This window comes from Musca autumnalis, unplaced genomic scaffold (assembly GCF_047663935.1).
Source record: "Musca autumnalis isolate F117 unplaced genomic scaffold, ASM4766393v1 scaffold_2, whole genome shotgun sequence".
NCBI lineage: Eukaryota > Metazoa > Arthropoda > Insecta > Diptera > Muscidae > Musca > Musca autumnalis.
The window spans coordinates 209224111-209800826 of NW_027411755.1; the positions used below are offsets into that span (position 1 = coordinate 209224111).

Here is a 576716-nt window from a genome sequence, read left to right on the forward strand (position 1 = left end):
GCCGACAGCCACCCGATTGCATCGAGCCGATACCAACCCGAGTGCATCGCCGAGCCACACCCGAAAACTGCCGAGCCGATAGCCCACCGATTGCACAGAACCGACACCAACCCTACTAATTTAGAGGCGAGCCACAACCGACAACTGCCGAGCCGACAGCGACCCGTGTCGAGAAAAGCCGATCCACGCCCGAGTAGCACAGAACTCATTTAATCGACTACATCCATTTTCCTCACATATATTTGTTCAACAAACACCAAGAGTGTATAATAAAGATCGAAATCGTAAACTTAAGTTTTAGTTAAGGTTTGTGGGTCCTTAGGCCGATCCTGACAGCGACTGAGTCTATCTCAGCCCTTGACAAAACCACTCGTTATAATTCCTACGACAATCGAGTTAACATGCTTCCGCCACCTAGGCACCTCAGGAGAGATCTTCATGATCTAGAGAGAGAGATACAAAGGTACAAGCGAGAACCTCTAGATCATCGAACCTATTAGGCAGGACCGAAAAAGCATTAACACTGATGTTGTAGCGCAGGAGGTAAACAGGTACAGTGTAAATAACGCACTCGGAGATGTCATAGTCTGCAGTTGTAATATACTTTCTTTTATACTGTCTTGTGCTCGGGTTAGAATAAAAGAGGTTTTAATTATCTCGAAAGGGTTTAGTTTTAGTTGTCCAGTGTTATCTTTCAAATAGTAATTTCTAACGGTTAAAATGTGAATTTTTCAGAAAAAAAAACAATTATTTTTGCTAGTGCTGCAGTTTTGCTATTTCTTTATTGTTGTTTTTTTACCTTTTTGTTCACCATAAAAATAAGTATTTTTTCAAGCTCGAGGTCAATATATCAATTATCCTTATTATTCGATATTTCGCAATTCATTGAATTGCATCTTCAGGAAGATAAAATCACAAAAAAACATCAAGAAATGGTAAGGTAAACAGGAAGTAGCTAGGGCTACCTTAGTTTTAAGTAAATATTTTAAGAATATTTCTTGACGTTTTTTGCGATTTTATCTTCCTGAAGATGCATTTCTTTATTTATTTAAAACATGTTTCACCACCAAATCTTAATTCCACCTCTCGTGTCTTCAGCTGGTTGAGATTCAGCATTGTCATGATTTTCACCAGCTGCTTGGGGTTGTTGCTGCAAAATACAAAATAAAAAAATATTTATTTTAAATTGTAACTCTCTTTTCCTTAGTACTATTTACCTGACCCAAGGCAACAGCCAAAATTGTAAAGAATATTAAAGTATTAACGAAGAAGCGCATTTTGAATTGAAGTTCTCTAGTCTAAGTCAACTTTATATACCCTGTTTTGGTTTCGTAAATAAAATGCAACTACAAAGCAGATGAAATGATTAATGAGTTTTAAAGTGATTTTTTTTTAATTTTTTTGTAGAATTTCTTCATTTCCGCAATTTCATAATTAGAGCGGACGACAAAGTATTTTGTTACGCATCTCCATACATACGTATTTATATTGTAACAATTAAAAAAGAATCTTCTGATAGACGACAATAAGGTCTTCCTCAATTATTACACTGACAGATCCAAACAACGCAGATCTTGTAGTCTTCTATTTGTGATCTTCCATCAGAAGACCGTGTGGTCTTTTGAACTTTTTGAACTTCTATAGGAAGACATTTCATCCCCTATGTGGAATCTTTTTCAATGCTATAATATTATTTTTGTACTTCTTATACTTCTCTCTATAATGAACGAACTTTCCAAAAACCTCGGCTATGTGGTGTTCCTGTAATATAGAAACGATTATGAAATTTATTCGTATATACTGCATTTATTGGATCTGTCAGTGTAATAATTGAGTCCACTGAACCGCTGAAAACAGAAAAAAACTTTTTTGGTACCCTAATTAGGAATTTGTTGTCCTTAAAAAAGATCTTGTGGTCTTCTATCGAAAGACCTTATGGTATTCTATAAGAAGACCGTGTAGCCTTGTTTTAGAAGATATTGTGGTATTCCATCGTGAGACCCTCGGAAGACCTTATTATCTTCTCTCTGAAGATTCGTTTTTAATTGTTTCAATATAAATACGTATGTATGCAGATGCACAAAAAATACTTTGTCATCCGCACTAATGATGAAATTGCGGAAATAAAGAAATTCTACAAAAAAATTAAAAAAAAATCACTTTAAAACTCATTAATCATTTCATCTGCTTTGTAGTTGCATTTTATTTACGAAACCAAAATAGGGTATATAAAGTAGACTTGGACTAGAGAACTTCAATTCAAAATGCGCTTCTTCGTTAATACTTTAATATTCTTTACAATTTTGGCTCTTGCCTTGGGTCAGGTAAATAGTACTAAGGAAAAGAGAGTTACAATTTAAAATAAATATTTTTTTTGTTTTGTATTTTGCAGCAACAACCCCAGGCAGCTGGTGAAAATCACGACAATGCTGAATCTCAACCAGCTGAAGACACAAAAGGTGGAATTGGGATTTGGTGGTGAAAGATGTTTTAAATAAATAAAGAAATAGCAAAACTGCAGCACTAGCAAAAAAATTGTTTGTTCTGAAAAAGAAAGTCACATGTTAACCGTTAGAAATTACTATTTGAAGGATAACACTGTACAACAATGTGAAAAATGTTGGCTACTCCTTATGCGCAACATAATGAGACTGTTTTTAAACTAAACGTCTTCTAGATTATTAAAACCTCTTAAATTATAACCGGAGCACAGGACAGTATAAAAGAAAGTATGTTATAACTGCAGAGTTTAATATCTCCGAGTACGTTGTTCTAACTCTACCTATTTACTGTCTGCGCTACAGCATCATTGTGAATTCTATTCCGGTCCTGCCAGATAGGTTCGATGATCTAGAGGTTCCCGTTTGTACCTCACTTTCTAGATCGTGAAGATCTCTTCTGATGTGCCTAGGTGAGGGAAGCCTGTTAACTCGATTGCCGTAGGAATTATAACGAGTGTTTGTGTTTAGGGCTGAGGTAGACTTAGTCGCTGCTAGGGTCGGCCTAAGGACGCACAAACCTTAAGTAAAACACGAGTGTTTACGATTTCAATCTTTATTATACACACTTGGTGTTTGTTGAACGAATATAAACATGGGAGAAAGATGGATGTAATCGATTAATTGAGTTCAGTGCTATTCGGGTATGGCTCGGCTCTTCACGACTCGGGTGGCTGTCGGCCCGGCAGTTGTCGGTTGTGACTCGGCTCTAAATTAGTAGGGTTGGTGTCGGCTCTGGGCAATCGGTTGACTATCGGCGGGTGTGGCTCGGCGATGCACTCGGGTTGGTGTTAGCTCGGGGTAAGCGGTTGGCTGTCGGCACGACAGTTGTGGGTTGTCTCTCGGATACGCACTCGAGTTGCTGAGGTGGAAGAGATCGGTATATATGTAGGAGCTGGCTATAAGCATTGAGCTGCCAATGAGCGTTGACCTGGCTATGATCGTTGAGCTGGCTATAAGCATGGGGCTTGCTAAGAGCTTGAGCTTGCTAAGAGGCTTGGAGCTTGATAAGAGCTTGGAGCTTGTTAATAGCCTGGAGCTTGCTAAGAGCTTGGAACCGGCTAAGAGTTTGGATCTTGCTAGGAGCATAGAGCTTGCTAAGAAGCATGGAGCTTGCTAAGAAACTTGGAGCTTGCTAAGAGGCTTGCAGCTTGCTATGAGCTTGTCGTACTTTGTCGGCTGGTGATCGACATCTTCGGTGGGGAGACATTGAAATATACATTCGGGTGGTAGCACGAGGTGAATGAGAATTATTGTGCAGCAGCGATGGTCGTTAATTACACCGGAGTTAAATTTGTCCACTATGCCGACTATGCAATGGTAGTTGATGGTAGTGAGTGAGTGTAGGAGTGTAGGAAACGGTCACGTTACAGAATGCTAATTGCGCTAAAACTTACGCAGGTATTGCATCGACTATATCTTGTTGTGCTAATGCAACCGTAAAATCTTCGACGAAAGTGGTCCACTAGTGTCATGAGGAGGCACCATGTTGCAATGCTCATTGCGGCATTCTGGCTGGTTTGAATATTCATCCACTGCAAATCACACTGGCGCCGCATAACTTCCCGCAGTCCGGCCTATTGCTTTGTAAGAGTTTAACAAGATTTTTTGTCAGCATTCCAAGTGCTGCCGTCCTGCGACTTGAGGACCTTGTTTTCACTTCTGATCTTGCCCCAAAAACCACAGGCTGGCACGGACTACGTAAACATGGTATTGAACGTTACATCCAATATTTGGGGCTAGTTAGTGGTCGGATTCAGGGCACCATCGACCAATATATTCAGCGGAAGCCTCATTTCAGGCGTCCAGATGGTGAAAAGTGTGTCGGACATTTTCATTTTGATCGGGTGCAAGAACTACCCTAAGTCAGCTTTGTAGACATTTAATCTATCACATGCGTCATCGACGATAGGACCCGACGTCAAGATCGTAAAATCATGCGCATTCATTACGATATCTATGCCGTATGGGGAGAGTTTAATTTCAGAGTAGTAGAGGTTAGTTCCGAAAATATAATCCCGCATTGGGGAACTTCCTGCCTCACACTATGGGCCTTAGTCTTCTTAGTTCTGAATTCCACAAACGATTGGCGTCCACACATCTATGGTGAATGCAAGTTCACGATATAGAAGGCCTTCCATAGATCAAGAGCCACCATCACTATTAAATTGTATGTCCTATTCTGGTTCATTCCTAGCCTAATATGTGTGGATATGACGTGTAATGCTGTTGTGGTGCTATGCATTTTCCGGAACCCATGCTGATGTTGGGTAACTAAGAAATATGTTCCCATCATGTCATCATGAGGCTGTCTGTAAGATGCCCTTCTGCTGGTCTGTTAAAATGAAAACAGCGTGCCAGAACACGTCACTCATTATACCTTGTGCCACAGTGGTGACACCCGATGAGCTGTGGTAATCTCCTCTTATCCTCGTAAAAGCGACTTCGTTCCCCGTGTTAAATGTGTCAATTTGCTTGGGCCCACTCTCTGCCCACTGCATAGGACGGAATGCAAAAGCTCATGATGGGCACAACTATTCAATGGCGTTGTGCACAAATTAAGTTTTTATCTCGGTAGTTCCATACTTTACTGCTAACCCCATACATTTCATGTATGGGTCACTAAAATCAAGCTTAAGCGAAATAGGCCAGTAGTGAACAGACTGGTGTATAAGGAAGGAATGTCCTCCTGCTCCGATTCTTTAACTCTCAACAACATGAGTTAAGCGGTGCCACGTTTGTTGCTGTTGGGGAGACCCAGTAGTGCGATTCTCTAACTGATTTTTGAGTTACCGACAAAAATCGGTAAAATTAAAACGCAAAATTTTGAATGAAAAGTTCAAATAAAACTTGACAACCCTCCTGCTATCGGTAGAACTTTAATTTTTTTGGTGTATAAAGTGTAACATTTTTTACGCATCAAAATTGGCAATTTTAGAATGGAATCGTCAACTTCAGGTAGATAATAGTTAGAATCTTAGAAAAATATATTTATGGCAAAAGACGTTTAGAAACATATTAAAAATTAATTTTAATTTATAAAATGTAGCGTAATATTTTATTGTAGGTTATTCCAAAACGAGAATATATATGGAGATGATGTTTAATTAAAATATTTTCAATCTCTTCAAAATGCACAATTCATAATCTGAGCCAGTTTAGTTGCAATATATGCCTAAAAATTTCGAAAACCCCCAAATTTGACTGTACCTCTATATGAGGAGCTATACCAAAACTTTGACCTATATTGACAAATTTTCCCACGATGAATTCTTAGGCATTCAGAACTATAAATCCTAATTTACAGATAAATATATTAAAAAATATGTTAAAGACCCTCGAAATACATAAAATCGGGAGATATCTTTGTATGGGAGCTTTACGAAATTATTGACCTAACTTTAAATTTTTTGCCAAATATTAGCATAACCAATATTTATTAGACATATTGGAAGATTTTAGATTAATCAAATAAGAAATGTAGACAAAACCGTAAAACCACTTCATAGTTTTTATGGTACCGAATATGGTGTCGAATTTACATCTCCAATCCCTTAATTTGCACCAAAACTCTGTTCCGTTATATTGATTGAGGTGTAAACATTCGAAAAATATTAACATTTTATTATCCAAATGCTTCCCTGAATTAATCTCCGTTTTTTTTTTTTTTGGAATCATGCCCCAATGTGCGATGGGCGATGTTGCAGACGTCACCCGAAACACGAAATCATCCCAAGCGTTGGGCCCACACAGAATATCAATCGGAATGCTTAACTTCATGAACCCGGAATTGAATATTTAACAAAATTCCTCAGCCTATCGTTAGCCAACCATATTGTACCAGAAGCCTGCAAAAAATGGCAGGGTGGATCAAATGGAAAAAATATGGGGTAGGCTTTTCAAAGAAATTTCTTGTCTGTTTTTGTTTCGTCTTAATGTATACGCGCTAAAAGTACTTCATCATACTCACTGATAAAGAAATTGATAAAATAAAAAAAATTCCATGAATTTCAAAAAATCACTTTAAAATGCATTAACCATTTGTTCTTTGTAGCTATACATATTTTAAGTACATACTCGTATATTAATTGCACGAAATCACAAGAGGATATATAAAGTAGACTCGGTCTATAGTACTTCAATTCAAGATGCGTTTCTTCGTAAATATTTTAATATTCTTTGTAATTTTGGCTGTTGCCTTGGGTCAGGTGAGTAGTACTAAGAGAAAAAAATAAAAATGGAAAGCAAATACTTTTATATTGAATTTTGCAGCAACAACACCATGCTGCTGATGAGAATCACGGCACTGCTGAATCCCAACCACCTAAGAAAACGGCGACTAGATTTTCTACTGGCAGGTGTGAAGAGTTCGGGCAACTCGTATGAATGCATATTCGTATAGTATCGAGGAATTCTTGTAGTTGGGATGGATTGCGACATGTTATGTTAATGATGAAATTAATTTATATTTGTGTATCATTTATTATTGTATAATTGTATAATTTAATAATAACACCGTCCGACAATTTTCAAAAAATTTTGTTACACTTTAACCGGACTATATACGTTGGAAAGTATAGGCAAAATGGAGTATAATGATATTTCTTAATTTTTTGTTTTCTCATCGTTTTGACCTTATAGAGGTCAAACAAATTTCAAAGGTCAACATTTTTCAAAAAAATATTTTAAATACTTGTAATCGTCGTACGATGCTGGTATTAGTGTCATAATAAAGAGGAGAGTATAGGCTTTATATAATAATTATAAATTATTGCATTCCTTGAAAAATTAAGTCAAGTGAGCATTTTGGCAGGCGCATATCTCCTAAACCGCGAAGAATTTTAATTTGCTCATGAAGGCAAAGTTGTAACTCTTGTCATAAAGAACATCAATTCTGGACAAATGAAATCCACCAAACCTCATATAAAGCCTATACTCTCCTCTTTAATATGACACCAATACCAGCATCTTACGACGAGTACAAGTATTTAAAATATTTGTTTGAAAAATGTTGACCTTTGAAATTTGTTTGACCTCTGAAAGGTCAAAACGATGAGAAAACAAAAAATTAAAAATGTCATTTTACTCCATTTTGCCTATATTTTTAAACGTATATAGTCCGGTTCAAGTGTAATTTTGGCTGTCGGAGTGTAATCAGAACCCTCACCTTGCGTAATTCTACTCGCGTTAAATATTATATGTAGACTCCTTATCGATCGGCTGTGCCGATAGAGCTATACCCTCAGCCTGTGTGGATTGAAACTTCCATCTATGAACAGACCGAATACCGGTTACACAGCCAAAATCCTTTTCCTCAAAATTTATGTGTTTAGGGGGAAGTTTGTTGCCCTTTCCATTGAAGTCAAAAAGTGTTGCGACAGAGTTATCTGCAGAAATGGATTCTATCTATCTGTCTATTTTTGGATGTTAATCTTATTTTAGGGGTCATTTATTTTCGATAAACGTAAAACATTTCATAGGGTAGGTATCCTAAAGAGAAGACCGATAAGGACCATTTTTGAAATTAAACTAAAACAAGTAAAAAGTATCAATCGGCTTTGCCGACAGAGATATACCCTCAGCCTATGTGAATTTAAACTTACATCGACGGACAGATCGAATGTATTTAGGGTCTTTTAAAAATGTTTGGACATTTGAACTTGCCGATTAGGATTAAAGTTCAAAAGTGCTACGGAGGATGTACTTAAAGAATTGGACCGACTTGATCCATTATGGAAGTGGATCTTATTTTAGGAGTCATGTCTTTTCGATAGATATCGCGCCCACTAGTCATTTCAGTGGATCATCGTATAACTTTTGGGCCAGTATGCCAGGAAGCATTGATGGACTTGTCAACGGAAAACATAATATCGCTTTAAAACGGACCACAATGAACAGTATCGGTATACATTTCTGCACTTAGACACAAATGTTGAACTTTTGTGGGGGAGGTAACCTAAGGAGAGGACCGATATGAGACTTTGTAGAAATTAAACTAAATTTGGACAAAATATTAGGAGATCCAAGGTTTGGATCAAATTTGTTGTCCCGTTCAAGAGATATCGTGCATATCATTTTAGTGACATTTTTCAAATATTCGGGGGAAGTAAGTGGTGGGCCGGTGTTGCCCATCTTCGAACTGATACTAAATTTAGACAAAATATGACGAATGCCAAATTTTGGACCAAATCGGTTGATCCGTTCGAAAGTTTTGGTGCTCTCCAGCCACTACATAGTGTGTCATAGGAGCTTTTTACACCTTCTGGGCTGGTTTCTTAAGACGTATGGACTTGCCCCTGAAAAAAAACATTTACAGTCGTAATTGAGGCAGCGTATGCAAGTTGCTTCGACAAAAATCAAAGTGATTCGAGAGCAGGTCTTAAAGTGAAGTAAAGTCCGAAATTTTGTGTGGGAGCTACCCGAAGGAGTGGACAAATGTAGTCCATATTCGAACCCGATGTTATATCTTTTACATATAATAGAATTTTTAAAGTGTGGCAAAGTCGGTCCCTTCCTCCCGAACATTTTTGAACATTTGTGGGTGAGGTACCTTGTACTGAAGCACCGCATAAATGTTCGTCTCCTCATGAATATGGTCCTCAGTAGTGGGATTCTGTAACTCATTTTTGCTGTTACCGACAAAAATCGGTAAAAGTTAATCGCAAAATTATGACTAAAAACATAAAGAAAAGTTGGCATCACTGTTTGTGTCGGTAGAGGCGAGCGACTATTTTTATTCATCGTTAACTTACCGAAAAATTTCGTTAATTATCGATAACAGCAAAAATGAGTTACAGAATCCCACTACAGGACTGCATTCTGACAGGTTTAAATAGTCTTCCATTGCGTAGCGCTAACATCTGCATACAGTACTGATACCGCATAACTTACCACAGACCGGCCTTTTGCTTTGTAAGACAAGGTTCCATTGTCAGCTTCCCAATTGCTGCCGGCCAGCGACTTGACTACTGATCGCAAATAGATGTGGCTTGCGCAGATGACTTGGCCGTCGTATAATTGTTCCACAAACATCCCAGAAGGGACAAGGGAGACTTCTTTCTTCTGGTGTCTTAAGACACCACTTGTAGAGAAGTTTTGCAAGGCTGAAATATTCAGGAAATTACGCCAACATTACTGAAGGTATTTTGCCACAGTTGATAATTTGATGTCGCTTGGCCAAGCAAGGCGGGTGTGTATACCATTGTACCATGGTGGCACCGTGCAGCGAATGCAAGTTGCTTCAACAAAAATCAAAGTGATTCGAGAGCAGCAGTTAAAGTGAACTTATCCGAAATTTTGTGTTGGAGGTATTCGAAGGAGTGGACAAATACAGTTCATATTCGAACCTGATCTATATCTGGTAGATATATTAGGATGTGTTATCGTGCGCCCAATTTTTCCGAACATTTTTAAACTTTTGTGGGGGAGGTACCTGAAGGAGTGGACGGATATGGCTCATCTTCTAACCTAAACTATGTTTGGACAATATATTACTAAGCTCATGTTTTGGACCGAATCGGCAGAGCCGTTCGAGAGTTGTCTTGAGCTCCAACCACTACACACGGTGTCATAGGGTTTTGTTTGCACCTTTCAGGCTATTTCCCAGGAAGTTTGGACTTACCCCTGATGAAACTTGTACCGTCGTATTGGGGACAGTGAATACAAGTTGTTACAGCAAAAGTCAAAGCGATTCGAGAGGTCCTAAACTGAACTTTTTCGAAATTTTGTGTGGTAGGCACCCGAAGGATTGGAACCTCACCTAAGTCTGGTAGAAATTTCACGATGTGAAAACTATGGACCAACTCGGTTACTTCCTTCATGAGTTATCGGTAGAGTTGCGCGATTCGAGAGGTCCTAAACTGAACTTTTTCGAAATTTTGTGTGGTAGGCACCCGAAGGATTGGAACCTCACCTAAGTCTGGTAGAAATTTCACGATGTGAAAACTATGGACCAACTCGGTTACTTCCTTCATGAGTTATCGTTAGAGTTGGGCAATCTATTTCCCGGAGCGACTCGATCCTTCTAGTTCCTTTTCCCAAAAGGAACCAGTTTCTTTATATAGTTCCATAGTTCCAAATAGTTCCGAGACCGATATAGTTCAACGAATCTTTCTCTTTCATCGTTCTTTTTGTTTCCTTTGGAAACCGAGATGATTTCGTGGTTTGGTGGATGAGTGACATAAAAATAAATAAATTGCTGCGAAAAAAAACAACAATGACGAAAGATCGACGTAGGATTTAAATTGAAGGAACGAGAATAACGAATGGAACTATATGAACTAAAGGAACTGTATAAATGCAAGAACTGGATATAGTTCCTTGTACGGAAGAGTTTCTTGGAACTAGTTGGTTCCGGAACTACACAACTCTAGTTAACGTGCGAACAAATTTTTCGAACATTTTCGAACTTTTGTGGTGGAGGTAGCGGAAAAAGTGGACCGATATAACCCAGAGCAAAAGCAGAGTTTGGACCGAATCGATTGATATGTTCGAGAGTTATCGTGTGCTCCAGTCAGCCAGACAGACATGGCTAAATCAACACCAAATTGTCTGAAACGGATTTCGTCAAAAAATACTTGGGGTCTAAAACCATTATTTCTATTAGCATAAATGCTGAGGGAATAATGATGATTAAGAGCTCCTCTGAAATCGTTTTGAATTTTTTTCGTTAGATTGTCCTTGCGGCCTAAATTGTCCTGCGGTCCTAAACTAAACTTTTCCGAAATTTTGTGTGGTAGATACCCGAAGGAGGGACCGACTGAGTCCATATTGGAACCTCACCTAAGTCTGGTAGAAATTTCACTATGTGAAAAGTATAAGCCAACTCGGTTACTCCATTAAAGAGTTATCGTGTGCACAAATGTTTCGAACTTTTGTGGGGGAGAGGTACCGGAAGGAGTGCACCGATATAACCCACCTTCGTAAAGCAGAGTTTGGACCGAATCGATTGAGTTATCTTGCGCTCTAGCCAGCCGAACAGGTAGTCGGTAAGACGGACGATCGGACATAGCTAAACCAACTCCAAATTGTCTTAAACGGACTTAGTCCAAAAATACTTGGGGTCTAAAATCATGTATCAGGTTGGAATATGGACTATATCGGTCCACCTCCCACACAAAATTTGGGAAATGTGCAGTTTAACGTTTTAAATTTTTTTCCAAAATTTCTTCTTGCGAGCTCTGTTGCGAAGGCACAATTTTTTTCTAGAGCGTGTCCATACATCCTGGGACAATGGCCCAAAATCTCCAAAAGACCCCCTGTCGGTACCAAATAAATTAGGTCGTACGTAAGATAACCTTCGAAGGGAGATACCGATTTGGTACATCATATTTTTTAACTTTCGGGTACTTGCCACACAATGTTTGGAAAGAGTGCAGTTTAAGGACTTGTCTGGCATCGTTTTTAAATGTATGGCAACTCCACTCAAGCAATCGAAAATGGCAACATTTTGCGGCCCTAGTTACGACTGTACAATTTTTTCGGGGGCAAGTTCATTCTTCTTGAGAGGTTGTGCCAAAAATTGAAAAAAAACCCCATTGACGTCAGAGGTATTTTCTTCTTTCACTCCTTTTCTTTAGGATCGAGGCTCAGGGTATATCTCTGTCGGGGCAGCTGACTGGTGGTTTTTTTACTTGTTTAAAGTATATATTAAGACTACAAAAATCCTAGTTGCGCTTCGTTAGATCCTGTAAGATCCAGTTCGGATTTTATGGTCTCATCTAAACTGGGCTAAAACTATTTTTATACCCTACACCACTATGGGGGAGGGTATTATAAGTTGGTTTTGGCCAAAAAGTTTGTAACGCATTGAAATAATGGTCGTAGACCCATACATATATATACCAAAATGAATGTCTCGACGAGCTGAGTCGATCTGGCTATGTGTGTCCGTCCGTCCGTCTGACCATCTAAACCTTGTAATCACGCTACAGGTCGCAATTTTAATCCGATCGTCACCAAATTTTGGGTGTTGATAAAGGTCCCGGAGGGGAAGAAGATTTTGGGGATGTTCGGAGAATATTCAGGGGTCGGAATGGGCAAAAAACTTATTTGGAAAAAAAGTCAACATTTTATTTCAAAGCTAATATCTCTGTTTCTATATGGGATATATCAAAAGCAAAACCTGCTAATGAAGCAGGTCTGATTATGAAAGTAGAAAATCCCATTTTTACAAAGATGTAAAGCAGGTTGGCGTAGGTGGCCTAATAACGGAGATATCGCAATAGTCGGTAATACATCCCATTTTTCATTTTTTGTTTTTTGTAATCACGCTACACGTCGCAATTTTGATTGGATTCTCACGAAATTTTGGGTGTTAATGGGGGTCCCACAGAGGAAAAAACCTTTTGGTTTTGGTAATGGTCGGATACACTGTGCAACACGAAAATTATTAACCATATTCTGACACCGCAGCGTGATAGAAGACCAAAAAAGAGAGGACACGTGTCTCACCGTTTTTTCGTATCTCATCAACTTTCGCGGTTATAGGCCTCCAAAAGTTTGAGGCTTTGATGTAAAAAGGGTCTTATAGTCAGGACTATATCTTCCAAACCGTTAGGAAATTTGAATTTATCTCAGAGGAAAAGTTGTAGCTCTTGTCTTAAAGAACAAAAATGGTGAACACATATAATCCATCAAACTTCATCTGTAAGGTCAAAGTAGCCATAGTCAAATTTCTTTTAAAATTTTTTCTCAAGTTTTGTTATACAGCTATCAAACCGATCAAATTTGAAGCAAACAACCAACTACAAAAATAAACCTCAGATCTCAATAAACATATTTCTAGAATATACGAACTCTGTAGAAACGGATCTTAATGGTCAAAATAGCAAAACAATTTCGATTTTTATGCTCTTTTCTCGGCTTCTGCTCCATAGATACTAAACCGTTCAAAATTCAAGAACACACTCAACCACAATATTGTAGCAAAGGCATCAATAAACAACTTTCTGGACCATGCGAAATGTCTATGAAGGGTTCTTAATGGTAAAAATAGCAAAAATCTCTTTAAAATATCCAATTTTTATACTTTTTTCTCCGACTCTGGTCCAAAGTTACGCAACCGCCCAAAAATTAAGGATACATTCAACTACTAAAATGTACCTTAGATTTTAACAAACAAGTTTCTAGAACAAATGAAGATCCTAGGAATGATTTATGATTTTTACATCAAGGCCTCAAACCTTTGGAGGCCTATAAACTCGAAAGTTGATGAGATAGGGAAAAACGGCGAGACACGTGTCTTCTCGTTTTTTGTGTTCTATCACACTGTGAAGTCAAAATATGGTTAATAAAACATGACTCAAAAAATTACACACAGTGATATTATTCACGGATCGGAATTTGAGAAAAGGCCAACGTTTTAAAACTGCAGGTCGGAATTTTGATCGGATTCACGAAATTTTGGTGGTTGATGGGGGTCTCACAGAGAAAGAAGCCCATTGATGGTTGGCGTACATCCTACTTTTCCATTTTTTATTTGAGTTGTACTGACCATGCACTTAAATGCGTTTCAAAAAATTGACCTGTATTACTGAAGACATTCAGAGCAAAGGCACTAAGCTATTATTCAAAGAGTTCGGCCAATGCGACAAAACAATGGTAATGTTAAAGCAACTGGATGAATCAGCCGTTGATTATTGAAGAGTTGTCGTCAATTTATCTTTGGTAACGATAGCCTGGGAACTTAGGCAACACAAGAAGGTCAGCAGAAAGGGCATCTCCACATTCTCCACAACCTCCACATAATGAGAACCTGTTTCTTAGTTACCCAACATCAGCATGGGTTAGGAAAATGCATAGCACCACAACAGCATTACACTTCATATCCACACATATTAGGCGAGGAATGAATCAGAATAGGCCCTAAAATCGAACAGTCATGGTGGCTCTTGACATACGGAAGGTCTTTTATACCGTGCATTTGCATCCGCCCGCATTTGAAACGTTAGATAATCAACTAGATGTGTGGACGCCAACCGTTTGTGGAATTCAGAAATAAGAAGACTAAGACCCATAGAGTGTAACAGGAAGCTCCCCAATGTGGGATTATGTCTTCGGAACTAACCTCTACCGCTGTGAAATTAAACACCCTCCATACGGCATAGATATCGTAATGAATGCGGATGATTGTACGATCTTTACGTCGGGTCCTATCGTCGATGAAGCATGTGATAGGTTAAATGTCTACAAAGCTGACTTAGATCAGTTCTTTCACCTGAGGAAAATGGAAATTTCCGACACACTTTTTACCACCTGGACGTCTGATATGAGGCTCCCCCTGAATATATTGGACGATGGTGCCCTGAATCCGACCACTAACTAGCCCCAAATATTGTATGTAACGTTCAATACCATGTTTACGAAGTCCGTGCCAGCCTCTGTTTTTTGTGACAAGATTAGAAGTGAAAACAAGGTCCTCAATTTGCAGGACGGCTGCACTTGGAATGCTGACAAAAAACCTTGTTTAATTCTTACAAAGCAATGGACCGGTCTGTGGGAAGTTATGCGGCGCCAGTGTGATTTTTTTTTTTTTTTTTTTTTTTTGTAATTCATAATTATTTTATTCGTTATAATTTCATTACAATTGTAAAAATATTACCCCAGCGCCTTATAGGCTTTATAGGGGCGAGTTGTTTAAATTAAATGACGTGTATTTATATATTTTAATCAAATGAAGTATTATTTTTTATGTTATATGTATTTATATTTTTTATATTAACATTCTACCTCAGAAGCATCTCAATGTTATTTAATAGAAATGATTTATATTTTCTTTTAAAAGATGATAGTGTAGTAAGGTTTTTGATATGACTTGGGATGTGGTTAAATTCCAAGCATCCAATGTGTTCAATTCGTTGTTTCGTCAGTTCCAGTCGGCTCCGTACTACTCGCAAATTCGAACTATTTCTCGTATTAAACGACGATTGATTTATGTAAAATTGTATTGATTGTGGTCCAAGATTGTTTATGGCTTTAAACATATATGTCGATAGTTGCAACTTGTGTAAACCATACAACGGTAAAATCCTATTTGATATGTTGGTGTATAGGGCGTGGGTAGGATATAATCGAGGCAAGTTAAAAACTATTTTAAGTGCTTTGTTTTGCAACCTCTGTAATGCTTTCAAGTGATCACTTCTCTTATACGCATATATCATTGCCATATAGTTAAAATGACTTTGAATTAGAGAATTGTATATTAACAATTTAGTTCTTTCATCAAACACATTCTTGAATTTGTACAAAACTCCAACAGCGGGTGCAACTTTCCTTTTCAAATCATCCATATGTAAATTCCACGCCAAATTATTTTGAATATGTACTCCTAAGTAACTCAATGATTGACATTCATAAACAAGCGTATTTCCAATATTTATATTGAAAGTCATATCATTTTGCAAACAGCGAGTTCGGAATCTAATGATTTTTGTTTTGCTTGAGTTTAAAACAAGTTTGTTCAACCGGCAGTACTCCATAATTAGCTCAGCATCATATTCCATTTGACCCTTAAGAACAAGTTCATGATTATATTGGTAAAAAAGAGCAATGTCATCCGCATACATTACTAATTTCCCATAGAGCTTCAGATTGGATAAGTCATTTAGATATATAGTAAATAATAATGGGCCCAGGACGCTTCCCTGTGGGACACCGTGCTTCACCTCTCCAACAACTCCTTGTATACCATCTATTTCTACATATTGTTTCCTATTCGTAATGTAACTCGCGAATAGTTTTAATTCTCTTCCTCTTACCCCATAGTAAGGTAGTTTTTGAAGCAGGATATTATGATCTACGAGATCGATCGCCTTAGAAAAATCGTAGAAAACTGCGCCTACCCCACCAACATTTGTATCAAGCCCTTTACAAATCAAGTTTACGACATTTACGACTGCTTCTTGTGTTCCGCTGCCCTTTTTAAATCCAAACTGCATAGGGTAGAGTTGATTTGAATTTTCCAAAAATGAGGCAAGCTGCTTGTGTAAAAGCTTTTCGAACAATTTATCTAGCAGTGGCAATAAAGCTATTGGACGAAAATCAGAAGGTCTGCATGCATTATTTGTCTTAGGAATCGGTACTATTTTAGCTATTTTTAGAACATCCGGGTACTTAGATATATTTATCATCGAATTGAATATTGAAGCAAGGTGTTCGCTAATGAAATCTTTCGATGCTACCAGAATTTTACCTGAAATGCCATCTGGTCCAGGACTTTTTGCAGTATCTATACTGGAAATTAATTCAGCAACATCTGCTTCTCTAACATATTCAAAAGTAAATGTTGAGTCTGTATATCTCATACTATGTAAATTATTCAAGTGATCGCCGTCATTGCATGGTATCGCGTCTTTTAACATTAATGGAATATTAAGAAAATATTCATTCAATATATTGCATTTGGTTGTCATGTCGCTTATCGTGTCATCGTTATCATTTTTTAATAAAATCGGTTTCTTATCTTTCCTGCCCAGGCATTCCTTAAGGAAATCCCAACATTTCCGGGGGTTTTGATCAATATTTTGGATATTCATTGTTACATATGAATTAAAGCTTGCTTTGGATGCAATTTTTATGATACGACTTATATGTTTTAATGTATCTTCAATTTCAGCAGTCCTACCTTGCTTTCTTCTCCTTGACAATAGTTTTTCTTTGTACTTTCTTAGCGACTGTAGATGTATATTTTCCCAAGGTGTTATCCTTGCTTTTGATTGAACTCCGAATTCCTTTACTGTAGTATTTTCCTTCACAATATTTTCCAAGGTGGAAGTAATATTCTGCATGTCGCTTGTAGGATCTCCAGAATTGGTGTAACTCCTAAAATAGCATTGAATATTTGAGTTTATATTAGGATAATCATAGTATTTGATTAACCGTCGTGTTATTTCGCTATTTTTTATACCACTTTCCATTCGGCACCATAGTAGGTTGTGGTCCGATATTTCACACTCAATAGAATCAATATCCAGTTTGCTTGCTATATTACTATAAACATGGTCAATTGATTTCTTGCTACTTGGGCGTGAGACTAGTGCATGGCATGATTGATAATCCACAATGGAAAGAGTCGAAAGTAAATCTGATGATGGATATGGTATTAACAGATCAATATTCGAATCGCCGACCACTATAGATGCAGTTCGACATGGTCCACATAAGTCATGTTCCAAATACCTGAGGAATGCGTTCAAAGGACATTTAGGTGAACGATAAAATGTAGTAAATTTTATGGGGATTCCATTTACTAAGCACTCATTCAATGAAATTCGAATAGCTTCGACAAAATCCTTACTTTCACACAGTTCTACAATATATGACAAATGTTCACGTACGTACAGTGATGTTCCACCATAGCCATCATATCGACAACAATGTATTGCATTATATCCTGGGATGTTATATATCTGTGTAACATCCTTTTCGAACCATGTTTCCTGGATAGCAATTATGTTCGGTAAGACTGGGAACTGAGCAACAAGAGATTTAAATTTATTAAATTTACTAAAAGAAGAGATGCTTCTGACGTTTACAGATACAAAATGAAAAATGTAAGCATTTCTATTATCAAAATATTCAATAAATGTGTCAATATTTGAAAAATATTTAGGTATATTTAACATTAGGATTTATTAAAAAATAGAAAAAAAAGCAAAGAAAAATATATTATTAATCCCAAACATTAATTATGATTAACAGGAGATAAAAAAGGAACTTGACCCTCGTTTCTATTTTCATCATCGTCTTCTTCCTCATCATCGGATACTGGCACTATTCTCATAGATTTTCTTCCTTGGAATTTATTGGTTGCAGCTTCAAGCAATATGGCATCTACATCCTCTTTACGCCGAATTAGTTTTGGTTTGTTTAAAGCAGTCTTCTTAATATAAATTTTAGTACCATTTGTATAGATATGATTGTAGCCAACAGTTTTAAGAGTTTTGGTATATTTGAAAAGTTCCATAGATTCTCTGCTCAAGAAATCATTTACATAGACCAACTTTGTATCGTCGTTCTCCTTTAGTTTTTGCTTTGCTTCCATAAGTTTATTCTTCACAGTTTTTGAACTAAACTTTACAACTAATGACGTATTTTTATTGTTTGGATTTCTATTTTTAATGAAGTATGCTTCCTCAATATTTTCTTCATTTATTTTCACTCCTACAGTTCCAGTGAGTTCAATTACGGTTTCCACAGCACTTTTATTTTCACCCGCTTTCAATCCGTTTATGACACAATCGTTTTTTACTCGCTGATCATTAAGCATTTTTACAGAATCTTTCAACAATTTAACTTCCGACTTTAAAATTAAATCTCTTTTTCAATGTTTTGAATTTTTTTAGAATTAACATTTATGCAATTCATTAACTCGTCGAATTTAGATGACATGAATTCAACAGAATCGGTTAGACGGTCTATTTTGTTCAATTTTTCTTCCATTCGTTGTAGTTGTTGTTGGATTTTCAAATCACTAGTTCCTGTGCAAAAATGGCATACAAATTCCTCTTCTTCTTCATCTAAAAGATGTTCATACTGCTTTTTATCTAATTTGGTACAAATTACATGATAATTTTTTGAACACTTATCACATTCGATATATTCTTCTTCCCCGTCTTTAATTTCAAGTTTGCACTGACCGCAAAATAGTTTCTTGGGTTTCACACTCCTGCGTCCTGTTTTTGACGGCATTTTTATTATATAATATATTTATTCAGTAGAAAAATCCTAGTTCTACGTTTTATTGTTGTTCCAAATGGGTACTCTCACTTGTATTGTAATAGCTTATTATAGTAACACGTTATAGCATACTTTTAGGCATGTTCAGTAACTCCGTACACTTAATTTTACTTTGAAATAAAATTTTTAAGCATATTTTTAGGGATTAATTACAAATTAAAGCTTTTTATAATTTAATTTCTTAATTTCGAAAAACTTCTCTTTTTAGCACTTATGTGTTTTTTGTAATTTATATTAATGAAAACGTCAAAAATCGCTCTCAGCACTCTCAAATTTCTTGTTTTTTTTTTTTTTTCTTTATGCACATCTAAAAAATTCACTGTCGTTTGTTTTACATGTAGATTTTATTTTTAAGTAAAACCTTAGTTTTTTAAATGATATAGCTTTAGCAGCACTTAAAATAACTGCAGAGTTCATTAGTTTATTATATTTTCACTTTGTAAGAGCTTAAACGGTTATATATCTTATGCAAATCACTTTTTATTCAGAGCTTTATAAAAACACGTCTGTCTTGTTTCACTGATCACTTCGAACATTTGCAGTGGAAGAACATTCAAACCAGCCAGAATGTCGCAATGAGGATTGCAACATGGTGCCTCCTCATGACACTAGTGAACCAACTTCGTCGAAGATTTTACCGGTGCATTAGCACAACAAGATGTAGTCGATTCAATACCTGCCTAAGTGTTATCGCAATGAGAATTCTGTAACGCGACCGTTTCATATACTACCTACACATTACCATCAACTACCACTGCATATTTTGCATAGTGGACAAATTTAACTCCGGAGTAATTAACGACAATCGTTGCTGCACAATAATTCTCATTCACCTCGTGTTATCAGCCGAATATACATTTCAATGTTTCTCACCGAAGATGTCGATCACCAGCCGACAAAGTACGACCAGACGTGTGGCTTGTCCGCAGTCTTGCTACTCGTTTGCTATGAATCGATCAAGCTCTTAGCAAGCTCTAAGCCTCTCAGCGAACTCCAAGCTCTTAGCAAGCTCCAAGCTTCTTAGCGAGCTCCAAGCTCTTATCAAGCTCCATGCTCATAGCCAGCTCCTACATATTAACCGATCTCTTCCCGGAGTGCATAGCCGAGCCACACCTGATTACCCCGAGCAAACACCAACCCTACTAATTTAGAGCCGAGTCACAACTGCCGATCCGACAGCCACCGGATTGCCTCGAGCCGACACCAAACCCGAGAGCATCGGCGAGCAACACCCGAATAGCCAACTGAGCCGATAGCCATCTGATTGCCCAGAGCCGACACCAACCCTACTATTTTAGAGCCGTGTCACAACGGACAACTGCCGAGGCGACACCAACCCTACTAATTTAGAGCCGAGTTACAACTGCCGAGCCGACAGCCACCCAATTGCCTCGAGCCGATACCAACCCGAGTGTATCGCCGAGCCACACCCGAAAACTGCCGAGCCGATAGCCCACCGATTGCCCAGAACCGACACCAACCCTACTAATTTAGAGGCGAGTCACAACCGACAACTGCCGAGCCGACAGCGACCCGTGTCGAGAAAAGCCGATCCACACCCGAGTAGCACAGAACTCATTTAATCGACTACATCCATTTTCTTCACATATATTTGTTCAACAAACACCAAGAGTGTATAATAAAGATCGAAATCGTAAACTTAAGTTTTAGTTAAGGTTTGTGGGTCCTTAGGCCGACCCTGACAGCGACTGAGTCTACCTCAGCCCTTGACAAAACCACTCGTTATAATTCCTACGACAATTGAGTTAACATGCTTCCGCCACCTAGACACATCAGGAGAGATCTTCATGATCTAGAGAGGGATATACAAAGGTACAAGCGAGAACCTCTAGATCATCGAACCTATTAGACAGGACCGAAAAAGCATTAACACTGATGCTGTAGCGCAGGAGGTAAACAGGTACAGTGTAAATAACGCACTCGGAGATGTCATAGTCTGCAGTTGTAACATACTTTCTTGTATACTGTCTTGTGCTCGGGTTCGAATAAAAGAGGTTTTAATTATCTCGAAAGGGTTTAGTTTTAGTTGTCCAGTGTTATCCTTCAAATAGTAATTTCTAACGATCAAAATGAGACTTTTTCAGAAAAAAAAAATTATTTTTGCTAGTGCTGCAGTTTTGCTATTTCTTTATTTATTTTATTGTTGTTTTTTACCTTTTTGTTCACCATAAAAATAAGTATTTTTTCAAGCTCGAAGTCAATATATCAATTATCCTTATTATTCGATATTTCGCAATTCTTTGAATTGCATCTTCAGGAAGATAAAATCGCAAAAAACGTCAAGAAATGGTCTTAAAATATTTATTAAAAACTAAGGTAGCTAGGGCTACCTTACTTTTAAGTAAGGTAAACAGGAGGTAGCTAGGGCTACCTTAGTTTTAAGTAAATATTTTAAGACTATTTCTTGACGTTTTTTTGCGATTTTATCTTCCTGAAGATGCATTTCTTTATTTATTTAAAACATGTTTCACCACAAAATCTTAATTCCACCTCTCGTGTCTTCAGCTGTTTGAGATTCAGCATTGTCATGATTTTCACCAGCTGCTTGGGATTGTTGCTGCAAAATACAAAATAAAAAAATATTAATTTTAAATTGCAACTCTCTTTTCCTTAGTACTATTTACCTGGCCCAAGGCAAGAGCCAAAATTGAGAAAAATATTAAAGTATTAACGAAGAAGCGCATTTTGAATTGAAGTTCTCTAGTATTTTGTTACGCATCTCCATACATACGTATTTATATTGTAACAATTAAAAAAGAATCTTCTGATAGACGACAATAAGGTCTTCCTCAATTATTACACTGACAGATCCAAACAACGCAGATCTTCTAGTCTTCTATTTGTGAACTTCCATCAGAAGACCGTGTGGTCTTTTGAACTTTTTGATCTTCTATAAGAAGACATTTCATCCCCTATGTGGAATCTTTTTCAATGCTATAATATTATTTTTGTACTTCTTATACTTCTCTCTATAATGAACGAACTTTCCAAAATCCTCGGCTATCTGGTGTTCCTGTAATATAGAAACGATTATGAAATTTATCCGTATATACTGCATTGTTTGGATCTGTCAGTGTAATAATTGAGTCCACTCAACCGCTGAAAACGGAAAAAAACTTTTTTGGTAACCTAATTAGGGATTGGTTGTTCTTTAAAAAAAATTTTGTGGTCTTCTACAAAAAGACCTTGTGGTCTTCTATAAGAAGACCGTGTAGCCTTATTTTACAAGACATTGTGGTATTCCATCGTGAGACCCTCGGAAGACCTTATTATCTTCTCTCTGAAGATTCGTTTTTAATTGTTTCAATATAAATACGTATGTATGCAGATGCACAAAAAATACTTTGTCATCCGCACTAATGATGAAATTGCGGAAATAAAGAAATTCTACAAAAAAATTAAAAAAAAAAAAATCACTTTAAAACTCATTAATCATTTCATCTGCTTTGTAGTTGCATTTTATTTACGAAACCAAAAAAAGGGTATATAAAGTACACTTGGACTAGAGAACTTCAATTCAAAATGCGCTTCTTCGTTAATACTTTAATATTCTTTACAATTTTGGCTCTTGCCTTGGGTCAGGTAAATAGTACTAAGGAAAAGAGAGTTACAATTTAAAATAAATATTTTTTTTATTTTGTATTTTGCAGCAACAACCCCAGGCAGCTGGTGAAAATCACGACAATGCTGAAACTCAACCAGCTGAAGACACAAGAGGTGGAATTGGGATTTGGTGGTGAAAGATGTTTTAAATAAATAAAGAAATAGCAAAACTGCAGCACTAGCAAAAAAATTGTTTGTTCTGAAAAAGAAAGTCAAATGTTAACCGTTAGAAATTACTATTTGAAGGATAACACTGTACAACAATGTGAAAAATATTGGCTATTCCTTATGCGCAACATAATGAGACTGTTTTTAAACTAAACTCATTCGAGATAATTAAAATCTCTTATATTATAACCCGAGCACAGGACAGTATACAAGAAAGTATGTTACAGCTGCAGAGTATGACATCTCCGAGTATGTTATTCAAACTGTACCTATTAACTGCCTGCGCTACAGCATCAGTGTGAATGCTATTGCGGTCCTGTCTGATAGGTTCGATGATCTAGAGGTTCTCGCTTGTACCTTTGTACCTCACTCTCTAGATCGTGAAGATCTCTTCTGATGTGCGTAGGTGGGGGAAGCCTGTTAAATCGATTGCCGTAGGAATTATTACGAGTGTTTTTGTCTAGGGCTGAGGTAGACGCAGTCGCTGCCAGGGTCGGCCTAAGAACCCACAAACGTTAAGTTAAAGACGAGTCTTTACGATTTCAATCTTTATTATACACTCATGCTGTTTGTTGAACGACTATACATATGTGAGGAAGATGGATGTAATCGATTAATTGAGTTCTGTGCTATTCGGGTGTAGCTCGGTTGTTCACGACTCGGGTGGCTGTCGGCGAGGCAGTTGTCGGTTGCGACTCGGCTCTAAATTAGAAGGATTGGTTTCGGCTCTGGGTAATCGGTTGGCTATAGTCTCGGCATTTGCCGGGTGTGGCTCGGCGGTGCACTCGGGTTGCGATCAGCTTCGGGTTATCGAGTGGCTGTCTGCACGACAGTTGTCGGGTGTCTCTCGGCTATGCACTCGAACTGCTGAGGGGGAAGAGATCGGTTAATATGTAGGAGCCGGATATGAGCATTGTGCTGGTTGTGAGCATTGAGCTGGTTATGAGCATGGAGCTTGATGAGAGCTTGGAGCCGGCTAAGAGCTTGGATTCTAAGAGCATAAGGCTTGCTAAGAAGCTTGGAGCTTGCTAAGAAGCTTGGAGCTTGCTAAGAGCTTGGAGCTTGCTAAGAGGCTTGGAGCTTGATAAGAGCTTGGGGCTTGCTAAGAGGCTTGGAGCTTGCTAAGAGCTTGGAGCGTGCTAAGAGCTTGGATTCTAAGAGCATAAGGCTTGCTAAGAAGCTTGGAGCTTGCCAAGAGCTTGGAGCTTGTTAAGGGGCTTGGAGCTTGCTAAGAGCTTGGAGCTTGCTAAGAGGCTTGGAGCTTGATAAGAGCTTGGGGCTTGCTAAGAGGCTTGGAGCTTGCTAAGAGCTTAGAGCGTGCTAAGAGCTTGCTATGAGTTTGGAGCCGGCTAAGAGCTTGGATTCTAAGAGAATAAGGCTTGCTAAGAAGCTTGGAGCTTGCTAAGAGATTGGAGCTTGCCAAGAGCTTGGAGCGTGCTAAGAGGCTTGGAGCTTGATAAGAGCTTGGGGCTTGCTAAGAGGCTTGGAGCTTGCTAAGAGCTTGGAGCTTGCTAAGAGCTTGGAGCTTGCTAAGAGCTTGGAGCTTGCTAAGAGCTTGGAGCTTGCTAAGAGGCTTGGAGCTTGATAAGAGCTTGGAGCGTGCTAAGAGCTTGGAGCTTGCTAAGAGCGTGGAGCCGGCTAAGAGCTTGGAGCCGGCTAAAAGCTTGGATCTTGCTAAAAGCATCGAGCTTTCTAAGAGGCTTGCAGCTTCATATGAGCTCGTCGTACTTTTTCGTCTGGTGATCGACATCTTCGGTGGGGAAACATTGAAATATACATTCGGGTGGTAACACGAGGTGAATGAGAATTATTGTGCAGCAGCGATTGTCGTTAATTACACCGGAGTTAAATGTGTTCAATATACCGACTATGCAGTGGTAGTTGATGGTAATGAGTGACTGTATAAATGTAAGAAACGGTCACGTTACAGAAAGCTCATTGCGATAACACTTAAGCAGGTATTGCATCCACTACATCCTGTTGTGCTAATGGATCTTGTAAAATCTTCGACGAAGTTGGTCCATGAGGAGGCACCACGTTGCAATGCTCATTGCGGCATTCTGGCTGGTTTAAATATTCTTTCACTGCAAATCACACTGGCGCCGCAGACCGGTCTATTGCTTTGTAAGAGTTCAACAAAGTTTTTTGTCAGCATTCCAAGTGCTGCAGTCCTGCGACATGAGGACCTTGTTTTCAATTCTGATCTTGCCACAAAAAGCAGAGGCTGGCACGAACTACGTAAACATGATATTACAGGCAATATTTGGGGCTACTTAGTGGTCGGATTCAGGGCACCATCGTTCAATATATTCAGGGGGAGCCTCATTTCAGGCGTCCAGGTGGTGAAAAGTGTGTCGGACATTTTCATTTTCCTCAGGTGCAAGAAATGCTCTAAGCCAGCTTTGTAGACATTTAACCTATCACAGGCGTCATCGACGATAGGACCCGACGTCAAAATCGTACAATCATCCGCATTCGTTACGATATGATACGTATGGAGGGTGTTTAATTTCAGAGTGGTAGAGGTTAGTTCCGCAGACACAATCTCGCATTGAGAAACTTCCTGTTTCAGTCTATGGGTCTTAGTCTTCTTATTTCTTAATTCCACAAACGATTGGCGTCCACACATCTAGTTGACTATCCAACGTTTAAAATACGGTTGGATGCAAGTTCACGGTATAGAAGGCCTTCCATAGATCAAGAGCCACCATGACTGTTCTATTGTACAGCCTATTCTGGTTCATTCCTAGCCTAATATGTGTGGACATGACATGTAATGCTGTTGTGGTGCTATGCATTTTCCGTAATCCATTCTGATATTGGGTATCTAAGGAACATGTTCTCATTATGTGGAGGCTGTCTGTAAGATGCTCTTCCGCTGGTCTTCTTGTGTTGCTTAAGTTCCCAGGCTTCTGCTAAGGAAAAATTTAGGCCACCTGCTCAATAACCAACTGCGGATTCATCCACTTGCTTCAGAATTACCATTAAGTTGTCGTATTGGCGTAACTCTTTGAATAGTTTCCCGCTTTAAATAAGACCTGTAACATCGCTCATCGTAAATTTTGGTGATATATTGTTGACTGAGAGGACTCCTATACGGTGTTGTCACTGTCACGCCGTTAAAAGAAAAACCTTTCTATCTTCCGTTTCTCTCGAACTCATGAGTGATTTTACCTTTGCCCACAGTTTACTCAATTCGATACGAATATTGCCTTGCTTCAGGTGGTCATGTCACTTTTTTCTTTTGTACTTGCCTGTTAACCTGTTGAGTTCAAGATTAAGTTCCCTAATTCTTGGTCTTCTTCTATATCGGCAGTTCCATACTTTACTGCTAACCCCATATATTCCATGTGTGGGTCACTAAAGTCAAGCATAAGCGAAATAGGCCAGTAGTGAACAGACTGGTATATAATGAAAGTATGTTCTCCTGCTCCGATTCTTGTGCGTTTTTTAAACTATCAACAACATCAGTTAAGGGGTGCGTTTGTTGCTGTTGGGGAGACTCCAGGGGTATCTTGTATTCCGACAATGACTATGAATTAAGTTAGAGAAAAGCTGGGTGATGTTCTGACTCTCTTCTGATCGTCGATAAGTACTCCTTTTTAGTCTTTTAAAAAAACTTATTTGTTGTCGTCTATTAAGACATCCTTCAGATCGTACCCAAGTCTATAAAAACTGCCGTCTGGTAGTCCATAAAAACTCTATTCTCTTATGAGGATTTCTTCTCGTCGTCTATAAAGACTGTTTTTATACCCTCCACCATATTATGGAGGAGGTATATATCTGTCGGCAAAGCCGACTGACTCTTTTTTACTTGTTGGACATTTGAATAGCCGACAAAAATGTGGATTAGGATTAAAGTTCAAAAATGTTGCGGAGAATGTACTTAAAGGAATGGATCGACGTAGTCCATAATGGAAGTGGATCTTATTTTGGGAGTCATATCTTTTCGATAGATATCGAGTCCACTAGTCTTTTCAGCGGGCCATCGTATCACTTTTGAACCGGTATGCCCGGAAGAATGGACTTGTCCATGGATAACATAATATCGCTGTTTGGACCAAATTGGTTGCCCTGTTCAAGAGATATCGTGCATACCATTTTAGTGAAATTTTTTAAATATTGGGGGGAAGTACCAAAAGTTGTGGATTGGTATAGCCCATCTGCGAACTTAAACTAAGTTTGGACAAAATATGACGAAAGCTACATTTTGGACCGAATCGGCAGATCCATTCGAGAGTTATCTTGCGTTCCAACCACTACACACGGTGTCACAGGGGTTTTTTTGCACCTTTCTCAGGAAGTATGGACTTGCCCCTGATAAAGCTTGTACTGTCGTATATGAATACAAATTGCAAGAAAGAACTATCCGCTCATTATCCAAAATTGTTGGCATCTTCCTTGACCAAAATTCTGACATGGTGTAAAAATTTGTCAGTATAAAACTATAACTGCGAACTCTAGTGTTGTTATGGTTACTATACACACAATTAAAACTGAATTATAATACGTTTACATATAATCGGGTTTAACAAACCCACTGGTTTTCAAATGTCAATTCCATTGTGTATACGTCAAATGAATCCTCATAAAGAAGGTTAACCCGACAGACAGCTATAATATAAACACGCTATTAAAATGGAATTTCTTTATATACTAGGCTGTAACTCTGTTATCTGAGCACGTAAATCAACATAATTGGCATCTGTGAAAAGGTCGAGAAATCGTTTTTCAAAAAAAAAAAAAAAAATTACCTGGGCGAAATGTGTCTACCAGGAATAAAGATATAAGTTATATATTATTTTTTTCCAATTTTCACCCGCTTCATTTCTGCCATAAGCGCACACCTTATTTAAAATTTCGTGCTGATCGGAGTGTGATTGCGACCTACAGAGCAGATACAAATTCGGATAAAAAGTTCGTTTTTGGTCCATTTCACACCCTAAATATTTCACGATCATCATCAATAGCAATAGCGATCTATTCTGATGTGAAACCGACCTCCATTCCAAATTTCGTGACGATCGGTCCATAATTGCGGCCAGGAGTTTGATTACAATTTATAATGGACAGACGGACGAACGGACACACATCGCTATATCGCTTTATCTCGTCGAGATATGAAAAATGGTATATAACATTGGGGGTCTACGACGAATATTTCGCGGTGTTACATGAATTTTTAGCAAAACAAACTTATAATACTCTTCCCACATTGTAGAGTGGAGTACAATCATATAGGGAGTATACCAAATCAAGGACCAATACTGACAATTTTTCCACGGGGAGGTTTATTATGCAATAAGAACTACTAGCGGAACAATGCGTTGGTAACAGTAAAATACTTCAATTCATAATGATTCGTTACATGGGTACCGCGCGAAAACTTTGAACTAGGAATGCAATATTTTTGTTAGGGTGTTTATAGGTCACAAGGACCATTGATAAAAGTTTCAGTTCGACATATTATTATCCTGTAATACAGAAACGTGGGTGACGTAGGGGATGAATGATACCAAGCAACGGTCTTGACCGGCTTTAACATGGCAAAGCCCAGGATTTATCTTGGTCCCTCTTTCATCTCAAGTGGACACTGACCTCCCCGTGGTGTCACCTGGGGAATTGCCTTTAACACCCGTTAAAGGTAGTGAGCTAACATGTGCGCGCGTTCCCCCATAAGAACGTTAAAAACTTGGGTTTGGGCGTCGGGTTAGTAACCCTCCCCTAGAAAAAACACCCTCCTATGAAAAAACGAAAGAAAAGAAAAGCAAACCCCTCTAAAGTTGACGAACCCCGCAAACGTTTTAAGGACCATGATCTGCGAATCTGCACCTGGAATGTTCGCACTCTTTATAGAGAAGGTGCAGTCTTCGCATTGGCAGACGTACTGGAAAAATACAAGGCCGATATTACTGCCATACAGGAAATACGATGGACTGGGAAAGGCGTCACAACAACACCTAAAGGTGACGCACTGTATTATAGCTGCCATGACGTAAAGCATGAGTTTGGTTGCGGATTTGTAGTTAGTCGGAGACTAAAACATCTGGTATCCAGCTTCACCGCCTTGAATGAAAGACTTGCTGCAATTCGAATAAAAGCTAAATTCTTCAACATCAGCTTTATTTGTGCTCATGCTCCCTCTGAAGAAAAGGAAGAACAGACCAAAGATATATTTTACGAGCGCTTAGAAGAAACATATGACCGTTGCCCTGCCCATGACATTAAAATCATTCTAGGCGATTTTAATGCCAAAATTGGAAAGGAGAATATCTTTGGCCCAACAGTCGGGAAATTCAGTCTCCACAGTGAAACATCTGACAATGGTATGAGGCTGATAGACTTTGCAGCTGCAAAAAACATGGTAGTTAGCAGTACCAGATTTAATCATCTCGATATTCATAAGGGCACCTGGCTGTCTCCAGATCAAAGAACAAGTAATCAAATTGATCATGTTGTAATAGATGGAAGACATTCATCCAGCGTGTTGGATGTACGATCGTTCCGAGGCGCAAACATTGATTCGGACCACTACCTTGTTGCAGCAAAGGTACGTACCCGTCTAAACGTTGCAAATAAAGCACGAACAGACTCAACGCGGAAGTTGGACATTGATAGGCTGCATACACAACAGATAGCCACAGCATATTCCACTCAACTAGCCCAATTGCTTAACGCGAGCACTCCTTGTCCCGATAACATAACAACACAATGGCAACATATTGCCCACTCCATGCAAACAGCCGCAAAATCCATACTTGGATTCCAGAGACCTCCACAAAGGAATTCATGGTATGACCAGGAGTGTCGCGCTGCTACCGAAGAGAAAAATGCGGCATATAGAGCTACTTTGCAATCAGTAGCAACGCGTAGCGCGCGAGAGAGATATCGGGAGAAAAGGAGAGAAGAGAAACGTCTTTTCCGCAAGAAAAAGAGAGAAATGGAAAAGCGGGAGTGTGAAAAAATCGAGATGTACAGGAGCCAGAATGAAGTCCGAAAATTCTACCAAAGAGTGAAACATCAAACAGATGGCTTTGGTACAGGCACATCCTCCTGTAGAGACCAGCAAGGTAATCTGGTAACAGATACAGATAGCGTGCTCAGGATATGGAAGGAACATTTCTCCAATCTGCTGGTGTCCAATAGTAGCGAAGACGATGATACCACAGATCCAATCCCAGAAGATGGTGTAGAATGTATACCGCCCGGCCAAGATGAGGTAAAAACAGCAATCAACCGGCTGAAGAATAATAAAGCAGCAGGAGCCGATGGCTTACCAGCCGAGCTGTTTAAAACCGGAGGCGACGCGCTGATAAGGTGTATGCATCAGCTAGTTAACACCATCTGGCAGGAAGAACGCGTACCCGACGATTGGAACCTGAGCATCCTATGTCCCGTCCACAAGAAAGGAGATAAGACTGTATGCTCAAACTATAGGGGCATAAGTCTTCTCCCTATTGCCTATAACATAGTGTCAGGGATATTGTGCGAACGACTAAAGCCAATGGTCAACGAAATAATTGGACCATACCAATGTAGCTTTAGACCTGGCAAGTCCACCATTGACCAGATATTTACCCTGCGGCAAATCCTAGAGAAGACCCAAGAGATGCAGATCGACATATTTCACCTTTTTGTCGATTATAAAGCAGCATTCGACAGTCCCCTCCGATCAAAGGTATTCCACGCAATGTCAGAATTTGGTATCCCCGCAAAGCTCATCCGGCTTTGTAAGATGACTTTAACTGATACTAGGTCCTCAGTTAAAATTGGAAAGAACCTCTCCGAAGAATTTTGTACCAAAAGAGGTTTCAGACAAGGAGACAGCCTTTCGTGTGACCTATTCAACATTTTGCTGGGAAAGCAAATGTCAAAAGAAATGGCACAATTTACACCAATAGCCACATGTTACTTGCCTATGCTGATGACATAGACATCATGGGACGATCAGTAAAGGAAGTAACTGATACCTTTAGGAAGGTCGAAGCAGAATCTGCGAAAGTGGGTCTGGCGGTAAACAGCGAAAAGACCAAATTGATGGTGTCGACGCGCAAAGCGTGCATAGAGCTCGGACCAACCGTGGAAGTTGGTACCTACAATTTTGAGGTAGTTAAAGACTTCGTCTACCTCGGCACTGCCATAAACACAACAAACAACATCAGTTGTGAAATAAGAAGAAGAATTGTATTGGCCAACAGATGCTACTATGGTCTAAGTAAGCAATTTAAAAACAAAGCCACATCTCGTCAAACAAAAATAACACTATACAAAACGCTGATACTACCCATGCTAATGTATGGCTCCGAAGCATGGGTACTTGCGCAAGCAGACATGGCAGTGCTTGGTGTGTTTGAGAGGAAAATTCTTCGAAAGATCTACGGGCCGATTTGCGTTGACGGTGAATATCGACGTCGTATGAACCACGAGCCTATCAGCTATACAGAGACATGAATATATTTAAACGTATCGAGATGCAACGATTGCGTTGGCTAGGCCATATTATGAGAATGAGCGATGATGAACCCGCTAAAAAGGCGTATGAATACATGCCACATGGCGGTGCACGCAGAATCGGCAGGCCTAAGCTTCGATGGAGCAAACAAGTGGATGAAGAAATGGAAAGGCGCGGTATTCCAAAAAGTCAAGCGAAAAACAGAGAGGAATGGAGATCTTTTCTTAGTTCGGTCTATGGAACAAATGTTCTGTAATGGGCCAACTAAGTAAGTAAGTAATACAGAAACGATTATGGAATTTATTCGTATACACTGCATTGTTTGGATCTGTCAGTGTAATAATTGAGTCCACTCAACCCCTGGAAATGTAAACAACCTTTGTGGTAACCTAATTCGGGATTTGTTGTTCTTTAAGAAGATCTTGTGGTCTTCCATCGAAACACCTTGTGGTCTTCTATAAGAAGACCGTGTAGCCTTCTTTTAGAAGATATTGTGGTATTCCATCGTGAGACCTTCGAACGACCTTATTGTCTTCTATCAGAAGATCTGTATGTATGCAGATGCGTAACAAAAAACTTTGTCATTCGCACTAATGATGGAATTGCGGAAATGAAGAAATTCTACAAATTCAAAAAAAAAAAATCACTTTAAAAATCATTAATCATTTCTCGTTCTTTGTAGCTGCATTTTAATTGTAATAATTTCACGAAACCAGAATAGGATATATAGAGTAGACTTGGACTAGAGAACTTCAATTCAAAATGTGCTTCTTCGTTAATACTTTAATATTTTTCTCAATTTTGGCTCTTGCCTTGGGTCAGGTAAATAGTTACAATTAAAAATAAATATTTTTTTTATTTTGTATTTTGCAGCAACAACCCCAAGCAGCTGGTGAAAATCACGACAATGCTGAATCTCAACCAGCTGAAGACACAAGAGGTTGCATTGGGATTTTTACGTTTAAGTAAATAAAGAAATAGCAAAACTGCAGCAAAAATAATTTTTTGTTCTGAAAAAGAAAATCGCATTTTAACTGTTAGAAATTACTATTAGAAGAATAACACTGTACAACAATGTACAAAACATTGGCTACTCCTTATGCGCGGCATAATGAGACTGCTTTTAAACCTAATTCATTGGAGATAATTAAAACCTCTTATATTATAACCCGAGCGCAGGACTGTATACAAGAAACTATGTTATAACTGCAGAGCATGACATTTCCGAGTACGTTTTTCACACTGTACCTATTTAATGCCTGTGCTGCAGCATCGGTGTGAATACTATTCCGGTCCTGCCTGATAGGTTCGATGATCTAGAGGTTCTCGCTTGTACCTTTGTACCACCCTGTCTAGATCATGAAGATCTCTCCTGATGTGCCTAGGTGGGGAAGCCTGTTACCACGATTGTCGTAGGAATTATAACGAGTGGTTTTTTCTAGGGCTGAGATAGATTCAATCGCTGCCAGGGTGGGCCTAAGGACACACAAACCTTAAGTAGAACACGAGTTTTTACGATTTCAATCTTTATTATACACTCTTGGTGTTTGTTGAACGAATATACATATGTGAGAACAAGTAAGCAAACCGACCATGTGATACCCTACACCACTAAGCCTGGAAATTAGCTTTCAGCAAATCAAAATTCATTTATGCAACAAATAAACTTATTGTAAGAAATAACTTTGTGGATTCTGCCACCTTATCACATCAAGCTTAAATAATAATATAATAATATAATTGTTCCACAAACATCCCATAAGGGACAAAGGAGACTTCTCTCATATCAATGAGTACACCCCGATTCATATTTCCTGATATGGGGACCTACAGTTTATCGCCGAGTCCGAACGGCGTGCCCTAAGCCACCACTTGTAGAGAAGATTTGCATGACTAAAAAAAAAATCGCCAACATTACTGAGGGGTATTTTCCCACCGTTTGAAGTTACCTGGCCGGGGAATCGATCAACGGTGGCAAGATACCTCTTAGTAATGTTGACGACATTCCAGCCATGAAAAACTTCTCTACAAGTGGTGTCTTGGGGCACGCCGTTCGGACTTGGCGGTAAATTGTTGTATGTATAAATCCCAAAATTATACGCCAGGAGGAGGTCAGTGGGTGCCTTCACCTTCACCAAAATTAATATTTTAAAAAAAACTTTAACCGTAGCGACACCGAGTACATTTTGAAAAAAAAACGTGGCGAAGCGACCTCATGCTGCAATATATCGCACCTGTTCAACAAAAAAGTAGTAACTCAAACTTTTCTATTTTTCAGCAGAGATAAAAACTGTACATATGTAAGTAGTTGTATGAAAAGTGAAATACCGGTATTTTTGAAGACTTGGGCGTCAATTTCGTTCACCATAAATGCGCACGGCAACTTACAAAGGAGTTCTAAAACAGACATTTCCAGTAGTGAGAAGCATTTTCGGATATCCCGAGTGACAATTTCGTCACGATTTTATAAACTTTCGTACACTTGGATTCATCAAAACTTAAATTTTTGGAAGGAAATGCGGATATCCTTGAGGGGCCGTCATATTCCGCAATGGTAAATATTCTCTAAAATGTATGGGAATGACTTATGCGCAAAATATACGACTAAAGGAGACAGTACGCTTCCAAAAATAAACTTGTTGAAAGAAAAAAGCAAGCTTTGGTAGCCATTCCACCTGATTATTTAAAGAATCCTTGCCATAGCAGGATATAAGGGTGTATCCTTAATCAGGAGGGATATACTTTTACTGAATAATACTGAAAGTATGTACTTCGTTTTCAATATAGAGTGAATATGCATCGATATTTTAATACAATCTTCCTGTATTCCCAAGTTTTATAGGGGGGTTCTATTCAAATGAGCCAAATTTTTGACTTCAATTTTTGACTTTATTTTGTTTTCGTTGTATAATTCTTTTACAAATTGTATTTGAATGCATTTCTTGTATAATTTGGCAAAAAATGGAGGTTGAAAAAAATGTTGATGGGTGTTCTATTCAAGTGAGCGGCAGTGTATAAGGCTGCAAGCAAATAGCAAATTGCAAGCTTCTTCTTCGTCATATACCCTTACCTTGTTTAAAATTTCGCGTTGATCGGACTAATATTGCAACCTACAGAGCCGCTACAAAATTAGATAAAAATTATGTTTTTGGTCCATTTCACCCGCTAAATATTTCACGATCATCACCAAAAAAAAATAGGGATCTATTTTGGTCTGAACCCTACCTCCATACAAAATTTCGTGACGATCGGGCCATAATTGCGGCCTGAAGTTTGATTACAATTTATAATTGACAGACGGACGGACGGACACACATCTCAAATCGCTTTATCTCGTCGAGATATGAAGATTGGTATACCACATTGCGGGTCTCCGACGAATATTTGGCGGTGTTAGATGAATTTTTACCAAAACAAACTTATAATACCCTTTTCCACATGGTGGTGTAGGGTATAAAAATGAATGTAATCGATTAATTGAGTTCTGTGCTAATCGGGTATGGCTCGGCCCTTATTAGAGTTGGTGTCGGCTCGGCCTTGACCTTGGAGCTTGCTAAGCGGCTTAGAGCTTGCTAAGAGGCTTGGAGCTTGCTAAGAGCATGGATCTTGCTAAGAGCATAGAGCTTGCTAAGAAGCTTGCAGCTTGCTAAGAGCTTGTCGTACTTTGTCGGCTGGCGATCGACATGTTCGGTGGGGAAACATTGAAATATACATTCGGGTGGTAACACGAGGTGAATAAGAATTATTGTGCAGCAGCGATTGTCGTTAATTACACCAGAGTTAAATTTGTCCACTATGCCGACTATTCAGTGGTAGTTGATGGTAATGAGTGAGTGCAGGTATTGCATCGACTACATATTGTTGTGCTAATGCACCGGTAAAATCTTCGACGAAGTTGTTCCATTGCAGCAACCTGCTGCAATCCTCATTGCGACATTCAGGCAGGTTTGAATGTTCTTCCACTGCAAATCACACTGGCGCCGCATAGCTTCCACAGTCCGGCCTATTGCTTTTTAAAAGTTCAACAAGGTTTTTTGTTAGTATCCCAATTGCTGCAGTCCTGCGACTTGAAGACCCTTTTATTTACTTCTGCTCTTGCCACAAAAAACAGAGACTGGCACGGTCTACGTAAACATGGTATTGAACGTTACATCCAATATGTGGGGCTAGTTAGTGGTCGAATTCAGGGCACCATCTACCAATATATTCAGGGGGAGCCTTATTTCAGGCGTCCAGGTGGTGAAAAGTGTGTCGGACATTTTCATTTTCCTCAGGTGCACGAACTGATCTAAGTCAGCTTTGTAGACATTTAACCTATCACACGCGTCATCGACGATAGGACCTGATGTCATTACGTTACCTGATTCGGAGGGATAGAGGTTAGTTCCGAAGACATAATTGGACTTCTTATTTCTAAATTCCACAAACGGTTGGCGTCCACACATCTAGTTGATTATTTAACGTTTCAAATACGGGTGTATGCAAGTTCACGGCATAGAAGGCCTTCCGTAGGCCAAGAGCGACCATGACTGTTCGATTGTACGGCCTATTCTGGTTCATTCCTCGCCTAATATGTGTGAATATTACGTGTAATGCTGTTGTGGTGCTATGCATTTTCATTTTCCTGAGAAACAGGACAGGTAAGATGTCCTTCTGCTGGCCTTCTTGTGGTGCTTAAGTTCCCAGTCTTTTGCCAACGATAAATTGAGGACAACTGTTCAACAATCAAAGGGGGATTCATTCAGTTGCTTTAGTCTTAACATTAAGTTGTCGTATTAGCCCAACTCTTTGAATAATTTCCCACTTTAAATGACATCTGCAACATCGCTCATCGTAAATTTGGGTGATATATTCTTGGCTTAGAGGACTATTAAACGGCGTTGCACACTCCTAATCTTTCAGTTCAAATAACGCGCGCACCTCTTCGGATCTGTATCTTTTACGACGTTAAAGGAAAAATCCTTTCTATCTCCTATCTTTCTCCCGAATCCATGAGTGATTTAACCGTTACCCACAATTTACTTAATTCAATACGAATATTACATTGCTTAAGGTGGTCCTATCACTTTTTCCTCTTGTACTCGCCTGTTAGCCTCTTGAATTGAAGATTATGTTCCCTAATTCTTGGACTTTCCGGGTTCGTATGATGAAGCTCATTTGCTGGTCCCATCGCTTTTGCTTGGAATTATGGAATCCTTTTTAGGTATTCGAATAAAGGAAGCAGATGTGATGATGTCCTGGAAAACTATCTGAGTTGTGATTGGTAAATTCTTTGAACCCTTTTCAATCAGCTTTTCCTATTTTTTATGAAAGTAGGGCAGTCAGAGGTTTATGTAGGCAGATGGTCAGTTAAAATGAAAACAACGAAACTGCGGGTTGCCAGTACACGCCACATATCAGACCTTGTGCTGATACCTGATGAGCTGTGGCAATCTCCTCTTATCCTCGTAAAAGCACCTTCATTTCCTGTGTAAAATTTGGAGCTGTCAATTTTCTTGACCAGTGCCATATCTCCCTGGCCACTGCATAGGAAGAGCTCATGATGGGCACAACTATTCAATGGCGTTATGCACACATTCTATGTCGGCAGTTCCATACTTTACTGCTAACCACATACATTTCAGGTATGGGTCACTGAAATCAAGCTTAAGCGAAATAGGTCAGTAGTGAACAGACTGGTGTATAAGGAAGGAATGTCCCCCTGCTCTGATTCTTGTGCGTTTTAACACTCAACAACATGAGTTAAGCGGCGCCACATTTGTTGCTGTTGGGGAGACTGCAGGGGTTATCTTGTATTCCGACAATGACTATGAATTAAGTTAGAGAAAAGCTGGACGATGTTCTGACTCTCTTCTGATCGTCGATAAGTACTCCCTTTTAGTCTTTTATAAAAACTCATTTGTGGTCGTCTATTAAGACATCCTTCAGATCGTACCCAAGTATATAAAAACTGCCTTCTGGTCGTCCATAAAAACTCTATTCTGACCGCTTATGAGGATTTCTTCTGGTCATCTATAAAGACTGTTTTTATACCCTCCACCATACTATGGAGGGTATGATTAAATTTGTCATTCCGTTTGTAACACATCGAATTATTTATCGGAGACCCTATAAAGTATATATGTATATTCTTGATCAGGGTAACATTCTAAGTCGATGGCCGTCTGTCCGTCCGTCCGTCTGTTGAAATCAAGCTACAGCTCGCAATTTTTAAGATTGAGCATTGGTATAGAAGTTCCTATTACTCCTAGGATGTTTGGTATTGCTATATCGGTCCACGCTTGGATATAGCCCCCATTGAACGGTACCACCCGATTTTCGGTATTATGAAGGTTTTAGCATCATTATCACACCGAAATGACTGAAATTTGGTACTTAGTATTAATTGAGGGCATACAACTTTCCCCCAGAAATTTGTCGGTATAGGTCCACGACTTCATAAAGGCCCCATAGGACGGTACCTCCCGATTTTCGGTATTTTGAAGGTTGTAGCCTCAATAATCCATTGAAATGGCTGAAATTTGGTATTTAGTCCTCATTTGGGGTATAAAACTTGTCATATGAAATATGTCGGTATAGGTTCACGTCTTTATATAGCGCCCATAGAACGGCATCTTCCGATTTCCTGTATTTGAAGGTTGTGGCAACAATAACCCACCGAAGTGGCTGAAATTTGGTATTTAGTCTTCGTGGGTGATGTAAAACATTCCCCCAGAAATTTGTCGGTATAGGCCCACGCCTTCTCATAGCCCCATAGAACGGTACCTCCCGATTTCCGCTATTTTGAAGGTTTTAGCATCATTATCACACCGAAATGGCTGAAATTTGATACTTAGTATTAATTGAGGGCATACAACTTTCCACCAGAAATTTTTTAGTATAGGTTCACGCCCTAATATAGGCCCCACAGAACGGTGTATCCCGAGTTTCGGTATTTTGAAGGTTGTGGCCACAACAACCCACCGAAATGGCTGAAATTTCGCATTTAGTCTACGTTGGAGGTAATAATTTTCCGACTGAAATTCGTCGGTATAGGTCCACGTTTCGATATAGCCGCTATGGAACGGCACCTCCCGATTTTCGTAATTCTAAATGTTGTAACGTCAATATTCCATCGAACAACTGAAATTTATTATTTAGTCTTCCATGTGGTTATAACATATTCCAGAAGAAAATCATCACTATATGTCCACGTCTTTTTATATACCCCATAGAAGCGTTCCTCTTGATTTCCGGTATTTTGAAGGTTGTAGCTATAGTGTCTTACCCAAATTGCTGAAATTTGATATTTAGTCTTCTTATTAAAGGAAAGGAAACTAACAACTCATGGCTATAACAAGTTCGGCCCGGCCGAACTTAACGCCGTTGTTACTTGTTTTTGGTCTACTATTAAGTCTCCATTTTAGTTGTCTATTAAAACTGGTCGTTTATAAAGGATCCCTTCTGGTCGTCGTTAAAGACCTTCCTCAGATCGTGTGTAAAAGACTCTCTTATAATAGTCTACTGAAATAAACACAAACACCAAGTTTGATAAATGATTTCTCTTGGCTAAGACCACCTTCCAATCATCATCTCCGTAAATAGACCACCCGACTTCATAACCTCTGAATACCGTACTTTTCTGAACCATGTTAAAGCTGATTGGCAAGGGTTCAGAGAATTTACCAATCACCGCTTTAGAGAGCTGCCCATTTCCTCAGTTCCTCGGGTAGCTGAGACATCATCACTGCAGCAGCCGTTCGCTACAAATACCAACATATTCGACGGGACTAGCAAAGGAGGGTGATGTGCTTCGTCGTACGAAAACTGGAGATCAATTAGTTGGATAACTTACTCTTGAAGTCAACAGACTAGTAGGCGAACATAAGCGGAACAAGTGGCTAGACCACCTGAAGCAATGCAACATTGGTACGGGATTAAGTAGAACGGTGGTTACTTTCAACGGCGTGACAGTAACTGACCCAAAGTGGCGGTTTATAGAACACCCTGAGAGTGATAGGGCAAAGAAGAGGGTGCTACGCTCTATAAGAAGAATCCTGCCAGTCGGAGATGTACCACCCGATGGGCCGATTACGATGTGCGATGTTGCAGACGTCATCCTAAACGCGAAATCATCCCAAGCGTTGGTCCCACACAGAATATCAATCGTAATGCCTAACTGCATGAACCCGGAATTGAATATTTAACAAGTGTCCTCAACCTATCGTTAGCCACCCATATTCTACCAGAAGCCTACCAAATTGGCAGGGTGGATCAAATAGAAAAAATATGGGGTAGGCTTTTCAAAGAAATTTGTTTGTCTGTTTTTGTTTCATTCTAATGTATATGTGCTAAAAGTGCTTCATCATACTCACTGATAAAGAAATTGATAAAATAAAACAAATTCCATGAATTTGAAAAAATCACTTTAAAATGCATTAACCATTTGTTCTTTGTAGCTATAGGTATTTTAAGCACATATATTAATTGCACGAAATCACAAGAGGATATATAAAGTAGACTCGGTCTATAGTACTTCAATTCAAGATGCGTTTCCTTGTAAATATTCTAATATTCTTTGTAATTTTGGCTGTTGCCTTGGGTCAGGTGAGTAGTACTAAGAGAAAAATGGAAAGCAAATACTTTTATATTGTATTTTGCAGCAACAACCCCATGCTGCTGATGAGATTCACGGCACTGCTGAATCCCAACCAGCTAAAAAAACGCCAACTATATTTTCTACTGGCAGGTGTGAAGATTGCGTATTTGTATAGTATCGAGGCATTCTGTTAGTTGGGATGGATTGTGACACGTTATGTTAATGATAAAATTAATTGATATTTTTGTATCATTTATTATTGATATAATTTAATAATAATCAGAACCCTCACCTTGCGTAATTCTACACGCTGTAAATATTATATGCAGAATCCCTATCAGCCTGTGTGAATTGAAACTTCCATCTATGAACAGACCGAATACCGGTTACACAGCCAAAATCCTTTTTCTCAAAAATTATGTGTTTAGGGGGAAGTTTGTTGCCCAAAAGTGTTGCGAAGGAGTTATCTGCAGAAATGGACCGCACTTTCTATTTTTGCATGTTAATCTTATTTTAGGAGTCATTTATCTTTACATATAAAAGAGCTAAGTGATGACTGAGTGAGTGACTGACTGGCATATCATCGCCCAGACGAAACCGCTGAAGCTAGAAAGCTGAAATTTTGACTGTGGATTGCTGTTGGTGTCTAGGGGTGAGATAAGGCTGGGTTTTTGGAAATTCGACCTCTTAGTGTACAAAAAGCACTAAAAGTTACAAAATTTAGTATCAGTTGTATATTTTGAACGGATTTAGCTAGAAAATTGGAATTTGGTATGGAAATGAAGGTTGGGAAGTGGTGTTTATAAAAGGAAATGGTTTTGGAAATTCGTACTTATGTGTACGAAAAGTACTAAATGGTACTAAATTTAGTACAACTTGGATTTGGGTGAAAGGATAGAGCTGGAAATCTGAAATTTGGAATTAAGATTACTGACGTAGTATAGGATTGAGATATGGGGGTAGCTTTGGAAATTCGTACTTATGTGTACGAAAAGTACCAAATGGTACTAAATTTAGTACAACTTGGATACGGGTGAACAAATAGAGTTCGAAACCTGAAATTTGGAGTGTAGGAATGAGATAGCTTTGGAAATTCGTAAATTATGTGAACGAAAAGTACTAAATGGTACTACATTTACTACAACTTGGATTTTGGCTAACGGAATTAACTGGAAACCTGAAATTTGGGATTAAGATTACTGTTGCAGTGTAGGATTGAGATATTGGTTAGTTTTGGAAATTTGAACATATGTGTACCAAAAGTACTAAATGGTACTAAATTTGGTACAATTTGGAATTGACTGGGTTAAGGTTATAGTTGGAGTGTGGGATTGAAGAAGATTTGGAAATTCGTAATTATCGGTAGGAAAAGTACTAAATAGTACTAAATTTGTTACAATTTGTATTTGGGTGAACGGATAGAGCTGGAATCCTGAAATTTGGAATAAACATTACTGTTGGAGTATAGGATTGAGGTAATTTTGGAAATTCGTACTTATGTACAAAGTACAAAATGATACTAAATTTGATACAAATTGTATTTGGTGAACGAATAGAGCTGGAATACTGAAATTTGGAATTAAGATTACTGTTGGAGTGTAGGATTTAAGTAGGTTTGGAAATTAGTACTTATGGGTACGGAACGTTTTAAATGGTACTAAATTTCGTACAATTTTGATTTGGGTGAACGGATAGATCTGGAATACTGAAATTTGGAATTAAGATTACTGTTGGACTGTAGGATTGAGGAAGTTTTGGCAATTCATACTTATGAGTACGAACGGTTCTAAATGGTACTGAATTTGGTACAATTTGGAATTGAAATCTAAAATTTGGAGTTAAGGTTACTGTTGGAGTGTGGGATTGAAGAAGATTTGGAAATTTGTAATTATAGGTACGAAAAGAACTAAATTTATGGGTATGGGTAAACTTATGTGTATGAAAAGTACTAAATGGCACTAGATTTGGTACAATTTGTGTTTGGGTGAACGGATAGCGCTGGAATCCTGAAATTTGGAATTAAAATTACAGTTGGCCTGTAGGATTGAGGGAGTTCGTACTTATGGTTACGATAAGTATTAAATTTCGTACAATTTAGGTACGGTTGAACGGAGAGAGCTGGAATTCTGAAATTTGGAATTAAAGTTACTGTCAAAGTGAAGAATTGAGGTAGTTTTGGAAAATCTTACTTATGGGTACGAAGAGTAAGTACTCTCCAGCCACTACATAGTGTGCCATAGGAGCTTTTTACACCTTCTGGGCTGGTTTCTTAAGACGTATGGGCTTGCCCCTGAAAAAAAAACATTTACAGTCGTAATTGAGGCACGAATGCAAGTTGCTTCAACGAAATCAAAGTGATTCGAAAGCAGGTCTTAAAGTGAACTTATCCGAAAATTTGTGTGGGAGATACCCGAAGGAGTGGAAAAATATAGTCCATATTCGAACCCGATGTTATATCTTTTATATATAATAGGATTTTTAGATTTTTTAAAGTGTGGCAAAATCTGTCCCTCATTCTTGAACATTTTTGAACATTTGTGGGGGAGGTACCTTGTACTAAAGCACCCCATAAATGTTCGTCGCCTCATGAATATGGTCCTCAGGACTGCATTCTGATAGGTTTAAATAGTCTTCCATTGCGTAGTGCTAACATCTGCATACAATACTGATGCCTCATAGCTTACCACAAACCAGCCTTTTGCTTTGTAAGACAAGGTTGCATTGTCAGCTTCCCAATTGCTGCCGGCCAGCGACTTGAGGGCCATGTTCTTACTACTGATCGCAAATAGATGTGGCTTGCGCAGATGACTCGTATAATTGTTCCACAAACATCCCAGAAGGGACAAGGGAGACTTTTTTCTTCTGGTGTCTTAAGACACCACTTGCAGAGAAGTTTTGCAAATATTCAGAAAATTACGCCAAAATTACTAAAGGTATTTTGCCACCGTTGATAATTTGATGTCATTTGGCCAAGCAAGGCGGGTGTGTATACCATTGCACCACGGTGACACCGTGCAGCGAATGCAAGATGCTTCAACAAAAATCAAAGTGATTCGAGAGCAGCAGTTAAAGTGAACTTATCCGAAATTTTGTGTTGGAGGTACCCGAAGGAGTGGACAAATATAGTCCATATTCGTACCTGATCATATCTGGTAGATATATAAGGATGTGTTATTGTGCCCCCAATTTTTCCGAACATTTTTGAACTTTTGGGGGGGATGTACCTGAAGGAGTGGACCGATATGGCTCATCTTCTAACCTAAACTATGTTTGGTCAATATATTACAAAGCCCCAATTTTGGACCGAATCAGCAGATCCTTTCTAGACTTATCTTGTGCTCCAACCTCTACACACCGTGTCATAGGGGTTTTTGGCACCCTGATGAAACTTGTACCGTCGTATTGGGGACAGTGAATACAAGTTGTTACAACAAAAGTCAAAGCAATTCGAGAGGTCCTAAACTGAACTTTTTCGAAATTTTGTGTGGTAGGCACCCGAAGGATTGGCACCTCACCTAAGTCTGGTAGAAATTTCACGATGTGAAAAGTATGGACCAACTCGGTTACTTCCTTCATGTGTTATAGTTAGAGTTGGGCAATCTAGTTCCCGGAGCGGATCGATCCTTCTCGTTTCTTTTCCGAAAAGGAACCTGTTCTTTTCATTCCAAATAGTTCCGAGACCGAAATAGTTCAAGGAATCTTTCTCTTTCATCGTTCTTTTTGTTTCCTTTGGAAACCGAGATGATTTCGTGGTTTGGTGGATGAGTGACATAAAAATAAATAAATTGCTGCGAAAAAAAAACAACAATAACGAAAGATCGACGTAGGATTTAAATTGAAGGAACGAGAATAACGAAAGGAACTATATGAACTAAAGGAACTGTATAAACGCAAGAACTGGATATAGTTCCTTGTACGGAAGAGTTTCTTGGATCTAGTTGGTTCCGGAACTACACAACTCTAGTTAACGTGCGAACAAATTTTTCTAACATTTTCGAACTTTTATGGTGGAGGTAGCGGAAGAAGTGGACCGATATAACCCAGAGCAAAAGCAGAGTTTGGACCGAATCGATTGATATGTTCGAGAGTTATCGTGTGCTCCAGTCAGCCAGACAGACATGGCTAAATCAACACCAAATTGTCTGAAACGGATTTCGTCAAAAAATACTTGGGGTCTAAAACCATTATTTCTGTTAGCATAAATGCTGAGGGTATAATGATGATTAAGAGCTCCTCTGAGATCGTTTTGAATTTTTTTTCGTTAGATTGTCCTTGCGGCCTAAATTGTCCTGCGGTCCTAAACTAAACTTTTCCAAAATTTTGTGTGGTAGATACCCGAAGGAGTGGACCGACTGAGTCCATATTGGAACCTCACCTAAGTCTGGTAGAAATTTCACTATGTGAAAAGTATAAGCCAACTCGGTTACTCCATTAAAGAGTTATCGTGCGCACAAATGTTTCGAACTTTTGTGGGGGAGAGGTACCGGAAGGAGTGCACCGATATAACCCACCTTCGTAAAGCAGAGTTTGGACCGAATCGATTGAGTTATCTTGCGCTCTAGCCAGCCGGACGATCGGACATAGCTAAACCAACTCCAAATTGTCTTAAACGGACTTCGTCCAAAAATACTTGGGGTCTAGAATAGAGTGGGGCGATTTGAACACCATCACGGGCGCCTGGAGTTTCTGATTCTTGGGATTGTACTGAGCAAAAAAGTCAACTAGACCATATGTCTACGGTGAAAATCGAGCCCCCGGATTTTGGCTTGAAGTTATTTTTCAAGGATTTTTGGATATTTTGGCATATAAGAACCAAACCACTGAGATTTTCGATCCAACACAAAGACAACAATTGTAGCCAAGACAATAATAAAGAACTCTCTAGTACATCGCAAAAGCATTGGAACGCTCCTTCAGGTAGTTATGGCCTCGAGAAGGTGCACATTTTTCGGAAAATATCGATAAATGACACTGTGCTACAAAATTGGACTCAAAGTCAGTGGGTGGAAAATTCTTTTTGGAGATGAAAGCCCTTGGTGAGTGTACTAAGAACCCAAAAGGAAATATTCACCATAGGTCAAGTTTCCGAGATATCGCGTGATTAATGGTTTAATTTTGGCCCCTTAATTTGTGAGAAAATAGCTTCATATCTCTCTAAAGCGTTATTGTAGCTTCATTTTGACATTACATTTCTTCGGTCAAATCGAATGGTGAATCTTTTTGTAGAATATTTCATCCCTCTAACTCAATTCCTTTCATGTCCTTTTCGTCCTTTATTTTTTGAACCGTAGTAAAAGTAACACAAGACGAGATTTTACAGCATCCAAATATTCTACAAAAATGTTGTTCAGAAGATTTTAGGTACGGTTCTCATTGATGACCAATCGATATTTCCCCGTTTTCATGGTCCTTTTTGACATTTACCCGTATTTTGTTGAGAAAACTATGTTTTGTTTTTATGTATATTCGTTATCGGTCTGTGGTGCTTCTGAAATACTTACCATAAATAGCTCTTGTAATGACGAACACGTTAATAACACATTTTATTTGAGGATAGATCCGGTTACCTATATTTTTGAATCGGATATTCTGATATTAAAACCGATTTTGGAACCCGTTTTAACTAACCGATTAACCGTATATGTATATCATTAGAAAGCTAATATAACGGTCGATCAAATGACAGCAAGTAGCTTATTACAACTTTGTTGGTTCCGTAGCTAGAAAAAATACAGCTTTCTTAAACCGATTTTGATGTATAATATCACTGGTTGAAAAATTCTTTTTGGCGATGAAAGTGCATGATAAAAAAACAACTAACATAAATTCATCTCGCCTATCTGACCTATATTTTACATCAAAATTGGTTTAAGAAAGCTGTTTTTTTGTTCTAGCTTCGGAACCAATCGGTTAATCGGTTACTTAAAACCGGTTCCAAAATCGGTTTTAATATCAGAATATCCGATTCAAAAATATAGGTAACCGGATCTATCCTCAAATAAAATTTGTTATTAACGTGTTCGTCATTACAAGAGCTATTTATGGTAAGTATTTCAGAAGCACCACAGACCGATAACGAATATACATAAAAACAAAACATAGTTTTCTGAACAAAAACCGGGTAAATGTCAAAAAGGACCATGAAAACGGGGAAATATCGATTGGTCATCAATGAGAACCGTACCTAAAATCTTCTGAACAACATTTTTGTAGAATATTTGGATGCTGTAAAATCTCGTCTTGTGTTACTTTTACTACGGTTCAAAAAATAAAGGACGAAAAGGACATGAAAGGAATTGAGTTAGAGGGATGAAATATTCTACAAAAAGATTCACCATTCGATTTGACCGAAGAAATGTAATGTCAAAATGAAGCTACAATAACGCTTTAGAGAGATATGAAGCTATTTTCTCACAAATTAAGGGGCCAAAATTAAACCATTAATCACGCGATATCTCGGAAACTTGACCTATGGTGAATATTTCCTTTTGGGTTCTAAGTACACTCACCAAGGGCTTTCATCTCCAAAAGGAATTTTCCACCCATTGACTTTGAGTCCCATTTTGTAGCACAGTGTCATTTATCGATATTTTCCGAAAAATGTGCACCTTCTTGAGGCCATAACTACCTGAAGGAGCGTTCCAATGCTTTTGCGATGTACTAGAGAGTTCTTTATTATTGTCTTGGCTACAATTGTTGTCGTTGTGTTGGGTCGAAAATCTCAGTGGTTTGGTTCTTATATGCCAAAATATCCAAAAATCCTTGAAAAATAACTTCAAGCCAAAATCCGGGGGCTCGATTTTCACCGTAGACATATTGTCTAGTTGACTTTTTTGCTCAGTACAATCCCAAGAATCAGAAACTCCAGGCGCCCGATAACACTTTTTTCCTTCCATACAAATCGCCCCGGCCTAGTCTAGAATCATTATCATGAGGCACATTTTGCCCGTATGAATGTGTATATACCCTCGTTAGCATAAATGCTGAGGGTATAATGATGATTAAGAGCTCCTTTGAGATCGTTTTGAAAATTTTTCGATAGATTGTCCTTGCGACGTTTAAATTTTTTCGATTACAAGTCCATACTTCCTGAGGTCCTGGCATAAAAGCTCAAAGAAATATCCCTAACGGATAACTCTCGCATCGATTTTCCGATTGATACAAACTTTGAACATCGTATTTTTTCATCCAGTCATGTGTCAGGTTGGAACATGGACTATATCGGTCCAACTCCCACACAAAATTTGCGTAATGTGCAGTTTAGAGTTTTGAATTTTTTCCAAAAATTCTTCTTGCGAGCCTTGTTGCGACGGCCCAATTTTTTTTCTGGAGCAAGTCCATACTTCTTGGGACAATGACCCAAAATCTCAAAACAAACTCCTGTCACTACCAAATAAATTGGGTCGTACGTAAGATAACCTTCGAAGGGAAAAACCGATTTGGTACATCATATTATTTCTTACAGACTCGGCTTATGTCCGAATATTGACTATATCGGACCACTCTTTCGGGTACTTCCCACACAATGTTTGGAAAGAGTGCATTTTAAGGACTCGTCTTGAATCGTTTTTAAATGTATGGCAACATTTTGCGGCCCTAGTATGACTGTACAATTTTTCGGGTGCAAGTCCATTCTTCTTTAGATGTTGGGCCAAATACTCAAAAAACCCCCATAGACGTCAGCAGTATTTTCTTCTTTCACTCCTTTTCTTTAGGTTCAAGGCTGAGGGTATATCTCCGTCGGCACAGCTGACTGATACTTTTTTACTTGTTTAAAGTACATTTTAAGACTACAAAAACCCTAGTTGCGCTTTGTTAGATCCTGTAAGATCCAGTTCGGATTTTATGGTCTTATCTAAACCGTGCTAAAACTATTTTTATACCCTACACCACTATGGGGGGAGGGTTATGTGTGTCGATCTGGCTATGTGTGTCCGTCCGTTCGTCCGTCTGTCCATCTTAACCTTGTAATTACGCTACAGGTCGCAATTTTAATCCGATCGGCACCAAATTTTGGGTGTTGGTGAAGGTCGGATAATATTCAGGGGTCGGAATGGGCAAAAAACTTATTTGGAGAAAAAGTCAACATTTTATTTCAAAGCTAATATCTCCGTTTCTATATGGGGTATATCAAAAGCAAAACCTGCTAATGAAGCAGATCTGATTATGAAAGTAGAAAATCCCATCTTTACAAAGATGTAAAGCAGGTTGGCGTAGTTGGCCAAATAACGGAGGTATCGCAATAGTCGGTAATACATCCCATTTTTCAATTTTTTGTAATCACGCTACACGTCGCAATTTTGATTGGATCCTCACGAAATTTTGGGTGTTAATGGGGGTCCCACAGAGGAAAAAACCTTTTGATTTTGGTAATGGTCGGATATTATTCACGGGTCGGAATTTGAGAAAAGGATAACGTTTATTTCCAAGCGAATATCTCTCTTCTGTAAGAGGTATATCGAAAGCAAAACCTGACAAGGAAAGTAGAAAATATCACCTTTACAACCATGTGAAGTAGATTGTCATAGGTGGTCAAACAACAGAGATATTTTCCATTTTTTGTGCAATCAAACTACAGGTCGGAAGTTTGATCGAATTCTCACGAAATTTTGGTGGTTGATGGGGGTCTCACAGAGAAAGAAGCCTATTGATGGTTGGCGTACATCCTACTTTTCCATTTTTTTTTTGAGTTGTACTGACGATGCACTTAAATGCGTTTCAACAAAATTGACCTGTTTTACTGAAGACATTCAGAGCAAAGGCACTAAGCTATCCCAATTTTAATATTTTGAATTTTACCAGTCAAAGGTTTATGCACAGGGGTAGTGGTGTGGGATATCACATAGTCGGTCCCGACCCGACTATAGCCTAAGCTCACATGTTTTTATATTTGTAATTATTATTTTATTTGAAATTCGAATTGTTCCATTTATAATTCGAATTATTTTATTTGATATTCGAATTATTCCTTTTTTAATTCGAATCATTTTATTTGTAATTTACGTTACATACAAAAAAAAAAAAACAGTATTTTTTGTTCCGATCAAAATGTTTACCACATATTCCACGATTCTTGTATATTTCAAAAAAAGCAAAAAAAAATATTTTTCGAAAGCGATAAGTGGAGAAAATCCTAAAAACAAAAGATAAGCAAACCTATAATAATGGTCCTTAATGCATTTATTTTCTCATATAAATAGTGACCCATACTTGAAATGAGCAGTAAAGTATGGAACTGTCGATATAGAAATTTAATGTGTGCATAACGCCACTGAATAGTTGTGCTCATCATGAGCTTGGTTCTGGCAAACCGCTATTTCGCTGTTTTCACATCTGACTACATAAACCTCTGACCGCAATACTTACATAAATAACACTGCTTAACAAAATTGAAAAAGTTGAATGTTTCAACCGAAATTTTTGTTGTTTCTAAATGAATTCGACGAGTTATTTTCAAATCCGGTCACGGTTTTCTCTTCATCAGCTCTTGTTCTTGCGATATAGCTAAAAATGGGTTTCTACGGGTTTTACCCAGAATTTCGTTATTTCCGGATACAAACAAATATTTTTTGTGTGTTTTTCGACACTAATAAATTAAGGAGATGTACGTTCGGCACAAACAGTTTTTGAAATAATTACAGTGAATATATGGTAAATTTCAAATTTCCTTTACAATTACATAAAAAAAATTAAAAACTTTTTTGGCGAGTACATCCGCCATTTTTGGTACATGGTTTACGAAAAAAATCGTGTTTTCAAATCTGTTCGCGTTCACAAAATTGGATGCTGCACTCAAAAGTTATATGCGGTTTTACTCTCTTGTAAAGAAAAAATATTTAAAAATTCCTATTGTGTGGTAATAAGAACATGTATATATGAATCGTTAGCAGCATTTGATATCTATCCGTAGATGCTAAAATATTTGCTAAATTTATTTTTATTTTCGCGGAAAATCGAAAAATATTGAAGAAATCTTGGAATAAATTTTATTTATTCTAAATCAGAGGCCACAAAATCTCTAAAAATAACAATTTAAAAATACGAACAGAATCTAGACAACGCGTACAAAAATGTGAGACCAAAATTATGAAGATCGCGGTTATAACTTGCATATTACAGCAACAACAAAGAACGGAAACTTATTGTTGGAAATTTTTTCAAAAATATATTTTTGGTTAAATATGAAAAATTTGAAAAATAAATGTTGGGAGTTATTCCATTATTTCGCTAAATTTCGATCCAAATCCTGAAGTATTTTGCTTAAACTTCTACGAAAAAAGTAATTAGTCATCGTGAAAGGAAAATTGGTTTCTGTGATAAGCAATAGAAATAAGAAGTAGAGAGTAATATTGAAATTACAATCAAAGAAAAAACACAAAACTTAAAAAGCGTGTAATTCGCGAATCCGTTTAAATCAATTGAGGTGCATGTGCTTTTCGGATACAGGGAGTCCATGTCTATCAATATGCATGGATTTTCCCATGTTTTATTCAGCGGCCAAAGTGTGCCATCAGTTGCATCTTACTATTCAAAAAACCTTCAAGTCAGCAAAAATAACGCGATGTGCATATGATTATAAGGTGCATCCGATTTCAATGCCCCCCTATTAAAAATACGTCAATATAAATTATTTTAGACAGATTCGTCAAGAACTGCGGATGTGCCACCGCATTCTATTTTGGGATAAATAGGGATATTACTCCTGAATCTTTGTAATTTGTGACACACCTTTTTGGCAAATATTATAATCGCGTATAAAGGATTACATTTATGCAAAAATAATCAAAGAAAATCGCGGTTCAATTCGCGGAATTGTCAAATTATATTTTTGCAGATTTTACTACTTTCAAGGTATCTATATCCGGCGTTTTAGTGGATGGATTCGACCGCGGATGAGCTCATTAGATCCGGCACGTAAAAAAACTAAAATCACGCGGGGTTCAGGGGTACCTGTACGACAGTTGTAAATTTTAAATCCAAAAAATAGGTTTTTTTCAGAAAATTTACGCACCAAATTTTCGCCTTTGGACTCCTATTACTAGGAAGCTGTACGGAGCACACACATGAGATATACATCGAACGACGTGGAATCGCGAGTTCTACAATTCTATAAACTAGTTTGGATTATCATCTAGTTGCACCATCTAATTATAAGAAAAATTCGAAAAACACTGAAATCAAAACTTCAAAATGTCAGCATCGATTTTAGGGGGATGCAGTGTATATATCGAAAAGTCATACACTAGAACCATGTTGCCCAAGGGGTATTGTTTAGTTCTTTCCTTGAGCACAGGTTCGAATTTTGCGTGATTTGGCCAGAAATAAAAAAGAACACAAAAAAACATGTTTACTTCAACACATTTTTCCCATTTTTTTTATATTACCACCAACGCAGCTTCCACGAAAATTATTTGTTATGGTCCATATTATGAGATCGTGGCTAAAACACTTCAATTAATATAAATATATTCATATTTTATAAAATATATTAACAGTTCGCGACTTATTACATGGTGAACCTCAACTTCAACGATTGCAAAACTTTTTTGAATATTACCATATAACAAAAAAATATATAAAAATTGCATATTTTGCGCACTTTAAGCTGTAATTACGACATCGGGGGAAGTCATAGGATCTTCATATGACAATGCAGATATGCTTAGGGTGTCTACTATATAGTCCAGAATTCAAATATATAATATAAAGTTCATAGCGCCCATGACTCGGTCATAACCTAAAAATCGCCATGAAGCGTTGAGCGATGTTGCAGAATCATCTAAGGCTCGAAATTATTCAAAGAGTTCGGCCAATGCGACAAAACAATGGTAATGTTAACGTAACTGGATGAATTCGAAGAGTTGTCCTCAATTTATCGTTGCCAAAAGCCTGGGAACTTAGGCAACACAAGAATGTCAGCAGAAAGGGCATCTCCACATTCTCCACAACCTCCAAATAATGAGAACCTGTTTCTTAGTTACCCAACATCAGCATGGGTTAGGAAAATGCATAGCACCACAACAGCATTACACTTCATATCCACACATATTAGGCGAGGAATGAATCAGAATAGGCCCTATAATCGAACAGTCATGGTGGCTCTTGATACACGGAAGGTCTTTTATACCGTGAACTTGCATCCGCCCGCATTTGAAACTTTGAATAATCAACTAGATGTGTGGACGCCAACCGTTTGTGGAGTTCAGAATTAAGAAGACTAAGACCCATAGAGTGTAACAGGAAGCTCCCCAATGCGGGATTATGTCTTCGGAACTAACCTCTACCGCTGTGAAATTAAACACCCTCCATGTTTTTTGTGGCAAGATTAGAAGTGAAAACAAGGTCCTCAAGTCGCAGGACGCCTGCACTTGGAATGCTGACAATAAACCTTGTTGAATTCTTACAAAGCAATAGGCCGGTCTGTGGGAAGTTATGCGGCACCAGTGTGATTTGCAGTGGAAGAACATTCAAACCAGCCAAAATGTCGCAATGAGGATTACAACATGGTGCCTCCTCATGACAATAGTGGACCACTTTCGTCGAAGATTTTACCGGTGCGCATTAGCACAACAAGATGTAGTCGATGCAATACCTGCTTAAGTGTTATCGCAATGAGCATTCCTACGACAATCGAGTTAAAAGGCTTCCTCCACCTAGGCACATCAATAGAGATCTTCATGATCTAGAGAGTGAGGTACAAAGGTACAAGCGAGAACCTCTAGATCATCAAACCTATCATCGAACTGATGCTGTAGCGCAGGCGGTAAACAGGTACAGTGTAAATAATGCACTCGGAGATGTTATAGTCTGCAGTTGTAACATACTTTCTTATATACTGTCTTGTGCTCGGGTTATAATAAAAGAGGTTTTAATTATCTCGAATGGGTTTAGTTTAGAAACTGTCCGTTATGCCGCGCATAAGGAGTAGCCAACATTTTTCACATTGTCGTCCGGTGTTATCCTTCAAATAGCAATTTCAAACGGTTAAAATGTGACTTATTTTAGAATGAAAAATTATTTGCAATTAGTGTTGCAGTTTTGCTATTTCTTTATTTACTTAAAACATGTTTCACCACCAAACCCCAATTCCACCTCTGGTGTCTTCAGCTGGTTGAGATTCAGCATTGTCATGATTTTCACCAGCTGCTTGGGGTTGTTGCTGCAAAATACAAAATAAAACAAGTAAGAACAGACTATAGTCGGACGGGGCCGACCATGTGATACCCTATACCACTATCCCTGTGCACTAGCTTTCCGGGCTAGCTGTTATAAGATGTGCATTAGAAATTTTACCAATTTTCACACAAAAGTTTTGATCAATTTAACCCGCTAAATATTATCCGATCATACCGTTGACTTGCACGCTACTTCTTCATCTCAAACCAAAACTACGTTTAAAATTTCGCGCCGATCGGACTATTATTGCGACCTACAGAGCGGCTACAAAATCGAGCAAAAATTTTGTTTTTGGTCCATTTCATCCCTTTAACATTTCACGATCATCGCCAAAAACTAATCAGTTCTATTCTGGTCCAAACCCGACCTCCATACTAAATTTCGTGACAATCGGTCCATAATTGCGGCCTCTAGCTTGATTACAATTTTTAATGGACGGACAGACGGACGGACGGACGGACACACATCGCTAAATCGCTTTATCTCGTCGAGATATGAAGTTTGGTATACCACATGAGGGGTCTACGACGAATATTTCGCGGCGTTACATGAATTTTTGGGAAAACAAACTTATTATACCCTTTTCCACATTGTGGTATAGGGTATAAAAATATTTATTTTAAATTGTAACTCTCTTTTCCTTAGTACTATTTACCTGACCCAAGGCAAGAGCCAAAATTGTAAAGAATATTAAAGTATTGGGTGACGTAGGGGATGGAAGATACCAAGGAACGGTCCTGACCGGTTTTAACATGGCAAAGCCCAGGATTTATCTTGGTCCCTCTTTCATCCCAAGTGGACACTGACCTCCCCGTGGTGTCACCTGGGGAACTGCCTTTAACACCCGTTAAAGGTAGTGAGCTAACATGTGCCGCGCGTTCACCCATAAGAACGTTAAAAACTTGGGTTTGGGCGTCGGGTTAGTAACCCTCCCCTAGAAAAAACAGCCTACTATGAAAAAACGAAAGAAAAGAAAAACAAACCCCTCTAAAGTTGACGAACCCCGCAAACGTTTTAAGGACCATGATCTGCGAATCTGCACCTGGAATGTTCGCACTCTTTATAGAGAAGGTGCAGTCTTCGCATTGGCAGACGTACTTGAAAAGTACAATACCGATATTACTGCCATACAGGAAATACGATGGATTTGGAAAGGCGTCACAACAACACCTAAAGGTGACGCACTGTATTATAGCTGCCATGACGTAAAGCATGAGTTTGGTTGTGGATTCGTAGTTAGTCGGAGACTAAAACATCTTGTATCCAGCTTCACTCCAGTGAATGAAAGACTTGCTGCAATTCGAATAAAAGCTAAATTCTTCAACATCAGCTTTATTTGCGCTCATGCTCCCACTGAAGAAAAGGAAGAACAGACCAAAGATATATTTTACGAGCGCTTAGAAGAAACATATGACCGTTGCCCTGCCCATGACATTAAAATCATTCTAGGCGATTTTAATGCCAAAATTGGAAAGGAGAATATCTTTGGCCCAACAGTCGGGAAATTCAGTCTCCACAGTGAAACATCTGACAATGGTATGAGACTGATAGACTTTGCAGCTGCAAAAAACATAGTAGTTAGCAGTACCAGATTTAATCATCTCGATATTCATAAGGGCACCTGGCTGTCTCCAGATCAGAAAACAAGAAACCAAATTGATCATGTTGTGATAGATGGAAGACATTCATCGAGCGTGTTGGATGTACGATCGTTCCGAGGGGCAAACATTGATTCGGACCACTACCTTGTTGCAGCAAAGGTACGCACCCGCTTAAACGTAGCAAACAAAGTACGAACAGACACAACACGAAAGTTAGACATCGGTAAGCTGCAATCACAACAGATAGCCACAGCATATTCCACTCAACTAGCCCAATTGCTTAATCAAAGCCCTCCTCATCCCGACAACATATCAGCGCAATGGCAAAGCATTGCCCACTCCATGCAAACAGCCGCAAAATCCATACTTGGATACCAGAGACCTCCACCAAGGAATCCATGGTATGATGAGGAGTGTCGTGCTGCCACCGAAGAGAAAAATGCGGCATATAAGGCTACTTTACAATCCGTAGCAACGCGTAGCGCACGAGAGAGATACAGGGAGAAAAGGAGAGAGGAGAAACGTCTTTTCCGCAGGAAAAAGAGAGAGATGGAAAAGCGGAAGTGTGAAAAAATCGAGATGTACAGGAGCCAGAATGAAGTCCGAAAATTCTACCAAAGAGTCAAGCATCAAACTGATGGCTTTGGTACAGGCACATCCTCCTGTAGAGACCAGCAAGGTAATTTGGTAACTGATACAGATAGTGTACTCAGGATATGGAAAGAACATTTTTCAAATCTGTTGGTATCCAATAGCAGCGAAGACGACGAAGATACCACAGTCCCAATCCCAGAAGATGGTATTGAATGTATACCGCCCAGCCAAGATGAGGTAAAGACAGCAATAAATCGGCTGAAGAATAATAAGGCAGCAGGGGCCGATGGCTTACCAGCCGAGCTGTTCAAAACCGGAGGCGACACGCTGATAAGGTGTATTCATCAGCTAGTTAGCAACATCTGGCAGGAAGAACGAGTACCCGACGATTGGAACCTGAGTATCCTGTGCCCCGTCCACAAGAAGGGAGATAAGACTGTATGCTCTAACTATAGGGGCATAAGTCTACTCCCTATTGCCTACAAGATCGTGTCAGGGATATTGTGCGAACGACTAAAGCCAATGGTCAACGAGATTATTGGACCATACCAATGCGGCTTTAGACCTGGCAAGTCCACCATTGACCAGATATTTACCCTGCGGCAAATCCTGGAGAAGACCCAAGAGATGCAGATCGACACCTACCACCTTTTTGTCGATTATAAAGCAGCCTTCGACAGTCCGCTGCGCTCAAAGGTATTCCAAGCCATGTCTGAATTTGGTATTCCCGCAAAGCTCATCCGGCTTTGTAAAATGACTTTAACTGACACGAGGTCCTCAGTTAAAATAGGAAAGAACCTCTCCGAAGAGTTTGGTACCAAAAGAGGTTTCAGACAAGGAGACAGCCTTTCGTGTGACCTCTTCAACATCCTGCTAGAAAAGGTTATACGAGAGGCAAACGTCAAAAGAAGTGGCACAATCTACACCAACAGTCACATGTTACTTGCTTATGCTGATGATATAGACATCATGGGTCGATCAGTAAAAGAAGTAACTGATACCTTTATAAAGGTCGAAGGAGAATCTGCTAAAGTGGGTCTGGCGGTAAACGGTGAGAAGACCAAGTTGATGGTGTCGACGCGCAATGCGCCCATTGAGCTCGGACCGACTGTGGAAGTTGGTTCCTATAATATTGAGGTAGTAAAAGACTTCGTCTACCTCGGCACCTCCGTCAACACAACAAACGACATCAGTTGTGAAATAAAAAGAAGAATTGTATTGGCCAACAGATGCTACTTTGGATTAAGTAAGCAGTTTAAAAACAAAGCCACATCTCGTCAAACAAAAATAACGCTCTACAAAACACTGATACTACCCGTGCTGATGTATGGCTCCGAAGCCTGGGTACTTGCGCAAGCAGACATGGCAGTGCTTGGTGTGTTTGAGAGAAAAATTCTTCGAAAGATCTACGGACCAATCTGCGTTGACGGTGAATATCGACGTCGCATGAACCACGAGCTGTATCTGCTATACAATGACATCAATATTGTTAAACGTATCGAGATGCAGCGATTGCGTTGGCTAGGCCATATCATAAGAATGAGCGATGATGAACCCGCTAAAAAGGCGTATGAATACATGCCACATGGCGGTGCACGCAGAATTGGCAGGCCAAGGAATAGATGGCGCAAACAAGTGGATGATGAGATGACAAGGCGCGGTATTCCAGTGTGCAAAGCAACAAATAGAGAGGAATGGAGATCTCTTCTTAGTTCGGCCTATAGAACAAATGTTCTGTAATGGGCCAGCTAAGTAAGTAAGTAAGTAAGTAAGTAAGTAAGTAAGTAAGTAAGTAAGTAAGTAAGTAAGTAAGTATATTAAAGTATTAACGAAGAAGCGCATTTTGAATTGAAGTTCTCTAGTAAAAGTCTACTTTATATACCCTACTTTGGTTTCGTGTAATTATTACATTTAAAATGCAATTACAAAGAAGAAGAAATGATTAATGAGTTTGCATGAGCATTTCCGCAATTTCATAATTAGAGCGGATGACAAAGTATTTTGTTACGCCTCTGCATACATACGTATTTATATTAAAACAATTAAAAAAGAATCTTCTGATAGGAGATAATAAGGTCTTCCTCAATTATTACACTGGCAGATCCAGACAACGCAGATCTTATGGTCTTCTATCAAAAGTCCTTGTGATCTTCCATCAGAAGACCGTGTGGTATTTTGTAATAAGACTTTTTGATCTTCTATAAGAAGACATTTCATTCCCTATGTGGAATATTTTTCAATTTTATAATATTATTTTTGTACTTCTTATACTTCTCTCTCTAATGAACGAGCTTTCCAAAAACCCCGTCTATGTGGTGTTTCTGTAATATAGAAACGATTATGGAATTTATTCGTATATACTGCATTGTTTATACATATCTGTCATTATAATAATTGAGTCCACTCAACCGCTAAAAACGTAAAAAAACTTTTTGGTAAACTAATTAGGGATTTTTTGTTCTTTAAAAAGATCTTGTGGTCTTCTATCGAAAGACTTTGCGGTCATCTATAAGAAGACGGTGTATCCTTCTTTTAGAAGACATTGTGGTATTCCATCGTAAGACCTTCGAAAGACCTTATTGTCCTCTATCAGAAGATTCTTTTTTAATTGTTTCAATATAAATACGTATGTACGCAGATGCGCAAAAAAAAAAACTTTGTCATCCGCACTAATGATGAAGTTCCGGAAATGAAGAAATTCTACAAATTAAAAACAATCACTTTAAAACTCATTAATAATTTAATTTGCTTTGTAGCTGCATTTTAATTGTAATAATTTCACGAAACCAAAAAAGGTTATATAAAGTAGACTTAGACTAGAGAACTTCAATTCAAAATGCGCTTCTTCGTTAATACTTTAATATTCTTTACAATTTTGGCTGTTGCCTTGGGTCAGGTAAATAGTACTAAGGAAAAGAGAGTTACAATTTAAAAGTAAATATTTTTTTTATTTTGTATTTTGCAGCAACAACCCCAAGCAGCTGATGAGAATCACGTCAATGCTGAATCTCAACCAGCTGAAGACACGAGAGGTTGTATTGGGATTTGGTCGTGAAACATGTTTTAAATAAATAAAGAAAGTCCCATTTTAACCGTTAGAATTACTATTTGAAGGATAACACTGGACAACAATGTGAAAAATGTTGGCTACTCCTAATGCGTGGCATAATGAGAAACTTTTTAAACTAACCTACTTGGAGATAATTAAAACCTCTGATGTACCTAGGTGGGGAAAGCCTGTTAACTCGATTGTCGTAGGAATTATAACGAGTGGTTTTTCCTAGGGCTGAGTAGACTGAGGGTAGACTCAGTCCCTGCCAGTGTCGGCCTAAGGACCCACAAACCTTAAGTAAAACACTAGTGTTTACGATTTCAATCTTTATTATACACTCTTGGTGTTTGTTGAAGGAATATATGTGAGGAAAATTGATGTAATCGATTAATTGTGTTCTGTGCTATTCGGGTATGACTCGGCTCTTCACGACTCGGGTGGCTGTCGGCCCGGCAGTTGTAGGTTGTGACTCGTCTCTAAATTAGTAGGGTTGGTGTCGTTTCTGGGCAATAGGTTGGCGATAGGCTCGGCAGTTGCCGGGTGTGGCTCGGCGATGTCCTCGGGTTGGTGTCAGCTTGGGGTGGCCGTCGGCACGACAGTGGTCGGGTGTCTCTCGGCTATGCACTCGAGATGCTGAGGGTGAAGAGAGCGGTTAATATGTAGGAGCTGGCTATGAGCATTGACCTGGCTGTGAGCATGGACACGGTGCTCTAGAAGCAACTTTAAATGGAAGGTGCTTACACCTGGTAAGTTTTTGCGGATTCTGAAACTACAATGTTCATAGATGAGAAAAATCAAAAAACAAAAAAATCGCCGAAGCGCTTTTTAAATAAATCACGATTCATGTCGGCATTTTTAGGGTTTTTTAGGTTTTCACGATTTTGCTTGGAAACAGCAAGTCTTATCGAAATGGTATAAAAGAAAATGTTGTTGCTATAAAAATTTTCCACAAGATTGGCCTTTATGATAATTTCATAGGTTTTACCGTTATTGAGATATAGATGGTCAAATTAGGATAATGCATAGATAATGCAATGTTTGCTGCCATAGGGGGTTTTTACACCCTTCGGGTTGTTTGCTCAAGTGTGGATTTGCCCTTGAAAAAACTTTTACCATCGTAACTGAGGCAGCGAATGCAAGTTGGTTCAACAAAAATCAAAGTGATTCGATAGCAGGTCTTAAAGTGAACATTTTTGAACACTTTCGAACTTTTGTGGGGGAGGTGCCGGAAGGAGTAGACCGATATAACCCATCTTCGAGCTTAAACTAAGTTTGAACAAAATATTACGAAAGCCAAATTTTGGTCCGAATCGGTTGATCCGTTCGAGAGTTATCGTGCGCTCCAGCCAGCCAGACAGACAGGCTGACGGACGGACATTGCTCAATCGACTCCAAATTGTCTGAAACACACTTCGTCCAACCATACTTGGGGTCTAAAACCATTATTTCGACGAGGCACATTTTGCCCGTATGAAAGTGTATATATCCTCGTTAGCATAAATGCTGAGGGTATAAAAATGTGACATGAACATCTATGTATCTCAAAAATGGTAAAACCTAGGAACAATTCATAACGGTCAATCCTCTACAACATTTACTTTAGCCCCATTTCGATAGGACTTGCGGTTTCCAAGCAAAACCTTAAAATGTGATTTTTAACCCCGATTTATATAAAAATCCCTCCAGCGATTTTTTCTTGTTTTTGGATTTTTCTCACCTATGAACATTGTTGTTTCAAAATCCGCAAAAAATTCCCAGATGTAAGCGGGTTTGACTTAATGTTAGTTAAGGCGCACCATGTATGACATTGTTTTATAAGGTAGCGATACAGTCAATGCATTGTCCCAAATTGAACATCTATATCTCAGTAACGGTAAAATTTGCGAAATCATCATAAAGATCCCAAGCAAAATCGGGAAAACCTAAACAACCTCTAAAAAAGTTAACTTGAATCGCGATTTATTTAAAATGCGCTGCGGCGATTTGTTTTTTTTTTTATACCCTCAGCCTTTAGGCTATGAAGGGTATATACACTTTCATACGGGCAAAGTGTGCCTCATCGAAATAATGGTTTTAGACCCCAAGTATGTTTGGACGAAATGTGTTTCAGATAATTTGGAGTCGATTGAGCAATGTCCGTCCGTCTGTCTGTCTGTCTGGCTGGCTGGAGCGCACGATAACTCTCGAACGGATGAACCGATTCGGTTCAAATTTTGGCTTTCCTAATATTTTGCCCAAACTTAGTTTAAGTTCGAAGATGAGCTATATCGGTCCACTCTTTCCGGTACCTCCCCCACAAAAGTTCGGAAATGTTCGGAAAATTTGTGCGCACAATAACTCTTGAAGGGAGTAACCGATTTGGTCCATACTTTGCCCATCGTGGAGCGTGTACCAGACTTAGATCAGGTTTTAATATGGACTCAATCGGTCCACTCCGTCGGGTACCTCCCACACAAAAATTTGGTAAAGATCAGTTTAGGACCATCTCTCGAATCGCTTTGATTTTTGCTTTAGCTACTTGTATTCACTGCCCTCCATACGACGGTATAAGTTTCATCAGGGGCAAGTCCATACTTCCTGAGAAAATAGCCTGAAAGTTCCAAAAAAAACCCCTATGACACCGTGTGAGGAGGTTGGAGGGCAAAATAACTCTCGAACAGGTCTGCCGATTCGGTCCAAAGTTTAGTCTTAGTAATATTTTGTCCAAACATAGTTTAATTTTGAAGATAAGCCATATCGGTCCACTCCTTCAGGTACCTCCCCCACAAAAGTTCAAAAATGTTCGGAAAAATTGTGCGTACGATAACTCTTGAAGAGAGTGGCCAAATTGGACCATACTTTATACATCCTAATATATCTACCAGATATAGATCAGGTTCAAATATGGACTATATTTGTCCACTCCATCCGGTACCTCCCACACAAAATTTCGGATACATGTTCACTTTAAGACCTGCTTTCGAATCACTTTGATTTTTGTTGAAGCAACTTGCATTCGCTGCCTCAATTGCGATGGTAAAAGATGTTTCAGGGGCAAGTCCATACTTCTTGAGCAAACAGCCCGAAGGGTGTAAAAACCACCTATGGCACCATATGTAGTGGCTGGAGATCCACTTCCATAATGGTTAATGTCGATCCATTCCTTTTTGTATCTCCTCCGCAAAACGTTTAATCTTTAATCATAATCAACATTTTTGTCGGTTCAAACGCCCAACATTTTTAAAACCCCCTAAATACATACGTTTTTTGGGAAAAAAGTTTCAATATATTCATGCTGCGGGTATATCTCTGTCGGCAAAGCCGACTGATACTTTTTTACTTGTTTTTTTTGATTTTTCTCATCTATGAACATTGTAGTTTCGGAATCCGCAAAAATTTCCCATGTGTAAGCACCTTCCATTTAAAGTTGCTTCAAGAGCACCGTGTGGAGCTTGCTGAGAGCTTGGAGCTTGCTGAGAGGCTTGGAGCTTGTTAAGAGGCTTGGAGCTTGCTAAGAGGCTTGGAACTTGCTAAGAGCTTGGAGCTTGCTAAGAGGCTTGGAGCTTGCTAAGAGCTTGGAGCTTGCTGAGATCGATTCGTAGCAAACGAGTATCGAGACTGCGGACTAGCCACACGTCTTGTCGTACTTTGTCGCCTGGCGATCGACATTTTCGGTGGGGAAACATTGAAACATACATTCGGGTGGTAACACGTGGTGAATGAGAATTATTGTGCAGCAGCGGTAGTTGATGGTAATGAGTGAGTGTAGGGGTATATGAAACGGTCACGTTACAGAATGCTCATTGCGATAGCAGGTATTGCATCCACTACATCCTGTTGTGCTAATGCACCGGTAAAATCTTCGACGATGGTGGTCCACTAGTGTCATGAGGAGGCACCATGTTTCAATCTTCATTGCGGCATTCTGGCTGGTTTGAATATTCTTCCAAATCACACTGGCGCCGCATAACTCCCCACAGACCGGCCTATTGCTCTGTAAGAGTTCAACAAGGTTTTTGTCAGCATTCCAAGTACATCCGTCTTGCGACTTGAGGACCTTGTTTTCACTTCTAATCTTGTCACAAAAAACAGAGGCTGGCACGGACTTCGTAAACATGGTATTGAACGTTACAGGCAATATTTGGGGCAAGTTAGTGGTCGGGTTCAGAGCACCATCGACCAATCTATTCAGCGGGAGCCACATTTCAGGTGGTGAAAAATGTGTCGGACATTTTCATATTTCTCAGGTTCAAGAACTGCTCTAAGGCAGCTTTGTAGACATTTAACCTATCACATGCGTCATCGACGATAGGACCCGACGTCAAGATCGTACAATCATCCGCATTCATTACGATATCTATGCCGTATGGAGGGTGTTTAATTTCAGAGTGGTAGAGGTTAGTTCCGAAGACATAATCCCGCATTGGGGAACTTCCTCTTTCTCTTTATGGCTCTTAGTCTTCTTATTTCTAAATTCCACAAACGATTGGCGTCCACACATCTAGTTGATTATCAAACGTTTAAGATACGGTTGGATGCAAGTTCACGGAATATAAGGTCTTCCATAGATCAAGAACCACCATGACTGTTAGATTGTATGACCTATTCTGGTTCATTTTTAGCCTAATATGTGTGGATATGACGTATAATGCTGTTGTGGTGCTATGTATTTTCCGGAACCCATGCTGATGTTGGGCAACTGAGAAACAAATTCTCATCATGTGGTGGCTGTCTGTAAGATGCCCTTCTGCTGGCCTTCTTGTGTTGCTTAAGTTTCCAGGCTTTTGCCAACGATTTGAGGACAACTGTTCAATAATCATCCAGTTGTTTTAGCATTACCATTGAGTTGTCATATTGGCCTAACCCTTTCAATAATTTCGCGCTTTAGATGACATCTGCAACATCGCTCATCGTAAATTTAGGTGATATCTTTTTGGTTGAGAGGATTCTTATACGGCGTTGCACATCCCTAAACTTTCGGTTAAAATAACACGCACACCTCTTCGGATCAGTGACTGTCACGCCGGGTTCGTATGATGAAGCTCATCACTCTCAATTGCTGGTCCCGTCGCTTCTGCTTCAAATTATGATCTAAATTTGGATGTTCGAACATAAGGACAATTATCTGATTGGTGATTGGTAAATTCTTTGAACCATTGTCAATCAGCTTTTCCGTTGTTTAGGAAAGTATGGCGGTAAGAGGATTATGTAGTCGGATGGTCTGTTAAAGTGATAACAGTAAAGAAGTGGGTAGCCAAACACGCAAGTGCTGATAACTGATGATCTGTGGCAATCTCCTCTTATCCTCGTAAATGCGCCTTCTTTTCCCGTGTAAAATGTGGAGCTGTCAATCTGCTTGACCTGTGCAATATCTCTGGCCACCGCAAAGGACGTAATGCCAAAGCTAATGATAGGTACCATTATTCAATGGTGTTATGTACACATTAAGTTTATACCTCGGCAGTTCCATACTTTAGTGCTAAGAGTTAGTTTACACTACTTATCAATGGCATATGTCAAGGTCACAGAAATAAAAACATTCTATATCTAACCACGCAGGCAATGTGGAGACGTAATTTCACTGCATTTTTGTGTGGACGCATAAAGTAAATGGTGTAACAATGTAAAATACAACGATGGATAATTTCAGGTCATATGTCATTGACAAATAGTGTAAACTACCTCTTAGCTCATACATTCCAGTTATGGGTCACTAAAATCAAGCTTAAGAGAAATAGGTCATTAGTGAACAGGCTGTTGTATTAGGAAGAAATGTCCTCCTGATCCGATTCTTGTACGAATGTTTTGAAAACGTTTTAACTATCAACAACATGAGTTAAGAGATGCTACGTTTGTTGCTGTTGGGGAGACTGCAGGGATATCTTGTATTCAAACTATGACTATGAATTAAACGACGAAGTTAGAAAAACGCTGGGTGATGTTCTGACTCCCATCTGGTCATCCACAAGTACTCCTTTTTAGTCTGTTAAAAATACTCATTTGTGCTCGTTTATTAAGATATCCTTCAGATCGTACACGAGACTATAAAAACTCCTCTCTGCTCGTGCCAAAAAATTCCATTCTGACTCAGAGCTTACAAGGATTTTTTTGCTCGTTAATAAAGATACCTTTTTGGGCCACTATTAATCCTCCATTTTAGTTGTCTATAAATCAGGTCGTTTCTAAAATACTCCCTTCTGTTCGTCTATAAAGTCCTTCCTCGGGTCATGAGTAAAAAACTCGTCTATTGACCATCCCTTCTGGCCTTCCATAAAGACTTCCATCAGATCGTATATAAATACTTCTTCTGATCGACTATAAGACTACCTTTTGATCGTCTATAAATACTCTATCTTCTAATCTATAAAGACTTCCTTCTGTTCGTCTATAAAGACCTTCTTTTGGTCGTTCAAAAAGACTCCCTTGTAGTCATCTATACAAACTCCCTTCTGTTCGTCTATAAAGACTCCCTTCTTATCCTCTATAAAGACTCCATTCTGGACATCTATGAAGATTCCCTTCTGTTCGTCTATAAAATCTTTCTTCTGGTCGTTCATAAAGACTCCCTTCTAGTCGCCTATAAAGACTCCTTTTGGTCATCTATAACGAAACTCTTCTGGTCGTCAACAAAGGCTTCCTTCTGGTCATCTATAAAGACTCCCTCCTGGTCATTATAAAGACTCCCATCTGGTAGTCTATAAAGACTCCTTTCTGGTCATTATAAAGACTCCCATCTGATAGTCTATGAAGACTCCCTTCTAGTCGTCTATAAAGACTCTCAGCTATTCGTCCAAAAAGACACACTTCTCATCATCTATTAAAAGTCTCTTCTGGTCGTCTTTAAATACTATATTTTGGTCGTCCATAAGCTGGTCGTATGTAAAGACTTCCTACCTTCCTTCGTCTATATAAATACTCCCTTTTGGTCATCCATAAAGACCCCTTCTGGTCGTCTACAAAGACTACCTTCTGGCCGTCTATAAAGTCTCCCTTCTGGTCGTCTATAAAGACTCCCTTCTGGTCGTCTATAAAGACTCCCTTCTGGTCATCTATGAAGACTCTCTTCTGGTCATCCATAAATACTCTCTTCTGGTCGTCTATAAATACTCCCTTCTGGTCATCTATAAAGACTCGCTTCTGGTCGTCTTTAAATACTCCCTTCTGGTCGTCTATAAAGACTCCCTTCTGGTCATCTATGAAGACTCCCTTCTGGTCGTCTATAAAGACTCGCTTCTAGTCGTCTATAAAGACTATATTCTTATCATCCATGAAGAGTCCCTTCGACTCATCTATAAAGATTCCCTTCTGGTGGTCGACAATGACTCCCTTATGGTCGTCTATAAAGACTCTCTGCTATTCGTCCCGCTTCTCGTCATCTATGAAGAGTCTCTTCTGGTCGTCTTTAAATACTATATTCTGGTCGTCCATAAACTGGTCGTCTATAAAGACGTCCTCCCTTCCTTCGTCTATACAAACACTCCCCTTTGGTCATCCATAAAGACCGCTTCTGGTCGTCTATAAAGACTCCCTTGTGGTCGTCTATAAAGGCTCCCTTGTAGTCGTATATAAAGACTCTCTGCTGGTTGTCTATAAAGACTCGTCCATTGAGACTCCCTTCTGGTCGTCTATAAAGTCCTTCTTCTGGTCATTATAAAGACTCCCATCTGGTCATCCTTTCTAGTCGTCTATAAAGACTCCCTTTGGTCATCTATAACGAATGTCTTCTGGTCGTCTATAAAGACTCCCTACTGGTCATTATAAAGACTCCCATCTGGTAGTCTATAAAGACTCCCTTCTGGTCATTATAAAGACTCCCATCTGGTAGTCTATAAAGACTCCCTTCTGGTCGTGTATAAAGACTATATTCTTATCATCCATGAAGAGTCTCTTCGGCTCATCTATAAAGATTCCCTTCTGGTGGTCTACAATGACTCCCTTCTGGTCGTCTATAAAGACTCTCTGCTATTCGTCCATAAAGACTCACTTCTCGTCATCTATGAAGAGTCTCTTCTGGTCGTCTTTAAATACTTTATTCTGGTCGTCTATAAAGACTTCTTCCCTTCCCCTTATGGTCGTCTATAAAGACTCTCTGCTATTCGTCTCGCTTCTCGTCATCTAGAGTCTCTTCTGGTCGTCTTTAAATACTATATTCTGGTCGTCCATAAACTGGTCGTCTATAAAGACTTCGTCCCTTCCTTCGTCTATACAAACACTCCCCTTTGGTCATCCATAAAGACCGCTTCTGGTCGTCTATAAAGACTCCCTTCTGGTCGTCTATAACGACTCTCTTCTGGTCGTGTATAAAGACTCCATTCTGGTAATATATTAAGACTCCTTTCTGGTCGTCTATAAGGCTCCCTTCTGGTCATCCAGAAAGACGTCCTTCTGGTCGTCTACAAAGAATACTTTTTGGTCATCTATAAAGGCTCCCTTGTAGTCGTCTATAAAGACTCTCTGCTGGTTGTCTATAAAGACTCGTCCATAGAGAATCCCTTCTGGTCGTCTATAAAATCCTTCTTCTGGTCGTCTATAAAGATTCCCTTCTGGTCATCTATAAAAACTCCCTTCTGGTCATTATAAAGACTCCCATCTGGTCATCCTTTCTATTCGTCTATAAAGACTCCCTTTGGTCATCTATAACGAATGTCTTCTGGTCGTCAATAAAGACTCCCTTCTGGTCATCTATAAAGAATCCCTTCTGGTCATTATAAAGACTCCCATCTGGTAGTCTATAAAGACTTCCTTTGGGTCGTGTATAAAGACTATATTCTTATCATCCATGAAGAGTCCCTTCGGCTCATCTATAAAGATTCCCTTCTGGTGGTCTACAATGACTCCCTTCTGGTCGTCTATAAAGACTCTCTGCTATTCGTCCATAAAGACTCACTTCTCGTCATCTATGAAGTGTCTCTTCTGGTCGTCTTTAAATACTTTATTCTGGTCGTCTATAAAGACTTCCTTCCTTCCTTTGTCAATACAAATACTCCCTTTTGGTCATTCATAAAGACCCCTTCTGTTCGTCTATAAAGACCCCTTTCTGGTGGTGTGTAAAGACTCAATTCTGGTCATACATTAAGACTCCTATCTGGTCATCCATAAAGACTCCCTTCTGGTCGTCTACAAAGACTACTTTTTGGTCATCTATAATGACTCCCTTCAGGTCATCTACAAGGCTCCCTTCTAGTCATTTATAAAGACTCATATCTAGTCGTCTATAAAGACTCTCTGCTGGTTGTCTATAAAGACTCGTCCATAGAGACTCCCTTCTGGTCATCTATAAAGACTCCCTTCTGGTCATTATAAAGACTCCCATCTGGTATTCTATAAAGATTCCCTTCTGGTCGTGTATACAGCCTATATTCTTATCATCCATAAAGAGTCCCTTCGGCTCATCTAGAAAGATTCCCTTCTGGTGGTCTACAATGACTCCCTTCTGGTCGTCTATAAAGACTCTCTGCTATTCGTCCATAAAGGCTCACTTCTCGTCATCTATGAAGAGTCTCTTCTGGTCGTCTTTAAATACTATCTTCTGGTCGTCCATAAAATGGCCTCCCTTCCTTCGTCTATATAAATACTCCCTTTTGGTCATCTATAAAGACCCCTTCTGTTCGTCTATAAAGACTCCCTTCTGGTCGTCTATAAAGACTCCATTCTGGTAATCTATTAAGACTCCTTTCTGATCGCCTATAAAGACTCCCTTCTGGTCATCTATAATGACTCCCTTCTGGTCGTCTATAAAGGCTCCCTTCTAGTCATCTATAATGACTCCGTTCTGGTCATCAATAGACACTCCCTTCTGGCGTCTATAAAGACTCCTTTCTGATCGTCTATAAAGACTCTTTTCTGTTCCTTGTATAATACTGAATAACTTTAAAATTATTTAAATATTTTTCTAATATTTAAATACTTACCTTTAAAAAATGGCTGTTTACCAAGTCAATGGCTAATTTTCATGTTCCAATTAAATTATTTGAGGATTGCATGCCACTGTCATGCATGCAATGCAAGAAGGCGTCACATAACTTTAACTTTTTGTTTATCATCGGCCATTTTCAACACAGCACACAATTTCGAAAATTACATATTTCGGTAAAAAAAACAAGAATACAAAGACTAGTTCCGTTGCAGGATAAACATTATTAAGTCAGGATACAAATATTTCAATTCCAAAAAATATTTCGGACGAACATTCCTAAAGGGACAAAACGAGAGCTCTCTTCTCTCACATCAATGAGTGCAGCTCGAATCTACGAGTATGTTTAACTTACTATTTAAAACCGAGTTGGAATGGCAGAGGGTTTTGTTCTTTAATTGAATATTCCCATTGTGGATTTAGTCCACTTTGTTGGAATTTACCTTGTTTTTGTTTTCAATATCAAGGATAGCATGTCACTCACTTGATGTTCACTGAATCGTTGAATAAAAAATCAATGATTATCCCAAATGAGCTAAACATGAATACACTCGGTATAAACAAATGTGATGGAAAAACAAGTAAAAAAGTATCAGTCGGCTTTGCCGACAGAGATATACCCTCAGCGTGGGCAAATTGAAACACTTTTTTACAAAAAACTTATGTAGTTAGGGGGTTTCAAAATTTTGGTCGTATGAACCGACAAAAATGTTGATTAGGATTAAAGTTCAAAATTTTTGCGGAAAAGGTACTTAAAGGAATGGACCGACATAGACCATGGGGGTGCCATAGGGGGTTTTTACAACCTTCGGGCTGTTTTCTCAAGAAGTATGGACTTACCCTTGAAATAACTTTTACCATCGTAATTGAGGCAGCGAAAGTAAGTTGCTTCAACAAAAATCAAAGTGATTCAATAGCAGGTCTTAAAGTGAACTTATCCAAAATTTTGTGTGGGAGGTACGGGATGGAGTGAACAAATATAGTCCATATTCGAACCTGATCTATATCTGGTAAATATTATGAGAATGTGTAAAGTATGGACCAAATCGGTCACTCCCATCAAGAGTTATCGTGCGCACAATTTTTCAGAACTGAAGGAGTGGACCGATATGGCTTATCTACGAACTTAAAGTAAGTTTGGAAACAATATTACGAAGGCCAAATTTTGGCCGGAATCGGCATTTCTGTTCGAGAATTATCTTGCGCTTGCACCCATAAACATGGTGTCATAGGGTTTGTTTTTCAAATTTCAGGCTATTTTTCAGGAAGTATGGACTTGCCCCTGAGGAAACTTGTACCTTCGTATAGGGGACAGTGAATACAAGATGTTACAACAAAAACCAAGGCGATTCGTGAGCAGGTCCTAAACTGAACTTTTCCGAAATTTTGTGTGGGAGGTACTCGAAGGAGTTTACCGATTGAGTCCATATTGGAACCTCATCTAAGTCTGGTAGAAATTTCATAATGTGCAAAGTAATGACCAAATCGGTAACTTCCTTCAAGAGTTATCGTACGCACAAATTTTCCGAACATTTTCGAACTTTTGTGGGGGAGGTACCGAAAGGAGTGGACCGATATAATCCATCTTTGAACTTGAACTAAGTTTGGACAAAATATTACGAAAGCCAAATTTTGGACCGAATCGGCAGATCCGTTCGAGGGTTATCTTGCGCTCCAATTATTACATACGGTGTCATATGGCTTTTGTAACTTTCAGGCTATTTCCTCAGGAAGTATGGACTTGCCCCTAATGAAACTTACAGCGTCGTATAGAGGACAGCGAATACAACTTGAGTAAACAAAAATCAAAGCGATTCGAGACCAGGTCCTAAACTTAACTTTTCCGAAATTTTGTGTGGGAGGTACCCGAAGGAGTGGACCGATTGAGTCCATATTGAAACCTCATCTAAGTTTGGTAGAAATTACACGATGTGCAAAGTATGGACCAAATCGGTTATTCCCTACAAGAGTTATCGTGCGCACAAGTTTTGCGACAATTATTGAACATTTGTGGGGGAGGTACCTGAAGGAGTGGACCTATATGGCCCATCTTCGAACTTAAATCGAATCTGGACAAAATAATTCGATACCCATAATTTGAACCGTTCGAGAGTTATCGTGCGCACCAGCCAGCCAGACAGACAGACGGACAGACAGACAGACAGACAGACAGACGGACGGACATTGCTAGATCTACTCAAAATTGTCTGAAACGGATATCGTACAAACATACTTGGGGTCTAAAACCATTATTTCGATGAGGCACATTTTTGGTCGTATCAAAGTGTAAATACCCTCTTTAGCCTAAAGGCTGAGGGTATAACTAGGTTGTAGCCGTGAACAAATAAACGTGAATGTAATTGGGTTCAATTACTTAGTTAAACTGTAAGCAAATATACTCCGTTCTATATTCCTATTTTAAATATACATATTTACAATTTTTTCTCAGTGTATGACTGCAACCCAAAAAAATCTCAACGTAATCGTGACATCTAAAAGCAAAATAAGCAAATAGGATTTCGATTTCTTGGAAAACAGAAAATAAAGCAATTTTCTATTGCCAAAACAACAACAACACCACTTAGTTCCTATTCACTTTTACTTATACCACACATCGAACTACATACATTGTGTACATATTACGTTCGCGTATCTGCGTGTGTGTGTTCAAAGGACAAAAAAATACTTCCTTATATAATCAAAAGTTAAATAGCAATTAACCTATTATCTACGATTAGCTTCAATTGGAAATTATGTTGTTAATGGAAAGAACAAATTTCCCTCAAGTTATTAGGAAATTATTTGAAATTGGAAATTAACAACGTGCACATTACCGCACTCAGGCAATCGACAGACTCACATGTACACATATTTGTGAATTAGTAGTAGACACAACAATTATAGTTTAATCGATAAATACACACACATGGAAACATAGACAGGCAAAATAAATGCCGTGTAAACAAACTATTGAAATTAATTAGAAATAAATGTTCGACAATTAAAGATTTGGTTACACTATGTTTTTTGTTTAGATAAATTTTATTTTGTAATTTAAATATGTTTACCTACACACACTTTCATACATATGTATATGTATGTCTGACCGGTAGGTGTTAGTAACGGAAGCCGCGAAGGACCCCATTGCCGGTTAACCGACAACACGGTTTATTTGTGTTACCGGTTGTTAAAATTCTTCAAATCGCCTATAACAACGCACTTCTCTTCGTCCACAAAGACTCCCGGCTAAGCACCTCTTCAGATCGTCTACAAAAACTCTCTTGGTCGTTTACATAGACTTTCTTCTTCTCTGTCACAAAGACACTCTTCAGATCGCCCATAAATACAACCTTTTGGTCGTATATAAATACTCATTTCTTATCGTCTTTAAAGAGTCCCTTTCTGGTCATTTCGTTAGCCTTAAGGCTGATGGTATAAATTTGGGCCTAAATCTTGCCAATATTTTGCCAAGAAGAGTTTCTATCCATAGCTAAATCGATTAAAAAATTACTTAAACCCTAGAACTACAATAAATTGTAATTAAAAAGGGACACCATATTACAGCCAATCCGATTGGAGAAATGTGAGCAATATTGTGGACCTATAATTTCTTTAAAAAAATTCGCGTCTATTGCGGTCCACTTACAAATTATTTAAAAAAAATCCACGTCTACTGGGGTCCACCTAAAAATTATTTTTTAAAAAAAATCCACGTCTGCTGGGGTCCACCTAAAAATTATTTAAAAAAAATGCACGTCTACGGGGGTCCACCTAAAAATTATTTAAAAAAAATGCACGTCTACTGGGGTCCACCTAAAAATTATTTAAAAAATCCACGTCTACTGGGATCCACCTAAAAATTATTTTAAAAAAATCCACGCCTATTGTGCTCCACTTAAAAATAATATTAAAAAATCCATGTCTATTAGGATAAATGTAAAATTTTGTTTAAAAAAGCCACGTCTATTGGGGTCCACCTAAAAATTATTTAAATAATTCAGGTTTATTGGAGTCCACATAAAAGTTATTTTAAAAAATCCACGTCTATCGAGGTCCACCAAAAAATTATAAAAAACACGTCTAACGTGGTCCACATAAAAGTTATTTTAAAAAATCAACGTCTATTGGGGTCCACATAAAAATTATTTAAAGAACCTACGTCCACCTAAAAACTATGTTAAAAAATGCACGTCTATTGGGGTAAACGTAAAATTCTGTTTAAGACATCAACGTCTGTTGGGGTAAACGTAAAATTTTGTTTAAAAAATCCACATTTATTGGGCCAAATGTAACACGTTTATTAAGCTCCACCTAACAATTATTATAAAAATATTTTTTTGTTTTGAAAAGACCACGTCTATTGGGGTCCACATAAAAATTATTTAAAAAACCCACGTCGATTGGAGTCCACATAAAAATTATTTAAAAAACCCACTTCGATTGGAGTCCACATAAAAATTATTTAAAAAAATCCACGTCTATTTGTGTACATCTAAAAATTATCTCAAAAATCCACATCCATTGGGGTCCACTTCAAATTAAATCCATTTTTAATCCTGGAAAGATAAACGTGGATATGTATACCCTCAGCATTTATGCTAACGAGGGTATATACACTTTCATTCGGGCAAAATGTGCCTCATCGAAATAATGGTTTTAGACCCCAAGTATGTTTGGACGAAATGTGTTTCAGACAATTTGGAATCGATTGAGCAATGTCTGTCTGGCTGGCTGGAGCGCACGATAACTCTCGAACGGATGAACCGATTCGGTTCAAATTTTGGCTTTCATAATATTTTGCCCAAACTTAGTTTAAGTTCGAAGATGGGCTATATCGGTCCACTCCTTCCGGTACCTCCCCCACAAAAGTTGGAAAATGTTCTGAAAATTTGTGCGCACGATAACTCTTGAAGGGAGTAACCGATTTGGTCCATACTTTGCACATCGTGAAATGTGTACCAGACTTAGATCAGGTTCCAATATGGACTCAATCGGTCCACTCCTTCGGGTACCTCCCACACAAAATTTCGGAAAAGTTCAGTTAAGGACCTGCCCTCGAATCGTTTTGATTTTTGTTGAAGCGACTTCTATTCACTGTCTTCTATACGACAGTACAAATTTCATCAGGGGCAAGTCCATAGTTCCTGAGAAAATGGCCTGAAAGTTGCAAATAACCCCTATGACACCGTGTGTAGTGGTTGGAGCGCAAGATAATTCTCGAACAGATCTGCCGATTTGCTCCCAAATTTGTCCTTTGTAATATTTTGTGCAATCTTAGATTAAGTTCGAAGATAAGCAATATCGGTCCACTCCTTTAGGTACCTCCCCCACAAAAGTTCAAAAATGTTCGGAAAAATTGTGCGCACGATAACTCTTAATGGGAGTGACCGATTTGGTCCATACTTTACACATCCTAATATATCTACCAGATATAGATCAGTTCGAATATGGACTATATTTGTCCACTCCTTCGGGTACCTCCCACACAAAATTTTGGATAAATTCACTTTAAGACCTGCTCTCGAAACACTTTGATTTTTGTTGAAGCAACTTGCATTCGCTGCCTCAATTACGACGGTAAAAGTTTTTTCAGCGGCAAGTCCATACTTCTTTGGAAAACAGCCAGAAAGTTGCGTTTGTCCACACTTTGGATATTATAATATTTCTTCGAATATTATATGAAATTCGAAGGTGGTGCTTATAGATCCACTCCTTCCGGTACATCCTCCACGAAGATATTCGCTTAAATAATACGCGCGATTTCTCATAGACGTAGCAACCGATTTGTCCAAACTTCGGATCATTAAAAATCGTCGAAACTTAGTTTATGTTCAAATTTGGGCCCTATCTCTCCAATCCTTGTGGTACCACCCACACAAATGTTCAACATTTTTGTGTGGTTAAGGGTTTGTTCGAGGATCTTTTGGACATTTTTACCAAAGGTTTTCCTAGTGGCCCTGTTTACAGCGATATTATATTTTATAATAACACTGTACAACAAAATCGAAAAATTACAAGAAACCTCGCACAGATTATGAAAGAGAACCGAAAGTAAGAAGACACGTGCATCGGTGTTTTGAAAGCTTACGTCGGGAAGTAACCTAAATAGGCGTGGCAAGTTCCGCCCATTTCTACAGGTTTTGAAATATTCGACATCAGATTCCTTTGAATCCTTGCATTTTAGGTATAAAGTGTCTTTGGCAAAATTACTGACAACAATGCGGGGTATCTTTTTATAAAAAAATAACCCTCATGCGAGTCACTAAAGGGGTCTTTTTGGTCCCTTTTTTTCAAAAACCTTTAAAAACTCCTTTTAAATGTGATCGTATCAGATCAAAATACTCCACAGAATTATTTGTCATAAAATTTTACTATAGGTCCTCGAATACCCCAAAACTCTAAATCGTACCTGAACGCCAGGAATCTGCCAAAAGTAAAATCATGTTTTAGGGTTAATGTTGTACTTTATCTGAGTTTATTAAGTTTTGTCCCACAAACCTTCATTCTAGATAGAAGACGTCAAAGACACAAAAATCTCCATCAAATTTCAATATAACTCGCCGAATAAACGAAATATGTATTTGCAGTAAATATCAAGAAAATATATACATCAAGTTTGCCAACAAAACACCCAAATATTTATACCCTATACCACAATGTGGAAAAGGGTATTATAAGTTTGTTTTGGTAAAAATTCATGTAACACCGCGAAATATTCGTCGGAGACCCCCAAATGTGGTATACCAATCTTCATATCTCGACGAGATAAAGCGATTTTGAGATGTGTGTTTGTCCGTCCGTCCTTCCGTCCGTCCATCCGTCTGTCCATTATAAATTGTAAACACGCTCCAGGTCGCATTTATGGACCGATCGTCACGAAATTTTGTATGGAGGTCGGGTTCAGATCAGAATAGATCCCTATTCTTATTGGTGATTATCGTGAAATATTTAGCGGGTGAAATGGCCCAAAAACATAATATTTATCCAATTTTCTAGCGGCTCTGTAGGTCTCAATAATAGTCCGATCAACGCGTAATTTTAAATAAGGTAAGAGTATATCACAAAGGAGAAGCTTGCAATTTGAGATTGCGATCGGATAATATTTAGAGGGTTAAATGGACCAAAACTTTTGTGTGAAAATTTTTAATATACATCTTATATCTTAATTCCTGGAAGTGACATTCCGGACAAGTGAGATATACTTGAAAGTGGAACGCTTGACCTTCCAATTGATGCCAATTATGTTGGTGTGCATGATCAGATAACAGAGTTACAGCCTAATATATTCCGTTATTTGTTTGTAGTGTAATAATAAACTCGATAGAAGTCACAATTATACATCAATAGTCACGAAATTTTGCACCGGGTAAGAGTATAGGTCGAAAAAGATGCCTACAATTTTGAATGATGATCTGATATTCTTTAGCGGGTGAAATGGACCATTACTTTTGTATGAAAAATATAAAAATTTTATTTTTGGTCGATATTTTAATTCCGTGAGGACATATATATTTCGCAAAGTAGCCTACATATGCCCTCTGATGTAAATTGCAATAAAGTGTTTGCTAGATTACGGGCCTACTGCCTAGTATATAATGGGTTCTGTGTAGAGAACCACATTTCTATCCCATGCTACATATTGTCTCTCCAAAAGTTTATGTAACACCACGAAATATTCGTCCTAGACCCCTTATTTGGTATGCCAAAATTCATATCTCGACGAGATTTAGCGATGTGTGTCCGTCCATAAAAATTGTAAACAAGCTTATGGCCGCAATTATGGACCGATAGTAACGAATTTTTTAAGCAGGTTGGGTTCGGGCCAGAATAGAAATGATTAGTTTTTGGTGATGATCGTGAAATGTTCAGGGGATGAAATGGACCAAATACAAAATTTTAACCGATTTTGTAGCGGCTCTGTAGGTCAAAATAATAACCCGCAAAATTTTAAACAAAGTTTGAGTTTATGATAAAGAAGAATCGTACAAACCAACTTGAAGATCAGATAATACTTAGCGGGTTAAATGGACTGAAACTTTTGTGTGAAATTGGTAAAAATTTCAATAACGTAGTGGTTAAACAACTGAAGTAGTAGTACACCATAAGTGGGTTTCATTACATTTTAGTTTGTGTGAACTAAATTTTCCTTTACTGCTACAAAAATGTCTTTGTCATGCTAAATAACTTTTTGGTTTTGGTCATCTCTGATATTTGATAATTAAATTTTTATTGAAAAGAAGTTCCGTTGAGAGCGATTGTACAGGGATAGTGGTATAGGGTATGCCATGGTTGGCTCCGTCCGACTATAGACTTTTGTTACTTGTTTTTGAATAAATTTGTTTTGTTATTTTTTCGAGTTGATGAAAGTAACATGAAATTTAGTTCTAGACGAAAGGTGTTAAAAGAAGAAATATTCTACACAAAATTCCATTGTAACCCCCTGTTTTTGTAACTAATTTTTGTTCCTTCGTCTATATTCGTAATAATTTAGGCATCCATGGCTCAGCCCCCAGATGACATACGCACCTAATTTTTCGTAGACGCGTTCCAAATATAATTAAGAATTCCTATATATTTGCGCCGTAAGGCGAGTAAATCGATCAACAAAATTTGACAATTCGTGTGAGAAGAATTAAAATTTTTACAAGAACAGGGGGTAAGTCCTAGAACAAACTAGATATCTGAGTAAAACACTTTGTTAAGAAAATGACGTTACAAAATTAGATATTATAGGTCGAAATTATTTGTTAAACTTTTAGACTCTTAATAAAAAATTATTATGTACTGAGTCAAAATCTCCTAAAATACTTCACTTTTTGGGTTTTGTGTCAAAAGAAGAAATGTTCCAAATCAAATTTCATTATGAGTCTCTGAACAAAATAAATTTGTAGCTATAATATTTAACATCTCCAGAAGCTTTCGCTTTTTATATATGATTTAGGACCATATTCTACCGTTTTTATTCACATTTTCGTTATCTGCGGTCACAAAGTATATTTAATTAATGTTTTTTCATAATAAATTCTTTCAGATGTTTATGTGTGCTCCATCCAAACTGTTTTTGAAATATCTATGGTGAATATATATAGGAAAAATATTGATAACCCAGAACGGATTTTGTAAAATTACGTATTTTGGTACTATAAACTAAAATAACGTCATCAGGATAAGTCACATGTTACTGATATTGTATGTGAAAATGCGGGGATATTCTACGGCTATTGTCCAGTGAATATATATCTGACATACGAGTCCTAACATCCATGATTTTGACATGGTCTTAAATACTAAAATGATGGTAGCTACTTCTGCTTTGATAAAATTGACAAAAAATTTTTTAGAATATTTTGATCTGATACGATCACATTTTAAAGGAGTTTTTGAAAAAAGGACCAGACTCGCATGAGGGTTAATTTTTTCATAAAAAGATAACCCGCATTGTTGTCAGTAGTATTGCCAAAGACATTTTATACCACAAATGTAAGGATTCCAAGGTATCTGATGTTGAATATTTCAAAACCTGTAGAAATGGGCGGAATTTGCCACGCCTATTTAGGTTACTTCCCGACGTAAACTTTCGAAACGCCGATACACGTGTCTTCTTTTTTTCGGTCCTCTTTCATAATCTGGCCGAATTATCTTGTAATTATTTTTTGTGTTGAACAGTGTTATTTTAAAAAACCGCATCTATTTGGGTCCAACTAAAAATTATTTATAAAAAATCCGAGGCTTTTGTTTTAGAAAAATATTGTTTAAAAAAATCACGTATATCACGTATATATATATATATATATATATATATATATATATATATATATATATATATATATATCCATTTAAAAATTATTTAAATAATCTACGTTTATTGGGATCCACCGAAAAATTAAAAAAAAATCACGTCTACTGTCGCCAGCTAAAATTTATATTAAACAAGTAAAAAAGAGTCAGTCTTTGCCGACAGATATATACCCTCAGCCAATGTGAAGTGAAACTTGCATGTATGTATTTAAGAAATATGGACATGCCCCTGAAAAAACTTGTACCGTCGTAATGGAGGAAGCGAATGCAAATCGCTTCAACAAAAATGAAAGTGAACTTATCCGAAATTGTGTGTGAGAGGTACCAGAAGGAGTAGACAAATATAGTCCATATTCGAACCTGATCTATATCTGGTAGATATATTAGGATGTGCAAAGTATGGATTACATCGGTCACTCCCCTTAAGAGTTATCGTGCGCACAATTTTTCCGAAAATTTTTGAACTTTTTCGAACTTAAACTATGTTTGGACACAATATTACGGAGGCCAAAATTTGGACCGAATCGGCACATCCGTTCGAGAGTTATCTTGCGCTCCATCCACTACACACGGTGTTATAGGGGCTTTTTGCATCTTTCAGAAGAATGGACTTGCCCCTGATTAAACTTGTACCGCCGTATGGTGGGCAACGAATACAAGTTGTTGCAACAAAAATCCAAGCGATTCGAGAGCAGGTCCTAATCTGAACTTATCTGAAATTTTGTGTGGGAGGTACCCGAAGGAGTGGACCGATTGAGTCCATTTTGGAATTTCATCTAAGTTTAGTAGAAATTTCACGATGTGCAAAGTATGGATCAAATCGGTTACTTCCTTCAAGAGTTATCGTGCGCTTAAATTTTCCGAACATTTTCGAACTTTTGTGGGGGAGGTACAGGAAGGAGTGGATCGATATAGCCCATCTTCGAACTTAAACTAACTTTGGACAAAATATTACGAAAGCCAAATTTTGGACCGAATCGGCAGATCCGTTCGAGAGTTATCTTGCACTCCAACCACTAACACGGTGTCATAGGGTTTTTTGTAACTTTCAGGCCCATTTTCTCAGGAAGTATGGTCTTGCCCCTAATGAAACTTACAGCGTCGTATAGAGGACAGCAAATACAACTTGCGTAAACAAAAATCAAAGCGATTCGAGACCAGGTCCTAAACTGAACTTTTCCAAAATTTTGTGTGGGAGGTACCCGAAGGAGTGGACCGATTGAGTCCATATTGGAACCTCATCTAAGTTCGGTAGAAATTACACGATGTGCAAAGTATGGACCAAATCGGTTATTCCCTACAAGAGTTATCGTGCGCACAAGTTTTGCGACAATTTTTGATTATTTGTGGGGGAGGTACCTGAAGGAGTGGACCTATATGGGCCATCTTCGAACTTAAATCGAATCTGGACAAAATATTTCGATACCCAAAATTTGAACCGAATCGATTGATCCGTTCGAGAGTTATCGTGCGCACCAGCCAGCCAGACAGACGGACAGACAGACAGACGGACGGACATTGCTAGATCTACTCAAAATTGTCTGAAACGGATATCGTACAAACATACTTGGGGTCTAAAACCATTATTTCGATGAGGCACATTTTTGGTCGTATCAAAGTGTAAATACCCTCTTTAGCCTAAAGGCTGAGGGTATAAAAATCCACGTGTACTGGGAACCCTAATAGACGTGGATTTTTGTAAAATAACTTTTAGTTGAACCCTAAAAAATCCGAGGCTTTTGTTTAAAAAAAAATATTGTTTAAAAAAATCACGTATATTGGGATCCATTTAAAAATTATTTAAATAATCTACGTTTATTGGGATCCATCGAAAAATTAAAAAAAAAATCACATCTACTGTCGCCACCTAAAATTTATATTAAAAAATCCACGTCTGCTGGGGTCCAATTTTTAAGTTAAAAAAAATCACGTCTTCTGGCGTTCACCTAAAAATTATATTAAAGAAATCCACGTCTACTGGGGTCCACCTAAAAATTATTTTAAGAAAATCCACGACTACTGAGTTCCACCAAAAAATTATTTTGAAAAATCGGCGACTACTGAGGTCCACCAAAAAATTATTTTGAAAAATCCACGTTTACTGGGTTCCACCTAAAAATTATTTTGAAAAATCCACTTTTACTGGGGTCCACCTAAAAATTATTTTAAAAATCCACGTATTCCGGAGCCGACTTGAAAATTATTTAAAAAAAAAAATCACATCTACTGGGGTCCACCTAAAAATTATTTGAAAAAAACTACGTATATTAAGCTCTTTTTATATTCTCAACCATAATATGGGGGTACAATTAAATTTGTCATTCCGTTTGTAACACATCGAAATATTCATCGGAGACCGTATAAATTATATATTCTTGATCAGGAACGAAAGGAAACTAATTGTTCCATTTTACTTGAATAGGGTATGCCATGGTTGGCTCCGTCCGACTATAGACTTTTGTTACTTGTTTTTGAATAAATTTGTTTTGTTATTTTTTCGAGTTGATGAAAGTAACATGAAATTTAGTTCTAGACGAAAGGTGTTAAAAGAAGAAATATTCTACACAAAATTCCATTGTAACCCCCTGTTTTTGTAACTAATTTTTGTTCCTTCGTCTATATTCGTAATAATTTAGGCATCCATGGCTCAGCCCCCAGATGACATACGCACCTAATTTTTCGTAGACGCGTTCCAAATATAATTAAGAATTCCTATATATTTGCGCCGTAAGGCGAGTAAATCGATCAACAAAATTTGACAATTCGTGTGAGAAGAATTAAAATTTTTACAAGAACAGGGGGTAAGTCCTAGAACAAACTAGATATCTGAGTAAAACACTTTGTTAAGAAAATGACGTTACAAAATTAGATATTATAGGTCGAAATTATTTGTTAAACTTTTAGACTCTTAATAAAAAATTATTATGTACTGAGTCAAAATCTCCTAAAATACTTCACTTTTTGGGTTTTGTGTCAAAAGAAGAAATGTTCCAAATCAAATTTCATTATGAGTCTCTGAACAAAATAAATTTGTAGCTATAATATTTAACATCTCCAGAAGCTTTCGCTTTTTATATATGATTTAGGACCATATTCTACCGTTTTTATTCACATTTTCGTTATCTGCGGTCACAAAGTATATTTAATTAATGTTTTTTCATAATAAATTCTTTCAGATGTTTATGTGTGCTCCATCCAAACTGTTTTTGAAATATCTATGGTGAATATATATAGGAAAAATATTGATAACCCAGAACGGATTTTGTAAAATTACGTATTTTGGTACTATAAACTAAAATAACGTCATCAGGATAAGTCACATGTTACTGATATTGTATGTGAAAATGCGGGGATATTCTACGGCTATTGTCCAGTGAATATATATCTGACATACGAGTCCTAACATCCATGATTTTGACATGGTCTTAAATACTAAAATGATGGTAGCTACTTCTGCTTTGATAAAATTGACAAAAAATTTTTTAGAATATTTTGATCTGATACGATCACATTTTAAAGGAGTTTTTGAAAAAAGGACCAGACTCGCATGAGGGTTAATTTTTTCATAAAAAGATAACCCGCATTGTTGTCAGTAGTATTGCCAAAGACATTTTATACCACAAATGTAAGGATTCCAAGGTATCTGATGTTGAATATTTCAAAACCTGTAGAAATGGGCGGAATTTGCCACGCCTATTTAGGTTACTTCCCGACGTAAACTTTCGAAACGCCGATACACGTGTCTTCTTTTTTTCGGTCCTCTTTCATAATCTGGCCGAATTATCTTGTAATTATTTTTTGTGTTGAACAGTGTTATTTTAAAAAACCGCATCTATTTGGGTCCAACTAAAAATTATTTATAAAAAATCCGAGGCTTTTGTTTTAGAAAAATATTGTTTAAAAAAATCACGTATATCACGTATATATATATATATATATATATATATATATATATCCATTTAAAAATTATTTAAATAATCTACGTTTATTGGGATCCACCGAAAAATTAAAAAAAAATCACGTCTACTGTCGCCAGCTAAAATTTATATTAAACAAGTAAAAAAGAGTCAGTCTTTGCCGACAGATATATACCCTCAGCCAATGTGAAGTGAAACTTGCATGTATGTATTTAAGAAATATGGACATGCCCCTGAAAAAACTTGTACCGTCGTAATGGAGGAAGCGAATGCAAATCGCTTCAACAAAAATGAAAGTGAACTTATCCGAAATTGTGTGTGAGAGGTACCAGAAGGAGTAGACAAATATAGTCCATATTCGAACCTGATCTATATCTGGTAGATATATTAGGATGTGCAAAGTATGGATTACATCGGTCACTCCCCTTAAGAGTTATCGTGCGCACAATTTTTCCGAAAATTTTTGAACTTTTTCGAACTTAAACTATGTTTGGACACAATATTACGGAGGCCAAAATTTGGACCGAATCGGCACATCCGTTCGAGAGTTATCTTGCGCTCCATCCACTACACACGGTGTTATAGGGGCTTTTTGCATCTTTCAGAAGAATGGACTTGCCCCTGATTAAACTTGTACCGCCGTATGGTGGGCAACGAATACAAGTTGTTGCAACAAAAATCCAAGCGATTCGAGAGCAGGTCCTAATCTGAACTTATCTGAAATTTTGTGTGGGAGGTACCCGAAGGAGTGGACCGATTGAGTCCATTTTGGAATTTCATCTAAGTTTAGTAGAAATTTCACGATGTGCAAAGTATGGATCAAATCGGTTACTTCCTTCAAGAGTTATCGTGCGCTTAAATTTTCCGAACATTTTCGAACTTTTGTGGGGGAGGTACAGGAAGGAGTGGATCGATATAGCCCATCTTCGAACTTAAACTAACTTTGGACAAAATATTACGAAAGCCAAATTTTGGACCGAATCGGCAGATCCGTTCGAGAGTTATCTTGCACTCCAACCACTAACACGGTGTCATAGGGTTTTTTGTAACTTTCAGGCCCATTTTCTCAGGAAGTATGGTCTTGCCCCTAATGAAACTTACAGCGTCGTATAGAGGACAGCAAATACAACTTGCGTAAACAAAAATCAAAGCGATTCGAGACCAGGTCCTAAACTGAACTTTTCCAAAATTTTGTGTGGGAGGTACCCGAAGGAGTGGACCGATTGAGTCCATATTGGAACCTCATCTAAGTTCGGTAGAAATTACACGATGTGCAAAGTATGGACCAAATCGGTTATTCCCTACAAGAGTTATCGTGCGCACAAGTTTTGCGACAATTTTTGATTATTTGTGGGGGAGGTACCTGAAGGAGTGGACCTATATGGGCCATCTTCGAACTTAAATCGAATCTGGACAAAATATTTCGATACCCAAAATTTGAACCGAATCGATTGATCCGTTCGAGAGTTATCGTGCGCACCAGCCAGCCAGACAGACGGACAGACAGACAGACGGACGGACATTGCTAGATCTACTCAAAATTGTCTGAAACGGATATCGTACAAACATACTTGGGGTCTAAAACCATTATTTCGATGAGGCACATTTTTGGTCGTATCATAGTGTAAATACCCTCTTTAGCCTAAAGGCTGAGGGTATAAAAATCCACGTGTACTGGGAACCCTAATAGACGTGGATTTTTGTAAAATAACTTTTAGTTGAACCCTAAAAAATCCGAGGCTTTTGTTTAAAAAAAAATATTGTTTAAAAAAATCACGTATATTGGGATCCATTTAAAAATTATTTAAATAATCTACGTTTATTGGGATCCATCGAAAAATTAAAAAAAAAATCACATCTACTGTCGCCACCTAAAATTTATATTAAAAAATCCACGTCTGCTGGGGTCCAATTTTTAAGTTAAAAAAAATCACGTCTTCTGGCGTTCACCTAAAAATTATATTAAAGAAATCCACGTCTACTGGGGTCCACCTAAAAATTATTTTAAGAAAATCCACGACTACTGAGTTCCACCAAAAAATTATTTTGAAAAATCGGCGACTACTGAGGTCCACCAAAAAATTATTTTGAAAAATCCACGTTTACTGGGTTCCACCTAAAAATTATTTTGAAAAATCCACTTTTACTGGGGTCCACCTAAAAATTATTTTAAAAATCCACGTATTCCGGAGCCGACTTGAAAATTATTTAAAAAAAAAAATCACATCTACTGGGGTCCACCTAAAAATTATTTGAAAAAAACTACGTATATTAAGCTCTTTTTATATTCTCAACCATAATATGGGGGTACAATTAAATTTGTCATTCCGTTTGTAACACATCGAAATATTCATCGGAGACCGTATAAATTATATATTCTTGATCAGGAACGAAAGGAAACTAATTGTTCCATTTTACTTGAATACCAATCGTGGTGGAGGGTTTAACAAGTTCGGCCCGGCCGAACTTAATGCTGTTCTTATTTGTTTAACATAATTTTTAGTTAAACTCTAACAGACGAGGGTTTTTGAAATAATTTTTAGTTGAACCCTAAGGGCGTGGATTTTTTAAATATTTTTGATTTGAATTCCAATAGACGTGGATTTTTTAAAATAATTTTTAATTGAACCTCAAAAGACGTGGATATATTTAAATATTTGTAATTTGAATTCTAATAGACGTGGTTTTTTTTTTAAATAATTTTTAGTTGAACCCTAATAGACGTGGATTTTTTTAAAATAATTTTTAGTTGAATTCTAATAGACGTGGATTTTTAAATAACTTTTAGTTGAACCCTAATAGACGTGGATTTTTGTAAAATAACTTTTAGTTGAACCCTAATGGACGTGAACTTTTTTTAAAATAATTTTTAGTTGAACCCTAATAGACTTGGTTTTTTTTTAAATACTTTTTAGTTGAACCCTAATAGACGTGGATTTTTTAAAATAATTTTTAGTTGAACCCTAATAGACGTGGATTTTTTAAAATAATGTTTGGTTGAACCACAATAGACGTGGATTTTTTTCAAATAATGTTTAGTTTAACCTTAATAGACGTGGTTTATTTGTAAAATATTTTTAGTTGAGCCCTAATACACTTGGATTTTTTAAAATAATTTTTACCTTTTTTGATTTAAGTCACATAAAATATACAATAAATCCTTTTCATCATCTTATGATGCCACAGTACACAGTCTCATATGACATTTCCAGGCTAGATTTAGTCAAAACATCTCTTCCTTTCAAATTACTACATAATTCCATAATTCTTACAAAGAAATTCCTATGGTAATATCGTCTATGTGATGGCACGCCACGTTATTACTCCGAATCATTTTGCTTTGTAGCATTTTTTATATACCAAATACTTGTGGTAATTTTCCTTCGGTAAACAAAGGCCTAAAGAAGAGATAAATGGTCGTGGTGTTGGCCGTCTTATTTTTGAGAAATTAATCCACTTCGGTTATGTGAGACATGTAAATGCTTCATGTTTTCTTTTCTTCAAGAGGGTTTATTTTTGTACGAATAAGCTTAACATTCTTCCTTGTCAGATGTTGTGTGTGTGTACTGGCATGTGTAATGTTAAAGATTATTCGATATGTGATGTGGCTTAATTGTTGGCATTTTTCGTGTGTGTAAATCTTAAAGCAAGAATTCACGTTTGCTTAAGTACCAAAGCGTTATACAAACACGTTCAAAAAGTAAACAGAAATTGAAGATGAGTATGTGTTGCAACCACTTGTATGAAGGAGATTGCTTCAGTGGTTCCTCCCTTCAATTACTCATTTGATTCCTCGTTTTTAATTAATTCTTCGCTCTACTTCCGTTTCCAAGAGCATTCAATATACTGGCAGTACGTACTGCCGTGCCACGTAAGAACAATATCGTTGTATTTTTGAAAAAATACACATACGCCACCAAAGACTTTCTCTCTCTTTTTTTGTTTTGTGTGTGAAATATTGTTGGTTGATACAAAATGAACCCGAAATATGAAATCGACGACATGGATTAATTTAATAAAAACGTTGCTTACCTTTGGCAATTCAATTTGCTTCAACCAATTTTCCCTTAAATACTGAACATGACTGTACATATTTTTCTAGGATTTTGTAAGGAAATTGAAAATTGATTGACACATGCTAATGTTCCAAAAATTGAAAACGAAATATGAAAATAAGAAAATGGGGGGAATTTAAAATGGATTTTAAAATAATTTTTAGGTGCATCCTAACAAACGAGGATGCCAACAGACGTAGATTTTTTTTTTAAATAATTTTTATGTGGACCCCAATAGACGTGTATTTTTACAAATAATTTTATGTGGGCCCCAATGGATGTGGATTTTTTTAAAATAATTTTTTGGTGGACCCCAAAAGACGTGGATTTTCTAAAACAATTTTTATGTTTACCCCAAAAGACGTGGATTTTTTAAATAATTTTTATGTGGACCCCAATAGATGTGGATTTTTTTTAAATAATTTTTAAGTGGATCCCAATAGAAGTGGATTTTTTTAAATAATTTTTGTGTAGACCCCAATAGACATGGATTTTTTTAAAATAATTTTTATGTTGACCCCAATAGACGTGGATTTTTTAAATAATTTAATGTGGACCCCAATAGACGTAGATATTTTAAAATAATTTTTATGTGGACCCCAATTGACCTGGATTTTTATACCATCAGCATTTATGCTAATGATGATGCCTCATCGAAATAATGGTTTTAGACCCCAAGTATGTTTGGAGGAAATGTGTTTCAGACAATTTGGAGTCGATTGAGCAATGTCCGTCCGTCTGTCTGTTTGTCTGTCTGGCTGGCTGGAGCGCACGATAACTCTCGAACGGATCAACCGATTCGGTCCAAAATTTGGCTTTCGTAATATTTTTTCCAAACTTAGTTTGAGTTCGAAGATGGGTTGTATCGGCCCACTCCTTCCGGTACCTCCCCCACAAAAGTTGGAAAATGTTCAGAAAATTTGTACGTACGATAACTCTTGAAGGGAGTAACCGATTTGGTCCATACTTTGCACATCATGAAATTTCTACTAGACTTAGATGAGGTTCCAATATGGACTCAATCGGTTCCCTCCTTCGGGTATCTCCCACACAAAATTTCGGAGAAGTTTAGATTAGGACCTGTTCTTGAATCGCTTCGTTTTTTGTTGTATCAACTTGTATTCACTTCGCTCCATACGACGGTACAAGTTTCATCAGAGGCAGGTCCATACTTCCTGAGAAAATAGCCTGAAAGGTACATAAAACCCCTGTGACGCCGTGTGTAGTTGTTGAAGCTCAAGATAACTCTCGAAAGGATCTGCCGATTCGGTCCATAATTTGGCCTTCGTATTATTTTGTGAAAATATAGTTTAAGTTCAAAGATAAGCCATATCGCCATACCACTCCTTCAGGTACCTCCCCCACAAAAGTTCAAAAATGTTTGGAAAAATTGTGCGCACTATAACTCTTGCAGGGAGTTACCGATTTGGTCCATACATTACACATCCTAATATATCTACCAGATAAAGAGCATGTCCGAATATGGACTATATTTGTCCACTCCTTCGGGTATCTCCCACAAAAAAATTTCGGATAAGTTCACTTTAAGACCTGCTCTCGAATCACTTTGATTTTTGTTGAAGCAACTTGCATTCGCTGTCTCCATTACGGGCAAGTCCATACTTCTTGAGAAAACAGTCCAAAAAGAGTAAAAAATCTCTATGGCACCATATGTAGTGGCAGAAGCGCATGGCAACTCTCGAAGCTTTGAGCTTTTATCCTAGTCCATATTTTTGTAGGGAAGATCATACGCCCAACATTTTGAAACCCCCCTAAATACATACGTTTTTTTGAGAAGGAATTATTTTAATTCACACAGGCTGAGGGTATATCTCTGTCGGCAAAGCAGTCTGATACTTTTTTACTTGTTGTACCTATTATTAAAATATTTGTTGCATAATTTTGCATATGTCATATGTTTCGATTGCAATTTAATCAGAAGCCAAAAATATGCCCAATCCAAAAATTTGACATGAATCGGACCACAAATAGGGGTTGCATAAAATTCCGCTGTCTAGTAATAACTAATGCAATAGTACCTTGAAATATTGGTATTTTTTTCATTGATAGATACGATAAATAAATCACCGAAACTATTTCTTAAATTCTTTTAATGTTTGTTTGTACCCTCAACATTTAGACCAACGATATTATCGAAATAATGACTTTAGACCCCAAGTATGTTTGGACGAAATCCATTTCAGAAAATTTGGAGTCGATTTACCCATGCCCGTCCGTCTGTCTGGCTGGCTGGTGCGCACGATAATTCTGGAAGAATCAACCTATTTGGTTCAAATTTTTGGTCTCGTAAATTTTGTCCAAACTTAGTTTAAGTTTGAAGATGTACAATATCGGTCTACCCTTTCCGTTAATTACCCCCACAAAAGTTCAATTTTTTTGGGCAAGTCCATATTACATGTGACGACGCCAACTAAACTGACTGAAGGCAGAATCCGGTTTGGTCTTAATTTTGTACATAGTATTAGAGACTTGGATTACGTCCGAATATGGACTATATCGGAACACTCCTTCGGGTGCCTCCCACACAAATTTGGGAAAGAGTGCCGTTTAAGGACTCGTCTCGGAGTGTTTCAATCTTTTTGCTTTTTTGGCTTTGTGACCCTTGTTACGACGGTACAATTTCTTTGGGGGTCAAAGTCCATTCTTCTTTGGTCCATACTTTGCACATCGTGAAATGTCTACCAGACTTAGTTGAGATTTCAATATGGACTCAATCTGTCCACTCTTTCGGGTATCTCCCACACAAAATTTCGCAAAAGTTCAGTTTAGGACCTGGTCTCGAATCGCTTTGATTTTTGTTGCAACAAATTGTATTCATTGTTCCCTATACGACGGTACAAGATTCATCAGGGGCAAGTCCATACTTCTGAGAAAGGTGCGAAAAATCCTGTGACACCGTGTGTAGTGGTTGGAAACTCTCGAACGGATCTGCCGATTCGGTCCAAAATATAGCTTTTTCGTATTTTGTCCAAACTTAGTTTCAGTTCGAAGATGGGCAATACCAATCCACAACTTTCGGTACTTCCTCACAATATTTAAAAAAAAAAATTTACTAAAATGGTATACACGATATCTCTTGAACGGGGCAACCAATTTGGTCCAAACAGCGATATTATGTTATCCATGGACAAGTCCATTCTTCCGGGCATACTGGTTTGAACTTTAAAACTAATCCAAATTTTTGTCGGCAAGTTCAAATGTCCAAAAAGAGCCAACAATTCTGAAAAGACTATAAATACATTCGATCTGTCCGTAGATGAAAGTTTCAATTCACATATGATGAGGGTATATCTCTGTCGGCAAAGGCGACTGATACCTTTTCACTTGGTGGAACGTCCGTTCATTATAGAGAGAAGTATGAGAAGTACAAAAATATTATTATTGCATTGAAAAAAATTCCACATAGGGGGATGAAATGTCTTCTTATGGAAGATCAAAAGGTCTTATTACGAAAGACCCCAAGGTCTTCTGATAGAAGATCACAAGATATGTGTTGTTTTGATCTGTCAGTATAATAATTGAGGAAGACCTTATTGTCGTCTATCAGAAGATTATTTTTTAATTGTTTCAATATAAATACATATGTATGCAGATGCGTAACAAAATACTCTGTCATCCGCTCTAATGATGAAATTGCGGAAATGAAGAAATTCTACAAATTAAAAAAATCACTTTAAAACTCATTAATCATTTCTTCTTCTTTGTAGCTGCATTTTAAATGTAATAATTTCACGAAACCAAAAAAGGGTATATAAAGTAGACTTAGACTAGAGAACTTCAATTCAAAATGCGCTTCTTCGTTAATACTTTAATATTCTTTACAATTTTGGCTCTTGCCTTGGGTCAGGTAAATAGAACTAAGGAAAAGAGAGTTACAATTTAAAATAAATATTTTTAATTTTGTATTTTGCAGCAACAACCCCAAGCAGCTGGTGAAAATCACGACAATGCTGAATCTCAACCAGCTGAAGACACGAGAGGTGGAATTGGGATTTGGTGGTGAAACATGTTTTAAATAAATAAAGAAATAGCAAAACTGCAGCACTAGCAAAAATAATTGTTTTTTTTTTTTCTGAAAACGTCAGATTTTAACCGTTAGTAATTACTATTTGAAGGATAACACTGGACAACAATGTGAAAAATGTTTGTTACTCCTTATGCGCAACATAATGAGACTGTTTTTAAACTAAACTCATTCGAGATAAATAAACTCTTATATTATAACCCGAGCACCAGACAGTATAAGAGAAAGTATGTTACAACTGCAGAGTATGACATCTCCGAGTATGTTATTCACACTGTACCTGTTTACTGCCTGGTCTCACAGACCGGCCTATTGCTTTGTAAGAGTTCAACAAGGTTTTTATCAGCATCCAATTGCAGCCGTCGTGCGACTTGAGGACCTTGTTTTCACTTCTAATCTTGCCACAAAAAACAGAGGCTGGCACGGACTTCGTAAACATGGTATTGAATGTTACATACAATATTTGGGGCTAGTTAGTGGTAAGATTCAGGGCGCCATCGACCAAAATATTTAGGGGGAGCCTCATTTCAGGCGTCCAGGTGGTGAAAAGTGTGTCGGAAATTTTAATTTTTCTCAGGTTCAAGAACTGATCTAAGTCAACTTTGTAGACATTTTTACCTAGCACATGCGTCATCGACGATAGGACCCGACGTCAAGATCGTACAATCATCCACATTCTTCACGATATCTATGCCGTATGGAAGGTGTTTAATTCCAGAGTGGTAGAGGTTAGTTCCAAAGACATAATCCCGCATAGGGGAACTTTCTGCTTCCCTCTATGGGTCTTAGTCTTTTTATACCCTCAGCCTTTAGGCTAGAAAAGGACATACACTTTCATACGGGCAAAATGTGCCACATCGAAATAATGGTTTTAGACCCCAAGTTTGTTTGGACGAAATGTGTTTCAGACAATTTGGAGTCGATTAAGCAATGTCCTTCCGTCTGTCTGCCTGTCTGGCTGGCTGGTGCGCACGATAACTCTCAAACGGATGAGCCGATTTGGTCCAACATTTGGCTATCGTAATATTATGTCCAAACTTAGTTTAAGTTCACAGATGGGCCATATCGGTCTACTCCTTCAGGTACCTCCCCCACAAAAGTTCGAAAATGTTCGGAAAATTTGAGCGCACGATTACTCTTGAAGGGAGTAACCGATTTGGTCCATACTTTGCACATCGTGAAATGTGTACCAGACTTAGATACAGTTTCAATATGGACTCAATCGGTCCACTCCTTCGGGTACCTCCCACACAAAATTTCGGAAAACTTAGGGCCTGCTCTCGAATCGCTTTGATTTTTGTTGTAGCAACATATATTCACTATGACACCGTGTGTAGTGGTTGGAGCGTAAGATAACTCTCGAACGGATCTGCCGTTTCGGTCCAAAATGTGGCCTTAGTAATATTTTGTGCAAACTTATTTTAAGTTTGAAGATAAGCCGTATCGGTCCACTCCTTCAGGTACCTCCCCCACAAAAGTTCAAAAATGGTCGGAAAAATTGTGCGTGCGATAACTCTTGATGGGAGTGACAGATTTGGTCCATACTTTACACATTCTTATATATCTACCAGGTATAGGTCAGGTTCGAATATGGACTATATTTGTCCACTCCTGTGGGTACCTCCCACACAAATTTTTGGATAAATTCACTTTAAGACCTGCTCTCGGATCACTTGATTTTTGTTGAAGCAACTTGCACTCGCTGCCTCAGTAAAAGTTTTTTCAAGGGCAAGTCCATACTTCTTGAGAAAAAATTCCGAAAGTTATAAAAAGCCCCCCTATGGCACCATATGTAATGATTGGAGAGCTCGAACCGAATACTGCTTTCGTCCTTTGGATATCGTCTGGGGCACGGAAAATTCCTCTTGGGGAAGAAAGGCGTGATGAAGTTTTTGCTAGAGACCCTGTAAGCCATCAGGAATTAGCGTTATATCTTTGTTCACTGTTGCTTTAGCTTATTTTTGAGATGACATGTCTTCAGTCAAATCGAATGAGGATTATTTTCTTAGAGCACTTCGACTTTCTAACTCGCTTCCTTCAAGCTCGACTCACGGCGGATCTGTCCTTCGTAGTTCTTATTTTATCTCTGCCCCAAAATTTGTGTTCACAGTGATATTAGATAAAATTCGAAGGTGGAAGGAGTGGACCTTCCAATACCTCCCCCACAAAAGTTCGAAAATATTCACTAAAATGGTACTCTAAATATTGTCGAAACTCAGTTTAAAACAAGTTAAAAAGATTCAAGTTCGGCCGGGCCGAAGTTTTTATACCCTGCACCAGAAAATACTCTGAGCTAATATGGAATTATTAGTTTTCTTTTTGCGAAAGTACCTATGCACACAATTTTAGCTGGAGAAGTCACTTGACCACTAGAAACCCTAAGTGCCAAATTGTAGACAATTCGGCCTGAACATGTAGCTAAAAACGTCAAAATACCGGAAATCGAGCGGTACCGCTATATGGGGGCTATAAAAAACGTGAACCTATGTCCATAATTTTTGGTGGAGAAGTTTCTTCTCACTGGGAACCCTAAATGTCAAATTATAGCTAATTCAGTCTGAAAATGTGGCTAAAAACGTCAAAATATCTGAAATCGGGCGGTGCCGTTATATGGGGGCTATACCAAACCGTGGACCGATATAGCCCATTTTCGAACTTGATCTAAGTTCAGACCAAAAACACATGTGTACCAAATTTCAGCCCTGTAGCTCGATTCATTCGGAAGACAGCGTGCTTACAACAGACGGGCGGACGGATAGGGCTAAATCGTCTTAGAATTTTACGCTGATCAAGAATATATATACTTTATACGGTCGCAAATGATTATTTCGATGAGCTACAAAGCCCTATCTATCGATATCCCCGCAAATGTTTGCGCTTTAATCCTATCCATATTGTTTTGAAAACGCCCCTAAATACGTAAGTTTTTTTGAAAAAAAAGTATTTCAATCCACACAGGCTGAGGGTATATCTCTGTCGGCAATGCCGACTGATACTTTTTTACTTGTTTAAAATAATTTTGATGTGGACCCCAATAGACCTGGATTTTTCTGAAATAATTTTTATGTGGTCCCCAATAGACCTGGATTTTTTAAAATAGTTTTTATGTTGACCTCAAGGATAAACGTGGATTTTTTACAATAATTTTTATTTGGACCCCAATAAACGTGGATTTTTTTAAAATAATTCTTATGTAGACCCCAACATAATTTTTATGTGGACCCCAATAGACGTGGATTTTTTAAAATAATTTTTATGTGGACCCCAATTGACGTGGATTTTTTAAAATAATTTTTATGTGGACCCCAATTGACGTAGATTTTTTAAAATAATTTTTATGTGGATCCCAATAGACTTGGAATTTTGAAAATAATGTGGACCCCAATGGACGTGGACTTTTTAAAATAATTCTTAGCTGATTTTTAAAATAATTTTTATGTGGACCCCAATAGACCTGGTTTTTTTAAATAATTTTTCTGTGGACCCGATAGACGTGTTTTTTTAATAATTTTTAATTGCTTCCTAATATACGTGGATTTTGCACACATTATTATAATTACTGATAAGAAAATATTTATGTATTTTCCTCTTGAACACCATTTTCTTTATCAGAAATACCAACCAAGATATAATCAGATAAATCAAACGAGGAACCATTAGCAATATTCTTTATTTCATGTAAACCTATGCTTGCCTTCATTCTTCTACTTTTATTTGTATGCTTTCCAGCAATTTCACCTATTTGTTTTCTATTCCACTAACCAATTGACTTGGCTGGCAGACTAACTGACTTCATTTTGCTTATTTTTGTTTGATAGCTTGACTCTGCATCTGACTCGTCTCGTCGTTCTTCTGATTTAATTGAGTTAACAGAATGATAAATTATGTTCATCCCCCCCTGCCCTGGTTCTTCCGTTGTTGTAGACATCATTCCCAATAACCCATCACCATTAAAAGTGTTGGCCCCATAACTGTTCTCCGAACAGCCAAACAACATGAACTTCAAATTAAGGCGGATCCGGATGTAATTAATTATTACAGCGTTGTTCTCCTCGGTGGTGCTTGCTTCTTCCTTGTTCTCTCAAAACATTGTGTCGTGTTGTAAGCGCAGGCAAAGCAGGCTAAGTGCCGACAAATGGCAACAACAGCGACAGAGGCAGACAGCACCACACAGTTTACTTGTAATGATTTTCCTCCTTTAAATAACACAGTTTAGTTTAGGTGGAGAAAACTAAATTAAATATTTACTAATATTGGTGGCCATTAGGGGAGGTGTAGCCAGTGAGCCGACTATAATTTTGTAGGGTAAGTCGGCGTTTATTGGTTAGTGAAAATTATTTTTTCTTCTCTCTAGGGTATTGGAAGCTTATTTAATTAGGCTATTAATTATTTTATAAATACATTGGCTGTGATAATACCTATAAATATAGCCTGGCAGAAGGTCAGAAATGGAGATGTTAATTGCTATGTTTGCACAGACATATTGAAGAAGTTAACTTAATTGTAAATTCATGAAAAATATCAAAAGAATCTCAGACCTGGGTTTAAATCGCACTGTTGCAAAGGAGTGTCCATATCCAAATCTATGTGTCAAAGAAATATTACGATATGCAATGTTGGGACCAATTCGGTTGATCCCTATCACAGTTATCGTACGCACTATTTCTATGGAGAAGGTACCCGAAGAAGTGGATCGATATTGTCCATCATCGAACTTGATATTATGATGTGCTATGTTTGGACCAAATTGCCCGGCTGATCCGTTCGACAGTTATCGTGCGCACATCAGTCAAACAGACAGATGGATAGGCTAAATCGTCTCCAAACAGTCTGAAACTGATTTGGTCCTAACAGGTTTTTTTAGGTTTTCACGATGTTGCTTGAAAACCGCAAGTCCTATCGTAATGGGATTAAAGAAAATATTGAAGCAGTGAAATTACTCCATCAAATTTTCTTTAGTCCCATTTTGATAGGACTTGCGGTTTCCAAACAAAATCGTGAAAAATACGAAAAAAACCTTAAAAATGCGCAAAAACCTTCTAGGTGTAAGCGGTTTTCATTTAAAGTTAGTTAAGGCGCACCATAGATGACATTTTTTTATAAGGAAGCGATACAGTCAGTGCATCGTCCAAATTGGAGCTTCTATATCTCAAAAATAGTAAAAATATCGTGAAAACATAAAAAATTCCAAAAATGTGAACTTTGACCGCAATTTATTTGAAATTTTTTTAGTTTTTTTTTATTTTCTCATCTATGAACATTGTAGTTTCAGAATCCGCTAAAACTTCCAAGGTGTATGTTCCTTTCTATTAAAGTTAGTTAACACTCACCGTGCCACATTAGTGGACTAGAACTTTAAAATCATGGGAAAGTTTGAGGTGATATTTTCATAGAAAAATAGCTGAGAGTTACCTCTTTGTACTTTTGTACCTATCCTGACTTTTCCTTTTAACACTTTCTTTATTTTGATGAAATTAATCAGGGAAAAATAAGAGGTATCGCATTATTTTATGTTTGATATTTTCTTAATACATACATACATACATATGTATGTTCTAACACAGATCCCCGAGAAGAGAAGAGGGACTTCCTTAAATATAAAATAGTGTACCCCAATTCATATTAGCTCAATCTACTCTACCATCTACTTTTTGTAGCCGAGTAACTTCCACAGTTCTCGTCTGAGACGAGTGTCATACACAAATATCAGGTAGTCATCACCTACCGTAAAATAGATCCCCTAACGCAGCTTTACACCGGCCATGTGCCTATCAGAGTTTGTTAAGGTTTGCATTAGAGCACGAACTATTTGAACGCAGCCTCATTGATACCTGGATGTCTCAAAGAGTATTAGGCTTAGTTGGGAAGTCGTTGCCGTAGTAAGAAGGCAATACTGCGGTCGACCTCAGTCCCTACGTAAGCAAATCTTTCAGGAATATAAGAACTTTCTAAAAACCAAAAAAAAAAAACAAAAACGGAAAATAAAATTTCTACTGATGTATGGATGCCTGACACCCTCAGTCTTCACTGTGCATCAACCTCAGTATCCCTGACCATCACAAATATGGACACTGACAGCGAACCCCTACCTACTGTTTTCAGCAGCTCAAGCTCTATACTGTAGCCAAGAGCGGGACGACGTTCCACAACTTGACCGCATTAACGACTGTTTAAATAAACAGAGCAGGAAAATGTCCCCCTAACCTTCTGGGAGGAGAGCATCCCGGAAAACATTTGGGAAAATTTATCACTGACAGAAGATCACGACAGTGATCGGTGATGTATCCACCTCTAATAGACGTGGATTTTTTACAAATAATTATTAAGTGGACTTCAAAAGACGTGATTTTTTTAAATAATGTTTATGTGAACCCCAATAGACGTGGATTTTTTTATGATACTCCATCCAAATGCGATGAAAAGGTTGTTGAACGGAACTGTTCCACTGTGCCGGGCATTTTAGCGCCAAAAAAATCCGAAAAAACCTTTGCATCTCATTAAAAAAAAAAACAACTAAAAAAGTGTCAGTCGGCTTTGCCGACAGATATATACCCTCAGCCAATGTGAAGCGAAACTTACACCTCCGGACAGATCGAATGTATTTAAGGTCTCTTCAGAATTTTGTGACCCTTTTTGGACATTTGAACTTGCCGACAAAAATGTGGATTAGGAATTAACTGCACTAAGACACAAATGTTGCACTTTTGTGGGGGAGGTACCCTTAGAGAGGATCGATATGGGCCATTTTAGAAGTTAAACTAAATTTTGACAAAATAATAGGAGATCCAAAGTTTGGACCAAATTGGTTGCCCCATTTAAGTGATATCGTCCTAGCATTTTAGTGAAATTTTTTAAATATTGTGGAGAAGTACCGGAAGTTGTGGACCGGTATTGCCCCATGAAACTAAATTTGGATATAATATGACGAAGACCAAATGTTGGACCAAATCGGTTGAACAGTTCGAGAGTTATAGTGCTCTCCGGCCGGCACATATGGTGACATAGGGGTTTTTTACACTTTCGGGCTGTTTTCCCAAGAAATAACTTTTACCGTCGTAATGGAGGTAGCGAATGCAAATCGCTTCAACAAAATCAAAGTAATTCGAGAGCGGGTCTTAAAGTGAACCTATCCGAAATTTTGTGTGAGAGGTACCAGAAAGAGTAGACAAATATAGTCCATATTCGAACCTGATCTATATCTGGTAGATATATTAGGATGTGTAAAGTATGGATTACATCGGCCACTCCCTTCAAGAGTTATCGTGGGCACAATTTTTCCGTAAATTTTTCAACATTTGTGGGGGAGATACCTGAAGTATTGGACCGATATGGTTTATCTTCGAATTTAAACTATGTTTGGACAAAATAATACGAAGGCCAAATTTTGGACCGAATCGGCAGATCCGTTCGAGAGTTATCTTGTGCTCAAACAACTACACACGGTGTCATAAGGGCTTTTTGCATCTTTCAGGCTATTTTCGCAGGAAGTATGGAAAAAACTTTTACCGTCGTAATGGAGGTAGCGAATGCAAATCGTTTCAACAAAGAGCAGGTCCTAATCTGAACTTATCCAAAATGTTGTGTGGGAGGTACCCGAAGGAGTGGACCGATTGAGTCCATATTGGAACCTCATCTAAGTCTGGTAGAAATTTTACGGTGTGCAAAGCATGGATCAAATCGGTTACTTCCTTCAAGAGTTATCGTACGTACAAATATTCCGAACATTTTCGAACTTTTGTGGGGGAAGTAGCGGAATGAATGGGCCGATATAACCCATATTCGAACTTAAACTAAGTTTGGACAAAATATTACGAAAGCCAAAATTTGGACCGAATCGGTTGATCCGTTCGAGAGTTATCGTGCGCTCCAGACAGACAGACAGACAGACGGACGGACATTGCTCAATAGACTCCAAATTGTCTGAAACACATTTCGTCCAAACATTCTTGGGGTCTAAAACCATTATTTCGATGAGGCACATTTTGCCCGTATGAAAGTGTATATCAGGAATATTGTCAATTATTTCATATTCCATTTCAGAAAAAAAGGATAAATTTTTTTCGCGCTACATCAACGATTTTTGATATGTAGGTTAAGAAAAAAATTCCCAGTACGAATCTGGTCGCGAGCCAATTTTTGGTTGTTGCGGACAAAAGTTATGGCGCTTTTATTTCGCTTTTTAAGAAAGAAAATATTATAAAAACGCTAATTATTTTAATGAGCTCATTGTTGCAAAAAATGTCTCTCAAAGTGACTTCAGCGAGTAGATTGCATAATACCTGCAAAATGTTACACAGAATTCGCGGAATGTACATAAAATTGATAAATTATTGAATATAAGTCTACTTTTTTCAAAATTAAGGCCCATTTAGTGGTCATATAATTACATAAAAAATTGTTGTGGATCCAAATTTCACGGCGAATCAAATGAGACTGCAATCATACAGATTGGTGTTATAGTTTGGATGTTACAGCCAAAATAAGCACATATTTTGGTAAACAATAAATTTTTGTTTGAAAAAATATTTTTTTCACATGCATTATGTAGTAGAAAATATTGTAAAAATTTTTAGGAATACTTCCTTCATTTTGCTCAAATCTCCCAACAAAATAGACGGATTTTGCTTTATTGACATTCATATTAAAGCTTTCCCATTAGGGAAGCTAATTGGGTTGATGAGGATATATGTCAAATATTCTGAAATTGAAATAGAGGCCAAATAACCCATTTTTATTTATATGCATTTTAAAATACGTGTAAATCGCGTAATTATCAAAATCATTTTGTCCGCATGTGATTTTCATGTACAGCAAGACCATATCTGTTAATTTGTATATATTTTTCGAAATTTAATTTGGAGGCTAAGATGTAGCATCAGCTGCATCTTAGCATTAAAATACCTATAAAATATCGCTAATTTGCGCAAAGTGCATGCAATTTTTGTCCGCATCCGATTTCAATGTCCACCATGAAAATCTACATCGATATATACCTATTTCAAGGCGATCAATTAAGAACCGTGGATGTAGCATCACACACTATTTTTTGGGACAAAATGAATGTAGCTCCCTTATCAGTGAAGTTTTCAAAACTCTGTTTCCGCTAAAACGAAGATGCTGTATTAGTTGTTTCATTGCAGTGGAAACGAACCGCAGAAAACGCGATAAAATACGCGATATTTCCAAAAACAATTTTAGGTGATTTTTCTACTTTGGACTTTCTTGTAACTCGCGTTTTAGTGGTTGGATTTTCACGGGGAATGATTTATTAGATCCGGAACGTAAAAAAATAAAATGTGCAATCAAGTACGAGGAAATCGAATGACAATTGTAAAAATTAGGCCCGAAAAATATGATTTTTTGAAAAATGTTCGCACAAAATTTCCGTATTTGGATGCAGATTTCTATGAAGCTGTGTAGACTACATTCACGACACATATATCAAATAACTCAGAGTCGCGAGTTCAACAATCCTATATACGATTTTTTGTAAAACCTGTTTGCGGAATGAAATTAGAAGAAAATGTCAAAAAACACTGTAAAACTGGCTTCAAAATGTCAGCATCAATTAAAGGTAGAAGCAGATCAAATTTTGAAAAGTAATACATTACTGAGATAATCCTTATTTAGTTTGCTTGTACTTTTACTTTGACAGGAAAATCGAGAGAAGTGTGGTTTACTCACAAATCGAGAGAAAACAAAAAAAGACACGTTGGCTTCAACCCATTTTTACCCATTTTTTAACATAAATATAGCCACAGCTTCCACACAAATTATCTTTTAAGGCCAATATTTTTTGCCACGTCCAACAACATTTCATTTTATCCAAAAATATTTAATTTGTATAATATAGAACCACAAGACGCGTATTCTAAAAGGGTAAACCTTGGCTTCAGCTATGTTAAATTTTCAAAAATATTGGTGATATACCCTCGTTAGGGTATAAAAAAAATTTTTTAATTTATTATATTATGGATATTTATGAAATTAGTCGTATTATGTACATTAATCACAAAAACATACGATTGTATACAAGTAAATGACTAAAAACTGACTTTGCATATGAATGCTATAGCATTCACGTCATCCTACGTCACCATGAAAATGAATGCTATAGCATTCACTTCCGCGAACGTGTTAAGCAAGAATGCCATACCACTTATGTGCTGAGGTCTTAAGTCAATCGATCTACCAGTTGACGAATCTGTCCGGCCATTAATGTTCTACAACATCGGCAAACTTCATAAGATATATTTCGAGAATACACAGCACAGATGGCTTTTGCGACTGGTCTCTCATAGTAGAACGACCTCCCATCACTCATTCCATAACTTGTGGATGAAAATCACTGTGAGACTTATTACGGGTCACTGCAGGGTTAGATCTCTAACGTCAATATGGCATGACAGTGTCATTGACTACGGTAGGTTATGCAAACGAGGTGGAGACTGTCGAACATCTAGTTTGTAGGTGCCCTTGTTGCAAACATGAAGACACCGATTGCTGAGTAAATGGGAGATAGATGAACACAATGGACCAAAAGTCTTCGATTGAAGCAGTCACTATTTATTAAATTAAACCTAACCTTACCTATAGTTATAACCATCAGAATATCAAAAACTGGGTATTCTATTAGGAATTAAATCAAAAATTCTCTACCAGATGGTTTTATATTCCCATAAAAGGAGCAAATCCAACTTTGAGTTACTTCGAACTTCGTTTTCTAATGAAAAGTTCCGGTAGGTTCTTGTCTATTTTAACTGCAGACCGTGTACCACTTAGTCTAATGTACCACTTAATATTATGAAGGAGGTACTCTACGGTGTGGACCGACATGGCTCATTTGGAACATAGACTTTTTATACCCTCAGCATTTATGCTAACGAGGGTATATCGTCACCTGAAATGGCCAAAGACGTAACCATAAACTCTTTGGGCATTTCAGGTGACGATATACACTTTCATACGGGCAAAATGTGCCTCATCGAAATAATGGTTTTAGACCCCAAGTATGTTTGGATGAAATCCGCTTTAGAAAATTTGTAGTCGATTTACCAATGTCCGTCCGTCTGTCTGGCTGGTGAGCACGATAACTGTCGGACGGATTAACCGATTTGTACCAAAATTTGGCTTTCGTAATATTTTGTCCAAACTTAGTTCAAGTTCCAAGATGGGTTATATCGGTCCAGTCCTTCCGGTACCTCTCTCACAAAAGTTCGAAAATGTTCGGAAAATGTGTGCTCACGATAAGTATTGAAAGGAGTAACTGATTTGGTCCATACTTTGTACATCGTAAAATTTCTATCAGACTTAATTGAGGTCCTAGTATGGACTCAAGCGGTCCACTCCTTCGGGTACCTCCCACACAAAGTTTTGGAAAAGTTCAGGTTAGGACCTGTTCTCGAATCGCTTTGATTTTTGTTGTAACAACTTGTATTCACTGTCCCCCACACGACGGTGCAAGTTTCATTAGGGGCAAGTCCATACTTCCTGAGAAAATAGCTTGAAATGTGCAAAAAAGGCCTATGACACCGTGTGTAGTGGTTGGAGCGCAAGCTAACTCTCGAACGGATCAACCGATTTGGTCCAAAATTTAGCCTTCGTAATATTTTGTCAAACCATGTTTTGAAGAGTTCGAAGATAAGCCATATCGGTCCACCCCTCAAGGTACCTCCCACACAAAAGTTCAAATTGTTCGGAAAAATTGTTCGCACGATGACTGTTGAAGGGAGTGACCGATTTGGTCCATACTGTATACATCCTAATATATCTACCAGATATAGGTACATAGATCAGGTTCGAATTTGGTATATATTTGTCCACTCCTTCGGGTATCTATCAATATAGGCCATTTGCCTCTGAAAAGACTTGTACCTTCGTAATGGGTGCATCGAATACAAGTTGTTGAAAAAAGAATCAAAGCAATTCGAGAGCAAGCCTTAAACTGCACTTTTCTGAAATTTTATCGAAAAGTTTTGAACTATTGAGGGGGAGGTAACTGAGGGAGTGGGCCGTTATGGCTCATATTCGAACTTAAACTAAGCTTGGACAAAATATTCCAATGGCCAAATTTTGGACCGAATCGGCGAATCGTGAGCTCCAGCCACTGCACTTGGTGTCATAGGGGATTTTTATAGCTTCGGGCCATTTTCTTTAAAGGGTCAGCAAATACAAGTTGTTGCAAAAAAATAATGCGATTCGAGAGCAAGCCTTAAACTGCACTTTTCCGAAATTTTGTATGGGAGGTACCCGACGGAGTGGACCTATAGAGTCGATATTTGAACCTCATCTAGGTCTGATATTTCCACCAGACATAGATGAGGTTACGATGTGCAAAATTTTTCCATCTTCGAACTTAAACTAAGTTTGGACAAAATATTACGAACGCTAAATTTTGGACCAAATCGGTTAATCCGTTCGACAGTTGTCGTGAGCCAGCCAGATTGTCTGAAACGGTCTAAGACCATTTTGCCTCAGGAAAGTATATATGAATTACACTGAACAACAAAAATATTTTTTTTGGATTTCCTGTCCCCTAAATGATTTTCATTTGATCAAAAAAACTTATATATGAGATTTTATGGCGACGGGTTAACGTCAACCCAGCGATCTTTGCTTCCATAGTAATTTGTATGGTTCCAAAGGCACATTTTCACGAAAATTCTCTAAATGCCACGATCATGGTCCGATCGATGAAAAATTTTACCAGTGAATAAAAAACTATTTCTACAAAAAAATTTGAAAATTGGACCGGATTTTGATATAGATTTTGGGCCCCCTATATCTATATCAAAATCCGATCCGATGAGTTTTTTTTTTTTTTTTTTTTTTTTTTTTGATAAAAGTATTTTCATATAGTCAAATTATAAGTCTTGATGTATAAATAATTAAAATTTAGTTTTTAAAATATTATTTTTGAGAATATGTAAAATTTCTAAAATGTGGCGAAGTCGCCACCCACATGGCGCATACGCCAACGGTTACCAAAAATGTCATTTACCATATATCTTCCTTAAATATCAACATTATACGAAACAGGAACATGGTTTCTATTGATTAACCAAAAATGATCCTAATATTGATAAAAGAAACAGACTTTAGCAGTAAATTGAATTGAACTTAGGTATAAGAATATAATATTACTACAAAAAGATGCGTTTAGCATAATATGCAATTTTAACTTCCTATTACAGTGTGTTGTATCTATGGCATAAACAATTTAAGTTGAACTCGACAAAGTTCTCACATTAACTCACCCCGATCATATCCTGGCGTAGACGCCCCACCCCCAACATATTACATAACCCAACATACCAAATAAAAATAAAAAGTAATAGGACTTGAGAATAATTTTATAAAAATAGAAAATTCACAATCAATTTTTAACAATGCTTGAAAAACTATTACATGCACAAACTTTTCTTAAGTCTGCCTGAAAAGTATTTTGTTAATTGACATTTGTTGATAAATTAGTTTTTGTAGAAACTTTTTTTGTGATCTTTTAGTTTTTATGTAATTAAATGTATATCCGCGTTGCGTTAACAAATAAATATCCGTGTTGTGCTGAAATATAATTGCAATGCCAAAAAATATAAAAAGTGTTGAAAGACAAAAAAGTCAATGAAGAAGTTCGGTTGAATTCTTAAAAACCAAAAAATTACGAATCCGAAGAAGTTTTCAGGATTGGTGACATAAATAGCGGTTGTGATGAAAGTAGAAGTGAATGCGAACAAAGTGAAAGTGATGAAAATTTGAATAATTATATAATTTACATTCATACATATGTTCTCATACACATCCCCTAATAGACACGGGAGATTTATCTCATATCAATCCGTGCACGCCGCTTCATATTGAATTATATGGGACCAACTTGTTATCGCTGAATCCGAACGGAGTGTTTTACGACACCACTTGTATAAAAGTTTTTCATGGTTGATCAGAAAATGTCGTCTACATTACGCGGATCGACATTTTGCCACCGTTGGAGAGTATGATGTTTTTGCCCGACCTTATGGTGCGCTTACTATTGCTGCGACACTCATTATCATAAATTGAAGAAATCATTATTCAAGATGAGATGGCTAAGTGGAGGGTTGGTGGAAGTGATCTATTGAAAAGGAACGGAAAGGAAGTGTTCGAAATTTAAGCACAACAAACGCAATACAAAGTAAGTTTAATTTACAAAATTAACTGAAAAAGTTATCACTAATTTCTACTTTTCGTAGTGCCGCAGCACCAATGACACATTCATTCAAGACGGTTCGCGAAAAATCGTATAAAGATGCGAAACAATTATAAAAGCAAAAAACGTAACTGTAAATATAATTATTTTAATTATATCATAGAGTGAAAACTTAAATCACTAATCAACTTAATTTAAATTAAAAAATAACAATGATAAAATACACTACACACTTTGTTAATTTATAACTAAATCTCAAAATATGAACTAAATTTATAAAATGTTAATAAAAAATTAAAAAAAATATATGTAAGCTTGTTTTACTATTACAAGAGCAAGCTTAAGATAATATTAATTGCATAAGCTTGTTCTACAATTACAACGGTAAGCTTATAAACAAGGGTTCCGTTTCGATTTTTCTACAATTATGACATAAACTTTAACAACTGATTTCTCAAGTCTTTTATAAGCTTAAGGCTTATGTTGGTAAGCTTATTTTAATATAATTCTCAAGCTTTTTTGGTATGTTGGGAATATTAATAATTTCGGCATTTGTAATTATTGTTTTTTTTTTTCATACAAATTACTTGGATTTCTGTCCTTCAGTAGTTGTCTTTTAACGGTATAAAATATATTTTTGATATCTCAAATGGCAACCAAGTTACAAAAAATATAGCTACCATGAACTAATTTCGCAATACCCTGAAAAACACAAAACATCTACAATAATATCTTTTGTACAAAATCCGAATGACATTTCTTCCTTAAATCACATCTGGCCTCCCCATGTTACCATATATCCCTTAACCTTAATGCACTTTCTCCTAGATTCCTCAGTTTTATTGTACGCCTTTTCGCAATATTGTTCAATTCTATTAAAAATAATTTGTATTAATAACAAAATATAAGCAATCATAGAAAGCATCATCATCATTTCGTTCTTTTTACTGCACTTCACCTGGCTGGCTGATGTGACAAATTTAATGAGTTCATTTTTCAAGGTTATTCCGAAAGAAATGACACATTCTATCAATTCTAAATTCTTTCGTTCATAGACAGTAAACAAATTGAAACGAATGAGACAATTTTTTATGGTGAAATTAAACATTGACTTCGTGTAAAAATTCATACGCCTACAGGCCGTCGTGGGATAAGCATCAATCGATCTTTGTTTGGCTGTATCCCACCACTTCATGAATTCATTTGAGCACTTTTCTGTTACTGCATTTAGAAAGGAATGAATTTTAGCTGCTATAAGTTCATTTGAAACAAATGAATGAGTGAAAGTCAAGGAATGTTGAATAGTGTTGGGTGAATATGAGAGAGCGTGTGTGGGAGAGTGGGAAATGAATAATTGTTCATTTGAGTAAATTTTACTCACTAAAATACCGACATGCGGAAAAAATAAACAAAGTGCACTTTGTTTTGACACTCTCTTCGTGAGATAACAGGAAGTTTATAAAGAATATAAACAACACCACCGAAATGTGTAGTGTTGCCATGGTTAGGATTAATACATTTTTGTACCCTCAGCATATATTGCATATATTTCTAAAGAGGGCATATACACTTTCATATGGACACAATGTGTCTTATCTAAAAATGGTTTTAGACCCCAAGTATGGTTGGATGAAATCCGTTTCAGAAAATTCGGAGTCGATTTAGCAAGGTCCGTCCGTCTGGAGCGCTCAATAACTCTCGAACGGATTAACCGATTTGGTCCAAAATTTGGCTTTCGAAATATTTTGTCCAAACTTAGTTTAAGTCCGAAGATATTCCATATCGGTCCACTCCCTCGGGTACCTCCCCCACAAAAGTTCCAAATTTAACGCAAAAATTCTGCGCACAATAACAGTCGAAGGGACTTACCGATTTGATCCATACTTCGCACATCTTAATATTTCAATCAGACATAGATTAAGTTCGATTATGTACTATATTGGTCCAATCCTTCGGGTACCTCCCACACAAAATTTCGGAGAGGTACAGTTTAATACCTCCTCTCGGATCGTTTTGATTTTTTTTGATTGTTGTTATAACATGTATTCGCTGCTCCCATTACGATGGTATAAACTTTAACTTTTTGAGGAGCATGGCCATACTTCCTGAAAAAATGTCCCGAAAACTGTAAATACCCGCTAAGTCACCATTTGTAGTGGATACAACGCACGATAACTCTCCAACGGATAAACCAATTCGACCCAAAGTTTTGCAATCGTAATATTTTGCACAAACCTAAATAAAGTTCGAAGATGGGCCCTAATGGTCCACATTTTTGATTACCTCCCCCACAACAGTTCGAAACATTTCGCTAAAATTTTGCGCAAGATAACTCTCTAAGGTCCACACTTGGTACTTCGTGATATCTCTACGAGACATAGACCAGGATATAATATGGACTAAAAATGTCAACTCCTTAGGGTACCTCCCACACAAAATTTTGAAGAGATGTAGTTAAGACCTCCTCACCGATCATTTTTATTTTTGTTGTAATAACATTTATTCGCTGCTCCCATTACGACGGTATAAACTTTTTGATTGTCGTATTAAAGTCCTCATATAGCAAAAACTACTTCACGTATCAGTACCAAAATTCAGATTCTTCTTAATTAATATGTTTTCTATCACTTCCTATCAATAAATTTGTTCAACGAAGTATTTAGTTTTTACCATTTTTGGCCACGGTCGCACATAGGTAGATATTAAGTAATTAGGCGGCCAAAAGTCCAAAATTCTAAATACTAGCTAGGCACAAAATTTTGAATTCTAGGTATAGTAAACACTTCCGAGAATTACCCCCCACTTTTTTTTAAAAAACTATACGTCACCGATTCCGTGCAGTTAGACGCATTTTGATTGTTGACTTGATACGTATTTCTATTTGGGCACCCAAATTATATCAAATTTTGCAATACGCATTTATTTTTATTTTAAGTTGTGTAGTGAAATGAAAGTGATAGTGATTCCTATAGCTCAAGTAAGCTTCTATTAAATAAATAATAGTTTTATCTTTAATTTTTAACTTTCGTTATATTTTTCGGTAGTTGAACATACCCTCTTTTTCACAGAAAAAAAATTATTTTTTTTTAATTTTAAAAGCAATTTTGTTATGGATCAGGATTCGTCCGGGTCATATTTTTTTTTGTTTATTGAATACGTTACACATTCAGCTTTTCTATAAAGAAAACAATAGCCGCCGAATCCCGCCTATTTCTTAAATACAGCAGTTCAAAGTATTTTGTTAAAAAAAAAAATAAAAAACCATTTTTTTATTTTATGTTTTTTGTTAACTATGGAGATACCTAGTTCGTCGGGGGTGAAAATAGTGACCCGTAAATGTCTGTTTGAGCAAATGCAACTACAAAATTTAACAAGTTTGGATGAGAAATTGGAGTTTTTAGAACACCACTTGCTATTGTCTTGCGGAGACTCTGTGGAAAGAAAAAAGAACCTTAAGCATACATTTTCCTACATCAAACACGAATTTAAAAGGAGATGGCTAAAAGCTCATAAATTTGAAGACGTTTTTATGAAAAACAAACAGAAGTGGCTGGAAGGCACTTTTGAAATACCAGTGCATTCGCTTAATCAACCAGGTCGTCCGAGCAAATCATTTTCGGATTCGAGTGAACGAAGCAAGAGAAGAAAAACTGAGGAAATTTCATCAAATGTTGATGATGAAATGATTATACATGCCGCACAAGTCGTATTGCAAACGAATGGAGAAAGAACTGACTCGAAATTGCTCAAAGAAATAGGAAAATCACCAACAAAGGCTAGTAAAATATAGAAAAGCTTATTCCAAGACCAATGAAACAATTGCTCCTTTGACCCCGTTCCAAGCACTCAACATGTTCGTAGAAGCTGATCTAACAAGACGACAATATGAAATAATAAGGACAACTAACCCAAAGCATTACCCTTGTTACGACCTTTTGTTGAAATCAAAACAAGAATGCTACCCACCAAAGACGGCATTGCGAGTAACGGCTACCAGCGCAGAAATTAATTTACAATGCCTAATGGATCATACTATTCAACGGTTATCAATCTAACTGGAAGAAGTGTTATCAACTCTTAACGAAATTGAAAAAAATTCATTAACGATAATTTATAAATGGGGGTGTGACGGGTCACAACAAGCACGGTACAAACAAAAATTCTCGGAAGACGCCGAATCCGATGCTGGTATATTTTTGAGTTCTTTTGTCCCACTTCAAATTATTTGCAGAAGCTCGAAATAAACATTTTCGGTCATACAGACAGAATTTTTCAAGAAAATTTTCAAGGGAAGAATGCAACCGTGATATTTATCAAAGATTGCTTCTTACTTCAGATCCACTCATAAGTAGTGAAAGATCGTTAAAGAAAACTTCACACAATATGTTTTCCAGTGAAGTTATAGAACTATTAGAACCTGCCGAACTCCACACACAATCATGCATTGAGCACGAAGAAGTCGAGATAGAAACATCTATTAATAAGACAATTTAATTTATTTATAATTTTTATTTATTTATGATTTATGAAAATAAAATGTGTTTTTATTATAAAATATATGTTTTTCTTATTTATTTTGTTAAATAAATACATATTTTTTAAAAATACTGTCTTTCGAAGCCATTAATGTCCAAAAATATTTTTGGCCGCCTAAATATTTCAAATCGACCACTGTGGGTCGTGACACTGTGTGCTGTTGTATCAGGGCTATGCAAACATTAATATAATGGGAATGTCCAGTATTAGGTATTCTGGAGACTTGGGAATTTTCAGATAAAATATATTAATTTGGGCTTAATTTAATATCTATCTCCTAGAAAATTGGCAACCCTCAAGAAAGCAATGCATCCAAACAAACACCATATATAAACAACAACAACAATAACGCCAGCAAAAGCACACAAACAAGTGAGAAATGTGGAGCAAAGTAAACAAGAAAAAAATATGTTGCTTGTTTACAATTAACAACAGCACATCAGCGGGTGGTTGAACTTAAAAGAGCCACATATAGACACCCACATTCGCTTGCTCCCAAAAAGTGATGCCAACTTACTTTACTTGCCAACTTATAAAAAAAGGTAGTTATCTGAGAGTTTTTATACCCTCCACCATGTTCTTGCTAGAATTGGGCAATCTCGTTCAATTGAACGATCCGGATCACTGTCCTCGTTCAAAGACGAATGAGTAACATCATAAAAACCAACGTGTGCAATTAAGTATACGCAGTTTTGTTTGTGATCCGGATCGTTCAATTGAACGAGATTGCCCAACTCTAGTTCTTGCAGGTGATACAATAATACCAAGGTATGTCTTCATTTGATGTCAAAACATATTTTAAATCAAAAATAAATTGTAAATATTTCTCTTCCATAAACAATATCTGTGTACAATATCTTTATTTAAGCTTCGCGAAGAATATTTTACCGTTTTCTTCTACCTTTTGTGGATATTTCGCGCAAACAAATTTGTCAGCAAATGAAGACTACCACCTGAATTCGCCTTTTGGGTCACCTTGTTAAATTCGCCTTACCCTCCACCATAGTAGGGAGTGTATATTTAGTTTGTTTTTCGGTCGTAACGCATTGAAATAATCATTTGCGGCCCTATAAAGTATATGCATACATATATTCTTGGTCTGGGTACAATGCTATGACGATCTATGCATGTCCGTTCGTCCCTCTGTTGTAATCACTCTAACATCCACAAAAATGGTGATAGGACGCAGAAATTGTGTGAAGATGCCTCTTTTGTTTGCTGGCAGGTCAAGTTGGGCTATGTCGGACCACGTTTTGGTATTCTGATTTCAGGTATTCTGACGTTTTTTTTGTCACATTTTCAGACCGAATTCTCTATAATTTTACATTTAGAGTTTCTAGTGACCAAAAAAATATATATCAAAAATAATGGACATAGGTTCATGTTTTTCCGTATTTTGAGGGTTTTAGCTACAATTTTTAACCGAATTAGTTGTAGTTTGACTTTTGAGGTTCTCAGTGGTCACTTAGATCGCCAACATAAGCCCATGTGATGCTATAGCCACCAAATAACGGTACCTCCAGATGTTCGGTAGGATTTCAGCTGCAATTTTTGACCGAACTACCTGTAATTTGACATTTGAATTTACCAGTGTTCGAGAAACTTCTTTACGAAAAATCAGCAACATATGTAGGTGTTATGGTATATATATGATATATATATAATGTAGGTGTTATGGTATACCCCCCATATAACGGTACCACCCGATTTTCGGTATTTTGACGTTTTTAGTCACATTTTCAGACCGAATTAGCTGTAATTTTACATTTAGAGTTCCTAGTGACCAAGAAACTTATATTATTATATATCATATAATATTATATATTATTATATATCAGTCGGCTTTGCCGACAGAGGTATACCTTCAGCCTGTGTAAATTGGAACACATTTTTCCAAAAAAAACGTATGTATTCAGATTTGTCGTATGAACTTGCCGGCAATGATATGGATTAGGAAAAAAAATCAAAAGTTTGCGGGGGAAGAACCTTAAGGAAAGGACCGACATAGTCCATTTTAGAAGTGTGTCTTATTTTGGGAGTTATTCCTCTCGATAGGAACATTATATCAGGAAACATGGACTTGCCCACGAAGAATATCATATCGCTGTATACAGGCCTACTAGAAAAACCTTTTGTAAAAATGTCCAAAGAATTCTCGCACAGATCCTTAACTGCACTTAAACAAAAATGTTAATCATATGTGTGGCTAGTACCTTGAGGAGTGGACCGATAGGGTCCACTTTTGAACATAAACTAAGTTTGGACACAGTATTTCCAGATTCAAAGTTTGCACCAAATCGGTTGTTCCGTTTTTGAAATATCGCGCTTACCATTTTAGCGAATATTTTCGAACTTTTGTGGGGAAGGTACCGGTAGGAGTGCACCTATAAGCACCATCTTCGAATTTCATCTAATATTCTAAGAATTATTACTATATTGGAAATATTACGAGTATCATAAGACTCTGTGGCGGCACTTGGCTTCCTCGCGGAAAGCTACATATAGTTGTGATTGGGATAACAAGGTCAACATATGAATAACATTTCAATTGAGATACTTCCGAAAAGAGATAAATGGCATATATCACAGGAAGTATGCTCAGATTTAAAAATACTACATGTGGCAAAAATGTTAACCTGATTCGACATTTCAAATCGAGTTTAATAAAATTCATAATTATACCCTCTCCACCATAATATAGAGGGTATAATTAAATCTTGATCAGGGTAAAATTTTAAGTCTATATAACCATGTCCATCTGTCCGTCCTTCCGCCTGTTGAAATCAAGATACAGCTCGCAATTTGTAAGATAGAGCTTTGTAATTTGATGCAGAAGTTTATATTACTATATGGGGCTATATGAATGCGTGGGACTATGCCGACAAAATTCTGCCGAAAAACGAAGGCTAAGTACTAAATTTCAGCCAAATTTCAAAATACCGAAAATGGGGTGGTATCGGTCTATGGGGGGTATATCAAAACGTGGACCGATATAGCCCCCATAGAACGGTACCACCCGATTTTCGGTATTTTGAAGGTTTTCGTTCAGTATAACACCGAAAGAGCTGACATTTGGTACTTAGTCTTCGTTGGGGGTATAAAACTTTTCCTCAGATTTTTGTCGGAAATTTGTAGGTATAGGTCCACGCCTTCATATAGCCCCACCATAGAACGGTACCTCCGGATTTTCGATATTTTGAAGGTTGTGGTATGAATATTCCACCGAAATGGCTGAAATTTGGTATTTAGTCTTCATTTGGGGTATAAAACTTTCATATGAAATTTTTCGGTATAGGTCCACGCCTTTCATATAGCTTTCATAGAACGGTACCTCCCGAATTGCGGTATTGTGAAGGTTGTGGCCTCAATATTCCACGGAAATGACTGAAATTGTGTATTTAGTCTTCATTTGGGGTACAAAACTTTCCATATGAAATTTGTCGGTATAGGTCCACGCCTTCATATTGCCCCCAAAGAATGGTACCTCCAGATTTTCGGTATATGGAAGGTTTTGGCCTCAATATTACACCGAATTGGCTGAAATTTGGCATTTTGTCTTCATTTGGGGTATAAAACTTTCCATATGAATTTTGTCGGTATAGGTCCACGCCTTCACATAGCCCCCATAGAATGGTACCTCCCGAATTGCGGTATTTTGAAGGAAGGTTGTGTCCTCAACATTCCACCGAAATGGCTGAATTTTGGCATTTTGTCTTCATTTGGGGTATAAAACTTTCCATATGAAATTTGTCGGTATAGGTCAACGCCTTCATACAGTCCCATAGAACGGTACCTCCCGAATTGAGGTATTGTGAATGTTATGGCCTCAATATTCCACCGAAATGGTTGAAATTTGGTACCTAGTCTTTATTTGAGGTGTAAAACATTCCACCTGAAATTCGTAGGTAAAGGTCCACGCCTTCATATTGAAGTGTACGTCGCGATTTTCGGTATTTTGGCCTCAATAATCCTTCGGTTGTGGCCACAATAATCCTCCGAAATGGCTGAAATTTGGCATTTAGTCTTCATTTGGTGGTACAAAACTTTCCATCCGAAATTTGTAGGTAAGTCCACGCCTTCATATAGCCCCCATAAAACGGTACCTCCCGATTTGCGGTATTGTGAAGGTTATGGACTCAATATTCCACCGAATTGGCTGAAATTTGGTATTTAGTCTTCATTTGAGGTATAAAACTTTCCATATGAAATTTGTCGGTATAGGTCCAGGCTATATGAACCCCCATAGAGTGCAACCTCCCGATTTTGGTATTTTGAAATGGCTGAAATTCGATATTTAGTCTTCGTTGGGGGTGCAAAACTTTCCGAAATTGCTGGAAAGTAATTGTTCAGTTGTACTTCAATACAACTCGTCAAGGAGGTTATAACAAGTTCGGCCGGGCCGAACTTAACGCCATTCTTACTTGCTTTATGCGATTTTCATTTGCCACTATTTTAGCGATTTTTTATAAAACACAAAGTGGTAACATTGCCACTGAGCATTGTTTACCCCAATATTACTCTTACAAACGGAATAAATGGGGAGAAGAAAAACACAACAAAGAGAACCTGTACTCAGCCCCAACGATAATGTTGTTGTGTGGGGCCATAGTGCAAAGAGATGATGACGGCCACCATCGTGCTGATGATGGCTGTGCTGTGATGAATGAAGGAACAGTGAAAGAACGGAGCAAAGCAACAACGAAAGAAATGAATGCGAAAAAAATACTTTTTGCAATTGGGAACCCCAACAGTTCTTTACAAACACTCAACGTGAGCGGATGTTTTGAGCGTCGTGCCCGCGATTGATACGGTCGATGCGTTTTTTTGCTTGCTGTAAAAGAATAACAACAAAAATTTGAAATTTTGTTATTGTTTTCAAAAAGGGAAGAAAGAAAGAAAATTGGTGCATAGTGTTTCCGTTTACATTTGGATGAAATCGAAAGCGTAGAGGAAAAATATAAAAAAATATAATAGAAAATATTAAAGAAGTTATACCTAGTTTCTGGAGTTAAAGTTAAGCTAGTTCAACGATGATGATGCTATGCTCTTCGGGCGCTCGTGTGTGATAAATTTCAAAAGTTAAGAAGTTCATTTGAAAGATGCTTTCCTGCCTTTCATGTAACACTGGTGATGATAAATTGTGAGAAGTAAGAGATAAAGATGCTGATTGAATGAGGAGATAATGTTTTGATTTACGTGTTGAGATTACGAAATTGTGTAATTCGAAGTTCCAAAACTAAGCTGCCATCGCCGGTAATATTTATGCCATTCTTGTCAAAGTGCTGATAAAAGCTGAAATTGTTTGAATTTCATGGCAGTGTTTTTAAAATTGAATAAACAAAAATAAAAAATAAGTCAAACAACTATCGCGTGTCTTCTTGCAGTTCCATGCACTTCTGCTGGCCGGTTAATGCACAAACAAACCCCCCTCAACATTGAGTTTTGAATAATTCATTAACGATTCGAGGTTTCCATAAGCAAATAAAGAAACGAGTGGCTTTTCATATTCAATTGAAAACCACTTTTAGGCCCACAATGTCCATGAATCCATGAATTGAAAAAGAAAAAATAGAAAATTGAAAAAAGGAAAGAAATACTAAAAGGAAAATCTAATCAAAAAAATTATTACAATTTTACATTCAAAGCTACATAAAGTTGTGTTCCGGTGTTCAATGCCACATAATTGTTATTAATTTGCATAAAAGTGTGGAAATAAAACAAGCGTTCGTCTCCCGTACCTAGCTTCCGCAGCTTGTTCATGATTTAATTAATCAAGCAAAAACATTCCTTCATTCATTCATTGATGTTCTTCTGAGCTGATTGACTGACTGACTCGTTGTCGGGCTGAGTGTCTGTCTGGTTGGTTTGCTGACTTCTGGTTGCTGGCTGCTGCATTCTTTCAATTGGAGTATTGAATAACGGTAATTGAATCTGTCATGTTTTTTTACACTTTTTTCCTCAGAAAAAGAGAAATATTAATAAAACAAATAATAATAGCAACACCCGCATTATACCGCTTATAGGTAGTTATAGATAGATGGAAGACTGTCAACAGCATGGCAATTATTTAACCCTAGATTCAACTGGTACATATTTCAGAGACGTAGCCAGCAGGGAGCGCACAGTGTTCGCTGCCATTAGCCAAAATTAAAGAAATGAAAGTCTAATTTTTGGTACCAAAGAAAAAGAAAAATTTTAACAGTCTGGATTTCGAGGTGAATTTAATGCAAAAGTTAGGTGAAAGTAAAATATTAATACTAAACGAAATGAACTCTATATTGATTAATAATTTAATTCGAATATTGAAAAACAATGTATTAACTTAATTTTTATGCAGCTGTGTGTTTGTTAATTTTTGGGTTCATTATTGAATATGCATGTTGGCTGGAAGACTTTTGTAATGTCATTTCTTCAGTATAATTAAATTTCATGTAAGGTTTTAGTTATGTTCCCCCTCTTTTCCCCCAACGATTTTATTTAAATATCAGTAGTAGTCTAAAGATTTTATTTTCAAACTATCAGCTGCGTATTTCTGCGACTTTGGAAATGGTACCCAAAATACTGAGGGCACATTTCAGGGGGTTTTTGTCATTTTTTCAAATGTGCATGTGATACATTTCAGCTTTTTAAATATATAGAAGAGACATTGTGCGGTTTAGTTATAAGAAGGATACGTCAAAATGTGGTCCTCAATGTAAAATTTGGAAAATTCAGCCATTTTTATTGATTATTACGGCTAGAACCCTAAAAATACCGAATATTGGCCGGTACCGATTTATGGGGACAACATCAAAGGGGGGGCCTACATAAATCGACAATGTTTCGGGTGTAACCTACCTCCAGGAAAGATTAAGTGTCATTTCGGCCAAATCCCTATCAAAACGTTGACCCATTTCAAAAATTTTTTGCAAGTAGGTTTTCTAACACTAGGGAATACCGATAGCCAAAGTGTAGCCAATTTCATTGGAAGATGTGGTCAAGACCCCCAAACTGCCAGAAATCAGGGGGTACCGTTCTATGGGGGCCATACCTAAAGTTGGACCTATGTTGATTTTTTTTTTGCTTCTTTATACCCTCAGCCTTTAGGCTAAAGAGGGTATTTACACTTTGATACGACCAAAAATATGCCTCATCGAAATAATGGTTTAGACCCCAAGTATGTTTGTACGATATCTGTTTCAGACAATTTTGAGTAGATCTAGCAATGTCCGTCCGTCTGTCTGTCTGTCTGGCTGGTGCGCACGATAACTCTCGAACGGATCAATCGATTCGGTTCAAATTTTGGGTATCGAAATATTTTGTCCAGATTCGATTATGTGCGTGAAAATAAATACGTATTTAACTAGCGAAGACATAAACCAGCGGCGTTGTATAACAAATACGTTTTGTGTAGTATAACAGTTAGAACTGCATGTAAACAAGTTGTAAAAACGTATTTGACAAATACGCACATACATATATACGTATGTCAGTTAGCCACATACATACAAACATGCAGATCCCATTTTAGAAAACGGCAAATAATTCGAGAACTAAAAATAGTTAAAGAATACGGAAGGTGGCGTTGGAAAGGCCATCGAGTATCCTTTCAGGATATGCATTGTCCTTAAAAATCGATAATAGGAATTTTGGGAAAAAAATTATATTCTTTAGATTTAAGTTCGAAGATGGGCCATATAGGTCCACTCCTTTAGGTACCTCCCCCACAAATGTTCAAAAATTGTCGCAAAACTTGTGCGCACGATAACGCTTGTAGGGAATAACCGATTTGGTCAAAACATTGCACATCGTGTAATTTCTACCAAACTTAGATTAGGTTCCAATATGGACTCAATCGGTGCACTCCTTCGTGTACCTCACACACAAAATTTCGGAAAAGTTCAGTTTAGGACCTGGTCTCGAATCGCTTTGATTTTTGTTTATGCAAGTTGTATTCGCTGTCCTCTAAACGACGCTGTAAGTTTAATTAGGGACAAGTCCATACTTCCTGAGAAAATAGCCTGAAAGTTACAAAAAAACCCTATGACACCGTGTGTAGTGGTTGGAGCGCAAGATAACTCTCGAACGGATCTGCCGATTCGGTCCAAAATTTGGCTTTCGTAATATTTTGTCCAATCTTAGTTCAAGTTCAAAGATGGATTATATCGGTCCACTCCTTCCGGTACCTCCTCCACAAAAGTTCGAAAATGTTCGGAAAATTTGTGCGTACGATAACTCTTGAAGGGAGTAACCGATTTGGTCCATACTTTGCACATTACGAAATTTCTACCAGACTTAGATGAGGTTCCAATATGGACTCAATCGGTAAACTCCTTGGAGTACCTCCCACACAAAATTTCGGAAAAATTCAGTTTAGGACCTGCTCTCGAATCGCCTTGGTTTTTGTTGTACCATCTTGTATTCAATGTCCCCTATACGAAGGTATAAGTTTCCTCAGAGGCAAGTCCATACTTCCTGAAAAAATAACCTGAAAGTTGAAAAACAAACCCTATGACACCATGTTTATGGGTGGAAGCGCCAGATAATTCTCGAACGGGAATGCCGATTCCGGCCAAAATTTGGTCTTCGTAATATTGTTTCCAAACTTACTTTAACCCCCAGTTTATGTATTTCGAAACGTAAATGTGTGCGCATGAAACACACCCAAACTATAGTTTTTTAAAAATATTTCCTTTGCTTTTGCTTCAAAACAAAAAATCAAATTTGAAAAACACACTCAAATTTGGTAGTTTTTCTTACGCATTCGTTTTCTTATCGACATACATAAACAGGCCCTAAGTTTGTAGATAATCCATATCAGTCCACTTCTTCAGGTACCTACCCCACAAAAGTTCGAAAATATTCGGAAAAATTGTGCGCACGATACCTCGTGATGGGAGTGACCGATTTGGTCCACATTCTCATAATATCTACCAGATATAGATCAGGTTCGAATATGGACTATATTTGTCCACTCCATCCCGTACCTCCCACACAAAATTTTGGATAAGTTCACTTTAAGACCTGCTATTGAATCACTTTGATTTTTGTTGAAGCAACTGACATTCGCTGCCTCAATTACGATGGTAAAAGTTGTTTCAGGGGCAAGTCCATACTTCTTGAGAAAACAGCCCGATGGGTGTAAAAACCCCCATGTTCCATGTCGGTCCATTCCTTTAAGTACCTTTTCCGCAAAATGTTTGAACTTTAATCCTAATCAACATTTTTGTCGGTTCATACGACCAAAATTTTGAAACCCCCTAAATACATAATTTTTTTGTGAAAAAAGTGTTTCAATTTGCATAGGCTGAGGGCATATCTCTGTCGGCAAAGCCGACTTATACTTTTTTACTTGTTTTATATACAATTTATTCCTATTCCCAGTTATGTTAAACTAATATCTTAATTATGCCCTTGGACATTCCGTTTGTAACACATCCAAATATTCATCGGAGACCCCATAAGGAATATATATTTTTGATCAGGGTAAAATTCTCCGTCTGTTGAAATCAAGATACACCTCGCAATTTTAAAAATAGAGCTTTGTTATTTAGTACAGAAGTTTCTCTTACTCCTGGGATGTTTGGTATTGAAAATAGGCCTCGTTTTGATATAGCCCCCATAGAACGGTACCTCCCGATTTTCTGTATTTTGAAGGTTTTAGCCTCATTATAAAAGCGAAATGGCTGACATTTCGTATTTAGTCTTCGAAGAGGGTACAAAACTCTCCACATGAAATTTGTCGGTATCAATTCACGTCTTCATATCGCCCCCCATAGAACGGTACTTCCCAGTTTTCGGTATTTTGAAGGTTGTGTCCTCAATATCCCACAGAAATGGCTGAAAGTTGGTATTTAGTGTTAGCTGGGGGTTCAAAACTTTCCACCTGAAATTTGTCGGTGTAGATCTACATCTTCATATAGCCCCCATAAAACGGTACCTCCCAATTTTCGGTATTTGGAAGGTTGTGACCTCAATATCCCACCGAAATGGCTGAAATTTGGTATTTAGTCCTCGTTGGGGGTATACAACTTTCCACCTAAAATTTGTCGGTTTTGGTCCACGTCCACATATAACCCCCATAGAACGCTACCTCACAATTTTCGGTAGTTTGAATGTTGTGTCCTCAATATCCCACCAAAATGGCTGAAATTTTGTATTTAGTCTTCGTTGGGGGTATACAACTTTCCACCCGAAATTTGTCGATATCGGTCTACGTCCTCATATAGCCCCCATGGAACGGTACCTCCCAATTTTCGGTATTTTGAAGGTTTGGCCTCAGTATCGCACCGAAATTTCTGAAATATGGCATTTAGTTTGCGTTGGGGGTGTACAAATTTCCATCTAAAATTTGTCGGTATAGGTCCATTTTTTCTATAGCCTCCTTAGAACCTCCCGATTTTCGGTATTTTGAAGGTTTGGCCTTAATATCCCACCGAAATGGCTTGAATTTGATATTTAGACTTCGTTGAGGGCACATTTTTCAAACGAATAACTGCAATTTGGTATTTAGTCTTAACTAAAGGTACTATACATTTACGCAGGTACAAAACATCCCTTGCAACAAATCAGACAGTATAGGTTCACTAGAGTTATAACTTTTTTACAACTTCGTATCCCTGTATGATATTTTGAAGAGGTTTTACCTAAGATTACATAAAATCTTAATTATAAAGTGATTCGATGAAAAAAGCTTTCGCACGCAAAGTTTTTTTTAACTTTTGTGGAAGATATACCCGAAGGAGTGAACCGATATGGTCCATCTTAGAACATGTTTCAATTTTACGCAAAATACTACAATTACCTAATTTTGGACCGAATCGATTTATCCGTTCGAGAGTTATCGTGCGCTCCATCTACTACACATTGTGTCTTATTTACTTACAGCTCGTGGTTCCTGCGACGTCGATATTCACCGTCAACGCAGATTGGTCCGTAGATCTTTCGAAGAATTTTTCTCTCAAACACACCAAGCACTGCCATGTCTGCTTGCGCAAGTACCCAGGATTCGGAGCCATACATCAGCACAGGTAGTATTAGTGTTTTGTAGAGCGTTATTTTTTGTTTGACACATTGTGTCATAGCGGTTTTTTAGAGTTTTCGGGCCATTTTCTCAGGAGGTATGGACATGCCCCTGAAAATACTTGTACCGTGGACCGATATAGTCCATATTCGAACTTGATCTCCGTCCGGTAGAAATATTACGATATGCACAGTATGCGAAAAATTTTGAACTTTTGTGGGGGAGGGAATGGACCTATATGGCCCATCTTTGAACTTAAACTGGGTTTGGACAAAACATTACGAAAGCAAATTTTGGACCAAATAGGTTGGAGAGTTATAGTGCGCTCCAGCCAGGCAGACAAACAGACATACGGATGGACGTTGCTAAATAGACTCCAAATTGGCTGAAACTGCTTTCGACCAAACATACTTGGGGTCTAAAACCGATGAGGCACATTTTGCTCGTATGAAAGTGTGGGGTATATACACGTTCACGTTAGCATAAATGCTGAGGGTATATAAAATTGTTTTTTGTATTTTTTGTTTTTTTTATCAGGTATCTAATAAAAAATAGAAAAAAATTGCACAGTGGGCTTGGATGCAATTTTCTCGATTTAATATTTAACCATTTTTTTCAATGATTGCACTCTTCGATTTTCTTGAAATTTGTTTGTATTAAACTGCGCTTAATTAAAAAAATTTTAAGTTGGGATTCGAATAATTACTATTTTTTCTTAATTTTATATTATAAAATTTGACAAAAAAAATTCTGGAAGTTTGCACAATTTGAAACATTGGTCCATTATGAAGTGACTCTATGAAAAAGCTTTCAAAGTTTTTTTATTTTTCCAACTTTTGACAATTTTTTGAAGTCACTGTAAGCAGATATTTAACTGAAAACAAGGTATAGGGGAACACCACATAACCAAAATGACATAACCGTTTGTTTCTCACTAATTTTATCATCTTATTATAACATATATGTATATAATTTTATATTATATAACTTTATTTCATATATCATAAATCTTAAAAGTGGTTTGTGCGGGACCTTTTTTTAACATTTAAATGGAATAAAAGTTATTTTAGTCATTAATAGGCAAAATATCATTCATTCGTGCAACAGGAAATACTTTTTTGAGAATTTTTTTTTTTCATTTCATAAAATTTTTTCAAATTTTTTTAAGTGATTTGTGCGGAAACTTTTTTTATAAAAAATTGAATGAATGTTATTTTAGGCATTAATAGGCAAAAGTTCATTCATTCTTCACTTCTGGTATAACCCCCATATAAGCGTAGCCACCTTTTAAGCTTTTTTTTTTAAAGATTTTAATCACAATTTTTTATAGAAAACTTTCTCGCAAACAAATTGCCCATGTATGTATATCGAGGTTTAAGTCTAGCAGTTATTGCCCAATTTATATTTATTTCGAGGGTTTTTGTCAAATTTTCTAACCAAGATTGCTGTGTGTTGCCAGAAAAATCTCAATTCGGATAATTGCAATGGAAAGAACTACAATGGCGTCCCATATGAGCTCTTTTGAAGGGAGTATTATCATTTAGGATATACTACTCCTGCAATAGGAGGAAGAGCTTAGTTTTTTTTTATAAACGAAAGAAAAATAATTGTTCTTATTCACTTCAATACAGTTCGTGGTGGAGGGTCGAACTTAATGCCGTTCTTACTTGTTTAAATTCATTTTTATTTCTTTTTTTATTTTTTTGCTCTGTCTTCTTTTCCTGTAATTCTTGTGGTCACTTTGTGGATTCCCTACAAATGTCAAATATTTTATTAGAATATTATGTGAACAATTTATAACTTTCTTTTGTTCTATTTTTGTTAGTGTTTCTTAGAAAAAAAGAAACGAGCAAGCAATACTTTTCATAGATTATTCCATTATGCAGAAATTTGACACTCATTGAAAATTATTTCGATGTGAACAGGGAAATCAGGCTGTATTCTGTGTAAGTGAGTCGATAAAAAAGATTCAAGAAGAACAAGTAAAAAAGTATCAGTCGGCTTTACCGACAGAGATATACCCTCAGCCTGTGTATATTGAAACATTTTTTTCCCAACAAACGTATTTATTTAGGCGGTTTGAAAACATGTTGGGCGTATGAAGCGACAAAAATGTTGATTAGAATTAAAGATTAAAAGTTTCGCGGAGGATATACTTAAAGGAATGGATAGACATAGACCATTGTGAAGTGGATCTCCAGCCACTACATATGGTGCCATAGGGGGTTTTTACACCATTTCGGCTGATTTCTTAAGAAGTATGGACTTGCCCCTGAAAAAACTTTCACCATCTTAATTGAGGCAGCGAATGCAACTTGTATCAACAAAAATCAAAGTGATTCCAGAGCATGTCTTAAAGTGAACTTATCCGAAATTTTAAGTGGGAGGTAACCGAAGGAGTGGACAAATATAGTCCATATCGAACCTGATATATATCTGGTACATATATTAGGATGTGTAAAGTATGGACCAAATCGGCCACTCCCTTCAAGAGTTACCTACGAACAATTTTTCCGAACATTTTTGAACTTTTGTGGGGGAGGTCCTGAAGGAGTGGACCGATATGGCTTATCTTCGAACTTAGACTATGTTTGGACAAAATATTACTAAGGCCAAATTTTGCACCGAATCGGCAGATCCGTTCGAGGGTTATCTTGCGCTCCAGCCACTCAAACGGTGAAATAGGGGTTTTTTGCAACTTTCAGGCTTTTTTCTTAGGAAGTATGGACTTGCCCCTGATGAAAGCTGTACCGTTGTGTGGGGGACAGTGACAGTACAAGTTGCTACAACAAAAATCATAGCGATTGTAGATCAGGTCCTTAACTGAACTTATCCAAAATTTTGTGTGGGAGGTACCCGAAGGAGTATACCGATTGGGTCCATATTGGAACCTCATTTAAATCTGGTAGACACTTCACGATGTGCAAAGTATGGACCAAACCGGATAAGCCCTTCAAGAGTTATTGTACGTACAAATTTTCCGAACATTATCAAACTTTTGTTGGGGAGGTACCGGAAGAAGTGGACCGATATAACCCATCATCGAACTTAAACTAAGTTTGGACAACATATTACCAAAGACAAATTTTGGACAAAATCGGTTGATCCGTTCGAGAGTTATCGTGCGCTCCAGCCAGTCAGCCAGAAAGACAGACGGACGGACATTGCTATATCGACTCTAAATTGTCTGAAACACATTTTGCCCAAACATAATTGGGGTCTAAAACCATTATTTCGATGAGGCACATTTTGCTCGTATGAAAGTGTATATATCGACGCCTCCAAACAATAGTATGCTAAGTCGACTTAGCATGTTTTCAAGTTCTTTACATTTTTATATTTAACGTCCTTTAACTTCAATTCTGTCAAATTTTGGTAATGATCGGACAATCCGAACAGAAGTTATATACAAATATTTACTTAGCATAGTACTGAAGGTCAAAGAAATTTCCAAACTTTTAGAGCTTGTCCTGCAAAACTCGCATTTCAGAATTAGCAAACTATTATTTGGAGGTGTTGAACGTCCTTTAACTTAAATTCTGTCTAATTTTGGTAATGATCGGTCAATCCGAACAGAAGTTATAAACAAATATTGACTTAGCATAGTACTGAAGTTCAAAAAAATTGCCAAACTTTGAGAGCTTCTCCTGCGAAACTCACTTTTTAGACTTAGCATACTATTATATGGAGGTGTCGATATGTACACTGTTAGCATAAATGCTGAGGGTATAAAAACCTGGGTCGTACTAAAATCAGAGAATTTCAAATATTATGCCTATCCATGTACTTGATAATTTGTAATAATTATTACAAAGTGCTTACGTTTTAGGCCAAATAAGGGAAATGCATAGGCCAAATGAAACTTTATAAAAGTTGAAAGACAGACAATACTATAAGAAAATACAAAAAAAACACACAAAATATGCGAAAATATCCGAGTGTTACGTCAATTTTTTTGAACAATTTTTGCAACATTCATTTTTCACGAGTGCACACAACCACTTGCCTCTCACCATTAAGTGGTACATTATTGTTTATTACTATATCTGAATCTATAAAATCAATGAATGAACATCCATATAACATACTTGTTTCATTCATAGGGTCCTTTTATACTAATGTGTAATAAAAAAAAACAGAAATAATAAAAATAGCCCTCTACACAAAAAAATAAGTGGGTTCTGACTTTGGAAATTCATATCTCAGCCAATTTTTTACAATCCTCTTAAGGGGAACAAGGGTCTAAGAAAATATAACTCAGTAAATTTGTTTTCTCTGGGAATACCTCTAACAGAGTAAATGGAGTTAGTATACTCTTATCACCAAAAGCCAAGAAAGCCCTCCTAGGATATAAAGCCATATCCGAACGAATCATCATGGCAAGGCTCAACTCAAAGTTCTGCAACATATCTATCGTACAGTACTACGCCCCAACGGAACCCGATGATGATGATTCAAAAGATTTATTCTACTCTCAGCTTGACTCGGCTATAACTTCTCTGTCAAAGGGAGACATCAAGCTTATTATCGGTGATTTTAATGCCAAAGTGGGTTGTAATAACAGCAATTTAAGCACAGTTATGGGCAAACAAGTGCTTGGAACGATAACGGCGATAGACTTGTCGAAATGCCAGAAATCGTCTATTTATTGGCGGCTCCAAAAACATCCATAAATGCACATGGGTATCACCATATGGCCAAACGCGAAATCAAATCGACCACATCCTCATTAGTAAACTCTTTCTGGGCTCACTGATGGATGTCAAAACGAGACGCGGAGCTGATATCGACAGTGACCACATTCTGCTAGTTGCTACTCTACGTTTAAGACCGGCCGTTATAAATCGCCAACATCAAAAGCCCATCTAATTAAACCTCCTGCGACTGCAATCCGCAGAAACGGCCCACAGATATAAGGTAGGCCTAACAGAAAAACTCCGGGGAAACAACATGATAAACGCATGGGACGATATAGCAACAACCTGCAGAGAAGTAGCAACGTCCGTCATTGGAACTGCGCAGCAACCTTAAAAACTATGGATCAGTAACGAGACTCTCGATGCAATAAAATATTACGCACCATTCTATATTTCAACAAGCTGGCTGAACAAGCAGAACAGGTTTCTAATATTGGTAATATTCGTGGTGTATACGAAACCATTAAGCAAATGAGTGGTAACAATATTAGACCTATAGCAGCAATCAATGACGAAAATGGTCGTGAACTAAGCAGCCCCGATGAGCAAATAGACCGCTGACATCGGGTTTTCGCCCTGGTCGATCGTGTGCAGATCAGGCATGACCAAAAAGAGAACGGAGAAAATGTGAATGTATTCAAAAGATTGGCAACTTATAACAGTGTGTTTGTAAGTTTGTATTCACGCAAGCTATAAAACAATAACAAATCAAAACATTTGTTCTCTTTCTGTGCATTCGGGTCGTGTGCGTGTAAATTGCCGAAAATCATCGACACTACCGTGCCAAATGTGACCATGCTTGGTGCAGATCATATCAACTCCCCACGTATAATTATCGAACAGTCCGCTGAATTAAATTCATCGTTGTATCTCTTGTTCGTGGATTTTGAACGAGCCTTTGATACCATCTACCGAGATGCTATGTGGAGCGCCCTTATAAACAAAGGCATCCCTCTTAAAAATGTAACCCTGATCAAAGAACTTTATAGAGACGCCGAAATATCAGTCCGTTTCAACCTGTAAGGGCGTAAAACAGGGCTGCCTCCTATCTCCCAAGCTTTTTCTCATACTCTTAGATTCTGTTTTAGAGGCAACAAACGTCGAGGCTCCCTATGGAATTCGCTGGAATGCAAACGGTTTTCTTGGCGATATAGACTACGCAGATGACATCTGCTTTTTCGCCCACAGCTTCGACCACATCAGTGCTAAATTGGAAACGCTAACGCGTAACGTCTCCAAAGTCGGTCTAAAAATAAACACTAAAAATACCAAGCTTATGAGAATAGGCTCAACATGTCAAACCCCACTCACAATAAACGGGCATACCATTGAAGACGTAGACCACTTTTGTTACTTGGGAAGCAAAATTACTAAAGACGGATGATCAGAAGCAGACATCAGAGACCGCATAAAGAAGGCAAGAAATGCTTTCCGTTCGCTCAACAAAGTCTGGAGGTGTAACGCAATATCAACCTCAACAAAAACCAGGATATTTAACAGCAGCGTAAAATCTATTCTACTGTACGGCTGTACGACTTGGAGTTTCACGCAAGCGACGACTCTGAAACATCAAGTGTTTATCGACCTCTGGCAAACTACTGCTCCGAACTAATTGTAGCCCTGTTGAAATAGAAATCCGCAGGAGAAAATGGGTCATTGCCAGAACAGAAAATGGACATTGCCAGAACCGTGCTAGACTGGAATCCGCAAGGACAACGAAAAAGAGGACGTCCAAGAAACAACTGGATTCGCTGTACCAAAAAAGAACTTGAGTCAGTCTATATAACCTGGGGTCAAGCAAAATACCTGGCCAACGATAAAACAAAATGGAGAGAGCTTGTCGATGCCCTATGTTCAACCTGAACTTTTTACATCTGTTTTGTATTTTTATACCCTCAGCATTTATGCTAACGAGGGTATATACACTTTCATACGGGCAAAATGTGCCTCATCGAAATAATGGTTTTAGACCCCAAGTATGTTTGGACGAAATGTGTTTCAGACAATTTGGAGTCGATTGAGCAATGTCCGTCCGTCTGTCTGTCTGCCTGTCTGGCTGGCTGGAGCGCACGATAACTCTCGAACGGATGAACCGATTCGGTTCAAATTTTGGCTTTCGTAATATTTTGCCCAAACTTAGTTTAAGTTCGAAGATTAGCTATATCGGTCCACTCCTTCCGGTACCTCCCCCACAAAAGTTCGAAAATGTTCGGAAAATTTGTGCGCACGATAACTCTTGAAGGGAGTAACCGATTTGTTCCATACTTTGCCCATCGTGGAGCGTGTGCCAGACTTAGATCAGGTTTTAATATGGACTCAATCGGTCCACTCCGTCGGGTACCTCCCACACAAAAATTTGGAAAAGTTCAGTTTAGGACCATCTCTCGAATCGCTTTGATTTTTGCTTTAGCAACTTGTATTCACTGCCCTCCATACGCCGGTATAAGTTTCATCAGGGGCAAGTCCATACTTCCTGAGAAAATAGCCTGAAAGTTGCAAAAAACCCCTATGACACCGTGTGAGGAGGTTGGAGGGCAAAATAACTCTCGAACAGGTCTGCCGATTCGGTCCAAAGTTTGGCCTTAGTAATATTTTGTCCAAACATAGTTTAAGTTCGAAGATAAGCCATATCGGTCCACTCCTTCAGGTACCTCCCCCACAAAAGTTCAAAAATGTTCGGAAAAATTGTGAGTACGATAACTCTTGAAGAGAGTGGCCGAATTGGACCATACTTTACACATCCTAATATATCTACCAGATATAGATCAGGTTCAAATATGGACTATATTTGTCCACTCCATCCGGTACCTCCCACACAAAATTTCGGATACATCTTCACTTTAAGACCTGCTTTCGAATCGCTTGATTTGAAGAGAAGGAAAGACACGGTATTCCAAAAACCAAAGCAATAAGCAGAGAGGAATGGAAATCTTTTTTTAGTTCGGCTTATAGGGCAAATGTTCTATAATAGGCCAACTAAGTAAGTAAGCATTGCTCTGATAATCCCTCAAAAATATCCTCATAAAATCTTGCATTATAGCATTGCTGGACATTTTTTTTACAAGATTCTTGCTTATAACCTTTACAAAATACATTCTCATTGATTTCACGGTTATAGATTTTGCCTAAAGTTTGTCTTTTTCCGAAGTTCGATAGAAAATTAATTATTATTTTCTCTTCTTTATTAAAGAAAATTCCCACGCAAAAGGCATCTATAAATTAATTTCTTTTAATGGACTGTATCAGAAAAAAAACGGCACATGCCAAGCAGGAAGATATAAACTTCTTCAACTAAGCAAAAATGTCTTCGTGATAAATCACCTGTGACTTATGACAAGGGAAAAAACAACAGCTTCAAAAAAATTCTATTACTTTCATAGGCTTCTGCCTCCTTGTCCTTAGACTTCTTTCTCGGCTGGCAAACACGTATGGCCGTTGGGGCAGCTACTGTTGCCAGTACATTCCATGAGCGTTTTAGTTTGGTGCTGCAAAGATGTGATTCAATTAATTCACATGACATGATGTTTGTGGTTTCCTCGACAATGACCAAGTTTCACAGTGGGCTGGAGAACAATGTAGCAGCAAATTAATGGTGTGTACGTAAGTTCAGTTGACTTTACTCTTACACTACACATCATCATCATCATTGCCACTACCATTCATCTTGAAGGTTTCATTTCCTAGGCCTTCCTAAGCCCTCAAAAAAAAATCAGCAGCAACAACAACAAAACAAATCATAATGGTTGACTCAGTTACTAAGTGTCGCCTGATGTCGAGTGGCGGTCACAAAATTGGTGGTGCTGATGCTGCTGTTGTTGGATGAACGCTAGTGACAATCAGCATGGTGATGATGTTCAAAATAATGATGATAATGACGATGACGTCTGAGTAATGACTGTGATGAGATTGCGGGCCACCACAACAGTACCCTGAATTCAATCAGAGCATCAACACCAGTAGAGCAAATTGGTAACCACCACATCACATCCATGGCACCTTTTTTATGACAGGGTGACGATAGGCAGACAACAAAAACACACATTTAAACAGACATGCAAAGACAGTTAGTTAGTCAGTCTGTCATTCGGTCCATGACCATAAATTTCAATTATTTGTCTCACATTCGTATAACTGCCACATTTATTAAGTATGTATCTTTGAGATACTTAAACGACAACAATCAACAAACAGCAAGAACAACAACAAAAACGGCAAGAGCAGCAATGACAACAACATAAACGCCAACAATAGCACAAAAATATCGTCGTAGTCGTTTGGGATTATTTTAATAGGGGTGACGAAAAGGGAAAGCTGTTTCGAAAGGGAGTATTTTGTGATTTTTAGGTTTAAACTACCACAAAAAATTAAAAAACTTGGATTTTTTAACGATTTTCCCAAGTGTGAATATTTTAAACACATTTTTCCTAGGGTGGAATTTTTTTTAGGAATTTTCTCCTAAGTCTTGGATTTTTTAAAGTATCGTTTTTTAGGTCGTGCAATGTTTTTAAAGAATTTTTTCCTAAGTCATGGATTTTTTACATAATTTTTTCCTAGGTCGTGGATGTTTTAAACAATTTTTTTCCTAAGTCGTGGATTTTTAAACAATTTTTTCCTAAGTCGTGGATTTTTAAACAATTTTTTCCTAAATCATGGATTTTTTAAAGAATTTTTTCCTATGTCGTGGATTTTTTAAATATTTTTTCCTAAGTCGTGGATTTTTTAAATATTTTTCCAAGCGTAGATTTTTTAAACAATTTTTCCTAAGTCGTGGATTTTTTAAATATTTTTTCCAAACGTAAATTTTCTTAAAGAATTTTTTTTAAAGAAATTTTTCCAAGCTTCCCTTTTCTAAAGATTTTTATTCAAACGTGGATTTTTTTAAGATTTTTTCGGAACGTGGGTTTTCTTTAAGAGATTTTCCAAGCGTACATTTTTAAAGAAATTTTTTCAAACGTGGATTTTTTAAGGAATTTTTTTCAAAAGTGGATTTTTTATAAAGTTTTTTTCGCACACGGATTTTTTAAAAGTTTTTCCGAACTTGGATTGTTTTTAAAATATTTTTTCCAAATTTTGATTTTTAAATGGTTTTATTTTAAAGAATTTTTTCTATACTTTGATTTTGTTGAAGAAATTCTTCTAAGCATTAATTTTTTAATTTTTTTTTTTAATAAGTCGTTTTCCAAACGTGGATTTTTTAAACAATTTTTTCCAATCGTGTATTTTTTTTAAATACATTTTTCCAAGCATTAATTTTTTACAGAGTTTTTTCGAAACCTGCATTTTTTAACGATTTTTTTCAAACGAGGTTACGTTAAAGATTTGTTTCAAAACGTGGATTTTTTAAAGAAATTTTTCCATGGGTAAATATTTTAAGATATTTTTCCATACGTGGATTTTTTAAAAATTTTTATTCAAGCGTAAATTTTTTTAAAATTTTTTCCAAACGTGGATTTTTCAAAGAGTTTTTTCCAAACGTAATAAAGATTTTTTCCGAATGCGGATTTTAACAAGTAAAAAAGTATCAGTTGGCTTTGCCGACAGAGATATACCCTCAGCCTGTGTATATTGAAACAATTTTTTCCTAAAAAACGCATGTACATATTTAGGGAGTTTTAAAAATTTTGGGCGTTTGAACTGACAAAAATGTTGATTAGGATTAAAGATCAAAAGTTTTGCGGAGGAGATGCTAAAAAGAATGGATCTCCAGCCACTACATATGGTACCATAGGGGTTTTTTACAACTTCAGGGATGTTTACTCAAGAAGTATGGACTTGCCCCTGAAACAACTTTTACCATCGCAATTGAGGCAGCGAATGCAAGTTGCTTCAACAAAAATCGAAGTGATTCGAAAGCAGGTCTTAAAGTGAACATGTATCCGAAATTTTGTGTGGGAGGTACCGGATGTAGTGGACAAATATAGTCCATATTTGAACCTGATCTATATCTGGTAGATATATTAGGATGTGTAAAGTATGGTCCAATTCGGCCACTCTCTTCAAGAGTTATCGTACGCACAATTTTTCCGAAATTTTTTTAACTTTTGTGGGGGAGGTACCTTAAGGAGTGGACCGATATGGCTTATCTTCGAACTTAAACTATGTTTGGACAAAATATTACTAAGCCAAAACTTTGGACCGAATCGGCAGACCTGTTCGAGAGTTATTTTGCCCTCCAAACTCCTCACACGGTGTCATAGGGGATTTTTGCAACTTTCAGGCTATTTTCTCAGGAAGTATGGACTTGCCCCTGATGAAACTTATACCGTCGTATGGAGGGCAGTGAATACAAGTTGCTAAAGCAAAAATCAAAGCGATTTGAGAGATGGTCCTAAACTGAACTTTTCCAAATTTTTGTGTGGGAGGTTCCCGACGGAGTGGACCCATTGAGTCCATATTAAAACCTGATCTAAGCCTGGTACATGCTCCACGATGGGCAAAGTATGGACCAAATCGGTTACTCCCTTCAAGAGTTATCGTGCGTACAAATTTTCCGAACATTTTCGAACTTTTGTGGGGGAGGTACCGGAAGGAGTGGACCGATATAGCTCATCTTCGAACTTAAACTAAGTTTGGGCAAAATATTACGAAAGCCAAAATTTGATCCGAATCGGTTTATCCGTTCGAGAGTTATCGTGCGGAGCGCTAGCCAGCCAGACAGACAGACAGACGGACGGACATTGCTCAATCGACTCCAAATAGTCTGAAACACATTTCGTCCAAACATACTTGGGGTTTAAAACCATTATTTCGATGAGGCACATTTTGCCCGTATGAAAGTGTATATACCCCCGTTAGCATAAATGCTGAGGGTATAAAAAAAATTTGAATGATTTTTTCCATACGTGGATTTTTTATAGAGTTTTTTTCCAAACGTGATAAAGATATTTTCCGAATGCGGATTTTTAAAAAAAAATTAAGGATTTTTCCCAAACGTGGTTTTTTTTTAAATTTTTTCCAAACCTGATATTGGATTTGATAATGGATTTTTAAATTTTTTAAAAGCGTCGATTTTTTCAAAGAATGTTTTCTAAAGTTGATTTAGTTTCAAGCGTAATTTTTTAAAGGAATTTTTTCCATATGCCAATATATTTTAATGAATGTTTTCGAAGCTTTTATTTTTTAAAGAATTTTTTCCAAACGTGGATTTAAAAAAAAAATGTTCCAAGTCTAAATTTTTTAAAGAATTTGTTCCAAATGTGTTTTTTAAATTTTTTTCCAAATGTGGTTTTTTACAATTCTGGATTTTAACTTGCCTGTATTTTTTATAGATTTTGTTGAAGGCTGGATTTTTTTTAAAATTTTTTCAGGCGTGGATTTTATTATAGCCCGGATTTGTAAAGATTTTTTTAAGCATGGATTTTTTAGTGAATTTTTTCCAAACGAGATATTTTTAAAAAAAGTTTTGCGTGGATTTTTTAAATAACTTTTTCCAAGCGTGGATTTATAAACAATTTTTTCCAAGCGGGGATTCTTTTAATGAATTTTTCCAAGCGGGGATTTTTTTAAAGAATTGTTCCAAACGTAGATTTTTTAAAGAAGTTTTTCCTAAGTCGTCAATTTTTTTAAAAACTTATTCCTAAGTCGTGAATTTTTTAAAGAATTTTTGCCTTAGTCGTGGATTTTTTAAAGAATTTTCTCCTAAGTCGTGGATTTTTTAAAGAATTTTTTCCTAAGCCGTTGATTTTTTAACGAATTTTTTCCTAAGACGTGGATTTCTTAAAGAATTTTTTCCTAAGTCATGGATTTTTAAACAATTTGTTCCTAAGTCGTGAATTTTTTAAAGAAGTTTTTCGTAAGTCATGGATTTTTAAACAATTTGTTCCTAAGTCGTGGATTTTTTAAAGCAGTTTTTCGTAAGTCGTGGATTGTTTGAAGATCTTTTTTCCTAAGTCGTGGATTTTTTAAAGCAGTTTTTCGAAAGTCGTGGATTTTTTAAAGCAGTTTTTCGAAAGTCGTGGATTGTTTGAAGATCTTTTTTCATAAGTCGTGAATTTTTTAAAGAAGTTTTTCGTAAGTCGTGGATTGTTTGAAGATCTTTTTTCCTAAGTCGTGGATTTTTTAAAGATTTTTTTCCTAAGTCGTGATTTTTTTAAAGAATTTTTTTCCTAAGTCATGGATTTTTAAAGAATTTTTTTCCTAAGTCATGGATTTTTAAACAATTTGTTCCTAAGTCGTGGATTTTCAAACATTTTCTTCCTAAGTCGTTGTGTTTTTAAACAATTTTTTCCTATGTCGTCGATTTTTATATAAATTTTTCCAAGCGTGGATTTTTTAAATAATTTTGTACTAAGTCGTGGATTTTGTAAACAATGGATTTAAAAAAAAAAAAAATTTCCTATGTCTTAAATTTTTCAAACAATGTTTTCCAAAGTAGTGGATTTTGTAAACAATTTCTTCCTAAGTCGAGGATTTTTTAAACAATTTTTTCCTAAGTCATAGATTTTTTAAGCAATTTTTTCCTAAGTCGTGGATTCTTTAAATACTTTTTTCCAAGCGTAGATTTTTTAAAGATTTTTTTCAGACGTGGCTTTTTTTAAAGAAATTTTTCCAAACGTGGATTTTTTAAATAATCTTTTCCTAAGTCTTGGATTCTTTAAATAATTTTTTCCAAGCGTAGATTTTTTAAAGATTTTATTTCAGACGTGGATTTTTTTAAAGAAATTTTTCCAAACGTGGATTTTTTTTAAGTTTTTCCAAACGTAAATTTTTACAAAATTTTTCGAAAAATGATTTTTTCCAAACGTGGATTTTTTAAAGAGTTTTTTCTAAATCTGAACCTTTGTAAAGAAATTTTTGAAGAGTTTTTTCCAAACGTGGATTTTTTAAGGAATTTTTTCCAAACGTGTTTTGTTAAAGTGTTTCCAAACGTGAATTTTTTTAAGAAATTTTTCCAAGCATACATTTTTAAAGAATTTTGTGGATTTTTTAAAGTTTTTTTCCAAACGTGGATTTTTTAACAAATGTTTTTCCAAGCATAAATTTGTTAAAGAGAATTTTTTCCAAACGTAGTTTTTTTTAAAAAGTTTTTCCAAACATTAATTTTTTAAAAAAATTTTTCCAAGCATACATTTTTTAAAGAATTTTTTGCCAACGTTGTTTTTTGTTAAAAAAATTCTCTAAACCTGAATTTCTTTAAAAAGAAAATTCCAATCAGTTTTAAAAGAGTTTTTTGCAACCGTAGATTTTTTAAATAACTTTTTTCCAATCGTGATTTTTTTTAAATATATTTTCCAAGCAAAAATTTGTTAAAGAGTGGATTTTTTAAAGAATTTTTTCCAAAGTTGGATTTTTTAAAGAAATTCTTCCAAGCATTAATTTTTTATGGAGTTTTTCCAAACGTGGATTTTAACAAAAAATCCAAACGTGGATTATTTAAAGAAAAATTTCCAAGCATACATTTCTTAAAGGGGTTTTTTCTAAGTGTGGATTTTTTAAAGAATTGTTTCCAAACGTTCATTTTTTAAAGAAATTTTCCAAGCATATTTTTTTACACAGTTTTTTTTTTCAAACCTGGATTTTTTAATATATTTTTTTCAAACGAGGATACGTTAATTGTTTTTTTTTTTTTGTAAAACGTGGATTTTTAAAAGATTTTTTTCCAAGCTGGAATTTTTAAAGTTTTTTTCAGGCGTGGATTTTATTAAAGCCTGGATTTTTAAAGATTTTTTTAAAAGCCTGGATTTTTTAAAGATTTTTTCCAAGCATGGATTTTTTAATGATTTTTTTCCAAACGAGATATTTTTAAAGACATTTTTTACAGAGTGGATTTTTTTAGAGATTTTTAACTTGGATTTTTTAGATATTTTTTTGAACCTATATTTCGTTTAGAGATTTTTTCCATGTGTCGATTTTTTTCAAAATTTTTTCCTTCACGGCATCCCTGCATGCTGCTGCCCTGTTTATTTGTTTGCCAGTCAGTATCATTCAACCTAATAGCAGGTACATACATATGTACATACTACAACAGAATTGCTAGCGTGTAACAAGTAAATACTGAAAATGTGAGGAACGTAAATAAGAAAATTAATTTGTTTATGAACAAACAAAGCAAATAGACAGAATGAGAAATGCTAAAAATAAACGGAAGAGACTATAACTGTGTATTTAATAACATTACAACCTCCGCCACATGTTGATGGCAAAGCAAGAAAAATGCCAATAGGAAAAAGTAAATAAATTTTAAAACATAGCAACAGCGAATTCTAGATCCTTTAAAAAAGTAGGAACTAATAATTGGGGCGATAATAAATTCAGAATGGTCTTGAAAATATGGGGTGAAAATATTTGAAATATCAAAAAAGATCTCAATTCCAATGCTAAGATAAGGAAAAAAAGTCACCAAATTAAAAAAAACAACGGCAATGCATTGTCTTGGTCATCATTTGAAAACTTCTTTAAATTGTCTCTATTTCCATTTACACTGTGAAGCTAATGTATTCCAACAATCTCAGCAACAACAAAACGAACAACAGCAACATTAAGAAACCACTTGTTATAGTAAATCATTAAATGTTGTTCACCGTCGCGGAATAACAAACATTTCCCACAGTCACAACAATACAAAAACTCATTAAAATGCCATACGCTTGATAGCCGGCCAAGCGCCAAACACCAGACATTTCTCTTTGGGTGTAACGTGACTTAAAATTAATATCATTTGTGTGATAGTGTGTCTCACGGTATGTTTGTCTGTCTTTCGGTCTGTTTGTGTTTGTGACTTCCGTCGTTGAGGGTGTTGTTGTTTGTTTTGATGGTTTTTTTTTGTGATTTTTCATTTTAAATTAAAACAAAACGTCTACGACGACAGCGAAAAAGTCAAAGTTAGTTTGCTGGGAAAGAAATGGGTGTACTACAAAGCCGTCTTTTTGTTGCTAATTTATCAGCAGTAGCGTGTTATAATTTTGAATTGTTGTATTACTAACCGGGTTATTGTTTTGTTTTCTATTTTGTTGTTAAACCAAAATAAAACAAAAATTAAAAAAGCAACACTTGGAACATTCTTCTTTTTTAAGCCCACGCTAAGAAAGTATTTCTTAAAAGTGACACTTGGAAAAATAGCTTAAAAAAATACAAGCCTGTAAACTTTTCTTTAAAAAAATCCGCACTTGAAACAAATTCTTTAAACAAATCTATCCTTGGAAGAATTTATAAACAAAACAAAAACTTGGTAAAAGAATCCACGGCATAGGAAAAAATTCTTTAAAAAAATCCAAAATCCAGGAAAATTGTTTTTAAAAAATCTATGCTTTGAACATTTTCTTGAATATTCTTTTCTTTAATAAAAGAAGGGAATCGAAACCCTGCGTTACCCCTTGGCGAACCATGACAAACTTTCTCCACTTATAAATTAGTTTTTTTTTTTAAATATTAAAACAATAACAATGGGATTAAATCCAAGGAAAAACTTCCTTAAACAATTTCCGACTTAGAAAAAATTCTTTAGAACATCGACGACTTAAGAAGACATTTTTTATAAAATTTAGGAAAAACTCTTACAAAAATCCTCACCTTAGGAAAAATTCTTTTAAAAATCGATGACTTAAGAAAATATTCTTTAAATGATCCTCGACTTAAGCTTTTTTTAAATCCAAGAGTTGGTAAAAAATGTTCAAGATATCCAAGACCTAGACAAACATTTGTTAAAAAATCGACGACTTCGGAAAAAATCTTTAAAAATCCACGGCATATGAAAACTTAGGAAAAAATGTTTTAAAAAATCCACCACCTAGAAAAAAATCTTGCGAAATTTTCTTTAATATTCTTTAATTTTCTTTTCTTTAATAAATAAAGGGAACTGATGCGATCCTGTGGCGAGGATCGAAGCCCTGCTTTACCCCTTGGCGAACAATGGCAAACTTTCTCCACTAATAAATTAGTTGTTTTAAAATATTAAAACAACAACAATGGGATTAAATCCAAGGAAAACAAATCTTTAAAAATTTCCGACTTAGAAAAAATTGTTTAAAACATCCACGACTTAGGAAACAAATCTTTAACAAAATCGACGACATAGGAGAGAATTCTTTAAAAATTTCAAGACTAAGGAAAACATTCTTTAAAAAATCTACGACTTACGAAAAACTTGTTTAAAAACCCACCACTTAGGAACAAATCTACACGACTTAGGAAAAATTTATTTTAAAATCCACCACTTAGGAAAAATTTCCTAAAAAATCCACGCCTTAGGAAAAAATTCTTAAAAACAATCCAAGCCTTTGGGAAAATTCTTTAAAAATAGACGTTGTTGGAATAGATTCTTTAAAAAAACTTCGACTTTAGAATAAATTCTGTAAAAAATCCACGACTTAAGAAAAAATTCTACAAAAAGTCCACGACATAGAAAAAAAGTCTTTAAAACCCACACCTTAGGAAGAAACTTTTTAAGAAATGTAGGAAAAATTCTTTAAAAAATCCGCACCTTAGAAAAAATTCTTTTAAAAATCGATGATCTTTAAATAATCCTCGATCTAAGATTTTTTTTAAATCCAAGTATTGGTAAAAAATCTTCAAAACATCCAAGACCTAGACAAAAACTTGTTAAAAAATCGACGACTTCGGAAAAAAATCTTTAAAAATCCACGGCTTATGAAAACTTTGTTTAAAGTATCCACGACTTAGGAACAAATCCTTTAAAAAAATTTACAACTTAGGAACAAAGTTCTTTAACAAATCTACGACTTATGAAAAAACTTCTTGAAAAAATCGACGAATTAGGAAAAAATTCTTAACAAAAATGTACACCCTAGAAAAAAATAGTTTACAAAATCTACCCCTCACTTGATATTTACATTAAGCAATTTTACTTGTGGCAATTGTCAGTTTGATGGAGAGAGAGAGGTGAGGCATATGGTAACACTTTGCCTTTCAACACCCTCTCTCACCAACAAGCTGACAATTGTCGCAAAGAAAATGGCCTAATGTAAGTATGGACTTAGGAAAAATTCTTTATAAATCGTAAATTTATAAAGAAAAATTCTTTTTAAAATTTACGATTTACGAAAACTTCTTTCTCTTTAAAACATCCAAGCCTTGGGAAAAAAATTCTTTAAAACAATCCACTACTTCTGAAAAAATGGTTTAAAAAATCTACTCTCTTGGAAAAAAATTTCATAAAATGTACGACTTAGGAAAGAATCTTAAAAAAAACCACGTACAAGGACAAAAAATTTTTGTAAAAAAATCCAAACCTTAGGAAAAAATCCTTTATAAAATTTACGACTTATGAACGACTTAGGAAAAAATGCATTAAAAAATCCACCACTTAGGAAAAAAAAAATTTCCACTATTTAGGAAAACAATTTAAAAAAAAAACCACGACTGGAGAAAAAATTATTTAAAAACTTCACCACTTAGGAAAAAATTCTCCACGACTTAGGAAACAATTCTTAAAAATATCCAAGCCTTAGGAAAAAAATCTTTAAAAAACCCACTCCTTAGAAAAATTGTTTTCGCCTTATGAAAAACTTCTTTATAAAATTTAGGAAAAACCAGCGCATTAGGAAAAAAGTTTTTAAAAAATCAGCGCCTTATGAACAAATTCTTTAAAAAAATCCACACTTTAAAAAAACACGCCTTAGAAAAAAATAGTTTAGAAAATCTACTCCTTAGGAAAAATTCTTTATAAAATGTACCACTTAGGAAAAATTCTTTGTAAAATTTACGACTTAGGAAAGAATTTTTCAAAAAACCCAAGCCTTGGGAAAAAGTTCTTTAAAAAAGTCCACGCCTTTGGAAAAAATAGTTTAAAAAATCTACTCCCTACGAAAACACCTTTTTTACGACACAGGAAAAAAATGTTTAAAAAATCCACTCCTTAGAAAAACATTTTCATAAAATTTACTACTTAAGAAAAAAATCTTAAAAAACCCACATATAAGGAAACAAATCTTTATAAAATAATCCAAACCTTAGGAAAAATGGTTAAAAAATTTACTCCTTAGGAAAAAATTCTTTATAAAACTTACGAATTATGAACAAATTCTTAAAAAACTCCAAGCTTTAGAAAATAATCTTTAAAAATTCTTAGGAAAAAAATCATTTATAAAATTTAGGGCTTAGGAATGAATTCTTTAAAAAAAAAACTCCAAACCTTTGAAAAAATAGTTAAAAAACCGGGAGTTTGGAAAAAAATTATTTACAAATTCAAGCCTTAGGAAAAACATATTTTAAAAAATCCAAGATTTTGGAAAAATCATTTATCACATCCACGCCTTTAAAAATAAATTGTTAAAAAATACACGAATTAGGAAAAAATATTTTAAAAAAATCAAAGGGTTAGGAAAAAAATTGGTAAAAAATCCACGAGTTTGGAAAAAATTCTTAAAAAAATCCACGCCTTAGGAAAATTATTTTAAAAATCCAATAGTTAGTAAAAATTTTTTAAAAAAATTCAAGCCTTAGGAATAAATATTTTAAAAAATCCAAGATTTAGGAAAAAATCGTTTAAAATCCACAACTTAGAAAACAATTGTTAAAAAATCCACGAGTTAGGGAAAAATGCTTAAAATATCCACGAGTTAGGAAAAAATCGTTTAAAAAATCCACGCCATAGGAAGAACTAGTTAAAAAATCCGCGAGTTAGGAAAAATAGTTAAAAATCCAAGAGTTAAGAAAAAATTCCTTAAAATCCACACCTTATAAAAAATTCTTTATATTATTTACAACTTATGAACAAATTCTTTAAAAAAATCCATGCCTTAGGAGAAAATTCTTTCAAAATCCAGTCTTAGGAAAAAAGTTCTTGGAAAATCCAGTCTTATGAAACAATTTTTGAAAAAAAAATCCAAAAATCTTTTAAAATCCATAATTTAGAGCGAAATGATTTAAAAACTCCACGATTACACTGTACAACACAAAAAATAATTACAAGATAATTCGGCCAGAATATGAAAGATCGTTTTGAAAGTTTACGTCGGGAAGTAACCTAAATAGGCGTGGCAATTTTTGCCCATTTCTACAGGTTTTGAAATATTCGACATCAAATTCCCTGGAATCCCTGCATTTTAGGTATAAAGTGTCTTTGGCAATATTACTGACAACAATGTGGGGTATCTTTTTATGAAAAAAATTAACCCTCAATTTTATCAGAGCAGGAGTAGCTGCCATCATTATAGTATTTAGACCATGCCGTAGACTATCCCCGCATTTTCACATACAATATCATAGGTTCCCGATCCTGATGACTTTATTTTAGTTTATAGTACTAAAATACGTAATTTTACAAAGTCCGATGTGGGTTATCAATATTTTCCCTATATATATATATATATATATATATATATATATATATATATATATATATATATATATATATATATTCACCATACTTACTTACTTACTTACCTGGCCCATTACAGAACATTTGTTCCATAGACCGAACTAAGAAAAGATCTCCAATTCTCTCTGTGCTTCGCTTTTTGGAATACCGCGCCTTGTCATCTATTCATCCACTTGTTTGCGCTATCTATTCTTTGGCCTGCCAATTATGCGTGCACCGCCTTGTGGCATGTATTCATACGCCTTTTTATCGGGTTCATCATCGCCCATTCTTATTATATGGCCTAGCCAACGCAATCGCTGCATCTCGATACGTTTAACTATATTGATGTCGTTGTATAGCAGATACAGCTCGTGGTTCATACGACGTCGATATTCACCGTCAACGCAGATTGGTCCGTAGATCTTTCGAAGAATGTTACTGCTTGCACAAGTACCCATGCTTCGGAACCATACATCAGCACTGGTAGTATCAGTGTTTTGAAAAGCTTTATTTTTGTTTGACGAGTTGTGGCTTTGTTTTTGAAGTGCTTTCTTCAGCCAAAGTATCATCTGTTGGCCAATAATATTCTTACAGTTATGTCACAACTGGTGTCGTTTGTTGTGTTTACGGCGGTGCTGAGGTATACGAAGTCTTTTACTACCTCAAAATTATAGGAACCAACTTCAACAGTTGGTCCGATCTCAATGGACGCATGCGCGTCGACACCATCAACTTGGTCTTCTCGCCGTTTACCGCCAGACCCACTTTAGCAGATTGTCCTACGACCTTCATAAAGGTATCGGTTACTTCTTTTACTGATCGTCCCATGATGTCTATATCATCAGCATAAGCAAGTAACATGTGGCTATTGGTGTAGATTGTGCCACTTCTTTTGATGTTTGCCTCTCGTATAACCTTTTCTAGCAGGATGCTGAAAAGATCACACGAAAGGCTGTCTCCTTGCCTCAAACCTCTTTTGGTACAAAACTCTTCGGAGAGGTTCTTTCCTATTTTAACTGAAGATCTTGTGTTATTTAGAGTCATTTTACAAAGCCGAATGAGCTTTGCGGGGATACCAAATTCAGACATGGCTTGGAATACCTTTGAACATAGCGGACTGTCGAAGGTTGCTTTATAATCGACAAAAAGGTGGTAGCTGTCGATCTGCATCTCTTGGGTCTTCTCCAGGATTTGCGGCATGGTAAATATCTGGTCAATGGTGGACTTGCCAGGTCCAATTATCTCGTTGACCATAGACTTTAGTCGTTCGCACAATATCCCTAACACGATCTTGTAGGCAATAAGGAGTAGACTTATGTCCCTATAGTTAGAGCATACAGTCTTATCTCCCTTCTTATGAACGGACACAGGATGCTCAGGTTCCAATCGTCGGGTACGCGTTCTTTCTGCCAGATGGAGCTAACTAGCTGATGTATACACCTTATCAGCGTGTCGCCTCCGGTTTTAAACAGCTCGGCTGGTAGGCCATCAGCTCCTGCTGCCTTATTATTCTTCAGCCGGTTTATTGCTGTCTTTACCTCATCTTGGCATTCAATACCATCTTCTGAAATTGGATCTGTGGTATCTTCGTCGACTTCGCTTCTATTGAATGCCAACAGTTTGGAAAAATGCTCTTTCCATATCCTTAGCACACTATCTGTATCAGTTACCAGATTACCTTGCTGGTCTCTACAGGAGGATGTGCCAGTTCCAAAGCCAACAGTTTGATGTTTCACTCTTTGGTAGAATTTTCTGACTTCATTCTGCCTCCTGTACATCTCGATTTGTTCACACTCCCGCTTTTCCAGCTCTCTCTTTTTCCTGCGGAGAAGACGTTTCTCCTCTCTCCTTTTCTCCCGATACCTTTCTCGTGCGCTATGCGTTGCTACGGATTGTAAAGTAGCCATATATGCCGCATTTTTCTCTTCGGTAGCAGCCCGTCACTCCTGGTCATACCATGGATTCGTTGGTGGAGGTCTCTGGTATCCAAGTACTGATTTTGCGGCTGTTTGCATGGAGTGGGCAATGTTTTCCCATTGTCCTGATATGTCATCGGGACGAGGAGTGCTTTGATTAAGCAGTTGGGCCAGTTGAGTTGAATATGCTGTGGCTCTATGTTGTGATTGCAGCTTACCGATGTCCAGCTTCCGTGTTGTATCTGTTCGCACTTTGTTTGCTACGTTTAACCAGGTACGTACCATTGCTGCAACAAGGTAGTGGTCCGAGTCTATATTTGCACCTCGGAACGATCGTACATCCAACACGCTTGATGCATATCTTCCATCTATCACAAAGTGATCAATTTGATTTCTTGTTCTTTGATCTGGCGACAGCCAGGTGCCCTTATGAATATCGAGATGCTTAAATCTGGTACTGCTAACTACCATGTTTTTTGCCGCTGCGAATTCTCGAATCGAATCGAATGCGAATCAGCCGCATACCATTGTCAGATGTTTCACTGTGGAGACTGAATTTCCCGACTGTTGGGCCAAAGATATTCTCCTTCCAATTTTGGCATTAAAATTGCCTAGTATAATTTTTATGTCATGGGCAGGGCAACGGTCATAAGTTTCTTCTAAGCGCTCGTAAAATATATCTTTGGTCTGTTCGTCCTTGTCTTCAGTGGGAGCATGAGTGCAAATAAAGCTGATGTTGAAGAATTTTGGATTTAATCGAATTGCAGCAGGTCTTTCGTTCACTGGGGTGAAGCTGGAGACCAGATGTTTTAACCTCCGACCAACTACAAATCCGCAACCAAACTCATGCTTTGTGTCATGGCAGCTATAATACAGTGCGTCACCTTTAGGTGTTGTTGTGACGCCTTTTCTACATCGTATTTCCTGTATGGCGGTAATGTCGGCCTTGTACTTTTCAAGTACATCTGCCAATGCGTAAACTGCACCTTCTCTATAAAGAGTGCGAACATTCCAAGTGCAGATTCGCTGATCATGGTCCTTAAAACGTTTGCGGGGTTCGTCAAGTTTAGAGGGGGTTGTTTTTCTTTTCTTTCGTTTCTTCATAGTAGGCTGTTTTTTCTAGGGGAGGGTTACTAACCCCACGCCCAAACCAAAGTTTTTAACTTTCTTATGGGTGAACGCGCGGCACATGTTAGCTCACTACCTTTAACGGGTGTTAAAGGCAGTTCCCCAGGTGACACGGGGAAGGTCAGTGTCCACTTGAGATGAAAGAGGGACCAAGATAAATCCTGGGCTTTGCCATGTTAAAGCCGGTCAGGACCGTTCCTTGGTATCTTCCATCCCCTGATACGATCACATTTTAAAGGAGTTTTTAAATGTGCTTAAAAAAAGACCAAAAAGGCTCCTTTAGTGACTTGCATGAGGGTTAATTTTTTTATAAAAAGATACACCACATTGTTGTCAGTAATATTGCCAAAGACACTTTATACCTAAAATGCAAGAATTTCAAATAATCTGATGTCGAATATGTCAAAACCTGTAAAAATGGGCGGAACTTGGCACGCCTATATAGGTTACTTCCCGACGTAAACTTTCAAAATGACTATAGACGTGTCTTCTTCTTTTCGGTCCTTTTTCATAATCTGTGCGGGGTTTCTTGCTATTTTAAAAAAAAAAGTTCAATTTTGTTGTTCTGAGTTATTTATGTAGTGGCTCTTGGTTGCATATTGTCTTTTCGTCCATGTGTTGCTTGTTCCCACTTCCCAAGATTTTTTTTTTCGATTTCTTTAGTTATCTTTAATTGCAAGAATAGCGACAAGAAAATATTAACAAAAAAAAAAAAATAATTTTGCAGGTAAGCAAAAGAGAAAATGTCGAGCAATGGCTTTAAGCAACAACAGCAACCGTGTTACACCTTAACTGCCTCACGTGTGGTGATTTTGGTTTTTTGCCCGTCTGGTTATTTGATGATTTCAGTATTTTTTTTTTAATTTTCGTATCTTTTTTACTGACATTACATCTTAATAAGATGATTTGAAAGAAAATGAAGCATAAAATATGACGATGAGTTGCAAAATGTGAAAGGCATTTATTTTCTGTTTTTTGTGATTTCTGTTTTTAATCAGCAGGCGTTAGTAATTCATTTCATTGTTTCTTTGGCCATTCGACGGGTGCCACTGCTTCTGCTGCTGTCAATTGATGAGTTGATAAATTCGTTTAATTTTAATTGTCATCTGGTCAGTTTTTCGCTGATTTCGAGGAAAGTATTGTGAGTTGTTTTTTTCATTAAAATTCTATTTTAGCTGCTTGTGAATGCACAACCACCACCACCGCCATCGTCATTGCCTGCTCTTTCATTGTATTAAAACACGCTTTGCGGTCAATGTGACCTTTGACTTGCATTTGTGTTGACGTTATCGACGACATTCTGATGAATTTCTGCCACAATGCACAATGCCAAAAGCCGGTCATGTTTCCTCACGATTTGGCTCATCTGTTTTCGACGTAAAAACAAATAAGATAATGAATAAAAATATTTCGTTGGAATTTTTAAGCTGGGGGATATAATAAATTAACATGAAGAGTAGACGGCAAGGATATTTAAAAAACAATTTAATAGAATTTATTAATTTAATTCATTTATTATGACTCAAATAGCAATTAATTCCACTACTTTATGAGAAAAAAAAGTATCCTCAATTGACAAAAATTGCAATTCGTTATTATGTGGTTTCATATCTACCACTGCCACTCCATTTCAATAAGTTATCTATGTACATAAAAATATAATAAATTTTTGGTGTAAATTACATTATCTTTTTTCCATTGTCACACAAAAATACTCTTCGGAAAACTATTCACTTAAATTACATGAATGAATATTCATTTTCCATTGCCTTTTCCCACTCCTTATCCTCCACTTTCATATATCTGATAATTTTATTTTCTGCCAACAGACTATGGAAATATGCTAAGCTTCTATGGCAAGCAACAAAAAAAAAATAAATATATATACAAAATAAACAATCTATAGCACAAAAATCTCATAAGGTATTCATATCCAGACAAGCATACCAAACATAAACACCTACACACATACAACATACTCTCCATGAGAATGTACTTGTACATTGCCTTACATTTATCGTTAGATATTCTTTCCTTTGTTTGTGATTACATTCATATTCACATTTCTGTTTCTATTCTTCTTTTTTTTTGTTCGCAATTTATTCTGGTATTCATATTTATATGAATGGTCGTTCATTCACTTGGACGCTTTGGCTTATTAGCCAATTTTGTGTGTTGCACTCCATGCGACAGAGTTGAAGTCTTACATTACAGGAAAAAATTTAATGATATCAGATGGAGGCTAACAAAATAAATAGGATGGGTGGTAGTATGCTAAAAAGTCTTCCATCTATAGAAGAAGGTCTGTTGTCTATAGAAGAGCTTTACAAGGTGTACTTTCTATCGAAGTCCTCTATAGGGTCTGCTCTATGGAAGGCCTTTACAAGGTCTTCTGTCTGTAAAATACCTTAACAAGGTCTTCTATCTGTAGAAGATCTTTACGAGGTCTCCTGTCTATAGCAAACCTTTACAAGGTCTTCGGTTTATAGGAGTTATAGTTAAAAAATCCACGACTTAGGAAAAAATTCTTTAAAAAATCCTCGCCTTAGAAAAAATTCTTTAAAAAATCTACGACTTAGAAAAAATAGCTTAAAAAAACCACGCCTTAGGAAAAAGTAGTTAAAAAATCCACGACATAGGAAAAATTCTTTAAAAAAATCTAAGCCTTTGGGAAATATAGTTGAAAAAAATTACGACTTGGGAAACATTAGTTAAAAAATCCACGACTTAGGAAAAAATTCTTTAAAAAAGGAAAACTTCTTTAAACAAGTACAAAAGTATCAGTCAGCTTTGCCGACAGAGATATACCCTCAGCCTGTGTATATTGAAACAATTTTTTCTCAAAAAACGTATGTATTAGGGGGTTTAAAAATGTTGGGCGTATGAACCGACAAAAATGTTGATTAGGATTAAAGATCAAAAGTTTTGCGGAGGATATACTTAAAGGAATAGATCGACATTGAATATTATGGAAGTGGTGCCATATGGTGCCATAGGGGGTTTTTACAACCTTCGGCCTGTTTGCTCAAGAAATATGGACCTGCCCCTGAACAAAATTTTACCATTGTAATTGAGGCAGCGAATGCAAATTGCTTCAACAAAAATCAAAGTGATTCGATTGCAAGTCTGAAAGTGAACTTATCCGAAATTTTTGTGGGAGGTACCGGATGGAGTGGACAAATATAGTCCATATTTGAACCTGATCTATATCTGGTAGAAATATTAGGATGTGTAAAGTATGGATCAATTCGGCCACTCCCTTCAAGAGTTACCGTACGAACAAATTTTACGAACATTTTTGAACTTTTGTGGGGGAGGTACCTGCAGGGGTGGACCGATATATAATATAAGCCATATTCGAACTTAAACTAAGTTTGGACAAAATATTACTAAGGCCATATTTTGGACCGAATAGGCAGATCCGTTCGAGAGTTATTTACGTCTGGTACACATTTCACGATGGGCAGTATCAACCAAATCGGTTACTCCCTTCAAGAGTTATCGTGCGCACAAATTTTCCGAACATTTTCGAACTTTTGTGGGGGAGGTACCGGAAGGAGTGGACCGATATAGCCCATCTTCGAACTTAAACTAAGTTTGGGTAAAATATTACGAATCGGTTGATCCGTTCGAGAGTTATCGTGCGCTCCAGCCAGCCAGTCAGACAGACAGACGGACGGACATTGCTCAATCGACTCCAAATTGTCTGAAACACATTTCGTCCAAACATACTTGGGGTCTAAAACCATTATTTCGATGAGGCACATTTTGCCCGTATGAAAATGTATATACCCTCGTTAGCATAAATGCTGAGGGTATAAAAATCCACGACTTAGGATATTTTTTTTTTTTAAATCCACGACTTAGAAAAAAATCTTTAAAAAAATACACGACTTAGGAAGAAATTCTTAAAAAATCCACGCTTAGGAAAAAATAGTTAAAAAAATCTTTAAAAAATCCACGACTTAGGAAAAAATAGTTAAAAAAATCTTTAAAAAATCCACGACTTAGGAAAAAATTCTTAAAAAATCCACGCCTTAGGAAAAAATAGTTAAAAAATCTTTTAAAAAATCCACGACTTAGGAAAAAATCTTTAAAAAATCCACGACTTAGAAAAAAATTCTTTAAAAAATCCACGACTTAGAAAAAAATTCTTTAAAGAATCCTCGACTTAGGAAAAAATCTTTAAAAAATCCATGACTTAGGAAACAATTCTTGAAAAAATTCCCCAACTTAGGAAAAAATTCTTTAAAGAATCCTCGACTTAGGAAAAAATTCTTTAAAAAATCCACGACTTAGGAAAAAATTCTTTAAAAAATCCTCGACTTAGGAAAAAATTCTTTAAAAAATCCACGACTTAGGAAAAAATTCTTTTAAAAAAATCGACGACTTAGGAAAAATTCTTTAAAAAAATCCACGACTTAGGAAACAATTCTTTAAAAAATCCACGACTTAGGAAACAATTCTTTAAAAAATCCACGACTTAGGAAAAAATAGTTATAAAAATCCACGACTTAGGAAAAATAGTTAAAAAATCCATGACTTAGGAAAAAATTCTTTAAAATAAACTCCTTAGGAAGAAAATAGTTTAAAAAAATCCACGACTTAGAAAAACAATCTTTAAAAAATCTACGCCTTACGAAAAAATTCTTAGGAAAAAATTCTTTAAAAAAATCTACGCCTTAGGAAAACTTCTTTAAAAAATACACGCCTTAAGAAAAAATTCCTTAAAAATAGTTCAAAAAACATGACTTAGGAAAAAATTCTTTAAAGAATCCAAACCTTAGGAAAAAATAGTTAAAAAAATCCACGGCTTAGGAAACAATACTTTAAAAAAATCCACGGCTTAGGAAAAATTACTTTAAAAACAACCACGACTTAGGAAAAAAACCTTTAAAAAATCCCTGACTTAGGAAAAAAATCTTTAAAAAATCCAAGCCTTAGGAAAAAATAGTATTGGATTTTACTTAGGAAACAATTTTTTAAAAAATCCACGCCTTAGGAAAAATAGTTAAGAAAATTCTTAAAAAAATCCACGACTTAGGAAAAATTCTTTAAAAAATCCACGACTTAGGAAAAAATTCTTTAAAAATCCACGACTTAGGAAAAAATTCTTTAAAAAATCCACGACTTAGGAAAAAATTAGGAAAACAATTCTTTAAAAAATCAACGACTTAGGAAAAAATTCTCTAAAAATCCACGACTTAGGAAAAAATTCTTTAAAAAATCCACGACTTTGGAAAAAATTCTTTAAAAAATGCACGTCTTATGAAAAATTCGTTAAAAACACCACGCCTTAAGAAAAAATTCTTTAAAAAATCCAAGCCTTAAGAAAAAATAATTAAAGAATCCACGCCGTAGGAAAAATTCTTTATAAAATCCACGACTTAGGAAAAAATTCTTTAAAAATCCCCGGCTTAGGAAAAAATTCTCTAAAAAATTTACGTCTTAGGAAAAACTTCTTTAAAAAAGCCTTAATAAAAATAGTTAATGAATCGAAAAAATCCCCGGCTTAGGAAAAAATTCTCTAAAAAATCCACGACTTAGGAAAAAATTCTTTAAAAAATCCACGACTTAGGAAAAAATTCTTTAAAAAATCCACGACTTAGGAAAAAATTAGGAAAACAATTCTTTAAAAAATCAACGACTTAGGAAAAAATTCTCTAAAAATCCACGACTTAGGAAAAAATTCTTTAAAAATCCACGACTTAGGAAAAAATTCTTTAAAAAATGCACGTCTTATGAAAAATTCGTTAAAAACACCACGCCTTAAGAAAAAATTCTTTAAAAAATCCAAGCTTTAAGAAAAAATAATTAAAGAATCCACGCCGTAGGAAAAATTCTTTATAAAATCCACGACTTAGGAAAAAATTCTTTAAAAATCCACGATTCAGGAAAAAATTCTATAAAAAATTTACGTCTTAGGAAAAACTTCTTTAAAAAAATTTACTTCTTAGGAAAACCTTCTTTAAAAAAGCCTTAATAAAAATAGTTAATGAATCGAAAAAATCCCCGGCTTAGGAAAAAATTCTCTAAAAAATCCACGACTTAGGAAACAATTCTTTAAAAAATCCACGACTTAGCTAAAAATTCTTTAAAAGATCCACGACTTAGGTAAAAATTCTTTAAAAAATCCACGATTTAGGTAAAATTCTTTAAAAAAATCCACGACTTAGGAAATAATTCTTTAAAAAATCCACGACTTAGGTAAAAATTCATTAAAAAATACACGACTTTGGAAATAATTCTTTAACAAATCCACGACTTGGGAAAAAATTCGACTTAGGAAAAAATTCTTTGAAAAATCCACGACTTAGGTAAAAATTCTCTAAAAAATCAACGACTTAGGAAAAAATTCTTTAAGAATTCACCACTTAGGAAAAAATTCTTTAAAAATCCACGGCTTAGGAAAAATTCTTTGGAAATTGAAACTTTCATCTATGGACAGATCGAATGTATTGATTGTCTTTTCACAATTTTGTGGCCCTTTTTGGACATTTGATCTTGCCCACAAAAATGTGGATTAGGATTAAAGTTAACAAGTAAACAAGTGAGCCAAGGCTATAGTCGGGTCCGGGCCGACTATGTGATACCCTTCACCACTACCCCTATCCATAAGCTTTTGGACTAATAAAATTCAAAATATTAAAATTGGGATAGCTTAGGGCCTTAGCTCTGAATGTCTTCATTAACACAGTTCAATTTTTTGAAACGCATTTAAGTGCATCGACAGTACAACCCAAATAAAAAATGGAAAAGTGGGATGTATGCCAACCATCAATAGGCTTCTTTCTCTGTTAGACCCCCATCAACCCCCCAAAATTTCGTGAGGATCCGATCAAAATTTCGTAGTGTGATTGCACAAAAATGGAAAAAGGGACGCATTACCGACTATTGCGATATCTCTGTTGTTTGACCACCTATGGCAACCTACTTCACATCGCTGTAAAGGTGATATTTTCTACTTTCATTTGCTTTTGATATACCCTTTTAGAAGTGGAGATATTCGCTTTGAAATAAAACGTTGATTTTTTCTCCAAATAAGTTGTTTGCCCATTCCGACCCCTGAATATTATCCGACCATCACCAAAATCAATAGGCTTCTTTCTCTGTAGGATCCCCATTAGCCCCCAAAATTTCGTGACGATCCGATCAAAATTGCGACCTGTAGCGTGATTACAAAACGCGTGATTACTGACGGACGGACACACATAGCCAGATCGACTCAGCTCGTCGAGACATTAATTTTGGTATATAAGTATGTGTCTACGACCATTATTTCGATGCGTTACAAACTTTTTGGCCAAAACCAACTTATAATACCCTCCCCACACCACTAGTAGGGTATAAAAAGCGTTAAGTTCGGCCGGGCCGAACTTTTTATACCCTCCACCATAATATTCTGAACTATAACGGAATAGTTATTTTCTATCCTGTCCACAATATGAGGCGGAGATATTCAGTGACCACTGATACCTAAATAAGGTAAAAAAATGCATTTAGAAATGTCTTCAATCGGTTGGTAACATTATGTGGGGATAAATCAAAGTGTGGCCCTACATATGTTGATAATTTTTGGTGGAGAAGTTTTCTGACCACTCGGAACCTCAAATGTCGAATTGCAGATACTTCGGTCAAAAATTGTAGCTAAAATCCTCAAAATACCGAAAATCGGGAGGTACCGTTATATGGGGGCTATACCAAAACATGGACCTATGTTAATAATTTTTGGTGGAGAAGTTTTGTGACCACTGGGAACTTCAAACGGCAAATTACAGGTAGTGCGGTTATAAAATCGGGAAGTTATATGGGGCTATAACAAAACGTGGACCTATGTTGACAATTTTTGGAGGAGATGTTTTGTGACCACTGGGAGCCTTAAATTTTAAATTACAGGTAGTTCGGTCAAAAATGTAGCTAAAATCCCTAAAATACCGAAAATCGGGAGGTACCTTTAAACGGGGGCTGTACTTAAACGTTGTGATGTTGGTGATGGTTTGGGATCACTAGGAACCTCGACTGTCAAATTACAGGTAGTTCGGTCAAAAATTTTAGCTAAAATTGTGAAAATATCGAAAATTGGGAGGTACCGTTATATGGGGGCAATACCAAAACATGGACCTATGTATACAGTTTTTGATGGAGATGTTTTGTGATCACTAGGAACCTCAACTGTCAAATAACAGGTATTTGGGTCAAACAATGTAGCTACAATCTTCAAAATTCCGGAAATCGGGAGGTACTGTTAAATAGGGAGGCTATACCAAAGCATGCACATATACCAAAACATAGACCTATGTTGATGATTTTTGGTGGAAATGTTTTGTGACTACTGGGAACCCCAAACGTGAAATTACAAGTAGTTTGGTCAAAAATGTAGCTGAAATCCCAAAAAAAAAAACGAAAATCGGGAGGTTCCGCTATACCAAAACATGGGCCGATAAATGTAGCCCATCTTCCTGCCTATGGAAAAAAGACACTCGGGTGCAAAAATATAGCGCTCTAGCTCAATTATTGCGAACGCTAGAGTGAATACAACAGAGGGACAGACGGATATGGGTAGATCGTCTAGAATTTTATATTACCAAGAATATATCGTCACCTGATATGCCCAAAGACGTAACCCTCAACGTAACCCTTTGAGGGTTACTTCTTTGGGCATTTCAGGTGACGATATATATTTTATATGGTCCCAAATGATTAGTTCGATGTGTTACAAACAGAAAAACAAACCCTCCATACTATGGTGGAGGATATAAAAAGTGTTGCGGAGGAGGTACTTGAAGGAATGGACGCACCGGCCGATAGTCCATTTTCGATAGATATCGCGCCCACTAGTCATTTCAGTGGGTCATCGTATAACTTTTGGAACAGTATGCCAGGAAGCGTGGACTCGCCCACGGAAAACATAATACACGACGAACCCCATCAGTACACATTCCCAAAAGATCTTCGAACAGACCCTAAACTGCTCTTAGACACAAATGTTGCACTTTTTTGGATGAGGTGCAATAAGGAGAGGATCAATATGGGCCATTTTAGCATTTATGACATAAGTGCATATACACTTTCATACGGAGAAAATGTGCCTCATCGAAATAATGGTTTTAAGCCCCAAGTATTTTTGGACGAAATCCGTTTCAGACAATCTGGCTGTAGCACACGATAACTCTCGAACGGATTAATAGATTTGGTCCAAAATTTGGCCTTCGTAATATTTTGTCCAAACTTATTTTAAGTTCCAAGATGGGCCATATCGGTCCACTCTCTCGGGTACAAAAGCTCAAATGTTTTCACAAAAACCAATTTGGTCCATACTTTCCACATCGTTATCTTTATACCAGACATAGATCAAGTTCGAATATGGACTATATCGTTCCACTCCTTCGGGTACCTCCCACACAAAATTTCGGAAAAGTGCAGTTTAGGACCTCCTCCCGAATCGTACTGTTTTTTCTTGCAACAGCTTGCACTCAGGGTCTCTATTACGATGGTTCAAGTTTTTTGAGTGGCAAGTCCATACTTTTTGAGAAAATTACCCGAAAATGTAAAAACCCCCTACGGCCAGCAAGTGTAGTGGCTGGTGCGTGCGACAACTTTCGAACCGCACACAGCGTTAGTCCAAACTTTGCATATCGTAATATTTTTTCGAATATTAGATAAAATTCGAAGGTGGTGCTTATAGGTCCACTTCGTTCGGTACCTCCCCCACAAAAGTTCGAAAATATTGGCTAAAATAGTAAAATAGTAAAATAGTAGTTTAGGTTCAAAATTGAGACCTATCCGTCCACTTCTTGGGGTACCACCCACTCAAATGTTCGGTTAGGGTTATGTTCGAGGATCCTTGGGAAATTTTTATCGAAGTTACTCCTACTGGCCCTGTTTACAGCTATAATATGTTTTTCGTGGCTAAGTCCATGTTTCCTGATATAATGGTCCAAAAGTCTATATTATATGGTGACCAATGGAAATGAATGGTGGGTGCGATATCTATTGAGAGGAATAACTCCCAAAATAAGACCCACTTCCAAAATGGACTGTGTCGGTCCATTCCTTTATGTACCTTACTTGTTATGTAAGATTTTTACCGGGTGTCCTTTACAAGGTGTTCTCTCTATGGAAGACCTTAACAATGTATGCTGCCTATCGAAGACGTTAACAAGGTCTGCTGTCTATAGAATAACTTTACAAGATCTTCTATCTGTAGAAAATCGTTTCTAGGTTTTCTGACATTTGAAAGGTCTTCTGTTTATATTATACCTTTACAGGGTCTTCTAATTAAAGAAGTATGTTACAAGGCTGATAGGCTTTCTGCCTATAGAGGACCTTTGTCTATAGAAGACCCTAACAACATCTGCAATCCATGGAACACTTATTCTGTCTACGGGCTACCTATACAAGTTCTTCCGGCTATGGAATACTTTTACAAGGTCTTTTGCCTAATGAAGATCTTTAACAAGGGTTTTGTGTCTATAGAAGACCTTTATAATGTCTTCGGTCTATAAAAACCATTAAGAGATAGAAATATTATGTTCTTCTCTCCCGTGGCATCTTTTGTATCCCCGAGCCACAAGTTATGAACTATTAAAAAGGCCACCTCAATGGAAAACCAACAAACATTTTAGTAGTGGGCACAACACTATCTTCTTCGCCTACATAACGATATAGTTCTGAGGTTATTCTCGTCGTCTTTGTTGTTGTTGTTGCTGTTAGTTAAGTAAGTGTATAGTAGATTACCAATGTAATTGGATAGTAAAAATGTGAATAGAGCTTTGTATAGTTGTTTTCTTTATGGACAAACACAATTGGAAATACATATTCAGATATATATATATATATAGTTTATCCATGTACATATATATATTTTTGTGTGATACGAGTCAACCAGTACATACTTACATACATGTACATATATTAGGGTTTTGACTTTTTTACAACCTCATATCCATTTATTATATTTTGATGAGCTTTTAACTAAGATAAGGTGATCGATAAAAAAAACCCTTCCGCATAAAATCGTTTGAACATTTTTATTTATCAGCACGTTGAAAACTGAACTGAAAACTAGCTTTAGAGCCACACGAAATAACAAAAATTATATAATATTTTTCTTCTCACTAATTTTATATATCATTGTATATTATATATAAATTTGTTTCATATATCATATCATATCATATCATATCATATCATATCATATCATATCATATCATATCATATCATATCATATCATATCATATCATATCATATCATATCATATCATATCATATCATATCATGTCAATTAAAAGTGGTTTGTTGTGAAATTTGTTTAAAAAATTAATGAAATAAACATTATTCTATTCATTAATAGGCAAAAGTTCATTCATTCTTGATACAGGAATTCATATTTGAGAAAATAAAGCAAAAATTCATAACACTAATGTACATATGACCGAACAATTTTATTAAGTAAACGAATATTGTTGATTCACATAACTATTTTTATCTCTTCACCCTCAACGCAGCGCAAAGTGAAGTGCAGAGAGTACTGAACTGAACTAAGTGTCAATATGAAATGAAAAAAGGAAAAAAAATGAGAGCGAAAATCGATTATGATATAAAATATACATTTTATCGTAGCAATTATTTCCTTTTTTTGGGGATCGGGAATAAAAAAAACACCGAAATGGAAATAAATGGATTTCGGGGAAAATGGAAATTCACTGTATGAATAATTGTTACAATTAATGTGAAAAAAATGGAATTTTATTTCAGTTGTTGAATCAATTTGGAAAGTTATATGACATGATATTGACATTTACTGTGGGTATCAGATTTTGATAATATTTGAAAAATGTTTTATTGAGTGGCTATTAAGCGCTTTCACTCAAATTGTCAAAGTCCAATAAAAAGATTTTTTTTAAGAAAGTCTTTCACAGCTGCTCTTGAGATACACTGTTCTTAAAGACTACCTTATCCAAGGAATAGAAGACCTTTAATAAGCCTTCTATTGTAGAAAAACCTTTATAAGGTCTTCTGTCCATAGAAAACCTTTACATTGTCTTCTGCCTGCAGAAGACTTTTACAGAACTTCTTCTATCTATAGAAAACCTTTACCAAATCCTGTGTCTATGGCGGACCTTTACAAGGGCCTCAGTGTATACAAGACCTCTACAAAGTCTTTGTCTATTTCGCCATTTATTGAATACTTTTATTGACTCTTCTAAATGTTAAAGAATATGTCTTAATTTAATAATATAATGGGGGAATTCTCAAGCTGATGACAGTTTATTATCATTCAGAAACAGTTCCGCTCCGGTAATAGCCTATTAACATAAAAAAGATAACATAATTTGGAAATATGGTTACCCTCATTATACCCTACACCACTATGTAGGGAGGGTATTACAAGTTGGTTTTGGCCAAAAAGATTGTAAGGTATCCAAAATAATGAATGAATGAGCTGAGTCGATCTGGCTAAACCTTGTAATCACGCTACTGGACGTGACGGTGTCAGGCGACTGTTGTCATCCGTAATGTAAAAATTGTAACTGGAAACGCGACTCGGCGCTTGTCGCAATACGGAATAGACCCATAAGCTCGAAGGGGGACCACGATAACTTTGCGTTTCACATATTTTGAATCAGAAGTCTGCTTACCAATTTTTAACATAGATTAATAGTTTTGTAACGGTAGGTACCCCATATAACGGTACCTACTGATTGAGATAGAGTGCTGCAATTTTGCACCCGAAGGTCTTTTTTCCATAGGCAGGTCAGGTTCGAAGATGGGCTATGTCGGTCCACTCTTTGGTATAGCCCCCATATAACGGTACCTCAGGATTTGAGGTATTTTGACGTTCTTCGCCACATTTGCAGACCGAATTAGCTATAATTTGGCACTTAGGGTTCTTAGTGATCAACAAAATTATATCCCAAAGGATATGGGTATAGGTCCATGTTTTGGTATAGTCCCCATATAACGGTACCTCCCGATTTTGGGTATTTTGAGAATTTTAGCCACAATTTTTAACCGAACCATCTGCAATTTGACATTTGAGGTTCTCAGTGGTCATGAAACATCTCCAAGAAACATCGTCAACATAGGTCCATGTTTTGGTATAGCCACCATATATCGGTACCTCCCGATTTTCGGTATTTTGAGAATTTTAGCTACAATTTTTAACCGAAATAGCTGTAATTTGACATTTGAAGTTCTCTGTGGTCATAAAACATCGTCAACAAAGGTCCATGTTTTGGTATGGCCCCCTTATAACCGTACCTCCCGATTTTCGGTATTTTGAGCATTTTAGTTACAATTTTTAACTGAACTAGCTGTATTTTGTCATTTGAGGTTCTCAGTGGGCATGAAACATCTCCACCAAACATCGACAACATAGGTCCATGTTTTGGTATAGCCCCCATATAACGGTACCTCCCAATTTTCGGTATTTTGAGAATTTTGGCTAAAATTTTTAACCGAAATAGCTGTAATTTGACATCGTCAACATACATAGGTCCATGTTTTGGTATAGCCCCCATATAATGGTATCTCCCGATTTTCGGTATTTTGAGAATTTTAGCTGCAATTTTTAACCGAACTAGCTGTAATGATCGGTATTTTGAGAATTTTAGCTACAATGTTGTCTATTCAAAAATAATCGTCAATATAGTTCCATGTTTTGGTATATCCCCCCATATAACTGTACTTCCCGATTTTCGGGAATTTTCAGTTGTCACGGAATTTCTTTACTAAAATTCGTCAGCAGGGTCCATTTTTGAGGGTCTACATTGTGTTGATGAAACTACCCTCAATTTGACTCTTGAAGTTCCCTGCAGCTATAAAACTGTTCCGCCAAAAAATTTAAAGATAGGTTGACTCTTTGATATAGCCCCGTAGGTGGTACCTTTCACCTAGCTGAACACATTTTTTTAGATTAGATTAGATAACACTGTGCAACAAAATGGAGGTGAAAGTCTGGGGCACGGAAAATTCCTCTTGGGGAAGAAAGGCCTTGGCGAGTATATTATGAACCCCGAAAGACAGATCCGCCGTGAGTCGAACTTCCGCGTTATGGCGTGATGAAATTTTTGTTAGAGACCCTGTGGGCCATCAGGAATTAGCGTTGTATCTTTGTTCACTGTTGCTTAAGTGCTCTACAAAAACAACAAACAAAGATATAATGCTAATTCATGATTGCTCACAGGGTCTCTTGCAAAAATTTCATCACGCCATAACGCGGAAGTTCGACTCTCGGCGCATCTGTCCTTCGGGGTTTTTAATATACACACACCAAGGTCTTTTATCTCCAAAAGGAATTATCTCTGCCCCCACATTTGTGTTCACAGTGTAAGACTATTTTATGGTGGAGGGTATAAAAAGATCGGCCCGGCCGAACTTAACGACTTTTTACTTGTTTTAGTTACCGACAATTGTCGGTAAAATAGAAACGCAAAATTATGAATGAAAAATTCAAATAAAAGTTGACAACGCTCGTGCTATCGGTAGAACTTTACGACTACTTTTTATTCGTCGTAAACTTACCGACAAACAGCGCTAATTACCAATTTTAGAAATATTTTTAGATCCAAACAAATATTTGTTTGGGACTGATTGCAAACAAATATATGTTGTATGCGAAAACGAAAAGAACAAGTAAAAAAGTATCAGTCGGCTTTGCCGACAGAAATATACCCTCAGCCTGTGTATATTGATGGGATTTAAAAATGTTGGGCATTTGAACCGACAAAAATATTGATTAGGATTAAAGATCAAAAGTTTTGCGGAGGAGATACTTAAAGGAATGGATCGACATTGACCATTATGGATGTGGATCTCCAGCCACAACATATGGTGCCTATGGGGTTTTTACACCCTTCGGGCTGTTTTCTCAAGAAGTATGGACTTGCCCCTGAAAAAAACTTTTACCATCGTAATTGAGGCAGCGAATGCAACAAAAATAAAAGTGATTCGATATCATGTCTTAAAGTCAACTTATCCGAAATTTTGTGTGGGAGGTACCGAATGGAGTTGTTGTTGTTGTAATATTGTTTTTGTTATGTTTATTTGTTCGTTCCTCTGTTCAATCTGGCTCTGGGTCTATCTCCAGTTCCAGAAAAGTGGCTGCTTCGATGGGATGTAGCCACAGATCCACTGGAGTTAGATGGATAGGTTTGGCGGGGCAGTTAAAAAGGTGTTGTGTGTCGTGCGGGCCCATGCCGCATACTGGGCATATGTCTTGCACGGCGCGATCGATTTCCGCCCAATACGAATTTAGGCGACTGCAATATCCTGAGCGTAGTTGAACCAAAACTACTCAGGTTTGTCGTGGCAGCTGACGCTCCTCAGCTGCGATAGATGGGCGATGTACTCCGAGTACCTTATTCACACTATAATTGCTTAAGGCCTTGGCAACTGCGTCCGTGTGAATGCTATTCAATCCTGCTTGATATGCTTGTTGATCTAGGGGTTCTCTCCTGTGTCGTTGGGCCTCTCCCTCTAGAGCATGGATATCCTTCCTGATCTCCCTGCATGGGCCGGGCCTTCCCACAAGATGGTGATTGGGATGGATCACACGATAACATCCAAGCAGGTACTGCAACGAAAACATCTCATTGTGTTGCTTTACAGGAAGAATTTTTGCCTCCTCATGTAGATGGTCCACTGAAGATTTGAGGAGGCACCCTGTCGCTGTTCTCAGGGCGGCATTCTGGCAAGTTTCCAGTACGAATCACACAATCTCGGGGACCAGACTGGAGCCGTATAGCTTACCACAGACCGACCTATCGCGTTATACGTGGCCAACAAGGTTTCTTTATCTGCACCCCAAGTGCTGCCGGCCAGGGACTTGAGGACCTTGTTCCTACTTTTCAACTTGTCGCAGATAGCTGTGGCGTGTGCGCACGACGTGAATGTAGTGTCGAATGTGACATGTGAATTCTGCTACCGTCGACCACGACATTCAACTCACGTCCAAACTGCGCTGTCCATGTGGTGAACAGAGTGGCTGTAGATTTTGTGGGGGAAATCTGCATATTCCTCGAATGGAAAAAGGTGGTAAGATCGGTTAAATAGTTGTTCAGTCTCTCACAGATGTCATCAGGATAGGTACCCGACGCCAGGATCGTGCAATCATCCGCATACGTTACGATCTCAATGCCGTCTGGAGGGGACGGAATACAGGAGAGGTAGTGGTTAAACAGTTCCGGAGATATCACCCCACCTTGGGGGACTCCCTTTTTCACTCTACGGGGTTTGGACTTCTTACTCCTGAATTCCACGTACGACTGGCGTCCACACATATAGTTGACTATCCAACGTTTCAAGCTTGGCCGGACGGTTGTCTGCTCAATGTCCTCAAACAGCGTGGAGTGCCTGACTGTATCAAAGGCTTTAGATAAGTCAAGCGCCGCCATCACTGTTCTATCGCACGGCCGTCTCTGGTTGAGTCCTTTACAGATATATGTGGTAATGGCGTGCAGCGCTGTTGTCGTGCTGTGCTGCTTACGGAATCCATGTTGATGATCGACAACGTGATAGCTATTTCTGATACTGGGGAGGAGCAAGGCCTCAAGTGTCTTTGCTACGGGCGACAAAAGCGAAATCGGTCTGTACGATTCACTTTTGTTGGCATCCTTGCATGGCTTCCGTAGTGGGACCACCCTGCCCATTTTCCAGACTTCGAGAACAACGAGGGTGGCTAGCGACAAGTTGAAGACTTTGGTGAGATACTCGAACCTGATCTATATCAGGAAGATATATTAGGATGTGTAAAGTATGGACCAATTCGGCCACTTCCTTGAAGAGTTATCGTACGAACAATTTTTCCGAACATTTTTGAAATTTTGTGGGGGAGGTACCTGAAGGAGTGGACCGATATGGCTTATCTTCGAACTTAAACTATGTTTGGAAAAAATATTACTAAATATTACGTATCGGCAGATACGTTCTAGAGTTATCTTGCGCTCCAACCACCACACACGGTGTCATAGGGGTTTTTTTTGCAACTTTCATGCTATTTTCTCAGGAAGTATGGACTTGCCCCTAATAAAAGTTGTACCGTCGTATTAGAGGCAGTGAATACAAGTTGTTGCAACAAAAATCAAAGCGATTCGAGAGCATGTCCTAAACTGAACTTTTTCGAAATTTTGTGTGGGAGGTACCCGAAGGACCGATTGAGTCCATATTGGATCCTCATCTAAGTTTCGTAGAAATATCACGATGTGCGAAGTATGGACCAAGTCGGTTATTCCCTTCAAGAGTTATCGTGCGCACAAATTTTCCGAACTTTTGTGGGGGAGGTACCGGAAGGAGTGGACAAAATATTGCGATAGCCAACTTTTGGACCAAATCGGCCAGGCAGACAGTTATACAGACGGACGGACATTGCTAAATCGATTGTCTGAAACACATTTCGTCCAAACGTAATTGGGGTCTAAAACCATTATTTCGATGAGCCACGTTTTGCCCGTATGAAAGTGTATACATATACCCTCGTTAGCATAAATGCTGAGGGTATAAAAATTGCCTTAAATGGTGAGCCATGAAAAACTAAGACATATAAGTCCCAATAAACGAGAGAATTGGATTGGATTAGGAAAAATACAGGACGATAACAAATGCTAAACAGCATCAATGGACGAAAAAAATCTGACAAAATCGTAAGACTTTTGTAGCACAGTGTCATTTATCGACATTTTTCGAAAAGTTTGCACCTTCTCAAGGCCAAAACAGCCTGAAGGAGCGTTCCAATGCTTTTGCGATGTATTAGAGAGTTCTTAATTACTGTCTTGGCTACAATTTTTGTATTTGTGTAGGATCGAAAATCTCAATGGTTTGGCTGTTATATGCCAAAATATCCAAAAAACGTCAATAAAAAACTTAAAGTCAAAATCGGGAAGCTCGATTTTCACGGTAGATATATGGTCCAGTGGACTTTTTTGCTCAGTTCAATCCCAGGAATTAGAAACGCGAAGGGCTCATTAAGGTTTTCAAATCGCCCCAGCCTAACCTACATACATATGTATGTATGTATGTATATTTGAAATATGGATGTTGTTCACGCCGGATTTCCCCAACTGGCAACCCTAATTCTATTTTCCTATATTTTAATCCGACATCCCTAATTCTGTTCAGAGTTGTCTCTTGTATGTCTAATAAATTTTTTAACTAAATGTACACTCTCTCTTTGCATTTTCTAATTGCCTTTGTAATTGCATTTATTTATTATTTATTTATTTACAAAATTTAACTTATAACCATGGTAATTACAAGCTAAATATACTATAATATGGCTATGACAGCTAATGTCTTAAGCCAAATGGAACATTAATAGGGATTATATCAATGTAATTGCATTTTAATAAACACTTGTTACCAGAATCCCAACCAATATTGTTGTTCATTTCGGTAAGCGCTTTATTCAAATATCCAAATTTGAATACCAAATAAAGAACCATTATTGTTCTTTCAAACAACTGATACGCCTGTTGTTTATTTCTTTTTATTCCACTCCTGCCAAAACTGCAACCGGAGGAAAATATTTCGATAACCACGGAATATTTTCTTATCCAAAACACAGCAGTAAATCTAGCATTCTTCCCTCCAGAAATACCCATATCTGGCATTTTCATTGGTCCTCATCGAACCGGATTTTATTGCTGTGCGAGTTTTTTCATCCATCCTCATTTAATTTCATCCGTTTTCATCCAAAAACAAGGTAAGTTTGTGCTTTCATTCTCCAAATACAATAGTGCATTTCAATTTCAAAGTGTTAAAGTCAAAGTGCGTTTTGCCGTCGGCAAATTGATTCTTTCCTTTTTCGTTTATTAAACGCACAGTGTTCCAATTTGCTTAATTAGTTTCACTTGTTTCTTTGTGCTAATTAACGTAAACTAATTTCCAAATTTTTCCATAATATCGAGTGAATAAATTAAAGTAATTTGCTATTTGATATTTTTGCTAGAATAAAAAAGCATCGAGCACGCATACTCATACTTTCCAGCACACATGATCAACACATATCAGAAAAGAGAATAAGGGGTAGTTTACACTATATGTAAATGTCATATGACATGAAATATTCCATCATTATATAGTCGCTAATATGTGCAATATGGGGTGACGTAGGGGATGGAAGATACCAAGCAACGGTCCTGACCGGTTTTAACATGGCAAAACCCAGGATTTATCTTGGTCCCTCTTTCATCTCAAGTGGACACTGACCTCCCCGTGGTGTCACCTGGGGAACTGCCTTTTACACCCATTAAACGCAGTGAGCTAACATGTGCCGCGCGTTCACCCATAAGAACGTTAAAAACTTGGGTTTGGGCGTCGGGTTAGTAACCCTCCCCTAGAAAAAACAGCCTACTATGAAAAAACGAAAGAAAAGAAAAACAAACCCCTCTAAAGTTGACGAACCCCGCAAACGTTTTAAGGACCATGATCTGCGAATCTGCACCTGGAATGTTCGCACTCTTTATAGAGAAGGTGCAGTCTTCGCATTGGCAGACGTACTTGAAAAGTACAAGACCGATATTACTGCCATACAGGAAATACGATGGAAGGCGTCACAACAACACCTAAAGGTGACGCACTGTATTATAGCTGCCATGACGTAAAGCATGAGTTTGGTTGTGGATTCGTAGTTAGTCGGAGACTAAAACATCTGGTATGCAGCTTCACCCCAGTGAATGAAAGACTTGCTGCAATTCGAATAAAAGCTAAATTCTTCAACATCAGCTTTATTTGCGCTCATGCTCCCACTGAAGAAAAGGACGAACAGACCAAAGATATATTTTACGAGCGCTTAGAAGAAACATATGACCGTTGCCCTGCCCATGACATTAAAATCATTCTAGGCGATTTTAATGCCAAAATTGGAAAGGAGAATATCTTTGGCCCAACAGTCGGGAAATTCAGTCTCCACAGTGAAACATCTGACAATGGTATGAGGCTGCAGCTGCAAAAAACATGGTAGTTAGCAGTACCAGATTTAATCATCTCGATATTCATAAGGGCACCTGGCTGTCTCCAGATCAGAAAACAAGAAACCAAATTGATCATGTTGTGATAGATGGAAGACATTCATCGAGCGTGTTGGATGTACGATCGTTCCGAGGCTCAAACATTGATTCGGACCACTACCTTGTTGCAGCAAAGGTACGCACCCGCTTAAACGTAGCAAACATAGTACGAACAGACACAACACGAAAGTTAGACATCGGTAAGCTGCAATCACAACAGATAGCCACAGCATATTCCACTCAATTAGTCCAATTGCTTAATCAAAGCCCTCCTCATCCCGATAACATATCCGCGCAATGGCAAAGCATTGCCCACTCCATGCAAACAGCCGCAAAATCCATACTTGGATTCCAGAGACCTCTACAAAGGAATTCATGGTATGACCAGGAGTGTCGTGCTGCTACCGAAGAGAAAAATGCGGCATATGGGGCTACTTTACAATCCGTAGCAACGCGTAGCGCACGAGAGAGATACAGGGAGAAAAGGAGAGAGGAGAAACGTCTTTTCCGCAGGAAAAAGAGAGAGATGGAAAAGCGGGAGTGTGAAAAAATCGAGATGTACAGGAGCCAGAATGAAGTCCGAAAATTCTACCAAAGAGTCAAGCATCAAACTGATGGCTTTGGTACAGGCACATCCTCCTGTAGAGACCAGCAAGGTAATTTGGTAACTGATACAGATAGTGTACTCAGGATATGGAAAGAACATTTTTCAAATCTGTTGGTATCCAATAGCAGCGAAGACGACGAAGATACCACAGTCCCAATCCCAGAAGATGGTATTGAATGTATACCGCCCAGCCAAGATGAGGTAAAGACAGCAATAAATCGGCTGAAGAATAATAAGGCAGCAGGGGCCGATGGCTTACCAGCCGAGCTGTTCAAAACCGGAGGCGACAGGCTGATAAGGTGTATTCATCAGCTAGTTAGCACCATCTGGCAGGAAGAAACAGTACCCGACGATTGGAACCTGAGTATCCTGTGCCCCGTCCACAAGAAGGGAGATAAGACTGTATGCTCTAACTATAGGGGCATAAGTCTACTCCATATTGCCAACAAGATCGTGTCAGGGATATTGTGCGAACGACTAAAGCCAATGGTCAACGAGATAATTGGACCATACCAATGCGGCTTTAGACCTGGCAAGTCCACCATTGACCAGATATTTACCCTGCGGCAAATCCTGGAGAAGACCCAAGAGATGCAGATCGACACCTACCACCTTTTTGTCGATTATAAATCAGCCTTCGACAGCCCGCTGCGTTCAAAGGTATTCCAAGCCATGTCTGAATTTGGTATTCCCGCAAAGCTCATCCGGCTTTGTAAAATGACTTTAACTGATACGAGGTCCTCAGTTAAAATAGGAAAGAACCTCTCCGAAGAGTTTGGTACCAAAAGAGGTTTCAGACAAGGAGACAGCCTTTCGTGTGACCTCTTCAACATCCTGCTAGAAAAGGTTATACGAGAGGCAAACGTCAAAAGAAGTGGCACAATCTACACCAATAGTCACATGTTACTTGCTTATGCTGATGATATAGACATCATGGGTCGATCAGTAAAAGAAGTAACTGATACCTTTATAAAGGTCGAAGGAGAATCTGCTAAAGTGGGTCTGGCGGTAAACGGTGAGAAGACCAAGTTGATGGTGTCGACGCGCAATGCGTCCATTGAGCTCGGACCGACTGTGGAAGTTGGTTCCTATAATATTGAGGTAGTAAAAGACTTCGTCTACCTCGGCACCTTCGTCAACACAACAAACGACATCAGTTGTGAAATAAAAAGAAGAATTGTATTGGCCAACAGATGCTACTTTGGATTAAGTAAGCAGTTAAAAAAAAAGCCACATGTCGTCAAACAAAAATAACGCTCTACAAAACACTGATACTACCCGTGCTGATGTATGGCTCCGAAGCCTGGGTACTTGCGCAAGCAGACACGGCAGTGCTTGGTGTGTTTGAGAGAAAAATTCTTCGAAAGATTTACGGACCAATCTGCGTTGACGGTGAATATCGACGTCGCATGAACCACGAGCTGTATCTGCTATACAACGACATCAATATTGTTAAACGTATCGAGATGCAGCGATTGCGTTGGCTGGGCCATATCATAAGAATGAGCGATGATGAACCCGCTAAAAAGGCGTATGAATACATGCCACATGGCGGTGCACGCAGAATTGGCAGGCCAAGGAATAGATGGCGCAAACAAGTGGATGATGAGATGAAAAGGCGCGGTATTCCAGAGTGCAAAGCAACAAATAGAGAGGAATGGAGATCTCTTCTTTGTTCGGCCTATAGAACAAATGTTCTGTAATGGGCCAGCTAAGTAAGTAAGTAATATGTGCAATATTGGGGATTTTTCTTACGCCATTTACTTTGCGTGTCCACACCAGCAAAAATGTAATAAAATTACGTCTCCACATTGCCTGCGTGGGTAGATATGGAATGTTTTTATTTTATTTATTTATTTATTTATTAACAATGTAGTAAATACATAGTTAGTAAAGCAAGATTTAGCATTGGCTACTGTGGCCATCAGCTAGGGAATGTTTTTATTTCGTGTCATATGACACTGATAGATAGTGTAAACTACCTCTAAGCAACAAAGTTTCAACGGCTTAGCCATGTTTTCAGCCAACAATTGTTTTTGATATCAGGGTTATCAGTGTAATGCATTAATTCCACTTTTTCGTTCAAAGGACATGTATATTTTTGGTGAAGACGTTTAAAATATATTTTTTTATTTTTAAACAATAATAATTAGTATTCTTTAGGTTCTACCATATGATGGGTGCATTTTGACATTAAATGACATCTTTTTTATTACTGCGTTGGCAACTCTAATCACAAAAAGCACCCTCTGAGGCTAATTCGCTGCGACGAATGGTCAGCGGACTGCTAAATATGTAGCGTGGTTGTCGATTATGCCTAACGCAAAAAAGATTAGGCGTAAAAAACGAAATAAGCAAAAATGTACAAAAATAAATATGCGTTCGGTTGCTTATTCAGCCGTGTGTGTCAATATTGTGTAGCAGTTGAAGTGTACAGCTAATGCTAATGTTTTTAGATGCTAGCTTTTAAACCCTGGTTTATTTATGTTTGTTTTGTTTTTATTGGTATGAGAAAGACAACAAACGCGAATTGTAAGATAAAGAGGACACGCAAAAATCTAAAATTTCACTTTAACGTGTGCGGACACTAACGAAACTTGGAAAGAAACTTTAACGAAATTTGTTTCAAGAAACCTTGCTAGTCTGACCATCGACTAGGGAAGCAAGTATTCCACCAATCTGATTACTAAAATGGTACAAAACGCCATTAATGTGGTAATTATTAATCGATTATTGTGGTGCATCATTTTCAATGTCCGTTTTAAAATGCGCATTTTCCCGTAAAATTTTAGTATAAGAGTATTGTAAACGGAATATTTTTGTATGCCATCTCAAAGACAACTTTTCAGCCTACAAAATTGTTTTTTGTATTGTTAAAAATCTCAACTCGTTTCGAAGTTATCAACGTTTAAATTTTTTTATTTAAGGTTGCATCATTTTCAGGGCTGAAAGAGAACATTTTCGGGTATCATTCTGTGAAAACAGAAAATTGTTCCATGTTCCACAAAAGTTCTAGTCCACTAAATTTGGAATTCCATAAAATTTAATAGTGAGGTAATGTTGTGTAAACGCTACGGTATTTTTTAAAACGATTTTTAAAGGATAAAGTCTTACCCACATAAAAAAAAAAAACAAGTAAAAAAGCGTTAAGTTCGGCCCTTCACCAAAAAATATTCGGAACTAAAGCGGAATAATAATTTTCTATCCAGTCCACAATTTGAGGCGAAGATATTCTGTGACCACTGATACCTAAATAAGGTAAAAAATTCATAATAATTATTGTTGGTGGAGCAGTTTTGTGGCCACTTGGAACCTCATATGTCGAATTGCAAATACATCGGTAGCTAAAATTCCGGCTATACCAAAACATGGACTTATGTTGACAATTTTTTGTGGAGATAATTTGTGACCTCTGGGAATCAAAAACGTAAAATCGCAGTTAGTTCGGTCAAAAAATATTGCTAAAACCCCAAAATCCCGAAAATCGGGAGGTATTGTTGTAAGAGGGCCATACCAAAACATAGGCCTATGCGGGCAATTTTTTGTGAAGATAATTTGGGACCTCTGGGAATCTAAAACGTAAAATTGCAGTTAGTTGGTCAAAAAATATTGCTAAAACCCCAAAATCCCGAAAATCGGGAGGTACCGTTATATGGGGGCTATACCGAAACATGGACCTATGATGACAGTTTTCGGTGGAGATATTTTGTAACCTCGGGGAACCTCAAACGTTAAATAACAGGAAGTTCGGCCAAAAATTGCAGATAAAATCCTCAAAATACTAAAAATCAGGAGGTATTGTTATAAAGGGGATATATCAAAACAAGAACCTATATTGCCGATTTTTGGTAGAGAAGTCTCAAAATACCGAAAATCGGGAGGTACCGTTATATGGGGGGCTATACCAAAACATGGACCTATGTAAACGATGTTTGGTGGAGAAGTTTCGTGGCCACTGAGAACCTCAAATGTCAAATTACAGCAGTTCGTTTAAAAATTGTAGTTAAAATCCTCAAAATACAGAAAATTGGGAGGTGCCGTTATATGGGGGCTATATCAAAACGTGGATCAATATAGCCCATCATCAAACTTGACCTACATGCAAACAAATGACGCATCTTCCCAAAATTTCGGCGTCCTATTTCCATTTTTGTGGATGCTAGAGTGATTACCACAGACGGTCGGACGGACATGCATGGATCGACTTAGAATTTTACCCTGATCAAGAATATATATACTTTATAGGGTCGCAAATGATTATTTCAATGTGTTACAAACAAACCTAATATGCCCTCCATACTATGGTGGAGGATATAAAAAACAATGAACACAATACCTTTTATAGTTTCCGAGAAATAGCTGCTTCTTTCTCCAGAAATTTGTAAAAATTACGTATTTCCAAAAATGGGGAAAATGTTCGTCTTTAGGTTTCCTTAGTTTCAATATGTTTACTATCGAATTTCATATAGAAATTAAATGTCTGTGACAAAACAAAATTTTGATTTTTGGCCAGGAAACTCGTTTCTTGAACCATTATATGGAAATCAGACTCTACGGAAAGCTATGCTTTAAAGATTTAATTTAATTTAAACATTCCGTTCGGGTATATTTTTAATTTTAAGTACATGCCTTTCATTATACACTTCAACACATCTCTATTTATTCATTTATTCGTCTTCTTCTATAAATAATGTGCCCTATTCTACCTGTTCATTTTGTAGAGAGTGTTCCAATGAAATAAAAACCAAGTGGAATTACCCAGTTTTGCATTGTTGAAAGAAAAGCAAAAGCTTTATTTGTAGATTATGCCAAGTTTCTGTTTCACAACTTCTGAGAATGAGATGAGCCAGTCAGTCAGTACATAGCGTGTGTGAGTGGTTTGTGTTCTAGAAGAAAAATAAGTTCTCGATCCAGTTCATTTGCCTAGTTTTTTATGAACAGTTTTTTGTTTTTCTCTTCTACTTTGCAAATTTAAGATAAACACGTTTATACAAATGGTTAAATGGCTTGCATACACACGTAGTCAGCATGTAGGACAATCGCACACACACACACACACTTTGATGCTAGAGGACACTCACCTAATACTGCTGATGATGCGAGTAGTGTTTGCTTGCAGGTGTAATTTTAACATTTACTCAAACTCACACGTATTTCGTGTACATGTGTTAAACTGCTGGTAAATACTTAAAGCTTATAAAACTAGCTGAGCAAGAGGAGAATGCTAACAACAACAGCAGCTATGCTATGCTGTATAGAGCAAAAATCATAATCCCCATTCGCAAAGTCCTTAAGCAAATAACAACTCACAGGTATTTTATGAGATTTAAAGGAATAAATGCATATTGTATGTACATGTGTATATATGTGTGAGTGTTTGAATAAGCTCCAAGGATATTATCACTTTATGCCATAGTGTAAATATGCATAGAGTTTGCAAGCTTTTTGTGGACATGTTTAAAGGAAAAGTGTTGCATACTTCCTGGAAGACAACATGTCATCGCATTATTTCTTTGTGCACCAATCAAGGGATAAAGATTGTCTGGCTGAGTTTATTTTAATCTTAAATCTAAAAGCTTAATACGTTTTCTTATCTCATTCTTGTTATTTCATTTCCATTAACTCTCTTCCGCTTCCGGTAGGTTAAACGATGCCATGCTCCTCTCCAAGGAGTTGCAAAACTGAGTTTTTATTATTTGATTATCTCTGAGGCCACTAGCATTCAATTATGTCATCTCTCAAAGATTTCATCTCATTTTAAAAATATCATCAACTTCAGCATCGTTGTTGTCGTCTTCATCCGTAGGCCCCCTTATGGCTACACTTAGGGAAAATCTTCGTTAACGTTTAAGGACATTGTTCCCTCATTTTTGCTTCCCTATTTTGTTTTAATTCCCCATCATATCTGAGATGACATGAATTGCTTGAATGCTTCGTTGGCAGTGTTTGTCTGTGTGTGTAACTTTACATCTGAATGTGTCTCCTTTTTGCCTTTTCCTGTTGTTGCCTTTTCATATTTCCCTTTTGTAATTGTAACTCTGTTAATAGCCACCGGTTACGGAAACATTGTTCACATTTTACATTTATTAGGGTGGGGTAGACAAAGAGTAGACGTATAAATCAACAAAGAAGATCTTAAGAAAGGTATTTTGTCTATACAAGACCTGTAGAGTTTTCTACAGAAATCTTCGGTTCATTGAATGTGTGAAGAAGTCATCTGTCTAGGGAAGACCTTCAAGTGGTATTTTGTCTAAAGTGGATCTAAAGCAGTCTTAAGCAGAAGACCACCTATGTCCATTGAAGAACCCAATAAGTCTTCGGCTTATATAGCTCTTCTATCTAATGTAGATTTCAAGAAGTCTCCTGTCGTAAGAAAGCCTCAGGAGGTCTAATGTCTTGAGAAAATCTCAATATAAAGAACCCCGAGAAAACCGCAAAAGGTCTTCTGCCTATGGAAGATCCCATGAAGTCTTCTGTCCTTTGAAGACCTCAAGCGGTTTTCTGCCTTTAAAAGACCTCGTCTGTCCATTGAAGACCCAAGTTGTGTTCTGCCTATAGATTATACTTCAAGAAGTCTCCCGCCTAGAGAAAATCTCAAGAGGTGTTCTGCCCATAGATGACCTCATGAGGTCTCCTGTCCATTGAAGACCTGAAGAGGTTTTCTGTCAATAGAAGACCTCTTCTATCCACTGAAGACCTAAAAAGTCTTCTGTCTAAAGAAGATTTCACGAAATTTTCTAAGTAGAGAAACCTCATGAGGTATTCTGACCAGAGAATATCTCAGAAGGACTTTTCCCTGTGGAAGACCTTAAGAACTTTCCTGTTAATTGAGACTTCAAGAGGTCTTCGGTCCATTGAAGACCTCAAAAGGTTTTCTGCCTATAGAAGACCACTTACGTCCATTGAAGATTTCAAGAGGTCTTCTGCCTAGAGAGGAGTTCTGTCTAACGTAAAGGTCTTGTGTCTAGAGAACATCTCAAGAGGTGTTCTGTCTATAAACCTCATGAGTTCGTCTTTTCATTGAGATTACAAGAGGTCTCCTGTCCATTGAAGACCTCAAGAGGTTTTCTGCCAATACAAGTCCATTGAAGCCCCACAATGTCTTCTGTCTAAAGAAGATTTCACGAAATCGTCTGTGTTAAGAAACCTCAAGAGGTTTTCTGACTAGAGAATATCTGAAAAGAACTTCTGTCTGGAAAAGTTCTCAGGAGAATTTCTGCTTACAGAAGACCTCAAGAATTCTTCTGCCTATAGAAGACTTCAAGTGGTCTTTTTATAGAAGACATCAACAGGTATACATACAAAAGAAGCAGACCTCTGCTGTCTAAATGTATTTTGCATATACAAAAACTGAATATGTTTGCTGTCTAGAGCAAACCTCAAAAAGTAATCTGTCTAGAGAAGACCTTCAAACCTCTCCTGCCTAGAGACTTCAAAAGAACTCCTGTCTAGAGAAGATGTCAAAAGGTATTCTGCCTATAGGAGACCTCAAGAGGTATTTTGTCTATAGGGTACCTCACGTGGTGTTCTCTCTATAGAAGACCTTAAAGGGGTCTTCTGCTTCTAAAAGATATCAAGAGGTCTTCTGTCTAGAGAAGAGCACAAGTGGAAGAAGTGTTACGTCTAGAGTATACCTTAAGAGCTGTTCTGTCAAGAGATTATCTCAAAAGGTAATCTAAAGACCACAATAGGTCTTCTGTTTATAAGAGACCTCAATAGTCTTCTCTCTATAAGAGATCTCAAGAGGTCTTCTGTCTATAGCGACCTGAAAAGGTCTTCTGATTATGGAAGACCCAAAGAGACCGGAAGGGGTCTTCTCTTTAGAAATAGCCTTGAAAGACCTCAAGAGGTCTTCTGTTTACTGGAGACTCCAAGAGGTCTGTCCAGAGATCACAAGAGACATATATGTAGTAGTGTCCGTCTGTAAAATACCTCAAGAGTTATTCTCGCTATATGTGAACTCAAATGGTGTTCTGATTATAGAAGACCTCAAGAGACCGCTAGTGGTTTTCCGCCTACGGAGAATCTTAAGAGTTCCTTTGTCTAAAGATGACCTCAAGTATTTTTTTGTCTGGAGAAGATCTCTCGTATTCATCTGCCTAAAGAAGACCTCAAAATGTCTTCTGGTTATAGAAGACCTCAAGAGGTCTTCTGCCTACAGAAGACCTTAAAATGTCTTCTGTCTATGGAGGACCTTAAGTGATGTTGTATCTGGAGAAGAATTCAATAAGTATTTTGCCTATTTTATAATCAGAAGACCTCAACAGGTCTTCTGTCTAAAGATGACCTAAATAGGATCTTAAATGAACTTATTCCTAGAGAAGACCTCAAGTGGTCATCTGTCTAGAGAAGATCGTTTTAGGATAAAAAGACCTCAAGAGGACTTCTGTCTAGAGACCTGGAGAAGTGCTTCAACTACAGGTGACACCAAAAGGTCTTTTGTCTATAGGAGACCTTAAGAGGTCTTATACTTATACGAGACCTCAAAAAGGCTTCTGAATATAGAAGACTTTAAGCTGCTGCCTCAAGACCTCAAGAGTTAATCTTTCTAGAGAAGACCTCATTAGTTTGTCTGTTCAGAAACTTTAAGAGGTCCTCTGTCTAGAGACCTCAAGAGGTCATCTGTCTATAGACCTTGGGAATACATCAAGAGGTCATCTGTTTATAGACCTCGGGAAGTGATCCGTTTAGAGAAGACTTCAATAAGTCTTCTGCCTGTAGAAGACCTCAACTGGTCTTCTGTATATAGTAAGGTCTCCTATATACAGAAGACCAGTTGAGGTCTTCTACAGAGGTATCCTCCCTATAGGAGACGTCAAAAAGTTTTCTGATTATAACATACCTAAGGAGACCGCAAGGAGTCCTCTGCTATAGAAGACCTGCAGATGTCTTCTGTATCGAGACCTCCAGAAGTGTTCCGTCTGGACAATACCTCAAGGGGTGCTCTGCCTATATAAGACCTCAAGAGGTTTTCTGTCTATAACAGACATCAAGAGTTGTTCTGTGTAGAGACGACACCAAGAGGTAATATTTCTAGGAAAGACCGCAAAAGGTCTTCTGTAACATCCAGAGGTCTTTTGCTTATAAAAGAACTTAAGGTCCGCAAGAGGTATTCTGCCTACAGAAGAACTAAAGAGGGCATTTGTCTACAGTAGATCTCAAAGAGCCCTCTGTCGAGAGACCTCAAGAGGTCTTCTGTCTGAAGAACTTAAGAGGTGTTCAGTCTATAGAAGACATTGGGAAGTCTTCAAAGGTCTTCTATGTAGGAGACCTCAAGAGGTCTTCTGTTTAGAGTCCTCGGGAAGTGACCCGTTTGGAGAAGACTTCAAAAAATTCTTCTACCTATAGAAGATCTCAGCAAGTCTTCTGTCTATAGAAGACCTCAATAGGGCTTCTCCCTAGAGGAGACCTCAAACCTCAGATTATAAAAGACCTCAAGAGACCGCAAGGGGTCCTCTCCTTATAGAAGAACTAAAAAGGTCATCTGTCTCGAAATCTCGAGAAGTGTTCCGTCTGGTAAAGACCTCATGGGGCGCTTTGCCTACAAAAGGCCTCAAGAGGTATTCTTTCTATTGGTCAGCTTAAAAAAACCTCAATAAGCCTTCTATAGGATACCTCAAAAAGTCGTCCGATTATAAAACACCTCAAGAGGTATTTTGCTTATAAAAGACCTCAAGGTCCGCAAGGGGTATTCTGCCTACAGAAGACCTTAAGAGGTCATCTGTCTAGATTCGACCACAAAAGGTCTTCTGTCCAGCGACGTCATGAGGTCTTCTGTTTAAAGAACTTCAGAGGTGTTCAGTCTGTAGAAGACATTGGGAAGTCCCAAAGGGTCTTCCGTCTGTAGGAGACATCAAGAGGTCTTCTCCCTTCTCCCTTCTGAAAAAGTCTTCTGATTATAGAATACCTCAAGAGACCACAATGGGTCCTCTCCCTATGGAAGATTCGAAGAGTTCTTTTGTCTCGAGACAAAAGAGCTCAACAGGTCTTTTTTTATAGGTGACCTCAAAAGGTGTTCTGATGATAGAAGACCTCAAAAGGCATCAAGATTTGTTCTATTTATAATATACGTCAAGCGGTCTTCTGCCTATAGAAGACCTAAAGAGGAGATAGAAGTTAGAAGTCCTCCAGATGTCGCTGCCATAAAATACCTCGAAAGTATTCTGACAACAGAAGTTCTTCTTTCTATTGAAGATCTTTAAAGGTTTTCTGTCCCTTAAATACGGCTAGGGTCTTCTGTTTTTAGAAATATATATTTTTCCTATAGAAGATATCAAGAGGACTCAAATATTCCAATTATCGATCCAACTCCGAAGTTCTTCTTTTGAGGCAATAGCTTTTTGAGAGTTTGGTGCCTTTCTCTAGCGAAGTATGTTGTTCTCCATCCTAAAACTTACGGCCTTGTAATCAGGACCACAAGCACTACCTTCTGTAGAAAATTCAAAGAAATTCAAAAATCGTGAATCTAATTGAGTTGTCAATTTCGTCTGCATATAGTCGACCCTAATCCACATTACACTTCTTGGAAATGCTATGTTCCCATTTTGCATTGAATGCCATTCTTATCCTGTTCTATTGGCCCTTTCTTTCGACAACTTGCAAATTACGGACCTCGTAAAATGCGGTTTGTGTCTTTGTCAATAAAATTTCTGACCAAACCATCGCTCATGATAGGCTTAGGAACGTTCGATGTGATTTAAACTTTTAGGCTGATGCATATATACATATGTATCTATATATTTGTACGAACAATTGTACATTACAAACTTCATCCATCAATTTTTCCTATTTCCCATCACCAATTTACTGTCACTCCAATAACGATAAGTTCTGATGATGAGGCATCATGTGGCATATTACAATGAAATTGAATAGACTCAGCCTGTCGACGCTGTTACTCGCTGATGGCATAGACACAAGGAAAGTTATTGAGTTTTCTACAATGTTAAATTCAATTTTTCAATTGCGGTTTCTAAAATTGATTTTACGCTTTTCCTTTTTACCTTTTAACCGCGTAACGGTTATTTAATTATATACAAATTTATAGATATTTTATTGGGAACTTTGATGAGTTGTTACGGATTATGGTCAGATCCATTTGAAATACTCTGAAACGGATTTACTATTAACATATGGAGCCTTAACCCATTATTTTGGCAGTACCCTCTGAACCCGGAAAATAAACATCATTGTTTGTATGTATGTGTCTTAGTTTAGTACATATATAGAATGATCATTTCCGACCCTGTAAAGTATATATATTCTTGATCAGGACAAAAATCTAGAATTTCTAGCCATGAACGTGTGTTGTCATCACTCTAGCGTCCGCAGTAATTAAGTAGGAACGTTATATTTTTGCACCGGGCATCTTTTTAACATATGCACGTCAAGTTCGAAGATGGACTATATTGACCCACGTTATGGTATACAGCCCCCATATAACGGTAATTCCTCATTTTAGTAATTTTAAGAATTTTAGCTAATTTTTTGACCCTTGCCGTAACGAAACTTCTACACCAAAAATTATCAATACTGGTCCATATTTTGGTATAACCCCCATATAAGAGTTCCACTCAATTTTAGGTATTTTGAGGATTTTAGCTAAATTTTTTGACCTTACTTACAATTGACATTTGAGGTTCTCTCCAGTCACGAAACTTTTCCACAACAAATTGTCGACATATGTCCATTTTAAGGTATAGCGCCCATATAACGGTACCTCCCGATATTAAGTATTTTGACAATTGTTGCTACATTTTTTATCGAACTAGCTGTTTGGTTTTTGGCATTTAAGGTTTCCTGTGTTCACAAAACTTCTCCATCAGAAATTGTCAACATAGGTCCATGTTTTGGTATAGCCCTCATATAACCGTGCCTCCCAATATTCAATATTTTCAGTATTTTTTGACCAAACTAACTGTTATTTGACAGTTGATGTTCCCAGTGATCACAAAACTTATTCATCAAAAAATGTCCAATTGAGGGCATTTTTATACCCTCAGCATTTATGCTAACGAGGGTATATACACTTTCATACGGGCAAAATGTGCCTCATCGAAAAAATGGTTTTAAACTCCAAGTATGTTTGGACGAAATCTGTTTCAGACAATTTGGAGTTGATTTTGCCATGTCCGTCCGTCTGTCTGTGTGGAGCGCACGATAACTCTAGAACTACACAATCGATCTGGTCCAAACTTTAGCATTCGTAATATTTTGTCCAAACTAAGTTCGAACATGGACCATATCGGTCTACTCCTTCCGGTGGATGCAGCGCATGAAAACTCTCCAACGGATAAACCAATTCGGTAGTCGTAATATTTTGCGCAAACTTAAATCAAGTTCTGAGATTGACCATATCGGTCCACTTCTTTGGGTACCTTCCCAAAAACAGTTCAAAACTTTTCGCGAAAATGGTGCGCACAATAACTCTCGAAGGCAGTAACCGATTTGGTCCGTACTTTGGACATCGTAATATTTCTAAGAGACATATATCAGTTTATAATATGGACTATATTTGTCAACTCCATCGGGCACCTTCCACACAAAATTTCGGAAAAGTGCAGTTTAGGACCTCCTCTCGAATCGTTTTGGTTTATCTTGTAACAGGTTGTACTCAAGGTCACTATTACGATGGTACACATTTTTTGAGTGAAAGGTCTATACTCCTTGAGAAAATGACCCGAAAGCTGTAACAAACCCCTATAGCCAGCAAGCACGACCTTCGAATTTCAGCACCAGCCATGCCCACGACAACTCTCGAACCGAATACTGCGTTGGTCCACACTTTGCATATCGTAATATTTTTTCGAATATTAAATAAAATTCGAAGGTGGTGCTTATAGCTCCACAAACATACTTTGGATCTCGAAATAATTTGTCCAAACTTAGTTTATGTTCAAATTTGCACCCCTTGGGGTAAAATCCACACAAATGTACAATATTTTTATGCGGTTAAGGGTTTGTTCGCGAATCCTTTGGAAGTTTTTACCTAAGGTACCCCTAGTGTCTCTGTTTACAGCGATAATGCCCAAATTTTGAAAACCCCCTAAGTCAGGAATCGTCACACAACAATAACAATTTGAGCAAACGCTGTGCATAATTTTTCAATTAGTGAGTGGAGAGAAACTTTATTTGCTTGCTCGCGAGAAAAGGGCTGCGGAATGCTGGCCTAATATGATCTTACTTTAAAACATATTTCTGATAGCGACAAACTGTATATGGTAAAAACCTACTTTTCTTTTAAAATTCCATTTGAAAAAAGAAATAAAATTTTTTTTGCGAGCACACCTCACGGTGCTCTTGAAACAACTTTAAATGGAAGGTGCTTACACCTGGGAAGTTTTTGCGGATTCTGAAACTTCAATGTTCGTAGATGAGAAAAGTCAAAAAACGAAAAATCGCAGGAGCGCTTTTTAAATAAATCGCGATTCAAGTTGACATATTTAGGGTTTTTTTAAGTTTTCACTATTTTGTTTGGAAACGCGCAAGTTCTATCGAAATGGGACTATAGAAAATATTGTAGCTATGAAAATTCTCTACAAGACTGACCTTTATAATATTATCGTAGGTTTTAACGTTAGTAAGAAATTGGGACAATGCATTGACTGTATCGTCTACTTATAAAACAATGTCATGACTGCAATTTCCCAACTGAAGCTTATATATCTCAAAAATGGTACAACCTAGGAAATAGTTACGAAAGCCAATCTTGTAGAGAATTTTCACGGCTATAAGATTTTCTCGAGTCACATTTCGATAAGACTTACCGTTTTCAAGCAAATCGTGAAACATAACAAAAAAAACCTACAAATGTGACTTAAAATTTTATATTTCAAAAATGGTAAAACCTAAGAACAAATCATAACGGTAAGTCCTCTAGAGAATTTTCATAGATACAACTTTTTTCTAAGCCCCATTTCGATAGGACTTGCGGTTGCTAGGCAAAATCGCGAAAACCCAAAATAAACCTAAAAATGTGAATTTTGACCGCGATTTATTTAAAAAGCCCTCAATCGATTTTTTCTTGTTTTTGAATTTTTTCATCTATGAACATTGTAGTTTCAGATTCTGCAAAAACTTTCCAAGTGTTAGCACCTTCCACCTTCTTTCTAAAACATGGACCAATATTAACAATTTTCCGAATTGAGCGAAATACATAAAATTGGGCAAAACCGACTAGACCTTAACCTGGATATTCTGGATTTGGATAGTTAACAACATCGGGAGCGCCGTTCTATGGAGGCTGTATAAAACGTTAACCTGTACCGATAAATTTCTGGAGGAAAGCTTCGTAACTCCAGCGAAGACTTAATACCAAATTTCAGTTATTCCCATTGAATATTGTGGCTAAATCTTTCAAAATACCGAAAACTGGGAGGGATCTTTTTATGGGGGTATATAAAAAGATGGAACAATACCGGAAATTTTCAGGTGGGAAGTTTTATACCTCCAAGGGATATTGAATATTAAATTTCATCCGTTTCGATGGGATACCGAAAATCGGGAAGTACACTTCTATTGGGTTATTTGAAGAAAAGGGCTTATACTGATAATTCCATTCTGCAATATTTTATACACCCATGGTAATATAAATGCTAAATCTCAGTCTTATCGGTGGTATATTGAGGCCACAACTTTCAAAATACCGTAAATCGGAAGGTACGGTCCTATGGGTGTATTTGAGGACATCGACCTATACCGGCACATTTCGGCTGGAATGTTTCATACCTCTATCAAAAACTTAATACCAAATATCAGCAATTCTGGTGGGGAACAAGCTATATGTAGAGAATCGGGAGGTACCGTTCCGTTTTATACCCTCAACAACACCATTTCTGTCTTATAATGAGGCTAAAACCTTCAGTATATCAAAAATTGGGATATACCGTTCTATGGGGGTACCCCCCAAACAAATGCACATATACCGACAAATTTCTGAGGGAAAATTTTGTAGCCCAGAAAGACTAAATACCGTATTACAGCTACTTCGATGAAATAATTAGGCTACAAAATACCGATAATCGGGAGGTACCGTTCTTTCAAAACGTTGACCTGTACCGACATATTTCTGAGAGAATCTTTTGTAGCCCGGAAAAAGACTAAATACCAAATTTAGCCACTTCGGTGGAATAATGAGGCTAAAACCTTCAAAATAACGAAAATCGGGCGGTGCCGTTCTATGGGGACCATGAAGACTTTGACCTATACCGACTAATTTCAGGTGGAAAGTTTTATACCCACAATGAGGATAAACCCTTCAAAACACCGAAAATTGGTTTGTACCGTTCCATGGGGTTTACATTAAAGCGTGGACCGATACAGATAAATTTCTGGGAGAAAGTTTTGCATCCCAAAAGAGGACGAAATATCAAATTTCAGGCATTTTGGTAGTATAGTATAGCTAAAACCTTCAAAAATACCGAAAATTGGGAGATATCGTCCTATGGGGACTATATGAGGGCGTGTGACCTATACCGACAAATTTCATATGGAATGTTTTATACCCCAAATGAAGACTAACCACCAAATTTCAGCCATTTCGGTGGAATATTAAGGCCACAACTTTCAAAATACCGAAAATCGGGAGGTACCGTTCTATGGGGGCTATATGAAGGCGTAGACCTATACCGACAAATTTCATATGGAATGTTTTATACCCCAAATGTAGACTAACCACAAAATTTCAGCCATTTAGGTGAAATATTGAGGCCACAACCTTCAAAATACGGAAAATCGGGGGATACCGTCCTATGGGGCCTATATGAAGGCGTGGACCTATCCGTACAAAATCCGGGGGAAAGTTTAAAACCCCCAACGAAGGCTAAATACCAAATTTCAGCCATTTCGCTGCAATAATGAGGCTAAAACCTTCAAAATACCTAAAATCGGGAGATATCGTCCTATGGGGTCTATATCAAAACCTTGACCTACATAAACATTTTATGGTAGAAATATTTCTTAGCCTGTGGAAACACAAAATGCAAACTAACAACCGATTCTGTGGTCAAATGGGACTAATATATTCAAAATATCTTAAAGTGACGCGTACTATATATGGGGGCTCCACCAAAACGTGGAACTATATAAGCAAACTTTGGTAGAAATGTGTTTTAGCCTCTGGTGACACAAAATACCAAAATACAACCAATTCGGTTATATAGGGTCTATACCAAAACGTGGACCTATGTAAAGATTTTGTGGTAGATATGTTTCTTAGCCTCTTGAAATGCAAAATGCAAACTTACAACCGATTCTGTGGTCAAATGGGACTAACACATTCAAAATATCTTAAAATGACGCGTACTATATATGGGGCCTTATACATATGGGGACTATACCAAAACGTGGACCTATATAAACAAAATTTGGTAGAAATATTTTTTAGCCTCTGGAGACACAAAATACCTAATTAAAACCAACTCGATGGTCAAATGGGACAAATATCCTAAAATTTCCTTAAAAGGACTACGCGTCACGAGCCACTTTGTATGGGGGCTATACGAAAACGTGGACCTACATAGCCCGCTTTCAATACCAAATGTCCTACATATATATGATATATTTCACCAAAATTTCATCCACCTACTTCAATCCGTTCGGACGCTAGACTGATTTCCACAGACGGACGGACATGGCTATATCGATGTAGAATCGCACGCTTATCAAGAATATACGTAGTTTGTGGGGTCTACAATGATTATTTCGAGTAGTTACAAACGGAATGACAAACTTAATCCTATGGTGGAGGGTATAAAAATAGAAAAAAAAATATTTGGGAGTTCTTCAACTATTTCGCTAAAATCCCATACAATAATTAATGCATACTGCTAAAAATTCATCAAGAAATATGATTTATCGTCACGAAAGCTTAGTTACTTACTATGATATGAGTCTTTCTTTGAGCATGGGTCTATAAAATGTAAGGTTAAGCCAGAAATGGGAAAGGAACCTAAAAAACTTGTTGGCTTCAATCATTTTTTTTTACATATATATTTAATATATTGACAGTTAGAAAATTCTGAAAGGGTAAAACTAGGATTCATCGATTGTAAATCATTTTTGGCTTTTACAATATACCTTTCTAAGCCACAAGATTGAGGGTATTTATAGGTTATTGCATTATTTTCCATCCATCAAAAAACTAAATAGCGTTGTATGTACATGTCTGGGTTTAGTTTATCTCACATACAAAAATACATACAGACTTTATTTTTAATATAGCCAGAGTTATTTATGGTATTTTTTTAAGAGTGACCAACAATGTTTTTCATTTGGCATATCGGTCATTGTTTTTCACCTTTTGACATTTAACGTTGATGATGTTGTTTATTTTGGTCATTCCCGAATGAAATTTATAAAGTTTAATTAATTTTGCATATTTATGCAAACACATACATAAATGTTATAAAATATTATTTTCGTGTTAATTGAAAACATTTTTATTTTGAAATGTAATAACATTTTAATGTTTTTGTGTATTTTTCTTTTGTTCTTTCAGCTAACAGCAAATTGGTGTGTCACATGGTTAAATAGAGGTAAATAATTTATAAATATTAACATGTTTACAAATATGTATAAAATGTATTTAAATTTCTGTTGATGTGTATAATAAGCGTTGAGTGGTAAATAAATGCATTTGTTGCTGAATTTTTTGAATTTAAATTTGGATTTGGATGGATTTCTTAATGTTAGTTTTGAATAAATCTGCGATTTAGAGAATTTTGTCGTTGGCGACATCTCACCAAGAAGTCAATGTCTTATTTGATTCTTTTTAGATACCTACAATGGACAATTTTTGAATAATCCAATTGTTTATGTCTAAAAGTCCTCTGGCGAATCTTTAGTGAACTTGAAAGGTAGTTAGTAATTTAAAAATTACATATTTAAAAATAACATCATTTTTTGTGCACATGTTAAAAATTTATATATATTTCTTCGTTTTTTTTTTTTGTTTTGCTTTTTTGATAAGCAGATTTGTTCATGAAGAAGAAATTCCATCAAAACGAATGCATCGTCATTCACAACTTAGTGAAATGCAATCTCAACGCAAAACAGATTTGAAGTAGAACGCCGCCACATATTAGCGTGGCAGTGTCACAAATGTGAGAATACAATGTGCAAATAAGTTACCATAATCTTGTTCTCATTTTGCTTTAATGTTCTTAGTGAACATAGCAAAGAAAAAAATAAATAAACTTAGATTACAATGTTGTCATAAGAGTTATTATTTTATTTGCGCTTCTTGTTGATGTAGGGTTCGGAATGTTTTTGTTTTATTATTTTTAGAATAAATCTCTGGAAATTGTCTTGAGAACGAGAGAACGGAAAACAAAACATGTGACAATATTCATTCAATCTAATCCAATCAAATCAACAACTTGTGCAATAATATTTATGCCATTATTTTTATATCTTCCAACATAGTATGGAGGGTACATTAATTTTGTTTTTCCGTCTGTAACGCACTAAAATAATCTTTGGCGACGATCGGTCACTTTTTATACCCTCCGCATTTATGCTAACTTTAGAGGGGTTTGTTTTTCTTTTCTTTCGTTTTTTCATAGTAGGATGTTTTTTCTAGGGGAGGGTTACTAACCCGACGCCCAAAACCCAAGTTTTTAACGTTCTTATGGGTGAACGCGCGGCACATGTTAGCTCATTACCTTTAACGGGTGTTAAAGGCAGTTCCCCAGGTGACACCACGGGGAGGTCAGTGTCCACTTGAGATGAAAGAGGGACCAAGATAAATCCTGGGATTTGCCATGTTAAAGCCGGTCAAGACCGTTGCTTGGTATCATTCATCCCCTACGTCACAAACCCCTCTAATGTTGACGAACCCCGCAAACGTTTTAAGGACCATGATCTGCGAATCTGCACCTGGAATGTTCGCACTCTTTATAGAGAAGGTGCAGTCTTCGCATTGGCAGATGTACTTGAAAAGTACAAGGCCGATATTACTGCCATACAGGAAGTACGATGGATTGGGAAAGGCGTCACAACAACACCTAAAGGTGACGCACTGTATTATAGCTGCCATGACGTAAAGCATGAGTTTGGTTGCGGATTCGTAGTTAGTCGGAGACTAAAACATCTGGTATCCAGCTTCACCCCAGTGAATGAAAGACTTGCTGCAATTCGAATAAAAGCTAAATTCTTCAACATCAGCTTTATTTGTGCTCATGCTCCCACTGAAGAAAAGGACGAACCGACCAAAGATATATTTTACGAGCGCTTAGAAGAAACATATGACCGTTGCCCTGCCCATGACATTAAAATAATTCTAGGCGATTTTAATGCCAAAATTGGAAAGGAGAATATCTTTGGCCCAACAGTCGGGAAATTCAGTCTCCACAGTGAAACATCTGACAATGGTATGAGGCTGATAGACTTTGCAGCTGCAAAAAAAATGGTAGTTAGCAGTACCAGATTCAATCATCTCGATATTCATAAGGGCACCTGGCTGTCTCCAGATCAAAGAAAGAGTAATCAAATTGATCATGTTGTAATAGATGGAAGACATTCATCCAGCGTGTTGGATGTACGATCGTTCCGAGGCGCAAACATTGATTCGGACCACTACCTTGTTGCAGCAAAGGTACGTACCCGTCTAAACGTTGCAAATAAAGCACGAACAGACTCAACGCGGAAGTTGGACATCGATAGGCTGCAAACACAACAGATAGCCACAGCATATTCCACTCAACTAGCCCAATTGCTTAACGCGAGCACTCCTTGTCCCGATAACATAACAACACAATGGCAACATATTGCCCACTCCATGCAAACAGCCGCAAAATCCATACTTGGATTCCAGAGACCTCCACAAAGGAATTCATGGTATGACCAGGAGTGTCGTGCTGCTACCGAAGAGAAAAATGCGGCATATAGAGCTACTTTGCAATCAGTAGCAACGCGTAGCGCGCGAGATAGATATCGGGAGAAAAGGAGAGAAGAGAAACGTCTTTTCCGCAAGAAAAAGAGAGAAATGCGGGAGTGTGAAAAAATCGAGATGTACAGGAGCCAGAATGAAGTCCGAAAATTCTACCAAAGAGTGAAACATCAAACAGATGGCTTTGGCCGATGGCTTACCAGCCGAGCTGTTTAAAACTGGAGGCGACGCGCTGATAAGGTGTATGCATCAGCTAGTTAGCACCATCTGGCAGGAAGAACGCGTACCCGACGATTGGAACCTGAGCATACTATGTCCCGTCCACAAGAAAGGAGATAAGACTGTATGCTCCAACTATAGGGGCATAAGTCTTCTCCCTATTGCCTATAAGATAGTGTCAGGGATATTGTGCGAACGACTAAAGCCAATGGTCAACGAAATAATTGGACCATACCAATGTGGCTTTAGACCTGGCAAGTCCACCATTGACCAGATATTTACCCTGCGGCAAATCCTAGAGAAGACCCAAGAGATGCAGATCGACATATTTCACCTTTTTGTCGATTATAAAGCAGCATTCGACAGTCCCATCCGATCAAAGGTATTCCACGCAATGTCTGAATTTGGTATCCCCGCAAAGCTCATCCGGCTTTGTAAGATGACTTTAACTGATACTAGGTCCTCAGTTAAAATTGGAAAGAACCTCTCCGAAGAATTTTGTACCAAAAGAGGTTTCAGACAAGGAGACAGCCTTTCGTGTGACCTATTCAACATTTTGCTGGAAAAGGTAATACGAGATGCAAATGTCAAAAGACGTGGCACAATTTACACCAATAGCCACATGTTATTTGCCTATGCTGATGACATAGACATCATGGGACGATCAGTAAAGGAAGTAACTGATACCTTTAGGAAGGTCGAAGCAGAATCTGCGAAAGTGGGTCTGGCGGTAAACGGCGAAAAGACCAAATTGATGGTGTCGACGCGCAAAGCGTCCATAGAGCTCGGACCAACTGTAGAAGTTGGTACCTACAATTTTGAGGTAGTTAAAGACTTCGTCTACCTCGGCACTGCCATAAACACAACAAACAACATCAGTTGTGAAATAAGAAGAAGAATTGTATTGGCCAACAGATGCTACTATGGTCTAAGTAAGCAATTTAAAAACAAAGCCACATCTCGTCAAACAAAAATAACACTATACAAAACGCTGATACTACCCGTGCTAATGTATGGCTCCGAAGCGTGGGTACTTGCGCAAGGCAGTGCTTGGTGTGTTTGAGAGGAAAATTCTTCGAAAGATCTACGGGCCGATTTGCGTTGACGGTGAATATCGACGTCGTTTGAACCACGAGCTATATAAGCTATACAAAGACATGCATATAGTAAAACGTATCGAGATGCAACGATTGCGTTGGCTAGGCCATATCATGAGAATGAGCGATGATGAACCCGCTAAAAAGGCGTATGAATACATGCCACATGGCGGTGCACGCAGAATCGGCAGGCCTAAGCTTCGATGGAGCAAACAAGTGGATGAAGAAATGGAAAGGCGCGGTATTCCAAAAAGTCAAGCGAAAAACAGAGAGGAATGGAGATCTTTTCTTAGTTCGGTCTATGGAACAAATGTTCTGTAATGGGCCAACTAAGTAAGTAAGCATTTATGCTAACGAGGGTATATACACTTTCATACGGGCAAAATGTGCCTCATCGAAATAATGGTTTTAAACCCCAAGTATGTTTGGACGAAATGTGTTTCAGACAATTTGGAGTCGATTGGACAATGTCCGTCCGTCTGTCTGTCTGGCTGGAGCGCACGATAACTCTCGAACGGATGAACTGATTCGGTTCAAATTTTGGCTTTCGTAATATTTTGTCCAAACTTAGTTTAAGTTCGAAGATGGGCTATATCGGTCCACTCCTTCCGGTACCTCCCCCACAAAAGTTCGAAAATGTTCAGAAAAGTTGTGCGCACCATAACTCTTGAAGGGAGTAAACGATTTGGTCCATACTTTGCCCATCCTAAAATGTGTACCAGACTTAAATGAGGTTCCAATATGGACTCAATTGGTCTAATCCTTCGGGTACCTTCCACACAAAATTTCGGAAAAGTTCAGTTTAGGGCCATATCTCGAATCGCTCTGATTTTTGCTTTAGCAGCTTGTATTCAGTGCCCTCCATACGACGGTACAAGTTTCATCAGGGGCAAGTCCATACTTCCTGAGAAAATAGCCTCAAAGCTGCAAAAAACCCCTATGACACCACGTGTGGTGGTTGGAGCGCAAGATAACTCTCGAACGGGTCTGCCGGTTTGGTCCAAAATTTTGCCTAAGTAATACATAGTTTAAGTTCGAAGATAAGCCATATCGGCCCACTCCTTCAGGTGCCTTCCCCACAAAAGTTCAAAAATGTTCGGTAAATTGTTCGCACGGTAACTCTTGAAGGGAGTGGCCGAATTGGTCTATACTTTACACATCCTAATATATCTACCAAATATAGATCAGGTTCAAATATGGACTATATTTGTCTACTCCATCCGGTACCTCCCACACAAAATTTCGGATAAGTTCACTTTAAAACCTGACATGGAATCAGTTTGAATTTTGTTGAAGCAACTTGCATTCGCTGCTTCAATTGCGATGGTAAAAGTTTTTTCAGGGGCAAGTCCATACTTCTTGAGTAAACAGCCCCAAGGGTGTAAAAATCCCCTATGGTACCATATGTAGTGGCTGGATATCCATTAATTTTAGTATCTCTTCCGCAAAACTTTTGATTTCTTCAACATTTTTGTCGGTTAAAAATAAATGGGGTTAAATTTTTTTTCAATATACAAAGGCTGAGGGTATATCTCTGTCGGCAAAGCCGACTGATACTTTTTTACTTGTTATACCCTACACCACCTTGTGGTAAGTGGTATTATGTCTTTGTGCATTAGTTTGTAACATGCAAAAGGAAACGAGATGGACCCATAGTTCCTTTTAGGGATATACATATAATCACTTTCTGAGTCGATTTACGCATGTCCGTCTGTCTGTCCGTCTGACCGTCTGTCCATGTATTTTTGTAAACAAAGTACAAGTCGCATTTATTGTCCGATTAGCATGAAAATTGGGGAAGATAGTTTTTTTGGCCAAAGGACGAACGCTATTTATTTTGGCCCCCATATATATCTTCGCCCGATTTAAGGCATTTGATGCACGAAACACGCTATATATGTCCGATTTCAATGAAATTTGGAATGTGCGACGGAATTTAGTCTAGAAATAAGTGTACCACATTATATCGAAATCGGTCCAGATTTGGATATAGCCCCCATATATATTTTCGCCCGATTTAAGGAATTTGGTGCACGAAACACGCTATATATGTCCGATTTCAATTAAATTTGGAATGTGTGACGGAATTTAGTCTACAAATAAGTGTGCCACATTATATCGAAATCGGTTCAGATTTGGATATAGCCCCCATATATATCTTCGGCCGATTTAAGGCATTTGATGCACGAAACACGCTATATATGTCCGATTTCAAATAAATTTGGAATGTGCAACGGAATTTAGTCTAGAAATAAGTGTGCCACATTATATCGAAATAGTTTCAGATTTGGATATAGCTATCATATATATTTTAGGCAGATTTGAGGTTTTTGATGCACGAACAAGCTATATTTCTCCGATTTCAATGATATTTTGAATGTGTGACGGTGGTTAGTCTAGAAATAACTGTGGCAAATCATATCGAAATCGGTTCAGATTTGGATATAGCTCCCATATATATTTTCGATCGATTTGAGGTATTTGATGTACGAAACACGTCCAATTTTGATGAAATTGGGCTATGTGACGGAAATTGGTCTACAAATAAATGTGAAAAATTATATCAAAATCTGTTCTGATTTGGATTTGGTCCCCATATATATTTTACGTATTCACAGTGGGGTTGGGTATTATATAGTCGACCCGCCCGACTTTGATCCTTTCCTTACTGGTTCAAAATGAGATTTTTCATTTTCTTTATTTTGCGCTGTGGGATGCTGCTCATCAGCAATACATTTCGTAATAATTTCAGATTTGTTTTAATCAAGGTTCCAGAGATATCTGTTTTGCATTTTTTTCAGCTATCAAATAAAAAATAGAAAAAAAATTGCACAGTGGGCTTGGATGCAATATTCGCGATTTATATTAAAATCAATTTTAATCAATGATTGTGCCCTTCTATTTTCTTGTTTTTTTAGATAGCAGATAAAAAATAAAAAAAACTAGTAAGGAAAGGATCACAGTCGGGAGGGGCCGGGCTATATGATACCCTACACCACTGTGAATATGTAAAATATAGGAGATATATATCAATTTTAACTAATTTCTATATAATATGTACACTTATTACTAGACAAAATTCCGCCACACATTCCAAATTTCACCAGAATTGGATAGATCGGGCGAAAATATATATGGGAGCTATATCCATTTGGTGCAGCAAATACGTCAAATCGGCTGAAAATATATATGGGAGCTATATCTAAATATGAACCGATTTTCACCAAAAGCAATAGCGTTCTTCCTATGTTGTTTTTGTGGCAGACGGAGGCAAAACTTGGGAACTAGTATATATATCGCACTTCATTAGATAAATGCATATGCAAAATTATGTCAGTTAATTGAAACTCCAAACTTTTCCTATAGTCCTGCTTGGTAATCCCATTTTTAAATGTTCACAAATACTATGTATATAATAGGTCTAATAAGCTCAACTCGAAAGAGAATTAATTAAATATCACTATAAATGACCTTCGCCTTAATAAGGCAAAACTAAAAAAAAAGTTTGGAGTTTCAATTAACTGACATAATTTCGCATATGCATTTATCTAGTGAAGTTCGATATATATACTAGTTCCCAAGTTTTGCCTCCGTCAGCCACAATAACAACATCCTAATACGCCTGAAGATCGGCTTAACCACGCGTGAAACGTAGCGTAATGGTTAGATGCGTGGGACTTCGGTAGACTCCTAATTTTTCAATGTATCTCTCAGGTCTAATAGCTCAACTCGAAAGAGAATTAATAAAATTTTTTAATTTATTTCGTCTAATAAAAAAACTCATAAATGACTCCCTAAAGACTCATAAACGATTATAAACATGACTCAAAAAGACTCAAAAAAGACTCGAAAAAGAGTCCCAAATTAACCAACAAATCACCAATAAATGATTGTAATACGACTCGAAAAGGACTTTATATACCATCAGAAAATGGGCGCAATTGACTCGAAACTAATGCAGAGGAAGACTCATTTGTGATTTGTTTAGAAGAGTTGCCTGAGGTTACGTTTTCCTCCCTACAAAGGAGTCATTTATGATCAGAAAATGAGCTCATATTCCAGCTTTTTAATCGTGCAGTCGAATCAAAAAAGACTCGAATTTGATTAAAATTTTCCAAAAAAAGTTGGCTGGGTAATATGGGAGACGGTATGGACAAATCGCACATTTTTACCCATGTAATTTCAATAAATTTAAAAAAGTGTTAAACAGCTTAACTGGCCTTTTTCAAATGAATATATGCGCTGAAAGGGAACAGGTTCTAAATAAACACACTTTTATTTAATTTATCATTAAAACTAAACAAAGCAAAAAAATTCACTTAAATTTCTCATGTTATGAGAAAAAAACGCTATTTCCGACTGTGGTCCTTTCTATGTTGTTTTACCATAGTATTTAATTGATAATACATTAGTATACATTAGTCACTCCTAATTAAATACACAATAATACTCTCCTTATTAGTATAAATATACATTTGTATATATTATTCATGCGTGTATTCAAACAAAAGTGAAAACTTTCCCACTTACCGAGAAAATATTTTATGCTGTCATGTGCGACATTATTCATAATGCAAAGTGTTTATTAATTCATTAACTCACATACGGAATTGTTTATTTCAGTTTTAAAATAATTATTGTCGACAAGTGCATTTATTGTTTTTTATTTTATTTTATGAACTGGACTTGATGCTGGTTAAATTAATATGAAAACAACAAATTAATATGAAAATGTTTTTTGTACACTTCAGAGAAAGAATATTTTTTATGCAATTCGATACAACGATTTTCCCGAATATTTTGTTGAGTACGTCATTTACTCTCGGTTTTATTGTATACCTAAAGTAACAATAAGTAATCGAAATTCAACGTTTCGGTATTACAATTTGTGTTATTCTAACGGTCCTTGGAAATATCCTCGCCTTAGAGGTATAATGATATTTGAAAAAATCCATGCTTTGGTCTAATGGTCCTTGGGAAAATACCTCAGAAATCCCCATCTTCTTTCATTTACCATTTAAGAACCCTCAACGAATAATTGATACACTTACAAAAGATGTATTGACAGATAATAGTACATTTACATTTACAAAATCGAGGGGATTTCAAATGTCAATTCTTTTTTGTGTATCTCAATGAAATCTCATCTGAAATCCATTGGATTTCATTTGACGTTTAAGCAATGGAATTGACAGTTGAAATCGAGTGAATTTCGTAAATGTAAACTTAGCATAAGGCATGTAATCATTTGTCAATTTATGTTTTCTTATTGTTTTTCTGTAAGTGTATCTCTGCCATAAAATTTCTTCTGTCCATTTAGTTTTTGACACTTGTTTGGTGTGACACATTATATTTTTTTCTTGTTGTTGTTGTTTGTCTTTGTTTATCATTTATTTTGAAATTGTCTCAAATTGTTTCTGACATATTCTCGTCTGTAGATAGTCTTCATGAATAATGGATGCAATGCAATAACGATAAAATAAAAACGAATATTGTATTGTTTTGTCGGTTTGTGGTGAATGGAGGGTGGTGGGTGGTGGTGGTGTTGGTGGAAGAGAGCTACTAAAAATAGATAGTAAAGAAAATAAAATAAATGTATTATTGCTGTCAAACATTTTTGTGATGAATGTATATTAGGATGGAATGGAGACGCTTTAAGCAGGAATTCCAACAGAAATAATTCAAAACTGTATCATAACATTATCTGGCATGAAAATCAAACGCAACTTTGGGTCTATATTCCTAAAAGATTATGTGGTGTTTACTCGTCATTCCACCAAAATGTACTAATAATGTCTCAAAAGAATTATTACTCAGATCAATAGGTTTTTGTTATCCTATTAAAGAAAATCCGTTGTTAAGTTACGCTCACAATTACAATTTTACAGGAATTCATATACGTATGTATATGTAAATATGTACTTACACATCTATTATTGTTTTCTGTCTATATTTGTAACTGGAGTAGTTGTTACAATTACCATATTTATTATTGTTATTCAACTATTATTCAACGGATGGTTGAATGAATTTTTGTTTATTTGTATTTACATACTGACATTTTTAATACATATTTTATTAGATTACAATGTCTTTGTTTGTTACCAGACACGTCTATTTTTATGATTTATTTCGGATTATAATTTCATTCAATATAAAAATACATATACAAATTTCAAACGTGTAAGAAACTCTTGTGATCTTCTATTACAAGACCCAGCGGTCTTCTATAGGAATATACACTCTTCTATAATAAGACTTTGCAGTCTTCTATAAGAAAACTTTTCAGTCCATATAAGAAATATTTGCGTTCTTCTATAAGAACACTTTGAGGTCTTCTGTATGAAGACGTTGAGGTCTTCTAGAAGAATACCTCGTGGTCTCCAATAAGAAAAAAACTTCTGGTGTTCTATAAGAAGAAGAACTTTTGGTCTTTTATAAGAGGAATACCTTGTGGTCTTTTATAAGAAGAATTTGTGGCATTCTATAAAAAGAACTTGTGGTCTTCTATAAGAAGGCATTGTGGTCTCCTATAAAAAAACCTTGTGGTCTTCTATAAGAAAAATAACTTCTGGTGTTCTATAAGAAGAAGAACTTGTGGTATTTTATAAGAAGAACTTGTGGTTTTCTATAAGAAGACCTTGCGATATTCTATTAGAAGAATTTACACTCTTCTATAAGAAGACTGTGCAGTCTTCTATAAGAAGACCTTGTGTTCTTCTGTAAGAAAACGTGGAGGCCTTCTTTAAGAAGATTTTGAGGTCTTCTAAACGAAGGTCTTTTGGTGCTCTATAAGTAGAGCATGTGGTCTTCTATAAAAAGAAGGGCTAGTGTTTTCTATAATAAGAAGACCTAATGGTCTTCTACAACAGAAAGACATTGTTGTATTCTATAAGAATAAGACAGAGTTCTCTTTTATAAGAAAAACACATTGCGATCTTATCTAAAAAGAAGACCTTGTGGTCTTCTATAAGAAGGACACCTAATGGTCTTCTATAAGTTGACCTTGTGCTCTACTATAAGAAGACATTGAGGCCTTTGTAAAGAAAACGTTGAGATCACCTATAATAAGACTTTGAGCTCTTCTATAAGAAGATTTTGAGGTCTTCTATCAGAAGTCTTTAAGGTCTTGTATAAGAAAACATTGTTGTTTGTTTAAAAGAAGACGTTGTGGTATTCTTCTATAAGAAGACCTTAGGGTCCTCTAGAAGAAGACCTTAGGGTCTTCTAGAAGAAGACCTATGGCACCATATCTAGTGGCTGAAGAACACGATAACTCTCGAACTGTTCAACTGATTTGGTCCAAAATTTGGCCTTCTTCATATTTTGTCCAAACTTAGTTTTAGTTCGAAGATGGGCCGGCCAATTTGGTGCAAACTTGCATCTAAAATTTGGACAAATTTAGTTTAACTTCTAAAATAGCCCATATGGGTCCTTCCTTAGAGTACCTCCTCCTCAAAAGTTCAAACTTTGTGTCGAAATGCAGTTTAGAGTCTGTTCGAAGATCCCTTGGAAATGTATACCGATTCTGTTCGTTGTGGTCCTGTTTACAGCGATATTATGTTTTCCGTGGACAAGTCCATGCCTCCTGGCATACTGGCCCAAAAGTTATACAATGACCCACTAAAATGACTAGCGGGAGCGATATCTATAGAAAAGATACGACTCCCAAAATAAAATCCACTTCCATAATGGGCTATGTCGGTCCATTACTTCAAGTACCTCCTACGCAACACTTTTGAACTTTAATCCTAATCCACATTTTTGTCGGCAAGTTCAGGGCTACAAAATTCTGAAAAGACCCTAAATACATACGACCTGTCCGTAGATGAATGTTTTAATTCACATTGACTGAGGGTATATCTCTGTCGGCAAAGCCGAGTGACACTATTTTACTTGATAAAGATCACTTTCTGATCTTATATACGAAGCTATAAAAAGATTTAGTTTTCTTCAATGAAAAAGTTATTATGGACCGTAAGAAGTAGAGTTGGGCAATCTAGTTCACTGTCCTAGTTCAAAAACGCATAGGTGACGCTATAAAGGCTAACGTGTGATATTACGTACACATAATTTGTTCATACAAAAGACCGGAGTCTGTTGATCTAGATAGTGAACTTGATCGTTCATTTGAATTAAATTGGCATATCTCTAGTAAGAAGGCCTTTTTGTCAATTATACGAAAATCATTATGGCCTTTTAGAAACACCTTATGGTCTTCTAAAACAGTATTATTATGATTTTACCTGGTACTTACCCAGCGAAAATTCGGATCCGGTAGTTATTGTCCAAACTTAGTGTAACCTATTAAAAACTAATGTAAACAAAAATAACTATTTATTTTACTCCTTACTTAGTAAGGGTTGTGTGTTCACAGTCGATGCGCGAGTTTTTGTTAACAGTATAAAAAAGAACAGATGGTGGTGCACATTTAGGAGTTTAAACAATCCTTAATGTGCGCAGTGTGTAGTGTGTTCGGCTCCAAATCAGAAGTTCGCAGGTCAATTCTAGCAGGGAGAAAAATAAAATAAAAATATGAAGTGTGTTGAAATTGAAACAATTTTCACTTCAACTCTTTTAAATATAGAACATACCGATGCCCTACTTCATCAGCCTCGTATCTTAAAAAATGCGATTTTGATTTTTATATACATATTAAACGATTGCTATTTTTGTTTGTTTTGTTTTATTACTGCAACCACTTATTATCTCAATATGTTGTCGCGGTTCTCTAAATATTAATAAAATATATTCTCATATCGCTTTCACTACTATTTTCATAACTGCCTCAAACTAGTATTTTAATGCGAGGGCTGCACGATAACTTTCTGGCCTAGCAATGAAAACGCGAATGTTTACTATCAAAAATAGTTTTATTATTTTCAATAAGTAGTCCCCAGCACGATGTATACACTTTTCCATGCGCTCAAACCAGTTGTTGAAGCACTTTTTCCACTCCGATTGAGACACCTCCAAAACCCGGCTTTTGAACGCTTCAACAGCATCTTGTGGCGACGAAAACTGTTGACCATGCCTTTTTCCTTGATATGCTGGAATCAAATGTACGGCGAATGACCCATCAATTCCACGTTTTGTCCGGTTAAACAGGCACTGGTTTGAATCGATGAGTGAGAGCTCGCATTGTCATGGTGCACACTGATTCTTCTTCTCTTGTTCGTTTTTCGAATTTCTCAGGAAACTCCAGGCAAACAAATTCTTGTGTACCACTCAGAATTAACCGTCCTACATTTCTTAAGCCGTACAGTTGCCGCACAATCAGTTTTGCCGAAGACGACCATTTGCTTCGAACTGCTTTTTACATGAACAACGTTTGTTGGATTTGGCTCGCTTTCGAAGACCTTAACGGTCGATTCCTGTTTTGTTTGCTGGATCTAACGAGAAAATCAATTTTTGCGGCCATGTGTTCATGCAATATCAAATGTTAGTTGGTGGAAGAAATGTCCAAGGATGCCTTTATCGCACTGTACATAACATGGGTATTTTGCATTATCCAAAATTTTCTTTTGGCACAACGGCCGTTTTTGGACGACCCTCATGAACATAGCTTTTTGGCAAATGTCGGCCACGATTGAATTCTGAACCAGTTTTTCATAGTGCTATAGGATGGCACTTTTTGAACATACAAAGATCTAATTTAATCGATGCACTCCTGCCATGATTATTCATGTCGAAAGTTGTGAAAAATGATCGGACGAAAATCTTCACAAGTAAATTCCATTTTTTGGCAAAGTGATTTGTTCAAGTCACTGTAAGCAATACAACACATGATCGTATGAAAAACTGTCCTGAGAACGTGTAGCCTAAAAACTGTCAAAGTTTCCAAAAAAATGTCAAATGGTGGCGGAAGCTAGGATCTTGAAATTTTGGTTCAGGGTAAGCCTTGGGGCGTAGGTGGTACAGCTGGCAAACTATCGATAGTCCGACTATCGTTTTGATTGCTGTCGTAAAACAAAGGTTATGGCGGCCACTAAAACAAGTTATTTGGGTTATCAATTATGTTTGTTAGCTTTTATAACCTCAGCATTTAAGCTAGAGAGGTTATATACACTTTGATACGTCCAAAAATGTGCCTAACCGAAATAACGGTTATAGACCCCAAGTATGGTTAAACGAAATTCGTTTCAGACAACTTGGAGTCGATTTAGCCATGTCCGTCGATTTAGCCATGTCTGGTTGGTGCGCACGATAACTCTCGAACAGATCAACCAAATGTTGGGTATCGCAATATTTTTTCCAAACTTAGTTTAAGTTCGAAGATGGGAGATATCGGTCCTCTCCTTCGGGTACCTCTCCCACAAATGTTCCAAACTTTTCTGTAAAATGGTGTGAACGATTACTCTCGAAGGGAGCAATCGATTTGGTCCAAACTTTGAACATCGTATTATTCCTTCCAGTTATAAATCGGTTTCGAATATGGACTATATCGGTCCACTCCTCCCACACAAAATTCGTCCGTCCGTCTGTCTATCTGTCTCTCTGTTTGGTGTGCACGATAACTCTCGATCAGATCAACCAATTCGAACCAAATTTTGGGTATCGACATATTTTGTCCAAACTTAGTTTAAGTTCGAAGATGGGACATATCGGTCCTTTTCTTTGGGTACCTCTCACACAAAAGTTCCAAATTTTTTTGTAAAATGGTGTGCACGATAACCCTTCCAGATATAAATCGGGTTCGAATATGGACAATATCGGTCCACTCCTCCCAAAAAAAAATTCGGATTCCTCTGGGATCGTTTTGATTTTTTTTCAGTAGGTTGTCCTTGCGGCTTCCTTTACGACGTTAAAATGTTTTTCTTGCGCAAGTCTATACTTCCTGAGATATTGGCCTAAAATCTCCAAGAAACCCTGTGGGCACCAACCAAAATGGCAAATCCGCAAAATAATTCTCGCAGGGAGTTTCTGGTTGGTGTATACTTTGCACTTCGTATTATTTCATCCAATCATATATTAGGAGTATGGACTATATCGGTCCACTCCTTCGGGTACCTCCCACACAAAATTTGGATAAAGTGAAGTTTAAGAGTTCCTCTCGCATCGTTTTGATACTTTTTTCAGTAGGTTGTTCTAGCGGCCTCATTTACAAAGGTTTTTTTTTCGGAGTAAGTCAATACTTCCTTCGATTATGGCCCAAAAGCTCCAAAACCTTGCCGGCACATGCTAAAATGGGTATTGAGCAAGATAGCTCTAAAACTTTTTCAAAAATTTCTTCCAAACTTAATTTAACGTACTTTAATATTTCGAGTCCTTTATGAAGAAGTTTGGTTATGGCTATATCGTTGTCATTTTGGGTGTACTAATATACAGACCAGCTGATGTCATACATGTGAAAAAGCATATGGTGTGATATAGCCATTACTAAAAATGTTTGGTATATGTCAATTATTTGGTATAGCCACACATTACGGTACGTGCAGATATTAAAGCAGACTCGTGATACAACAAGTAAAAAAGTGTCAGTCGGCTTTGTCGACAGATATATACCATCAGTCAATGTGAAGTGAAACTTTCACCTAAGGTCTTTAGGTGACCTGAATTTTGTGGCCCTTTTTGGACATTTAAACTTGCCCACAAAAATGTGGATTAGGAATTAACTGCACTAAGACACAAATTTTGAACTTTTGTAAGGGAGGTACCCTAAGGGAGGACCGATATGGGTCATTTTAGAAGTTAAATTAAATTGACCACTGCACACGGTGTCATAGGGGCTCTTTGCAACTTTTAGGCTGTTTTCTCAGGATGTATGGACTTGCCCCTGATGAAACTTGTGAATACAAGTTGTTGCAATAAAAATCAAAGCGTTTCAAGAGCAGGTCCTAAACTGCACTTTTCCGAAATTTTGTGTGGGAGGTACCCGAAGGCGTGGACCGATATAACTCATCTTCGAACTTAAACTAAGTTTGGACAAAATATTGCGATAACCAACTTTTGGACCAAATCGGTTCATCCGTTCGAGAGTTATCGTGCGCACCAGCCAGCCATCCAGACAGACAGACGGACGGTCATTGCTAAATTGACTCTAAATTGTCTGAAACACATTTCGTCCAAACATACTTGGGGTCTAAAACCATTATTTCGATGAGGCACATTTTACCCGTATGAAAGTGTATATACCCTCGTTAGCATAAATGCTGAGGGTATAAAAAATATATTTTATATACGGCATAATTATTGTTGTTGTCGTAGGGTTGGTTTTGTTTTTTTTTTTTTTTTGTTAGTGGCTTAGGGTATATCTCCGTCAGCACAGCTAACTGATACTTTCTCACTTGTTTAACTTCTAGTGGCCACAGAATAACTACATAGTTATTCTAGTGGTAATAGTGTTACTATAAAAACCCATTATTTGGTAATGACTTTTTTGCTGGATAGAGTTAACAGGATTGACATGACATGCTTAGCACAGTGTCACCCATCTGAATAACTAATTAGCAACATTGCGTGGATGTTATCTATTCTCCTACATGAAACAATAAAATGAAAATATACAACGAAGTACATATGTATGTATGCCACGGTATGGCTCACTTTCACCCACGTTCTTACCAAATTCGCTGTTTTTCATGGCACTTCCGTTTTACTACCAAAACGTCTACTTTACTTGCAAAAAAGAAACACTTCACCTTTTTGTTTCTTTTACCAATTCAATTTAAATTTACAACACCCACCATCCGTGTTTTTTATAACGCGATGTTATCTGGGCCCTGTTGACACGTATGTTTTCCGCCTTTAAAGTATTCCATTCTGTCTTTTTATTTGCCCGTTATCAAGGCGCTACAATAAAAAGTGTTCTTTTGTGACAACAGTGAAAGAAAAACATTTCCATAATCATTTTAGGTCTTAATTAAAATTGATTCATAAGGGAATCAATGAATAATGAACTCTGCAAATGAAAAAAAAAAAATTAAATCAAAACTGAAATGAAGATGTTGTTAACATAATAAAGGCAACGGAGTTCATGTTCGCAAAGAAATGAAAAAAAAAACAGAATCTAAAATAAAATTAAAAATTCCTGCAAAAATAATTGCATGTTGCCAAACACCAAACAAAGAATGTGATTGAATTTTTGTTTAGAGGCACAAGGGAATTCATGACACATCGAATCGAATTCGGAGGAGGGGGGATGAAAACAAAACAACACAATTTGCTAATAGAAGTGTTTCTTGTATTCGTTTTGAATAAATTAGTCCTAGCTGCGTAGCTAAAAGAATTTCGTCTCATGTAACACGCTTTCGATTCGTTTTAATTATATGGGAATTTTGTTTTTCTATGTGTGTGTGTTTCATAATTTGATGTTGCGGGTGTTGTTGTTCAATATTCACCACCATAACCAAAGAAACAGTAACAACAAAATTTTAATAATTTCCGTCGCTTTGCTCCCATGCCTCCGCCTGGTATAATTACAACTTGGAACATTACATTTATTTTGGAAATTATTTTCGATTTATTTTTAATGGCCAACAAACAAATTGTGGTGTTTGCAGACATTCAATGACTTTTGTGAAGTGAAGTATTTTTGAACATGATATTTTTTGTTTTACGTTTCAAACAGATATGGTTCGTAGGTTTAAGATACAAAATGTATAAAGTGTCTCAAACGTAAATATGCGTTATTAAATTGTATTTGTATAAGAAACTCTCAAAACTTGAAATAAATAAATTTTATATCCATCTGTTGAAAAGTGAATTTTAACCTTTAGGCAAAGTTTAAAAAAGGGCAGCCACCGTACCAGCGGACCCTTCCCTGGATAGATTTGTATAGATGACAATTATAATTGCTATTGGCGTCACTGCTTCCCATTAGAAGTGACTCATAGCCAGCAAAAATTCGGATTCGTAAGTCATTATGTAACCCATTACAAAGTAACGTCCTTTTTTTTATTTCTAACTAAGTTATGAGTACGGTGGCACAGAGCGTGTGTGTCCGACCTAGAAGTTACGAAGTAGTTACGACTACCAAAAATTACTATAAAACCCATAATTTAGTAAGGATTTTTTTTTGTTGGGATATCTCAAGGTCACAAGGCCACTAAATAAATTTGTAATCTATTGTGTCCTCCACCCATTCATACTATTGTGATGTCACCTCTATTTGTCCCCATTCCGAATAGAGACAGCAGCATAGATCTTGCCAGTTCATTATAGCTTAAACCCTTTGGAAGAAATCAGTTTCAGGTAATTAGGAGTCGATGTAGCCCTGTCCAACGGTCTGCAGCTTTTTCAAAGATGCGTCATATCAGTGGTCTTCTATGAGAAGATCTTGTGGTCTTCTATGAGAAGACCTTGTGGCCTTCTATGAGAAGACTTTGTGGCCTTCTATGAGAAGACCTTGTGGTCTTCTATGAGAAGAACTTGTGGTCTTCTATGAGAATACCTTGTGGTCTTCTACGAGAAGACCTTGTGGTCTTCTATGAGAAGACCTTGTGGTATTCTATGAGAAGACCTTATGGTCTTCTATGAGAAGACCTTGTGGTCTTCTATGAGAAGACCTTGTGGTCTTCTATGAGAAGACCTTGTGGTCTTCTATGAGAAGACCTTGTGGTCTTCTATGAGAAGACCTTGTGGTCTTCTATGAGAAGACCTTGTGGTCTACTATGAGTAGACTTTGTTGTCTTCTATGAGAATACCTTGTGGTCATCTATAAGAAGACCTTGTGGTCATCTATAAGAAGACCTTGTGGTCTTCTACAAGAAGACCTTGTGGTCATCTATAAGAAGACCTTGTGGTCTTCTATAAGAAGACCTTTTAGTCTTCTTTGAGAAGACCTTTTGGTCTTCTATGAGAAGACCTTTTGGTCTTCTATGAGAAGATCTTGTGGTCTTCTGTGAGAAGACCTTGTGGTCTTCTATGAGAAGACCTTGTGGTCTTCTATGAGAAGACCTTGTGGTCTTCTATGAGAAGACCTTGTGGTCTTCTATGAGAAGACCTTGTGGTCTTCTATGAGAAGACCTTGTGGTCTTCTATGAGAAGACCTTGTGGTCTTCTATGAGAAGACCTTGTGGTCTTCTATGAGAAGACCTTGTGGTCTTCTATGAGAAGACCTTGTGGTTTTCTATAAGAAGACCTTGTGGCCTTCTATAAGACAACTTTGAGGTCTTCTATAAGAATACCTTGTGGACTTCAATGAGAAGACCTTGTGGTCTTCTATGAGAAGACCTTGTGGTCTTCTATGAGAAGACCTTGTGGCCTTCTTTGGGAAGACCTTGTGGCCTTCTTTGGGAAGACCTTGTGGCCTTCTATGAGAAGATTTTCTTCTATGAGAAGACCTTGTTGTCCTCTATGAGAAGACTTTGTGATTTTCTAGGAGAAGACTTTGTGGTCTTCTATGAGAAGACTTTGTGGTCTTCCATGAGAAGACCTTGTGGTCTTCTATGAGAAGACTTTGTGGTCTTCTATGAGAAGACCTTGTGGTCTTCCATGAGAAGACCTTGTGGTCTTCTATGAGAAGACTTTGTGGTCTTCTATGAGAAGACCTTGTGGCCTTCTATGAGAAGACTTTCTTCTATGGGAAGACCTTGTGGTCTTCTAATGAGAAGACCTTGTTTTCTTCTATGAGAAGACCTTGTTGTCCTCTATGAGAAGACTTTGTGATTTTCTAGGAGAAGACTTTGTGGTGTTCTATGAGAAGACTTTGTGGTCTTCTATGAGAAGATCCAGTGGTCTTCTATGAGAAGACCTTGTGGTCTTCTATGAGAAGACCTTGTGGTCTTCTATGAGAAGACCTTGTGGTCTTCTAATAGAAGACCTTATGGTATTCTATGAGAAGACCTCGCGGTCTTCTGTGAGAAGACCCTGTGGTCTTCTATGAGAAAACCTTGTGGTCTTCTATGAGAAGACCTTGTGGTCTTCTTTGAGAAGACCTTGTGGTCTTCTATGAGAAGACCTTGTGGTCTTCTATGAGAAGATCCAGTGGTCTTCTATGAGAAGACCTTGTGGTCTTCTATGAGAAGACCTTGTGGTCTTCTATGAGAAGACCTTGTGGTCTTCTATGAGAAGACCTTGTTGTCTTCTAATAGAAGACCTTATGGTATTCTATGAGAAGACCTCGCGGTCTTCTTTGAGAAGACCCTGTGGTCTTCTATGAGAAAACCTTGTGGTCTTCTATGAGAAGACCTTGTGGTCTTCTATAAGAAGACATTGTGGTCTTCTATGAAAAGACCTTGTGGTCTTCTATAAGAAGACCTTGTAGTCTTCTATGAGAAGACCTTGTGGTCTCCTATGAGAAGACGTTGTGGTCTTCTATGAGAAGACCTTGTGGTCTTCTATGAGAAAAACTAGTGGTCTTCTATGAGAAGACCTTGTGGTCTTCTTTGAGAGGACCTTGTGGTCTTCTTTGAGAAGACCTTGTGGTCTTCTTTGAGAAGACCGTGTGGTCATCTATGAGAAGACCTTGTGGTCTTCTATAAGAAGACTTTGTGGTCTTCTTTGAGAAGACCTTGTGGTCATCTATGAGAAGACCTTGTGGTCTTCTTTGAGAAGACCTTGTGGTCATCTATGAGAAGACCTTATGGTCATCTATGAGAAGACCTTGTGGTCTTCTTTGAGAAGAACTTGTGGTCATCTATGAGAAGACCTTATGGTCATCTATGAGAAGACCTTGTGGTCTTCTTTGAGAAGACCTTGTGGTCTTCTTTGAGAAGACCTTGTGGTCTTCTTTGAGAAGACCTTGTGGTCATCTATGAGAAGACCTTGTGGTCATCTATGAGAAGACCTTGTGGTCTTCTATAAGAAGACCTTGTGGTATTCTATAAGAAGACCTTGTGGTCTTCTATAAGAAGACCTTGTGGTCGTCTATGAGAAGACCTTGTGGTCTTCTATGAGAAGACCTTGTGGTCTTCTATGAGAAGACCTTGTGGTCTTCTATGAGAAGACCTTGTGGTCTTCTATGAGAAGACCTTGTGGTCTTCTATGAGAAGACCTTGTGGTCTTCTATGAGAAGACCTTGTGGTCTTCTATGAGAAGACCTTGAGGTCTGCTACGAGAAGACCTTGAGGTCTGCTACGAGAAGACCTTGTGGTCTTTTATGAGAAGACCTTGTGGTCTTCTATAAGAAGACCTTGTAGTCTTCTTTGAGAAGACCTTGTGGTCTTCTTTGAGAAGACCTTGTGGTATTCTTTGGGAAGACCTTGTTTTCTTCCATGAGAAGACCTTGTTTTCTTCTATGAGAAGACCTACTATGAGAAGACCTTGTGGTCTTTTATGAGTAGACCTTGTGGTCTCCTACAAGAAGACCTTGTGGTCTTCTATAAGAAGACCTTGTGGTGTTCTGTAAGAAGACCTTGTGGTCTTCTATAACAAGACCCTGTGGTCTTCTATAAGAAGACCTTGTGGTCTTTTATGAGTAGACCTTGTGGTCTCCTATAAGAAGACCTTGTGGTCTTCTATAAGAAGACCTTGTGGTGTTCTGTAAGAAGACCTTGTGGTCTTCTATAACAAGACCCTGTGGTCTTCTATAAGAAGACCTTGTGGTCTTCTATAAGAAGACCTTGTAGTCTTCTATAAGAAGACCTTGTGGTCTTCTATAAGAAGTCTTCTGTAAGAAGACCTTGTGGTCTTCTGTAAAAAGACCTTGTGGTCTTCTGTAAGAAGACCTTGTGGTCTTCTATAAGAAGTCTTCTGTAAGAAGACCTTGTGGTCTTCTGTAAGAAGACCTTGTGGTGTTCTGTAAGAAGACCTTGTGGTCTTCTATAACAAGACCCTGTGGTCTTCTATAAGAAGACCTTTTTTTCTATAAGAAGTCCTTGTGGTCTTCTATAAGAAGACCTTGTGGTCTTCTATAAGAAGACCTTGTAGTCTTCTATAAGAAGACCTTGTGGTCTTCTATAAGAAGTCTTCTGTAAGAAGACCTTGTGGTCTTCTGTAAAAAGTTCCTGTGGTCTTCTATAAGAAGACCTTGTGGTCTTTTATGAGTAGACCTTGTGGTCTCCTATAAGAAGACCTTGTGTTCTTCTATAAGAAGACCTTGTGGTGTTCTGTAAGAAGACCTTGTGGTCTTCTATAAGAAGACCTTGTGGTGTTCTGTAAGAAGACCTTGTGGTCTTCTATAACAAGACCCTGTGGTCTTCTATAAGAAGACCTTGTGGTCTTTTATGAGTAGACCTTGTGGTCTCCTATAAGAAGACCTTGTGGTCTTCTATAAGAAGACCTTGTGGTGTTCTGAAAGAAGACCTTGTAGTCTTCTATAACAAGACCCTGTGGTCTTCTATAAGAAGACCTTGTTGTTTTCTATAAGAAGTCCTTGTGGTCTGCTATAAGAAGTCCTTGTGGTCTTCTATGTATAAGGTATCCTTGGGGTCTTTTATATAAAGACCTTGTGGTCTTCTATGAGAAGAAGACCTGGTGGCGTTTTATTAAAAGAATTTGCGTTATTCTTCAAGAAGGCCTTTTTGTATTCTATAAGGAGACCTTGTGATCTTCTACAAGGAGAGCACATGTTCCTCTGTAATAACACCTTGTCTTCTATAATAAGACTTTATGGTGCTCTATAAGAAGGCTTTCTAGTGCTCTATAAGGAGACCTTTGGATATTTTCTAAGGAGACTGGGGTCATCTATAAGAACACCTTGTGGTCTTCTATAAGAAGAACTTTTGGTCTTCTATAAAAAAGACCTTATTCTATAAAAAGTTCCTGAGGGGTTCTATAAGAAGTCTTTTTTTTTCTTATTTAGTGGGTTGGTCTGGTGGTCATCTATAAGAATATCTTGTGGTCTTCTTTAAGAAGTCCTTGTGATAGTCTGTAAGAAGTCATTGTTGTCGTCTTGAAGAAGTTGTTGTGGTTTGTGTGCGACTATAAGAAGACCTCGTGCCCAAAACTATGCACGTAGTGAAAATTAGACATTTAGAAATTTGCTGGCTGATTAGTAAGTTGCTCTGATCCACTTTTTCTAAAGAGAAGGAGGTCCCTGAGATGGAATTCGATTGAAGGCCAATGACTTTCTATGTCTATGATTGCAAACTTCAGACCAGTTGAGTGCAACCGTCGCACAACTTTGGTGTCACCATGGTTTCAACGTGCGAAGCTTCTGCGAAGAACTTGGCTTATCAATGACCACATTGCTTCCGCGAGGAAAGTTGCAGGCACATAAGGGATTAATTCTCTTCAGCGAGGCATACGAAACATACGGGTAGGGCCTTTTTAAAAGTGTCGACTCGGCAGCGGTCTGCTGTTCTTAGGAAAACCTCTTCCTTTTGATGACCACTGGTCGTGATTTCGGATTGGTCGACTGCAGACTTATTGCTTTGTTAGAGATCGACAAACTATTCCCCCTAATCGAGTTTGCATCTTTAGGGGTTCGTTTTTGCCCACCATCTGTATAAGTTCCATCAGTCTGGTACGGTGTTTGGGAAGTGAAAAAGCTGAGAAGACCAGTGAAACCATCTTAGAACCATTTGTTGCAGTGTTTGCATGATTCCTTCGTCGCAGGCTTTTTGGAAGGCTGCGATCTAGCCGCATTGGTCTGTGACTTGCTTGATGCGTTGACCTTCACAAGTTGCGACTGTAACGCACTGCCGACCAAGAAGAGGGCACACAAAATTCTGAATATTCGCATCTTTTGACAGCGTGTTAGTAAGGTTGTATGCACGCATGCTGCAAAACAAAAAAATCAAAACATTTGCTCTCTTTTGTCTGCTCTTTCGTTGCGTTCGGGTCGTGTGTGTGAATTGCCGAAAAACTTCGTAACTTCAACAATACCAAAGAACGGCATTGCTGTAACGTCACCTTAAAAATAATGTTTGAGGTGTAAGAGTTTACGATGGCTTCGAGGTTGCGATCGTGTCATTCGAATCTGTCCTGCACCTGTAACAATAGGTTCCCTTGGTCCATAGGGATCTCGACAAGATTCACTTCAGCACTTAACGTGGACATTTTGCTAATAGGAAGTCCTTTCCCTTCCATCCTCACAAACTTTAGGTGCGTTCTTATCAGCTGAAATTTCCGTTAAGGTTACCCTTATCCTTAGAATCGAAGTAATGCCCAAATATGTTCCACCGAAAGTAGTTTCAGAAAATTTAGGTTCGATTTACCCCTGTTCACAAGAAATCTCTCGAACGGATCAACGGATTTGGTCGAAACTTTGCACCTCGTAATAATCTCTCCAAACTTAGATCAATTTCAAAGATTTGCCATATCCGACCAACGTTTCCAAATTATATTTCTACGTGACATAGATCAGGATGGAGCATGAACTATGTCGGTCCACTCCTTCAGGTAACTCCCACTCAAAATTTAAAATTGTTTAACAACAGGTCTCGCATTGTTTTGAATATCTTTGCAGCAGGTTCTATTTGCGGCACTATTACGACGGTACAAGTTTTTCAGTACCCATACTTACTGATACTAATGGACCAAAAGCTCTAAAAATTCCAAAGTTTGTGCATAAGTGCCGCTTAAGAACTGTTCGAGGATAGTTTTATTTTTTGACTTTATGGTCCAAGAGCTCTAAAAAATCACAATGGGATCATTTCAAATGTCTGGTTGGTACGATAACTATCGGAAGGAATGGCTGACATTGGACCAACTTGCACGTATAGTAATATTTTTCTCAAACTTATATTAAGTTCCACAAACTTCGCTAATGTGATAAGGGAGACTTTTCTCATATTAATGAGTGCACCCCGATTCATATTTAAGCTCAATGATATGGGACCTACTGTTTATCGCCGAGTCCTAACGGCGTGTCTTAAGACACCAATTGTGAAGAAGTTTAACATGGCTGAAAAACTTAGGAAATGTCGCCAACATTACATTGAGGCATATTTTCCCACCGTTGAAAATGTTCAATGGCTGGCCGATACGGCTGAAGGTCCATCAACCTCAAAACAGGATAGTAGCCCTAAACCAACTACTTCACAACTGAAAGGGAAAGAGAGTCTTCACACACTCACAATGAGGATCCGCAGGCAGGTGCTAAGAGGATAGTGGAACGTCCGTCGGTCAACAGTTGCCAAGGTCATTAATTGTCGGGATAAGAAATCGAAAGATTTCCTCACCCAGACAATAAGTGGCTCTGAGGGACTTTGGGAGGGCTGCAAGCTGGTCGGGATCTCTACTACCGAAATCCTTTACAAGAACAGAAGTAGACATCGCTTTGGTACAGGAATTCTAATGGCATAAAAATAATGTTTCTGGACTAACCGATGGGCTTCACCATGTATTCTATATGTCCAATGGGGAGAAAGTAAGAACATGTAGCTAAGAAAAGCCCAACTTTGACACGGCTGACATTATAATCCCTGATAAGAGCGAGTGATCGTAAATGGAAGAAGGACCGGGAGCTGGTGTGCATTGAAAAGAACAGAATTTGAGACGCCGTAAAAACTTACTTAGAATCAGGTGGAGGACTGTGTCAAGCCACCACTATGCTTCTTCCTCTACACAGAGAATACCGTATAGATCTGACAGGACGGACATGGATGCAAGATATCAAAGTCCCTTCTCTCATTTCGTAGATAAAGGTCAGAATTGTTGTAGGAGAACTGATTACATCATTAGAGCTATGTTGGAAGGTCAATATTATGGATTTGTTTTTTTTTTCTAGTCCAGACCTAGGCTTATGGTATTTAGCTATCGGGAAAGGGGACTGACTTTCTTTTTTAACTTTCCTTCTTACTTGCCAATAATGGGTTTATAATTTACCCGACTTACCACCAGTTTTTGTAAAAAAATTATTGTTCTCACACGAATTGTCAAATTTTGTAGATCGATTTACTTGCCTTAGAGCAAATGTGGAACGCTGATTTTTTAATGAGGAACTTTTAACTATATACGAAAAATTAGCTCTGTATGTCATCTAAGGACTGAGCTATGGATGCCCAAATTATGACTAATATAGACGAACGAACGAACAATAGTTACAAAAACAGGGGGTTAGTAATCACCTCGAATGCATGCCATCACTGATTTCTATCCAACCATTCCTCCCTTAAAATATCAAATTATTTTTGGTGTAATGGAGCTTTTGGTGGTTTATTTTTGTGGTCACTTTGTTATGCCACAACGAATTAAAATGGTGAAAAAATAGAAGCAAATAAATATGTGCATGGCAATAGCGCAGATTAACTTTTGACACACCATTCGTACATGATAATTACATATAATTGTATTAACAATAATCATGCAACAAATAATATTGTGGCTAACATGAAAACTTAAGCGAAAAGAAATTATTGCACGCCATTCGATCCCTTGGAGCAACAACACTTTAATGCATGACTGAATTTGCCTAACGCAGAACGGGGGTTTGTTTGTGTGGAATTCTAATAAAATTTTATCGCTCAGGTCATTAAGCTAATATAGAAATATTTGTGTTAAAAACAATATGCATATAATGAAATTAAATCAAAACGAATATTAGATTTATGGTGGCAGATAAGAAATGGTTACTGGATACACTTTAATGCTGAAAGAATAAATATTTTATGACCTCAGGTGTATTTACATATGGTAATTATGCAGGTGAAGTGTTTCTTCTTTATTTCAATTTTTATACCTTCCACCATAGTAGGGAGGCTATTTTAAGTTTAATGTTCTCTTTGTAACACATTCAACTAATCATTTGATACATTGAACTAATCATTTGATTTCTGGGTGAAATCTGACACTTTTTCAAAAAGTTGTTTTTGATTTCCTTAGTTATACTCTAGACCACACTGCATTGTGGTTCCGCCCGTGGACAAAAATCGAAAAATTTATGTCGACAAATTTGATTGCGATTGAAATACATAATCCCCAAACACATTAAATTTTTATTATCCAGTATTATTTTTGCCAATTTACAGCGGTAATATGCCAAGTTAAGTCGAAGAAGTTTAGATTTGTATGTGGTACCTTAAAAACGAAAAAAAGATCCGCAAAGCATTCATTGCTTATGAGTGAAATTATAAAAAAATTAAGAAGTAAATGTACAATTTCCAAAATGAAACTTATAGTTGATGGCATTGACAATATTCTTACGACAAAACAAAATCAAAATTCGTTTTCTAATACCCTAGACAGACGGCATCGTTAATTTGCAGTAACTGCCTTAATTCAAATTAATTCGTGCATTATCCACATTCTTAATGCACAAAATCAAAGGCAATTTAAACTGAATTTAGGTATTTCAATATGGCAATGCTGTAAAAGAGAGCCCATATTCATGTAGGAGAGAGAGCATATTCATGCTCTGAGACACAATTTGCATTGAAAATCAATTGTCTTTTGTCAAATTTCCATGTTTAAGAAAATAAAAAAGGAAAACAAATCAGAAATTTTCGCGTTTCTTTAAAATAAGTAGTGGTCTTTCTCGGATAGAATAACAGCGAATCGTTTTTAGGGCCTTCTATCAAATCTATTTTTAAAATTTTTATTTTCACAAGCATTTCATTACCCACCATACCAATTCTATCGAAAATAATATCTTCTTCAAATGTTCCTTTAGAATTTTACGACATATTTTTAATATTAAAAAGACTCAAAAATATCGCGAATAAATTAAATTTATTTTTGCAGTATCTTGGTGAAACTTTATGAAATGGTCTGCTGGGTGCAAACAAACAACACAAACAGCTGTCTGTCAGGGTAAAAAGTTAATTCAAATTAAGGAATTTTTAATGCAAATTAACTCTGCCGTCTGTCTAGGGTATAAGTTCCTTAAAAATAAATTCTTTGTAAATGACTTTTTGTGCTATTTTTGTTGAGTTTTACTAATGTTGTTGTAAGGGCAAGTCCATATTTTTTTAAATACTGGGGAAAGTCTCTAGTTTACGATAAAAAGAAATCCAGCTGCCACCATCTGCCAACCTGTAAGTTGTTCCCCTTATACCACGCCTGTAAAATCGCCAAAGTTCCGAAAATCCGGAGGTACGCTTATATGGGAGCTATACCGAAACGTAGACCTATATTGGACATTTTTTGTATTCGCGCATTGAAAAAGTCGAATTCTCTAAGAACTGTCCAATTTAAAAAAATTGTTTTTTGTATTTTTTGTTGTTTTATCAGCTATTATAACAAGTAAGTACGTGTCAGTCAGCTGTGCTGACGGAGAAATACCCTCAGCCACTGACCAAGAAAAAAACAACAAAACCAAACCAAACACAATAATACCCTAGACAGACGGCAGAGTTAATTTGCATTAAAAATTTCCTAATTTGAATTAAATTTTCACCCTGACAGACGATAGTTTCTGCATTTATGAAACAGCTGTTTGTGTTGTTTGTTTGTACCCAGCAGACCATTTCATAAAGCTTTACAAAAGTTCGCCAAAATATGCGAAACAAATACACTTTCTACCTTTGATGTTTTCACCACGATGAAGCAAACATAGATTTAATTTATTCGCGATATTTTTGAGTCTTTTTAATGTTATAAAAATATTGCAAAACTTTAAAAAACATTTGAGGAAGATATAATTTTCGATAGAATTGGTATGGTGGGTAATGACATTTTTTTGTGAAAACAAAAATTTGAAAAAGAGATTTGTTAGAAGGCGTGAAAAACGATTAGCTGCTATTCTACTCGCGAAAGACCACTACTTATTTTGAAGAAACGCGAAAATTGCTGATTTACTTTCCCTTTTTATTTTCTTAAACATGGAAATTTGACAAAAGACAATTGATTTTCAACAGCATTGCCATATTGAAATTGCTAAATTCAGTTTAAATTTCCTTCCATTTTGTGCATTAAGAATGTGGATAATGCACGAATTAATTTGAATTAAGGCAGTTAATGCAAATTAACGCTGCCGTCTGTCTAAGGTATAATATACCAAAAAACCAAAATATTAAATTATGTTAAAATAAGTTTGAAACAAATTTTTGAAAAAGTTTTAGAGTTAGCATGCACAATATCCGACAGGGTTTTGAAGCTTTTGGGCCATTATCTTAGGAAGTATTGACTTACTCCTTAACAAAAGATACCATTGTAAATGAGGCCGCTCCAACAATCTACTGAAAAAGAGTCAAAACGATGCGAGAGAAGCTCCTAAACTTCACTTTATCCGAATTTTGTGTGGGAGGTACCCGAATGAGTGGACCGATATAGTCTATATTTCAATCCCATACTGGACTGGATGAAATAATACGATGTGCAAAGCCTGCATCAATCAAAAATTTCCTGCGAGGATTACCTTGCGGATTTGCCATTTTGGTTGGTGCCGTCAGGGTTTCTTGGAGCTTTTATGCCAATATCTCAGGAATTATTGACTTACTCCGGCAAAAAATTGTACCGTCGTAAAGCGAGCCACAAAAAAAACTTACTGAAAAAAATTTCAAAACGATCCGTGAGGAGCTCTTAAACTTCACTTTATCCGAATTTTGTGTGGGAGGTACTCGAAGGAGTGGACAATCCATATTCCAACCTGATACATGACTGGATGTAATAATACAATGTGCAAAGCCTGCACCAATCAGAAATTCCCTGCGAGGATTATCTTGCGGATTTGCCATTTTGGTTGGTGTCGTCAGAGTTTCTTGGAACTTTTAGGCCAACATCTCAGGAAGTATGGACTTCCGCAAAAAAATTTATACCGTCATAAAGGTAGCCGCAAGGAAAACTTACTTCAAAAATTGCAAACCATCCGAGAGGAGCCCTTAAACTTCACTTTATCCGAATTTTGTGTGGGAGGTAGCCGAAGGAGTGGACAGATATAGTTCATATTAGAACCAGATCTATATCTAGAAGGAATAATACGATGGGCAAAGTTTTGACCAAATCGATTGCTCCTTTCGAGAGTTATCGTTCAGAGCATTTTACAGAAAAATTTTGAACTTTTGTGGGGGAGGTACCAGAAGGAGTGGACCGATATGACCCATCTTGGAACTTAAACTAATTTTTCGTATCAAAGTGTATATACCCTTCTAGCTTAATGCTGAGGGTATAAAAAAGAAAAAAATTGCACGCTGTGCTTTTTTAACAATGTTTGTAATCATCGATTATCTTGAATTTTTTGTATTAATCCCCATATATTTTCTTGATCAAGATGCAATTCCAAGACGATCTTGCCATGTCCATCCGTCTGTTCTAATCCTCCTCAATATTTGAAATAGAACGCTAAGATTTTTCACCGAGTGTCCTTTTTCCATCGGCAGGTCAAGTTTGAAGACGGGCTATATAGGATCATGTTTTGGTATAGCCCCAATATAACGGTACCACCCAATTTAAAGTATTTTGAGGCTGAAATTCGACATTGAAGGTTTCCAATGGCCAAGCAATTTCTCCACTAAGATAGGTTAAGATAGGTCCACGTCCACGTATGCATAAAGGTACCTCCCGTTTTGAAAATTCTAGCCATATTTTCCGCCCAAAATGGTTCCAAATTGGCACTTGGAGTTTCAAGAGGTCAAAAAAAAATCTGCACCAAAATGGTGGAGATAGGTCACGATTTAAGGTATTTTGGTGATTTTAACAACATTTTCGGACAAAACTTCTCCATTAAAAATTGCCAGGTCTACGTTTTCGTATAGCCCCCCACATAACGGCACCGCCCGATTTAAAGTATTTTGAGGATTTTAGCTAAATTATTTGACCGAACTGTCTGTAATTTGACATTTGAGGCTCCCAATGACCAAAAATTGTCAAGATAGGTCCTCGTTTTGGTGTAGCCTCCATTTAATAGTACCCCTGATTTTCGGTATTTTAAGGATTTTAGCCACAATTTTTAATCGAACTAGCTGAAATTTGACACTTGATATTTTCAGTAGTCTCGAAACTTCTCCGCCAAAAGTCGTTTACATAGGTCCAGGTTTTGGTATAGCTCCTATAGAACGGTACCTCCCGATTTTCGGTATTCTGAGGACTTTAGCTGGAATTTTTAACGTAGCTGTAATTTGACACTTGAGGTATTTAGTGGTCACGAAATTTATCCACCGAAAATCGTTAACATAGGTAAATGCATTTGTATAGACCCCATATAACAAAATCGTTCACATAGGTCCATTTTTGGAATAGCACCAATATAACGGTACCCCCCGATTTTCGATAATTTGGGGATTTTACCTACAATGTTTGACCAAACTAGCTGTAATTTGACACTTGAGGTCTTCAGTGGTCACGAAACTTCTCCACCAAAAATCGTTAACATAGGTCCATGTTTTGGACTAGCCCCCATATAACGGTACCCCCCGATTTTCGGTATCTTAAGGTTTTTAGCTACAATTTTTAACCGAACAACTGAAATTTGACACGTGTGGTTTTCATTGGTCACGAAACTTCTCCACAAAAATTGGTCAACATACATAGGTCCATGTTTTGTTATAGCCCCCATATAACGGTACTCCCGATTTAAGGTATTTTGAGGATTCTACCTACAATTTTTAACCGAACTAGCTGTAATTTGAGCTGTCAAAGGTCCTGAAACTCCTCCACCAAAAATCGTTAACATAGGCCATAGGTTTTTGTGTATAACTCCATATAAAAGTACCAACTGATTGAAGAAATTGTTACATAAATTTTTACACCCTCCATCACAATACGGAGGGTATAATTAAATTTGTCATTCCATTTGTAACACATTAAAAAGTTCATCGGATACACTATAAAGTATATGTATTCTTGATCAGCATAAAATTCTAAGTCGAAATAGCGATGCCCGTCTCTCGGTCCGTCCGTCTGTCTCTTGAAATCAATATACAGGTGGCAATTTTAAGGATAGAGCTTTATAATTTTTATATAGTAGTTTCTATTATTCCTAGGATGTTTGATATTGAAAATGGGTTATATCGTTCTATGTTTTGATATAGCCCCCATAGAACGCTACCTCCCGATTTTTTTTTTAATCTGAAATTTTTCGGTAAATGTCCACGTTTTCATACAGCTCCCATAGAACGATACCTCTCGGTTTAAGCCCCAATATCTCACCGAAATGGCTGAAATATAGTATTTAGTCTTCGTTTGTGGTATAACACATGCCACCTGAAATTTGTCGGTATAGATCGGCGTATTCATATAGCCCCCATAGAGCAGTACCTCCCGATTCTCGGTATTGTGAAATTTGTGGCTTTAACATCCCACCAAAATGACTTAAATTTGGTATTTGGTGTTCGTTGGGAATATAAAACTTTCCACCTGAAATTTCTTGGTATAGGTCTACATCTTCGTTTAGGCCCCATGGAACGGTACCTCCCGATTTTCGGTTGTCGCCCCAATATCACACCGAAATGGCTGAAATTTTGTATTTGGTCTTCTTTGAAATTTGTCGGTGTAGGTCGACGTCTTTAGATAGCCCACGTCTTCCCGATTTCGGTATTTTGAAGGTTGTCGCCTCAATATCCCAACAAATTATAATAAATTTTGTATTTAGGTGTCGTTGGGGCACACAACCTTCCACTTGAAAATTTTCGGTATAGGTCCACGTCTTCATATAGCCCCCATAGAACGGCGACTCCCGATTATCGGTAGTTTGAAGTTTGTGGCGTCAACATCCGAACCTGCCGAACTTAACACCGTTATTACTTGTTTGACTTAATTTAGGCATTTGGGGTATTCGTGGTCGAACAATTTTTGCACCTAACAGGGGATAATTATCTCATTTAAGTTCCGAATATTTTATGGTGAAGGGTATAAAAAGTCTTTTACTTTTTTTGGTCTGATAAAAGTTATTTCATGCCCAAGATTCCAAAATTGTGGGACAGAAGTGAAAATAGCAATTAAATATTTATGGAACTTTCCTTCATTTGTTCATCATCGTCATCTGTCATTGTTTAAAAAATAAAAATAAAAAACAACACACAGCATATGAAATGATTGATAAGAACCACAAAATTAGTCTTTAAATGGTTTGTCTGGAAACCACAGATAAAAAAATTACCAATTAAAAACATTTATTTTTTAACAACAACAGAAAGTTGACATAATTTTGATAATAACAACACAAACGCAAGGTTCCGGGGAGGAAAGATTTAGAAAGAGACATCAATAAAATATCAACTGTCAAACCTTGGTTAAGACAATAGTCATTAAAATTCACAGGGAGGCTGTACAGAAGTATTATTTTGCTTGTTCTTGTGATGGGAGGAGATAGGTACCTTGTATTCTTGCGAGATGTAAAGTAGAAGAAACCATTATAAAAATGCCTGTTTAACTTTAAGATAAATTCTGGCCTTGGGTGGTAATTCTTTTCGAAACTCTTAAAAAATTGTGAGTAATAAATAATCCTCTTATGACAATATTTCATTGAAAAATAAAACTTCTTGACACATAACAAGCTTATAGATAAACGAACTATTTTGTCAAAATTTAATACCAATTGAAATTTGACAATTAAAAAAAAAGACCAACAAATCTTTCATCACCACGTCTGCTAATTGAACCAAGAAAAAAAAACTACAAACATAATGTGATTAAACCGAACCGGAATTGAAAACAATAGCGCCGAGGAGTAATTGGAAATTCTTTTTTATGTTCGACGTAAATTAATGACATGTCTGTCTTGTCATATTGTGTTATTGTTGTTATTGTCATTCAATTGCTCTCATTGTCATCAAAAATGTTGGTGTGATTTGATTTGCAGTGTAGTCGTATCTTCTGTTGCGTTTTCTTTCTTTTTGTGTTGTGTCTTGCTTACAAATCATTTTTTACTTCTTCTCCATCCATGTTGAGTATTTTTGTACGATTGCTTCTTATTGAGTAACAACAACTTTTTATTTATATCGTTGTTTACTGAAATACTTTGTTATTGTATGAATAAGGTGCACTGTGGTCTACAATATCGGAGAGATTTTATGCATAGGAAATTTATTTTAAAAGAAAAGTAAGAAACCATAACTTTCGGCCGGGCCGAACATTTTATACCCTCCACCATAAAATATTCTTAACTAAAGAAATAATGAGTTTCCTTTGTTATCCACAATTTTAGGTGCAAAAATGTTGCGACCATGGATACCCCAAATGCCGAAAATATCTAATCTAAAGAAGTTAAATACATATTAGTTACCGTGAAATACATATTAGTTAATTTTCCTTCCTGTCCACAATTTTAAGTAGAGATATTTTGTGACCACGGAAACCCAAATAGAAAATTTATAAAAAAATATCTTCAGTCGGCGGGCGCTCTCTTAATATGGGTGCTATATCAAAGTGTAGACTTATGTTGACAATTTCTGGTGGATAAATTTGTGACCACTGGGAACCTCAAATGGCAATTACAGATAGTTCGATCAACTCCTGACAATTTGTTTAAACTTGGTTTAAGTTCCAAGGGGATCCAAAGATCTCCTAATATTTTATCCAAATGTAGTTTAATTTCCAAAATGGTCCATATTGATCTTCTCTTTAGGGTACCTTCACAGAGGCTGAGGGTATATCTCTGTAGGCAAAGCCGACAACTCAATGGAATCGCTGAGTATATTGTCTTTGCAAAGAAGCACAGCCCTGACCTATGTTGATAGTGGAGAGGTGTTGTTATCGCTAGGAACATCAAATGGAAAATTAAGGCAAATTTGATTAACAATTGTAGCTGAATCCACAAAATAACGAAAATCGGGTGGTCCCAAAACATGGACCTATATTGACAATTTTTGGTGGGGAAGATTTGTGAGCACTTGGAAACTCAAATGTCAAATAACAGGTAGTTCGACCAAAAAGTAGTTAAAATTCTCAAAATACCTATAATTGGGAGATAACGTTACATGAAAGGAATACCAAAACATGGACCTATCTTGACAATTTTTGGTAGATCACAAATTACAGCTAGTTCAGTTAAAAATTTTACCTAAAATCGTCAAAACACCGAAATCCTGGAGGTACCATTAAATGGGGGCTATACCAAAACCGAGACTTATGTTGTCACTTTTTGTGGAGAAGGTTTATGACCACTAAGAACCTTAAATGTCAAATTACACCTAGTTTGGTTAAATATTGTAGTTAAATTCTCAAAATACAGAAAATCGGGAGATACCGTCATATGGGTTGTTCATAGAAATATGAACATAATTATATGTTACCATAATCTTTGCCTATTGATTTAGGATAGATTAGATAGACACTTATATTTTATTATCAATACGTATGTTTTATGATAAGTAGCTAAGTGTATTTTACGATAAATTTCGATGTCTTTTAAATTTAGAAGATTCCCAGCAATCATAAAAATAATGTGTGTGCACTGATAATAAAGGATCGATAGAGTACACACACGATACGCCCTGTAGTCGACATGCTAATTTTAATGCTAACAGTACATGGGTGCTATAACAAAACATGGTCCTATCATGGTCTAAAACATGGTCATATCTTGAAGATTTTAGTGGAGAATTTTCGTGACCACAGAAAACCTCAAATGTCAAATTAGAGCTAGTTTGGTTCAAAAATTGTTGGTAAAATCCTCAAAATATCGAAAATCGAGGGTACAGTAATATATGGGCTTATACCAAAACATGGACCTATGTTAACGATTTTTGGTGGAGAAATTTCGCGAAAACAGAGCCCCTCAGAAGTCAAATTACAGCTAGTTCGGGAAAAATTGTAGCCTAAACCCTCAAAATACTGAAAATCGGAAGGTACCGTTATATGGAGCTATACCAAAACAAAGACCTATGTTAACGAATTTAAGTGAAGAAGTTTTGTGCCACTGAGTAGCTTAAATGACAAATTACAGCTAGTTCGGTTAAGCATTTTAGCTAAAATCCTCAAAATATCGAAAATCGGGAGGTGCAGTTATATGGGGGCTATAACGAAACATAGAGCTATGTTTGTGACTTTTGGTGGAGAAGTTTCACGACCACAGAGCACCCCAAATTTCAAATTACAACTAGTTCGGTTACAAATTGTAGCTAAACCCCTCGGCATACTGACGACTATCGGGAGGTACAAAACAAAAACATGGACCTATGTTGACGATTTTTAGTGACTAAGAACTTTAAATGTCAAATTACTGGTAGTTCGGCTACAAATTGTAGCTAAAGCCCTCAAAATACCAAAAATCGGGAGGTACCGTTATATGGGGGCTAGACCAAAACATGGATTAACGTAACGATTTTTAGTGAAGAAGTTTCTTAACCACTGAGAACCTCAAACGTCAATTAACAGTTTTTATACCCTCAGCATTTATGCAAACGAGAGCTAAGTTCGAAGATGAGCTATATCAGTCCACTCCTTCCGGTACCTCTCCCACAAAAGTTCGAAATTGTTCGGAAAATTTGTGCGCACGATAACTCTTGAAGGAAGTAACCGATTTGGTCCATACTTTGCACATCGTGAAACTTCTACCAGACTTAAATGAGGGTCCAAAATGGACTCAATCGGTCCACTGCTTCAGGTACCTCCCACACAAAATTGCGGAAAATTTCAGTTTAGGGCCTACTCTCTAATCGCTTTGATTTTTGTTTTAACAACTTGTATTCACTGTCCCCTATACGACGGTACATGTTTCATCAGGGGCAAGTATATACTTCCTGAGAAAATCGGTCCACTCCTTCTGATACCTCCCTCACAAAGGTTCTAAGCTTTTCGTTAAAATGGTGTGCACGGTAACTCTCGAAGGTAGTAAACTAGTTGGTCCATATTGTGCACATCGTAATATTTCTACGAGACATAGATTAGGTTCGAATATGGACTATATATGTCAACTCCTTCGGGTAACTCACACACCAAATTTCCGAAAAGTGCAGTTTAAGAGGTGCTCTCGAATCCCTTTGATTTCTGTTGTTACAATCTGTTTTCGTTGTCCCCATTACGACGGAACAAGTTTTTTCAGGGGCAAGTCTATAGTTCCTGAGAAAATGACCCGAAAGCTGTAAAACCCCTTATTTTGTCCAAACTTGGTTTAAGTTCGAAGGTGAGCCATATCTGATACTTTTTTACTTGTTTTCGGTTAAAACTTTAGCTAAAATTCTCAAAATACCGAAAATTGGGACGTACCGATACATGGGGGCTATAACAACATATGCACATATGTTGACTATTTTTGCTGAGAAAGTTTCGCGACCACAGAGCACGTCAATTGTCAAATAACATATAAAGCGGTTAAAAATTGTAGCTAAAATTCTCAAAATATCGAAAATCAGGAGGTACATTTATATGGTGGCTATACCAAAACATGGGCTTATGTCGTCACTTTTTGTGAAGAAGTGTTGTGACCACTGAGAACCTCAAAGTTTAAGTTACAGCTAGTTCAGTTAAAAATTGTAGCTGAAATCCTCAATATATGAAAAATCTGAGGTACCGTTATATTGGGGCTATACCAAAACATGGACCTGTGTTAATAATTTTTGGTGGATAAGTTTTGTGACCGCTGAAAACCCCAAGTGTTTACAGCTAGTTCGGTTAAAATTTTAGCTAAAATCCTCAAAATACTTTAAATCGCCGGGTACCGTTAGATGGGGGCTATACCAAAACGTGGGCCGATAAGCCCACCTACGAACTTGAACTGCGAAAACATACTCTGGTTGTAACGTTACAATACTATCACGTACATACATAGCACAACAACACATAATACGGCTACCCCTAACTGCACTGCAATCATACTGAACAGCCATTCAATAAGCAGCAGTCACAGCATTACATCCACTCAGCCGTAGTGAAGTAGCATGTAACACAACGGAAAACTCGATTCCAGTGTACATTTACCATAATCGTTGATAGCGCTTACGGCAACCAATTCTCATTCACTTTATACTCTAGGCCACTAAAGTATTTCAGAAATGGTTGAGGACGGCGAGCTTACTACTGCAGGGGGTTAGCTACACGGGTTGGAACAAAAGACTTCGGTGCTAAAGCGTTGGGAATACTTTTTGAGGGCTACCCATTAAGTTGTGGTGGCTAATACATACACAGGGCCTTCGGCTCAGCTGTTCCACAGGGCCTTCGGGTCAGCTGTTCCACTGGGCCTTCGGGTCAACTGTTCAGTAGTTAGAAACCAGTAGCGCGTGGTAGAAATTAGACTAACTAGACTAATACCCGAACCCTTCGTGTCCCCAAGCATCAGCAACCGAACCCATCGTGTCCACGAGCGTCTGCAGCCGAACACCGAATTCATCGTCTTCCCGATCATCTACAGCCCAACACCGAAATCATCGTCTTCCCGATCATCTACAGCCGAACACCGAATTCATCGTCATCCCGATCATCTGCGGTCGAACACCGAATACATCGTATTCCCGATCATTCGCACCCGAACACAAACAACACCGTTTCCCTCGAAGAAGAACCCGGTAATTCAACACGAGCTTCTCGGCTGTAAAATCCCAGGGAGTTTGCATAATACTTACGCCAACTATTTATCCGAATAATATAACCATTCAATTCATTCTTATCGCATTTAAACACAAGTAGATTGTAAATTAGTATTTATTCAATAAATCCCCGATTTAGCCCCCAGGGAAGGGAGAATACTAGTCTTCTCATTTCGTAAGGTTTAGTGGGTCCTTATGGAGAGCCTGGACGCGACTGGACTTACCCCAGACGACGAGAAAACCACGTTACATGGTGCAATAAAACAGCATTCTAGTTCTATTATTGTGGACCCTAGAGTGGTCCGGACATAGACATGGTTGTGTCGACTCAGAATTTTATACTGATCAAGAATAAATGTACTTTATAGGGACGCAAATTATTACTTCAATGCATTACAAACGGAAAAACAAACATAATATACCCTCCGTACTATCGGGATGAGTATAACAAGGGGGGACATCCCCTCCGTACTATGGTGGGAACAGCGTACAATTCGGCCGAGACGAACTTTTTATATCCTCCTCCACTAGTTGTTTTGAAGTAAAATGGAACAATTATTTTCCTTTTGTTTGTGAAAGTACTACGCTCTTACGCAAACTGAAGAATATCCCTTCTTTAAACAAGGTTGAATACCAATGAGACGTCGATGTCTTACTACCCACTTAGAATCCCAAATACGTACGATGCCTGTACAACTGTTAAAATATGTAAAATCTGGAGGTACGTTCATAGTGGGAATATATTCAAATATTAACCTATATTGATCATTTTCTAAAAACTAAGTGATAGTCACTACAATAGACTTATCCTTTAAAAGTCTTCTTCTTAATACCTAAAAAAATACCTAAATCAGTATGAAGAACTTTTCAAGAATATTTAAGAGCATCCGTTAGGCCTGTCATGGACACGTTTTTAAAGGGCCATTAATACTGACTTGTAACGAAATATTTGTCAAGGACTCAAAGTTTATTTTAGCAATAAAAGTAGATTTTTAAGGCCGCTAGGGTTTTAAAAATAATATACACGTTAATTTTTAGAAAATATTTGTTAGTGATCATAGCGTTATAAATGTATTTTTTATATTTTCGAGACTAATAGACATTTCCTTTTTTTAATTGTAGGTAAGTGACATGTTCCCATCATTAATGCTTCTCTTTGTAATTCCATATGCTATGGGTAAGTTAAATTTTTCGAGGATTGTATTAAAATTATGGCTTATGTTCACAATTTTTTGTATTTTTTTATTCACAAATTACTGAAAATTAATTAAAAACGACAAAAACCTTCCAAAGGTCGCAAATTAGAGGAATCGTTATATGGTAGGGGTCTCATAATTTGAACCTTTAAAAATTAATTTACGTGGAAGCTGTGTTGACATCAATGTAAAAAAAAAATGGCTTGAATCCAACAAGTTTCTTATGTTCCCTAACGATTTCTGGCATTTCATAGGTTTATGCCCAATGAAACACCTCCGAAAATTGTGTAGCACACAACTCCCATCCACTGTGCCGCAATAACTTTCCAACTTTACGTGCGTACGTGAGTTCACGCCAACTTTGTCGATTTATTTGATAACAAAGACAGACAGAATGAATGAAGTTCACATCGTATTTCGTTTTTTTTCTTTGGTTATTTGTTGCTGTCTTCTAATTTTTTCACTTCAATTATTCATTCTTAGATACTCGTCGCATATCGTTGGCCGTTTGCTGTTGTTGTTCACTTCACTCTGACTTCGATAAGATTTGCGGGTGTCTTCTTTTGTAACATTTCCCATTTGTTTTTTCTCTCAAGTTTGACACTTTGCTAAGAAAACAAAAGCAAAGTAGAAGGGAATAAAACAATCATCTGCATTGCTGTTGTTGTTTCAGTTGACACTTGCGTGTGAAGTTTGGATGACAAAAAAGAAAAAAAAAATAGACGTAGCGGACAATTTGTATTTGCCAGGCAATGAAAATGTATAACGCACCAACAACAACCGCAGCTGTAATAATAACCATTATGCAGGCGAACTTAACGTTAAAATTTCCGTTTCAAGATTGTCATCACAGTGACTTCTCATTGAAAGCACTCACCTATGGTGTACTTGATTTTCCTTATATGAAACAATGCTGTTGCGTGCAGTGGGTGGGAGGGTAATTTGCTTAGGTCATTTTTTATATTAGGTCATCTATTAATGACCAGTAGTTCTTCCTTATAGAAGACCAGAAGTACTTCTTACAGAAAACCAGAGAATCTTCTTATAAAAGACCAGAATGTCTTCTTCGAGGTATTTCTATAGATAACCTTAAGTTCTTCTATAGAAGAGAAGTAGGTCCCCTTATAGAAGACCAGGAGGTCTTCTTATAGATAAGAGATGGAAACGACTTCATATAGACGACCATATAGTTTTTCATAGAAGACCAGAAAATCTTCTCATAGAAGAAGACCTTCTTCTGATAAAAGGCCAGTAGGATCTCTTAAAGAAGACCAGTAGGCCGGCTTATAGAAGACCGGTAGGTCTTCTTATAGAATACCAGTAGGTCATTCTAGAGAGGACCACTAGGTCCTCTTATAGAAAACGAGAAGGGCTACTTATAGAAGACCAGTAGTTCTTCTTATGTAGACCACTAGGTCTTCTGATGATCAGTAGGCCTTCAGATAGAAGGCCAGTATGTCTTTTCAGAGAACACCAGTTGGTCTTCTGATAAAAGACCAGTGGGTCTTCTGATAGAAAACCAGTAGGCCTTCTTATAAAAGGCAAGTAGAAGACCTACTGGTCTTTTAGGCCTTCTGTTAGAAGACAAGTAAATCTTCTTAAAGAAGACCAGTAGGTCTGATGATAAATAACTTGTAAGTCTGTTTGGAAAAGACTAGAAGGTCTTGAAGAAAACGAGTAGGTCCTCTTATAGAAGACGAGTAGGTCTGCTTATGGAGGCTGATAAAAAGGCAATAGGTCATTCTAATATGAATCAGTAGGTCCTCTTATATAAGACCAGAATGTCTTCCTAGAGGGGCACGGTAGGTCGTCTTATAGAAGACGAGCAGGTCCACTTATAGAAGACCAGGTCTTCTTCTTCTTCAGTAGACCTTCTGATAGAAGACCAGTAGGTATTTTTAGAGAACACCAGTAGGCCTTCCATAAAGACCAGCAGGTCTTCCTCAAAGACCAGAAGTTCTTCCTAAAAGACCAGTAGGTCTTCCGAAAAGACCTGTAGGTCTTCCTAAAAGACCAGTAGGTCTTCCTAAAAGACCAGTAGGTCTTCTCAAAAGACCAGTAGGTCTTCCTAAACGACCAGTAGGTCTTCCTTAAAGAGCAGTAGGTCTTCCTAAAAACCAGTAGGTCTTCTTAAAAGACTAGTAGGTCTTCCTAAAAGACCAGTTGGTGTGCCTATAAGAGCAGTAGGTGTTCCTAAAAGACCAGTAGGTCTTCCTAAAAGAGCAGTAGGTCTTCCTAAAAGACCAGTAGGTCTTCCTAAAAGACCAGTAGGTCTTCCTAAAACACCAGTAGGTCTTCCTAAAAGAGTAGTAGGTACTCCTAAAAGACCAGTAGGTCTTCCTAAAAGACCAGTAAGTCTTCCTAAAAAAAACAGTAGGTCTTCCTAAAAGACCAGTAGGTCTTCCTAAAAGACCAGTAGGTCTTCCTAAGAGACCAGTAGGTCTTCCTAAAAGAGCAGTAGGTCTTCCTAAAAGACCAGTAGGTCTTCCTAAAAGACCAGTAGGTCTTCCTAAAAGAACAGTAGGTCTTCTTAAAAGACCAGTAGGTCTTCCTAAAAGACCAGAAGGTCTTCTTAAAAGATCAGTAGTTCTTCCTAAAAGACCAGTAGGTCTTCCTAAAAGAACAGTAGGTCTTCTTAAAAGACCAGTAGGTCTTCCTAAAAGACCAGTAGGTCTTCCTAAAAGAACAGTAGGTCTTCTTAAAAGACCAGTAGGTCTTCCTAAAAGACCAGAAGGTCTTCCTAAAAGACCAATAGGTTTTCCTAAAAGACCAGTAGGTCTTCCTAAAAGACCAGTAGGTCTTCCTTAAAGACCAGTAGGTTTTCCTAAAAGACCAGAAGGTCTTCCTAAAAGACCAGTAGGTCTTCCTAAAAGACCTGTAGGTCTTCCTAAAAGACCAGTAGGTCTTCCTTAAAGACCAGAAGGTCTTCCTAAAAGACCAGTAGGTCTTCCTTAAAAACCAGTTGGTCTTCCTAAAAGACCTGTAGGTCTTCCTAAAAGACCAGTAGGTCTTCCTAAGAGACCAGTAGGTCTTCCTAAAAGAGCAGTAGGTCTTCCTTAAAGACCAGAAGGTCTTCCTAAAAGACCAGTAGGTCTTCCTTAAAGACCAGTAGGTCTTCCTAAAAGACCAGAAGGTCTTCCTAAAAGACCAGTAGGTCTTCCTAAAAGACCTGTAGGTCTTCCTAAAAGACCTGTAGGTCTTCCTAAAAGACCAGAAGGTCTTCCTAAAAGACCAGTAGGTCTTCCTTAAAGACCAGTAGGTCTTCCTTAAAGACCAGTAGGTCTTTCTAAAAGACCAGAAGGTCTTCCTAAAAGACCAGTAGGTCTTCCTAAAAGACCTGTAGGTCTTCCTAAAAGACCAGTAGGTCTTCCTTAAAGACCAGAAGGTCTTCCTAAAAGAACAGTAGGTCTTCTTAAAAGACCAGTAGGTCTTCCTAAAAGACCAGTAGGTCTTCCTAAAAGAACAGAAGGTCTTCCTAAAAGACCAGTAGGTCTTCCTAAAAGACCAGTAGGTCATCCTAAAAGACCAGAAGGTCTTCCTAAACGACATGTAGGTCTTCCTAAAAGACCAGTAGGTCTTCCTAAAAGAACAGTAGGTCTTCTTAAAAGACCAGTAGGTCTTCCTAAAAGACCAGTAGGTCTTCCTAAAAGAACAGAAGGTCTTCCTAAAAGACCAGTAGGTCTTCCTAAAAGACCAGTAGGTCTTCCTTAAAGACCAGTAGGTCTTCCTTAAAGACCAGTATGTCTTCCTAAAACACCAGAAGGTCTTCCTAAAAGACCAGTAGGTCTTCCTAAAAGACCTGTAGGTCTTCCTAAAAGACCAGTAGGTCTTCCTTAAAGACCAGAAGGTCTTCCTAAAAGACCAGTAGGTCTTCCTTAAAGACCAGTAGGTCTTCCTTAAAGACCAGTAGGTCTTCCTAAAAAACCAGAAGGTCTTCCTAAAAGACCAGTAGGTCTTCCTAAAAGACCTGTAGGTCTTCCTAAAAGACCAGTAGGTCTTCCTAAAAGACCTGTAGGTCTTCCTAAAAGACCAGAAGGTCTTCCTTAAAGACCAGAAGGTCTTCCTAAAAGACCAGTAGGTCTTCCTTAAAGACCAGTAGGTCTTCCTTAAAGACCAGTAGGTCTTCCTAAAAGACCAGAAGGTCTTCCTAAAAGACCAGTAGGTCATCCTAAAAGACCAGAAGGTCTTCCTAAACGACATGTAGGTCTTCCTAAAAGACCAGCAGGTCTTCCTAAAAGAACAGTAGGTCTTCCTAAAAGACCAGTAGGTCTTCCTAAAAGACCAGTAGGTCTTCCTAAAAGAACAGAAGGTCTTCCTAAAAGACCAGTAGGTCTTCCTAAAAGACCAGTAGGTCTTCCTAAAAGACCAGTAGGTCTTCCTTAAAGACCAGTAGGTTTTCCTAAAAGACCAGAAGGTCTTCCTAAAAGACCTGTAGGTCTTCCTAAAAGACCAGTAGGTCTTCCTTAAAGACCAGAAGGTCTTCCTAAAGGACCAGTAGGTCTTCATTAAAGACCAGTAGGTCTTCCTTAAAGACCAGTATGTCTTCCTAAAACACCAGAAGGTCTTCCTAAAAGACCAGTAGGTCTTCCTAAAAGACCTGTAGGTCTTCCTAAAAGACCAGTAGGTCTTCCTTAAAGACCAGAAGGTCTTCCTAAAAGACCAGTAGATCTTCCTTAAAGACCAGTAGGTCTTCCTTAAAGACCAGTAGGTCTTCCTAAAAAACCAGAAGGTCTTCCTAAAAGACCAGTAGGTCTTCCTAAAAGACCTGTAGGTCTTCCTAAAAGACCAGTAGGTCTTCCTTAAAGACCAGAAGGTCTTCCTAAAAGACCAGTAGGTCTTCCTAAAAGTCCAGAAGGTCTTCCTAAAAGACCAGTAGGTCATCCTAAAAGAGTAGTAGGTCTTCCTAAAAGAGCAGTAGGTCTTCCTAAAAGACCAGAAGGTCTTCCTAAACGACATGTAGGTCTTCCTAAAAGACCAGTAGGTCTTCCTAAAAGAGTAGTAGGTATTCCTAAGAGACCAGTAGGTCTTCCTAAAAGACCAGTAAGTCTTCCTAAAAAAACCAGTAGGTCTTCCTAAAAGACCAGTAGGTCTTCCTAAAAGACCAGAAGGTCTTCCTAAAAGACCAGTAGGTCTTCCTAAAAGACCAGTAGGTCTTCCTAAAAGACCAGTAGGTCTTCCTAAAAGACCGGTAGGTCTTCCAAAAAGACCGGTAGGTCTTCCAAAAAGACCAGTAGGTCTTCCAAAAAGACCGGTAGGTCTTCCAAAAAGACCAGTAGGTCTTCCTAAAAGACCAGTATGTCTTCCTAAACCACGATTAGGTCTTCCTAAAAGACCAGTAGGTCTTCCTAAAAGACCGGTAGGTCTTCCTAAAAGACCAGTAGGTCTTCCTAAAAGACCAGTAGGTCTTCCTAGAAGACCGGTAGGTCTTCCTAAAAGACCAGTTGGTCTTCCTAAAAGACCAGTTGCTGTTCCTAAAAGACCAGTAGGTCTTCCTAAAAGACCAGTAGGTCTTCCTAAAAGAGCAGTAGGTCTTCCTAAAAAACCAGTAGGTCTTCCTAAAAGACCAGTAGGTCTTCCTAAAAGACCAGTATGTCTTCCGAAAAGACCAGTAGGTTCTCCCAAAAGACCGGTAGTTCTTCCTAAAAGACCAGTAGGTCTTCCTAAAAGACCAGTAGGTCTTCTTAAAAGAACAGTAGGTCTTTTTAAAATACCAATAGGTTTTCCTAAAAGACCAGTAGGTTTTCCTAAAAGACCAGTAAGTCTTCCTAAAAGACCAGTAGGTCTTCCTAAAAGACCAGTAGGTCTTCCTAAAAGACCAGTAGGTCTTCCTAAAAGACCAGTAGGTCTTCCTAAAAGACCAGTAGGTTTTCTTAAAAGACCCGTAAGTCTTCCTAAAAGACCAGTAGGCCTTCCTTAAATACCAGTAGGTCTTCCTAAAAGAGCAGTATATCTTCCTAAAAGACCGGTAGGGCTTCCTAAAAGAGCAGTAGGTTTTCCTAAAAGACCGGTAGTTCTTCCTAAAAGACCATTAGGTCTTCTTGACCAGTAGGTCTTCCTAAAAGACCAGTAGGTCTTCATAAAAGAACAGTATGTCTTTCTAAAAAACCAGTAGATAATCTTAGAAAAGACCAGTTGGTCTTCCCAGAGTGAACCAGTTGATCTTCTGATAAAACACCAGTGCAGTGGGTACTCTTCTTTGAAAGGACCAGTAGGGCTACTCTTAGAAGACAAGTAAATCTTCTTAAAAAAGACCTGTAGGTCTTCTTAGAAAGAAACAGTAGGTCAGCTAATAAATACCTTGTAGGTAGTCTTGGATACCAGGAGGTCTTTTTGGAGAAGACCAGTAGGTCTTGGAAAAACGAGTAGGTTCTCTTATTGAAGTAATAGAGTAGGTCTTCTTATAGAGGAAGAGTAGGTCTTCTTACAGAAGGCCAGTAGGTCTTCTAACATAAAACCAGTAGGTCCTCTTATAGAAGACGTGTAGGTCTTCTTAGGGAATACCATTTGGTCTTCTTAGAGAGAACAAGTAAGAACCCTTGAAAGAAGACCAATAGGTATTCTTAGAGAAATCAGTAGGACTTCATAGAGAACACCAGTTATTCTTAGAGAGGAAAAAAATCGTCTGACAGAAGACCAGTAGGTCTTCTTATAGACGACCAGTAGATTTTGTTAGAGAGAATCAGAAGGTCTTCTTAAAGAAGACCAGTAGGTCTGCTGATATAATATCAGTAGGTAGGTATAGAGGACCCCAGTGCCATTTTATAGAAGATCAGAAGGTCTGCTTATACAGACTAGTAGGTCTTCCTATAAAAGAATGGATGGTCTTCTTATAGAAGGTCATTCTTATGGGAGATCAGTAGGTCTTCTTAGATAAGGGCAGTTGGTCTCTTTATAGTAGAATTTCATCTGTTCTTCTAAAAGAATATCTTCCAGAAGGTATTTTTATAGAAAACCAGAACTCTTTTTGGAAGAACGGAACTCTTCTGATATGACCAGAAGGTCTTCATATAGAAGACCAGCAGGTTTTTTATATAGATAACCCGTGGGTCTATATATACCAGAGGTCTTCTTAGATAGTATTCTCAGAAAAGAAGAAAGGAAAAGGTTCTCTTATAGAAGACCGGTAGTTTTTTTTAGATCAGTAGGCCTTCTTATAGAAGATCTGCAAGTATTTCTATAGAATGTCAGTAGATCTTCTATTCTTCTTTTTAAGACCAGAACGTCTGTTATAAAAAATACAGATCTTCTCCCCTTCCAATTCCATTAAACTTTATTTCTAATGACTTTCCCTCTTCGTTGTAATCAAAATTGTCTTCCTTAGTGTTTCTCTGAATACCTTTACTTTCAACTACCAAATTTTTATTAGATTATAAAGTTTCATTTTATTATGTGGTTAACGGCAACGCCCGCTTTCCTTTTCTGTCCGGTGGTCTCATCATCAAGTGAATTAAAAAATAAGAAATGGAAAAAGTTTTTAGCCAAAAAAGTTTTTATTTTCTTTTTTTTTTAAATAAGTTTATGGCACATTTGTTAAAATGAATGCCAGTCTGTCAGTCAACCAGCATAAAAATACAGGATATTTTGGGCACACAACTATAGTTCTCTCCCCTTTCACCAACAGCAGCCTTCTCCGCTAGAATGAACATATTACAATATAACAAATGGACGGAAGTAAAAATGGCAACCATAATTGCAGAATGTTTCATAAATTTTTGGGTGATTTTGTTGACTTTGGGGAGTCTTCGAAAGGGATGTGAAGAGGAGTAGTGCTGGAGGTTGTTTTCGGTGCTGGGTTTGTTCGGTACCATAAAATTTAAACTCGTTTGTTTGGTGGTAGTAGGGGCCATGTGGCTTCGCATCGCCTTCATTGTCATAATGAAAACTGTTTATTATTGCAAATTGTTTATTTAAGGAGGTCGGGAGAGAATGGGAGAGAGGGATATATAGTATATCTTACATGTGATAACCACAAATCGATATCATGCGAACAACTAAAAGCAAACATAATTTGTTTTAGAAACCAAAATGTATTCTAAACCACAGGATAATCTGTGCCAGTCAAATTAGAAAGTTGTAGGTGTGTGTGTGTGTTTGTGTTTTCATTTGTAATTGTTACCTTTATTTATTATTTTTGCTATTGAACATGTTGTGGTTGCGATATTCCAGATAATAAAAATCCGAGAGAATGATATGTGACAAATATAAAGCAGTTAGGAAAGGCTGAACATTGCTTTATGATACCAGCATTTATTTATCTGCATATATTTACTTCAATTTTCACTAATTCTGGTTCAAAGGAGATATATATTCCCAGGAGTAAACTAAAGAAATATTAGTACCTACTTTGCTTGTTATAGCAGAATGCTTTCTTCTACACCTCATCTTCGTCAACACCACTGGGAGTTAATGTCATAATGACTCTTAAATACTTAGGTAGTATTACTGGTCCCAATTTATAACAAAGTATAACTTAACTGATCTGGCGAGATCAGCGGAACTTGTTACTAACTCTGTGATCTCTATAACCTTGAGATAGTTAGTGGTCGAAATTCCGTTATCATCTACCAGGACATTCAACTCTGTGGCCATCCATGTGGTAAATAGAGTAGCACGAAAAAAGACCGGAAAGTCCGGTTAAATGTCATTAGGAGCCCAGCAAGATGTTCGATGCCAAAGACGCTATTCAAGCATGGGTGCAAGTGAAATGGAGTGCAATTTTATGGCATCTTCACTCATTCTTTTTACAAGACCGTGACCTTCAAGATATCCAATTCATTTTCAAATCATATTCACTGACCCGGTGGAATGGCATCTTCACCAACTCTTTGACATGGCTAAGATAACCGATTCCCTAGAATAGCATGTTCACGACCCTTTGGCATGACATTTTCACGTCTTGTTTGGAAAATGGAAAATGCTGTGTTCAGATATGATTTTCATGACAAACAAAACTCCTTATAATTCAATGGAATTCATGAAATAACTATAATTTAGTTTTTATTCAAGGTGTTTACATCCAAAATTGCACTTGTTTGTCGTAACAGTATTTTAATATGGTTTCTGCTCAATCTGTGTCTGGTAGAGAATTTTCACTGCTACAACATTTTCTTTAATCCCATTTCGATAGGTCCTGCCGTTTCCAAGCAAAATCGTGAAAACTTATAAAGGCCCTAAAAATGCGAACTTTGACCGCGATTTATTTGAAAATCCCTTCGGCGATTTTTTGTTTTTTTTTTTTTTTTGATTTTTCTCATCTATGAACATTGTAGTTTCAGAAACCGCAAAAACTTCCCAGGTGTAAACACCTTTCATTTAAATTTAGTTAAGGCGCACCGTGTACTCCGTTCGTCTGTATCGTCTGTATCAGACGTTTTTAATATATTTTAAAGTACAATCTGTGCTCGCGGATTCATATTATTCTTCTGTTTAATTTATAAAAGTCGTTTAGTTATATCGATATGTAATTAAAAAAATGAGGCGTTGTGTTCGGGTCGAACTATACCCCTATACACTATAACTCCTGTATAACTCAATTCGTCCTTATGTGGATTGGATTAAAACGTGGATATATTTTAACCACTTTCTGCATGGAGGCTCTTCAACAAAAAGGAATCCCAAAATCTGTATTACAGCTGATACTCTAAAAATTAGATTAAGAGCCTTGAAATACTGAAAATCTTGCTATAGCACAAATAATGACAATTCTCTGTACTTTTAAAATTCTGGGATATACCATAACGTGGACCCTTATTTTTTAATCATATAGGTCCATAATACTGACAACGGGGCGCAACTTTTATATGGCGACTAAACGGAACGTGGTCCGATATGGTTCATTATGGGTGCCACCGTGGTGCAATGGTTTGCACACAGAAGGTCGTGGGTTCGATTCCCCGGGCAGGCAACATCAAAAAATTTTCAACGGTGGCAAAATACCCCTCACTTCAAAACTTCTCCACAAGACACTCGGCGATAAACAGTAGGTCCCATATCATTGAGCTTAAATATGAATCGGGGTGCACTCATTGATATGAGAGAAGTCTCCCTTGTCCCGTATGGGATGTTGTGGAACAATGTTTTTTGTTTTTATATTTTTTACTCTGTTAAAAGTTAAAATTGTATCCTAAATATTGTGAGCTTTCTCCACTGAATTAATATATATTGTGTCAATATTTCATAAAAAACCCACAACAAAACCTTGAAAAAGCTTTACGTAACGCTACACAGCATTTGCAATTTTCATGATTTTTGGTCAAGTCACCCAGACACAGATTGAGCAGAAACCATATTAAAATACTGTTACGACAAACAAGTGCAATTTTGGATGTAAACACCTTGAATAAAAACTAAATTATAGTTATTTCATGAATTCCATTGAATTATAAGGAGTTTTGTTTGTCATGAAAATCATATCTGAACACAGCATTTTCCATTTTCCAAACAAGACGTGAAAATGTCATGCCAAAGGGTCGTGAACATGCTATTCTAGGGAATCGGTTATCTTAGCCATGTCAAAGAGTTGGTGAAGATGCCATTCCACCGGGTCAGTGAATATGATTTGAAAATGAATTGGATATCTTGAAGGTCACGGTCTTGTAAAAAGAATGAGTGAAGATGCCATAAAATTGCACTCCATTTCACTTGCACCCATGCTTGAATAGCGTCTTTGGCATCGAACATCTTGCTGGGCTCCTAATGACATTTAACCGGTCTTTCCGGTCTTTTTTCGTGCTACTCTATTTACCACATGGATGGCCACAGAGTTGAATGTCCTGGTAGATGATAACGGAATTTCGACCACTAACTATCTCAAGGTTATAGAGATCACAGAGTTAGTAACAAGTTCCGCTGATCTCGCCAGATCAGTTAAGTTATACTTTGTTATAAATTGGGACCAGTAATACTACCTAAGTATTTAAGAGTCATTATGACATTAACTCCCAGTGGTGTTGACGAAGATGAGGTGTAGAAGAAAGCATTCTGCTATAACAAGCAAAGTAGGTACTAATATTTCTTTAGTTTACTCCTGGGAATATATATCTCCTTTGAACCAGAATTAGTGAAAATTGAAGTAAATATATGCAGATAAATAAATGCTGGTATCATAAAGCAATGTTCAGCCTTTCCTAACTGCTTTATATTTGTCACATATCATTCTCTCGGATTTTTATTATCTGGAATATCGCAACCACAACATGTTCAATAGCAAAAATAATAAATAAAGGTAACAATTACAAATGAAAACACAAACACACACACACACCTACAAATTTCTAATTTGACTGGCACAGATTATCCTGTGGTTTAGAATACATTTTGGTTTCTAAAACAAATTATGTTTGCTTTTAGTTGTTCGCATGATATCGATTTGTGGTTATCATATGTAAGATATATTCTTTATCCCTCCCTCTCCCAGTCTCTCCCGACCTCCTTAAATAAACAATTTGCAATAATAAACAGTTTTCATTATAACAATGAAGGCGATGCGAAGCCACATGGCCCCTACTACCACCAAACAAACTAGTTTAAATTATTTTTTTATTTTTAGCTTTTTAGTAAATACATTTTTTTGACCACTGAGAACCCCAAACACCGAATTACAGTCCATTTGAGCAGAAAATGTAGATTAAAATGCTTGAAATTGGGTGGTACCGTTATATGGAGGCTATATTAAACCTTGACCAACGTCCACAATTTTTAGTGGGGAAGTTCCTGGACTATTGAGAACTCCAAATGCCAAGTTACAGCAAATTCGGTCTAATAATTAAGACCAAATCCTCAAAATACCAGAAGTCGGGTGGTACTGTTATATGGGGGCTATAGGAAAAATGGACAAATATTGGTTTTGGTTTCATATTCATGTATTGTCATCTAAATCTGAAAAATGTGCAAAGTTTTAGTTCGATTGGTCAACTGCAACCGTGCTAAAAATCAGTTACCAGATTTTAAAAGGGGGTCAAGTTAGACACCGTAAAAACACTGTAAGAATGGACCAACATTAGTTTTGATTTCATATTCATGTATTGTCATCCAAATCTGAAAAGTGTGCAAAGTTTAAGTACGATTGGTCAACTGTAACTGCGTGAAAAATGAGTTACCAGATTTGAAAAGCAAAATACCGGAAATCGGGTGGTACCGTTATATGGGGGCTATAGGAAACAATGGACCCATATTGGTGTTGGTTTCATATTCATGTATTGTCATCTAAATCTGAAAAGTGTGCAAAGTTTTAGTTCGATTGGTCAACTGCAACCGTGTTAAGAACCAGTTACCAGATTTGAAAAGGGGGTCAAGTTAGACACCGTAAAACACTGTAAAAATGGACCAACATTAGTTTTGATTTCATATTCATGTATTGTCATCCAAATCTAAAAAGTGTGAAAATTTTAAGTTCGATTGGTCAACTGCAACTATGCGAAAAATGAGTTACCAGATTTGAAAAGCAAATTTGATAAAACACTGTAAAACATTGTAAAAATGGACCAATATTGGTTTTGATTTCATATTCATGCATTGTCATTCACATCTGAAAAGTGTGCAAAGTTTTAGTTCGATTGGTAAACTGCAACTGTGTTAAAAATGAGTTACCAGATTTGAACTAAACACACACCAAAGCAAGTTAAATAAAACACTGTAAAAAACACTGTAAAAACACTGTAATAATAATAAAAACAAAATAAATAATTTTTTTTTTTCGTCACAACCAATTTTATAGCTAAAAGTACTTCTAGGAAGTCTCGAAAGCGGCATTTGCAAGTAGTGTCGTGGACGTGGTTCATTTCTTCCCGAACGGTGTGTCTACTTCAATTAGAATGCGAGATCGCGGATGTGCATTTCTATCGCCTGGGAGTGACTGCTTCGGGTAATGGGCGATAAAAAATGCTTGCTGGGTATCGTTCAGTAAATCATATCGTTCATCTCGTTCTTTTAGCTTCTTTCGTTCGTATTCAAAACCACCACCACGTTGCACCACCCCCATTTTTTTTTGCACACACACAAGCTGCGTTAACGCCAACGAACGAAGTTAACGACCCGGATCTTTTTAGTGTCCTATCGAAATGCAACTAAGAAAAATGTTGTAGTAGTGAAAATCCTCTACAACATTTGCCTATCAAAACGGCTACACAACCAAAAAATTATGTATTCTGGCACTGTGTTGATGGAGGATGTGAAGAGGGAGTGTGGAAGTTTATGTTAGGATGATGAGATTAGTTGCGATTGTGTTGTTTGGGATTAGGTTCGGAGCTGTAGGAAGTTCGCCAACTCTACTGGTCGTATTATCATATTTATGGAGCGAAGGTCTGTGGTTTCAGAATCGGGCATGCAAGTAAATAGTGTTATGCAGTCCTTGTCTGCACTGAGGGCAGATATCTTCTCATAGATGACGAGGAGGCCTTTTCTTCTTATGGAATAGCAGAAGGTCTTAATATAGAAGACCGGAAGCTAATCTGAAGAGTTTGCTTTAGAGCACACTTTACTTTTTTATGGAATACAGAAAGTATTTTTATAACATTTCAGAAGGTTTTCTTACAGAAGACTAGAAGGTCTTCTTACAGAAGACTAGGCGGTTTTCTTATAGAAGCCCAAAAGTCTTTTTATACAAGACATATAGAGTTCCAATAGAAGACCAATCCTCTTATAGAAGAAGAGAAAGTCTTCCTATAGAACACCACAATGTCTTCTTATATAAACTCTTCTCAGAAACCGGAAGCCTTCTTGAAGAAGGCCCGAAGCTTTTTTTATTGAAGACCAATTGATGTTCTTATAAAAGACAGAAGGTCTTCCTAAAGAACACCAGAAATCCCATTTACAGAAGAGTAGAAGACCAGAAAATCTTATATGGGACCAGAAAATTTCCTTATAGAAGACCAGAAGTTCTTCTTATAGAAGACAAGAAGGTCCTCTTTTAGAAGATCAGATGGTCTTCTTATAGAAGATCAAATAGTTATAAATGACCGGAAGGTCTACTCATAGAAGACCTGTAGGTCTTATAGAATACCAGATTGTTTTCTTGTAGAAGGCCAGAAAGCCTTCTTATAGAAGGTGAGAAGGTCTTCTTATAAAAGACCACAAAGTCTTCTTAGCAATAAAAAGTCCTTTTATGGAAGATTAGAAGACCAGAACGTCTCATTTTATGCAACCAGAAGATTTCCTTGTAAAAGAGCGAGCATCATCTTTCAGAAGACCGAACGCCTTCTTTTAGAATGCCGAACGTCATCTTTTAGAAGACCAGAAGGTGTTTTGATAGAAGACGAGAAGACAAGAAGGTCTTCTTATAGAGAGGACCAGAAAGTCTTCCTATAGAACGCCAGAAGGCCTTCCTTTAGAAGGCCAGAAGGTCTTCTTATAGAAGGCCAGAAAGCCTTCTTACCACCAGGACATCCTTTTATAGAAGATTAGTAGGCCAGAAAGTCTACATATATGGGACCAGAAGAAGGCCGCACGTTTTCTTCAAGAATGCCGAACATCATCTTTTAAAATACCAGAATGTGTTCTCATAGAAGACGAGAAGACCAGATTAGAAGGTCTTCTGATAGAAGACCAGAAGGTCTTCTTATAGAGAAGACCAGAAGGTCTTCTTATAGAGAAGATCAGAAGGTCTTCTTATAGAGAAGATCAGAAGGCCTTCTTATAGAGAAGGCCAGAAGGTCTTCCTTTAGAACGCCAGAAAGTCTTCTTAACACCAGAAAATCCTTTTATACAAATTAGTAGACCTGAAAGTCTACTTACCAGAATAATTCCTTATAGAGAACCGATCGTCTTTTTTTGAAGACGGCACGTCTTCTTTTTGAAGACCGGACGTCATATTTTAGAAGATCAGAAGGTATTCTGATAGAAGACGAGTAGACCAGAAGGTCTTCTTTTAGCAGATAAGAAGGTCTTCTTATTGAAGGCCAGAGGTCTTTTTATAGAAGACCAGAAAATCCTCCCAGAAATTATTTATTGAGAAAACCATGAGTCCTTCTTATAGAAAGTTTTCTTATAGATAATCATAGAAGACCAAGAGTCTTCTTATAGAAGTCCAGAATATCTTCTTATAGAAGTTAAGAATATCTTCTTAGAGAAGCCCAGAATGGCTTCTTATAGAAAACCAATAATAATTTCTCTTCTTATAGAAGACTAAAGAGTTTTCTTATAGAAGACCGGAAGATTTCCTTAAAAAGGTCTCATCAAAGACTTTAAGATGTTTGATAGAAGACCAGATTTGTTCTTAAGAAACAACAGATATTTAATCGTAGAAGACCATAAAGGCGTTCTTATAGACGACTAGAAGGTTCTCTCATAGAAGACCAGAAGGTATTTTATAGAAGAGGAGAATATTTTCTTATAGTAGATCAGAAAGTCTTGTTATAAAATACCAGAAGATTATCTTTTAAAACCAACCAGAGAGTCAAGGTTGGACTTGAGTGATTTAAGGATCGTTTGACTATTCACGTGGATAGTCGCCGTTTCACATTGATGCCCCTTTTCCTTTTACCTGCAGCCATATTGATTGTAAATTTGTCGGCTTGAAGAACACTAAGATTGTCATTCAACTTATTTAAGAGTTGCATGTCAAGGTTATCGTTGTAGATGCCTGCAACTGTTCCAGTATCCAATTTGGAACCCTCGGTATAGATATCTATGCTGTCCATAGTTCGGATGTTGTCCAATGTCTAGGCCATTCTGTCGGCCATGCGCACATCTGTTAATTCGAAATTCATTGGTGGCGTCGATCTATTCGCCGTAGGATAGCAGAGTGACCATATTCGAAACTGCGCCAAAAATCTTCATCTTTGAGCCGAAGCTGCACTACAAGTTACAATAAATGATCTGTGGACTTTGTCCCTAGCTCTCGCTATTGGAATTCTTTTAGAATAAAGTGCTTTATATCTTCTTACTCGTATAGTCGAGGTACTTGGCTTCTGAAGAGAGTTCTAAATTGACTCCATGAAGCAGTGGAAAATGAATGGTTTGATTTGTTTCAAGTTCTGCAAGGCACCTTCTAAGTCAATATAAGGTTTACATAACCTGATTCCGTCTCAGTATAAACTCAAATACGGACTCACCTCTGGTAGGAAAATGTGCTATCCACTCCCCACCCAAATCTGGATCTGGTGGGTCAGGGCTTTTATAGAGCATGCAGATGAGGGTGGTGGAGCAGTCTTCCATCCTTACAGCTGTGATGTCTTCTCCGCTCAAATAAGAAAGATATCTAAATTACTTTCAAGTTTTATCATAAAAGCTATTATCTTTTTAAAGCTATGTTAATTATTTAGTAGTTGCTTGAATTCTACTTCCATAAGATTACAAAAAGTTTTCCAATTGTTTTGGATTGTCTTCATAAGGAATACGAGAATAATAAAGGAAACTACTTCCTCAAATTAAGTAATTTGAAACAAAAGAGAAAACCTTCAGTAGATGTATAAAAAAATTTATTTGACAATTGACGTAGAATGTTGTTGTGTTTTTGTGGTTACATTTGGGATTAGTTTGAAAAGTTTTAAGAAATTTGAAACTAAATATTTTAATAGGTCCCTTAGACATCATTTGTTACATGGCATACCAAATAATTTCTCAGAAGACAAATAACAAAAGAATGAACAACAACAACAAGAACTAAAATACAATTTATAAATGTGCTTTATTTAGGATATGCTGTTAAAAGCATTTATAAACATTAGTCTTTTTCCAAATAAGTTTACGGACATAAATTCATTTTAGCAAGTCAAGAAACGCATTCTCGGTAACCCAGTAAATAAAATGGTCTTCAACGTAACGATATCAGAAATGTAAAATATGAAGCTGCACCCTGAAGTATCTGAAAAACGTAGCAATCAAAGTGTACATCGATTACAAGGACTTCTTGCAAAACATATCCGTTGGAATACTCACAGTTAGGGCTGATGCCAATGAAACATCAAAGAAATTCATGCCAGTCAAATTGAAGGGCTTCTTATTGATGGCTATCGTCAGTGTTATAAATTTCATCAAGCGTACATTGGCCTTTGTATCGGTGGAGTGTTGTATTATAGATTCCCATTTCGATTCATAGTACATTGAACTGATGGCATTTGTCTAAGGTAAAAGTGGTAATGTTGAGAGTTGCAAAAAAATCTATTTCACAATCATACAAAATAATACATATTAAAAAATAGAAAAATATCTTGAATTTTTATAAAATTGTGCAGTCAATAGCTGCAATAAACGTGGATTTAAAAACAAATTTGGAGCTTTTAAAAATCACATTGAACGTGGGTTGTTTAAAGATTCTTTTGGAGTAGTCAAAGGCTGTAATAAACGCGAATTTTTAAAGATTTTTTGGAGCTGTTAAAAATCACATTAAACCTGGATTTTTTAAAGATTTTTTGGAGCTGTTAAAAATAAAATAAAACGTGGATTTTTTTAAAGATTTTTTGGAGCTGTCAAAAATAAAATTAAACTTGGATTTTTTAAAGAATTTTTGGAGCAGTTAGAAATCACATTAAACGTGGATTTTTCTTAAAGATTTTTTAGAAGTCAAAGGCTGCAATAAACGTGGATTTCTTTTAAAGATTTTTATGGAGCAGTCAAAGGCTGCAATAAAAGTGGCTTTTTTTAAAGTTTTTTGGAACATTCAAATGCTGCAGTAAACGTGAATTTTTTAAAGATATTTTGGAGTAGTCATAGGCTGCAATAAACTTTTTTTTAAGATTTTTGTTGAAGTCAAAGGCTGCAATAAGCGTGTATATATTAAACATTTTTGGAGCAGTAAAAGGCTATAAATGTGTTTGTGTTAGTCAAAGGCTGCAATAAACGTGGATTTTTTTAAAGACTTTTTGGAGCAGTCGAAAGCTGCAATGAAAGTAGTTTTTAAAGATTATTTGGAGCATTCAAAGGCTGCAATGAAAGTAGTTTTTAAAGATTTTTTGGAGCATTCAAAGGCTGCAATAAGTGTGGATTTTTTTTAAAGATTTTTTGGAGCATTCAAAGGCTGCAATAAGTGTGGATTTTTTTTAAGGTTTTTTGGAGCAGTCAAAGATAAAAACGTGGGTTTTTTGAAGATTTTTGAAGCAGTCAAAGGCTTCAATAAATGAGGATTTTTTTAAAGATTTTGGAGCAGTCTGAGGCTGCAAAAAAAGTGGATATAGAGCAGTCAAAGACTTCAATAAACATGGATTTTTTAAAGATCTTTAAGAGAAGTCAAGGGTCCCAATAAACGTGGATTTTTTTTAAAGATATTTTAGAGTAGTCAAAGGCTCCAATAGACATGATTTTTTTAAAGATCTTTAGGAGCAGTCAAATTCTTCCATGATCGTGGATTTTTAAAGTTTTTTGTGGCACAAATAAACGTAATTTTTTAATAGATTTTTTATAGCCCGAAAAACGTGGATATTTAAAGATGTTTGTAGTCCGACAAATATGTTTTTTAAAGATTATTTTGTAACCCGAAAGACGTGGATTTTTTTAAGGTTTTTTTGTAGCCCGAGAAACGTATATTTTTTAAAGTTTTTTTGTAGCCCGAAAAACGTGGATTTTTTAAAGATTTTTTGCCTTCTCTTCAGAGACACACCTTTAGAAGATCTTAAACTCTTCAAAGACCTTCGGAAAGTATTCTGTTTATTGAAGATTTTTTGCCTATAAAAGACCTTTAGAAGGTTCTATGTCTGTAGAAGATCTTTTGACGGTCCTCAGTCCATAGAAGACCTTTTAGTCGGTCTTCTTTGGATGATATTTTCTATAGAAAATCTCTATAAAATCTCCTACCTCCAGAAGAAAAAACCATTTAGTCCTTGGTCACACTAGCGAGTTCCTTGAAACGAATAATAAGAAGAGGCAACATAGCAAACACAGAAAACCATGTACAATGGTATCACTACCCCATACCCCTCGCCAATAAAATCTATGTCACCATGTTGGAACATCTCTAGTGTGACCTTCGACTTAGAAGACCTTGAGACGACTTTCAACCAAGCAAAACCTTTAGAAAATCTTCTGCCTATAGATGAAATTTATAAGGCCACCATTATCTTGAAAATATATGGCAAAAACCAAAAATGTTTTACAATCGATGAATCCGGGTTTCACCCATTCAGAATTCACGAACTGTTAACATATTCTACATAGTATGACTGAAATTCTTTAAAACAAGTAAAAAAGTATCGGTCGGCTTTGCCGACAGAGATATACCCTCAGCCTGTGTGGATTGAAATACTTTTTTTCAAAAAAAAAAAAAAAAAAAAAAAAAAAAATGTATGGGCGTATGAACCGACAGAAATATGGATTGGATTAAAGCTCAAAAGTTTGCGGGGGATATCGATAGATAGGGCTTTTGTACCATACTAGCCTACGAAAAGCATAATATCGGGCCACTAGGGAAACCTTCAGTAAAAATGTCCAAAGGATCCTCGAACAGACCCTCAACTACAAAAATGTGTTGAACATTTGTAGGAGTGGTACCCCAAGTATTGGACCGATAGGGCCCAAATTTGAACATAATCTAAGCTTGGACAATAAATTTCGAGATCGAACATTTGCACCAAATCGGTTGCTACTTTTGTGAGATATTGCGCTTATCATTTTAGCAAATATTTTCAAACATTTGTGGGAGAGGTACCGGAAGCAGTGGACCTATAAGCACTACCATCGAATTTCATCTAATATTCGAAGAAATATTACGATATCCAAGGTATGGACGAACGCAGTATTTGGTTCGAGCTCTCCAGTCACTACATATGGTGCCATAGGGTTTTTTTTTTTTGTACAAATTTCGGGCTGTTTTCTCAAGAGGTATAGACTTGCCCCTGAAAAAACGTTTACTGTCGTAATTGAGACAGAGAATGCAAGATGCGTCAACAAAAATCAAAGTGATTCGAGAACAGGTCTTAAAGTGAATTTATCCAAAATGTTGTGTGGAAGGTACCCGAAGGACTGAACAAAACAAATATAGTCCATATTCGAACCTGATCTATATCTGGTAAATATATTAGGATGTGTAAAGTATGGACCAAATCGCTCACTCCCATCCAGGGTTATCGTGCGCTCAATTTTTCCGAACATTTTTGAACTTTTTTGGGGGAGGTACCTGAAGGTGTGGACCGATATGGCTTATCTTCGAACTTAAACTAAGTTTGCAAAAATATTACGAAGGCCACATTTTGGACCGACTCAGTAGATCCGTTCAAGAGTTATCTTGCGCTCCAACCACTACACACGGTGTCATAGGGTTTTGTTTTGAACCTTTAAGGCTAGTTTCTCAGGAAGTGTGGACTTGCCCTGATGAAACCTGTACCGTCGTATGGTGGGCAGTGAATACAAGTTGCTACAACAAAAATCAAAGCGATTCGAGAGCAGGTTCTAAACTGAACATTTCCGAAATGTTGTGTGGGAACCTCATATTACTCTGGTAGAAAATTTACGCTTTACAAAGTATGGACCAAATCGGTCACTCCCTTCAAGAGTTATCGTGCGCACAAACTTTCCGAACATTTTCGAACTTTTATGGGGGAGGTACCGAAAGGAGTGGACCGATTTAGCTCATCTTCGAATTTAAACTAAGTTTGGGCAAAATATTACGAAAGCCAAAATTTGAACCGAATCGGTTTATCCGTTCGAGAGTTATCGTGCGCTCCAGCCAGCAGGACTGACAGACACACAGACGGACGGACATGGCTTGATCGACTCCAAATTGTCTGAAACGCATTTCGTCCAAACATACTTGGGGTCTAAAACCATTTATACGCTCTTTAGCCTAAAGGCTGAGGGTATAATGAAGTGTTTTAGGAGGAATCCCATAAGGTCGACCATTAAAAAATAGAAAAATAGGTAAAAATGGGTTGAAGCCAACAAGTTTTTTTATGCTCCCTTCCGATTTCTGGCTTAACCTTACATTTTATAGACATATGCTCAAAGAAAGACTCAAAGAATACTTCATGGGCAATATGATACTAGTGTATCATTTTTCGATATCACCACTGCATCCACCTAAAATTGATGCTGACATTTTGAAGCCGAAACTTCGGGGTTTTTTGAATTTGTTTAATAATTCGGATGCTCAACAAGATAATATTCAAAACTCATAATAGGATTATAGAACTCGTGATTTTACGTCGTTTAATGCATATCTCATGAGTGTGCTCCTTACATCATCCTAGTAATTGGAGTCTAAAGGCCAATACTTTAAGCGTGCATTTTTTTAAAAAAACTATTTTTTGCGCTTAAAATTTACGAAAAAAAATCGGCAAAATTTTATTTTGACAAATCGGCGTATTATACCGCGATTTTTTTAACATTTTTTACATAAATGGAATCCTTTATACGCGAAGGAAGAAGGCAGCGTCTGACCAAAATTTGGCGGCAGCAAACAGCGTCTGTACTCCATGGGAGCGGCTGAATATATCGACGGAAAACAATAAACCCTTCAGAAGGCAACGGGAAACCACTGAAGTATCTTCCCTTGAAAATTATACAATATGGAAACAACAACAGAAAACACACGGCCCTCAGTCTCCGGCTCAAAGAGGGTGCTAAGAATCCCCGGAGGTAAAACAAAACAGAAAATGAAGATAGGAACATGGAATATTAGAAGTCTATACGAAACTGGAAAGCTGAATAACACCATAAGCGAAATGAACAGATTAAATGTAGATATACTTGGAGTGAGTGAAACATGGTGGACAGGATGTGGAGATTTTAAATCAGAAAACACATGAGTGTTCCATTCTGGAAATAGAGAAGGACATCATAGAAAAGGGGTGGCGATTATAACTAAAAATCATATAGGCGAATGTGTAATGGGATATGTCCCGAAGTCAGACAGAACAATGATGATAAAAATCAATGCTAAACCTCTTAATATAAATATAATACAGGTTTACGCACCTACACATGACTCCAGTTCGGACGAAATTGAAGAATTTTACGCTGAAATTGATGAATTAATAAAAATGACCAAACCTCATGAACTAACCATCATACAGGGAGACTTCAATGCAAAAGTTGGGAAGGACGAAGTAATAGGAATTACTGGAAAACATGGACTCGGAGTTCGAAACGAAAGAGGTGACAGACTGGTGCAATTCTGCCAAGAACAACATCTTAAAATAACAAATACCCTATTTCACCTGCATCCTAGAAGATTGTATACTTGGAGATCACCGCAAGACAATCGCGAAAATATTGTAAGAAACCAGATTGATTACATACTTATAAATAGACGCAGATGTTCCCTCGGACCACAATCTTTTAGTTCTTAATCTCCGTACTAAATTAGCAGTTATAAGGCGAAAAATTAAGAAATCTAGAATTGATCTGCAAAAAATGAAAGACCCAAACGTGAAAAGGGATATTAAAGCGCAAATTAATCACAAACTTGAGGTAATAAACAGTGATGATTTGGAAAATTTATGGGATAAGCTCAAAACAAACATCACCACCACCACAAAGGAATGTCTAGGAAATACGGATAGAACCTCAAAAGAAGAATGGATCACGAACGAAATAAAGGAACTGCGGGAACAGCGAAGCCGATACAAAAATATCAACTACGAAATGTACTGGGAAATAAATAAGGAAATACGAACTGCTACAAGGGCTGCAAAAACCGATCTACTTAATAAAAAATGCCAAGAAATTGAATCACTACAGAACCTGCATGATCATTTTAACCTTCACAAAAAACTAAAGGAAGCAGCTGGCGTCTATAAGCAGACTTCTACAACAATATTACTTGACGAAAATAATAAAGCCATTTTTGAGATATCCGACAAGAAAAGGGTATGGAAAAATTATGTAATGAGATTATTTAATGATGAAGGAAGAACCCCATATGAAGAAATACAAATCAATCTGACTGGGACACAGATAACTAAGAACGAGGTAGAATACGCACTCAACGCTCTTAAGGAGAATAAAGCATCAGGCCCTGACGAAATTCCCTCAGAGGTACTGAAATTGATAGATGGAGATAATATAAACCTACTCGTAAAACTCTTTAATCACGTATATGATACCGGAAAATACCCGTTAGACTGGCTTAAATCAAGGTTCATTACTATACCAAAAAAGAACAACGCCAAAAGATGCGAAGAATTTAGGCTTATAAGCATTATGAGTCATGCATTAAACATATTCCTGCGCGTAATACATATACGTATATACTCTAAGTGTGAACTGTCAATGGGAGCCACTCAGTTCGGTTTTAAGGAAGGAATGGGAACTAGGGAAGCTCTACTAAGCATTCAAATATTAATACAGAAGTGCCGAGATGTACATAAAGATGTATATATGTGTTTCATTGACTAAGAAAAAGCCTTTGATACCGTCCTTCATGATAAGCTAATGCACATCCTCACAACGATTGGAATAGATGATAAAGAAATACGATGTATAAAAAACCTATACTGGAATCAAACGGCATATGTTGACATTGATGGTGAATTGACTGAGGAATTTTCAATTTCAAAGGGCGTCCGACAAGGTTGCATACTCTCTCCGCTACTATTTAATATATATTCCCAGATGATATTTATGGAAGCCATCGAATCGGAGAAAATTGGCATAAGCATATACGGAACACTTATTAATAACATACGATATGCAGACGATACAACACTATTAGCTGGTAGCATATCTGGACTTCAGAAATTAATCGACAAACTTACACATGTAAGTGAAACGTATGGACTTAAAATCAACACTAGGAAGACTAAATACATGGTAATAAGTCGAAATAACTTACCTAGCAATTTCAATTTAAAGATTAACAACTCCGAAATTGAAAAAGTCAATACCTTTAAATATCTGGGAATCAATATAAACGACAAATGGAATATATCCAATGAAATAAAGTGCCGTATAGAGATGGCTAGAGACGCCTTCTATAAATACTACAAAGTACTAACGAGTCACGACATTGGTATCCAAACAAAACACAGATTTATAAAATGTTACGTGTGGTCTGTTCTTTTATATGGCGCAGAAACTTGGACGCTAAAAACAAGCGACATGAAAAGACTCGAATCCTTTGAGATATGGATATACCGAAAAGTTCTAAAAATACGGTGGACAGACCGAATGAATAATAACGAAGTTCTTAGGAGAATGAATGCGAATAGGGAGCTAATAAGAACTATCAAAAGCCGAAAAGTGTCATATCTGGGACACATCATGAGAAATAACAAATACAAAATACTGCAAAACATTATCAAAGGAGTGATTGAAGGAAGACGAACCAGGGGCAGAAAAGAACTCTCCTGGCTGAAAAATATCCAAACCTGGACCGGACTCCAAGACGAAAGAAGCCTTCTAAATGCTGCGAGAAATAGAGATCTTCAATTAATATGAAATGTTCTAAAATATTCACTTTATCACTTAAAATTGTAAAAATATTGTATAATCGCATATATCCGAACATCGGATGTGCAAATAAAGAAGAAGAAGATACGCGATTATAATATGTGCGAAAACGCGTGTCAAAAATTACAGAGATTCGCGAGTAATATGGGTTTTTTACCAAAAATAGAATGTGGAGGCACATCCGCGGTTCTTGAAGAATCTGTTTGAAATATGTGTATATAGACGTATTTTTGATGGGTGCTACTGAAACCGGATGCGCATCAAAATCGTATGCAAATTACGCGATTTTTACCCCCTTTAAGGTTTTTTTCATTGTGTGATGCAAGTGGCGGCACACTTTGACCGCTGAGTGAAACATCGAAATATGCATAAATATTGAAAGAGATTGATTCGCTGTATCCAAAACGGATGCGCACCAACTGATTTTAACTAATTCGAGAATAATAAGCTTTTTAATTTTCACATTTTTGAATGATTGTAATTTAAATATTACTCTTAATTTCCTATCCTTATAAGTTATCACAGTAAGCAAATAAGCTTTCGCGATGGTAAACCATATTTCTTGATGAAGTTTTAGCAGTACACCTTAATTATTGTATGGGATTTTAGCGAAATAGTTGGAGAACACCCAAATATTTTTTTTCTAATTTTTCGAATCAAGCCAAAAAATATATTTTCAACAATATTTTCCAACAATAAATTTTTCTCTTTTGTTGTTGCTATAATATGCAATTTGTATACCCATCTCTATAAATTTGGTATTTCTACGCATTGTCTAGATTCCGCATATATTTTTTAATTTATTTTTTGAGGGTTTGTACGGACTCTGAGACATGATAATTTGGATTTGCTTCAAATTTTTATTATTATTTGTTGATTTTCCGCGAAAATAATAATAAATTTAATAACTATTTAAACATCTACGAATAGATATGGAATGTTGTTAACGATTAATGCATACATTTACTCATAACACCAAATAAGATATTTTTTCTTTATATGAGAATAAAAACATCTATAAATTTTGCGTGCATGGTAAATTTTTGTGAACGCGAACAGATTTGAAACCAGAATTTTTTTCTTAACCTCTATACCAAAAATTGTAGATGTGCTCGCAAAAATTTTTTTTAATTTTTTTCAAATGAAATTGCAAAGGATTTTTGGTTCATGCCATATAATGATTATCAACTTACTCGTGTGGTGATTGACGTTCCTATTTGTCCAAATGCAATTGTCTCTTGAACTTTTCCCATAGTCCATAATATATATTGCACATTGTTTGCCGGACTCTAAAGAAAAACAAAAACGGGAAGATTTCAAACATAAATAAATTTTTCAACACACACATTCAATTTCCCACTCACCGTATAAACTTTAAATACCAACACGCAGAGGGTGGCGGCAAGAAATGAAAAAATGGTAAAAATACGAAATGAGAATTCGTTTTGTACTTCTTGGGCAAATTGATTTAAACGAATATTTTCCTTTAGCGTATCCACAATAACTTGGTTAAACTTCTCAATGGCATTGGGGTCATTCGTTGTTGATTTAAGAATCTTCTCAACACTCAATATTAAATTTTCAGACATTATTTGATAACGACCATCAAGATTATGTATGAACATTGTCAGGGTGTAGGATTCACCAGCAATTGTTGAGATCACAATAGTACCCAACCACACATTGCTCAACACCAGCGGTATGTACAGAACCCACGGCTGATAGTCGAAGGGTAGTATCATTTTGTAGAGCAACGGTTTGCCGCCCATGGCAATACCATAAACGGGAAATGCTATGTAGAACATATAGACGCCTAGATAGAGCATAGAAAATGCCAACACTGGATAATAGTTGCGTATGTTTCGGGCATGGATATCAGGTCTTGAGGATCTATGATGAACATGGAATTTAATAAAATGAAAAGCAGATCTTCCTTAAACTTACTCTTCAATATATATTTCCGCATAAAACTTCTTCAACATCTGTTTAAACGTTTTCTTATTTAAACTCGAGGTAAAGGCCCTTAAATGTATTTCTACCAGTACAAAATAAGTTGGTATTCCGGTCAAGAAATCATCGAGTTTATTCCGATTTTTGTAAAAATAACGAAGTTCAGCTTCATTGTGCATCAGGAATATCAGAAAGCCCAGAACATAGGTAGACTTCGTTATGATATATGCCCACCAGGCAGCATTATCTTCCAAAGGCCAAGCGATTATATTGCAACGACGATAGTATGCCAAGGGCCAGGGGAGTTTTACCGCTTTACCACTTGCTAAAAGTGGTGTAAATAACATTATGTTTCGAAGATTAAACGGAGTGAAATTCAATCGAGGAACTGACAACGAGTTGTTTACAAAGACACGTATTTATAGTACTTTTTCTGTGGAACAATTTCCATTTGGGAATATTTGAAGGATTTGAAATATTTGTTTCCACAAATTATGCCGTCCGTTAATCGTTTACGATAATTGTGTTTTGTTTAATAAGTTCCGTGAATCAACTTTAAACTTTTGTCATCTACAATTCTGTTTGCTTCAATTTTAAAATTACTTCCCGTTTGTCTGTGACTGCGGTCAGAGTTTTTCTAATTGGGCAAGAACTTTCCGGGAAAACATTGATTTAATATCCAATTATTTGATTTGTATGCTTTTGGTTTTGACGACCACTTTTATGAAGTTAAACATAGCAGAGGTGACGTAGAGGATGGAAGATACCAAGGAACGGTCCTGACCGGCTTTAACATGGCAAAGCCCAGGATTTATCTTGGTCCCTCTTTCATCTCAAGTGGACACTGACCTCCCCGTCGTGTCACCTGGGGAACTGCCTTTAACACCCGTTAAAGGTAGGGAGCTAACATGTGCCGCGCGTTCACCCATAAGAACGTTAAAAACTTGGGTTTGGTCGTCGGGTTAGTAACCCTCCCCTAGAAAAAACAGCCTACTATGAAAAAACGAAAGAAAAGAAAAACAAACCCCTCTAAAGTTGACGAACCCCGCAAACTTTTTTAGGACCATGATCTGCGAATCTGCACCTGGAATGTTCGCACTCTTTATAGAGAAGGTGCAGTTTACGCATTGGCAGATGTACTTGAAAAGTACAAGGCCGACATTACCGCCATACAGGAAATACGATGTAGGAAAGGCGTCACAACAACACCTAAAGGTGACGCACTGTATTATAGCTGCCATGACACAAAGCATGAGTTTGGTTGCGGATTTGTAGTTCGTCGGAGGTATAAACATCTGGTCTCCAGCTTCACCCCAGTGAATGAAAGACCTGCTGCAATTCGATTAAAAGCTAAATTCTTCAACATCAGCTTTATTTGCGCTCATGCTCCCACTGAAGAAAAGGACGAACAGACCAAAGATATATTTTACGAGCGCCTAGAAGAAACTTATAACCGTTAACCGTTGCCCTTACATTTAAATTATACTAGGCATTTTAATGCCAAAATTGGAAAGGAGAATATCTTTGGCCCAACAGTCGGGAAATTCAGTCTCCACAGTGAAACATCTGACAATGGTATGAGGCTGATGGACTTTGCAGCTGCAAGAAACATGGCAGTTAGCAGTACCAGATTTAAGCATCTCGATATTCATAAGGGCACCGCTGTCGCCAGATCAAAGAATAAGAAATCAAATTGATCACGTTGTGATAGATGGAAGACATGCATCAAACGTGTTGGATGTACGATCGTTCGAGGTGCAAACATAGACTCGGACCACTACCTTGTTGCAGCAAAGGTACGTACCCGTCTAAGCGTTGCAAATTAAGCACGGACAGACACAACACGGAAGTTGGACATCGGTAAGCTGCAATTACAACAGATAGCCACAGCATATTCCACTCAACTGGCCCAATTGCTTAATCAAAGCACTCCTCGTCCCGATAACATATCATGACAATGGCAAACCATTGCCCACTCCATGCAAACAGCCGGAAAATCAGTACTTGGATACCAAAGTCCTCCACTAAGGAATCCATGGTATGACCAGGAGTGTCGTGCTGCTACCGAAGAGAAAAAGTAGCATAGGGCTACTTTACAATCAGTAGCAACGCGTAGCGCACGAGAGAGGTATCGGGAGAAAAGGATAGAGGAGAAAAGTCTTTTCCGCAGAAAAAAGAGAGAGATGGAAAGCGGGAGTGTGAACAAATCGAGATGTACAGGAGACAGAATGAAGTCCAAAAATTCTACCAAAGACTGAAACATCAAACTGATGGCTTTGGAACTGGCACATCCTCATGTAGAGACCACCAAGGTAATCTGGTAACTGATACAGATAGTGTGCTAAGGATATGGAAAACGCATTTTTCCAAACTGCTGGTATCCAATAGTAGCGAAGTCGACGAAGATACCACAGATCCAATCCCAGAAGATGGTATTGAATGTATACCACCCGGCCAAGATGAGGTAAATACAGCAATAAACCGGCTGAAGAATAATAAGGCAGCAGGAGCTGATGGCCTACCAGCCAAGCAGTTTAAAACCGGAGGCGACACGCTGAGAAGGTGTATGCATCAGCTAGTTAGCTCCATATGGCAGGAAGAACGCGTACCCGACGATTGGAACCTGAGCATCCTGTGTCCCGTCCATAAGAAAGGAGATAAGACTTTATGCTCCAACTACAGGGGCATAAGTCTTCTCCCTATCGCCAACAAGATAGTGACAGGGATATTGTGCGAACGACTAAAGCCCATGGTCAACGAAATAATTGGACCATACCAATGCGGCTTTAGACCTGGCAAGTCCACCATTGACCAGATATTTTCCCCTTCGGCAAATCCTGGAGAAGCCTTTGACAGCCCGCTACGTTCAAAGGTATTCCAAGCAATGTCTGAATTTGGTATCCCCGCAAAGCTCATTCGGCTTTGTAAAATGACTCTAACTGACACAAGATCTTCTTTTGTACCAAAAGAGGTTTCAGGCAAGGAGACAGCCTTTCGTGTGATCTTTTTAACATTCTGCTAGAAAAAGTTATACGAGAGGCAAACGTCAATAGAAATGGCACAATCTACACCAATAGCCACATGTTACTTGCTTATGCTGATGACATAGACATAATGGGACGATCAGTAAAGGAAGTAACTGATACCTTTAGGAAGGTCGAAGCAGAATCTGCGAAAGTGGGTCTGGCGGTAAACGGCGAAAAGACCAAATTGATGGTGTCAACGCGCAAAGCGTCCATAGAGCTCGCACCAACTGTGGAAGTTGGTTCCTATAATTTTGAGGTAGTAAAAGACTTCGTATACCTCGGCAACGCCGTAAACACAACAAACAACATCAGTTGTGAAATAAAAAGAAGAATTGTATTGGCCAACAGATGGTACTTTGGCTTAACTAAGCACTTTAAAAACAAAGCCACAACTCGTCAAACAAAAGTAACGCTTTACAAAACACTGATACTACCCATGCTGATGTATGATTCCGAAGCCTGGGTACTTGCGCAAGCAGATAAGGCAGTGCTTGGCGTGTTTGAGAGAAAAATTCTTCGAAAGATCTACGGACCAATCTACGTTGACGGTGAATATCGACGCCGTATGAACCACGAGCTGTATCTGCTAGGCGTTGGCTAGGCCATATAATAAGAATGAGCGATGATGAACCCGCTAAAAAGGCGTATAAATATGAGCAGATTGGCAGTGCAGACAGAATTGGCAGGCCAAAGAATAGCTGGCGCAAACAAGTGGATGATTAGATGACAAGGCGCGCTATTCCAAAAAGCGAAGCACAAAACAGAGAGAATTGGAGATCTTTTCTTAGTTCGGTGTATGGAACAAATGTTCTGTAATCGGCCAGCTAAGTAAGTAAGTACAAAACTTAGGGGAAGCCAATACTTCCTGAGGTATATGTCCGAAATATCCCAATATTTAGGGCGCCTTCATCAAACTGTGATGTAATGGGGAGAAGTTCATGATATTTATATAGAAATTGATGGAATGTTAATGGACAGATAAGTGACCTCACAAAGATTTCTTTGGATGAAAGGCCTCATAGCGGAATGTTTCGTAAAGGTCTGCTAAGGATTGAATGCCCCATAAATGTATTTTATGGATAGAAGACCTCATAAAGGTATCCTGTGAATAGAAGGCCACAAATTATCATATATGTCATCTAAGGTATCTAGAGATAGAATGCTTCAAAATATTCTTCTGAGGATAGAAGACCCCAAAAAAAATCGTTCATGTGAAAGATTCCTTATCAAAATCGGCCTCATAACGGTCTTCTGGGGATAGAACATTTCGTAAAGGTCTTCTAAGGATAGAAGGCCCCATAAATGCCGTCTGAGAATAGAATATCTCGTAAAGGTTTTCTAAGGATAAAAGGCAGCATAAAGATCTTCTTTGTATAGAACGCTTCACAAAGATCTTCTAGAAGGCTCATAAATTTCATCGATAGATGGGAGGCCACATAAAGGCCTACTGAGAATAGAAAATGTCATAAATGTCTTCTTATGATAAACAAGTTTATAGGAAACTTTAAAGGTGTTCTGCTGATAAAATACCTCATAAAGGTCTTCTGAGGATAGAAGAACTCCTGGGGGACTTTAATGCGCATCATGACATGTGGCATTCGGCCCTCGGAAACGACCAGAGGGGTATAGCGCTGGCTGAGCAGATTGATAGCTCTACGGTTTGCTCGGTCAATGAGGACGCCCCTACCAGAATTAGAGGAGCGTGTCACAGTTCGTCAGACATAAACATCGTGTCACATGGTCTGACAAATGACGTCACCTGGCAACCCGTCATTTCCCTTGGATCAGACCATCTCCCCATAATTGTCTCCATTAGCAGACCACCCGATTTCATCACCTCTGAACCTTCGTCAATCATGGGAAAGCTGATTGGCCGAGTTTCAGAGAGTTCACCAATCGCTACTTCAGAAAATTGCCCAATCCTTCTGATGTTCGGGTAGCGGTAAGGACGTTCGGAGACATCATCAATGCTGCAGCCGCTCGCCATATACCTGCTGGTCGAATACCCGAAGTAAGACCAAATTTCCCAGCAGAGGCGACGGGATTAGCAAATGAGCGTGATGAGCTTCGTCTAAACAACCCCGACGACCCCAGAGTCCGGGAGCTGACACTGGAAGTTAAGAGGCTGCTCGGCGAACATAAGCGGAACAAGTGGTTAAGTCATCTGAAGAGTTGCAACATTGGAGCCGGTATAAGCAAATTGTGGGCAACGGTTAAGTCACTCTCGAAACCCGGAAGGAGGGATGAAAGAACCTCAGTCACGTTTGTTGACGTTACTTTGACTGACCCGAAGAGGTGTGCAAGTTACTTCAATCGACAGTTTGTCAATCACCCCGAGAGTGACAGGGCGAATAGAAGAGTGTTACGTTGCATTCGATATCTTCCTGCCGAGGATGAACCACCACAGTTTACAATGGATGATGTTGCGAATGCCATCAGGAACGGTAAATCATCCAATGCGTTGGGCCCTGACGGAATTTCCATGGTAATGTTGAAACAGCTGGTTGAGCCGGGAGTGGAGTATCTCACCAAAGTTCTCAACCTGTCGCTAGCCACCCTTATTGTTCCCAAAGTCCAGAAATTGGGCAGGATGGTCCCGCTACTGAAGCCAGGCAAGGATGCCAGCAAAGGTGAATCATACAGGTTACGATTACGCTTTTGTCACCTGTAGCGAAGACCCTTGAGACCTTAGTCCTCCCCAGTATTAGCAATAGCTATCAAGTTGCTGATCATCAGCATGGATTACGTAAGCAGCACAGCACGAGAACAGCGCCGCACGCCATCTCCTCATATATGTGTCAAGGACTCAACCAGAGACAGCCGTGTGATAGAACAGTGATGGTGGCTCCACGCTATTCGAGGACATCGAGCAAACAACCCTCCGGCCAAGTCTGAAACGTTCGATAATCAACTATATGTGTGGTTGCCAGTCGTATGTGGAATTCAGGAACAATAAATCCAAGCCCCGTAGAGTTAAACAGGGAGTTCCTCAAGGAGGGGTGATATCTCCGGAACTGTTTAACCTCTACCTTTCATGTATTCCGCCCCCCTCCAGACGGCATTGAGTTCGTAACGTATGCGGATGATTGTACGATCCTGGCGTCAGGTACCTACCCTGATGACATCTGTGAGAGACTGAACTCCTATTTAACCGATCTTACCACCTTTTCCACGCGAGGAATATGCAGATATCCGCCACTACATCGACGGCCACTCTGTTCACCACATGGACTGCGCAGTATAGAAGAGAGTTGAATATCAGGGTCGATGGTAGCAGAATTCCGACCGCACACTGCCCCAAAATCCTAGGGGTCATATTCGACAGCACTTTCACGTCGTCCTCGCTATCTGCGATAAACTGAAATGTATGAACAAGATCCTCAAGTCCCTAGCCGGCATCACTTGGGGTGCAGATAAAGAAACCACGTATTAAGCGATAGTTGGTCTGTGGTAAGCTATGCGGCACCAGTTTGGTCCGCAGTGGGATAAGATTCAAATTTGTCAGAACGCCGTCCTGAGAACAGCAACAGGGTGACTCCCCAAATCTACAGTGGATCATCTACATGAGGAGGCAAAGATTCTTCCAGTACGGCAACATAATGATATCATTGCAGTACTTGCTCGGATGTTACCGTGAGCCATCCCAATCACCATCTGCTGGCCACCGATACACCCAGACATGTCAGAAGGATATTCATGCTCTAAAGACGTAGGTCCAGCAATATAGGGGAGAACCTCAAGATCAACAGGCATATCAGGCAGGTATGAACAGCATTCACACGGACACAGTTGCCAAGGCCATAAGCAATTATTGTGTGAATGCAGTCATCGGAGTACATCCCCCATCTATCGCAGCTGAAGAGCGTCAGCTGCCACGACAAACCAGAGTAGTTTTGGTTCAATTACGCTCGGGATATTTCAGTGGCCTAAATTCCTATTGGGCGGGAATTGATTGCACCCTGCAAAACATCTGCGCAGTATGCGGCATGGGCCCGCACGATACTAAGCACCTGTTCAACTGCCCCGCCAAAACTACTCATCTAACTGCAGTGGATCTGTGGTTACATTCCTTTCGAAGTAGCCACTTTCCTGGAACTGGAGATAGACAAAGAACCAGATTGAACAGGAGAACGAACATACAAACATAATAATAAAACATTGTTACAACAACAATAAAGTTTTTTTGAGAATAAAATATCTCATGAAAGTATTCTGTATAAAGAAGGCCTCAGAAAGGTATTCTAAGGATAGAAGACCTCATAAAGGTCTTCTAAGGTTAGAAAACTCCATAAATACCTTCCCTGAATAGATAAGGATAAAATATCTCATAAAGGCTTCTGAGGATAAAAGATCCCATAACAGACATTTGTAGATAGAAAACCTCATAAGGTATAATAAGGATAGGACATATCAGAAAAGTCTTTGTAGATAGAAGACCTCATAAAGGTTTTCTGAGGATAAAAGACCTCATAATGGTATTTTGTGGATAGAAACATCAGCAAAAATATTCTGAGGATAGGAGACCTCATAAAGTTCATAAAGGCCAACAGAGGATAGAAGAACTCATAACAGTATTAAGTGGATATAAAATCGCATAAAGGTCTTTTGAGGTTAGACAACTTCATAAAGACTTCCTCTGAATTGAAGAAGATCTCATAAAGATCTTCTAGCGATAGAAAGCTTTAATACGATCTTCTGAGGATAGAAAACCTTATGTAGTCCTTCTGTGGATAGAAGACCCCAAAAATATCGTTTATGTAAAAGAGGCCTCATCAAGATTTTTCTAGATAGAAAAGGTCTTTCTAGATAAAGGTCTTCTGTAGATAAAGACTTCTTAAAGGTCTTTTATGGGTAGAATATTTTATAAAGGTCTTCTCTGTATAGAAAGCTTAATAAAAATCTCATGAAGGTCTTATGGGGATAGAAGACCTCATAAAGGGCTTCAGTGGTTAGAAGACCTCACAAAGGTCTTCAGTGGATAGAAGACTTCATAAAGGTTTTCTAAAAAGAGGTCTTCTAACGGTAGAAGGCCTTTTAAAAAACTTTTGTGGATAGAAGGCCTCACAAAGATCTTTTATAGATAGAAGGGCTCATAAAGGATTTATGAGGATAGAAGACCTCATAAAGGTCTTCTGGGGTAAGAAAACCTGCCCTGAGTAGAATATATTCTAAAGGTCTTCTGAGGATAGAATACCTCATAACAGTCTTTTGTGGATGGAAAACCTCATAAAGGTATTCTGAGGTTATAAAACTTCATACAGACCTTCCTCATACAGACCTCATAATATATCTGATAAAGGTCTTCCATCCTTATAAGACCTTTATCATTTAAAGATAGAAGCCCTCATAAAGGTCTTCTGGGGATAGAAGAAATCAAAACGTTCATTTGTGGATAGAAAACTTCTTAAAGACCTTCCCTGAATAAAAAATCTCGTAATGGTTTTCTAGGAGGAGAATACTTCATAAAGGTATTGTGAGTATAGAAGACATCATAACGTTCTCTTGTGGATAAAAAACATCATAAAGGTTTTTTGAGGTTAGAAAACTTCATAAAGCCTTTCCCTGCGTATAAGACCTTATAAAGGTCTTCTATGGATAGAAAACTTCATAAAGACCTTTCATGATTAGAAGATCTCATGGTCTTTTGTGAATAGAAAACATAACGGTCTTCTGAGGATAGAAGACTGCATAAAGATCGACTATAGATAGAAGACCTCATTTTGGTGATGGTCAGATAATATTGTAGTGTATTTACACAAAAGAAACTTCCTTGTTTCAACTCCAAATGCTTAATATTCTTTTATTTTGCATCTACAAACATAACTAGCTTAAAACTAACAAGTGGCCATATATGTACATATGTTTATGTGTGTATGCATATACAAGTTACCATGTATCTTTATCACTCAGAGATAAATAGATGAGAGTGAGAGTAAATGATACTTGTAACTGCATACAGTAATTAAAAGAAGAAGAAGATCACATACTGCACATTAGGATGGATCGTACTGAAATATGTATTAGGGTGGGACGTAAATACAAATACTCTATAAATATTTAGGGGTCGTAATGGGCAAAAAACTTTTTTGGAGAAAAAGTCAACGTTTTTTCCAAAGCAAACATCTCAGCTTCTGTAAGGGCTATACCAAAAAGCAAGATCTGCCAATGAAAGTGGAAAATATCGCCTTTCGTACGGTGTAAAGTAGGTTGTCGTAGGTGGTCAAACAACGAAGATATCACAAAAGTCGCAATTTAAACACAATTTTTCGTTTTTTACAATTTTAGTTATAATGACGAATATTACAGCTACGGTAGGGGACTTTCCAAAAGCAAATCCCATCTTTGCAATGATCAAAATTAGGTTGGCGTAGGTGGCTAAATAATGGATATATCGCAATAGTCGGTAATGCATCCCTTTTTCATCAATTCGACAACAGGTCGGAATTTTGATGGAATCATCACAACATTTTGGCGGTTGGTGGGGGTCTCACAGAGAAAGAAGCCTATTGATGTTGGTGATGGTCGGATACTATTCATGGGTCGAAATGAACAGCAAACGTATGTGGAGAACGTTCAACGTTTTACTCGTATGCGAATATCTCCGCTTCAAGTAAGCGTATTCCATAAGGAAATCCCGTCAATGGAAGAAGATAGGATTTCCTCTACATTGTTGCAAAATAGGTAGGAGCAGGTGGTCCAACAATGGAGATGTCACAAAAATCGGTAATGCATCCAATTTTTTCATTTTTTTTGTAATCACTCTACAAGTCGCAATTTTGATAGGATCGTTACAAAATGTTGGTGGTTCATAGGGCTGCCAGGAAGGAAGAAGCATATTGTGGTTATGCGAATATCTCCGCTTTCAGTAGTCCTATTCCAACAGGAAAGCCCGTCAATGCCCGCAGAGAAGATATATTGTAGGAGCGAGCAATTATATTCTAAGAACAAAACAGTGTATTTTAAAAATCAGAAAATATGTATTGTTGTTTCAACCATATATTTTGTGTCAGGTACCACAATTTTCATATTTTTACAACACACTATTTTGTTCTTAGAATATGATTGCTCGCTCCTACAATATCTCTTCTCTGCGTGTGGATAAGGAAAATATCTCTTTTGTTATGATGTAAAATAGGTTGGCGCACATCCCACTTTCTCGTGTTTTATTTGAATTGTACTGGCGAGTATCTCAGCTTTGGTTGGATGCGTTTCAACAATGAAGATGTGTTCCCAATTGCTTTACCATATTGGACATATTCCAAGGAGAGAGCTTGATAACATTGTGCAATAAAATTAATTTTTTTTTCAAAATGATGGGAAAAACTTTGCAGATTATGAAAGTAGGGCTAAAAATATGAGACACGTGTATCGGCGCTTTTCACTTTGACATCGGTAAGTAACCAATGTAGGCGGGGCATATTCCGCCAATTTCTTGTTTTTCCGAAATATTCGATTTAAGATATCTTGGATTCCGTTCATTTTAGATATATTGTGTTTTTGACAACTTTAAAGACAAGAGTATGGGGAATATTTGTCCAAAATATCTAGGACAGAGAAGTCATCCCACAGTCGATACGTCTGAAGAGCTACTCAAATAATAGCGAAACCAGGTCACGTAATTTGGCGGTCTTCGCCTTTACAGTTAAAATTTCAAGAAGATTCATGTTTTGTTTCGGGTTCAGGCGCATAGATCGCCGTTTGTGACGATCTTACAAACGTCGTTTGAATCACCGCAATCGCATTTTATTCACAATTTCTTGGCACAAATCGACATGAGCCTTTTCCGAGCGATTGTCAAATTGTGCTGGATATAATGAGAAAAACTCATTTGTGTGGCCAGGTGTTCGTGCAATATCAAATGTTAGTTGGTGGAAGAAATGCTCAATTTCCCAGTGTATAACATGGCTATCACGCAAGTTACGTCCTAAACCTTTCCCTTTGATTAACATTAAATTAAATTCATCTTTGTCTGTTTAATGTAGCGAAAACAAAAGTGTCAAATGAAATTTGAAACTTTTGTTTTCGTTCCCACATTTTCAGACAGTCATTCAATGCAGCAAATACCCTTCGCTACGTGGAATGACAAACTATTAAAACTATGATTTGTATTTTTAGTCTTAAGACCACATTTAACAGCCTATGTGAATTGAAACTTTCATCAACGGACAGATCGACACAAGTGTTGAACTTTTGTGAGGGAGGTGCCATAAGGAGAAGATTGATACCGGGCATTTTAGAAGTTAAACTTGGACAAAATATTAGAAGATCCAAATTTTGGACCAAATTGGTTACTTCGTTGAAGAGATGAATACCATTTCAGTGACATTTGTTTAAAATTTGGGAGGAAGTACTGGAAGTTGTGGACCGGCATTGCCCATCTTCAAACTAAAACTAAGTTTGGACAAAATATTACGAAGGCCAAATTTCGAACCAAATCGGTTGACCAGTTCGATTGCTATAGTGCGCTCCAGCCACTACACATGGTGCCATATAGATTTTTATAACTTTCGGGCTATTTCTCAGGAAGTATTTACTTGCCCCTAAAAAAACTTGTACCATCGTAAAGGGGGTCAGTGAATGCAAGTTTCTTCAACAAAAATCAAAGTTATTCGAGAGCAGCTCCTAAAGTGAACTTATCCGAAATTTTTTATGGGAGGTACCCGAAGGAGTGGACAAATATAGTCCATATTCGAACATGATCTATAACTGGCAGACATATGGAACAGATCGGTAACTCCCTTGAAGAGTTATCGTGCTCACAATTTTTCCGAACATTTGTGGGGGATGTACCTGAAGGAGTGGACCGATATGGCTTATCTTACTTAAACTAGGTTAGGTTGAAAAGAGGGGTGATACTAGATCACCACATGCCCATGTGGACATACACTTAAGCCATAAGTAGGCCTGTTGTGCGCTCTAATTTTGGGTTATGGAAGATTATCTTTATATTTTTGGAATTATTCGTTAAGTTCCTTTATTTTATTTTCCTATTACATAGTCTCTGATTTTTTTGAACTCGATTGTCCTAATTTGGTCGAGTCCTGGTATAATGTCATTCCTCAGTAACTGGGTTCTCAGATTTGTGAAGGCTTAACAATGACAGAGGTAATGTTCCAACGTTTTGTCGTCCTCTCCGCATGCTCTGCATTCACTGTTTTCTGCACAACCTAATTTGTGCAGGTGCGCTTTTAGACCTAGGTGACCTGTAAGGATTCCTGTCAGTCTACTAATATCTTTTTTACTTTGTAAAAGTAAGTCTTTTGTTTTGTCCTCGTCTGGGTTTCCCCATAGGATTTTTGTGTTTTTTCCCTTCTCTTCACTACTCCAGAGGGATATATGTGCATTTTTTGCCCATGTCTTTATTTCTAGTCGCGTAGCTTTAAACGGCTTAGCGTTTTCTAGACTTACCGTGGGTTGCTTCTTGGCTTGTTTTGCCCAGGGGTTTGTTATTTCATTACCCCTAATCCCGATATGCCCTGGTACCCATATAATATTTACCTTACCGTGTTGAGAGTAATTATTTATAGATTTAATACATTCCAAGACAGTTCTAGATTTCACTGTCTTGGTTGATATAGCTCTAATGGCTGCTTTGCTGTCCGTAAGGATATTTACAGTGGTAGGCCTTGTGTGAGTATCAAACCAAAGCAGACACTCTGTTATCGCCCGGAGTTCCGCCTGCATGATCGTGTTAAGATCCGGCAGACGGAGGGTGATTTCCGTTTCCGGTTCCATTATAGCACAGCCCCATCCATATACCCACAGCTGCCAGCGGGAATCTGTGCTAGAGCTCCCCCGATCCACATGTCTCTGTCAGGTATTGACACTTCACACAAGACTACTTCACTAGTTTCAGGTATACGGTCCGATACTACCTGTTTTGAAGGCCAAATTTTGGATTGAACCGACAGATCCGTTCGAGAGTTATCTTGCGCTCCAACAGCTACACACGTTGTCATAGGATTTTTTTTTTGCCACTTTCAGCCTATTTTTTCAGGAAGTATTTACTTGCCCCTGATGAAACTTGTACCGTCATATGGGGGTAGTGAATGCAAACTGCTACAATAAAAATCTAAGCGATTCGAGAGGAGGTCCTAAACTGAACTTTTCCGAAATTTTGTGTGGGAGGTATCCGAAGGAGTGGACAGATTGAGTCCATATTGGAACCTCATCTAAGTCTGATAGAAATCTCACGATGTACAAAACTTGGACCAAATCGGTTACTCCCTTCAAGAGTTATCGTGCGCTCAAATTTTCCGAACATTTTCGAACTTTTGTGGGGGAGGTACCGGAAGGATACCGATATAACCCACCTTCGAACTTAAACTAAGTTTGGGCAAAATATTACGAAAGCCAAATTTCGGACCGAATCGGTTGATCCGTTCGAGGGTTATCGTGCGCTGCATCCAGCCAGACAGACAGACGTCTGAAACACATTTCGTCCAAACATACTTGGGGTCTAAAACCATTATTTCGATGAGGCACATTTTGCCCGTATGAAAGTGTATATACCCTCGTTAGCATAAATGCTGAGGGTATAAAAACAAGTAAGAAAGGTCTAAAGTAGAACTGACTTAACACTTATTACAATTTCATGAATTCATAAAACTGTGCACGTGTAGACAATTAAATCACCTGATCCTCTTCCAGAAATCCCTTGCAGTATGGGAACGGAAGTTCCACGAACTTAAATATTGCAGACATATCGTCAGTATTTAATTCATTTTTTATTCTCTTTTATGTTGTTTGTTGTTGCAACTAAGAATGTGTCCGGTGTTAACTTATAGCTACATATATAAAACGGTAACGATATGAAATTAATAAAAAGTCACAAGAAATTATGGAGGTTCATGTATAAATGAAATGAGTAAAATACTCTATTTTATAAAATAGATAAATACATGCAACAATGTATGAAATTTGAAACTTTTGTTTTCGTTCCCACATTCTCAGACAGTCATTCAATGATGCGTAAGCAAAAATCCTTCGCTACGTTGAATCCTTCGCTATTAAAACTATGATTTGTATTTTCAGTCTTAAGACCACCTTTAAAAAATAAACACATTTCGGTTTTTAAACGGAAAAAAGTTTGTTTCTTTTACTCGCACGGCTTAATTTTTTTCTGGCACAACGGCCGCACATTGGGACAAGATTCCAAAAAACGGAGATTAATTCAGGAAAGCATTTGGGTGATCTAATGTTAATATTTTTCGAATGTTTACACCTCAATCAATTTAACGGAACACAGTATTGGTACAAATTAAGGGATTGGAGAGGCATATCGAACCCTCATAAATCGGTACCATAAAAACTATGAAGTTTTTTTACGGTTTTGCTCTAAATTTCTTTTTTGATTAATATAAAATTTTATAATATGATAATACTAGTATGATTGTTGGTTAAGCTAATATTTGGGAAACAATTGTAAAGTTAGGTCAACATTTTAGTGTAGCTCCCATACAAGGGTATCACCGATTTTATATATTTCGAGGGTCTTGACTACGTCTTTTAATATATTTATCTGTATATTAGGATTTACAGTTCTGAATGTCTAAGAATTCATCGTGCGAAAATTTCTCAATATATGTAGGTCAAGTTTTTGGTATAGCCCCCATATAGAGGTACAGTCAAATTTTGGGTTTTCCGAACATTTAAGGAATATTGCAATAAATTGGCCCAAATTGTGAATTGTGCATTTTGAAGGGATTGAAAATATTTTTATCAAACAACATCCCCATATATTCTCGTTTTGGAAAAACCTCCATATAAAATATTCCGCTACTTTTTGAACTCTAAATACATTTTTAAAAATAGGGGAAAAATGGATACATTTCAAATTAATTTTTATTACATTAATTTTTTCAACACAAAAAATAATTACAAGATAATTCGGCCACATTATGAAAGAGGTTCCAAAAATAAAAGACACGTGTATCGGCGTTTTGAAAGTCGGTCCTAGAATATGGTCCTAAATCATATATAAACAAGTAAGAAAAGCGTTAAGTTCGGTCGGCCCGAACTTTTTATACCCTCCACCACAAATTTCAGTCATTTCGGTGGATTAATGTGGCCACAACCTTCATACCGAAATTCGGAAGGTACAGTTCTATGGGGGCTATATGATGGCGTGGACATATACCTACAAATTTCTGGTGGAAAGTTTTATACCCCCAACGAAGACTAAATACCAAATTTCAGCCATATCGGTGTGATAATGAGGCTAAAACGTTCAAAATATCGAAAATCGGGAGATATTGTATTATGGGGGCTATATCAACACGTGGACCTATATAAACATTTTATGGTAGAAATGTTTCTTAGCCTCTGGAAACACAAAATACAAAGTTACAACCGATTCTTTGGTCAAATGGGTCTAATACATTCATAATATATTAAAATGACGCGTACTTTATAAGGGGCCTTATGTGGGGCTATACAAAAACGTGGACCTATATAACCCAACTTTGGAAGGAATGTTTTCTGGCCTCTGAAGACACAAAATACCAAATTACAACCAATTCTGTGGTCAAATGGGTCTAATACATTCAAAATATATTAAAATGACGCGTACTTTATATGGAGCCTTATATGGGGGCTATACCAAAACGTGGACCTATATAACCCAACTTAGGTAGGAATATTTTTTGGCCTCTGGAGACATAAAGTACCGAATTACAACCAATTCGGTGGTAAAATGGGCCAAATATCTTAAAAATTCCTTAAAACGACGACGCGTCACGCGTCATTTTTTATGGGGGCTATACGAAAGCGTGGACCTACATAGCCCGCTTTCAATACCAAAAGTAAATATAACATATTTTCCCAAAATTTCATCAACCTACGTCAATCCGTTCGGACGCTAGAGTGATTTCCACAGACGGACAGACGGACAAACGGACGGACATGGCTATATCGATGTAGAATTGCACGCTGATCAAGAATATATATACTTTGTGGGGTCTACAATGATTATTTCGAGTAGTTACAAACGTAGTGACAAACTTAATATACCCCCATCCTATGGTGGAGGGTATAAAAAGCGAAAGCTTCTGGAGATGTTAAATATTATGGCTACACATGTCTTTTGTTCAGAGACTCATAATGAAATTTTATTTGGAACATTTCTTCTTTTGACATAGCCCCCAAAAGTGAAGTATTTTAGGAGATTTGGACTCAGTATGGAATAAATTTTAATTAAGAGTCTAAAAGTTTAACAAATATTTTTTATACCTATAATATCTAATTTTGTAACGTCATTTTCTTAACAAAGTATTTTATTTAGATATCTAGTTTGTTCTAGGACTTACAATGAAATTTTGTGTGGAATATTTATTCTTTTAACACATTTCGTCTAAAACTAAATTTCATGTTACTTTCATACATCAATTCGAAAAATGAACAAAACAAATTTATTCAAAAACATTGGGTGTTTTGTTGACAAACTTGATGTATATATTTTCTTGATATATATTGCAAATACATATTTCATTTATTCGGCGACTTATATTGAAATTTGATGGAGAATATTTTTGTCTTTGACGTCTTCTATCTAGAATAAAGTTTCGTGGGACAAAACTTAATAAACTCAAATAAAGTACAACATTAACCCTAAAACGTGTTTTTACTTTTGGCAGATTCCTGGCGTTTAAGTACGATTTACAGTTTTGGTGTATTCAGGGACCTATAGTAAAATTTTATGACAAATAATTTTGTAGAATATTTTGATCTGATACGATCACATTTTAAATGAGTTTTTAAACGTTTTTGAAAAAGGGGAACAAAAAGACCCCTCTAGTGACTAGCATGGGGGTTAATTTTTTCATAAAAAGATACCCCGCATTGTTGTCAGTAATATTGCCAAAGACATATTATACCTAAAATGCAAGGATTCCAAGGAATCTGATGTCGAATATTTCAAAACAAGTAGAAATGGGCGGAACTTGCCACGCCTATTTAGGTTACTTCCCGACGTAAACTTTCAAAACGCCGATACACGTGTCTTCTTTTTTTCTGTCCTCTTTCATAATCTGTGCGGGGTTTCTTGTAATTTTAAAAAAGTTCGATTTTTTTGTACAGTGTTATGCTTCTAAACTAAATCTGGACACATTTTGACGATTTTTTTTAAAACAGATTTCTATAACACTTTTGCTAAAACAATTTTATTCTAAAATATTAAAAACTACCTCTATTTGATATATTCATACTAAAAATCGCAATTTTATATAATAACAAACCACCCAAATTTATGTTTTTCACATGCTGACAAAAACTTGAAAAATTTCTCAACTTTAACACAGTGCAACAAGAAAAGTAAACAACATTTTTTTGCAAAGTGATTTTTTCAAGACACCGTTAACAACACAACATATGATCGTATGACTAACTGTTCTGAGTACGTTTAGGACAAACGATTAAACTTTCCACAACAAATGTCAAATGGCGCCTTTGAATACCCAATGTTACCTAGGCCAGAAAGTTATCGAGCGTGGAAAGGAGAAATATAGTTTTACAACATGTTGGAACCAACTATCCCTAATATGATTTCCAAATACATATGTATGTATTAGGCCGGGGCGATTTGGGAACCTTTGTTGGCGCGTCGTTTTTTTTTATTCCTGGGATTCAACGAGACCATATCGCTCATTTACTGAAAGAGTGACACATTTCAAAAAATACAGTTTCGAGAAAAACGCGTTTTAAGAAAATATAGAAATTTAAGAAAATAGAAATTGCTAACTAGAAAACACATTTTTTGAGTTATGTCACTCTTTGGACATTTGAACTTGCCGACAAAAATGAGGATTAGGATTAAAGTTCAAAAGTGTTGCGGAGGAGGTACTTAAAGGAATGGACCGACATAGTCCATTATCTAAGTGGATCTTATTTTGGGAGTCATATCTTTTCGATAGATATCGCGCCAACTAGTCATTTCAATGGGTCATCGTATAACTTTTGGACCAGTATGCCAGGAAGCATGGACTTGTCCACGGAAAACATAATATCGCTGTAAACAGGACCATATCGAACAGCATCGGTATGGATTTCCAAAGGATTTTCGAACAGACCCTAAACCGCACATGGACACAAATGTTGAACGTTTGTGGAGAGACCGATTTGGACAAAATGTTAGGACATCCAAAGTTTGAACCAAATTGGTTGACCCGTTCAAAAGACATAGTGCATACTATTCTAGTGATATTTTTTAAATGTTGTGAGAAGTACCGGAAGCTATGGACCGGTATTGCCCATCTTTGAAATGAAACTGAAGTTTGTACAAAATATGACGAAGGCCATATTTTGGACCAACTCGGTTGATCAGTTCGAGAGTTATCGTGCTCTCCAGCCACTACATGTTGTGCCATAGGAGTTTTTACACCTGTCGGGCTGTTTTCAGAAGAAGTATGGACTTGGCCCTAAAAAAAAACATTTACCGTAGTAATTGAGGCAGCGAATGCAAGTTGCTTCAACAAAAATCAAAGCGATTCGGAAACAGGTCGTAAATTGAACGTATCCGAAATTTTGTGTGATAGGTACCCGAAGGAGTGAATAAATAAAGTCCATTTTCGAACCTGATCTATATCTGGTAGATATATTTGGATGTGTAAAGTATGGATCAAATCGGCTACTCCCTTCAAGAGTTATTGTGCGCACCATTTTTCAGAACATTTTTGAACTTTTGTGGGGGAGGTACCTAAAGGAGTGGACCGATATGGCTTATCTTTGAACTTAAACTATGTTTAGACAAAATATTACGAAGGCCAAATTTGGACCGAATCGGCAAATCCGTTCGAGATTTATCTTGTGCTCCAACCACTACACACTGTATCGTAGGGGTTTTTTGCACCTTTTAGGATTAATTCTCAGGATGTACGGTCTTGCCCCTGATGAAACTTGTACCGCCGTATGGGGGCAGTGAATACAAGTTGTTGCAACGAAAATCAAAGCGATTCGAGAGCAGGTCCTAATCCAAAATTTTGTGTGGGAGGTACACGAAGGAGTAGACCGATTATGTCCATATTGGAACGTCATCTAAGTCTGCCAGAAATTTAACGATGTGCAAAGTTTGGATCACATTGGTTTCTGCCTTCAAGAGTTATCGTGCGCACAAATTTTCCGAACATTTTCGAACTTTTGTGGGGGAGGTACCGGAAGGAGTGGACCGACATAACCCATGTTCAAACTTTAACTAAGTTTGGACAAAATATTACGAAAGCCGAATTTTGGACCGAATCGGTTGATCCATGCCAGAGTTATCGTGCGCTCCAGCCAGACAGACAGGCGGACGGACATGGCCAAATCAACTCCAAGTTGTCTGAAACGGATTTCGTCCAAACATACTTGGGGTCTAAAACCATTATTTCGATGAGGCACATTTTGCCCGTATAAAAGTGTATATGCCCTCGTTAGCATAAATGCGGATCAACCGATTCGGTCCAAAATTTGGCTTTCGCAATATTCTGTTAGTTTAAATTCGAAGACGGGCTATATCGGCGCGCTCCTTCCGGTACCTCCTCCATAAAAGTTCGGAAATGTTCGGAAAATTTGTGCGCACGATAACTCTTGAAGGGTGTAACCGATTTGGTCCATACTTTGCACATCGCGATATGTCTACCAGGCTTAGAAGAGTTTCCAATATGGTCTCAATCGGTCCACTCTTTGGGGTACCTCCCACACAAAAGTTCAGTTTAGGAGCTGCTGTCGAATCACTTTAATTTTTGTTGTAAAAACTTGTTTTCACTCTTCCCTATACGACGGTACATGTTTCACCAGGGGCAAGTGCATACTTCCTGAGAAAATAACGTTAAAGTTGAAAAATAAAACCTATGACACGGTGCACAGTGTTGCCGCGTGGACAAAAATCAAAAAATATGATGTTAACTTTTACATATGTTTATGTTTTTTTCTAACAGTAAACACATCCGATACAAGGAATCTGAAAGAATTTTGTCGATATGTGCATCCATAATGAAGTTATAGCTCCTTAAATATTAAAAATATTTCCGAGGTAATCTAAGGCGATAATCATATGAAAATTAGACGACATTTAAAATAAAATTTTCTGAAAAATTTGTTAATAATACTAAAAGTTTTGGATGGGGATTTTATGAGTGGGCTATAAATATAACGTTTTAGTACAAAAAGTTGACTTTAACTGCACATAGGCAATGTACCGTTATAAAGAAATCAAAATTTAAATTTGATAAAAAAATTTGAAATTCTTAATATTTAGTAGAGCAGATCTTTTGATTGCCACCTTGGCTCTTGATTTCCGTTAATTGGACATCTCTTCCAAATCAACGTGTGTAAAAACATTCTGCCCATCCCTGCAACCTTCTGAGATATATCGGTTCAGATTTTATATAGCTCCCATATATATCTTTTCCCGATTTTGTTACAACTCGTTCAATTTTGATCGAATGGCCTTCAAATTTAGTATGTGTTATTTTCTTAGGCCATGGGTGCCACCGTGGTGCAATGGTATGCACGCCCGCCTTGCACGCAGAAGGTCGGGGGTTCGATTCCCCGGCCAGGCAACATCAAACATTTTTCAACGGTGGCAAAATACCCCTCAGTAATGTTGGCGACATTTCCTGAGTATTTCAGCCTTGAAAAACTTCTCCACAAGTGGTGTCTTAAGACACGCCGTTCGGACTCGGCGATAAACAGTAGGTCCCATATCATTGAGCTGAATATGGATCGGGGTGCACTCATTGATATGAGAGAAGTCTCCCTTGCCCCGTATGGGATGTTGTGGAACAATGTTTTTTTATTTTCTTAGGCCCCTGAGTAGCTACACCGATTTTTACAACAATCGGTTCAGATTTGGATATAGCCCCTATATATATCTTTCCCCGATTTTGCTATAATTGGTTTAATTTTTGATGAATAGCCTTCAAATTTAACATGGGATTCTTCAGGTCCTGTTCAGTTTTACCGTTGACCTGGGTTGATGAATGTTTGCACAAGTATTTATGAGGACACAGGCCTAAGAAAACATCCCATGCTAAATTTGAAGGTTATTTTTCAAAAATTTAGCAAAATCAAAATCGGTGAAAGATATATATGGAAGCTATATCCAAATCTGTACCGATTTTTGCGAAATCAAATCAAAATCGGTAAAACTGAACAGGGGCCTGGGGAAACGTCCCATGTTAAATTTGAAGACTATTTATCAAAAATTGAGCGATTTATATCAAAAAAGATATATATAGGAGCTATATCCAAACCTGAACCGATTTTTACGAAAATCGGTGAAACTACTCAGGAGCCTAAGCAAATATCACATATTAAATTTGAAGGCTATTCGATTAAAATTGACCGAGTTACAAAATCGGGGAAAGATATATATGGGGGCTATATCCAAATCTGAACCGATATGGACCAAAGCTGATTCCTGTGCCCTCATAAGTACTTGTGCAAAAATTCATCAACCTTGGTCAACGCCTTCTATTTTTGTCCACATTTGTATGGAAGCGGCAACACTGTGCGGTGTGTAGTGGGTAAAGCGGAAGATAACTCTCAAACGGATCTACCGATTCGGTCCAAAATGTGGCCTTCGTAATATTTTGTCCAAACTAAGTTTAAATTCGAAGATAAGCCATATCAATCCACTCCTTTAGGTACCTCCCCCACGAAAGTTCAAAAATGTTCTGAAAAATTGTGCACACGATAACTCTTGATGGGAGTAACCGATTTGGTCCATACTTTACACATCCAAATATATCTACTAGATATAGATCAGGTTCGAATATGGACTATATTTGTCCACTACTTCGGGTACCTGCCACACAACATTTCGTATAAGTTCACTTCAAGACCTGCTCTCGAATCACTTTGATTTTTGTTGAAGCAACTTGCATTCGCTGCTTCAATGACGACGGTAACATTTTTTTCAGGTGCAAGCCCATACTTCCTGAGAAAACAGCCCGAAAGTTATAAAAACCCTCATATCACCATATGTAGTGGCTGGAGAGCACGATAACTCTCGAAGATGGGCCATATTGGTCCACACCGGTACTCCCCCCCCCCCCCCTCCTTATATGTCACTACGATGGTATGCACGATATCTCTCGAACGGGACAACCAATTTGGTCCAAACTTTGGATCTCCTAATATTTTGTCCAAATTTAGTTTAACTTCTAAAATGAGAGAACCGATACTCTCCTTAGGGTAGCTCCCCCACAAAGCTCAACATTTGTGTCTAAGTGCAGTTTAGGGTTAGTTCGAGGATTCTTTTGGAAATGTATACCGATGACGTTCGTTGTGGTCCTGTTTACAGCGATAATATGTTTTCCGTGGACAAGTCCATGCTTCCTGGCATAATTTTGCATCAGAACGCTTGAATATTTCACTGGTACAACAGTGTCATTTAACTACTTTTTACGAATATGTGTACTATCTCAAGGCCAAAACTGCCCGAAGGAGCGTTCCAATGCTTTTGCGATGTACTAGAGAGTTCTTAATTATTGTCTTGGCTACAATTTTTGTCTTAGGGTTGAATGGAAAATCTCAATGGTTTGGCTGTTATATGCCAAAATATATACAAAAATTGATAAAAAACTTCAAGTCAAAATCGGGAGGCTCGTTTTCCCCCCGTAGGCATAAACTCTAGCAGTCTATTTTGTTCAGAACAATCCCTGGAATTACAAACGCGACGCACCAATTAAGTTTTTTCTTTCCATTCAAATCGTTCCTCCCTAATATGTATATATTTCACAGTGAGAGTTGTGTACCACATTAATATGTTTTCCTTCAATGTTCTGCTATATTTATTTTTATTAGTCCATATTTTCCTTGCGGCAATTGTCAGTTTGATGGAGAGAGAGGCGAGGCATATGGTAACCCTTTGCCTCTCAACACCCTCTCTCACCTTCAAAATGCCGCAAGGAAAATTGCCTAATATAAATATGGACTTATTTGTTTGAAAAGTTATACTTCAATTCGAAAAACTGTGACCACAATCACAGACAATGAAGAATTACCATTAATAATTGTTTAATCTCTTTGTTTGTTTCCTTTCGCACGAAATTTAAAATTTTCTTCACAGACGTTATTATATAGACCACAATTTACGTAAACTGTTAACGTGCGGATTAAGTTTTGAAACCAAATACATATATAAAATTTCTTACACATAATCTTAAAGGAGGTAAATTTTCCATACAGAAAAAATACTATAAATATGAGTTTTTTTGTAAAGAAGTCCTTTTCAGTTTCTCGATTGATTTCCACTCCGTTTAATCTTCGAAACATCATGTTATTTACTCCACGTTTGGCCAATGGTAAAGCGGTAAAACTCCCATGGCCCTTGGCGTTCTATCGTCGTTGCAACATCATCTGTTGGCCTTTGGAAGATGGTGCTGCCTGGTGGGCACATAGCCTAACGAAGTTTATCTATGTTTCTACCTTCGTGATACTTCTCATGTATAATGAAGCTGAACTTCGTTATTTTTATTACAATCGCAATAATCTCGATGATTTGTTGACTGGATTGCCAACCTATTTAGTGATGATAGAAATCCATTTAAGAGCCTTTACCTCGGGTTTGTATAGGGACTCGTTTAAACGGATGTTGACGAAATTCTATGCTGAGATATATGTTGACCAGTAAGTTCATGCGAGAGACCTGCTGCTATTCATTCCAATAATGTATGTTTTTCTTGTAGATCCTCTAGACCTGATATCCATGCCAGAAACTTACGCAGTTATTACCCTGTGGTGGTGTTTTCTACATTCTATGTGTGCGTCTATCTCAGCTATATAGTATATGCCGCTTACGGTCTTGCCATGGGCGATAAACCTTTGATGTACAAAATGATACTGCTCTTTGACCATCGGGATTTGCGTATTTATATTCCTCTGATGTTGACCTATTTGTGGACTGGTGCTCTTACAATCGCAACGCTTATTGGTGAATCCTATATTCTGACAATGTTCATTCACAATATTGATGGTCGTTATGAAATAATGCGTGACAATTTGATGCTTCGCATTGAGAAAATCCTGAAATCAGCACCGAATGACCCCAGCGCCTTAGAGAAGTTTAACCAAGTTATTGTGGATACGCTGAAGGAAAATATTCGTTTAAATCAATTTGCCCAAGAAGTTAAAAGGGAATTTTCATTTCGAATATTTATTCTTTTTTCATTTCTGGCCGCCACCCTCTGCATTTTGGTATTTAAAGTTTATACTGTGAGTGAGAAATTGCATGTGTGTGTGTGTGGATGTTGAAAAATGTTATGTTTGAAATCTTCACGTTTTTTGTTTTTCTTTAGAGTCCAGCAAACAATATACAATATATATTCTGGACAATCGGTAAAATTCTGGAGGCAATTGCATTTGGCCAAATAGGAACAAGAATTGCAACACGAGTAAGTTGAAAATCTATATATTTATACTATGGCCTTCGACATTATTGCGGTTTATGAATGGCCCAAAAAATCTTTAAAAAATCCACGTTTAATGCAGTCTTTGACTGCTCCAAAAAATCTTTAAAAAATCCACGTTTAATGCAGTCTTTGACTGCTCCAAAAAATCTTTAAAAAATCCACGTTTAATGCAGCCTTTGACTGCTCCAAAAAGTCTTTAAAAAATCCACGTTTAATGCAGCCTTTGACTGCTCCAAAAAATCTTTAAAAATCCACGTTTAATGCAGCCTTTGACTGCTCCAAAAAATCTTTAAAAAATCCACGTTTAATGCAGCCTTTGACTGCTCCAAAAAATCTTTAAAAAATCCACGTTTAATGCAGCCTTAGACTGCTCCAAAAAATCTTTAAAAAATCCACGTTTAATGCAGCCTTAGACTGCTCCAAAAAATCTTTAAAAAATCCACGTTTAATGCAGCCTTTGACTGCTCCAAAAAATCTTTAAAAAATCCACGTTGAATGCAGCCTTTGACTGCTCCAAAAAATCTTTAAAAAATCCACGTTTAATGCAGCCTTTGACTGCTCCAAAAAATCTTTAAAAAATCCACGTTTAATGCAGCCTTTGACTGCTCCAAAAAATCTTTAAAAAATCCACGTTTAATGCAGTCTTTGACTGTTCCAAAAAATCATTAAAAAATCCACGTTTAATGCAGTCTTTGACTGTTCCAAAAAATCATTAAAAAATCCACGTTTGCTGTGGTCTTTGACTGCCTCAAAAAATCTTTAAAAAATCCACGTTTACTGTGGTCTTTGACTGCCTCAAAAAATCTTTAAAAAATCCACGTTTACTGTGGTCTTTGACTGCCTCAAAAAATCTTTAAAAAATCCACGTTTACTGTGGTCTTTGACTGCCTCAAAAAATCTTTAAAAAATGCACGTTTACTGTGGTCTTTGACTGCCTCAAAAAATCTTTAAAAAATGCACGTTTACTGTGGTCTTTGACTGCCTCAAAAAATCTTTAAAAAATGCACGTTTACTGTGGTCTTTGACTGCCTCAAAAAATCTTTAAAAAATCCACGTTTACTGTGGTCTTTGACTGCCTCAAAAAATCTTTAAAAAATGCTCGTTTACTGTGGTCTTTGATTGCCTCAACAAATCTTTAAAAAATCCACGTTTACTGTGGTCTTTGACTGCCTCAAAAAATCTTTAAAAAATCCACGTGTATTGCAGCCTTTGGCTGCTCCAAAAAATCTTTAAAAAATCCAAGTGTATTGCAGCCTATGGCTGCTCCTAAAAATCTTTAAAAAATCCACGTTTATTGCAGCCTTTGGCTGCTCCAAAAATCTTTAAAAAATCCACGTTTATTGCCGCTTTTGGCTGCTCCAAAAATCTTTAAAAATCCACGTGTATTGCAGCCTTTGGCTGCTCCAAAAAATCTTTAAAAAATCCACGTTTATTGCAGCCTTTGGCTGCTCCAAAAATCTTTCAAAAATCCACGTTTATTGCAGTTTTATAAAAATTCAATATATTTATTTTATTTTTTTTAATGTGTGTTATTTTTATGGTTGTAGAATCAGGTATAGTATTGGTAGCTCACAACATGTTTACTTTTACCTTAGACAGATGACATCAGTTCAATGTACTATGAATCGAAATGGGAATCGATAATACAACACTCCACGGATCCTAAGGCCAATGCGCGGTTGATGAAATTCATAACACTGGCAATAGCCATCAATGAGAAGCCCTTCAATTTGACTGGCATGAATTTCTTTGATGTTTCGTTGGCATCAGCCTTAACTGTGAGTATTCCAACGGATATGTTTTGCGAGAAGTCCTTGTAATTGATGTACACTTTGATTGTTTTGTTTTGCAGATACTTCAGGGTGCAAGTTCATATTTTACATTTCTGATATCGATGCGTTGAATGCTACTTTATGTACTGGGATTCGGAGAATGTGTTTCTTGGCTTGCTAAAATAAATCAGTATCCATAAACTTATTTGGAAACACGTTTACAAATGTCCTTAACATCAAATCAGAAATAAAACATGTATTAATTGCATTTTGTTGTTGTTCATTCTTTTGTTATTTGTCTTCTGAGAAATTATTTGATATGACATGTGGCCAATGGTGTCTAAGGGACCTATTAATACATTTAGTTTATAATTTCTTAAACCTTTCCAAACTAAGACCAAATGTAACCACAAAAAACACAACAACATTTTATGTCAATTGTCAAATGAATTTTCTAAACGTCTATGGCATTTTTTGCTCTTTTGTTTTAAATTACTTAATTTTAAGAAATTGTTATCGTTATTATTCTCACACACACATACACACAGATTCATCATTTATGAAAACAATCCAAAACAATTGTACAACTTTGGGTAATGTTATAAGAGTAGAGTTTAAACAGTTATTTAATAATTAATATAACCTTAAAGGAATAATAGGTTGTATGGTAAATCTTCAAGAGTAATGAAAAATTGTTCAATGTATTATATATGTTTTAATGATCAGGTTTTCAATACATTTAAAAAATTTTGGGATTTTACGGGATACAGTATCATCTCGATAATTCGGAAGCCATAAATTTCGGCGATGTCGCAATTATCGATGTGGGCGCATCAACAAGAAGAAATACCCATACAGATACGTATATAACTATTGTTTTTGTACCAAAATGTGAAACAAATATTAATTACGCTGTGACACAAAATGGAACTCAAAGTCTGGGGGGTGGAAGATTTCTTTTGAATATGAAAGCCCCTGATGAGTATACTAAGAACCCAAAAGGAAATTTTCGCTATAGGTCAAGTTTCTGAGATATCGCGCGATGAAGTTTTTGATTTTTTTAATAAAATAGCTCCATATCTCTGTTTGACGTTATTGTAGTTTCATTTTGAGGTGACATGTCTTCAGTCAAATCGATTGCCGAATCTTTTTGTAGAACATTCCATTCTTCTATATATATAAAAGAGTAGTGAGGTGAGAAGACCCAAGAGATGCAGATCGACATATTTTACCTTTTTGTCGATTATAAAGCTGCATTCGACAGTCCCCTACGATCAAAGGTATTCCACGCAATGTCTGAATTTGGTATCCCCGCAAAGCTCATCCGGCTTTGTAAGATGACTTTAACTGATACTAGGTCCTCAGTTAAAATTGGAAAGAACCTCTCCGAAGAATTTTGTACCAAAAGAGGTTTCAGACAAGGAGACAGCCTTTCGTGTGACCTATTCAACATTTTGCTGGAAAAGGTAATACGAGATGCAAATGTCAAAAGAAATGGCACAATTTACACCAATAGCCAGATGTTACTTGCATATGCTGATGACATAGACATCATGGGACGATCAGTAAAGGAAGTAACTGATACCTTTAGGAAGGTCGAAGCAGAATCTGCGAAAGTGGGTCTGGATGTAAACGGCGAAAAGACCAAATTGATGGTGTCGACGCGCAAAGCGTCCATAGAGCTCGGACCAACTGTGGAAGTTGGTACCTAGAATTTTGAGGTAGTTAAAGACTTCGTCTACCTCGGCACTGCCATAAACACAACAAACAACATCAGTTGTGAAATACGAAGAAGAATTGTATTGGCCAACATATGCTACTATGGTCTAAGTAAGCAATTTAATAACAAAGCCACATCTCGTCAAACAAAAATAACGCTTTACAAAACACTGATACTACCCGCACTGATGTATGGTTCCGAAACCTGGGTACTTGTGCAAGCAGATAAGGCAGTGCTTGGTGTGTTTGAGAGGAAAATTCTTCGAAAGATCTACGGGCCGATTTGCGTTGACGGTGAATATCGACGTCGTATGAACCACGAGCTATATAAGCTATACAAAGACATGAATATAGTTAAACGTATCGAGATGCAACGATTGCGTTGGCTAGGCCATATCATGAGAATGAGCGATGATGAACCCGCTAAAAAGGCGTATGAATACATGCCACATGGCGATGCACGCAGAATCGGCAGGCCTAAGCTTCGATGGAGCAAACAAGTGGATGAAGAAATGGAAAGGCGCGGTATTCCAAAAAGTCAATCGAAAAACAGAGAGGAATGGAGATCTTTTCTTAGTTCGGTCTATGGAACAAATGTTCTGTAATGGGCCAAGTAAGTAAGTGAGGTGAGGACTGACTGACTGATTCATCAACGCCCAGACGAAACGGCTGAAGCTAGAAACTTGAAATTTTTAGTGTGGGTTGCTGTTGGTGTGTAGGGGTGAGATAAGGCTGGATTTTTCGAAATTCGAACTGGAAGGGTACGAAAAGTACCAAAAGGTACTAAATATGGTACCCTTTGTATTACGCGAACGAGTAGAGCTAGAACTCTGAAATTTGGAACGAAGGTCACTGATGGAGAGTAAAAAAGATGTACCAAAGCGTTTTTGGAAATTCGAACTACAAGGGTACGAAAAGTACTAAATGGCACTAAATTTAGTACAATTTGGATTTGTGTGAACGGATAGAACTGGAATCCTGAAATTTGAAATTAGGGTCAATTGTGGAGAGTAACAAAAAAGGTTTTTGAAAATTCGAACTATAAGTGCACGAAAAGTACTAAATGGTACTAAATTTAGTACAATTTGGATTTGGGTGAACGGATAGAGCTGGAATACAATCATTTGGAATGGGGGTCAATGATGAAGAGTAACAATGAAAGGATTTTGGAAATTCGAACTATAAGTGACGAAAAGTTCTAAATGGTACTAAATTTAGTACAATTTGGATTTGGGTGAACAGATTAAGCTGGAATCCTGAAATTTGTAATAAGGGTCACTGATGGAGAGTAACAAAGAAAGGTTTTTAGAAATTCGAACTATAAGTGAACGAAATGTACTAAATGGTACTAAATTTAGTACAATTTGGATTTGGGTCAACGGATAGGGCTGGAATCCTGAAATTTGGAATTAAGGTCACTGATGGAGAGTAAAAAATAAAGGTTTTTTAAATTCGAACTATAAGTGTACGAAAAGTAATAAATGGTACTAAATTTAGTACAATTTGGGTTTGGGTAAACGAATAGAGCTGGAATCCTGAAATTTGGAATGAGGGTAACTGATGGAGAGTTAGAAAGATGTACTGAAGGGTTTTGGGAAATTCGACTCTAAGTGTACGAAAAGTACTAAATTTAGTACCAATTGTATATTTTGAACGGATTTACATAGAAACATGGAATTTGGTATGGAAATGAAGGTTGGAAAGTAGTGTTTATAAAAGGAAATGGTTTGTGAAATTCGTACTCATGTGTACAAAAAGTACTAAATTGTACTAAATTTAGTACAACTTGCATTTTGATGAACGGATGAAGCAGAAACCTGAAATTTGGAATTAAGATTACTGACGGAGTATAGGATTGAGATATGGGGGTAGTTTTCGAAATTCATACTTATGTGTACGACAAGTTCTAAATGGTACTAAATTTTGTACAAATTGGATTTGGTTGAACGGATAGAGCTGGAAACTTGAAATTTGGAATTAAGATTACTGACGGAGTATAGGATTGCGATATGGGGTAGTTTTCGAAATTCGTACTTATGGTTACGGAAAGTACTAAATGGTGCTAAGTGTGGTATAATTTGGTTTTGGGAGAACAGATAGAGCTGGAATCGTGAAGGTTACTTATGGAGGGTAGGATTGAGGTAGTTATGGAAATTCGTAGTTATGGGTACGGAAAGTACTAAATGGTATTAAATTTGGTACAATTGGTTTTGGGTGAACAGATAGAGCTGGAATCCTGAAATTTATAATTAAATTACTTACGGAGTGCAGGATTGAGGTAGTTTTGGAAATTCGTACTTATGGGTACGGAAAGTACTAAATTTTGTGCAATTTAGATTTGTATGAACGGATACCGCTGGAATCCTGAAATTTTGAGTTAAGGTTACTGTTGGAGTGTAGGATTGAGGACGTTTTGGAAATTCGTACTAAATTTGGCACAATGCTGATATTTGAAATTAAGATTGCTGTTGGAGTGTAGGTTTGAGGTGGTTTTGGAAATTCGTATTTATGGGTACGGAAAGTAATAAATGGTAATAAATTTGGTACATTTTAGATTTGGGTAAACGGAAATAGATGGAATCCTGAAATTCGGAATTACTATTGGGGATAGTTATTGAAATTCGTGCTTTAATACGAAAAGTATTAATTGTATTATGAATAGAGATGGAATTCGGAAATTTGGTATTACAGCTGCTGTTGGTATGTAGGGTTGAGATATGGATTTGGTTGTGGATATATGTACGTACAATAAGTGTACGAAAATTACTAAATGGCACAGCATTTGGTTCAAATTGTTAATGTGTAAAGGGGTAGAGCTGAAATTGTGAAATTCGGTATGAGAATAACAGTTGGCGTTTAGAGTGGAGATAGAGAAGAAGTTTTTGAAATTTGTACGTATGTGTACGAAAAATAGTAAATCGCGGTTTGGATATAGTTTTGGATATAAGGGATATAGGTGGAATTTCGAATTTTTGTATGAGGATTTGTGTTGGTGAAATTAGGCTGAGGGCTGGTTGATTTATTGAGAAATACCAAATGTACTAAATGGTTTTAAATTTGACGTTGGGTGTAGCAATGAAGCTGGAATTATATAATTAGTGTGTGAAAAGTACAAAACTGCAATAAATTTGGTATTGGGCTAAGGAATAGAGGAATAATAATAATACTAACTAAGTTTCGACAATATTTAGAGATCTAAAATTTGGACCAAATCGGTTGCTACGTCTATGAGAAATTGCACGTACCATTTGAGAGAATATTTTCGAACTTTTGTGGAGGAGGTACCGGAAGGAGTGGAATAACCCATTTTCGAACCTAAACTAAGTTTAGACAAAATATAACGAAAGCCAAATTTTGGACCAAATGGTTTGATCCGTTCGAGAGTTATAGTGCGCTCCAGCCAGACAGACAGACGGAAATGGCTAAATCAACTCCAAATTGTCTGACATGGATTTCGCGCAAACATACTTGGGGTCTAAAACCATTATTTCGATGAGCCACATTTTGCCCGTATGAAAGTGTATATACCCTCGTTAGTGAGTTTTTTGTGTTAATTTCCAGGTAGTAGAAGAAGTTAAAGAATACACTTCAGGGATGAGGTTTCTAATGTATGATTTTTTAATACACAGTCTTACATAAGTATACGTACGCCCCATAAATCTCGGGATTTAGAAAAAGTAAGGATATTTATGAAATTCCAAGTACACAGTTTTTTTGTCTCATTAAAAACAATTATTAATACAACAAAAGTATATTCCATAATATAAATAACGGTAAATTTTACAAAAACCAAAAAATGATACTTACAAAAGTATACGTACGCCACGAGGAAATATGAGTATTATCGTACAATTTATGGAATTAGCAGCAAAATTTATACATTTTATTGTTTTGTGTAGATTGTGCCACTTCTTTTGACGTTTGCCTCTCGTATAACATTTTCCAGCAGGATGTTAAAGAGATCAAACTAAAGGCACTCCCCTTGTCTGAAGCCTCTTTTGGTACCAAACTCTTCGGAGAGCTTCTTTCCTATAACTCCTATTAACTGAGGACCTCGTGTCAGTTAAAGTCATTTTGCAAAGCCGGATGAGCTTTGCGGGGATACCAAATTCAAACATGGCTTGGAATACCTTTGAACGCAGCGGGCTGTCGATCTGCATCTCTTGGGTCTTCTCCAGGATTTGCCACAGGGTAAATATCTGGTCAATGGTGGACTTGCCAGGTCTAAAGCCGCATTGGTATGGTCCAATTATCTCGTTGACCAAAGGCTTTAGTCGTTCGCACAATATCCCTGACACCATCTTGTAGGCAATAGGGAGTAGACTTATGCCCCTATAGTTAGAGCATACAGTCTTATCTCCCTTCGTGTGGACGGGGCACAGGATACTCAGGTTCCAATCGTCGGGTACTCGTTCTTCCTGCCAGATGGTGCTAACTAGCTGATGAATACACCTTATCAGCGTGTCGCCTCCGGTTTTGAACAGCTCGGCTGGTAAGCCATCGGCTCCTGCTGCCTTATTATTCTTCAGCCGGTTTATAGCTGTCTTTACCTCATCTTAGCTGGGCGGTATAATTTCAATACCATCTTCTGGGATTGGGACTGTGGTATCTTCGTCGTCTTCGCTGCTATTGGATACCAACAGTTTTGAAAATTGTTCTTTACATATCCTGAGTACACTATCTGTATCATTTACCAAATTACCTAGCTGGTCTCTACAGGAGGATGTGCCTGTACCAAGGCCATCAGTTTGATGCTTGACCCTTTGGTAGAATTTTCGGACTTCATTCTGCCTCCTGTACATCTCGATTTTTTCACACTCCCGCTTTTCCATCTCTCTCTTTTTCCTGCGGAAAAGACGTTTCTCCTCTCTCCTTTTCTCCCTGTGTCTCTCTCGTGCGCTACGCGTTGCTACGGATTGTAAAGTAGCCCTATATGCCGCATTTGTCTCTTCGGTGGCAGCACGACACTCCTGATCATACCATAGATTCCTTGGTGGAGGCCTCTGGTATCTAAGTATGGATTTTGCGGCTGTTTGCATGGAGTGGGCAATGCTTTGCCATTGCGCTGATATGTTATCGGGATGAGGAGTGCTTTGATTAAGCAATTGGGCTAGTTGAGTGGAATATGCTGTGGCTATCTGTTGTGATTGCAGCTTACCGATGTCTAACTTTCGTGTTGTGTCTGTTCGTACTTTGTTTGCTACGTTTAAGCGTGTGCGTACCTTTGTTGCAACAAGGTAGTGGTCCGAATCAATGTTTGCGCCTAGGAACGATCGTACATCCAACACGCTCGATGAATGTCTTCCATCTATCACAACATGATCAATTTGATTTCTTGTTTTCTGATCTGGAGACAGCCAGGTGCCCTTATGAATATCGAGATGATGAAATCTGGTACTGCTAACTACCATGTTTTTTGCAGCTGCAAAGTCTATCAGCCTCATACCATTGTCAGATGTTTCACTGTGGAGGCTGAATTTCCCGACTGTTGGGCCAAAGATATTCTCCTTTCCAATTTTGGCATTAAAATCGCCTAGAATAATTTTAATGTCATGGGCAGCGCAACTGTCATATGCTTCTTCTAAGCGCTCGTAAAATATATCTTTGGTCTGTTCGTCCTTTTCTTCAGTGGGAGCATAAGCGCAAATAAAGCTGATGTTGAAGAATTTAGCTTTTATTCGCATTGCAGCAAGTCTTTCATTCACTGGAGTGAAGCTGGATACCAGATGTTTTAGTCTCCGACTAACTACAAATCCGCAACCAAACTCATGCTTTACGTCATGGCAGCTATAATACAGTGCGTCACCTTTAGGTGTTGTTGTGACGCCTTTCCCAATCCATCGCATTTCCTGTATGGCAGTAATATCGGCCTTGTATTTTTCAAGTACGTCTGCCAATGCGAAAACTGCACCTTCTCTATAAAGAGTGCGAACATTCCAGGTGCAGATTCGCAGATCATGGTCCATAAAACGTTTGCGGAGTTCGTCAACTTTAGAGGGGGTTGTTTTTCTTTTCTTTCGTATTTTCATAGTATTCTGTTTTTTCTAGGGGAGGGTTACTAACCCGACGCCCAAACCCAAGTTTCAAATGTGCGAAAACAGATACTTAAAAACGTTCGCGAATCCGGAGATATAATAGTTTTTATACCCTCAGAATTTATGCTAACGAGGGTATATGGCAAAAACCAAAAATGTTTTACAATCGATGAATCCGAGTTTCACCCATTCAGATTTCGCGAACTATTAACATATTCTATATAGTATGATGTGTTATAGGAGGAATCCCATATGGTTGACCATTAAAATTAATTTACGTGGAAGCTATGTTGGCATCAATGTAGAAAAATAAGTAAAAATGGGTTGAAGCCAACATGTTTTTTATGCTCCCTTCCGATTTCTGGCTTAACCTTACATTTTATAGACAAATGCCCAAAGAAAGAATCAAAGAATACTTCATGGGCAATATGACACTGGTGTATCATTTTTCGATATATCTACTGCATCCACCTAAAATTGATGCTGACATTTTGAAGCCGGAATTTCGGGGTTTTTCGAATTTTTTTAATAATTCGGACGCGCAACAAGATAAAATTCAAAACTCATAATAGGATTATAGAACTCGTGATTTTACGTTGTTTAATGCATATCTCATGAGTGTGCTCCTTACAGCATCCTAGTAATGGAGTCTAAAGGCCAATATTTGATGCCTGGTTTTTTTTTTTTTTAAACCTATTTTTTGCGTTTAAAATTACAAGTGTCATTCAATTACCTTTGTACCCCGCGTGAATTTAATTTTTTACGCGACGAATCTAATGAGACGATCCGCGATCGAATCCATCCACTAAAATCGCGGATATAGATACCTTGGAAATACGAAAATCCGCAAAAATGTCGGCGTATTAAACCGCGATTTTCTTTAAAATTTTTTACATAAATGGAATCCTTTATACGCGATTATAATATGTGCGAAAACGCGTGTCATAAATTACAGAGATCCACGAATAATATGGTTTTTTTACCAAAAATAGAATGTTGAGGCACATCCGCGGTTCTTGAAGAATCTATTTGAAATATGTATATATAGACGTATTTTTGATGGGTGCTACTAAAACCGGATGCGCATCAAAATCGTATGCAAATTACGCGATTTTTACCGCCTTTAAGGTTTTTTGCATTGTGTGATGCAAGTGGCGGCACACTTTGACCGCTGAGTGAAACATCGAAATATGCAGAAATATTGAAAGAGATTGATTCGCTGTATCCAAAAACGGATGCGCACCACCTGATTTAAACTAATTCGCGAATAATAGGTTTTTTAATTTTCACATTTTTTTAATGATTATAATTTCAATATTACTCTTAATTTCTATCCTTATAAGTTATTACAGTAAGCAAATAAGCTTTCACGATGGTAAACTATATTTCTTGATGAAGTTTTAGCAGTACATATTAATTATTGTATGGGATTTTAGCGAAATAGTTGGAGAACTCCCACATATTTGTTTCTAATTTTTCGAATCAAACCAAAAAATATATTTGCAACAATATTTTCCAACAATAAGTTTTTCTCTTTTGTTGTTGCTATAATATGCAATGTACAGTTTGGTAAGTAATTGTTTTCAAACTGGGAAAACGACCACTTTTCATGCATTAATTACTAAAAAATGACAAATAGTTGTGATAAAAATTTCGGGGTTTTTGCAAAAATTAGTTGGTCTACTTATTTAAGACCAAAATGAATGGATAAATAAAAAATTAACCCGCTTAGGATAACAATAATAACCAAAAGAATGATTAACATGTAATGCAAGGTGCCAAGGAAATGTTTTCAAAATGTAATTGAGGTTCAAAAATACCCCATGGTAACCCTCTTAGTGGGAATATTCCATGCCTAATATTGTTGATACTTGTTAGCAACTAATACTTGTTAAGAATACAATTCATAAAATGTCATGATTTTTAAGCATTTGCCGAAAACATGGGGTATTTTGGAACTTTAATTACATTTTGAAAACATTTTCTTGGCACCTTGCATTACATGTTAATTATTCTTTTGGTTATTATTGTTGAACTAAGCGGGTTAATTTTTTATTTATCCATTCAATTTGGTCCTAAAGAAGTATAGATGGGATTCTACCCGGTATTTACCCAAAACATGGGTAAATACCACTTAAATACCTTTTCAGGGTGTTTATTTGGGTATTTAAAAAATATAAAAAACAAAATTGAGAATTTTTAGTTGTCAATTGGCTGAAAAATAATTTCAAATAAAATTAAGAACCGTTAAAAAAATTATTCTGCTTGTAATACAATAATCTGTTTAAACTGTGGAAAAGGTATGCGTTAATATCTGAAGACCGTTAAAAATGAAACAATAAAAGTTAATCGTTTTTAAGATGGGAAGACCTAAAAATAAACGAATATGGAAGCATTTTGCAACAAATCCAAGCAACTCAAAGGCAGTTCTTTGCAGATATTGCAACGCAGTTTATAAATTTCCAAATGTTAATAAAATGGCAAACATTTGGTCAGCTGCGTCAAGTGCCCAATTCCAAGTGAGCAGTGATGTTTAAGCGCATCAACTTCTCTTCCCCCATCAAACTCGAGCCTCAAAATATGCGATGAATACAAAGAGAGCCTTCAAGAGAAACTTGCCAGAGCAGCAGCAATTTTTTCAAGAATTGAATCCTTCATTTAAGTTACAAAATAGAAAGACAATTTCCAGCAAGTACTTGAACAAGATATATGATGAAACTTCGAAAAACATTACTGAGCAAGTGAAGGCAGCAAGTTACATGCATCTGCAGTGTGACGGTTGGAGCAATCTCCGCAGTGAAGGTGTAATCAACTTTTTAATCTCGAAGCCCTAGATGGTGTTTGTCCGAAGCTTGGCAACTGAAAACAAAAAGCACACTTCTGCATATATCGCCCTAGAGATTATTAAAGTAATGAATGTATACGGTGAGCACAAGTTTATAGCTCTCACCGGCGATAATGCTGGGAATATGCAGGGTGCATTTAAAGAGGTCCAAAAGGTATAGGCTCAAGTAGTACCACTAAGATGTGTAGCCCATTGCCTTAATTTGCTAAGCGAAGACTTTTTAAAATGTCCCACTCTGAAGAACTGTTTTTTACAAGTTATTAATATAACAAGTGAGCAAAGGCTATAGTCGGGACGGGGCCGACCATGTGATACCCTACACCACTACCCCTGTGCATAAACTTTTCACTGGTAAACATTTCGTTTAGGGAATATAAACCGACTACCACCAAAAATAATATGCCTCTTTGTCTCTGGGACCCCCATAAGCAACCAAAATTTCGTGACCATCCGATCAAAATTACGACCTGTAGCTTGATTGCAAAAAATGGAAGAATTGGATGCATTACCGACTATTGTGGTATCTCCCTTGTTTGACCACCTTCGCCAACCTGCTTTACACCAATGTAAAGGTAATATTTTATTCTTCCATTGACAGGCTTTGCCGTTGGAATACTCCTACTAGAAGCCAATATATTCACAAAGAATAAAACTTTGAATTTGTCTCCTAATGAGTTTTTCCCCATTCCGACCCCTAAATATTATCCGACTATCACCAAAATCAATAGACTTCTTCCTATGGGGAACCCGCATCAACTCCCAAAAAATAAGTGACGATCCGATCAAAATTGCGACCTGTAGCGTGATTACAAACAAATCGGAAAATGGGATGCATTACCGACTATTGCGATATCTCTGTTTTTTGAGCAGCTACGACAACCTACTTTACACCGTTGTAAAGGTAATATTTTCTACTTTCCTTGCCAGGTTTTGCTTTAGATATACCTCTTAAAAATCAGAGATATTGGCTTTGAAATAAAACGTAGACCTTTTCTCCAAATAAGTTTTTGCCCATTCCGACCCTTGAATATTATCCGACCATCATTAAAATCACTAGGCTTCTTTCTCTGTGGGACCCCCATTAACCCCTAAAATTTCGTGACGATCCGATCAAAATTGCGACTTGAGGCAAGATTTCAAAAAAAAAAAAAAAAATCGGAAAATGGGATGCATTATCTACTATTGCCATATCTCTGCTATTTGACCACATATGACAACCTAATTTACATCGCTGTAAAGGTGATATTTTCTACTTTCCTTGCCAGATTTTGCTTTTGATATACCTTTTAAAGAAACAGTGATATTGGCTTTGAAATGAAACTTTGACCTTTCTCGAAATAAGTGTTTGCCCATTCCGACCCCTGAATATTATCCGACCATCAAAATCAATAGGCTTCTTTCTTTTCGGGACCCCCATTAACCCCCAAAATTTCGTGACCATCTGATCAAAATTGCGACTTGTAGCGTGATTACAAAAAAATCGGAAAATGGGATGCATTATCGACTATTGCCATATCTCTGCTATTTGACCACCTATGACAATCTAATTTACATCGTTGTAAAGGTGATATTTTCTACTTTCCTTTCCATGTTTTGCTTTTGATATACATCATAAAGAAACAGAAATATTGGCTTTGAAATAAAATGTTGACTTTTCTCCAAATAAGTGTTTGCACATTTCGACCCCTAAATATTATCCGACCATCACCAAAATTAATATGCTTCTTCAACTGTGAGACCCCCATTAACCCTCAAATTTTCGTGACAATCCGATCAAAATTGCGACCTGTAGCGTGATTTCCACAAAAATAGAAAAATGGGATGTATTACCGACTATTGCGATATCTCCGTTATTTGGTTACCTACGCCGACCTAGTGTGCATCATTGTAAAGACGGGATTTTCTACTTTCATAGTCAGGCTTTGCTTTTGGAAAAATTTCAACCAAAGCTGTGATATTTGTCAATATAATTAAAATCGCAAAAATGAAAATTGGGGTTTTATTTGCTACTATTGCGATATCTTCGTTGTTTGATCACCTACGAGCACCTACTTTACATCATTAGAAAGGTGATATTTTGTGCTTTCATTGTCAGGTTTTGCTTTTGGTATACCCCATATAGAAGCTGAGATATTGGCTTTGTAAGAAAACGTTGTCTTTTTATCCACCTAAGTTTTTTGCTCTTTCCGACCCCTAAATATTATCCGACCATCACCAAAATCAATAGTTTTCTTCCCCTCCGGGACCCCCATCAACATCCAAAATTTCGTGACGATCCGATCAAAATTGCGACCTGTAGCGTGATTACAAGGTTTAGATGGACAGACGGACAGACGGACGGACGGACGGACTGACGGACGGACACACATAGCCAGATCGACTCAGCTCGTCGAGACATTCATTTTGGTATATATAAGTATGGGTCTACGACCATTATTTCGATGCGTTACAAACTTTTTGGCCAAAACCAACTTATAATACCCTCCCCACACAGTGGTGTAGGGTATAATAATCAAAAAAACTATTAAATACAGTAAGGTCCTCTCGTGGACAATTGCTAAGATCTATAGAGAAAAAGGATCTGGGGAGCAGCTAAAACTCCCAGTTAAAACGAGATGGGTCAGTTATGCTACTTCATTAAAAAGCTTAGTGAACAGTATACTATGCCTTCAAGCCTTGGCTGTCCAGAAAAAATAACTCTGAGTCCAACAACAAACTCATTGATACTCTCGGAAGATTTTTGGAACACGTTAGATCTAAGGTCAAAAGATTTTGTATGGAGCTGCGTACAAGAAATATCTCCTACTACATGGTGGAACAGTATTTGCGTCACAAAAGAACTTAGCAGGATAGCGGTTCGTATTTTGACTGCTCCATGCACATCAGGGTCACAGAACGGTCATTCAGCACTCAAAGTTTCATCACTCCAAAAAGAGAAATAGATTAAGTGCAGATACTGCTGCAAAAGTATGTTTCATATCTCACAATTGGAATCTCTGTAATAGAGCAAAAAATCCAAGGTTTAATTCCCAGAAAAATATATGCCCTGAGGGGGAAATCTTAAATTTGTCTTCATTATTGGAAGAAAACCATCCACGTCCAGTGGTATTACACACTCTACGCCTAACTCTTCCATAATTTGTATTTGGAGTGAAACTGATAGTGACAGTGATGTTATGATCTAATATTGCATAAATAATGTGTTTAAATAATATGTTTACTTGTTCATTTTAACTTGTTCTGTATGCTGTTTAACTGTACATTAATAAAATTTATTATAAAATGGACCACATAATACTTCGGACTGCATTTTGTCCCAAATTTCTTATTTAATAGTTTTTACACACAATTTGTGTAAATACCTGGGTATTTACCCATTTTTACCCAATATACCCAAATTAATGGGTATTTACCTTTTGGGTATTTACCCATTTCCCATCTCTATAAAGAAGTCGGCCAACTAATTTTTGCAAAAAACTCGACAATTTTATCACAACTATTTGTCATTTTTTAGTAATTAATGCATGAAAAGTGTTCGTTTTCTCAGTTTGAAAACAATTACTTGTCAAACTGTATATACCCAATCTCTATAAATTTGTTATCATATTTTTCTACGCATTGCCTAGATTCCGCATATATATTTTTTAATTTATTTTTTGAGGGTTTGTACGGACTCTGGGACAGGATAATTTGGATTTACTTTAAATTTTTTTATTATTTGTTGATTTTCCCCGAAAATAATAATAAATTAAATTAAATATTTAAACTTCGCGAAAAGATATGGAATGCTGTTAACGATAACGAATAAAAACAACTATAACTTTTGCGCGCATCGTCCAATTTTTTGAACGCGAAGAGATTTGAAACCACAATTTTTTTCTTAACCTCTATGCCAAAAATTGTAGATGTGCTCGCAAAAATTTTTTTTATTTTTTTTCAAAGGGAATTGCAAAGGATTTTTGGTTTTTGTCATATACACTTTCATACGGGCAAAATGTGCCTCATCGAAATAATGGTTTTAGACCACAAGTATGTTTGGACGAAATGTGTTTCAGACAATTTGGAGTCGATTGAGCAATGCCCGACCGTCTGTCTGTCTGGCTGGAGCGCACGATAACTCTCGAACGGATCAACTGGTTCGGTCCAAAATTTGGCTTTCACAATATTTTTTCCAAACTTAGTTTAAGTTCGAAGATGGGTTATATCGGTCCACTCCTTCCGGTACCTCCCCCACAGAAGTTCGGAAATGTTTGGAAAATTTGTGCGCACGATAACTCTTCAAGGGAGTAACCGAGTTTGCACATCGTGAGATTTCTACCAAACTTAGATGAGGTTCCAATATGGACTCAATCGGTTCACTCCTTTGGGTAGCTCACACAAAAAATTTCGGACAAGTTCAGCTTAGGACCTGCTCTCGAATCGCTTTGATTTTTGCTGCAACTACTTGTATTCACTGCCCCTGTAGTCACAAGTTCCATCAGGGGCAAGTCCATACTTCCTGAGAAAATAGCCTGAAAGATGCAAAAAGCCCTATGACACCGTGTGTAGTGGTTGGAGCGCAAGATAACTCTCGAACGGACCTGCCTATTCTGTCCAAAATTTTTTTGTTCGTAAAATTTGGCCCAAACTTAGTTTAAATTCGAAGATAAGCCATATCGGCCCACTCCTTTAGGGACCTCCCCCACAAAAGTTCAAAAATGTTCGGAAAATTGTGCGCACGATAACTCTTGAAGAGAGTGACCTATGTAATCCATACATTGCACATCCTAATATATCTACTAGATATAGATCAGGTTCGAATATGGACTATATTTGTCCACTTCTTCGGGTACCACCCACACAAAATTTCGGATAAGTTCACTTTAAGACCTGCTCTCGAATCACTTTGATTTTGGTTGAAGCGATTTGCATTCGATGGTAAAAGTTTTTTTTCAGGGGCTAGTCCATATTTCTTGGGAAAACAGCCCGAAATGTGTAAAAAACCCCTATGTCACCATATGTGGCGGTCGGAGAGCACGATAACTCTCGAACTGTTCAACCGATTTGCTCCAAAATTGGGCCTTCGTTATATATTGTCCAAACTTAGTTTAAGTTCAAAGATAATCCATATCGGTCCACTAATTCAGGTACCTCCCCCACAAAAGTTCGAACATGTTCGGAAAATTTGTGCGCGCGGTAACTCTTGAAGGGGGTAACCGATTAAGTCCATACTTCGCACATCCTGAAATTTCTACCAGTCTTAGATGGGGTTCAAATATGGACTCAATCAGTAGACTCCTTCGGGTACCTCCCACACAAAATTTGGGAAAAGTTCAGTTTAGGAGCTGCTCTCGAATCGCTTTAATTTTTTTTTGTGTAAAAACGTGTATTTACTGTCCCCTATACGACGGTATATGTTTCATCAGGGGCAAGTCCATACTTCCAAAATAATGTGAAAGTTGCAAAAAAAAACCTATGACACCATGTGTAGTGGTTGGAGCGGAGGATAACTCTCGAACAAATCTACCGATTCGGTCCAAAGTGTGACCTACGTAATATTTTGTCCAATCAAGTTTAAGTTCGAAGATAAGCCATATCGGTCCACTCCTTTATGGACCTCCCCCACAAAAGTTCAAAAAATTTCGGAAAAATTGTGCGCACGATAACTCTTGATGGGAGTGACCGATTTGGTCCATACTTTACACATCCTAATATATCTACTAGATATAGATCAGGTTCGAATATGAACTATATTTGTTTACTCCTTCACTTTAAGACCTGCTCTCGAATCACTTTGATTTTTTTTGAGGCAACTTGCATTAGCTGCTTCTATTACGACGGTAAACATTTTTTTAGGGGCATGGCCATACATCTTGAGAAAACAGTCCGAAATTAATAAAAACCCTCATATCACCATATGTAGTGGGTGGAGAGCACGATAACTCTCGAACTGATCAACAGATTTGTCCAAAATTTGTCCATCGTTATATTTTGTCCAAATTTAGTTTCAGTTCGAAGATGGGCAATGTCGGTCCTCAACTTGCGGTACTCTTTTACAACACGTATTTCAAACACTGTTCACACCAACAGTTTATTCACGCATTTCGGATTTCACTACATTATTGACATTTTTATTAAATCGTCGTTGAAAAATGTACTGAAAACAACGGGATAGAGGCATTTTACAACAATGACAAGTTCTGAAGAGTTGTGTATTACATTCCAGCAAATACTTTTCCAAAAGAAAATATTCAGAAATGTATAAAAATTGTGGTATTTTTGCATATATTTTGAAATTTGAGGCAATAAATGTAGTTTTTCGAGTTCATTATTTCTCCAAATATTTTGTTCTTGGCCTAACCTACAAGTTTGCTTCAGAGGTCAGAAGAAGACTAGCGTTGGTTTCAAAGATATAGCCCCGAATTTCTTTAAAAACTCAATATTTAACCATGTTTTGATAAGCTGGATCTGACACAACAAAATCCTACTAGGGTTTCTTGGCGTTTGGATCTGTACTTTCAAACAATCTTCAGTTCGAAATGTTTGCACAAGATCACCTTAAAAATGTTGCACAGTGTTATTGTCTTGGCTACAAATTTTGTCTTAGGGTTGAATGGAAAATCTCAATGGTTTGGCTGTTTTGTGCCAAAATATAAAAAAAAATTGATAAAAAAATTCAAGTCAAAATCGGGAGGCTCGATTTTCACCGTAGACATAAACTCTAGCAGTTTTTTTTGTTCAGAACAATCCCTGGAATTACAAAGGCGACGCACCAATTAAGGTTTTTCCTTCCATTCAAATCACTCCGCCCTAATATGTTTATATTTCACACTTTGAGTGATGTATCACGTTAATACATTTTCCTTCAATGTTCTGCTATATTTATTTTCATTATTTGTTTGAAAAGTTATACTTCAATTCGAAAAACTACATATGACCGCAATCACAGACAATGAGGAATTACCTTTAATAATTGTTTAATCTCTTTGTTTGTTTCCTTCCACACGAAATTTAAAAGTTTCTTTACTGAAGTTATTATATAGACCACAATTTACGTAAACTGTTAACAAGCGGTTTAAGTTTTGAAACCAAATACATATTTAAAATTCCTTACAAATAGCCCCAAAGGAGGTAAATTTTCCCATCCAAAAAATACTATAAAAAGGAGTTTTTTGTAAAGAAGTCCTTTTTAGTTCCTCGATTTATTCCCACTCCGTTTAATCTTTGAAACGTCATGTTATTCACTCCACGTTTGGCCAATGGTAAAGCGGTACAACTCCCATGGCCCTTGGCGTTCTATCGTCGTTGCAACATCATCTGTTGGCCTTTGGAAGATGGTGCTGCCTGGTGGACACATAGCCTAACGAAGTTTATCTATGTTTTCACCTTCGTGTTACTTCTCATGTTCAATGAAGCCGAAATTCGTTATTTCTACTACAATCGCAATAATCTCGATGATTTGTTGACTGGATTGCCAACCTATTTAGTGATGATAGAAATCCATTTAAGAGCCTTTACCGCGGGTTTGAATAAGAACTCGTTTAAACGGATGTTGACAAAATTCTATGCTGAGATATATGTTGACAAGTAAGTTCATGAGAGAGACCTGCCGCTATTCATTCCAATAATGTATGTCTTTCTTGTAGATCCTCTAGACCTGATATCCATGCCAGAAACTTACGCAGTTATTACCCTGTGGTGGTGTTTTCTACATTCTATGTGTGCGTCTATCTCAGCTATATAGTATATGCCGTTTACGGTCTTGCCATGGGCGATAAACCTTTGATGTACAAAATGATACTGCCCTTTGACCATCGGGATTTGCGCATTTATATTCCTCTGATGTTGAGCTATTTGTGGGTTGGTGCTCTTACAATCGCAACACTTATCGGTGAATCCTATATTCTGACAATGTTCATTCACAATATTGATGGTCGTTATGAAATAATGCGTGACAATTTGATGCTTCGCATTGAGAAAATCCTGAAATCAGCACCGAATGACCCCAGCGCATTAGAGAAGTTTAACCTAGTTATTGTGGATACGCTGAAGGAAAATATTCGTTTAAATCAATTTGCCCATGAAGTTAAAAGAGAATTTTCATTTCGAATATTTATTCTTTTTTCATTTCTGGCCGCCACCCTCTGCATTTTGGTATTTAAAGTTTATACTGTGAGTGAGAAATTGCATGTGTGTGTGTGGATGTTGAAAAATGTTCTTATGTTTGAAATCTTCACGTTTTTTTGTTTTTCTATAGAGTCCAGCAAACAATATACAATATATATTCTGGACAATCGGTAAAATTCTGGAGGCAATTGCATTTGGCCAAATAGGAACAACAATTGCAACACGAGTAAGTTGAAAATCTATATAGGGATTTCTGAGTGAAATCGGACACTTTTTCAAGATGAGGTTTCTGATTTCCTTTATTTTTTGCTGTGGTGATGCTGCTGATTAACAAAACGTTTTAGAATATTTTCAGCGTTTTTTGACTAACGGTTCGAGAGATATCGCGCCTTGAAAAAGTCAAATTCTGTAAAAACTTTATGCAAAGAAATACTCATAACTTCTTTAATATTGGTCCAATTTGGAAACATCTTTTTTTGTATGTTTTGTTGTTTTATCAGCTTTTAAATAAAAAATAGCAAAAAATATGCACAGTGAGCTGGATGCTATTTTTTTTGCTATTTTTTCTTTAATAGCTGATAAAACAACAAAACATACAAAAAAAATGTTTTCAAATTGGACCAATATTAAAGAAGTTATGAGTATTTCTTTGTATGTAGTTTTCAGAATTTGACTTTTTCAAGGCGCGATATCTCTGGAACCGTTAGTCAAAAAAATCTGAAAATATACTAAAATGTTTTGCTAATGAGCAGCATCACCACAGCAAAAAATAAAGGAAATCAAAAACCTCATCTTGAGAAAGTGTCCGATTTCACTCAGAAATCCCCATATATTTATATTAAGGCCTGCAAATAGCGGTTTTTGAATAGCCCAAAAAATCTTTGAAGAATCCACGTTTAAATCGTTTTATGAATGGCCAAAAAAATCTTTAAAAAATTGACGTATATTGCAGCCTTTGGCTGCTCCAAAAAATCTCTAAAAAATCCACGTTTATTGCAGCCTTTGACTGCTCCAAAATATCTCTAAAAAATCCACGTTTATTGCAGCCTTTGAGTGCTTTAAAATATCTTTAAAAATCCACGTTTATTGCAGCCTTTGAGTGCTTTAAAATATCTTTAAAAATCCACGTTTATTGCAGCCGGTTTCTGATCTAAATATCTTAAAAAAATCCACGTTTATTGCAGCCGGTTACTGATCTAAATATCTTAAAAAAATCCACGTTTATTGCAGCCTTTGACTGCTCCAAAATATCTGTAAAAAATCCATGTTTTTTGTATCCTTTCAGTGCTTTAAAATATCTTTAAAAATCCATGTTTATTGCAGCCGGTTTCTGATCTAAATATCTTAAAAAAATCCACGTTTATTGCAGCCTTTGAGTGCTTTAAAATATCTTTAAAAATCCACGTTTATTGCAGCCGGTTTCTGATCTAAATATCTTAAAAAAATCCACGTTTATTGCAGCCTTTGACTGCTCCAAAATATCTTTAAAAAATCCATGTTTTTTGTATCCTTTCAGTGCTTTAAAATATCTTTAAAAATCCATGTTTATTGCAGCCGGTTTCTGATCTAAATATCTTAAAAAAATCCACGTTTATTGCAGCCGGTTACTGATCTAAATATCTTTAAACAAGTAAAAAAAGTATCAGTCAGCTTAGCTGACATAGATATACCCTCAGCCTGTGTATATTGAAACAATTAGGGGGTTTTAAAAATTGTTGATGTATGAACCGACAAAAATGTTGATTAGTATTAAAGATCACAAGTTTTGCGGAGGAGATATTTAAGGGATCGACATTGACCATTGTGGAAGTGGATCTCCAGCCACTACATATGGTACCATAGGGGGTTTTTACACCCTTCGGGCTGTTAGCTCAAGAAGTATGGACATGCCCCTGAAAAAAATTTTAACACCGTAATTGAGGTAGTGAATGCAAGTTGCTTCAACAAAAATCAACGTGATTCGATTGCAGGTCTTAAAGTGAATTTATCCGAAATTTTGTGTGGGAAGTACCTGATGGAGTGGACAAATATAGTCCATATTTGAACCTGATCTATATCTGGTAGATATATTAGGATGTGTAACGTATGGACCAATTCGGCCACTCCCTTCAAGAGTTACCGTACTAACAATTTTTCCGAAAATTTTTTAATTTTTGTGGGGGAGGCACCTGAAGGAGTGGACCGATACGGCTTATCTTCGAACTTAATTTATGTTTGGACAAAATATTACTAAGGCCAAATTTTGGATCGAATCGGCAGATCCGTTCGAGGGTTATCTTGCGCTCCAACCACCTCACACGGTGTCATAGGGTTATTTTGCAACTTTGGCGCTATTTTCTCAGGAAGTGTGGACTAGCCCCTGATGAAACTTGTACCGTCGTATAGGGGGCAGTGAATACAAGCTGCTAAAACAAAAATCAAAGCGATTCGAGAGCAGGTCCCAAACTGAACTTATCCCAAATTTTGTGTGGGAGGTACCGGAAGGAGTGGATCGATTGAGTCCATATTGGAAACTCATCTAAGCCTGGTAGACATCTCACGATTTGCAAAGTATGGACCATATCGGTTACTCCCTTCAACAGCTACCGTACGTACAAATTTTCCGAACATTTTCGAACTTTTGTGGGGGAGGTACCGGAAGGAGTGGACCGATATGACCCATCTTCGAACTTAAACTAAGTTTGGGCAAAATATTACGAAAGCCAGAATTTGAACCAAATCGGTTCATCCGTTCGAGAGTTATCGTGCGCTCCAGCCAGCAGGACAGACAGACAGACAGACGGACGGACATTGCTCAATCGACTCCAAATTGTCTGAAACACATTTCGTCCAAACATACTTGGGGTCTAAAACCATTATTTCGATGAGGCACATTTTCATCGTATCAAAGTGTATATACCCTCCTTAGCCTAAAGGCTGAGGGTATAAAAAATCACGTTTGATGCAGCCTTTGAATGTTCCAAAGTCTATAAAAAACCACGTTTACTGCGGATCGTGACTACTCCAAAAATCTTTAAAAAATCCACGATTACTACGGACTTTAGCTACTCCAAAAATCTTTAAAAATACCATGTTTACTACTGATTTTGGCTACTCCAAAAATCGTTAAAAAAATCCACGATTACTGCGGTCTTTGACTGCTTCAAAAAATTGGTAAAAATCCACGTTTACTGCGGTCTTTGACTGCTTCAAAAAATTGGTAAAAATCCACGTTTACTGCGGTCTTTGACTGCTTCAAAAATTTGTAAAAATCCACGTTTACTGCGGTTTTTAACTGCTTCAAAAAATTGGTAAAAATCCACATCTTTAAAAAATCCACGTCTTTGACTCCCTCAAAACATCTTTAAAAACTCCAGGTCTTTGACTGCCTCAAAACATCTTTAAAAAATCCAGGTCTTTACCTGCCTCAAAACATCTTTAAAAAATCCACGTTTATTGCAGCCTTTGACTGCTCCAAAAAAGTGTTAAAACATCCACGTTTCTTGTAGCTTTTGACTACTCCGAAAACTCTTTAAAAAAATCCACGTTTACTGCAGCCTTTGACTGCTCCAAAAAATCTACGCTTATTGCCGCCTTTGACTGCTCCAAAATATCTTTAAAAAAATTCAGCTTTATTGTCGTTTTTGAATGCTCCAAAAAAATTAAAACATTTTTATAAAAATTCAATATAGTTTTTCAAAATAGTCAGGCTTAATCCCACAGTCGTTGTTTTAATATTTTATTAAAACAACTTTAATTTATTAGTGGGAAAAAATTTGCGATGTTTACCAAGGGGTAAAGCAGGGAAGACTATAGTTTCAGATCTCGCCACAGATCTTCATCAATTCCCTTTTTTCTCGTTTTTCAACAAGAAAATTTTTATATCCAAGTGTCAATTGTTCACTCAAGTAGATACGTATCCAAAGAAACACTCTGATCGAGAAATTCTTTGGCACGACCCAAACTCGAACAACTGCACTTGTAAACAAAACCAAATCTTTCCCACTGCTATGCGTTCGTTCAGTCTCAACAAAAAAAAACACACAACTAGTTTGTGTGTAATGCTAACAACAGCAATAAACCAAACTTTTGGCGGTGCCTGGTCTCACAATTAGGAGGGTTAGCTTGTTTTTGTTTGGGATGATGACTTCTATTTTGTTTTTCAAAATAGTTAGGCTTAATCCCATAGTCTTGATCAGAGTGTTTCTTTGGATACGAATCTATTTGGATACGTATCAATTGCTCACACTTGGGTATAAAAAGTTTCTTGTTGAAAAACAAGAAACAAGGGAACTGATGAAGATCTGTATCGAGATCTGGAACTATAGTCTTCCCTGCCTTACCCCTTGGTAAACATCGCCAGTTTTTTTTTCCACTAATAAATTAAAGTTGTTTTAATAAAATATTAAGCCTGACTATTTTGAAAAACAAAATAGAAGTCATCATCCCAAATAAAAAAACAAAACGCCAACCCAACCCTAAAATTCCATATATTTATTTATTTATTTTTTTAAATATGTGTTATTTTTATGATTGTAGAATCAGGTATAGTATTGGTAACTCACAAAATTTTCACTTTTATCTTAGACCGATGCCATTAGTTCAATGTACTATGAATCGAAATGGGAATCGATAATACAGTACTACACGGATCCTAAGGCCAATGCGCGGTTGATGAAATTCATAACACTGGCAATAGCCATCAATGAGAAGCCCTTCAATTTGACTGGCATGAATTTCTTTGATGTTTCATTGGCATCAGCTTTAACCGTGAGTATTGCAACGGATATTTTTTGCGATTAGTCCTTGTAATTGATGTACACTTTGATTGTTTTGTTTTACAGATACTTCAAGGTGCAAGTTCATATTTTACATTTCTGATATCGCTACGTTGAAGTCTACTTTATTTACTGGGATTCGATTCCGAGAATGTGTTTCTTGGCTTGCTAAAATAAATCAATGTCCATAAACTTATTTGGAAACACGTTAACAAATGTCCTTAACATTAAATCCGAAATAAAACACATTTGTTAATTGCATTTTGTTCTTTGTTGTTGTTCATTCTTTTGTTATTTGTCTTCTGAGAAATTATTTGATATGACATGTGGCTAATGGTGTCTAAGGGGCCTATTAAAACATTTAGTTTATAATTTCTTAAAACTTTCCAAACTAAGACCAAATGTAACCACAAAAACACAACAACATTTTATGTCAATTTTCAAATGAATTTTCTAAACGTCTACGGCATTTTTGCTCTTTTGTTTTAAATGACTTAATTTTAAGAAATTGTTTTCTTTATTATTCTCACACACATACACACAGTTTCATCATTTATGAAAACAATCCAAAACATTTGTACAACTTTGGATAATGTTATAAGAGTAGAGTTCAAACACGTATTTAATAATTAATATAACCTTAAAGGAATAATAATGTTTAACGTCATCCATGGTTGGGGTACATTGCAAAGAACTAGCCTACACCTTTGGATGATATTCGCATGCTATTTGGCGGAGCCAGTAGGCCAAACTTTTGAAGAAAAATCTGTTAATTTTTATTTAATAATTTAATTATTTATTTGCAACGAGAATATATACTTGACAGCTATTTTACTTTATACGTGCAAAGGTGGACTCCTGGCCTTTTCATTGATGCCAATTGTGATTATGTGTTCAAATACCACGCATATTGTAAATTTTTTTGAAAAAATCAATTTTTTTTATTTTTTTACGGAGGGTATAATTAAATTTTTCATTCTGTTTGTAACACATCGATATATTCATTGGAGACCCTATAAAGTATATATATTCTTGATCAGGGTAAAATTCTAAGTCGACACAACCATGTCCGTCCGTCTGTTAAAATCAATATACAGCTCGCAATTTTTAAGATAGAGCTCTGTAATTTGGTGTAGAAGTTTTTATTACTCCTAGGATGTTTGATATTGCAAATGGGCTGTATCGGTCCACTTTGGATATAGTCCCCATAGAACGGTACCACCCGATTTTTGGTATTTTGAAGGGTTTTAGCCTCATTATAACACCGAAATGGCTGAAATTCGGTAATTAGTCTTGAATTTTGTCGGTATAGGTCCACTCCTTCATATAGCCCCCATAGAACGGTACCTCCCGATTTTCCGTATTTTGAAAGTTTTAGCCCCATTATCACACCGAAATGGCTGAAATTTGGTATTTAGTCTTGGTTGGGGATATACAACTTTCTCCTAGAAAATTTTCGGTATAGGTTCACGCTCCCGATTTTCAGTATTTTGAAGGTTGTGGCCATAGCAACCTACCGAAATGGCTGAAATTTGGTATTTAGTCTTTGTTGGAGGTAAAAGCCTTTCTGACTGAAATTTGTCAGTATAGGTCCACGTTTCGATATAGCCCCCATAGAACGGTACCTCACGATTTTCGTAATTCTAAAGGTTGTGACTTCAATATCCCACCGAAAGACTGAAATTTGTTATTTAGTGTTCGATGTGGTAATAAAATATTCCAGAAAAGAATTATCCGCGGGTTCTTACTCCCCCATAGAAGCGTACATCTTGATTTTCGGTATTTTGTAGGTTTTACAGAAATATTGGAAATTTGCTATTTAGTCTTCTTTGATTCTAAAAACTTTCCGCCACAAATTTGTAGGTATAGTTCGACGTTGTGATATAGCCCCCATGGAACGGTACCTCCCGAATTTCGGTATTTTGAAGGTAAGCCACATTGTTTTACCGAACATGCTGAAATTTGCTATTTAGTCTTCTTCATAGACGAAAGGAAACTAATCGTTCCATTTTACTTCAATACAATTCGTGGTGAAGGGTATAGCAAGGGTGGCCTGGCCGAACTTTTCGCCATTCATACTTTTTTATACCCTCAGCATTTATGCTAACGAGGATATATATACTTTCATACGGGCAAAATGTGCCTCATCGAAATAATGGTTTTAGACCCCAAGTATGTTTGGACGAAATGTGTTTCAATTTGGAGTTGATTTAGCCATGTCCGTCCGTTTGTCTGTCTGTCTGTCTGGCTGGCTGGGGCGCAGGATAACTCTTGAATGGATCAACCGATTCGGTCCAAAATTTGGCTTTCGTAATATTTTGTCCAAACTTAGCCTGAAAGGAACAAAAAAACCCCATGACACCGTGTGTAGTGGTTGGAGTGCAAGATAACTCTCGAACGGACCTGCCGATTCAGTCCAAAATGTGATCTTCGTAATATTTTGTGCAAACTTAATTTAAGTTCAAAGATAAGAAAATTCGGCCCACTTCTTCAGGTACCTCCCACAAAAACGTTCAAAAATATTCGGAAAATTGTGCGCACGATAACTCTTAATGGGAGTGACCGATTTGGTCCATACTTTACACATCCTAATATATCTACCAGATATAGATCAGTTTCGAATATGGACTATATTTGTACATTCCTTCGGGTACCTCCTACACAAAATTTTGGATAAATTCACTTTAAGATCTGCTCTCGAATCACTTTGATTTTTGTTGGAGCAACTTGCATTCGCTGCCTCAATTACGCCAGTAAAAGTTTCTTCAGGGGCAACTCCATACTTCTTGAGAAAACAGCCCGAAAGTTGTAAAAAAACCCTATGGCACCATATGTAGTGACTGGAGAGCTCGAACCGAATACTGCGTTCGTCTACACTTTGGATATTGTAATATTTCTGCAAATATTAGATGAAATTCGAATGTAGATCCACTCCTTCCGGTACCTCCCCCACAAAAGTTCGAAAATATTCGCTAAAATGTTACGCGCGATTTCTCATAGACGTATCAACCGATTTGGTCCAAACTTTGGATCTTTAAATATTGTCGAATCTTAGTTTATGTTCAAATTTGGGCCCTATCTGTCCAACCCTTGTGGTACCAACCACAGAAATGTTTAACAGTTTTGGATACCGAAGGTTTTCCATACTTTTGTCGATTCATACGCCCAAAATTTTGAAAAAAAAAGTATTTCACTCCACACAGGCTGAGGATATATCTCTGTCGGCAAATTCGACTGATACTTTTTATACCCTACACCACAATGTGGAAAGGGTATTATAAGTTTGTGTTGGAAAAAATTCATGTAACACCGCGAAATATTCGTCGGAGACCCCCCAATGTGGTATACCAATCTTCATATCTCGACGAGATAAAGCGATTTTGAGTTGTGTGTCCGTCCGTCTGTCCATAATAAATTGTAAACACGCTCCACAATGTCGCGAGTTCATATTAACTGTGGCCAAAAATAGAAGGAGTTGTCGTAGGTGCATCAATTTTGGTACACGTACCTATTATTGACTTACAATCTTCAGGACAAAAAATTGGGTTGTTCGGTCCACGTTTTGATATAGCCCCCATAGAACCGTACCTCCCGATTTTCGGTATTTTGAATGTTTTAGACACGATGACCAGCCGAAAGTATTCAAATTTTGTGGTTAGTCTTCGGCAGAGGTATCAAACATTCCGACAGAAAATTGTGGGCTTAGGTCCACGTTTTGATATAGCCCCCATACAACGGTACCTCCCGATTATCGGTATTTTGAAGATTTTAGCCTCATTATTACACCGAAATTGCTGAAATTTGGTATTTAGTCTTCGTAGGGGGCATTATATCTTCTCCTTGAAATTTGTCTGCATAGGTCCACGCCTTCATATAGCCCCCATAGGACGGTACCTCCCGATTTTCGGTATTTTGGAGGTTTTAGCCTGATTATCACACCGAAATGGCTGAAAATTGGTATTAAGTCTCCGTTGGAGGACTTATAACCTTCCACCAGAAATATGTCGGTATAGGTTCTCGTCTTCCTATAGCCCCCATACAACCGTGCCTCCTCATTTTCGGTATTTTGAGTGTTGTGGCCTCAATATCCACCCGATATGACTGAAATTTGGTGTTTAGTCTTCATATTGTTTGTGAGCATATTGAATTTATCGAAATATTGTCTTTATATATGAGAAATTTCATTTAAAATTTTTTTTGACCGATTAGTGGTCAAAAAACGGTAAATTTTTTGTAAAAAATCGAATTTTGATTTTCGCTGTTCACATTTTTTTTTTTTTAAATTGATATTTTTAAAATTATCTCGTTTTAAAGCAAGATTATTAGGTACTTAATAAGCCCACAAAAATATATGATGCTCGGTTCATTCGTTTTCGCGCTATAGCCAACACCGCAAAACGATTTGTTAAAAAAGGGGGTATCCTCTCAGTGAGGTGGTCGCTGAAAAAGAGAAATGACACATTCGTCTGCAAACCTCTGCAGCTGGGACCTTTATATATTTGAAGTACTCACTTTTTACTACTCATACAGCAAAAAATATCGATATACACTTTTATACAATTTTTTCCCACTCTACTCAATTTAAAATTTGCTTCAGAAAATGAATAAACTTAGTAATACATGTTTGGGTAAATGTAAACACAATATGATTAATATTTACATGCAAACAAAAGTGTAGCCAAGTTTATTACATCGCAAGAGAACTTAGGAACCATTTTTGCAGCGACCGTTACATTTTAATTTTAAATATTAACGCATAACATAATTTATTAATTTTAGGAAGAAAAACACAAAAATACGTATTAACTAAAATTGTCGGATTTAAATTCTGATATAGCAAAAACTACTTCACGTATCAGTACCAAAATTCAGATTCTTCTTATTTAATATGTTTTCTATCACTGCCCATCAATAAATTTGTACAACGAAGTAGTTAGTTTTCACCATTTTTGGCCACGGTCGTGACACTGTGCGCTCCAGGCCGCAATTATGGACCGATTGTCACGAAATTTTGTATGGAGGTCGGGTTCAGGCCAGAATAGATCCCCATTCTTATTGGTGATGATCGAGAAATATTTAGCGGGTGAAATTGACCAAAAACATAATATTTATTCAATTTTCTATCGGCTCTGTAGGTTGCAATAATAGTCCGATCAACGAAATTTTATATAAGGTAAGAGTATATGACAGAGAAGAAGCTTGCAATTTGAGATGGCGATCAGATAATATTTAGAGGGTTAAATGGACCACAACTTTTGAGTGAAAATTGTGAAAATGTTTAATATACAACTTATATCTTTATTCCTGGAAGATACATTCCGGACAAGTAAGCTACCCTTGGAAATGGAACGCTTGACCTTACAATTGATGCCAGTTGTGGTGGTGTGCATGATCAGATAACAGAGTTACATCCCAATATTTTCAGTTATTCGTATATAGTGTAATCATAAACTCGTTAGAGGTCGCAATTTTACCCCAATAGTCACGAAAATTTTCACCGGGTAAGAGTTTAGGTCAAAGAAGATGTCTACAATTTTGAATGATAATCTGAAATTATTTAGCGGGTGACATAGACTATTACTTTTGTATGAAAAATATACAAATTTTATTTTTAGTCCATATTTTAATTCCTGGAGGGCATATACCGGCAAAGTAGCCTACATATGGAATAATAACTACTGATCTATCCCCTGATGCAAATTGCAATAATGTGTCTGCTAGTTAACGGGCCTACTGCCTAATATATAATGGGTTTTTTGTAGAGAACCACAATTTCCTCCCATGCTACAAATTGTCTCTATCATGAGAGAGAAATTTTCAGTTCAGTTGTAAAATTGAATGTTTTATACAAATATTGCAGCATGGGGTCGCTTCGCCAACTATTTTATACCTCAGGATTTAGGGTAAAGGCGATACAAAGAAAATACGTCCAAAGATGTGTCTTAACGAAATATTGGTTTTAGACCCCAAGTATGTTTGGACGAAATTCGTTTCAGACAATTTGAGTCCATTTAGCCCTGTCCGTTCATCTGTCTCTCTTAATGTCTAGCTGGCTGGTGCGCACGTTAACTCTCGAACGGATCTACCGATTAGAACCAAATTTTATACTTCGTAATACATTGTCCAAGCTTTCTTTAAGTTCGAATGTAGGCTACGTCGGTCCACACATCCCCCAAAAATGTTCAAAATTGTTTTCGAAAAATTGTGTGAACGATAACTGGCGAAGTGAGCAATCGATTTGCTCCACTTAAAAAGTACAAGGCCGATATTACTGCCATACAGGAAATACGATGGATTGGGAAAGGCGTCACAACAACACCTAAAGGTGACGCACTGTATTATAGCTGCCATGACGTAAAGCATGAGTTTGGTTGCGGATTTGTAGTAAGTCGGAGACTAAAACATCTGGTATCCAGCTTCACTCCAGTGAATGAAAGACTTGGTGCAATTCGAATAAAAGCTAAATTCTTCAACGTCAGCTTTATTTGCGCTCATGCTCCCACTGAAGAAAAGGACGAACAGACCAAAGATATATTTTACGAGCGCTTAGAAGAAACATATGACAGTTGCCCTGCACATGACATTAAAATCATTCTAGGCGATTTTAATGCCAACATTGGAAAGGAGAATATCTTTGGCCCAACAGTCGGGAAATTCAGCCTCCACAGTGAAACATCTGACAATGGTATGAGGCTGATAGACTTTGCAGCTGCAAAAAAAATATGGTAGTTAGCAGTACCAGATTTAATCATCTCGATATTCATAAGGGCACCTGGCTGTCTCCAGATCAGAAAACAAGAAATCAAATTGATCATGTTGTGATAGATGGAAGACATTCATCGAGCGTGTTGGATGTACGATCGTTCCGAGGCGCAAACATTGATTCGGACCACTACCTTGTTGCAGCAAAGGTACGCACCCGCTTAAACGTAGCAAACAAAGTACGAACAGACACAACACGAAAGTTAGACATCGGTAAGCTGCAATCACAACGGATAGCCACAGCATATTCCACTCAACTAGCCCAATTGCTTAATCAAAGCACTCCTCTTCCGATAACATATCAGCGCAATGGCAAAGCATTGCCCACTCCATGCAAACAGCCGCAAAATCCATACTTGGATACCAGAGGCCTCCACCAAGGAATCTATGGTATGATCAGGAGTGTCGTGCTGCCACCGAAGAGAAAAATGCGGCATATAGGGCTACTTTACAATCCGTAGCAACGCGTAGTGCACGAGAGAGATACAGGGAGAAAAGGAGAGAGGAGAAACGTCTTTTCCGCAGGAAAAAGAGAGAGATGGAAAAGCGGGAGTGTGAAAAAATCGAGATGTACAGGAGCCAGAATGAAGTCCGAAAATTCTACCAAAGAGTCAAGCATCAAACTGATGGCTTTGGTACAGGCACATCCTCCTGTAGAGACCAGCAAGGTAATTTGGTAACTGATACAGATAGTGTACTCAGGATATGGAAAGAACATTTTTCAAAACTGTTGGTATCTAATAGCAGCGAAGACGACGAAGGTACCACATTCCCAATCCCAGAAGATGGTATTGAATGTATACCGCCCAGCCAAGATGAGGTAAAGACAGCAATAAATCGGCTGAAGAATAATAAGGCAGCAGGAGCCGATGGCTTACCAGCCGAGCTGTTCAAAACCGGAGGCGACACGCTGATAAGGTGTATTCATCAGCTAGTTAGCACCATCTGGCAGGAAGAACGAGTACCCGACGATTGGAACCTGAGTATCCTGTGCCCCGTCCACAAGAAGGGAGATAAGACTGTATGCTCTAACTATAGGGGCATAAGTCTACTCCCTATTGCCTACAAGATCGTGTCAGGGATATTGTGCGAACGACTAAAGCCAATGGTCAACGAGATAATTGGACCATACCAATGCGGCTTTAGACCTGGCAAGTCCACCATTGACCAGATATTTACCCTGCGGCAAATCCTGGAGAAGACCCAAGAGATGCAGATCGACACCTACCACCTTTTTGTTGATTATAAAGCAGCCTTCGGCAGCCCGCTGCGTTCAAAGGTATTCCAAGCCATGTCTGAATTTGGTATCCCCGCAAAGCTCATCCGGCTTTGCAAAATGACTTTAACTGACACGAGGTCCTCAGTTAAAATAGGAAAGAGCCTCTCCGAAGAGTTTGGTACCAAAAGATGTTTCAGACAAGGAGACAGCCTTTCGTGTGATCTCTTTAACATCCTGCTGGAAAAGGTTATGCGAGAGGCAAACGTCAAAAGAAGTGGCACAATCTACACCAATAGTCACATGTTACTTGCTTATGCTGATGATATAGGCCGATCAGTAAAAGAAGTAACTGATACCTTTATGAAGGTCGAAGGAGAATCTGCTAAAGTGGGTCTGGCGGTAAACGGTGAGAAGACCAAGTTGATGGTGTCGACGCGCAATGCGTCCATTGAGCTCGGACCGACTGTGGAAGTTGTTTCCTATAATATTGAGGTAGTAAAAGACTTCCTCTACCTCAGCACCTCCGTAAACACAACAAACGTCATCAGTTGTGAAATAAAAACAAGAATTGTATTGGCCAACAGATGCTACTTTGGTTTAAGTACGCAGTTTAAAAACAAAGCCACATCTCGTCAAACAAAAATAACGCTCTACAAAACACTGATACTACCCGTGCTGATGTATGGCTCCGAAGCCTGGGTACTTGCGCAAGCAGACATGGCAGTGCTTGGTGTGTTTGAGAGAAAAATTCTTCGAAAGATCTACAGACCAATCTGCGTTGACGGTGAATATCGACGTCGCATGAACCACGAGCTGTATCTGCTGTACAACGACATCAATATTGTTAAACGTATCGAGATGCAGCGATTGCGTTGGCTTGGCCATATCATAAGAATGAGCGATGATGACCCCGCTAAAAAGGTGTATAAACACGGACCGCTTGACGGTGCACGCAGAATTGGCAGGCCAAGGAATAGATGGCGCAATCAAGTGGATGATGATATGAAAAGGCGCGGTATTCCAGAGAGCGAAGCAACAAATAGAGAGAATTGGAGATCTTTTCTTAGTTCGGCCTATAGAACAAATGTTCTGTAATGGGCCAGCTAAGTAAGTAAGTAATTTTTAGTAAAATCTTCCAGCCATAGAGAGCCTTGTCTGCTGTTTTTGTACAATTTGTGATAAAAATATCAATACGCAAACTATAAATTGCTCAATTTAAATCGTTAATAATCTCACATTCAAAATATTGTGAAAACAATTGTACTGCAAAACTTTTCCAATTTACAAAACCAAAGACAATTACTAATCTCATACCGGCCATTTATTCTTTGCTATAAATTTCATTGCGCTATAAAAGTTTTAGCGAAATTATATTTGTTTGCTACAGCGATACGTACCTAGTTTCGTTTTAAATAGAAAAGTAAATAGACCATGTTATATCGTCCACGTTTACCTGATGGTCAAAAGGCTCCGATGTCCTGGCCCATTGCCTTATTTCGTTTAACTAACAACATTTGTTGGCCCTTAGATGATAATTCATCATGGATGGCTGTCGCCTTTGATCGTTTCTGCTGGTGCTTAGCCTTCGTTTTGTTTCTTATTACCAATGATGCGGAATTTCGATATCTTCGTGTGAACATCAATAATTTGGATGAAATGTTGACGGGAGTACCAACGTATTTCGTGCTAATTGAAATTCATTTGCGTGCCTTTCAAATGGGTTGGAAAAAGGCTGGTTTCAAGCGGCTGCTGGAAAAATTCTACAAAGAAATCTACATTGAAAAGTAAGTTAGTGGAAGTTTTGTAAAGTAATACATTAGCTATGGGAATTTCTTCAGATCTCTTCATCCGGAAATCTACAAAAATATTAAAACTCAACTCAAGCCCATATTTGTGTTGAGTAGTTTCTATTTCTGTGCCTTGATGAGCTATTTTATTATGTCCACACATATGCTTGTTGTTGGACGTCGGGAACTAATGTACAAAATGATTACCAGATTTGACTATACACCCTGGTGGATTTATTTGCTATGCACCCTAAGCAATGTATGGATTGGTCTGATTGTGACCACGCTAATGTTTGGTGAAGCTACCACACTTTCGACTTTGATATTTCATTTGAATGGACGCTACCAAGTGATGCGTGAAAAGCTTATGGCCAAAGTTGAGGCCTTATTGGAACGGAAACAAACCGATGTGGCTGATCAATATGGGCGAGTTTTAGTGGAAACTTTAAAAGAAAACATTGCCTTGAATATATTTGCTAAGGAAATTCAGGAGGAGTTTTCATTTCGTTTGTTTGTCATGATTGCATTTATGGCGGCTTCATTGTGTGCTCTGGGCTTTAAGGTCTATACGGTAAGTTCCATGTCGAAATATGGCCTTGCATCTAGTGAAGATTTTTGGATTTTCCTTTTCCTCACACAGAGTCCCATGACGAGTATTGGTTATATATTTTGGACCATTGGGAAAATTCAAGATATCATAGCCATTGGCAGAATGGGTACCTCTGTTGTAACAACGGTAAGTTAAGCGGAAATTCAAATTCACAGTTTCGTGTCAATAGCCTATCAAATTCTCCAATTAAATCCCAAACCCGCCAAAGTAGTTTTTGAGAATAACATGTTAAATCCTTTCCTTAGACTAATCAAATTAGTTCCATGTATTACGAATCCAATTGGGAATTAATCGTTTATCAATCAAAGGATTCCAAGGCCAATGCACGTCTCATGAAATTGGTACAATTGGCCATTGCCACCAATAGCAAACCATTTTCGTTGACCGCTTTGAATTTCTTTACCATCTCCTCGCCAATGGCTTTGTCAGTAAGTGTTTGCAATCGTAAACAAGCAATACAATTTTCAACAATCTTTCGTATTTGTTCTAATATTTGTTTTCCAGATTCTTCAAGGTGCTTTTTCATATTTCACTTGTCTGACATCATTCCGTTGAGAAAACCTTACAAAAATTAAATTATTAAATTTAACTATTACAAATATAAATATTTAAAGATTATTAAGATGAACCAAATAATAAAACAAGTAAAAAAGTATCAGTCGGCTTTGCCGAAAGAAATAAACACTCAGCCTGTGCATATTGAAACAATTTTTTCCAAAAAAAATTTTTGGGCGTTTGTACCGACAAAAATATTTATTAGGATTAAAGATCAAAAGTTTTGCGGAGGAGATACTAAAAGGAATGGGTCGACATTGACCATTATGGAAGTGAATCTCCAGCCACTACATATGGTGTCTATAGGGTTTTTACACCCTTCGGGCTGTTTGCTCAAGAAGTATGGACTTTTACCATCGTAATTGAGGCAGCGAATGCAAGTTGCTTCAACAAAAATCAATCTGATTCAATATTAGGTCTTAAAGTGAACTTATCCGAAATATTGAGTCGGAGGTACTGGATGGAGTGGACAAATATAGTCCATATTTAAACCTGATCTATATCTGGTACATGTATTAGGATGTGTAAAGTATGGTCCAATTCGGCCACTCCCTTCAAGAGATACGTTACGAAATATGATTCCGAACATTTTTTAACTTTTGTGGGGGAGGTACCTGAAGAAGTGGACCGATATGGCTCATCTTCGAGCTTAAACTATGTTTAGATAAAATATTACTAAGGCCAAATTTTGGACCGCCAGATCCGTTCGAGAGTTATCTTGCACTTCAACCAGGAAGTGTGCACTTGCCCCTGATGAAACTTATACCGTCGTATGGGTGCCACCGTGGTGCAATGGTATGCATGCCCGCCTTGCACGCAGAAGGTCGGGGGTTCGATTCCCCGGCCAGGCAACATCAAACATTTTTCAACGGTGGCAAAATACCCCTCAGTAATGTTGGCGACATTTCCTGAGTATTTCAGCCTTGAAAAACTTCTCTACAAGTGGTGTCTTAGGACACGCCGTTCGGACTCGGCGATAAACAGTAGGTCCCATATCATTGAGCTAAATATGAATCGGGGTGCACTCATTGATATGAGAGAAGTCTCCCTTGTCCCGTATGGGATGTTGTGGAACAATGTTTTATGGGGGGCAGTGAATATAAGTTGCTGAAATAAAATCAAAGAGATTCCCGAGCAGGCCCTAAACTGAACTTATCCCAAATTTTGTGTGGGAGGTAGCCGAAAGAGTCAACCGGTAGAGTCCATATTGGAACCTGATCTAAGTCTGGTAGACATTTCACGATTTGCAAAGTATGGACCAAATCGGTTACTCCCTTCGTACGTACACCGGAAGGAGTAAACCGATATAAGACATCTTCGAACTTAAACTAAGTTTGGACAAAATATAACGAAAGCCAAATTTTGGATTGAATCTGTTGATCCGTTCGAGAGTTATCGTGCGCACCAGGCAGCCAGACAGACAGACAGACGGACGGACATTGCTCAATCGACTCTAAATTGTCTGAAACACATTTCGTCCAAACATACTTGGGGTCTAAAACCATTATTTCGATGAGGCACATTTTGCCCGTATGAAAGTGTATATACCCTCGTTAGCATAAATGCTGAGGGTATAATTACCATGACTAGCAGATAGTATCTGAAATTTTCAGAAAATTGTATTTTGGCCTATTACAGAATATTTATTCCATAGGTCCAACTATGAAAAGATCTCCATTCCTCTTTGTTGCTTTATTTTCCAAATCTGGGCTATGGCGTTTTCTGATATCGTATTTCACTTGTTCGCTACATCGAAAACTGGGCCTTACGACACAAAGTGACTCAGAATCGATTTTTGCTGGTCAAAACTTTGTAACTTTTGAACGAATAGAGACATTTTCATACCTTTTTTGTTTGATAGATACGCAGTCAGGTTTCCGATGGACTAAAAATATTTGAATTCGGTTTGGTAGTTGCAGAGGAATTCAAGGTCAAAGTTAAAATGTTGAGTTTTTGTAATTTGTTTCAAAAAATGAGTGCTTTTTCCATATGTTCTAATTACATATTTAAAAACAGTAAAAATAAAAAAAATTAAAAAATTATTTTTTTAAACAATTTTTTCAATTTTCTTTTTCAAAAAAAATAAATTTTTTTAAAAAATTTCTTCAATTTTTTTTTCAAAAAAATTATTTTTTTAGCCGATAGCCTCAGATGGTGCTGCTATTTTTTATAAAAAAAAAAAAAAAAAAATAGCCGAAAGCCTTAGATGCTAGTGCTATTTTTATACAATTTTATTTATTTTATTTTAATTTTTTATTATAATAAATATTTGAAATAAATAAATAAAAATAATTTTTTTCCAAAATACACGCAGAGAAAAAAATATGTTTGATCCAACAATATTCCAAGAGCAAAATATGTATTGTTAACATATTGTTGGATTCCTTATGTAGTATTGTGAATCCAACAATCGTTGTTGTTAAATCCAAAAATAGTTTGTGTTAACTGAACAATATTTCTCTCTTTTTTTTGAAAATTTTTTTCTCTTCTCTCGCTATTCGATGCCGTGTTGAAAAAACAATTTTGTTGAGTTGTGGTGTTTGTATGTCATGCTGCCTTTATCTTTGTTTTTGTGTGTATGTATACCAACAATGAGACTCTTATCTTTATTTGTTTCTGTTTTGTTTCATTCTTCTTCTTTATTTCATTCTTCTTTCATTTCATATTTGTTATAGTGTTTTATTATTCCTTATGTTGTGGTGGCTGCTTGTGGCTTTTTGTTTGTCTTTGTTGTCAGCTAAAGTAGCAAACCATGTATAGCGTTCATCAATGCTCGTAATATTATACGCAATATTTATATCAAAGTTGTGTGAAAGTGTACATGAGAAGTATATACACTTAAATCAAAAAATTTAGTATCTGGTTTTCAGGGCTGACAATATGTAAAAAATTTAGATTATGATTGTTCCTACAATTGGTATTGTTAACGATTTTTACAATATTGTGGAAATTCGAATGTTGTTTATGTTTTCTATGTTTGGAACAAAAGATGGTATTTTTGGATTTGGATTACAATGTTTGTACAAAACAAACACATTTTTGGAACCAAAATAGATATTTTTGTTCCAACAAAACCGAAAAATATTTTTTCTCTGCGGGTTCTCAAAAACTCATATATTAAACTCATATATTAACAAAATGTTCATTTGTGTAAAAAATATATATATAATATACATGGGAAACGGTATGGAAACAAGTTAAAAAGTATGAGTCGACTTTGCCGTCCGAGATATACCCTCAGCCTATGTGAATTAAAACATTTTCAGAATTTTGTGGCCCTTATTAGACATTTGAACTTCCCGACAAACATTTATATTAGGATTAAAGTTTAAAAGTGTTGCGGAGGAAGCATTTAAAGGAATGCAACGACATAGTCCATTATGGAGGTGGATCTTAGTTTGGAAGTCATATCCTTTCGATTGATATTGCACCCACTAGTCATTTCAGTGGGTCATCGTATAACTTTCGGACCAGTATGCCAGGAATCTTGGACTTGTCCACGGAAAACATAATAATATCGCTGTAAACAGGACCACAACGAACAGCATCTGTATACATTTACAAAAGATCTCCGAACACACCCTAAACAGCACTTACGCACAAATGTTGAACAATGTGGGGGAGGTACCCTTAGGAAAGGGCAGATATGGGCTAGTTTTGAAGTTTATCTTAATGTGGGCAAAATATTACGAGATCCAAAGTATTTACTAATTTAGTTGCCCCGTTCAAGAGGTTTAGTGTATACCAATGAAACTAAGTCTGGACAAAATTAACAAAAGCTAAATTTTGCACCAAATCGGTTGATGAGTTAGAGAGTTATTGTGTTTTCCAGCCACTACATATGGTTTTTACACCTTTTCTCAAGAAGTATGGACTTGCCCTTGAAAAAACTTTTACCGTCGCAATTGAGGCAGCCAATGCAAGTTGCTTCAACAAAATGCGAAATTTTGGTAGGACCCAAATATTTCGTTGACCATGGGCTTTAGTCGTTCGCCCAATATACCCGACACTATCTTCTACGCAATAAGGAGCAGACTAATGCCCATGCAGTTGGGGGACACAGTCTTATCTCCCTTCTTGTGGACGGGACACAGGATGCTCAGGTTCCAATCGTCGGGTAGGGGTTATTTCTACCAGATGATTATAACTAGCTGATACATACACCGTACCAGCGCGTCGCCACCGGTTTTGAACAGCTCGGCTTGTAAAAATCCACGCTTATAAAAATATTTTTAAAAAATCCATGCTTACAAAAATATTTTTAAAAAATCCACGTTTAAAAAAAATTAAAAACTCCACGCTTATAAATATATTTTTTAAAAAACCACGTTAAAAATATTTTGAAAAAACACGCTTATAAAAATATATTTAAAAAAATCCACGTTTATAAAAATATTTTAAAAATATCCACGCTTAAAAAAATATTTTTAAAAAATTCACCCTTATATAAATAAAAAATCAACGCTTATTAAAGCTTATTTCTAAAAAATCAACGCTTATAGAAGGAATGGACAAATGTAGAAAATATTCCAACCTGACCTATATCTGGTAGATATATATATATATATATATATATATATATATATATATATATATATATATATATATATATATATATATATAATATAATTGTTCCACAAACATCCCAGGCGGGACAGGGGAGACTTCTCTCATATTAATGAGTGCACCCCGATTCATATTAGCTCAATGATATGGGACATACTGTTTATCGCCGAGTCCGAACGGCGTGTCTTACGACACCACTTTATAGAGAAGCTGTACAAGGCTGAAATACTCAGAAAATGTCGCCAACATTACAGAGGGGTATTTTACCACCGTTGAAAAGTGTTTGATGTTGACTGGCCGGGGAATCGAACCCACGACCTTCAGCGTGTAAGGCGGGTGTGCATACCATTGCACCACGGTGGCACCGGTAGATATATTAGGATGTGTAAAGTATGGACCAAATCTGTCTCTCCCATCAAGAGTTATCATGTGCACAATTTTTTCGACAATTTTTGAACTTTTGTTCGATATGGCTTATCTTCGAACTTAAACTAAGGTTGCACAAAGTATTACTAAGGCCAAATTTTGGACCCAATCGGTGTCATAGGGGTTTTGTGCAACTCTCAGGCTCAGGAAGTATGGACATGCCCCTGATGAAACTTGTACCGTCGTATGAGGGGCAGTGAATACAAGTTGCTAAAACAAAAATCAAAGCGATTCGAGATCAGGTCCTAAACTGAACTTATTCAAATTTTTTTGTGGGAGGTACCCGAAGGAGTGGACCGATTGAGTCCATGTTAAAAAATGTCTGGTAGACATTTTACGATTTGCAAATTATGGACATAATCGGTTGCTTCCTTCAAGAGTTATCGTACGTACAAATTTTCCGAACATTTTCGAACTTTTGGGGGGGGGGGGGGGTGATACCGGAAGGAGGGGACCGATATAACCCATCTTCGAACTTAAACCAAGTTTGGACAAAATATTACGAAGGCCAAATTTTGGACCAACTCGGTTGATCCGTTCGAGAGTTATCGTGCGCTCCAGCCAGACAGACAGACGGACGGACATTGCTCAATCGACTCCAAATTGTCTGAAACACATTTCGTCCAAACATACTTGGGATCTAAAACCATTATTTCGATGAGGCACATTTTGCCCGTATGAAAGTGTATATACCCTCGTTAGCATAAATGCTGAGGGTAAAAAAATCTACGATTGTGAAATATAAATATATCAAAAACTCCCCGCTTTTAAAAATATTTTTAAAAAAATTTACACTTAAAGAAGAAAATTTTTAAAAAATCCATAAATCCATCCATATCCATCCAAAAAATTATTTTTAAAAAATCCCCGCTTATGAAAAACAATTTCCTAAAAATCCACATCTATGAAACAAATATTATTAAAAATCCACGATTATACAAAAACATTTTAAAAATCGACGCTTTTAAATTTTTTTTTTTTTGAAAATTATCGCTTATGAAAAAATCTTTACAAAAAATCCACTCTTATGCAAAATTGTTTTCAAAAAATCAAATCAAAAAATATAAAAAATATTTCTGAAAATTATCGCTTATGAAAAAATCTTTTTAAAAAATCCACATTTATTTGCGTAATTGTTTTACAAAAGTCAACTCGCTGATTTTTTGTATTAACAAATTGTACAAATTTAGAAAAAAAAAAAACAGTAATTGTTCGAATACCGCTACCAAATAAGACTTTAAATTCTTGCAATTAATCGCAGTTTAATACAAAAAAATCAGAAATACCGCAGAATAAAATCATTGATGTGCAAAATGGTTTTTTATTTTTTTTATTAATTAGCTGATAAAAACAATAAAATACAAAAAAGATTATTTTCTATTTGGACCAATATCAAAGAAATTATGAGTATTTCCTTTACTGAAATTTTTTTAAGGCGCGATATCTCTGGAACTGTTAGTCAAAAAAATCTGAAAATATACTGAAATGTTTTGCTGATGAGCAGCATCACCACAGCAAAAATAAAGGCGTTCAAGGAAACCCCTTATTGTAAAAGTGTTCGATTTCACTCAGAAATGCATATACGGTCTCCGATTAATATTTCGATGTGCTACAAACGAAATGCCAAATTTAATGATACCCTCCATATTATGGTGGAGGGTATAAAAAGTGCTCTCAGAATATGTTTCACAATATAGTTGTTGCTCTTGCCCTTCATCGAATTGTTGTCACACAATAAAATTTGTTTAAAGAAATCTTCAATGTTGTTATTCGCAAAATAATGTCAAACACAAATTTCAACAAAAAATTATATATTAAAAAATAAAATATATGTAATCTTCGTATACATAAGTAATTTAAGGTATATTCATTAAGAAGATCATACAAAATATTGTGAGAAGTTTGAATATGTATTTTTGCTTGTAAATTTGTTTAAACAAATCGTTGTGGCACACAATGCAAATGTTGCATAGAAGATGTGCAGTCAGGCGACTAAAGCCAGAGGTTGGGCGCCCATATGGCAGCCAAAATTTTTTGTGCAACAACATTGCATCTATTTGGATTACCCTACATCATTACATGAGGGAAAAATCTATTCGAATGTAATCAAATAAAAAATGGAAATATTTAACAAAATTAGACTTTTGACAATAAACTTAGCAAGTTTTACACTATTGTAATTTGATTGAAATTCTAATCACAATATTGCATTTTGAATGCTATGTTAATAATCATATTGACTAATGCGCCCAGCATGCGCATTAATTTTTCAGAACAGAAAAACAAGCTCAACATGTCGTTTTAGATTTATAATCATAATATGATAAAATAAAATTAGGTTTCCAACCTAAAAAAGAAATTCTTTGTCCAAATATTTTCCATTACTCAATTAATGTAGTATCGCACAAGGTCGACCCCAACATCTGTAGCCTGTTTTTTCTGTTTGTCTTTCAAATATAGACTTTTTTAATTTACTAGAGCATGGTGCTTATTTTTTGTGCTGCACCACTCAATGCGTGTCGTAGTCCGACCTTGTACCATTTGGTTAGGAATTTGTCACAGATTGCTTTCATATAATTTTTTTGCTTGAGTTGAGTTTTTTTTTTCGTTCTTCTGCTGTGCCTGAATGTCTGAATGTTTTTTTTTTTTTTTTTGCATTGAATTGCAGTGATGTGAAAATAAAGGATCTTTGCCTTTTGGATACTGGCAACATGGCCTTAAAATGAAATGCGTTTCCAATGCCTGTGTGTAGCTGTTTGTTGGTTTTTTTTCCTGGTGATGGGAGTTGAATGCTTTAATTGCCTACATCATGCTAGAGTATGCTTTTTATTCAAATTCATTCCATGACACAATTCCAATTGAAATATGGCCTTTTGTTTTTAGTTGAACAAAAATTCGATTTCGATCAAAAGATTTTAATACATTTATTTCTGTTCTTTTTCAGCTGTTGAATTTCATACCTGTCTTGTCTTGGTAAGTTTTTGTTTAAAAAATTAAAAAAAAATAACAATATTTATTTTTAGATAAACATATTTGTTTAAATTTATTGAATTGATGCACCGGTTGTTACCGTGATACACTATATCAACAAGTAATTTCCTAACGATGGCAAGAATCTTTCTTTTCCTCAGTATTCTTCAGTCATGTAAAACTTCTCTACAAAAGGTATGGTTAGACACGCCTTTCGGACTTATATGAGTTGGGTTGCTCTCACTGAAATAAGATAAGTCTCTCTAATATTCTAATACATATGTGTATATGGTTTGACCCACCAAAATTACTAGACCCACGTTGGGCGCCATTTACAAAAAAAAAAACATAAAAAACATTGTTCCACAACATCCCATACGGGACAAGGGGGACTTCTCTCATATCGATGAGTGCACCCCGATTCATATTTAGCTCAATGATATGGGACCTACTGTTTATCGCCGAGTCCGAACGGCGTGTCTTAAGACACCACTTGTGGAGAAGTTTTTCAAGGCTGAAATACTCAGCCTTTAGGGTAAGGATTGTAACGAGGTAAAGAGAGTACGATAAAACAAGTAAAAAATCGTTAAATTCGGGCTGGCCGACCTTACTACAAACTCCATCATAAAAAATCTATATATATAAAAGAGTAGTGAGGTGAGTGACTGACTGACTGACTGATTCATCAGCGCCCAGACGAAACCGCTGAAGCTAGAAAGTTGAAATTTTGGGTGTAGGTTGCTGTTGGTGTGAAGGGGTGAGATAAGGCTGGGTTTTTGGAAATTCGACCTAGAAGCGTACGAAAAGTACTAAAAGGTACTAGATATGGTACCCTTTGTATTAGGCAAACGGTAAGAGCTAGAATTCTGAAATTTGGAATCAGGGTAACTGATGGAGAGCTAGAAAGATGTACCAAAGGGTTTTTGGAAATTCGAACTTCAAGGGTACGAAAAGTACTAAATGGTACTAAATTTAGTACAATTTGGATTTGTGTGAACGGATAGAGCTGGAATCCTGAAATTTGAAATTAGGTTAACTTGTGGAGAGTAACAAAGAAAGGTTTTTAGAAATTAGAACTAAAAGTGCACGAAAAGTACTAAATGGTACTAAATTTAGTACAATTTGGATTTGGGTGAACGGATGGAGCTAGAATCCTGAAATTTGAAATTAGGGTCCCTGGTGGAGAGTAATAAAGAAAGGTTTTTGGAAATTCGAATTATAAGTGCACGAAAAGTTCTAAATGGTACCAAATTTAGTACAATTTTGATTTGGGTGAACGGATTGAGCTGGAATACAGACATTTGGAATGAGGTTCACTGATGAAGAGTAACAATGAAAGGTTTTTGTAGATTCGAACTATAAAGGTACGAAAAGTACTAAATGGTACTAAATTTAGTACAATTTGAGTTTGGGTGAACGAATAGAGCTGGAATCTTGAAATTTGGAATGAAGGTCACTGATGTAGAGTAAAAAAGAAAGGTTTTTTGAAATTCGAACCATAAGTGCACGCAAAGTATTAAATGGTACTAAATTTAGTACAATTCGGATTTGGGTGAACGGATTGAGCTGGAATCCTGAAATTTGGATTTGGATCACCGATGAAGAGTAAAAATGAAAGGTTTTTGGAATTCGAACTATAAGTATACGAAAAGTAATAAATGGTACTAAATTTAGTACAATTTGGGTTTGGGTGAACGAACAGAGGTGGAATCCTGAAATTTGGAATGAAGGTCACTGATGAAGAGTAAAAAAGAAAGGTTTTTCGAAATTCGAATTACAAGGGTACGAAAAGTACTAAATGGTACTAAATTTAGTACAATTTTGATTTGGGTGAACGGATTGTGCTGGAATACAGACCTTTGGAACGAGGGTCACTAATGAAGAGTAACAATGAAAGGTTTTTGGAAATTCGAACTATAAGGGTACGAAAAGTACTAAATGGTACTAAATTTAGTACAATTTGCATTTGGGTGAACGGATGGAGCTAGAATCCTGAAATTTGAAATTAGGGTCCCTGGTGGAGAGTAATAAAGAAAGGTTTTTGGAAATTCGAATTATAAGTGCACGAAAAGTTCTAAATGGTACTAAATTTAGTACAATTTGGATTTGGGTGAACGGATTGAGCTGGAATCCTGAAATTTGTAATGAGGGTCACTGATGGAGAGTAACAAAGAAAGGTTTTTAGAAATTAGAACTAAAAGTGCACGAAAAGTACTAAATGGTACTACATTTAGTACAATTTGGATTTGGGTGAACGGATAGAGCTGGAATCCTGAAATTTGGAATGAGGATCCCTGATGAAAAGTAAAAATGAAAGGTTTTTGGAATTCGAACTATTAGTGTACGAAAAGTAATAAATGGTAGTCAATTAAGTACAATTTGGGTTTGGGTGAACGGATAGAGCTGGCATTTTGAAATTTGGAATGAAGGTCACTGACGGAGAGTAAAAAAGAAAGGTTTTTGGAAATTCGAATTAAAATTATACGAAAAATACTAAATGGTACTAAATATAGTACAATTTGGGTATGGGTTAACGAATAGGGCCGGAATCCTGAAATTTGGAATGGGGGTCACTGATGAAGAGTAAGAAAGATGTACCAAAGGTCGAAAAGTCCTAAATGGTAGTGAGTTTAGTATGATTTGGATTTGAAGAGCTGGAATCCTGAAATTTGGAATTAAGATTACTGTTGGAATATAGAATTGAGATATGGAGGTAGCTTTGGAAAATCGTACTAATGTGTACGAAGTAGTACTAAATGGTACAAAATTAGCTATAATTTGTATTTGCGTGAACAGATTATTGTTGGAGTGTAGGATTGAGGTAGTTTTGGAAATTCGTACTTATGGAAAAGTGCTGAATGGAACTACATTGGCTATAATTTGGGTTTAGGTGAACGGATAGAGCTGAGATATGAAAGTACATTTTGGAAAATCGTGTACGAAAAGTGCTAAATGGTACAAAATTTGGTAACTTTTGGTATTTGCTATATGGTATAGAATTTTGTACAATTTGTGATTTTGTAAAGGGTAGAACTGGAATTTTGAAATTCGGTATTAGATTAGCAATTGGTGTTTAGAGTGGAGGTAGGGAGGAGGTTTTGAAAATTCGTACTTATTTATACAAAAACTACTAAATAGTCCTCAAATGGCTTTCAGGGGAACTGGTAAAACTGGAAAACTGAATTGGGGTTGAATATAAGGAAGTAATTTTTGAAACGTTTACCTATGTGTAGGAAAAGTTTGGTAACATGTTGATACCAAAAACATTTTAAATAGTTAAGGTACTAAATTTGGTGTTGGGTGTAGGAACAAAGCTGGGATTATATAATTTAAAAATATGCTATTTGTACAAAAAATACGAAATGGAAAAATATTTGTTACGAAGATCGCTCTAAAGTTTGAGACAAAGTTCTGAATTTGAAAAATTGTACTGAATATTGTCCCATTGATTTGATGTTAACGCCAAGGAGTTTCTAAATAATGTATTGAAATTAAGTAGTCAAACGTGAAGTATCTTTTCAAAAAATGTTTTTTGTCTGACCGCTTTGGTATGTAAATTTGAAAACGTGGTTCAATGCGACATTTTTGTTAACTAGAAGGTATTTACCCCCTGATATTAAAAAATCCTAAATTGAAATGCCTTCAAAAAATTTTCCGTTATATACGGTTGACATACCGGTGCACATTAAGTACAATTTTTTGTAAAGAAGTTTTCTAAACTTTCATTCCACAAATTCCGAATTGCGGTTGGAAAATGTGCAGAAGATCTTCAAAATACTGTAAATGTTCAAAATATCTCTTCTAATAAACGTGGATTGAAGTGGAGCTTTTTTAAATTAAGCTTCTATATCCTCTGAGTATTCAAGGTCCAAATTTAAAGAAAATTGGACAATATACATTTGATCTTCTTTAAAAATACACTAAGTCGAGAGGTACCGTTATATGGGGATATACGAAAACGTGGCCGAAAATTTAACGGACCTATTCGGGTTCTGGGCGAAACCGCTCAAGCTAGAACCTTGAATTGTGAATGTGCGTGATTGTTGTTGTGAAGGGGTGAGATAAAGTTTAGTGTTTGGAAATTCGTACTGGAAGAGAATGCTTTGAAGGTGTTTATTTTCAAAAGTATTTGGGCGAATTCCCAACAACAACAAATGTCGCGGCTCGGTGGAGCAATATGGGAGACAACCAAAGTAGAAAAAGGCACAAATAGCAAGAGAAAAAAAGGGAAAGCAAAAACACTTTTTCTGTCTCCGAACTATATCGGCTTTTTAACAAAATGTTTATTTGTATTTACAATTAAAATTCAAATATTTATTTATAATTCAAATTAAAATATTAGATTTCAATCTAATTTCTCTTTAACAAATACGATTTCGCGATAGTGCAACCAAACTTCAACTTATTATTTTATTGTTTAACCAAAAAGCGTCGGCGCGCAATTACGAGCAAAATTCCACTATACATTTTTTACTTAATTTACAACAAAAACAATAAAATATGGACATTGACGACTTCAAAAGGTGTTGCCACATAAAAAATAGATCCTCCAAACACAGGGTCACCAGATCGGTATCGCCGCCGGCTTATCCGGAATTAACGGCGTTTCACGAACGTGAACATCCCGGCCCCCGTTCAGTCTTTCGGAATCCCCGGTTCTGAAAAGACTTGAACAAAAAAAAAACAAAACAACAAAAAATTAAAAATTGTGTGGCTATGCCACAATTACCAATCTACATATCCATGGACCACACAAATCCAGACGATTCCGAGCTCGACAATCGCCTAGATATCAAAGTAATCTTCTAGGTCTGCTCACAAGCATTTGTGTTCTGGCACAGGGCCCATAGTTTGGCATCATCACATTGGTATCATCGTCATCCATAAAACACTTTCTTCTGCAAGATTCTGGTATACTAGTACTTGCGACATCAGGCCATCTTGGTTCCATTCCATACGCCCATTTGGACGAACTAGGTCCATTTTTGGTTTTCTCCTTGGACGAACTAGGTCCATTTTTGGATTTCTCCTTGGACGAACTAGGTCCATTTTGAGAAACAACTTTCGACAAATTATTCGATTTATTTTTGGACGAACGAGGTCCATTATTTACAATAGCTTTGGACGAACGAGGTCCTTGCCTAGAATACAAATAGGACGAACTAGATCCTTTCATTGATTGGGATACGGACGAACTAGATCCCATTCCCTTTAAATGCGGCATGATATCCACTGATCGTAAATTTGGAAATCTTATACAACTTTCTCTTTCACAACAATGAGTTTGTGGACTGCATTTGCGAATTTGAGGCACGTCATTATCTACTAAAGTGCAACATGATAAAAGCGAATTCGACTCAGTAATTGGTCCCGTTAGGACCCAACCAAAAACAGTTTCTTGGGCCACCAGTGACTGTAAAACATTTCTTCGCACGCCATCTAATAATATCTGTGGATATAGATCACCTCCAATCAAAATATCAACGTTGCTGCTTCTTCCCAATTTGGGATCAGCTAAAGGCGCAATTTCCAACGAAAACGAATTAGGAAAATCTATTGGGCAACTGGGCAAATTCCCAGTTAGCTTGGGCAAAACATAGGCGGAGACGCCAACTTTGAAATCGTCATTATGTGGAGATTTCAAAACTAATTTACATTTTTCCAGTGATGAGCCAACTGAAACATTATTTAATCCCGAAACCCGGGCATTGACATTTCTAACTTCCAAATTAAGACGCTTCTGCAATTTCTGCGTTATAAAGGTAGCCTGGGAGCCTGAGTCGATAAGTGCCCTGGCAGTATAAATATTTCCATTAACATCAATGTTAACGATCGCCGTACCCAATAGAACTTGGTTGCGAGTACTAGCAAAACAATTTTGAATGTTAGAAGGTTGGCTGGTATTAGCCCTAACATTCACGTCTGCATTGGAATCCGAATTCGAATCAAGTGATTCCCTATGCAACATTGTGTGATGTTTTCCTTTACATATGGAGCAACAAGACGTACTTGAACAATTTTTCAACAAATGATTGCTGCCAAAACATCTTATGCAAAGATTGCTCTTCTTTACAGCTCGAAACTTTTCATTTCGGTTCATTTTCAAAAATGTTGGACAATATTTCAAAATATGGTCTTCTGAACAAACAAAGCAATACCGTTTATTCACTTTAGAGCCATAATGGTCCAATCTCCTACTTGAGGAAGGTGCGTCTATGCAATCAACTATTCGTGACGACTGTAAATTTTTCAAATCATACACGGTTTCCAACGATTGAAACCTTGCCGTCAAAAAGTTGTCCAAATCTGACCATTTACAAATTTCAGTCTTATTACTGACTGTTTGTTCCCACAGAGACAAAGTATTCAACGGAAGTTTAGTGGAACACAAAAATACAAATATTGGGTCCCAACTGTCTATGTTGACCTCATGTAATTTAAGAGCAGTAATACAATTATTTATGTCTCTTTGCAAACGTTTGATTTCTCCTGACGATTCATTTTTAGCAGATTCGAGACTAAAAAGTATTTTCAACTGGCTGTTTACTAATATTCGCTTATTTTCATACCGGTCTTGAAGGTTTGACCAGGCATTTTCAAATCCAGAATTCGTCAGAGGCGATTTTTTTACAATCTCCAGGGCTTCACCCTGGGTACTTTGGCGCAAATAAAATAACTTTTCAACTGGGGTAATAGATCTACAGTCAATGTACACCGCGGTGAACATGTCCCTAAAGGACGGCCAAGAGAGATAGTCACCATAGAATATCTCCGTAGTACAAGGCGGTAAACGCAAACCATGATCGGGCACCCTATTTTCCAACGAATTTGTTGCCTGGTTAGTTGTGAGCAGTGTGGACGTCAGAGCAGATTGATTCAAGAACGTTTGCGATAGCTCTCCCATTTGAGCGGCGCAGACGATGTAGGCTTCTCTACATTGCCTAAACAGTGCTGACGCTTCCGTCTCTTCATCTGTTCCGTCACACTCAATACACAATTGTTCATAAGTCGATCTAAATTTCTGCCAAAGACCCTTAAATTCTTCCTTACGAAGTTCTATGGTGAACATAGTATGGTTACTTGGAAGAATAGCATTATATTCCTTTTCAAAATCAAGGAATAGAGCGGCAAGCTTTCTAAATTTCACAATAATTTTTGGCTGTGGCATTTTGTTTCAAAGAGTTGACAATTCCGACCAAAAAATTAACAAATGTACGTCCGTCTGTTTTCAACACGAAATATTCGCTAAGTATTCCACAAAAGCACTAGCGATTACTGTTAGAAATTATTTTTATTTTGCGTTTTCATCAATTTTGCTTGCTCACTTTTTAAAAATATTTTAATTTAATAAAATAATAAAAATGATGTGCAAAAAAACAATAAGGAAAACGTGAAAAAGAACAAAACACACAACCAACTAACCAGAAGTAGACAAACGTTAGTTGTTAGTGTTTATCTGTTAACAGTAAACACCCAGATAGTAGCAATACGCGATTTTCGCAAAAAAAAAAAGAAGACGCGAACGCAAAAAATGTCAACCAAAAATGCCAATTTAAAATTAATATTTGCTTGCGACACTCTAATCAATAAAAAAGAGAAATACACTTAAAACAGGCTATAATCCGTGGAAGCAATATGACAGATCTTCTAATTGTAAGTCTCCTTTTGCCCTATTGCCCCTGTCGTAAGCAGAAGACTGCAACAAAATCAAAAAACCAAACAAATTTTTCATATAATTTGAATAAAAAGTAATTTTCATAAGCAAAAACCCGAAAAAGTACGTTCTCCTTAGAAAATAATAACTTTTTATCAAGAAAATTCCATAAAAGCAAAAATCCAAAGGAGTTTCACGACACGCCTTTTTATTGCAAGTCTCCTTTGTGAACGTCAAAATATGAGCAGCGAAAATCCCGACAAATATTTATTCACAAAACACAGCAGACATCCAGATTGCAACAAAACAATTTAAAGTGTGTAATAAATTAAATTATTTATTTCAAAAAAATTCAATGAAAAGCACAAAATATTATTGAAATTATCGAAATAAATACAAACAAAATCTTTTGTCTGTCCACTGCAACAACAACCTCCACAGTAGCAAGCGAGAAAGCGACACAACAAAGCTTGAAAAATTTACTTCCACTATTTATATTCACTAAATGAGGATCACAACATTATTCAAAAAATAACTTTATTTTTTTATGATCTCACTAATTTCATTCTTTTATTTTTAATTTAAATATAATTAAAATTTATTCTGCACTCATACTCCCGACGGAATAAAAAATCAAAACAAAACTAAAAGAGCGAGAAAAAGAAGAAGCACAACAGTGATAGTTGTTTGTGCTTTTCTATGCCAACGACGATCAGTGAGCCGCGTTGCCAACCACGTATCAGACTGTTTAGGTGGTCGGTCAACAATGCAATAATATTGCAAATTTAATCAATTTGATTTTTAATAAAATTTCAAAACAAAATATTGAAATTTATATTAAAAACAGATGTAAATAAATACCTTTATCCATAAAATTGTCAATTTTCTCCTCGTTGCTCCGATCCGGCTCGAAGGACTATGTTTATTTTCAAAAGTATTTGGGCGAATTCCCAACAACAACAAATGTCGCGGCTCGGTGGAGCAATATGGGAGACAACCAAAGTAGAAAAAGGCACAAATAGCAAGAGAAAAAAAGGGAAAGCAAAAACACCTTTTCTGTCTCCGAACTATATCGGCTTTTTAACAAAATGTTTATTTGTATTTACAATTAAAATTCAAATATTTATTTATAATTCAAATTAAAATATTAGATTTCAATCTAATTTCTCTTTAACAAATACGATTTCGCGATAGTGCAACCAAACTTCAACTTATTATTTTATTGTTTAACCAAAAAGCGTCGGCGCGCAAAATTCCACTATACATTTTTTACTTAATCTACAACAAAAACAATAAAATATGGACATTGACGACTTCAAAAGGTGTTGCCACATAAAAATAGATCCTCCAAACACAGGGTCACCAGATCGGTATCGCCGCCGGCTTATCCGGAATTAACGGCGTTTCACGAACGTGAACAGAAGGGGTAAAACCAGGAGTCAAAACTGAAATTTGCAATATGATACGTAGTTTTGGAAATTCGAAATAAAAAATATGGTAGCTGTGTAGGGATGCGATACGGCAATTTTTTTTTTAAATTCTTACTACAGTCGAAAAAATATTGGTAATAAAAATAGGTCTTAGTATAACAGAATCTCCAGTATTCACCATTCCCGTATTAAATATTGTTTATATATATTTCGTTTCCTTTCCGCATACGAAGTAGCGGGCATTTGCTAGTCTAAACTAAAATTAAATAATACATTTCCTTTCCTCTCCACAATTTTAGGTGGAAAAGCATTTCGACCACGAGGTCGAGGGCATTACCTTTATATGGGAGCTGTGTCAACCTGTGGGCCTATGTTGATAACACTGTACAACACTAAAAAAAATTACAAGATAATTCGACCAGATTATGAAAGAGGACCGAAAAAAAGAAGACACGTGTATCGGCGTTTTGAATGTTTACTTCGAGAAGTAACCTAAATAGGCGAGGCAAATTCCACCCATTTCTACAGGTTTTGAAATATTCGACATGAGATTTCGTGGAATCCTTGCACTTTAAATACAAAGTGTCTTTGGCAATATTACTGACAACAATACGGGGTATCTTTTTATGAAAAAAATTAACCCTCATGCGAGTCACCAAAGGGGTCTTTTTGGTCCATTTTTTCAGAAACGTTTAAAAACTCCTTTAAAATGTGTTCGTATCGAATCAAAATATTCTACAAAATTATTTGTCATAAAATTTTACTATAGGTCCCCGAATACACCAAAACTCTAAATCGTACCTAAACGCCAGGAATCTGCCAAAAGTAAAATCACGTTTTAGGGTTAATGTTGTACCTTATCTGAGTTTATTAAGTTTTGTCCCACAAAACTTCATTCTAGATAGAAGACGTCAAAGACAAAAATATTCTCCATCAAATTTCAATATAAGTCGCCGAATAAATTAAATATGAATTTGCAATATATATCAATAAAATATATACATTAAGTTTGCCAACAAAACACCCAAATATTTTTTGAATAAATTTGTTTTGTTCTTTTTTCGAGTTGATGCATGAAAGTAACATGAAATTTAGTTTTAGACGAAAGTTGTTAAAAGAAGAAATATTCTAAACAAAATTTCACTATAAGTCCCAAAACAAACTATATATCTGAGTAAAACACTTTGCTAAGAAAATGACGTTACAAAATTAGATATTATAGGTAGAAATTATTTGTTAAACTTTTAGACTCTTAATTAAAATTTATTCAGTACTGAGTCAAAATCGTCTAAAATATTTCACTTTTTGCGGTTGTGTCAATTGTCCAGTGAATATATATCTGACATACGAGCCCCAACATTCATGGTTTTGGCATGGCCCCAAATACTATAATGATGGCAGCTACTCCTGCTCTGATACAATTGACTGAATTAACCCTTGAAATCGAAGGAACTAGTCATATCTTAACCTAATTTTTTATGATCGTTCATTATACACACATGTATGTCAGTTCCTAGAGTTAATTCAGTCAATTTTGTCAGAGCAGGAGTAGCTGCCATCACTATAGTGTTTAGGACCAAGCCAAAACCATGAATGTTAGGGCTCGTATGTCAGATATATAGATGTTAAATATTATAGCTACAAATTTCTTTTGTTCAGAGACTCATAATGAAATTTGATTTGGAATTTTTTATCCCAAAACAAACTATATATCTGAGTAAAACACTTTGCTAAGAAAATGACGTTACAAAATTAGATATTATAGGTAGAAATTATTTGTTAAACTTTTAGACTCTTAATTAAAATTTATTCAGTACTGAGTCAAAATCGTCTAAAATATTTCACTTTTTGCGGTTGTGTCAATTGTCCAGTGAATATATATCTGACATACGAGCCCCAACATTCATGGTTTTGGCATGGCCCCAAATACTATAATGATGGCAGCTACTCCTGCTCTGATACAATTGACTGAATTAACCCTTGAAATCGAAGGAACTAGTCATATCTTAACCTAATTTTTTATGATCGTTCATTATACACACATGTATGTCAGTTCCTAGAGTTAATTCAGTCAATTTTGTCAGAGCAGGAGTAGCTGCCATCACTATAGTGTTTAGGACCAAGCCAAAACCATGAATGTTAGGGCTCGTATGTCAGATATATAGATGTTAAATATTATAGCTACAAATTTCTTTTGTTCAGAGACTCATAATGAAATTTGATTTGGAATTTTTTATCTTTTGACACAATCCGCAAAAAGTGAAGTATTTAAGGAGATTTTGACTCAGTATTGAATAAATTTTAATTAAGAGTCTAAAAGTTTAACAAATAATTTCTACCTATAATATCTAATTTTGTAACGTCATTTTCTTAGCAAAGTGTTTTACTCAGATATATAGCTTGTTTTGAGACTTATAGTGAAATTTTGTGTAGAATATTTCTTCTTTTAACGACATTCGTCTAAAACTAAATTTCATGTTACTTTCATGCATCAACTCGAAAAAAGAACAAAACAAATTTATTCAAAAAATATTTGGGTGTTTTGTTGGCAAACTTAATGTATATATTTTATTGATATATATTGCAAATTCATATTTAATTTATTCGGCGACTTATATTGAAATTTGATGGAGAATATTTTTGTCTTTGACGTCTTCTATCTAGAATGAAGTTTTGTGGGACAAAACTTAATAAACTCAGATAACGTACAACATTAACCCTAAAACGTGATTTTACTTTTGGCAGATTCCTGGCGTTTAGGTACGATTTAGAGTTTTGGTGTATTCGGGGACCTATAGTCAAATTTTATGATAAATAATTTTGTAGAATATTTTGATTCGATACGAACACAATTTAAAGGAGTTTTTAAACGTTTCTGAAAAAATGTACCAACAAGACCCCTTTGGTGACTCGCATGAGGGTTAATTTTTTTCATAAAAAGATACCCCATATTGTTGTCAGTAATATTGCCAAAGACACTTTGTACCTAAAATGCGAGGATTCCACGAAATCTGATGTCGAATATTTCAAAACCTGTAGAAATGGGCGGAATTTGCCACGCCTATTTTGGTTACTTCCCTACGTAAACTTTCAAAACGGCGTTACACGTGTCTTCTTTTTTTCGGTCTTCTTTCATAATCTGTGCGGGGTTTCTTGTAATTTTAAAAAAAGTTCGATTTTGTTGTACAGTGTAATTTATCGTGGAGAAATTTTGTGACAAAACATTTAGCTAAAATCCCCAAAATACCGAAAATCGGGATATACCGTTATATGGGGGCTATATAAAACATATGTTGATTATTTGTTATATAGAAGTTTTGTGGGAACCTCAAACGTTAAATGTCCGCTATTATTGTAAAAAATAGAAAAAATCCTACGTTGACAATCTATGGTTAAGAAGTGTTGCGACCTCCAAGAACCTCAAATGTCAATGTCATCAATGATGTCATATTGAAACCCAGATATTCAACTCTCTTCTATACTGCGCCGTCCATGTGGTGAACAGAGTGGCCGTCGATTTAGTGGCGGATATCTGCATATTCCTCGCGTGGAAAAAGGTGGTAAGATCGGTTAAATAGGAGTTCAGTCTCTCACAGATGTCATCAGGGTAGGTACCTGAAGCCAGGATCGTACAATCATCCGCATACTTTACGATATCTATGCCGGAGGGGGCGGAATACAGGAAAGGTAGAGGTGAAACAGTTCCGGAGATATCACCCTTCTTGGGGAACTCCCTGTTTCACTTTACGCGGTTTGGATTTCTTGTTCCTGAATTCCACATACGACTGGAGACCACACATATAGTTGATTATCCAACGTTTCAGACTTGGCCGGAGGGTTGTCTGCTCGATGTCCTCGAACAGCGTGGAGTGCTTGACAGTATCAAAGGCTTTTGATGAGTCAATCGCCACCATCATTGTTCTATCATACGGCCGCTCCTGGTTGAGTCCTCGACAAATATGTGTGGAGATGGCGTGCAGTGCTGTTGTCGTGCTGTGCTGCTTACGGAATCCATGCAGATGATCGGCAACTTGATAGCAATTTCTAATGCTGGGGAGGACTAAGGCCTTAAGGGTTTTCGCTACGGGTGACAAAAGCGAAATCGGCCTGTACGATTCTCTTTTGCTAGCATCCTTGCCTGGCTTCAGTAGCCGGACCACCCTGCCCATTTTCCAGACTTCGGGAACAATAAGGGTGGCTAGCGACAGGTTGAGAACTTTAGTGAGATACTCCACTCCCGGCTCATCCAGGTGTTTCAACATTACCATGGAAATTCCGTCAGGGCCCAACGCTTTGGATGATTTAGCGTTCCTGATGGCATTCGCATCACATCATCCATTGTAAACTGTTGTCGATTGAAGTAACTTGCACACCTCTTCGGGTCAGTCAACGTAACGTCGCCAGACGTGACTGAGGTCCTGTCAACCCTCTTTCCGGGATTCGAGAGTGTATTAACCGTTGTTCACAATTTTCTTATACCGGCTCCAATGTTGCAACTCTTCAGATGATTTAACCACTTGTTCCGCTTATGTTCGCCGACCAGCCTGTTAATTCCAGTATCACCTCCCTGACTCTGGGGTAGTCGGGGTTGGTTCGACGAAGCTCATCACCCTCATTTGCTAATCCCGTCGCCTTTGCTGGGAAAATTGATCTTACTTCGGGTATTCGACCAGCAGGTATATGGCGAGCGGCTGCAGTATTTATGATGTCTCGGAACGTCCTTTCCGCTACCCGAAGATCAGAAGGATTGGACAATTCTCTGAAGCGGTGATTGGTGAACTCTCTGAAACTCGGCCAATCAGCTTTCCCATGATTGAGGAATGTGCGGCGTTCAGAGGTGATGAAATCGGGTGGTCTGCTGATGGAAACAATTATCGGGAGATGCTCTGATCCAAGGGAAATGACTGGTTGCCAGGTGACGTCATTTGTCGGACCAGGTGACACGATAGTTATGTCTGGCGAACTGTGACACGCTCCTCTAATTTTGGTAGGGGCGTCCTCATTTACCAAGCAAAACGTAGAGCTATCAATCTGTTCAGCCAGCGCTGGTCGTTTCCGAGGGTCGAATGCCACATCTCATGATGCGCATTAAATTCCCCCAGGACCAGACGATTATGACCTTCCAAAAACGGGCTAATGTCAGGCTTATAATCCGAGATACAGCTATTTCTCGGCGGGATGTATACTCTATCTCGGCAGTTCCACACCTGACTGCATTCCATGTACGAGTCATTAGAGACAGGCTCAAGCGGGATAGGTCTGTATTGAACAGGCTAGTGCAAAAGGAAATCTAATCCCCCACCTCCACATCTGGTGCGATCCTTCCTTATTACGTTGTAACCATCACAACGTACTGAGCTGTGGTCGTTCACCATGGTTTCCTGCACCGCCGCGACCTTGATCTTCTTCTGATTCATAAAGTCCACAATTTTATCGATCTTATCTCGGAGCCCATTGCAATTAAATAGCAAAAAGGATGCATTTTCTGGGATTGGAATAACAACGGCTGGTGTTAAGTGCTGCGCGTGCGGCTGCTGTTGGGTGGACTGCGGGGGAGTTTCGTAATCCGACGACTAAGGAGTTTCGTAATCTGACGACGACGACTCACTGGGGGCTGTGTTCGCGCAGCATGCAGCAACATAGTCCCTATCGTAGTCCCTCGCGTGGGCAACTCCAGAGCAACCCTTTAAATGCACCCACTCCTGACATATATTGCATCTCACCGAAGATTGGATATGGGTGAAGATGCGGATGTGACAAACCGAGCACAAATATATTGGTCCTGGGTTTTCCTCCGTCCCGGCACGGACCAAAAGAATCCGGAGCAGACATTCCGGGATATGCCGAAACAAATACAAACACATGTACACTGAGGTGGCAGCCGCTGCACAGTGGTCGAAACCACTGATCTAGCGGCGCGAAATTAATAACTTGGAAACGAATGAAGATATCTTTCTGAAATTTTGCACAAACTCAATCTGTGTCTGTGGGTAATTATGGACTAAATATGAACAACATAGGCAAATATTTTGGTATAGCCCCCATATAACGGTACCTCCTGATATTCGATATTTTGAGGATTTAAGCCACCTTTTCCTTCCAAATTAGTTGTAATTTGGTACTTAGGGTTCCTAGTGATCACTAAACTTTTCCACCAAAAATTGTGGACATAGGTCCACGTTTGGGTATAGGCCCCTTTTAAGGTACCTCCCGACTTTCAGTAGTTTGGGGATTTAAAGCTACATTTTCCGACCAATTTAGGTGTAATTTGGTATTTGGGGTTCCCAGTGGACACAAAAATTCTCCACCAAAAATTGCGAACATAGGTCTACATTTTGATATAGCCCCCATATAACCGTACCGACAGATTTTGGGTATTTTGAGGATTTAAGCTATTTTTCAAGACCATTTATCAGCAAGATTTGCAGCTATTTGCAGCTAAATGTTGGTTATTCGGAATCTATGGAGTCCAATTTAATTATTAAAAAAATAACTGGACCGAACCTCGGTGGACTTTTGTAGTTGCGCTCCATCCAACAAAAGTATATTGCACTAAAAACATTCAAAAAATAATAATTTTTGAAAAATTATTGCTTTATAACTATGTAACTTCAGGCCCCAAACATTTTATTTTAATTTATCTTAAACCCTCCCCTATCAATAAAAAATAAACTTTGTTTAGTTTTATTACGAATTTATTTAACAATTAAACAAATATGAGATCAGGTTTTTAGCAACAATTTTATTAAAATCTGATCCGTCAAAATTTCTTGCACTTGACACTGAATAACTGAGTGAATATTTACAACAACAAAAAAGTAAAAACAAAATCTTAGTCAGCAGAGTGTCTGTAATCGATATAATGGAAAACACTTCGCAATTTTATACTTTGATTTTTTGACTTTCGCGCCGCTAGATCAATGTTTTCGTCCTCTGTGCGCTGGCCGGAATGCTGATGTTGTGTGGTCCCGGGTCAATCCGGTACAGAGAACCCGCTGCCGTGGCATTGGGATTACCGATGTCCAACTTCCGTGTTGTGTTTGTTTGTACTTTATTTGCTACGTTTAATCTGGTAAGTACTTTTGCTGCAATAAGGTGGTGGTACGAGTCTATGTTTGCTCCTCGACATTCAACACGCTCGATGAATGTCTTCCATCTATCACAACGTGATCAATTTGATTTCTTGTTTTCTGATCCGGAGACAGACAGTTGCCCTTATGAATGTCGAGATGCTTAAATCTGGTGCTGCTAACTACCATGTTTTTGCCGCTATAAAGTCTATCAGCCTCATACGGTTGTCAGATGTTTCACTGTGGAGACTGAATTTCCCGAATGGGCCAAACATATTTTCTTTCCAATTTTGGCATTAATTTCGCATAGAATAGTTTTAAGGTCATGGGCAGGTCAACGGCCATATGTTTCTTCTAAGCGCTCGTAAACTATATCTTTGGTCTCTTTGTCCTTGCCTTCGGTTGGGACATTAGCCCAGATAAAACTAATGTTAAAGAATTTTGTTTTTGTCCGTATTGTCGTAAGTCTTTCATTCACTGGGGTGAAGCTGGAGATTGGATGCTTTAACTTCTGATTAACTACAAATCCGCAGCCAAACTCATGCTTTGTGTCATTGCTGCTATAATACAGTGTGACGCTTTTCCCTATCCCATCTCTATGAAGAGTGTGAACACTAAAACGAGTGCGGGGGTCGTCAACTTTAGAGGGGGTTGTTTTTCTTTTCTTTCGTTTTTTGCATAGTAGGCTGCTTGTTTAGTTAGTTAGTAACCATCGCCTAAACTCAAGTTTTTAACGCTCTTATGGGTGAACGTGCGGCACACGTTTGCTCACTACCTTTAACGGGTGTTAAAGTCGGCTCCCCAGGTGACACCATGGGGAGGTAAGTTTCCACTTGAGATGAATGAGGGACCCAGATAAATCTTGGGTTTTGTCATTTTAAAGTCGGTCAGGACGTAAGCACTGGGAACCTCAAACTACAGATAATTTGGTGAACACATTGAGCTAAATTCCTTAAAACACCTAACATCGGGGGTATCGTAATATGCTGGTTATACCAAAACATTGACCTATGCTGACAACTTATATTGGAGAAGTTTTGCGACCACTGCGAAACTCAATTCTCAAAAAAATAGGAAGTTTGGTCAAAATATATACCTAAAATCCTAAAAATACCTGATCGTTATATGTGGGCAAAACATGGACTAATATAGACATTTTTTGGTGGTGTTGTGACCACTAAGAAGCTCAAATGTCAAATTACAGCTAGTTTGGTTAAAAATTGTCCTAAAATCCTCAAAATATCGAAAATCGGGAGTTACCCATGTATGGGGGCTGTACTAAAATATGGACCTTTTCGACAATTTTTGGTAGAAAACTTTCGTGACTTTAAGGAACCAGAAACCATCAATATACCTTAAATCGGGAGGTACCGACTTATGGACTTATGTTGAAAATTTTTGGTGTAGAAGTTTTTTGACTACTAAGAACCTCAGATGTACAATTTTAGCTAGTTTGGTTATAAATTGCACCTAAAATCCTCAAAATATACCGAAACATGGACCTAAGTATATTGACAATTTTTGGTGGAAAAGTTTTGTGACTACTAAGAACCTCACATGGCATATTACAGATTGTTCGGTTAAAAATTGTAGCTAAAATCCTCAAAATACCGAAAATCAGGAGGTATCGTATATAGCGAAACGTACGCCGATATAGCCCATCTTCGATATTGACCTGCCTATAGAAAAAATTCATTTTTTCAATGAATCACATTTGTGATCTTGACAAACTGTATATAGCCTCCATAACCATAAATCTTTGGAAATAAAAATTTCCATTTTTTCGGTTATTTTTAACATTTGCATACAAACGATTATGTCGCCGTTTTGGGTATTTGACGCCCGAAATTGTTTGCAAAGCCATGTTGTTTACATTTACTTTAAGTCAAATGGAATTTACTGAAATCTCTTTACTTTTGGCAACATTTGACAAGCTCAGGAAATGACATTTGACATTTCTTGTGTCAATCCATTTGGCTGTCCTTGTGGATTTGGGAGGGGTGGTAGAATATTTATGGGAATGACTAACTTGGTTTGCATGACCTATTACCACCACCATCTTCCTCTATATTGAATGCGGGGCTTTGTCAGTTATTTTCGACTTGAAAAGTTTGTCTATGCAAATTTTTGTGTTTTTTTTTTGGATTTTTGTTGTAGTAGTTGTCTGCTTGCTTGCCTGTCATATAAATTGTGAAACTAAAACGAAGAACATTGAATATACTTTTAGACAGAAATAATTTTTGCAAATTTGTTGCATATTTTAAGGCGTTAAATGTGGTTCTTTGTTATTTTTGAATAATTTTGTTAAACTAACAGGTAGAGTAAAGTTGTATGTACAAATATGTATGTTTGAGTATGTGTTAAATTAAATTAAGATACTCCAAAGTTCAAAGAAAATGTGAAGATGATTTTTGTCTAACATCTTCTTGAAATAATTCGATTAATTTGTGAATTTCCTGAGATATTTGAGAGACAAAAACGAAAAGCACCAGGTTTCAAGGAAATTACTCTCCTGAACTGCAGTGACATTAACAATTTGCATTACCCTGTTATTGAACTTTTAACAGCTAGTTCCTTGTACTAGTTCCAAAACGTATGAGTAACGACATGAAATATAACGTGTGACAGAAAGTATACGCAGTTTGTTCAATAAAAAAACTGGAACATTGGAACTGCGAGTGGACTAAATAGTTCCATATAGTTCCTTTGGCCGAGTGGCCCAAACATCTCAACACACACTTAATTGCTGAGTGACCGAATACACACGACACGAGCATTGGGTATTCATTCAACCAAACAACGAAGCATATCATTCCCGAGCATACTTAGCAACAAATCATCGAGTTGCCGATCATCTTCAAATCGTCTACTACCGAACAGCAAATCATTGAATTTCCGATCATCATCAAATCGTGTACTGCCCAGCAACGAATCACTAAGCCGGTCATTCGTAAAGGTACGATTGTCTCCAAGTGCCCTACTGAAATCCCACCCCGCCACTCCATACGTGATACCCATATTGACTAAATATCTAATATCATCCCACACCCACACAAATATGTCCCGGACTGGTCTCTTGCAAGCAAAAATGCATTTAGAGAACCATACCCCGTCAGTAAGAATCCCAGACTCATGCTAAAGTCAGGGCGATCCAATACGAACGTAGCGTCACGAATAAATTCGTAAGTCGACCTGACTTTGTCGCTGTCCGTTCAGCTAGTCTGCCACCTATTAGCAGCAGGTTCCTAAAGGATTGCTCTGCGCCGCCTAATATCCCCATCCACCAAATAAGAAGGCCCGAGCCAGTCATCCCTAGACAGTTGTAAGCCACGCTTCAGTTTATACAGAACAACCTTAAATATCGCGAACAGGTTAAATTACAGGGCGCCAAGTAACACATGCATTGCGTCCGTGGACACAGTATGCCATACTGGCAGACATGCTAACATGACTGCACTGCACGTTGACACGACAAGAGCTTTCTACGGCCAACAACAGACTCTGCTGCGGCACACCATACAGGTGCACCATATGTTGCACAGGCAACAAAAAGTCCACCATATATGGTGCGTTCGAAACGCCTGTTCACACCCCAGTGGGTCTGCAAGGCCCTTCTGACCATACCAACAGTTCACTTGTTCTTCAAACGATCAAAAAGTGGCAGGAAATTTCATTCTCTCGGCCATAGTTATACCCAGGTACTTGACTTGCCTGACGTACCGTATGCCGTTGTCAACAAATCGAACGTGGGGAGGTCGATTGTGCGCTCATCTGACTTTCAGCAGCATTAGCACAATATTCTCCCTAGACAACTCAACACCCACTCGGTCACTCCAGGCCCCCACTATGCCCATGACCTCCTAAGCACGACGTTCCAGTTCGACACGAGTCTCCCCTTCGATCATGATGAGGAGATCATCAGCATACGCACTGATCTTGAAAATGATCGCTTACTCCCGCAAAAGAAAATCCATCTTGAGATTCCAAATAGATGAATCACTGATGGACTCCTGAGGGCAGCCTCATTGGCTCCCACAAACAAGCCCTTTTTCCACTAAAATAACTCGACCAGAGAACAAACTGCCGACACCTAATCTCAGACTGCTTAGCGAGCACGCTATCCCATGAAAGGAAGGCAAATACGCCCTTAAAACCACAAATATTTGTTATTTGATCCGCTCAGAATGTTCTGCGCATGCATCCACGCGTCCACTGTACCACTACCCTCGACAAAGCCAAACTGATGCGGTGAAGGACCCACGCCGTGGCACTCCCCAAGCCTTGCCACCATAATCCTCTCCAGCACATTTCCAAGTACCGGAAGAAGGCTTATGCCCCGATACGAGTGAGGATTACCATTCACCCAATCAGGCGACTTAAGGAGCACCACGACGCGAATTTGCTTCCATCGAAAACGGACTCAATATACTCAGGCATGACCTTCCAGATGGCTTTATACATCCTTCCAGTCATACCGTCGATACCTGGCGATTTCCTACTTTTAATTCGGCAGATACTGTCCGCAACTTCATTACGTCCAAGTCCGGAGGCTCACCCAGCTCCCACACAAGCGGGGGAGGTGAGTGGCTCTCCGACCTTGGAAAGAAAGACCCAGCAAATTTCCCGCCCATCCCGTGGCAGTCGACGTGGAGCCAAAACGTAACGCCTGTATATACCTTTTCACAGGGATCATCCCTGTTGTTCTGTCGAAATCTCCTCCAATTGTCTTCTTTACTCCTATATAACCCGTCCTTGTACGCCCTAAGAGCAGGAACGAACTCAGCTTTACCCTGACCCAGATCTTCTGCGTTGGTTCGTCTTGCCCTTTGGAAACGTTTCCTCAGGAGCGCAACACCCCTCCGCATCAGACCCAGTTCACGAGTCCACGAAATGACCTTACTTGGCTTTACCTGACGGCGTCTGCCAAGGAGTACGTCGTTGAGCCTCCTCATCCACTCATTCAACTTACTGAGCTGGTCATCTAACCATAATACATGTGACTATGGCCATATGGTCTTCACTAATCTGCCAACTAAACTGGTAAGCAAACGTCACGTCAATGTCACTTACAACAGAAGGACCATCGAAGGTATACAGATCCGAGGGCTCATTCAAGATCACCAGGCCCATCGCTAACACCCATTCGCTTAGCAACTCTCCCCTTTCACGGTTGCGATGGCCAGATGTGTGGCTGGTCATCTTAGAGAACCACAAAGAAGAGGTTGCATTTGCATCTAAGCCTAGGATAAGCGGACAACTACTCCCAAAGAGTAGTACCGTATCTATATATCCAAGAAAAGGCTTCAACGGTAAGCTAAATCTACAATAGATGCTAGCCAACAACTCCTTTCCCACTATCTGCTCTACGGACAGACAAACACCCATTGGCTACTTAAAAGAACAGTACAGTCCATGTCACTGTCCCCCACAACTATTGTAGAGTCACAATTCTCGTCAGCAAAGACACGCATACCCCCGGTAATCCCCTCAAACAGCCATCTCTACAACAAGGCTCCTATACCAATGCAATGGAAGCACCCATGTTATATAGAGCCTGACCAAGCTCATGTGTAACGCTCGCAGACCACTGGCAGTTGTATTGAACAACCCTCATATTAATGCCGGACTTCCGCCCTAGCAACCAACACCGCGTATACAGGGCATTCTAGGGACATCATAAGGTGCCCAGCTGGACGACCCCTGTAAGCACAATTCCTGCAGTTAATCGGATTCGAGCACGCAGTAGAAAAATGCCCCGATCCTTCACAATTCCTACATACATTTTGCTGCTGCCTGCAGTTACGTACACGATGGTCAAAACTCAGGAACCTAAACAATACTGAACCAATTTCTGTCTACGCGCGATGAACCTGTGCCAATGTATGTAGACACCATCACTGCAGAACCGCTGGGCAACCCTCTCCGTGCACTCAAAAACAACATTAACCGTCCCATCACTTTGGGCTCATGCTTCCATGGGACACTTCTCCTCCGGTGTCATCATGTTATTCAGGTTCAGCGTGTACATCTGCTTTATGAAGTCATTAGAGGCTGACATGCACCCGCTAAACAGTAATCTTTGGCCCCAGCTTCTCGTTCACAGAGAAGTCCAAACCCACTTCAGCAAACTTCTCATTGGCTGCGATGTTTTCCCTTTCCGTACGTACATCACTAACATCTTTTATTCGTTTGATGTCATGCACTCTTACATTGAGTGTCGGCCCAACCTTCTTCATAACTTTTTGCACGACCACCTTACAAGTAGCACCTTTTTGCTTCGGTCTGACCACCATTGACCAAGTCTCCACTGGTTTCGAGACAGGCGCACTTGCAGCCGGTGCAGCAGGGGCCGCCATAACAGACACAGGCACAGCAGGCGGAACAGCCATAACCTGCCCAGAAGGGCCCACTGCAGTACGTGACATCCCTCCAGCCGTCACATTTTAGTAAGCCTCTAACTTCCCCTTAAGCCTCTCGTTCTCCATCATCGCTTTCATTATCATCTCCTCATATCTTCCTGTGAGAGCAATAATCTCGTTCGTCGTCTCCCTCGAAATCTCCGTCTCACATATGAGGTCCAAGAGACTGTCAGTGATACTCTTTAACTCGCCGACCGTAACCCCACCAATCGATCTAAGAGTAGGCCTCTTAATACGAGACCTACTCTCACGAGTGCGGCCTGCAACATTAACAGCACCCACTGACGACACACTCTCAACACCGTCCACAACAATCGGTGCGCTCTCTGGCACCGGAGCAGCAGCACTCACCTCATCCACATTCATGGCATCCGCAAACGTATTCGCTGGCACTCTCTTAGTACTCGTCCCCAACATGGCTCTCTTGCCATCCTCTCCTCCGTCACCAGAGCTACCTTCTGTCTCAGTATGACGCAGCCTTATTGTCGGCGGGGGAGGCCCCAGAAACTCAGCCGACTCTGCCGCCGTCAACGCTGGACGCCTCTCCGATCTACCGGCACCCTCACGCGCCTGCTCGCTATCTGACGTCTCCGTCAGATCGCCGGCGTGTGGATCTTTGGAGCAGCCCACTTTGGCTTCCCTTTAGGAGGAGCTCCCTTGGGAGGCATCCCACACACAACTTAATCAAAAAGAAAAACACTTACCAAATCCAGGTACTGATACGCGTCACAACAAAGGACAATTCCAAGGCAGTCAAAATCAAAACAAATATCACTCCGCAAACCAAGACCAGGCGAGAGTCAGTAAAAATGATTTTCTAATAGAGCAAGACGGCAAAAATCGTTGTTATTTAATACCAAAATTTCAAAAATAATTTGTACGCTGAATTACAAACTCGTCTGATCTCTCCTACGGCTCAACTCCGAGTGAGTGACCCTGACCGACAGTCGGACGGACATTGTTGGGGGTGTAACCCCCATTACTTCGATGAGGGACATTTTTGGCCGTATCAAAGTGTATGTACCTCTTTAGCCCAAAGGCTGAGGGCATACCACTCCTAAATATATAAAAATATTAAATGTATGACCTTTAAATAACTTAATCTTGGCCAAGTGAAATAAAAAAGTAATTCCTACAACTTTTTTTTTTGTTCATGAGCCAATATCCATCAATTTATTCTCATCCATCCATTCATTCACTTCTACAGTTGCCAAGAAATTTTTAATCAAATATCAATGTCATGGTGTCCAATATTGAAATTGACACATGTATTGATTTCATTTTTCACCTCTTTTGAAAAATCTTTCTCTGCCTGTCTGTCTAAACTCGTTGTTCTATTTGCAAAATCAAATAGACAATGAAATGAAAAGGGTTGAACTCGGTGTGTCAACCAACCCATACTCATACACATCCAGGCATCCTAATATTGGTATTGGATACAATTGATCCATTGTCAATGTTTGTTGCCCTCTGTCTTTAGAATTTAATACAATGCAGCTAAACATTTCGCATCAACTCGATTTCCGTGACATTTCTGTAGCTATTTGAATTTGTTTGCTTGAAGCACCACCAACGACCGCTCTTTGTAGTTTGCATATTGGGAAAATTGACAGGGACGTAGGCGTTAGGTTTCTAAATGGTGGATGGTAAAGGTAAGCAATTAATAATATTGAAAAGATATTCTGAAATTAATATTTCTAGTAAAGTTTACACTGTCTATGAATCATAGAGATCTTCAATCCAATAAATGCATTTACTTTGGATACGCCATTGGAAAAAGTTTAGGTTATCCTACTCAGTTTATTCTGCACTTTGAAAATTAATTAAGAATCTCTGTGTTCTTGTATTGACAGCTGCTGTTGCAACTCTTGCTGTTTCTTCTTAAACTTCATTTGCCAAAGATATAAAATCAATATTAATTCTTTGAAAATTCAAAATTGTTTAATGCAGACAAACCTGAAAGAAATCTGGACATTTTCAATTTGCACTTCTTGCAAAGTTATTTTTCACCAGAATTTAAAATTGAAAGTCAATTCAGTTTTTGTCAAGCTGTTTGCAATATTTTTTTAAGCTAAAAAATATCCGCTGTCAATGAATATGAAAAGGATCATTTAAGGGACAGATTACAAAAGGTAATGAGATGTATTCGACAATGTGTAGTAAAACTTTATTTAAAATCATACGTAAAACAAGTAAAAAAGTATCAGTAGTATTTACTGACAGAGATATACCCACAGCCTGTTTGGATTGAAACTTTCATTTATTGACAACATCGAATAGTGGCTACGCAGATTATGTGGCGCTTTTTGGAAATATAAAATTGCCAAGAAACAAGTAAGAAAGTATGAGTCTGCTTTGCCGACAGAGATATACCCTCATCCTGTGTGGATAGAAATAAATCTGTTCCCAAAAAAAATACATGTATTTAGGGGGGCTTTACAAATGTTGGCCTTATACACCGACAGAAGTATAGATAGGATTAAAGCTAAAAAATTTTCGGGGATATCACACTAGCCTGCGAAAAACATAATATGCCTATATTCGGTAATATATTCGGTTCGAGCACTCCAGCCACTACATATTGTGCCATAGGGGTTTTTACTACTTTCGGGCTGTTTTCTCAAGAAGTATGGACTTGCCCCTGAACAAACTTTTACTGCCGTAATTGAGGCAGCGAATGAAACTTGCTTCAACAAAAATCTAAGTGATTGGAGAGCAGGTCTTAAAGTGAATTTATCCAAAATTTTGTGTGGGAGGTACCCGAAGGAGTGGACAAGTATAGTCTATATTCGAACCTGAACTATATCTGGTAGATGTTTTAGGATGTGTAAAGTATGGACCAAATCGGTCACTCCCTTCAAGAGTTATCTGCGCACAATTTTTCCGAACATTTTGAACTTTTGTGGGGGAGGTACCTATAGGAGTAGACCGATATGGCTTATCTTCGAACTCAAACTAAGTGTGCACAAAATATAACGAAGGCCACATTTTGGACTAAAAAACGGCAGATCCGTTCGAGAGTTATGTATCTTAGGCTCCTACCACTACACACGGTGTCATAGGGGTTTTTTGAACTTTTCAGGCTATTTTCTCAGGAGTATGAACTTGCCCCTGGTGAAACTTGTACCGTCGTATGGGGGCAGTGAATATAAGTTGCTACAACAAAAAAAAAAATGATTTCTGGAATAGAAGGGGGACAAATGAGTCGTCTTTGGAAATAAAAAGCTTCAATTTGAACTTCACAAATGCAAAATTGCAATCTTGGATGTATAAATAGGAGCTCCAAATGGCGAAAATTGTCTAGCAACAACAACAACAACATATAATATGCCTGATGATGTTAGCCTAACAAGCTAACGAAACGATCATCGCATAGTGGTTGATGTGTGTGCGTAGGACTTCGCTAGATATCAATTTTTCAATGTAATCTCCTTAGGTCATAAAAAGCTCGATTAATTAAATTAATTAAAAAAATCAAAGCGATTCGAGAGCAAGCCCTAAACTGAACTTTTGCTAAATTTTGTATGGGTGGTACCCGAATGAGTGGGCCGATTGAAAGCTTATCTATGTCTGGTACACATTTCACGATGTGCAAAGAATGGACCAAATCGGTTACTCCCTTCAAGAGTTATCGTGCGCACAAATTTTCCAAACATTTTTGAACTTTTGTGGGGGAGGTACCTGAAGGAGTGAAACGATATGACTTGTCTTCGTACTTAAACCAAATTTGCATAAGATATTACAAAGACCAAATTGTGGACTGAATCGTCGGATCCGTTCGAAAGTTATCTTGCGCTCCAACCACTACACACGGTGTCATAGGTCTTTTTTGTACCTTTCAGGCTATTTTTTCAGGAAGTATGGACTTGCCCCTGATGAAGATTATACCGTTATATGGGGTGCAGTGGATGCAAGTTGCTACAACAAAAATCAAAGCGGGTCTTGAACAGGCCCTAAAATGAACTTTACCGAAATTTTGTGTGGGAAGTACCATGAAGGAATGGACCGATTGAGTCTCGACATTGTCAGTGAACTATAAGTATTTATACCAAAATTCAACTGACAACGCCGCCTACTTTTATATTTGACCACCGTTTATTTGAACTCGCGACATAGTGCAGCGTTTTTTTCGAGAACTATGGACTTGCCCTCGAAGAAAATTGCAATGACGTAACGGGGGGTAGCACGAACATCCTGTTATAAAAAATTTCATAACGATTTGTGAGGTGTCACTAAACTGCACTTATTTCAAATTTTGTGTGGGAAGTACCAGAAGGAGTGGACAGATATAATCCATATTCGAACCTGATGTATGCCTAAAGGTAGTATTACCATATGCAAAGTTTGGTTCAATTCCGTTACTCCCTTCAAGAGTTATCATGTGCACAAGTTTTGCGAAAATTTTTAAACATTTGTGGGGGAGGTACCTAAAGGAGTGAAGCTATATGGCCCATCTTCGAGCTTAAATCAAACCTGGACAAAATATTTCGATTGATTCGTTCGAGAGTTATCGTGCGCACCAGCCAGACAGACAGAGGGACGGACATTGCTATATCTACTCAAAATTGTCTGAAACGGATATCGTACAAACATACTTGGGGTCTTAAATCATTATTTCTATGAGGCACATTTTTGGTCGTATCAAAGTGTATATCACCAATATTTTTGAAAATTTAACATAGCTGAAGCCAAGGTTTACCCTTTTAGTATACGCGACTTGTGATTCTATATTATACAAATTAAATATTTTTGGATAAAATGAAATGTTTTTGGACGTGGCAAAAAATATTGACCTTAAAAGATAATTTGGGTGGAAGCTGTGGCTATATTTATGTTAACAAGTAAAAAAGTATCAGTCGGCTTTGCCGGCAGAGATATACCCTCAACCTGTGTATATTGAAACAATTTTTTCCAAAAAACGCATGTATTTAGGGAGTTTTAAAAATTTTGGGCGTTTGAACTAACAAAAATGTTGATTAGGATTTAATATCAAAAGTTTTGCGGAGGAGATACTAAAAAGAATGGATCTCCAGCCACTACATATGGTACCATAGGGGTTTTTTAGAACTTCAGGGATATTTGCTCAAGAAGTATGAACTTGCCCCTGAAACAACTTTTACCATCGCAATTGAGGCAGCAATGCAAGTTGCTTCAACAAAAATCAAAGTGATTCGAAAGCAGGTCTTAAAGTGAACATGTATCCGAAATTTTGAGTGGGAGGTACCGGATGGAGTGGACAAATATAGTCCATATTTGAACCTGATCTATATCTGGTAGATATATTAGGATGTGTAAAGTATGGACCAATTCGGCCACTCTCTTCAAGAGTTATCGTACGCACAATTTTCCGAACATTTTTGAACTTTTGTGGGGGAGGTACCTGAAGGAGTGGACCGATATGGCTTATCTTCGAACTTAAACTATGTTTGGACAAAATATTACTAAGGCCAAACTTTTGATCGAATCGGCAGACCTGTTCGAGAGTTATTTTGCCCTCCAACCTCCTCACACGGTGTCATAGGGGTTTTTTGCAACTTTCAGGCTATTTTCTCAGGAAGTATGCACTTGCCCCTGATGAAACTTATCCCGTCGTATGGAGGGCAGTGAATACAAGTTGCTAAAGCAAAAATTAAAGCGATTCGAGAGATGTTCCTAAACTGAACTTTTCCAAAATTTTGTGTGGGAGGTAACCGACGGAGTGGACCGATTGAGTCCATATTAAAACCTGATCTAAGTCTGGTACACGCTCCACGATGGGCAAAGTATGGACCAAATCGGTTACACCCTTCAAAAGTTATCCTGCGTACAAATTTTCCGAACATTTTCGAACTTTTGTGGGGGAGGTACCGGAAGGAGTGGACCGATATAGCTCATCTTCGAACTTAAACTAAGTTTGGACAAAATATTACGAAAGCCAAAATTTGAACCGAATCGGTTCATCCGTTCGACAGTTATCGTGCGCTCCAGCCAGCCAGACAGACAGACAGACAGACGGACGGACATTGCTCAATCGACTCCAAATTGTCTGAAACACATTTCGTCCAAACATACTTGGGGTCTAAAACCATTATTTCGATGAGGCACATTTTGCCCGTATGAAAGTGTATATACCCTTCGTAGCCTAAAGGCTGAGGGTATAAAAAATGGGTAAAAATGGGTTGAAGCCACCATGTCCTTTTTTGTTTTCTCTCGATTTGTGAGTAAACTACACTTCTCTCGATTTTCATGTCAAAGTAAAAGTAGAAGCAAACTAAATAAGGATAATCTCACTAATGTATTGCTTTTCAAAATTTGAACTGCTTCTACCATTAAACGATGCTGACATTTTGAAGCCAGATTTACAGTGTTTTTTGAAATTTTCTTCTAATTTCATTCCACAAACAGGTTTTTCAAAAAATTATATATAGGATTGTAGTACTTGCGATTCTGAGTTATTTGATACGACTAATGAGACTGTAGTCTGCACAGCTTCATAGAAATCTACATCCAAATGCGGAAATTTTGTGCGAACATTTTTGTAAAAAACATATTTTTCGGGCCTAATTTTTACAATTGTCATTCGATTTCCTCGTACTTAATTGCACATTTTAGTTTTTTACGTTCCGGATCTAATAAATCATTCTCCGTGAAAATCCATCCACTAAAACGCGAGTTACAAGAAAATCCAAAGTAGAAAAATCACCTAAAATTGTTTTTGGAAATATCGCGTATTTTATCGCGTTTTCTGCGGTTCGTTTCCACTGCAATGAAACAACTAATACAGCATCTTCGTTTTAGCGGAAACAGAGATTTGAAAACTTCACTGATAAGGGAGCTACATTCATTTTATCCCAAAAAATAGTGTGGGATGCTACATTAACGGTTCTTAATTGGTCGCCTTGAAATAGATATATATCGATGTAGATTTTCATGGTGGACATTGAAATCGGATGCGCACAAAAATTGTATGCACTTTGCGCAAAAGATGCAGCTGATGCTACATCTTAGCCACCAAATTAAATTTCGAAAACTATATTCAAATTAAAAGATACTGTATTGCTGTACATGAAAATCACAAACTGATTTTGATAATTACGCGATTTACACGTATTTTAAAATGCATATAAATAAAAATGGGTTATTTGACCTCTATTTCCATTTCAGAAGCTTTGACATATATCCCCATCAACCCAATTAGCTTCCCTAATGGGAAAGCTTTAATATGAATGTCAATAAAGCAAAATCCGTCTATTTTGTTGGGAGATTTAAGCAAAATGAAGGAAGTATTCCTATAAATTTTTACAATATTTACTACTACATAATGCATGTGAAAAAATATTTTTTTAAACAAAAAATTATTTTTTTGACCAAAATATGTGCGTATTTTGGCTGTAACATCCAAACTATAACACCAATCTGTATGATTGTAGTCTCATTTGATTTGCCGTGAAATTTGGATACACAAGAATATTTTTATGTAATTTTATGACCACTTAAGGCCACATGGCGGTGCACGCAGAGTCCGCAGGCCTAAGCTTTAATTTTGAAAATTAATTTTGAAAAAAATAGACTTATATTCAATATTTTATCAATTTTATGTACATTCCGCGAATTCTGTGTAACATTTTGCAGGTATTATGTAATCTACTCGCTGAAGTCACTTCGAGAGAACTTTTTTGTAACAATTGTGCTCATTAAAATAATTAGCGTTTTTATAATATTTTCTTTCTTAAAAAGCGAAATAAAAGCGCCATAACTTTTGTCCGCAACAACCAAAAATTGGCTCGCGACCAGATTCGTACTGGGAATTTTTTTCTTAACCTACATATCAAAAATTGTTGATGTAGCGCGAAAAAAATTTATCCTTTTTTTTCTGAAATGGAATATGAAATAATTGACAATATTCGTGATATACGCTCTTTAGCCTAAAGGCGGAGGGTAAAAAAAAACTTATGAAAACATGATACAGGAATATGTGGTTGTAAAGAAAGTAATCTTACTTACTTAGTTGGCCAATTACAGAACATTTGTTCCATAGACCGAACTAAGAAAAGATCTGCATTCCTCTCTGTTTTTCGCTTGACTTTTTGGAATACCGCGCCTTTCCATTTCTTCATCCACTCCATCAAAGCTTAGGCCTGCGGACTCTGCGTGCACCGCCATGTGGCATGTATTCATACGCCTTTTTAGCGGGTTCATCATCGCTTATTCTCATGATATGGCCTAGCCAACGCAATCGTTGCATCTCGATACGTTTAACTATATTCATGTCTTTGTATAGCTTATATAGCTCGTGGTTCATACGACGTCGATATTCACCGTCAACGCAAATCGGCCCGTAGATCTTTCGAAGAATTTTCCTCTTAAACACACTAAACACTGCCTTATCTGTTTGTGCAAGTATCCATGCTTCGGAGCCATACATTAGCACGGCAGTATCAGCGTTTTGTATAGTGTTATTTTTGTTTGACGAGATGTGGCTTTGTTTTTAAATTGCTTACATAGACCATAGTAGCATCTGTTGGCCAATACAATTCTTCTTCTTATTTCACAACTGATGTTGTTTGTTGTGTTTATGGCAGTGCCGAGGTAGACGAAGTCTTTAACTACCTCAAAATTGTAGGTACCAACTTCCACAGTTGGTCCGAGCTCTATGGACGCTTTGCGCGTCGACACCATCAATTTTGTCTTTTCGCCGTTTACCGCCAGACCCACTTTCGCAGATTCTGCTTCGACCTTCCTAAAGGTATCAGTTACTTCCTTTACTGATCGTCCCATGATGTCTATATCATCAGCATAAGCAAGTAACATGTGGCTATTGGTGTAAATTGTGCCATTTCTTTTGACATTTGCATCTCGTATTACCTTTTCCAGCAAAATGTTGAATAGGTCACACGAAAGGCTGTCTCCTTGTCTGAAACCTCTTTTGGTACAAAATTCTTCGGAGAAGTTCTTTCCAATTTTAACTGAGGACCTAGTATCAGTTAATGTCATCTTTCAGACATTGCGTGAAATACCTTTGATCGGAGGGGACTGTCGAATGCTGCTTTATAATCTACAAAAAGATGAAATGTGTCGATCTGCATATCTTGGGTCTTCTCTAGGATTTGCCGCAGGGTAAATATCTGGTCAATGGTGGACTTGCCAGGTCTAAAGCCACATTGGTATGGTCCAATTATTTCGTTGACCATTGGCTTTAGTCGTTCGCACAATATCCCTGACACTATCTTATAGGCAATAGGGAGAAGACTTATGCCCCAATAGTTTGAGCATACAGTCTTATCTCCTTTCTTGTGGACGGGACATAGGATGCTCAGGTTCCAATCGTCGGGTACGCGTTCTTCCTGCCAGATGGTGCTAACTAGCTGATGCATACTCGGCTGGTAAGCCATCGGCTTCTGCTGCTTTATTATTCTTCAGCCGGTTGATTGCTGTTTTTACTTTATCTTGGCCGGGCGGTTTACATTCTATATCATCTTCTGGAATTGGATCTGTGGTATCATCGTCTTCGCTACTATTGGATACCAGCAGATTGGAGAAATGTTCCTTCCATATCCTGAGCACGCTATCTGTATCTGTTACCAGATTACTTTGCTGGTCTCTACAGGAGGATGTGCCTGTACCAAAGCCATCTGTTTGATGTTTCACTCTTTGGTAGAATTTTCGGACTTCATTCTGGCTCCTGTACATCTCGATTTTTTCACACTCCCGCTTTTCCATTTCTCTCTTTTTCTTGCGGAAAAGACGTTTCTCTTCTCTCCTTTTCTCCCGATATCTCTCTCGCGCGCTCTATATGCCGAATTTTGAGTCTGTTCGTGCTTTATTTGCTAAGTTTAGACGGGTACGTACCTTTGCTGCAACAAGGTAGTGGTCCGAATCAATGTTTGAGCCTCGGAACGATCGTACATCCAACACGCTGGATGAATGTCTTCCATCTATTACAACATGATCAATTTGATTACTTGTTCTTTGATCTGGAGACAGCCAGGTGCCCTTATGAATATCGAGATGATTAAATCTGGTACTGCTAACTACAATGTTTTTTGCAGCTGCAAAGTCTATCAGCCTCATACCATTGTCAGATGTTTCACTGTGGAGACTGAATTTCCCGACTGTTGGGCCAAAGATATTCTCCTTTCCAATTTTGGCATTAAAATCGCCTAGAATGATTTTAATGTCATGGGTAGGGCAACGGTCATATGTTTCTTCTAAGCGCTCGTAAAATATATCTTTGGTCTGTTCGTAAAAGCTGATATAAAGCTGATGTTGGAGAATTTAGCTTTTATTCGAATTGCAGCAAGTCTTTCATTCACTGGGGTGAAGCTGGATACCAGATGTTTTAGTCTCCGACTAACTACAAATCCGCAACCAAACTCATGCTTTACGTCATGGCAGCTATAATACAGTGCGTCACCTTTAGGTGTTGTTGTGACACCTTTCCCAATCCATCGTATTTCCTGTATGGCAGTAATATCGGCCTTGTACTTTTCAAGTACGTCTGCCAATGCGAAGACTGCACCTTCTCAATAAAGAGTGCGAACATACCAGGTGCAGATTCGCAGATCATGGTCCTTAAAGCGTTTGCGGGGTTCGTCAACTTTAGAGGGGTTTGTTTTTCTTTTCTTTCGTTTTTTCATAGTAGGATATTTTTTCCAGGGGAGGGTTACTAACCCGACGCCCAAACCCAAGTTTTTAACGTTCTTATGGGTGAACGCGCGGCACATGTTAGCTCACTACCTTTAACGGGTGTTAAAGGCAGTTCCCCAGGTGACACCACGGGGAGGTCAGTGTCCACTTGAGATGAAAGAGGGACCAAGATAAATCCTGGGCTTTGCCATGTTAAAGCCGGTCAAGACCGTTGCTTGGTATCATTCATCCCCTACGTCATCCCCTAATCACCTTAGTGTTTTTGCCCACGTTAGCCCATAGGCTAAGTGTATTATGCATTTTAAATTGACATTCATTTCAGATATCTTAAGATTTACCTATGAACTTCTCTCAAATTTTCAGGAAAAATATATTTTCTTAAAAATGAACTTAAGGGCTCATACCTTTTCTCAATCCCTGTACACTTATTCTCATATTACATCAACTTGTCATTGTCATCAACATTCTTTGTTGTGTTTGTTGTTCTGCAATACAAACAAAAAAACCAGAATATTTATACGCTCGTTTATCAGGAAACATGTTCTTGTCATTCTTGAACAGCTGTCTCATTAAAAAGTCTACTTGCGATGTATTTCACATTTCGAATTGTAAACATCAGCAATGGTAGATAAACCGTCGGTGTCATGCTTAAGTGTTCCATACGCCATTTTTGACATTTTGAGATAAAGGTACCTTACAAAATTTTGAACCATGCTCTTTCAGATTTTTTGGTCGTTTTTTCTCTATCTCCTATAGTTTCTGAGATATTCAGATGTCAGTATGTTCCATATCCGCTTTGTGACCCAAAAAATCTTGTCGTTTTGTTCCATATCCGTAAAGCCTGGCGTATGGAACAAAACAACTTTGAACATTTTAGTTCCATATCCATGTCGTTTGGCGTATGGAACAAAAAGAGACAAAAACGAATTGTTCCGCACCAAAAATGATGGCGTTTGGAACAAAAAATTGCCCATTTTGCCCAAGTAACGGAAAAGTGTGGCGTATGGAACAAATTGTTTTAAAGGACTTGGTTTAAAAACTGAAGAATAATAGTTTCTAAATCCAAATATTTTTGAATATTGTATTGTTACATGAAAACGAAAATTTATCAATCGTTTAAACAAAAAATCCCTAGTTTAAAGACAAAATTTTGATGTAAGTCCACAAAAATATACGCAAAAACGTTCATTCGACTTGAAGCTAACCGACTACAAAAATGGTATTATAAGAAAATCGCATTTAAATGTTGTATGTTACCTTAGAAATGCAAAATATCAATCCGTTTTGTCCGATCGAAATTTTTACCACAAAAAAGTAGTGATAAGTGGAGGCAATCCCTTAAATAAGTCTTAAGGAAACCTTAAATTATGGTCCATATTGTATTTATATGAGAAAAATAAATGTTTCATTTAAAGTCCTGATTTTTCAACTCCACAGTAGCACTTCATATAAGGGAGGTGGAACACGATTGATAAAAAGTGTTTTGGTTGAAATGTGACAAAATATGTTCCATGTGACACAAACTGCCAAAAACATGAAAAAAAGATTCCATGGAACAATTCAGCAACTTTTTGCAATTATAAAAATTGTCCATAACTTCCAGACTATCACAGATATCTGACTAAAATAAACTACTGATATATTCTATGAGTTTAGTTAAGTAGAACTGAGCTCTTAAAGTATTGGATTATTGCACCATTTTTATCCTGTATGGCCTTAAACATTAACTTGAGTTTTTCTCGAATCAGGCAAATGGCGTATGGAACACTTAAGCATGACACCGACGAAACGCAAATAACTGTTTTTTTTTTTATAAAATAAATGGCAAATACATTTAAGGAATAACAGAATAAACATTCTACAAATGTAGTTATGAATGTGAGTGTATGTTTGTGTTCGTTTTTTAGAGTAAAAAGTATTTACATAAAAATTCCTTAAGTGTGAAATGTACGATACTTCGTTTAAACGATAAGTAGTTGAGTCAGGCAGGCGGAGAGACAGCAGCAATCGTCGGTTGGCCAACAACAGTAATGGGATCTTTATGAATCTGAATCCATTCTTACACGTTGGCAAAAGGGTGTTAAAATAAACATTAAATGAAAACAATTTACAAGGAAATGTTCCGAAGTTGTTGACAAACATTTTTATATGGGATATTCCAGAAGAAAATATTTTTTTTTTTTTTGGAAAATCAAAAGAAAAACACAAAGTCAGTTTCGCGAATGAATAATATATGAATAATAATAATGAGAGAATGAATAATAATAAAAATTACGTTCCATTTGATAGGCCCCTTAGTGCCGTTAGGGTCGTGTACGTCTAATAAAGTGTCCACACTATCTAACATCCTGGATCTTATTTTCTTTAAAAAATTGTACATAGTCTATTTTTTCAGTAATTTTTAACCAAAACTGTCACAGTTGTCCGTATCCCAGTGTAAGTGTATATGTATATCTGTGTGAATGTTTCGTGATCATTGAAATTTACAACTACTGTTAAACTAACCGAACCGAACTTTAATTGCAACCAACTGTCATGTCATGTGTGTGACAAGTATGTGTGTTTGTTTTTATATAATGGTTCGCTGACATTTCTGATGGAGTGTCACTGTCACAAAGTGGCTTTAGGGAATAATTTATACACTGGCGTTATTTTTGTTGTTAACAATTTGCCAACGTATTTGCACAAATCGTAAACAGCAATAAACAGTTGGTTGTTTGGATTGGATGGCTTGAAAATAATTGGATATTTTGATATCTTTGACACTATCCGAGCTGAGTGTTTATGCAGTGTTAGTTGACACAAAAGTGTACTGTATCTACATATGTATATATCTAGATAGTGCCTCAGGCGTATACATTTTTTGAATTTCTAAATGTTTTTAAGACGTAAACATGCAGAAGAGTATCAGTCGGTTTTGCTACCAAAGATATACCCTCAGCCTTGGACAAAAAACCCAAAAAAGTATGAGGCTCAAATTCATCTCTATAGAAGAGTTTGGAGTCCAAACTCATCTCTTTTTCAGAGTTTGAGGTCCAAACATAGATGAGTTGGAATCTAAAATTAATCACAATAAACTATTTTGCAGTCTCAAACTCATCTCTATAGAAGGGCATGAGACTCAAACTCATATCTATAGAAGAGTTTGAGACTCAAACTCATAGCTGTAGAAGAGTTAGAGACTCAAACTCATCTCTGCAGAAGAGTTTGAGATCCAAACAAATTTCTGTAGATGAGGTGGAATCTCAAGTTAATCTCAATAGACGAATTTGAGCCTCAAACTAATTTCTTTAGAGGAATTGCAATCTTAAACATAAAGAGGTTGAGACCCAACCTCATCTCTATAGAAGAGTTTGAGACTCAAACTCATCTTTATAGAAAAGTTTGGGACTTAAAATCATCACTATAGGAGAGTTTGAGACTCAAACTCATCTCTGTAGAAGAGTTTGAAACTTAAACTCAGTTCTGTAGAAGAGTTTGACATTCAAACTCAGCTCTGTAGAAGAGTTTGAGACTCAAACTCAGCTCTGTAGATGAGGGGGAATGTCAAATTAATCTCAATAGACGAATTTGAGCCTCAAACTAATTTCTTTAGAGGAATTGCAGTCTTAAACTTAAAGAGGTTGAGACCCAACCTCATCTCTAAAGAAGAGTTTGAGACTCAAACTCATCTTTATAGAATAGTTTGAGACTTAAACTCATCACTATAGGAGAGTTTGAGACTCAAACTCATCTCTGTAAAAGAGTTTGTAACTTAAACTCAGTTCTGTAGAAGAGTTTGACATTCAGCTCTGTAGAAGAGTTTGAGACACAAACTCAGCTCTGTAGAAGAGTTTGAGACTCAAGCTCATCTGTATAGAAGAGTTTGAGACTCAAACTCATCTGTATAGAACAGTTTGAGACTCAAACTTATTTGTGTAGAAGAGTTTGAGACTCAAACTCATCTGTATAGAAGAGTTTGAGACTCAAACTCATCTCTATAGAAGAGTTTGAGTCTCATACTCATCTCTATAGAAGATTTTGAGACTCAAACTCATCTCTATAGAAGATTTTGAGACTCAAACTCATATCTATAGAAGAGTTTGTGACTCAAACTCACCTCTATAGAAGAGTTTGAGACTTAAGCACATCTGTATAGAAGAGTTTAAGACTCAAACTCACCTGTATAGAAGAGTTTGAGATTCAAACTCATTTGTATAGAAGAGTTTGAGACTCAAACTCATTTGTATAGAAGAGTTTGAGACTCAAACTCAACTGTATAGAAGAGTTTGAGACTAAAACTCATCTGTATAGAAGAGTTTGAGACTCGAACTCACCCGTATAGAAGTGTTTGAGACTCAAACTCATCTGTATAGAAGAGTTTGAGACTCAAACTCACTCGTATAGAAGAGTTTGAGACTCAAACTCATCTGTATAGAAGAGTTTGAGACTCAAACTCACCCGTATAGAAGAACTCACCTGAATAGAAGAGTTTGAGACTCAAACTCACCTGTATAGAAGATTTTGAGACTCAAACTCATCTGTATAGAAGAGTTTGAGACTCAAACTCATCTGTATAGAAGAGTTTGAGACTCAAACTCATCTGTATAGAAGAGTTTGAGACTCAAACTCATCTGTATAGAAGAGTTTGAGACTCAAACTCATCTGTATAGAAGAGTTTGAGACTCAAACTCATCTGTATAGAAGAGTTTGAGACTCAAACTCACCCGTATAGAAGAACTCACCTGAATAGAAGAGTTTGAGACTCAAACTCACCTGTATAGAAGATTTTGAGACTCAAACTCATCTGTATAGAAGAGTTTGAGACTCAAACTCATCTGTATAGAAGAGTTTGAGACTCAAACTCATCTGTATAGAAGAGTTTGAGGCTCAAACTCATCTGTATAGAAGAGTTTGAGACTCAAACTCATCTGTATAGAAGAGTTTGAGACTCAAACTCATCTGTATAGAAGAGTTTGAGACTCAAACTCATCTGTATAGAAGAGTTTGAGACTCAAACTCATCTGTATAGAAGAGTTTGAGACTCAAACTCATCTGTATAGAAGAGTTTGAGACTCAGACTCATCTGTATAGAAGAGTCTGAGACTCAAACTCATCTGTATAGAAGAGTTTGAGACTCAAACTCATCTGTATAGAAGAGTTTGAGACCCAAACTCATCTGTATAGAAGAGTTTGAGACTCAAACTCATCTGTATAGAAGAGTTTGAGACTCAAACTCATCTGTATAGAAGAGTTTGAGACTCAAACTCATCTGTATAGAAGAGTTTGAGACTCAAACTCATCTGTATAGAAGAGTTTGAGACTCAAACTCATCTGTATAGAAGAGTTTGAGACTCAAACTCATCTGTATAGAAGAGTTTGAGACTCAAACTCATCTGTATAGAAGAGTTTGAGACTCAAACTCATCTGTATAGAAGAGTTTGAGACTCAAACTCATCTGTATAGAAGAGTTTGAGACTCAAACTCATCTGTATAGAAGAGTTTGAGACTCAAACTCATCTGTATAGAAGAGTTTGAGACTCAAACTCATCTGTATAGAAGAGTTTGAGACTCAAACTCATCTGTATAGAAGAGTTTGAGACTCAAACTCATCTGTATAGAAGAGTTTGAGACTCAAACTCATCTGTATAGAAGAGTTTGAGACTCAAACTCATCTGTATAGAAGAGTTTGAGACTCAAACTCATCTGTATAGAAGAGTTTGAGACTCAAACTCATCTGTATAGAAGAGTTTGAGACTCAAACTCATCTGTATAGAAGAGTTTGAGACTCAAACTCATCTGTATAGAAGAGTTTGAGACTCAAACTCATCTGTATAGAAGAGTTTGAGACTCAAACTCATCTGTATAGAAGAGTTTGAGACTCAAACTCATCTGTATAGAAGAGTTTGAGACTCAAACTCATCTGTATAGAAGAGTTTGAGACTCAAACTCATCTGTATAGAAGAGTTTGAGACTCAAACTCATCTGTATAGAAGAGTTTGAGACTCAAACTCATCTGTATAGAAGAGTTTGAGACTCAAACTCATCTGTATAGAAGAGTTTGAGACTCAAACTCATCTGTATAGAAGAGTTTGAGACTCAAACTCATCTGTATAGAAGAGTTTGAGACTCAAACTCATCTGTATAGAAGAGTTTGAGACTCAAACTCATCTGTATAGAAGAGTTTGAGACTCAAACTCATCTGTATAGAAGAGTTTGAGACTCAAACTCATCTGTATAGAAGAGTTTGAGACTCAAACTCATCTGTATAGAAGAGTTTGAGACTCAAACTCATCTGTATAGAAGAGTTTGAGACTCAAACTCATCTGTATAGAAGAGTTTGAGACTCAAACTCATCTGTATAGAAGAGTTTGAGACTCAAACTCATCTGTATAGAAGAGTTTGAGACTCAAACTCATCTGTATAGAAGAGTTTGAGACTCAAACTCATCTGTATAGAAGAGTTTGAGACTCAAACTCATCTGTATAGAAGAGTTTGAGACTCAAACTCATCTGTATAGAAGAGTTTGAGACTCAAACTCATCTGTATAGAAGAGTTTGAGACTCAAACTCATCTGTATAGAAGAGTTTGAGACTCAAACTCATCTGTATAGAAGAGTTTGAGACTCAAACTCATCTGTATAGAAGAGTTTGAGACTCAAACTCATCTGTATAGAAGAGTTTGAGACTCAAACTCATCTGTATAGAAGAGTTTGAGACTCAAACTCATCTGTATAGAAGAGTTTGAGACTCAAACTCATCTGTATAGAAGAGTTTGAGACTCAAACTCATCTGTATAGAAGAGTTTGAGACTCAAACTCATCTGTATAGAAGAGTTTGAGACTCAAACTCATCTGTATAGAAGAGTTTGAGACTCAAACTCATCTGTATAGAAGAGTTTGAGACTCAAACTCATCTGTATAGAAGAGTTTGAGACTCAAACTCATCTGTATAGAAGAGTTTGAGACTCAAACTCATCTGTATAGAAGAGTTTGAGACTCAAACTCATCTGTATAGAAGAGTTTGAGACTCAAACTCATCTGTATAGAAGAGTTTGAGACTCAAACTCATCTGTATAGAAGAGTTTGAGACTCAAACTCATCTGTATAGAAGAGTTTGAGACTCAAACTCATCTGTATAGAAGAGTTTGAGACTCAAACTCATCTGTATAGAAGAGTTTGAGACTCAAACTCATCTGTATAGAAGAGTTTGAGACTCAAACTCATCTGTATAGAAGAGTTTGAGACTCAAACTCATCTGTATAGAAGAGTTTGAGACTCAAACTCATCTGTATAGAAGAGTTTGAGACTCAAACTCATCTGTATAGAAGAGTTTGAGACTCAAACTCATCTGTATAGAAGAGTTTGAGACTCAAACTCATCTGTATAGAAGAGTTTGAGACTCAAACTCATCTGTATAGAAGAGTTTGAGACTCAAACTCATCTGTATAGAAGAGTTTGAGACTCAAACTCATCTGTATAGAAGAGTTTGAGACTCAAACTCATCTGTATAGAAGAGTTTGAGACTCAAACTCATCTGTATAGAAGAGTTTGAGACTCAAACTCATCTGTATAGAAGAGTTTGAGACTCAAACTCATCTGTATAGAAGAGTTTGAGACTCAAACTCATCTGTATAGAAGAGTTTGAGACTCAAACTCATCTGTATAGAAGAGTTTGAGACTCAAACTCATCTGTATAGAAGAGTTTGAGACTCAAACTCATCTGTATAGAAGAGTTTGAGACTCAAACTCATCTGTATAGAAGAGTTTGAGACTCAAACTCATCTGTATAGAAGAGTTTGAGACTCAAACTCATCTGTATAGAAGAGTTTGAGACTCAAACTCATCTGTATAGAAGAGTTTGAGACTCAAACTCATCTGTATAGAAGAGTTTGAGACTCAAACTCATCTGTATAGAAGAGTTTGAGACTCAAACTCATCTGTATAGAAGAGTTTGAGACTCAAACTCATCTGTATAGAAGAGTTTGAGACTCAAACTCATCTGTATAGAAGAGTTTGAGACTCAAACTCATCTGTATAGAAGAGTTTGAGACTCAAACTCATCTGTATAGAAGAGTTTGAGACTCAAACTCATCTGTATAGAAGAGTTTGAGACTCAAACTCATCTGTATAGAAGAGTTTGAGACTCAAACTCATCTGTATAGAAGAGTTTGAGACTCAAACTCATCTGTATAGAAGAGTTTGAGACTCAAACTCATCTGTATAGAAGAGTTTGAGACTCAAACTCATCTGTATAGAAGAGTTTGAGACTCAAACTCATCTGTATAGAAGAGTTTGAGACTCAAACTCATCTGTATAGAAGAGTTTGAGACTCAAACTCATCTGTATAGAAGAGTTTGAGACTCAAACTCATCTGTATAGAAGAGTTTGAGACTCAAACTCATCTGTATAGAAGAGTTTGAGACTCAGACTCATCTGTATAGAAGAGTTTGAGACTCAAACTCATCTGTATAGAAGAGTTTGAGACTCAAACTCATCTGTATAGAAGAGGTTAAGACTCAAACTCATCTGTATAGAAGAGTTTGAGACTCAAACTCATCTGTATAGAAGAGTTTGAGACTCAAACTCATCTGTATAGATGAGACTCAAACTCATCTGTATAGAAGAGTTTGAGACTCAAACTCATCTGTATAGAAGGGTTTGAGACTCAAACTCATCTGTATAGAAGAGTTTGAGACTCAAACTCATCTGTATAGAAGAGTTTGAGACTCAAACTCATCTGTATAGAAGAGTTTGAGACTCAAACTCATCTGTATAGAAGAGTTTGAGACTCAAACTCATCTGTATAGAAGAGTTTGAGACTCAAACTCATCTGTATAGAAGAGTTTGAGACTCAAACTCATCTGTATAGAAGAGTTTGAGACTCAAACTCATCTGTATAGAAGAGTTTGAGACTCAAACTCATCTGTATAGAAGAGTTTGAGACTCAAACTCATCTGTATAGAAGAGTTTGAGACTCAAACTCATCTGTATAGAAGAGTTTGAGACTCAGACTCATCTGTATAGAAGAGTTTGAGACTCAAACTCATCTATATAGAAGAGTTTGAGACTCAAACTCATCTGTATAGAAGAGTTTGAGACTCAAACTCATCTGTATAGAAGAGTTTGAGACTCAAACTCATCTGTATAGAAGAGGTTAAGACTCAAACTCATCTGTATAGAAGAGTTTGAGACTCAAACTCATCTGTATAGAAGAGTTTGAGACTCAAACTCATCTGTATAGAAGAGTTTGAGACTCAAACTCATCTGTATAGAAGGGTTTGAGACTCAAACTCATCTGTATAGAAGAGTTTGAGACTTCGAACATAATCTAAGTTTGAACGAAATATTGTGAGGTGCAAAGTGTAAACCACATCGGTTAATTCGTTAGACAATTATCGTGCGCACCGGACCCACTGAAGTGAACTTGGGTACCTGAAGGAGTGGGCCAATATGGCTTATCTTCGAACTTAAATTTAGTTCGGACAAAATATTACGGTGGCCAACTTTTGGACCTAATCAGCAGATCTGTTCGAGAGTTATCGTCCTCTTCAGCCACTACACATGGTGGCTAGGGGTTATTTTTCAACTTCGGGCTATTTTCTCAGGAAGTATGAATTTGCCCATGATAAAACTTGTACTGCCGTAGAACTATGTATGGAAAAATTATTACGAAGGCCAAAATTTGTACCAAATCGGTTTATCGGTTTGAGAGTTATCGTGCGCACCAACCAGCCAGACAGACGGACGGACATTCCTAAATCGACTCCAAATTGTCCGAAACGAATTTCGTCCAAACATATTATAATTGTTCCACAAACATCCCAGATGGGGCAAGGGAGACTTATCTCATATCAGTGAGTGCACCCCGATTCATATTAAGCTCAATGATATGGGACATACTGTTTATTGCCGAGTCCGAACGGCGTGTCTTACGACACCACTTTATAGAGAAGTTTTACATGGCTGAAATACTCAGGAAATGTCGCCAATATCACTGAGGGGTATTTTGCCACCGTTGAAAATTTGATGTCGTCTGGCCTGGGAATCGAACACACGACCTTTAGCGTGCAAGGCGGGTGTGCATACCAGTGCACCACGGTGGCACCCAAACATATTAGGGGTCTAAAACCATTATTTCAATGAGTCACATTTTGCCCGTATGAAAGTGTATATACCCTCGTTAGCATAAATGCTGAGGGTATAATAAGATCCACTTCCTCAGCAACACTTTTGAGTTTTAATTAAAATTTAAAATAATTTTATCGGCAGGACCAAAAAAGGGATAAATTCAGAAAACCCATTTTTAGGCAAAAATATCTTTGTTGTGTTGGCGCTTTTCAATTTGTCTGTAGATGAAAGTTTCAACTCACACAAGCTAAGGGTATATCTCTTCTGACTGATACTTTTTTTCTTGTTTTTCTAAAAGTAGTTTTTTAGACAAATTTTCTGGACTTATTTAGTTTAAATTCAAAAATACGTAGAAATGTTCACCATTTTAATTCCGCACAGTTTTTCTACCTAAGAGTGCTTCATTAGAGATGAGAAAATTAACATTTTAGTATGCAAATCTTTTTTGATGTTTTCTTCATAAGACAATAAAGAACAGCATGTCGTCTCATGGCATATTTGCAAATTTTTTTTTTTTAAAGCGGCACTTAAAGAATCCCATAGCCTCAATAAAAGAACACAAAGAACGATAATAAAAATTATACTAAGATATGGTAAATTTATACCAAAAACAACAACAACTAGGCAAGTCAAATTCAAAGGAGGACAAGAACTTTCCCGCTGTGGTGGCTTTGACATGACAAAAAATGTTGAGAAAATATTATGGCAGACTTTATGATCTTCACGCTTTATTTTTGCACATCTTAATTAAGTGTTTAAATTGTAATAATGATAAGACAAGAAGCAAAACAGCAACAAATACAACAACAACAACAACAATGGAATCAATAGCCCACCAGTCTTAGTAATTAAAACAAAGCAAACGAAAACACGCTGTGACCAAGACAACGGCAGCAACAGCATCATCACCATTACAATAAGGGTACAAGGACAAAGTTACAGTTGTGACAAAGGTATTCACCATGCTGTCTGTCTGTCTGTCTTTGGTTGAATGTTTTGACATTGTTTTGCCATGTTATCTCCAGCTGGCCCTTAAAACTATGTACTAAGTGTGTGTGTAATGAGTCCACGCTGGCTGGCAATTGCTTTAATTAAACACAAAGTGTGCTGCATAAATTTGTGGGCTTTCTGTTTTTCTTCATTTGTGCAAAGATGAAAATTGGTGGAAAGTATGTTTGTATGCCTGTGTGTGTGTGGGAGGGGATAAGTATGGACAGGATACCTAACAAAAAATACAATGCTTCAATGCCAACAAAAGATGTTTTTATTGAGACAGATTAGGACCTGACAATTGACTTTGATAAAATTTAAGCACGACAGTCGTAAAAAATGTTTTTCATTTCCTGGTAAATAGACCATGATTAGGTTTGCTTGAAAATTTCCAAGAAATTCATTTTAAGTTCTGGAGGAAAATTTGTGTTTTGGACATCAACGTTTGGCGTGGTTGTATAATATTTATGTAGAAGAGCATTTGTGTTAGTGTATTTTAAAGAATTTTCAGGATAAAATGTAAAAAATCGACAGCTTAATACCTCTAGGCTATGACTTTTTAAAAACAAGTAAAATCCAGCCCACATAATGGTGGTTGAGTGGGTTCGAATCATCGACTTTCCTTTTTTCACTTGTAAAAAAATCTTCGATCATTAAGCTCGACTCCAACGAGAAATTAATTAAAATTAATGTGATGTGATTAAAATGCTTTTTGCCCTAACAGGCGAAATATTCAAAAATCGTTAAGTTCGGCCACGCAGAATTTATTTATATTCTGAACTAAGATGGAACAAGTAAAAAAAGTATCAGTCGGTTTTGCCGACAGAGATGTACCCACAGCCTATGTGAATTGCAACTTTCATCTACTGACAGATTGAATATATTTAGGGTGTTTTCAGAATTTTGTAGCCTTTTTTGGACATTTGAACTTGCCGATAAAAATGTGGATTAGGATTAAAGTTCAAAAGTGTTGCAAAGGAGGCACTTGAAGGAATGGACCGACATAGTCCATTATGGAAGTGTATCTTATTTTGTGAGTCATAACTTTTCGATAAATATCGCTCCCACTAGTCATTTCAGGGGGTCATCGTATAACTTTTGGACCATTATGCCAGGAAGCATGGAGTTGTCCGCGGAAAATATAGTATCGCTGTAACCAGGACCACAATAAACAGCATCAATATATATTTCCAAAAGATCAAATTTTGAACTTTCGAGGGGTAGGTGCCTTAAGGAGAGGACCGATATGGTCATTTTAGAAGTTAAACTAAATTTTGACAAAATATTAAAAGATCCAAAGTTTTGAACAAATTGGTTGCCCCGTTCATGAGATATCGTTCATTACATTTCTGTGAATTTTTTAAATATTGGGGGAAGTAACGTAATGCAAGTTGCGGACCCATATAGCCCGGCATAGTCCATATCCAAACCTGATCTATATCGTGTAGGTATATTAGATGTGTAAAGTATGGAACTAATCGGTGACTCCCTTTAAGATTTATCGTGCGCAAATTTTTTCAGAACATTTTTTAAACTTTTGTGGGGGAGGTACCTGAAGGAGTGAACCGATAAGGCTTATCTTCGAACTAAAACTAAGTTTGGACAAAATATTACGAAGGCCAACCACTATACACGGTGTCATATGGTTTTTTTTTTCAACTTTCAGGCTATTTTCTCAAGATGTATGTTCTTGCCTCAGATGAAAATGATTACAACAAGGGGATTCGAGAGCAGGTCCGAAACTGTACTTTTCCGAAATTTTGTGTGGCAGCCACCAGAAGGAGTAGACCGATTGAGTCCTTATTGGAACCTCATCGAAGTCTGGTAGAAATTTCATGATGTGTAAAGTATGTACCAAATCGGTTACAACCTTTAAAAGTTATCGTTCACACAATTGATCCGAATATTTTTGAACGTTTGTGGGGGAGGTACCAATATAGCCCATCTTCGAATTTAAACTAAGTTTGGACAAAATATTACGAAGGCCAATTTTGGATGACATCGGTGCATCCGTTCTAGAGTTATCGTGTTCACCAGCCAGCCAGATGGTCAGACAGACGGACATAGCTAAATCGACTCCAAGTTGTCTGAAACGGATTTCGTAAAAACATTCTTTCGGTCTAAAACCATTATTTCGATGAGGCATATTTTGCCCGTAGCATAAATGCTGAGGGTATCTCCTTCACAAAATTCGGAAAAAATTAAATTCAAGAGCTCCTCTCGGATAGTTTTGACATTTTCTGCCCACAGGTTGTCCATGCGGTTCCCTTTATGACCATAAATTTTTTTATGGGCATGTCTAAACTTCCTGAGATACTAGCCTTAAAGCTCCAACAAACCCTGAGGGCACCATCAAAAATGGCAAATCCGCAATTTAACTTTCGCAGGGAGTTTCTGCTTGGTCCAAGCTTTGCACATCGTATTATTTCATCCAGTCATGCTTCGATCCAAACATATTATGTTTATTTTATCCAGTCATGTATCTAGTCATGCTTCGATCCAAACATATCATGTTAGGGTCAAACAAATATATGTATGTTTGAAACATTTTGTAACATATGTCAATTTTATTTGTTTGGGTACCAACATATTTTTATACCCTCAGCATTTATTCTAACGAGGATATACACTTTCATACGGTCAAAATGTACCTCATCGAAATAATGGTTTTAGACCCCAAGTATGTTTGGGCGAAATCCGTTTAAGACAATTTGGAGTTGATTTAGCAATGTCCGTCTGTCTGTCTAGCTGGCTGGCTGGAGCGCACGATATCTCTCAAACGGATCAACCGATTCGGTCCAAAATTTGGTTTTCGTAATATTTTGTCCAAACTTAGTTTTAGTTTGAAAATGAGTTATATCGGTCCACTCCTTCCGGTACCACCCCCCCCCCCCCCCAAAAGTTCGGAACATTTGTGCTCACGATAACTCTTGAAAGGAGAGACCGATTTGGTTCATACTTTGCACATCAAGAAATTTCTAGAAGACTTAGATGAGATTCCAGTATGGATTCACTCTTTCGGGTACCTCCCACACAAAATTTCAGAAGAGTTCAGTTTAGGACCTGCTCTCGAATCGCTGTGGTATTTGCTGTAGCAACTTGTATTCACTGCCCCCATACGACGGCACAAGTTTCATCAGGAGCAGGTCCATACTTCCTTAGAAAATAGCCTGATAGGTACAAAAACCCCTATGACACCGTGTGTAGTGCTTAAAGCGCAAGATAACTTTCGAACGGATCTGCCGATTCAGTCCAAAATTTGGCCTTCGTAATATCTTTTCCAAATGTTGTTTATTTTCAAAAATGAGTTATATCGGTCCACTCCTTCCGGTAACAACTGTTGATATGTGTAGGGATAAATGTAGGGAATATATTTTAATTAAAAGTCTAAAAGTGTAACAAATAATTTCTACCAATAATATCTAAATATCAAAACTAATTTATTCAAAAATATTTGGGTGATTTGTTGACAAATTTGATGTATATATTTTCTTGATATATATTGTAAATTAATATTTCATTTATTCGGCGACTTATATTGAAATTTGATGGAGATTATTTTTGTCTTTGACGTCTTCTATCTAGAATGAAGTTTTTTGGGATAAAACTTAATAAACTCAGATAAAGTTCAACATTAACCCTAAAACGTGATTTGCTTTTGGCAGATTCCTGGTGTTTAGGTACGATTTAGAGTTTTGGTGTATTCGGGGACCTATAGTAAAATTTTATGACACATGATTTGGAGAATATTTTGATCTGATACGATCTCATTTTAAAGGACTTTTTAAACGTTTTTGAAAAAATGGACCAAAAAGACCCCTTTATTGACTCGCATGAGGGTTAATTTTTTTTCATAAAAAGATACCCCGCATTGTTTTCAGTAATATTGCCAAAGACACTTTATACCTAAAATGCAAGGATTCCAAGGAATCTGATGTCGAATATTTCAAAACCTGTAAAAATGGGCGGAACTTGCCACGCCTATTTAGGTTACTTCTCGACGTAAACATTCAAAACGCCGATACACGTGTCTTCTTTTTTTCGGTCCTCTTTCATAATCTGGCCGAATTATCTTGTAATTTTTTTGTGTGTTGTACAGTGTAGTTAATTTGCTATAGACTACATAAAAGTATTCTTAAAAATGACTAACCAAATATTTGGGATGCAAGGGTAGATCTGACCCTGATGAGGCGACTCCTAGCCTCATCACTACAATGCAGCCCAAGAAAACCTAAGGAAAAACCCAAGAACGAAAACACGCGGGTGATGTGTCTTCTTAGACGGTTCGAAAGAAACTCAAATTTTTATTTACTATTCTACAAAATATTTACAACTCTTAAAACTAACACACACAGACAATACATTTAATAATGTACGCTGTGTACATAAATACATCATGCACACCACGCACACACTGCGTTGCGGGTGATAAGAAACATACACTATTTTATTACCGACCCTTTCTATTTATGGCCGACATCTGTTATGTGTAAAGATAGCACATTTGTGCGTTGACTAAAATATACCTGACACCATTAAAAACAATTCTACAAAATTGTCCATACTCCCCGCCGTGAAAAGATCCTAATCTTTTAACAATTGTATGTATTAGTATCTTATCTTTTACAAACTAAATTTTTTAGTAATATTGCAATTACATTTAATTTTGTAACTGCTGAAGGCATTACTTAGATTCTAAAACTAATTATATGAATGCGAACAATTATTATAACTTAATTCTAGGTGATGGCACCCAACACCTTCAGCAACCAGCTCGGACGGGGACTTCTTTTCCATTGCTTAATTACATGGTAAATACATTTTCTTCGTAGAGGATAACCTGAAACATTGCTAGCGTCAGCTCTGGTTGTGCGATAACCGGTAACTTCTTCATTGGCATTAAACATCGATGCCTTTTTGCTAGCGCCACTTTGTATTTCTTGTGATTTCATAACCATGTTGATCGGAGGTTCATATGTTGCACTAACTCTCAATTTGTTGATATCACCCTCAATGGTGCCTGAGCGATGGAAATTGACGTCATTCTCTTTGTCATTGGCATTAGTTTTAAATTGGACACCACCGATATGTACTTCTTTAGTACCTTTCTTCAGTACCATTTCTTCAAAATCACTTTGGGAAATTTCGATGTGATCTTTCTCCCTGCTGGGTTGACTCATATCTTCTACGTCACACAGTAATTTGTCGTACATAGCACTTTCTTCTTGTAGTTGTTGTTGTACCATTCCATTTCGTAGACGTCGCAATTCATCTTCCAGATTTACTACCTCAGCAGCATGGCATGTCCGTTCATGTTGGATCAATTCCTCCAAATCACGATTACGGGTATTCAATGCGGCATTTGTAGCTTCCAACTCATTAATGCGACTATTCAAGCTATGATTGGCTTCTGCTTGAAGACTATTAATCTCTTGTTGGTACATCATTTTAAGTTTGCGCATTTGTACTTCGTGTTGTTCACGCAACTGTTGTAACACTTCACTGATTTCAGCTTGGTGGCGAGAATGTATTTCATCAATTTCTCGCAAATGACTTTGCTCCTTAAACGTGAGTTCTTCGCGTAGACTCTGAATACGGTTTTGCAAATCCGTACTGATCATAGATTCAGCGTTTAAATATTTACGATCTTCGTCCAATTGTTGTCGTAGACACTCCGATTCTTTCTGCACTTCACAAAGATTTTCCACAGCCTTTTCCTTTTCAGCATAAGCAGCATTGTATTTGACGGTAACGTCAGTGACCTGTGACTCATACATGCGAGCCTTTTCTTCAGCAAGTCGGCAGTCCTTGATTTGTTGATCCAATTTGGACTTAAATTGCTCATTTTCTTCTCGTAATCGATTTGTTTCACTTTTTAATTTTCGCGAAACATCCACGCACGCCTTTTCATTCTCAGTTTTCGAGCTCCTAACAACTTCCTGTGTAGGCCCTAAACTACCTGAGAACTGTGCCTCATAATTTATGTTCACCTTTTTTGGTGCTACTCTTAAAATGTTCCCACTTCTTACTATTTGGTAACAAATTTGCAGATAATGGTAATGACTTGTGTAGTCACCCTCTATCCCTACTACCTCCAAATATCGCACGTAATGTGACAATAATGACTGATAACTCTTTTCGAAGTCTTTTGTTCTTGAGAAAAGAGCTTTTCTAATCTCCCCCCAAAAATCAAAAGAAGCATCTACTAAATTAATTGTTTCCCTAATATTTGGCGGTCCTGTTTGGAGCAGTCCGGATTTCTTTCCACACTGTTCCGATGAACTTAAGCTGTTCACCTCAGCTATAAAATCTACATTATGTAAACGTGGCACTTCTATAGGCACAAACAAACCCATAGCTTCCATGTTTTCCTCTATGCTTTTAACGGCATATTGCACTCCCACAGCGAATATGCAATGATCGTATGGTACTTTTTCCATACGTCGGAGCTCCCTTTCGTTACCTAAAAAGTCCGTTCTTGCTTCCGCGAAAGAACTAACTATTTTGGAACACTTTTCCCTAATTTCCTTGGCTACACTTGTTTGAGCAATTTTGTATATTTGTAAATCAATGGACACTATATACTCGCCCAACATCCTTTGATGTTGGATGAATTCTTCGAAATTCATTTTCGCGAGCTATATTTTTTGTCACTTTATTATTTTTTTTTATTTGTTATTAAAATTGACCTAACATACTCTTTGCTTCGAGTATGCGTCTTTTAATAACCTAACACAGTCACTTTTTTCTACAGCACTGCACTACACGTATAAACTACACAACGTTCTCCTTTGGAACTGCGAGCCTACCACGTCACTTAAATAGCGGATCTATTACGTGTTTTTACTAAACATATAACAATCACTTTGGGGTCACCAAATGATGAGGCGACTCCTAGCCTCATCACTACAATGCAGCCCAAGAAAACCTAAGGAAAAACCCAAGAACGAAAACACGCGGGTGATGTGTCTTCTTAGACGGTTCGAAAGAAACTCAAATTTTTATTTACTATTCTACAAAATATTTACAACTCTTAAAACTAACACACACAGACAATACATTTAATAATGTACGCTGTGTACATAAATACATCATGCACACCACGCACACACTGCGTTGCGGGTGATAAGAAACATACACTATTTTATTACCGACCCTTTCTATTTATGGCCGACATCTGTTATGTGTAAAGATAGCACATTTGTGCGTTGACTAAAATATACCTGACACCATTAAAAACAATTCTACAAAATTGTCCAGACCCCCTTTGATTTTTTTTGTAATTTTTTTGCTTCTTATTTGCGTATCCTATCCTATTGCTTCAGACACCTCCTACCAACCCACCCACCCCCATTTAACTTTCATAATATTTACTTTTATTGTGCCGAGTAATAGGATAATTTGCCTCAATGTTTGTTACATCCATTCCCTCTATCCTTTTATATTCTATTTTACTCCATGAATTTCAAATTGTCAATTTTAGGTTTCATTCTATGTTCTCTTCGTTTTTGTTTTTGTTTCTTTTTCTTTACTTGGTAATTCACTTAAGTGTTAATACGTGTAGTTTATAAAAAATAAGTTTATTCATGAGCAACCATGTTCTATGTGGGTAGATGGGAGGATTTTTGCAGAAAAAAGAGGAAAAGGATTTAAGCTGCTTAAATTAGGGGTTTATGTTGTTATCAACACCTTAACAGGTTTGCAAAATGGTAGCTGTTGTTACAAATACAAATTCTAAACTGTGAACACAATAATTTTTGGGTTTTCGGTTAACAATGATAGTTGATATGTTGGGTAAATGTGTTTCAAATTTGTTGAAATAGTCATGAAGATGATGGGAATGTTGTTGGTTAGATATCAAGAAATTGTATTTGGAAACATTTTTTATGTTATAGGGGTGAAGCGAAATAGTTATTTAAATGTTTCAAGCACAAGTGGAGTTTGAAATTTTGATATTTTATCGAATTTTTCCAGTAAAAAATCAGTTCCAATTTTTTTTAAAAATCTTTTTCACACTCTGTCAGGGACAAAATGGTGGATTTTTTAAAAAAATATTTTTCACACATTAACAGAGGCAAAAACTTGGATTTTTAAAAATATTTTTCACACATTATTAGAAGCAAAAGCGCGGATTTTTTAAAAATATTTTTCACACATTATCAGAGGCATAGGCGTGGATTTTTTATAAAAATATTTTTCACACATTATCAGAGGCAAAGGCGTGGATTTTTTATAAAAATATTTTTCACACATTATCAGAGGCAAAGACGTGGATTTTTAAAAATATTTTTCACACATTATTAGAAGCAAAAGCGCGGATTTTTTAAAAATATTTTTCACACATTATCAGAGGCATAGGCGTGGATTTTTTATAAAAATATTTTTCACACATTATCAGAGGCAAAGGCGTGGATTTTTTATAAAAATATTTTTCACACATTATCAGAGGCAAAGACGTGGATTTTTAAAAATATTTTTCACACATTATTAGAAGCAAAAGCGCGGATTTTTTAAAAATATTTTTCACACATTATCAGAGGCATAGGCGTGGATTTTTTATAAAAATATTTTTCACACATTATCAGAGGCAAAGACGTGGATTTTTTATAAAAATATTCTTCACACATTATCAGGGGCAAAGACGTGGATTTTTTATAAAAATATTCTTCACACATTATCAGAGGCAAAAGTGTGGATTTTTTATAAAAATATTTTTCACACATTATCAGAGGCAAAGACGTGGATTTTTAAAAATATTTTTCACACATTATTAGAAGCAAAAGCGCGGATTTTTTAAAAATATTTTTCACACATTATCAGAGGCAAAGGCGTGGATTTTTTATAAAAATATTTTTCACACATTATCAGAGGCAAAGACGTGGATTTTTTATAAAAATATTTTTCACACATTATCAGAGGCAAAGGCGTGGATTTTTTATAAAAATATTTTTCACACATTATCAGAGGCAAAGACGTGGATTTTTTATAAAAATATTCTTCACACATTATCAGAGGCAAAAGTGTGGATTTTTTATAAAATATTTTTCACACATTATCAGAGGCAAAAGTGTGGATTTTTTATAAAATATTTTTCACACATTATCAGAAGCAAAAGCGTGTATTTTTTATAAAATATTTTTCACACATTATCAGACGCAAAAGCATGGATTTTTTAAAAAATATTTTTCACACATTATCAGAGGCAAAAGCGTGGATTTTTTAAAAAATATTTTTTCACACATTATCAGGGGCAAAAGCGTGGATTTTTTAAAAAATATTTTTCACACATTATCAGAGGCAAAGGCGTGGATTTTTTATAAAAATATTTTTCACACATTATCAGAGGCAAAGACGTGGATTTTTTAAAAAATATATTTCGTTTGTTATCAGTGGCAAAAGCGTGGATTTTTTAAACAATATTTTTCAGGGATTATCAGTGTCAAAAACGTGGATTTGTTAAAAAATAATTTTCAGGGATTATCAGTGGCAAAAGCGTGGATTTTTTAAAAAATATTTTTCAGGGATTATCAGTGGCAAACGCGTGGATTTTTTAAAAAATATTTTTCAGGGATTATCAGTGGCAAAAGCGTGGATTTTTTAAAAAATATTTTTTAGGGATTACAGTGGCAAAAGCGCGGATTTTTTAAAAAATAATTTTCAGGGATTATCAGTGGCAAAAGCGTGGATTTGTTAAAAAATATTTTTCAGGGATTATCAGTGGCAAAAGCGTGGATTTTTTAAAAAATATTTGTCAGGGAGTATCAGTGGCAAAAGCGTGGATTTTTTAAAAAAATATTTTCAGGGATTATTAGTGGCAAAAGCGTGGATTTTTTGAAACAATATTTTTCAAAGATTATCGAAGGCAAAAGCGTGGATTTTTTAAAAAATATTTTCAGGGATTATCAGTGGCAAAAGCGTGGATTTTTTAAAATATATTCTTCAGGGATTATCAGTAGCAAAAGCGTGGATTTTTTAAAAAATATTTTTCAGGGATTATCAGTAGCAAAAGCGTGGATTTTTTAAAAAATATTTTTCAGGGATTATCAGTAGCAAAAGCGTGGATTTTTATACCCTCAGCCTTTAGGCTAAGGAGGGTATATACACTTTGATACGATGAAAATGTGCCTCATCGAAATAATGGTTTTAGGCCCCAAGTATGTTTGGACGAAATGTGTTTCAGACAATTTGGAGTCGATCTAGCCATGTCCGTCCGTCCGTCTGTCTGTCTGTCTGTCTGTCCTGCTGGCTGGAGCGCACGATAACTCTCGAACGGATGAACCGATTCGGTTCAAATTTTGGCTTTCGTAATATTTTGCCTAAACTTAGTTTAAGTTCGAAGATGGGCTATATCGGTCCAGTCCTTCGGGTTCCTCCCCCAAAAAGTTCGAAAATGTTCGGAAAATTTGTGCGCACAATAACTCTTGAATGGGGTAACCGATTTGATTCACACTTTGCCCATCGTGAAACATATACCAGACTTAGATGTGGTTCCACTATGGACTCAATCGGTCTACTCCTTCTGGTACCTCCCACACAAAATTTTAGATAAGTTCTGTTTAGGACCTGCTCTCGAATTGCTTTGATTTTTGTTTTATCAACTTCTATTCACCGCCCCCTACACGACGGTAAAAGTTTCATCAGGGGCAAGTCCATACTACCTGAGAAAATAGCCAGAAAGTTGCAAAAAAAACCTATGACACCGTGGGAGGTGGTTGGAGCGCAAGATAACTCTCGAACGGATCTGACGATTCGGTCCAAAATTTGGCCTTAGTAATATTTTGACCAAACATAGTTTAAGTTCGAAGATAAGCCATATCGGTCCACTCCTTCAGGTACCTCCCCCACAAAATTTCAAAAATGTTGGGAAAAATTGTTCGTACGGTAACATTTGAAGGGAGTGGCCGAATTGGTCCCTACTTTACACATCTTAATACATCTACCAGATATAGATTAGGAGCAATTATGGACTATATTTGTCCACTTCATCCAGTACCTTCCAAACAAAATTTCGGATAAGTTCACTTTAAGACCTGCTATCGAATCACTTTGATTTTTGTTGAAGCAACTTGCATTCGCTGCCTAAATTATGATGGTAAAAGTTTTTTTAGGGGCAAGTCCATACTTTTTGAGCAAACAGCCCGAAGAATGTAAAAACCCCCTCTGGCACCATATGTTGTGGCTGGAGATCCACTTCCATAACGGTCAATGTCGATCCATCCCTTTTAGTATCTCCTCCGCAAAACTTTTGATCTTTAATCCTAATCAACATTTTTGTCGGTTCAAACGCCCAAAATTTTAAAACCCCCCTAAATACGTACGTATTTTGGAAAAAAAATTGTTTCAATATACACAGGCTGAGGGTATATCTCTGTCGGCAAAGCCGACTGATACTGTTTTACTTGTTTAAAATATATTTTTCAGGGATTATCAGTGGCAAAAGCGTGGATTTTTAAAAAATATTTTTCAGGGATTATCAGTGGCAAAAGCGTAGATTTTTTAAAAAATATTTTTCAGGAATTATCAGAGGCAATAGCGTGGATTTTTTGAAAAAAATATTTTTTAAAGATTATCGAAGGCGAAAGCGTGGATTTTTTTAAAAATATTTTCAAAGATTATCGAAGGCGAAAACGTGGATTTTTTTAAAAATATTTTCAAAGAATATCGAAGACTAAAGCGTGGATTTTTTAAAAATATTTTCAAAGATTATCGAAGGCGAAAGCGTGGATTTTTTTAAAAATATTTTCAAAGATTATCGAAGGCGAAAGCGTGGATTTTTTTTAAAAATATTTTCAAAGATTATCGAAGACGAAAGCGTGGATTTTTTAAAAATATTTTCAAAGATTATCGAAGGCGAAAGCGTGGATTTTTTTAAAAATATTTTCAAAGATTATCGAAGGCGAAAGCGCGGATTTTTTTAAAAATATATTCAAAGATTATCGAAGGCGAAAGCGTGGATTTTTTTAAAAATATATTCAAAGATTATCGAAGGCGAAAGCGTGGATTTTTTTAAAAATATTTTCAATTGTATTTGAGACACAGCGGAAAGCGTGGTTTTTTTTAAAAATATTTTCAATTGTATTTGAGACACAGCCAAAAGCTTGTATTTTTTAAATACATACATTTGGCTTATCTTAAATTTTTAAATTAAACTACCTGTAAATAAATACAGGTGCTTTTTGTAACATATTTGTTACTCCAGTAAGAGTTCATTCTCAAGAAGCATCCATTTGCTTTATTTGCCATGGCAGTTATAACACTTTACACAAATGCTCTTTTACACACTGCGTGTTTACAATTTGTATCTTTGGTCTGTGAATTGTGGCACGTAACGATGATGTTCCTTTATTTTCTCTCCTTAATTTCCAAAGATTTTTTAGTGTTTCATGTGAACAGCAGGGTATCCCTATTAGCTTTCGTTTGTTTTGTCGCAACACACATAATCTTTTTCACCTCACTCTCCCTTCAACTCTTCATCATAATTCCACTCAAAAGTTGTAAAAGATTAACCCTTTGAAATGTCTGTGTATGTGTGTAAGGATGGTTTTAGTCTTTTATTGGTTAAACAATTTATTTGAGAGGCTATTATTCATAGAAACCACTAAAGAAGAGAGGCACACTTTTTTACCTTTTTTTAGGAGGCCAATATTTATGGATGCTGCTTGTCTATCTGTCAGTTGGGTCTTATTGTGCTTGAAGTACAACTTATTCATATGTGACGGATGTTACTTTCTCATTCCTTACAAATAGCAAAGTGTGCAAATTTGTGTGTAACACGTCAACTTTTTTTTGTATTTTGCAAAATAAAAAAGGGCTTTTACAAATTGGGTCAGTATATATGTATGTATGTGTATGTGTCTGTATGTTTGTGTGTGTGTAATTTTTAGTTGACCCAAAAGGTAGAACATGAAAATTTAATTAAATTCATAATGACGTTTAAATGTTGGCTAAACGCTAGAACAATTTATGTGCGACTGGCTAACCTTTGCAAGGATTATTCAACTCTTTTCATTAAATTAGAAAAGTCCCAAAACAATGTGACAATGAACGAATTTATAGTCTTTGGAAACGTATGTGACGGTCTGTTAGAGGGAAGTTAAGGCCTCGGTACATAAGAAGCATGTCTTTGTTAGAAGGGACAATTCTCTACAACATGTTCTTTAGTAAATTCTAAAAGCCTAAAAAACACTATAGATGTGACCTTTGAGCGGGATTTGTGTAAAAATTCCTTCGGCGATTTTTTTGTTTTCTAATTTTTCACATTTATGAACACATTTTTCAAAGTTTATCAGAGGCAAAAGCGTGAATTTAAAAAAAATGTTTTTCATGGATTATTAGAGGCAAAAGGGTGGATTTTTTAAAAATATTTTTCACACATTGTCAAAAGCAAAAGCGTGGATTTTTTATAAAAATATTTTTCACACATTACCAGGGGCCAAAGCGTGGATTATTTTAAAAAAATATTTTTCACGCATTACCAGAGGCAAAAGCGTGGATTTTTTAAAAATATTTTTCACGCATTACCAGAGGCAAAAGCGTGGATTTTTTAAAAATATTTTTCACGCATTACCAGAGGCAAAAGCGTGGATTTTTTAAAAATATTTTTCACGCATTACCAGAGGCAAAAGCGTGGATTTTTTAAAAATATTTTTCACGCATTACCAGAGGCAAAAGCGTGGATTTTTTAAAAATATTTTTCACGCATTACCAGAGGCAAAAGCGTGGATATTTTGAAAATAATTTTCAATTTTTTAATACACAGCCAAAAGCGTGGATATTTTGAAAATAATTTTCAATTTTTTTAATACACAGCCAAAAGCGTGGATATTTTGAAAATAATTTTCAATTTTTTTAATACACAGCCAAAGGCTTGTATTTTTTAAAAAATATTTTCAAAGATTATCGAAGGCAAAATGGTGGATATTTTGAAAATAATTTTAAATTTTTTTCAATACAGAGCCAAAGGCTTATATTTCTTAAATACATACCTTTGGCTTATCTTAAATTTTCATATTAAACTAACTGTAAATAAATTCAGGTGGTTTTTTGTAACATATCCAATTTGTTACTCCAATAAGAGTTCATTCCCAAGAAGCATCAATTTGCTTTATTTGCCATGGCAGTTATAACAGTTTACCTCAAATGCTGTTTTAGACCCTGAGTGTATAAAATTTGTATCTCTGGTTTGCGATGATGTTCGTTTCTTTTTTATACCCTCAGCATTTATGCTAACGAGGGTATATACACTTTCATACGGGCAAAATGTGCCTCATGGAAATAATGGTTTTAGACCCCAAGTATGTTTGGACGAAATGTGTTTTAGACAATTTGGAGCAATGTCCGTCAGTCTGCCTGTCTGTCTGTCTGGAGCGCACGATAACTCTTGAATGGATTTACCGATTCGGTCCAAAATTTGGCCTTCGTAATATTTTGTCCAAACATAGTTTTAATTCGAATATAAGCCATATCGGTCCACTCCTTCAGGTACCTCCTCCACAAAAGTTCAAAAATTTTAAGAAAAATTGTGCGCACGATAACTCTTGAAGGGAGTGACCGATGTAATCCATACTTTTCACATCCTAATATATCTACCAGATATAACATATAGATCAGATTCGAATATGAACTATATTTGTCTACTCCTTCTGGTACCTCTCACACAAAATTTCGGATAAGTTCACTTTAAGACCTGCTCTCGAATCACTATGATTTTTGTTGAAGCGATATGCATTCGCTACCTCCATTAAGACGGTAAAGTTTTTCCAGGGGCAAGTCCATATTTCTTAGGAAAACAGCCCGAAAGGTGTAAAAAATCCCTATTGCACCATATGTGGCGGTCGGACAACACGATAACTCTCGAATTGTTCAACCGATTTGGTCCAACATTTGGTCTTCGTCATATTATATCCAAACATAGTTTCATGGCACAATGCCGGCCCGCAACTTCCGGTACTTCTCCCCAATATTTAAAAAATGTCACTAAAATGGTAGGACGATATCACTTGAATGGGGCAACCAATTTGGTCCAAAAATTAGATCTCCTAATATTTTGTCAAAATTTAGTTTAACTTCTAAAATGGCCCATATCGGTCCTCCCATGGTAGAATTATTACAAGGTAGGGCATAGCAAACAGCTGATTACAATTTTTTCTATTGGTTTGCTTATTCTTTCAAATCAGTATACACAAATTGTGTATGTATGTGTATGGTTTTGAAAAATATGACAAAATATTTTATACTTATTAAAATTCAGTCGAAATGAAAATTGTTATTACAACATTTATTATTTGGATTTGTTTGCAAGTGAAGTTGCTAGAGTTTAGGTAGTGCCAAAGAAATTCTCGATCAGAGTGTTTCTTTGCGCACGTATCTATTTGAGCTAGCAATTGACACTTGGGTATAAAAAGTTTCTTGTTGAAAAACAAGAAATAAGGGAACTGATGAAGATCTGTGGCGAGATCTGAAACTATAGTATTCCCTGCCTTACCCCTTGGTATACATCGCCAATTTTTTCCCACTAATAAATTAAAGTTGTTTTAATAAAATATTAAGACAACGACTATGGGATTAAGCCTGACTATTTTGAAAAACAAAATAGAAGTCGTCATCCCAAACAAAAAACGCCAACCCTCCTAACATTTATTATTTATATTTATTACAACATTGTGATGAAACAAACTTTTGAACATATACAGAAGCTGACTCTGTAAAGAAAATCCAAAATATCAAATAAACGGTACAACCTGTTGCACATTCTGTTATGGTAATTCTGACAGAATAAGCAAATACACCCAGGCCTTGTTTTTCACAATTTGTTCGAACCTGACCTACCTTCCAAATTATTGTACCATGGGTCCTCCCTAAGGGTACCTCCTCCACACAAGTTCAACGTTTGTGTCTTAGTACAGTTAATTCCTAATCCACATTTTTTTCAAAGGCCCAAAAACGGCCACCAAATTCTGAAAAGACCCTGAATACATTCGATCTGTCCGTAGGTTAAAGTTTCACTTCACATTGGTTGAGGGTATATATCTGTCGGCAAAGCCGACTGACACTTTTTTACTTGTTTCTATTCATTTCCAAAGAACTTGTGGTGTTTCATGTCAACAGCAGGGTTTCCCTTTCAATTGTCTTCCGGCAATTTTTTTGTTTTTTGTTTTTTTTTGAACAATGACAGGTATAAGCTCCTTTCATTCAAAGTAAGTCCTGGCTCACCGTGTTAGTTGAACCCCAAACTAAGAAAAAATCCATTCCTCACTTTATGTTGCTTTACTTTTCCAATTTGGAATATCGTGGTTTGTAATCTCGTCTTCCATTTGTTTACTTCAGTGAAGCCTCGACCTACCAGTTCAGCACGTACCGTATTTATACGATTTTTTGGATCACTGCTATGTCATGCCTTAAGTATAATAATATCGTTATATAGCCGATTCAGATCGTGGTTCATACGACCGTCAACTCATATTGGCCCGTAGATCTTTCGAAGAATTTTTCTCTAAAACAGTCCAAGCATTGCCTTATCTGATTGTACAAGTGCCAAGCCTTCGCAAACATACATTAGTGTGGATAGTATCTGCGCTTTTTATGGTGTACTTTTTGTTTGACGCGACGTGGCTTGATGTCAATATCGTCGGCATAGCAAGTAACATGTGGCTATTATCATTTCGATCATTTCTTTTGACGTTTACATCTCATATAAACTTTTCCACTTGGATGTTGGATAGATCACATGAAAGGATGTATCCTTGTCTAAAACCACTTTTGGTACCAAACACTTCGGAGAGATTCTTTCCTATTTTAACTGAGGACCTAGTATCAGTTAAAGTCATCTTACAAATCCAAATGAGCTTTGCGGGAATAACAAATTCAGACATGGAATGTCTTTGAACGTATACAGCTGTCGAAGGCAGCTTCATAATCGACAAAAATATAGCAAGTGTTGATCTGGAACACTTGAGTCTTTTCCAGGACTTGTCGCTGGGTAAATATCTGTTCAATCGTGTATTTGCCAGGTCTAAAGTCGCTTTTGTGTGGTCCACTTATTTCGTAGACAATATGCTCTTATCGTTAACACAATATGCTTGACACTAACTTATAAGCAATAGGGAACAAACAGAATTTCATTTTAGGGCGGACCCACTAGACAAATTTTAACTTTTTGGAAGTAAAATGTTCAAAAAGTGTATGACACCCGGATCCTTCCCTGGTTAGAGCAAACAGCCTTATCTCCTTTCTCTGGTTCCAATCGTTGGGTACGCGTTCTTCCTGCCAGATTATGATAACTAGCTGATGCATACACCATACCAGTGTGTCGCCTCCGGTTTTGAACAGCTCGGCTGGTAAGCCATCAGTTTCTGCTCCTTATTTTTTTTTCAACCGATTTATTGCTGTTTTCACCTCATCTAAGCCGGACGGTATACACTCAATACCATCGTCTGGAATAAGTTCTGTGGTACCTTCTCGTCTTCGCTAGTATTTTATAACAATCGTTTGGAAAACGCTCTTTTCATATATGTATACTATATGTCGCAAAAACGATATCAGTCTGTCTGTTAAAATCATGATACAGCTCGAAATATTTAAGACAGAACTTTATAATTTGGTATAGAAGTTTATATTACTCCTAGGATGTTTGGTATTGAAAAGGGCTATATCGGTCCACGTTTTGATATAGGCCCCATAAAACGGTACCTCCCAATTTTCGATATTTTGAAGGTTGTGCCATCTGTATCTCTTTAAAATGATTGAAATTTTGTATTTCGCTGAAATTAGTCGGTATAAATCCATGCCTTCATATAGCCCACATAGAACTGTACCTTCCGATTTCGGTATTTTGAAGCTTGAGGCCTCAATATCCCACCGAAATGGCTGAAAGTTGGCATCTAGTTTTCTTTCCAATTCCATTTCAATGTTGTCGGTATAGGTTCACACTCTCAGATAGCCTCCATAGAGCTGTATCTCCCGATTTTCGGTATTTTGAAGGTTGTGGCCTCAATATCCCTCCGAAATGGCTGAAATTTGAAATTTATTCTTCGTTGGGGGTATAAAACTTCCCACTTGAAATTTGTTGATATAGGTCCATATCTGCACATAGCCCCCATAGAAAGGTACCTCCCGATTTTCGGTATTTTTAAGGTTGTGGCTTCAATATCCCACCGCAATGGCTGTCATTTGTTATTAAGTTTTCCGTGGTGGTATAAAATATTCCAGAAGAGATTTATCAGTATGCGTCCATGTCTTCATATAGCCCCCATAGAAGCTTACTTCGTCCTCTTTCGAACCAGAAAACGTTCCCCCAGAAATTGGCCACGTTTTGATATAGCACCCGATTTTCGTTCGTTAGCCCCATTATCCTATCTAAATGGTTGACATTTGGCTTATAGTATTCGACATGGGTATAAAACATGGAATGACTGTAACATGGCATTTTCGATTCTAAATGGGTGTAAAACATCGATGTCTCATTGGTATTAAACCTTGCTTAAAAGAAAGTGACGTACTCCGGTTAGCAAATTCAACTTCCCTTAGGAATAAGCCTTGAGATCGCGCGAAATTTAGTCATTTCGTAAACGAAAGGAAACTAATTGTTCCATCTTACTACAATATTACTCATGGTGTAGGGTATAAAAAGTTCGGCCCGGTCGAACTTATCGCCATCCTTACTTGTTTTACTTTCCAAAATAAATCTGTTAATATTTTTACCACCGTGTCACACGAAAAAAACAAAATAACAAAACGTATTCAACACAACTCCACAAACATAACAAATTATTTAATCTTCGGTCTAAATTACCGGTAACACACATACAAAGATCAAGGAAACATGTCATCATAAAATGCCACTACTCCAACAACAAACCCACTCTTCCCCACCTACAGAGCATTATCCACGTTCTCGGATACCGCACATCAAACAAATAATAAAATATCATAAAACAACGACTAGAGAGAGCGCCTTGCGAAATTTTTCTTATTTATAACTGCAACAATAATAAAGTGGATAGGAATCTCAATCTACCCAAGATATATGAAAAGGATATTCTCTGCTTTCTTACGTTTCCCGTAAAGCAAACGAATGCCAGAGGATGTAACAGCATTTGTTTAATGCCAAGGATTAAAGGTAATAAGGTAAATGGATTCACGTTCGAGTTTATTTGTTCTGTAAATATCAAAATACAACTGAGGAAGAGAAGGAGAAGATAAACAACAACAAAAAACAACACGAAGAAATTAAATGGCAATGGTAGACAATTACAGCGAAAATATATGTAAAATGAAAGTCATGGCAACTGCCGAATATGATTTTATCGTTGTTTTTAAGGGGCATAAAAATAAAAACTACGAAAAAATACGTCCTTTGCCAAATATCCTTCAAAAATTGAAAACAAAATGTTTATTTTAAAAAACAAATGTGAAGAAATCATGGACCTTCGACAGTGATGAGTAGATAAGTCAGATTTGTTTTAAGAATATTTTTCCTAGGACTCAATTTGAAGAATGAACGTTTAAGGAATGTTATTTTAGACAAATATTGAAAAGAAATGAAAATGAAGAAAGTTTAAGAGATTGAGATTAAGTCTATTTTTCTGTTTGTAACACATCAAACTAATCATTTGCCAACCTATAAGGTATATGTATTCTTGATCAGGATAAAACTTTAAGACGATCTATCGGTCCATCGGTTGTAATCCCTCTAGAGCCTGCAATATTTAGAATAAAACGCTAAAATTTAGCACCCGTGTGTCTTTTTCCTATAGGCAGGCTCGAAGATGGACTATATGGGTCCATGTTTTGGTATAGTCCCCATATAACAGTACCACCCGATTTAAGATATTTTGGGGATGTTAGCTAAATTTTTTGAACGAACTAGCTGAAATGTGACATTTGAGGTGCCCAATGGCCAATAAGTCTCTCCACAAAAAATTGTCAAGATAGACCCACGTTTTGGTATAGGCCCCTATATAACGGTTCCTCCCGATTTAAGGTATTTTGAGGATTTTAGCTACATTTGCCGTCCAAATTGGCTCCAATTCGGCACTTGGAGTTTCAAGAGCTCAAAAATGGCAGAGCTGTAAAAAATGGCAGAGATGGGTCTATGTTTTGGTATAGGCCCCATATAAAGGTACCTCCCGATTTAAGGGTGTTTACAGTCATACTATGTTTTCCTGGCATACTGGTCCAAAAGTCGAACCTCCTCCGCAACACTTTTGAAATTCAATCCTAATCCACTTTCGAAAATCGAAAAATCTTCCCCACTAAAAATTGCTAAGATATATCCACGTTTTAGTGTAGCCCACATATAACGGTTCCTCCCGATTTGAGGTATTTTGAGGATTTTAGCTACATTTGCCGACGAAATTGGTTCCAATTCGGAACTTGGAATTTCAAGAGCTCAAAAAAATTCTGCACAAAAATGGCAGAGATAGGTCCACGTTTTGGTATAGGCCCCATATAAGGGTACCTCTCGATTTAAGGTATAACTAGATTTTATCTACATTTTCCGCCCAAAATCTTTACAGTGATATTATGTTTTCCTGGCATACTGGTCAAAAAGTTGTACCTCCTCTGCAACACTTTTGAAATTCAATGCTTATCCACTTTTTTTCCGCCAAAAATATCTGAAATTTGACATTTGAGGTTCCAAACGACGAAAAATCTTCCCCATGTTTTAGTGTAGCCCACATATAACGGTACCTCTCGATTTAAGGTATTTTAAGGATTTCATTGACATTTTCCTCCCAAATTGCCGGAAAAGTGATATTTGGTGTTTCCAATGACCAAACACTTCCCCACTAAAAATTGCCAGATTAGGTCCACGATTGGCGTAGACCCCATATAATGGTACCTCCCGATTAAAGGTATTTTGAGGATTTTAGCTGCAAATTTAACGGGTGGCATAGGGGATGGAAGATACCAAGAAACGGTCCTGACCGGCTTTAACATGGCAAAGCCCAGGATTTATCTTGGTCCCTCTTTCATCTCAAGTGGACACTGACCTCCCCGTGGTGTCACTTGGGGAGCTGCCTTTAATACCCGTTAAAGGTAGTGAGCTAACATGTGCCGCGCGTTCACCCATAAGAACGTTAAAAACTTGGGTTTGGGCGTCGGGTTAGTAACCCTCCCCTAGAAAAACAGCCTACTATGAAAAAACGAAAGAAAGAAAAAAAAACCTTGCAAATCTGACGAACCCCGCAAACGTTTTAAGGTCCATGATCAGCGATTCTGCACCTGGAATGTTCGCACTCTTTATAGAGAAGGTGCAGTTTACGCATTGGCAGATGTACTTGAAAAGTACAAGGCCGACATTACTGCCATACAGGAAATACGATGGAACGGGAAAGGCATCACAACAACACCTTAAGGTGACGCACTGTATTATAGCTGCCATGACATAAAGCATGAGTTTGGTTGCTGATTTGTAGTTGGTCGGAGATTAAAACATCTGGTATCCAGCTTCACTCCAGTGAATGAAAGACTTGCTGCAATTCGGATAAAAGCAAAATTCTTCAATATCATCTTTATTTGCGCTCATGCTCCCACTGAAGAAAAGGACGAACAGAACAAAGATATATTTTACGAGCGCTTAGAAGAAGCATATGACAGTTGCCCTGCCAATGACATTAAAATCATTCTAGGCGATTTTAATACCAAAATTGAAAAGGAGAATATCTTTGGCCCAACAGTCGGGAAATTCAGTCTCCACAGTGAAACATCTGACAATGGTATGAGGCTGATAGACTTTGCAGCTGCAAGAAACATGGCAGTTAGCAGTACCAGATTTAAGCATCTCGATATTCATAAGGGCACATGGCTGTCGCCAGCTCAAAGAACAAGAAATCAAATTGATCTCGTTGTGATAGATGGAAGACATGCATCAAACGTGTTGTATGTACGATCGTTCCGAGGTGCAAACATAGACTCGGACCACTACCTTGTTGCTGCAAAGGTATGTACCAGATTAAACGTAGCAAACAAAGTGCGAACAGACACAACACGGAAATTGGACATCGGTTAGCTGCAATCACAACAGATAGCCACAGCATATTCCACTCAACTGGCCCCACTGCTTAATCAAAGCACTCCTCGTCCCGATAATATATCAGGACAATGGCAAAACATTGCCCACTTCATGCAAACAGCCGCAAAATCAGTACTTGGATACCTGAGACCTCCACCAAGGAATCCTGCTGCTACCCAAAAGAAAAATGCGACATATAGGGCTACTCTACAATCAGTAGTAACGCGTAGCGCACGAGAGAGGTATCGGGAGAAAAGGAGAGAGGAGAAACGTCTTTTCCGCAGGAAAAAGAGAGGGATGGAAAATCGGGAATGTGAACAAATCGAGATATACAGGAGACAGAATGAAGTCCGAAAATTCTACCAAAGAGTGAAACATCAAAATGATGGCTTTGGAACTGGCACATCCTCCCGTAGAGACCAGCAAGGTAATCTGGTAACTGATACAGATAGTGTGCTAAGGATATGGAAAGAGCATTTTTCCAAATTGTTGATATCCAATAGTAGCGAAGTCGACGAAGATACCACAGATCCAATCCCAGAAGATGGTATTGAATGTATACCACCCGGCCAAGATGAGGTAAAGACAGCTATAAACCGGCTGAAGAATAATAAGGCGGCAGTAGCTGATGGCCTACCAGCCGAGCTGTTTGAAACCGGAGGCGACACGCTGATACGGTGTATGCATCAGCTACTTAGCTCCATCTGGCAGGAAGAACGCGTACCCGACGATTGGAACCTGAGCATCCTGTGTCCCGTCCATAAGAAAGGAGATAAGACTTTGGCATAAGTCTTCCCCCTATCGCCTACAAGATAGTGTCAGGGATATTGGACGAACGACTAAAGCCCATGGTCAACGAAATAACTCTAACTAACTCTAAATAACTCTAACTGACACAAGATCTTCAGTTAAAATAGAAAAGAACCTCTCCGAGGTTTGTACCAAAAGAGGTTTCAGGCAAGGAGACAGCCTTTCGTGTGATCTTTTCAACATCCTGCTAGAAAAGGTTATACGGGAGGCAAACGTCAAAAGAAGTGGCACAATCTACACCAATAGCCACATGTTACTTGCTTATGCTGATGATATAGACATCATGGGACCAAGCTGAGGATGCCGACGCGCAATATGTCCATTGAGATCGGACCAACTGTTGAAGTTGGTTCCTATAATTTTGAGGTAGTAAAAGACATCGTGTACCTCGGCACCGCCGTAAACACAACAAACGACATCAGTTGTGAAATAAAAAGAAGAATTATATTGGCCAACAGATGCTACTTTGGCTTAAGTAAGCACTTCAAAAACAAAGCCACAACCCGTCATACATAAATAACGCTTTACAAAACACTGCTACTACCGGTGCTGATGTATGGTTCCGAAGCCTGGGTACTTGCGCAAGCAGATAAGACAGTGCTTGGCGTGTTTGAGAGAAAAATTCTTCGAAAGATCTAAGAACCAATCTGCGTTGACGGTGAATATCGACGTCGTATGAGCCACGAGCTGTATGTTCGAAAATGTTCGGAAAATTTGTGCGCGCGATAACTCTTGAAGGAAGTAACCGATTTGGTCCATACTTCGCACATTGTGAAATATCTACCAGACTTAGATGATCTTCCAATATGGACACAATCGGTCCACTCCTTCGGGAACCTCCCACACAAAAGTTAGGAAAAGTTCAGTTTAGAACCTGCTCTCCAATCGCTTTGATGTTTTTGTACCAACTTGTGCTCACAGTACCCCGTTAGACGGTACAAATTTCATCAGGGGCAAGTCCATACTTCCTGAGAAAATATCCTGACAGTTCAAAAAAACCCTATGACACCGTGAGTAGTGTTTGGAGCGCATGATAACTCTCGAACGGATCGGCCATTCGGTCCAACATTTGGCCTTCGTAATATTTTGTCCAAACTAAGTTTAAGTTCCAAGATAAGCCATATCGGTCCAATCCTTCAGGTATCTACCTCCCCCACAAAAGTTCAAAAATGTTCGGAAAAATCTCTTGAAAGCAGTGAATTTGGTCCACACTTCACACATCCTATTATATCTACCAGATATAGATCAGGTTCGAATATGGACTATATTTGTCTACTCCTTCGAGTACCTCCCACATAAAATTTAGATAAGTTCACTTTAAGACCTGCCCTCGAATCACTTTGATTTTTATTGAAGCAACATGGATTCGCTGCCTCAATTACGACGGTAAAAGTTTTTCCAGGGGCAATTCCATACTTCTTACGAAAACATCCCGAAAGTTGTAAAAACCCCCTATGGCACCATGTGTAATGCCTGGAGAGCACGATAATCGTCGCTCTGATCAGCCGATTTGGTCCAAAATTTGGCCTTCGACATATTTTGTCCAAACTTAGTTTCAGTTCGAAGATGGGAAACACCGATTCACAACTTCCGGTACTTCACCCCAATATTTAAAAAATGTATGTTAGTGACATTCACGATTACTCTTGAAAGTGGCAACCAATTTGGTCCAAACTTTGGATCTCCTAATATTTTGTCCAAATTTAGTTTAACTTCTAAAATGGCCAATATCGGTCCTCTCCTTATGGTACCTCAGCCATAAAAGGTCAACATTTGTGTATCCTTTGGAAATATATACCGGTGCTGTTAGTTGTGGTCTTGTTTACAGCGATATTATGTTTACCATGGACAAGCCCATGCTTCCTGGCATACTGGTCCAAAAGTTATACAATGACCCACTGAAATGACTAGTGGGTGCGATATCTATCGAAAAGATATGACTTCCAAAATAAAATCCACTTCCATAATGGACTATGTCGGTCAATTCCTTCAAGTACCTCCTCCGTAACACTTTTGAACTTTTATTGTAATCCACATTTTTATCAACAAGTCAACATAGACTGAGGCAAAGCCGACTGATACTTTTTTACTTTTTTGACCTAATTTAGGCATTTTGGGTATCCGTGGTTGAACAATTTTTTTCATAACAGGAAACTAATTATTCCATTCCAAAAAGTTCGGCCCGGCCGAACATAAGTTGCCACTCCATTGATTTTTATATGACCAAATATTATCATTTTTGGTCGACACAATAAACTACAATTTAAAATCATTAAGTGAATGACATTAAATTGACCAGAAATACATTTAGACAAAAACTATATAAAGAAGAAAATAAAACAAAAAAGGAAGAAATGAAACAAAATTGAGTAACAAACTAAACCGGAAGAAATTAAACTATTGCGACGACAATATATAAAAAAATATTGCCAGCAAATAACGCCAAACTTCTATGGATTGGTTTATATACTGACTTGAAGTTTCATTTAACTACGGTTGTTGTTATTGTTGCTGTGCAATCTATGTATGTTTTTGAACTTCCTTTAACACCAACACCCGTTGCGGAAACGGAAATAAAAAATACTAAAAACATCAGTAAACTTTTCCTACTTCCATCTATAAAATGCCAAGAGACACAGACGGACAGACAGACAGACAGACAGACATATATGGGCATACAAAGAAACATACTTTGGTGGGAGGGGGGAGGTGTGTTGTTGACCGAGTAAAAGACAAGGAAAAACATAAAAGAACAACTCACTGATGCAAAGACAACATGGTGGAAATGACAAACAGATATGTACAGTTATGTTCATATGTGTGCATGCATTTGAACAAAAAATAGAAGCAGTAGAAGCACAATAGAAGTAAAAAACAAAATGCTCAAACAGAAGTAATAAAATGATTCGTATGCCACAATATGTGACACGTATTTCGATATTATGAGACACGTACGCTGCAGAAAGTTTTTGTCATGTTTTTTTTTCTTTTTGTCTTTCATAACATTGACCTAGTAGTTCAACAGATTTGTTAAGATTTACGTATCTATATGAATATGTAAAGATTCTCTTTTCACTGTTTCAAGAAAACAAATAACACTCAGATTTATCCTTGACAAATATGAAATGTCATATATCCGCTTCCTCGGTATAAAAAATATACTATGTAATATATTGCAACATATCACCACTACATTACCAAAAAAACACACTATTAGAAAATAAGGAAGAATAAACCCTCTTTATATTGACCCGCAAATTTTTAAAGAGCGGATGTAGTTTAAAATTGCAATACTGATATTCATCAGCTATCATGGGCAGTGCTATAGAATGCTCTCAAGTACCTAAAAACTTCGAGTACCTACAAACTTCGTGTGTGTGGACATTGAAGTATTACGTAATAAATGTATAGTTCAGGACATCATCTCAGTTATCTACCAGTAAAACATATCTGTGACCTTTTTTGGTCTTTGAAATTCCTAGTCATTGTATTTACTTAAAATAAATACAACAAGTAAAAACATTAAGTTCGACAGGGCCCAACTTTTTATACACTCCACCATAAAATATTCTGAACAACAAGTAAGACCAGGCCGAACTTGTTATACCCTCCACAACGAATTATATTGAAGTAAAATGGAACAATTAGTTTCCTTTCATTTATGAAGAAAACTAAATACCAAATTTCAGCACGTTCGGTAAAAAAATGTGGCTAACCTTCAATATTACCGAAATTCGGGAAGCACCGTTCCATGGTGGCTATATCAAAACTTCGATCTATACCTACAAATTTCTGATTGAAAGTTTTTAGACTCAGAGAAGACTTAATACCAAATTTCCGATATTTCGGTAAAACCTTCAAAATACTGAAAATCAAGAGGTACGCTTCTATGGGGGATATAGAAACCCGCGGATCTATACTGACTGATAGTTATCTTCTGGAATATTTTATAACCCCATGAAAGACTAAATAACAAAGTTCAGTCTTTCGGAAGGATATTGTCGTCACAACCTTCAGAATTACGAAAATCGGTAGGTACCGTTCTATGGGGGCTATATGGAGGGGTGGGACTACACTGACAAATTTCTGGGAGAAAGTTTTATACCCCCAACGAAGAGTAAGTACCAAATTGCATCCATTTCGGTAAAATATTAAGGCCACAACCTTCAAAATACCGAAAAGTTTCTGGGGGAAAGTTGTATACCCCCAATGAAGAATACATACCAAATTTCAGCCATTTCTGAGGAATATTGTGGCCACAACCTTCAAAATATAAGAAGGCGTAAACCGGTATAGCCCATTTTCAATGCCAATGACCCTAGAAGTAGTAGAAACCTCTATACCAACTGATAAAGCTCTATCTTAAAAATTGGTTGAATCGACCTAGAATTTTTGTATGTGTTGTAAACGGAATGATGGTGGTGGAGGGTATATAAAATGTATATAAACATTTCTTTAATCCGTTGGTACCTATATATGGGCGCTATTACAAAACATGAACCTATATTGACGATTTTTGGTGGAAAAGCCTCGGGTCCTCTGAGAACTCCAAATGTCAAATAACAGCTAGTTCGGCCAGAAAATGTAGCTAAAGCCTCAAAATACCATAAATAGCGAGGTACCGTCATATGGGACCTATTCCAAAACGTGGACATATCTTGACAATTTTTAGTAGAAAATTTTCTAGACCATTGGGAACCACAAATGTCAAAGTTCCGCTAATTCGGTCAGAAAATGTAGCTAAAATCCTCAAAATAACTTAAATCGGGTGGTACCGTTATATGGCGGCTATACCAAAACGTGGACCTATCTTGATAATTTTTGGTGGAGAAGTTTGTTGGTCAAATTTCAGCTAGTTCGGTAAAAATACATAGCCAAAATACTCAAAATAACTTAAATCGGGAGGTACCGCTATATGATGGGGGCCACACAAAAATGTGGACCTATATTGAAAATTTTTGGTGGAGAAGTTCATAGAGAATACTTTAAATCGGGAGGTACCGTTATATGCTAAATTATTTTACTGAACTACAAGTAATTTGACATTTGCCGTTCCCGTTCATAGATCCACGTTTTGGTATGGCCCCCATAAGTATCGCCCAATTGAAGACATTTTTAGATACATTTTTATACCCTCCACCATAGGATGGGGGTATATTAGGTTTGTCACTACGTTTGTAACTACTCGAAATAACCATTGTAGACCCCACAAAGTATATATATTCTTGATCAGCGTGCAATTCTACATCGATATAGCCATGTCTGTCCGTCTGTGGAAATCACTCTAGCGTCCGAACGGATTGACGAAGGTTGATGAAATTTTGGGAAAATATGTTATATTTACGTAGGATTTTTGGTATTGAAAGCGGGCTATGTAGGTCCACGCTTTCGTATAGCCCCATACAAAATGACGCGTCGTCGTTTTAAGGAATTTTTAAGATATTTGACCCATTTTACCACCGAATTGGTTGTAATTTGGTACTTTGTGTCTTCAGAGGCCAAAAAATAATCCTACCAAAGTTGGGTTATATAGGTCCACGTTTGGTATAGCCCCCATATAAGGCCCTTTATAAAGTACGCGTCATTTTAATATATTTTGAATGTATTAAACCCAGTTGACCAAAGAATCGGTTGTAACTTTGTACTTTGTGTTTCCAGAGGCTAAGAAACAGTTTTACCATAAAATGTTTATATAGGCCCACGTATTGATATAGCCCCCATAATACGATATCTCCCGATTTTCGATATTTTGAAGGTTTTAAGCTCATCACACCGAGGTGGCTGAAATTTGGTATTTAGTCTTCTTTAGGCGTATAAAACTTTCCCCCAGAAATTTGTAGGTGTAGGTCCAAGCCATCATATAGCCCCCATAGAACGGTACCTTCCGAATTTTGGTATTTTGAAGGTTGTGGCCACATTTAAATTTGTGGTAGAGAGTATAAAAAGTTCGGCCCGACCAAACTTAACGTTTTTCTTACTTGTTTGACTTAATTTAGCTCCATGTAAATGTACCACCTGATTGAACATTTTTAGATTAGATAATTTAGGCATTTTGAGTATCCCTGGTGGAAATACCATCTTCTGGGATTGGATCTGTGGTATTTCGTCCTAGTTTTGGATATAACAGTTTTGGAAAAACGATTTTTCCATAACCTGAGCACACATTTTGCATCTGCAACCTGATTTCTTGCTCTATAGAAGGATGTGCCTGTGCCAAAGCTATCAGTTTGGTGTTTCACGATTTGGTAGAATTTACGGACTTCTACCTGGACCCTGTGCGTCTCAAGCTTTTCCATTTTTCTCTCTTTTTTACGCGGAAACAAGGTTAGCATCTCTATTTTTGTCCCATATCTCACTCGTGTACTACGCGTTGGTAATGATTGTAGAACGCCCTAGGCGATGCATTCTTTTCTACGTTTACAACACGACACTTCTGGTCATAGCAAGGGTTCCTTGATGTATGCCTCTGATATCCAAGAATTGATTTTTCTGTTATTCACATGCCACTGCACTGATATGATGTCGGGACGAGGAGTGCTTTCATAAAGCAATTGGGAAATTTGAAAGCTATCTGTTGTGATTGCAGCTTACCGCTGTATTTCCCGACAGTTGAATCAAAGATAATCTACTTTATAATGTTGACATTGATTTCTAGAATAATTTTAATGTAATAGCATGGGCACGATTGAATGTTACCTCCACGCGCTCGTAAAAATGTATATTTGGTGTGATCCTCCTTGTCTTTGGTCGGGGCATGAGGGTAGTTAAGACTGATGTTGACAAATTTAGCATCAATTCGAGTTGTAACAAGTCTTTCTTCCACTGGAGTGTGGCCGAAAACCATATGTTTAACCTCCGCCCAACTAAAAATCCGCAACCAAACTCATGCTTAATGTCATGGCAGCTATAATACAGTACGTCACCTTTAGCTGTTGTGATTGCAGCTTACCGAATCTGAGTTTTGGTTTTTGAGCTGTTGGATACAAAATTTCCCGGCAGATTAAAGATAATATCATTTCTAATTTTGAGGTATGCTACCTCCACGCGGTTTTAAGCATGTATATTTGGTCTGATCCCCCTTGCCTTCGGTCGGGGCATAAGGGTACAGTACGTCGCCCTTAGGTGTTGATCCAAACATTCCTGCGATTCTTAAATAAAGTTCGAAGACGCTGTGTATTGGCCCACTCCATCCGGTAACTTCCCCACTAAAGTTTAAAAAAATTTCGCTAAAATGGTATGCGTGGTATCTCTTTAACGATTTGGCCAAATCTTTGAATCTCGTAAAAGTTTGTCCCAACTTTGTTTAAGTTCAAAAATGTCCACTAGGCCTATACCTTAGGATACTTCCCTTACAAAAATGCAGAATTTTTGTTTATGTGCAGTTTAAAACCTGTTCGAGGATACTTTGAAGATTTTTACCGATGGTACTCCTTGTGACCCTGTTTACAGTGATATTATATATATTGGAGCAAGTCCATTCTTCATGATATAATTTTTCAAAACCTCTAAATTATATATCCAATATGTCGGTATAGGTCCCCGTCTTCCTATAGCCCCCATAGAACAGTGCCTTCTCATTTTCGGTATTTTGAGTATTGTGGCCTTAATATCCAAACGATATGACCAGATCTCCAGCTACTACATATCGTGCCATAGGGGGTTTTTACACCCTTCGGGCTGTTTGCTCAAGAAGTGTGGATTTGATCCTGAAAAAACTTTTACCATCGTAATTGAGGCAGCGAATGCAAGTTGCTTCAACAAAAATCAAAGTGATTCGATAGCAGTGAACTTATCCGAAATTTTGTTTGGGAGGTACTGGATGAAGTGGACAAATATTGTCCATATTTGAACCCGATCTATATCTGGTAGATATATTAGGATGTGTAAAGTATGGACCAATTCGACCACTTCCTTCAAATGTTACCGTACGAAACAATTTTCCGAATATTTTTGAAATTTTGTGGGGGAGGTACCTGAAGGAGTGGACCGATATGGCTTATCTTCGAACTTAAACTAAGTTTAGACAAAATATTACTAAGGCCATATTTTGGACCCAATCGGCAAATACGTTCGAGAGTTAACTTGCGCTCCAACCACCTCACACGGTGTCATAAGGGTTTTGTGCAACTTTCAGGCTATTTACTCAGGAAGTATGGACTTGTCCCTGATGAAACTTGTACCGTCGTATGGGGGGCAGTGAATACAAGTTGATAAAACAAAAATCAAAGCGATTCGTGAGCGGGTCCTATACTAAACCTATCCGAAATTTTGTGTGGGAGGTACCCGAAGGAATGGACCGGTTGAGTCCATATTGGAACCTCATCTAAGTCTGGCAGACATTTCATGATGAGCAAAGTATGGACCAAATCGGTTACTCCCTTCAAGGGTTATCTTGGTAGATATATTGGTAGATATATTAGGATGTGTAAAATATGGACCAATTCGACCACTTCCTTCAAAAGTTACCGTACGAAATAATTTTCCGAAAATTTTCGAACTATTGTGGGGGAGGTACCGGAAGGAGTGGACCGAAATAGCCCATCTTCGAACTTAAACTAAGTTTGGGCAAAATATTACGAAAGCCAAATTTTGGACCGAATCGGTTGATCCATACGAGAGTTATTGTGCGATCCAACCAGCCAGACAAACGGACATGGCTAAATCAACTCCAAATTGTCTGAAACACATTTCGTCCAAACATACTTGGGGTCTAAAACCATTATTTCAATGAGGCACATTTTGCCCATATGAAAGTGTATATACCCTCGTTAGCATAAATGCTGAGGGTATAAAAACACAAAAATACCTATTAACTAAAATTGTCGGATTTAAATCCTCATATAGCAAAAACTGCTTCACGTATCAGTACCAAAATTCAGATTCTTCTTATCTAATATGTTTTCTATCACTCCCCATCAATAAATTTGTTCAACGAAGTATTTAGTTTTTCCAATTTTTGGCCACGGTCGTGACACTGTGCGTCGTCATATAGCCTCCCTCGAACTGTACCAGTTTATTGGAATGGGTACACGTCTCCATAAAGCCCACATAGAATTTTATATCCCGATATTAGATATTTTAAAGGTTGTGGCCTCAATAAAACCCACAACCCCCACCCCAAATTTCTGAAATTTGGTATGTAGTTTTCATTGGAGGTATACAACTTTCAACCTGAAAATTTTCGGTAAATGTTTACGTACTTCATATAGCTCCCATAGAACGGTAACTCCCTATTTTCGGTATTTTGAAGGTTGTGGTCTTAATACACCACCATTTAATACATCTCCTGCAAGGAATGGGAGGACGATTTTAGTACATACTTTCATAAACGAAAAGAAACTAATTGTTCCTATTTACTTCAATACAGTTGATGGTGTTATTTGTTTGTTTCTTTGCTTTTTCATAGTAGTATGTTTTTTATAAGGGTGGGTTAGTAACACCACGCCCAACCCAAATTTTTATCGTTCTTATGGATGAAAGCGCGGCACATATTACATCACTATAAACGGGTGTTAAAGGCAGTAAAGCAGTTCAGGGTCCACCTGTAATGAACGAGTGACCAACATAAGTCCTGAACTTTGCATTGTAAAAGCCGGTCAGATTCGTTCCTTCGACTTCGATTCTCGGACCAGAAAACATCAAGTTGTCAACGGTTTTATAAATACCCCACGGCATAATGTTGCCAACATTTCCTGCGTTTTTCAGCCACGTAAAACTTCTCTTTATTGCAACGCTTTCATTTGTCACTTAAGATTAATAGCTAATTTGTCTGTCTTCCTTTTTTTTATAATTTACAAGTCGCTTCAAAGTTTTATAATCACAAGTTATTTGTACAACATAAAACCCATAAAATTGTAATTTAACGTTACCTGAAGAAATGCTCTTTACAGCCTTGGCAAATTCTCATAATAATCCACACACACCCGCATATCAGCAACCGTAAGCCATACATAATTCCGTTTATATTCTCACTTGGTAATCCGTTATGTTGGATATGCAAAAAGTAATCTGTAAAATTTATGATAACATTTACCGGATTATTTCATTTGTTGTAGCGAACATGAAAACGCCTTCCACCACCCAACCGACGCCCAAAAACAATTTTCCATATTTCCTCTTTTAATTCCTGTAGATTTTATGACAGGCATACTCCTCCGAATCAAGAATAATTTTCCACTACATGACCAAATGATGTATGAGGCAGCCCTGCAGTAATATAATGAAGAAGAAAAAAAAAACACGAATGTTTATGTTCCGGCTGTTGTTGGTTGGTCTCGTGTGGTCCAGGCAGGCGATTATGTGAAAACAAGGAAAATTTAAAATCTGCAAAATCTGCCCTTAATTATTCATAATGCGAATATTATGCAAAATTTATAAATCATGTTTATTACTTTTTTTGTTAGCTGGATTTTTATCCAAGCACAACATTTTCAATCCCAGCCACAGGGAGTGCCTCAAAACTTTTAAACTTTTGCGCTAAGAACACAATATGGAAATTCTTCCACAAACTTCTATGGCAATAATCTTTCAATCCTTGGCTTCATTTTCCAATTAATTGGCAAATATTTTGCAGCCACTTCAGCAATAATCATTGAACAAACTTAATTAACAACAAAAACCAGCAGCTAAAAATCTTAATGACTAAGCAGGCAGATGAATACTTAACAAGCATTGGAATTCTTTAATTATGCCGCACACACACACAAGCAAAGATAAGATTTGCTTGATTTGCGGGCTTTTGTCAGATTGGTTGTTTTCCCATCTATCACCCCAACACCCACTAAGGAAGATAGACAAATAAACAAACAAATTCTATAAAGGGGCATTACATAGCTCTCTTCATTAATTTGTACCTCTTCTGGTTGATTAGTAAAAAAATAATGAATCCTTTTTTGACATCGTTCTCTCAATAATGATAGTCATGCTTAAAATTCCCAAATCAATTAGATCAACTTCAGCACAACAACCTCTGCAACATTAAATGAGGACACACAAAAACATTATCAAATTCAACTGGATTATCCTTGTTGTTGCTGTCGTTCTGTGTGCTGTCCATTGAGTCCATTGAGCAAAACTTGTCTCCCGCATCATTTGGTCTTTCATTATTGTCAACAAAGTTGATTGGAAATTTGTTGAAACTATTGTCGAGAAGAGTCAACAACAGTAAATTGTTTTTTTGTTTCAATAGAAAATGAACTTAGGATATGACAATAAAAGTACTTCACAAAAAAAAAACTAGAAAATTATTCCAGGAAGTTGTTTCAAAGACATATAAGGCTATGCAAAATCTGTCTTCATTTTCTGTCCTCAGAGATAGACATTTTCATAGGACAAATTTAAGGTTCAATATCAAGTTAAATACGAAATAGTTTAGCAGGCTATATTCTCTGCTAAAAGTCTGCTTGGAAACTGAATTGAACAGTAGACGTATAATCTATAAATATTATATACTGTTACTCATACGCTCTCCTTTATAATTTACATTTAATATTTTTTTTATATTTTATATTTTTTAGCTGATGGCCACAATAGCCAATGCTAAATCTTGCTTTACTAACTATGTATTTACTACATTGTTAATAAATAAATATTTTATATTTTATATTTTTTATATTTTATATTTTATATTTTATATTTTATATTTTATATTTTATATTTTATATTTTATATTTTATATTTTATATTTTATATTTTATATTTTATATTTTATATTTTATATTTTATATTTTATATTTTATATTTTATATTTTATATTTTATATTTTATATTTTATATTTTATATTTTATATTTTATATTTTATATTTTATATTTTATATTTTATATTTTATATTTTATATTTTATATTTTATATTTTATATTTTATATTTTATATTTTATATTTTATATTTTATATTTTATATTTTATATTTTATATTTTATATTTTATATTTTATATTTTATATTTTATATTTTATATTTTATATTTTATATTTTATATTTTATATTTTATATTTTATATTTTATATTTTATATTTTATATTTTATATTTTATATTTTATATTTTATATTTTATATTTTATATTTTATATTTTATATTTTATATTTTATATTTTATATTTTATATTTTATATTTTATATTTTATATTTTATATTTTATATTTTATATTTTATATTTTATATTTTATATTTTATATTTTATATTTTATATTTTATATTTTATATTTTATATTTTATATTTTATATTTTATATTTTATATTTTATATTTTATATTTTATATTTTATATTTTATATTTTATATTTTATATTTTATATTTTATATTTTATATTTTATATTTTATATTTTATATTTTATATTTTATATTTTATATTTTATATTTTATATTTTATATTTTATATTTTATATTTTATATTTTATATTTTATATTTTATATTTTATATTTTATATTTTATATTTTATATTTTATATTTTATATTTTATATTTTATATTTTATATTTTATATTTTATATTTTATATTTTATATTTTATATTTTATATTTTATATTTTATATTTTATATTTTATATTTTATATTTTATATTTTATATTTTATATTTTATATTTTATATTTTATATTTTATATTTTATATTTTATATTTTATATTTTATATTTTATATTTTATATTTTATATTTTATATTTTATATTTTATATTTTATATTTTATATTTTATATTTTATATTTTATATTTTATATTTTATATTTTATATTTTATATTTTATATTTTATATTTTATATTTTATATTTTATATTTTATATTTTATATTTTATATTTTATATTTTATATTTTATATTTTATATTTTATATTTTATATTTTATATTTTATATTTTATATTTTATATTTTATATTTTATATTTTATATTTTATATTTTATATTTTATATTTTATATTTTATATTTTATATTTTATATTTTATATTTTATATTTTATATTTTATATTTTATATTTTATATTTTATATTTTATATTTTATATTTTATATTTTATATTTTATATTTTATATTTTATATTTTATATTTTATATTTTATATTTTATATTTTATATTTTATATTTTATATTTTATATTTTATATTTTATATTTTATATTTTATATTTTATATTTTATATTTTATATTTTATATTTTATATTTTATATTTTATATTTTATATTTTATATTTTATATTTTATATTTTATATTTTATATTTTATATTTTATATTTTATATTTTATATTTTATATTTTATATTTTATATTTTATATTTTATATTTTATATTTTATATTTTATATTTTATATTTTATATTTTATATTTTATATTTTATATTTTATATTTTATATTTTATATTTTATATTTTATATTTTATATTTTATATTTTATATTTTATATTTTATATTTTATATTTTATATTTTATATTTTATATTTTATATTTTATATTTTATATTTTATATTTTATATTTTATATTTTATATTTTATATTTTATATTTTATATTTTATATTTTATATTTTATATTTTATATTTTATATTTTATATTTTATATTTTATATTTTATATTTTATATTTTATATTTTATATTTTATATTTTATATTTTATATTTTATATTTTATATTTTATATTTTATATTTTATATTTTATATTTTATATTTTATATTTTATATTTTATATTTTATATTTTATATTTTATATTTTATATTTTATATTTTATATTTTATATTTTATATTTTATATTTTATATTTTATATTTTATATTTTATATTTTATATTTTATATTTTATATTTTATATTTTATATTTTATATTTTATATTTTATATTTTATATTTTATATTTTATATTTTATATTTTATATTTTATATTTTATATTTTATATTTTATATTTTATATTTTATATTTTATATTTTATATTTTATATTTTATATTTTATATTTTATATTTTATATTTTATATTTTATATTTTATATTTTATATTTTATATTTTATATTTTATATTTTATATTTTATATTTTATATTTTATATTTTATATTTTATATTTTATATTTTATATTTTATATTTTATATTTTATATTTTATATTTTATATTTTATATTTTATATTTTATATTTTATATTTTATATTTTATATTTTATATTTTATATTTTATATTTTATATTTTATATTTTATATTTTATATTTTATATTTTATATTTTATATTTTATATTTTATATTTTATATTTTATATTTTATATTTTATATTTTATATTTTATATTTTATATTTTATATTTTATATTTTATATTTTATATTTTATATTTTATATTTTATATTTTATATTTTATATTTTATATTTTATATTTTATATTTTATATTTTATATTTTATATTTTATATTTTATATTTTATATTTTATATTTTATATTTTATATTTTATATTTTATATTTTATATTTTATATTTTATATTTTATATTTTATATTTTATATTTTATATTTTATATTTTATATTTTATATTTTATATTTTATATTTTATATTTTATATTTTATATTTTATATTTTATATTTTATATTTTATATTTTATATTTTATATTTTATATTTTATATTTTATATTTTATATTTTATATTTTATATTTTATATTTTATATTTTATATTTTATATTTTATATTTTATATTTTATATTTTATATTTTATATTTTATATTTTATATTTTATATTTTATATTTTATATTTTATATTTTATATTTTATATTTTATATTTTATATTTTATATTTTATATTTTATATTTTATATTTTATATTTTATATTTTATATTTTATATTTTATATTTTATATTTTATATTTTATATTTTATATTTTATATTTTATATTTTATATTTTATATTTTATATTTTATATTTTATATTTTATATTTTATATTTTATATTTTATATTTTATATTTTATATTTTATATTTTATATTTTATATTTTATATTTTATATTTTATATTTTATATTTTATATTTTATATTTTATATTTTATATTTTATATTTTATATTTTATATTTTATATTTTATATTTTATATTTTATATTTTATATTTTATATTTTATATTTTATATTTTATATTTTATATTTTATATTTTATATTTTATATTTTATATTTTATATTTTATATTTTATATTTTATATTTTATATTTTATATTTTATATTTTATATTTTATATTTTATATTTTATATTTTATATTTTATATTTTATATTTTATATTTTATATTTTATATTTTATATTTTATATTTTATATTTTATATTTTATATTTTATATTTTATATTTTATATTTTATATTTTATATTTTATATTTTATATTTTATATTTTATATTTTATATTTTATATTTTATATTTTATATTTTATATTTTATATTTTATATTTTATATTTTATATTTTATATTTTATATTTTATATTTTATATTTTATATTTTATATTTTATATTTTATATTTTATATTTTATATTTTATATTTTATATTTTATATTTTATATTTTATATTTTATATTTTATATTTTATATTTTATATTTTATATTTTATATTTTATATTTTATATTTTATATTTTATATTTTATATTTTATATTTTATATTTTATATTTTATATTTTATATTTTATATTTTATATTTTATATTTTATATTTTATATTTTATATTTTATATTTTATATTTTATATTTTATATTTTATATTTTATATTTTATATTTTATATTTTATATTTTATATTTTATATTTTATATTTTATATTTTATATTTTATATTTTATATTTTATATTTTATATTTTATATTTTATATTTTATATTTTATATTTTATATTTTATATTTTATATTTTATATTTTATATTTTATATTTTATATTTTATATTTTATATTTTATATTTTATATTTTATATTTATATATATATTTTATATTTTATATTTTATATTTTATATTTTATATTTTATATTTTATATTTTATATTTTATATTTTATATTTTATATTTTATATTTTATATTTTATATTTTATATTTTATATTTTATATTTTATATTTTATATTTTATATTTTATATTTTATATTTTATATTTTATATTTTATATTTTATATTTTATATTTTATATTTTATATTTTATATTTTATATTTTATATTTTATATTTTATATTTTATATTTTATATTTTATATTTTATATTTTATATTTTATATTTTATATTTTATATTTTATATTTTATATTTTATATTTTATATTTTATATTTTATATTTTATATTTTATATTTTATATTTTATATTTTATATTTTATATTTTATATTTTATATTTTATATTTTATATTTTATATTTTATATTTTATATTTTATATTTTATATTTTATATTTTATATTTTATATTTTATATTTTATATTTTATATTTTATATTTTATATTTTATATTTTATATTTTATATTTTATATTTATATTTTATATTTTATATTTTATATTTTATATTTTATATTTTATATTTTATATTTTATATTTTATATTTTATATTTTATATTTTATATTTTATATTTTATATTTTATATTTTATATTTTATATTTTATATTTTATATTTTATATTTTATTTTATATTTTATATTTTATATTTTATATTTTATATTTTATATTTTATATTTTATATTTTATATTTTATATTTTATATTTATATTTTATATTTTATATTTTATATTTTATATTTTATATTTTATATTTTATATTTTATATTTTATATTTTATATTTTATATTTTATATTTTATATTTTATATTTTATATTTTATATTTTATATTTTATATTTTATATTTTATATTTTATATTTTATATTTTATATTTTATATTTTATATTTTATATTTTATATTTATATTTTATATTTTATATTTTATATTTTATATTTTATATTTTATATTTTATATTTTATATTTTATATTTTATATTTTATATTTTATATTTTATATTTTATATTTTATATTTTATATTTTATATTTTATATTTTATATTTTATATTTTATATTTTATATTTTATATTTTATATTTTATATTTTTATATTTTATATTTTATATTTTATATTTTATATTTTATATTTTATATTTTATATTTTATATTTTATATTTTATATTTATATTTTATATTTTATATTTTATATTTTATATTTTTATATTTTATATTTTATATTTTATATTTTATATTTATATTTTATATTTTATATTTTATATTTTATATTTTATATTTTATATTTTATATTTTATATTTTATATTTTATATTTTATATTTTATATTTTATATTTTATATTTTATATTTTATATTTTATATTTTATATTTTATATTTTATATTTTATATTTTATATTTTATATTTTATATTTTATATTTTATATTTTATATTTTATATTTTATATTTTATATTTTATATTTTATATTTTATATTTTATATTTTATATTTTATATTTTATATTTTATATTTTATATTTTATATTTTATATTTTATATTTTATATTTTATATTTTATATTTTTATTTATTTTATATTTTATATTTTATATTTTATATTTTATATTTTATATTTTATATTTTATATTTTATATTTTATATTTTATATTTTATATTTTATATTTTATATTTTATATTTTATTTTATATTTTATATTTTATATTTTATATTTTATATTTTATATTTTATATTTTATATTTTATATTTTATATTTTATATTTTATATTTTATATTTTATATTTTATATTTTATATTTTATATTTTATATTTTATTTTTATATTTTATATTTTATATTTTATATTTTATATTTTATATTTTATATTTTATATTTTATATTTTATATTTTATATTTTATATTTTATATTTTTATTTTTATATTTTATATTTTATATTTTATATTTTATATTTTATATTTTATATTTTTATTTTATATTTATATTTTATATTTTATATTTTATATTTTATATTTTATATTTTATATTTTATATTTTATATTTTATATTTTATATTTTATATTTTATATTTTATATTTTATATTTTATATTTTATATTTTATATTTTATATTTTATATTTTATATTTTATATTTTATATTTTATATTTTATTATTTATATTTTATATTTTATATTTTATATTTTATATTTTATATTTTATATTTTATATTTTATATTTTATATTTTATATTTTATATTTTATATTTTATATTTTATATTTTATATTTTATATTATTTTATATTTTATATTTATATTTTATATTTTATATTTTATATTTTATATTTTATATTTTATATTTTATATTTTATATTTTATATTTTATATTTTATATTTTATATTTTATATTTTATATTTTATATTTTATATTTTATATTTTATATTTTATATTTTATATTTTATATTTTATATTTTATATTTTATATTTTATATTTTATATTTTATATTTTATATTTTATATTTTATATTTTATATTTTATATTTTATATTTTATATTTTATATTTTATATTTTATATTTTATATTTTATATTTTATATTTTATATTTTATATTTTATATTTTATATTTTATATTTTATATTTTATATTTTATATTTTATATTTTATATTTTATATTTTATATTTTATATTTTATATTTTATATTTTATATTTTATATTTTATATTTTATATTTTATATTTTATATTTTATATTTTATATTTTATATTTTATATTTTATATTTTATATTTTATATTTTATATTTTATATTTATATTTTATATTTTATATTTTATATTTTATATTTTATATTTTATATTTTATATTTTATATTTTATATTTTATATTTTATATTTTATATTTTATATTTTATATTTTATATTTTATATTTTATATTTTATATTTTATATTTTATATTTTATATTTTATATTTTATATTTTATATTTTATATTTTATATTTTATATTTATATTTTATATTTTATATTTTATATTTTATATTTTATATTTTATATTTTATATTTTATATTTTATATTTTATATTTTATATTTTATATTTTATATTTTATATTTTATATTTTATATTTTATATTTTATATTTTATATTTTATATTTTATATTTTATATTTTATATTTTATATTTTATATTTTATATTTTATATTTTATATTTTATATTTTATATTTTATATTTTATATTTTATATTTTATATTTTATATTTTATATTTATATTTTATATTTTATATTTTATATTTTATATTTTATATTTTATATTATTTATATTTTATATTTTATATTTTATATTTTATATTTTATATTTTATATTTTATATTTTATATTTTATATTTTATATTTTATATTTTATATTTTATATTTTATATTTTATATTTTATATTTTATATTTTATATTTTATATTTTATATTTTATATTTTATATTTTATATTTTATATTTTATATTTTATATTTTATATTTTATATTTTATATTTTATATTTTATATTTTATATTTTATATTTTATATTTATATTTTATATTTTATATTTTATATTTTATATTTTATATTTTACATTTTATATTTTATATTTTATATTTTATATTTTATATTTTGTATTTAATATTTTATATTTTATATTATATATTTTATATTAAGTACCCCACCTTCTTCGAAATTCAAGATATGCATCCTATTTTCACCGGGGCCATCCCTGCACATTCCCTGAAAATTTCAGGAAAATCCGTTCAGTATTTTTTGTAGAAAATATTAAAATTGAAAAAAGGTGGGCCTAAAAGAAGGCGTGGTCAAATATTCTTTGCATGGAACTTAGGTTTCTGTGGGTTATGACGAACAATTTAAAAAAAAATATCCAAATCGGTCCAGTCGTTTCCAACTTATGCCATTACCAACGAACGACATTAGATTTTTATTTATAAAGATTTTATATTTTGTGTTTTATATTTCATATTTTATGTTTTATAATATCCAATCTTCTTTTACACTTTGACTCACATTACATTCTTTACCCAAGATTTATAAAACAATTTTAACTTTATTTCCTGATGGATTCTTAAAACTACACCTCCCTCTAAATGTTCAAAAGTGTTGTATTAAAAAGTAACAATTTCTTTTATATCCTTGTATATCATTACAGCTATTAAATGGAGACATAAAACGCTAATAGAGGCAGTAACATATTAATGATCAACACAACAACAACAGCAGAAAAAGGGAAAGAAGCTGAATGGTTTGCAGAAAAAGAAACATAAAAATCTATTGCCAAGGAAAACACCTTTCATCCAACATACCTTCGTTCGTTGTAATTCTATGGTGGTAATAAAAAACACGGCATTTAATGTTGTAAACGAAACGGAACAGCACAAATTCCCACACAAGAAGGGTACAAACCATAGAAATTTTAGTAAAAAATAGAAGAACCAAGCTGAAGAATTCAAAGGCGTGTGTGTAGCATATCTACAATAATAATTTTATCAGTTGTCAAACAGAAGGCATTTAACCGGAAAGCCAACATAAAAATTGCTTTTAAAAGGATATTTCAACATAGAAAATACTTTTATATATGCCAAGACCAAAGCAAAGGCTACGAAATCAAAGGATCCAATAGAGGTGGCAATAAAATACCTCAACAAAAGAGCCAAAGAAGTAACACAACAACTCTGATTTTAATACTGTTTACGTGCGTGTGTGTGTTCGAGTGCTAGTCAAAATATCAACGCATGTTTTGGATTTATGCCTGTTATTTATATTCCAATAGCCAAAGCAATATAAATTCTATTGGAGGAAAGTGTCGTTTCCATCTGGGGCAAAACATATTGATTTAAATTAAAATTCCAAAGAATAACAACACTAGACTCCATAAGACAGAAGATCAATAAAAAACAGCAGTCGTGGATACCCACGGTGATTTAATAGAGCCAACAGCGTCCGTGCCAAAGTGTCCCAATACCACACCGCCGTACCAGAGGCTAACCAAAGCCCTGCAATGCGATCCAAGATGCGGACACGAGGTATGTAATATAAACTTTTTGTTTGATAATATTTTAAATAAATAAAAGATAGGATTATAGTTTAATTAAGGATTGAAATGAAGGAGAAAATTTCTATATATACATATATTTGTGATAATTAATTCATAGGTATTTGCGTGTAATTGAAATCCCTTTTGAAATCTTTACCATACATACTTGAGGATTATAAGAGATTTTGTTGTGTTTCCAATCAAATTTACTTTAAATTGCAAAATATCTATTTTCCCTCACATATGCACCAATCAAATTAATTAGATAACATAATAACTCATTCTTGTAAATTCAATGAATTTAAACATCCAGTACAAGGAATGAGAACAAAAACATATGAGTCACTGCACATAATCGGTGCAAACACAAATTTATAAAGGATTATAATAATAAGTTTAAAAGATTTTTTGAGGAACCAAAGGAGGCAATGAACGTGGATTTATAAAAAAAATTATAAGCTCCCCAATAAACGTGCATTTTTAAAAAATATATAAGCTCCCCAAAGACGTGTATTTTTAAAATATTTTATAAGCACCGTGGATTTTTAAAATTTTGTATAAGAACCCTAATAAACATGGATTTTTAAAATATTTTTTAAACACCGTGGATTTTTAAAATATTTTTTAAGCACCGAGGATTTTTAAAATATTTTTTAAGCACCGTGGATTTTTAAAATATTTTTTAAGCACCGTGGAATTTTAAAATATTTTTAAGCACTGTGGATTTTTAAAATATTTTTTAAGCACCGTGGATATTTTAAATATTTTTAAGCACCGTGGATATTTAAAACATTTTTTAAGGACCGTGGATATTTAAAACATTTTTTAAGCACCGTGGATTTTTAAAATATTTTATAAGCCCCCTAATAACGAGGATTTTTAAAATAATTTGTTACACAGAGGTCAGTTGTCACCTTAAGATTCCCCTTTCAATTCCGTACTGTCACCCGAAAAAGAAGTTCCCACGGTCGTCGCCTCCACAGGAGTCTCGAACGAGGGTTCCTCATGTTCAAGTGGGAATTTCACTTATAGGAACTTCTTTATTAGCTAAGTGAGGATAATTCCTTTCGAACTTCCTCGCAAACTTGAGGTTCGTTGTTATCAGCTGAAAATCTCTTTCGCTAATGGTTTTGAGATCTTTACGAATATTGACGAAGCGTCTGCAGTATGCAACCGCTTTTCCGTACGATTTTTTGTCCATTGCTTATTTAGCTTTGGAATTTTTTGAGGTCAAGGTACCGGCAAACCATATGTCCTGCCAATTCCCTCCCCCCCCTCGGCTTTGCCGACAGTGATATACCCTTAGCCTGTGTGAATTGAAATCATGTACTGACAATATCGAATCTAATACCCTTTTTGGAAGTATGAACTTGCCGACAAAAAAATAGATTTGGTTTGAAGCGGTGGATGTAATGGAAGGAATGGACCGACATAGTCCATTTTAGAAGTGGATCTTATTTTGGAGTAATTTCGATAGATATTGTGGCCACTAGCCATCGTATAACTTAGAGGTTTTGGGCCACGATGTCAGGAAGCATGGACATGTTATAACGAGGGTTTTAACTAGGGCTGAAGTAAGTTCAGTCAGTACCAGGGTCAACTCAAGGACCCACAAAATCTTAAGGAAAAACACAAGTTATGATGATTCAATTTCTTTATTATCACCTCTATAGGTGTCTAAATAATGGAAACATGTGGACGTTCGAGTACTTTAGGCTTATTTATTTGGTTCGACTATTCGTCTCGGCATGGTGGCTTCGTATGGTTAATGTTAGGCTACAGTTTTAAGTGGCTTTGGCGGGATCGTCTGAAGTTGGCACAGTGGTAGCAGTCATCCCGACGGTGTTCGGATGACAGGAGTCGGCCTGTGGAAGTATTGGTTCTCGTAAATGGGGGGGGGGACTCGGCTCGTATTGCGGAATGGAAGCGGGTTGATTACAGTCGGTGTGCTGACGGCACCCGACGTTTGAATCGAATTGATGTCGGTCGGCAACAATAGTTGTGTTAACTGCGGTTCGGTTAGGTGCAATGTTGTGAACAATACTCGGCTCGGCCTGCTCGTGCTGATGCCCTTAGGCTTGAGGAATCGGGTTGATGGCACTCAATATAGTCGGCCCTAATAGACGTGCTGATTACCCTTGGCTTAGGCAATCGGATGAATGGCCCTCAGCTCGGTATCCCCGTCAACGTTACTCGGGTTGGTGGCACTCGGCTCGTTTTAGTCGGTCTGGAACGAGAAGAGACGATTGAATAAGTTCGAAGCGAACGAATCGCGGAAGCGAGCGGATCGCAGGAAGCGAACTAATCGCGGAAGCGAACGAATCGCAGGAACCAAGGCCTTGGGTTTTGTACTATATCTTTCGACTGCGGACACTGCCACAAATCAAATATTTCGTACTCGGGTAACTCCAGCACTTTACGATCCTTGCCGTTTAAAACCGAAATATTTAGCTAGGGAGTAAAATAGAGTGATTGAGAATTATTCCCCCATAGCTTGAAAAGTGCCCACATTTCTTTACACCGAAGTAAAATAATTCTATAATATCGGCTACCATTTCGTGATGCATGTATGCCAATGGCAAGTGGACCTTTAACGGGAATTGCCATAGTACGTTAAGGCGGGGTATATATTAAGTTGGGCAATATAAAACCAAACTAATAACATATATAACATGTATCGGTCACGTTACAATGTTCACGAAAAACATAATATCGCTTAAACAGAACCACAAGGAGTAGCATCGGTATAATTTTCTAAACTAAATGTTGAACTTTTGTGAGGAAGGTACCCTAAGGAGAAGACCTATATCATTTCTGAAGTAAAACTACATTTGGACAAAATTTCCGAAATTTTGTGTGGGAGGTACCTGAATAAGTTGACATATATAGTCCATATACGAACGTGATCTATGTCTCGTAGAAATATTGCGATGTGCCAAATCCGTTACTGCCCTTAGGAGTTATCAGAGGCACATGTTCAAACATTTGTGGGGGAGGTACAAAAAGAAATGGACCGATATGTCTCATCTTCAGCCTTAAACTAAGCTCGGACAAAATATTGATATGGCCAAATCGGCAGATCCGTTCGAGAGCTATAGTGCGCTCTAACCACTACACATGGTGTCTTAATGGATTTTTCCACATTTCGGGCTAATTTCTCAGGAAGTATGTAAGTAATGGGGGCAGCAAATACAATTTCTTACAACAGAACTCAAAGCGATTCGAGAGCAGCACTGGACCGATAGAGTCCATATTGGAACGTTATCTATGTCTGGTAGAAATGTTACTATGTGCAAAGTATGAACCAAATCGGTTACTTCCAATTTTCCGAACATTTTCGAACTTTTGTGGGGAGGTACCTGAAGGAGTGGACCGACATGGCTCATCTTCGAACTTAAACTAAGCTTGGACTAAATATTACAAGGGACAAATTTTGGGCCAAATCGGCTAATCCGTTCGAGAGTTATCGTGCGCTCCGTATGAAAATGTAGATGGTAAAAACCAAATTTCTTTTGCAATTCAATTTAAAAACAAGTAAAAAAGTATCGGTCGGCTTTGCCGACAGAGATATACCCAGCCTGTGTGGATTGAAATACTTTACAAAAAAAAAAAAAAGAAATGTATGGGCGTATGAACCGACATAAATATGGATTGGATTAAAGCTCAAAAATTTGCGGGGGATATCGATAGATAGGGCTTTTGTACCATACTAGCCTACGAAAAGCATAATATCGGGCCACTAGGGAAACCTTCAGTAAAAATGTCCAAAGGATCCTCGAACAGACCCTCAACTACAAAAATGTGTTGAACATTTGTATGAGTGGTACCCCAAGTATAGGACCGATAGGGCCCAAATTTGAACAAAAACTAAGCTTGGACAAAACATTTTGAGATCGAAAATTTTGGACCAAATCGGTTGCTACGTTTGTGAGATATTGCGCTTATAATTTTAGCAAATATTTTCAAAAATTTGTGGTAGAGGTACCGAAAGCAGTGGACCTATAAGCACTACCATCGAATTTCATCTAATATTCGAAGAAATATTACGATATCCAAAGTGTTGACGAACGCAGTATTCGGTTCGAGCTCTACAGCCACTATATATGGTGCCATAGAGGTTTTTTGCAACTTTCGGGCTGTTTTCTCAAGAAGTATGGACTTGCCCCTGAAAAAACGTTTACTGTCGTAACTGAGACATAGAATGCAAGATCCGTCAACAAAAAATAAAGTGATTCGAGAACAGGTCTTAAAGAGAATTTACCCAAAATGTTGTGTGTGAGGTACCCGAAGGACTGAACAAAACAAATATAGTCCATATTCGAACCTGATCTATATCTGTTAAATATATTAGGATGTGTAAAGTATTTACGAAATCGCTCACTTCCATCCAGAGTATCGTGCGCACAATTTTTCCGAACATTTTTGAACTTTTTTGGTGGAGGTACCTGAAGGAATAGACTGATTTGGATTAGCTTCGAACGTAAACTATGTTTGGACAAAATATTCGTTCGAGAGTTATTTGCGCTCAAACCATTACATACGGTGTCATAGGGGTTTTTGGCGAGGTTTCATGCTATTTTCTCAGGAAGTATAGACTTCCTCCAGATGAAATTTGCACCGTCGTATAGGAATATTGGAACCTTATCTAACCCTGATAGAAAATTTACGATATACAAAGTATGGACCAAATCGGTTACTCCCTTCAAGAGTTATCGTGCGCTCAAATTTTCCGAACATTTTCGAACTTTTGTGGGGGATATCGCCCATCTTCGAACATAAACTAAGTTTGGACAAAATATTACGAAGGCCAAATTTTGGACCAAATCGGTTAATCCGTTCGAGAGTTATCGTGCGCTGCAGCCAGCAGGACAGACAGACGGACGGACATGGCTAGATCGACTCCAAATTGTCTGAAACACATTTCGTCCAAACATACTTGGGGTCTAAAACTATTATATCGATGAGGCACATTTTCATCGTATCAAAGTGTATATACCCTCCTTAGCCTAAAGGCTGAGGGTATAATAAAAAAATCTTTGCGAGCACAACTACGATTGTTGGTATAGAGTTTAAGAAACAAAGTTTCAACTTCGTTCGCTAACTTAAAATCGGCCGATACGCCCGTAAGTTATAGCTGTTTTTATTCTCATTTAAAGAAAAAATATTTAAAAATGTCTTAATTGTTTTTATGAGAATATTTATGCATAAATCGCTAACAGCATTCCATATCTAATCATAGATGTTTAAATATTTGCTGTTGTTTTTTCGCGAAAAATCAGCAAACAATAAAAAAAAAAATCTTGAAGTAAATCCAAATTATCCTGCCGCAGAGTCCGTACAAAACAAGGGCTCATTAGATCCCGGAGTTCATAGGAAATTAAGTGGCAATTGTAAATTTTACACGCAAAAAAAAAATTAAGAAAATTGACGCGTCAATTATTTGATTTTAGACTCCACTTACTAGGAGTACATCCATGAGATATACATTAAACGATGTAAAATCACGAGTTCTATAAGTCCGGATTATTAAAAAAATCAAAAACAACCGATATTCCGGCTTCAAAATGTAAGCGTCAATTTTAGGTGGATACAGTGGATATATCGAAAAATCATACAATAGTATCATATTGCCCATGGAGTATTCTTTGAGTCTTTCTTTAGGTATAGGTCTATGAAATGTAAGGTTAAGCCAGAAATCGGAAGGAAACACAAAAAACTTTTTGGCTTCAACCCATTTTTACAAATTTTACTACATTGATACCAAACGCAGCTTCCACGTAAATTACACTGTGCGACAACAAAAAAAAAATTACAAGAAAAACTGAGTAGATTATGAAAATAGAACTAAAAATATGAGACACGTGTATCGGCGTTTTTCACGTTTACATCGGAATGTAACCAAAGTAGGCGGGGCAAGTTCCGCCCATTTCTAGCTTTTTCGAAATATTCCAGTTAAGATATCTTGGAATCTTTGCATTCTAGGTATATAGGTCTATAGCAACTTTACAGAAGAGGATGGGGGCAATATTTTTGTTAAAAAGTTTAACCCTCATGCGGTTCATCAAAAGGGTCTTTTTGGTCCTTTTTCGAAAATCTTTCAAAAACTCCTTTAAAATGTGATCATATCAAATCCAAATATTCTACAAAATTGTTCGTCATAAAATTTTACTATAGGTCTCAGAATACACTAAATCTGTAAATCTTATCTAATCGCAAGAAATCTGCAAAAATGAAAAACACGTTTTAGGGTTAAAGTTGGAATTCATCTGAGTTTATTCAAAATTGTCCAACAAAACATAATTCTAGAGGGATGACGTCAAAGACAAAAATATTCTCCGTCAAATTTTACTGTGGGCCACCAAAGAAATGAAATGCCTGTTTACATTATATATCATAAAAATATCGGTATCAATTTTGTCGAAAAAAACATGAAAATATTTCCCAATTTTTTTGATGAAAAATTGTTCCTTCTTTTTTCGAGTTTATGCATGAAAGTAATATGAAACTTGGTTATGAGCGAAAAGTGTCGAAAGATGAAAAATTCTACGCAAAATTTCACTATGAGTTTCAGAATAAACCATATATTTCCTTAAAAAAAATTAGATTACAAATTTATATATATTTGGATGAAATTATATGTTTTAATTTTGGACTGTTAATTTTACATAATTCCATACTGGATCAAAATCTAGCAAAATCCTTTACTTTTTGGGAATATTTTTAAAGAAATAAATTTTCCTAATAAAATTTTATTATGAGTCTCTGAATAAAAGAAAGCTGTAACCATAACGTATAACATTCTTAACAGCCCTTGTTTTTGATATAGGGTGTAGGGCCATATTTTACAATTTTTATCCAGATTGTCGTTGTGATTGAACAATATAAATATCTTATTGATGGTTTTTCGTTACAAATTCATACAAAAGATGTTGTGCGTTCAATTTAAAAAATTTTTGAAACATTTGTGGTGTATATATCGACACCTCCATATAATAGTATGCTAAGTCTAAAAAGTGAGTTTTGCAGGAGAAGCTCTCAAAGTTTGAAATTTTTTTTGAACTTCAGTACTATGCTAAGTCAATATTTGTTTATAACTTCTGTTCGGATTGACCGATCATTACCAAAATTGGACAGAATTTAAGTTAAAGGACGTTCGACACCTCCAAATAATAGTTTGCTAATTCTGAAAAGAGAGTTTTGCAGGACAAGCTCTAAAAGTTTGGAAATTTCTTTGACCTTCAGTACTATGCTAAGTCAATATTTGTTTATAACTTCTGTTCGGATTGTCCGATCATTACCAAAATTTGACAGAATTTAAGTTAAAGGACGTTAAATATAAAAATGTAAAGAACTTGAAAACATGCTAAGTCGACTTAGCATACTATTGTTTGGAGGCGTCGATATATATTAGAAAAATATGGAAAACCGAGATCGGACCTGTCAAAATTGTGTATTTTTAGTACTTTTTACTTAAATTACGTATTTAGGATAAGCCATTGGTTGTTCATATAGTATGTGAAAATACGTGAGAGGCTTGGGGCTATGGTCCAGTGTTTTTGGTCCAGAATATTTTTGTGTTTGACGACATCCCTCTAAAATTATGTTTTGTTGGACAATTTTGTATAAACTCAGATGAAGTCCGACTTTAACCCTAAAACGTGTTTTTCATTTTTGCAGATTTCTGGCGGATAGATAAGATTTACAGATTTAGTGTATTCTGAGACCTATAGTAAAATTTTATGACGAACAATTTTGTAGAATACATATTTGGATTTGATATGATCACATTTTACAAGAGTTTTTGAAAGATTTTCGAAAAAAGGACCAAAAAGACCCTTTTTATGAACCGCATGAGGGTTAAACTTTTTAACAAAAATATTGCCCACGTCCTCCTCTGTAAAGTTGCCAAAGACACTATATACATAAAATGCAAGGATTCCAATATATCTTAACTCGAATATTTCGAAAAAGCTAGAAATGGGTGGAACTTGCCCCGCCTACTTTGGTTACTTTCCGATGTAAACGTGAAAAACGCCGATACACGTGTCTCATATTTTTAGCTCTACTTTCATCATCTACTCAGTTGTTCCCATCATTTTGAAAAAAATTGAATTTTGTTGCACAGTGTTATTTTTATGGTCGGTATTAAGAGATCCCTCCTAAAACGCATCGTTTTAAAAAAACCAGTCATTCTATATAGAATATGTTAACAGTTCACGAATTCTGAAAGAGTAAAACTCGGATTCATCGATTGTAAAACATTTTTTTACCCTCAGCCTTTAGGCTAAAGAGGGTATTTACACTTTGATACGACCAAAAATGTGCCTCATCGAAATAATGGTTTTAGACCCCAAGTATGTTTGTACGATATCCGTCTCAGACAATTTTGAGTAGATCTAGCAATGTCCGTCCGTCTGTCTGTCTGTCTGCCCGTCTGTCTGGCTGGTGCGCACGATAACTCTCGAACGGATCAATCGATTCGGTTCAAATTTTGGGTATAGAAATATTTTGATTTAAGTTCGAAGATGGGCCATATAGGTCCACTCCTTCCGGTACCTCCCCCACAAATGTTCAAAAATTGTCGCAAAACTTGTGCGCACGATAACTCTCGAAGGGAGTAGCCGAATTGAACCAAACTGTGCATATGGTAATACTACCTCTAGGCATACATCAAGTTCGAATATAGATTATATCGGTCCACTCCTTCGGGTACCTCCCACACAAAATTTCGGAAAAGTTCAGTTTAGGACCTGTTCTCCAATCTCTCTGATTTTTGTTATAGCAACTTGTATTTATTATACATGTCTCATTAGGGGCAAGTCCATACTTCCTGAGAAAATAGCCTGAAGGATGCAAATACCCCTATGACACAGTGTAGTGGTTGGAGAGCAAGATAACTCTCGAACGGATCTGCCGATTCGATCCAAAATATAGCCTTAGTAATATTTTGTCCAAACAAAGTTTAAGTTTGAAGATAAGCCATATCGGTCCACTCCTTCAGGTACCTTCCCCACAAAAGTTCAAAAATGTTCGGAAAAATTGTTCGTACGGTAACGCTTGAAGGGAGTCGCCGAATTGGTCTATACCTTACACATCCTAATATATCTACCAGATATAGATCAGGTCCTAATATGGACTATATTTGTCCACTCCATCCGGTACCTCCCACACAAAATTTCGGATAAGTTCACTTTAAGACATGCTCTCGAACACTTTAATTTTTGTTGAAGCAACTTGCATTCGCTGCCTCAATTACGATGGTAAAAGTGTTTTTGTGGGCAAGTCCATACTTCTTGAGCAAACTGCCCGAAGAGTGTAAAAACCCCCTAACACCATATGTTGTGGCTGGAGATCCACTTCCATAACGGTCAATGTCGATCCATTCCTCCGCAAAACTTTTGATCTTTAATCCTAATCAACAGTTTTGTCGGTTCAAACGCCCAAAATTTTGGGAAAAAAATTGTTTCAATATATACAGGCTGAGGGTATATCTCTGTCGGCAAAGCCGACTGATACTTTTTTACTTGTTGTTTTTTACCATATGTATGTATGTATATAGAAACCGAAACCGATTTGTGCATAGTATTATTTCTTATAGCCTCGAATTATATCCGAATAGTGACTACATCGGACCACTCTTTCGGGTACCTTTTGGCAAAATGTTGTGTACGCGGCCCTAGTTAAAGGGTTATGGCCACTTAAAAATTTTACAATATCGAAAAAATAGTATTAGCTCAAAATGTCCCAGGCTGAGGGTATATCTCTGTCAGCATAGCTGAGTAATACTTTCTTACATGTTTATTTTCACTTCAATGGAATCCAATGTCTCTTTACACAGTCTGCTGGTGTATTTTTAATAAACTTACACAACCATCTTTTATCAGTGAGGACAACAAATGCATGAGAATCCCAAAGCTGTACAAATGTCTGAATGTGTGTGTGCAGATATCCTATTTTGCATTGTCATAAATATTCATCAAAAATAACCAAGGTAAAAAATCCATAACCATATCCATATCACTGTCAATTTCAATTACAACAGATAAACTAACAATGAATACCTTGAACCAACAGCAACAACAACAAGCACTACTACAACAGCAGCACAAATAACCGGTCTGAGATAATAAAACGCACACACACACACTGACACATGTCACATGCCAGGATATCAAGTCCTTAAGACACTACGGCTTCTTCTGTTTTGTGTAAACTTTTAATATGAATGAATAATAATGTTTCACAAGCCACGTGTGTGTGTGTGTGAGAGAGGATGATTTTGTTGCTGATGCTTCTTGGTTGGCTGCTTGTGTGGTTTCTTTGGCTTTCGCAATTTTGGTGTTGTAATTCTTCAAAATGAACACAATACGGTTTTTGGGGGGTTTTAGTCCTTTACCAATATTCATTTTCTTGTGGTTTTTCGAACAGCTTGTAAAGTTTCTGCTTAAATTATGTATTATTTTCACTTCAAATGGTAATTTATGAAACAATTTGTGGTTGTAGTTTAATTCTTAATAATTATAACATTTTTATTTTTTGGGTCACTTGCGAAACGTTCACTTTAACTATGAACTTTTGGATATATAGAAAATGGGTGCATGTAAAGGTAACAAACCACATCACGTCATTGCATTAACCAAATTGTTATAATTTCAGGATTAAATTTCATTTGAAAAACAAATTATATCAAAGAAAATGTCCTTGACATACGAGCATTCTTGGGAAACCCTACTAAGCTTTGTGAATTTTAATTTATTTTGAGAGCAGAGTTGAAAAGTCCCATGATATTGTAAAACGTTCATTAGAAGCATCAACCTTGAAATTAATATGTATATCACATATGTATCTGAATACAAAGATTTTTATAAATTATAATGAGAAATATAATTCAAATGAAATTCGTAAAAATACTAAAAAGCATATCTAATAAATTCCAGGTAATTTTTTACAATTCTGAATTTATTTTGTTAGTAAAACAAAGACCTCATTATTACAATATCCTGATGAGTAGAACATGTAAATAAGAAAGATTGTAAAAACACAATTCCAATAATCTAAAAGGAATACCGTTTTTTACAAACATTTTTTTCTTCTAGTCTATTCGAATGTCAATTTAATAATTGCTCGTGGTATGTTAACAGCAAGTAAGGTAATCACGACCAACTACACTGTGCAACAAAACTGATACTGTTTAAAAATTATGAGACAGATTATAAAAGAAGGGCGACAAATACTGTTACAGAATTAGGTTTAACTTAACATTGTGTAGACATTGTTCTATTCCGCTTTACGATTAGTATCACATAAAACAAGTAAAAAAGTGTCAGTCGGCATTGCCGACAGATATATATCCTCAGCCAATGTGAAGTGAAACTTTCACCTACGGACAAATCGAATGTGGCCCTTTTTCGACATTTGAACTTGCCGACAAAAATGTTGATTAGGAATTAACTGCTCTAAGACACAAATGTTGAACTTTTGTAGGGGAGGTACCGTTAGGGAGGACCGATATGGGCCATTTTAGAAGTTAAACTAAATTTTGACAAAATATTAGGAGATCCAAAGTTTGGACCAAATTGGTTGCCCCATTCAATTGATATCGTCCTAGCATTTTAGTGAAATTTTTCAAATATTGTGAGAAGTACCGGATGTTGTGGACCGCTATAGCCCATGAAACTAAGTTTGGATATAATATGACGAAGACCAAATGTTGGACCAAAACGGTTGAACAGTTCGAGAATTATAGTGGGGGGTTTTTTACACCTTTCGGGCTGTTTTCCCAAGAAATATGGACTTGCCCTGAAAAAACTTTTATCGTTGTAATGTGCGAAAGCAAATCGCTTCAACAAAAATCAAAGTGATTCGAAAGCAGGTCTTAATGTGAACTTATCCGAAATTTTGTATGAAGGGTACCAGAAGGAGTAGACAAATATAGTCCACTAGCAAAATGTCCGCTACTTCGTATGCGGAAATGGAATAATGTAAAAATAAACAATATGTAATATGAAAATGGTGAACACTGCAAATTTTGATATACTACACATCTACAGGGTATTTTTGGAGAAGTAGTTGTAATTTCGGAATTTGTGATATCAAAATGGAGAAAACCTATATTAAAAAATTTTTACTGTATGCGCACACTTTGACAATGCCCCTATCTAATAGTTAATTTATTGAGACATTTTAATTATGGCCTTCTTGTTCTCAGGGGATAAAAAGTTTCTTGTAAAACAATAGTCGCACTGATATACGTTTGTTAAATGTACTTTCTAAAACGTCCAGAATATATATAAAACAAGTAAAAAAGTGTCAGTCGGCTTTGCCGACAGATATATACCCTTAGCCAATGTGAAGTGAAACTTTCACCTCCGACAGCCACATATGGCGACATAGGGATTTTTTTACACCTTTCGGGCTGTTTTCGTAAGGAATGTGGACTTGCCCCTGAAAAAACTTTTATCGTCGTAATGGAGGTAGCGACTCCAAATCGCTTCAACAAAAATCAAAGTGATTCGAGAGCAGTCTCAAAGTGAAATTTTGTGTGATAGGTACCAGAAGGAGGAGACAAATATAGTGCATATTCGAACCTGATCTATATCTGGTAGATATATTAGGATGTGCAAAGTATGGATTACATCCGTCACTCCCTTCAAAAGTTATCGAACATGTTTCAACTTTTGTGGGGAGGTACCGGAAGGGGTGGAGCGATATGGCTTATCTTCGAATTTAAACTATGTTTGGACAAGATATTATGAAGTCCAAATTTTGGACTGAAGGTGCAGATCCGTTCAAGAGTTATCTTGCGCTCTAACCACTACACACAGTGTCATAGGGGCTCTTTGCAACTTTTAGGCTACTTTCTCAGGAAGTATGGACTTGCCACTGATGAAACTTGTACCGTCGTATGGGGGCAGTGAATACAAATTGTTGCAACAAAAATCAAAGCAGGTCATAAACTGAACTTTTCCGAAATTTTGTGTGGGAGGTACCTGAAGGCTTGGACCGATTGAGTCCATATTGGAACCGCATCTAAGTTTGGTAGAAATATTACGATGTGTTAAGTATGGACCAAGGCGGTTATTCCCTTCAAGAGTTATCGTGCGCAAACATTTTCCGAACATTTTCGAACTTTTGTGGGGGAGGTACCGGAAGGAGTGGACCGATATAACCCATCTTCGAACTTAACCAAAGTTTGGACAAAATATTGCGAAAGCCTAATTTTGAACCAAATCGGTTCATCCGTTCGGGAGTTATCGTGCGCACCAGCCAGACAGACAGACGGACGGACATTGCTAAATCGACTCCAAATTGTCTGAAACATATTTCGTCCAAACATACTTGGGGTCTAAAAACCCTATTTCGATGAGGCACATTTTGCCCGTATGAAAGTGTATATACCCTCGTTAGCATAAATGCTGAGCCAGTGTATCTTTCACTTTTTGATTTCAGTGAATTATTTAGAAACCGCCTTAGCGTTAACTTGAAAGCAATAGTACACTATTCACTACAATTTTTAAAATCCATGGTATTACATGCAGAAACATTTCATACATTTTAAATACGGATTTCCATAAACTTCCGATTCAGCAAAATTAATTTATCGCTTCATTCAATACCAGTGCTTCAATATTTAGTATAATTTAATAATTCTAGTACACTTATTGCAGTACCACCTCTAACAGGGAATCTGACAAATAAATAACAAATCAGAAAGAATTCCACTTCCATTCCTTAGCCTCATACACATTTCACTTCTGTACTCTTCGCACACTAATTGTATAATTCCAGCTTCACCCAACACCAAATTTAGTTCCATTTTGTACTTTTCATATTTCCAACAACAATTCAGTAATTCGGTACTTAGCAACCTTCATACCTAATTTCAGAATTTGTATGCATTTAAAAACCTCTTTATCTAAACACCAACATCGACCCTAATACAAAAATTAGAAATTCCACCTATATCCTTTATGCAACATCAAAACCAAATTTAGTACTTATAACACTGTGAACACAAATTTTGGGGAAGAGATAATTACTTTTGGAGATGAAGTTTTTGCTAGAGACCCTGTAAGCCATCAGGAATTAGCGCCATATCTTTGTTCGCTGTTTCTTTAGCTTTTGAGATGAGCACTTCGACCTTCAAACTCGCCTCCTTCAATGTCCTTTTCGTCCTTTATTTTAAGAGCCGCTATAAAAGTACCACCAAAAGCAAAAATGTCGCTCAGAAAATTGTAGGTACGACTCTCATTGACAACTAATCGATTTTGTCGCGTTTTCATAGTCATTTTTTACATTTACCGCTGTTTGCACAGAAAAAACTGTGTTTTGTGTTTTTGTATGTTCTGTCAATATCGATTAGTTGTCAATGAGAGCCGTACCTAAAATTGTATGTACACATACGAACTTCCGAAATCTGTCTCAATGCTTCGCAATAGCAATAATGATTATAAATTTCACGATTCCAGCTCTATCCATTCACCAAAATCTAAATTCTACCAAATTTAGTACAAGTTGGTACACATAGGTACGAATTTCCAAAGCCACCTCCATATCTCAATCGTACACTGCAACAGTAATTATTCCAAATTTCAGGATCCCTGTTCTATCCGTTCAACCAAAATCAACTTGTACCAAATTTAGTACCATTTAGTACTTTTCGTACACATAAGTACGAAATTCAAAAAACTATCTCAATTCTACTCTCCTTCAGTAATCTTAACTCTAAATTCCAGGATCCGTTCACCCAAAACCAAATTGTACCAAATTTCGTACTGTTTAGTAATTTTCGTACACATAAGTACGAATTTCCAAAACTACCTCAATTTTACTCTTCAATAGTAATCCTAATTCCAAATTTTAGTTTTCCAACTCTATCTATTCACCCAAATCCAAATTGTACCAAATTTAGTACCGTTTAGTACTTTTCGCACACATAAGTACGAATTTCCAAAGCTGTCTCGATAACTCAATCCTACAACTCAACAGTAACCCTAATTCCAAATTACAGGATTCCACCTCTATCCATTCACCCAAGTCCAAATTGTACCAAATTTCGTACCGTTTAGTACTTTTCGTAGACATAAGTACGAATTTCCAAAACTACCTCAATCCTACACTTCAACTGTGATCCAAGTTTAGCTCTATTTAGTACATTTTAGTACTTTTCGTACATATAAGTACGAATTTCAAAGCTACCTCAATATCTCAATCCTACACTTCAACAGTAATCCTAATTCCAAATTTCAGGTTTCCAGCTCTATCCGTGCACCCAAATCCAAATTGTACTAAATTTAGTACCATTTAGTACTTTTCGTACACATGAGTACGAATTTCCAAAACCATTTCCTTTCATAAGCATCTTTTCCTAACCTTGATTTCCATACCAAATTCCAAGATCCTAGCTCTATCCGCTCAAAATATGCAATCGGTACTAAATTTAGTAACTTTTAGTACACTTGTAGTTCGAATTCCCAAAAACGCTTTGCTACATCTCTCTAACTCTCCATTAGTGACCCTCATTCCTAATTTCAAAATTCTAGCTCTTCCCGTTTCCCTAATACAAAGTGTACAATATTTAGTACCTTTTACCCTTCCAGTTCGAATTTCCAAAAATCGAGCCTTATCTCACCCCTACACACCAACAGCAACCCACACTCAAAATGTCAAGCTTCTAGCTTCAGCCGTTTCGTTTGGGCAAAGATCTGTCACTCACTCGCTCACTTATCACTAAACTCTTTTATACGAGTATTCTTATGAGAACTACCGAAATAAGTCGAGCGTATACTTTCTGTAAGCTGAATAAATTCAACTTTGACAGAACGTTATTATACCCTCCACCATATGGAGGGTATAATTAAATTTGTCATTCCGTTTGTAACACATCGAAATATTCGTCGGAGACCCTATAAAGTATATATATTATTGATCAGCATAAAATTCTATGTCGATTTGACCATGTCCGTCTGTCCGTCCGTCCGTCTGTCTGTCTGTTGAAATCAAGATACAGCTCGCAATTTTAAAGATAGAGAGTCAAAATTTGGTACAGAAGTTTTTATTACTTGCAGGATGGTTGGTATTGAAAATGGGATATATCGGTCCACGTTTTGATATAGCCCCCATAGAACGGTACCTCCCGATTTTCGGTATTTTTATGGTTTTAGCTTCATTATCCTACCACCGTGGTGCAATGGTTAGCACGTCCGCCTTGCACTCAGAAGGTCTGCGGTTCGATTCCCAGGCCAAGCAACATCAAATTTTCGACGGTGGCAAAATTCCCCCTCAGTAATGCCGGCGACATTTCCTGAGTATTTAAGCCATGAAAAACTTCTCTACAAGTGGTGTCGTAAGACACGCCGTTCGGACTCGGCAATAAAAAGTAGGTCCCATATCATTGAGCCAATATGAATCGGCGTGCACTCATTGATATGAGAGAAGTCTCCCTTGTCCTGTATGGGATGTTAGTGGAACAATTATATATATATATCCTACCAAAATGGCTGAAATTTGGTACGTAGTCTTCTTTAGGGGTATAACATTTTCCCCCAGAATTTTGTCGGTATCGGTCCACACCTTCATATAGCCCCCATAGAACGGTACCTCCCGATTTTCGGTATATTTAAGGTTTTAGCGTCATTATCCTACCAAAATGGCTGAAATTTGGTACGTAGTCTTCTTTAGTGGTACAAAACTTTCCCCCAGAATTTTGTCGGTATCGGTCCACACCTTCATATAGCCCCCATATAACGGTACCTCCCGATTTTCGGTATTTTTAAGGTTTTAGCTTCATTATCCTACCAAAATTGCTGAAATTTGGTACGTAGTCTTCTTTAGGGGTACAAAATTTTCCCCCAGAATTTTGTCGGTATCGGTCCACACCTTCATATAGCCCCCATAGAACGGTATTTCCCGATTTTCGGTATTTTGAAGGTTTTAGCTTCATTATCACACCGAAATGGCTGAAATTTGGTACTTAGTCTACGTTCGTGGTATAAAACTTTCCCCCAGAACTTTGTCCGTATCGGTCCATGCCTTCATATAGCCCCCATAGAACGGTACCTCCCGATTTTTGGTATTTTGAACGTAGTGGCCTCAATATTCCACCGAAATGGCTGAAATTTGGTATTTAGACTTCGTTGGGGGTACTCAAACTTCCCCTTTAAATTTGTCGGTATAGGTCCACGACTTCATATAGCCCCCATGGAAAGGTACCTCCCGATTTTTCGTATTTTGAAGGTTGTGTCTTCAATATTCCACCAAAATGGCTGAAATTTGGTATTTAGTCTTCAATGTGATATAAAACTGTTCGCCAGAAATATGTCTGTACAGGTCCACGCTTTCATATTGCCCCATTTCTGACTAAAATTCGTCGATATAAGTCCACGTTTCGATATAGCCCCCATCCGGATTTTCGTAATACTGAAGATTGTGACGTCAATATCCAACCGAAATGGCTGAAATTCGTTATTTCGTCTTCCAAGAGTTATTAAATATTCCAGAAGAGTATTATCAGTATAGGTACACGTTTTCCTATATCCCCAGAGAAGCTTACTTCTTGATTTTCGGTATTTTTTTAGTTTTAGCCACATTCTCTTACCGAAATATAGGAAATTTGGTATTTAGTCTTCTTTGAGCCTAAAAACTTTTCGTCAGAAATTTGTCGGTATAGATCGACGTTTTGAAATAGCCCCAAATAATGGTGCCTCACATTGTTTTGCCGAAATTGCTGAAATTTAATATTAAGTCTTCTTCATACACGAAAGGAAACTAATTATTCCATTTTACTTCAATACAACTTGTGGTGGAGGGTATAACAAGTTCGGCCCGGCCGAACTTAACGCCGTTCTTACTTGTTTTTTGTATGTGTGTGTGTTTTGTATTTTAAAAACAAAAGCCCAACAAAACATGAAATACAATTCATTGCAAAGGAAAATTATTTATTTTACGAATGAAAACATTTAAATAAGTTTTGGTCGCGGATTTGGTGTTTTAAATGTGTTTTTGGACTCAACGTATTTGGGTAATACGGACGCTCAGAGAGCGTTGTTGTGGTAGGTTGGTGAAATATTTGTGTACGTACCGTCGTTATTTAGGTTTAGCAGTAATATCGAATGTTTGGGTTCTGCAGCAAAACTAATAGGCATTACATTTAAGTAGTAACAATAATGAGGCTTGTAACGAAATTCTACTTAGCAACTAATTTTCAATTCTACTAAAATAAAATCTTTACCTCCCCACGCAGTGTAATATAAATATTCATGTGTTCATAATTGAAACATATCCACATCTGCATTTCCAAACATAACCAAAATTTCACTTCACATCATCTAAATAATTTAATTAAATTTTTAATTAGAAAATTTTCCACCACTTTTGCTTTTCAGGTAACTGTTGGCCGACGCATTGGTCTCTACAGATTTTGTGGCGATATAGGACGTGGCAATTTTTCCAAAGTCAAATTAGCTGTACACCAGCTAACACGAGGTAAGCCATAATGCCAACCAACCACCAAAATTGGCACAATCATACATTAATAATTTGAAAAATAACTACAACCAATACGCACAACAGCCATGGATGGCTTTTAGTTTAATTAAAAACTGAAACTATTGTTGTTGTTGTTTACTGTGTTCAATGAAATATGACTTTGAAATGAAATTATTTTCATGTGTTATTTATTTATCACTTTTCCATTCTCTCTTTTCTTTTTTTTGTGGTTGGCCAACGAAAAAAACCATTGGTCATTCTGTTGCTGAATTATTTGCGTACGTCCATTTGTTATTGATGACAATGCATTCTGCTTCTTCTTCTTCTTCTTCGGGGAAACCTTGCTGCATGGAAAACTTTGTTCGACCAACAAACAACCACGTAGACAAAGTTGCCATCAAAGTAGTTGACCGAGCTGGTCTGGATGCCAAGGCATTGCGTATGCTTTCAAGTGAAATTGCCACACTTGAATGTGTTCATCATCCTAATATTTTAAGGTAAGTGAATGAAATTGTGTGAACTGTTTATAAGGACTTTGAAATGTGCTTTTTGTTTTGGTCATTTAAACATAGTTTCTAAGTTTTAAGTATCTATTCAAAATTTGAAGAGAATTTAGACCAACATGGTTTTAAGAAGGATATTTGGCAATTTCAAAAGTCCTCAGATCTTAATCCTGTTTAATTGGGGAAATAAAAAAACATACATATAAAAAAGTATCAGTCGGCTTTTCCGACAGAGATATATCCTCAGCCTGTGAGAATGGAAACTTACATATATGGACAGATCAACCCCTAATAACACTGTGACATAAAATTGAGGTGAAAATTTGGGGCAGAGTAATTCCTTTTTGGGGACAAAAACCCTTAGTGTGTATATTAAGAATCCCGAAGGACAGATCCGCCGTAAGTCGAACTTCCGAGTTATGGCGTGATGAAGTTTCTGCTGAAGAGCTTGTAAGGCATCTGAAATTAGCGATATATCTTTGTTAACTGTTGTTTTAGCTTATCTATGAATTGACATGTCTTCATTCAAATCGAATACACAACAGGACTATGAAAACTCGATAAAATCGATTAGTTGTCTATGAGAGTCGTACCTACAATTTTCTGAGCGACATTTTTGCAGAACTTTTCGAAGCTGAAAAATGTCATATTGTGGACTCTTAAAGTACGAAAAGGACATTGAAGGAAGCGAGTTAGAAGGTCGAAATGCTCTACGAAAATAATTCTTATTTGATTTGACTGAAGACATGTCATCTCATAAATAAGCTAAAACAACAGTCAACGAAGATATAACGCTAATTTCAGATGCCTTACAGGCTCTTCAGCAGAAACTTCATCACGCCATAACTCGGAAGTTCGACTCACGGCGGATCTATCCTCCGTCATTCTTAATATACTCACCAAGGGCTTTCTCAAATGGAATTATCTCCGCCCCAAAATTTCGGTTCACAGTGTAATTAACCCTATAGCAGGTTTTTAGATTTTGTGGCCCGTTTTGAACGTACGAACTTGCCGACAAAAGTATATAATTTGAATCAAGCTCAAAAGTGTTGCGGAGGAGGTACGTGGAGGAATGCATCGGAATGGTCCATTTTGGAAGTGCATCTTATTTTGGGAGTAATTTTTTTCAACGCACCCTCCAGTCATTTCAGCTGGTCACCGTACAAATTAGAGGTTTTGGGTCACCATATCAGAAAACATGGTCTTGCCCATGAAAAACATAATATCGCTGTTAACAGGACCACAAGTAATAGAATGGGAATAAAATGCCAAACATCACTTAAACATAAATGTTGAACTTTTTGGGAGAAGACCGATATGAAACTTTTTCGAAATTAAACTACATTTGGTCAAAATATTAGAAAATTCAAAGTTTGGACCAAATCGGGTGCTCAGTACAACAGATATAGCGCGTACCATTTAACAGATATTTTTGAACTTTTGGGGGAAGGTGCCGGAAGTTTTGGACCGATAGTGCCCATCTTCGAACTTAGACTAAGTTTCGACAAAATATTACGAAAGCCGAATCAGCTGATCCGTTCGAGAATTATCGTGCGCTCCAGCCACTACACATGGAGCATGAAAAACCTTGTAACGTCGTAATGGGGACATGGGGACAGCGAAAACAATTTGTTATAAAACAAGTAACAACGCCGATAAGTTCGGGTAGGCCGAACTTCACCACAAGTTGTATTGAAGTAAAATGGAAAAATTAGTTTCCTTTCGTTTATAAAGAAGAAGACTGAGTACCAAATTTCAGCAAGTTCGGTAAAACAATGTGGCTAACCATCAAAATACAGACATTTGGGAGCTACCGTTCCATGGGAGCTATATCAAAACGATCTATAACTACAAATTTCTGGCGGAATGTTTTTAGACTCAAAGAAGACTAAATACCAAATTTCCGATATTTCGGTAAAACCTTCCAAATAACAAAAATCAAGAATTACTCTTCTATGGGGAATATAGGAACCCGCGGACCTATACTGATAATTCTCTTCTGGAATTTTTTATAACCCCATGGAAGACTAAATAAAAAATTTCAGTCTTTCGGTGGGATATTGACGTCACAACCTTCAGAATTACGGAAATCGGGAGGTACCGTTCTATGGGGGCTACATCGAAACATGGACCTATACCGACGAATTTCAGTCAGAATGGCTTTTACCTCCAACAAAGACTAAATGCCAAATTTTAGCCATTTCGATGGGTTGCTGTGGCCACAACCTCCAAAATACCGAAAATCGGGAGGGACTTTTCTATGGGGGCTATACGAAGACGTGGATCTATACCGACAAATTTCTGGGAGAAAGTTGTTTACCTCCAACGTAGACTAAATACCAAATTTCAGCCATTTCGGTGAGATAATGAGGCTAAAACTTCAAGATGGCGAAAATCGGGTGGTACCATTCCATGGTGGGGGCTATATGAAAGCGTGAACCTATACCGACAAATTTCATATGGAACGTTTAATACCCCAAATAAAGACCAAATACAAAATTTTAGCCATTTCTGTCAATATTGAGGCCACAACCTTCAAAATGCCGGAAATAGGGTAGTACCGTTCTATGGAGGCTATACCAAGACGTGCACCTGTACCGACAAGTTTTTGGGGGAACGTTTAATATGCCAAATGAAGACTTAATACGAAATTTCATCCATTTCTAAGGAATATTGAGGCCACAACCTTCAAAACACCGAAAATCGGGAGGTACGTTCTATGAGGGCTATATGATGGCGTGGATCTATACCGACAAATTTCATACGGAACGTTTAATACCCCAATTCAAATTCAAGACCAAATATTAATTTTCAGTAATTTCGGTGGATTATTGTGGCCACAACCACCACAATACCGAAAATAGGGAGGTACTGGTACGAAGGCGTGGACCTATACCGACCGGTGGAGGGTATAACAAAGAGATTCGAGAGGCGGTCTTAAATTGAACTTTTCCGACAATTTGCGAAATTCGAACTTGATTTCGTAGAAATATTACGATGTGCAAAGTATGGATAACACTGCTCAACAAAATTGAAAAAGTTGAATGTTTCAGACGAAGTTGCAGTTGTTTCTAGATGAAATCGGCGAGTTATTTTCAAATCCGGTCCCGGTTTTTCTCCATCAGCTCTTGTTTTTGAGATATAGCTCAAAATCGGTTTTTACGAGTTTAACCCAGACTTTCGTTATTTTCGGATTCAAACAAATATTTTTTGTGGGTTTTTCGACATTAATATATTAAGGAGATGTTGTACGCTCGATACAAATCGTTTTTGAAATAGTTATGGTGAGTACATATCAAAAAAATATAGAAAATATACGACGGACCTTGTAAAAATTGCTTATTTTGAGTACTTTAAGCTGTAATTACGTCATTGGGGGAAGTCATAGGATCTTCATATGGCAATGCGGATATGCTTAGGGTGTCTACTATATAGTCCAGTATTTAAATATATAATATAAAGTTCATAGCGCCCATGATTCGGCCATAACCTAAAAATCATCATGAAGACTGCCATTGAAAAGTAAATGGCTTATGTGGTAATTATATCACTGGTAAATTATTTCCCTTTAGCAGTCTTCATGGCGATTTTTAGGTTATGGGCTAATCATGGGGGCTATGAACTGTATATTATACATTTGAATACTGGATTATATAGTAGACACCCTAAGCATATCCGGAGTACCATATGAAGATCCTATGACTTCCCCCGATGACGTAATTACAGCTTAAAATACTCAAAATATGCAATTTTTACAAGGTCCGTCGTATATTTTCTATTTTTTTGATATATACTCACCATAACTATTTCAAAAACGATTTGTATCGAGCGTACAACATCTCCTTAATATATTATTGTCGAAAAACCCACAAAAAATATTTGTTTGTATCCGAAAATAACGAAAGTCTGGGTTAAACACGTAAAACCCGATTTTGAGCTATATCTCAAAAACAAGAGCTGATGGAGAAAAACCGGGACCGGATTTGAAAATAACTCGCCGATTTCATCTAGAAACAACTGCAACTTCGGTTGAAACAAAAGTCCTGTTGACCAGTGTAATTAATTTAACTTTTGTGGGGGAGGTATCTGAAGGAGTGGACCGATACGACACATCTTCAAACTTAAGCTAAGTTTGGACAAAATATGACGAAGGTCAATTTATGGATCAAATCGGTTTATAAGTTCGAGAGTAAACGCGCTCTCCAGCCAGCCATACAGACAGGCGGACATTGCAAAATCGACTCCAAATTGTCTGAAATTGATTTCGTCCAAACATACTTGACCACTTGGAACCTCAAATGTCAAATCACAACTAATTCGGACAAAAAATGCATCCAAAAGCTTCAAAATATTAAAAATCCGAAGATACCTTTATATGGAGGCTATGCAAAAATATGCACCTATGTTGGTAACTTTTTGGTGCCGAATTGTTTGTGACCACTAAGAACCTCAAATGTCAAATTACAAAAAAATATTGCTAAATTCCTTGAAGTACCTGATTGGGTTTCCTGCAGGGTTTCGGAGTATAGGTATTTTTGGCTCGACTCCGATTCCAGCAATCCCACAGCATCGGGTTCTCTTGTACACGGAACCACACAACACACGTGTTCCGGACAGCGGCTGCCACCTCAGTGTAACCATGTTCGTATTTGTATCGTTTTTCTGTGTTGGGAGCAGCATGCCTTCTTCGGATTATTTTTGGTCCATCCTAGGACTATGTTCCTGCATGCTGCGTGAACACAGTCCCCCGTAACAACGGCCGCACACAAGCCGTATAGATTTCAATCTCTCAAAAGTGATCCTTATTGCAATTTATTTGCAATGAACTCAGAGGTAATATCTAGAAAATAGAGGATTTCATAAGTCGGAAGAATATCATGGTCGAGGCGGTGCAGGAAACTATGCTGAACAACATTGTGATGGTGACAACGTATTGAGGAAGGATCGCACCAGAAGTTCAATACAGACCTATCTCCCTATGTATGGGGTAGCAGTCAGGCATCATGAATTATGGCATTCGGCCCTCGGAAATGACCAGAGGTGTATAGTGCTGGCTGAGAAGGCTGATAGCTGTACGTTTTGCATGGTCAATGATGACGCCAATACCATAACCATCGTGTCACCTGACCTGAAAAATAACGTCATGTGGCAACGCATCGTTTCTCTTGGATCAGACCATCTCCCCACAAGTTATACTAATGGACAATTTGTCAAGAACACCGGGAGTGACAGGGCGACGGGAAGAGTACTACGTCGCATTAGATCCCTTCCTGCCGAGGAGCAACCACTGCAATTTACAATTTACATGATGTTGCGAATATAATTTTTTGACGAACTACCTGTAACTCGACGTTTAAGGTTCCCAGTTGTCACAAAACTACTCTTCCAAAATTGTTCAACATAGGTCGAGACATAGACCCCATATAACGGTACATCCCGATTATCGATATTTTGAGGATATAAGCAGCATTTTTTGATCGAACGACCTGTAATTTGACGTTTGAGGTTCCCAGAGATAACAAAATATCTCCACAAAAATTTACAACACAGGTCCATGCTTTGGTATAGCCCCATAGAGCGTAACTCCCGATTTTCGGAATTTTGAGGGTTTAAGCTAAATGTGTTGATTGAACTACATGTAATTTAACATTTGAGGTTCCCAAACTTCAAAACACATCTTCACAAACATGTCAACATAGGTCCATGTTTTGGTATAGTCCCCATAAAACGGTACCTCCCGATTTTCGATATATTGAGTGTTTTTGCAAAATTTTTTATCGAACTATCCTAATTTGACCTTTGAGGTTCTTAGAGACAACAAAACATCTCCACCAAAAATTGTCAATATAGATCCATGTTTTGGTATTGCCCCTATATAGCGTACCTCCCGATTTTCGGAATTTTGAGGATTTTAGCTAAATTTGTTGACCGAACGATTGATGTTTGCGATTCCAAGTTGTCACAAAACTACTCTTCCAAAAATGTTCTACATAGGTCCACGTTTCGATATAGCCCCCATATAACGATACCTCCCGATTTTCGATATTTAGAGTGTTTTAGCAAAATTTTTTGATTGAACTACCTGTAATTTGACGTTTGAGGTTCCCAGAGATAACAAAACATCTCCACCAAAAATTGCCAACATAGGTCCATGTCTCGGCATAGTCCCCATATAACGGTACCTCCCGATTATCGGTATTTGGAGGATTTGAGCTATATTTTTGGACCGAACTGTCTGCAATTTAAAATTTGATGTTTCCAACGGTCACCAAACATCACCTCCAAAAAATGTCAACATAAGTCCATGTTTTGGTATAGCCCCCATATAACGGTACCTCCCGATGATCGGTATTTCGAGGATTTTAGGTATATTTTTGGACTGAACTACCTGCAATTTAACATTTAAGGTTCCCAGAGGTCACAAAACATCTCCACCGAAAATGTCGACATAGGTCCATGTCTTGGTATACCCACACTTAACGGTACCTGCTACGTATAGGTATTTTAACTACTTTTTGGCCGAACTACCTGTTATTTGACATTTGAGGCTCCCAGTTATCACAAATCTTCTCCACCAAAAATTGTCAACATAGGTCTATGTTTTGGTATACCGGTACCTCCCAATTTTCGTTATTTGGAGGATTTAGCCACAATTTGTATCCAACTTGCCGTAATTTGCCATTTAAGGTTCCTAGCATTTACAACGCCTCTCCACCATACAACGGTACCTCCCGATTTTAGGTATTTTGAGAATTTTAACAACTTTTTAACCGAACTACATTTTATTTGGCATTTGACGTTCAAAGTGATCACAAAACTTCTCCACCCAAAAAATTGTGAATTGTCAGGAGTTTAGCTACATGTGTTAACCGAACTATCTGTAATTTGGCATTTAAGGTTCCTAGTTGTCACAAAATTGCTCCACCACAAATTTGTCAACATAGGGACACACTTTTTATAGCCCCAATATAAAGGTGGCGTCCGATCGGAGAAAAATAGTTGATACATTTTTGGACCTTATATGCATTTGAGTTTCCGTGGTCACAAAATATCTACACTTAAAATTGTGGAAAGGAAGGAAAATATGTATTTCATGTTGGAAGGTATAAAATGTTCGGTTCATTTACAAACTAGTAAGGAAAGGATCATACTCGGGCGGGGCCTAAACCACTGTGAATATGTAATATATACATATGTATATAGGAGATATATATCAATTTGAACTGATTTCTATATAATACGGTACACTTATTACATTCCAAATTTCATCAAAATTGGACAAATATTGGGTGTTTGGTGGGCGAAAATATATATGGGAGCTATATCCAAATCTGAATCTATTTCGATATAATTTGGCATACTTATTTCTAAACCGAATTCAGTCACACATCCCAAATTTCATCAAAATCGGACGTATATAGCGTGTTTGGTGCCGCAAATACGTCAAATCGTCCGAAAATATATATGGGAGCTATATCCAAATTTGAACCGATTTCGATGTAATTTGACACACTTATTTCTAGACCGAGTTCAGTTACATATTCCAATTTTCATGAAAATCAGACCTATATAGCGTGTTTAGTGCAGAAAATACGTAAAATCGGCCGAAAATATATATGGGAGCTATATCCAAATCTGAACCGATTTCGATGTAATTTGGCACATTTATTTTCAGACCGAATTCAGTTACACATTCTATATTTCATCGAAATCAAACATATGTAGCGTGTTTGGTGCAGCAAATACCTGGAATCGGACAAAAATATATACCCAAATCTGAACCGATTTCGATATAATTTGGCACTCTTATTTTAGACCGAGTTCAGTCACACATTCCAAACTTCATCAAAATCGGACGTATATAGCGTGTTTGATGCCGCAAATACGTCAAATCGGCCGAAAATATATATGGGAGCTATATCCAAATCTAAACCGATTAAAATCAAATTTGGCACATTTATTTTTAGGCCGAATTCAGATACATATATAGAGTGTTTGGTGCAGCAAATACGTCAAATCGGTCGAAAATATATATGAGAGCTATATCCAAATCTGAACCGATTTTCACCAAAAGCAATAGCGTTATTCCTATGGCTAAAAAAATTATATTTCCCAATTTTCAGCTGAATCGGACATAAAAAGCGACCTGTACGTTGCGAACAAAAATACATGGACAGACGACAGACGGACGGACGGACATGCATAAATCGACTCAGAAAGTGATTATATGTATATGTATATCCTCTAAAGGAACTATGGGTCTATTTCGTTTCCTTTTCCATGTTACATACAAACGCACAAAGACATAATACCCCTTACCACAGTGTGGTGTAGGGTATAAAAAAGCTTCTGATCATGTGGAAGACCCCTTAACCCTCATGATCCATTTTTGCATAAAGGCTTCTTTAAACGTGGGATGTCAGATGTAATACTTTGCATACTTCCCAAAAGTCGCCAAAAAAACATTACTGTCGTATACTTATTATTTATACAGCGTTTATCATACACACCATCAACAGACTCAATATAATTCTCCGACCAATAAACCCCTTTCTTCCCTAATTTTTGAACGTACCTCTTCTAATACCAATGAAACAAATGTAAGCACGTGTTTTCCTTACTAATTTATTTATACGAATGTTTTTCCGCTGTTCTTGCCATTTCATGTAAAAAACATTTTGCTGTCGATGTGGATATCTGACTGTGTGAATTTTAATATTTGCTACACACTCTGGATAGGCTTTTTGAGGTAGTTGAAACGCTGGGTCGTGTCTATCTAGTCACCGAATGGATACGTGGTGGTGAATTATACAATCATATTACCCAAGGTGGTCCATTACGAGAAATACATGCAGCTCCCCTATTCAAACAACTGTTATTGGCTGTGAAACATATGGTAAGTTGGAAATTATTTATCCGAGTTTGTATTTATGTTAGACAACTAAATGGAGTGTGCGTGTGTGTGCAAAGCCATATATGTATGTACAAACTGAAATATTTATAATAACACGTGCTTCCAGAGGTTATTATACGAAACAACTTTTGTCATTTAAAAGTGTCAATGTTTGTATGTATGTATGTGAGAAAAAAATTATTACTTACACGTCCATCTGTAATTGCCCTTTGTTGTTGTGGTACAACAAGTACAAAAAATGTTACATTATTACACATACTTTTCAGTTTTCATTAATTTGTTTGTATTCTCTCTTTTTCATTGTTTTTATGGTCATCCAACACAACAACAACAACGACAAATAACAAAATATATTTTTCTATGGCGGTAAATAACCCAAAACATCAACAACATCTTAACTTTTAACACCAACAGCACAGTTTGGGTTTTGTTCATCGTGACATAAAGGCCGAAAATGTTCTGCTTCTGTCAGAGGATCGTCTAAAGTTGGCTGACTTTGGTTTTAGCACACAATTACTTAATGGTGAGTACATGTCGTATTTTGTTGTAATTTGAGTTTATTGCTTTAGCTAATAGGTTAATGACCCCTATTTGGGTGTGTGTAAGTATTTTTTCCTTTTGATTATTTTGTGAATTTGTGGGCCTTGTTTTTTATTTCTAATAGCGAAAGCTGATAGAATAAATTGATGAAGTCGGAGCGTGATACTTGAATATGAGTTCTTACAGCTTGTTTATATGAAATAAATCGTTTGAGACGAGTAATTCATACTCAAACGCATTCGTTTAAAATTTGGTAAAAAATAAAGAGAATTGGTCTGATTCCGAAAAGCATTACATATCAGTGTTTTCACTAGGTTTGTTTTGAACATGTTTTGAATAGTTTTCACTGATTATGCCAACGAAAATTTTTGGAATAATGATATTTGCATCTAAAAAATCTCTAAATCAATTTCCCATCATAAGCAAGCGTTTTCCGTGTAATTCTGTGACTGACAACAAAAAATCAGCTCAAAAATTTGATTCTGTTACCATCGTTTTTTAGACGTTTTCGTTTGTATTCTTTTGTTGGTTTTCTAATATATGAGGAAAATCAAAAGCTTCGTTTGTTTATCACACACAAATAAACAGCTTAAAAATGTGTTTTTATATTCTTTAATAATTTTAAGGTTTAATAGTTTTATTTTTTTAATTTGTTTACATATATTTTTTCTCACATTTTATTATTTATCTCTTTAGTTTTATATTTAAATTTTCTAGATTTCTTTTTTATAATTTTTAATTTTACTTTTATTTACATATTTATTTTCTTATATTTTAATATTTTCAATTTTAAGATTTTTATTTTTTATCCCTTTATTTATTATTTAAATTTTTATCTGTTTAAATTTTTTATACTTTAAAAATTAAAATTTCAATGTCTTTATATATCGTCACCTGAAATACTTATTTGATATTCTTATTTTTATACTTGTCTATTTCTATTTCTGCTTTTTATGTTTTTATATTCATAATTTTATTTTTTTTATACTTTAAATTTAAACAATTTTTATATATTTATGTTATATTTATGTTATATTTATGTTTCATTCCCCATACAACATTTTGAGAACGAACAACGATTTTTGTACATTTTTCAATATAAATAACTCTCCGAACGACGATAAAATATATCCCATCTCTAACAAATGAGAGAATTTATCGAAATAAATTAATTATGACAGGAAGAATACAAAATTTAAAAATTTATTAAAAACCCACATATTTTAAGAAAAACTGCAAAACGCAAATGGAATGTAAACGGTTTAACGACTAGTATATACTCAAATCATAGCAATTTTTGTCGTCTCTTTCAGTGCAGTTGTATTTCTTGTCCATCGTTTAAAATTCGCGTACAAATCTAGAAATAAAAATGAAATGCCTGCCAGAAAGTCTGTATACCAAAAAGATGTTCTGGCAGGTCTCTCTCCCTCGTTAATTTTGAAAATAAAAAATTAAAAAATATACTGAAACCACCAAAGTTGTGAGAAACAAGTAAAAAAGTATCAGTCGGCTTTGCCGACAGAGATATACCCTCAGCCTGTATATTGAAACAATTTTTTCCCAAAATACGTATGTATTTAGGGGTTTCAAAAATTGTGGGCGTTTGAACCGACAAAAATGTTGATTAGGATTAAATATCAAAAGTTTTGCCGAGGAGATACTAAAAGGAATGGATCGACATTGACCGTTATGGAAGTGGATCTCCAGCCACAACATATGGTGCCATAGGGGGGTTTTACACTCTTCGGGCTGTTTGCTCAAGAAGTATGGACTTGCCCCTAAAAAAACTTTTGCCGTCGTAATTGAGGCAGCGAATGCAAGTTGCTTCAACAAAAATCAAAGTGATTCGATATCAGGTCTTAAAGTGAACTTATCCGAAATTTTGTGTGGGAGGTACCGGATGGAGTGGACAAATATAGTCCATATTTGAACCTGATCTACATCTGGTAGATATATTAGGATGTGTAAAGTATAGACCAATTCGGCCACTACCTTCAAGAGTTACCGTACGAACAATTTTTCCGAACATTTTTGAACTTTTGTGGGGTAGGTACCTGAAGGAGTGGACCGATATGGCTTATCTTCAAACTTAAACTATGTTTGAACAAAATATTACTAACGCCAAATTTTTGACCAAATCGGCAGATTCGTTCGAGAGTTATCTTGCGCTCCAACCACCTCACATGGTGTCATAGGGGTTTTTTGCAACTTTCAGGCTATTTTCTCAGGAAGTATGGACTTGCCCCTGATGAAACTTGTACCGTCGTATGGAGGGCAGTGAATACAAGTTGCTAAAACAAAAACCAAAGCGATTCGAGAGATGGCCCTAAACTGAACTTTTCCGAAATTTTGTATGGGAGGTACCCGAAGGAGTGGACCGATTGAGTCCATATAGAAACCTTATTTAAGTCTGATACACATTTCACGATGGGCAAAGTATGGACAAAATCGGTTACTCCTTTCAAGAGTTATGGTGCGCACTAATTTTCCGAACATTTTCTAACTTTTGTGGGGGAGGAACCGGAAGGAGTAGACCGATATAGCCCATCTTCGAACTTAAACTAAGTTTGGGTAAAATATTACGAAACCAAAATTTGAACCGAATCGGTTTGTCCGTTCGAGAGTTATCTTGCGCTCCAACCACTACACACGGTGTCATAGGGTTTTTTGTAACTTTCAGGCTATTTTCTCAGGAAATATGGACTTGCCCCTAATGAAACTTACAGCATCGTATAGAGGACAGCAAATACAACTTGCGTAAACAAAAATCGAAGCGTTTCGAGACCAGGTCCTAAACTGAACTTTTCCGAAATTTTGTGTGGGAGGTACCCGAAGGAGTGGACCGATTGAGTCCATATTGGAACCTCATCTAAGTTTGGTAGAAATTACCCGATGTGCAAAGTATGGACCAAATCGGTTATTCCCTACAAGAGTTATCGTGCGCACAAGTTTTGCGACAATTTTTGAACATTTGTGGGGGAGGTACCTGAAGGAGTGGACCTATATGGCCCATCTTCGAACTTAAATCGAATCTGGACAAAATATTTCGATACCCAAAATTTGAACCGAATCGATTGATCCGTTCGAGAGTTATCGTGCGCACCAGCCTGCCAGACAGACAGACGTACGGACATTGCTAGATCTACTCAAAATTGTCTGAAACGGATATCGTACAAACATACTTGGGCTCTAAAACCATTATTTCTATGAGACACATTTTTGGTCGTATCAAAGTGTAAATACCCTCTTTAGCCTAAAGGCTGAGGGTATAAAAATAGAAAACTTGAAAAAAAAATAATATAATTTAATATTAAATAGATATCTGAAAGAAGGACAAATATTTTTTCAGTTCATATAAATTAATTTTACTCGTCTTTTGGTTGAAATTTTCTTTAAAACCAGTAAATAAAAGGTATGAAAATATGAATCATATTGCTATGAATTGTGTACCATGTCGTATGAACGGGTTAATTCGTGTACGTAATTATGAGAGCTAATAACGTGATTCAAATGCTGGTATGAATATGGCATTCATAATTTTATTTCATATTTATCTTTTTATATATTTTAATTTTTTTAAGTTTTTATAATTATATTGTCCTGTTTATGATTTTTATTTTTATACCCTCATCATTTATGTTCACGAGTGTATATACACTTTCGTACGGACATAGTCTCATCGAAATAATGGTTTTAGGCCCCAAGTATGTTTGGACGAAATCCGTTTCAGACAACTTGGAGTCGATTTGGCATTGTCCGCCTGTCTGTCTGGCTGGGCTACAAAAAGATTCGCCATTCGATTTGACTGAAGACGTGTAATCTCAAAACGAAGCTACAATAACGGCAAACAGAGATATAAAGCTATTTTCTCAAGCATCATAGGCGAAAATTCAAAAAAATCATCGCGCGATATCTCAGAATCTTGACCTATGGGTAAAATTTCCTTTTGGGTTCTTAATATACCCTCTAAGGGCTTTCATCTCCAGAAGGAATTTTCCACCGCACAGACCTTGAGTTCCAATTTGTGGCACAGTGTAATTTGTAAGAGTTTGGTAATAACCAAATGCTTATTTATGATATTCAGTATGCAGTGGCAGTGTGTACTTTCTGTTTAAAGATATAATTTTCTTTAAAATGTTTGTTACTTCGGGATATAGGATACAACCTAAGAAAAGATTTTTTAAAAAATTATAGTTTTATATTTTAGACTTTTACAAAATTGTCTGAATTTGTCTGAATTTCTGGCACCAGGAGTATATTCAGAAAAGGGTTTTGAATCAACTATACCAAGTTGCGATTTTTTGCGTTTTTCTGAGTAATATCCCTTTTTTGTAGGTGGCCTCCTTGCCAGAGAAATATATTTTTATTAATTTTTGGTTTGGTGACGGAAATATAAAAAACAAAAAAGCATCCGCTTTGAACTAAAAATACATTCTCTTTAAAGTAATATGGGCAGAATGGTCGTTAGTTATAGCTGTAATACGTTTTAATAGGGGTCAAGTTTACACGATTTATTTGGTCGTTTTAAAAATACAATGTTTATAAGGACCTCTTCGTTAAACAATATGTTTAACATATTAATGTTTACAAAAATCTCTTGGGAGATTAACATGTTAGTTCGTTATAATCGTGTTTTCGTTTTAACTGCGCTCATTGGGTTAAAATGAACAAAATAGGTAAAACAAGAATAGGGGGTAGGATAAACAACATTTGTTCGTTTTATCCGGCGTTCGTTATACCCTCCACCATAATATGGAGGGTGCAATTAAATTTGTCATTCCGTTTGTAGCACATCGAAATATTCATCGGAGACCCTATAAAGTATATATATTCTTGATCAGGGTAAAAATCTAAGTCCATATAACCATATCCGTCCGTCAGTCTGTTGAAAAAAAGGATACAGCTCGCAATTTTTAAGATAGAGCTTTGAAATTTGGTATAGAAGTTTATATTACTCCTAGGTTGTTTGGTATTGCAAATGGGCTACATCGGTCCACGTTTTGATATAGCCCCCATAGAACGGTACCACCCGATTTTCGGTATTTTGAGGTTTTTAGCTTCATTATCACACCGAAATGTCTGAAATTTAGTATTAAGTGTTCGTTGGTGGTATAAAACTTTCCCCAGAATTTTGTTGGTATGGGTCCACGCCTTCATATAGCCCCCACAGACCTGTACCTCCCGATTTTCGGTATTTTGAAGGTTGTGGTCTCAATATTACTTCGAAATGGCTGAAATTTGGTATTAATTCTTCGTTGGGGGTACGGAACTTTCCCCCAGAAATTTGTCGGTACAGGTTCATATAGCCCCCATAGAACGGTACCTCCCGATTTTCGATATTTTGAAGGTTATGGCCACAATAATCCATTGAAATGGCTGAAATTTCGTATTTAGTCTTCGTTCGGGTAATAAAGCTTTCCCACAGAATTTTTTTGGTACAGGCGCACGCCTTAAAAGAGCCCCCATAGAAGGTTTTAGCTTCGTTATCACACCGAAATGGCTGAAATTTGGTACTTAGCCTTCGTTGGGAATATAAAATTTTCCTCCAGAATTTTGTTGATATGGGTCCACGCCTTCATATAGCCCCAAAGAACGGTACCTCCCGATTTCCGGCATTTTGAAGGTTGTGGCCTCAATATTTCTCCGATATTGCTGAAATTTGGTATTTAGTCCTCATTTGAGTTATAAAACTTTCCATATGAAATTTGTCGGAATAGGTCCACGCCTTCCGATTTTCCTTTTTTTTTAAGGTTGTGGCCACAACAACAAACAGAAGTGGCTGAGATTTGGTATTTACTCTACGTTGGAAGTAAAACCCTTTCCGACTGAATTTCGTCGGTAAAGGTCCACGTTTCGATATAGCCCCCATAGAACGGTACTCGCGATTTTCATAATTGTGAAGGATGTGACCTTAATATCCCACCGAAATGACTAAAATTTGTTATTTAGTCTTTCATTAGTTTATAAAATGTTGCAGAAAAGAATTATCAGTATAGGTCCACGTCTTCCTATATCCCCCACAGAAGCGTACCTCGCGATTTACGGTATTTTTCAGGTTTTAACCACATTATCCTACTGAAATATCGTAAATTTGGTATTTAGTCTTCTTTACTTTTTAGTCTAAAAACTTTACGCCAGAAATTTGTCGGTATAGATCGACGTTTTGATATAGCCCCTATACAACGGTACCTCCCGAATTTCCGTATTAATAATATCGCTATTTTACCGAAATTGCTGAAATTTCATTTAATTTAATTTGCGCTTTATTTTGTATTAAAAAGACTATGAGCCAATAAACTAACACAATATTCTTCAGATTATAATTTATATCTATATATATATAAAATTCTCCTGTCACGGTGTTCGGCTTTGAACTCCTCCGAAACGGCTGGACCGAATTTGATGAAATTTTGTATGTGGAGTTTGTAGGTCTGAGAATAGGTTTTTAACTACTTTTTATAGTGGTCAATGGAGTGACCAGGGTACCTCCCACACAAAATTTTTTAACAAAACGTGAAATCGAAGGTATTTTTCAACCTATTGTTTAAAAATTGTTTGCAATGCTATGGTAATTATTACCCTGACCCTGAATGATCATCGCGGAAGTGAAATATCGCGGTCCACAATTTTTTTTCTCAAAAATGAATAATTGCAGATAATATTCGTATAGTTAGTACGCGTGTCTTTAAAAGCGCTATAAAAACTGGCTTCAATAAGTTAGACATTGCGGTCAACTTCACAATTTTCACAGTAAAATTCCGATAATTTGAAATGGCACTTGACCAAAATTCCAAAACAATCGATTGGGAAATCAGCCAAAGTTCTTCAAAATATCGAAATAACAGCTTTCAATGCAAATTCTCATAGTATAACGGGAAGTAGTGGTCTCGGGTGACCTCCCCCACAGCTGTTTTGACCAAAACGTGAAATTTCAGATATTATTATTGGTAAACATGACATTGGTAATTGTGGTCTACATCATTAGTTGGTAGTAGAAATCCGTTGTAGAAAAAAGTTGTAGTTGTAAATGTTTATACCGGGACCTCAAAAACGGGCGAGCAACGCGGGCCGGGTCAGCTAGTATATATATAAAATTCTCCTGTCACGGTGCTCGGCTTTGAACTCCTCCGAAACGGCTGGACAGAATTTGATGAAATTTTGTATATGGAATTTGTAGGTCTGAGAATAGGTTTTTAACTACTTTTTATAGTGGTCAGTGGAGTGACCAGAGTACCTCCCACACAATTTTTTTGAATAAAACGTGAAATCGAAGATATTTTTCAACCTGTTGTTTAAAAATTGTTTGCAATGCTATGGTAATTATTGCCCTGACCCTGAATGGTCATCGCGGAAGTGAAATATCGCGGTCCACAATTTTTTTTTTTCAAAAATGTATAATTGCAGATAATATCCTTAATGTTTGTACGCGTGTCTTTAAAAGCGATATAAACACTGGCTTCAATAAGTTAGACATTGCGGTCAACTTCACAATTTTCACAGTAAAATTCCGATAATTTGAAATGGCACTTGACCAAAATTCCAAAACAATCGATTGGGAAATCAGCCAAAGTTCTTCAAAATATCGAAATAACAGCTTTCAATGCAAATTCTCATAGTATAACTGGAAGAAGTGGTCTCGGCTGACCTCCCCCACAGCTGTTTTGACCATTGGTAAACATGACATTGGTATTGTGGTCTACATCATTAGTTGTTGTGTTGGTAGTAGAAATCCGTTGTAGAAAAAAGTTGTAGTTGTAAATGTTTATACCGGGACCTCAAAAACGGGGCAGCAACGCGGACCGGGTCAGCTAGTAATAATTATATTATTGAAAAAAAAAACTAAAATAACCCTAAGACTTACAAAAGGTTTAACTTACAATTATAAAAACAACATTATAGAAATGTACATTAAATCTTAACTTCTGACAGAGGGACTACTCTCAAATGCCCATTAAGGGGGAAAGTAACTAAATCTATATTAATTAAAAAATGCAAGCTGAAATATTAGAAAATGCTAGAATCATTTATAAACCATTTCATTAAATTAATTTAAACTGAATTAAAAAAATTATGTACAATAACATTATAGAACTGTACATTAAATCATTGTTCTGAAAGAGGGACTACTCTCAAATGCTAAATTTCTATTTAACGCAATAAAGCAAGCTGAAAAATTCAAATTGAAAAATACTGGAAGCATTTATAAGCCATTTCAATAGTATAAAACACGCTTGAATTTAATGATTATCAGTTCGGAAGGAAGCAATTAGCTTATATTGAAACGAACGTGGTGTTAAATTGAAACGTTTTAAGTGACTTGGGAGTATATTATATAAACGAGACACTCTAACAATAAAAGATCTGTCCATATGAACCGCGGTAATATTACACTTGTTTTCCTGGTTGAGCGTGACAAACTGAAATTCTCAACTATAAACAATGGACATCGCGACCTGTACACTTTGTAAAACATCAAAAGACATCTAAGATCAACAAATTTTTTGAAAGGGCAGCCTAAGAAACTTTCAGTGAAAGACGATATATCGACGCCTCCAAATAATAGTATGCTAAGTCGACTTAGCATGTTTTCAAGTTCTTTACATTTTTATATTTAACGTCCTTTAACTTAAATTCTGTCAAATTTTGGTAATGATCGGACAATCCGAACAGAAGTTATTAACAAATATTTACTTAGCATAGTACTGAAGGTCAAAGAAATTTCCAAACTTTTAGAGCTTGTCTTGCAAAACTCGCTTTTCAGAATTAGCAAACTATTATTTGGAGGTGTCGAAAGTCCTTTAACTTAAATTCTGTCAAATTTTGGTAATGATCGGACAATCCGAACAGAAGTTATAAACAAATATTGACTTAGCATAGTACTGAAGTTCAAAAAAATTTCCAAACTTTGAGAGCTTCTCCTGCAAAACTCACTTTTTAGACTTAGCATACTATTATTTGGAGGTGTCGATATGTGAAGATAGGTTCACAGAATAAACATACCTAACAGCACTATTAACAGCTTTTTGAATCCTCCTCATAGTTTGAGCGTTCGATTCAGAGTAGACTTCCAGACAATATAAAATATTGGACAGTACAAGCGCATTGGCCAATTTATGTTTCATATGCTGAGGAAGAACAAGATCACAATTATAAAGTATTCTCAATGCCATATTGGTGCGAGAAACAACTCTATCAACTTGCGAAGCAAAAGTTAGTTTATTATCAACAATAACTCTGAGAATCTCCATACTATCCACGACCTGTATTGGCACTCCTTCATACCTCAAATCCAAAACATTAGAGTGAGAAGAAAAATAAAGGGCTTTAGTTTTTAAAGTATTTACCCGCAAATTATTTCTAACCATCCAATTACTGACCAGTGACAGAGTATAATCAATTTAAGATTGCAAAACATCCATATTCGAAACTTCTCCTGTAAAAAGATGTTGAACATCATCTGCAAACATATAAACTGAACAAAAGTCTCCTATGCTACCCGCAATGTCATTAATAAATAGAGAAAAAAACTAGCCCAAGCACCGAACGTTGGGGAACTCCACTTTTTACTGACAAAATATTTGAGGTAGAATCCTTGACACAAACGCATTGTTTTCTATCGAACAAATACGATGAAATTAGACGACATGCAGTACTTTGAAAACTAAAAATACTACGCAGTTTACTAATTAGTATTGAATGGTCAACTCTGTCAAATGCTTTCTCAAGGTCCATCGAAACTAATACAGAAAGTAAACGATTGTTGAAATTTTTCCTGACTGAGTCAGTTACTCCCAAGAGGAGGTGTCCTGTACTCGAATTAGAGCGAAAACAACACTGAAAGTCGCTTAATAGTTTGTTGATTTCAACATACTTGAGTAATTGATTTTTCAAAACATGCTCCATCACTTTTGCAAGTATGGGAAGAACGGAAATGGGACGTAAGTTCTCCAGAGAAATGCTATTTTCCTTTTTTTTGATTGGAGTTATTTTAGAAATTTTCCACTGCGATGGAAAAACAGAAATCGTAATTATTGAATTTACAATATGGAGAAATGTATGCCCTAAGTGAGGTAGAACCAATTTAAAAAATTTTAGGGGGAACCCGTCGATGCCAGTTGCATTGGATTTAATTTTGATAAAAGCAGCATATAATTCATCCAACGTTATAGTGCGAAAATTAAACTCCCCATCATCACGGTGTATTAAAAAAGAAGATACAGGCGACGGATTCTCTAACTGGTTACTTACAAAATAGCGATTTAAGTCATCAACCCCAACATTCAAACTCTCGCATATATCCGGAGTATTCACAAGCAGTCCATTCTTCCCAATCCTGCTCCACAGTGGTATTAAGTCCTTTTCATAAACGAAAGGAAAGTAATTGTTCCATTTTACTTTAATACCACTTGTGGTGGAGGGCATAACAAGTTAGTTTTTTATGTTTTTAAATTTTTTATATTTGATTTTTTTTACTTTTATATTTTAATATCTTTATATTTGTATATTTCCATATTTTTATTTTTAGTATTATTATATTTTTATTTATGTTTTATACACGCATTTATTTATTCATATTTTTATGGACATTGCAAACAATAGGCTTGGATTTTTAAACTTATTTATCAGTCATATTAAATTATAAAATATTGTGCATCTATTTTTCAGGACCCAATCAAAAACTTGATACATTTTGTGGATCACCACCTTATGCGGCACCGGAATTATTTTCTGATGATCATTATATTGGAGCGCCAGTGGATGTGTGGGCCCTGGGGATACTACTGTATTTCATGGTGGTGGGTAATATGCCATTTCGAGCACCCACAATACCAGGACTGAAGGCAGCCATACTCAAGGGTGACTATCTCTTGCCGGGTCAACTAAGTCTGCCATGTATAAGACTAATACGTAAGTAGTGATTTCAAATGTTAACTGTACATCCGATACTTTCAAGCAAATATAACCAATATTTCCTTACACATCTTCATTTGTCTCTCTTTCTCCTCCCCCTTTAGAACGTATTTTAATTCATATCCCAATACGTAGACCCACCATCGATGACATGCTGAATAGTCAATTTATAACCCATCCAAAACTTAGTGCCGAACTGATGCAACACGAAATCAATTTACGCACCAAATCTGCCAAACGTTCCGGCTTTTGGGTACGTTCGAAATCGCGACGTATGCGCAAACAGTACTCGTTGCGCGAACGTTACATGGAGTTAACCAATAAACCGCCAATTAATATGAACACAAAACGCACAGACGGATTTTTCGTCGATAATTTCCTACAACCCATAGAATTGGCCAAAGATTTACCCCTAGAACCGATAAAGGAACAGTCACGCAGCAACACCCCCAAACGCTCCTTCCTGTGTGGAACATTGAAAAAGAAAGTGGGTCCCATGGAAACGGAAAATGAACGCCAGCTAAACAACGGCACATTCGGTCAACAAAAATTACAATGGAATAATATTTTGTCAGCCGTGCCGCCAGAATGTCCACTTTTTAAGAATTACGATAACGAAACTGGACCATGTATAATGTTTCCAACCGATACGGAAGATCTGAACAAACTAACACCACTGGAACAGGAGGCACGACAAATACTCGAAGAACTGGGTATTACAACGGAAATGTTGATGCAAGCCTCACAGAATGGTCCGCGCAGTGATATCATTGGTGCCTATCGCATTGTCATCAATCGTTTGCAGAAGCAATCTTGGTTGGCCCGCAAACACGTGGAAATGGCCCTACAGGAAATGCCAAAAACTGAGAAGAAAATTGAACGATCCTGTTGTATACTGTAAGGGTGGTTGCGAAATGACGAGAAATAAGTTTGGGGGGTGTTTGCCAATATTGCCTCAGGAAGGAAACAACCAATTACAATGGTACTTTGGCCATTACTAGCGCAGAAAGCAAGAAAACGTCAAGTCAAGAAAACAACGTGCAAAACAAACCAAAAAAACATGGTAAATTTCAAATAGAACTAACAACACACTAAGAATTTAAACAAAACGTGATGCGTACTGACAGTATAAAATAGTCCGTTGGTCATTTTTTTTCTATTAAGATTAAAGTAGTTTTAAACATTTACGAGGGTTAAGCCGGTTAATGATTTCTGTGATTAACGGTCTAAAGGAAAGATTTGATTGAGAAAAGGTTTGGTTGAGTTTTCTTCACTGTGAAGTTTGAACACAAGTTCTTCTTTACACACACCTTTACAAACTTCGATGCGACAATATTTGATTTCAATGCTAGGAGCGCCACTTGACTGTCGATAAAATTGCCATAGAGTTTGACAGTTGGTGCTGATGATGAATGACACATTATGTCTATGATCTTCCTTAATGGGTGGGTACAGACCCACGACGACTCTTGAACTCCACTAAGGATAGGTATCTACTGGTGTTCTTACCCCCAGTTTTTGTAAAAATTTTTATTCTTCTCACACGAATTGTCAAATTTTGTAGATCGATCTACGAAGGTAAACTCCGACTTGTCTCGTTTGATTAGATAAATTCTCTAGTAAATTCAACAATCAGTTGTCAAATGATTGTCACCATTTACTCTGGCCGAACTGTAGCGGGAACAAAAACAAATTAATAAATAATTCGCTTGCTCTTACCGATAGAAGCGGCGTTGTTAACTTCTATATTTAATATAACTATTTTTTATTGGTGACCATAAAATGTCCTTAAGTGTTTATACCCGTAGCATTTATGCTAACGAGGGTATATAAACATTCATACAGGCAAAATGTGCCTCATCGAAATAATGGTTTTAGACCCCAAGTATGTTTGGACGAAATGTGTTTCAGACAATTTGGAGTCGATTGAGCAATGTCTGTCTGGCTGGCTGGAGCGCACGATAATTCTCGAACGGATAAACCGATTCGGCCCAAAATTTGGCTTTCGTAGTATTTTGTCCAAACTTACTTTAAGTTCAAAGATAGGTTATATCGGTCCACCCATTCCGGTACCTACCCCACAAAAGTTCGAAAATATTAGGAAAATTTTGTGCGCACGATAACTCTTGAAGGGAGTAACCGATTTGGTCCGTACTTTGCAAATCGTGAAATGTCTACCAGACATAGATGAGATTCCAATATGGACTCCATTGGTCCACTCCTTCGGGTACCACCCACACAAAATTTCGCATAAGGTCAGTTTAGGACCTGCTCTCCAATCGCTTTGATTTTTATTTTTGCAACTTGTATTCACTGCCCCCCATACGACGGTACCAGTTCCTGAGAAAATAGCCTGAAAGTAGCAAAAAAGCCCTTATGGGCGTGTGAGGTGGTTGAAGCGCAAGACAACTCTCGAACGGATCTGTCGATTTGGTCCAAAATTTGACCTAAGTAATATTTTGTGCAAACATAGTTTAAGTTCGAAGATAAGCCATATCGGTCCAATCCTTCAGGTACCTGCCCACAAAAGTTCAAAAATGTTCGGAAATATTGTTCGTACGGTAACTTTTGAAGGAAGTGGCGCAATTGGTCCATACTTTACACATCCTAATAAATCTACCAGATATAAATCAGGTTCAAATATGGACTATATTTGTCCACTCCATCCGGTACCTCCCACACAAAATTTCGGATAAGTTCACTTTTTTCACTTTAAGACCTGATATCGAATCACTTTTATTTTTGTTGAAGCAACTTGCTTTCGCTGCCTCAATTACGATGGTAAACGTTTTTTTAGCGGCAAGTCCATTCCAACAGCCCGTAGTGGCTGGAGACCCACTTCCATAATGGTCAATGTCGATCCATTCCTTTAAGTATCTTCTCCGAAAAACTTTTGATCTTTAATCGTAATCAACATTTTCGTCGGTTCATACGCCCAAAATGTTTAAAACCCCCTAAATACATAAGTTGTTTGGGAAAAAATTGTTTCAATATACACAGGCTGAGGGTATATCTCTGTCCGCAGCCGACTGATACTTTTTTTACTTATTTTTTAAAATTTTCGGGGCAAGTTCATACTTCCTGAGAAAATGGAAGTATGAACTTGCCCCGAAACAAGTAGAATAGTGTCAGTCGGCTGTGCCTACATGGCTATACCCTCAGCCTGTGTGAATTGAAACTTTCATCTAAGGACAGTTCGAATAACGGCTACACCACCAAAATCCTTTTCCCCTAAAATTATGATTTTAGGGGAAATTTTATGGCCATTTCGATTAAAGCTCAAAAATGTTGCGGATGAGGTACCTGGAGGAATGGAACAGATCCTAAACTGCGCATATACCAAGATGTTAACTTTTATGAAGGAGGTACCTTAAGAGAAAACCGATATGGACCATTTGATTGACTATTTTACTTTTGTGGTGAGATACCGGAAGAAGTGGATTTGGATTAAAGCTCAAAAGTTTTAGCTAAAAGAATGGACCGACATAGTCCATTTTGGAAGTGGGTCTCTTTTTGGTTGTCATTCCTCTCGATAGATATCGCGCTCACCTGTCATTTCAGTTGGTCACCATATAATTTAGAGATTTTGGACCATTATATGAGGAAACATGTACTTGCCTACGAAAAACATAATATCACTGTAAACAGAGCCACTAGGTGTTACTTCGGTAAAAATTTCCAAAGAATTTTCGAACAGTTCTTTAACCACACAAAAATTCTGAACATTTGTGAATGTGGTAGCTAGGGTTTTGGGTAGGGAAATCCCGCACCGGGAATTCCCGGGAATTCTCGGTTTTATGGTTACGGGATTTTCCCGGGAAACAAAATTATATTTCCCGGGAAATCGGGAAATATCTTTTTACATTTATCGCAACTAATATTGAATGAATGACTAAAATATACCAGTCACTTTTATATCATAGAATCAGAATTCGATTAGATTTTACAGAATAAATTACAAAAGATTTGGAAATAACTTTAATCTACAAAAGTGTTTTCAGGGAAAAAGTTATAAGAGCTACACCAAAAACATGGACTATAACGACGGATTTTTATTCTGTTCCATTTAAATGCGAAAGAATATTTTCTATTTTAAAGACCCATTTTTATACCCTCAGTCATTGGGCTAAAGAGAGTCCGGCTGGCTGGCTGATACGCACGATAACTCTCGAACAAAGGCACCGATCAGGTCAAAAATTTTGCATTCGAGATTTTTTTCAAACTTAGTTTAAGGTCGAAGATGGACCATATCAGTGGTCCACTACTTCCGATACCTTCCCCACCAAAATTCAACAATTATCACTAAAATGGTGTGTTTCGTACGCAACTTTCGAAGTTAGTAATCGAATCGGTCATAATTTCGCATATGGTTATATTAGTTCCAGTCATAGAACGCGTTCCATACCCAAATTCGGACTAGGGGGGCAAGTCCGCACTTCCTGAGATAATGTCTGAAAAGCTCCAAGAAACCTTGACGGCAACACCTAAAATGGAAAATTGGATAGATAACTCCTGCAGGAAATTTCTAATTGATCCAAATTCTGCACATTGTATTATTTCATCTAGTCATGTATCAGGTTGGAGTATGGACTATATCGGCCCAGCCCTTCGGGTACCTCCAACACAAAATTTTGGAAAAGTGCAGTTAACAGCTCATCTCAAATCATTTTGAAATTCTTTCCAAAACGTTCTACTTGAAGGCCGAGTTAAGACGTCGCAACTTTTTTTGGGAGGGCAAGTCCACACTTCCTGAGGTAAAGGACGAAAATCTCAGAAAAAGCCTGCCGGTACCAACTACAAAGGGTAGGTAGTACATAAGATAACCGTCTAAGGGAGAAATATCCCACACTCTCTCTTTTAAATGTGTGGCAACATGTTTTGTGTGCGACCCTAGTTAAAACGGTACACATTTTTCGGGACAAATCCATACTTCCTAAGAAATTAGCTCAAAAACTCAAAAAGCCCCTAGAAACGTCAGAAGTATTGTTGTAATGATCCAATCTCTATTTTTAAATTTCCCGGGAAATCCCGGATTCCCGGGAATGGCGATTTTATGATTCCCGTTTCCCGGGAATGATAAAAACCGGGAAAACCCAAAACCCTAGTGGTAGCCCAAGGAGTCCACCGATAGGGTCCACTTTTGAAAATAAACTAAGTTTGGAGATCCACAGTTTGGACCAAATCGGTTGCTCCGTTTATGAGATATCATGCGTATCATTTTTGCGAATATTTTCGAACTTTTTTGGGGGAGTGGATCTACAAGCACAACTTTCGAATTTTATCTAATATTCGACGAAATACTACAATATGCAAAGTGTGGTCCAACACATTATTTTCGGTTCGAGAGTTGTCGTGGTCAGCAGTCACTACATTCGCTGGCCATATGGGTTTTTTACAGCTTTCGGGTCATTTTCTCAAGAAGTATGGACTTGCCACTCAAAAAACTTGTACCATTGCAATGCATTGTAATAGGGGCCTGGAGTCCAACATGTTGCAAGCAAAATCAAAACGATTCGAAAGGAGGTGCTAAACTGCACTTTTCCGAAATTTTGTGTGGGAGGTACCCGAAGAAGTTGACATATATAGTCCATATTCTAACCTAAGCTATGTCTCGTAGAAATATCACGTTGTGAAAAGTATGAACCAGCTTGGTTACTGCCTTTGAGAGTTATCCTGCGCACCATTGTAGCAAAAAGTTTTGAACTGTTGTGGGGAGGTACCCAACGGAGTGGACCGATATGGCTCATCTTAGAACTTGATTTAAGTTTGCTTCAAATATTACCACTGCCAAAGTGTGGATCGAATTCGTTTATCCGTTGGGGAGTTATCGAGCGCTGCATCCACTATTCATGGTGCCTTAGCGTTTTGTACAGTTCGGGCCGTTTTCTTAGGAAGTATTACTGGCCCCTGAAATAAACTTGTACCATCATAAAGGGGCAGGAATACAAGTTGTTGCAAAAAAAATAAAAGCGATTCGAGAGCAGGTCTTAAACTGCACCTTTCCGTAATTTTGTGTGGGAGTTACCAGAAGGAGTGGACCGATATAGACCATATTCGAACTTATCTATGTCTGGTAGAAATATTACGATGTGCAAAGTATGGACCAAATCGGTTAGTACTTTCGAGAGTTATCCTGTGCATAAGTGTTGCGAAACAATTTGAACTTATGTGTGGGAGGTACCCGAGGGAGTAGATCGCTATGGCCGATCTTCGCATTAAACTAAGTTTGGACAAAATTTTACGAAAGCAAAATGTTGAACCAAATCGTTAAAAACGTTTGAAAGTTATCGTGAATCTTTTTCCCATTCGTACCACATAATCTCGGGGACCAAACTGTAGCCGTATAGCTCACCACAGACCGACCTGTCGCGTAATATGTGGTCAACAAGGTTTCTTTATCGGCATCCTGCTGCCGGAATTGAGGCCCTTGTTCCTGCTTTTCAGTTTGTCACAGATAGCTGTGGCATGAGCCCATGACTTGAACTTAGAGTCGAATATGACCCCTAGAATTGTGGGGCCGTTTGTGGTCGGAATTCTGCTACCATCGACCACGACATTCAACTCTCTTCCAAACTGCGCCGTACATGTGGTGAACAGAGTGGTCGTAGATTAAGTCGCGGAAATCTGGATATTCCTCGCGTGGAAAAAGGTGTAAGATCGCTCAAATATGAGCTCAGTCTCTCATAGATGTCACCAGGGAAGGTACCAGTAGGCCTATTCTGTAACTTTTATCGATTGAAAAGTTGTTAAATTTTTTTTGTTTTTGTAACAACTACAAAACAAACAAATGAAATTGTTGTAAAATAAACAATGAGTGAAGTTGTTAAAAAGTTACAGAACAGGCCCCCTGACGCCAGGAACATTCAATCATCAGTATTCGTTAAGATCTCGATGCCGTCTGAAGGGGTCGGAATTTAAAGAATTCCGGAGATATCACCCCACCTTGGGGAACTCCCTGTTTCACTCTACAAGGTTTGGACTTCTTGTTTCTGATTTCCACGTACGATTGGCGTCCACTGGCTTGGCCAGAGGGTTGTCTGCTCAATGTCCTCAAACAGCGTGGAATGACTGACAGTAACAAAAGTTTTTGATACTGTTCTGTCACACGGCTTTCTCTGGTTGAGTCCTCGACAAATATCTGTGGAAATGGCGTGCAGCGCTGTTGTCGTGCTGCTTACGGTATCCATGCTGATGATCGGCAGCTGGTTAGCTATTTCTGAGGCTGGGGAGGACTAAGGCCTGACTCAAGGGTCTTTGCCCACCCTGCCCATTTTCCAGACTCCGGGAACAATTCGGGGGACTAGCGATAAGTTGAGAACTTTAGTAAAATACTCCGCTCCCGTCTCATCCTGCTGTTTCAGCATTACCATGGAGATACCATCAGGGCCCAACGCTTTGGATAATTTAGCGTTCCTAACGACATTCGCAAAATCATACATTGTAAACTGTGGTGGTTCATCATGTAGTACTGTTCTCTTCGCCCTGTCAATCCAGGGGTGCTCGACAAACCGTCGATTGAAATAACTCTTCGGGTCATTCAACGTAACGTCGCCAAACGTGACTGAGGGCCTATCTTCCCTCCTTCCAGTAGAGTTGAGTAGTTCCGGAACGAACTAGTTCCAAGGAACTATTCCGGACAAGGAACTATTGGAACTATATCCAGCTCTTGCGTTTATAAAGTTCCTTTACTTCATATAGTTCCCTTTCGTTTTTTTCGTTCCTGCAATTGTTCGCTGCAATTTATTTATTTTTATGTCAATTCGTCCCCCAAACAATGAAAACATTTAGGTCTCGGAACTCGGAACGATAAAAAAAACAAAAAGAGCAACGATAAAGAAAGATTCGTTGAACTATTTCGGATTTGGAACGCAAAGAACGATGAGGGAGAAAGATTCGTTGAACTATTTCGGTCCCGGAACTATTTGGAATGAAAAGAACGACGAAAGAGAAAAATTCGTTGAACTATATCGATCTCGGAACTATTTGGAACTATGTAACTACTTTAAGGAACTAGTTCCTTTTGGGAAAAGGAACTAGAAAGATCGATCCACTCCGGGAACTAAATTGCCCAACTGTACCTTCCAGGGATCGAGAGTGACTTAATCGTTGCCCACAATTCACTTATACCGACTGCAATGTTGCAACTCTTCAGATGATTTAACTATTTGATCCGCTTATGCTCGCCGACCAGATCGTTAACTTCCAGAGTCAGCTCCCTGACTCTGGGGTCATTGGGGTTACTCGACGAAGCTCATCACGCTCATTTGCTAATCCTGCTGGGAAGTTTGGTCTCACTTCGGGTATTCGTCTAGTAGGTATATGGCGAGCGGCTGCAACAGTGATGGTGTCTCGGAACGTCCTTTCCGCTACCCGAACATCAGAAGGATTGGGCCAATCTCTGAAGCGGTGATTGGTGAACTCTCCGAAACTCGGCCAATCCACTTTCCCATGATTGACGTTCGGACGTGCGGCGTTCAGACGTGGTGAAATCGGACGGTCTGTTAATGGAGACAATTATGGGGAGATTGTCTTATCCAAGAGGGGCGTCCTTATTGACCGAGCAAAACGTAGAACTATCAATCTGCTCAGCCAGCCTGTACCCTCTGGTCGTTTCCAAGGACGGAATGCCATATGATTCGCATTAAAGTCCCCAGACCCCTGGTGTCCCCCATTAGCACCACTAGAAGTGTGATTACAGTGGTTTGGTGGAGGTTTTGTTGCCCATTCGGAACCCTAGTGGCCTCATCAGCACCACCAGAACAGTGATTACAAGGTTTTACGTGAAGATTTTGGAGTTTTGGTTGTTGTTGCCCACTGATACAAAGCCATTTATACCTTTGGCAGCAATTGCCAGGGTACATCAAGTAGCATTCCCGACGTCGCTGGAGACCCTGTAAGCCATCAGGAATTAGCGTTATATCTTTGTTCACTGTTGCTTTAGCTTATTTTTGAGATGACATGTCTTCAGTCAAATCGAATGAGGATTATTTTCGTAGAGCACTTCGACCTTTTAACTCGCCTCCTTCAATGTCCATTTCGTCCTTTATTTTAAGAGCCGCTATAAAAGTACCACAAGATGACGTTTTTCAGCTTCGAAATGTTCTGCAAAAATGACGCTCACGCTACAAAATCGATTAGTTGTCAATGATTTTAATTTTTTTTGCAATATATTTAATTTTTTTCACCAATTACAAAAATACTCCTTAAGTTTTCACAAAACTCATACATATATTAAAAAAATTCAATTTGCGTGAAAAAGCTATAATTAATATGGGAACCGGTATGGAAAAAACTCAAATTTTTACCCATGTAATTTCAATAAATTTAAAAAAAGTGTTAAACGTATATATGGGCTGAAAGAGGACATTTTCGGTAATCTTTTTGCGAATACCAAACATATAATAAATAAAATAACCCACTACGTGTAAACGCTACGGTAATTTATTAAAACGCTTCTTAAATGCAACAATCCTACCTACAAAAAACAATGAACACAATATCTGTTATAGTTCCTCCTCTCCAGATTTGCACAAATTTCGCATTTTCCAAAATGGAGAAAAATTACCACCTTCATATATTTTGACTTAATTGTTTTGTTTCCTTAGTTTCAATATGTTTACTATCGAGAATTAATCGGAATAAAATTGGCTGAGATATGTGCGTTAGAATAGAATATTGAAGCTTTAAATGCGGTTTTCTCGAAATGTCCACTTGGCTGCGCAATATTTTTTAACAAAAAAATCCGAAAGTAGTTCAAGGTGTGACCTTTCAGAAGGAAAAAAACTCTTCTAAAAAAGCTTGGTAGATTTCTTGTAAAAAATGCATGAAAAATGTTTTTTTTTTGTGCTCAATAAGTGGCCATAACCCGATAACAATCGTTGACAACAAATAATTGGGGTTATGGCCAGAAGAACCGATTTCTGGACCATTTTGCATCGCCTCTCTGCTGATGCTTATGACTATTACCCACATAGTAAATTTTCATTTATCATTCTCTCAAGAACCGATGGTATATTTCAGATCGTAATATAATATTGCAGAAAATCGTTAATTGAAACAACCCTGTAGCTTTATAACAAAAAAAGGTGCCACATTTTATGAAAAAGAAAACAAAATAATAATTATGAACAATTAAATAGTAAATAAATCTTCATTTTAGCAGAAATTACAACAATAAACAATAACTAATAAATAACAAACTCAATTATTAACAATTTAACACTCACACACACACAATAGCATCTAGTAAACAGAAAAAAACAAACATAATTTTTGTAATAATTTATATATAGAACTTTAATTCTCTCTCGCTCTCTTTCCAAACACCAAAATGATCTCTTGCATAAAAACTCAATGAAAAGACAAAGAATTAACAAAACAAAAAATATGAGAGAGGAAACGAAAACATTAATAAATCATATTGTGCAATGAATTTTGGATAGTATCCACGAATACTTCATCTATAGTTCATGTTGTCGGAGAAAAGTATTTCCATGTTGCACGTAGCATATATTTTAAAATACTAGGAAACTTTTTACAAACAAAAAAAATTGTATTTAAATCTCATTACAAAGAACTGGGTTTGTTTATATTTACAGTTTGTCATGGAAAAAACAAAACTTAATGACAGTTCTGATGAAAAGGGGATATTCTGGCAAATGAATGTAGTCTTTGGGAAGCAAAAAAATAATGTCTGCTCCAACCAACCACTTTTTTACCAGTTCTTTGTAAAACAATATGTCTGTTCCAGAACCTGCAAGAATCTACAAATTTTTACTACGATAACGATTTTTCCTTTATGTTATCGAAGAAAATAGTAAAAATTAGTAGATTCTTACAATCCTGGAGCAAACCGAATAATTTATTTGATAAATAAGGAAATTATGAAGTAAAAATAACTGAAATATTTCGTAATGGTGACATTATTAAAATTTAAAATACACTTTTATTTGAAAATTTTTAAATATTTTTTATTCTAATTTCATATTTATTTTCCTCATATAGTGTAATAAAATAATCGATATATCCATTAGGGCGGCCCAAAAAAAATCTAGGTCGATTTACCCATGTCCGTCCGTCTGCTGTAATCACACGCCGAATGAATTGTGCTTTTGGTCTGAACTTATATTAAATTCGACAAGTAAAAGAGTATCAGTCGGCTTGGCCGACAGAGATATACCCTCATCCTCAGACCTAAGGAAAATAAGTAACTCACAATATTTCTATCGCCTATATAACACCGGATATATTGGGTGCCATCGTGGTGCAATGGTATGTACACCCGCCTTGCACTCAGAAGGTCTGCGGTTCGATTCCCAGGTCAGGCAATATCAAATTTCCAACGGTGACAAAATACCCCGCAGTAATATTGGCGAAATTTCCTGAGTATTTCAGCCATGTAAAACTTCTCTACAAGTGGTGTCTTAAGACACGCCGTTCGGATTCGGCGATAAACTGTAGGTCCCATATCAGTGAGCTAATATGAATCGGTTTGCACTCATTGATATGAGAGAAGTCCCCTTGTCTCGCCTGGGATGTTTGTTATTATATAATGCGATATACAACGTTTGGAGAAAGTCGGTTTCTCCCTTCGAGGGTTATTTTATTTTTTAGTTGATGCCGCCAAACTGTTTGAAGCTTTTAGACCATTATCCCAAGAAGTAAGGACTTGCCCCCAAAAAAACATGTATCCTCGTAATGGGGAAAGCGAATACAATTTGTTACAACGAAAATCAATGGAATTCGTTAATACCGATTCGGCAGATCCGTTCAAAAGTTATCATGCGCTCCAGCCACTACACATGGTGCCATAAAGGGTTTTTAGAGCTTTGGGGACATTTTCTCCGGAAGTATGGACTTGTCTCTGAAAAAATTGTACCGTCGTAATTGGGGCAGCAAATACAAGTTGCTATAAAAAGAAGCAAGACGATCCGAGAGCAGGCCTTAATCTGCAAGTTGTTACAATAACAATCAAAACGATTCAGAGGAGGTCTTAAACTGCACATTTCCTAAATTTTGTGTGGGAGGCACTCGAAGGAGTGAAACTATATAGTCCATATTCGACCCTGATCTATGTCCCGTAGAGATATCACGATATTAATGGTAAGGACCAAATCGGTTACTGCCTTTGTCGTGCGCACCAGTTAACCGAAAATTTTTTAACTTTTGTGGAGGAGGTACCTGAAGGAGTGGACTAAGTTTGGAAAAAATTACGAAGGCCAAACTTTGGACAGAAACGGCAGATCCGCTCGAGAGTTGTCTTGCGCTCCAATCACTACACACCTTGTTTTTGCAACCTGATGAAATTTTTACCGTCGTATAGGCGGCAGGGAATACAAATAGCTACAACAAAATCAAAGCGATTCGAGAGCAGATCCTAAACTGAACTTTTCTGAAATTTTGTGTGGGTGGTACCCGAAGGAGTGGACCGATTACTAAGTCTGGTAGACATTTCACGATGTGCAAAGTATGGACCAAATCACTTACTCCAGAAATTTCCGAACATTTTTGAACTTTTGTGGGGTAGGTACCGGAAGGAGTGGGCCCATATAATCCATCCTCGAATTTAAACTAAATTTAGGCAAAATATTACGAAAGCCAAATTTTGCACCGAATCGGTTGATTCGTTCGAGAGTTATCGTGCACTACAGCCAGTCAGACAGGCAGACGGACGGACATGGTTAAATCAACTCCAAATTGTGTGAAACGGATTTTGTCCAAACATACTTGGGGTCTAAAACCATTATTTTGATGGAGCACATTTTATCCGTATGAAAGTGTATATACCCTCGTTAGCATAAATGCTGAGGGTATAAAATGGGTTATATCGGCCCTGGTTTTGGTATAGCCCCCTATAAAAGTATGTTCCGATTTTCAGTATTTTGAAGATTTTAGCTACACATTTTAACAGAAATAGCAGTAATTTGATATTTGAGGTTCTTCCGATTTTCAGTATTTAAAGGATTGTAGCTACACTTTTTAACCGAACCAGTAGTAATTTGACATTTGATGTTCTTAGGGATCACAACACTTTTTTCACCAAACATTGTCAATATAGGTTCAGGTTTTGATATAGCCCCCTATAACTGTACCATCCGATTTTCGGTATTTTGAAGATTTTAGTTACAGTTTTTTACCGAACTACTTGTAATTTGACATTTGAGGTTCTTAGGGGTCACACACTTCTCCACCAAACATTTTCCATATAGGTCCATGTTTTGGTATAACCCCCTATAAAAGTATGTTCCGATTTTCAGTATTTTGAAGATTTTAGCTACACCTTTTAACCGAAATAGCTGTAATTTGACATTTGATGTTTTTAGGGGTCACAACACTTTTTTCAACAAACATTGTCAATATAGGTTCAGGTTTTGATATAGCCCCCTATAACTGTACCATCCGATTTTCGGTATTTTGAAGATTTTAGTTACATTTTTTAATTGAACTATCTGTAATTTGACATTTGATCTATTTAGGGGCCACAAAACTTCTCCACCAAAAATTGTCAATATAGGCTCAGGTTTTTTCGGTATTTTGAGGGTTTTAGATATATATTTTTAACGAACTATCCGAAATTTGACATTAACGAACTATCTGAAATTATAACGGTATTATTATTTTTATTCTTATTTACATTATTTAACTGAGCGATTCGTAATTTGACGTTTGCAGTCACGGAACCTCTACACCACAAATTTTCAACATAGAGATCCATGTTTAGGTATAGCCCCCATATAAGGGTACCTGCGATTTTCTGTGTTTTAAAAATTTTAACTACAAATTTTACCGAAATATTGGTAATTTGACATTTGAGGTTCCCAGTGGCCACAAAACTTCTGCACCAAAAATCGTCCTTTTTAACGGTGCCGCCCATTTTTAGCTGACCCAAACTAGCTTGTTTTTATACCCTCCACCATGATATGGAGTGTATTACATTTGTCATTACCGTTTGTAACACATCGAAATATTCATCGGAGACCCTATGAAGTATATATATTGATCAAAGTAGAATTCTCAGTCGATATAACCATATCTGTCCGTCCGTCTGTTGAACTCAAGATTCAGCTTGCAATTTTTAAGATAGAGCTTTGTAATTTTTGTATAGAAGTTTCTATTACTAATATGATCTTTGGTATTGAAAATGGGCTATATCGCTCCATGTTATTATATAGCCCCCATAGTACGGTACCTCCCAATTTTCCCGACTTTCCACCCAGAAATGTGTTCGTACAGCTCCACGCCTTAATATAGCCCCCATAGAACGGTACCTCCCGATTTTCGGTGTTTTGAAGGTTATTGCCACAATAATCTATCGAAATGGCTGAAATTTGGTATTTAGTCTTCGGTGGGGGTATTCAACTTTCTCCTATTAATATTTCGGCATGGGTCAACGTCCTCATATAGCCCCCATAGAACGGTACATCCCAGTTTTCGGTATTTTGAAGGTTGTAGTCTAAATAGTCCTCTGAAATGGCTGAAATTTGGTATTTTGTCTTCTTCGAGAGTATAAAACTATCCTCTAGAAATTTGTCGGTACAGGTCCACTCCTTATCTATAAAATTATTTGGCTGTCAGTTAATGTTAACCCGTGCCACCAGAGCGATCACTCAATAGTAATTTGAAAATAATTGTGGCCTGTAGAGGGATTTTCTGAAAATTCGCCTTTGGCCCCAAATAAAAAGCTGTGGAAATCGGTCGAGTTATCATTAACCGATCATAATACATTTTTGTACAAATAGTTTTTTAGCCACAGCAATTAACTGGTAAAGATTTTTCATCGATTGGACCATAAATACCGTTTTTAGAACATTTTTGTAAAAATTCAAATTTGGTCCCATACAAATTACAATGGAAATAAAGATTGATCTGATGACATGAGTTAACTTTAAGCGTTCGCCATAAAATTTGATAAATAACGTTTTTGATAAAATGGAAAAATTTTCAAAAAATATTAATTCTTTAAATAGACGAATTCCCCAGAGGATGTCGACATAACATCGAAGAAACGTCGGGAAAAATGCAATAAAAACTAATTCTTTTATTTGCAAAAACATAACAAAAGGTCAGTAAGCTAAAAAACCAATAAAAATAATAAAAATAAAATAACTTGACCAAAAAACAAACAACAAAAAATTGGTTTTGTCGTTTTTATTTATTTTTTTTTTGGGCCTCCCTAATATCCATATTATGTTTTCCATTATATATTTCTTCCCTATTATATATTTTAATATTATCGCACACACACACAAAGTTACTCCCATGGAGTTAAGTATACTAAAAGAAAGAGATTGGAAAATAAATTCTTATCATGAATATCACCAATGAAAATAATGTAACAACAACAAAAAATATGGTTTTAGTTCCAATTTATTTATAAATATTTTATCGATATAATTATTATTATTACAATTAATAAATTAAATTAGTTAATTATATTTATATGTAATGTTTAGTGGTATCGTATCTAGGTAATAATTTATTACATGTTTTAACAACAACAAAAACAAAAATATTAAAAGTGAAAATAAATAAAAAATGAAAAAAATATCACATATTTAGAAAAAAAAAGATTTTTTATTTGAATAGAAGGTTGGGGAAATTGGGTAAGTCGTGAAATTTCATAAGGAACATATAAATGGTGGCTTGTATTGGTTTTATTTTGATAATTATCCAATTCGTCTAGTTTGTCACCCATTTGATTACATCATATCCATTAGAGTTATAACTTTTCTGCCTTATTTGCAAATATCAAAAATACCACCACATAGCCGTAATTGGCATGGAAAATATTAATAAATGCATTATCCGCACAGATTGCATACAAGTTTTTCATTGAGGTTTTCTCTTATATGTTTTCCATTATAAGAGAATAAATTAATAAGGTATTTTTTATTGAAATTGAATATATTCTTCAATACCTGAAAATTCTAAATACATCCAACACATTAATTTCATCAACACATTTTAAGCGTTTTTTATAACCCTAGCCTTTAGGCTAGAAAGGTTAAATACACTTTGATACGACCAACCAGTAAGGAAAGAATCAAAGTCGGGCGGGGCCGACTATATGATACCCTACACCACTGTGAATATGTAAAATATAAATCGGAGCTATATCCAAATCTTAACTGATTTCGATATAATTTGGCACATTTATTTCCAGACCGAATTCAGTCACACATTCCAAATATCATTGAAATCGGACTTATATAGCGTGTTTGGTGCAGCAAATACGCGAAATCGGCCGAAAATATATATGGGAGCTATATCCAAATCTGAAACGATTTCGATATAATTTGGCACATTTATTTCTAGACCGAATTCAGTCACACATTCCAAATTTCATCGAAATCGGAAATATATAGCGTGTTTGGTACAGAAAATACGTGAAATCGGCCGAATATATATAGGAGCTATATCCAAATCTGAACCGATTTTCACCAAAAGCAATAGCGTTCTTCCTATGGCTAAAAAAATTGTAGTCCCCAATTTTCAGCTGAATCGGACAAAAAATGCGACCTGTACGTTACGAACAAAAATACATGGACAGACCAACAGACGGACGGACATGCATAAATCGACTCAGAAAGTGATTATATGTATATCACTAAAAGGAACTATGGGTCTATTTCGTTTCCTGTTACATACAAAGGCACAAAGACATAATACCCCTTACAACAGTGTGGTGTAGGGTATAAAAATGTGCCTCATCGAAATTACAGTTTTAGACCCCAAGTATGTTTGGACGAAATTCGTTTGAGACAATTTGGAGTCGATTTAGCCATGTCCGTCCGTTTGTCTGTCTGGCTAGCTGGTGCGCACAATAACTCTCGAACGGATCAAGCGATTCGAACCAAATTTTAGGTATCGTAATATGTTGTCCAAATTAGTATTTTGTCAAATATGGGCCCTTAGGGAACCTCCCCCATAAAAGTTCAAAAATTTTCTGTAAAATTGTGTTAACTATAACTCTCGAAGGGAGCAATCGATTTGGTCCAAACTTTGCTCATCGTATTATTCCTTACACATATAAATCGGGTTCTAATATGAACTATATCGGTCCACTCCTTCGGGTACCTCCCACACAAAATTCGTGAAGTGAAATTTAAGTGCTCCTCTCGGATCGTTTTCAAATTTTTCTCAGTAATCTAAATCTAAATCTAAAAAATTAAAAAAAAAAACTGGGAGCAAATCTAAATTATTCTACCTCAGAATACGTATAAACATCTAAAAAATAAATTAAAAATACGTGAAGAATCTAGACAACGCGAAAAAATATGAAACCAAATTTATAAACATTGGCTTTATAAATTGCATATTATAGCAACAACAAAAGAGAACAAACGTATTGTTAAAATATTATTCCAAATATATTTTTTGGTTCTACTAGAAAAATTAGAAAAAAATCGATGTTTCAGTGAGCGGGCATTGTGTGCCGTCAGTTGCATCTCACAATGCAAAAAAAAACTTAAAATGGTTAAAAATCGCGCAATGTGCATACGATTTTGATGCGCATCCGGTTTCATAAGCGCCCATCAAAAATACATCAATATAGACCTATTTCAAATAGATTCTTCAAGAACCGCGGATGTGCCTCCACATTCTACTTTGTGTAAAAGACCCTTATTACTCCCCAGCAAAAAAAAATGGAAGTGGTGCAAGTTGGAGTGAGGATTTCATTACATGCATGGATGCGCTTCCAGTGGACTAATGAAAAAGGCAATCCTTTTCCTCACATTTGGATTACATCCAACAAGCACTTTTATGTATAAACGATAAAAAATTCAATTTTCATTCAACAAATGAAATTAAAGTAATACGGCGTTTATATTATAGTTTTTTGCAGGGTTAACCTTCTTTATGAGGATTTGTTTGAAGTATATACAATGGAAATGACATTTGAAACCCAGACCCACTGGGTTAACCTTGTTATATATAAACGGCCTATAAGAATAAAATTAAAATGTCTTATTAATGGCCTGTTCCCGTACTTTACAAAGTGGTAAAAGTCGTAAACGATTTTCATACAAATTTTGTGTACGGGAACGCAAAACTCGTTAAAGTGGTAAAAATTGTAAAAATGGAGTGATTCCTAGCTGCGTGCTGCGGAAGCAAAATGGAGTGCTTCCTAACTGCGTGCTGCGGAAGCAAAATGGAGTGCTTCCTTTCTGCGCGCTCCCTTGTAAAATTCACTGAGGAATTCATAGAAAAAGAAGCACTTCGTGACACTTGCACCAGTGATTTAACTGCTTCCGTGGATGCAAACTTTTTGCTGGGTCGCGTATCTCCGTTATTTGTGACATTCGTTTTCGCAAATATTATAATCGCAAATAAAGGATTCCATTTATGTAAACATTTTTAAAGGTATCTATATCCGCGGTTTCAGTGGATGGAATCGATCGCGGAAGGCCTCATTAGATCCGTCGAATAACAAAACTAAATTCACGCGGGGTTCAAAGGAAATTGAATGACACTTGTAAATTTTAAACGCATAAAAAGGTTTTTTAAGAAAATTCACGCATCAAATTTGACCTTTAAACTCCAATTACTAGGATACTGCAAGGAGCACACTCATGAGATATACATTAAATGACGTAAAGTCGTAATTATGAGCTTGGAATATTATCCTTTTCCGCGTCAGAATTATTAAAAAAATTCAAAAAAAAACCCAAAATTCCGGCTTAAAGATGTTAGCATCAATTTAAGGTGGATGCAGTGGATATATCGAAAAACCATACACCAGTATAATGTTGCTCATGGAGTATTCTGTCATTCTTCATTTGGGCATAGGTCTATAAAAAGTATGGTTAAGCCAGAAATCGGAAGGGAACATAAAAACACATGCCTATACAGCTTCCACTCCATTTTAAAGAATTTCAGACATACCTTATAGAATATGTTAATATTTCGCGAATTCTGAACGGGTGAAACTCGGATTCATCGATTGTAAAAAATTTTTGGTTTTCAATATATACTGTAGGAATATAACCAAAAAAAAAACACGCCAGTGCCATGTGCGCATGTGCGGGATATTGTCCTGATAAAGAAAACGCGTGTTTTAGTTCGATTCGGTGAAAAAGTTTCCGCACCGACTGCGATTACTAAAGCCCTTTTGATATTTTATTAAAAAAATTGAATTTGCTTTGTTTGAATAAATATTTATAGAAAAAAAATAATGTTCTCAAAGTCATTAAAAGCAGGTTGTAACTTTGACGAATTCGTTACAAATGACCACATATTCTCTTGGCCGATAGGTACAATAAATATAAACATAAAATTCGCGAGTTTATAAAGAAAAACAAAAAATTGCAATATTGTCAAAGGTACATTGAATGGTATAAAATGTCGCGATTTTATAACAAATTGGTCCAAAATGGTTTGATATTGACTTTAAATTAGATTAAAATTATAAATAATTTATTCCAAAAAGCGTAGATGTCATTATGACAAATAAAATTAAATAATGCAATACTGCAATACTGATAGAAAAAAATGACACCATATTTCATAGTAGTTTTTCATGCTCTACACGGCTATTCGGTGGTATTTTTGATATTTGCAAAAATTGCAAAAAAAGTTATAACCCTAATATACAGGTATCCCAGAGTGTTAATTGTAGCTCTGTTCCTTTACGTTCAAGAATCTTTAAGTTTTACCACTTTTTACTCGAAAAGCGTTCCTTTACTTCAGACACAATACAATTCATATGGTAGCAGTTTTCAACATTTACTACTTTTGCCGGTTTTACCATTTTCAGAAGTAAAGGAACAGACCATGTGTGTAGTGTAAATATAATCACACTAGAGGTCGCACTTACAGTGCGATACTGCCAAATTTTTGCACGATATATGGGTTTTGGTCAAGTAGGATGCCATTAATTATGGATAATTATCGGATAATATTAGGAAGATGAAATTTACCATAACTTTGTGGGACAAATCAAATTTCCCACAAATGACGAAAACGAAACTTGAAAGCCATATCTTGACAAATTATATCAATGTAACGGTTAGATAACGGAACTACTCTCTAACATATAAGTGGGCTCAATCATCGTTTTGGTTTCTTTATAAAGAACTATACTCGTATATACATTCCATGGTACAAAATGTCGGAATGCTGATAGAAAAATTTTAAATTGATGGAAATTACAAAGCTCTGGTAAAAAAGTAATATCTTGGGGTCTTTTTATACCCTCAGCATTTATGCTAACGAGGGTATATACAGTTTCATACGGGCAAAATGTGCCTCATCGAAATAATGGTTTTAGACCCCCAAGTATGTTTGGACGAAAAGTGTTTCAGACAATTTGGAGTCGATTAAGCAATGTCCGTCTGTCTGTCTGGCTGGCTGGAGCGCACGATAACTCTCGAACGGGTAAACCGATTCCGTCAAAAATTTGGCTTTGGTAATATTTTGTCCAAACTTAGTTTAAGTTCGAAGATGGGCTATATCGGTCCACTCCTTCCAGTACCTCCCACACAAAAGTTCGATAATGTTCTGAAAATTTGTGCGCACGATAACTCTTGAAGGGAGTAACCGATTTGGTCCATACTTTGCACATCTTGAAATTTGTACCAGACTTAGATTAGGTTTCAATATGGACTCAATCGTTCCACTCCTTAGGGCCATCCCTCGAATCGCTTTGATTTTTGTTTTAGCAACTTGCATTCACTGTCCCTCGTACGACGGTGCAAGTTTCATTAGGGGCAAGTCCATACTTCCTGAGAAAATAGCCTGAGAGTTGTAAAAAAACCCCTATGACACCGTGTGTTGTGGTTGGAGGGCAGGATAAATCTCGAACGGATCTGCCAATTCGATCCAAAATTTTGCCTTCGCAATATTTTGTCCAAACATGGTTTAAGTTCGAAGATAAACCATATCGGTCTACTCCTTCAGGTACCTCCCTAACAAAAGTTCAAAAATGTTCGGTAAAAGTGTGCGCACGATAACTCTTGAAGGGAGTGACCGATGTAATCCATACTCTGCACATCCTAATATATCTACCAGATACAGATCAGGTTCGAATATGGACTATATTTGTCTACTCCTTCTGGTACCTCCCACACAAAATTTCGGATAAGTTCACTTTAAGACCTGCTCTCGAATCACTTTGATTTTTGTTGAAGCTATTTGCATTCGCTTCCTCCATTACGGCGGTAAAAGTTTTTTCAGGGGCAAGTGTATATTTCTCGGGAAAACAGCCCGAAAGGTGTAAAAAACCCTATGTCACCATATGTGGCGGCCACGATATCTCTCGAACTGTTCAACCGATTTGGTCCAACAATTGGTCTTCGTCATATTTTATCCAAACTTAGTTTCATGGGACAATACCGGTCCACAACTTCCGGTACTTCTCCCCAATATTTAAAAAATTTCACTAAAATGCTAAGACAATATCACTTGAATGTGGCAACCAATTTATTCCAAACTTTGGTTCTCCTAATTTTTTGTCAAAATTTTGTATAATTTCTAAAATGGCCCATATCGATACTCCCTAAAGGTAACTCCTCCACAAAAGTTCAATATTTTTATCTTAGTGCTGTTAATTCCTAATTCTAATCAAATGTTCACAAAGGGCCACAAAATTCTGAAGAGACCCTAAATACATTCGATCTGTCCGTAGATGAAAGTTTCACTTCACATTGGCTGAGGGTATATCTCAGTCGGCAAAGCAGACTGACACTTTTTTACTTGTTTTTTTTTTTTCTTTTTTTACCTCTTTAATATTTTTTGCAACCGGTGAAATGACCCTCTTCTCATTTTTAGCGTCCCTAAAATTCCTATGAAATTATTTTCATTGTGGAAAAAATGTCAACATTATTGAAGGCTGATCCCTCACTTCAATTAATAGGTTTTCCATGTTCTACATTTCAGGAATATTAAATCAATATCGGGTTTTGCATTACTTCGCCCAAAAATAACACATTTGGCAAATGAAACGCAAAAATATCCTTTTGAACAAAATTGGTATGGAAATCACGTATTTAGGACAATTTTGTCATTTCAATGACTTTTGGGACTACGAAAACAAATTAAAAATAAATGAAAAAACCGCAAACGGCACACCATGATGGTGATGATTTGGTCTAGCCATTGGTTATTTGCAAACTAATGGAGGAAATTGAATGAATGGCAAGAAAATGTGAATTCATTTCAATGAAAAATTTCACTCAAAAGTGAAAGAGAGAAAAGGGCAAAAATGAACGTGTCTAAATAGCACGTGGTCGTTGGGCTCACTCGCTCTCATTGCTTCGGCGCCTGAGACATTTGCTATGAAGAGAACGCTAAGGGAGAAAATAACAAAGTTGTTGTTTCATTTTTGTTGGGCAGAATCCAAAACAATAACACAAATCTTAAATGTGGAGCACTGGAGCAGTAGTACCATCATCATCATCATCACAGCCATAAGTGCAGGCAGGCAGGCTTTTGTTTTTCCTTAACCATATGGAAATGCAGACTAACACACGCAGAGAACAATAAAAATACAATGAAGACAAACAGAAGCTGCATCACTTACACTAACATACCGCAATGTTGTTATTGTTGTTGCTGTTGTGCTATGGAACCACAATGAGAACCGCATTGCTACTTCTGGGCAAATGAAAGCCGCTTACGGAAACAGAACATGGTCAATAACAAAATTATTATCATATCCTTGCAAAGCAACCAGCCAGTCAGCCACTCTGCCACCCCTTGTAGTATACACTATGTGACAACAAATACCCTGACACTGTACCTCTACTACTAAGCCAGAGATGAATAGAATGAAGTTGTTTGTATCTGTGAAACAAATAAAAACAGATGCTGTATGAATTGTGATAGTGATTCCAAGGAACACAGTGGCTTAAAGAGAACAAATGATATTTTAGTGTTCATAGTGTTCCAATTATGATTCATGGGAATTATTTGTTAATAGATTGAAAGGAAGTTTTGAAGTGTCATTGGAATCACATTGATGGTTCAATGCAACAAAAATTTGCATTAAATTGATTCGAAATTGTGAACTTTCATTACAAGAACTATATTATATTTTCAAAAAGTCATAGAAACAAGTAAAACAGTATCAGTCGGCTTTGCCGACAGAGATATATCCTCAGCATATATCAAGTTAAACTTTCATCTACAGACAAATCGAATGTATATAGGGTCTTTTCAGAATTTTTGTATTAAAGTTCAAAAGTATTGCGGAGGATGTACTTAATGGAATGGACCGACTTGGTCCATTGTGGAAGTGGATCTTATTTTGGGAGTCATATCTTTTCTATCTATCGCGCCAACTAGTCATTTTAGTGGGTCATCGTATGAATTCTGGACCAGTACGCCAGGAAGCAAGGATTTGTCCACGGAAAACATAATATCGCTTTAAACAGGACCACAACGAACAGCATCGTTATACATTTCCAAAGGATCTTCCAACAGACTGCACTTAAACGGTGGATTCCTAATTTTTCAATGTACCTCTTAGGTCGAAACCGCTCAACTCGAATTAATTAAAATTAAATCGAATTAATTAAAAATTTCACTATAAAGTGGCAAAAAAATGATTTCAGCATGAGCAGCAGGCTGGGATTCGAACCTGGGTCTCCTACAACCAAGTGACACGGTTGCCGGCGTCTTAGCGTTCTAAGCCACCATCAACTTGTCAAAGCTTCCGTTGACAAATATTGATGATTAAAAAAATCTTCTAATACAGAAGGACAGATACTAATAACGATGGAATGAAGCTGCCATAGTATTTGTAATAAAAAGAATTGAAAAATAGGGTTGCCATAAGTCGGACCATAGGAAAAGTTTGGAAATAACTGGCATTAAAATAAAATAAATAATTCGAATATACAATTTTCGAATGATTTGTGGTATAAATACTAGTTACCAAGCTTAGCCTTCGTCCACCCACTAAAAATGACATTCTATTGTGCCTGATGATCGGATTTAACCACCCGTGAAACGTAGTATAATGGTTGAATGTGTGGGACTTCGGTGGATTTCTAATTTTTCAATGTACCCCTTAGGTCAAAACAGCTCAACTCGAAAGATAATTAATTAAAAATATCACTATAAAATGACATTCGCCTTAATATCACTATAAAATGACATTCGCCTTTTAGAAGTTAAACTAAATTTTGACAAAATATTAGGATATCCACGGAACAAATCGGTGCCGTAGGTGTTTTTATACCCTCAGCATTTATGCTAACGAGGGTATACACACTTTCATACGGGCAAAATGTGCCTCATCGAAATAATGGTTTTAGACCACCAGTATGTTTGGACGAAATGTGTTTCAGACAATTTGGAGTCGATTGAGCAATGTCCGTCCGTCTGTCTGGCTGGCTGGAGCGCACGATAACTCTCGAACGGATGAACCGATTCTGTTAACATATTCTGGCTTTCGTAATATTTTGCCCAAACTTAGTTTAAGTTCGAAGGTGGGCTATATCGGTCCACTCCTTCCGGTACCTCCCCCACAAAAGTTCGAAAATGTTGGGAAAATTTGTGCGCACGATAACTCTTGAATGGTGTAACCGATGTGGTCCATACTTTGCCCATCGTAAAATGTGTACCAGACTTAGATAATGTTTCAATATAGACTCAATCGGCCCACTCCTTCGGGTACCTCTAACACAAAATTTCAGAAAAGTTCAGTTTAGGGCCATCTCTCGAATCGCTCTGATTTTTGTTGCTGCAACTTGTATTCACTGTCCTCCATACGACGGTACAAGTTTCATTAGAGGCAAGTCCGTACTTCCTGAGAAAATAGCCTGAAAGTTGCAAAAAGAACCCCTATGATCTTGGAGCGCAAGATAACTCTAGAACGGATCTGTCGATTCGGACAAATATTTGGCCTTAGTAATATTTTGTCCAAACATAGTTTAAGTTGGAAGATGAGCCATATCGGTCCACTCCTTCAGGTACCTCCCCCACAAAAGTTCAAAAATGATCGGAAAAAAAGTTGTCGAATTTGTCCACACTTTACACATCCTAATATATCTACTAGATATTGATCAGATTCAAATATGGACTATATTTGTCCACTCCATCCGGTACCTCCCACACAAAATTTCGAATAAGTTCACTTTAAGACCTGCTCCCGAATTACTTTACTTTTTTTTGAAGCAACTTGCATTCACTGCCTCAATTACGATGGTAGACGTTTTTTCAGGGGCAAGTCCATACTTCTTGAGCAAACATCTCGAAGGGTGTAAAAACGCCCTATGGCACCATATGAAGTTGCTGGAGATCCACTTCCATAATGGTCAATGTAGATCCATTCCTTTTAGTATCTCCCCCGCAAAACATTTGATCTTTAATCCTAATCCACATTTTTGTCGGTTCATACATCCAACATTTTTAAAACCTACTAAACACATACGTTTTTGGAGAAAAAAAAAATTTTAATATACACAGGCTGAGGGTATATCTCTGTCAGCAAAGCTGACTGATACTTTTTTACTTGTTTGTACACCTTTGGGCTGGTTGTTCAAGAAGTATGGACTTGCCCCTGAAAAAACTTTTACCATCGGAATTGAGACAGCGAATGTAAGTTGCTTTAATAAAAATCAAAGTGATTCGAGAGCTGGTCTTGAAGTGAATTTATCCGAAATTTTGTGTGGGAGGTACTCCATATTCGAAGCTGATCTATATCTGGTACATATATTGGGATGTGTAAAGTATGGATCAAATCGGTCACTTCCCTCAAGAGTTATCCTGCGCACAATTTATCCGAACATTTTTGAACTTTTGTGGGGGAGGTACCTGAAAGAAAAGGGCCGATGTGACTTATCTTCGAACTTAAATTAAGTTTGGACAAAATATTTTGAAACGAATCGGCTGATCCGTTTGAGAGTTATCTTTCGCTCGAACCAAGGTCAATTTGTTGTGGATTAGAACTTCACGGCGAATCAAATGACTAAAATCATAGAGATTGGTATTGGTTTCGATGTTACAGACAAAATAAGCACATATTTTGGTCAAAAAATAATGTTTTTTTTTTGCAAAAAATATTTCTTCACATGCATTATGTAGTTGAGAATATTGGGAAAATCTATAGAAATACTTCATTCATTTCCTTCCTTTAATCTCCCAATAAAATAGATGGATTTTGCTTTATAGACATAAAATGAATTTGGCTCCCTTAGCAGTGAAGTTTCTTAAATCTCTGTGTTTTAGTATATGAATTTTTACGGAGAATGGTTTTTTAGATTCTGAACGTAAAACTTAAATATGTACGAGGCAATCGAATGATAATTGCAAAATTTAGACCCAAAAATATGATTTTTAGGAAAATGTTCGCACAAAATTTTCGCATTTCGATGCAGATTTCTATCAAGCTGTGCAGACTACATATACGATATACGTATCAAATAATTCAGCATCGCAAGTACTACAATCCTATAAATGATTTTTCGAAAAGCCTGTGTGCGGAACCCAAATTGAAGAAAATTTCAAGAACACTGTAAATCTGGCTTCAAAATGTCAGCAACACTTAATGGTGGAAACAGATAAAATTAATAAAAACATTTTTTTTTATCCAAAAATATTTTATTTGTATAATACAAAATCACAAGTCGCGTGTTTTAAAAGGGAAAACATTGGCTTCAGCCATGTTAAATTTTCAAAAATATTGGTGATATACACATTGATACAATCTAAATTGTGCCTCATCGACATAATGGTTTTAGACCCCAAGTATGTTTGAACGAAATTCGTTTCAGACAATTTGGTAATGAGCATTAAATACCCCAAATTATTTGGTTTATTGTTCAATAGCATATTTAAGTCGTCCGCGCAAGCCACAGCTATTTGGGATAAGTTCAGAAGTAGGAACAAGCTCGGCCGGTATACATCCATACCATCTTCTGAAATTGGATCTGTGGTATCTTCATCGTCTTCTCCAGTATTGAATACCAACAGTTTAGAAAAATACTTTTTCCTGGGAACACTATCGGTACCTGTTACCAAATTACCTTGCTAGTCTCTTCAGGAGGATGTACCCGTACCATCAGTTTGATGTTTCACTCTTTGGTGGAATTTGCGGACTTCAGTCTGGCTAATGTACATCTCTATTTGTTCACCTTCACGCTTTTCCATTTCTCTCTAATTCCTGCGGAAAAGATGTTTCTCCCCCCTCATTTTCTCCCGATACCTCTCTCTTGTGCTACACGTTGTTACTGGTTGTAGTAGCACTACACTCCTGGTCGTACCATGGGTTCCTTGATGAAAGTTACTGATATCCGAGTATGGATTTTGCGGATATTTGCATGGAGTGGTCAATACTTTTCTACTGCATTAATATATTATCTTTTAATTAATAGTCGTTAATCCCATAGTCGTTGTCTTAATATTTTATTAAAACAACTTTAATTTACTAGAGGGAAAAATTGGCGATGTTTACCAAGCGGTAAGGCAGGGAAGACTAAAGTGAGAATCTCGCCACAGATTCTCTCTCATCAGTTCCCTTGTTTCTTGGTTTTCAACAAGAAACTTTTTATACCCAAGTGTCAATTGCTTGCTCACTCTGATCAAGAATTTCTTTGGCACTAGCTAAACTCGATGTATTAAACTACGTTCAATTAAAAAAATTCTAAGTCCTATGCGGTAATGGGATTCGGACGATTACTATTTTTTCTGAATTTTTTAAAATTTGTCAATACAATTTTTCCTTTATACCTTTGTCCAAAATTTGTATTTCCTGTATTTTTGAAGCTAAGAGTACATAGTTATCATTATATATTATATATTTATAATAAAACAAGTGAGAAAAGGCTATAGTCGGTACGGGGCCGACTATGTGATACCCTACACCACTACCTCTGTGCATAATCTTTTCACTCGAAAACATTTCTTTTATGGAGATACGAAAGTTTTCACCTATCTGGCTTTTATACCAAATGACTTAAGGCGAACTGATCCAAAATAATTAATATTTAATTTTATATTTGACTACTATCGACATCACCAACATCAATAGGCTTCTTTCGTGATGATCCGATCAAAATTCCGACCTGTAGTGTGATTACAGAAAAAGTGAAAAAAAGGATGCATTAACGAATATTGCGATATCTCTATTATTTGACTACCTACGCTAACCTACTTTGCATAATTTTAAAGATGGGATTATCGACTTTCTTAGTCAGGCTTTGCTTTTAGAAGGTCCCCAACCAAAGGTGTGATATCCGTATATATTATTAAAATCGCAAAAATGAAAAGTTGGGTTCTTTTAGCGACTTAAGCGATATCTTCGTTGTTTGACAACCTACCAACCAAACTAACCAAACCTACGTTACATCGTTGTAAAGGTGATATTTTCTACTTTCATTGCCAGATTTTGCTTTTTGTATACCCCTTATAGACGCTGAGATATTTGCTTTGGAATAAAATGTTGACTTTTTCTCCAAATAAAGTTTTTGCTCATACCGACCCCTAAATATTATCCGACCATCACCAAAATCAATAGGCTTCTTCCTCTGTGTGACCCTCAGTAACCCTCGATATTTCGTAACGATCCGATCAAAATTGCGACCTGTAGCGTGATTTCCAAAATGTGGAAAAATGGGATGTATTACCGACTATTGCGATATCTCCGTTATTTGGACACCTACGCCGACCTAGTTTGCATCATTGTAAAGACGGGATCTTCTACTTTCATAGTCAGGCTTTGCTTTTGGAAAGTCCCCAACCAAAGCTGTAATATTTGTCATTAAAACTAAAATCGCAAAAATGAAAATTTGGGTTTAATTTGCCACTATTGTGATATCTTCGTTGTTTGATTACCTACGCGAACCTACTTTACATCATTAGAAATGTGATATTTTCTGCTTTCATTGTCAGGTTTTGCTTTTGGTATACCCTTATAGAAGCTGAGATATTCGCTTTGGAAAAAATCGTTGTCTTTTTATCCACATACGTTTTTTGCCCATTCCCACCCCTAAATATTATCCGACCATCACCAAAATCAATAGGCTTCTTCCTCTCCGGGACCCCTATCAACATCCAAAATTTCGTGACGATCCGATCAAAATTGCGACCTGTAGCGTGATTACAAGGTTTAGATGGACAGACGGACGGACGGACTGACGGACGGACACACATAGCCAGATCGACTCAGCTCGTCGAGACATTCATTTTGGTATATATAAGTATGGGTCTACGACCATTAATTCGATGCGTTACAAACTTTTTGGCCAAAACCAACTTATAATACCCTCCCTACATAGTGGTGTAGGGTATAAATATAAAAAAAATGCACAGTGGGCTTTAATGGAATTTTCGCTGATGCATTTTCAAAATCGAAAAATTACGCAGTTTTTAAGACGTTTGAGAAAAATTCATAAATATAAAATCAAAACAAATATTTATAAATGAAACTTTTAATGGTATAAAGGAAAAATTGAATTGACACATTTTAAAAAATTCAGAAAAAATAGTAATCGTCCGAATCCCATTACGCAAATCGCGAAAATAGCATTCAAGCCCACTGCGCATTTTTTTTTTTTATTTAATAGCTGAAAACATACGAAAAAATATTTTTTTCAATTTGGACCAATATTAAAGAAGTTATGAATATTTCTTTGCGTGTAGTTTTTACAGAATTTGACTTTTTCAAGGCGAGATATCTCTGGAACCGTTAGTCAAAAAAAAATCTGAAAATATACTAAAATATTTTGTTAATCAGCAGCATCACCAGAGCAAAAAATAAAGTAAATAAAAACCTCATCTTGAAAAAGTGTCCTATTTCACTCAGAAATCCCCATATATATTCAAACAAAATTTTTAAATAGAAAAAATATCAAAAGAGCTTTAGTAATCGCAGTTGGTGCGGAAACTTTTTTCATCGAATCGAACTAAAACACGCGTTGTCGTTATCAGGACAATATTCCGCACATGCTACTGGCGTGGTACTTTTTGGTTATAGCCCTAGTATATACCCTCGTTAGCATTGCCCTCAGCATGCTAACATGCGTCACGAAGGTGAGCGTTGAATACAGTACTTTTTTCAGTAGCCTTTTTTTGATTGGTCACGTGTGAGTCGTATCACGGTAATTTTTGTTTAGTATTGTTTGGCATTTTATCGTGAAAAGACTTACGATTGAACAATTTTTGCAAATCGTTCACATTATTAAGAAAATTCGCTTTTTTGAGGAATGTGTTTCGAGCCGAATTTTGTTCAGCGATTCGGCCAAGTTCATCCAGAAAAAAACAAGTTTTCGTGTGGTTTGTCCGCTGGTAGAAGCATCAGCCCATATTTCTTCAAAAATTATGTCGGTGAGAACGTAACCTTCAATGGCGACCATGATAGCAGATTATTCTATTTTTGAAAATGAAGCTCGTGATCTCTGCTACATTTCGGTTTCAACAAGACGGCACTTCTTTCCCCCACATGACATCAACGAATGGATTTCTTAAGAGAACACTTCGATGAGCAGAAAATTTCAGATTTTGGGACGGTCGATTGGCCGCCAAGATCTTGTGAAATCACACCGTTAGACTTTTTCCTGTGAGGATGTGTAAAGTCTCAATAGTATGAGGATAACCCAGCTTCAATTCAGGCCTTGGGACAAAAAATAACGCGTGACATTCGTCAGTTACCAGGCGAAATGCTCGAACGATTCAGCGAAAATTGGACTTACGCACCGACCGTCTAAGACGTAGACGGCCAACATATGATAGACATAAACTTAAAAAATAAATGCTAAAGAACGCTCTTTTAAATGATAATAAACATTTCCCATTCAATTAGAATTTTGCGTGTTCTTTTATATAAAAAAGTTAGGTACCTCTAGATGGATCACCCTATATAATTATGTTCCCCCAACCACAATTCAGATCATTCCCAAATCGAATGAAATTTTTTTCTAAATTTCCAACAAAACAAAAGTGACCAACATTTGTTTACCTCGCTCTAATTGTGTTTTCACAAAACCATGAAATAAAATAAATTTATGCGAAATCGTAAAGCCAAAAATTATTATCAAAAAGCAGAAGGACAGCAATAAAACAATAACAGAAACAAAAACAAGTTGTTTCCTATCTTTCCGAAATTAAAACAACACTGCCGTTTTGTTTTTTGGCAAATGACACTGATGATGTTTGTTTCTATTTTACACAGATCCGCACACAAAAAGGGCTCTATGGCCTCCGGCCACATAAAGGCCAAATCATAACAAATGACGTCATTGAAATTTAATCTAAACATTGAACACTCCAAACAGATGCCATGCCATAGCAAAATAATGGAGCAACATAAAAACGACAAAAACAAAGAAAAGGCCATGGCAATACCGAATTATACCCATTTAAGGAAATAGAATAACAAGTGGGTGCTAAAGGATATACCACAGCAACTGAATCTGTTCATGTGGTAGCTGGGAGCGGAGGAGAGGAAGCACAAAACATTTGTTGGTTCTGCTGCTCATTGAATGTATATGAAATTATGGCCTGTGTTTTTATTATTTTCATTTTATACCCACACCCCAGCCACTCTCGACCACTCTGTTGTCTAGTTGAGCTCACACACTCACACGAATATGGAAGTTTACTGTAAACAGATGCTACAATATGAAGGTTAACCTAGATTATGGCTTATACCACCAAGATCTTGGCCATATAATATTGTTTGGCCAACATGTTTTTTTTTTCTTTTTTTGGGCAATGGGGTAATGCATGGTTGGTTTTTCTGTGGATTTGTATTTTTGCTACCTCAACATTTTAGGCTTTTAGGGGTCTTTGTGGCTATGCTGCTCGCAAAAGGCTTACTTAACCAATCAGTGGCTGGCGCATACCAGCAGTTATTATGCCATTCCCAAATCCATGAACTATTCGTAACAAAGATATTATGACTGCAATAAATTTTAGACATTTTTATGTCTTATTCACTCCGTTTATGGACTATGTTTCCTCTAAAAAAAGTTGGCAAGTTTTACACGGGAAAGAAATGGTAAAATATTATTGTCAGAAAATAGCGTTTGTGAAGGAAGCATGAAACAGTTTTATTTGCCTGTATTAACTCATCAAATGAAAATTGCCAGCAAATATCATCCATTAATGAGCATCCTCAGGCCATATCTATAAGTAGTAATAATAATAATTGTTCCACAAATATACCAGGCGGGACCAGGAAGACTACTCTCATATCAACGGGTGCACCCCGGTTCAATGATATAGGAACTACTGTATATCGCCGCACAGTGGTTCAGAATCGTTTTTTCCTGGACAAAATTCTGTAACTTTTGAACGTAGGGGATGGAAGATATCAAGGAACGGTCCTGACCGGCTTTAACATGGCAAATCTCAGGATTTATCTTGGTCCCTCTTTCATCTCAAGTGGACACTGACCTCCCGAGGTGTCACCTGCCTTTAACACCCGTTAAAGGTAGTGAGCTAACATGTGCCGCGCGTTCACCTATAAGAACGTTAAAAACTTGGGTTTCGGCGTCGGGTTAGTAACCCTCCCCTAGAAAAAACAGCCTACTATGAAAAAACGAAAGGAAAGAAAAACAAATCCCTCAAAAGTTGACGACCCCCGCAAACGTTTTAAGGACCATGATCTGCGAATCTGCACCTGGAATGTTCGCACTCTTTATAGAGAAGGTGCAGTTTACGCATTGGCAGATGTACTTGAAAAGTACAAGGCCGACATTACTGCCATACAGGAAATATGATGGAACGGGAAAGGCGTCACAACAACACCTAAATGTGACGCACTGTATTATAGCTGCCATGACACAAAGCATGAGTTTGGTTGCGGATTTGTAGTTGGTCGGAGGTTAAAACATCTGGTCTCCAGCTTCGCCCCAGTGAATGAAAGACTCGCTGCAATTCGATTAAAAGCAAAATTCTTCAACATAAGCTTTATTTACGCTCATGCTCTAACCGAAGACAAGGACGAACAGACCAAAGATATATTTTACGAGCGCTTAGAAGAAACTTTTGACCGTTGCCATGCCCATGACATTAAAATTATACTAGGCGATTTTAATGCCAAAATTGGAAAGGTCCAACAGTCGGGAAATTCAGCCTCCACAGTGAAACATCTGACAATGGTATGAGGTTGATAGACTTTGCAGCTGCAAGAAACATGGTAGTTAGCAGTACCAGATTTAAGCATTCCGATATTCATAAGGGCACCTGGCTGTCGCCAGATCAAAGAACAAGAAATCAAATTGATCACGTTGTGATGGAATACATGCATCAAGCGTGTTGGATGAACGATCGTTCCGAGGTGCAAACATAGACTCGGACCACTACCTTGTTGCAGCAAAGGTACATATCAGATTAAACGTAGCAAACAAAGTGCGAACAGACACAAAACGACATCGGTAAGCTGCAATCACAACAGATAGCCACAGCATATTCCACTCAACTGGCCCAACTGCTTAATCAAAGCACTCCTCGTCCCGATAACATATCAGGACAATGGCAAAACATTGCCCACTCCATGCAAACAGCCGCAAAATCAGTACTTGGATACCAGAGACCTCCACTAAGGAATCCACGGTATGACTTCGTGCTGCTACCGAAGAGAAAAATGCGGCATACAGGGCTACTTTACAATCAGTAGCAACGCGTAGCGCACGAGAGAGTTATCGGGAGAAAAGGAGAGAGGAGAAACGTCTTTTCCGCAGGAAAAATAGAGAGATGGAAAAGCGACAGTGTGAACAAATCGAGATGTACAGGAGACCGAATGAAGTCCGAAAATTCTGGCAAAGAGTAAAACATCAAACTGATGGCTTTGGAACTGCCACATCCTCCTGTCGAGACCAGAAAGGTAATCTGGTAACTGATACAGATAGTGTGCTAAGGATATGGAAAGAGCATTTTTCCAATAGTAGCGAAGTCGTCGAAAATACCTCAGATCCAATCCGAGAAGATCGTATTGAATGTATACAACCCGGCCAAGATGAGGTAAAAACAATAATAAACCGACTCAAGAATAATAAGGCAGCAGGAGATGATGGCCTACCAGCCGAGCTGTTTAAAACCGAAGGAGACACACTGATAAGGTGTATGCATCAGATAGTTAGCTCCATCTGGCAGGAAGAACGCGTACCCGACGATTGGAACCTGAGCATCCTGTGTCCCGTCCATAAGAAAGGAGATAAGACTTTATGCTCCAACTATAGGGGCATAAGTCTTCTCGCTATCGCCTACAATATAGTGTCAGGGATATTGTGCGAACGACTAAAGCCCTTGGTCAACGAAATAATTGGACCATACCAATGCGGCTTTAGACCTGGCAAGTCCACCATTGACCAGATATTTACCCTGCGGCAAATCCTGGAGAAGACCCAAGAGATGCAGATCGACACCTACCACCTTTTTGTCGATTATAAAGCAGCCTTCGACAGCCCGCTACGTTCAAAGATATTGCAAGCAATATCTGAATTATGGTATCCCCGCAAAGCTCATTCGGCTTTGTAAAATGACTCTAACTGACACAAGATCTTCAGTTAAAATAGGAAAGAACCTCTCCGAAGAGTTTTGTACCAAAAGAGGTTTCAGGCAAGGATACAGCCTTTCGTGTGATCTTTTGAACATCCTGCTAGAAAAGGTTATACGAGAGGCAAACGTCAAAAGAAGTGGCACAATCTACACCAATAGACACGTGTTACTTGCTTATGCTGATGATATAGTCATCATGGGACGATCAGTAAAAGAAGTAACCGATACCTTTAAGAAGGTCGAAGGAGAATCTGCTAAAGTGGGTCTGGCAGTAAACGGTGAGAAGACCAAGCTGATGGTATCGACGTGCAATGCGTCCATAGAGATCGGGCCAGCTGTTGAAGTTGGTTCCTATAATTTTGAGGTAATAAAAGACTTCGTCTACCTCGGCACCGCCGTAAACACAACTAACGACATCAGTTGTGAAATAAAAAGAAGAATTGTATTGGCAAACTGATGCTACTTTGGCTTAAGTAAGCAGTTTAAAAACAAAGCCACATCTCGTCAAACAAAAATAACCATTTACAAAACACTGATACCACCGGTGCTGATGTATGGTTCCGAAGCCTGGGTACTTGCGCAAGGAGAAAAGGCAGTGCTTGGCGTGTTTGAGAGCAAAATTCTTCGAAAGATCTACGGACCGATCTGCGTTGACGGTGAATATCGACGTCGTATGAACCACGAGCTGTATCTGCTATACAACGACATCAATATAGTTAAACGGATCGAGATGCAGCGATTGCGTTGGCTAGGCCATATAATAAGAATGGGCGATGATGAACCCGCTAAAAAGGCGTATAAATTCGAGCCATATGGCGGTGCACGCGGAATTGGCAGGCCAAAGAATATATGGCGCAAACAAGTGAATGATGAGATGAAAAGGCGCGATATTCCAAAAAGCGAAGCACGACACAGAGAGAATTGGAGATCTTTTCTTAGTTCGGTCTATGGAATAAAAGTTCTGTAATGGGCCAGCTAAGTAAGTAAGAGATATTTTCATAACTCTTTTTTGTTAGACAGATAACACAATCAGCTTTCAGATGAATTCGGTCTGGTAGTTGCAGGGAAACTCAAGGTCAAAGTTAAATTTTTGAGTTTTTTCTCTTTTTTTATCAAAATATCAGTGTTTTTGTGTTTTTTATATCTTCCTATATATTAAAAATGGTCAAACGCCAAAAAAAAATTATAAAAATACCCAAAAAAATAAAAAAAAAATCGAAATCAAAAATGTTTTTCACAAATTTAAAAATAAAATTACAAAAATTAAAAAAATAAACTGTTTGGGTTTTCATAAAACTTATATAACTCGTATAAAAAGCTGTAATTCATATTGGAAACGGTACGGAAAAAACACACATTTTTACCCATGTAATTTCAAAACATTTTTATAAAATGTTAAACGGACGGAATGGGACGGGTACAAAAGTATATATGGACTGAAAAAGGAGACAAAATATTGTTACATGTTGTTCTAGTCCACTAAATTTGCAATTTCATAAAATTTAGTACCTGAGGAAAAATAAAATAGCTCATGTTGTGTAAACATTACGGTAATTTATTAAATCGATTTTAAAAGGCCACAATCCTACCTATCTTACCGAAAAACAATGAACACACTGTCTGTTACAGTTTCCGAGAAAATAGCCACTTCTTTCTACAGAAATTTACGAAAATTACGTATTTCCCTAAAATGGGAATAATGTTCGTTTTAAGGGGCACCTTCCTAAATCCGAGACGAGTCCTCAAACAGCATTTTCCCAAATTTTGTGTGGGGGTACCCGGGATATAGTCCATATTCCTACCTGATACATGACTACATGAAATAATACGAGGTGCAAAGTTTGGACCAATCTGAAACTCCCTGCGGGATTTATTTTGCTGATTTGCCATTTTAGTTGGTGCTGTCAGGTTTTTTGTACCTTTTATGCCATTATCTCGGGAAGTATGGACTTGCGCCAGAAAAAAAATTGTACTGTAGTACAGGGGGCTGCGAACACGTCCTGCTGAAAAAAGTTTCAATCCTATCCGAGAGGAGCTCCTAAACTTCACCTATTCCGAATTTTGTATGGAAGGTACCCCAAGGCGTGGATCGAAATAGTCCGATCTATATCTGGAAGTAATAATACGATGTGCGATTTGGACCAAATCGATTGCTTTCTTCGAGAGTTATCGTTTATACCATTTTATAGAAAAATGTTGAACTTTTGCAAGGGGGGTACCTGAAGGAGTGGGCTGATATGGCTCATCCGCGAACTTTATCTATGTTTGGACAAAATATAATAATAATTGTTCCACAAACATCCCAGATGGGACAAGGGGGACTTCTCTCATATCAATGAGTGCACCCCGATTCATATTAGCTTAATGATATCGGACCTACTGTTTATCGCCGAGTCCGAACGACGTGTCTTAAGATACCACCATCGTTGAAAATTGTTTGATGTTGCTTGGGCGGGGAATCGAACCCACGACCATCAGCGTGCAGCGTGCGGGTGTGCATACCATTGCACCACGGTGGCACCCAACAAAATATTACGATACTCAAATTTTGGTTGGAATCGGTTGATCCGTTCGAGAGTTATCGTGCGCACCAGCCAGTCAGACAGACGGCAGACAGAGAGACGGACGGACATGACTAAATCGACAAATTGTCAGAAATGAATTTCGTCCAAACATACTTGGGGTCTACAGCCGTGTATATACCTTTCTAGCCTAAAGGCTGAGGATATAAAAATCCTCAATATAAACAAAATACTACGAAGTGAAAATTTTGGTTCTAATTGGTTGATCCGTTCGAGATTTATCGTGCATAAATGCTGTGGGTATAATAAGGTTCTCCCTGAGGTTCTCTTTAACTGTAGAAGATTTTACAGTCTTCAGTCTATAGTAGACTCCAGGGTCTTCTGTCTATTGAAAACTCATGTGTTTTCCAGCAATAGAAGACAATAGGATCTTCCATCTATGGAAGACCTCAGGGTCTTCTATCTATAGAAGTCCGCAGGTTCTCCTTCCATTACAAGACCACAGATACAAGAGTATCTACGGGTTTTATATCTTTAGTAGACCGCAGTGTCTTATATCTGTATAATACCTCTGACTATTCTACCCAAAGAAGACCTCAGGGGTTTCTATAAATATAAAATGTTTTAAGGTTTTCTATCTATGGAAGACCTTAAGGTTTTCCACCATTAGAAGACTCCAGGATATTCTATCAATAGAAGACTGCAGGGACTACTACTTATTGAAGACCAATGTGCCATTTCTTATTAGAAGACCTCAAGGTACCATTAGAAGGTCTCATGGTATGTTGTATATAAAAGACCTCAAGACCTCTGGATCTTCTATCTCAAGTTGACCACATGACCTTATGTCTTATGTAAACCCCAGAGTCTTCTATCTGGGCATTTTCTCTACAGAATACCTCAGAATGTTATATAGATAACCTCAGGGTAGTCTACCAATTGAAGACCTCAGGGGTTTCTATGAATATCAGAATCTTCTATCTGTGGAAGAACTCAGGATCTTCTATCTATAGAATTCCGCAGGGATTTCTATCTATTAAAAAACCCTGCGTATCTGTCAATAGTCTTCTATCTATAGTAGGTTTCAGGGTCTCCTATCAATGGAAGAACTAAGGGACTTCTATATTTTGAAGACCCCTGTTTTTTCTATCAAAATAAGACTTTAGGATCTTCCATCTATGGATCTTCTATTCTATAAAAGACCTCAAGATCTTCTATCTATTGAAGATTGCAGGGACTACAACCTATTGAAGAACTTTTGGCCCTCTATTAATAGAAGACCTCAGGGTCTTCTACCATTAGAAGGCCTCATGATCTTCTATATATAGAAGACCTAAATGCGTTCTATCAATATAAGTTCTCAGGGTCATCTACCATTAGAAGACTTCATGGTCTGTTATATGTATATGGAAGATCTCAAGGACTTCTATCTATAGAAGACCGCAGAATCTACTTTAATTTGAAGACCTCAGGCTATTGTTTATACCTAAGACCTCGGTGTCTTCTATCTTTAGTAGACCGCAAGGTTTTCTATCTGCATAATACCTCTGACTCTTCCACCCATAGAAAACCTCAGAAGTTTCTTAGATTACAATGTTACAACGTTACTATCTTTCTCCTCCCTCCCCACAGCTATGATTGTCACTAAATTGTAGAAAAATTTCGAACACTTTGCAGAAAACGTTAGAAATTAAAAATTCAACTCAGGAGAAGCGCTCAAAAAGCCATTTTCAACATTATCGTTTATTTATTTACAACATAATCGAAGAAGACTGTCGATGGCAATAAAAATAAAAAATGCTACGCAACGACAAAAATAATAGCTGTAGGACAATATTGGCCAGAGAGCTGTTAGTGATATCATCGTTATCGCTGTTTCTTTTCATTGATGATGGTAATAAAACAAGGAATGAGTGATGGTGATTTATCGGAAATCAAGACTCTACTTGACAAAACCTCGAAGACCAAGTCAATGGCTACGATAGCAAAGCACACATACACACACAAAGACAAACTTAATTTCTACATTTAACACTACACTAACAATGTCATTTTTCGTTAATATCTGTTTTTCGAAGAAGTTGGCACTTTATAAAAGGCCCGAAGAGATCTATTTTGATAAGTATTATGACCATAAAGAAAGAAGAAGAAGCAGTCAGTCAGAAAAAAGTGTTTCGTTTTAATGACAAATGCCAGGCGGGCGATAAATAGCAAAAGGAAACCTTTTGATTTATGTGTGTGTGTAACAAATTACAACAACATTTTCATTTGTATTCAACACAAAGAAAAAAATCTTATCGATTTAGTTGGAACGATGATTTAGTTGAATGGAGGGCGGTAGCTGCTTTTGTCGATTCGATTAAGAAAATTCTAAAAATAGCCAAAACAAAGTAGACGAATATTTTATCGGACTCATAAATCACATTCGAGTGATTTATTTCGTTAATAGCAGCTATTTTATGGACATCTGTTTGGGTTGTTGTTGCCCTTTGTTATGACAATATGACTTGAACGATAGCATATTATATTATGACAGGAAATACATAAAGCATCGAAGAGCAGATGTTTAAGACATTGGTAATCGAAGGGGGCCGGTTTGTTTTGGGAAAATATGTTACAAATTGCAATGGATTTAAAAAAAAAAATAAATAAAAAATATACATATCTGTTATGTACAAAGTATTAAATCAGTACTCAAATATAATGTTGTTTAACTTTCATCCAAAAGGTGCACCAACAACTTGGTATGACCACATTCAAATGCTAATGAACGCCTTGCACGCATCCTTATATGTCACTTCAATAGATGAAAGACCCTGAAGAATACCCTTAGGCCTTCTATAGATAGAAGACTCTAACACTAAGGTCTTCTGTAGGTATCTATAGGTAGAAGGCCCTGCCGTCCAATATTTATAGAAGACCCTGAGATATTATATTGCTGGAAGAACATGAGCTCTTCTACAGATGTGAGGTCTTCCATTGATCGAGACCCTGATATCAACAGATATAAGACCCTGAGGTCTTTCACATTTAGAAGACCCTGAGGGCTTCTATTAATAGATGGAACTGAGGTCATATATTGATAGGAGATCCTGACCTCAGGGTCTTCTATCTTGACAGAAGACTCTTTACTATATTATTGATGGAAGACTAAATACCCTGAGGTCTTTCATATTTAGAAGATCCTGTGGGCTTCTATTAATAGATGGAACTGAGGTCATCTGTTGATAGGAGATCCCTGAGGTCTTTCATATTTAGAAGACCCTGAGGACTTCTATTAATAGATGGACTTGATGTCATCTGTTGATAGGAGATCCTGACCTAAGGGTCTTCTATCTTGGCAGAAGATCATCTATTGATAGAAGACCCAGCACTATACTATTGATAGCAGAACCTGAGGTATTCTAAAGATTTCTAGACAACCCTTAAGCCATCTAAAGATAGAAGACCTTGAGCTATACTATTGAAAGAATACCTCAGGTTTTTCCATCTATAGAAGACTGTAACGTGACCGTTTCTTATACTCCTACACTCTCTAATTACCATCAACTACCACTGCATAGTCGCCATAATGGACAAATTTAACTCCGGTGTAATTAACGACAATCACTGCTGCACAATAATTCTCATTCACCTCGAGTTACCACCCGAATGTATGTTTAAATTTTCCCCACCGAATATGTCGATCACCAGCCGACAAAACACGACAAGACGTGTGGCTCGTCCGCAATCTCGACACTCGTCGTGTACGATTCGATCAAGCTTTTAACAAGTACCAAGCTCTTAGCAAGCTCCAACCTCTTAGCAAGCTCTAAGACCTTAGCAATCTCCTAATAAGCGTCAAGCTCTTAGCAAGCTCCAGGCTCATAGCCAGATCAACGCTCTTAGCCAGCTCAATGCTCATAGACAACTCCCAACTGTCAGGTACTATTCGATCAAGCTTTTAGCAAGCTCCAGGCTCATAGCCAGCTCAACGCCCATACCCAACTCAATGCTCATAGCCAGCTCCCAACCGTCAGGTACAATTCGATCAAGCTTTTAGCAAGCTCCAAGCTCTTAGCAAGCTTTAAGCTCTTAGCAACCTCTAAGATCTTAGCAATCTTCTAATAAGCTCCAAGCTCTTAGCAAGCTCCAAGCTCAACGCTCTTAGCCAGCTCAATGCTCATAGCCAGCTCCTACATATTAACCGATCTCTTCCCCAACAGCAAGCCGAGTGCAGAGCCGAGCACATCCTACAACTGCCGAGCCAACAGGCACCCGATTGCCCGAGCCCACACCAACCAGAGTAACGTAGAGCCGAGCAATACCCGACAACTGCCGAGCCGACAGCCACCCGATCGCCTCGAGCCGACACCAATCCGAGTAGTCTAGATCCACTCCCGACAACTGCCGAGCCAACATCCACCTACTAACACGAACCAAACCCAACTATCGTAAACATTTGTGTTTGACTTAAGGTTTGTGTGCGCCGACCCTGGCAACGACTTAGTCTACCTCAGCCCTAGACAAAACCACTCGTTATAAGACCTTAGGGTCTTCTCTCTATAGAAGACCTCGGAGTCATCCCTCTGTAGAAAATCTAAAATTCTTCTATCTGCAGAAGATTTCAGGGTCATCTAACTATTGAATACCTCAGGGCCTTCTATATGTGGACGACATCGGGCTATTCTATAGATAGAAGAATTTGAGGGCGCCTATAGACAGAATTTCCCGAGGACGCCTATAGATAGAATATCCCGAGGTCTTTTACAGATGGAAGACACTGAGATCTTCTACAGATGGAAGACCCTAAGGTCTTCCACAGATAGAAGATCCTCAAGTTTTCTATCTTAGGTAGACATCAGGGACTTCTATCTCTAGAAGAACTCAGGGGTTTTTGTATATATAAGAACTCAGAGTAGTTTATCATAAAAACAACTCCAGGATCTTATATCAATAGTATACCTGAGGGACATCTATAAATGGAATACCTCTGGGTATTTAATCTATAGAAGACCTCAGAGTATTCTATCAATAGAAGACCTCAGGGTGTTCTATCTACAGAAGATCACGGGAGATAATATATGTAGTAAACGTCCATTAATAGAAAACTTCAGGGTCTTCCATCAATAGAAAATCTCAAGGTCTTCTATGTGTAGAAGACCTTAGGGTCTTTTATCTGTAGTAGACCTTAGGGTCTTTTATGAATAGAGGGCCCCACGGTCATCTATCTATAGAAAACCTCAGGGTACTCCACCTAGGGAAGACCTCAGGGTTTACGCCTATAGAAGACTTCATGGTCTTCTATCTATAAATGTCCTCAGGATCGTCCATCTATAGACGACCTCAGAGACTCCTACCTATTTATAGAAAAGCACAGAATCTTCGAAAAAAAACCTCATGATCGTCTATTTATAAAACACCTCAGGACCTTCTTTCTAAAAAAAGACATCATGGTAGTCTATCTGTAGAAGATATCAGGTTCTTCTATAGAGGCCCTCAGGATCTTCTATCTGTTGAAGACTTCAGGGTCTTCTATCTACAGAAGGCCTCAGGGTGTTCGACATATAGAACACCTCACGGTCTTACACCTAACAAGGCCTCATTGTATTCTATTTATAGAAGAACTCAGGGTCTTCTGTCTATAGAAGATCTCTATAGGAGACCTCAGGGTCTTCTATCTATAGAAGAACCCAGGGTCTTCTATTTATAAAGTACTTCAGGGTCTTCCATCAGTTGAAGACCTCGTGGTCTTCTATTTACTGAATACTCCTGGTCCTCTTACCAATGGAAAACCTTAGGGTCTTCTATATCTTAAAGATCATAGAGTCTTCCATCTATCTGAGGGTCTTTCATCTCATTTTGGTAGAATACCAAGAGGTTTTCTATTTATAGAATCCCTCAAGGTCTTCAGTCTAAAGAAGACCTCAAGGCCTCAGGGTCTTCTAACTTAAGAAGACACTAGATTCTATTGAGGGAAAACTGAAGGTTTTTCAATGTTTAGAAGTCCTCAGGGGCCTCTATCTATAAAACACTTCAGGGTATGCTATGTACAGAGGAACTCAGGGTCTTTTGCCTATATCAAAACTCAGGGTCTTCTATCTAGAAAAGACTTTTAATGATAGAAGGCTTCAGGGTATTCTATCTTCAAAGACCACATCGTCTTCTATCTATAGAAGACCTTTGGGTTCTCTATTTATAGAAAACTATAGGGTATTCTAAATATGTATTTCTTTCTATGAAACACCACTCAGTCTTCTATCTATAGAATACCACAAACCAAACTCTAACAGTCCTCTGGTTTTTCCATCTATAGAAAACTACACGACTTCTTTATTTGCGGAAGACCGCAGTGACTTCTATCTTTACCAGGATCTTAGATCTACATATATATAAAAGACCTCAGAGTCTTCTATCTATACAAGGCTATAGGGAAAATAGTTTTGTTGATTTTTGATTTGTGAAAAGCTAATTCCCAGTGGTAAAGTGGTGTAGGGTATCACATGGTCTGCCCCGTCCGACTATAGCCTTACTTAGGCTTACTTGTTTTAATGTAAGAACAGAGTTTTTATTTATTTATTTGCATTTTCAAAATGCACACGGATTGCATGAACAACAACCTTGCATTAGTTATGAAATATTAAAAAATACCCCAACATTTGAGTAACACTTTCCCCCTCAAATATTTTCAGCTCTTTCCACCTTCACTATAAATAAATAACAAAATCAGAAATATTGTTACTACTATTTTCAGATTGTACTCCAAAAATCATTGACGCAAATATTCAACTTTTCCAAGGGAAGTTTGATAAAAACGCAAATAAATAAAGATAATAATATATACGCAGCTATATTCGGTTATTGTAAATATGTTTTACTCTTCAACAATAGCAACATGAATATATTCATCAATTTTCTCCCCAGCCCCAATAACCAGGATGAGTCTGTTTCACATCCAATGAATGAATGCCCTTCAAAAACAAACATAAGTGTGGTGCACTTCAGGTCAATGAAAGATAATAGAGTGACGTCAATTGCAAATAATGATGAATATTATGAAAAAGATACCGACAAATAAGAGTGGCAAAGAGAGCACACAGAACAGCCAACCACAGTAAACAACCACTGAAGCTGTTTTTAACAGGAAAATCCACTGCTGTATGTGTTTGGAAAATAAAAACAATGTATATACCGGGGACGATGAAACCAAAGATACCACCGCAAAGCGTTTTATTTACTCAAAATACCGAATGAAAAAATGTGTCATAAAGAAGATAAAATACCGAATATTACTGATGAGAGTTTCTGGGAAATACCATCCATCCTCAATTGAGATGTTGTGCTATTATTTACCAGAACATGGAGATCAAATGCAATATGCGAGAATAATTATCTGAATTATATGCTTAACTATAAGTCAAATTTGTTTGTGGGATGAGAATGCTATAGGCATTTTTATAAATTTAAAGGTTCGAAGTAATTATAATACCCACAGCATTTATGCTAACGAGGGTATATACACTTTCATACGGGCAAAATGCGCCTCATCGAAATAATGGTTTTAGACCCCAAATATACTGCACGAAATCCGTTTTTAGACAGTTTAGAGTCGATTTAGCAATGTCCCTCCGTCCGTCTGTCTGGCTGGCTGGCTGGAGCGCACGATAACTCTCGAACGAATGAGCTGATTTGGTCCAAAACTTCGCCTTTGTAATATTTTGTCTAAACTTAGTTTAAGTACGAAGATAAGCAATATCAGTCCACTCCTTCAGGTAGCTCCCCCCAAAAGTTCAAAAACGTTCGGAAAAATTGTGCGCACGATAACTCTTGAAGGGAGTGACAGCTGTGGTCCATACTTTACACATCCTAATATATCTACCAGATATATACCAGATTCGAATATGGACTATATTGATCCACTGCTTCGGGTACCTCCCACACAAAATTTCGGAAAAGTTAAGTTTAGGACCTGTTCTCATATCGCTTTGATTTTTGTTGCAACAACTTGTACGAGTATTCATTGCCCCCCATACGACAGTACACTTTTTCAGGGGAAAGTCCATATTTCCTGAGAAAATAGCCCTAAGGGTGTAAAAATCACCATGTGTAGTGGTTGGAGCGCACGATAACTCTCGAACAGATCTGCCGATTCTCTCCAAAATTTGACCATTTTAATATTTCGTTCGAAAACTTTTGAACAGAAATTTTGCGCACGATAACTCCCGAAGGCAGTAACCGATTTGGCATATTGTAATAGTTCTACGAGACTTAGATAAGGTCCGAATATGGACTATATATGTCAACTCTTTAAGGTACCTCCCACACCAAATTTCGGAATAATTCAGCTTACGATCAGCTTTGGAATCGCTTTGATTGTTTTTGTAACAACTTCTATTCGCTGCCGCCATTACTACGTAAAATATTTTTTTTTTTCAGGGGCAAGTCCATACTTCCTGAGAAACTTACTTACTTACTTAGCTGGCCCATTACAGAACATTTGTTCTATAGGCCGAACTAAGAAGAGATCTCCATTCCTCTCTATTTGTTGCTTTGCACACTGGAATACCGCGCCTTGTCATCTCATCATCCACTTGTTTGCGCCATCTATTCCTTGGCCTGCCAATTCTGCGTGCACCGCCATGTGGCATGTATTCATACGCCTTTTTAGCGGGTTCATCATCGCTCATTCTTATGATATGGCCTAGCCAACGCAATCGCTGCATCTCGATACGTTTAACAATATTGATGTCGTTGTATAGCAGATACAGCTCGTGGTTCATGCGACGTCGATATTCACCGTCAACGCAGATTGGTCCGTAGATCTTTCGAAGAATTTTTCTCTCAAACACACCAAGCACTGCCATGTCTGCTTGCGCAAGTACCCAGGCTTCGGAGCCATACATCAGCACGGGTAGTATCAGTGTTTTGTAGAGCGTTATTTTTGTTTGACGAGATGTGGCTTTGTTTTTAAACTGCTTACTTAATCCAAAGTAGCATCTGTTGGCCAATACAATTCTTCTTTTTATTTCACAACTGATGTCGTTTGTTGTGTTGACGGAGGTGCCGAGGTAGACGAAGTCTTTTACTACCTCAATATTATAGGAACCAACTTCCACAGTCGGTCCGAGCTCAATGGACGCATTGCGCGTCGACACCATCAACTTGGTCTTCTCACCGTTTACCGCCAGACCCACTTTAGCAGATTCTCCTTCGACCTTTATAAAGGTATCAGTTACTTCTTTTACTGATCGACCCATGATGTCTATATCATCAGCATAAGCAAGTAACATGTGACTGTTGGTGTAGATTGTGCCACTTCTTTTGACGTTTGCCTCTCGTATAACCTTTTCTAGCAGGATGTTGAAGAGGTCACACGAAAGGCTGTCTCCTTGTCTGAAACCTCTTTTGGTACCAAACTCTTCGGAGAGGTTCTTTCCTATTTTAACTGAGGACCTCGTGTCAGTTAAAGTCATTTTACAAAGCCGGATGAGCTTTGCGGGAATACCAAATTCAGACATGGCTTGGAATACCTTTGAGCGCAGCGGACTGTCGAAGGCTGCTTTATAATCGACAAAAAGGTGGTAGGTGTCGATCTGCATCTCTTGGGTCTTCTCCAGGATTTGCCGCAGGGTAAATATCTGGTCAATGGTGGACTTGCCAGGTCTAAAGCCGCATTGGTATGGTCCAATAATCTCGTTGACCATTGGCTTTAGTCGTTCGCACAATATCCCTGACACGATCTTGTAGGCAATAGGGAGTAGACTTATGCCCCTATAGTTAGAGCATACAGTCTTATCTCCCTTCTTGTGGACGGGGCACAGGATACTCAGGTTCCAATCGTCGGGTACTCGTTCTTCCTGCCAGATGGTGCTAACTAGCTGATGAATACACCTTATCAGCGTGTCGCCTCCGGTTTTGAACAGCTCGGCTGGTAAGCCATCGGCCCCTGCGGCCTTATTATTCTTCAGCCGATTTATTGCTGTCTTTACCTCATCTTGGCTGGGCGGTATACATTCAATACCATCTTCTGGGATTGGGACTGTGGTATCTTCGTCGTCTTCGCTGCTATTGGATACCAACAGATTTGAAAAATGTTCTTTCCATATCCTGAGTACACTATCTGTATCAGTTACCAAATTACCTTGCTGGTCTCTACAGGAGGATGTGCCTGTACCAAAGCCATCAGTTTGATGCTTGACTCTTTGGTAGAATTTTCGGACTTCATTCTGGCTCCTGTACATCTCGATTTTTTCACACTCCCGCTTTTCCATCTCTCTCTTTTTCCTGCGGAAGAGACGTTTCTCCTCTCTCCTTTTCTCCCTGTATCTCTCTCGTGCGCTACGCGTTGCTACGGATTGTAAAGTAGCCCTATATGCCGCATTTTTCTCTTCGGTGGCAGCACGACACTCCTCATCATACCATGGATTCCTTGGTGGAGGTCTCTGGTATCCAAGTATGGATTTTGCGGCTGTTTGCATGGAGTGGGCAATGCTTTGCCATTGCGCTGATATGTTATCGGGATGAGGAGGGCTTTGATTAAGCAATTGGGCTAGTTGAGTGGAATATGCTGTGGCTATCTGTTGTGATTGCAGCTTACCGATGTCTAACTTTCGTGTTGTGTCTGTTCGTACTTTGTTTGCTACGTTTAAGCGGGTGCGTACCTTTGCTGGAACAAGGTAGTGGTCCGAATCAATGTTTGCGCCTCGGAACGATCGTACATCCAACACGCTCGATGAATGTCTTCCATCTATCACAACATGATCAATTTGGTTTCTTGTTTTCTGATCTGGAGACAGCCAGGTGCCCTTATGAATATCGAGATGATTAAATCTGGTACTGCTAACTACCATGTTTTTTGCAGCTGCAAAGTCTATCAGTCTCATACCATTGTCAGATGTTTCACTGTGGAGACTGAATTTCCCGACTGTTGGGCCAAAGATATTCTCCTTTCCAATTTTGGCATTAAAATCGCCTAGAATGATTTTAATGTCATGGGCAGGGCAACGGTCATATGTTTCTTCTAAGCGCTCGTAAAATATATCTTTGGTCTGTTCATCCTTTTCTTCAGTGGGAGCATGAGCGCAGATAAAGCTGATGTTGAAGAATTTAGCTTTTATTCGAATTGCAGCAAGTCTTTCATTCACTGGAGTGAAGCTGGATACAAGATGTTTTAGTCTCCGACTAACTACGAATCCACAACCAAACTCATGCTTTACGTCATGGCAGCTATAATACAGTGCGTCACCTTTAGGCGTTGTTGTGACGCCTTTCCCAATCCATCGTATTTCCTGTATGGCAGTAATATCGGTCTTGTACTTTTCAAGTACGTCTGCCAATGCGAAGACTGCACCTTCTCTATAAAGAGTGCGAACATTCCAGGTGCAGATTCGCAGATCATGGTCCTTAAAACGTTTGCGGGGTTCGTCAACTTTAGAGGGGTTTGTTTTTCTTTTCTTTCGTTTTTTCATAGTAGGCTGTTTTTTCTAGGGGAGGGTTACTAACCCGACGCCCAAACCCAAGTTTTTAACGTTCTTATGGGTGAACGCGCGGCACATGTTAGCTCACTACCTTTAACGGGTGTTAAAGGCAGTTCCCCAGGTGACACCACGGGGAGGTCAGTGTCCACTTGGGATGAAAGAGGGACCAAGATAAATCCTGGGCTTTGCCATGTTAAAACCGGTCAGGACCGTTCCTTGGTATCTTCCATCCCCTACGTCACCCTTCCTGAGAAAATAGCCCATAATATTTTGTACAAAAATAGTATAAGTTTGAAGATGGGCAATATCGGTGCGCACATTCGGGTACCTTCCCCCAAAAGTTAAAACATTTCACTAAAGTTAGTACGAACTATATCAGTTGGACGGAGCAACCGTCCAATCTTTGGATCTTCTAATATTTTGTCTAAATGTAGTTTAACTTCGAAAATTGTCCATATGGGTGTTCTCCTTAAGGGACCTCCCACACAAAAGTTTAAATTTTTGTTTAAATGCAGCTTGGGATCTGTTCGAAGATCCTTTGGAAAATTATACCGATGCTATTACTTGTGGTCCTGTTTTTCGTGGACAACTCCATGCTTCCTGACATAGTGGTCCAAAACCTCTAAGTTATACGGTGACAAACTGAAATTACTCCTAAAATATGATCAACTTCCAAAATGCACTATGTCGATCCATTCCTTCAGGTTCCTCTCCGCATCACATGCGGCTTTCATCCAAATGCCCAAAAGGAGCAACAATATCTGAAAACCCCCTAATACATGATTATTGCGAAAAAGGTTTTTGGTTGCGTAGACGGTATTCGATTCTATATCATCCACAGATGAAAGTTTCACATCACACAGGTTGAGGGTTTATCTCTGTTGGCATAGCCGATTGATACGATTGTTCTTTCCTATTTTAACTGCTGATCAGTTGTTAGTTAATGTTATCCTGCATAATCAGTTTTGCAAGAATGCCAAACTCAGGAAAACCTTTGATATTATTGGGCTGTCAAAGGCGGTATTATAATCGACGAACATGTAGTATGCGTCGATCATGTGATGTGCCTTTTCTAGGATTTGGCGTAGAGTGAAGAGTTGGTCGAAACGCTTAGGAATGGTATTTACCGGGTATTTACCCGGTGGGTAAATACCCATTTGTGGGTATTTATTTGGGTACTTACTATATTGAATGGCAAATACAAAATTTTGCACCCTATTCCTGGGTTTAGGTTGTAAATTCGTTTCAAAATGGATAGTTTTACAATACTTTAAACTAGTGGGTAAATACTTGGGTAAATACCCGAGTATTTACCCAAGTGTTGGGTAAAAACTCATTAACTGCCGAACCACTCCACGTAGGCTGACAAAATTTGGCTTACATCTTTCTTATGTCAACAGAACTTCTGGTACTGAACATGGGGTACCGTACCTCCCGATTTATGGTATTTTTCATCTATTAGCCACACTTTACAATAATATTGGCTGTAGTTTGGCACAGTGAGTTCTCAATGTGTAGAAAATATCCTTGCTAAAATTTGTCAATATAGGTCCACGTTTTCTAATAGCCCCCATATAAGAGTACCCCGATTTCGAGTATTTACCCAAATTTTGGGTAAAAACTCTTTAACTGCCAAACCACTTGACGTAGGCTGACAAAATTTGGCTCAAAACTTTCTTATATCAATAGTAATAAAGGTATTGAAAATGGAGTCCCTGGTCCATGTTTTGATATAGCCCCCATATAGCTGCACCTCCCGATTTAAGGTATTCTTAACTATTAGCCACATTTTACAATCATACTGACTGTAATTTGGTACAGTGAGTTCCCAATATGTATAAAATATCCTTGCAAAAAATTTTGAACGTAGGTCCACGTTTTCTTGTAGCCCCAATATGGGTTTCTGAAATCGGGAGGTACGGATATATCAAAAAGTGGACCCAGGGACTCCATTTTCAATACCTTTAATACTATTGATATAAGAAAGTTTTTAGCCAAATTTTGTGGTCCTAAGCCAATGGTTCGGCAGATAAAGAGTTTTTACCCAATATTTGGGTAAATATTTGAAATCGGGGTATCCATATATGGGGGCTATAAGAAAGCGTGGACCTACGTTGACAAATGTTTGCAAGGATATTTTATAATCATTGAGGACACATTGTGCCAAATTACAGTCAATTTGGTTGTAAAATGTGGCTAATAGATGAAAAAAACTTAAATCGGGAGGTACGGCTATATGGGGGCTATACAAAAACATGGACCCAGAGACCCCATGTTCAGTACCAGAAGTTTTGTTGACATAAGAAATATATAAGCCAAATTTTGTCAGCCTACGTCAAATGGTTCGGCAGATAAGGACTTTTTACCCAATATTTGGGTAAATACTCGAAATCGGGGTACCCTTATATGAGGGCTATTAGAAAACGTGGACCTATGTTGACAAGTTTTTGCAAGGGTATTTTCTACATATTGAGAACTCACTATGCCAAATTTCAGACAATATGCCAAATTTCAGCAAATAGACAAAAAACACCTTAAATCGGGAGGTACGGTTATATGGGGGCTATATCAAAACATGGACCCAGAGACCCCATTTTCAATGCTAGATATTCTCTTGACATAATTAAGATTTGAGCCAAATTTTGTCAGTCTACGTCAAGTGGTTCGGCAGTTAATGAGTTTTTACCCAACACTTGGGGAAATACTCGGGTATTTACCCAAGTATTTACCCACTTGTTTAAAGTATTGTAAAACTATCCATTTTGAATCGATTTCATAACCTAAACCCAGAAATAGGGTCTAAGATGTTGTATTAGCGATTCAATATAGTAAATACCCAAATAAATACCCACAAATGGGTATTTACCCGGTATCTACCCAATTTACCCAATTTACCGGGTATTTACCCATTGGGTATTTACCCACTGTCCATCCCTAGAAACGCTCAGCAGCACGGTGTATGGGATGGATAGGATGTATGTATATGCAGTTGTGATATAAGGCTGAGGTTCAATCTTTGTGTATGCGTTCATCCAGCCAAATTTTGCTTATCAAATGAAGCATACTTTACAAAAATATGTAGCCATCGGCAGGCCATCGGCTCCTGCTTTCTTATTTATTCTTAAGCTGATGAATTGCTGTCATGACCTCACCATAACTGGGTGGTAAACACTCAGTGCCGTTGTTTGGGATTCTTTATCTCCTCCCATATTTAATGCCAAAATCCTCCTTTCTGAACACTGTAAACTATCTGTATCAATTACCAGGTTCCCTTTATCATCTTTGTAGGAGAATGTGCCTGCACCTATTATCTTCAGTCTGATCTGTTTAACACTGTAGTAAAAATTTCCGACTTCACGCTGATTTCTGAACATCTCGAGTTTCACATGATAACTCTTTTTCCGGCCTCATTTTCTGAAAATACGCTTCTATTCACTATACATATACCATAAAAATCTACAAAAATATCCACGCTCGTTGTGCTTCATTTGTACTCATAAAAATTAAAAAAAAAATTCACACTTCACACTATAACAAAAATCCACGCTCATTGTGCTTTATTTGTACTACTAAAAATCTATAAAAAAATCCACGCTCATTGTGCTTTATTTGTACTACTAAAAATCTATAAAAAAAATCCACGCTTATTGTCCTCCTAAAAATCTAAAAAAAAATCCACATTTATTGTCCTTCTAAAATTTAAAAAATCTGAGGTCTTTAAATTATTGGTACTCCTAATAATCTACTACAAATCCCAGTTTACTGTCCTTTATTGATCCTCCTAGAAATCTTTAAAAATCCACGCATTTTGTCCTTTAGTTTTGCTCCTAAAAATCTTTAAAAAAATCTACGTTCATTGTCCTCTATTGGTTTATTGGCCCTCTTTAAAAATCCATACCAAATCAAATATATAATATCCTTTATTTGCTCTCCCAAAAATTTATAAAAAAAACAATCATATTGTCCTTTATTTGTCCTCAGGAAAATCTAAAAAAATCCACATTGTTGTTCTTTATTGGTTCTCTTAAATTCTATAAAAAAACACGTTTATGGTCCTCTTAAAAATCTATAAAAATCCACGCTTATTGTCCCTTCTTGCTCCTCCCAAAAATCTTTAAAAAATCCATGCATATTGTCCTTTATTTGTCCTCCCAAATATCTATAAAATATCCAACCATATTTTCATTTAGTTATCCTCCCAAAAATCTATAATAAATCCACGCAAAAAAATCCACGCTTATTGTCCTCCTAAAAATATAAAAAAATCACGTTTATTGTCCTTCTAAAAATTTCTAAAAATCTCCGATTATTGCCCTTTATTGGTCCTCCTAAAAACATATTACAAATCCCAGTATATTGTCCTTTTTTGATCCTCTTAAAAATCTTTAAAAATCCACGCATAATGCCCTTTAATTTTCCTCCTAAAAATGTTTAAGGTAAATGCTTATTGGTCGTAATTGGTTTTCCAAAAAATCTAAAAAAAATCCAAGCTTATTGTCCTTTATTGGTCCTCCTAAAAATCTTTAAAAAAAATCCTTTTTAAAAATCTTTATTGGCCCTCTTTAAACATCTGTACAAAATACATACTTAATATTATTTCCTATATAAAAAACAAATATCATCCTTTATCTGTCCTCCCAAAAATCTATAAAAAGTCCGTGCATATTGTCCTTTATTTATCTTTCTAAATATCGTTAAAATATCCAACCATATTGTCCCTTAGCTATCCTCCTAAAAATCTATAAAAAATCCACGTTTATTGTCCTTCTAAAAAATTTAAAATATCTCCGTTTATTGTTCTTTATTGGTCCTCCTAAAAATCTGTTACAAATCCCAGTTTATTGTCCTTTACTGATCCTCCTAAAATCTTTAAAAATCCTCGCATATTGTCCTTTATTTGCCCTCTTAAAAATCTATAAAAAAAATCCACGTTTATTGTCCTCCTAAAAAAATTTAAAATATCTCCCTTTATTGTCCTTTATTGCTCCTCCTAAAAATCTATAACAAATCCCAGTTTGTTGTCCTTTATTGATCCTCCTAAACATCTTTAAAATCCACGCATATTGTCCTATATTTGTCCTCCTAAAAATCTATAAAAAAAATCGACGTTTATTGTCCTTTTAAAAAATTTTTAAATACCTCCCTTTATTGTCTTTTATTGGTCCTCCTAAAAATCTGTAACAAATCCAAGTTTATTGTCCTTTATTGATCCTCCTAAAATCTTTAGAAATCCACTCATATTGTCCTTTATTTGTCCTCCTATAAATCTATAAAAAATCCACGTTTATTGTCCTTCTACAAAAATTTAAAATATCTCCCCTTATTGTCCTTTATTTGTCCTCCTCAAAATCTATAACAAAGTTTTTGTCCTTTATTGATCCTCCTAAAAATCTTTAAAAATCCACACATTTTGTCCATTATTTGTCCACCTAAAAATCTTTAAAAAAAATTAACGTCCATTGTCCTCTATTGATTTATTGGCCCTCTTAAAAAATCTAGACAAAATCAATGTTTATTGTCCTTTCCTAAAATCTATAAAAAGTCAAATGCATAATATCCTTTATTTGTCCTCACAAAAATCTATAAAAAATTACTCATATTGTCCTTTATTTAATTTATAAAAAATCGGCATTTTTGTTCTTTATTAGTTCTCCAAAAATTCTATAAAAAACCAAGCTTATGGTCATATATTGGTCCTCCTTAAAATCTATAAAAAACCACAATTATTGCCTAAAAATCTATAAAAAAATCTACTCTTATTGTCCATTATTGGTCCTCCTAAAAATCTTTAAAAAATCATTTCTAAAAGTTTTTATTGGCCCTCTTTAAAAATCTTTACAAAATACATGTTTATATTATTTTCCTACATATATAAAAACAAATAATATCCTTTATCTGTCCTCCCAAAAATCTATAATAAATCCATGCATATTGTCCTTTATTTGTTCCCTAAAAAGCACAAAACCAAGAATTTATTATTGGAGAAATTGTTGGCATTGTTTCCACATGGGCAGTGACAACTATAAGTTCGATCCTCGCCACAGGATTTTATCAGCTCCCTTTATTTGTTTGCAGATATTCTCCGCCGATGTTATTATACCCTCAATGTCGAGGGTAAAGATAGAGCTTCATAATTAGGTATAGAAGTTTCTATTACTCCTAGGATGTTTGGTATTGACAATGGGCTATCTCGGTCCGCGTATTGATATAGCTCCCATAAAACGGTACCCCCTGATTTTCGGTATTTTGAATGTTGTGGCCTCAGTATTACACCGAAGTGGTTGAAATTTGGTATTTAGTCTTCGATGTGGGTATAAAAAATTCAACTTGAAATTTGTCGGTATAGGTCCACGTGTTCATATAGACCCCATAGAACGGTACCTCCCTATCTTCGGTATTTTGAAGGTTGTGGCTTGAATATCCCACCGAAATGGCTGAAATATTCTTTTTAGCCTTCATTGGACAATAACATTTTCCTCATAGAATTTTTCGGTATAGGTCCACGCCATCATAAAAGCGTACCTCCCATTTTTCGGAATTTTGAAGGTTGTGGTATCAATATGACTGAAATTTTGTATTTAGTCTTCCTTAGGTGTATAAAATTGTCGACCTAAAATTTGTCGGTGTGGCCACAATATCCTTCTAAAATAATTGAAATTTTGCATTTAATTTTCGATGGGAGTATAAAACTTTCCAACTGAAATTTGTCGGTATATGTCCACGCCTTCATATAGCTCCCATAGAACAGAGAAGGTTGTGGCCTCAATATCCCAACGAAATTGCTGAAATTTGGTATATAATCTTCGTTGAAGGTATAAAACTCTCCACCTGAAATTTGACGGTATAGGTCCACGCCTTCGTATAGCCTTGAAGATTTTAACCTCTTTAACACACCGAAATATTCTCTCTCTCTCGGTCGGTAACTCGAAGCTTCAGCTGGGTTTTTGCTTGGTTTGATAAGGGCAATGAATTTTGACTTCATAAAGAGACCCGGGATATGGCTTGAGTGAAGGAAGTACGGATACCACAATGCTTAATGAACTCTGGGTAAATGCAATCCACCCCTGCAGCTGTTCCATTTTTCATCTTTGACAGTGCTTGGTCAATTTCCGATACGGAGAAAGGGTGGGAGAAATAGTCAACGGTTTGTCAGCATCTGTCTTGGATAAATTTACCATATGAGCAGCAATGATGTTTAGATCCATCTTAGGGCTTGTGGATGATGGGGCATATGCAGCCCCAAGCTTGCGAAGAAGTTGCCACGCTTTACGACTGAAGTGTTTGATGCTCATGTTGGAGTTTTTATGAGTTCATTTACTACATACCCCTGGGCTTTGATTTGTACGGAATTCTTCGAAAAGTCTTTCACTGTCCTTATTCCAGCATGGAATGTAGTCTTTTCGGAAGCCTCTTGTGATGCACTTTTTGTTTATAGCAAAATGTCCCGAGAACCGTTGGAAGTTCTTGGACATAGGGGGTATAAATCAAACATCCCCGTCGAGTTTAGCAGTGAATTTGGGCCAGTCCGCTCTTCGAAATTGGAACTGTTATGCCAATGTTTACAATTGCCGGACGGTGTTGGCTTTGAGGAAAGTGAGGCTGGGAGGAGGTTATCGTTGAAACAAGAAACAAAGCATATGTCAGGATTGTAGTCACGGTGCCATCTGGCAGAGCGAAAGCTGTCGGGGTCCTTGGTATCAAATCGCAGGTGGAAATCATGATTTTCTGACCATTGGTAGAGATGCTCGCCGTTTTTATCTTCGTTGGCATATCTCCAGAGGCTGTGTTGGCTGTTGAAGTCGCCGCAGTAGACAGCCGGGTGGGTGGAGGTTTGTAGATGTTTACGATATGCAGGCCTTGTATCACAGCTGTTATTATTGATGTTTGCTGTATCCGAACATAATATCACCTCAGCAGAAGATATCATTGCGTACATACTTGCGATGCGCTATTTGCTGTGATTAATAGCTGCTAGGAGTTTATAGCCAGATATATTCCCAGTAGAAAGTGTCTTGAAGACAACATTGACGAATCGTATAAGACAATGCTATATCCCTGAAGACACCTTGCAGACAGCAATGTGAAATCGTCGACGATAAAATGTGAAATCGTCTGATAAAAAAATTTAAGTCAAAATCGGGAGGCTCGATTTTCACCGTAGACGTCAACTTGAACATTTTTGCTCAGTACAATCCCAGCAATCAGAAACGTGAAGCGCCCCTTTAGATGTTCACATATTTGTATACACATATTTGTATATATCTTTGTTTTCTTCTTCTGTCGCCTTATTTTTATACCCTCAGCATTTATGCTAACGAGGGTACATACACTTTCATACGGGCAAAATGTGGTTTTAGACCCCAAGTATGTTTGGACGAAATATGTTTCAGACACTTTGGAGTCGATTGAGCAATATCCATCCGTCTGTCTGTCTGGCTGGCTGGCTGTAGCACACGATAACTCTCGAACGGATAAACCGATTCGGTTCAAATTTTGGCTTTCCACACAAAATTTGGGAAAAGTGCAGTTTAGAGCAATCTCACGAATCGCTTTGATTTTTGTTTTAGCAACTTGTATTCACTGCCCTCCATACGACGGTATAAGTTTCATCAGGGGCAAGTCCATACTTCCTGAGAAAATAGCCTGAAAGTTGCAAAAAAACCCTATGACACCGTGTGAGGTGGTTGGAGCGCAAGAAAACTTTCGAACGGATCTGCCGATTCGGTCCAAAATTTGGCCTTAGTAATATTTTGTCCAAACATAGTTTAAGTTTGAAGATAAACCATATCGGTCCACTCCTTCAGGTACTTGCCCCACAAAAGTTCAAAAATGTTCGGAAAAATTGTGCGCTCGATAACTCTTGAAGGGAGTGACCGATTTGTTCATACTATACTCATCCTAATATATCTACTAGCTATAGATCAGATTTGATTATGGACTTTATTTGCCCATTCCATCGGGTACCTCCCAAACAAAATTTCGGATAAGTTCACTTTAAGACCTGCTCTTGACTAACTTTGATTTCTGTTGAAACAACTTGCAATCGCTGTCTCAATTACAACGGTAAAAGTTTTTTCAGTGTTAAGTCCATACATCTTAGGAAAACAGGCCGAAAGTTGTAAAAAAACCCTATAGCACCATATGTACGAGTAGTAGCTTGAGAGCACAATAACTCTCGAACTGATAAACCGATTTGGTCCAAAATTTTGCCTTTGTCATACTTTGTCCAAACTTAGTTTAACTTCTAAATGGCACATATCGGTCCCCTCCTTAGGATACCTCCCCCACAAAAGTTCAACGTTGGTGTCCAAGTGCAGTTTAGGGTCTGTTCGGAGATCCTTTGCAAATTTATACCGATGATGTTTTTTGTGGTCCTGCTTACATGCATACTGGTCCACTGAAATGACTACTAGGCGCGATATCTATCGAAAAGATATGACTCTCAAAATAAGATCCACTTTCGTAATGCGCTATGTCGGTGCATTCCCTCCTTCGCAAAACTTTTGAACTTTAATCCTAACCCACATTTTTGTCGGCAAGTTCAAATGTCCACAAAGTGCCATAAAATTCTGAAAAGAAACCAAAATACATTCGGTCTGTCCGTAGATGAAAGTTCCAATTCACATAGGCTAAGGGTATATCTCTGTTGGCAACGCCGACTGATACTTTTTTACTTGTTTTTATTCCATTTAAGTCTTTATGAGATTGCTGTCATAAATAAAATACACCTCAAATCCCTTATCGATTTGAACAGCAGATTGCCTCTTTTATTTCCTCATAATCTTCATCTTCAACATCGTCATTCGTCTACATTGGAATTGAACAAATTTTACAACTCTTGAAATGACTATTTTTTACAACAATTTTCTTAAATTAGGTGTCTTCATCTAAGCTTTCAATTTTCAGAATACTATAGCCTTAAGCTATTCCGTTGAAGTGTTAATAAAAAATGTTGTAGACTTTAGAATTTAATTCTGCATGCAGAACAATGTCGTAACGTTGTATCCCCATCGCAGTTCATAATAAAAAAGGGCCTTGGCAAAAAATAAAAAAGGACACACAATTCAGTCACTTATCTAAAATGTTTTTCATGTAATCTTGGCACCATTGTTGTTGTTCTTTTTCTTAGTATTGGGATTCATGAAACCCAAAAAGGAACGAATGTGAGTATTGTAAGACTTATACAGAATATTTCCTTGAATGGAAGAACATCCAAAGAAAACTGAATGTGAACAAAGCGTAAATGGTTGAAGAAGAACAACAAAACCTTTTATGATGATTGCCAAAATTGTCTTTTCTTAAAGGATAAGAACGAAAAGGGAAAGAATAAGAAACGAAAACACAAACATATCGATAATCCAAATGTGGCAGCATTCAATGGGAAAACGATGACAGGAAACTACCAAACAGAACAAATTTGTTAGAAACCCCGAAACCAAACTATGGTTTCGTCTCATAATTTTAGCATGATGTGTGGTTTTTAAGAACTGCCCCCGTTCCTTGAAAACATCGACCTTATGGAGATACATATACATGCCTGAATGGACATTTACGCCAACAACACAAGGACACATTATGGATACAACAGGAAATGCCTTCGTTCCTTTTTTGTGCCATGTAAGCATTGCAAATACCATTTTTTACCTCCAACTGACAGCCATTTGAGCACCACTCAAACAACCAGTCTGAGCTTTTTTTGGGTAACCAACTACGCAGAAAACCGAGAGTTGATATTATTTGCATTTTTTTCTTGGTTCCTTTTAGCTCCGGTCCTTTCAATATTGTCAATACGTACATGATGATGAATGGAAATGAAAATCATTTATATTTGTTAAATGAAAAATAGTTAATAAAATGGCAAAGATGTGGTCGATGGACGATAGCGGTGAACACAAGGTGGATTTTTAAAGGCATGGGTGAAAAATGATTTTACCTTAAATTTACTGATAAGATAAGGCTTATACTTTACGTTTTTCAGAAAATCTTAATCGGGGATATAGGACACAATTCCATTATAACACATCTTGGGTGACGTAGGGAATGGAACATACCAAGGTACGGTCCTGACCGGTTTTAACATGCAAAGCCCAGGATTTATCTTGGTCCCTCTTTCATCTCAAGTGGACACTGGCCTCCCCGTTGTGTCACCTGGGGAACTGCCTTTAACACCCGTTAAAGGTAGTGAGCTAACATGTGCCGCGCGTTCACCCATAAGAATGTTAAAAACTTGTGTTTGGGTGTCGGGTTAGTAACCCTACCCTAGAAAAAACAGCCTACTATGAAAAAACGAAAGAAAAGAAAAACAAACCCCACTTACGTTGACGACACACGCAACGTTTGAAGGACCATGATCTGCACCTGGAATGTTCGCACTCTTTATAGAGAAGGTGCAGTCTTCGCATTGGCAGACGTACTTGAAAAGTACAAGGCTGATATTACTGCCATACAGGAAATACAATGGATTGGGAAAGGCGTCACAACAACACGTAAAGGTGACGCACTGCATTATAGCTGCCATGACGTAAAGCATGAGTTTGGTTGCGGATTCGTAGTTAGTCGAAGGCTAAAACATCTGGTATCCAGCTTCACCCCAGTGTATAAAAGACTGCAATTCGAATAAAAGCTAAAATCTTCAACATCAGCTTTATTTGCGCTCATGCTCCCACTGAAGAAAAGGACGAACAGACCAAAGATATATTTTACGAGCGCTTAGAAGAAACTTATAACCGTTGCCCTGCCCATGACATTAAAATCATCCTAGGCGATTTTAATGCCAAAATTGGAAAGGAGAATATCTTTGGCCTAACAGTCGGGAAATTCAGTCTCCACAGTGAAACATCTGACAATGGTATGAGGATGATAGACTTTGCAGCTGCAAAAAACATGGTAGTTAGCAGTACCAGATATAATCATCTCGATATTCATAAGGGCACCTGGCTCCAGATCAAAGAACAAGTAATCAAATTGATCATGTTGTAATAGATGGAAGACATTTATCCAGCGTGTTGGATGTACGATCGTTCCGAGGCGCAAACATTGATTCGGACCACTACCTTGTTGCAGCAAAGGTACGTACCCGTCTAAACGTTGCAAATAAAACACGAACAGACGCAACGCTGAAGTTGGACATCGATAGGCTGCAAACACAACAGATAGCCACAGCATATTCCACTCATCTAGCCCAATTGCTTAATGAGAGCACTCCTTGTCCCGATAACATAACAACACAATGGCAAAATATTGCCCACTCCATGCAAACAGCCGCAAAATCCATACTTGGATTCCAGAGACCTCCACAAAGGAATTCATGGTATGACCAGGTGTGTCGTGCAGCTACCGAAGAGAAAAATGCGGCATATAGAGCTACTTTATAATCAGTAGCAACGCGAAGAGCACGAGAGAGATATCGGGAGAAAAAAGGAGAGAAGAGAAACGTCTTTTCCGCAAGAAAAAGAGAGAAATGGAAAATCGGGAGTGTGAAAAAATCGAGATGTACAGGAGTCAGAATGAAGTCCGAAAATTCTACCAAGGAGTCAAGCATCAAACTGATGGCTTTGGTACAGGCACATCCCTCTGTAGAGACCAGCATTTTTCAAAACTATTGGTATCCAATAGCAGCGAAGACGACGAAGATACCACAGTCCCAATCCCAGAAGATGGTATTGAATGTATACCGCCCAGCCAAGATGAGGTAAAGACAACAATAAATCGCCTGAAGAATAATAAGGGAGCAGGAGCCGATGGCTTACCAGCCGAGCTGTTCAAAACCGGAGGCGACACGCTGATACGGTGTATTCATCAGCTAGTTAACACCATCTGGCAGGAAGAACGAGTACCCGACGATTGGAACCTGAGTATCCTGTGCCCCGTCCACAAGAAGGGAGATAAGACTGTATGCTCTAACTATAGGGGCATAAGTCTACTCTCTATTGCCTACAAGATCGTGTCAGGGATGTGCGAACGACTAAAGCCTATGGTCAACGAGATAATTGGACTATACCAATGCGGCTTTAGACCTGGCAAGTCCACCATTGACCAGATATTTACCCTGCCACCTTTTTGTCGATTATAAAGCAGCCTTCGACAGCCCGCTGCGCTCAAAGGTATTCCAAGCAATGTCTGAATTTGGTATCCCCGCAAAGCTCATCCGGCTTTGTAAGATGACTTTAACTGACACTAGGTCATCAGTTAAAATTGGAAATAACCTCTCCGAACAGTTCAGTACCAAAAGAGGTTTCAGACAAGGAGACAACCTTTCGTGTGACCTATTCAACATTTTGCTGGAAAAGGTAATACGAGATGCAAATGTCAAAAGAAATGGCACAATTTACACCAATAGCCACATGTTACTTGCCTATGCTGATGACATATACATCATGGGACGATCAGTAAAGGAATAAACTGATACCTTTAGGAAGGTCGAAGGAGAATCTGCGAAAGTGGGTCTGGAGGTAAACGGCGAAAAGACCAAATTGATGGTGTCGACGCGCAAAGCGTCCATAGAGCTCGGACAACTGTGGAGTTGGTACCTATCATTTTGAGGTAGTTAAAGACTTCGTCTACCTCGGCACTGCCATAAACACAACAAATAACATCAGTTGTGAAATAAGAAGAAGAATTGTATTGGCCAACAGATGCTACTATGGTTTAAATAAGCAATTTAAAAACAAAGCCACATCTTGGCAAACAAAAATAACACTATACAAAACGTTGATACTGCCCGTGCTAATGTATGGCTCCGAAGCATGGGTACTTGCACAAGCAGATAAGGCAGTGCTTGGTGTGTTTGAGAGGAAAATTCTTCGAAAGATCTACACCAATGAAGACTAAATACGAAATTTCGGCCATTTCGGTGGGATTTTGAGGTCACAACCTTCAAAATACCGAAAATCGGAAGGTATCTTTCTATGGGGACTATTGTATACCCCTAAATACCAATGACTACACACCAAATTTCGGCCATTTCGGTGGGATTTTGAGGCCACAACCTTCAAAATACCGAAAATCGGAAGGTACTGTTCTATGTGGACTATATGAAGACGTGGACCTATACCGACAAATTTCTGGTGGAAAGTTGTATACCCTGATAGAAGATTAAATTCTAAATTTTAGCCATTTCAGTGGTATATTGAGGTCACTACCTACAAAATACCGAAAATCGTTAGGTACCCTTATATGGGAGCTATATGAAGACGTGGACCTATACCTTCAAATTTCAAGTGGAAAGTTGTGTACCCCCAAAGAAGACTAAATACTAAATTTCAGTCATTTCGGTGGGATATTGAAGCTAAATCCTTCAAAATACCGAAATTCGGAAGGTACCCTTCTATGGGGGCTATATGAAGACGTTGGCCTATACCGACAAATTTCAGGTGAAACATTTTATACCCCCAACGAAGACTAAGTACCAAATTTCAGTCATTTCGCTGGGATATTGAGTTAAAAACCTTCAAAATACCGAAAATCAGGAGGTACCGTTCTTGGGGGCTATATGAGGGCGTTCCCAATACCGACAAATTTCTAGTGGAAAGTCCCGAACGAAGATTTAGTACCAAGGTTCATTCATTTCGTTTGGATATTGAGGTTAAAACTTTCAAAATACCGAGAATCGGGAGGTACCATTCTATGGGGGCTATATGAAGACGTGGACCTATTCCTACAAATTTCAGCTGGAAAGTTTAGTACCCCCAACGAAAACTAAATACCAAATGTCAGCCAGTTTGGTGGGATATTGAGGTTAAAACCGTCAAAATATCGAAAATGGGGAGATATCGTTCTATGGGGGCTATATAAAAACGTGGACCTATATAGTCCATTTTTAATACCAAACATCCTAGGAGTAATATAAACTTCAATGCCGGTCCACTCCTTTCCTTCCGGTACCTCCCCCACAAAAGTTCGAAAATGTTCGGAAAATTTGTGCGCACGATAACTCTTGAAGGGAGTAACCGATTTGGTCCATACTTTACCCATCGTGAAATGTGTACCAGACTTAGATAAGGTTTCAATATGGACTCAATCGGTCCACTTCTTCGGGTACCTCCCACACAAAATTTCGGAAAAGTTCAATTTAGGGCCTGCTCTCGAATCGCTTTGATTTTTGTTGTAGCAACTTGTATTCACTGCCCCCCATACGATGGTACAAGTTTCATCAGGGCCAAGTCCATACTTCCTGAGAAAATAGCCTTAAAGGTGCACAAAACCAATATGACACCGTGTGTAGTGGTTGGAGCGCAAGATAACTCTCGATCGGATCTGCCGATTCGGTTTAAAATGTGGCCTTCGGAATATTTTGTGCAACCTTTGTTCGAAGTTCGAAGATAAGCCATATCGGTCCACTCCTTCAGGTACCTCCCATACAAAAGTTCAAAAATGTTCGGAAAAATTGTGCGTACGATAACTCTTGATGGGAGTGACAGATTTGGTCCATACTTTACACATCCTAATATATCTACCAGGTATATGTCAGGTTCGAATACCTCCCACACAAATCGGATACCTCCCACACAAATTTTTGGATAAATTCACTTTAAGACCTGCTCTCGGATCACTTTGATTTTTGTTGAAGAAACTTGCATTCGCTGTCTCAACTACGCCAGTAAAAGTTCTTTCAGGGGCAAGTCCATACTTCTTGAGAAAACAGCCCGAAAGTTGTAAACACCCCGTATGGCACCATATGTAGTGACTGGAGAGCTCGAACCGAATACTACGTTCGTCCACACTTTGGATATCGTAATATTTCTTCGAATATTAGATGAAAATCGAAGGTGGTGCATATAGGTCCACTCCGTCCGGTACCTCCCCACAAAAGTTCGAAAATATTCGCAAAAATGGTACGCGCGATATCTCTTTGACGTAGCAAACGATTAGGTCCAAACTTTGGATCTCTAAATATTGTCGAAACTTAGTTTATATTCAAACTTGGGCCCTATCTGTCCGATCATTGGGGTACCACCCACACAAATGTTCAACATTTTTGTGTGGTTAAGGGTCTGTTCTGTTTATAGCGATATTATGTTTTTCGTAGGTTTGTATGGTAAAAAAGCCCTATCTATCAATATTCCCGCTTTAATCCTAATCATATTTTTTGTCGGTTCATACGCCCAAAATTTTGAAAACCCCCCTAAATACATACGTTTTTTTGTTTTTTTTGGAAAAAAATTATTTCAATCCGCACAAGCTGAGGGTATATCTCTGTCGGCAAAGCCAACTGATACTTTTTTACTTGTTATTCTTTCAAGAGAACAGTTTTTATTTATCCGCTTAACAATTAAGCTCAAACAATAATCCACTGCAACCCCTCATTGTTGTCAATATTTCAGAGTCGCTTTCTCTTAGGGTAATACCAGTTTCATCTTAGCTCTGCTTCACTTCACATTTTGATTAAAGCATGTCCTTGTCTACACTAAACTAAGGCAAAGCGGGTTAAAAGGTCAGCAAACTCAATTAGTTACAAAAATGAAAAAAAAAACGTACCTATCAAATGGAGCAGCATCAATAACAAACAACACACACTGCTGCGAAGTCATTACCCCATGATACAGTTCAATGAAGTTGATTTGATGCTGAGACAGTTTGTAATTAAATATTGGAATTTCTAAATATAAACAAACGAAAATTAAAACCTTCTTGGAAGCTAACATCCAAAAAGAAAAATATTTGTGGACAGAGCTTTTTTCAGTAGAAGAACATAGGTCATTAAAACCAATTTGATTTTCGAGTGAAAATATCAGGGGTTGAAAAATACCAAGCAACGGTCCTGACCGGCTTAAATATGGCAAAGCCCATCCCTCTCTCATCTCAAAAGGACACTGGCCTTCCCGCGATGTCACCAGGGGAACTGTCTTTAACACCCGTTAAAGGTAGTGAGCTAACATGTGACACGCCTAGACACATACTATGACAAAAACACTGTAGACAATCAAACCCCTCAAAAATTGACTACCCCCGCAAACGTTTTAAGGGACATGATCTGTGAATCTGCACATGGAATGTTCGGATTCTTTATAGAGAACGTGCAGTTGACGCTCTGAGATGCACGTGAAAAATATGAGACCCATATTACTGCCATACAAGGAATACGATGGATTGGGAAAGGCGTCACAACAACACCTAAGGGTGACGCACTGTATCATAGCTGTTATGTAATAAAGCATGAGTTTGGTGGGGGGTTTGTAGTTGGTCAGTGGTTGAAACATCTGGTCTCAAACTTCACCTCAGTGAATGAAAGACTTGCTACAATACGGATAACAGAACTGAAGTCAAGTTCGAACAGACCAAAGATACATTTTACGAGCGCCATTGTCCTGTCCATGACATTAAAATTATTCTTGCGATATTAATGACAAAATTGGAAGGGAGAATATCTTTGGCCCAATAGTAGAGAAATGAAATAAATCAATCATCTGACAATGGAAAGAGGCTGATATACTTAGCAGCGGCAAAAACATGGTAATTAAAAGTATCACCTGGCTATTTCCAGACCAAAAACAAGCAAACAAATTAATCACGTTGTGATAGATGGAAGACACTCATCGAACGTGTTAGATGTACGATCGTTCCGAGGAGCTAGCAAAGACTCGGACTACCGCCTTGTTGCATCAACGTAGCAGATACAAATCGGAAGTTGGACATCGGTAAGCTGCAATCAGAACAGTTAGCCAGAACATTTGTCCCATCTGCTTAATAAAAGTATTGCCCACTCCATGTAAACAGCCGGAAAATCCTGTGTCCCGTTCGCAAGAAGGGGTATAAGACTGTGTGCTGAAACTAAAGGGGCATAAGTCTGCTTCCTATTGCATATAAGATAGTGTCAGAGAGATTGTGCAAATGACTAAAGCCTATGATCAACGAAATAATTAGGCCATACCAATGCGGCTTAAGACCTGGCAAATCCACCACTGACCAAACCTTGCGATAACTGCTGGAGAAGACCCAAAAGATGCAGATCCACACCTATCATTTTTTGTAGATTATAAAGCAACCTTCGACACCCGCTACGTTCAAAGGTATTCCAGGTGTTACAAGAAATGTAACAATTTAAACCAATAGCCACATCTTACTTGCTTGGGCTGACGATATTGACATCATGGGTCGATCATAAGGAATGTAAATCTGCTGATGTATGTCTGGCGAAAGGCAAAGTTTGTGGTATCGACGCGTAATGCGTCCGTAGAACTCGGAAAAACTATGGAATTTGGCTTCTATAATTATGAGGTAGTTAAGGAATTCATCTACCTCGCCACCGCCATAAACACAACAAACAGCATCAGTTGTGAAATAAGAAGAAGAATAGTAATGGCCAACAGATGCTACTTTGGCTTAGTTAAGCAGTCAAACAAATAAAACACTTTACAAATCGCTGATACTACCCGTGCTTATGTATGGTTTCGAAGCGTGGGAACTTGCGCAAGCATATAAGGTAGTGTTAAGTGTATTTGAAAGACAAATTCAGGATCTATGGTCCTATAGGCGTTGGCGGTGAATATGGACATGGTAAAAACCCCAAGCTGTATCTGCTTTACAACGACATCAGTATATTAAACGTATCGAGATATAACGATTGCGTTTTCTAGGCCATGCCATAAAAACGCGCCATGTTGAACCCCCTTGAAAGGCTATAAGCACGGTCCGCATAGCCGTACACGCCGAACAGGAAAGTCAAGGCTTCGATTGAGTAAACAAGTGGAAGACAAGAGGGGAAAAGCGTGTGATTCCAAATAAGAGAAATAAAGGAAGAAGCAGAGAGGAATGGGAATATTTTCTTAGTTCAGCCTATAGGACAAATGTCCTGTAGAGGTCTAACTAAGTAAGTAAGCTGAATAATAACTTCTCAAATCTCTAAATAACAGAGTTTAAAATCCAACATTTAAAAACATTAGCATTAGCTGTGCACATCAACTGTTACCCAAAATTGAAACACACATCTAAAAAAAGCATACTCATATTTATTTTTGTTCATCTTTGCTTATTTCATATAATCATTTTTTCGTTAGTCATAATCGACAACCACGCTACAAAGTTAGCACTCGGCTGACCAATCGTTGAAACGTGTTGCCAACGCAGTAATAAAAGTGTTGCCAATGCAGTAATAACAAGTAAAAAAGAATCAGTCAGCTTTGCCGACAGAGATATACCCTCAGCCGGTGCTTAGTGGATCCACTTGTATGGAGAAAGTGGCCAAAAATATTTAGAGTGTAAAAAGCAAGCCTATGCGCCGGTTACAGCTTTGTGCTGCTGCGAAGAGTGTTTTAAGAAACCACGAGCGTAACATTATCTCCTCTTTCCCCTCTGCAGGGGGTAGACGGTAAGAATTGTCCTATGCTGTTAATACAAAACGACATGAACAAAGGTCCCGATTATCTTATGATGCAAAAATAGGCTTGGGGAAACAGAACAATCTCCAGAACAACATAAAATCCAACCAATTTAGCGGATTAAAAAAATCAATATTTTTGTCTGAAAATTGGTTAAATTTTTAATATAGATCTTATAGCGTTCTTCCTGGAAAGCACGTGCCGCCAACGTAAGAAAAATTTGGAAGAAGATTTCTTCATCTTGCCACTAATGACCATTTATATTAATGTACGAGGTCAGATAACAGAGTTATAGGGCAGATTTAGTCAGCGACCCACCATTTATAGTCTGGCACTAGATGGCAGCTGATTTTAATACTGAATAATCTAAAACCCATGACCTACTTTGGAAAATTATTCCCGAGGTGGGCACTGGTGGGCATCATGACTAAAACCTTAGGTGAAATTCAAGTACATATATGACCGAACTGGCATTACAAATTGCACTAAGAAAATATGCAGCTAACTAGAATTCCACAACACGCTAAAACACTATTTTTTAATGAAAATTAAGCTATTACCTCCACCTTCAAAATCCACTATAATATTTTGCTATACGCATTAGTTTGGAGATATTTTGAATATATTTATTTGCACTTAAAATATAGGTTGTACTCACAACAAAAAATATTAGTCAAATGTGCCGACTTTTGAAGCTATTCTTAAGAAGATGGCGTTCGAATGAAACAAAAACTAATATATTTTTAAAAAGGTCCATGTCATAGCTGTCAGTGTTGCCACATGTTGTACCAAAAATTTGATATTCATTTTTTTTATTTTTGGCCAATGGGTGGATCCACTGTGCGGTGTGGAGTGGAACACTTTTTTCCCCAAAAAAATGTATTTATGTTGGTTTCCAAAATTTTGGGCGTATGAATCGACAAAAATATGGATTGGATTAAAGCTCAAAAATTTGCGGGGGATATCGATAGATAGGGGTTTTGTACCATACTTGCCTACGAAAAACATAATATCGCTGTAAACAGGGTCACTAGGAAACCCTTCGGTAAACATTTCCAAAAATCTGCGAACAGACCCTTAACTACAGAAAAATTTTGAACATTTATGTGAGTGGTACCCCAAAGGTTGCTGCAATTATGAGATATCGCGCGTACCATTTTAGCGAATATTTTCGATCTTTTGTGGTGGAGGTACCGGAAGGAGTGGAGCTATAAGCACCACTTACGAATTTCATCTAATATTCGAAGAAATATTGCCACCGTGGTGCAATGGTATGCACGCCCGCCTTGCACGCAGAAGGTCGGGGGTTCGATTCCCCGGCCAGGCAACATCAAACAATTTTCAACGGTGGCAAAATACCCCTCAGTAATGTTGGCGACATTTCCTGAGTATTTCAGCCTTGAAAAACTTCTCCATAAGTGGTGTCTTAAGACACGCCGTTCGGACTCGGCGATAAACAGTAGGTCCCATATCATTGAGTTAAATATGAATCGGGGTGCACTCATTGATATGAGAGAAGTCTCCCTTGTCCCGTATGGGATGTTGTGGAACAATGTTTTGTTTTGATATTACGACATCCAAAGTGTGGACGAACGCAGTATTCGGTTCGAGCTCTCCAGCCACTACATATGCTGGTATAAGGGGTTTTTAAACGATTTGGGCTGTTTTCTCCCCGAAAAAAATTTTAGGCCATTATAACATGTATTCTTTTACTATCCAATGGATTTAAAAATGCAAAATAAACTAATTTGGAGGCATTAAAAATATAATTTTCACATTGCAAGTTAATGACATGAAGCTCTTCCTTGAATCATCATCATCACTTTTAACTTTAACTTGATTGGAACGCTATAAATCTGTTCGGTAAATCCAAAATATAACAAAAGAAGACTTATAATAATGGGGGTTACTGTCGTAATTGGGGCAGTGAATGCAAGTTGCTTCAACAGAAATCAAATTAATTCGAGAGCTGGTCTTAAGGTGAATTTAACCGAAATTTCGTGTGAGAGGTACCCGAAGGAGTTGACAAATATAGTCCATATTCAAAGTATGGACCAAATCGGTCAATCCCTTCAAGAGTTATCGTTCGCACAGTTTTTCCGAACATTTTTGAACTTTTGTGGATCCGAAATCGATGTCGGATCCGAAATCGTAACGATATATTAACGAAAGTTGTATGAAGTGGTTGACATAATTGCGGAACGAAATCGGATCGATTTCGGAACGAAATTTGAAGAAAATCCTTGGGAAATTCGGAAGGGAAATTTAATTCCGACATTCTCTCCGATATCGCAACGAAATCGGTACACAATCTGAACTTTTTCCCCTCCGAAAAACAGTTTAGAAATCGGAACGAAATCTGAACGATTTTGCATCCGAAATTGTTCAGACGTGTCGGACATCCGACATTTGGTTTGCTGGGTTTTTACTTACTAAAAGTTGCTGAAAAATTTTTTCAGCAACTTTTCCTTTATACAACTGTGAAAATTCGAAACAATTGTAATAATAGGTTTGTCCTTGTACTTTCTCAGTAATTATTACTCAGTAACTACTTTTTAGAGAGTTAAGCACTTTATACTTTTTCAAAGGAAAAAATTAAAAAAGTAAAAAGACAACATTCAGTACAAATTTTCAATTTGACTAATATTGACAATTATGATATTTGAATATTTTAAACTTATGACAACTGCTAAAGCTACAAAATGTTACTGAACAAAACTCCTTCAGTAAAAATTATAAGTTCTCAGTAATAAAAATTTCAAAACAAGTCTCTTAATTCATTCTCTTTTACTAAACATTTGTGTAAAAAAAAAACAACATTCAGTAATAATTTGTAATAATTATTACAAATTATCGAGTACGCAGTAGAGTTGTACCAAAGGAACTATATGGAACTATCTAGTTCACTTTGTAGTTCCAATGGCCCACATTTTTTCTTTGAACAAACTGCGTATACTTACTATCACACGTTATATTTCCTGATGTTGCTCATACGTTTTGGAACTAGTACAAGGAACTGGGAACTAGATTACCCAACTCTAGTACGCAGACAGGCATATTATTGCAAATTATCGAGTACGCAGACACACTTATTATTACAAATTATCTAGTAAGCACACACAATTATTGTATTTAAAAAATTAGCTGAACAAGAGTTTTTATTTGCAAGAAAATTGACCAAAAAGTATAATTACTCCCCTTAAATTTTTTTCCGATTGGTGCTTTTTGTAGCCACATTCGTGATATTTCATCTCTGTTTGGCGTAGTTCAATACTTCATTTGTTTGCCAACAACACATTGACCCCTCAATTTCCACCATGTAATTCAATTAGCAAATCCTAAGTCAGTTTCTGACCCAGTTAATTCGTACAAATATTTGTTAATCCTTAACATGGTTTCTCGTAACATGTCTACACTAACTTTATTTTTGGATAGGTTAACATGTTTATGCTCCATTTAAATAAATGTTTGCTTAACCATTGACCACTGAAAATCAAATTCAACACTTAGTCCTCGTTTTAGTTGCCACCAACCAGTCAATACCTGTTTTTTGGAACAAACCCGATGCAGCAAATGTTAAAAGTCATCATCATTTGTCGCACAAAAATCGCGCAATTTTAATGATGCCAAAGAGCGTAACATTTGTAAAGCATTTGGGCTATGGTATCCTGGGCATACATAGCTTTAGCAGATGCCAGCAGCACACAGGTTAATGGACAAAATAATACCGCTACCGTAGATGATGACAATTTTGATGGTTTTTCCTCTGCATACAAGTTAGGGTATATAGTAACGTTTGCTGTTTCCGCTTTGTCATCCAACCGAATGCTTGTGGCAGATATTTTTGTGTGCAGATTCCCAATTGTATTTATTCGCAGTATTACATACTTATTATGGAGATTTTTAACAATTTGTTCGGTGACTTTTTGTAGTGCTCAGCATTCCAACTCTGTGTTAAAGTTTATCCATAAGTGAGGTCATAGCTTAACGTCACATATTTTGGCTATGAATGGAAATTTGGGCATATGCTGTGGTTAGCAGGCTTCTGCCTTTCCACAGCTTTTCATTAAAAGGCGAAAAATGGAGGGAACAATGGCATGAATGGTATACAATGACCATTGTGGTGTACTCTGATGCAGTTTATAGTAGTTCTCGGAAAAAATAGTCATTCATAAACTTCTGAATGGATAAGCCGGATAAAGCTTCAACAAATAAATATCAACAAGCTGTAAGGAATCGAAATTATGTAATTTCTGAATCCATGAAGATTTTCGAGTAATTCTCTTTGTTTGAGAGCTGTCATCTTAAGCTTTCCTGGATGGATGGATAAATGGATGGATGTGCCAAAATACACAATACTTAATTTTTTGAGGGTAAAATATTCAATATTGTTACAAAAAAATGACGATTTCGCAGAGGGCACGCCATCTGGTACATCCCTTAGTCTACATCGCACAGTGGTTCAGAAATCGATTTTCTTGGCCAAAACTCCCATGTTTTGTTGTAACCGATTGTTAATTTCTATATGCGATTCGATAGTAAACATATTGAAACTAATGAAATAAAAAAATTAGGTCAACATATTGCAATGTGTGGGCGTGGCGTACTCCTAAAGTTTACATTTTTCCCAAATTTTGGAAAAACGTAAATTTTGCAAATTTCTGGAGAAAGAAATGGCTCTTTCTGGAAAACTATAACAGATATTGTGCTCATTGTTTTTATACCCTCCACCATAGTATGGAGGGTATATTAAGTTTGTTTTTCCGTTTGTAACGCATTGAAATACTCATTTGCGACCCTATAAAGTATATATATTCTTGATCAGGATAAAATTCTAAGTCGATCTGAGCACGTCCGTCCGTCCGTCTGTGGTAATCACTCTAGCATCCACAAAAATAGAGATAGGACGCTGAAATTTTGGGAAAATGCGTTTTTTGTTTGCAGGCAGGTCAAGTTCGATGATGGGCTATATCGGTCCACGTTTTGGTATAGCCCCCATATAACGGTACCCCCCGATTTACGGTATTTTGATGTTTTTAGCTACATTTTCAGACCGATTTGGCTATAATTTGACATTTAGGGTTCTTAAGTGTCAACAAACATATATAACAAAACTTGTGGGCATAGGTCCACGTTTTGGTATAGCCCCCATATAACGGTACCCCCCGATTTGCGGTATTTTGACGTTTTTAGCTAAATTTTTAGACCGATTTAGCTATAATTTGAAATTTAGGGTTCTTAAGTATCAATAAACTTATATAACAAAAGTTGTGGACATAGGTCCACGTTTTGGTATAGCCCCCATATAACGGTACCCCCCGATATACGGTATTTTGACGTTTTTAGCTACATTATCAGACCGATGTAGCTATAATTTGACATTTAGGGTTCTTAAGTATCAATAAATTTATAAATTAGAAGTTGTGGACATAGGTCCACGTTTTGGTATAGCCCTCATATAACGGTACACCCCGATTTGCGGTATTTTGATGTTTTTAGCTACATTTTCAGACCGATGTAGCTATAATTTGACATTTGGGGTACTTAAAAGTCAATAAACTTATATAACAAAAGTTGTGGACATAGGTCCACGTATTGGTATAGCCCCCATATAACGGTACCCCCGATTTACGGTATTTTGACGGGTTTAGCTACATTTTCAGACCGATTTAGCTATAATTTGACATTTGAAGTTCTTAAAAGTCAATAAATTTATATAGCAAAAGTTGTGGACATAGGTCTACGTATTGGTATAGCCCCCATATAACGGTACCCCCCGATTTACGGTATTTTGACGGGTTTAGCTACATTTTCAGACCGATTTAGCTATAATTTGACATTTGAAGTTCTTAAATGTCAATAAACTTATGTGACAAAACTTGCGGACAGAGATCCACGTTTTGGTATAGCCCCCATATAACGGTACCCACCGATTTACAGTATTTTGACGTTTTTAGCTACATTTTCAGACCGATATAGCTATAATTTGACATTTAGGGTTCTTAAGTGTAACTAAACTTATATAACAAAAGTTGTGGACCTAGGTCCAAGTTTTGGCATAGCCCCCATATAACGGTACCCCCGATTTACGGCATTTTGACGTTTTTATCTACATTTTCAGACCGATTTAGCTATCAATTGACATTTAGGGTACTTAAATTTCAATAAACTTGTATAACTAGTGGACATAGGTCCATGTTTTGGAATAGCCCCCATATAACGTTACCGCCCGATTTCAGGTATTTTGAGAATTTTACCAACAAGTTTTAACCGAGTTATCTGTAATTTGAACATTTGACATTTGAAATTCTTAATGGTCACCACACCTCTCCACCAAAAATTGTCAAGAAAGCCCCCATATAACGACACCTCCCGATTTTCAGTAATTTGATGATTTTAGCTACAATATTAAACCGAACAAGCAGTAATTTGACATTTGAAGTTCTTAGTGGTCACTACACCTCTCCATCAAAAATTGTCAACATAGGTCCATGTTCGGATATAGCTCCCATGTAACGGTACCTCCCAATTTTCAGTAATTTGGCAATTTTAGCTACAATTTTTAACAGAACTAACTGTAATTTGACATTTGAAGGTTGTAGTGGTCACCACACATCTGCATCAACAATTTTCAACATAGCCCCAATATAACGATACTTCCCTATTTTCGGTACTTTGAGGATTTTACTTAAAATGTTTAACCGAACGTAGGTCCATGTTTTTGTATAGCCCCAAAATAAACCTCCCGATTTTCCGTACCTTAGCTTTATTTTTTGGACGAACTTTCTGTAATTTGAAATTTAAAAGTCAACAAAAATTCTGCAAGAAAAATTGTTCATTTAAGTTCATATTTTCGTATAGCCCAGATACCTCCGAACTAGCTGTTAATGACATTTGAAGTTCCCACGTTATGTACCGATTTTCGATATTTTGAGGATTCTAGCTAAATTTTTTAACCGAATTAGGAGTTATTTGACATTAAAGGCTCCCATCAAAAACTGTCAACATAGGCCCATGTTTTATTATAACCCCTATAACCCCAGTACCTCCCAATTTCTAGCCCACCAAAAATTGTCAACAGTTAGATATAGGCACCATAAAAAAGGGCCTCCCGAATGAAGCATTTTATGTACATTATCTGACATTTTAACGTACTCACTTAAAGTTGGGGACAGGAATGAATATTTTATGGTGGAGGGTATGAAAAGTTCGGCCCGGCCGAACTTAATGCTTTTTTACTTGTTTGTTCTTCCTTTCTTTTTATACCCTCAGCCTTTAGGCTAAAGAGGGTATTTACACTTTGATACGACCAAAAATGTGCCTCATCGAAATAATGGTTTTAGACCCCAAGTATGTTTGTACGATATCCGTTTCAGACAATTTTGAGTAGATCTAGCAATGTCCGTCCGTCCGTCTGTCTGTCTGTCGGTCTGTCTGGCTGGCTGGTGCGCACGATAACTCTCGAACGGATCAATCGATTCGGCCCATACTTTGCACATTATGATATTTCTACCAGACTTAGATGAGGTTCCAATATGGACTCAATCCGTAAACTCCTTCGAGTACCTCCCACACAAAATTTCGGAAAAGTTCACTTTAAGACCTGCTCTCGAATCGCCTTGGTTTTTGTTGTACCATCTTGTATTAACTGTCTCCTATACGAAGGTACAAGTACATACTTCCTGAAAAAATAGCCTGAAAAGTGAAAAACAAACCCTATGACACCATGTTTATGGGTGGAAGCGCAAGATAACTCTCGAACGGAAATGCCGGTTCCGGCCAAAATTTGGCCTTCGTAATATTGTTTCCAAACTTAGTTTAAGTTCGTAGATAAGCCATATCGGTCCACTCCTTCAGGTACCTACCCCACAAAAGTTCAAAAATATGGGAGTGACCGATTTGGTCCATACTTTACACATTCTCATAAATGGATATATTTGTCCACTCCATCCCGTACCTCCCACACAAAATTTTGGATAAGTTCACTTTAAGACCTGCTATTGAATCACTTTGATTTTTGTTGAAGCAACTTACATTCGCTGCTTCAATTACGATGGTACAAGTTGTTTCAGGGGCAAGTCCATACTTCTTGAGAAAACAGCCCGAAGGGTGTAAAGACCCCCTATAGCACCCCATGGTCTATGTCGGTCCATTCCTTCAAGTACCTTTTCAGCAAAATTTTTGAACTTTAATCCTAATCAACATTTTTGTCGGTTCATACGAGACCAAAATTTTGAAACCCCCTAAATACATAAGTTTATTGTGAAAAAAGTGTTTCAATTTGCACAGGCTGAGGGTATATCTCTGTCGGCAAAGCCGAGTGATACTTTTTACTTGTTTTTTTTTTTTTGTTTTGTTAGGTAGGTAGTATTGTTGCCTTTGAGAATCTTTTACACAAAATAAGCTATTTTATTTTTCCTCTGGTACTAAATATAAGTGAAATTTCAAATTTTCAGGGAACGACATGAAACAGAGTTTTGTTTCGTTATATTGATGGCAGTGAGTGCCCTCTTTCTGCCCATATATACTTTTGTACTCGTCCTGTTTCGTCCGTTTAACACTTTTTTAAATTTATTGAAATTACATGGGAAAAACGGGATTTGTTTATCTCTAATGAATTATGGCTTTTTAAACAAATTGTTTTTTTTTTTTTTTTGCTTGAGTCTTTATATGAGTTTTATGTAAACCCAAGGAGTTTTTATTTTACTTACTTAGTTGGCCCATTACAGAACATTTGTTCCATAGACCGAACTAAGAAAAGATCTCCATTCCTCTCTGTTTTTCGCTTGACTTTTTGGAATACCGCGCCTTTCCATTTCTTCATCCACTTGTTTGCTCCATCGAAGCTTAGGCCTGCCGATTCTGCGTGCACCGCCATGTGGCATGTATTCATACGCCTTTTTAGCGGGTTCATCATCGCTCATTCTCATGATATGGCCTAGCCAACGCAATCGTTGCATCTCGATACGTTTAACTATATTCATGTCTTTGTATAGCTTATATAGCTCGTGGTTCATACGACGTCGATATTCACCGTCAACGCAAATCGGCCCGTAGATCTTTCGAAGAATTTTCCTCTCAAACACACCAAGCACTGCCTTATCTGCTTGCGCAAGTACCCATGCTTCGGAGCCATACATTAGCACGGGTTTGTTCTTAAATTGCTTACTTAGACCATAGTAGCATCTGTTGGCCAATACAATTCTTCTTCTTATTTCACAACTGATGTTGTTTGTTGTGTTTATGGCAGTGCCTAGGTAGACGAAGTATTTAACTACCTCAAAATTTTAGGTACCAACTTTCACAGTTGGTCCGAACTCTATGGACGCTTTGCGCGTCGACACCATCAATTTGGTCTTTTCGCCGTTTACCGCCAGACCCACTTTCGCAGATTCTGCTTCGACCTTCCTAAAGGTATCAGTTACTTCCTTTACTGATCGTCCCATGATGTATATGTCATCAGCATAGGCAAGTAACATGTGGCTATTGATGTAAATTGTGCCATTTCTTTTGACATTTGCATCTCGTATTACCTTTTCCAGCAAAATGTTGAATAGGTCACACGAAAGGCTGTCTCCTTGTCTTAAACCTCTTTTGGTACAAAATTCTTCGGAGAGGTTCTTTCCAATTTTAACTGAGGACCTAGTATCAGTTAAAGTCATTTTACAAAGCCGGATGAGCTTTGCGGGGATACCAAATTCAGACATTGCTTGGAATACCTTTGATCGGAGGGGACTGTCGAATGCTGCTTTATAATCGACAAAAAGGTGAAATATGTCGATCTGCATCACTTGGGTCTTCTCTAGGATTTGCCGCAGGGTAAATATCTGGTCAATGGTGGACTTGCCAGGTCTAAAGCCACTTTACTTACTTACTTACTTACTTAGCTGGCCCATTACAGAACATTTGTTCTATAGGCCGAACTAAGAAGAGATCTCCATTCCTCTCTATTTGTTGCTTTGCACTCTGGAATACCGCGCCTTGTCATCTCATCATCCACTTGTTTGCGCCATCTATTCCTTGGCCTGCCAATTCTGCGTGCACCGCCATGTGGCATGTATTCATACGCCTTTTTAGCGGGTTCATCATCGCTCATTCTTATGATATGGCCTAGCCAACGCAATCGCTGCATCTCGATACGTTTAACTATATTGATGTCGTTGTATAGCAGATACAGCTCGTGGTTCATGCGACGTCGATATTCACCGTCAACGCAGATTGGTCCGTAGATCTTTCGAAGAATTTTTCTCTCAAACACACCAAGCACTGCCATGTCTGCTTGCGCAAGTACCCAGGCTTCGGAGCCATACATCAGCACGGGTAGTATCAGTGTTTTGTAGAGCGTTATTTTTGTTTGACGAGATGTGGCTTTGTTTTTAAACTGCTTACTTAATCCAAAGTAGCATCTGTTGGCCAATACAATTCTTCTTTTTATTTCACAACTGATGTCGTTTGTTGTGTTGACGGAGGTGCCGAGGTAGACGAAGTCTTTTACTACCTCAATATTATAGGAACCAACTTCCACAGTCGGTCCGAGCTCAATGGACGCATTGCGCGTCGACACCATCAACTTGGTCTTCTCACCGTTTACCGCCAGACCCACTTTAGCAGATTCTCCTTCGACCTTTATAAAGGTATCAGTTACTTCTTTTACTGATCGACCCATGATGTCTATATCATCAGCATAAGCAAGTAACATGTGACTATTGGTGTAGATTGTGCCACTTCTTTTGACGTTTGCCTCTCGTATAACCTTTTCTAGCAGGATGTTGAAGAGGTCACACGAAAGGCTGTATCCTTGTCTGAAACCTCTTTTGGTACCAAACTCTTCGGAGAGGTTCTTTCCTATTTTAACTGAGGACCTCGTGTCAGTTAAAGTCATTTTACAAAGCCGGATGAGCTTTGCGGGAATACCAAATTCAGACATGGCTTGGAATACCTTTGAGCGCAGCGGACTGTCGAAGGCTGCTTTATAATCGACAAAAAGGTGGTAGGTGTCGATCTGCATCTCTTGGGTCTTCTCCAGGATTTGCCGCAGGGTAAATATCTGGTCAATGGTGGACTTGCCAGGTCTAAAGCCGCATTGGTATGGTCCAATAATCTCGTTGACCATTGGCTTTAGTCGTTCGCACAATATCCCTGACACGATCTTGTAGGCAATAGGGAGTAGACTTATGCCCCTATAGTTAGAGCATACAGTCTTATCTCCCTTCTTGTGGACGGGGCACAGGATACTCAGGTTCCAATCGTCGGGTACTCGTTCTTCCTGCCAGATGGTGCTAACTAGCTGATGAATACACCTTATCAGCGTGTCGCCTCCGGTTTTGAACAGCTCGGCTGGTAAGCCATCGGCCCCTGCTGCCTTATTATTCTTCAGCCGATTTATTGCTGTCTTTACCTCATCTTGGCTGGGCGGTATACATTCAATACCATCTTCTGGGATTGGGACTGTGGTATCTTCGTCGTCTTCGCTGCTATTGGATACTAACCGTTTTGAAAAATGTTCTTTCCATATCCTGAGTACACTATCTGTATCAGTTACCAAATTACCTTGCTGGTCTCTACAGGAGGATGTGCCTGTACCAAAGCCATCAGTTTGATGCTTGACTCTTTGGTAGAATTTTCGGACTTCATTCTGGCTCCTGTACATCTCGATTTTTTCACACTCCCGCTTTTCCATCTCTCTTTTTTTCCTGCGGAAAAGACGTTTCTCCTCTCTCCTTTTCTCCCTGTATCTCTCTCGTGCGCTACGCGTTGCTACGGATTGTAAAGTAGCCTTATATGCCGCATTTTTCTCTTCGGTGGCAGCACGACACTCCTCATCATACCATGGATTCCTTGGTGGAGGTCTCTGGTATCCAAGTATGGATTTTGCGGCTGTTTGCATGGAGTGGGCAATGCTTTGCCATTGCGCTGATATGTTATCGGGATGAGGAGGGCTTTGATTAAGCAATTGGGCTAGTTGAGTGGAATATGCTGTGGCTATCTGTTGTGATTGCAGCTTACCGATGTCTAACTTTCGTGTTGTGTCTGTTCGTACTTTGTTTGCTACGTTTAAGCGGGTGCGTACCTTTGCTGCAACAAGGTAGTGGTCCGAATCAATGTTTGCGCCTCGGAACGATCGTACATCCAACACGCTCGATGAATGTCTTCCATCTATCACAACATGATCAATTTGGTTTCTTGTTTTCTGATCTGGAGACAGCCAGGTGCCCTTATGAATATCGAGATGATTAAATCTGGTACTGCTAACTACCATGTTTTTTGCAGCTGCAAAGTCTATCAGTCTCATACCATTGTCAGATGTTTCACTGTGGAGACTGAATTTCCCGACTGTTGGGCCAAAGATATTCTCCTTTCCAATTTTGGCATTAAAATCGCCTAGAATGATTTTAATGTCATGGGCAGGGCAACGGTCATATGTTTCTTCTAAGCGCTCGTAAAATATATCTTTGGTCTGTTCATCCTTTTCTTCAGTGGGAGCATGAGCGCAAATAAAGCTGATGTTGAAGAATTTAGCTTTTATTCGAATTGCAGCAAGTCTTTCATTCACTGGAGTGAAGCTGGATACCATATGTTTTAGCTTTCGACTAACTACGAATCCACAACCAAACTCATGCTTTACGTCATGGCAGCTATAATACAGTGCGTCACCTTTAGGTGTTGTTGTGACGCCTTTCCCAATCCATCGTATTTCCTGTATGGCAGTAATATCGGTCTTGTACTTTTCAAGTACGTCTGCCAATGCGAAGACTGCACCTTCTCTATAAAGAGTGCGAACATTCCAGGTGCAGATTCACAGATCATGGTCCTTAAAACGTTTGCGGGGTTCGTCAACTTTAGAGGGGTTTGTTTTTCTTTTCTTTCGTTTTTTCATAGTAGGCTGTTTTTTCTAGGGGAGGGTTACTAACCCGACGTCCAAACCCAAGTTTTTAACGTTCTTATGGGTGAACGCGCGGCACATGTTAGCTCACTACCTTTAACGGGTGTTAAAGGCAGTTCCCCAGGTGACACCACGGGGAGGTCAGTGTCCACTTGGGATGAAAGAGGGACCAAGATAAATCCCGGGCTTTGCCATGTTAAAACCGGTCAGGACCGTTCCTTGGTATCTTCCATCCCCTAAAGCCACTTTGGTATGGTCCAATTATTTCGTTGACCATTGGCTTTAGTCGTTCGCGCAATATCCCTGACACTATCTTATAGGCAATAGGGAGAAGACTTATGCCCCTATAGTTTGAGCATACTGTCTTATCTCCTTTCTTGTGGACGGGACATAGGATGCTCAGGTTCCAATCGTCGGGTACGCGTTCTTCCTGCCAGATGGTGCTAACTAGCTGATGCATACACCTTATCAGCGCGTCGCCTCCGGTTTTAAACAGCTCGGCTGGTAAGCCATCGGCTCCTGCTGCTTTATTATTCTTCAGCCGGTTGATTGCTGTTTTCACCTCTTCTTGGCCGGGCGGTACACACTCTATACCATCTTCTGGGATTGGGTCTGTGGTATCATCGTCTTTGCTACTATTGGATACCAGCAGATTGGAAAAATGTTCCTTCCATATCCTGAGCACGCTATCTGTATCTGTTACCAGATTACCTTGCTGGTCTCTACAGGAGGATGTGCCTGTACCAAAGCCATCTGTTTGATGTTTCACTCTTTGGTAGAATTTTCGGACTTCGTTCTGTCTCCTGTACATCTCGATTTTTTCACACTCCCGCTTTTCCATTTCTCTCTTTTTTCTTGCGGAAAAGCCGCTTCTCTTCTCTCCTTTTCTCCCGATATCTCTCTCGCGCGCTACGCGTTGCTACTGATTGTAAAGTAGCACTATATGCCGCATTTTTCTCTTCGGTAGCAGCACGACACTCCTGGTCATACCATGAATTCCTTTGTGAAGGTCTCTGGAAGCCAAGTATGCATTTTGCGGCTGTTTGCATGGAGTGGGCAATATGTTGCCATTGTGTTGTTATGTTATTGGGACAAGGAGTGCTCGCGTTAAGTAATTGTGCTAGTTGAGTGGAATATGCTGTGGCTATCTGCTGTGCTTGCAGCCTATCTATGTCCAACTTCTGCGTTGAGTCTGTTCGTGCTTTATTTGCAACGTTTAGACGGGTACGTACCTTTGCTGCAACAAGGTAGTGGTCCGAATCAATGTTTGCGCCTCGGAACGATCGTACATCCAACACGCTGGATGAATGTCTTCCATCTATTACAACATGATCAATTTGATTACTTGTCCTTTGATCTGGAGACAGCCAGGTGCCCTTATGAATATCGAGATGATTAAATCTGGTACTGCTAACTACCATGTTTTTTGCAGCTGCAAAGTCTATCAGCCTCATACCATTGTCAGATGTTTCACTGTGGAGACTGAATGGGCCAAAGATATTCTCCTTTCCTAGAATGATTTTAATGTCATGGGCAGGGCAACGGTCATATATTTCTTCTAAGCGCTCGTAAAATATATCTTTGGTCTGTTCGTCCTTTTCTTCGGTGGGAGCATGAGCACAAATAAAGCTGATGTTGAAGAATTTAGCTTTTATTTGAATTGCAGCAAGTCTTTCATTCACTGGGGTGAAGCTGGATAACAGATGTTTTAGTCTCCGACTAACTACGAATCCGCAACCAAACTCATGCTTTACGCTATAATACAGTGCGTCACCTTTAGATGTTGTTGTGGCGCCTTTCCCAATCCATCGTATTTCCTGTATGGCAGTAATATCAGCCTTGTACTTTTCAAGTACGTCTGCCAATGCGAAGACTGCACCTTCTCTATAAAGAGTGCGAACATTCCAGGTGCAGATTCGCAGATCATGGTCCTTAAAACGTTTGCGGGGTTCGTCAACTTTAGAGGGGTTTGTTTTTCTTTTCTTTCGTTTTTTCATAGTAGGATGTTTTCTCTAGGGGAGGGTTACTAACCCGACGCCCAAACCCAAGTTTTTAACGTTCTTATGGGTGAACGCGCGGCACATGTTAGCTCACTACCTTTAACGGGTGTTAAAGACAGTTCCCCAGGTGACACCACGGGGAGGTCAGTATCCACTTGAGATGAAAGAGGTACCCAGATAAATCCTGGACTTTGCCATGTTAAAGCCGGTCAAGACCGCTGCTTGGTATCATTCATCCCCTACATCACCCGGAGTTTTTTTTAAGTTCCGAAAAAAATTTTAAATCTTATGAAAAAGTGTAACAAAAATGTACCTAGTAAGTTTTTTTGTTGGTAAGCCTGCCTAGGTTATGTTTGCCGGCGCTTTAATAACGCCACTGGCAGGAAAATATATTTATATGCTGGCACTCAATTAGCGCCTAAGCAAGGTTTGTTTCCGCAGCACTTTACAGTGCTAAATAAAACAATGGTTTTTAAGGTTGTGCCAATAAGTCGGCAGATAAAAACTGATTGATTTATTTACAAATTGTTACTCCTTATATACATAATATAACGGCATTTCTTAGTTTCTATTTTCTTTTAAATTCATATCCTTAATAACAAAATTTATATTCAGCTGTTAAGTTCTAAACAGCTGTTGTGTTTTAGGAACAGTTGTTAAGTTCTTAACATCTGGTTTATATTTAGGGTTCATTAGGTGGATTTATTGATCGCAGATCGATAACACCACACCCTCACCCCTTAAAAAATAATTTTTATATAATAAAAATTATGCTATATATATTTAAACTAGATTCCATTTTTTTAACATATTATAACATATTTTCTTGAAAAAAAATTACAGAAATTTATTTTTTTTTTTGTATTTTTATGGTTCGTTTATTGGCGTTTGTCCGTTTGTAATAGATTGGAACATACGAAAAAACGTTCATATTTTGATGTAATCATGTTTGATTTTGCACAGAAATTTAGCACAGATATCTGGCTAGCTGTTTGCAATATATGGTCCAAGTAGTTACATATTTTATTTTTTGTGTAATATTTTTAAGCTGTGAAGTCAAATTTCAATCTCCAACTTAAAACGCGTTTTTCTCGAAACTGAATTTTTTGAGTTATGACACTCTTTGAATAAACTAGCGATATATTTCACACGAACGCCTACCTTCCAATGTGGCTAAAAAACGAGATCCAAATGGCGGTATTACTCTTCCTTACGGTACGCCCTGTTATAACTTTCCGACTTTAACCCCTCTTTTAATAAGTCTTCTTTTGATATAGTTTGGATTTTTCGACCGGGATTATTGCTTTTCAGTGGACTTAAAGTTAAAAGTCATCATTAAATTTCAAGGACGACCTTCTTAGCATTAGCTTTTAATGCACATTGGTTTATTTTGCGTTTTCAAATCCATGCAATAGTAAAAGAACACATATAATAATGACCCTAAGACTTCGATCCACAGAATTCCACATGTGCCTGTCTGACATTAATATACAAGATGCATAACCAAGTTTGTCATTCCATTTGTAAAACATCGAAATATTCATCAGAGACCCATATACTTTATATTCTTGATCAGGGTAAAATTCTAAGTCGATATAACCATGCCCGTCTGTCCGACCGTCCGTCTGTTGAAATCACTATACAGCTCGCAATTTTTAAGATGGAGCTTTGTATTTTTTTGTATTTTGTATAGAAGTTTCCATTACTCCTAGGATGCTTGGTATTGAAAATGGGCTATATCGGTCCACGTTTTGATATAGCCCCTATAGAACGGTACCACCCGACTTTGGGTATTTTGAAGGTTAAGGCTTCATTTTCATACCGAAATTAAAGTGGCCTCAATATTCCACCGAAATGACTGAAATTTAGTATTTAGTCTTCGTTGGGGTTATTTAACTTTGCACTCTAAAATGTCGGTATACGTCCACGCCTTCATATTGCCCCCATAGAAGGGTATCTCCCGATTTTCGGTATTTTGAAGGTTGTGGCTTCAATATTCCGCCGAAATGGGTGAAATTTGGTATTCAGTTTTCTTTGGGGGTATTCAAATTTCCCCTCTAAATTTGTTGGTATAGGTCCACGCCTTCACATAGCCCCCACAGAAAGGTGCTTCTCAGTTTTCGGTATTTTAAAAGTTGTGGTCTGAATATTCCGCCGAAATGGCTGAAATTTGGTACTTAGTCTTCGTTGGGGGTGCAAAACTTTCCATCTGAAAGGTATAGGTCCACGCCTTCATATTGCCCCCATAGAAGTGTACCTCCCGATTTTCGGTATTTTAAAGGTTGTGACTTCAATATTCCACCGAAATAGCTGAAATTTGTTATTTAGTCTTCATTGGGGGTATTCAACGTTCCTCTCTAAATTTGTCGGTATATTCCACGCCTTCATATAGTCCCCATAGAACGCTACATCCCAATTTTTGGTATTTTGAAGATTGTGGCCTCAATATTCCACCTAAACGGCTGAAATTTGGTATTTAGACTTCGTTGGGGATGCAAAACATTCCACCTGAAATTTGTAGGTATAGATTTATTTATTTATTTTAAAGATTGTGGCTTCAATATTCCACCGAAATAGCTGAAATTTGGTATTTAGTCTTCGTTAAATTTCCCCCCCGAAATTTGTCCCTACAAGTCCACGCATTCATATAGTGCCCATAGAATAGTACACCCGAATTTCGCTATTTTGAAAGTTAGGAAACTAATTGTTCAGTTTTACTTCAATACAACTCGTGGTACAAGGTATTACAAGTTCGGCCGGGCCGAATTTAACGCAGTTCATACTTGTTTCATCGTACTACCGTGGAGTTCAAGATGCCGCCAAACAACACTGCATGATCGACTGTGTCAAATGCCTTTGACATGACTTTCGGCAGGTATCGTTAGCTTTAAGCCAGTGGCAATGCTGTTGACGATATCTGTGAGGGCCGCGATGATATTGTCAGCTTTTTTTAATTCATACTGGTGTTGTGGTACAGGAAGATGTTCAGCCATGATAGGTAGCAGTAGATACTCCAAAGCTTGGCTAGTGGTGACAAGAGATCGGACGATATGAATCTCCTTTGTTAGTAGTCAGGTTGAATCAATGCGGCTATAGTAGGCGTGCTGGTGATACTCGTCTTGGTGTATGCAGATTGGTGATATTCGCCTTGGTGTAGTTTAATTGATGATACTCGGCTTGGTGTGATCGGGTTGATGATACTCGGCTTGGTGTAGTCAGATTGGCGATATTCTTCTTGGTGTGGTCGGGTTGATGATACTCGGCTTGGTATAGTCGTGTTGATGATACACAGCTTGTAATATTAGGGTCGAGGATACTCGCCCCGGTATAGTCGATTTGTTGATACTCGGCCTGGTGTAGTCGGGTTGATGATACTTGGCAGTCGTTTCATTGGGCCCTTTGATTAATTCCGCCTGGAACGAGAAGAATCACAGAAAGAGAACAGATAGCAAGAAGAGAACAAATCTCAGGAAACGATAGGGCCATATATCGATGTAAACAAAATCACAAGGAATACGTATGTACCTTTGGTAAAAATTTAATAACGATTCCTGCACAGCCCTTAAATGCTCTTTATACCCTCAGCATTTATGCTAACGAGGTGCTAAAAGCTTTTTCAGGAGCAGGTCCATATTTCTTGCGAAAACATCCCGAAAGGTGTAAAAAGCCCTATGTCACCATATGTGGCTTTCCAACTGTTCTACCGATTTGGAGCAACATTTGGTATTCGTCATATTTTATCCAAACTTAGTTTCATGGGGCAATACCGGTCCCCAACTTCCGGTACTTCTCCCCAATATTTAACAAGTTAAAAAGTATCAGTCGACTTTGCCGACAGAGATATACCCTCAGCCTGTGCAAATTAAACACTTTTTTCACAAAAAACTTATGTATTTAGGGGGTTTTAAAATTTTGGTCGTATGAACCGACAAAAATGTTGATTAGGATTAAGTTCAAAAATATTGCGGAAAGGGTACTTAAAGGAATGGACCGTCATAGACCATGGGGGTGCCACACAGTGGAAAAAAGTACCGATTTAGCGCGCCAAAAGTACAAATCTATGTTTTATTGCATGTTTGTCCATAAATTCGATATGAACAGCTATACATTGACAATTTTACTTCATTTATTAATATATTTGGTAAATTTGTATTTTTACCTATCGATTTTTGGTATTTTAAAGATTTCTACCACATTATCCAACCGAAACGGCTAGGTCCACGTTTTCATATAGCCCCCATAGACCGGTACCACCGACTTCGGTAATTTTTGAGGTTTTAGCCACATTATCCAACCGAAATAGCTGAAAGTTGACATTTAGTCTTCGTTGGTGGTATAAAATATTCCAACGGAGAATTTTCGGCACAGGTACACGCATTGATATGGCCCCCATAGAAATGTACCGCCCTAATTTCAGCATTTTTACATAAAAAATAATATTAATAAAAATAGTAATAAAATAAAATGTTGCAGTTTGTTGCAGCTAAAATTTTACAAATTAGTTAAGAACTATGTGTACTAAAAATAAAATAAAAAATCTACGCGCCATCCCTCGACACTCCTTAGTAATAGCTTTAACAAAGTGCACAATTTGGAAAAAAATCGGATGTCACATGTTTTAAGTGTAAAATCCGAGTTGCAATAAATAACATCTTATATTCAACATTTTTTAAATCACCTGCTTCCCGAAATGTTAAATTCAGTAAAGCTTTAAAATTACTTTGTAGGAAGAGTGCATGCGACGATCATAAATTTACTACTAAACTATATTATGAAAACTAATTCAAACAAGTAAAAAAGTATCAGTCGGCTTTGCCGACAGAGATATACCCTCAGCCTGTATATATTGAAACAATTTTTCCCAAAAAACATATGTATTTAGGGGTTTTTAGAAGTTTTGGAAATTTGAACCGACAAAAATGTCCATTAGGATTAGAGATGAAAAGTTTTGCGGAGGAGATACTAAAAGGAATGGATTTACATTGAACATTAAGTGGATCACCAGCCACTACATATGGTGCCATAAGGGGGTTTTTACACCCTTCGGGATGTTTGCTCTAGAAGTATGGACTTGCCCCTGAAAAAACGTTTACCATCGTAATTGGGGCAGCGAATGCAAGTTGTTTCAACAAAAATCAAAGTGATAGGATATCAGGTCTTAAAGTGAACTTATCCGAAATTTTGTGTGGGAGGTACCGGATGGAGTAGACAAATATAGTCCATATTTGAACCGGATCTATATCAGGAAGTTATATAAGGATGTGTAAAGTATGGACCAATTCGGCCACTCTCTTCAAGGGTTATCGTACGCACAATTTTTCCGAACATTTTTGAACTTTTGTGGGGGAGGTACCTGAAGGAGTGGACCGATATGGCTTATCTTCGAACATAAACTATGTTTGGACAAAATATTACTAAGGCCAAACTTTGGACCGAATCGGCAGACCTGTTCGAGAGTTATTTTGCCCTCCAACCTCCTCACACGGTGTCATAGGGGTTTTTTGCAACTTTCAGGCTATTTTCTCAGGAAGTATGGACTTGCCCCTGATGAAACTTATACCGTCGTATGGAGGGCAGTGAATACAAGTTGCTAAAGCAAAAATCAAAGCGATTCGAGAGATGTTCCTAAACTGAACTTTTCCAAAATTTTGTGTGGGAGGTACCCGACGGAGTGGACCGATTGAGTCCATATTAAAACCTGATCTAAGTCTGGTACACGCTCCACGATGGGCAAAGTATGGACCAAATCGGTTACACCCTTCAAGAGTTATCGTGCGTACAAATTTTCCGAACATTTTCGAACTTTTGTGGGGGAGGTACCGGAAGGAGTGGACCGATATAGCTCATCTTCGAACTTAAACTAAGTTTGGACAAAATATTACGAAAGCCAAAATTTGAACCGAATCGGTTCATCCCTTCGAGAGTTATCGTGCGCTCCAGCCAGCCAGACAGACAGACAGACGGACGGACATTGCTCAATCGACTCCAAATTGTCTGAAACACATTTCGTCCAAACATACTTGGGGTCTAAAACCATTATTTCGATGAGGCACATTTTGCCCGTATGAAAGTGTATATGGTAATATTCAAAAAAGTTTTACAATCGTTGAAGTTGAGGTTCACCATTTAATAAGTCGCGAACTGTTAATATATTTTATAAAATATTAATATATTTATATTAATTGAAGTGTTTTAGCCACGATCTCATAATATGGACCATAACAAATAATTTTCGTGGAAGCTACGTTGGTGGTAATATAAAAAAATGGGAAAAATGTGTTGAAGTTTACAAGTTTTTTGTGTTCTTTCTTGATTTCTGGCCAAACCACGCAAAACTCAAACCTGTGCTCAAAGAGAGAACTAAAGAATACCCCTTGGGCAACATGGTTCGATATATACACTGCATCCCCCTAAAATCGATGCTGACATTTTGAAGTTTTGATTTCAGTGTTTTTCGAATTTTTCTTATAATTTGATGGTGCAACTAGATAATAATCGAAACTAGTATATAGGATTGTAGAACTCGCGATTCCACGTCGTTCGATGTATATCTCATGAGTGTGCTCCGTACAGCTTCCTAGTAATAGGAGTCCAAAGCGAAAATTTGGTGCGTAAATTTTTTGAAAAAACCTATTTTTTAGCTTTAAAATTTACAACTATCGTACAGGTATCCCTGAACCCCACGTGATTTTAGTTTTTTTACGTGCCGGATCTAATAAGCCCTTCCGCGTTCGAATCCATCCACTAAAACGCCGGATATAGTTACCCTGAAAGTAGGAAAATCTGCAAAAATATATTTTGACAATTCCGCGAATTGAACCGCGATTTTCTTTGATTATTTTTACATAAATGTAATCCTTTATACGCGATTATAATATTTGCCAAAAAGGTGTGTCACAAATTACAAACATTCGGGAGTAATATCCCTATTTATCCCAAAATAGAATGTGGTGGCACATCCGCAGTTCTTGGCGAATCTGCCTAAAATAATTTATATTGACGTATTTTTAATAGGCGGCCATTGAAATCGGATGCACCTTATAATCATATGCACATCGCGTAATTTTTGCCCACTTGAAGGTTTTTTGAATTGTAAGATGCAACTGATGGCACACTTTGGCCGCTGAATGAAACATGGGAAAATCCATGCATATTGATAGACATGGACTCCCTGTATCCGAAAATCACGTGCACCTCAACTGATTTAAACGGATTCGCGAATTATACGGTTTTCAACTTCTATGTTTTTTCTTTGATTGTAGTTTCAATATTACTCTCTACTTCTTATTTCTATTGCTTATCACAGAAAGCAAATATACTTTCACGATGACTAATTACTTTTCTTGTAGAAGTTTAAGCAAAATACTTCAGGAGTTGTACGGAAATTTAGCGAAATAATAGAAAAACTCCCAACAATTTTTTTCAAATTTTTCGTATTTAACCAAAAAATATATTTTTGAAATAATTCCCAACAATAAGTTTGCGTTCTCTGTTGTTGCTGTAATATGCAAGTTATAAACAAGATCTTTATAATTTTGGTCTCACATTTTTCTACGCGTTGTCTAGATTATGTACGTATTTTTAAATTATTTGTTTAGAGATTTTTATGGACTCTGAGTTAGAATAAATAAAATTTACTCCATGATTTGTTCATTATTTGATTATTTTCCGCGAAAATAAAAAAAATAACAACTATTTTAGCATCTACGCATAGATATCAAATGCTGTTAACGATTCATATATACATGTTCTTATTACAACACAATAGGAATTTTTAAATATTTTTTCTTTACAAGAGATTAAAACCCTCCATAACTTTTGAGTGCAGCATCCAATTTTGTGAACGCGAACAGATTTGAAACCACGATTTTTTTCGTAACCCATGTACCAAAAATGGCGGATGTGCTCGCCAAAAAAATATTTAATTTTTTTTCTATGGAATTTTAAAGGAAATTTGAAAATTACCATATACCCTTCATAGCCTAAAGGCTGAGGGTATAAAAATGTCAACCAAAAATGCTTAGACTGATGCAAAATAAATTATTTTAATAGCCGCTGCATTCTGTGGACACCTTAGATTAATACTGCAATAATAATTTTTTAATTGGCGTATGTGATTTTATGACTTTTGGGGCCCTATATCGGTATTTTTTTCCACTGTGTGCCATAGGGAGTTTTTCACCCTTCGGGCTGTTTTCTCAAGAAGTATGGACTTGCCCCTGAAACAACTTTTACCATCGTAATTGTGGCAGTGAATGTAAGTTGCTTCAACAAAAATCAAAGTGATTCAATAGCAGGTCTTAAAGTGAACTTATCCAAAATTTTGTGTGGGAGGTACGGGATCGAGTGGACAAATATAGTCCATATTTGAACCTTATCTATATCTGGTAGATATTATGATAATGTGGACCAAATCGGTCACTCCTATCAAGAGTTATCGTGCGCACAATTTTTCCGAATATTTTTGAACTTTTGTGGGGTAGGTACCTGAAGGAGTGGACCGATATGGCTTATCTACGAACTTAAACTAAGTTTGGAAACAATATTACGAAGGCCAAATTTGACCAGAATCGGCATTTCCGTTCGAGAATTATCTTGCGTTCCCACTCATGAACATGGTGTCATAGGGTTTGTTTTTCAACTTTCAGGCTATTTTTTCAGGAAGTATGGACTTGCCCTTGAGGAAACTTGTACCTTCGTATAGGGGACAGTGCATACAAGATGTTACAACAAAAACCAAGGCGAGTCGAAAGCAGGTCCTAAACTGAACTTTTCCGAAATATTGTGTGAGAGGTACTCGAAGGAGTTTTCCGATTGAGTCCATATTGGAACCTCATCTAAGTCTGGTAGAAATTTCATAATGTGCAAAGTATGGGCCAAATCGTTTACTTCCTTCAAGAGTTATCGTTCGCACAAATTTTCCGAACATTTTCGACTTTGTTGGGGAGGTACCGGAAGGAGTGGACCGATATAATCCATCTTTGAACTTGAACTAAGTTTGGACAAAAGATTACGAAAGCCAAATTTTGGACCGAATCGGCAGATCCGTTCGAGAGTTATCTTGCGCTCCAACCACTACACACGGTGTCATAGGGTTTTTTGTAACGTTCAGGCTATTTTCTCAGGAAGTATGGACTTGCCCTTAATGAAACTTACAGCGTCGTATAGAGGACAGCGAATACAACTTGCGTAAACAAAAATCAAAAAGATTCGAGACCAGGTTCTTAACCGAACTTTTCCGAAATGTTGTGTGGGAGGTACCCGAAGGAGTGGACCGATTGAGTCCATATTGGAACCTAATCTAAGTTTGCTAGAAATTACACTATGTGCAAAGTATGGACCAAATCGGTTATTCCCTACAGGAGTTATCGTGCGCACAAGTTTTGCGACAATTTTTGAACATTTGTGGGGGAGGTACCTGAAGGAGTGGACCTATATGGCCCATCTTCGAACTTAAATCGAATCTGGACAAAATATTTCGATACCCAAAATTTGAACCGAATCCATTGATCCGTTCGAGAGTTATCGTGCGCACCAGCCAGCCAGACAGACAGACGGACAGACAGACAGACAGACGGACATTGCTAGATCTACTCAAAATTGTCTGAAACGGATATCGTACAAACATACTTGGGGTCTAAAACCATTATTTCGATGAGGCACATTTTTGGTCGTATCAAAGTGTAAATACCCTCTTTAGCCTAAAGGCTGAGGGTATAAAAAATGTCACTAAAATGTTAGGACGATATCACTTGAATGGTGCAACCAATTTGGTCCAAACTTTGGATCTCCTAATATTTTGTCAAAATTTAGTTTAACTTACCTCCCCCACAAAATTTCAACATTTGTGTTAATTCCTAATCCACATTTTTGTCGACAAGTTCAAATGTTGAACAAGTAAAAAAGTATCAGTCGGCATTGCCGACAGAGATATACCCTCAACATGGGCAAATTGAAACACTTTTTCACAAAAAACTTATGTAGTTAGGGGTTTCAAAATTTTTGCGGAAAAGGTACTTAAAGGAATGGACCGACATAGACCATGGGGGTGCCATAGAGGGTTTTTACACCCTTCGGGCTGTTTTCTCAAGAAATATGGACTTGCCCCTGAAATAACTTTTACCATCGTAATTGAGGCAGCGAATGTAAGTTGCTTCAACAAAAATCAAAGTGATTCAATAGCAGGTCTTAAAGTGAACTTATCCAAAATTTTGTGTGGGAGGTACGGGATGGAGTGGACAAATATAGTCCATATTCGAACCTGATCTATATCTGGTAGATATTATGAGAATGTGTAAAGTATGGACCAAATCGGTCACTCCCATCAAGAGTTATCGTGCGTACAATTTTTCCGAATATTTTTGAACTTTTGTGGGGTAGGAACCTGAAGGAGTGGAACGATATGGCTTATCTACGAACTTAAAATAAGTTTGGAAACAATATTACGAAGGCCAAATTTTGGCCGGAATCGGCATTTCCGTTCGAGAATTATCTTGCGCTTCCTCCCATAAACATGGTGTCATAGGGTTTGTTTTTCAACTTTCAGGCTATTTTTTCAGGAAGTATGGACTTGCCCCTGAGGAAACTTGTACCTTCGTATAGGGGACAGTGAATATAAGATGTTACAATAAAAACCAAGGCGATTCGAGAGCAGGTCCTAAACTGAACTTTTCCGAAATTTTGTGTGGGAGGTACTCGAAGGAGTGGACCGATTGAGTCCATATTGGAACCTCATCTAAGTTTGATAAAAATTTCATAATGTGCAAAGTATGGACCAAATGGGTTACTCCCTTCAAGAGTTATCGTACGCACAAATTTTCCGACCATTTTCGAACTTTTGTGGGGGAGGTACTGGAAGGAGTGGACCGATAATGGATTATATCGGTCCACTCCTTCCAGTACCTCTGGAACTAAGTTTGGACAAAATATTACGAAAGCCAAATTTTGGACCGAATCGGCATATCCGTTCGAGAGTTATCTTACGCTCCAACCACTACACACGGTGTCATAGGGTTTTTTTGTAACTTTCAGGCTATTTTCTCAGGAAGAATGGACTTGCCCTTAATGAAAATTACAGCGTCATATAGAGGACAGCGAATACAATTTGCGTAAACAAAAATCAAAGCGATTTTAGACCAGGTCCTAAACTGAACTTTTCCGAAATTTTGTGTGGGAGGTACCCGAAGGAGTGGACCGATTGCGTCCATATTGGAACCTCAACTAAGCTTGGTAGAAATTACACGATGTGCAAAGTATGGACCAAATCGGTTATTCCCTACAAGAGTTATCGTGCGCACAAGTTTTGCGACAATTTTTGAACATTTGTGGGGGAGGTACCTGAAGAAGTGGACCTATATGGCCCATCTTCGAACTTAAATCGAATCTGGACAAAATATTTTGATACCCAAAATCGATTGATCCGTTCGAGAGTTATCGTGCGCACCAGCCAGCCAGACAGACGGACAGACAGACAGACAGACGGACATTGCTAGATCTACTCAAAATTGTCTAAAACGGATATCGTACAAACATACTTGGGGTCTAAAACCATTATTTCGATGAGGCACATTTTTGGTCGTATCAAAGTGTAAATACCCTCTTTAGCCTAAAGGCTGAGGGTATAAATAAATGAGTTATGCATTTTTTGTGTTTTAAGTTGTTGGTTTTTTATGCAAGTCCGCCGCTCCGTCCGTCTGTGATAATCACTCTAGCATCCACAAAAATAGATGTTGAGATAGGATGCTGAAATTTTGGATGTATCCGTATTTTGTTTGGGGGCATGTCAAGTTCGAAGATGGACCCCCGGTTCGGTTCAAGTTTTGGTATAGCCCCCATTATAACGGTACCCTCCGAGATATTTCGACGTTTTTAGCAAAATTTTTTGGGCGAATGAGCTATAATTTGACACTTAGGATTCTCCATGATCAGGAAAATCCACAAAAAATTATTGTCATAGGTCCACATTTTCTTTTAAAAACGTCAAAACACCTGAAATCGGGAGGCACTATTATATGGGGGCTATATCAAAACGTGGACCTATGGCCAGGGTTTCGGAGTCGGAATCGAGTAACTCGACTCCGGCAATTTTTTCTACAATTAGAAATATAACATAAAATTCTGGACACAATTTTTTTCAGAAATCATTATTTATTTTAAAAAGGAGCTAAAAGAAAACACTTATGCAAACGGTATAATATACATGTTGAGAGGACGATTCACAGGAAGTCTATTCTATTATTTTCATCTCTATTTTGATTACAAAATGCATGTCCAAAATATTTTTTGGTCCAATTAATCCATTAATGTTTTGCAAGCAAAAGTAAAGTTCTATGACAATCGAATTATAATTGGACATTCAACGTCTTCTATATAAACCCTACAAGTCTTCTCACAAAAAAGTCTACTGATCTTATCTTGTCTTTTGTGAGATGTCATTCTGGGAAATTTTACTGATTACACTGTGACATAAAATGGAGGTCAAGGTCTGGAGGTAAAAAATTCACATTGGGAATGAAAGACCCTATTGAATATATTAAGAACTCCAAAGGACCCATATCAGAAGTTTCTTAGTTATGACGTAATGATGTTTTATTGACCCCCAATAATGCTTGAGTAAGTAGCTTTATATCTTTGTTTGGCGATATTAATTTATCATTTTGAGATGAAATGTTTTCAGATAAATATAATGAAGAATTCTTTTGTAGATTTTTTACTCCTTCTAGCTTAGCTCCTTCCACGTCATTTTTGTTCTTGAGCTGAAAAAGATACACAAGATCAGACTTTCTACAAAAAAAAGAAATGTTCCTTTAGTAATTCATCGATCGATATTATTTTTCAAATCTTTTTTTGCCCGTTTTATGACCAAAAATTTCATTTTTGTAAAGCCAAAAAATTAAAATTTTGTTTTTTTGGTCCTCCGTTTCTGTAAAATCTAATATTTTTTACAAAATCGATCGATGAAGGACTAGATTTTAATAGTTTTCAACAACAAATTCAGAAAGCAGATTAAGTTAGTAAGTCTTTCAGATGAAGGAAGAAGTCTACCACAAAATGTTCGTGGTTTTCTTCGAAAAAAATTATGAAACAGGGTTTTATTGGGCTTTTTTGGGCTGCGGGTAAGAGGTAACCCGCTCTCGAAGAACTCTAAACTGTTGGCTTATGCCCATTTTAAAACCTGGTCATAAAATGCTTATAATTTTTACCGCTTGTAGTCCTTATGATTTGTATTGCCCCTTCATTATACCCTCGGTCTTTAGGCTAGAAAGGGTATATACACTTTCATACGGGCAAAATGTGCCTCATCGAAATAATGGCTTTAGACCCCAAGTATGTTTGGACGAAATGTGTTTCAGACAATTTGGAGTCGATTTAGCAATGTCCGTACGTCTGTCTGGCTGGCTGGTGCGCACGATAACTCTCGAGCGGATCAACCGAACCAAATTTTGCACTTAGCAATATTTTGCCCAAACTTAGTTTAAGTTCGAAGATGGGCCATATCGGTCCACTCCTTCCGGTACCGCCCCCACAAAAGTTCGAAAATGTTCGTAAAATTTGTGCGCACGATAACTCTTGAAGGGAGTAACCGATTTGGTCCGTACTTTGCACATCGTAAAATGTGTACCAGACTTAGATAAGGTTTCAATATGGACTCAATCGGTCCACTCCTTCGGGTACCTCCCACACAAAATTTCGGATAGGTTCAGATTAGGGGCTGCTCTCGAATCGCTTTGATTTTTGTTGCAACCACTTGTATTCACTGCCCCCCCATACGATAGTACAAGTTTCATCAGGGGCAAGTCCATACTTCCTGAGAAAATAGCCCCAAAGTTGCAAAAAAAACCGTGTGAGGACACCATGTGAGGTGGTTGGAGCGCAAGATAACTCTCGAACGGATCTGCCGATTCTGTCCAAAATTTGGCCTTAGTAATATTTTGTCCAAACATAGTTTAAGTTCGAAGATAAGCCATATCTGTCCACTCTTTCAGGTACCTCCCCCACAAAAGTTAAAAAATGTTCGGAAAAATTGTTCGTACGGTAACACTGGAAGGGAGAGGCCCAATTTGTCCATACTTTACACATCTTACTATATCTACCATATATAGATCCGGTTCGAATATGGACTATATTTGTCCACTCCTTCGGGTACCTCCCACACAAAATGTCAGATATGTTCACTTTAAGACCTGCAATCGAATCACTTTGATTTTTGTTGAAGCAACTTGCATTCGCTGCCGCAATTACGATGTTAAATTTTTTTCAGGGGCAAATCCATACTTCTTGAACAAACAGCCCGAAGGGTGTAAAAACCCCCTATGGCACCATATGTGGTGGTTGGAGATGCACTTCCATAATGGTCAATGTCGATCCATTCCTTTAAGTATCTCCTCCGCAAAACATTTGATCTTTAATCCTAATCAACATTTTTGTCGGTTCATACATCCAAAATTTTTAAAACCACCTCAATATATACGTTTTTTGGAAAAAAAGCAATATACACAGACTGAGGGTATATATCTGTCAGCAAAGCTGACTGATACTTTTTTACTTGTTTTCACATATTTTCTGACGGTTAAAATTCCTTCCAGGGAAAACCAACAAATACTTTCTAACTTTTATTTTGTTGCTGTTTTCCAATGTAAGATTCAGAAAAAAACAATATGGGTATGAACTTTACTTCATATTTATGTTCTGTAGTTGAGTATTATATTCGAACGGATGTCCTTTCTAAATAATACGTTAGGAAAAATCAACAGATTAGCCTATATGGGCCCAAATATACGAAAAAGTTAAAAATGTGTGCAAATTTCATTAATTTTAGCGGTATAGGGATTTACCCTCGGAGTTAACCTGGAGGCAAAAATACCTCAACTCCGAAACCCTGCCTATGACAATCATCTTTTGTGGAGGAATCAGAAACGCGAAGGGCCCTTTATGATGTTCAAATCGCCCCACCCAAATATGTAATCCTAAAGGCCAAGGTAGTAAACAATTCTTAAGAAATGTCATCCTCAAATAAATATTTTATTAGCAAAAAATTCTCACCTAAAGAAATGCCTATAATCCCGCGTTCCGAGTTCGTAATAGCTTGCAGTATATTTTCCTTCTTACTTTAGTCACCTCTGTCTTCACTCCCCAACAATATATCTCATTCATTGACATTTCTTTAATGTACCATGCTCTTTTGGCCTTTTGTTGACTGAAAGAGAAATAACAAGTCAAACACTTTGAACCCCTGTGAACTATCTTCATATTTGTATACTTTTCGAAAAAAAGATGAAGAAAAACAAAATGCTGAATAGCAGCACAATGCCAATAGAAATGTGACCTCAACGTAGAAGTGGCATTATTTCTTTTGTTTGAGGTCAGGAAATAAGCTCAAATATTTGCAAACAGAGCAACAATGATGATTCCACAAGTACCAGAAGTAGTCCTCATAGATAAGCATTTCTATGTTGGCCAAATAACAGCAAGCAATGGTTGCTTGAGCAATGAACTTAAGATACAAAACTCTTATATGATACTCTTGGAGGCAAATAAAGCATCACAGAACTATTGACAAATAACTCGAAATTTTTGGAGTGTATTAAGTTTAAACAAATGCCGATAAAGTAAAGTCAATTTTCCGATTGAATTTATTTTACTAAAACAATGAGACGTAATGAACTCACATAAGGGCACAAACTCATGTTAAATTAACCAATTTACAATCTTAACTTCATAAAGAATGTCTTGAATCAAGAAAATAGGACAATAAGGTCATTCATACTTTGAGGCTCCGATACAGTAGAACATTTGTTCCATAAGACATCTGTTAAGAAGTCCTGACCTTAGTAGCATCTTCATTCATTCTCGTGACATGACCTAGCCAACTTAGCTTACTTAATCCGGAGTAGTATCTATAGGCACCATGTTGCAGGAAAGGTACGTACGCGTTTAAACGTAGCAAATAAAATACGAACAGACACAACATGGTAGTTAGACATCTGTTAGCTGCAATAACAGCTGATAGCCACAGCATATTCCACTTAACTGGTCCAATTGCCTAATCAAAATATTACTCGTCTCTACAACATATCAGCACCGTGGTAAAGTATTGGTCACTCCCTGCAAACAGCCGCAAAATCCCTACTTGGATACCAGAGACCTCCACCAAGTTATGCATGGTATGACCAGGAGTTTCGTGGTGCTATGGGGATACCCTATAATCAGTAGCAACACGAAGCGCAAGGGAGAGGTATCGGGAAAAGAGGAGGGAGGAGAAGCATCTTTTTCGCAGGAAAAATAGAGAAATAGAATAACGGGAGTGTGAAAAATCGAGATGTACAGGAGCCAGAATGAAGTCCGAAAATACTACCAAACAATGAAATTGATGACGGCTTTGTCCCTACTCCTATAGAGACCTACAAGGTAATTTGGCAATGGATACATATAAAGTGTTCAGGATATAGAAAGAACATTTATTAGGCCGGGGCGATTTGTATGGAAGGAAAAACACATTATTGGGACCTCCGAGTTTCTTATTCCTGGGATTGTACTGAGCAAACAATTCCACTAGACCCTATGTCTGCGGTGAAAATAGAGCCTCCCGATTTTGACTTGAAGCTTTTTATCTACAAGCCAAAACTACCTGAAGGAGCGTTCCAATGGTTTTGCGATGTATTAGAGAGTCTTTAATTAAAGCCCTGGCTACAAATTTAGCTTAGTGTTAGAATGAAAATCTCAATGATTTGGCTTTTATATGCCAAAATATCCAAAAAACGTGTATAAAATTAACTTTAAGATAGAGTCTAGTGAACTTTTTTGTTCAATACAATCCCAGGAATCCAGTCCTAGCAAAGACGACGAAGGTACCACAAATCCAATCCCAGAAGATGGAATTGAATACAAGCATGACGTATAGACAGGAATAAATTCAGTGCATTTATTTGTGTTCCTTGTGACTCTACCCTTATTAACAGTCGCAGTAGTACTACTGATGACTTTCAGAAACTCAACCAAAAGCTTGACACATTTGTGGCTGCTCACCATGATGAACTAAATTCTATTAAAGTTGCAATTGAAAAGATGAATGTTCAAATGACGTCTTGCCTCACTGAGATTAAGTCGGATATTTCAAAATGTAATGATCGAGTTGCTAATGTTGATAGTTCTGTGTCTGCTTTGAAGGAAGAAAACCGTGAACTTTGGGCAGAAAATAATGCTCTTCATCATAGATTAAATCGAGCTGATTTCATAATTAGTGGCCTTCCTGACGGTCTTAATGACCTGGTTACAACTGTAATTCCTCTTGCTGCTGTTTTCAATGTTGAATTAACTCGTCGTGATGTGGGGTTAGCTTGCTACATAAACAAGAAGAAACATATATTAGTGAAGCTAAATTGTGTGGATTTCCGGGATGAGATTATGCGTCAATATTTCAAGAGCCGTTCTTTAAAGGTCAGTGATGTCTTGCCGGACGATGGTGGAGACATCTCTAGGCGCGTTTATCTAAATGACCACTATGCCCCTACTGCCAGTTATTTAAACTCAATTTGCAATAAGCTGCGTCGGCAGAACCTTATCAAGGGTTACAGAATCTTAAACAGCGAAAATGGAACTAAAGTCAGAGTTATTTTACCTGATGGTAGTAAGGAAGTCCGAGATGCTAATGGGTGTCAAATGCTACTCAATGCTCAGAATATGAATACAAGTTAATATATATATATTTTTTCTCGATGAGATGTAAGCCTTGATGCAATTATTCAACACAGTTTTTATAAAACACGTTATGGAAGTGAATGAATTCTTAATATAGTTGCATCTTGGTACAATTGTAATACTCTTTACTTTTAAACTGTTCAAGTCGATGACTTTTTTTATTGTTGATCTCATTTTTCTTCTTTCAATTTTTGCGATTAGCTGTGTATATGTAACATTTTTGGTAAATTTAATGAATTTTGGATATTATTTATATTACACATCGCAATTTTTATTCTTTACTTGGTTCCCCATTCAGTTAGCTTTTCATATCTTTGATGTCGGTTAACGAAAATCTTGGCCCAATAGTAAGTGACAATTCCTACCTCAAGACAAAATTACACCCCTATAGGAATCAATTAAATGTGGCTCATCTGAATTGCAGGAGCGTAAGGCCCACTGCTAAATTTGACGAAATTAAATATCTATTGCGTGGCAAGTTTTTAGATGTTTTTGCCGTTTCCGAAACATGGCTTTCATCTGAGGTTTTAGACTCCGCAGTTTCTATTCCTGGGTACCGTCTTTGTCGTTGCGATCGTCAGATGCCTGGTAGGGGTGGTGGGATAGGAGTTTACGTCTCTGAAGATCTCCGTTTTAAATGCGTTTATCGATTATCTGTGAGGCATTGTGAATCTTTATTCCTGGAATTTAATTTTCAGAGTACCAAACTACTTTTTGGTGTCGTATATTTGCCTTCCGGTGCCATAAATAAATTTGAAGATCTCCATTGCGAAATTTTATCTGAGTACAATAATATTGTAATTCTTGGCGACTTTAATTGCAACCTATTTCATCCTTCCAAGGCTAATCGCTTTCGATCGCTTTGTACACGATTAAATTTGAGTGTCATACACAACTCAAAACCTACGCATTTAAATTTAGGTAGCCGCTCGACTTCCTTGATCGATCTTATGCTAGCTAGTGATTGCTCTCTTGTTAGTTTCACCGATCAGTTTCAGTGTCCATCTATATCGGATCATGCTTTGTTTTTTGGATCCCTCTCTATTAAATATAATGCTATTCCAGAACCTATTGAATACCGGGACTTTAACAATATTGATTGGAACGGGTTATTGTCGTTTTTGAGTACGTTTGATTATGACTTGGTTTTCGGAAGTCTTGATGTGGATTCAAAGTGCTCATACATACATTCTCTTTTAAATCACCTTTATTCTTATGTTCCTACAGTGAGGAAGGAAGTAGTGTATTCTGCTGATCCATGGATGCTTTCTAGTAAAGTTCGACTTGCAACGTCATTAAGAAATTTGGCCTTTTCAGTATACCAAGAAGATAAAACAAATGAAAACTGGCGAATCTATTGTAGATATAGGAATAAAGCTAAGGCTGCCATCCGTCGGGAAAGATGGAAGCACTATTCTAAAGTGTACAGTGGTATGGATTCTGTCAGATTATGGAGACTGCTAAAAGGATCTGGATGTGTGGGTAACGATTACCACGATATAAACATAGATGTCAACATCATAAATGACTTTTTTGCTAATACCTCCAGTAGTACTTATGCTTCCTCTTCCGTCAATATCGATGAATTTTCTGAATCAGATTCGACTTTCATGTTTCGTGGTGTGAACGAATCTGAGATTTTTGAGGCTATATGTAAAGTGAAGTCAAAATCGGTAGGTGTCGATAGCATCCCGATTGCTTTTATTAAGCTAGTTTTTCCGTATATATCTGGTATTATCATGGATTTATTTAACAGAATATTAACTACCTCTATATTCCCCTCTTACTGGAAAGTAGCTCGTGTGGTGCCCATTCCGAAATCTCGTTCCGTCCACGAACCTGATGATTTAAGACCCATATCCATTTTACCTGCTTTCTCTAAGGTTATGGAATATATTATTAAAAACCAAATGCTTGAGGCATGTTTAAATAGAGTAAATGACTCTCAATACGCATTTCGGCGAGGACATAATACCACACATTTACTTTTAAGACTGACCGATTTAGTTCGTGAGGACTTAAATAAGGATATGACCAGTGTTTTAGTCTCTATAGACTTGTCAAAGGCCTTTAATTCTATTGATCATGCCCACCTTATACGTAAACTAAAAGACGATTTTAGTTTTTCTAAATCAGCATGTGATTTAATTTCTTCTTACTTGAATGGTAGAAGTCAGTTTGTTGCTCTAAATGGAATCGAGTCTAATTATCTTCCCTTATATTCTGGTGTGCCACAAGGATCAGTCCTAGGTCCACTGCTATTTATCTTATATGTAAATGATCTCCCGCGCTATATGAATTCTTCCTGTTGTTCCACATTTATGTTTGCGGATGATATATTTCTACGTTTTCATGGCAGCCGTAAAAAACCTATGCAGCTTGAATTGAACATTAATGTTCATCTAAATCGCTTTTTACACTGGGCTTCTGTAAATTCTTTAAAAGTTAATTCAGCTAAAACCAAGGCGTTAGAATTTTGTACTAATGGTCGTACCTCCACTTCCTTTAACATATTTCTTGGTCGTGACAAACTTGACTTTGTGCAACAACATAGATGCCTTGGTATATTAATTGATAGTGACCTATCCTTTAAAAGTCATATCGATCACTTAGCTGGTAAAGTTTGGGGTACTTTGCGTAGGATTTATGCTTCTAATGTGTACTTAACTCAAAAAGTTAAATATACACTAGCTAATGCAGTTTTAATGTCACAAGTTCTATACGGGCTCGAAGTTTATTCTGGTTCTATTGGTGGGAACTTAGACAAAGTTGAGCGAATAATAAACAATATCACACGATTTGTTTATAACCTACGGCGTGATAGTCATGTATCGGAATATGTTGCTCAATTTCTAGGATGTTCTTTTAACATTTTTGTTCATTCTCGTTGCTTACTCTTGTTCCATAAGATTATGAAAACGGGTTCACCTCGCTCATTAACAAGTATATTCTCTTTTTCACAATTACCTAGGAACCCTCAAATTTATATTCCTTTAATTAGTAAAAATGTTTACTCTAGATCTTTTTTGGTCAGGGTAGCTCGATGTTGGAATACACTGCCTGTTGAACTACGGATTTTCTCTCACAGTAATAATGCTTTTCGCTTGAAAATTTTGAGACATTTCCTAGGTAATAATAATTAACTTTTCTGTCACTTACTGGGTACATTTTGTTGTTTAATGAAATTTTGTATATTGATTTATGGCTGGGGAGCCAACTAACATAAAAACTAAACATTAACTTTTGTGTATTTATTGATTGATTTTATTATTTGTACCTTTAACTCAGGTTATTTTGTATTAAGATACATACATTGAATTGGCCTTTTTTGGCTTTTGTATCATATATGAATTTGAAAATAAATAAATAAATAAATAAACCGTCTGAAGAATAATAAGACAGCAGGAGGCGATGGCTTACCAGCCGGGCTGTTCAAAATCGGAGGCGACACGCTGATAAGGTATTTTCATCAGCTAGTTAGTACCATCTGACAGGAAGAACGCGTACCCGACGATTGGAACCTGAGCAACCTTTGCCACTTCCACAAGAAAGGAGATAAGACTGTATGATCTAACTATAAGGGCACAAGTCTTCTCCTTATTGCCTACAAGATTGCCTACAAGATATTGTGCGAACGATTGAAGCAGATACAGTACAATAAAATTGAATTTGTTTTAAATTACAAGAAACCCTGCGCAGGTTATGAAAGTGAAACGAAAAAAAGGGACACGTGTATTTTACGTGTAGTTTACGTCGGGAAGTACCCCAAATGCGTCGGGGAAGTTTCTCCTATTTCTACATTTTTGGAAATATTCGAGTTAGGTTTCTTTGGAACCCTTGCGTTTAAGGCATATAGTGTCTTTGGCGATATTACTGCTAACAAATGCGAGGAGTCTTTCAGTTACAAAAATTAACCACCAAGCGAGTCCTTAAAGTCGTCGTTTTGGTCCCTTTTTCCAAAAACGTTTTGAATAACTTCAAAATGACATCGGATCGGATCCGAATATTCTAGAACAAGTACAAAAGTAGCAGTCGGTTTTGCCGACAGAGATATACCCTCAGTCTGTGTGGATTGAAATATTTTTTTTCAAAAAAAAAACGTATGTATTTAGGGGGGGTTTTCAAAATTTTGGGCGTATGAACCGAATAAAGCATGGATAGTACTAAAGCTCAAACATTTGCGGGGATATCTATAGATAGAGCTTTTTTTATCACACTAGCATACGAAAAACATAATATCGCTGTAAACAGGTTCACTAGCAAAACATTCGGTAAAAATGTCCAAAGGATCCTCGAACAGACCCTTAACCACAAAAAATGTTGAACATTTGTGTGGGTGGTACCAAAAGGATTGGACAGATAGGGCCCAAATTTGAACATCAGCTAAGTTTGGACAATACTTAGAGATTCAAAGTTTGGCCTAAATCGGTTGCTACGTCTATGAGAAATCGCGCGGAACTTTTGTGGGGGAGGAATTTCGAATTTCATCTGAGAAGAAATATTACAATATCCAAAGTGTGTACGAATGCAGTATTAGGTTCGAGCTCTCCAGCCACTACATAGGGGTTTTTACAACTTTCGGGCTGTTTTCTCAAGAAGTATGGACTTGCCCCTGAAAAAAACTTTTACTGTCCTGAAAGTGGACCGATATGGCTTATTTTCGAATAAACTAAGTTTGCACAAATATTACGAAGGCCACATTTTGGACCGAATCGGCAGATCCGTTCGAGAGGTATCTTGCCCTCGTAGGGGTTTTTATACCCTCCACCATATGGAGGGTATAATTAAATTTGTCATTCCTTTTGTAACACATCAAAATATTCGTCGGAGACCCTATAAAGTATATATATTATTGATCAGCATAAAATTCTATGCGGATTTGAACATGTGCGTCCGTCCGTCTGTCTGTTGAAATCAAGATACAGCTCGCAATTTTAAAGATAGAGAGTCAAAATTTGGTACAGAAGTTTTTATTACTTGCACGTTTTGATATATCCCCCATAGAACGGTACCTCCCGATTTTCGGTGTTTTTAAGGTTTTAGCTTCATTACTCTACCAAAATGGCTGAAATTTGGTTTGTAGTGTTCTTAAGGGGTATAAAACTTTCCCCCAGAATTTTGTCGGTATCGGTCCACACCTTCATATAGCCCCATTAAACGGTACCTCCCGATTTTCGGTATTTTTAAGGTTTTAGCTTCATTATCCTACCAAAATGGCTGAAATTTGGTGCTTAGTCTACGTTGGTGGTATAAAACTTTCCCCCAGAACTTTGTCGGTATCGGTCCATGCCTTCATATAGCCCCCATAGAACGGTACCTCCCGATTTTCGGTATTTTGAACGTTATGGCCTCAATATTCCACCGAAATGGCTAAAATTTGGTATTTAGACTTCGTTGGGGGTAATCAAACATCGCCTTTAAATTTGTCGGTATAGGTCCACGCCTTTATATAGCCCCCATGGAAAAGTAACTCCCGATTTTTCGTATTTTGAAGGTTGTGTCTTCAATATTCCACCAAAATGGCTGAAATTTGTTATGTAGCCTTCAATATGATATAAAAATGTTCGCCAGAAATATGTCTGTACAGGTCCACGCTTTCATATTGCCCCGGTATAGGTCCACGTTTCGATATAGCCCCCATAGAACGGTACTTCCGGATTTTCGTAATACTGAAGATTGTGACGTCAATATCCAACCGAAATGGCTGAAATTCGTTATTTCGTCTTCCAAGAGTTATAAAATATTCCAGAAGAGTATTACCAGTAAAGGTCCACGTCTTCCTATATCCCCATAGAAGCTTACTTCTTGATTTTCGGTATTTTTTAGTTTTAGCCACATTCTCTTACCCAAAATGTAGGAAATTTGGTATTTAGTCTTCTTTGAGCCTAAAAACTTTCCGTCAGAAATTTGTCGGTATATATCGACATTTTGAAATAGCGCCCATAGAATGGTGCCTCACATTGTTTTACCGAAATTGCTGAAATTTTGTATTAAATCTTCTTCATACACGAAAGGAAACTAATTATTCCATTTTACTTCAATACAACTTGTGGTGGAGGGTATAACAAGTTCGGCCCGGCCGAACTTAACGCCGTTCTTACTTTTTTTTATTGTAACTTTCAGGCTATTTTCTCAGGAAGTATCGACTTGCTCCCTGATGAAACTTATACCGTCGTATGGGGACAGTGAACACAAGTTGCTACAACAAAAATCAAAGCGATTCGTGAACAGGTCCTAAACTGAACTTTACCGAAATTCTGTGTGGGAGGTACCCGAAGGCGTGGACCGATTGAGTCCATATTGAAACCTCATCTAAGTTTTGTAGAAATTTCACGATGTGGAAAGTACGGACCAAATAGATTACTCCCTTCAAGAGTTATCGTGCACACAAATTTTACGAACATTTTCGAACTTTTGTAGGGTAGGTACCAGAAGGAGTGGACCGATATAACCTATCTTCGAACTTAAACTTCGAACTTGGACAAAATATTGCGAAAGCCAAATTTTGAACCAAATCGGTTGATCCGTTCGAGAGTTATCGGACGGACATTGCTAAATCGACGCCAAATTGTCTGAAACACATTTCATCCAAACATACATGAGGTTGTTAGGAGGTTCGAATTAGGTTGTTCGGAATTTCGGAGGTTCAGAGGAGGTTGTTCCGAAGTTCGAAGGAGGGTGGTCGGTGGTCCAGAAGAGGTTGCTCCGAAGTTCGGAGGAGGGTGGTCGGAGGTCCAGAAGAGGTTGTTCCGAAGTTCGGAGGAGGCTGGTCGGAGGTTCAGAGGAAGGAGTTCGGAGCTCCGACAACCCTCCTCCGAACTGCAGGACAACCTCCTCTGGACCTCCGACCAACCTCTTTCGAACTTCGGAACAACCTCCTCTGAACCTCCGAAATTCCGAACAACCTAATTCGAACCTCCTCAAAAAATAAATACATTTTTCCTACTCGATTTTACTCTTCGAATAAACTCGTACTCTATTTCGAGCATTTTCTCCCCCACTCGTTTTTTCTTCCAAACTCGTACTCTTCAAGAACTCGTACTCGCAAACACTTTTCACTCGCGAGTAAAAACAAGCAAGTCTGAAATATGCTTCGCGAGTGACGAGTAAACATAGAGTATACTCGACTTATTTTTTCTACTCGCGCGAGTACTCCCGCTCGAACTCGCTCGAATTTCACTCGCGAGTAGAATTCAAGCGAATATTTTGAAGATCTGCCTGAAATCGGGTGGTACCGCTACATGGGGGCTATAGGAAAAAATGGCCGGAACGCTGTTGTAATGTGGTTCCGGGCCAATTTGATGTCGAAAAACTCGAGTCGCTGATGGTTTCAGCTACCACGCTTTAGGACTTTCCCTTAAATTTTGCCAGACCGGTCAAAGCCATATTTTACTAGCATTATTTTTCACTTATCTTATATGGCATATTTCATAATTAAACGCTAAAAGTACAAACTTCTGTGAATTCATAAAATAAAGGTATTTTCTATTCCTGAAGCTAATATAATTTCTAAGAACATCGCTATGAGAAAAAACCTCGGCGTTTTGTTTGTCTGTTATGTGAATTCCTTCTGCTTCCTTGTTGAGTACACAAAGGCATTAAACAAACAAAAGCTAAAATCCTCCAACCAAAATCCTAATCAAATTTCCATCGTCTGTCTGAACACATGTTTGTTTTTCGAAAATGAATTGTTTGTTGAATTTCCAGTCTTTTAGAGTAAGTTTTCTTTTCATTTTCAAACAACACAAATTATCGCAGCCACCCGTGGCATGCCCGCCATACATGGAGTTTCCATACACTTGTGTACCCTACACAAAGCCACAAAAACTTCAATTATGGGCGAATAATAGACAAGGAAAAAAATACTTTTTTCAGGGTACAAGGTAACACTCAGAAATATGAGAATCATTTGATCAACGATGTTTCTCATGTAGAACTTGAAACCTACGACCTACTGTTAGCAAGGTCAACATCTCAAATCCTTGCCTGCTGTGGCTTCCATTTCTTTTATAGTGAAGCACAACAGAAAAACCGTTTATGCCGACAATAACCTTCCTCTTTTTTCTTGGTTCTCATTGTTTACCTATTACAGTTTTTGTTTTCTTTGTCTTTGTCTTTCCCTTTCTTATTTCTTAGCTGGTATTTGGGCTTTTCAAAAATCGTAAATATTTTTTTTGCGCCAGCTTATGAGCGTACGAATGAATACCAGCAGGAAGGCAGTCAGTCAGTCATTCAGTGGGCCATATAAACGTGTAATGCAAACACACTTCAATGACGCTGACAACGCCTACAAATATCAGGCAATACCATCATCATCACCACCAAAGAATCAACACCAACTTGAGCACCCACCAATATTTTGCCTCCACGGAAACGTGTCAGCATTCTGCCTGCTAACAACAACATGAAAATGCACAAATAACAGCACAGCAGGCAGGCAGACCGGCAGACAAGCAACAACTTCGTCATTAGATATCATTTGTGTTGTATTTACGCTTCCGTTAAGAAAACAAAAAAAGGAATGTTAGTTAAAGGATTCACGTCCCAGTCGGTCCTCTGTTAGGGGTTGTGTTGTGTTTTGGCATATGCACAAATTATAAACGGATGTGCATATTGGTCTATCAATGTGGGTGTGAATGGGTATTAAGAGAACGTGGCTATTATGCCACCCAGGAAAACAAACTCGCCAAAATTGGCCAAACTGAAATTTCTGAAAGAAAGTTATATGGAGAGGTTGAAATGATTTTAGACCGAAACACCGAAAGGAATATCTTATGTTTTTGAAGTAATATCTTGGGAAATTTGGAAAGAAAAATTATGAAGAGATATCCTAACTGAAGAATATTTTCTACCCCTTCAGAATCCGAAATACCATTTTACAGTAATTCCATTTGGATGATGTGTGCACAACAGGGTTATGATTTTTTTACAACCTCGTATCCCTGTATCATATTTTGATTAGTTTTACCCATGCACTATAGGTCAAACAGCCCATTTTACTGGCCAAAAGTCAGATTTCGCACTTTGTATTTTCACTTATTTTGTGTTACTTTCTTGTAAGAAACACTTCAAATATAATAAAAATAAATGTTGTTTTTGTATGGGACATTATACCGTTACATGGCAGGCTGCCAAATATGTATAATCCAAATATCTTTAAAAACTTGTTAACGGAATATGTTTACTTGTATACGTTCAGGGTGAAACAAAATCACAATATTAGCATAAGTAACGATTTGATTAGAAAGTATTCGATATCTATTTATCAAAAATGTACTCCTATCATCATTTATGTGTATAAATATGTTAACTTTGCATTTTCGAAGAAAGTAGAACATTTTGAGGTTATGTACGCTTTTAAAGTCTCGGCAACGTTCGGCAATGAAAGTGAAAATTGAAATTGGTTCATTAACTCGTGCCGAATGCATAAAATTTTATGTGATTTTGCGTAAATTTGCTCGACAAGAATTATACAACTTTTTTTAGGTTACCATATTTTCCATAATATTGATTTATTTGAAGTCAGGGTTAAACCTCTTACCAAATAATGTTAGCCAAATTGGAGTCTACAGCATTCTGCTGTGTTCTAAAGTCCAATTATTTACAAATCTTTTATAAATATATACAGTTATAGTCACAATATGTCACATCATATTGTGGGATTTTCAAGGTAATAATTTTAAGGCATATTCACATTAAAACTGAAACGAAACACAACAAAAAAGCTTCTGAACTTATCGGACGTCGATGCCTTCAATTCTGTAGACAAATAACAGACCCTCCAGTTTTTGCCCCCAAAGTTTTAAGGTACCAGTTGTGTATTTGGTCCATAAAGGGTTAATTGTTTGGCCCACGTTGTTCCATTTTTCTCCCTGAATCTAAAAACGCTATATTAACTTAAACCAAATACTTGTTTTAACTTTAAGACTTTTGGCCAATACAATGGCCCGTTTGACCTATAGTGCCATGGTGGAATAAGAAGGTGTTACATCAAATCATACCAAACGTCAAATTTGGTCACAATAATGCATTGGTGTGAATTGCTTGTTTACATTTTGTATGTGATTTTATTCACAATAATGCATTTTGACAACTGGTATGAAGATCAGCTGTTTTTGCCGCTGTACCTGTATTATTGTGCCATGGTTTTACCTAAGATTAAATAAAATCTTAATTATAAGGTCATTCGATAAAAACTTTTTCTTTATGCGCTTTTTTTACAATTTTTTAAAGCCACTATAAGCAGATATATAACAAAATAAGCTTTGAAGCCACACGACATACCTAAAAAGGCATAACCTAATGTTTCACTAAATTTATCATCATATCATTACATATACATACATCATTATACCCTCAGCATTTATGCTAACGAGGGTATATACACTTTCATACGGGCAAAATGTGAATCATCGAAATAATGGTTTTAGACCCCAAGTATGTTTGGACGAAATGTGTTTCAGACAATTTGGAGTCGATTGAGCAATGTCCGACCGTCTGTCTGGCTGGCTGGAGCGCACGATAACTCTCTAACGGATCAATAGATTCGATCCAAAACTTGGCTTTCGTAATATTTTGTCCAAACTTAGTTTAAGTTCGAAGATGGGTTATATCGGTCCACTCCTTCCGGTACCTCCCCCACAAAAGTTCGAAAATGTTCGGAAAATTTGTACGTACGATAACTCTTGAAGGGAGTAACCGATTTGGTCCATACTTTGCAAATCTGAAATGTCTACCAGACTTAGATGAATTTCCAATATGGACTCAATCGGTCAACTCCTTCGGGTACTTCCCACACAAAATTTGGGAAAAGTTCAGTTTAGGACCTGCTCTCGAATCGCTTTGATTTTTATACCCTCAGCCTTTAGGCTAAAGAGGGTATTTACACTTTGATACGACCAAAAATGTGCCTCATCGAAATAATGGTTTTAGACCCCAAGTATGTTTGTACGATATCCGTTTCAGACAATTTTGAGTAGATCTAGCAATGTCCGTCCGTCTGTCTGTCTGTCTGACTGTCTGGCTGGCTGGTGCGCACGATAACTCTCGAACGGATAAATCGATTCGGTTTAAATTTTGGGTATCAAAATATTTTGTCCATATTCGATTTAAGTTCGAAGATGGGCCATATAGGTCCACTCCTTCAGGTACCTCCCCCACAAATGTTCAAAAATTGTCGCAAAACTTGTGCGCACGATAACTCTTGTAGGGAATAACCGATTTGCTCCATACATTGCACATCGTGTAATTTCTACCAAACTTAAATGAGGTTTCAATATGGACTCAATCGGTCCACTCCTTCGGGTACCTCCCACACAAAATTTCGGAAATGTTCAGTTTAGGACCTGGCCTCCAAACGCTTTGATTTTTATTTACACAAGTTGTATTCGCTGTCCTCTATACGACGCTGTAAGTTTCATTAGGGGCAAGTCCATACTTCCTGAGAAAACAGCCCGAAGGGTGTAAAAACCCCCTATGGCACCCCCATGGTCTATGTCGGTCCATTCCTTTAAATGCCTTTCCGCAAAATTTTTGAACTTTAATCCTAATCAACATTTTTGTCGGTTCATACTAGAGATGGGCGCGTGCCTAAAAAATTAGGCACGAACATGCACGAACACGGACCAACATTTTTATGCACATTCACGCACAAACACGGCGTTTTTCGAGAAGGCACGAACACGCACACTCACGCACGAAATTACAAAAAAAGAGAAATCGATATAGGTGTACATTTATTCGTTAAAAAAATATTCATATTCTAAGTGAAATCGGACACTTTTTCAATAGGAGGTTTTTGATTTCCTTTATTTTTTGCTGTGGTGATGCTGCTCATCAACAAAACATTTCAGTATAACATTTCAGATTTTTTTCGACCAAAGGCTTCAGAGGTACCGCGCCTTGAAAAAGTCGAATTCTATGAAAACTATATGCAAAGAAATACTCATAACTTCTTTAATATTTGTGCAATTTGAAAAAATCTTTTTTCGTATGTTTTGTTGTATTTAATAAAAAAATAGTATAAAACTACGATCAATTGCAAAAATTTTAAGTCATATTTGGTAGTGGGATTCGAATGATTACTATTTTTTCTTAATTTTTTAAAGTTTGTCAGTATAATTTTTCCACACATTTTGCCTACGATTGAACTCACACACCCACCACTATGTGACATGACATGTTTCGCCTTTGGTAAAGGATCCTGAGACATATGGGATGTGGGACGGCTTCGCTATCATCTAACTTTTCCTCTTTCAAATTCAACTTGTTTTTTACAACGCTGAATATTTTTTCAATCATTATATGTCTTTCATGAAAACGCTTTGCGTAGTCTTTGGAATTTTTCCTTTATACCAAATGTTTATTTTACCAATTTGTTTGTTTTATTTAGGAATTTATCTTAAACATCGTAAAAACAGAGTTATTTTTAGATTTTGAAAATGGATTAGCAATTATTGTACCAGCCGAACAATAAACTAACTAAGCTGATGATCAAAAAACTACAGCTAGGGGATTATATGACTGAGCATCCGAGCCAAATAATCTACCAAATATTAAAGGGATTTTTTGCAAGAAGATTATTATTTAGATAGGAAAGAGGATTTGAATATGAAATACGTAATGTTTAAACATATCGCTGGCAAAAAAAAACTTCATTCAGTAATACCCACTAATGCTGGTAAACCAATTTCTAAACTATTGTTATCGCAAAATAAAAATATTTTAAAGATGTTTACAATAAATTCCTAAATGAAACAACAACACACATATAAATAAATAAAACGTATTATGTTTTTTGGTAAAATAAGATATTTTGTGCAGTGGTATATAGGAAAAACGTTATTGACAAATTTCAAAAAATTTAGAAAAAATAGTTATTATTCGAATCCCACTACCAAGTAGGACTTAAAACTTTTGTAATTGATCGTAGTTTTATACAAAAAATTTTCAAAAAAATCGAAAAGGTAAATCTTTGTTAAAAATGGATTTTAAGTATTAAATCGCGAAAATTGCATCTGTGCCAAATTTTTTTTCTATTTTTTATTAAATAGGTGATAAAACAACCAAACATACTAAAAAAGTTTTTTGTTTTTTAAATTGGACCAATATTAAAGAAGTTATGAGTATTTCTTTGCATATAGTTTTCATAGAATTCGACATTTTCAAGAAATCCCTGGAGCCGTTGGTCGAAAAAAATCAGAAACTATACTGAAATGTTTTGTTGATGATCAGCTTCACCACAGCAAAAAATAAAGAAAATTTATTGAAAAATTGTCCGATATCAATCAGAAATCCCAATATGTACTTCTAAATTTTCTAATCTTATTTAATTTATATTCGTATTTAAAGACATTATTTTGTCCAAGTTAGAACTCAAAAGTCTAGTACGTCTTTCGTTGTGAATATTTCCATATGTGGAAAAATGTTTGTTTAGTTGTAGCTTTCAAATCTTTCATGAATTGAGTCAATAGACCACAGCGCAAAGATGTGCATAGTAGGATACTTTTCCGAGCTTAATTTTTCGGAACACTCTTTGAATATTTTATTAAAACCCAATAGAGTTTCTAGCAAACTTTAAGTCAGATATACGACTCATTCTTTTGTAGGAAAATCCTCGTAATCTCATTCTGGACTTATATCTTGTTTTAACATTTTCGACAATTTGTTGTTCAGCTCCGAGTGTTTAAAATATTTTACAAGGTTTTTTGGGCAGTCAATCAGTTTTCCCATTTCGGGAAGAGGATGTTTTTCAATAACAACATCCATAACAGATAATACGGTCAGATAAACATCTGATTTGCAAAGAGACTATATTGCGTTAACCCTCTGGGTTTTTTTGAGTTTGCTTCTCTCATGAACAAAACAAATTGCAAACAAACATCATCTTTTTTACTCATACTCTGGCCTCTCAAAAAAGAAGCAAATAATTTTAGACATTTTTTGGTCGGTTTTATATTCTTGTTCGATTTTCGCGTTTTATATGGTCTCTTGCACGACTTCTAAAGGGAGACCAAAAATTAAGCACGATCGTGTCACATAGTGCAGATCGTGTTTAGTCGTGTCGAACAAAAAAACACGATCACGCACGGCCAAAAATGTATTCCGGCACGACACGCACAAACACGGCGTTTTTCGAGTAGGCACGAACACGCACTACTCACGGCACGACACGCGCCCACCTCTAATGTCGATCCATTCCTTTATGTATCTCCTCCTCAAAACTTTTGATCTTTAATCCTAATCAACATTTTTGTCGGTTAATACATCCAAAATTTTTAAAATCCCCTAAAGTACATACGTCTGTCAGCAAAGCTGACTGATACTTTTTTACTTGTTTTATATAAAATTTCACATATCATATCAATTAAAATTGTTTTGTTCGGAATGTTTTTCAATATTTAAATGGAATAAAAGCTATTACCACGGTGCCACCGTGGTGCAATGGTATGTACGCCCGCCTTGCACGCAGAAAGTCGGGGGTTCGATTCCCCGACCAGGCAACATCAAACATTTTTCAACGGTGGCAAAATACCCCTCAGTAATGTTGGCGACATTTCCTGAGTATATCAGCCTTGAAAAACTTCTCCACAAGTGGTGTCTTAAGACAAGCCGTTCGGACTCGGCGATAAACAGTAGGTCCCATATCATTGAGCTAAATATGAATCGGGGTGCACTCATTGATATGAGAGAAGTCTCCCTTGTCCCGTATGGGATGTTGTGGAACAATGTTGTGGAACAATGTTGTTTAAAAGCTATTACTGTCAATAATAGACAAAAGTTTATTCATTCAATCAACAGGAAATAATTTTTTGAGAAAAAGACTTTTTCGTTTCATAGTATTTTTTCAAAAAAAAAAAAAAAAAATTAAAAATTAATTAAATTAACAAATTAATAACCTTAGTGCACAATAGACTGACCCATCCAATCTGATCCGATTTTCACAACTTTTGGTAGGATTCGTTTTTAGACACAACAATGAACGGTATAAAATGTTCATCGATTGGACCATAAATGCGGCTATTAGAGCATTTACGAGAAATTTTGGCCCCATACAAATTACTACGGAAACAGAGATCGCGGGTGGCAAGGTTAACGTTAACCGATCGCCGGTTAACGTTAACCGATATATTTATGTCTTTGCAGGGTATAATCAAATTTGTTTGTAACACATCTAAATATTCGTTGGAGACCTTATAAGGTGTATACACTCCCGCTCATCTGAATAGGTTTGAAAATGTTTCTTTTTACATGTTAAGGTCTTTTCAGCTGCGTTTGGATTACAGGTCCACACCACATAGTTTTTGAGAGTCCTATACCCCGGTTACACTTAACCGGATTAAATAAACCCACTGGGTTTCAAATGTCAATTCCATAGCGCAAACGTCAAATATGAAGTGGGTTAACCCGGCAAAAAACTCTAATGTAACCGCGCTACTATACTATGCCAACATTCACAAGAAAATCATAACAGTGTTGCCATATTTTCGGAAAATATTCCTGTTATAAGAAAAATGTACCAAAAACACGCTCAATTTTTTGGCTCTTCTGAATAGGTTTGAATCAAATAAAATTCAAAAAGGCACGACCTAGGCAAATTTTGCCCAGTTTTTTGCTTTAATTTAGTAAATTAGAACATTCGTGTAAATTCTACAGGAAGTTTGACCCACTTTATTAGATACGTGGGTTAAAATCTCAATCTGGAAAAGTTACCATGAACTTTCATATAAAATCAAGAAATATTCCAACAAACATTTTTTATAACCCTGCTTTCAATTACTTTTTGATGTCGTAAGACCCCCTCCTAATAATATTAGGATCGATAAACTATAAAGGTTATTGAAAATATTTTGTATTTTGGCTCAAGTTTCATTATTCAACTATCCTGGCAGTATAAATGTATAATAAATGCTCGAAAATTGGTCTGGAAGAATGCCTCTTCGACGACAAATAGCGTAGAAAATGTTAATTCAAATTTAACACAAATGGGTATAATATCTCCGACTTTTAGAATGATGTAGTTCCTATATATGTTATAAAACAAACACGAATAAGCATAAAGGAATGAAGAAAAAGGTTCCATGTCAGTACAAAAGCCGGAGATATCATACCTCTTTGTGTTAAATTTAAATTAACATTATCTACTCTATTAGTCGCCGAAGAGGCATTCTTCCAGACCAATTTTCAAGTATTTATGATACACGTGATTAACTGTGGTGGAGTTCTGAGCATGATAATGCTTAAATTTATACTGCCAGGATAGTTAAATAATGAAACTTGAGCCAAAATACCAAATAATTTCAATGACCTTTGTAGTTTATCGATCCTAATATTATTGCTAACACTAGGGATTCGCTATCAGACAACTTTCGAAGCGTCATTGAAAGCAGAGTTATACAAATTTTTTGTTGGAATATTTCTTGATTTTATATGAAAGTACTTGGTAACTTTCCCAGGTTGAGATTTGAACCCACGTACTTAATAACGAGTGTCAGACTTTCTGTAGGATTTCCACGAATGTTCCAATTTACTAAATAATAAATAAAGCAAAAAAGTGGGCAAATTTTGCCTAGGTAGTGTCTGCTTTAATTTTATTTGATTAAAACCTATTCAGATGAGCCAAAACCATTGAGAGCTTTTTTAGTATTTTTTTTATAACGGGGATATTTTCCGAAAATATGGCAACACTGTTATGAATATTTTTGTGAATGTTGGCATAGTACAGGACTCTCAAAAAGTTTATAGTATGGACCTGTAATCCAAACACAGCTGAAGAGAACTTAACATATAAAGAGAAACATTTTCAAACCTATTCATGAGTGGGAGTGTATATTCTTGATCTGTCTGTCGGTCCATCCGTCTGTTGAAATCAAGATACAGCTCGTAATTTTTATACCCTCAGCCTTTAGGCTAGAAGGGTATATACATACACTTTGATACGAAAAATGTCTGTCTGTCTGGCTTGTGCACAAGATAACTGTCGAACAATTCAACCGATTCGAACCAAATTTTGGGTATCGTAATATTTTGTCCAAACTTAGTTTAAGTTCGTAGATGGACCATATCGGTCCACTCTTTCTGGTACCTCCCCCACAAAAGTTCAAAATTTTTCTGTAAAATGGTCTGAACGATAACTCTCGAAGGGAACAATTGATTTGGTCAAAACTTTGCACATCATATTATTCCTTCCAGATATAGATCTGGTTCGAATATGAACTATATCTGTCCACTCCTTCGGGTACCTCCCACACAAAATTCGGAAAAAGTGAAGTATAAGGGCTCCTCTCGGATGGTTTTGCAATTTTTTTCAGTAAGTTCTCCTTGCCGCTCCCCTATGACGGTAAAATTTTTTCTTGCGGAAGTCCATGCTTCCTGAGATATGGCCCTGACGGCACCAACCAAAATGGCAAATCCGCAAGATAATCCTCGTAGTGAGTTATTGATTGATGCAGGCTTTGCACATCGTATTATTTCATCCAGTCCAGTATGGGATTGAAATATAGAATATATCGGTCCACTCCTTCGGGTACCACCCACACAAAATTCGGATAAAACGAAGTTTAGGAGCTCCTCTCGCATCGTTTTGACTCTTTTTCAGTGGATTGTTGGAGCGGCCTCATTTACAATGGTACATTTTGTTCCGGAGTAAGTCAATACTTCCTAAGATAATAGCGCAAAAGCTTCAAAACCCTGTCGGATATTGTGCAAGATAACTCTAAAACTTTTTCAAAAATTTCTTTCAAACTTATTTTAACATAATTTATGGCCTCTTTCTCTAAGACCATTCGAATTCAAATTCGTTCGAATTACTACTAAACAGTTGGTGTTGTAGGAAATGTTTGTTTGATTGAAAATAAAAAAATCCAAATATTTTTCAAAAAACGGAAGTTTGGTAGTAGTTCGAGCGAATTTGTATTCGAATCGTCTTAGTGAAACAGGCCATACATATTTTCAGTCCTTTATGAGGAAGTTTGGTTGCCAAAAATGTTTGGTATATGTCAATGATTTGGTATAAGCCCACGTTAAAGCAAACTCGTGATATAAAATCAATATATTTTATATACGGCATAATTATTGTGTTTTGTTTGGTTTTGTTGTTTTTTTTTTCTTGGTCAGTGGCTGAGGGTATTTCTCCGTCAGCATAGCTGACTGTTACGTACTTACTTGTTAAGATAGGGCTTTATAATTTAGAGTAGAAGTTTCTATTACTCTTAGGATTGTATTGAAAACGGGCTATATCTGCCCACGTTTTTATATAGCCCCCATAGAACGGTACCTCACTATTTTCGGTATTTTTAAGGTTGTGACCTCAATATCGCCCCTAAATGGATGACATTTGGTATTTAATCTTCGCTTGTGGTATAAAACTTTCCACCTGAAATTTGTAGGTATAGGTGTACGTCTTCATATATCACCCATAGAACGCTATCTCCCGATTTTTGGTACTATAAAGGTTGTAACCCCAATATCGCTCCTAAATGGCTGAAATTTGCTATTTATATATATATATATAATTGTTCCACAAACATCCCACAAGGGACAAGTGAGACTTCTCTCATATCAATGAGTGCACCCTGATTCACATTATCTCAATGATACGGGACCTACAGTTTATCGCTGAGTCCGAACGGCGTGTCTAAGACACCACTTCTGTAGAGAAGTTTTACATGGCTGAAATACTCAGGAAATGTCGCCAACATTACTGAGGGGTATTTTGTCACCGTTGAAAAGTGTTTTAATGTTGCCTGGCCGGGGAATCGAACCCACGACCTGTGCAAGGCGGGTGTGCATACCATTGCACCACGGTGGCACCCGAAATTTGCTATTTAGTCTTCGTTATGTGTATACAACTTAACACCTGAATTTTGTAGGTATAGGATTTGAAGGATTTTACATCAATATCCCATTGAACTGGCAGCAATTTGGAATTTAGTCTTCGTTGGGGGGTATAAAACTTTCCATCCGAAATTTGTCGGTATATGATTTGTTTTGATTTTGGTTTTGATATATGATTTGTATTCTCTTTCCAACTGTTGTAGTGTCAACGATATATCATTAAACTTAAAAAATGTAAAAAATTGTCTATTATTTTTGCCTTATTAAGGCGGAGGCCATTTATAGTGATATTTAATTAATTCTCTTTCGAGTTGAGCTGTTAGGCCTTTAGAGATACATTGAAAAATTAGGAGTCTACCGAAGTCCCACGCATCCAACCATTACACTACGTTTCCGGAATATGAGGTGTACGCGCTCCCTACGTTAAGGGGAGGTGGCCATCTCGGTCGGCAGGGGCGGGAAAGTGTGGCGTTGGGAACGATCAAAAAAAAATCTTTTCCGAAATTGTAAAGAAAATTCGAACATGTATATTTTGTTTTGCTGGGTATGGTCATGCAACCATTTCCAACTCTTAATTGTGGCCGTGCTAGCAAAATTCAAATGAATTATGATTATGACTTAATGCATTCGGGTTTTTCCTAATACTTAAGAAGGCTTGGTTTTAGGTTGGAAATTTTTTGCTTGGGCGTATGCTTTAAATGGATATTTTAGAACAATAAGGATGAAAATTGAAATTTTAGATTGCATTTTGAAAGACGAACTGGAAAAATAGATTTTTAAACAACATTGGTGAACAGATACCTCTAGAATTGTTTAAAATGTGAGCATGTCACTTCATGGTTATGGTAGGTTCACAAATAAGCTGAAGCTGAAGATAATTTCCATACGGAAAGACTCCAGCGACTTGTCAGGTTTTCGGGATACTTTCTGTGATGTACAGGACAAACAAGTGTAAGCAGAAATTACGATAGACATTTCGCTGCAAGATGTCACAATTTTCTATGCAGGGAACGAATTCCTGTTTCCTTCAAACTACCGCAAAAATTTGGTACCAAATCCAAAAACCGTATACACCATATGTTAACGCCGGTGAGATAAAATGGAATTGGAGGCTACTTTGTTTAAAGCCGCCTCAAGGACTACTGCGAAGAGAATAACGTTGCTACCTGCTGCTCCAGAACAACACAGAGAGTTACCCAACATTGTCGTCATATTCAACGTCTTTGTTGTGAGAATACAAGACACTCCCGCAGTCTCCCATCAGCAATAAACACAGCACCTTGGACCCCATGCTGTTGATCCGCACCCTGGAAATATATAATTCCTTCAATTCAATGGGAACGTTCTCCGCAAGAAAGTCAACGAATTGTATTTTGAGACAAAGAAACGTTGGACAGGCCTTCATTATACACTATTCTGCTCAGTACAGACCTACCTCGCATGAGCTTTACTCGTACATGGGTGTGGTCTTCTATAGATAGCAGACCCTGTGGTCTTCTAGAGATAGAGACCCTTTGATCTTCTATAGATAGAGGACCGTGCGATCTTCTACAGATATAAGACCCTGTGTTCTTCTATACATAGAAGAACCTGGCCTTCTATATATAAAATTCCCTGTGGTCTTCTATAGATATAAGACCCTGTGCTCTTCTATAGATGGAAGACCCTGTGGTCTTCTATAGATAGAAGAACCTACGGTTTTCTCTAGAAAGAAGGCCCTGTGGTCTTCTATAGATAGAAGACCCTATGGTCTTCTTAGATGGAAGACCCTGTGGTCTTCCAGAGATGGAATACCTTGTGGTCTTCCATAGATGGAAGACCCTGTGGTCTTCTATAGATGGAAGACCCTATGGTTTTTTCTAGACAGAAGACCCTATGGTTTTATCAAGATAGAAGACCCTGTGGTCTTCTTAGACAGATGACCCTGTGGTCTACTATAGATAGAAAACCCTTTGGTCTTCTATAGATAGAAGACCCTGTGGTCTTCTATAGATAGAAGACCCTGTGGTCTTTAGTTAGAAGAACTTGTAGTCTTCTACAGATATAAAACCATGTAGTCGTCTATAGATAGAAGACACTGTGGTCTTCTACAGATGGATGATCCTGCGGTCTTCTGCAGATAGAAGTCCCTGTGGTCTTTTGTAGATAGAAGACCATGTACCTTATGGTCTTCTACAATTGGAAGATCCTGCGGTCTTCTATAGATAGAAATCCGTGTGGTCTTCTTTAGATAGAAAACCCTATAGATTTTATAGATGGAAGCACTTGTCATTCTGATGAAGAAACCCTGCTGATCTCTTATAAAGAAATAGGTCTTCTGTGGTAAGCTACATATGTGAAGCCAGGATAGAATTCTAATCAAACTTTCCATAATCTGGCGACTACAACACGGTGCCTCCTCATAAAACCAGTGTACCTTTTCCATGAGTGGGCGAAAATTATACCGGTGTATCATCACAGCAAGATGTTGTCAATGCATTACTTGCTTGTATATTATCTCCGGGAGCCAAGATCTAGTAGACAGGAGATATCTCAATGAGAAGCGAGAACCTGTTGATCGTCGAGCCTATCAGGTAAACTCGAATAACATTCACACTGATGCAGTTGCAATTTGTATGAGACCGGCATTGGCATCATTATATCCAACAAATGCACTGCCTAAAGACTGGAAACTCACGATAAGCTGCATCTGTTCAATTGACATGCTAAACCTCACTTTCTACTGATTCTTTATGAACATAGAGCCCAGGTTGTACAGTGTTTGAATGTGGACACAGAGGAACCAGATAACTGAAGATAACTGATATTTCCAACAACACTATATGGTGGGGCGTATACTTATTATAGGATGTTGTTATTCGTAATGTTCATCATACGCCCCCATTGAACACTTCCACAACGAAATATAAAAACATAAATACAAATGCGATTCCATTAAATGTTTTCATTTCATCATTAAAATATTCCAGCAACAAATTCCTTTAAATTTTTTCTTCTTACATTCCCTTTGCATGCCACCCGAAAAAAAGTAATTTCAAGATCTCAAAACGAAATACTTGCACAATACAAAGTAAATGAAATATTTGCAAAATTACGAAAACAATAACGAACGAAGCAATAAATGTTCTGCTTTATGCCTTGCAATGTAAACCCAAAATTGAGTTTTTATTTGTAAAAATCTTAAATTTAATGTTTGACCTCTTAAAAACCCGGTATTTCATTAAGCCGACCAAAACCAAACGAACAAAATGCACACACAAGGCATAGCGAAAAAAAATACAGCTACCAAAAATGCCATGAAATGTTTTCATTTCCGCTTAAAGTTGAGTGCCAAACTCCAAAGCCCCAAACACAGTAGGAAAAACAAAATCCAACAAAAAGCGAAACAAAGTGGCAGTCAACAGGAAAATTATTGCTGTGGTTAAGTGTACTTTTGGGAGCCTATCGCGATTCAAAACGCACAACAAAACAAAACAAAAAATAAAAAAACAATAAAAAACTAAATTTATGAGTGATATTGTTTGTAAATAAATGCGTGCATGTGTGGGTTTTAAAATTTGTTGAACTTAAAATGGTTTATAAGCAAAGGCAATGAATTGTTTTGTATTGTGATTTTAATGTTTAACTAATTCCCAGATAGCATTTAGAAGACTGTTTTTTCAAAAATCACATTGAGGAGTCTTTTTAGAGTCCTTTTGGTGATCAAAAATTGATTAAGTCGCTTGTGTGATCAGAAAGGGACTCGAAAGTGACTCCCTGTAATGATTAAAAAGAGTTCAATTTAAAATACAACAACAAATGTGTAGCAATCACAAATAAATCATTGAGGTGTTTAAAATGTGACAATTTTTTGTTATTTATTGTCACATTTTGATCATCTGGAAGATTGAAAAATGCTTAATCAAAAAAGGGTCATACAGGTGTTTGAAAAGTGATTATAATTATGTATACTCTGATCATATTTTGAACAGTTAGGTGATTAAAAACTGATTGTTTTGTTTTATTTTTATTTGGTTGTAAATAAAAAAATAAAATTCTCATATACACTTTCTACAAAATTTTGATATAAATGTAACGTATAATATTAAAGGTACAGACAAACACAACACAACAGGTTTTGCCAAGTGAAATGAAGAAGCAGTATACTAACCACCAAGCAACATAAAGGATAATTAAAAGACATAACAAAGCAGAAAAGACTATAAAACAAAGGAAAGAAACAAAGAAGAATAAAAAGAAAATTTTTTTAATTTATTTCGTCTAACAAAAAGACTCATAAATGACTCCCTAAAGACTCATAAATGATTATAAACATGACTCTAAAAAGACTCGAAAAAGGGTCCGAAATTAATCAACAAAACACCAATAAATGATTGAAATACGACTCGAAAAAGACTCATTTGTGATTTGTTTAGAAGAGTCGCCCGAGGTTATGTTTTCCTACCGACAAAGGAGTCATTTATGATCAGAAAATGAGCTCATATTCTAGCTTTTTAATCGTGCAGTCGGATCAAAAAAGACTCGAATTTGATTAAAATTTTCAAAAAATGCTGACTGGGTTATTCGTGATTATTTTTTCCAAATAACAATGATTATCTCTTAATTATGTGTGGATTTTATGTTGTAAACAAATAAGAAGAAGATACGATAAACAAGATCGTGTTCTTCAAAATACACACACATTTTCATTAAGTATCCCTCCCCACCCATTGATTGCACCAACTGAATGCCAATGTCAATCCTTTTATCCACCTCACAACGTTTTAATATTCTTTTGACCTACCTCCCTTCCTACTTGGATTGTCGTTTCAGTTTTTCATTAAAGGCTGTCATTTAAAGCTACAATTTTTCCACCAGCATTACATACGACGAACATAATATGATGTGTAATTCAAACTCCTCCTTAGTAGGAAAACAGCATCACCAACAACAGCAGCATCAAGTGCAGCCATACCACCAGATAGCACCCCATGTAATCTGAGTCCTGTTGTTCTAAACCGAGAACAACAACAGCATTACCAGCACCATCGTCATTGACAAGCTTTGTTGCAATTTTTGTTGAATCTCTACACAGCATGATTCTTGAAACCCTATAATTTCTCTAAATAGAAGAATTAGGATCGAATGGATGATAGAACAAAACATGGATGATGGTTTCGTCTTTGGGATATTAGGGTAGTGGAAATATATTTGACTGGATTTTCAGAACTATTATCAAGGATGTGATACCCAATTATTTTGTCAGTAGATATACAAATATTTTTCAGATGCATATATTAGGAATACGGTTCACATAGACCATCTGCAAATTCCTTATCAACTTCTTACGGTTAAGGCGTCATCAAACGTTGCCTGCGGGTAACCTTGGACCAATTAATTAAATTATTATATTTGTGTACAAGTGCAAACGGCGTTCAGTTCGGCCGGGTCGAAAATTTTATACCCTCCACCATAAATTATATTGTAACCAGATATGAGCCATTTCGGTTGCATTATGTGGCTAGAACTTTTAAAATACCGAAACTCGAGCGGTACCTTGCTTTACGGGCTGTACCAAAACGTGGATCTATACCGAAAATTCTGTGAAAAAAAAGTTATAGCTTCAACGGATACTATATAATGGGTTTGAGAACAATGTGGATAAAACCATCAAAACACCGAAAATCGGGAGATACCATTCGACATACCAAAACATGGAAACACCAAATGTGGAATTATAGATAGTTTGGTCAAAAAATGTTGCAAAAGCCCTCAAAATACCTCAAATCGGAGTTAATGTTATATAATGGCTATTCCAAAAAATTAACCTATGTTGACAATCCTTTATAGAGAAGTTTCATGGGTGCAGGGAACCTCAAATATCAAATTGCAGATAGTTCGGTTTAAATTTGTAGCTAAACTCACCAAACTAACGAAAATCGGGAGGTACCGATATATGGAGCCTACTAGTTGGGACTACCAAGAACCTCAAATACAGCTAGTTCGGAGCAAAAACTCCCAAAATACGTAAAATCGGGAGGTACCGTCATATGGGTGCCATAACAAAATATACAAAAGTCCATCCAGATTTTACGCATTTCTTAACAACCTGAAATTTGGCATTAAGGTCATATCGTCTCCATCAAAAATTGTCAATATAGGTTCATGACATATTTTGATGGAGATGTTTTGAGACCACTGGGAACCTTAAATGTCAAATAGTTCAGTTAGTTATTAGTAGGCTTAAGTTTATTCATTCGTGCAATAGGAAAAAAATTGAGAAAAAAATGTTTTCAATTCATACATTTTTTCAGAAAAATATTTCTTTTTTAATCGAGTGTGCGTGAATTTGTTTTTATAGTTCATTCATCCGTGCTACAGGAAATCATTTTTGAGAAAATATGTCGAAAAGTCATAACCCTAATGTTTACACTTTTAACGAAGTTTTGTCGTTAGCAACTCAGTCTCGACGCCATGGCACCGATCCGAGGTACTTATTTGTTGCCTAATCTACACTAGCCGTCACTATCGTAGATCTATCCACTTACGGCACTCGTGGAACAGTATATGAAGATAATGCACACAACACAACCAAACCCTAAAACAAAACCCCTCGGTTGCCGTTTGACAACTCTTCCGAGGCTACCTAATTAAATGTTCTGACACACTTCATCAGCAAATCACTAAAAACCAGCAACTCCGGCAGTCCCGAAATATGGACAACAATAAAACAGAAACAAGAGGTGTCCGTCTGACTTTCGGAAAGCCATAGTACCAAAAGGAAAAATTCATTTTCGTTAAAATCGCCAAGAATGCTGCCAACGGTAAACTGCGCGAACGGGATGGGGCGGACAATACTAAAATTGTGGAGGATAATGAGAAAAAAAACTAAAGCACAATACCACGGTCTTTTCAACAATAAAACTACCCTTCAACTATTCAACTGTCGTGCCCAGACACAAGAAGGTAAAGCTGTTCCCTAACGCCATTGCGAAATAGGATAAAATAGAAATTAAGTTGTCTCAACAATTTATGTTTTTTACAAACGAAGATTCTCCTGTGCCCAATTTCGAATCTAGATATGTGCATCGTCAAACGATTTCTGCAACAGGAAATAGCTAAGTTTAGCGATGCCTGGGACGACATAAGCCTGAGGCGGATCCCGGCTCAGGAAATCGCAACGAGAACTCGTGCTAGAGTTTGGTTGCCATGGATAGAATAACACTGTCTAATGTTGCTGAAGCGTCTAGCTAAGATGAACAAGGATGTTCCAATGGGCGAGTGGTAAGTAATTTCCACTGAGCAACCCAACAATAGTTCTCTAGATAAAAGAGGCCGGAGTGGAGGAACTGGTGAGACTGGGACACAAGCTGATCTTTGACATAAATGAGGTCAAAATTAAAATCTTACGTCGGCCTGGCCCAAATGGAGAAGTCGACGTAGATTACCTAGATGATGCTGAAAAGCTGCTGGGAAATATGCAGCTAGAGGGACTATCTATGGACTATGTGGTAATACTTGCCTCTGCTGTATTTGTTCATTTTGATTTGTCCGTCTGGCTGGCTAGTGTACACTATAAATCTTGAACGTCCAAACACCTCGTAATATTTTGCTTCAACTTAGATTAAGTTTGAAGATGGTTATATCGGTCCACAACTATGGGTACCTTTCGAATAAATGTTCACAACTTTATGCTCAAATGGTGGACTCCTTCCGAAGTCCTCTTCTAACACTTTCCACAAAAAAAAAATTGAAAACTTTTCTCAAAAAAAAAAAAAAAAAAAAAAAAAACAAGTAAAAAACAAAAAAAAGGCTTTACCGACAGATATATACCCTCAGCCAATGTGAAGCGAAACTTTCACCTCCGGACAGATCGAATGTATTTAAGGTCTCTTCAGAATTTTGTGACCCTTTTTGGACATTTGAACTTGCCGACAAAAATGTGGGTAATTCCTCTACTAAGACACAAATGTTGAACTTCTGTAGGGCAGGTACCCTTAGGGAGGACCGACATGGGCCATTTTAGAAGTTAAACTAAATTTTGATAAAATATTAGGAAATCCAAAGTTTGGACCAAATTGGTTGGCCCATTCAAGTGATATCGTCCTAGCATTTTAGTGGCATTTTTTAAATATTAGGGAGAAGTACTGAAAGTTGTGGACCGGTATTGCCTATGAAACTAAGTTTGGATATAATATGACAAAGACCAAATGTTGGACCAAATCGGTTGAACAGTTCGAGAGTTATCGTGCTCCCCGACCGCCACATATGGTGAAATAGGGGTTTTTTACACATTTCGGGCTGTTTTCCCAAAAAATATGGACTTGCCCCTGAAAAAAACTTTTACCGTCGTAATGGAGGTAGCGAATGCAAATCGCTTCAACAAAAATCAAAGTGATTCGAGAGCAGGTCTTAAAGTGAACTTATCCGACATTTTGTGTGAGAGGTACCAGAAGGTGTAGACAAATATGGGGGAAAGTGAATACAAGTTGATGCAACAAAAATCAGAGCGATTCGAGAGCAGGTCCTAAACTGAACTTGTCCGAAATTTTGTGTGTGAGGTACCCGAAGGAGTGGGCCGATTGAGTCCGTATTGGAATCTCATCTAAGTCTGGTAGAAATTTCACGATGTGCAAAGTATGGACCAAATCGGTTACTCCCTTCAGGAGTTATTATGCCCACAAATTTTCCGAACATTTTGGAACTTTTGTGGGTGAGATACCGGAAGAAGTGGACCGATATAGCTCATCTTCGAACTTAAACTAAGTTTGGACAAAATATTACGAAAGCAAAAATTTGAACCGAATCGGTTCATCCGTTCGAGAGTTATCGTGCGCACCAGCCAGCCAGACAGACGGACTGGCATTGCTAAATCTACTCCAAATCGTCTGAAACACATTTCGTCCAAACATACTTGGGGTCTAAAACCATTATTTCGATGAGGCACATTTTGCCCGTATGAAAGTGTATATGGTAATATTCAAAAATGTTTTACAATCGTTGAAGTTGAGGTTCACCATTTAATAAGTCGCAACTGTCAATATATTTTATAAAATATGAATATATTTATATTAATTGAGGTGTTTTAGCCGGGGTGGCATAAAATGAACCATAACAAATAATTTATGTGAAAGCTGTGTTGGTGGTAATATTAAAAAATGGGTAAAAATGTGTTGAAGTTTACAAGTTTTTTTGGGTTCTTTCTTGATTTCTGGTCAAACCACGGAAAATTCGGACCTGAGCTCAAAGAAAGAATTAAAGAATACTCCTTGGGCAACATGCTTCTAATGTATGACTTTTCGATATATACACTGCATCCCTCTAAAATCGATGCTGACATTTTGAAGTTTTGAAATCTGGGTTTTTTGAATTTTTCTTATAATTGGAGGGCGCAACCAGATAATTACCCAAACTATTTATTGGATTGTAGAACTCGTGATTCCACGTCGTTTGATGTATATCTCATGAGTGTGATTCATACAGCTCCCTAGTAATAGGAGTCCAAAGTCGAAATTTTGGTGCATAAATTTTCTTTTAAAACCTATTTTTTGGCTTCCAAATTTACAACTGTGACTCAGGTACCCTCGAACCCCGCGTGATTTTAGTTTTTTTACGCGCCGGATCTAATGAACCCTTCCGCTTTCAAATCCATCCACTAAAACGGCGGTTATAGATACCTTGGAAGTAGGAAATTCTGCAAAATTATATTTTGATGATTCCGCGCATTGAACCGCGATTTTCTTTGGTTATTTTTACATAAATGGAATCCTTTATACGTGATTATATTATTTTCCAAAACCGTGTGGCATAAATTACCGAGATTCTGGAGTAATATTCGTATTTCGTATAAAATATAATTTGGTAGCACATCCGCGGTTCTTGACGAATTTGTTTACAATTTGTTATAATGACGTATTTTTTATAGGCGGTTACTGGAATCGGATGCGCCTTATAATCGTATGTACATCGCGCAATTTTTACCCACATAAAGGTTTTTTGAACAGTAAGATGCAGCTGACGGCACACTTTGGCCGCTGAATGAAAAGTGGAAAGATCGCTACATATTGATAGAGATGCACTCGCTGTATTTCAAAAGCGCATGCGCGTCAACTGATTTTAACGAATTCGCGAATTATACGTTTTTAAACTTTTATGTTTTTTCTTTGGTTGTAATTTCAATATTACTTTCTATTTCATAATCCTATTGTTTATCAAAGTAAGCAAATACACTTTCGGGTTTGCATTGCATTTACCCTGAAGAAGTTTCAGCGAAGTCCGTCAGTCCTTGCATCGAAATTTAGCGAAATAGTAGAATAACTCCCAAAAATGTTTTTTCTATTATTCGTATTAAACAAAAAAATATATTTTTGAAATATTATTCCAACAATAAGTATTCGTCTTTTGTTGTTGCTGTAATATGGCAGTTATAAATCCTATCGTTAAAATTGGTCTCATATTTTTCTACGCGTTGTCTAGAATCTGTACGTATTTTTTATTTATTTTTTTTCGAGTTTTATTTGGACTCTAAATTAGAATAAATTAAATTTACTCCAAGATTTTTTAGTATTTCTTGATTTTCCGCGAAAATAGAAATACATTTAGTAAATATTTAGGAATCTACGGATCGATATTAAATGCTGTTAACGCTTTTAATATACATTTTCTTATTACAGCAAAAATGGAATTTTTAAATATTTGTTCTTTATAAGGGAATAAAACCTCCCATAACTTTGGAGCGCAGCATCCAATTTTGTGAACGCGAACAGATTTGAAAACACGACTTTTTTCTTAATCTATGTTCCAAAAATTGCGGACGTGCTCGCAAAAAAAAATTTTAACATTTCTTCCAATGGAATTGCAAAAGAAATTTGAAATTTACCATATACCCTATCTAGCCTAAAAGTTGAGGGTATAAAAACCTGCCGACACCAACTAAAATGACTAACGAGCACAAAAGTTCAAAACTGTCGTTTTAGTGCAGTTTACAGGAATATAATGTGTTTTCGCGGGACAATTACACGTTTGCTCTTAAAAATCTACGTGACCACCAAAAATGACTGACAGGAGTGGCTGTCATTAGTGCAACATTTGCATACAATATCTTTCTAAATTAAGAAATGTTCGAATATGTGCAATATTGGACAACTCATTCCGGTATCACACTCATAAAAGTTTAAAATGTTCACAACAGTGCAGTTTAGGGGCTGTTCGAGGATTGTTTTAAAATTTAATAATTTATATAATTTTTTCGTGAGCTAAAAAATAACATAGCTCTGTGCGACAATAAAAAACTAACAAGGAAAACTGAGTAGATTGTGAAAGTAGAGCTAAAAATAAGAGACACGTGTATCGGCGTTTTTAAAGTTTACATCGGAAAGTAACCGAAGTAGACGGGGCAAGTTCCGTCCATTTCTAGTTTTTTGGAAATATTCGAGTTAATATATCTTGGAATCCTTGCATTTTAGGTATATAATGTCTTTGGCAGGTTTACTGAGGAGGATCTGCGGAATATTTATGTTAAAATGTTAACCCTCATGCGGTTCATCAAAGGGGTATTTTTGGTCCTTTTTTTCGAAAATCATATGGGCCCTCACATGCGCGAATTGGCGCGCTCCAAAATAATACAATGATGGGGGTAACTTCCGCTTTGTTGACATTTACGGAATTGGAATTTGACGAAGAATATGTATGTCTTTGACGTCATCTCTCTAAAACTATGTTTTGTAGGACAAACTCAGATGAAGTCCGTCTTTAATCCTAAAACGTGTTTTCATTTTTAGAGATTCCCGGCGATTAGATAAAACTTACAGATTTGGTGTATTCTGGGATCTATAGTAAAATTTTATGACGAAAAATTTTGTAGAATACTTGAATTCGATATGATCATATTTTAAAGAAGTTTTTGAACGATTTTCAAAAAAAGCACCATAAAAAAGTTGCCAAAGACACTGCATGCCTAAAATGCAAGGATTCCAAGATATCTTAACTCGAATATTTCGAAAAAACTAGGAATGGGCGGAACTTGTCCCGCCTACTTAGGTTACTTTGCGATGTAAACTTTAAAACGCCAATACACGTGTCTCATATTTTTAGCTCTACATTCATAATCTAAACTGTTTTTCCCATTATTTTGAAAAAAAAAAATTAATTTTGCTGCACAGTGTTATTATCGAAAGGATACCTCCCAAAATTAAATCTAGTGCAATGATGGACTGTGTTGGTCATCAGGTTCCTCCTCCGAAACCGTGCGAAACTTTGATGTTGCTAACTTTTTAATAGAGGAGAGTTGTATTTTATTTTGCTAGTGAAAAAAATGATTTCGAGAATTGCACTACTGAGGTCTTTTTTATAACAAAATAATTTTATTCTTTATACTTCTATCGATAAGAACCCGAATGTGTCAAAAGTCCAATCATAGTTTGAAGGGTTTTTAATTGATATATAAGATTTTCCACCTGTCTGCCTCTACGTATGTTAGATTGTAAAGTGTGTCATTCATAATGGGAATAAACCCCGATTTTGAGCGTATAGGTCTTTAACAAGTCTGCCAACATATGGGCCTGGTTATGGTATTTCCATTTAAGTTTGCTATCCAAAACTTCTGCTAGATATTTAGCAGGGTATTATAAAGTTATCTTCCTTTATAGACTATTCATGGTAGTATCACACAGGAGGGGTAGTAAAATCCAGCCTGTGGCGTTCCTTGGTCAAGGTTGTCCCTTATGGTTTCGTCATGTATCTCGCAGCTTATCCACCTATTCTTTAGCATATGGGTTATCCAGTCCTTATGGATCCGGTCAACCTGAAGCATATCTAGGGATTGGAACAGCATCTACTTACTTACTTACTTAGCACTTTACAGAACATTTGTTCCATAAGCCGAACTAAGAAAAAATCTCCAATCCTCTCTGTTTGCTGCTGTATTTTCCCAATCTGGGATATGTAGCTTTGTGATATCTCGTTTCACTTGTTCGCTCCAACGAAGCTTTGGCCTTCCAGATCTGCGAGAACCTCCATGCGGCCCGTATTTATACGCCTTTTTAGCGGGTTCATCATCACTCATTCTTATAACATGGCCTAGCCATCGCAATCGTTGTATCTCGATTCGTTCAACTACATTGATGTCATTGTATAGTTGATACAGCTCGTTGTTCATACCACGCCGATATTCGGCGTCAACACAGATTGGCCCGTAGATCTTTCGAAGAATTTTTCTCTCAAACACACAAAGCACTGCCTTATCTGCTTGAGCAAGTACCCATGCTTCGGAACCATACATTAGCACGGGTAGTATCAGTGTTTTGTACAGTGTTATTTTTGTTTGACGAGAGGTGGCTTTATTCCTAAACTGCTTACTCAGCCCAAAGTAGCATCTGTTAGCCAACACTATTCTTCTTCGTATTTCACAACTGATGTTATTTGTTGTGTTTATGGCAGTGCCGAGGTAGACGAAGTCCTTTACTACCTCAAAATTATAGGTACCAACATTCACAGATGGTGCGGTGTTTATGGACATATTACGCGTCGATACCATCAACTTGGTTTTTACGCCGTTTACTGCCAGACCAACTTTAGCAGATTCTCTTTCGACTTTTGCAAAGGTGTCAGTTACTTCCTTTACCGATCGACCCATGATGTCAATGTCGTCGGCATAAGCCAGTAACATGTGGCTGTTCGTGTATATCGTTCCATTTCTTTTGACCTTCGCGTCTTGTATGACCTTTTCCAGCAGGATGTTGAATAGATCACACGACAGGCCGTCTCCTTGTCTGAAACCTCTTTTGGTAGTAAACTCTTCGGAGAGGTTCTTTCCAATTTTAACTGAGGATCTCGTCTCAGTTAATGTCATTCTACAAAGTCGAATGAGCTTTACAGGAATACCAAAATCAGACATGGCTTGGAACACCTTTGAACGTATAGGGCTGTCGAATGCTGCTTTATAATCGACGAAAAGATGGAAGGTGTCGATCTGCATTTCTTGGGTCTTTTCCAGGATTTGTCTCAAGGTAAATATCTGGTCAATGGTGGATTTGCCAGGTCTAAAGCCGCACTGATAGGGTCCAATAATTTCATTGACCATAGGCTTTAGTCTCTCACACAATATGCCAGATACTATCTTATATGCAATAGGGAGCAGACTTATGCCCCTATAATTGGAGCACACAGTCTTATCACCCTTCTTGTGGACTGGACATAGGATGCTCACGTTCCAATCGTCGGGTACGCGTTCTTCCCGCCAGATGGTGCTAATTAGCTGATGCATACACCTTATCAGCGTGTCGCCTCCGGTTTTGAACAGCTCGGCTGGTAGGCCATCTGCTCCTGCCGCCTTATTATTCTTCAGCCCGTTTATTGCTGTCCTTACCTCATCTTGGCTGGGCGGTATACATTCAATACCATCATCTGGGATTGGATCTGTGGTATCTTCGCCGTCTTCAATGCTATCGGATACCAACAGTTTGGAAAAATGTTCTTTCCATATCCTGAGCACACTATCTGTATCAGTTACCAAATTACCTTGTTGATCTCTACAGGAGGATATTCCTGTACCAAAGCCATCAGTTTGATGCTTCACTCTTTGGTAGAATTTTCGGACTTCGTTCTGTCTCCTGTACATCTCCATTTGTTCACACTCCCTCTTTTCCATTTCTCTCTTTTTCCTGCGGAAAAGACGTTTCTCCTCCTCCTGATATGTTATCGGGACGAGAAGCGCTATCATTAAGCAATTGGGTCAGTTGAGTGGAATATGCTGTGGCTATCTGTTGAGTTTGCAGCTTGGCGATGTCCAACTTTCGTGTTGTGTCTGTCCGTGCTTTATTTGCAACGTTTAGACGGGTACGTACCTTTGCTGCAACGAGGTAATGGTCCGAATCTATGTTTGCTCCTCGGAACGATCGTACATCCAACACGCTCGATGAATGTCTTCCATCTATCACAACGTGATCAATTTGATTTATTGTTCTTTGGTCTGGAGACAGCCAAGTGCCCTTATGAATATCGAGATGCTTAAATCTGGTACTGCTAACTACCATGTTTTTTGCCGCTGCGAAGTCTATCAGCCTCATTCCATTGTCTGATGTTTCACTATGTAGACTGAATTTCCCAACTGTTTGTCCAAAGATATTCTCCTTTCCAATTTTGGCATTAAAATCGCCTAGAACAATTTTAATGTCATGGGCAGGACAACGGTCATATGTTTCTTCTAAGCTCTCGTAGAATATATCTTTGGTCTG

General features: G+C 36.7%; 5 protein-coding genes and 6 long non-coding RNA genes across 22 annotated transcripts; 9 read left to right on the top strand and 2 right to left on the bottom strand.

Moving 5' to 3' along the window:
- Nucleotides 1–1034: 1034 nt before the first annotated feature.
- LOC141395198 (uncharacterized) lies at nt 1035–1992 on the bottom strand. Its single transcript, XR_012410567.1, has 3 exons — nt 1877–1992; nt 1218–1346; nt 1035–1150 (listed from the first exon to the last, which is right to left on the bottom strand). It is a non-coding gene; the product is annotated as an uncharacterized lncRNA (long non-coding RNA).
- On the top strand, nt 1433–2646 carry LOC141395195 (uncharacterized). 7 transcript variants are annotated; one of them, XR_012410563.1, is made up of 3 exons: nt 1433–1451; nt 2196–2324; nt 2393–2646. It is a non-coding gene; the product is annotated as an uncharacterized lncRNA (long non-coding RNA). The 7 variants fall into 7 exon arrangements; XR_012410561.1 differs by having other exon boundaries at nt 1446–1479; XR_012410562.1 differs by lacking the exon at nt 1433–1451 and adding an exon at nt 1455–1490.
- Nucleotides 2647–5441: 2795 nt separating this feature from the next.
- LOC141395197 (uncharacterized) lies at nt 5442–7658 on the top strand. The gene is made up of 3 exons (XR_012410566.1): nt 5442–5456; nt 6553–6706; nt 6771–7658. It is a non-coding gene; the product is annotated as an uncharacterized lncRNA (long non-coding RNA).
- A 14829-nt stretch (nt 7659–22487) lies between these two features.
- On the top strand, nt 22488–23181 carry LOC141395196 (uncharacterized). The gene is made up of 3 exons (XR_012410565.1): nt 22488–22572; nt 22709–22838; nt 22907–23181. It is a non-coding gene; the product is annotated as an uncharacterized lncRNA (long non-coding RNA).
- An 8985-nt stretch (nt 23182–32166) lies between these two features.
- Nucleotides 32167–32502, top strand: LOC141393310 (uncharacterized). The gene is made up of 2 exons (XR_012410062.1): nt 32167–32301; nt 32353–32502. It is a non-coding gene; the product is annotated as an uncharacterized lncRNA (long non-coding RNA).
- A 57303-nt stretch (nt 32503–89805) lies between these two features.
- LOC141393311 (uncharacterized) lies at nt 89806–90217 on the top strand. Its single transcript, XR_012410063.1, has 2 exons — nt 89806–90010; nt 90077–90217. It is a non-coding gene; the product is annotated as an uncharacterized lncRNA (long non-coding RNA).
- Nucleotides 90218–113541: 23324 nt separating this feature from the next.
- Nucleotides 113542–457636, top strand: LOC141395201 (serine/threonine-protein kinase MARK1). Of its 2 annotated transcripts, XR_012410568.1 has the most exons (11): nt 113542–114829; nt 181020–181056; nt 314872–314900; nt 402115–402988; nt 421383–421482; nt 421871–421982; nt 430728–430884; nt 431317–431425; nt 442108–442350; nt 442458–443416; nt 452952–457636. XR_012410568.1 is itself a non-coding variant. In XM_073970735.1 (10 exons), the coding sequence occupies exons 6-10, from the start codon at nt 421927–421929 to the stop codon at nt 443252–443254; spliced, it is 1362 nt and encodes a 453-aa protein (XP_073826836.1). In that variant the 5' UTR covers nt 113542–114829; nt 181020–181056; nt 314872–314900; nt 402115–402988; nt 421383–421482; nt 421871–421926; the 3' UTR covers nt 443255–457636. The 2 variants fall into 2 exon arrangements, 1 of the variants encoding a protein (XP_073826836.1); XM_073970735.1 differs by having other exon boundaries at nt 442458–457636.
- Nucleotides 236839–246700, bottom strand: LOC141392503 (odorant receptor 35a-like). Its single transcript, XM_073965441.1, has 5 exons — nt 246348–246700; nt 245768–246293; nt 245597–245692; nt 236964–237146; nt 236839–236889 (listed from the first exon to the last, which is right to left on the bottom strand). Exons 1-5 carry the CDS (start codon nt 246698–246700, stop codon nt 236839–236841), a joined length of 1209 nt encoding a protein of 402 aa, XP_073821542.1.
- Nucleotides 260412–272808, top strand: LOC141395202 (odorant receptor 35a-like). Of its 5 annotated transcripts, none has more exons than XM_073970737.1 (7): nt 260412–260678; nt 269427–269528; nt 269593–269986; nt 270046–270571; nt 270655–270750; nt 272364–272546; nt 272621–272808. In XM_073970737.1, the coding sequence occupies exons 3-7, from the start codon at nt 269634–269636 to the stop codon at nt 272669–272671; spliced, it is 1209 nt and encodes a 402-aa protein (XP_073826838.1). In that variant the 5' UTR covers nt 260412–260678; nt 269427–269528; nt 269593–269633; the 3' UTR covers nt 272672–272808. The 5 variants fall into 5 exon arrangements, with proteins under 5 accessions (XP_073826838.1, XP_073826839.1, XP_073826841.1 ...); XM_073970738.1 differs by having other exon boundaries at nt 260412–260578; XM_073970740.1 differs by having other exon boundaries at nt 260412–260568; nt 269580–269986.
- On the top strand, nt 290353–296182 carry LOC141392504 (odorant receptor 35a-like). The gene is made up of 6 exons (XM_073965442.1): nt 290353–290705; nt 290765–291290; nt 291376–291471; nt 295764–295769; nt 295812–295994; nt 296069–296182. Exons 1-6 carry the CDS (start codon nt 290353–290355, stop codon nt 296117–296119), a joined length of 1215 nt encoding a protein of 404 aa, XP_073821543.1. The 3' UTR covers nt 296120–296182.
- On the top strand, nt 305415–306935 carry LOC141393312 (odorant receptor 74a-like). Its single transcript, XM_073966302.1, has 5 exons — nt 305415–305767; nt 305822–306341; nt 306411–306506; nt 306626–306808; nt 306885–306935. Exons 1-5 carry the CDS (start codon nt 305415–305417, stop codon nt 306933–306935), a joined length of 1203 nt encoding a protein of 400 aa, XP_073822403.1.
- Nucleotides 457637–576716: the final 119080 nt, after the last annotated feature.

Bases quoted from the DNA above. Each gene is read 5' to 3' on its own strand.
- LOC141392503 (XM_073965441.1), bottom strand. From the start codon at position 246,700: ATGTTATTTACACCACTTTTAGCAAGTGGTAAAGCGGTAAAACTCCCC. The intron at 246,294-246,347 runs GTAAGTTTAAGG...TGTTCATCATAG, and splicing joins GCGGAAATATATATTGAAGA to ATCCTCAAGACCTGATATCC. The intron at 245,693-245,767 runs GTGAGTGGGAAA...GTTTTTCTTTAG, and splicing joins TGGTATTTAAAGTTTATACG to AGTCCGGCAAACAATGTGCA.
- LOC141395202 (XM_073970737.1), top strand. From the start codon at position 269,634: ATGTTATTTACTCCACGTTTGGCCAATGGTAAAGCGGTAAAACTCCCA. The intron at 270,751-272,363 runs GTAAGTTGAAAA...CTTTTACCTTAG, and splicing joins GAACAAGAATTGCAACACGA to ACAGATGACATCAGTTCAAT. The intron at 272,547-272,620 runs GTGAGTATTCCA...TTTGTTTTGCAG, and splicing joins CGTTGGCATCAGCCTTAACT to ATACTTCAGGGTGCAAGTTC.
- LOC141392504 (XM_073965442.1), top strand. From the start codon at position 290,353: ATGTTATTCACTCCACGTTTGGCCAATGGTAAAGCGGTACAACTCCCA. The intron at 290,706-290,764 runs GTAAGTTCATGA...TCTTTCTTGTAG, and splicing joins GCTGAGATATATGTTGACAA to ATCCTCTAGACCTGATATCC. The intron at 295,995-296,068 runs GTGAGTATTGCA...TTTGTTTTACAG, and splicing joins CATTGGCATCAGCTTTAACC to ATACTTCAAGGTGCAAGTTC.
- LOC141393312 (XM_073966302.1), top strand. From the start codon at position 305,415: ATGTTATATCGTCCACGTTTACCTGATGGTCAAAAGGCTCCGATGTCC. The intron at 305,768-305,821 runs GTAAGTTAGTGG...GAATTTCTTCAG, and splicing joins AAAGAAATCTACATTGAAAA to ATCTCTTCATCCGGAAATCT. The intron at 306,507-306,625 runs GTAAGTTAAGCG...TCCTTTCCTTAG, and splicing joins GTACCTCTGTTGTAACAACG to ACTAATCAAATTAGTTCCAT.
- LOC141395201 (XM_073970735.1), top strand. From the start codon at position 421,927: ATGCTTTCAAGTGAAATTGCCACACTTGAATGTGTTCATCATCCTAAT. The intron at 421,983-430,727 runs GTAAGTGAATGA...CACTCTGGATAG, and splicing joins CATCATCCTAATATTTTAAG to GCTTTTTGAGGTAGTTGAAA. The intron at 430,885-431,316 runs GTAAGTTGGAAA...TAACACCAACAG, and splicing joins TATTGGCTGTGAAACATATG to CACAGTTTGGGTTTTGTTCA.